The following is a 576716-nucleotide window of genomic DNA, read 5'->3' as shown; positions in this document are numbered from 1 at the left end:
TTTGATACAGAAAACTGAAGCAGGAGATGCGATTGGTATCCCTGCTTCAGAGGAGAGCTAACTTGGGCTGAGGACTATAAGCAACCAGCATCCACGTGTCAGAATGAGTGACAGGGTAAGCTTTCTTCTTCACAGCTCTAGGATAATGAAGGAAAACTGAATTTTCAGGCCTTCGGTTAATAAGAAAGAAATCATCGCAGCTCTGTTTATTTATTTATGTATTCATCATTCAGTTGTGGGCCTTAAACTCAGCGGCTGAGCACTGTCCTGGGACTCTGTGCTGCAGGCTAGCGCTCTACCACCTGAGCCACAGTGTCACTTCCAGGTTTTTGAGGGCTTCATTAGAGATGAGTCTCGCAGGCTTTCCTGCCTGGTCTGGCTTCCAACCACAATCCTCAGATCCCAGCTAGGATAGCAGGTGAGCTGATGCCCGGCATAGAGCTCTAGCTTTTAAAAGACTGTTCTCCAAGGTCAGATCTGTCTTACAATTTACTCACTTATTATATTTACTTAGTCATTTACTTACTGACTGACTTGTTTGGGGAATACGGGTGCCTGTGCTGAAGGATTTGTGATTGGGAGCAGGTGCTCTACTATTTGAGCCACACCCATCTCTTCGCCCTTCTTCATTTTCTCTTATTTTGAAACTAAATCTTGAGTTTATGTCCAAGGATCCATCTTTCCACTCTTCACCTCCCAAATAGCTAGGATTACAGGTGTGAGCCACCATGTCCAGCTGAAACTTTATAATGGTTTGTTATGTAATAAGGTAATATATCTATTATTTAATATTTAGTATTAATATTTAATATAATTAATGGGTGTGTTACAATATTAATTTAATAAATGTGTTTATTTAATATATTTGTATTCTTCTTATGTATTAAGGTAAAGAATAGAGGGGTTTTTCTAAATCAGATCTCCCTGATAGCAAAACACTACTACAAGTAATTTCCAAACAGAAATAAAGGCAAGGAAACAGCTTGACAAGATTGCTACAACATCATTGAATGCTCACACTATAGTAAATAGCCCATGCAAGAGTCTATTCATATCAGACCATAATGCTTATGTCTTCTTATATTATTAATATATCAATTTTATTATTGTAGCAGATGGGTCATTTAAATAAAAACAGAGAGCATATACATGATCATATTTGTATTGAAGCCTATAAATCTGATGAATATAATTTTTTAGTCTGTCAGACTCTGAAATACTCTGAATTTTCCAAATCTTTGGTGAAGTGAGGAAAATTAACAATAAGAATGTTGCAAGCTACAAGTTAGAGAGGGCTATTTAGAGTCTCTCTAGTGACTTGTATTTTAAAGCAAACCAGAGCATTGTAGAAAGCTAGAATATTTCTTTTACAAAGAGAGATCATGAAGCTGACACACAGTAGAAACCATGTCTTGCTTTACTGAGAGATTAATGTTAGTCCTAGAAGATATTTCTCCTTTCCTTGAAGTCAAAGCAGCAGAGGGGAAAAATGAAGGTATTGCATCTATACAGAAATCATCTATATATTTCATCTCTAAAGCAAAAACATCATTGAACTAAGAAAAACATTTGCACTGCCAACAGAGAGCAATGACCAGGTCTCTGCCAGGCGCTAAGCACCTCCTGCTCTTGCTCTGGCGTGTGTGCCTTCTATGTCTCTCCTTCTGTTTCTCCTTGAGCAAGTCTGAAGAGAAAACACAGACGAATATTTCTGCACATGACAGATGGGAAGGGCAAAAGCTAACCAATGGGTAGCCAATTCTCAATTTGTAATAAAGGGCAAAAGGAATTTGCACATCCACCCCCACCCAACCACATGGCTTTGTTTTTCACTACATGGATCTTAGGGGAGAACAAACAAGAATCAGGCTCTGAATAACTAAAATAAACCCCAATACTTATGGGATCCCTTTTAAGCCCCTTCTGCCCAGACTTGTTGATGTGGAAATTGTATTGACTCAGAACACGTCTGGGGTCTCCGGGTTTGCTTGAGCAGTAGGTGAGGAGAAGCGAGGCTGAAGCTGCCCTTTGGCAGAAATGCATCATAGGGTCTGGAAATCAACTTCCCTTCCTCCCTCCTTCTCTGACCCTCTCGCGCAGCCTGCTGTGGAAAGATTTCCAACGTGGCCTGCTTTGTTAAACCTCCCAACCTCTGCTCCTTCCTAAACGACACCAGTCTGTGAACTACTTTTCTTTTCCCTCCATGCAAGTTATTCTTTGATTCTCCAAAGATCAGGCAAGATATTGATGAGTCACCCCACCAAGTCCTATAGCCCTTATATCATTCACCAGGCTCTCTGTATAAAGGAAGTGAAAGACTTACCTATTTGCTCATCCATGGAACACAATGACTAAACCTGTCCTCTAGATTCGGGGGGGGGGGGGGGGTCAGACCCTGATCAGCAAAGAATACTTCATATACAATTTAAAAAGAGAGAGAGAGAAAAAAAAACTTTACAAATAAAGAACTGCTGAGACATCCACTTGCAATGCCAACTAATGCATGTTTATTGAGAAATACACAGTGAGACAGCTCCCTTTTTTTCCCCCCCAAGAGACAAAAAAGCAGAAAGCAGGCAACAGAGCAGCAAGGTCAAGACGCATCTAGCACATGGGGACTGCTGGGCTGTGGTGATAAAGTCTTTGGCAACATGAAGAGACTTCCACAGCATCGAGGATCACCCCTTAAAATTATCTCAGCGCTGGCCAGAAACATTTTGAGAATGCTGAAGGCAGCTCATGCATGGACAGCAGCCAGCCCGCAGGCAGTCAACGGTGGTGGTCAGCAGCACGTTGGAAGATTCTGGAAACACAGCTGGCAGGGAGCAGAATCTTGATTCACCTGTTGGCACACTTAGCAAGGTCTTCGGTAGCTGGACACACAGGACTGCTGGTACGTCCTGGAGACCCCACAGGCTGGTTGGCAGATGGTGGGAATCCCTCCCGCTGGTTGGCAGGTAGTAGAGACGGCCCCGACTGGTTGGCAGGGACTGGAAATGCCCCCCAGGGGTCGGCAGCCACCAGAGACAATGGTGACTGGCCGGCTGCAGGGCGTTGAGCAGGGATTGGAGACACAGCTAGTCTGTCGAGAGCAAGTCACTTGGACAGGGCTGGAGATGCAAGATGTCCTCTGGTAACAGGCAGGCTGGCAGACAGCAGGCTCACAACTGGTCTCCTGACAGTGATCTAAGAGCCAAGAGCCAGTTTGGAAGGAACTGGGCAAATAGAGGCCACTCAGGCAGTCGGCATCCTGGGCAGAAGATGTGGCAGCAGGGGCCCCTGGCATAGAGTAGCGTCCTCCAATGGGTCTGGAAGAGCAATTGCTTGTAGAGCAGTTGAAGGGCATGATGGCAGCTAGAGGGCTATGGATGTCTTTCTGAGGTTAGCACCTGAATTGTGAATGTCCTTCCCGGCTTCTGAGCTTTTATATATATATGAATACTCTTGCGAGTGGGTGGGGCTCCCTCAATGGTCTCTCTGGCTTCTTTTGCTTTAGAACATCTCGTGAATCCACACGTTAATTGGCTCTTGAGAAGCCTTCCTCCTCATAAAGAAAGTTTAGTAGTTTGGTAACGAAGGCGTAAGTCTTCTCTATTCCTGCAGATTAAGGAGGAGGGTGGCTTACAGCTTCAAAAGCGATTGGTCATCCTTGCCCACAATTTAGCCCTCATTCATCTTCCTTGCAGCCAATGAATGTCAATCCGATGGCAACACCAAACATGCCAGTGCCTTGCCATCACACACTCTCTCCCCTTCTGACCAGGACTGATTACAAGCCCACACCCTCTTCGGTTTGTCACTGACACTTAATGTGTTTTAAACATAACTTAATCAGTCACTCTTCCACAGCTAACGGAACATTTCGTAAGGAAGGCGCCTCCTAAAATCTACTTCAGAATGATAATGACAAGACCTACCAGATAAAAGAAAAAGACACAAAGATTTACAGCCCAAGTAGAAACTGGACCTCAAAATTAATCAGCTGACCAGAGAAAGATGTCCACCGGAAGGCTAAAGGGTCTTGGCGCCCACCCCTTATGTTCAAGCAGTTAAGAAAATTAAATGCTAATTAAGTACAGCCATTTGTTAGCCATTTGTTTAGCCATTTGCCAAACAAACTGGATAAGCTTTATTCTTAAAAAATGTAAATCTAATCACAATGGGTAACAGTGATTTTTATATCGCATTAGTATGCCAGTAAGAAAAGCTTTAATAATCTTTATATTATTATAATGTTAATGTGCAAGGGAACAGGGTCTTTATCCCAATTTGCCCGATCGCTTCCACACAGATTTATTGTCACACAAGTACTTATAGATAGGACACATTTTCATCATGGATAATCTAAAGACTCTCCAAGGTCATTGTACTATCACAGATAAGGGCAGGCAAGGGTGGGAAGGAACAAGCACTTAATCAATTCTTGGTAATTAGTGGATACATGAAGGTTTTCTATAATATTTAATTATTGCTTTTATGCTTGGGGAAACTAGAAGGATATTGCTCTCTTTCATTTCATCTTGCTATAATGTAGTCAGCACTGAACATGAAAATTACTGCTCCTTTTGGTCCACCTGTACAACAGGTGACCCAACTGCTTTGGCTCTGGTAAAATAAATTACTTCAATGTAATTTAAGTGGTCAGTGGCATTTCAGCCTCAAAACAGCCATAAGTCCTGAGTCATTTTGTAAAATGGTTTACATGGGGTACAGTAATCGATTTACATCTATTTGAGGGTTTCTAGCTCTGCTATGTTTTAAATATCCACAAAGCAAACAACTTTTTGTCAGAACGCATCAGAAGTCCCCTTGCAAAAGCAGCATTCATCTAATTGGAGGCTAGTGACTCACTCTAAGAAGATATTCTGCTGTGGGCTATATTAGAATTCCCAGGGAGCAGTCTTCAGTAACTCCAAGGTGTTCTCAGGAACAAGGGGAAATTAACGAGATGACTACTTTCCACAAGGTTGAGAGTATGCTCTTCCCACCACCAAGAATGTCCCAGTGGGTGTTTGAAGGTCAGAGAGTCTGGTCACAGGCTTGCTTGCTTTAAAACAGATGAGTAGTTTACAGGCTTCTCCCAGCCCAGGATGTGTGTGGGCTACAATGGAAGAGAATGAATCGTATCACTGTGGCCACATTCCCAGAATGGCAGAGTCATTATTCAGCCCAAATTCAACTTTTTCACTCAAATTTGGAGATCACAAATAAAATTAACCTAGAAAATATCTTCTATCCATTTCAGAAGGGAAAGAAATGGGTGATTTTTGAGCCCAGGAGTCGGGTACAGGCGTTGAGGATTTATATATTCCACCCAACAGAATTCTTCCAGCAGCTCTAGGGGGTAGGGGTCATGTCTCATGAAAGAGATAAGGTACAGGAAGATTGAATGGCATTGCACTCATGCAGTCTGTATTTGACTAAGATGAGATTCAAATAAAATTAAGTCTATGAGCTATCAATCCACAATAGGGCTATTTAGCACATTGAGATGGCTTCATTAAAGTGTGAATACAATTTCTTATTTTTCAAACAAAAACAATACCCACAATCACTGTTTCCTTGATGTTATGTAAAGGTTACAGTTTTCATCTCCTTTCCAGGTTTATAAATTTATTCTTAACAAAAAAATAATACTTAAAGTTTTTGTTTATATTTTATATTTTTTCAATATTTTACTTCATTCCAATGAAGACCAAAGTCACTATAAACAAAGCCAAAGGAAGGGAGAACAGTCAATAGTTTGAAACTTCAATTTGAGTTTATAATTACTTATAATGACTATGTATATAACTAACATTCAGAGGACAGCCAAGGAGTGAATTGATTTTCCATGTTCCAGAGGACCTGCCATGCCACTTCATAGCTATTAGATAGAAGACAATTCTAAGGTATTAGGTTAATAATTTAATTGCTAAAAAGAAATAAATGGTTAGGCTTAGGTTGTGACTGAAAGCCAACTACTGAAATCCTATACTAAAATGAATCCAGGAAGTGGCACTGTGGCTCAAGTGGAAGAGTGCTTGATCCAAAGAGCTATGGGACAACACCCGGGCCCAGAGTTCAAACCCCACAGCTCACCAAAAATTTTTTTTAAAAAAAAGGTTTTCTAAAATGAATCCAAGTTTTGCAATCCATGTTTTTTAGAAAGCCACTTAGATGTGGAAAGTCTGAATTTCTCTGCTCTTCTCTGAAACACTATCTAGTGTACAGTTAAGAAAGTTATTTTATTCTTTTTGAAAATGTATTTTCAGATGCAAACATTTTGACTATTGAGAGTTACAGAAAACTGCAAAGGTGAAGGGAAATCCATTGGGAAGATTTAGAAATGAACTATGTCCCTACAACAAGCTCAGATGTGTTCAAGGCTTGGTCCCAATTGCAATGTTCAGAGGAGTAACTTTGAGGAGGTGATTCGATGGTGACAGCTCTGACCTATTCAGTGGACTCATATTTCAATGGATTTATAGCTGAATGGGCTATTGGGAAGTGGTCGAAACTCTGGAAGGTGGTGTCTTACAAAGAACTCTTATACACAACCTCTTCCTATTGCTGATGCCTTAAAAATAAGATCTCTTTTTTTTTTTTACATTTTTTTCTTCTTTATTGTCAAAGTGAAGTGCAGAGGGGTTACAGTTTCATATGTAAGGCAAGTACATTTCTTACCCAACTTGTTACCTCCTCCCTCATTTTTCACCTGCCTCCCCCCTTCCCACTTCCCTCCCCTCCCCATGTTGTTGATTTATACCAATTGGTTTTATAAGGATTGCTATTGCAATAGTTTGTCTTTGTATCCTTTGCCTCTCAATTTTGGTGTTCCCTTTCCCTTCCCTAATCCCAATACACATATATACAGTATCTGGGGTAGGAGTGTAACAACTTGAGAATGTTAGGGTTTTACTAAGTTTGAGTTTTCTTTTTCTTTTAATTTCAGTATTTTAATCATTATTATAGAGGTGATATACAGAGAGATTACAATTAATGAGTACATTTCTTTATGGACGAGGTCACCCCTTCCCTGGATAAGAATGATCTCTTATCTACAACCTCTTTCTAGTGCTGACTTTTTCTGCTTCCTGGCTTCCATGAGGTATAGTGCCTCCTCTACCACCCACGTCTGTCCTATAATGTTCTACCTCACCACAACCACAGAGATGGTTTAACATCATCTGGAACATATACAATCATAAAAAAAAGAAAAACCTTGTTTTCTCAGGTATTTGGTCACAATGATAAACAAGCAATACATCCACTGGCAATCACATGAAACTCGAAAAAACACCATACAGGTCTCAGTCAACAATGCCAACAGGTTCACTGGAATAGAAAGAAAAATGATAGGCAACCAACCCATTGCTCCCCTCACACAGTGCTGAGCAAAATGAAACTCGAACTCCACCAAACAAAAAGACTTGAGAAGATTATCCTCTTGTCAGCGGAGCACGAAGTGAGCAGAGAGAGCGTGATGAGAGCAGATGAGGAGACATCAAAGAACCACTGCACATTATCTCCACTGCTGATGTGCAATTTGCTCTCATTTGTCTAGAACGATCTGAGACTTATGCAATAATTATCACAGGCTAGAAATGAGCAATTCTTTCACTCAGAACTGAATCACAGCAATCATTTGCAAAGGTCAAGCATTTGGGAGTAACATGAGTTAAGCAGGTGTAGGAGGCTGAAAGTTGGGTATGGCAGAAAAGATATTTTCTATCACAGAGTTAGCAATAAATGTTGACCAACATCAGTCCAGAGAAAATGGCTTAGCTTCATTAAACAGAGCCATGACAAACTTGCAGAAAACTTAATAACTATAAAATGAAATTTCATTACTCTGCATTTTTCATGGTCACTCACTCAATTTGAAGCTATTAATTGTTTCTTAAATACAAAAATGAAATTCAAAAGTTTAAGTACAGAACATAATAACTGTTGTAAAAATTAAATACATCTTGGCTGAGTTTTTCTGCTCCTTTTTTCAATTTCACACACACACACAGAGACACACACACACACACACCACACACACACACACACACACCATAGATTGAATCCCCAGAATCCTTATTAATCAAGGCTTTATAAACTGCTGACTTCACAAAGATAGTAGATTGAATCTCCAGAATCCTTATTAGCCAAGGCTTTACAAACTCCTGAAGCTTGAGTGATTTGCACCACAAAACTAAACTGAAATTCATTTTCCAAACTCTTTTCAAAGAGCATCAATCAGAAGAGGAGTTGAATCACTTGAGCTAGGGAAATGACAGGACACAAAGTAGATGGAGAAAGAAGCAAGGCTAGGCTAGCAAAGCAGTTACTACTGTTAGAACTTCAAAATAACAATCACCAGCCACATAACTTCTGTAAAACTTAAACCCTCAGAGAATACTGCCAAGATTGAGTGATCTCAAATTGAACATTCTACGTCTGTTTTCAAATTTACATAGTTTCCCATATGTTCCTTTATTGGGGGTTAAAATTAAAAGATGCTGTCAAGAACACTTGAGTTGAATCTCAAGAATTTTTGTCACAACAAATTCTCATGTGGGAAAATCCAGTTTTCTCCTAACCAAGATGTAGACCAATTCTAGTCTTCCAAGTAAAAGAAGTAAACCCACATGGAGCAAGACAGGAGTAATGATTATGCATGCAGGCTGAAAGAGAGAGACTAGTTCACCCACAATGTATCATCCTCTCATGACTGAGTTCTATCCAAGGCCTATTAGGGTAGTCAGTACAGTAAGAATCCTAGAAGCTACACAGAGACTTGAAGAGTAGAAAGGTCTTCTCTTGACATCATTGAGCTGATCTATGCCTATGTCCTTCTTGATCTGATCTGTGCATGGATTGAAATACAATACTAGACCAACATTATTTCAACTTGGTAATTAAACTACCAGAGTTGGATGTAAAATTCCTTATATAAATCTGTCTTCTGGTTGGTTGGAACTTCCAACCTCTGAAGGGTTGAAAGAAACCAAGAGCCAAAGAGGGCTTTGTAGACAGACATTCTTACTCCCTGCTTCAATGGGTTCACCCCACTTCCTTCTTCAATCTCTCTGCACAACCAAACAGTGCTGCCTTCACTTTGGGCCCATTGCAGACTTTTTGCTCCCTGCTGGGTCTTCTCCTGCACCATGGTAAAGGAAGTTCATGCTAACTTGATCTGTGCTTGTGTACCTGCTGCCCTGAAGTGTTGTAACAAGTTGGCTTAATATACAAGAAATCTCAGGGACATCACCCAGGCCCCGAGTTGAAGCCCTGCATATACTTAACTAATAAATCTTTTAAGTGGTTGAGTATTTTTAAAAATATGTATACCTCACTCAGAGAATGGAGCCCTTAATTCTACCCCTTACACACTTACACTCTAAGAACCCTGCTCTCTTTATCAATCACTCTCGAAAATAATTACCTCAAAACTTGGTAACATAATTATTTATTAAGCCCGTGGATCCTGTGGCCCAGCACAACAGGGAAGGGTTATCTCTGCTCCACGATGGATGGTGAAACAGAGAAACAGGCAACTGTGATTAGCTGAAGGCTCATCCACTCACCGGTCTGCTGGCTGATGCTCACTGGAAGCTGAGATACTTTTCCATGGTGGCCTCTTCTTGTGGCTAAGACTTTTCCAACATGGTAGCTGATCCCAACATATGGAATCGTAACCAAAAAAAAAAAAGGAGAATGAATAAGTAAAAACTAGATCATTTTTTTATAACTGAGATTCAGAAATCATTCAACATCATTTTTCCATACTCTATATGTTATTGTATCACCAGGCCCAGGAAAAAGTGATGCTTATTTCCTTCTTCAGGGGTGTTACAGTTCCGGATGAGGATGTGATCCTGAAAATAATAGTTTTGCCATAAAATTAAATGTTTTGCCTTGCCTGTGCTGTCAGAACACAGTCCGAATCCTGTGACTTCCTGAGCTGGGTTTTCTTGACTCAGAAAATCTGAATTTCAGGTTCCATACTATTGAAAATATTCACAGTAGGGAAATTACAGACATTCCAGGGTATAAACAGGATAATTTCAGCAGTTTCTCTTGACTTGAAATGCTGGACAGATACCTGAAGGCCTATACCACAGGTAAAATAAATCTGACCAGAATAAGAAAGTTCTCAGCACTTTCAAGGATCTTGGGGTATCCAGTACAAATGTATTCTCCTACTGTCATTTCTCAGTTAAACACTATGAAACCTCGAAACGTTGTGTGTTCAGAGCCTTCTATATCAGAAATACAGTGGGGCACTTGGAAGCTTTACAAGTTACTTAAAACTTATGATCTCCACCAGTCTCAAAAGTGCAGATATTTGAAGACTACAGAGTTTGTACAGAATTAAAAAATCATGAAGGTAGAATTAATGTTAAAAGGAATGTCCAATACCCGCAGTAACACCGAGAATAGTGAATTGTTCCCAGTTCTTAGACTAGTGTCCATTTTCTCTATCGATTTTGTTCTGAAAATAGTCTTGTGTAGGTTTCCCTGACTGTTATTGAATACCTATTATTTAGGATGAGCTCCATATTGAACGCAAACATCTTTTGTATTGTGTGATATGTCTTTCACCACTTGGGATTTAGCCCCAGGTAAAGAAGGGCAAAGTTCAAGGCAAAAGGTGATTTTTTTTTTTCAGTAATCACAGGGCATTTTTCAGTCCTCCTTTTTGTACCACACATGTCCTTGGTAAAGAACTATCAAGTGAACCTGAAGACAGCAATTGCTTTGGCAGAATCACAAAAGAAATAAAGGATTGATGACGTGAGCCTTTAGGAAAAGAATGAATTAGGACTAAGGCTTGATTTCCTATTTCACTTCATTGCTTAAAATCAGTATCCTTTTTCCCTTGCTGACATCCACGGGGACACCAGCCTTTCTTTCCTTGCTAAGAATCCCCAAAGTGGGCTCCATAAAAACTGTTGACCCTGGAGATTTTATATTTGGATAGTATTCTAAGAGATATACAAAACTACCTAATGTGGTACACAAAATAGGAAGAAAGACTGTGAAATATCAGATGAACCAAAAGGAATTTTTAGTCCAAAGGTTATATATTACATCATTAAACATATAATAATGCCAAATTTAGCAAAGCCCTGGAATCTGGAAACTGATGGAAATGGTAACAGAAATTAGTAAGAAAGGAAAAAGAAAGATGAAATGAACGAGGTGTGGTGGATCTCCAGAAATAGCCACCTTTTGAAGAGATGGCTTCTAAATGGACTACGGCTAGATGAGTTAGATTTTTGTACCTATTTCAATACCCAGACAAAAGCAAAATTATTATTATAGGACCTGTGGCCTACCTAATGGAAACCTCTCAAAGATAAAGTTAACTCTAGAAGGTAGAAATGAACAATTGGTCCAACAGATATTGTTCACCACACAAATATATTTTCCAGATATAATTAACAAGTCTTTAAGATCAACACTGAAACTAGCCTTTTCAGATATGATTCTGATATGAATGTCGTTTTCCAGTTGGCCTACTAAAAATCTGATGTCCGTATTACACAGCATAGGCAAAGTATGACTTCAATGGGAATTATACTTGCACCCTACTTTATGTATCAGTCTCTTTGGTTTGGCTAACCTGATTGAGTTTCCAGAGCCTGCCAACCCAGGCTGAGCTAACAGAGCCAAATCTTCCCCAGACTTGCACGGAAACACATCCCAGCCCTCAACAAGTGCACACACCAGGTCCAAACTGGACAGTGAATCCATCTTTGTCAGAAAGCAAATCATTTCACTTGCTGCCGATGGAGATGCCCCTTCTATTTCCAGATGATTTTGCTACAGTAATGATGTCCTTGTTCTCCAAGTACTTTTAGAAAATAGAATTCTATCTTAAGCCAAATGGCTTAGACCTCACAAGTGACCACAAGGAAAAGTTATTAATTATGCATGGTAACATATCTAAATACAACATTGCATCATTTTAAATTGTTGTTCTATGTCTCTGCTATGATTTGAATGTTCCCACCAGAGCACAAGGTGAAATTTAATCCCAATTGTGAAGTACTAAAAGAGTAGAAACATCATCCTACTATGGTATTTGGCAGTAGAACGTTTTGGAAGCGATTAAGCTAAACGAGGCCATAAGATTAGAAGTTTAAACCAATAGGACTTTGTAGTCATAAGCAACTATTAAGAGATCTGAAGGGAGAGATAAATTACAATAAAATAACAATAGGGAATTTCAATACCCATTGTCAGATCATCCAGACAGAAAAGGAAACATAGTCAAGCCCCGATCAAGATAAACAGACCTCACAGATATGTAAAAAAAAAAAAAAAAAAAAAAAAAAAAAAAAATACCAACTAACGCAAATGTTTTCTTTAGAGCAGAAAAAAAAATATGGAGAGAGAGAGAGGGAGGGAAGGAGGGAAGGAGGGAGGGAGGGAGGGAGGGAGGGAGGGAGGGAGGAAGGAAGGAAGGAAGGAAGGAAGGAAGGAAGGAAGGAAGGAAGGAAGGAAGGAGAAAAGAAGGAAGGAAGGAGAAAAGAAGGAAGGAAGGGAAGGAGGGAGAGAAGGAAAGAAAGAAAGAAAGAAAGAAAGAAAGAAAGAAAGAAAGAAAGAGAGAGAGAGAGAGAGAGAAGAAAGAAAGAAAGAAAGAAAGAAAGAAAGAAAGAAAGAAAGAAAGAAAGAAAGAAAGAGGGAGGGAGGGAGGGAGGAAGGAAGGAAGAAAGAAAGAAAGAAAGAAAGAAAGAAAGAAAGAAAGAAAGAAAGAAAGAAAGAAAGAAAGAAAGAAAGGAAATGGAAAGAGAGGTGAGGGGAAGGAAGAGGACTCAATTTGACTTTGTATCTCAAAAAAAGCAAACTGATCCAAAAATCAGTACAAGAAAAGAAAGAATAAAGATCAGAGTAGATAAATCAAAATGCAGACTAGAAAATCAATAGGAAAGATCCACAAAATAAAAACTTGTTTTTTCAAACCAAAAAATGAAGTCACATTACAATCGATGCCATGGACTATAAAGAAACATGAAATAGACTTTTGGTATTCATGCATTCTTTTTCTTTCTTTCTCCTAAAAAATTGAAAGCTGGGCATTGATAGTGCACACCTATAATCCAAGATACTCAAAAGGCTGAGATTCAAAGGATCATGCTTCAAAGCCAAACCTGGCAGAAATGTCCACGACACTTCACTCCAAAATAAGCAGCAGAAAACAGGGCTGGAGGTGTGGCTCAAATGGTATAACACCAACTGAGCAAGCAAGTGAGATGTCCTGAGTTTAAACCCCAGTAATGTCAATAAATAAGAAAACAAACTACTGTATGTTCTAACAGTACCCTCTGGAGATATATCTGAAATTAAATCTATATATTGCATGCATAGCTATACTTACATACTTATTACAACTGTATTCAAAATAGTCAAGGTGAGAATTCAACCTTAGTGCCCAGCAATTGTCTAATGGATAAAGAAACTGGATGGGGCTGGGGATATAGCCTAGTGGCAAGAGTGCCTGCCTCAGATACACGAGGCCCTAGGTTCGATTCCCCAGCACCACATATGCAGAAAACGGCCAGAAGCGGCGCTGTGGCTCAAGTGGCAGAGTGCTGGCCTTGAGCGGGAAGAAGCCAGGGACAGTGCTCAGGCCCTGAGTCCAAGACCCAGGACTGGCCAAAAAAAAAAAAAAAAGAAACTGGAATATACGCACAGTAGAATACTTTTCAGCTGTTAAGAAAAAAATCTGTCATCTGGGCGCCAGTGGCTCAAGCTTGTAATCCTAGCTACTCAAGAGGCTGAGATCTGAGGATCGTGGTTCAAAGCCAACCAGGGAAGGAAAGTCCAGGAGACTCTTATTTCCAAGTAAACAGAGAGAGAGAGAGAGAGAGAGAGAGAGAGAGAGAGAGAGAGAGAGAATGGAATTATAGCTCAAGTGATAGAATGCCAGCCTTGCGTGCAAAAAGTAAAGGACAAAGCTCAAGTCCTGAGTTGAATCCCCAATCCAACCAAAACAATGTAAAAGAGAAAGAGAGAGAGAGAGAGAGACAGAGACAGAGAGAGACTTGTCATTTTCAGCCTATGCATAAAACTGGGGACATGAATGAAAACAAGCCACACATAGAAATTCAAATATGATCTGACTCACATCAAATCTCAAAAACAATCTCATAGAAGTAGAGTAGAATAGAATGGTAACAACCATACAGTGGGCGGGGTTGTAGTTGGGATTGGACGCATATATTGGTTAAAGAATAGCTTAAAGTAGATAGGAGGAATAAATTTGGATCTGTCATGAGTATGGTGACTATATTTAATTTTAATGCATCTTATTCTGGAAGAATGCTGAGAACAGGTAACAAGTGTCTTCATCCCAGAAATCTGGGAGGTTATACATTTGTTAACTGCTTAGATGTATTCACACACTCATACGTGCATATATATAAATAATATGATAAAACATTATGCTATACATATTAAATGCATGAAATTTTATCTGTTAATTAAAAAAATTAAGTTGGAGAAAAGCTCCTTAACTTCCTTCCCCAAGTTTCCCACTGACTCATTCCCTGTCATGAGGCTTTCATTGAGACTCCCTAGGTCTGTTTCATGACCATCTGTAAAACAAGGATAATGGGACCTGCCTTCCTGAGGAGCTGCAAGAAGGGAGTTATGGTTTGCAGAATGCTTTGTGATTCATACATAAAAGGCACTACAAATAAAAAAGCACAGTATCTCTGAGCATTACAGCCTTCAACCCAATTACTGTAAAGTAAGAGGAGACAAATATTCTATATTCTGTACAACATGAAAGCACTTGATGTTGCAGAGAATTTCCAAAACTAAGGTAAACTGCTGCTGATTTAGCCCTTTGCTAAGTCCTCATAGCCTCATCCACAGGTAAGAAAGCCAGACAGAGGTGAAACTGAAGAGATATGAAATAAATACTTGGCTTTGCCATTTGGACTTCAGAGAATTTTCACTTTCAAGTTTTCCACCTACATAGAAAAACCTTTCTAACCTTAGCCAGCAACCCAAATCTGGTACTGACTACACCTTTTGTAAAGACAGAAAAATGATTTTCATTTCTAAGGTGTAAGTAAACTAAGGGTTAACTTTATTAGGTGTGTTCTTACACTAGAAGACACTAAAACTGGAAAAAACTAAAATCTAAATTACATAAGAACTTCTAGATACACTTTAAATTGTCTACAAACACCAATCACGGCTTATGATACTATAATATTTGACACCAAATCTTCCATTTTGCCAGGTTGTTCTTATTTTCACCTTCAAATTATAGTCATATGGGAAAGAATTTATTCCTACTTCCATTTGGTAGATTTCTTTATGAAAAGTCTCCTGGGCAGTCTTGGCACAAGACAGACATAATAATTAATAACGATTAACATTTCACCCTCTTCCAGTTGAAAGTGAGCTGTAGCTGCAATGACCAATGGTGAACATCAAAGTCTCAGCTGTAACATAGAAAGAGGGAAGCTAGAAATTAGCACCTAAAGGATTTTTAAAGAAAAAATTGAATTTTTCCTAAAGAAAAGTAAGTCAAAAGAGAAAAGACCAATATATCTAAATCAACGATAGCCAGTACGCTTCATAGTAAGTCAGGTTCTCCTGAAAAAAAATCTTTAAAATCTCCAGTTTGAGAAGAAGCCTTAACAGAATTTCACCCATAGAAAATCCTCTTATTGGGGCAATGTAGGTAATTCAGACAAAACAAACAAAACCCATTAGCTGCCTAAAGCATCTCATTGTTCACTAGAAAGATTGTAAATCAAAAGCCATTTCTATCACTTAGTTATGACCTTGAGCATAGCATGCAGTCCTAAGTGACTTTCTTTATCTGTCAATGCAAAGAATAGAGACTTAACACTGGGGATTTGTAAGAGGATTAAAGAACTAATTCTAGGGCTAGTCAGACATCCAGTTCATAGTGGTTATTCCACCACTCCCCTCCTTTATCTCTCATGTAAGACATAGTTTTGTAGGGGTCTGATATTTCCCAAATAAAAACTTTTTGTTTGTTTAAAATTATGGGAGATTTCTAACCAGTCGCAGCCTTCTAATGCATGCAACTAATGAAATACAGAGTCCAACCAACTTGTAATCTTTTATAACCACAGTTTCACATTTTTGAATGGTGAATAGGACTCTGGATGCCAACGCAAATGCTTGAATTCCATACACACTGTCATACAGTGCACTCAATCTCTGGGTGACCTTCATAACTATGACCAAGATTGGCTCACTCGGCTGTCATTAGTCACTGTGGGGCCAGAGGCTAAGATGCTCTTCAGAAGCCTCCGGATTCAAAGTTCTAAAAGAAGATTCCTGGGGCTGGGGATATGGCCTAGTGGCAAGAGTGCCTGCCTCGTATACATGAGGCCCTGGGTTCGATTCCCCAGCACCACATATACAGAAAACGGCCAGAAGTGGCGTTGTGGCTTAAGTGGCAGAGTGCTAGCTTTGAGCAAAAAGAAGCCAGGGACAGTGCTCAGGCCCTGAGTCCAAGCCCCAGGACTGGCCAAAAAAAAAAAGAAGAAGATTCCTGACCCTGGGGAATAGCATTTGACTAGGGATTCAGTGATCCCAAGGACTGTGTGGAGAAATCAAAATACCCTTAGGACATACCTACTCATAGAGCACGTTAGGAGAACACCTAAAGCAACCCAAAGCAAACTGCAAACATTGTTTTCAAGACTAGTCTTAACATAGTCGTAGAACCATTATTGCCCTGCCAGCCAGCAGTTAATTCTTCTGAATGAAATAACCACCTTTTGTCTTGCTTAGGAAACAACTGCTTTGATAACTTCCTTGGATGGAGGATGGGGCTCTCAGAGAAGTTTCTGCAGCAGAAACGAGGGCAAGAGGAGAATTGTGATGCTCTGGCACACGATGAATTCCTAGGGAAGGAAAAGAGAAGCTGTCAAAGAGCATGAGAGGGTGACAGGGAAGGCAGGAGAGAGGAAAATGCAGCCAGACCCATATTTTAAGGTGTAGGCAGCTCAGTTCCAAAGAGCAGGATAGACTCCTCCAGTGCCACTGTGCAAAGGAGCCTCTAAGAGCAAAGGCCTCTGTTTCCCAGGATAACGTCCACCAATAAACACACAGTCCATTCTCCAAAGAGGTGTGCCCGGACGCCAGTGGCGACTTGAAACCACAGATAGTGTTGGGCACGGCTGCACATACAAAGGTAATATAGAAATTACATGCAATGAATAATTGAAACAGTCTGCTCAGATCTCCGAATATGATTTTCCTTATTAAGTGTTGTCACCAGTTAGCTTAAAGGCAGCTCTTTATGCGTCCTGTGTGGTTTCTCTAGATGGCTATCTGCACAACTCCCAAGCTGTGGAGCTGCTCCCTTCCCCGGGGAGAGAGGGATTCCCCCAGGGTACTGTTCCTAATTGAGCATCAAAGCCCTACATCTCAATCATGCCCATGATTCTGCACAGAATACCATATCACATTATGAACTAAATTTGCCATTTCTATCATGGCAAGAACATTTATTCACCAGGCACCCATAGCTCATGCTTGTCATTTTAGTTACTCAAGAGGCTCAGATCTGGAAGATCAAGGTTCAAAGGCAGCCTAGGCAGAGAAACTCAGGAGACACTGTCTCCAAATTAACTAGCAAAAAGCTGGACTGGAAGAATGGCTCAGGTGGTAGATCAATGAGCACTGTCTCTAAATTAACCAGCAAAAATCATTCCCAGAAGCATAACTCAAGCAGTAGAGCATCTGCCAAGCAAGCAAGCCAAACTGAGTTCAAACTCTAACACTGGAAAGCAAGAAAAATTTAACAATAATTTAATATTCATTTTGTTATTATGTCTTAGTTTTTTTATTATTTTTCAATAACTACTTATAACTCATTGATTTTAAAACTAAAAGCACAATCATCACTTAGATTGAATATTTATTTTTCAGTATTTCCCATCTTTATTAAAATTAGTCCCATTCTAAATATAGATGTTTTTTCTCTTTAATTTCCCTTTAGCTACAGAAGAGCATACACTTCCCTTGTGGGGCTTGAACTAGGTGCTGTCCCTGAACTCTTCAGCTCTAGGCTAGAGCTCTACCATTTGAGCCACAGTGCCACTTCCAGTTTTCTGGTGGTTAATTGGAGGTAAGAGTCACACAGTCTTTCTTCCCGGGCTGGCTGTGAACCATGATCCTCAAATCTTAGCCTCCTAAGTAGCTAGGATTATAGGCATGAGCCACCGACCCCCAGCTCACTTCCCATTTTTTTTAGTCCAACTAGTATTTGAAAATACATTTTATTTGCATTTCCTACCCTGTGAATGAAAACCCAGCAGGTTATAAACTGCAAAGATGAGCACACTTCTTTCCTCAAATTCTGAGTCTCAGCTCATCTCATCTTGCAGCTACTGTTTCAAAGAGAAGACTCTAAGGTGGAATGTTGCTCCCCACAGCACCCTCTTTCCATTCCATATCCAGATGCACGGTCCAATTGTCCTCCCGCTGAACAGTGCCATGCCCTTGCTGTCTTCCCCTGAGTTCTGGAAAGGCTCCTCAGAGTCATCTGCTATAACTCATTGAATCATAAACCATTTTTTGTTTTAATTCTTCTCATTCAGATTTTAGACTTAAATCAGTATTTCACTCGAATTATTCTCCTACTTCATCCAACTCACTTTATTGTTTGATCCTCCCCTCTCCACTCACTCATCTCACTGTGTGTGTGTGTGTGTGTGTGTGTGTGTGTGTGTGTGTCCTAGCTTTCTTTGTAACCTGCCCCTTATTTCTTATGCTTCCTCTCTGTCTCCTGGAGAGACATCTCCTGTTTGGTGATGTACTGTTCTAAGGATCTAGCTTTGAGCTTTATTTGTGTGTTTCCTCCATCATGCCAGGTTGATGGCAAATCTCACCCAAATCGCTTCCCCAGGCTGCTACTACATCAAGAGGGAGAACTAAACGTAGCTGGACATCACCGCACTTCGCCGGCAGCATTCTGCTTGGTGAGGATAGCGCATGAACTCTCGCCTGTCCCTGTTGATGACCGACAGCCAAAAGCGGGACGTCCGATGGCCAGAGCCCAGCTTCCTGGAGACACCTGGGCCCAGGGCTCCTCGTTTCACACTTGACACCAGCCAGGCATTTCTGAGAGCATCAGATAGCCTTGTGTCTTCCTTGCCTTGCTTCATGTAGGAAAAAACTCTGCATTAAATATTGACGAGAGTAATCAAAGTTCCCAGATCTTTTAATAATATATTTGTAGCCAGGAGCTGGTGGCTCACGCCTGTAACCCTGGCTACTCAGGAGGCTGAGATCTGAGGATTGTATTTCAAAGCCACCGCAGGTAGGAAAGTCCATATGACTTTTATCTCCAATCAGCCACCAAACGCCACTAAAGCTGTGGCTCAAGTGGTAAAGTGCCAGCCTTAACAAAACACTTAAAGGACAGTGCTCAGGCCCTGAGTTCAAGCCCCTATAGCAACACAACTAAAAACAAAAACAAAAAAACCCTTTCCAATGGCAATGCTGCTTCTTGCTCTGTCTTCAGCTACTTCCATACAGAGGTTCTCTTTGGTTCTCTTGCCTGGAACTCATAAACATTTTAAAACCAGGCAATGAGATATAAATTCCAAAATTGTTCAAGTGGGTCAGTCTGAAGGAATAAATGTAATAAGAAAGAGGTAAGAAGAATGCCTTCAAGCCTCTCAGGTATAAGATCTGTCTTTGTGGGGAGCCATCTTGCTCGGTCTGCTTTTAGCTCAATTTGGGGGCGAGCCATCTCAAAACCTCAACTGCCTGATCTGACAGCCCAGTTGCAGCTTCTAAGGAGCCTGTGAAATGAGACACTTGGTGAGCAGAACCACCTAAATAACATTCCCCGGTGCGATTTTAAAGCTTTTGCTTTTTCTGTCTCCCTGATCACTTTAACTCAGATGACTGTATTAAGTATTCATGTTAATCTGGGAGTGGGGAGGATAAAGTAGATATTATTATTATCATTATTAAATAAGAAAGCATTTACAGAAGAGCATACATGCTGTGGTCCAGATTACACTGTAAATACATCAAGCAGGAATTAAATACCTTTCCTAAAGCCGGGAATCTTAAGAAATACTTTGCCTGGGGATTTCCCATGATCTGTTGAGCAATTTGAAATAATTACTTAATAAGTGTAACAACATGGTGTCCACATTACAAAGCATCCTGAGGATGAGGACTATTACCTGGCGGTTTTCTTTCTACATTAAGTGACCACATATCTGATCAGTCTATACAGAACACAGAATGAGAGACACAAAGGAAGGACAGCCATTTTTTTCCATTCTACAACTCTAGGAGACTGTTTAGTTTATTTATCTATAGCAAAACAGAACTGATGCCACCAACAACAGCCGGACTACACCCACAGTCTCTCAAATGCAGGCCTCAGAATATAGGCAACTGTTAGGCAAAAAAAAAATTATTTAATGATGGGTGATTGATTAATTGATTGTTAAGACACAGGAAAATTTTATTCAGGACTGTCAAGACAGGTACAGGAGCCACAACAATGGGATTTTGGTGTAAGGATAAAAGGTTGAATTCAATACCCAGAAGAGCTTGGGGGAAGTGGGAATTTATAGCCAATGAATAGGTGGTGATCAGCACATGGGAAAAGCATTAGGAGGAAACTTGGGGGTATGTAGATTTAAATCTTCAGTGACCCTCAAAGGTCCATATGTGAAAGGCTTGGTCACTAGTCTGTAGTGCTGTTGGGAGGCGAGACCTAGTGGAAGGAAGTTAGGTCTTTGGGGGTCATGTGATTGAAGGAAATACTGGGATCCTGGTTCTTTCTTTCTATTTTTGGTCCTAAGCTTTCATGAACTGAACAATTTCCTCCACCACGTGCCAAGATATATGTTACCATCACAGGCCAAAAGCAAAAGGATCAAGTGACCACAGACAGAAACTACTAAAATCTTAAGCCAAAATATAGTCTTCCTCTCTTAAAGTTATTTATCTCAGGTATTATGTTACACCCACAGAAAATTAGTGAATACAACGTGATGGATGAGGAATATGATCTGTGATTCCGATCAGACATCAAGAGTAGCTGGATAGCAAGGGGGGAGGGAAGGGTCTCACTAAACTGACTTAATAGGGCTCTATTCTGAAACTGCATTTTTTTTACTTTATTTTTAATCTTTAAGTCATTGTACAAAGGAGTTTCCATTCAACAAAGTAGTGTATGAATTCAATGAATTTTATCACTGTCAGCCCTTTTTTGATTCTCCCCATCAGCAGGAAGTGGAGTTGTGGCTCATGTGGTAGAGCACTAGTCTTGAGTACAAAAAAGCTCAGAAATAGTGATCAGGCCATGAGTTCAAGACCCAGGACCAGCAAAAAGCTATCACCCCAAAACTCAAATGGTAACAAACAGTACAAGAAATGTACCCAAGGCCTAATGTATGAAACTGTAACCTCTCTGTACATTACTTTGACAATAAATAAGAAAAAAAAATTAAAAATAACCCCCCCCAAAAAAACAATATACATAGAAAGGACAAAATAATGGCATTCCCTGGAAAATGGGTAGAACTAGAACAAATCATCCTGAGTGAGACAAGCCAAGAACAAAGAGACAAACGGCATATGGTCTCCCTGATATGTGGGTGTTAGAATTAAAATGCAAAGAGATAGAGAAAAGTGAACAGGACTCTAGATAGCAAAATACAGTACAAAGCCAACAGGACACAGAATGAGTGGAAAGTGTGTGAGAATAGTAACAAGAACAAGAACAACAGTAAAATAGCAGAGGGAACCATCCCCTCATTGGACACTGAGGAAAGAGAACCAAGCATCTCATGGGTGGGATTGGGAAGGAAGGAATGAATGAAGGAGGGAACAGATGTTTCTAAACAAAAGAAACATCAAGTACATATCACCTCAAATAGAGAAAGTGTCTGTATGGTTAAAGATCATAGACTTCATAAGCTAAATAGAGTAGAACAATTTTTATCATTGTGAAGGTCAAAATGTATACTGTGAAATACATGTAATAACCTCCCCAAGAAAGAAAATAAATGTAAAAAAAAAATGTACTTGCCTTACATATGAAACTGTAACCCCTCTGTACTTCACTTTGACAATAAAGCAGGGGAAAAAATGCATTTGATTTGCTCCAAAGTCTGTGGGTTGTTGATTCTGGGTTTGGCTGAACAGGCCTGCTGGCCTCCACTGGGCCCTGGCCCTAATCTGGGGGGCGGGGGGGGGGGGGGGTCGGTGTGGACGGGACTGGCTATTTGGCTATTGGCTCATCTAGAACAACCTTAGCTGAACCGTCTGAGGCATCTCAGATCTACTCTGTGTCTCATCTCACAGCAGGCCAGCCAGGAGTGTTCTTGTGTTCATCAGGGAACGCCAAGAAAGTGAGGGAAACCTTATTCAGCAAAGCCTTGTCGGTTACATTCACTACGATGCCCTTGTATATTAGCCAGGTCTCATGGGCAGACCAAAGTTAAGGTGTGAAACAGAACACCACGCCCAGAAGGGACTCAGTGTGGGGAAGAATGACCTGAAGGAGTCTAGAATGAGTGCTATTATGGTAATCAATCCTCACCACCCCCTTCATGCCAGTTTGTATACTGCTTGAACCAGACTGAACTGACTGATTACATTATAACATATCCAGCTCTTCCTTTAGCACCCCAAAATACTAAACTACCAACTCAAGAAATGATATCCAGTCAATCATCCCCAAAACAGTTGAGCTTGAGCCACTGATTAGCAATAAATAAAGTTTCATTACTGATAGGTTACAAAAAAGTTCACAGTAACACAAGAGACTGGTGATTTCATCTTAGTTCTAATTTCACATAATGCCAAATGACTTACAAGTATTGGAGAACGGCTGTCATAAAATCACTATTATACATTAAGGTAGACTATACAGGTTGGGTGTCAGCAACAATACCAGGCTTCCTGAAATTACAATGCAAAACAATCAATCCTTAGAAAGGATAATGCAAACACCATCAGTATTCCAAACAACAGTAGGCAAAAATAAATTGGAAATCAAAGATATGTTTCCTCAAAATGTTACCAGACACGCGTACAGCTAGACCTCAAAATGTGACCAAAATTTTATTCATATTGGCAAGAAAAGCATTCAAGCAAGATGTGCAGCATAATGAAAATGATAGAAAAGCTTATTAAAAAGAAAGCAAGATGATGCAAGAAACCGGTAGACTCAAGCAAGGATTCCACAGCACCAAACACTTGACTGGACAAGTGTGGGCCATTCTTCACTTGGGAAACTGTGATGGACAGGATGATTGACAGGTATAACAAATATATCTGTGCATGACCGGATTGGTTTGAATGCTTTGCATAAACTCTTCTCTAGAGATTTAACTAGTCTCAAACCAAGGACCAGAGCATCATAGGTCCAAGAGGGTCATTGCTTGCTTCGCATGCGCACCAGGGAGGAGGAACCTTGTCCAGTGAGCTCCAGTTATCAGGACCTGGTGCCAATTCATCTGGCCCAGGGAACTTCACCATCATTTTTATCAGCAATGTTATAACACCCAGGTGAAATTATTTTGGGGTCCTAGGGTATTATTTTGGGGGAAAGTCCTGTGTGAGGATCCATGGACTAGCCATCTGCTTGTCTCAAAAATAATTACTGGAAACATATCATCCATTCATTTAAAATCTGTATTAAACATTTTCATGCTTAGAACTATACTGGATACTTCTGGAGCAAATTCTGCCCCTACCTTTAAGATCCTTCATGTTAGAAAAAGAATTCTTAGCTCTCGCTTTTTAGTAGTTACACAGATTTATTTGTGATCTAAACTTTTCTCTGAAAAGTTGAGTATGCTTCAGATATTTCAGGTTAAGTGCACTTTGGAGTTTTCGTTTGGAATCCATTTCCCATTTGTATCCACTGAGATAGGAAGCCCAAATTGCTTAGGTACATGGTATAAATGTTTCCATAGTAAATTATGGTGGAATAAATCAAATACTTAACGCCAATGATTTTGTAATAAGTTTAATAATAACCTTCCTGGATCATTGGCTGGTTGGTAGGGCCACAGATAAACAAAATTGATTGGATTTTGTGTATCTGTTTATTTTTCCTGACTCCTTGAACAACTTGTGGTAATGAGAGCTGCTCCCAAGAAAAAAGGATCATGATTCAAACAATTCTACCAAGACAGCAGAATGACACCCCCATTCTTGACTCTATTGTCTGGGGGCTGGTGATCTGTCGGATTTCTCTTCTAGCTTACAATTGTTACATTCTTTCTATTTTTTAAGCCAAGACAGAACTCTTAAGAAGTTGGCTTACACTATCAATTCAAATTCTCCTTTTACTTGTTCTTTTCCTTTGAGACTGAAATCTGGAAGAAAGTCACACAGTTCTACATTCAGACTCTCACCCCTCAACTTTCCCTCATCATCAGCACAGGGATTGTTTCCATAACCCATAGGGCTGAGGCTATAGAATAAGACAAAGCCTCCATCCATAGAGAATTCTATGTAATGCTAGAAACAGAAAGTCTTTTCAGCTGTCCTAAAATGGAAAAATCCTGCCAATGTCTTTCTCCTGAACAGCCAAGACATCGCCTGTCTTCCCTACTTATTAATCCAAAAGAAAAAAAAATGAAAGGAGCTCTTATATGAAAATGGTTTATTTCATCCTCAATCTAATGTTAGTGTGATTTGAATAAGCACCCCACTCAAAGATAAGGAAACTTCATCAGAATTTTATGAAAAGTATTAGAATATAACAAGGCAAATTTACGGTTTTCCTGCTCTTAAATGAAGAAAGGTGCGCTGCTTCCTAAATGGTGCCCCAATAACTAACATAGCAATTATCTTCTATTCACTGCTCTCATTGTCAAACACTGCTGAATGTATTTGGGAGTTGTCATCCCTATATCCTGTCCAGCCTTTCACTGCCATAACCTCTTCCACATCATTAACCTAGCAGAAATTATTCTCACAAAGGTCTCCAGTGATTGCTGTACTTGTTTACCTCCATTTACTATAAAGCATAACACATTTTTAAAAGCCACATAAAAGATAAAATGATCAGCAAATCATCACAAAGCAAACACCTATGTAACTGCTTTCCTTGATGAGAAATAGAACATGAGACCCAAAAGTATTCCTTTAGGGCCTAGTCCCAAGCCTCTCATCCCTCTCCCCACCCTCAGAGTCAACTCTGCCCTATGCCGATGCTGGAGTTCAGCTTTCCTTGTTGTTGTGGGATGTGTGTGGGAATGGACTGTGTGTCTGTCTGGTTACGGGCTGTTCCTACTTCCTCTCTCCAGTGCTCCAGTAGTAAGATGCATTGGTGCCACTGCGGGCGGGGTAGAGCATTGCTCTTCACTGTCACACAGACTTTGGAATGGTAGGATTATTGCACTCTCGACAGATACTGTTTTCAGCATTTTACTCTAAATAATGCTGCTGTGTGTATTCATATATATTCTCTTAATCCACCCATACACACACATCTATTAAGTGACTAAGAATAAAATTCCAGGGCCAAAAAGTAAATGTGTATGAATGCTAATGAACAATTTACCGATTTAACTTTCACTACCAGTATGAGAAAGTTTCTACAGTTGCCTTAATTTTCAATAATTGTTATTGGCAGGCCTAGCAATTTTAGCCACTTGAGAGTACCTCACAAATGATTCACAAATGTACATCACAGTGACTTTACTTTGTGATCTTTTTCCATCTACTATGGCTACTTAGATTTGTCTATGCAATGTTTGTTCAACTTTCTCCCTTCTTTCCCTATACTATTCCTTTCTCCTTGCTGATTTTTGGTGGTTCTTTATATATTCCGAACATGAACCCTTTGTCCTTTGTTCGGGTGTTTTCTGCCACTCTGTGATGTATCATCTCTATTTTCTTCATGGAATGCATTATTTTTATACTGTCCCATCTATTGACATTTCTTTTGTATTTAGTTTATTTGGGGATCAATGTTTACAAATTCTTCTTCTGGCGTTTCTAAGAATACTTTTTTGTCTTCTACATATTTAATGTGACTGACAATTTCTCTAGAATTAATTTTTATTATGTGAAGTGAAGGCAAAATAAAACAAAAAAAATGCTCCTGAAAGATATTCAATGGCCCTAGTCATTTATTGGAAGATTCTGTTTCTCCACTATCCTGCAGGGCCAATTTTGATATGAATATGTTGTTCTATTCCTAGAACATCTATTCTCTTCCTTGATCTCATTTTCTTTGTGCTAATACTATAGATAGATATAATATTAATTAGTATAGTCTTGATAACTGATAGTACAAGACCTTTCCACTTCTTATTTCAAGAGTATGTTGGCTACTCTAGGCTATTTGCATTTAGAAGTGCATGACTTTGTGGGGGAATTAATACCCATACAACATTGAATAGTTTAATCTATGGGCATAGTCTACCCATCCATCATAATATTTTATAGTTTTCTAATACAGTCTAACACACCTTTTCTCTATGTTTACTCTTAAATAGTTTATATTTCATGTTACTATGTATGATTTTATTTTGTTTTCTACTTGTTCCTGGCATACAGGAACAAGTAAATATTTTAAATAGATAAAAACACAAATGTATATACATATATATGTATAGAGAGAGAAAAAGACATTGTACTTACAAAATTTGTCATTACTTATTACTTCTAATTATTCATTGATTTGTTTTCAATTTTCTACATACATAGTCATATTATCTAGGATATGATAGCTTTATTTTTTCGTCTCTGAAGTGAACAGATTTTGCCTTTCTAAGAAATCCATGATAGTGGATTAGAAGTGATACTAACAGACATCTATATTCAAATGCTCACCTTTCAAAATTTTGCCACTAAATATGATGTTTGCTGGTGATGTACTATGGGTTGTGTAGCGGGGTGGGGGGGAGGGGCTGGGCTTGAACTCAGTGCCTGGGAAATGTACTTAAGCTCTTTTGCTCAAGGCTAGTTCTCTACCACTTGAACCATTGCTCCACTTTTGGCTTCTTGGTGGTTAATTGGCGACAGGAGTTCCATAAACTTTCTTGCCCAAGCTGGTTTCAAAAAATGATCCTCAGATTCCAGTCAGGTCCACTCCTACTGAATTCAATTTTATGAGGCAAGCACTTTTTTTTTTTTGCCATTCCTGGGACTTGAACTCAGGACCTGAGCACTGTCCCTGGCTTTCTTTTGCTCAAGGCTAGAACTCTTCCACTTGAGCTACAGTGCCACTTCTGGCCGTTTTCCATAGATATGGTGCTGGGGAATCGAACCCAGGGCTTCATGTTTACGAGGCAAGCACTCTTGCCACTAGGCCATATTCCCAGTCCATGCCCTGCATTTTCACACACAAAATAAACCATACCTTAAACCCAGCCTTAAACCCAGAGCAGACATTTGATGTCAGATGTCACTGAGCACAATGTTTTCCCCGTCCATTCATATTGTTGTAAATGTGTACTTGACAGAATTCCCTTCTTTTTTTAAAGATGACTAGAGTTCCATTATTACACAGTACACTGTCTTGTTTGATAGATTTATTACTTGACTTTGACCAGACCCAGGAGGAAAAGAAAAGTCCTATGCAAATATGACACAGTTCATTAGAGGCAAATTCAACATCTAAACATCCATCATTCTCCCTCAGAAGTAATCTCCTTAGAACCATATCTCTGCTAACTCCAAGAGTATATGATATATTTTTTTCTATATCATTTCACTTATGTTGATTCCCTTTGTACTTATTTGTTACTGATTTGCACTCTAGTTGCCCCATGCCCAGTTGATTTATATACATGTTCCATATATACTTGAAAATAGTGTACAGTTTGCAATTATTGGGTGTATTTCTGCATATTTAATTTAAAGTAGTAGTTATTCATGTTTTTCAAAGTAATTACTGATTTTTTTGTTCTCTTGATCAATAAATCTTTAGAGTGGCATTTTTGATTTTCCATTATGACTGGGAATTTTGACTTCTGATCATTTTTATACAAGTCTAGGCATACACAAAAATAAAATGTTTTCTTCATGAACTGAACACTTTATTATTCAAATTTTTATTCAAATTTTCACCTTTTTGTTTTTATTCAAGTCTTAGTCTTAAGTTGTGCATTGTTAGGTAAATGAATACATATACAAACTTTCATTAATGTTTGCATGGTATATTTTCCTCTCCTGATTTTACCTTTAGCTTGATATGTTTATACATCTCTTATAGGTTGTAAGTAGTTCCTGTTTTATCATATTTGAAAATGCTGTGCTCTAGTGAGAGAATTTAGTTCATTTACAGTTAATAGAACTGACAGTGTATTTGGATTTCCATCTATTCAGTCTCTTCTCTTCATCTCAACTTTTCTTTATTGTTCCCCTCCTCTCCAATCTTAAAGTATTTTACTATTCCATTTTTGCATTGTTAGAATAATAGCAATGCCTGCCATTACTATTCTTTATTTAGTTCCATAAAAATTATGATGTTCTGAAGTCTGATTTCATATGATACTTTTTCTTTTTCTCAAACCGAACTGGAATATTTTTATTTCACTCATTTCCCTAATTATACAGACTTTTTAATTTTTTTCAAAAGACTATTAATAGTCATTCATCACTGTTCATTTAAATTTTTATCAAGTTCTATTTATTGGACATATTTCGTTTGTATTTTATTTTATTTTTATTCCTTCTTGAATTTCAAATATTGAGCCTGAATAATGATCCTCCCTGTCTTTAGTGTTAACTACAAAGATGGATATATTCTTCCAGTTTTTATTTTATTTTCCTTATTTTGGAAGTTATTTTTCTCTGAATATAGATTCCTTCATAGCAATCATTTAAAGGGCACTGAAAATTGTAAACAAAGCACCTCCTTTTCAGCTTTCACTGTTTCTGTTCTGAAGTAATTTATCAGGCTCCAAGTGGTCACTTTAAAGGTCACTGGGTTTTCCTCCTGTGAATACCTTCATTATTGCCTCACTGCTTTTTACTTTCATTTCTTTTCCTAGGATAATCCCATTTCAGTTTGCTTCTTATCCTCCTGTTTGGGATTGATGGAAATGATTGCATGTGTGACTTAATATTTTTGGCTAACTGTAGAAAACTCTCAGGTTTTATCACAAAAATTGTTTTGTCACATCACATTACCTCTTTCCTTCATTTACTGTTTTACTCTCTTCTCTGTTCCTTAATTTTCACTTTCCACATTTTGCTTTGTATTTTTCTGTTACAGAATTTCCATATAGCTGGTATCACACTTGCAGTTTTGTGCCAGAATGCTCATTTTATTTCCTACAGTGTATGAAGCATTATTATTTTAAAGTTCAGATCTGATCACCTGTATTATCTACTTCTGGTAGATATCCAGGGTTGGTGCCTAACACACAGGAATTGCCTTGAATTCAGTGTCTGGGATTAAGATCATTCCAAGTATGATGGCAGTCCTTCCTAGGACTGGTCTACTTCTAGCATGTAACTTGACTTCTAGCATGTAACCTTTGGGATTTTCAAGCCAATAATGAAGAGTTTTACCTGGTGAGAACAGAAGGATATAGACTTCAGTTTTTGTCCCTAGCTATATAAATGTCTAGTTTTCTTACTTGCTCCATTCTCTCTTTCATAAACTGTAGATTTCTCTGAGTGAAAATCAGCTCTCAACACCAGCCTCATCTTTGTGAGTGAGTCAACCCAATTGCTTTCTGTGTAACTTTACACAGATATACCTTTTAAAACATTGTTGTCAGACAGGCACGCATGGTTCACACCTGTAATCCTAGCTACTCAGGAGGCTGAGATTTAAGGATCATGGTTCAAAGCCAGCCCAGTCAGAAAAGTCTATAGGACTCTTATCTCTAATAAACTACTCAGAAAAAGCCAGAAGTGACACTGTGGCTTAAGTGGTAGAGCGCTAGCCTTGAGCACAAAGAAGCTCAGGGGCAGCACCCTGGCCCTGACTTCAAACCTCAGGACCAGCAAAAAATAATTTAAAAAAAAAAAGATTGTCTATACTTGCAAAACTGTTTGGTGTAAGTGAACTTAACACCTCAGGGGGGGAAAGGGAAAGGGGGAGGAGGAAGGGGGGTACGAGGGACAAGGTAACAAACAGTACAAGAAATGTATCCAATGCCTAAAGTACGAAGCTGTAACCTCTCTGTACATCAGTTTGATAATAAAAATTTGAAGGAAAAAAAAAGATTGTCTAAATTTTCTGTCAAATTATCTCCTGTATTGTAAAATAGCAACTCACTTGTGTTGGAGGTATGTAAATGAGTGCAAACCTTACAGAAAAAAAAGTGTAGAGATTACCTCCAAAACCAGAAATGGAAATACCATATGATCTAGCAAACCTGGTACATAGACAAAGGAAATAAAACTGACATGTCAAAGAAGCATCTACATTCACATGTTTATAGTAACCCTACGCACAAAAAGTGAGATATGGAGTCTATTGAGATGTCTGTCCGTCAATGAGTAGATGAAGAAAAATACATATATATACATATACATGTATATATGTATACATGCATATATGTTATGATGCATCTATTATATTACATATAATGGAATGCCACTCATCCATAAAAAGAAAAACTCATTATTTTCTGCTACTAATAAAAGAAAATACAGAAAAAAGGGAAATCTCTGTGGATTCGCTTTCCCTGAGAATGTTAGAAAGACAAATTATCACCTGTCCTAATCAGCACACCTATCCCCCTGCGGGGGGGGAATGGGGGGGGGCTTGGCTGACTGAGCAGGCTCTCCGGAGAACCCTGCTATTCTATCACACCCAGGAAACAGTGACTTCACCACCTGTGTTGATCCCATTCATTCAGATGATGGCATCGCCCACATCAGGCAGCAGCCAGGTTTCCTCCAGCCTCCATTGGCAGGTCGATTGGTGCTTGGCCTAAAATGACCTCACCCAACTAAAGAGATTTCTCTTTGTGTCCCTGAAAGGAACAAACTCTTGGGAATTTAGCTCTAACTGTTTGGCAAAAGAGAATTAAACTTAGAGGGGAGCCAGTGTGTCCAATGGTAGAGGATAAGCAGAAAGAGCCTTGTATTCAGTGACATTGCTAAACCACAGGGCTAGCCCAAAGCCTGACCTGTCCACCTGAATTCCTCATAGCTGAGGGAGTCAACTGCCTTCATGCTTAAGTGTACAGAAAGAGATTTTCTGGAAGACTTCCTCACTGATAGAGATTGTGAACACCACTACTTAACAAGCACCACTACATCTACCAAGAACCCTGGTATCAGTGACCCACATAATGTAAAAAGTCATAGCCTTGTGGGTGAAAAAGAAGTCTACTCAAAATTACATTTACAAAAATTAAAACCACACTCCCTGCTATCAACAACCCAGAGGAAAAGGTAAAACATAATCACAGTCAAGTTCTTACACTTCAAACTGGAGTTTGCAACAGTTTTGTTTTTTTAAAAAATGTGTGTGTGTGTGTGTGTGTGTGTGTGTGTGTGTGCATGCATTTGTGTGCTATTTCCCTCAGAGTAGAAAACTCACAATAAATCTGTGAAAAAGTAGTGAGTGGTGGTCTATTTTTAAGACAAGGCACCTGACACTGTGAGTGAAAGGTTGCCATGCAATGACTTTACAGCTTACCCACTGAGGTGACAATTATAAAATCCCTGCATTTGGATGGTCCTTAAATAAGCAAAGTAGTCAAAGAGGACATCATAAGGGGTGGGTCTACCAGTAAAGGTCAGAGTAGATCTCCATAAGAAAGCACCTATCAGAAGAGTCAGAAAGGCCACAAAATATTAAAAGATGGTGAAGGCAAGACCTTTATCAGAATCCAACCAACTTCAAAACACCTAAGTGTGAAAATTACTCCGTTGAACCCAGGGGAGGCATGTTTACATTGAGGAATACATTGCTTGGTGTAACCTCTCTGGAAGTCTGTACCCACTAGACATCTGATCTTGCAAGACTTCCATTAATCATTAAGGTCCTGCTTTCGCTGTACTTCGTGTGGCCAAGTCCATTGTGTGGGTTTGCACAGGGGAGTGTGGTTCCCACACATCCATGAGAGGAACACTAAAGGAAACTTTCCACATCACTCTCCTCCTCTAATTACCTCTATAAAATCAATTCAAATAGGCTGAGTGGCTTCTGATTGGGCAACCCAACTGGCTCAGCCGATTTAGGACTGTGGGGCCCCCTGACACCTGTCTTTGGAGGCTGAAAATGTTGCAAACACACTAGGAGAGTGGGTGACATTTTTATGTCTTCAACTAGAATCTATCTCAAGTAGATTGAATTTTTTACTCTTCACTGTGTGTAGAGAGAGCCAGGTGGCTGTTTTCCTTTAAGAATCATAGCTAGTATTTCTGGGGAGAATGTGGTCAAGAGTTCAATGCATGTACCACAAAATTTAAGGAAAGGAAGGGAAGAAGCGAGTAGGGAGGAATGGGTGAGAATATTGAAGGGGTGACCTTGATCAAGAGGCATTGTATTCACAAACTGCTTAAAGACAATATGAAAATTAAAATAAAATATGTAGGATTTCTAACCAGGTGCATCCTTCTCCAGCTTAAGAGGTGTTATCACTTTCATGGTTGCATCTGAAGTAGCTTTCTTAGAGGGACTTCCAGAGTGGAACTTCTGAGAGAGCTCTCTGTTGAAACCAACTTCCTGTAATCCATTCTCAGGAATCATTTAGCATTCCCACTTTCAGTTGGGAATGATGACATTCTTTCTGATGAAAGCTCTTCAAAAACGCTCAGATTCAAAGCCTACTAACTGAGCACTTGCCCCTCAAAGGCTGTGCTTAGAAAACTAAAACTCACTTAAAGAAGGGAAAAAATGCATGCTTACAAATGGAAGTAAACTGGGCACAAGTCCTCGTTCTGTACCAGATATTTTCCCCTTTCAACTGCACAGTAAAATTTGAATGTTCTTCTTTAGTCAAATAATGTGGCACAAAGTAGTATAAGAACTTACTAACTACACAAATAGTAACTCAGAAACAGCCTTGGAAAGGACACATAGAAGGCACACATTTCCCCAGATTACAGTGATTGTCTGAGTTTCTCTATGCAAAGGAGAGAAATTCATAGCAATGTTTCCTCAAATCAAAATACAAAAACACTCAACCCATGTTTATGTATCTTGAAGTTTAGCACCCAAAAGAAACATTGTCCATGAGTTTTGCCAGCGTCAATACTAGAATTTTAAAATGCTAATGTGAAGAAAAAAGATTAGTGTGTTACTTTCCATAATCAGCTAAATATTGACTTTCCAGATACTCAGTCTTTTAACTTTCTCACTGGAGAGTGGATCTGTAATGCCCTGAAATTTGCTTTTGGTGTGACTTGAGAATGCCTGATGGACACAAGTGCAAACACTGCTACTGGATTTGACATTTAAGGAACAAGTGGTGTGGCCTGAATTGTCCTAGCATTCTGTATACCCAGCAGCATGGGTCCTTACCCGGTTCTATAGCTAAAAACAGGGGCAAAGTGGGCTACATTTCCTAAGTTTTTCCAAAGGACAAACTTAATTGCACCCCAAATTGGTGGTTGAGGGGTAGGGAGAAGAGGGATGTTGCGTCCCCAAGGGAGGATCAGGAAGACCAACACCCCAGAGAATCTGATACCTGCCTGAATGCCGTCAGAAGAGGAAATAACACACCTGCAGTCTTGGAAATGAGCCCTGTGGTTTGCCCACTGATTTTCCTCCTCCCATAGAACACAGGTTACGGATCCACCATGAATGTTTTGGGCTATGCAGAAATTGAACTACTACATACAGCAAACAGCTATTCCTCACCAGAGCACAAAATGTTATCACATAACTTATAAATTGGAAGTACAACCCTTAATGACTCTTTCTCAGGACATGTATGTCCAGATATTAGGGGGAAGGTGGCAGTTCCTTGCAATTCGATATTTAATATTTGTCAGTATGCTCCAAGCCAGGCAGCGTTTGGGCTCAAGATAATTAGTGACAGATGGTACCACAATGGTTACCACTTAGCAGATGAGAAATCAAAGGGGCACAGGTATTAGATGAGTTGCCAAAGTTAGCCCTTATAGTGAGTGCTGAGTGACCTTGCTGAACTCGAACCCCTCACAATCTGACCTTGGGGGATATATTCTAAGCCACTATTACATATTATTTTCAATTTTTCTCTGACTCAGTTTCAAACACAGTCCAGTTTCAGAAAATGGTGTACATTTTTCCTTACTCTACCTAACAGGTTGTCTTCCAATCTGTCAGAGGTGAGGCCATCTTGGATGAATACAAGGAAGCCTCGCTTTCCTGGGCAACATTTTCCTCTTCCCCTCCTACTCCATCCTCCTCCATCCTGGGATCCAGCAAATGGCCGCTGAACACGTCCTCCTACACAGGCCTCTGCACATGAACAAGACCACATAAAAAACCACCCATGCCCGAGTGGTCTGAGTTGAGCTAGCATAGCAAGGAGAACATCCTTCAGTGACGCTGTGTTTTATTTTATCATCATGAAATCACCATGGCATTTTGATCAGTCAATTCCCTCCTACTGCTCTCAGCTCTCTAATCTATAAAGTGAAGATTTCAGCTCTTTGAGCCTTAAAGTTCCTTAAGGTTTTAGGGTGGTCAATGACTGTGGAAGCTGATGTTGAAAAAAAAAAGAAATGAAATTAGTTTATAAGACTCCTTAGGGTTTGTTCTTGGACTAGATTGTCACTAGTTTAGATCTCCCTCAACCTGCTGGAGAAACAAGCCCCAGCCAAAGGAAGAAAGGAAGGAGAAAGAGAAGAAGAAGGGAAAGGGGAAGAAAGGAAAGGGAATGGAAGGAAAGGAAAAGGAAAGGAAAGAAAAGGGAAGGGAAAGGGAGAGGAAGGGAGGAGATGGGGAGAGGAAAAGGGAAGAGAAGGGCAGGGCAGAGACGGGATGGGAAAGGAAGGACTCAACAGAAGCACTGGTTTTATTTCTACTTTCTTGGAGGTACCAGGAAAATGGCTGTGTGCTACTAGGACAAACACCTGGAAAGAGTGAAGGACTGTCACCATCTGTCCCCAGACATTCATTCAGACTGACTGCGGTCAACATGCAGGTTAAGTGATGTTTAACCTTCAGTACAAATAAGAACAGGAAAATAAGCAGATGTCAGGTCTTGGCACATACCGAAGATACTTAATTTCCAAGGACTGCAGAACTCGAGCCAATGCACTCCACGTTACCTCTCTTGTCAGCAGAAGTGAACAAGAAGTCCGACCCTATGAGACACAGCACTAGTTCAAACCACAACTCCATTGGCATGAGCCAGGCAGGCGGCTAGGGCACAGAATTTAAGGAGGCCAAGTCATGAAAGTGCTGCCCCTGCCCTTGCAGGACCCTGATAGTGAGCAAATACCACCTTAAATCCGTGCAAGGCACCTAACTCTCCCAGTCAGACCAGCGCAGATTCTAAACCTGCATGACCTTGCTTCCTGAAATTGTATGCCTCAGGCATTTGGTTTTTCTTATCCTGGGCCAGGCCCTGATGCTATGGAATATGAACGCGTACATTCTCCTCTGATAGATGCCCAGATGCTGAGCACCTTTGGTGTGTGCCTGGCCTGGCCTCTGTTTAAGTCCTGGTTCTTATTTATACTGAAGGTCAAATAAATCTCATCTAGTCTTGGCCCTGTATGATGTGCTGGCTTGCACTCAGTTCAGATTGGTGGACTTGGATTTCTCACTCCTGTTTATTTGGCTATTCCTCTAGATGATCACTTTAATCCGTTGTTCAAGAAAATTGACAAACCAAATAGAGCCCAACTCAATTTCATGTTTTAAAACCTTCAAATAGGGATTCTTTAACTTTAGTAAAGATCATGTCGGAGGAGACATAGATTTATATATGTATATGTATATAAAACACATCACCTCTGTTACTATGATGGAGCTGCCAGAATGAAGCCACATGAGATGTGTTAAACACCAGAAATTTGCTTTCGTTGTCCCGGAAGCTGTGGATCTGAGATTGAGGTGTTTGCAAGGTCAGTTTCTTCTGGAGCCGTTCTCTTTGGCTCATTTCCAAGCATCTGTGACCGCATCGCCTTAACGAATAAGGCTACTGATCCTTTGGGCCTACTATATCCATCTTCTTTGTAGCGAATCACCTTTTTAAAGATTCTGTTTCCAAAGTAAGCACACCCTGAGATACAGCGGGTGAGGACTTCCATGTATGAGTGTTAGGAGGACAAAATCTAACTTAGAACATCACCCTCATTCAATCCCTACCCATCTGGGGCCATCGATCTCTCGTGGGTTTCTCCAGGGCACAGGAGTCCACAAGCAGGCCTGGGATTCTGACTCTACAAAATCCCTTGGAGCACACTTGTCCTGGCTTTCCTCAGGAGCTCTCCTCACGTCTTGCTCCCCTGAATTGCACACGCCTGGTCTCTGCCCAGGTCTGTAAGGATGTATTTTTTATCTTCTACCCTCCTAGTTCCATGCTGTAGCCAATTCATCACTTTTCTTTGCAGCCCAAGGAGCTAATGAAATTTCGCTAAGAGAGAAAACATAATTTGTCTTTGAGTCTATACCTCCGTGACTGAGAAACAGAAGTGGAGTCAGAACATCTTGAGCCAAACATTAGAAACCACGTTCTACAATCCATTTCCAGGATTGGCCTTTCTTAATTCATTATAGGAGGGGCTGCGGATTCTTTAAGGCTGGAAAGTTGCCAGCCCAGCTCTAGAGCAAACAGAAATCTCCATAGGGATACATACCGCCCTTGCCTTGGAGGCTGCCCGCCCTTCTTAGGGCCCACAAGAACACACAGAGCACCGCACACTTGTCCATGGGCTGGAATCCACAGCTCCACACCTGGCTCTATGGGCTCTCAGCCAAGTCAACACACCAACAGCAAAGAGAGACCCTCCAGTGCCAGCCAAGAACACAGCAGCCGCCATTTCAGCTCTCTGACTACAGGAATTTCCAGAGAACGTTCTCTCAAGAGATTCCAAAGAACGGATGCCACCAGTTTGGCTGCAAATTGCTAGAAAGACAATTTCTCAAGCCAGCAGAAATCCAGGCTTGAAAGGAAAACCTCCAGCCCTAGAACTTTCTGAACAGAATCCCAGGAATCAGTCAAAATCTTCAAGGCACTGGTCAGTCTGTCCATTCATGACAAGCTAAAGCCCAGAAACTATACTTTCTTTCCTCTCTATCCGACTTATCTCTGTACACAGCTTACTCCAATAAAAATATTTTATTTGGAATTCCAAAAGTATAGAACCATGAATCCTTTCTGATTTCAGGCTTGGTCAATTTTGGTCAAATCAAAAAAGAAAACAAATTGTTCACAACTGTTTTTGATAAGGAATATCAGAAGCGAAATCCCTAAACAAGCCAAAAACTCTGATTAAAAAACATGAGCTATTAAGATGTGGCACATGATAAATTTCTGTGTGTGTTATCAAGAGGTTTTCTCAAAGAGGCTTTATTTTCCCAACTCAATCAATGTTTGTGCCAGATAAGGATAGAAAGAGGATTTCACAGATGTTCTCAAGGATACATTGAAAAGGGTTCAATGGCTCCCGTGGTGGAATGCTGTTCACAGACTTCACCCAGTTAGGGATGGAATCCACTTCAACCAGATCAATACTTTATTAATCTTAGGCAATAACAGGACACAAAACTATAACTCCTGTAAAAGCAATAGGAACATCAAGTGTGTTAGCAGCTTCTTGTCAGTGGGACAAAGTACCCAAAAGAAACAATTTGAAGGCGAAACGACTCATTTTGGCCCATGGTTTTGAGAAGTGTCAGTCCAAGGTCAGTTGGCCCTTGTTGCTTTTAACAGTGGTACATTGTGTTGGGGAAAAGGTGATAGAAATCAAGAAGCAAAATGAGAGAGAAGAAAGCAAGGTTTCAATTTCCTCTTCAAGGATGTGTTCCCACGACCAAATTTCCTTCCATTAAGCTCTACTGCCTAAAGATTCAACCACACTGCCAAAATGCTATAGGCTGATGACCCGATCTTTGGAATATGGGCCTAGGGGATGTTTAAGGTCCAAACCATAACATAAACCAATTAATAACCCAAACTCCCTCTTTCTGCTAATGAATATGTGCTCAATGCTCTTCAAACATCTCCAACTATATAAGAACCCATAGAACTAGTCTGAATAACACCTGGGGTCTTTTCTCTTATTTGTCTTTCCATTCTTGAAGCCATACAACTCACTGTTAGTTGATCCTTGGGTCAGTGAGGTAATCTTATTTTAGAGTCTTTAGAGCTCTTCTGTTATCTAACAGGCCAAAGACGTGATACAATTCCTAACCCAGTACCACCTTATTTCTGCCTAGGCAGAATATCCTGCCTTGAAAGAGACAAGGAACAAAAGCAAATCTGCTCTTACTGGCCTTGAAGAAGACAACTTCCATGATGAAAGTTGCCTTCGTGGGACTACCAGGAGCTAAGAGCAACCCCATCCACCAAGCCAGTAAGAAAATGGAGGCCTCCATCCTACAGGTACTAGTTACTAAATTCTGCCAGCAAGCTAGGGGAGCTTCAAGGAGACCTTGCCCCTCAGATACCAAGTAACTAACTAACCGCTTGATTCCAGCCTTGAGCAATGCCCTGAGTAAAAGACCTCGCCAGGCAGCACACTGGCTTTGAAACCACAGCTTCCCGTTTAAAGGCTACTCAATTTTTAAGAAGTATTTCAAATGGCATATTTCAGAATAATGTAAGCATACATGAGAATAAGAACTTGTAGCTCCATGGCATCTGGGGTCTTACATTCACACATTCACGCGCAGGCAATACGAAAGCAGTGTCGGTACACTGATGGTACTAACTTTCAGAATCTAGTCTATAGACTTGGATTTGCCCTTTGAAAGCCTCTGAGAATTCAAATGTATGACAATTTTGCCAGGTGCAACCAGGGAAACACTGAAAATCAGAATGGCTTCCCTTCCTGCTTCACCGTTCTCTCCACAAAGAGAAAGAAAGAAAAAAAAAAAAAAAACCTGCCAGACATACTATTTTGAGAGTTTAAAGAAGACTTTCAACTGAGGAACAAAACCACCTTCATAAAGCATCAAGACAGAGACATCAGAGGTAGCCAGAGCTACTTGATTCCAAACGGAACAGAAATAAAGGGAATATATAAACCAGGGTGGCCCCAGCAAGCCCAAAGCCGGGTGTCACATGGTCCTGTTGATGATGACAATGGCAATGTTGAATGACTACACAGGAGGCTGTTCACTTAGGACACTGAAAATTACCCTTTCATTGTAATGCAAACAGAAACAGGGTCCCAAAGGAATCAGATACAAATGCACCCACCTTCTTATAGGAATAATAGTCCTGGATGCTATCAAATATGAACTCTTTCTCAGGCGTGATGAGGCTGAGATTACATTTCTCAAAGACCACAAACCTACTATCCCTCAAAGACACATGACAGGCACAGAAACCAATAAGAAACATTGGCAGGTTGGAGATGTGGCTTGAGTGACAAAGTGCTTGCTTCGCAAGCACAAAGAACTGAGCTCAAACCCTAGGATCACCACACACACACACACACACACACACACACACACAGAAACATTGACTCAGGTTGAAGGCAACTGGATTGACTGGCCTGACAGTAGTAATGTCCATAGGCCTTCACGACACTGACCTAGCATCCTTTTCTAGGCACAGAAACTTCAAGGATTAATTTATATGATCTGAATTCTACAGGACTTTTTAGGACGCAAAATACTAGGTTCTACTCATGAAAGCTATCAAAGGGACCTTATAAGGAAAGATGTCTTTGCAGAGTGATTCCATTAACAATTTTCAGAGGGAGAAATTCTGGAATCACCCAACGGGTCTCCACCAGCAAACTTGTCAATGTCCTCACAAAAGAAAGCAAAGGGAGGTGACACGTGTACAAAAGAGACCATGTGAAAAGAGGCAGAGACTAGAGTGGGGGGGGGGCCGGCCACAGACCAAGCAATTCTTGCAGCCACCACGAGCTAGAAGAGGTAAGGAACAGATTGTCACTGAGACTCGCCATAGAGTCTTTGGTCCTGACAACATCTGAATTTCAGCTGAATGAAATGCATGTTGAAATTCCGCTGCTAATACTATGGGAAAGCAAATTTGTTGTTTTAAGGTGTTTGGTGCTTGATTGTTTCAGCATCCACAAAGGACTGACACACTGGCCCAAGTCCTCTTTCCTCCTCTCCAGTAGCCTTCTGTCCCTATTAGACCTATCCGTGCCCACACGCTATTTCTCTAACAGAGACCCTAGGAATCTCCAAGGGGTCATTCAAGTGTCATGTTCTCTACACCTGACATTTTATTTATCAATGTCCATATGAAGAGTGGCCATTTTTCCCTCACTTCCATTTTCATAGATAAATATAACAACCACAGCCAGGAACCAGTGGCTCACACCTGTAATCGTAGCTGCTTGGGAGGCTGAGATCTGAAGAGGGCAGTTTGAAGCCAGCCTGGCAGGAAAGTCCATGAGACGCTTAACTGCAATTAACTATAAAATAAAAAAGCTGGAAGTGGAGTGGTGGTGGTCGTGATGGACCAAGTGGTAGAACTAGAGCACTAGCCTTGAGCACCCCCAAAAAAGCTCAGGAACAGCACCCAGGCCCTATGTTCAAGCCCAGGCACCAATACACACACACACACACACAAACATACACACACACACACACACACACACACACACACACATAAAAAATAGATTAATATAACAATCATGAAAAAAAGATAAATTTGTTTCTGGATTCCTCTCCATCCCCCCCCCCCACCTCCCCGGGTACTGGGGTTTGAACCCATGGCTACAGCTTGCTGGGCTTGCATAAAAGGCCGACTCAGTGCCACTTGAGCCACACCTGCACGTCAGCTTCTGTGGGTTGTGTTGGAGATGGAATCTTGCAGATATTTCTGCTCACACTGGCTTCAAACCGCAATCCTCCAGATCTCAGCCTCCAAGTTAACTAGGACCACGACAGACGTGAGCCACTGGTATCCAGCATGCGTCTGGGGCTCGTTTGCAATTCAGTCCTTGCTGCATGTGAAGTCCCGCTTGATTGCTGCAGCTGAAGCATGAGATGGAGAGGAAGGCCTATCCGATCCCCACTCCATCCTAATCAGCTAAGGCCTTTACCCTCTGTTTCTTGTCTACACGCGGGTCTGAGTTTCTGGGCAAGGAGTACCAGGGGCAGTCACTAGAGGCTCCAGGCTGTGGGGTGACTAAGGTTTCTTCCCAGTGTGGGCTTGACGGTCGTCCTTTCCACCCTGAGGCCCGTCCCACCTGCGCTAGGCTGAGAAGAACTTCCCACACTTCTATGCCCACCTCTCCCAAACCTGTCCCCATGTAGAGTCTGGGGACAAATACAGTTCCCACTGAGGCCTGTAGTATTTTTTTGTTCTGTACATTGGCCTCGCTTACTTTAAAAAAAAAAAAAAACAAACAACTATTTCACTTTAACCTAGGCTACCTAGTGAGTTCACGGCTAGAGTGTGAGATCCTTTCTTAAAAATAAAAAATTAACCTTTCACTATGTAAGTAAACCTCGTACATTACCAAAAATAAAAAAAAATTCTCACAGACCAGTATAAAACAAAAGGTAAATTTTCCTTTTTTAACCCCCCTTTCTCCCTCCCTTTCTGTAGAGTTCACAATTTGAAAAAGAAAAAAAAAAAACTTTTCAAATAGTTTCTGTCTTTGCCCAGGTAGGGCAAAATAGGGCAAAATAAACTCATTGTAAAAATAAATAGATGTGGCCAATATATACATTAGAGATTAGGGATTTCCCTGGTCATTACAATCATTTAAGCTCACAATTCTACAAAGGTAGTAATGCAATTTATAAGTCAGGACTAGCCAGAATGAGGCTAGCAAGAAACAAGCACAGACACCAGCCACAGAGAAGCCCAAAGAACAGAACGCACAGATGCGCAGGCGTGCTGACGCTTTGAGCCACAGGTACCAGGACGGCTGTCCTTCACGAAACTAAATCCTCAACCACTGCCGCATCGGTTCAGAGCCCAGCAAACTGCCACATCTATTAATGGCTTGGGCACATCAGGAAAAGGTAAATCAATGTTCCATTTAAGGAGAAAGTGGAACAGTAAATTAAAACTAAGGACATTATCTACCTTCTAAAGCTGTGATGCTTAAATCAAGCACCGTGGATCTGGGTCAAAAACTGAAGACCTTTGGAGCTATCATGTTGTAAAGTCGAGCTCTGAGCAACACCCCGACTTCTCTGCCTTGAGGGGTAGGGCCACCATACTCATTAAATTGATATTCAGAAAGGTTAAGACATTTCCTCAAAGTCACGAATCACCACCGGCTTGACCCAAGACACAAATGATTGTCCTTGTGGCTTCAGAACTCCTGTCTTGTCATCATGAACCCCAAACTTGCCTTTCTAAAGTTGTCAGAATGATGCTTTTTCTCTCTGTATAGAGTTCACAAAAATTAATAGTAAAGGGTTCAAGTTTGTAACCCAGAATTATCTGTGTGCTTGATTCACATACTCCCTTAGGGGAGTCATTAGAAATCTAGGTTGCTCCTGTTTTTAATTTGTACCTACCATATGCCCAGGTGCCCGTGGAGGGACAACTGGGGAAGACTTTCAGCTGACTACTGAGTTGCTCGGATCCAGAAGTTCAGGAACTACCAGGAGATCCAGGCAGGTTCATACTAGAACTCCTGGAGGTCAGCCATATTGCAAAGAAGGCAGGGTAGGCCATCTAATATCTCTCTCTCTCTCTCACACACACACACACACACACACACACACACACACATACACACACGCACACACACACCCCAGAAGAAGAAGCTGCATTGCCTAAGCATATACACTTCACAAATAAACACACCCTGAAATCTGTTCTAGAAAACCAGTATATGAGAAGAAACAAAGCTCAGTGACACAGGTCAGCAATGACCTGTTAGAAGAACAAGGTCAAATCCTAACAAGATGTGTTTATGAAAAACAAGACAAAAGCCTGAGAAGAAACCCCTCAAAAAATTCAGGGATCAAAACAAGTAACATGTGAATGCAATATTTGAAAATAATATTTTTTGAATAAATACTTAGTTATTGTCAAACTGATGTACAGAGGGGTTACAGTTTCATACATAAGGCAGTGGGTCTATTTCTTGTACAATGTGTTACCTCCTCCCTCATTTCCCCCCTCCCCCTTTCCCTCTCCCCCCCATGAGTTGTTCAGTTGGTTTACACCAAATGGTTTTGTAAGTATTGCTTCTGGAGTCGTTCGTCTTTTTACCCTTTGTCTCTCGATTTTGATATGAGACAAAATATTATAACTCTAAATAAAGACAGGATTTGTTATTCCCAATTTTTCCTTTTATTTTAGGATCCAATAAGATGTTGCGTAAAGACAGCAGACAAGTTAACTAAAAAGAGGGGGGGGGGACAGAGTGAACACCCCGCTGTAGCAAGGTGGTGATTTGGGAGATCACTTTTAAATTACAAGTTTCACTAGATGAAGGAAATAGTAATTACCTTCTAGGAGCCTTGTTAAGTCTGGAGAGAATTGCAGCATAAAATAGTAATTCTCAATTATAATTCTGTTTGAAACATTCCCAGTGAGAGGCAAGGCCAGGGAAAGGAATATCACAGTGCTATCCAATGGCCTGGTGCGTTGAGGTTGGCTTTGTCCTGGGGTTGACTGTAGCCAGTGGAATGGGGGCTAACATAAAGTGTGGCCAGCCAGACCCATCATCCTAAAAGACATCAAACATTTCCATTTACTGCCCTTGCTGCTCTGAAATTGCCATGGGAGCCAACAGGCCCTGGGTACAACGTTATGAACCCACAAGCAACTGAACCCCTGGCCAGAGCCATACCCAGGCAATGACACCAGGAACCTCGAGGCTACCCTGCCACCTTCAGATACACACAAGTAGACAGACAATGAACGCTTCTTCTCATGGTGTTTTTGTAGTTGTTACACGGCAATAACTGACGGATACATTATCAGTGAACCAAAGAAATCAATGTTGTTGTTTTTTTTCCAATCCATGATTCTCATACAAGAAACCCTGCTCTCATAATTTCTGGGCCTGAGTAAAGAGTCACTATGCTTGGGCAAAAATCAGCTTTTATGTATCTCTTACGAAATCAGGAGGAGCCACATGAGTTACCATGTAAAAGCTTTCCAATAAGCGTCCCCTCGGACTGGCCTAACTCTTCTCCCTGGACCACGTTCAGAATGGGAAGGCGCAAGGAGCTCCGTTGCTAAGGCTATTGCTCCTCTGGGAAGTTGCCTGCATGGGTGACGCTCTCGGGCTGTTATGGAGTTATCCTCAGCAGGGCTTTCAAGTGAAGACCTGGCTCATTTGCCAGTCACTCTGACGGCCCCCAGCTCCCCCCTCAGTGGCAAATGATGTCCCCTCCAGCTCACAAAGAGCTCTTCCTGCTCCACTGCTCTGCGCCCAGGACCCGAGCTCTCTCCCTGGGGTGCATGCGTTGGGTTACTCAAAGCATCACGCCTTTCATTTTCACCCCTCTGGGTCTTTTATGTGTTTGCAATTGTTGTTTGCTTTGGGGGCTTGCGGTGGGGGGGGGGGTGTTTTTGAGCAGGTTTTTATTGGTTATCTAAAGAAATAAACTAGCAAGCAAATCACCACTTTACCTAAAGATCCGTTTGGAGAGCCATTGTCAGCTCCTCCACCACAAGAGGGAAAGAGTGCTATGCGCTCGGAAGTGAGTTTTCTCTAAATGCACAACACAACAAGGTCAGCTGACACCCGGAGCCTTGTGAAGCAGAAGCAAGGGCTGAGACGCGAGAGGAGGACCATGGGAAGATCTGCCCATCATGGGTCATCTGTTCCCACACTTAGCCCCCAAGAACAGACAGGGGGTCCGAGATGGTTCTGCAGAGCATCTGACAGCGCACACAGATCACCAAAGGGGCTGATTTAGAAGTAGGGGAGGAAGAGCGGAGACAGAAACATCTTGGCCAGTTTAAATCAACTGCCATCATTACTGCCATCCGCTGTAGGACAGCTGTGCTTCAGTCCCTCACACGGCCTTCCAGACATGACTCCGACCTCTAGTTTTGAAGGAAGCATGTGCCATTACACATGAGTGAGCTAAGCATGGAGTCCTCTCTCTCTCTCTCTCTCTCTCTCTCTCTCTCTCTGGCTGATCCAATGTTTAAGTTAACGCACAGTGGACACCAAAAGGTTAACTTCACAGATTTCCCAGCTGTGGCCAAATCTCCCCTCACCTGCGCAGGCTCTGTGGAGTCACATGGCTGTCTGAAAGGAACAACTCTTTCCAATTGAATAGTTGCCAAGGGCAACAATCTGGCAGTAGAGTTGTCAACTCTCCTAAGAGACTGACTGCAAAGGTCAGAGGGGCCCTCAGGGCCTGCTTCTCAAAGTGAGGAGAGTCCTAAGGCCAGGAAACCAATTTCCAGCCCCCTTCTGGAGGCTACTGGCTCTGGAATTAGCTACAGCATTGCTCTCGGGCTCTAGCAACCCAATCCGCGCTCCAGACACTGCAGCACAACCCCTAGAAGGTAGTGCGGCCCAGCCAGCATTGCCCCCAATTATCTTAACAAATAGGGCGAAAGCCCGCCCTAAAGACTTCACTGACGGCCCACCCACCGGAAAGCTCTTTGCTTCTAGCAACAGAAAACATCGTGGGACAGTTGTGTTGTGTCTTGATCGAAGACATATTTACCAAGACACTGAAAAAGCAACGAAGGATTTTACGTGATGAATAATGCTCACTCTTGGCAATAAGCAAACCAACAGGAAAAAACTACGGAACCAATATTATTCACGCACATACATCCTGTGATCTGCACTGATTATAATTTTATTACATGAGATCAATGGATATGACTTCCATAGAATGAGTTACTGTGGCATAAATAATGGCTTTTTCTAACCAAGACCAGCAGCTTTTTCCAAGTATCCCAACCAAGCCAATGAGGGCAGGCTTGGGAAAGGCCAGCCAGTCTAGAGGAGCAGCCCCATAACTGAGTGAAAAAACAAAGCACAAAACCACATCACAATCACACTAGCTCGATTTATCTTCATCTACAGGAGCCCAGCAAATAAAATCAAATAGAATCCCATCATCATAAATAGCGAGCATTTCAACTTAAGAGTTCTTTGCATGAAACTATTTCCCTGTCTTTGGGGATAGCTTTGTAACAATGATACTTTGCCAATGTGGCTTCAGAAAATTATATGAAATGAAAAACCCTGTTGAACAGATGTGTTCACAAGTCCCTGTCCACATAGCCGTCGATCTGCTTAATGAAAACACTGCTCTGGTTCAGAATTAGTACTGTCTACTGTTACAGTATTGTTCTATTAGGGTCTCCACGGACTGGAGAAGGTTGGCAAGGAATGAAAGGGAGGAAATTGCCAAAATTAGAGGTCAGGGATAGAATATCTCCAAGGCAGGTACCTCAATATGGTACAGAATAATAGGGAGATATAATGAAGTGCTACTTTTGAGAAAAAAAATAGCAAAACCAGGACATCGAAATGGAAGGCCTGTTTTATTTAGATAAACTAAATCAAGTAAATAATACCACCTCGCTGCTCTGTTTAATAGACTCCACTTAAATATAATTGGAATGTAACACAGCTATTTTCATCTGCCTCAAAGTCATTAAAATGAGATGTTACCAGTTCCCAGGAGCAGTTCCCCCCCCCCCATCATCATGTGTACTGTGGGGGAGGGAAGGCCACTTAGCTTGTCCTCAACTGTCAGAAGTGAAAGACCATTTCGTTCATCCCCATCGCTTTGACTGGTCCTAACTGGTTACTATCTCCAAAGCAAACAGACCATTTCAATCGGAAGGTCTGCAGTAAAGATGTTCCTTGATGTTATTTTCCCTAGAGCTTTGGTGTTTGGATCTAGCCAAAATCACACAGCATGACCCCCCCAAGGAGCCCAAACCCCAGCTCGGCTCCATTCATCCTGAAACCACAAAGATCCATTTTATCCCATTAAGAACAGGCGCTTTTCAACAACACTGGTAGCAGAGAAGATTAGTAACAATAAAAGTGAACCTTGAGAAATGATAACATTGCAGTTTTGTAGGACATCAAGGGAAGGGTATAAATTCTATTTATTCTTGAATGTAAATCTCACTTAAGAACTTCTAAAGGTGTGGAGATTTTTACCAAACAATACACCTCCCTTCAAAGATGAATCTTATACATTTTCCCTTGAGCAGTTGGGTTTTTTTTTAATAAGGAATTTAAATCATAACTGGGAATATGTTTACTTCTCACCCTCAAAAGAATATGACAAAAATAGTTTAATCAGATGCATCCAAATGCAACATTTCTGAGGTGATGCTGACTGAGCACACTTCGGATCAAATTAAAATGAATAGCCATACTTTCACGGCTCCCTCAAACCACCTCTAACTGCAGCTACACCCTTACCGCTTCCCAACTCACTTTGCAAAAATAAATAAATAACCAATGTCTTATCTGAGTTTGCTGAGGCAGGCAGTAATATGGTTCCTTTAGATTTAATCAGAAAAGCACGCCTTCCTCTCTTTCCACTGGCTTTAGCATGAGATAAATCTAGGCATTGTTCTTGTGCAGCTCACAGTTCACGCGCATTATCTCACTAAATGTCTTCGACACACTGGTGAGAAATTAGTCAATACTATCACCCCTGTTTTGTTTTGTTTTTTAGTGAAGTGAGTGGATGCTAGAAATGGGTAGGAATTTGCCAAATATCAATGGACTCAAATGTGTTACAACTTGAATTTGGCAGAACCAAGAGCTGCATCTTCTCCTCCTCCTCATATAAATAATGTTGCACACACACACATACACACACACACACACCTGAATATACATAAAGTTTGTCACACACACTTATTATAATATGATATCTTTGAGAAATTTTTCAAAGGTTTGGAATCCTTGACAACAAATTTTCCTTTTATGGTCTTATAATCTTTGTTTTGTTACTTGTTGGATTGACTTGCAAATTAAGTCAAATACTCTCTGATAGCAGGGGGGCCAGATCCCCTGAATTCCCCCAAGCACAGCCCCACTCGTGCAACCCCAAAGGGCCCATCTTCAACTGAACCGTGTGTGGGTGTGTGCATGTGGGTGGGTGGGTGTGTCCCCGTGCGTCCATCTTGGGGTTGAATTCAGGGCCTGTGTTCAAGGCTAGCACTTTACCACTTGAGCCATAGTTACACGTCTAGCAGTTTTGTGGTTAACTGAAGATAAGAGTCTCCCAGACTCTGCTGTCCGGGCGGTTTCAAATTGCAATCCTCAGATCTCAGCCTCCTGAGGAGCTAGGATTACAGGTGTGAGCCCCTGGCACTTCCAGCATTTTTGTGGCTAATTGAAGATAAGAGTCGGGCTGGGGATATGGCCTAGTGGCAAGAGTGCCTGCCTCATATACATGAGGCCCTGGGTTCGATTCCCCAGCACCACATACACAGAAAATGGCCAGAAGTGGTGCTGTGGCTCAAGTGGCAGAGTGCTAGCCTTGAGCAAAAAGAAGCTAGGGACAGTGCTCAGGCCCTGAGTCCAAGCCCCAGGACTGGCAAAAAAAAAAAGAAGATAAGAGTCTCACAGATTCGACTAGCAGGGCTGACTTCAAACTGTGATCCTCAGCTTTCAGCCTTCTAAGTAGCTAGCTAGGGTTACAGGTGGGAGCCACTACTGCCAGGACAGCAGAACCTTTTATTTTAGTTCAAATAAATGTTCATAAGAAAAAAATCATAAGCCCAGCCCTAATTTCAAACTCAAGCAAGTGAGCAAGCACAAAAAAAGCCTTCTTTCTTTTCTTTCTGAATATTGCTTTTTGAAAACTCTCTGGAATTATTTGTTTCTCTGCTAAACTATGTGATTCAACAATACTTTTTAAAAACAGGTGTTACTTGGCAAAACTGAAAAGATCGCTTGGCATTTTTCCATCCCTTTCAGTTCAGATACTACACAGGAATCGATTCTCAATGAAAACAGCCTGATTAATGGAGACCTTAGGGATAACACACAGAAAACATGCTCCTTCAAGTAAGTAACTCAGCTAGCACCCCAATTAAGTCTGTGCATGTTAAAACTAGTCTGTTTGTATGCCTTTCTCAGTCCTACCAAGCTGGAGAAAGTGGATAAGTGATTGAACTTGTCCTGCATCTCAGGTCCCTCATCTGGAAAATGGGTCTAGGAATAACAGTTTTTACTTCATTTGCGAACTGTGACAATTGAGGAGGGGAGCTTTGAAATGTACCAGTCACACACCGACAAGGCTGCAGAGGTATTAATCATTATTACTACTACCATTAGAGCACTGCCCAAAAAGTCTCCACGAGTAACACAAGGACAGTTTTGTGTGTAGGTGTCAGTCCTGGGGCTTGAACTCAGAGCCTGAGTGCTGCCCCTTAGGGTATTTTTCTTGCTCAAGGCTGATGGTGTTCTACCACTTGAGCCACAGCTCCACTTACAGTTTTTTGATAGTTAATTGGAGATAAGCGTCTCACAGACTTCCCTTCCTGGGCTGACTTTGAATTGAGATCCTCAGATCTCAGCCTCCTGAATAGCTAGGACTACAGATGTGAGCCTCCGGAAGCCGAAGACAAAAATATTCCTGAGACCAGTGCATGATAAAAACACACTGTCTTACCTTTTCTATCTCTAAGGTTTTACGTTCAGGGTTCAGCAAATGGTTGTCATGAATCAAATAACTTAGCTTTGTACATCCTGCAAGCAAAGAAACTTTTCAGTTTTTAAAAACATGAACAAGAGCAATTGTTTATGATGCATAGGAATGAGATGAAATGTAGGTTTCAGTGTCCACAAACCACGCCAAACTGGAATCCAGTGGAAATCTTTGGTTTCCACAGAGCCTGCAGTTGCTGTTACACCAAAGCAGATGTGTACAGCTCACAGAAGTGGCACAGCACACAAAGCCTAACACATGCACTATTGGGTCTTACAGAGATTTGCCAACTCCTGTCATTCATAGTCTGTGTAGGTGCTGTGAAAATCACAGTAACCCCGCCTCAGAGGGAAATGCCAGCAGGTCCTGAAAGAAAAATTTCTGCTCAGATAAAACCCAGTTACTTAAGATTGTTCCTTCTAGAAAGATGCTCCTTCTGGAAAGATACAGTGAAAAGGGCCAGTGAAACTACAGACCTCACTAAAACATGCATGGTTTTGTGGGACTGGAGTATTTATTATTCATAGGAATCAAGAATTTTCTGCATTCAAGCCATTATCCAGGCAGCTGCTCAACACATAGAAGAAGCTCCATCACAATCACTTGAGCTGCTGGCTGGACCGCTTGGCACCTTCATCTCATTCCATGACTCCTTTTCAATGCCAAATGTAAATCTGAGCCAACCTCTGGTGGCCTTCCCCCTGTAATCCTAACTACTCAGGAGGCTAAGGTCTGAGGACCATATTTCAAAGTTAGCCCAGGCAATAAAGTCCAAGAGACTCGTATTTCCAATGAACTACCAGAAATTATCTCCAACAAACTACCAAACCAGTCAGAAGTGGAGCTATGGCTCCAGTAGTAGAGTTTTCAAAAGCTCAAGGACAGCAACCAGGCCCTAAGTTCAAGCCCCAGGACCAGCACAAAACATACCATTTGAATCTGAAAAATAAGATAAAATCGATATCCTAGGGCTGGGAATATGGCTTAGTGGCAAGAGTGCTTGCCTCCTACACATGAAGCTCTCGGTTCGATTCCCCAGCACCACATATATGGAAAACGGCCAGAAGGGGCGCTGTGGCTCAAGTGGCAGAGTGCTAGCAAAAAGAAGCCAGGGACAGTGCTCAGGCCCTGAGTCCAAGGCCCAGGACTGGCCAAAAAAAAAAAAAAAATCGATATCCTAGTCCATCCATGCGGAAGGTGAGTTTCATTTCCCTGGAATTTCCTCTTCCCTCTGCTCAAGAGCCACAATTCCAAATACAGCGTTCCCTCCCAGTTCTTTTCCAGGACTTGATTTCTAAACTATTCACACATACATTATGCATACATATATGTATATATATATTATATATATATATATATATTATGCACAGCTTTTGTTAAATTAATTCCTAGGCATTTTTGGCTTTTTTTTTTTTTTTTTTTTAGTCAGTTGTGGGGCTTGAACTCAAGGCCTGGGCACTGGCGCTAAGTTACCTCTTTTTGCTCAAGGCCAGAGGCTCTACCACTTGAGCCACAGCACCACTTCCAGTTTGTGAGTGGTTAACTGGAGCTAAGAGTCTCATGGGGACTTTTTCTGCCCTGGCTGGCTTTGAACCACAGTCCTCACAGCTCAGCCTCCTGAGAAGCTAGGATTACAGGTAGAAGCCACTGGTGCCCAGCTCTTTTCTGGTGTTTTGTTATCATTGTGAATAGCATCTTTTTTTTTCAAACTCAACTACAGGATAACAGTAAGTGTATGCTTTGCAAATTTCACCTTATTTTTAGCCAACTTACTACATTCTCATATTACTTCTAAAAGCTCCTGAATTTAATCAATACCTGTTATTCAATGCTGTTTTGTGGACACTTTTTTTTTAATCTACATTTAGAAAGCTTCTTTTTCCTCATTTCTATCAGGACTAAGTGGCAAATTGATACAAATTTAGTGCTTTCTTTGAACTAAACAAGATGATTACATAAAATGTTTTACTTTTCCTTTTTAATATAGTAAACGAAATTAGTAGGTTTCCTCATCTAGAAGCATGCTTTTATTTCTGAAATTAACTACTTAACTCTTAGTGCAGTATTCCTTTTCACATATGCAGGGCTTAATTTGAAAATATTTTAATTAACTAAATATATGTAATATTTCATTTTATTGAATCTGTTTTCAGGGATAAGGTTACTCTGTAATGGGCTTTGGTTGGCCTGTATTGTTCAGTTTTGAAATAAGGGTTCAAGATTAACCATACGAAGAAATAATAAGGCTTGTTTAATGTTCACAGAGGATACTAGCTCGAAGTTTCCACTCATAGAGGAGTCCAGCACTCAGAGGTGGACCAAGGAATATGGACTTTTAGATTCCTACTATTTGCAACCCCAACTAACAAATAGGTGAAAACAACCTTATGATTTTCCCCTCTGCTAGTCAAAGTCACTTTGTGCTAATTGTCTTTTTCCTTGGATGTAATCGTGCCTTGCTCCTGGGTCCCCCAGGAAATCTGCTCACCGCATGATTATCAAGGGCCCTCTAGTCGCTTGCACTCAGAAGAATCATTTCCTCTCAGTAATTAAAATGTAGCACACTGCATAATCATCATTTGGGGGGATGGGGGGAGGGGTTTCCCCCTGAGTCCCTCACTGTCCCAACTGTGATTTCTGACTCTTTCAAGACTCCTGAAGAAGGCGGAAGGGGTGAGGACAGTCCATGGGCTGCCCTTTGGTCCTGACTGATACGTGATGCTGACTGGCGCATGCGCTGTGGAGGTGATGTCTTTAGGGGAATAGCCCTCACCTGTAATGGAGGGCCAATTCCTTTGTGTTGATGCATCCTTGCTCCTCTTAGAAGTCTTCCGGGCAGGATCTAAAGTGACAGGACCCTCTGAGTACCCTCAGAGGGAGCTCAGAGGGAGCTCCCTGTCTCCCGGGCCCAGCCCCGTTTGCAGGGGCCACAGGCTATCAAAGCCCCTCCTCCACAGAGATTTCCTTGCAGGCGTGCGTTATGAAGTGCAGGGTTCACGCACAAGCCCTTTCCACGCTTTGCGTGGGGACCTGAGCCGTGGGCAGGGGATGTGGAACTTGACTGAAATATGAAATTCAAGACTTTTCCCAAACAAGTCCTCTCTCCTCTCTTCAAGTGTTTCCTCAGATGCCAGATCTAGAGTGGGCTCCAGATAAGGACCATGGAACTCGACTCTGCCTTTCTCCTTTAAAAGTGCCAAGAGACACATGAAAAAGTGCTCTACATCACTGGCCATAAAAGAAATGCAAATCAAAACAACATTGAGGTTCCATCTCACCCCAGTAAGAATGTCCTATATCAAGAAAACTAACAATAACAATTGTTGGAGGGGATGTGGCCAAAAGGGAACCCTATTTCATTGTTGGTGGGAATGTAAACTGGTTCAGCCACTCTGGCAAGCAGTATGGAGATTCCTCAGAAGGCTAAACATAGAGCTCCCCTATGACCCAGCAGCCCCACTTTTGGGCACCTACCCAAAAGACCACAAACAAAATCACACTAAAGCCACCAGCACAACAACGTTCATCGCAGCACAATTTGTCATAGCTAGAATCTGGAACCAGCCCAGATGCCCCTCAGTAGACGAATAGATCAGGAAAATGTGGTACATATACACAATGGAACTTTATGCCTCTATCAGAAAGAATGACATTGCCCCATTCGTAAGGAAATAGAAGGACTTGGAAAAAATTATACTAAGTGAAGTGAACCAGATCCAAAGAAACATGAACTCTATGGTCTCCCTCATAGGGAATAATTAGCACAGTTTTAGGAAAGTCACAGCAGAGGATCACAAGAGCCCAATAGCTATACCCTTATGAACACATAAGATGATGCTAAGTGAAATGAACTCCATGTTATGGAAACGATTTTTATATCACTGTTGTAACTACTTTCAACGTGCCGTGTGTAACCGTAGCTTCTATTATTGATGATCCTCTTATAGCCCCTTCCTGTGGTGTACCTGCAGTATCTCTGTATCTTATCTGAGTGCATTGGAAACCGTGTATACTGGTATTAGAACTAGGAAACTGAAAGGGAATACCAGGGTAAAAAAAGACAAACAACTACAAAAGTAATACTTGCCAAACTGTTTGGTGTAAATGAACTGAACAACTCATGGGAGGGAAGGGAAAGGGGGAGTGTGGAGGGGGGAATGAGGGAGGAGGTAACAAACAGTACAATAAATGTGTCCAATGTCTAACGTATGAAACTATAACTTCTCTGTACATCAGTTTGACAATAAATTTTTTTTTAAGTGCTGCTTAGACGGTGTGGTTTTGCTTTGGAATATGGGAGGAGAGGGAGATGTATGAGCTGAAGTCGAGAGTCTGGTTGAGGAAACCGAAATGAAACAAGTTCAAGGCTAGACTATATAGCAAGACCCTGTCTCAAAAGAAATCATGAAGGGGTAGGGACATGAAGAGCAAAAAAAATAAGTAAATAAAAGATTCATTTTCTCACTTACAGTGTCTCTAACTCATTGAAATCTTCACTCTGGGAAATAAATTATACAATAACCCACTTAAGCATGTTCTTCAAGCAAGCCAACAGAGCAAGCAGCTTTGATCTGTGGCTCCAAGCTGGGACTGTGATGAAATCGAACTCTCGGTTTTTTTGGTGTTTTTTTTTTCTTTTTCTTTTCAGTCTCCAGACCTTCGTCTTTTCCTTTGATCCGCCCCGTATAAAACTATTGGCAAATGTATCGCCGATTTTGATCTTCTAAACTGTACATCAATTCACACCCCCTCCTGCCTGCCTGGCAAGCGGCAAGCCATGACACAGCAGTGACTCGAGTCCCGCCCTCCCACGCCTGCCTCGCCTCTTTATACGAGGCATCCTCCAGAAGCTGGGTGGGAGAAGCCTTTATATTGGGGACGAGCAGGTTTCCAGCTCCCCTCCAATGTCAGCAGGTCATGGCCCAGTGAGAAGCTCAATTAGGTGGAGAAAGGAACATATGGAAATTTTATTTAAAAAAAAAAAAAAAACAGATATAAATACGAATGGAGATCAACAGCATGAGGTACCCAAGGGAACACAGGACCAGGAGATTCACAACTGACCTGAGGGTTCAGGTCACACTGGGCGGTGACTTCATCTCTCTGGCCTGATCAGCCTTCACTGGGAAGAGATGAGGAAAGTAACTCCTGATAATATGGGATTGAAATTCATTTTGAGGGAATTATATGCCATTGATTTTTTTTTTAACAGTACTGGGGCTTGAACTCGGGGCCTCCTGTTTGCTCAGCAGGTCCCAGGAAGGGACCAGTGTTTGTTTTGTTTGGCTGTTTTCATTCTTTTTCAGATAGGGTCTTGTGATTTGGGGCTTGTGATCTATGATCCTCTTGTCTACGCCACCCACGTCGCAGGGACAACAAACAGGTGCCAGCATACCCGGCTGAAATTGAGTCTCTCTCTTTTCTTTTAATTATCCTTAAGTAGTTGTACAAAAGAGTCACTATGTAGCAAAGCAGTTTACTAATATAGTGTTTCTTGATCTGTGTCACCTCTTTCGACATTCTCACCCATCCTTCCTCTACCCACCCACTCTTCTAAATTTTGGAGGATATACCCGAGTTCTCACCTGCATTTCCCCCCCGCTCTCCTTTTTTTCATTCATCTACCCGTTCCCCCTTGACCTACCCCATCCCTTTCGAGTAGCTGATTCCTGGTGTTTTGATTTTGCTGAAATTTGATTTAGGCTTTCTAAGGAATGACGTGAGCACCAACCCCATCCATGTTCATCAGGGAGCATTTAAGGAAAATTCCACAATGATACTGTACCACCGGCATAAGCAAGCTACAGGCTTCTAGTAAAATCCTCACCACAATCTACTTCTGTACACATTATGCATGGAGAATAATTTTATGTCCTTAAATGGGCAAAAAAGAATCAAAAGAAAAGTAATGCCTTATAATAAATAAAAATCACAAGAAGTTCAAATTGCAATTGCTATAAAGTTTTATTAGAACAGCTGTAGTGTGTGTGTTACCTGTGGCTATGTGCAAACTCCCCTTTCCAGGTCTTAGATGTTCTATTTTCATTTCTTCAGGCCCCACTGTTTCAAAACTTTGCTGCTATTCTAGTTAGGATCACTATGAAAATAGCCAGCTTAGAATATTAGTATAAAGATACCAGGGATTTTTGTGCTAAAAACCTGGAACCTTTAAAGGATAATAGCTTTCTACCTTCAAATGCCTGTTTGCAAAGACTTTTCAGGAGCACACCAGGCAGCAAGGAGCCCATAGGAGAAGCCCCTAATTACCATGCAAGGACCAGCTTCCAATGAAACTGTAAATTCCCTGTTAAATAGATAAACCCACAGGGGTGGAATGCATACTAACATCTGCTCTCCTCAAAGAACTTCATCCTAGTTAAGGTCCCATTGTAAACACTTATTCCATAAATGTTCTATTTATTCAATCTACTTTGTGATTATGCACTGCAATTGTGTGCTAGTTATTAACATAATTTGGAGTCATTAATATATTTTAATATGATGATATTAACTTAAACATTTGCATGCATTTATTAATATGTGATAATAAGAAATCCTGTGGATACAAATGAAGTAGGATAGATACAAATTCTGTCCTTAAAGTCCAAAAGTCCAATCCAGAGCTTTGTGTGTCACGTGGACCAAAACAATATACATTCATTAAATGAGAAATGAGTTAAATGAGTTTCTCATTAAATGAGAAACTTATGATAAGGGAACACTATAAACCTAGTTCCCCAAAACAACAAGTTAATAAAACCTACTTCATAACTATGCATGAAGCCAAAAAAAAAAAAAAAAAAAAAAACTTCTTGGGAAGCAACACAGTTTTTAACTGTGAATCTGAGTGAACATTTGGGAATAAAACCAACCAAAGAGCACATCTACTAAGCAATGACAAAAACATTCTTGGACTAACCCTCCACAAGAAGTTATTACCTTTCCCTCCCAAAGCATAAATTCACAGACAATCCAAGAACCAATAGCAGAACCTACTGTATAAGAATTTTGCACTTCTTGCAGAAAGTTAGTCCCATTGGCATCTGAGTCAAATGTACAATAGGCTACAGAACAAAAGCTTTGGGATAAGAGAATCACAGTGACTACAGGTCTCCAACACTGGGCTGGGAATATATATTTTAGCGGACATAAAATCTCCTTTTCAAGCTAAAAAAAAAGTTATTTTCTAAAAGAAATACTGTACTACAAAGGTTGTCATAACCTTTGTGGTAAATGCTCTAGGCTATAGAATAAAGGCACTGAACAAGATTCAGAATGCCATGGAATGCCAACCAATTCTGGTTATCTGAACACAAGAATAGATCAGAAGTGAGGGCACAGACAGAGGCAAGAACCACGGCCCAAATCTAACCATAGAAGTCTTACACAGAATCTTAGCATGCCCCATCATTCGAGAAACAACCACTCTTTTTTTTTTTTTTTGAGATGATGGGCCATTCATTGATGGGGGAGGGGGGTGGATAACACTGCTTCCTAAGAGGAAGAGGACACTGAATATTACGCACACTTATTTTATGGAAACCTAAGCCCAAACTCTCCATCTGTACACCGTTGAATCTCGACAGGGAGCAAGTGCTCCACTTAGATAAACTGAACCCAAACAGTCCTGATTCAAGATGATCAAGGACGGGGGAAAAGGACTTTTTACACCAACGTTTTGGACCCAAGAAGCTTATATCCACCTTTCAGTACAAACTGCTTCCCAATGTCTCCCAAAGGCGGCCATTTAAATCTAGTCATCCAAGTCCTAAGAAAATTCCATGGGAAGGAAGACAGTATTCCCTACCCCTAAGCACTTGAGGTCTGTGGCTTGAAGTTGAGGAGCTGCCACCCACGAACACGCTCTCAGGAAGGGCAGACTCTGTCTCCGGCCTCAGTTTTCCCGTCTGACAATGCGGGGGAGGGCCCACGACCTGTGAACACACTTTTGAGGACAGACTCAGCGTCTCCAGCCTCAGTTTCCCCATCTGTCAAAGACAGCTGTGCCGAGAGGGAGGCTCCCTACCCCAAGACAGGGGAACACACACTCTCGAGGAAGGCAGACTCCACATCCCTGGCCTCAGTTTCCCCTTCTGGCAGAGGTCACTGGAGGAGGGGGGGGAGGAGGGGGGAGACCTGCTAGGCATACAGAGTCCACCCAGGTGACAAAGCCTGCCATGCTGCGGGGGGGGGGGGGGGGGGGGGGCGTGACCACCTCGGGACCCACGCGGATGTGGCCCCTCTCCTGAGCAGGACGGTGGGCAGGTGGCTGCAGAAGGCACAGGTAGTGACAGTGAGCCGCACGTGGGCACCAGCCCGGCATGTACAGCTTGGAACGTCCACTCTTGACACAGAATTCTCGAACACCGCCCACCCTGATTAAGGAATTCTAGAGTGCCTTGCGCTTCTTTGTTTCACTGTCCCAGAGGCAAAGTCCAACACAGAAATAGATCAGGCTTAGCTAGGAAATCCTAGCTACAAGGAGATGGGAGAAGAATATGGAGAAACTCTGTCTCTCTTAATGGGAATCAGAGGCCGACTTCATTAACCCTTAGTCTTCCCCACCACAGGGGCAGACTTCAAGTGCTAACTTGATGTCAGCTGTAGATGGGCACCAATCCTTCTCAAGGAATGCTCCTCTCTCATGAGGGGGAATCAATTGTAATGCTATAAATAAATAATAGGGAAGTGTTCTGATCCGAGGAACCACGGGTCATAATTGTTCCATGGTCAATGCCCTCTCCTACTGACACAACACTTGACTTCACTTCTCCACGTTTTGTTCCCTAGTCCTTCCAGAATCCAAACCACCAGGAGATGATTGAGGTCAGTATCTTCTTCTCACCTCCCAAGGTGGAAAGATGGGGGAATGCCAGTTCCAGACAGTGGAGGGCAGGCAGTATGAGGATAGTGTAAGGAGGAAATATCTAGATTCACCTCAGCAAGGAAATCAAAGGGGAAATGGACTTGGGCTTTCTAATTCCACAGCAAGGAGGGAGAGACCTGGAGCTAGAGAAGCCTTAACAATGAGATGACAACACACTTGCACAGGAGTAGAATGTTCTGGTCAAGTTCTACCCATTAAGGTGTGCAAAGCTAATCAAGAGCACAGCTAAATGATGCTCAGCCTATATTCTGATGGCTAACCAAGACTTTTATCTTGGATTACAAACTCATCCTGGTATCAATCAACCCACTCCCATGACCCCCGTTCCTCTAAATGTAGAATCATTCCATTCCTAATTGTTTCTCTCTTATAACTGAAAAGAAAATTGAGACTGTATTTCTTTGAACCAGGAACTAGTTTACTCCATTGCTCAGCTGTGTTATAAAGGATAACTAGTCCCCAGAGATGCAGTACAAGAGGAATGGTTTTTGCTTAAATGAAATTTTTAAAAATTGAATACAAAGCAGACATCAGTGGCTCATACCTGTAATCCTAGCTACTCGGACAGCTGAGATCTATGGATCCCAGTTCAAAGTCATCCCATAAAGGGAAAGTCCATGACACTCCAATCAATGTATTTCCAATGAACTACCAAAAAAGCAAGGAATGGCACTGTGGCTCAAAGTGGTAGAGTGTTAGCCTTAAACACAAAAAGCTCAAAGGTAGTGCCCAAGCCCTGAGTTCAAGCCCCAAGACTGGCACAAAAGAATGAATATATTCAATTAGACAATGTACATTGTAATATGTCAAATGCCTCTACTATATTGTTATGAATCTAGAGCATAGTCTTTAAATGTATGAGTATCCCTAGGTAGACTTATTTTCTAGTAATTATGGGTGGGAAATGACTTAAAACCATTCACCTTTCTTCCTGACAGCCATGACAGAACTTCCCTTGCTGCAGGCCTGACTGAATCAATCATTCATCCCCCCCTCCTTTGCCCCTCCCCAAAACACATCCTGCTGCTGTAAAAGAGATAACCCGTGAACTGAGGGCCATATGATTCAAAGCAAATGCTGTTTAAAAGCAACCGCCACCACCCTTTCCTGTAGCTTAAGCTAAGATTCCATCTCCACACAGGTGCACAGATCTCATTCCCCGTTCCCATCCTGCCTCCCCCTCCCCCCGCCATGACCCACTACCCACCCCCGCCCCACCTGACTTCACCCACTCCACCTTGGTAGAAGGGAATTGTGTCATTTCTTCTTTGGCTGGGCTGAAGGAAACATGGTTGCCTTTCTCAGGTTGAGTCCAATAAACCTCTTGGCCTCTCATGATCGCCTCTCTGCTCTTTTTGAATTCATATTTTGTTACATCTGGTGCCAAAACCTGGGACTTGAAACCAAGGAATGCAAAATAATCTCCTTACGATGATAGCCATGGACATTCGTTGGACTCAAAGGCAGGCACAAACTCCTGCTGTCGAGGGCAGTTTTAGGTACCAAATCCTCATAGCAGGAGTGGGGGATCTCACACCAAGCCAACACTGAGCCCAGTTTTATCTCCTTTGCCCGCGGACACACAGGGACTGGGTTTCCGTGGGACTGAAGGACCCACGCTGGATGAGGCCACACTCACTAGGCCGGGTAGGCAGACAGAGACTCAGCACCCCACCCCAGAATCGAGGCAACCCTTCTAAAGCTTGGCAAATGCATTCTGTAACTAGACACTAATATCTAATAAATCATAAGTGAACACCATTGTGAAGCACTTTACAAACCAAGAAATGTCCACAAGGACCTACTGCTAATAATCATGGTACTTTAGGTAATCCTAGTATACAAGAAGCAGTTTAGACCTCGGCAGCCTTGGCAGGAAAACCACTAATGTCCAAAGGGCAGTGCATACAAATCCTCCAATACCTGCACTGGCTGGAAGGCTGCCCAGAAAAGATGACAGGCTACCCAAGCTCCAGGAATGCTTCCTCAGAAATCCCCTGAAGACGTAAGTATTCTCAGAAGAAAAACAAATTCCGTGTCTTTAAAGAATATTTGGAGCAAGCTGGTAGCTAGTGACTCATGCCTATAATCCTAGCTACTCGGGACTAAGAGCTGGCGCTCTATACTGCTGGAACCACACCTCTTCTTCCAGCTTCTTGCTGTTTCGTTGGAAATGAGAGTCTCTCTATTTTGTCTGTCTGGCCTGGCTTTGAAACCTGATCCTCAGATCTCAGCCTCCTGAGTAGCTAGGATTATAGATCATGGTTCAAAGCCAATCTGGGCAGGAAAGTCTGTGAGACTCATATCTCCAATTAGCCACCAAAAAAGCTGGAAGTGGAGCTGTGGCTCAAGTGGTAGAGTGCTAGCCTTGAGCACAAAAGCTCAAGGACAGTGCCTAGGCCCTGAATTTAAGCCTGAGTTAAAAAAAAAAAAAGTTAAGAGATATTCTTTTATGTCACCTTAGTCACATACCTTTCTAGTACTTCTCTAATATTCCTTTGTATAACTGCATTTTTTTAACTTCTCCTAACTTTAAACATGCAGGGTTTTTCTTTTCCATTAAACAGATCACCTTGGACTTATTAATATTGTTAATACTCTAAGCTTTTCTCCAAAATTTGGAATTCATAATATAAAATCCACTTCTTTTAAAAAAAAAAGAAAGAAATCCTATTTTGTCACCCAAATTAGCAAATGTTTATTTAAATGAATTTCTGGGAAACTAAAATGAATCTGAATTTCAAAAGTGTAATTAGCCCTGAGAAATGTCAGGATGTTCTAGAATAATCCTTTTACAATAGGGAATGTCTACCCTCTATATCTCCTTTGATAAGTTCTGACCTGATTCAATTTCTGTGTCACAAAAAATCTGGTCATACACACACACACACACACACACACACACACACACGCTTTCTATGTGGTATCCCAGGAGATTCTATTCAGGAGTGTGCTAATAATGATCAAGTAGGTTTAGGCAAATACTGTTTTACATTAAACATATGTTTTAAATTCTGGTTTTCTTGTGCCAAGGGTCACATTCTAATCTCTCAACAACATTCCCTTTAAGTGATGAAGGTACATTTAGAGGCCTGTGGGCCCTACACAGAAAGACCCTCATCTGAAACCTCGCTACTACAGCCATCAAGAGTCACCAGGCAAACCCGTGGGACCCCATCCCTCCCTCCCCCCACTCCTCCACCCCCCCACACACCCCCTGGGAGAATTAAGCAATCAGCCAAGACAGAGTAAAAAAATCATCTTCCTCACGTAGTTTCTGCCCTCAATCACTTTTTTATTCTCCAAGTTCAAATGAAAGTGACATTTAGATTCACTTTTTTAAGTTTGTCATTTTCAAGAGACTACTACCTGACTTTGCAATCAGAATTCTCCTTAAGCAGCTGCCAATTCTCACCTCCAGCAATAAAGAAAATGGAAGTTGGCCTTAATGAATCCAAAATCCGGGAGAGGACAATCTGTCCTGGGATTTCCAAATGGCCTGAGGCCTTTTCACAAACCCTAATCCCAATATGCACGCACGCACGCACGCGCATGTGCACACACACACCCACAATCACAAGTTAATTCTGTCTTTCACAGTGCATCAGAATAGGCAGGAATTCTTTTGCTAACTTGGTGGAATACCAAGTTTGAGTGCCCAGCCTCTACCCACCTGGGAACAACTGTAGATTGAAAATGAAAGAGAACTCGGCCTAATACATTTAAATCTCTAATTAAAGCAATCAGTCAAATGCTCAAAAGATCTTCACTCCAAGATACTGTGGAATAAGAACCAAAAGGACCCCTCTGGTCTCCAAAGAACACAGCAATCTTAAAGCCACTACAATCTTAAAACCAGAGGACAATAGCTTTTCTTTAATTATGAGCTGCAAAGAGAAGTGTCTGAATCTCCAGGACTTGTTAGAAATGCAGATTTTCCACTAGCCCATGGCCCTACTGAACCCCAAACTCTAGCAACAAGCTCATGATCTCCAGTTCACAAGCCCCCACGTGATTCTATTTAGCTAGCATATATGGACCTCATTTTGGAAAGCATTGCTAGGATCAAGAATAACTCAGTTATTCAAAGAGGGTTGACACCACTTGAAGCAGGGAAACACATGGAGCTTAAAAGAAAGGCAAACTTAGGGTAGCACTTAATCTATGAGAAAGAAGAAATGACATTTGAGACAGAGAGAAATAGGAGAAAACGCTAATAGGCAGGGACAGGCATGAGTCTAGTGTCATTAATCCAGCCAGCCACCATCGAAGTTCCATGACATTGTGGAGTGATGGCCACACTTGAAGTCTGGGAGAAATGAAAACTGCAGTAAAGAGTATGGGCTTGCTTACTCAAGCACTTAAAGAACCGGAAGGATAATGAGGTGGGAAATATCAAGACAAAAGATAATGTTTGGGCAATGTGATTGTACATTAGTGTCCATAGGGGAACGGAGGGACTGGCGTGGTAATTAGACAGAGGTTGCAGTGTGACAGAAATAAAGCCATGTGGGTTTGGATTTGTGGGCTTGCCAAGAAAAGGCAAGGTTAGCCATGTAGTTACAAGACATCAAAGAAAGAGCAAATGTGTTGTTTGTGGTGTTTGAGTGAGGCCGGACACAACTGAAGAGAAAACAGAGAGAGACAGGAAAAGAGGAAAAGGCAAAGCTGATACCCTCAATGGATGGATGCACAGGAAATTCTGAAGGGACTCTGCACTGGGGAGGACAGAAGGAGCCTTCCCACCCCCGGCATCTCTCCTTTGACCACCCTGGGTTCTCAGAACAAATCGACTGCTCTGTAGGAGATGGAGAGAATCATTCCACACAGTACGTGATGCTCTCACGGAAACCCCCGCCTCACAACAAGGAGACACAGAACCATTTTGTTTGCTGGTTGTTGTTTCCTTGTTTTGTTTTTTTCACCTGGAGAGCAACTTTAATTTTAATCCTCAGAGTTTTCCAAGAAAATTCCTCAGGAAAGCTAGAACGAAGCCCTTCAGTGCCTTCGTGGAAAACACTTCCACAAACTTGTACAGGCACCTGACCTCAATCCCTGGAATTTCAGATTAGACAACAGAAAACTCTTTCCTTCGCTTGGTCTTTGCATGGTTTCTAACCAGTTAAGGGAAGCCAACTTCCAAGCAGCCGAGAAGCAGGTCTGTGCCTCCGCTGATCTCGTTCGTGTTATGCAAGTAGACTGTTAAAGCATGGAAACGTTTCTACCCGCATTCCTGCGTAGTTCTTTCCTCTGCTAGCCAGGCTGGGTGTGGTGCTTGGATGGCAGGATGAGCAAAGATTAATAAGGCACTGAACGTCCCCTTCTGGAGTCGGATTTGGAGATGACCTGAATCCAAGCAAACTACCCAAAAGGCCCTGCACCTAGAAGATGCCACCTCCCTAACACTGGATGTGCTGGTCAGCTGTCCATCACAGTGACCAAATACCTGAAACAACTGGCTTGCAGGGAGAAAGGTTTGCTTAGGTTCATAGTGTGGGCAGCTTTAGCCCCTGGTCACTCATCCCTGTTGCTTTGGGCCTATAGCAGTGTGGTATATTGTGGCAGGAGCACATAGCAGAGGAAGGCCTGCTTGCTTTGGCAGCAGCTGGGAAGCAAAGAGACAGGAAGTGCCAGGGTCTCAAATCCTCTTCAAGGACACGCCCCAAAAGGCCTGGCTTCCTTCTCTTAGACCCCACCTCCAAAAGCTTCCACTACCTCCTAGTACCACAAGCTGGGGAAACACAGCTTTAGCTGCAGCTTCCTCATCCTCCTCCTCCTCCTCCTCCCCTCCCCTCCTCCCCCCTCCCTTCCTCCTCCTCCTCCCCATCCTCTCTCTCCCCTCCCTCTCCTCTCCATGGGTAACCTCCCCCCTCCATTTTCTGTCTTCATCTCTTTTGTCTCTCATAGGAACACTTATCATTGGATTTAGGGGTCATCTAGATCATCCACAATCTCATTTTGAAGTAATGACTACCCACCCGCTTTTTAGGTGGGTACTTGAGCTTGAACTCGTTGGCTCTGAACATCTTTTTTGTAAATCAGGGCTGATGCTCTGCCATTCGAGCCACAGATCTTCTTCTGGCTTTTTGGTAGCTTATTGGAGAGAAGAATCTCACGGACTTTTCTGCCCAGGCTGGCTTCAAACCACAGTCCTCAGAACTCAGACTCCTGAGTAGCTAGGATTCCCGGTGTGAGCCACCAGCACTGGGCTTCCTTTGCTTTTGTTTTTGTTTCCACATGAGGTCCCATTCACCATTGTACAAGTTAGGATATGTCTACGTCTTTTGAGAGTCTTTAATTAGCCACACTAATGTAAATGAAGGCTTGAATAAAATAGTTACAGAGGCAAATCCCCAAAAGAACTCTGAGCGATGATGTAGATTCTCCCCCTTGGGAGCCGGTGCACAGTGCCCCTTCGCTAAGGACGGGCTCACATCGGCACTTCCTCGCAGATCGCAGTGTGGAAAGGGCAGGGGAAGCATGAGTGTGCGAGGGAGAACTCACAAGCCCGCCCCAGCTGGGTGATCACGTGAACACCAAGTGATGTCAGTTAGTGGCATGGACCCCCGGGAGAATGTGAGAAGCTAACAATAACCCCCATTGTCTACCTTCCATTCATTCGGAACCCCAAGTCTATGAGAAAATCATCAGATAACCCTAAGCTGGAAAACAAACAAACAAACATTCCATGAAAGCCCTGTCTCGCCTGGTGCCGGTGGCTCACACCTGTAATTCTCGCTGCTCAGGAGGCTGAGATCTGAGGGTCACGGTTCAAAGCCAGCCTGGCCAGCAGAGTCTGTGATTCTTATCTCCAATTAAACACCAAGAAAAAAAAAACCTGAAGTGGAGCTGTGGCTCTCAGGGACAACATCTGGGCACCCATGCACACGCGCGCACACCTGTCCACTTCTAATCAAGACCATCACAAAATCTGGGCAGATGTCACAGTCTAAAGGAGCCTACGCGGACATCGCGATTGAAGGTCACATGGGGTTCTGGATGGGAAAATGGACGTTCTGTAAACAGGAAGGCACCCGGGCAGCTGTGGACTCCCTCAGATGACGAGGCGTCAGTGTTGGTCTACCACTTGGGGCCAACTGGGCAGGGGGACGGTAGGAGCTCTCCAAAGTCATCTTTGTAACTTTGTTATAGTCTTAGATTAAAGTATTTGTTTTTCAAAATACATATTTCCACACTCCTGCGCTAAGGGATAACAGATTATGGCAGAGTCATTGGCCCAGTGCTTGCACTTGGTGAATTCAATATAAAATACTGTGTGATAAAATTTCCCCTATTCCTCACTCTGATAAAGATTCGTGCCCTCCCTGGCTTTCACAAGAGGAGCTTTAGAACTAGAACCCAGGACGTCCAGTCTTTAACAGTGGCTGCAGTTCCTGAAAGCAACACATTGCGTGTTGACCGCTTGTCCCAAATATCTTCATCTGTGACCTGAGCAGACTAACTGGCTTAGCGACCAGCTGACCATCACACGATTCTTCCAGAAACAACTTATTTTTCTCCAGTGACTGCTTCTGACATGCCTGGCCTGAGCTATTTCTACCTGTTGGTGACATGTCAGAGAGAGCAGGCAGCTCTTTGGTGGGCTGCAGTAATAAGAGCTCTCAGAAATGATGCTCTTAGACAGCACTCACAAAGATGATTGACGCCTCAAGCTCAGCTCTGTGTCACAGCATGGGCCAGGGCCTGGAGGGGGACTGTGAGCAGAGAGGGGAGACTGAGCCCCACTTCCCCTCCTCCCTCCCTGTCCTGTCACCTGTGCTTCCAGGGCCCAGCAGAACCAGAGCAAAAGGAGACCAGGGCACTCCGCCAAGGGCTGGTGAATTCCCCATGGGGAAGTGTCCATGGTAACGCTTGCATAGGGTCCACGGAAGGGAGTTCCAAGGGGAACTCGGCTCTCCTGACTCCTGTGCCTCTCTGCCACCAATCATCCTTGAGGCATTCCTCCCAGCTTACACTCACCCACGATTGCGTTTGGCTCATAGAAATGCACACACCAATGCAGCTCCGTTTAGCAGCAGCCCTGAAGGAGCGAGTGCAGACCTTCCCCATGCTCTCATTCACATTTCCTACCACCCTTCTCCCCATACAGTGATCCAGGAAACATGTCAGGTTCTCCCAAGAAGATTCTCTGTGAGTGTGTGAGTGTGTGTGTGTGTGTGTGTGTGTGTGTGTGTGTTACTTGGGTTTGAACTCAGGGGCCTCTTGATCTGGCCCTCCACCACTTGAGCAATTTCCATTTCTGGATATTTGCTAATTAATTGGAGGTTAAGAGTCTCACATTTGTCTGTCTGAATGTGTCTGAACCTCAGTCCTCAGAGCTCAGCCTCCTGAGTAGCCAGCATAGGCATAGGCCAAGAGCATCTGGCCTGCTTCTCCTCTGGTGGGCATGCTCAGACCCTCCAAGAGACAAATGGCTTCGAGCCATAGCACTGTAGGGGAGACCAGGGGCCAACCAGGGCTCCCCTGCTTAACTCCTTCCAACTCGCCACTAAACCAACAGCCCGCTGCTTCTGCAGGTGCTTCCATTCTACTGACTCCCCTCCGAAATGAATTGTACCACTGCAAATCTTCTCTTCCTATAGTGTGAAAACAGCAGAACAAATCACTAGGCTGGAGGAAGGCATCTCCTGGTATTGTAGAAGTACTTCCATGCCTCTTCTCCTTGGTTTCCCACTCCAGCTGAAAGGTTGGTCAGGACAGGATATATCCCCTTCGGTATCCTGATAAATCCTGTTAATATCTTTCAAATTCTTGACAGTCTGAGCCACTTGAAGGTGTGTCCCATGAAACAGGACAAATGATAAACTTTTCTGCTTCTTGACATGACTCGGCCGGTCGGAGACAGTATAAGGTAATGGAAAATAATGATGGGAGACGCAAACAATGCAAGCATTGAGAAAATGTTCCCAGAATCCCACAGCTCTTTGGCATCCTGGAGAAATACAAGGAAACACACACTGACCTTACTCTCAAAAATGGGGGGAGCCTGTTAATGTCATGAAGTCCCTAAAAGGGAGTGGGGTGTACTCTAACTTACAGAGGCTCAAAAGGACCCTGGGAGCCAAGCTCACCTGGGGAAGAAAACAATAGAGAAGCCTCAGCCCACCCAGACCTTCTGGCACTGCCTTGTGGTTTAGACCCTCCCACTGACTTGGCAACTGAAGAGATAGGTCTGACATTGAGGTGGACATGTTTGTGCTCTAGTCCTCCTGCTTTCTCTGAGCATTCTTAGGACCCTGTGTGACTTCTCTCTACATTCTGCCATTTGGAGATCTCTTCATGCTTAGCATCAATAGGTCCAGTAAATGTTCCACCTTACCTATTAAACAAAGAGAGAGATACCAAGATGAAAGGGAAAGCAGATAAGGGGCTCAAAGATGGGATTCTTTGGGAAGAAATATTCAACAGAGAAGCCTTGATGACATTCTTTAGCCCTGCGAGGGGAAAGAGGGACAATGAAGCAAAAGAGCTCCTGAGCTTCCTCATCATCAATATTCTAGATTGTACTCCGTGTGAAACCGCCATCAATTCTGAGTCACAAAGAAACACACAGAGAGCACAAATTCAGAAGGAGCAACCCTTTACTAGTAAGATACTTCCCATTTCAGAAGTGTTAACATGCAAAAATAGAAAGAGTGTCTGGGAAGTAGAATCGTTGACTGGCTAGCAGCAGAACTAGGAGAAAACTTTGGAAAGTCCTTCAGCTGACCCCATGCCTTCAGCCAGTGCCCTACACTCCCACTCAAATCAGAGAGAGTCTGGCTAATTTTTAAGATTCAGCTCTTTTCATTTCCAACGGCATTTCCTCAGTGGGAGTGAATGATAATTTGCCACTGATATAAGGAAGAAAGAGAAAGAGCGCATACAATTTGCATACTGAAAGCTGGAATACTAATGAAGACAAATCACTCTCCTCGGTGGAATGACTGCCACCACGTCTCCACTTCCCACGCTGCTTTTAACTAGGCTTAGCAAAAAAAGAAAAAAATCAAAAAGTACTTTTTTTATATAATGGGGAAAGAAATTTCATTTAGGAAGTGCTTGGTGTCATTTGGGCGTGAATTTCAGTAGACACATTCATCTTTTTAAATAGATAGTTGTCATTTCGTGTTCTCAGGATTGGTTCCAGGACAAATACATATCAGCCCCCAACCTCAATTCAAAGATGGTAGAAACTGTGTGAAAGGTGGGGGCCATGACTTTGAATGGTACATCCTGCCTCCCTCTTGCTGCTCTGTCTCTCTGCTTCCTGGCTACCATGAGCTGATCAGCTCTTCTTGACCAAATCCTTCTGTTACCTTCACGCTCTGCCTCTCCACAGGTTCACAGCGATGGATCCAGCCAATGATGAACTGAACTCTCTGTACCATGAGCCCAAATAAATCATCCTTTTAAACTGTTCCTCTTGGCCATCTGTGACAGCATCCAGAAGCCTAATACAGCTTTTAACCTTGCCCCTGAACAAAAAAAAAATCTAAAAGCAAATGCTAAATTTCAAGTACATTGCACTGTTGTTAATTAAAGTAGTTGAGGTTACAATTTCCATGAGAAATGAGAAAGAAACATTCTGGTTTTACTTCACAACTAGAACACACCATAGGCCAGGCATCATAGGATATCTAAGAATGAATATAAGACAACAGCACACTTGTGGTTACTGAGATGTGCACCGTCGAGAGCAGCAGGGTTCAGAGCCTGACCATACTGGTTGACTCAGGTATACACCAGAGCAGGTACTGCCTGGGGTAACAGGTTCACCAGGGCAGAGACCAACAGCCTGGATAGCTAGAAGGGACTCCAAAGAGAAAGACATTTGGTGAGTTGGGGTAGAGGGGCAGAGTCTATAATGAGGATTGGGAGCTCACTCAGGAAATCTATCATCAGCCAAGAGACCCAGGAATTAGAAAATATCTTCTATTGTCTACCTGGTAAAGAATCTCAAGATCCAGAAGTCTCGGTATCTCTTCAAGGTTGTTTACTTAAGATTCTACAGGACTTAAAGTTAACTTCCTTCCTAGCCCTGCAAGGGTTTCCTTTCCTTCTATCTCAAGAGTATACTTCCCGCCACTGCCATGCTTCCTCTTAAGTCTTCTGGATCTGCTTTTATTAGTGTCAAATTTCTAATACTCCCTCCAAAGATTATCCTCCCTAGAAAAAGCTGTGGAAACGTCCATGGTTTCTAAAGCTTAGTTAGAAAACAAATAGCACAATGTTGCTATTTATAGTTTGTGTATGAATGCGCCCTAAACAGAGAGAGAGAGAGAGAGAGAGAGAAGCTTTGTGGGAAGTGGTTAGATCGTGACGTTCTAACCAATAAGCTAATATACTTACTTATTTATAATATAGATTTATTTAGAATATAGGTTTATTTATAATATAGATTTATTTTGATGGCATGTTTGATGGTGTTATTGAGACATGGCGCCTAGCTGGAAGACGTCACTGGTTATACACTTCAAAGGTATGTCCCTCCCACCTCTCTGCTCCCTGGCTACCATGAGGTGAGCAGCCCTGCTCCTTCACCTATTCTCTACAATGATGCTCTGCCTTACCACAGCTCAAAAGACTGAACAGAATCAAGTGACCATGGACAAAAACCTCTGAAGCCATGAGTCAAAATGAACCTTTCTTCCTTGTAATTTGTTCGTGCTAAGTATTTTGTCACAGTAACCCAAACTACTCTACTCAGAGAGTTGCACTAAACCAGTGTCTGGCTCACCAGCACCGCAAGGAAACAAAATGAAACAAGTTGCTTAGGCCTGGCAGAGGACTTTTTTTCAAGTACAAATGCATTCAGGAAGGGAATTCTAGGATCAATCCAGTGTCCAATAGGAAAAGAACGTTGGATGCATTGAAAGGAAGCCAGCTGAGGCACACTGTCTCTAAATCACCTTGGAGGCAAGCAAGTGTTTGCATATGCTGAGAAAGTGAAGTGTTGACCTAGGAAGAAAGCTTGGAGCTCTCCAAGTGAACACTCCAGGAAGAATATTAGAGGGAGCCCCTGCCTTAGAAGGCAAGGGAAGCCCAGCTCTCAATGGGCCTGCTTATTCTTGCTTTGACTTTCCTCTGCCTGATTCGATTTTTCTTTGCAAACCACAGATCTCTTCTTGGCACGACAATGGGAAAACTCTGTCGTTGGCACATTTTCCCACCTGATAGTCACTCCTCCTGGCGACTGATGGATGAGGAGGTTGTCTCACCATTACAGGTGACATTCTGTGACTTGGCTGTCCTTCATGCCAGTAGGGGACCTGATGAAGAAGTAGAACATGTCTTTCTTGCCTGCCTGCTGACTGTGCACCTGTGTTTCCCACGGGCTGTTTGCTCACCCCTGGACTTGCTGGCAGAGGCAGAGACTGGGGATGGTTGGGGTTCACCCACACTGTCTCACTTCTGAGCTATGAGGGGAAGAATTGGGGACACCATTGCTTCTATAGCCCCCCAGGTGTTAGATGAGGAGGGGTTCTCATGAGGGGAATTCTGTTCCAGAATCATCCCCAAGTTGTTTTCACCTTTGGATCTCATTTGGCGAAGATCTAAGATCAACTGACCTTGGGATAAACCCTGTACAGAAGGTTGAGTAGTCTAACCAACTGCTCTCGAATGAGATCATTGAGAAGGGAAGGGTTTTCAAGTCAGAGATCTCCTACCTAGGAAAAGAACATGTGATTTATTATAAATAATTTTAAAACAGATGGATTTTCCAGGGTAAATATTAGAAAAATGCATCCTTTATGATGTCAATGATTAGAAAAATTTCATTTAAAAAAAAAAAGCAACAACTGCTATTAAGCTCCAGTTTGCAAACCTGGCTTTCCATGGGATTTTTGTAGGAAACTGTCTACAGCACATTCTAAGAGCCTCACCCAACAGCTTGTATTTCCAGAGTAAAAGTCCAAAAGGGCTGCCAGAGTTTCCCAGCAAGAGTGGAGAGACACAGGCACAATCTCTTAGAGATGGAGCTCTCCTCTTGGGTGGGGGGGTGAGGGAAGGCAGCTCTCTGTGTGAGTGGTGGGGAGACCTTATTTTGGGCCACAGGTAGGGAGCCGTCAGCAGAGGTGTCCACAGCTAATGTGACTGGACTTCCATGAGATCAAGCCTCAAGGTCAGCTGACCTCCAGTGTGGGAACTCAGCCTGTGACAAGCAGATTAGCTGAGGAGGGGAATTGTTTGCTTCAGAGCACAGAAGAAAGTTCTTGCTTTCGCTACTGGTTTCAACAGGGTCAGCTTGAGGACAGTTTAGGGCCTATTCTCCATCTCAAACCAAAGTGCACCTCCAGCTCCTTCAACATGGTCTCAGCTACTCTCCAGCCTGGCTTGTTCTCCTGACACAAATAACCACGAATAACCTATTCAGGGGTGAATAGCAATTGCGAGTCTAAGAGGGTGGGGGCCTCTTATAAATGAACTCAGCTCTTTGATACTTAAGTCCAAGGGGAAAAAAAGGTATGTGTAATTTAATCAGTATATCCTTCCATTCCATCCTAATCTAACTTTTTTTAAATAATCTGCCTCCTACCAATTGTAGGTTTCAGAAATAGTGAGAGCTAGCAATTACCTGCCACTTCCCAAATACCAGTTACTGTTTTAAGTGGTTTTATGAACTCCATTTCCAAAATAACATTAAGACAAGAATTATAACTCTCGTCTCCTTTGGAAGATGATTTTTAAAAAGAGCACTGAGGGGCTGGGGTGCTTCCTCAAGATTATGTAGCTTTGTTCAGTAAAACACCAAGTCTGGATTCACAGTCAGACACTCTAATGTCTGTGTCATTACCCATGATGCTGTTGTGTCTCCCTAATAGGTTGCACTAAGAAAAGACGTCACTTTTTTTGACATTAGAATAAATCCTTTGCTAGTTTTTCAATTTGAGGGATTCTCAGAGAACCTCCAAGCAACAGTTGACAATGTTTTGGTTGCCAGCACAGTAATGAACTTAAAAGATCCATGGCTTCAGTCCTTCCTATCTCCCCTCCCCCTTGGGAGGCTGTGGGCCAGGCGATAAGAAGGTTTGTATGAGAGCTAGGATTGGATCTTCTTCTCCAAATGACTGTGAATATAAATACCAGGCAATGATTACCTGGATTTGAATCCTAAAACGCCATAAAAAAAGAAAATAGTCATCAGGATTCTAATCCTACATACCATTAATTAACCTGAGCTTAATCCTAAGCAGTTCTCTTAGTACTACAATGAGAGGCTTAAAGTAAGTATTTTCTCGGGCTTTTTAAAGTGACACATTCTGTGATTATAAATTGATTGACTTTCTCGGGGTCAAACGGCTTTATAAACAAGGAAAACATATGGCAAGAGGATGATTTCTTCTATCTCGGGAAGAAATTGACTTGTGACCCAGAAAAGGAGACATGAGAGAAGGCGGGCAAGAAGTCAATGTACATCCTACAAAATTAAGAAAAGTAAGGGAAGGAGTGGATTGGGAGTGATGGGTGAGAATATGGAAAAGATGCATTGTATTCATAAACTGCTTGGTTGAATGGCAACTCCTATGTACTTAAGGATAATACCAATACATACATACATACACAAATAAGTAAAATTTAAAAATAAAATGTGCAAACCACCTGATCTTTGGCAGGTTGACACACAAAATAGAGCAAAGGGGGGTATGAGGGACAAGGTAAAGAAAAGAGAAAAAAAATAGAGCAATGTTCTATAGCAGAATAGAGCTCACTATAATGAGCCCCAAATCATGTGAGGGGAAGGAGAATTAGAGCCACCCAGCCCTTGAATTCTCACTAGTGGCCATAAGGAGACAGAAATTCACTAGAGAGCTTGAAGGTTGAGAGTCTGTTGGAAACTACAGAAGAGTCCATAAGAAAAACATGCAGATATGGCAAAAACTATAATAATCTATAGTTTATTCTTTGTGACCATAAAAAAATAAATCCTCCTTTCCCCAAAATGCCCTATGCCCCTCAAAACTATCAGGCAAAAATCTGTTACACTAATGATGGCTGACTTACAGATATAAAAGGAAGGAGGCTACACATCTGTTTTGGTGATAAGCAAGAAAGGAAACAGTAAGAGAAAGGGGGAGACAAATCTATATGCATTGAAAACTCTGGAACTTTCCAATTTTAAATCATTGTACTAGGCAGACCTAGGAAGATGGTGAGTTCAAGGCCAGCTAGGCAATGTTAAAGACACCAGCTCATAAAACAAATTGGAAAAAAAAAAAACAACAGGACCAGAGATATAGCTAAAAAGTTAGAGCTTTTGTGAAGTCAGTACAAGACCTGGGTTCAATTCTCTTTATTTTTTTTATGTTAAAAAAATAAGATAATGGGGCTGGGAATATGGCCTAGTGGCAAGAGTGCTTGCCTCATATACATAAGGCCCTGGGTTTGATTCCTCAGCACCACATATACAGAAAATGGCCAGAAGTGGCGCTGTGGCTCAAGTGGCAGAGTGCTAGCCTTGAGCAAAAAAGAAGCCAGGGACAGTGCCCAGGCCCTGAGTTCACGGCCTAGGACTGGCCCAAAATAAATAAATAAATAAATAAATAAATAAATAAATAAATAAATAAATAAGATAATAAAATCACCTGTAATTAAAAAAAAAATCAAACACCTATATGCACGTGAAAAGCAGGAACTCAAGTCAGTATAGCCTGGAGAACACAAGCCCCTGAACACCTATGGAAGTCTTAAAGCAGACATTGAACAACACTACCATCCCCAGCCCAGCCCATGGGATTAGGGGCTGCCCCCTCCAGTGCCCAGGGGCACCACTCTCCCTGCACAGAGCAGATGTGGGATGACTCGCATCGGGGGACAGAACCAGAACTGCCCAGTGAGAAAAGATGGCGGACGGTGTCTCAGCTTCCCCCCACTGACCTTGGACCTGCATTTTACAGGAGGTTAGGCAACTTGGATGCCAAGTTGGAACAGCTGAGACTGTCTCCAGACACTGCCCAGTATCCCCTCCAGGGTTCATTACGCTATGGTTCTGCATACAATGAGATCAAACAATGGGCTCAACTCCGAAGGGATTTAAAAAAAAGAAAGAAGTGAAAGAAAAGTCAAACTCATACCTCAGGCATCCCTTAGAGGAATTTATTCCTGTCAAGCAAGCTAAAGAATCTGGAGATGATTTGAGATTCCAAGTTTCTTGCTAATTATTTTAATAAGTATTTCAACAAGTACCTTCCAGATGCCCATTGTTGTCGGGTTGTTGTTGTTGGCTTTTTTTTTTCAAGTTTAATTTTTTTAAATACCTATTACTTCTCTCTCCTGAGGCTGTCAGCTTTCTTCTCTAGTTAAAATTGGGCAGAAGAGTTATTATTTCCTTTTCTTCCGTGCTTGTCAATGTTTAATCAGCCTGATTACCAGATTGAAAATGAATTGCTGTAAAATGCAAGTTTCTAAAAACAGGAGATCAATCAACACAATTGTGCACACCTGATAAAGGGCTCAGAGGCAGGTCCCTCCTTCTAGGAAGCTACACTTCCAAGACAGATACGCCTCCTAGTGCAGAAAATGGCTGAAACTAAGGAGCAACTTGTAATGGCACTCTGAGGTACGGGGCCCCAGCAGACTATTCGCTCATTGGTACAGTCCCTATGGGGTTGAGGCAGAGACAGCTGGGTGTCACCAGTTATCAGACAGACCCCAGTGGTGTAACTCCTTTGAACAAGGAACGGACAGCTTGACAAAATGAAGACCAGGAAGCAGAAATGCAGAAAAACGGAGAGGGGAAGGGTGGGCAAATAGTATTAAATGTACACATATGAAAGTGGCTCCAGGTAACTCGAGGGGAAGAGTGACAGAAAGGGCACCAATTGATCAAGATGCACTGCATGCATCCACCGCTTCCTTAAAGAGCAAGTCCTGTGTACAACTTTAAAGAAAATAATTATTTTTTCCCTTCACATAACTATTTCAAGGTAATAGAAATGGTGAAGAAACTAAATTTTTCCTTAATAAAGCAAGTAACAGAGGTTCAGTTCCGTGCCATCCCAAATCCACCTGGGGAAGTCCTAGCCCTCACTGCCTCAGTCATAACCGTGTTGGATCGAGTCAGCCCAGGAGTTTGGGGGGGCAGGTGAAGTTACTGGAGGCAGTGGAACGGGCGGCTCGAGAGAAGGCAGTTGTGCCATGGAACGATGAAGGCCGGATTGCAGTCTTCACTACAGGTGGATGAGTCCCAGAGACAGGCGGCCAGCAAGCCACCCAGAGCCGGGAGAGAGGCCTCGAAGGGATTCTTCGCTGTCCCAGCCTTCCACAGGCGCCCCAAATCAACCTCCCCCCCCCTCCAGGAGGCTTCTCTTTACCTCTGCTCTCACCTCCGTCTCCGCAGGGGAAGCCTGGAGCAAGCGAGTGAGCGAGAGAGAGAGAGAGAGAGAGAGAGAGAGAGAGAGAGAGAGAGAGAGAGAGAGAGAGAGAGAGAGGAGAGAGAGAGAGATATGGGTATAGTATACTTGTTCAAGTCACACTTACAGAGCCTGCTCTGTGATGAACACCAGACCTCTGAACTTGTATTTTTTCTTGTTAACCATTATAGTTTGGTAGTTAAACACACAAACATATCTAGTTTTGTTGTTGTTGTTTCATTCTTAGGTGCTGCTGGCTCACACCTGTAATCCTCGCTACTCTGGAGGCTGAGATCTGAGGAGCTTGGTTTGAAGCCTTGGGCAGGGAAGGCCATAAGACTGTCATCTCCAATTAACCACCAAAAAACCAGAAGTGGAACTGTGGTTCAAATGGTGGAGCACCAGCTTTTGCAAAAAGCTCAGAGACAGTGCTCAGGCCTGGAGTTCAAGCCCTAGGAGGGGCACGTACTCTCTTACTCTCTCTCTCTCTCTCTCTCTCTCTCTCTCTCTCTCTCTCACACACACACACACACACACACACACACACACATTCTTATTCTTGACATGATGTTCATAATAATCACGTGACCCAATTTGCTAGTAAGTAGTTTATCAACGGGCTGCCACACACGTACACTCAGCAGAGAAAGCTGACTTTGAACTTGGCTATGCATTAAGACCTTGTCAAAGGAAAGAAAGAGGGAGGGAAGAATGAAGACATAGAGAAAGGGATGGAGAGAGACAGAAGGGAAAGAAGAGGGAGGGAGGGAGGGAGGGAGGGTGTTGTGGCACACACCTATAATGCTCATATGCTGAATTAGGAGGTATGGAGGAGATCAACCTGCGCAAAAGCATGAAATCCTACCTAAATTTTAGGACAAATAATGTTGGGGGCGTGGTTTAAGTGGTAAAGCACTTATCTAGCAAACACAAGGCTCTGAGTTCAAATCCTACAAAACTAAAGGGTAAGAAGGAAAGGAGGAGAAGTAGTTAAAGACCAGATTCCTGTGCCCACAAGATCCATCTTTAATCAGAAAAGATCATTTCCATGCCAAGCCTGATGGTGTACGTGGATAATCTCAGCACCTTCATCGTCTATTGCATTTAGCCTGAAATAATTTCCATCCGAACGGTTCTGAAGGGTCCAAAATGTGAATGGATGCTCCAAAGGCCAGTTACTTCGAAAGGCACAGGTTTTGAATGAAGTTGTCCTGTGTCTTCTCAGTGTGGTGGTTGGATTTGCTGCCTCTTTCTTCTTCGGGGTTATTTTCCCCCATTTATATCTTGCTTAGGTTTCACTGGGATTTCATGTGATTCCTGAGTTGTGGTGTGTGATCCTTCGGCGACAGGGACAGAGCAAGCCGAGGACGGGTTTGTAAATCAGATGGGTTTTCTAACACATATACAAGCTCATGCCAGAACACTTCTGCGCCCTGTCTATCTGTCTCTTTCTGCTGTGCTTCATCTCTTGGGTGCCAGGCAGATCAAATATTTTGTCAGGAAGCATATAATCCATGACAGTATTGACTCTGTGTTGGAGCAGAAATTTTTCCTTCTTCATTCACTGTAATAGCATAAATCTGAACTGTCAACTTATATATTCTATCCCTAAAAGCATGTTCATTTCCTTTGCTATTTTCATAGTGATCTGCAGCTATAATTCACATGTCTCAAAGTGACTATTCCGGAAATCTGGCATATACAAACCCAATATTTTTATTCCGTTTGACTAATGTGTAGCTCAATAATTCCACTCTTTTGGGGGCCATATTTCAGAAACCAGTGACTATCACATTATTTAAGATTGTGTCTACAAACGGCAAATAAATATTTGAAAGCCATGTTGCATAGTGTATGCATTTAAAAGCTCTTCAAAGAAAATACAGTCATCATAGAGGATGTTCTTAATGATCTGTAATCCTTTTATAAATAAGAATAACTAGAGGGTTTGTTATTTTTTTAGCGGTACTGGGGTTTGAACTCAGGGCTTTGCACTTGCTAGGCAAGTGTTCTACCACTTATTCCTATGCCCAGCCCTTCTTGCTTTGGCTATTTTTTTCAGATAGCATCTTGTGCTGTTTTTCTTCAGGACGCTCTCACATTACAATCCTCCTGCCTTTGTTATAAACTGCCCTGTTTATGAACTATCCTGTTATGAACTTGGCTATGAACTTGCTTATGCACTACCCTGCTTAATTTGTTGATGGAGATGGAGTCTTGCTAACTTTTCACATGGCCGGACTCAACTTGCAATCCTATCAATCTGAACTGGCTGAGTACAGATTTTTTTTAAATAACACCAAATATACATGAAATACAAAAAAAAAATTTTTAAATGGGAGCATGGCTCAGTAAAACTCTTGTCTAACAAGCATAGGGCCTGAGTTCAAACATCAATACCACTAAAAATAATGATAATAATAATATTTAGTCATTTATATCCTGATAGGTTGGGTCATGTAAACTTGGATTTTGTTAATTGTACTGATAAACATCAGAAAATTATTTGTGGTATTCACAGCCACCTGTAATGGTCGATTAACTACCATCATTAATGTTTCACCCACAGTTAGCTTCCAGTCATATTTTAAAATGTATTTCTATGGCTGGTAATATGGCCTAGTGGCAAGAGCACTTGCCTTGTATACACGAAGCCCTGGGTTCGATTCCTCAGCACCACATATATAGAAAATGGCCAGAAGTGGCGCTGTGGCTCAAGTGGTAGAGTGCTCGCCTTGAGCAAAAAGAAGCCAGGGACAGTGCTCAGGCCCTGAGTCCAAGGCCCAGGACTGACAAAAAAAAAAAAAAAAAAAAAAAAGTTCTTTAAAATGTATTTCTAATGTTATGTTTCCCTGTAAGCCTTGTGCATTGTTAATACTGGCTTAAAAGACTGTGTTTCTTCCCCTGAAAAAATTGAGACTTGCACATTTATCACCTTGAGATTGAGTTGCTGTTCTTTTCTGCTGTAACACGTCATGTTGTTAACCCAATTTAAATACAACGAGCAGAAATCACCCCACACCTCTTCTAAAGCCTTGTGATTGTTGGCTTACGCTGTGATAACAAAATGCCCGAGGCAGTAATTTATGAACCACAGAAATGTCTTCTTCGCAGTGAGTTGTGGAGTCTGGGCAGTCAGCCCAAGGTCCGCGTGCAGATTCTGCCTGAACTCTGCTTCCAAAATGGCGCATCCGCACATGGAAGGAGGTTCATGCTTAGTCTTCACCTGGGAGAGATGCAAAGCAGAAAGGCCCCTAGTTAGTTCTCCAGCCCTTTTAGAAGGATTTTAACCTCATGTTCTAACCATCACTGCCCTTTCCAACATAGGGCTGATAGAAATCAAACCACTGAAATCCCCAACTTTTCAAACAGTTTGTTTGAACGGGTCAGGAATTTGCACCAAAAATTCCATTCAACTACAGAGCAAATCAACGGAAGCCAAGCACAAGGCTCACCAGCCAATAGTTCCTCTGGGTGGCGGGGGGGGGGGGGGGGGCGGGGGGGAACAGGTCCTTTTTCTTTGTTTCTCCCTTCCTTTCTTCCTTCTTTCCTTCCTTCCTTCCTTCCTTTCTTTCATTTCTTCTCTTCTTCCTTTTCTTCTCTTCTTCCTTTTCTTCTCTTCTTCCTTTTCTTTTCTTTGCTTGTCTTTTGAGTTTGAACTCGGGGTTTGCACAGTCTCCCTCAGATTTCCACTCAACACCGGAGCTCTAGCACTGCAACAGTTCCACGTCTGGCTTTTTAGTGGTGAATGAGACATTAGAGTCTCACAGACCTGCGCTGGCTTCACACCGTGACTCTCAGCTCTCAGCCTCCTGGAGAGCTAGGGGCACGGAGTCAGCCAACATCACCTGGCTCTTTGAGACTTAATACCTTTCATTTTAGGCTGGAAAAGAAAAAGGTGCCAATGGCATCATTCTACTTTAGGAGAGAGGAAGGGAAAATGGATGATTACCAACAATGACTGAGCAAAAGGCAACAGAAAAATGAGCCAAAGAGAGAAGTATGTAATAAGAGGGAGGAAAAACAGGGAGAGAGTGAGAGAAGAGGTGATATTGTCCACTTTTTGCCTGACTTATGAAATGGTAACCACTCTGCACATCACCTTTATAATAATAATAACAAAAGAAGATAATTGGATTTGAACACACATACGTTGGGTCTCATCTCAGTCTTCAACTTAAATGTGCAAGGAATATCAATTCGCTTTCGTGACACAACCAAATTACTACCATAAGTCCCCAACTTACCAGGTTGGTAGAAATCTTTGTCCCTGTTGATTCTGGACTCTGCCAGCACGCCCCTTCTTCTTCAGATTTCGAACCAGGTTCTAGGAAAGATACCGAGTTCTAAAACCTTGGCTGGGCAGAAGGAGTTGGAACTCTGGATGATGAAAGTTTCTGTTCAGGACTCTGCCTGTTTCTCCTCAGAGTTCCTTCGGGTCTGGTGCCTCTTTCTGCTGCTTCGTGGCTCTCACCACAGCTTTTGTGCCATGCCTGGAACACAGTCATCTTCAGTACTAGACAGATCTATTACACCTGTAAGTCTGTCTTCTCTCTACAATTCTAGGAGAGCAACATAGGTCCCTCCTCTCCAAGACTCACCAACGCACCTGCCCTCCCCACTAGCACAGAGGAATCTCCTGGTTGGGAGAAAGATCCTCCTTTCGTGTTTCTTCCAGATATCAAGCATATTTTGAGTTGTCGCCCCCCTCTTACAAGTCCAGGTACTTTGAAAGCAAAACCTATAAGACCCACCCTTCCCTGTTCTTCACAATGGGACTATTAATATGGAGAATTTGGGGTTCAGGCTGGGTACAGGAACAAAAGAAGTCTCCCAGAGAACTCAGACAATGGGAAAGAACTGTGGGAGCAGAGGTCTCGGTGAGGAAGGATTCCTGGCCTGGCAGCAGGAATTGGAGAATCGGAGGCTTACAGAGGTCCAGATGTGGCAATGTCCTGTGACAATAAACATGACCACCTAAGCCAGGCATAAAGATGATGCGTCCTGTAATCCAGGAGGCAGAGCGAGAAAGACTGCATCCCAGGCCATCCTGGGAAACAAAAACACTAGGGAGACCCCACCTAAAAATAACCTAAAGGAAATGGGCTGCATAGGTGGCTCAAGTAGAGTATCTGCTTCGTAAGCAAAGGACACTGCTCTCAAATCCCAGGGCCAATCAAAATAAAGTAACACTTAGAGTCCGTGTCCCCATCCTATGCTGAGAGTGGAATCTGATATGAAACCCCAGAGGCACTTCCATTCCCAGAGCCAGTGCCGGCCTCGGGCCTGGCTACCTGAGAGGCCACCATCTAAAAGCAAGCAGAGTCTTGAGTCCCGAAAGACGTTTGGACCCGCCTCCACCAGATATTTGCTTCATTCCAGGCTCCCAAAAGCCTATGGAAACTAAGACTCAGAATGCCCACCCACACGAATAAGGAATAAAGCGCTGTAAGATCAGCAACCTAGCACAGCTACATGGTGAAGAACTCTACACAGTGTGAAGAGCTACTCTACAGAGACAAGGCCCACAGCCATTAAACTCCAATTTGCTACAATTTCTCTTCTTCTTTAGGTAAAGTAAATTTCATCACTGGTTATATTTTAAGTTTCTCTATTTACAGAGAGTAATACCTCCCACTGAGGGATGTTACTCCGGAGATTAAAGTTCATCATGTATTTTTAAAGCTGGTGAGTTGGAAATCATTATTATTTTATTGCTCCCACTAAAGGGCATTATTCTGTCCTTCTAGAACACTCTGGAGCTTCCATGGGTGGCTTGTGTCATCAGTGCACTGGTGCACGTGACATTTTTTCTTTTCATATAATAAATCAAATCAAGAGAGGTGGTTTTGAATACAAAGATCTCAGTTTCTGTCTTTGGTTTAAGAAATTCAGTTTCTAACCCTGCTTGATATAAATTCCTGTGTCTCTGTATAAATCAGCATGTCCCTTGTTCCTTACCTGTTTTTTTGTTTTGTTTGTTGTTGTTGTACCAGTACTGGGGCTTGAACTCAGGACCAGGATGACCTCATTTGGCTTTTTTGCTCAAGGCAGATGCTCTACCACTTAGAGCACACATCCAGCCCATTTTACTTCTGGGGTTTTTTTCTAGCTGTGGATGAGTCTCACAGAACTTTCCTTCCTAGGCTGGCTTTGAACCATGATCCTTAGATCTCAGCCTCCTGAGTAGCTAGAATCACAGGCATGAACCTCAGCGGTCTCCTTCTTTTAGCAGTTTCTTCCAATGGTATCTGCTTGCTAGGGTCCTCAAATCATAAACATACTCATCTTCCCCATGCCTCCTTTACACTAGCTTCTTTGTTTTCTTTTTCTTTCTTGTCAGTCATGGTGCTTGAACTCAGGCCCAGGGCACTGTCCCTGAACAACCTTGCTCAAGGCCAGCACTTTACCACTTTGAGCCACAGCTCCACTTCCCATTTTCTGGTGGTTAATTGGAGGTAAGAGTCTCATGGACGTTTTTACCCAGCTGGCTCTGAACCATGGGTCCTCTGATCTCAGCTTCCTGAGTAGCTAGGATTACAGGCGTGAGCCATCAGCGCCTAGCAATCCTGGCTGCCGTACAGCTACCCTAGCAGCTACATTAGCAGCTACTTTAGCAGCTACAGTAGTCCTAAGAAAATCTCGCCATCTTCTATTTTAAAATCTGTAACTGTATGCAGCTATAAGGAACTGCATACCAGGTAGGTAAAGTAATAAACAAGCTGACAGGCAGGACCTCTAGTCTTCCAAGATAAAGTGTGTTTTGTTTTGTGTTTTATTGTTGGCACACAGCATAATCAGGACCTCTCTAAGACTTTGTACCATACATAAAGGAAAACACTTTATGGAAACTATTTTTCAGGAAACCTGAAACGCTCAAGGGAATAAAGGAAAATTTCCCAACTCTACTTCAAAGAAATAGACAAGAACACCCACACACCATGGTAATGACTCTATTCCAGACTGCAACAGCCTCAGCCAACATCTCAACATTTAGTGACCCACCGGATCACTAAACTGTCTGAATGACCTCAACTCGGAGCTCACGCCTCTTGCATGGGGGAACACCAAACGGCCCGTGCCGGACGGGAGCTGTCTCTGTTTCATCGTTGGTAGTTGGCGTTTTCCACTTTCGTTTTACATGGCTTTGGACGTGTCTCAGTCCACGGCTGCATGCCCAAGGCCGGGTAACTTATAAAGAATAGGCGTACTTTCTGAGATGCTGTACATCCTGGAACTCCATAGGCGCAGGGCAGGCTTGACGTCAGCAGCCCATCAGGGCCTTCTTGCTTCATCTTAACATGACAGACAAAGAAAGCACGCTACCTCAGGCCTCTCTATTTTATTTTAATTCGTTTCGATACTAATGAAGATCGAATCCAGGGCCTTGAACGTAGGCAAGTGTTCTTGTCTAACTCGACTGAATTGAGTACAAGTCAGTATCAGTAAATACAAGCTTTCTTGCCCATGTTTCAACATGCAAGATTCAACCATTTGCCAGGTACAGTGGTCCATGCCTATAATCCTAGCAACTCCAGAGGTACAGCTGGAGAAGACCACAGTTCAAGGCCAGCCCAGGCAAAAGGTTCACAAGACCCTCATCTCAACTAAAAGTTTGACACAGTGGTCTATGCCTGTCATCCTAGCTACGAGAAATCAAGGTCGTGGCCAGCTCAAACCAAAAGCCAGACCTCATCTCAAAAAGAAGCAGAGTAACACAGGCTGCCAGGTACCTCGAGCAGAGTAAAGCCCTGAGCTCAAACTGCAATACAAGAAAAGAAAACTTACACAACTCAAGAACTTAAGTGGTGACATAAGCAGAGACTTTTGAAGAATCCATCACTCAAGCCAACAGCAAAAAAAAAAAAAAATCCTTAATAATATGGACATGGGGAACATTAACCATCAGATAACTATAGATCAGCGTTTTTTGAATTGCAGTTTTGTGACATTATTTCACAAAAATCCAGGTTTCCTTTAATCCTCTGTATGGTCTGATGATGCTAGCACGTAGCCATGGGTTGGAAATTCACAGGAACAATACCATTTTTGAACTGGCAGAGCACAATTTCTTTGCAAGTGCTTTATCAGGAAGGAAAATGATGAATTGTGCTGTGAATATGCAAATCACATCCAAGGGCACACAATTAAAAATTTTCAGATGTGTTTGATAATAAATCACTTCACCGTGGCTGCAAGTATTTGCGAGAGGAATTCAATTTGATAATTCTGATTATGTGATTCTGAGAATAGCTGTTTTCCATTTTCATCCATTCTTTGGCATCCAATACTTTAAAGCTAAGAAAGATTGTATTTCAAATACACAGGGAATTTTCTTCTCCATTAGACTCTTGTTTGTAAGTGCCTGGAGATAAAAATAATAAGATGTAGAAGGAAAAAAAAAACAACCCGGTTTGGTCCTCTCCCACCTTGCCACCTCTGACCTCAGCACAAATCTCTGAAGGCTGCTCTGGTTCCACAGATATCTTCAATTTCAGGCCTTAAAGAAGGAGGCTGGCTCCAGCTCAATACCATAATCACAGTGCATGCGTCATAGCGGAAGGGAAGCCACTTCCGGCCAAGCCACTTCCTGTGCAAGCCCTGAGCTGGTGACATCAGCTGAGAGGAGACTGTGACTGAAGGGCTACCACCCCTGTTTACAGTTAGACAGTCATCGCTAGTTGGCCCTTCTGGCATTCTTTTGGCTGGGAGGAAGGGACTCGGGCTGAGCAGACAGCCTTCCCATTCAGAACTCATGTGAGTTGGAAAGGCGGTGACTTTTCAGGGGGTACAGGAGGGTGGCCTAGAAGTTAGGGAACCCCAGCTTGGTGAAGAGAAACCCATTTATTGCTTGTAAGCACAGGACTGATGTCGTCAGGAGAAGAGACGGTTCTAACGGCCCCTACTGAACCACTGAAGACAACTCTGCACCACTAAACTCTGGGTGGCTTGATTTTTCCTGGCTCTTGGAGCCCCCATGGGAAATGGAATTCCAGTTGCAACATGCAATAAGCATTTAGAATTCACCCTTTGTTGCCCCGTCGCGTCCCCCTCCTCTTTCTCCTTGACTCCTATCAGATTCCTAGCCCTCAGCCCACCCCACCCCATCAACTACTGGCCTTGAACTCTTCCTCAAAGGATCTATTCGGAAGGGATCCAAATTAAAGAGTCTACATAGAACACATGCCTGGTGGACTCACGCTGCTGAGTTTCCCCCTTTAAAACTGATGTGTAGGATATTAATGACACCAAGAGAAAGGAGGAGCCTGGACAGGAAAATCCTTTCAAGAAGGAAAGGAAATGAGAATCTCCTGTTTCTGTCCATTTGGGCCGCAACAACGGAACTCCCATAACCTTGCTGGGCATCGGTGGCGCAAAGCTGTGATCGTAGCGACGCAGAGGCTGAGATCTGAGGATCACCGTTCAAACCCAGCCCAAGTGGGAAAGGCTGTGAGTCTCTTACCTCCAGGTGCTGTGGCTTAATTGGTATAGCTCTAGGCTCGAGCATAAAAGGGCAGGAAAGCACGCCTGCCTAGAGTTCAAGCCCCAGGACCTGCACACACACACACACACACACACACACACACACACACACACCCCATAACCTAGCCAGCTTAGACACAGCAGCAGCATTATTTCTCACTGTTCCCACATCAAGAGACCTGCAGAGCCATGAGCAGTGACTGTGTTCTCGCGTGGCAGGAAAGGGGTGCAGACCCTCTGGAGTGGCTTCTACAAGGGGGTCCATCCCATCCAAAAGGCACACACTCCTGCCGAGGCTGTTTCTCAAAGGCTCCGCCTCCTAATCCCATCACCGTGGGGAAGGATGGGATTTCAGTCCATAAAATGTAGCCGCAACCATGCAGACCACAGCCCTTGCCTGGTTGGACCCTGGAGGACAAAAGGAAGAAATGGAAGGCAGATGGGCCACTTTGCTCTTCTCACGGTACGTGTCTATCATGGGAAGACTGCGAGAGAAAACCAAGATGGGAACTATGGAAGAAATACAATGAACTCCAAAACATCTCCTGGCCTATAAACTTTTCCACACAGACCGACGAGGAAAACGAATTGTATGCTGGAATCAACAGTGAGCCACGGCATGGGGCCTGGTATGGGCAGTCTGCTAACAAAGAGCAAAGGTTAAGCCAAGGGCCAGTGGCTCACACCTGCGATCCCAGCTACTCGGAGGATCATGGTTGAAAGCCAGGCCAGTCAGGAAAGTCCCTGACACGCTCATCTACACTGAACTCCCACTTGGAGCTGTGGCTCAAGTGGTAGAGCGCCAGACTTGAGCTAAAGAAGCTCAGAGACAGCCCGCAGGCCCTGAGTTCAAGCCTGAGAACTGGCACCAAAAAAGAAAGGAAAGAAATAGCAAAGATCAGTCGAATATATAATATATAGGGAGAGGTAGAATGTGTGTGTGTTCCCAAAATAAATAAAAATGGCTTCCCAGTGAGCAGTCTTGACTATCTATTTGGCATACATAGTGGACAGTGGTCAACTCGCCCAGCAGGCTGTGCTTGCTAAGGGAAGACCCGCTCACGTCTGTACGACAGGGAGGCCCCTGGATCGAGGTTCCTGCATGACGTTAGGCAGCGAGCCTCCAGCAGTTTAAGAAAGAGGTTCCTGGGTTGTAAAAGCAGGCAAGAGGCGTAGTTCTCTTTCTTCAAGATTTACATACATTTCAGAGACAGAGAAATAATTTATAAGTTCTCTAAGGCAAATGCTGTAAGAAAAGGGAAGCGAAGCCTCTTCCCTTATTTCCCATTTGCAGAATCATCTCTCATCTTTTTTCTTTGGTCCCTGTGGGAGCTGGGAAACTCCCACCCCTGCATGGCTTCCTGGACAAAAGGCGGGAATGCACCACTGAGCCAGGGGGAATTACCCAGGGCAGCAGGGGTTCAAGACAGCTGCCTTCTGGAAGTCTGGCTGGCAGTCAGGTTAATCATTAGAGGACATTAGAGGCGATCTGGGGGAGCCACGCAGACTCCTCGCCTTGGCCCTGCTCAAAGGGCTGAAGACGCGTGTGCAACACACAGAGTTTTGTGCCGAGGTTGTTGACAGAGGGGAAATAGCAAGAACACTGCAAAGACTCCCCCACCCCACCCCCCCAGTGGCTAAAAACGAGGGACCCCAGAGGCTTACATCTGGCTCCAGATTTCCATGCCCCATTACTGCTGGCTCTCTCCAACCAAGAAATCTGCACTGCCCCCTTCCTCCTCTTCCTCCTCCTCCTCCTCCTCCTCCTCCTCCTCCTCCTCCTCCTCCTCCTCCTCCTCCTCTCCCTCCTCCTCCCTTCCTCCTTCTGGCTAGGAAGCAAGTGGACAGGAGGATCCTGGCTTTGGGAAAATGGCATCATAACCATTACCCGCGGCTCAGTGAAGTCACTGATGAAGAGACCAGGAATCCACGACGATGAACACGTAGTAAAGACTGAATGAATCATTCTAGATGGTTCAGCTAGCCAAGTGTCTGCCATGTAGGAGCACTTGGTGAATGGGTAGTTCCATTTTTACATTGCCCTCCAATCTCTGCCATGATTATTATTACATTATTCTGTCACCCCACCATAACATATTCTTTTTTTTTTTCAATTGTGGGACTTGACCTCAAGTTGAAGCCATCTCCAGGCTCGCTCTCCAAATTGCTTCTCCCTGTACTAAGGAGAGAGTAACTTAAAGCTAGCCCTCCACTTACCCTAAGAGGCCGTCAACGTTGCTTTCATTGTGTTTTCCCTCTGACACCTACTCCGAAGAAATGGGGAAATGTCCTTTAAATTAATTTTTCTAGCCTGTGTGTCATGGACAATGTGATTACTTTGGAATCGTTTCTAGTCAAAGCCATTCATCATGATTTCCTTTTCTGGGTGACAGGGTCGTGTTGCTGGGTTTTGTCCTCACTATGTAGAGGACTTGGACTACAATATATTTACCAGTCGCCACTCATCTATCTCACAGCTTGCTTATTCCTGATCCCACTTCAGTCCTGATTACATTCAACATAAACTTTGGCCTTGAATGAAGGGAGACACTAATCTAGCACGTTGCCTGGATTTATGAGGCCGCAGCGTGATTTGTGGTGGGTAGACGTGCAGGCACTAGAAAGCTAGGTTGGCACAGGAGAGAAGCAGCCCGCCATCTCTCCTTCTGCCCCTGGCAACCACCAGGGCTTCACTGCCAGGGCTTGGCTTCCTCTGAAGAGACCGTGACAATGCTGCTTGGACCCGAATTGAACACTAGCGCGGCATCTGCTCCTGGAGCACCGTGGAGGGGAGCACGGGAGCCGATATCCCCAACGGGGTGGAGATAAACCTGCGCAAGTTCAAGGGAGTCAAGCGGCATGGCTAAGCACGGGGCTGTATCAAAGCACAGCGGGGGGTTTTGAACCCAGGACTAGGACGCGGGAGCTTGGGCCTGCTGTGGGTGGAGTGTGGAATCTGTGTGCCAAAGGCTTGCCCAGCCTGAGCTTCAAGTTACGTGTGGGACACCCGTCACTCCCCTCTTGTCATGAGACACTCTCCGCCATGACCTTCTGCCCTGCCACAGGGACAGAAACAGCAGAGCCAACTCATCATGGGTGGAAACTTCGAGAACTGTGAGTGAAAACCCCTCCCGTTCACAAGTTGGTCGTCTCCAGCATTTTGTTATAGCGATAGAAAGCTGCTGAGCAAGTCATTTCTCTGCACGTGGCTGCCAAGGCTGGAGAAATGTGTTCAACCATAAGCTTGGGATTGGCAAAGTATAGCTAAAGAAAAGGTCCCAACAGGTGGCAGGAAAGTGCAGGGGGAGGGGGCCCACACCCCAAAACAAGATAGAGAGTCTGTGTAGAGAGTCTGCTCTACGTGGTAAGTGTGGCAGGAGTTCCCAGGTGTGAAATCTGGAGGAGAAAACAAGGCATAACGGTGTCATGATTGTGGGCAAAAGTAGTCCTGGGAGGCAATAGGGAAGAATTTACTATTAGGAAAGGTTGCCGGAAATCTTAATGAACGCAATGGATGATGGTTTTCGTTTGCTTCTTTGTGCCAGTCCTGGGGCTTGAACTCAGAGTCCGGGCACTGTCTCAGAGTTAGTTTGTTTGTTTGTTCTTGTTTGCTCAAGTCTAGTGCTTTCTCACTTGAGCCACAGTTCCACAGCTCTGTGCCTAGCTTTTTGGTGGTTAGTTGGAGATAAGAGTCTCAGGAACTTTCCAGCCCAGGATGGCTTTGAACCACAATCCTCGTATCTCAGCTCCTCAAGTAGCTAGGATTACGGGTATGAGCCACTGGCACTTGTTAGAGGATGTTTAAGAAAGCAACTTCCAGACTTGAGAGTTGTGTAGGCAGACTCTGAGCCATATCTTATTCTTTAACAAGCTGCTCCCCTCTAGCTATCAAGGTGAAATGATCTGATAAACTACTTCATGCTATAGTGTTAACTGCTGATAGATTTGATGGGATATGCTGTCAGGGTTATCTGCACTTAAGGAGAAACTTTCTCTCAGACAAAGCAAGAGTATTTGAAAGAACTCTAAGCTGAGCACTGGTGGCCCACACCAGAACTAAGGACTGGATTGCAGTTCAAATCCAGCCTGAGGAGATCATTTTGGTGGTGGTGGTGGTGGTAGTGGTGGTAGTTGTAGGCCTTGGATTCAGGGCCTGGTTGCTGTCCCTGAGCTCTTTTGCTCAAAGATAGCACTCTACCCTTTGAAGCCACATCACCACTTCCAATTTTCTGGTGGTTAATTGGAGATAAGAGTAGACTTTCCTGCTTGGGCTGGCTTTGAACCGCGGTCCTCAGATCTCTGCCTCCTGAGCAGCTAGGATTACAGATGGGAGCCACCAGCACCTTGCTGGGGAAATTAATCTTATCTCCAGTTAATCAAGTCACAAAAAAAAAAAACCCCAGAAGTGGGGGGTATGACCTCCATGGTAGAGAACCAAACTTGACAGGAAAAAAAAAAAGCACAAGGCCCTGAGCTCAATGATCAGTACTGGCACACACACACACACACACACACACACACACACACACACACACACACACATCAAATTGAAGAATCTATAGTGAGAATGACAGCCACTACAATCAGGTGCTAAGGGTATGCAAGGGAGATTTCCTAGGTGAGGCTACAGGCCAGCACCTCTGTGAAATCGTATCACACAAGCGAGGGCTCACCTGCCTTACAAGGCACTGGCTGTCTTGAATGGGTTTTGTAAAGGGGTCAATGCTTTAGGTTTGGGGTCTCTGTGGCACAGCCAAGAGTTTCTGCACATTCTCCCCTGCTCACCTCGGCCTGTCCTCTCCCTCTTAGCTCCTTCATTCGGTTCTAACATCCATGGTCTGTTCATTTCTAGAACATTCTTTTCTATCAGAAAGAGTTGTATAAACAACACTATGAACTTTCTACAAAGCTGTCCCTTCTCATCCTCTGAGTCTCTGCCTAATGATCACCCCTTCAAGGAGCCTGACCTCAAACCATCCTACGCCCACCGTGGGTAGTGGTTTCTCCTGGGGAGTGAGCGCTGGATCCATTAGCCTTTGTCTGAGAAGGGGGGCAGGAGCCCTGCGGATGCCTCCTCAGCCCCAGCACGACACTGCCCACAGAGGAGAGAACATGAGAAATAATGTTTAAATGAGTGACCAATGAGCAAGAGTCCCAGAGAGGTCACCAAAAGATGAGAGAGGGAGGAAGTGAAACCTCCGAAAGATAGGAAGAAACAGGAAGTGATACCACCAAAGGCTGGGGGAAGTGGAATTGATGTCCCAGCAGGTAGGAGAAAGAAGGACTATCACACAATGATGGGTGAGGCAGAAGTGATGTGTAGCAGGATAGGAGGAAGAAGGAAGTGATATCATGGATGGATGAGGAAAGGAAGAAGTGATGTCATAGAGAGACAGGAGGAAGAAGGAAGTGATATCACAGAGGGATGGGTGGGGGAAGAACGGAGCCACAGAACAATGGAGTAAAGAGGACAATGCTGCCTCCCTCTGCCACTTGCTCTCCTCACAAGGACATTATCAACAATTCCCAGGCAAATGTACAAATTTCCTAGTGTTAGGAAAGGGATAGACCTGGAAAAAATTATGTGGTGAAGTAAGTCAAGTTCAGAAGGACAAAGAGTGAGTGCTTCCTCATCTATCTGGGAGTTCGATCTAAATTAGAAACATATATGTAAATATACACTGGGTCAGGTAAAGATGTACACAAATGGACTAAAGTATGGTCTATGCAAGGTACATTGGTACAACTTCTCAACACCTAACTTCATACTCTTAACAAAATAAATACTGGGAAGGGGGAAGAGTAATCGAAGAGTGGGCAAAACAGCCGTAGTATGAAATGAAAATGGGGGAAAAAATAAAATGGGAGCAGGCAACTGGGTAGGGTTGGGAGAGATAAGGAAGAACAATAGAAGGGGTGACATTGGTCGAGATACACTGTACTCATAAACTGGCATGTTGAATTTAACCTTTTTTCTAACTAAAGGTAATAATAATATAAATAAATTTTCTGCTATGAAAGGCTTGTGTAGCAGACACCATGATTCACTTGATTTGTGATTTTCTTTGGTCTTACTGTGCCCAAAGGGTAATCCTGGCTCGTACACAGCCCAACTCTGAGAGTAGGAATCGTTCTATGAGTTTTATTACACCTTTTTCAGATTCATTGGTTCAAATCCTAACCCCTAGTGCCCCCAGAATACACCTACGTTTGGAGACTGGGTCTTTAAGAGAAGCGATGAGCCCAAAATGAAATTGGTAGGGACTGTGGTGTTCTTATAAGAAGGGGATGTTTGTAGCTAACTCTTGTACCATTAATATAAAAGTCTCCTTGGGCTGTGGGAACTGAGCCAAGGTATTTATTATCAAAGATGTTGAAAGTCTAGTACTTGAAAACACAAAATCTTCTACAGATTTCCTGGTGGATGGTATGTATTTGGTGACAAGTAACCACAGCTGTGCATCACACCAAGAACAGACGGAGTCCCCATCCCACCGCACTTAGAAGGTTGGACGCCATCTTGAAAGCACGAAAGCACAGTGGCTGCACAGTATACAAAGAGCAGCTACAGACCCCCCAACCAGATACACCAAACACGGGACAGGAAGCCACCGTCAACTGGTTTTGCTCACCCTGTGGTCTGGGTGCAAATGGAAAACATCCAAGATACTGCTCTGTTAAGCTCAGGGCTTTCTCAACATTCATTTGAAAGCATTTCCATTGAAATAGCTGTGTGCTAGCCAGGCATCTGGTGCGTCATGACTGTAATCCTCTCTACTCCGGAGGCTGAGATCTGAGGATTGCTGTTTGAAGCTAGCTGGGGAATGTCCATGAAACTCTAATCTCCACCAAAACAAGCAGGAAGTGGAGCTGTAGCTCAAGTGATAGAACACTAGCTTTTGAACAAAGTCTCAGGACACAACCCAGGCCCTGAGTTCAAGCCCCAGAATACACACACACACACACACACACACACACACACACACACACACACACACACACAGCTGTGTGCTTCCCTTTATCAAAGTGTCCCTGAACCCTATTAAGCACCAGATCCAGGACAGAGCAGAGTAGCTAAGCACTCTGAAGAGCCCCACTCATCCACTCTCTGAAGTCCGTGTCCTTGCAGGATAAACACCAAGTGCACTGCACCCTCCCAGGAAAGTGAGTCAAACATCCCTGAGAAATTGTCAGGAGAAAACGAGCTCAACATAGGAAAACAGTAACGGATACTTCAAGAGAAACTCAGAGAAAAGAATGACCTAGGCGGAGAAAACAGCGTTCAACACTCAAGGCTCAGCTCCGCTAGGACTGTAGCTCAGGTTTCTCCATTTCTAGATCACTGGTACACATGCTGTAAGGAATTTTAATTGTTTACAGAGATCACCGTGATGGAGTTTTTCCAGATCCCAGCTAAACACACTGTTTTCCCGTAGGCAAATGAAGGCTTTGGTGTTGAAAATTCACTACAACTTACCTATGAATTCTTTGTTGAAGCAGATAACTGAAATCATCAGAATACCAAGTAAAGTCTAATCAAATCCTCTTCTTTTAAAACAAAAATCTATAAAATATTACTTAAAAAGTAATTTATACTATTTTCCCAGATGATATTAATCCTTGCGGCGGAGGGAGGTTCATCTTTCAGTTTACAATGGAAAGAGTTACTTTCCACGAGGAATTTCATATTTTGAAATATCATTACATTTCGGTATTTGTGATCCCATCAGTCTAATGTCCGGAGTTCTTCCCACTACCTCAGTAGAGCTGTGGTTACCACTGTTTGGTGCTGTTGGATTTCATTGCACAATTGCAATTATTAGCATTTATTTGAGAGAGCGAAAGGGAGTGAAGAATTCTGTTAAATGTCTCCACGGCTCTGGAATGCAGACGTCTACCTCTATTCATTATCACGCAATTCACCCAGTCAAGGGTTACAGTGTGGTATTGAATGCATGGGGGGATGCCTGCTGTTACATTCCAGCAATGAGCATTTCCATCTTAAACTTGGCTTTCAATGCCTGAAGAACAAGCGGTCATTGTTCCTGTTTGTGGGGCACCTGGAGGCCTGTTATCACATGACACAAGGTAGCCCGGCCCCACCATGGTAATTAACATTTTCCTTTCCTTACCATCACTGCCTATTGGAGACTTTGAGATCTCTTTCAGTTCAGTGGAGGGCGAGGAGAAAAGCAGGCAGAGAAAAGCAGCCCATCCGGTGCAGATGGCAGGATAACCTGCCCTAAGGACAAAGTGAGACTTCAGCTACCAGCCATCTAGCTGTGTGGCCCTCTGGCTTTGAGCTCAGGGACCCCCGTTTCAGACCTCTCACCCCTAGAACTGTAAGAGCATAAGCTGAAGCTGAGCTGCAGTCCCTCCTATAAGATGGCAATGGTAGTTGCACAGAACGCAGGAACTAAACCACCTCGAGATTGCTTAGCATGCATAATGCCATGGACATGCTACGTAAATGCTTATATGGAACTCTTCATAGAGGAGTGACAAGTATAAAAAGTCAGTACTTGCTCAATGCATGCACAATTGCTTCTCTCCAAGATTTCCACTCCTAAGTGGGTGGACATGAGGATGGGGAGCCCACAGTTATGGAGGCTCAGTGGGGTGTGGGCCAGTCAGCTAGAGAGGTTCCCAGACGTCCAAGGTTCTCCGTATTGGCACAGTGTCACCTTGCCTTTGGGTTGATGGCCAGATCGACTTGGTTCATGGAAACAGTGGTGATGGCACTGGGCTGGTGGCTCTGGGTCTTAGCCTGGAAGCAGACCTGGCAGTTCTGTAGGAAGTCCAGCCCCCAGCTATGCTACTGGAAGGAAACAAGAAGGAGGGGAAGGAAGGGAGGAAGGAAGGGAGGGAGGGAGAGAGGGAAGGAGGGAGTCTTACTGTTTCTCTCAGGAACAGTGTCCAGTATGCTGACCACAGCGAGTCCAGCCCCCCACCACCCGCGCAGGCGCAGTGGTCCCGCTAGCCTTGAGCACAACTCCCTCCCCGGCTGCCTCCCTGGCCACTGGGCTGCGCCCCCCTCCTGTACTCACCCCACCGTGAGCTCTTCAGCACACTGGCACCTCCGAAGGCAATGACAGTCCTCTGGTCCCCAGCTCCTCCGTGATTATGTAAGGCTTTATGCCTACCATAAATCTCTTGTTCTATGAAACTCATAATGGCTCTGTTTTCTTTACTGTATCATGCCTGATAGATTCCCACTCTTCTAACTCAAAAGAAATCTGCTCAGATTCTCAGTATAGAAAGTAAAGCACTACCAGGCGCTTGGTGGCTCACACCTGTAATCCTAGCTGCTCAAGAGACTGGGGTGGGAGGATCTCAGTTCAAAGCCAGCCCAGGCAGGAAAACCTGTGAGACCCTGATCAAGTAACCAGAAAAGAAAAGCAAAAGCTGAAGGTGGAGCTGTAGCTCAAGTGGTTGAGCTTTAACTTTGCGTAAAAAAGCCTAGGACCTGAGTTAAAGCCCTAGTACACACACACACACACACACACACACACACACACACACACGAGTAAAGCATCAATACTGTGAAATTATTCTCCTTTCTGTCCCATTCTTTGACACACTCATTTACTGAAGAAATATTAACTGTGCGCCTACTATAGCCTGGTGCTGTTTAAAGAGAGCAGCTTGACATTATTCCTTTACGTATTCCAGGTGAAGGTGACTGGAATCCGGAACTGTAGCCACTGAGGTGAAATGTCAGAAGGTTCCAATCCCATAGAAGAAACTCTCTAACAATTGAAATTAGCTAGAAGCTGGCACCAGTGCCCCATGCTGGTAATCCGAGGCACTTAGGAGTCTGAGAATAGGAGGATCATAGTTCGAGGCCAGTATGACAAGAAAAGGCCATGATACCTCTTCTCAACCCCCTGGATACTGTGCTGTGCTGTGCATCAGTTACCTGTGGGGCTGAGGTGAGACCACCAGCAACCCAGGCAGAAAAGTCCAAGGCTCCATCTCTACTGAGGAAAGCTAGATGAGGTGGAATGTCTGTGGTCCAGCAACTTCAGGAAGTCAAAAAGTAGGCAGATCCAAAGATATGGCGCGCCCATCCAGGAGGAAAGTGAGACTATATCTCAAAAAGAACCAGAAATGCCAGGTGCCAGTGGCTCACGCCTGTCATCCTAGCAACTCAGGAGGCTGAGATCTGAGGATGGAGGTTCAAAGCCAGCCTGGGCAGGAAAGGCCACTGAGACTCTTATTTTCAGTTAACCACCAAAAAGTCCAAAATAGCGTTATGGCTCAGGTGGTAGCATGCTAGCCTTTAAGCACAAAAGCTTAAGGACAGGAGGCAGACTCTCAATTCAAGTCCCAGGGCCAACACAAAAATAAGTAACCAATAAAAAAGAAGGGCTTCGAGTGGTAGACTGCTCGCCAGTTAAGTCCAAGGCCCCAAGTTCAAATCTCAGTAATCCCCCCTCCCCCACCGGAAAAAAAATCTGCCTAGAATTAAGATACCCTCTACAACCTAGGAATCAGAAACATTTCAGAGAAATCAGGGCCTCTTTAGCAGTATGGAGAGTGTAAACCAAATGTTTACCATGTTTACTTTTAATGTTTTTATGCTACCATACCTTTATAAAGCACTATGCACCTTCCAGAAGGTTCTGAAATCCTGTGTGCCGTCCATATTCGCGGTGACGATGACACCGAAGAATTATAACGGTCTCAGAGTAATAGAAGAGAGAAGAGAATTGGGGTGTATGGATCACCATATGCCAGGCAATTTTCATTCATTGCTCCATAATCATCTCAAGACTCAAAAAAGCACATTTTGTTTCCCTTACTAGATGATAAAGACAATGGAGTTTAGCACTTTATTCTCACTAGCCCCGTCTCAACGACTAAATGGAAGACTCCAAAATCTTTCTGAGTCCAAATCCCATACATTATCCTCTTTGATCTTGTATCACCTCAAGATTCAGTATTATCAGGTGATAATTAGCAAACATAAGATTATTATGATGATTGCTATGAGATTATCCATCATTACTTCATAATAAAGGCTTAATGTTCAACCTTTTCCATGAAGTCTTAGTGAAGTGCTTTTATGTGGAGGTCTGAGAAAATTTAGGTTATTAAATAAAATTGTAAGAGGGCATCGTTTAGAAAATGTCCTGTACATTACACAATCCTCACAGCAGGCCTGAAAATGGAGATGTAGGTGCACAAAGAGGAGCTAAAGTGAGCACTCATGGCTCGCACCTATAGTCCCCACTACTCAGGAGGCTGAGATCTGAGGATTCCCACTAGAAAGCAGCCACAGCCAGAGAAGGAAACTCCATGAGACTCTCTCTTTTTATTTGTTAGACATGGGGCTTGAACTCGGGGCCTGGGTGCTGTGCCTGAGCTTTGGTGCTCTCGGCTAGTGCTCTACCACTTTGAGCCACAGCTCCACATGAGATTCCTGTGTCCCATTAATCACCAAGAAGCCAGAACTGGAGCTGCGGCTCGAGTGGCAGAGCACTAACCTTGAGCACAAAAGCTTGGAGACAGTGTCTGGGCCCTGAGCCCCCCTACTAGCATTAGAAAATAATAAGAATAGGGCCGGGAATGTGGCCTAACGGTAGAGCGCTTGCCTAGCATGCACGAAGCCCTGGGTTCGATTCCTCAGCACCACATACACAGAAAAAAGCTGGAAGTGGCGTTTGTGGCTGAAGTGGTAGAGTGCTAGCCTTGAGCAAAAAGAAGCCAGGGACAGTGCCCAGGCCCTGAGTTCAAGCCCCAGGACTGGCAAAAAGAAAGAAAGAAAATAGTAATAATAAACGAGAGCAATGAAAGCAGAGAGACTCTGAACAGGTCCCAGAGGGCCCGGCTGGCTGGGAGGGACGCTGGTGGTGGAGCCCTTTCCACTCTGAGTGGAGTGCTCCCCCACTCTGGCGTCCTCCCGCTGGGAGACCCTGCTGTCCCGTGGGGTGGGGCGGGCCGTCTGTCCCTCTGTCCTCCCACCCTCCCCACCACCTTTTCAGTGGTAGGTCTTGAACTCAAGGCCTCATGTTCTTGTTTAGCTTTTTGACTCCAGGCAGGTGCTCTCTCCACCACTTGAACCACGCCTCCCCTCCCGACTCTTTAGTGGTTCATTGACAGGCTCTTTTCATTTGTTGTTTGTCTGTTTGGGTGGTGAGGCTTGAACTCTGGGCTCGGGCAGTGACCCTCAGCTCTTTTACTCAAGGCGAGCTCTCTAGCACTTGAGCCATGGCGTCACTGCTCGTTTTCTGGTGGTTCATTGGAGATAAGAGTCCCACGGATGTTCTGCATAGCTAGGATTACAGGCAGGCGCTACCAACTCCTGGCTCTTAATCCAAAAAACAATGTAAGTAGCATTTTTGTTAACTGTCTTCAGGGATTATCTGTGCTTTCAGAAGTACAACAGATGTGCTGTCGATGACTGATATTGAACCGCTGGCTTAATGCCTGCCTGCCTTACCTCAGCCTGCGGGCTTTTGTCTGTGGCTGCTCATGAAGGCTTCCCAGCAAACGCCCACAGCCCACAATGCCTCGCAGACTCTTCAGTGGGTTTCCATGCTTTCTAACTCAGGACAAGAGCAATTGCCCATTAATATGTGTCTCATTTCATCTGCAGGTGGTAAAGGGCCAGAGACAGCTGGATGTTCCCAGGAGCCTCCAATTAAAAAAGACTAAGAGCAGACCCGTGTCCTTGCTTGCAGATTGCTCCATTTCTTCACTTCTACTTTATCTAAGAACATCAGCTACAGCATGAACCTATGCATACCCTCCTCCTCCTCCCCCTACCCACCCTCCTCCTCCTCTCCCTCCCCCTCCCCCCCTCCTCCCTGGAGTTTCAACCAAGAGCCTCCAGCAAGCATTCTGCCCTCTGAGTCATGCCCCCAGCCTTTTGGGTTTGTATTTTGGTTTTGAGATGGGGCCTTACTCATTTTGTCTGGGCTAGCTTCAAACTGGAGATTCTCCTACCTCCTCCTCCCAAGTACGTGGGATTACAGGCATGCAGCACCATGCCCGGCTACCAGTCATACTTTAAGAAAGACTCAAATTAGGCAAAAGGGATTATGCTTTCAAGCTCAGTTGGAAGAGTTTTAAGATCTGGACACCAAAACGGATTCCCGCTTTTCCTCTCTATTCACACCACCAGGGATTCTACTCTACTTCCTCCCCTCCCTTCAAGCAAACCTTCCCTGTCCATTTGAGGTCATAGGTCTTTTCTTCCCAGCATGAAAGGTCCCTAAGATATTTATATTCCTTGACTGGGTGCCCAGATTGCCCCCAAAAGGCAGGCTTTCACAGAGCCTGTCACACAGGCCATTACCACGAGGGGGAGCCAACGCTCCCCCCCTCTCTCTGTCTCTGTCTCTGTCTCTGTCTCTGTCTCTCTCTCTCTCAAATGAATTATCCGAGGCTCTATTAAAGCACAAATGGGATGCAGGGCTGGTATCGTTGGTACCCAAGTTGGAGGAATAAATCTGAAGTGAATTTTCAATATTTTGAAAGAGTTCCTACGCTCAGGTAACAGCTATCCGTAGTAAGCATGATCAGGCCAGACCGCACAGCATGGCAGCCTGGGTGGACTCCACCCTCCAAAGCTCCTACGGTCCCTCCAGGAGGGGTCTGGAGCCTCCAGGCTCTGGCCTTGCCTGCTGTGTCTGGAAATCCTGGCCTGTGGAAGCCCCTGCCTTCCTGCTTTCCTGACATGCTGGTAAGGGCACAGCCTGCACAACGCGGGGCTCACAGTGAACACTGGGAGGAGACGAAACGTGGAGAACAGATTTACCCAAGGGCATGTCGCAGAAAGGCTACATCTCACTGTCTGAGTGCATCCTTAGAAGAAGGACTAGGACAGAAGCCCAGGACATGGTTTTGGAAATGGTGTGCTCTCTAGCAACCCTGTGTGAATTTTTATACAAGCACTGTTTTATGAATTACATATTATAAAAATAGAAAAAAATAGCAGGTCAAGATTAGCAGATGGACAAAGACACGGTAGGTGGCTATTCCTTTGTGACACATCGATCTGATCATGACACTTTTCACATGCATTACCATGTCCCATATCCCATAAGCACCTAAGGTAACGAGTGCTATGCTGAAGCATCTCATGGTTATTATTATTATTAAAGTCGAGTTGATTGGGTTTACTTCATTTGCAACTGACTGGATTTGAGTCACAAAGCAACCCAGACCCCAGTCTTAAACCCTGACTGGGATTTTCAATAGGAACAACCTGAAGCCGGTATTCATTTGAATGGCTCCTATCATTTCTTTTCTCATTTTAAAGTCAGGCTTTCGAGAGCTAAAAGAGCAAATCAAAACATTAATTTTACTTGGTGCTAACAGTCGTCTTTGACTTCACCCCGGCTTTGACAACCATGACATTGATGCACCCCCTCTTTTCGGCTGAACGTCAATAATTACATCCTCCCCAGCCTTCCGGCTGTCAGGGAAACAGTGTACAAATTAATAGCTCTGTTGACATGGAAAAGAGGAGCAGAACGTCCGGGCCGCGAAGTCACCGGGACGCTGCTCAGGCTGCTCCAGCCCTGGGGAGACCATGGTGGATCCACAGCCCCCTCTCCTGGAGGCAGAGTCGGCCCAGCGGACTGGCACACATTCGAGGGCAGCTGAGCTGTGTGTTGCACGTCTGTGGTTTCGAAAGTGCTTTTCCATCTGCCTTCTCACACGGCGCCCTGTACCCCACCATTCCCTCATGAAACGGAGGAGATGGGAACCCAGCCTCCTCTGCCTTCCTGAGGCAATCAGGATGCTCTCGTGCCCTTCGCCACCTCCCAAGCCACTGGGCAAAGGCCTGCGTGGGCCTCGCTCTCCAACTGTGATTGCACGCGTGCGGCTGTGTGAAGGAGACTGCAGTGCTCGGGCTGGGAACGTGGCTAGCATGCATGAAGCCCTGGGTTCGATTCCTCAGCACCACATATACAGAAAGAGCCAGAAGTGGCGCTGTGGCAGAGTGCTAGCCTTGAGCAAAAAGAAGCCAGGGACAGTGCTCAGGCCCTGAGTCCAAGCCCCAGGACTCGGAAGAGACCATAGCCCGCAGTACCTTGACTGCAGTCTTGGAACCCAACGAAGCCAGGATCAGCCTCCTGAGCCCTGGAAATCGGGGTGTGCTAGACACACGGCGTCTGGAGCCTCTGACGCTGCGGTGATTACGTTACACAGCTATAAACAATACAAGATCCCGCTGACACACACTGGGTGGTTTGCAATGCCGCACACAAGTGGCCCTTCTGTTCCATCTGTCTGCGTGTATTTGCCTTTGGTCAGCCCCACAGCTGGTTTGATTGTGTTATGAGCGGATCTGTTCAGGCTTCCATGAGAAATACCACAGAGCCAGTGGCTTCCACGAGGCTGGTTCCTGCCCCGCTCTGCGACTGAGGCCATGAAGGAGGCGGGCACAAACTCCCTTTCTGATGCGGATCCTCTTCCGGTTCATAGCCATTTTGCCGTGTTCTCACGTGGCTTTTTCTCAGGGCGTGTGTCTGGCGGGGATGCGCTTTCTGGTGGCTCTTTTTCCAAGGACACGAATCCTACTAGAGCAGGGTCCACCCTAAGCTTCGTTAACATTAATCACTTCCTTAGAGGCATGCTATTAAGGCTTTGACATAAAGGAGACATTCAATCTATGTAACATTATTATAATATACCCTAAGGTCACGGATGGCAAATACTTTGGGCATTTTGCTATCCACAGAAACTGTAAAGTTTACAAAATCCCATGTAAATTTGGAGGCCATCGGCTGGCATTTCGTTGGCGGGAGGCACTGCTATCTTAATGACATCGAGTCTTTCATAGACATGGGTCACACACGTTTATTAAGATCTCTTCTCAAAATTAAGAAGTCATTTTCTCCATAAAGGCCTTGCCCGGCTATTGCGTTTATTCCTCAGTGTGACACGGTTTTCGCTGCTACTGTAGAAGGCCCATTTCTGCTCATTCGTACCCACATTACCACTGGCAAACACTGTGTTTGTTGGGATTTTCACGAATCACAGTCCTGTTCAACGTGTGTGGCGAGCAGCACAGGCCTGGGCCGCGCATGCGCAAGGCCCTCGGTGCCAACCCAACACGAGGAAAACGATGAGGACATTAGGGGAGAAGGGAGGAACTGTGGAGAGTTGAAGACAGGTCCTGGCCTGCTGGATTCAACCACTGGGCTTCCTTGCCTCAGGGTTCTAAACTCTCCATGGCACTGGTGACCCAGAGGCCCAGAGGCGGCCTGAGCCTCGGCCTCTCCAAGCTTGTACACAGCTTGGGCCACGTTACCCACCCAGGGGGACTGCACTGAACATCCGGGGATCTCCTGAGGCACCAGCTGGGGGGAGAGAGGGGGACTTGGGCCTCTAGACATCAACCCCCCGCCCCCGGCAGCGCCAGCTTCTGTGGAGACCGGCTTCAGACCCATCCTGGAGCAGAACCCAGGGGTAGCTTAGAGCTTACACTGCCACTCGCATGGTTTCCATAGTGGCCTTGGCCGTCCCCTCTCAGCCGCAGTCTCCTCGCACGCAGACTACCTGATTTCATTTCACTGACATTGGGTTCACCTTGCCAACTGGATGCTAAATATCACAGGGTCAGGAAAGGGGGCCTGGGATGATGATGGTGGTGGTGGTGGTGGTGGTGGTGGTGGTGGTGGTGGTGATAGCTACCATTTCTAGAGAGAAACAGAAATTCAAACAGCTTGTAACCATCCCAGGTGCTATTTGTATCCAACGTTTGAAATGAGAAAAAGGGAAGCACAAAGAAATCAGAAAGAATGAACCAAACCAGGCCAAGGAAGTGCGCACCAAAAACCAAGAAGTGCCTCGCTTACTTCACTGCTTCACCCATGCCCTCCATGCCAGTCTCCATAAAACCCAAGACCCCTATCAAATACCAAATACCCAGGTTGTCGTCACTAATTCCATCTCCCGTTCTACTTTCCGTGAGAGTTGTTTGAATCTGAAGATGTCCCCTGAAAGACCAGAAAGCTGAAAGAACCCGAGCTGCCATGTGGGAAACGCAGTTGGTGATGTAATTCCACACGTCATTCTGCAACCAGGGCAATGGAGAGCGGGGACAGACGACGAGGCTGAGAGGACACCCAGCGGAGGGGATACTGCCGAGGCCCGAGGGTGAGAGACCTCCCATCCATTCCGGCTGCTCCGAGTCTCCACGTGCAGCAGAACAGGTGAAGGGAAACAGGAACGCTCACCTGCTGGTCAACTTCCTGAGGGTACAAGTTCCTAAGTCTCCAGGGGCAGCCAGATGTTGGTGGCTCATGCCTGCCGTCAGAGCTGCTCAGGAGGCTGCCTTCTGAGGACCACAGTTCAAAGCCATCCGAGGCAGGAAAAGCCCAGGAAACTCTTACCTCCCATTAATTAGCAAAAAGCCAGAAATAGAGCTGGGGCTCAAAGTGGTACAGTGCTAGCTAGCCTTGAGTCAAAAACGCTCAGGAACAGCGCCCAGGCCCTGACTTCAAGCCCTATAAGCAGCACGCATGCACGTGTGTGCGTGCACACGCACACGCGCGTGCACACACGCACACAGGGATCCACGACAGGAACGGTAAGTCCACTGAAGGTCTCCCTGAACAGGCTGTGTGATGGGTGTCACCGCAGACCGTCGACCTTCCTTTGGAACTTTCCATCACTTCATAGTTACACTCAGTAACTAAGCCCACCTGCCCCAAGGCAGCTCACATTAGAGACATTATCTGCGATCTGTGATCACAGGAAGCCTTCTCACTCCCGGTCCACACAGCTTGACCCCATCGCTAGACCCGCCCAGCATCTTTTTTTTTTTTTTTTAATGTCCTTTTGTCCCCAAATGATACATTTTTATTTGGATTGTTAACGCTCACATTTAAAATTCCCAGCTAGCCACTTCTTTTGAGTAGGGCAGAAATGTAGGTGAAAGCGCAGAAAAGAAGTTGGTTCTTTAGTGATCAGGAGATGATGATGATAATGGTGTGGTGATAGCGGCGGTGATGTGAAACCTAAGTTCTCTCTTATTGCTTAACAAAGGGACTTCTAGAAACCCACTGGGCTCCATGCAGAAAATGAATTTTAACTATCAAATGTCAAAATCTAAATGCTTTCCAGATTTGAGGCTGGCTTTTCCTGGGGGCCAGAGCAGGTTAAACTCTGAAAACCAACAACTGAAAGAAACAATACTAAACTTTAGCCCTTCAAAGGATTATCTGCGCATAAAGATGAAAATCCATTTCCACGCTTAGAAGGGAGTCCAAGGAGGCCAAGGAGCTTTGCTGTTTGGCCTCTCGTGGAGGGAGAGGGGGAAAACTGTCATTAGGAAAAACAGTATTCACTGGGTAGAGGCGAACAAGTGTCAGAAAATGTGGAAACATCGCTTTTTCTATGATCACATCTATGTTGACTGATTGCAATAATGGAAGGAGGGAGGAAAGAAGAGAATGGAAAATAAGAACTCAATTTGGGCTTCAACAATGTGCTTGAATTTGCCTCTTGCCTTAAAAATACGGTGAATGCGCGCCCTCTTCTGGTCACATAGGGGAAATTCAAGAACGCTCACACCAACATCCACTTCCAACTTCAAAGATGGATGGATGGATGACCATACTGGGGGGGAAAAAGAACCACATTCAACACTCATAAATCTGCCACCGCGCATCGAAATAAATCCTATGAACTGGTGAACTCAGCTGGAAGTCAGTGTTCAAAGGGCAAAGACTTCCAGAGAAATTCAAGCAGAAATTCGAATTGGGTAGGTTCAATCAAATCGGCTTGAAATTATCCTAGCTTTCCCAAAACATGATTCAGAGTCCAAAATCACAGTTGTCGCTTCCAAAGCGACAGGAGGTCACTCGGCCTGCCTGGGTTCCACTCGGGGCCAGAACGACCTCGATTTGAACAGCGGATCTGCAGAGCTGGGAAACGTGGAGGCAGAGCATGCAGTGTGTTTTCCAGTGGGAAGATGGGCACTGCCGTTCCAGGGCTCGGCTCCATCTGCAAATTCAACCAGAGGCTCAAGGCGCGAGCCCGTGGGTGAGGCCAAGCCTTCCTAAACAGACGGGGCTCACCAACTCCATTATGGCTCGTGGCAAATTAACTGTACAGCCAATGTGTAGGCATTGCTTCTGCTTCTGCTTTGGTGTGTGTGTGTGTGTGTGTGCGCGCGCGCGCGTGCAAGCAGGCGCTGCACACCCGTACCCCAGCACCCCAAGTCCCCCTCAGCAGCCCAGTCCCGGGCGCTCAGCCCCACTCCACCAAGGCTGCGACTTCCGTCCACCAGGATTTCAAACCCGAGGCTGGCGCTGAGCGTCCGGTGACATGTCAGGGTTCCGCACCGCCCCCCCCCCCCACACACACCCCACGCCCCAAACCCCACACCCCACCCGTCTGAGCCCGGCAAGCGCCGCTGCCCTCAGACCTCACTTTCTCCTCCGTCAGGCCTCCAGGGCTGCCCAGTCCCCCCGGGGCCCGTCCTGCTTCCCCCGCCCCCAGGGTCGTCCAGCCCCCCAGGGCTGTCCAGCCCCCCCCCCCCGGGCCCGTCCAGACCCCCTGGGGCCCATCCAATCCCCCCAGGGTTGTCCCCCTCAGGGTCATCCAGTCCCTCCCCCCTAGGGCCCATCCAGACCCCCTGGGACCTGTCCAGTCCCCTCAGGGTCATCCAGTCCCCCCCCCCAGGGCCCATCCAGTCCCCCAAGGGCCGTCCAGACCCCCTGAGGCCTGTCCAGTCCCCTCAGGGTCATCCAGTCCCCCCCCCCCCCCAGGGCCCGTCTGGTCCCCCCAGGGCTCATCCAGTCCCCTCAGGGTCATCCAGTCCCCTCCCCTGACGCCCGTCCACTCCCCCCGGGGCCGTCCAGTCCCCCTGGGGCCCGTGCAGTTCCCCCAGGACCCGTCCAATCCTTCCCCTCCCCTCCCGCCCCCCAGGGCCGTGCAGTCCCCTCTGCGGCTCTCAATACGAGGCAGTTCGCGGGTCCGTCGCCAGGGGGCGCCGGAGCGGCGTCCTCCCTGCCCAGGGCCGGGATGATGATGAGGCGGCGGCGGCGGCGAGCCGGGCGGGACTCCTGGTGGAGCGCGGTCGGTGCACGTGGCGCGCTGCTCTTTAACTCTCTAACATCTGGAAAGGCGCGCGCCGGGGTCTCCACGCTGCTCCTTCGGAGGGGAAAAGTAACCTCGCCAGCTCCTCCTTCCCGGCCCCGGCGCGGCGCTCGCGCGCTTCCGCCTCTCCCGCTGCCCGCGAGCCACATGCGCACGCGCGCGGGGCGCCTCCCGGCGACGGGGCCCGGGGAGCGCGGGGCGATGCCGCAGCTGCCCGGCAGGGGGCGGCGCAGGGCACGCGGGGCTGCCCGGGGAAAGCCACGCTCCAGGCTTTAGGAACTGCAGTCTTGCTTTTGTAGGAAGAAAAAACCAGGGCCGGGTGCCTGACCTACGGAGCCGTAGCCCCTCTGTACAACACCTTCACGAGTAAAGAATTTAAAGAAAGGAAACTGAGTCACACTATGAAAAAGAAAGCAGCAGGGTCAACATCTCCATACTTCTGGCATCTGGGGCATGATGGCAGCCAATCCTGGCATTGCCTGGCATGGAAACACTGACCTGCCCATCAGTCCTTCTCCACGGGCCTGTCCCCCCCCCCCCCGGCATTAGCACCTCCCAGGAAAGCTGCCAATCACAGCCGCACGGGGGTGGGGGGCAGGGGGGGCATGTCTTCTGAGCCTTCTCCACTCACTGCCACCGTGAGGGACGATGCCACGGGCCGCGCCACCAACTGCAGCAAAAAGATGTGATCACCTTGACCGTGAGGCCTCGGGGCCACGTGTCCTTTACAGAAGCCTGCCATGCCCGTCCTCCAGGTCCCAAACCACCCACGTTGTTCAATTTGGTGGTGGTTGTTTTTAGCTAGTATTTGAGTGCCTCGCCATGGGGCCTTCCCTCCCGGATGCTCTCCATAAACCAAACACACAGAAGACGATCCATGAGCCCGTGAACCGTTTGGGACCCATGGCAGGTGGGTGGGGAAAAAAAAAATAAAGTCCTACCCATTTCATGGGGAGATTATTTCAGTGACCACAAAGCCACAAGTGTTGGAAAATCCCAAGTGCTGTATACAGAGCTTAGAGGCAGAGCACCTGCCTAGCATGCACAAGGCCCAGGTTTGATTCTCAGCACCACCACCAAAAAAATCAATAATTCTGGATTGAGTGACTACTGTAATTCATATATAACTGATTGGCACAGAAACCTAAAAGCTAAGCTATAAAATATAAAAGTCAAATTTCACTGAAATAATCTCCCCATGAAATGGGTAGGACTTTATTTTTTTTTTCCCCAACCGCAGCACACTGCTCTTCTTTTAAGCTATGGTTCATTTTTTCATTTTCAAGTCTGAAATCACAGAGAAAGCTTGCCTGGAGACAATGAGTAAGGAATGGCATTTCACTATGGAAGTTTCGGTATCTGCCTCTCTATTATAGGAGGTCAAAAATCAGACCTGTCTGCTACGGTTTCAATGTATTCCCCCCAAGAGACCATGTGTTGGCAACTTGACCCCCAAGTTCCCACAGGAATAGTACGTGGAAGCGAGGCCTTTGCGAGGGAATGGCCCGGTGTGGACGGGCCCCTGAGGGCTCTGGGGATGCCCTCTACCCTGTAATGACCCAGCAAAATGCCCGCCAGATATCAAGCAGATGCTGCCACTGTGCTCCAGGGCTTCCTCATCTCCAAAGCCAGGAGCTCAGGAAACTTCCACTTTGTATGAATTACAGTAAACAGACTAAAACATCACCTGTATTGCTGTATCACATGACAACGTAATTAAGTCTGTCTTTTCCAATGGATTCAGATTAAGGAATTAGCAATCACCCACCTTAGCAGTGGATTCGCCCCTGGGCCAGTGTCACCATTGATTTCCTCAGTCCACCATGTCTGTGTCTACTTGCTGGGCCGGAGGTTCTTTCCAAGTCCAAGGCAGGGTGTGTGGGAAGAGCCCCTTTTGCTTCTCCAGGGGAGACCATGGTGAGAGGGGAGGAAAGCGAGAGCGCCCCTCAGGGCACATTCCCAGGCTGATGAAGTCTTAGGGAAGAGCAATGTTATTCGGCATCTGAAACCCTGGTGACCTGGCCGGCTGAGGAATCGGAGGCTTGCAATTCGTGACCAGCCTGGCTTAGGAGAAGTTCACGAGACCCCTTGCTAACCCATGGAGGGGGACAGGCACAAGCTTGTCATGCTAAGCTATGCGGGAGGCTGAGATAGAGGAGACCCAGGCTCCTTCCAGACCAGCCTGAGCAGAAAAACCCGCCAGGCTCCATCCCAACACAAGGAAGGAAGTCGGGTGTGCTGCTTGTCCACGCCTGCCACTCAGTAACAGGAAACACTAGCACCGTCTCCACAGTGGACTGTCATGTTGCTTGTCGCTAGAATGACCGCTACAGACAAAGGGGCTCCAAGGCTGCCCCCCCCCCATAATTGCCCCAAACCCTGACAACCAGGAGGGAGAATTGTGACGTGGATACCCTTTGTCAAGTCATTTGGGGGGGGGGGGACAGGCAGGACTCCAAAAACATTTAGTTGAGGGGGGCAAACGTATCATGTATCCTCTACACTTGACCTTGAGCACTCTCTGTACAAACAGACACAGTGACTGAGTTGCAGTCCACGATGCTAATCTCACACTGGGAGCACACTGTTAGAATGACTTCACTGGGTACATGTTAAGATGGCTCCTGGCATCTCCCAAAGGATGTGATGCACCAGAATGCTTCACTATACTCAAAAACAAGTCAGGGAGCACCTGTAACCCCAGCTACTGGGGGGGGGGGGGGGGCTGAGATCTGAGGACTGGGCTTCGAAGCAGCCCAGGCAGAAAAATCCCTGAAACTCTTATCTCTAATTACTCTAACCTAGCCACTCAAAAACTGGAAATGGAGCTGTGACTCAATGTGGTTGAATGCTAGCTTTGAGCAAAAAGGTTTATGACTGTTATCTGCAATTAACAACAACAACAACAAAAAATGGACAAAAAGCTGAAGCTGTGGCTAAAACTGAAGATCGCCCATCTTGGGCAGAAAAATCCAAGCAGGAGATGAAGGCTTTAAGTTCAAATCCCAATAGCAAGCAAATAAAATTCAGTGGAATATGTGTTCCAACTTATTGTTTAGCATCAAATGAAATAGTCATGGGGGCTAGAGATCATAGTTTCTCCACCATGGACATATCTGAAGTATGTCTGGGCTCAGGGTCATTTCTGCATTTCTTACCGACAAAAACAGCACACTCCCGGTTATTTCCTCCCCTCCCCCCACTCAAACTCCAGGCAGGCGCGAGACCATCCAGGTATTTTTTTTTCTCAATGTTTTTATTGTTTGACGGGCATTTACAACGTTCCATTCATAGACCTAAAAACATAAAAATAGACCTTCTTTCAGCTTATAAAAGAAATATATAAGAACTTTTGACATAGACACGTCATGACCTTATGTACAAGAGACGATGGCACCCTCTAAGCACCAGACTCCGCAGTGTCTCCCAGGGGGCGCTGCGGGGCGGGGGGGGCGCCCACCGCGCCTGCGCGTTCCATCCAGACACAGCCCAACTCAGAGGACGGACGGGGACAAGGCGGTGATACAAAGGGTATAGAAATCATCCTAAAGCTTTTTGTTTGTTCTTTTTTTTTGTAAGAAAACCAGAAGATATAGCAAAAAATGTAATAGAATAAAACTTTCAAAAGATCAAGCTCAAAGCCCTGGAAACCCGAAAGGGGAAGGGACGGAAGGACAGAGAGAGCAGGGGAAAAGCAAGCCGAGGCCCAAGAGCGAGATGTTCTGAACTCTTCTCTATTGTCTGGAAATATAAAGTCATAACTGATTCTTATAAAATATAATTCCTAAGCTACTATAAAATTCAGGTCTTTAAAGTACCTACTGATGTGTCAAACACCAAATAGATATCCCCCCCCCCCCCAAAAAAAAGGAAAGCCTTCTTCTGTCTGTTAAGAAGCGTTTACACTCAATTTAAACTCAACCTTTTTGTTGAAAGGAAAAAAAAAAGTGCTATAATTTGTTTTTTGTTGTTCTTCCATTTTGGATATCTATTTCAAACAGTAGGAATTCACATGTGTTATTACCCTGTTTCATTGGCATGAAGAAAGTATTCAACACAAGAGATGTTCTGGAAGAGGTTGTTTGGGTCAGAGGTTTGGTTATGGATGGCAGGGGGAGGGGGAGGGGAATCTATGGAGGATGATGTAATACTGGTGGGAAAACCAATGGTCGCCATGGCAACCCCATAAGGAGGAGGCTCCTGTCTTCTGCCCTGTGGGACAGACGCACACACTCCGCCCATTCCCTGTCACGTGTTCTCCAACCAAACTCCCATCTCAAATATAGATTCAAGCATTTACCCCCCCCCCCAAAAAAAATCTACTTCCTGGGGGAAAAAAAACAAACAAGCTTATTCTTAACATGAGTTTCTTGTTGGCTTTTCATATATAAATATAAAGTCACAATGTCTCACTCTCTGTAAAAGGTTATATCCTCATCACACCTAACACTGTAAAATTCTCACCTATCTGGGTCCCTGCATCTCAGGTAAAATACAAAAAATAGTGTTTGTGTTTCTCTCTCTCTCTCTCTCTCTCTCTCTCTCAAAAATGATAAATCTGGACCTCTTCTCCAAGAGTTTGGCATCTTTATAATTCTATGCAAAACTAGAACTTCCAAACACTGACACATAAGCATTAAGACCAGCCATGGACCAAAACAGAAGAAAGATATTAACAAAGACAACAAAAATGGGAAACAAAGAAAGGCTCATCAACACGTAAACGACCACCCTTCCCCTCGCACATTCTTGAAAATGACAGATATTCTCAACACTGAAGAAGAAACACAGCCTGGGCACGGAAAGCTGTACAGATGTTTCAAAGTGGCGGGGAGACAGGAGAGTGTGTGTGTGTGTGTGTGCGTGTGTGTGTGTGTGTGCACTCTAACCTTTAAATCACTTCCTCCGCTGCTCTCCAGTGTGGTAGGTTGGTTCTGTCTTGCTTTCCCCGGTTCCTCAGGCCCTGGCTGAGGATGAACAGAAGAAGCCCTTGGTGCTGTGTGGTCGTCGGAAGGACTCGAGCCGTCGGGGGGGGATGCGTGCGATCCTCGCTCCTGGCGTGGTTGAGAATGTGGAGGGGTGGGTGGCTACATGGCTTCAGACCCGAGTCGGCTGCCACGTGGGTGTGTGCACAGTGCCCTGGGGGACATTCCGGGTGGCTGGCACGTGGGGGGTGGAGGGGGGGCTGTATCTACACACGCGTTCTCTACAGAAGGGGGGCGGAAGTCAGATCTCGGTGTTGAGTTTCCTGGAAGGGGCGAAGTCTTCCCTCCGCACCCAGATGACTTCGTCGCTGGCACTGTCCCCGCCGCCGCCGCCGCCCCCCCCGCCGCCGCCCCCCAGGGCCGCCTGCTTCTTGAGCTGCGCCATGCGGGCCGCGTGGCTGCCCAGGCCCCGCCGCGGGCTCAGCGAGGCGGCCTGCAGCCGCTCCTGCAGGTCCGTGGGCCCCGACGGCGCGTCCCGGGCCGCCTCACAGAACTCGTCGTCGTCGCTGAGGATGTCGGTCTCCTTGATGCCGTCCTGCTCCTCGTACTGAGCAAGATCGAACTGCTCCTCCACCCAGCGGTCCGTGTCCCCGGCCCCGGCCCCGGCCCCGGGCCCCGGCGGCGGCGGCGGCTCTTTCTCCGGGCTGCTGGCCGACAGGGCGTCCGAGTCGATGGTAAACCTGTTGCGAGCCAGTCGCCGCCTCCTCCTCCCAAGAGACTTGCTGGGGGCGGACACTGCACACACACACACACACGCACAAAAATAGAAAAACAAAACCCCGCGTGCTTTAGCAGGAGAGGCCAATCCAGCGGGCAAAGCAAAGGCACATCGAGGCTACACGGGGGGCGCACGGCCTAGGGGTGCCCCGGTGTGGGGAGGGGGCTGGGAGGGGAGGGCACCGTCCACGCTGGACCCACGCGTGTGCACGGAGGGGAGGGGGTGGCCGGAAATGCGAGGGTGATGGTGATGGTGATGGTGAGGTCGTGGGAGGCTGACAGATGGGGAAGGCCCTCTGAAGGAGTTCCCTGTTCCACCGGGCACCACACCAGGCTGATGGGGGGGGGGGGGGGGTCTTCAGCCTGCACCCCCAGCACCGAGCTAGGACCCAGCCGCTGGCTGCCCCCGGCCATTAGCTAGAAGGTTAGTCAGGGTGGAAGGTGGGATCCGGCCTTGTTCTGGTTGTGGTGCTGGATTTTCATTGTGGGGGGGGGGGGGTGGGGGTTGCTTGAGTTCAAGCCCAGCAGGACTTAGGTTCAAGGCTAATGCTCTACCCCTTGAGCCACAGTTCCACTTCCCACGGACTTCCCTGCCCCGGCTGGCTCTGAACTGTGCTCCTCGGACCAGGATGAGGTTTCCCATCTTCACACACATGGCTGTGGTCTAGAGCAACGGGTCAGAGAGCACTGCTCAGAATGACAGCGCTGCCTCACAACTTGATTCTCAGACTTTCTCTCAGGAGCACAGGGACAGGAGCAGCTTTCAGAAATGGGGAGCTGCCAACGGGTTCCCCATCCCCTTTCTGACAAAGGAACATCGGAGCGGCAGGGCTCAGGAAACATGAGCCTTGCGAGTCATCTCTCTTCCCATAAACCAGGCACAAATCCCAGTGCCCAAGTGAAATGAGAACTAAGCCACAGGTGCCACTCACGGGGCTGATCAACCAGCGGGTCTACAAAGTGACCACAAGACGAAAATACCAACTCTGTCAAGTTCTTCCTTCACCTCTACTGCCCCCTACAGGAAGCTACAACTACTACACACAAACAACAGATGCCACCCAATCAAATACACACACACACACACACACACACACACACACACACGATGGTTCTCTCCCTCAAGAGTGAAGTGGTTGTTGCCTCAGACATGGAATGCAACACAGGGTTTTCAGTGGGGGAGAAGCATCTACACTGCAATAAGGAGCTGTTTTTCTGAATGCCACATCCTGAAAGCTGTCCAACAGTGCTCAGGCCCCGAGTTCAACACCCAGGACTGGCAAAAAATAAAAAATAAAAAATCGGGGAATGAGTAGACACTGCTCTGGGCCATGGGAGGGTGAGGGAATAAAGGAAGAGAAATAAAAACAAAACAGTGCTTCACTGGGAAGAAGCAAAATTTCCCACTCAATGCCACCTTGACTCCACCAGAATAAAGCTTAGCCATCTCTGTTCGCTACATTTGGGTCACCTCATTTCCCCATGGAGTTACGAGAAGACTCGTGAAAGTCCACAAGGGAAAACGTGATGACTGACACCATCTTTGAAAGGAGCCAAAACTGGGGAGTTGATGGATGACAGGAAGGTGATAATGAAACTACAGTAATATGTTAATTAGCAAATATAGGTGGTAGGTAATAATACTTTTACTTGCTTTGCTCTGAGCTTTTTATGTTAAATTTAATTAGCAAACATAGATGGTAGGTAATAATACTTTCTTTGCAATATTTGCTTTGACACTGAGCTTTTTATTTTAAGAAAATAGGAAAAAGATCTTTTTACCTGGGTCACTGGCAGAAGTACAGTACTCTTATACTAAGTAGGGAAGTGGGGTATTTCTCTTAATTATTATATCCTAATAGAATAGAAGGAGAAATAAGCTACCTAAATAGTCACAGAACTACAGAAGGAAACAAGATCCTTTATCCTTAGTGTAAGAACAGTTAACAGCCCAATTCAAATGAGACTGTTTTTGAGTCTTTCCTGGGTTTGTTAGTCAGGTCCTGACCTGACCCACTCAACTATCACATTTTAAATCATCAAACATGAAAATTCTGATGGTACTAATATTCTGATGATACTAATTTGCCTCCAAAGCCGAGTGATAAAGACTTGCTTCAACCAAAAAATGAGCCATCAGGCAAAAAAAAAGAATTACTCAGCTCTGACATCAAGGCTTTCTCTTGGTGTTTATACAGGTTGTCTCGGTTGTGGCTTGGTTTGATTTTCTTTGCAACAAGAGATCAGTGACGCCAGGCACTCATGCTTGAAATCCTAGCTACTCAGGAGGCTGAGATCTGAGGATCGCAGCCCAAAGCCAGCCTGGGCAGCGAAGTCCATGAGACTCTGACTTCCAATGAACCACCAGAAAAGTGGAAGTGGCACTGTGGCTCAAAGTGGTAGAGCTAGCCTTGAGCAAAAAGAGCTCAGGGACAGAGCCCAGGCCCAAAGTTCAAGCTCCATGACCACCACCACCAACAACAACAACAAAAAAGAGATCAGTGGGAAAAGCACTGCATCTCTGTAGACTACATGGGATTGCTTTCACAGCAAATGCAGCTCTAAATTTAGGGTCACTAATTAGCAACACAATCAGACCACAGGCAGGTAGCTTCTTAAGGATGGGACACACATTCCCTTGGGCAAGGAGCAGGTAAAACAGTTCTGAAATAAAAACTCTCCAGTGAACTCTAAGAGGTTCTTGAACTATCTTTACATGGGGACTCCATGAGACCATGGTCACGTGAATGACTCTTGGAGAACCCCATTGGGGGGGGGGGGGTCATGACACACACATAGCAGGTGACGAGAGAGCAGATTTATGATACCCTTCCCCCTGGCATAAAACTTAGGGCTAGATAGGTTAGATCTACTTTTAAAAGACAAACCCTTCAGCCATTCACAGTTCTCTCTGTGCCTCTTCAACAAACACCGGGCCAATGGCATGTAAACCTCTTTTGTTGGACTCTTCCGTGTAAAATTCTAAGTTGCCGGATAGGGAAGGGAGGATCACTTTAATATGTTCATGTCATTCAGTACCTCTGTGTATTAGGAAAATCACTTTCTTCCTAGAAATGTTTTGCCATTTACAGTTTTTGTAGTATCGCTCTTCCTTCCACATTACTCTAGAGTAATGGGGGACTTGTGAGTCCTACAATTTTATTTACTTGGGGCCATTTAAGTTCTAGGTCCTGTTTTGCAGCAGCAGCTCAAGGCTTCCTCAAGTTAACACCGAGGTCAAAAATGAAGTTGCAGGCACAAAGCAAGGGTCAAAATTCAAATTGTAGTGTCACCTAGCCTCCTACACTAGTACCTTACCAAGAAAAGGTGTCTCCCCTGCTGCCTATTTCTCAGAAAGGTGCTGAAGGGGGGAATCACTGAGACATGACTCACTGATACTTTTTGCTACACAAAGCTGGCAGTCATGCAAAACAGAGACTCAAACTGCACACAAGCTAAGCAGGCCCCTCCAGAGAAAAAGATGCATTTGCTTGCTGGCTTGGCGAATGCGAGAGGCGCTCAGCAGCAGCAAGTGGAGGCTGCAGGGAAAGCAAGAGGAACAAAGGGCGGACCGCAGAAGCCACCACAAGGAAACAAGGACCAAGACCTTCACACCCTCCATTAGCCCTCACAAGGCCACACTGAACTCTCGCTGGACAAGGAGGTCAAGTTCCCTGGAGTTCTAGAGCAGAGTGGGGGTGACCGGGATCTTGAAAGTCTGAATCCCCACAGTACCTGCCCTGCTCATGGCTGGCCTGGCCCCTTTCAGAGCACATAACCGCTTTCCTCCAAACGGAACGTACTGCTGGGACGAAGGGAGGCTTTCGGTCTTGAGGAGCTGTCTTCGGTGCTTATCCCGCAGGATGGAATGCACAGCCTTCAGGAAATCCTTCCGGCTCTCTGGGGAACTGGGAAAAGAAGAGTTCGTTGTTAAAATATATATATACAGTATAAAGCTTAAGGATGTCTCCTGATGTCACAGGTACAGCCAAAGCAACCCCTCCACCCCACCCCAACCAGGGCCAAAGGTTAAACACTAAAGCTGGGACTCAGGTTAAGCTCCTTGTCCTTTGTATTCGTCTTCTGAGCCAGTTTGGGGGCACAGAACCCGACTGAGGAATGAGAACCGACCAGGGAGTTTGCCAAATTCTGCTTTTGATGCATCAGGCACAGTCTTACGCTTTATAAACCGCTTTTGAGGGAAGATGAGCCAGAGGTGTCTTGCACCTGTGCAGAGCATTTACAGACTGAAGCCTCAATGTACTCCTTAATTTCCTCCAGTGTCATTTTTCTCTGCTCCTCATGTGGTATATGTGATATTAAATATTAAGACTATACTGTCAACAAGGTCAAAATTCCTCATCACTCCCTAATTCTGACAATGGAGAAAGTACCTCCTAAGTAAGAGTTATTTTTTCCTTGTTAAGTTTTTAATGTAACTTTTTATATTCCCCTTCCCTTCCCTACCCCATTTTTGACAGGATCCTGCTATGTAGCCTAGAATGCCCACAATCCTCTTCCCTTGGCATCCTTCATGTTGGGATTATAGGTGTGCACTACCATGCCCAGCTAAATTCTTGATATTTTTTACCAAAGTAACTTTTACCTGGTATTTCTTGGGTTTTTTTGTTGTTGTTGTTTTCTTTGTTTTGGTTTTGGGTTTTTTTTTTTTTTGTTGTTGTTGTTGTTGCCAGTCCTAGGGCTTAAACTCAAGGCCTGAGCACTGTCCCTGGCTTCCTTTTGCTCAAGGCTAGCACTCTACCAGTTGAGCCACAGCGCCACTTCTGGTTTTTTTCTGTTTATGTGGTACTGAGGAATTGAACCCAGAGCTTCTTGCATGCTAGGCAAGCACTCTACCACTAAGCCACATTCCCAGCCCCTCAACTGGCATTTCTTATAAAGAACAAATGTGGAGGATCTAGAGAAGGCCTGTTGGATTCCATGGATTTTTGCCAACAAACGCACACATGAATGAGCCCGTTTAGCTGCCAGAGGAGCTGCTCGAACCTTGCATGGAATATTTTCAAAACCATTGCATTTCTCTTCCTGACAGCTTCCTGGAGACCCGTCCTTCGCTGATCATGGTCGCCCAGCACAGCAAGGGGAGGGAGCAACATGAAACACGGGCTGAGATCCACACCAGCGTTCACTTCCTATAATGTGTTAAGCAAAGTACCCGCTCTGAGCCCTCATTCCCCTCCACCTGAGGAAATGAAATCACGGACCTAAGGTACTCGGCATAATGTTTGGGAAAACTACCTTTGTACTATACTAGCAACATAGCTTTCTAAAACATCACTAATACCTCCAAAGTATTGATTCTTTTGTGGGCAACCCATAACACCCTACTATTCCAAGTAGAATACTAGACTGGTAAAATAAATCACTGAGCGCTTATGATTGAATATAATAGCATGATTACATGTGGATTATATTTAACACCAAATAGAATGTCATTTGTTGGGACCATCCATCTTAATATTGTAGAAGGATCAATGACAGAAAGAGAGTTAAGGACAAAAGAAGATGAGGAGGAAGGGAAAGAAGAAAAACAACCATGATTAAGTGGAAGGCCACGGTAGAAGTTGAGCACACACTCAAGATCAACAGGAGATCTACAGAGGCCAGCGTCCCTGTGTTGAGAGCCATGTCTCCACATGGTGAGGAACTCCAGTAACACCTTCTCACTCTCCCCCCTCCCAGCAGACTCTGGGTGTGCTGCAGCTCACAGATGTGTAAACGACGAACTCAAACACCAAACACTGACACAATCGTGCTGTCCAATTCCACAAAAGGTAACTAGGAGAAGAAAGCCCTCTTGGAACGTTCAATCCATTTCAACAGCCCTATTTCCTGGTAGGAAGACTTTCCATTAGCCAGGTTACTGTCTGAATTCTAATACAACTAGTAGCATGTAGCCCTGACTGCTGGGCAGTGTGTGCTAACTCCTCATGGGTGTGTTTGTCTAGTCGTGGGCGGGGCCTCGACTCCACAGGGCTGGGCTCACCTGCAGCACAGGTGGAAGACCCTCTCGGGCCTCCCCTCTGACTCCGACTTCACGTGGACAATTTCACACACGGCATTCGCCTCTGCATCTAGATACGTTGAAACAAGAACACATCAGGATACAGTGCAATGCATGGGCTTATATTTCTCCCAAGACATTTTTCTCATTCTAGCTCTATGATGCAATACTACAGTAGCACAAGACCGAAAACCCTTCACGAAGCACTTAATGTGTGCTAAGCAGAAATACGAGCAGGCTCTTGTCTAACAGGCCCTCAATCAATCAAATTGACTGAGGAATCCACTTTCAGCTATGCAGCCTGTTTGGCTAAACTATTTCAATCAAGTGATTAGTTCTTTGTAACAGTGGATTAAACAGCGCCTAAGACTCTCCACCGCACACTGCGAAAGGAGAACGCAGCCCCAGGGTCTGTTTGGAGAGTGTTCATTACAAAAGTACAAAGTTCACTGCTACTCAGATATTATTAATTAATATATAATATTGTATATGTTTGTGTATATGTATGTGTATATATAATATACTGCATATGTATATGTTTGTGTCTATATAATACATGTATCAAAATATTGCACATCCATTCATTTAATTCATTCACGCGCATAGTCCATTCATTCACCATTGAATAAATGGCCAAGTACATAAGCTACCGTGGGACCAGTCTTCTGAATACTAGCAGAGTAACTCCATCCTGCAGCGAGCCTCCCTTAGCGTCCTACACGCTAGAGCAGCGTGTAGACAGCCCCACTTTCCCAGGGTTGTTGTTTGCTGAGAACAGCAGAATCCTGGGCCAGAGCACACATGCACATGAACGTGCAGCTCTCCAAGGGTTTTTCTTGTGCCTACCGTCAGCTCTGCTGCTTTACCACTAGAGAGCACTCTAAGCCTTTTGGTTCTGCTGCAGACATAGAACCATATAAAAACAGAGCGTGCTCAGCGGTGGCCCTGGCGACACCAGCGAGCGCTACCATTTGTGGCCATCCGTCATTCTAAGAAACCCCGAGTAAACTCATTTCCTCATTAAGCTGGACTTGGATGAGCCATTCTTCAGGCTTTCAGTATCATCCCAGTTCAGAGGCAGACGTTTCATTTACAATTTCCCAAGAAATTAATTTCAGTTCCCTAAGTATAGGATTTAATTTAAAAAAAAAGTCAGGCATGGGTGGCTCAGGTCTGTAATCCTAGCCTCTCAGAAGACTGTGATCTGAGGGAAGTTCAAAGCCAGCCTGGAAAGAAAAGTCTTATCTCTAATTAACCACCAAAAAGCCTGAAGTGATTGGAGCTGTGGCTCAAGTGGTAGAGTACCAGTCTTGAAAAGCTAAAGCCCAAGTCCTGAATTCAAGCCCCAATACAAGCAAAGAAAAGCTTGGACAGTTAGACCAAGAGTGTGGATACAAAACATAATTCAGACACATACAAGACACAGGAACCCAACATGTGCCAGCATTTACCTGCACTTGCCAAAGCTCGAACCTGCAAGGCTTCCGTGGGGATCATGTGCCGAAATCGGAAGGGGTCCCATTCCTCATAGATTGACAACCTGTGAGAGCCCACCTGTAGGAGAGAAGGAACCGGCTGTGTAAGAACACGCTCACCTGCCTGGCCCAGCTCCCAACATTCTTCACACCAGTCAGAGACTCTCCCCCTCAGTAAGTCCTGCGCATGCCCAAAGGAATTTCACCCTCTTGTGCTCTTTTGCCCATGATGCAGGAAGTGAGAAACTGAATGGTAAATAATTATGCGGAGTGTGTGCAGATAACAAATGCCAAGTCAATGGAATACGGGAAAATAGGAAGGTTCTGGGCCTTGGAGGAAGGCACACGATAGCTAGTCACTAAACAGGAGCCTGCTGCAAGGCAGGATGGAGGTATCTACAAAAGAAATCATAGCTGGGGGCCAATAGCTCACACCTGTCATCCTAGCTACTCAGAAGACTGAGATCTGAGGATCACGGTTCAAAGCCAGCCCAGGCAGGAAAGTCTGTGAGACTCTTATCTCCAATTAGCCACCAGAAAACCAGAAGAGGTGCTGTAGCTCAAACGGTAGAGGGCTAGCCTTGAGCAAAAGAGCTCTCAGGGACAGTGCCCAGGCCCTGAGTTCAAGCCCCACAACCAACCAACCAAAAAAAAAATCATAAAGGCTTTTCTCAATAAAGGAGCAGAATGTACAGATAGAACTGAGAAGCAAGATACACAGAGAGAATTTCACACTGCCAAGTCTTACAAGTTTCTTCTTCTGTTTGGAGCCCTCTTTATACACAAGGACCACAGCTGTTTTGAACACTGAAAAAAAAGAAAACAAAGGCAGTCAGGACGTGAACTCTAGGGCATTCCCCACACAGTAGCGATCACTTATGGTAACAGCATCGAGAAGCGATTTGAAGATGAGAAAGATCGCCTGATCCCAGTCACTGACTCCCACGGCTCACGGCTGTGAAGATCAAAAGCTTGCTGGGACAAAGTTTCCCCATCCAAAACGAGCAAAACAGAAATAACCTCCTTCTCGGAACATTCAGGTAAAATATCCTATTTTAGCTATGCTAACCCAAGGTTAAAACTTAAGCTATACATGTCCAGCAAAAGTCTGTATTAATGTAGTCTGTTTAGGAATAATGTAAGTGTTTTATTATTATCTTTAAGTAGTTGTTCAAAGGAGTTGCCATCTAACAAAGCTGTTTATGAGTACAATGCATCTTGATCAATGTCGCTGCTTTCTTCTACATTCTCACCCATCCCTCCCACCCAACCCTTCCCTCACCCTTAATTCTGTGTGATATGCCTTGTGATTCTCCTCTTTGGAAGTCTGCCCCTCTCTCCTGGCCCCTTTCAAGTACCCGCTTCTTAGTGTTTTATTTTTGTTGAAGTCTGGCTTTGTTTTCCAAGGAATTATACTATTTGAGTTTCCCCTTAAATCTACTGTATTTCAGTCAATACATTTGTATACACTTGCATATCACCCATGATATTTGCTTACTAGTTTATAAGCTACTTCTAGCTTCTATATATGACAAGAAATGTAACCTCTCTGGGCCTGAGTGATCTTCATTTATGCCACTGAAAAACTGAACTCTCTCTCTCTCTATGTCTTTCTCCCCCACACACAACTACTCATTATTTGAGAAATATAACTCATTTTTGACCTAAATAAATGCAAATTCCTTTTGTTTGTTTGTGACAGGATTTCACTACATACTCAAGGCTGGCCTCAACTTTGTGATCTTCCTGTCTTAGCCTCCGCAATAGCTGGGATTACAGGTATGCATCACCATGCCTTGCTTGAAAATTAGTTTATGAAGAAGAATGCAAGCCCAGCTCTTCCAAACAAAGGAATCCAAGAATCTACTGCTTTATTTCTATATTCTTTCAGAAAGTGGGTCAGTACAATGGAGTTTTGCATAATCTCCCAGGGAATTCATGAAGCAATGCTATGCATAGATAGATAGATAGATAGATAGATAGATAGATAGATAGATAGATAGATAGACAGACAGATAGATAGACAGATAGATAGATAATGCAGTGATGTGACTCCTCCTAAAGCAGGAAGTAGAGCTGGTACCCAGAAGAAGTAGGCACCATTTCTTCATCCTCGGTGTCTGTCGCCACTTTTCTCTACATGTCTGCAGTCTCACAATATTCCTCTGTGGAAGCGAACCACTATTATGAGCTTTAGGAGGTAGAGTCATTGGGAAGTGACTGGGTCTAGAGGGTTGGACCCTCATGAATGAGACTAGTGGCTGCTTAGAGAAGAGGCCTAGGAGACAGGCCTTGCCCTTGCCCCACGTGGAGGGCAAGCTAGAAGGTGTCATGGGTGGGAATGGGGGAGGATCTTGGAACAAAAACCTCCTCAACTATGAGAACTAAATGTCTTCTCTGTGTTAGCCATCGAGTCAACAGAGATTTGTTACAGAACCTCAGTGCCCCAGACAGCATCTCTACCCCTTCACTGTGGACCAGAGTGATGGTCTAAAACAGACCTCACTGCAAATAAAGGCTCGGAGAATTCTTTAGAGCCTCAGGCTCCAGGTCTTCCTGAGACCATCCCAAAGCACCCAGCCCATTCCCAACCTGCTCAGGACAAGCTGGTCCCCACTTTATGCAGGGCCACCCTAACTTTGAGATATACAGAACACACCTCCAGCCATGGGTCTCAACCACTCAAGGTCTTCATCCCTTCTAACATCTCAAGATCCAGAGAGAACAGTCTAGGAGGTTCTTTGGAGAGGTTCACAATGACTGACCCCAAGATAGGCCCCACTGGCTCTGTACTGCACCTGAGCCTGAGCTACCTGAGGAGACTCTGCATGCCCGCCATGAATAAAGGCCCTGAGACCCTTCACATGACTACATGGCCCCACACAGAAAGGGGGGGGCAACTTCCCCTTGCTCCCACTTATATTATTTCCTTATTCCAAATCTGTTCATTTCTAACTATATGAAGTGTATAAAATTCAGGGGTCAAGTCATGAAATATTCACAGAACATTTGCTAGCCTGCAGTTCAGCTCAGAACAAGGAGATGGTTGGGGGGGGGGGGTCTTTGTCTCAGAAATAGTTAATACATGCAATGCCACAATATTGAGGCCACATGGCTGCTTAGGGACATGAGTGTGTCCACATCTATTCACACTAAGAAGCACAGACAGCCCAAGAGAAGCCTGAATGTAAAACACAGTGGTGGCGAAGACCCAGCAAGTCCACTTGTCCTCCCAAACACGCCCCCCCCCCCCGGCAAGGCCATGGAGTTCTTAAAGCTCCCCAACGCTTCTGTGGGTGTAGGTGCAGGTATAGGGGTGTGTGTATACGGATGTGTGTGTGTACGCCAATTACTAGGACTTGAACTCAGGACCCAGATGATGTCTCTTAGCTTTTTTGCTCAATGCTGACACCTTACCACTTGAACTATACCCTCACTTAGGGCTTTTTGGAGATAAGACTTTGCTGCCTGGGTTCACTTTGAACTTCAATCCTCAGATCTCAGCTTCTGGAGTAGCTAGTATTACAGGTATGAAGCTTACCTCTACACTCTGTTAAAAGTTATTCTCATTGAAATATCATCAAAAGCCACAGTGGCTCCTTTGACATATTAGGGACACCACTAACTTCTCAATGAATGTCAAGTGAATCTAAGTCAGAAGCCCAAGAAATCTTCGTACTAGGCTCTCTAACCAAAACATCACCATTTGGGAATTCTTCGTGCACATCAGGGACAGGAAGAAAGAAGCAGTAACATCCTCTCTCCCAAGCCTAGAGGAAGAAGGCAGGAGAGACAATGGTAACAGCCAGACACACCACTTAGTCCTAAGGAGGCCAGGAAAACACAACATCTTGGGTGTTGTTTTTTTTCTCCAAGACAAAACAAAAGTGTGGCCTGCTGACTGTTTTGTGCTCAGGAACAGCACCGCCATAAACATCACACGTTCACGCACTGCCAGTGGCAGCCAAGCCTTCCTGATACGGGCACAGCTCCCAGAAGTGAATACAACAGAACCCTGCGAGATCCCTAATCATGTCCACACACATCTACTTCCACAAGTGTCAGCCGTAGTGTGTCTGACATTAGATCAAGGCCCTTAGAGCTACAAGAGTTCTGATGATAACCGGCTTCCTAAATCCTGGTACTGTATATAGCAAGGCAGTCCGAATAGAGTCAAAACCTAGGATTTGGAGTTTTAGAAAGAATCAGTTTCCTTTTGTTATTTTTTTTAAATTTCACTTTTCCTTGGTTTATTACTCATGTATTATTTTGAAAAGATATTCAACCCAACAGCCCAAATCTTAACAAAGAATTTAAAACAATTCTTTCCCTGCCTGTGTGTTTATGTCTGGGACAGATTTGGACACAGCCATGTCCCTAAGCAGCCGGGTGGCCTCAACATTGTGACATGGCATGTATTAACTAGAAGTTTCATTTCCTACTTGTGAGGCTAGTGGCTAGAGCAGAAAAAAAAAACACAACAAAACAATCCAGCAAGTATTATTAGCTTCTTTTTAACAAATCGTGTCTTGAAAAAGACATATTCCTTGGAAAAGAAAGACAGCTATTTCTCTCTTCTTCAAAGCCCTCTTCTGATACATACCAAAGGCTGCCAGTTCAGGTTCCTTTTTCCACTTTCCCAGGGAGGCAGGTGGGTTTAGCCAGATGACCGTGGTGTGTAAAAGCAGGTCCCCCATGCTCAGATCTGCGACCTGCCGAGTCAGAGATAGTGCAAAACTTATTGGGTGGTCCCACCCAAGCTCAAGGGTTCATGGAGTGTTAAACTATGGCAGGCCAGTGTCCATTTTGGCTCCTCTATCTTTCCTAAGCCTTGGGGGAGGGGGGAGTCTTCATCACCCTACCCCGCCCCCCCCCCCCCCCAGCTCACCTCCTTCTTCTCCACTAGAGTGTGGGAAGGGAGATGGAGGGTCATGCTCCACTGGGCTCTGGGGGCTATCATTACCTCTCACCCCCATGACTCCACCCAGTGCTGTCCGCACTTGGCTGTCATGGAAGGAAAGGCAACTTTTCAATGTTTCAGGTACAATTTGCTGTTTGCTTCCAGCCTTCCTGTATCTATCCCAAACGGGTCTGTCACTGAAAACTTTGTAGTCAGTCAACACATTGTCATTGTTATTGTGTTGCTGTGATTTTGATTGTGATTCTGGCATTGGAATTGGAGGCCCTGCACTTTCTAGACAGGTGCTCGATCACTGCAGCCTGCCCTCTAGCCCCTTCTAGTTAGGTTCCAGGTAGGCTTCCGCTTTTGGACTGGGCTGGCCTGTATTGTGATCCTCTTGTGTGTGTTTCTCTCATAGCAGGGATGGCAGGTGCAGGCCATCACAACAGCTTTGTTGGTTGACACAGGGGCAGGGTGGGGAATGCCCAGCCCAAGGGCTGTGTAAACCCTGGAAACCATTTGGTATGTGACAAAACAGACAAATATGCTTCTTGTCAGCTTCCCAGTGACCATCGACCCATACTGGCAATTCATATGGGCTCACGAAATATTTTATAAATAACCAAATGATGCTTGAGAGATTAAAAAGTTCCCTGAGATTGAGGCCTTGCAAACCTTTTGCCTGGACTGGCCTTGAACCACAATCCTCCTGATCTCTGCCCTCCTGAGTAGCTGGAATTATAAGCATGAGCCAGTGTCTCCCGCCTAGCATTCAGATATTAGAATAATATCCCAGAGGTCTCAGAAATGAAAAGCTGAGCCTCAGAAACATATTTCTTATATGAAGTCAGTCCAAGTTTATGTGTGGGTAGTTCATGCCTATAACCTCAGCAAGATCACAGTTCGAGGTCAGCCCAGGCAAAAAGTTAGTGATGGCACACATCTGAAATCCCAGCTACTTGGGAAGTAGAGGTATAAAGATCATGGTCAAGGCCAGTCTGTACAAGAGCATATTAAAAATAAAGCAAAAATGGCTGGACATGTGGCTCAAGAGGTAGAGTACTTGCACAGCAAGCACAAGGCTGCAAACTCAATCCCTAGTACTGGACAACAAAAAAGAAATAGGCTGAAGATACATGCTGTAAGCTTGATACACCAAGGAAAACCGCAATGTAGCTATCAGCCTTGCAACTATGGCCTTAACGACAACCTGCAAACCCCACCATTACTGGGGTACCCTGAGAGGAAGGAAAGAAGGGGCTCCTCACCTCTTTCTTCTCACCAGTCTGCTCGGCAATCAACTGGTCAAACACAGCTCCAAATTCTTCATGGATTTTCTGCATCTCGTTGATATGACTGGCAACCTTGTTCATCGTCTTGATGGCCACTAGAAGAACATGGCTTGTGAGAAGAAGAGTCTGTGAAGACCCTCCCAGGATGGGGTTTTGGGGGGAGGGGAGGGCTCGGGGACGACCCTTTCAGGATGGGGGCATAGGAGTACTCACCATCCAGGTGGTAGTGCTCCTCGCTCTCTGCGTCGGTCAGCGCGAAGAGCTCCTTGAGCAGAAGCGGGTACTTGAGGATTCTCTGGATGGGCTTGATGAGGTAAGACTCCAGGGTGGACGAGTGCTGCTGCCTGGGATTCTGAGCATCCAAGAATGCCTTGAAGGCCGTGTCGGTCTTGGCTGGAAGGATGGAGACGCAGGCTGTCACGGGTCGGGCTGGTTTTGATGCTTTGATATTCAGGCCCTTCCTGGCCCTGAAAGACCGCTCCAAATGGCAGCAAAGGCCTTGCCAGCAAGCATCGACTCACAGCCCCTATACACAGACGTCTCCTCCAGGAGGCGCTGACACTCAGGGCCACTGTGACCCCAGCCTCAGCCCAGGCCCAGGATACATAGCCAGGCATCTGCCACACCCCAAGTGCAACTGACTCAAGCTAGAAACACTAACGCTGCTTCCCAGCCTGAACGCTTCCTCCCCACAGACAGCACAGTGAAGGTTCCTGCGCCCCTCTGCTTCCAGACCACCCCTGATCCCTCCCCCCCACAGGGCCCTGCGTGGCACGCGGCCCTCCGCCTGGGACCTGCGGGTCATGAACTACAGTCCTAAAGACTCACAAAACTGTCGCCTTAACCTCCCCTTACCCTGCTTTCCTAAGCTTGTATGCTCGCTACTGGGAGGAGAACCTCTTTGTCAATCAATCAATCAATCAAAGTCAGAGAAACAAGCTCCATGCCAGGGGCTCACACCTGTAATCCCAGCTACTCAGGAGGCTGAGATCTGAGGATCCAGAGCAGAAAAATTCAAGATGCTCTTATATCCAATTAACCAGCAAAATGCCAGAAGTAGCGCTGTGGCTCAAGTGGTAGAATGCCAGCCTCGGGTAAAAAAGACAAGCAAGAGCACAATGCCCTGAATTCAGCCGCAGTACCGACACAAAGGGAGGGAGGGAAGGAGGGGAGGAGGGAAAAGAAACACAGGCAGCAGGAAAGGAAAAGAGAGACAGCAGCGCCACTGAGTCCAGCTTAAGTGGGTGAGGATGGAGCTCAGTAGTGATCTGTTCCATGTGACTGGCATGCTAAGGTGGGGGACAGAGAGACAACACCTTCCTCTTCATCCTCCCTCTCATCTTTGTCCCAAACTCTGGAGAGCTGTGGGGCTCCCAGAAGCAGAGGGGCCCCTGCCAGCCGCTGATTAGGAAAATGTCGTCCAGGTACAAGGTGAGGTTGGAAGAGGGAAGGACAATGCAAATGACTTAACAGGTTTTTTTTCCCTTCCTCCCTCCCTCCCTCTTGTGCCAGTATTGGGGCTTGAACCCAGGGCCTTCCAGCCTTCCAGTCTCCCTGGTGGGCTATCACAGTGATGAAAGAGGGGTAGGCCAGACTCGCAAAGCTTCAAGCCCCTTCCACCTTCTCTTGCCCTATTGCATCTCTTCCACCCGGCTCTTCCTGAATGAGTGCTTTATGATAAACCAGCAAACAAACCCAGCTAACATCTGAATACTCGTTCTTCATGTTCGGAGGTCACATCATCCACTGGAAATTAGAGACAGCACCCCAGGGACTCATTGCTTGTGTAACAGCATCTGGTGTATCAGGGGAATTCAGGTAGTTCTCAAATGAGTAAATAATATTTTTTTAAAACCTAGTGGGTACATATTTATGTAAGTATGTATAATTCACATACATGACTCCTATGTGTATGGAGACATAGCAGCTATCTCCAGTCCCACTGGCTAGACGTGTGAGCTAATACCAAAAATGTATAAAGCTCGTGAAATTGTCAAGTGCTTTCTCTGTCTTTATACAGCTAGGAAAATCAGCAACTATGAAGGAAGACCTCACGAGGCCACCATTGCCCATCTCTGTTGTCCTAATAGGAGGAATAAGACTTCCTGGGCCTCAGACATCATTTCTTCTCCTCAAATTTTCACCACAAATCTCAAGTTCAAAGCGTGGACATGGCTCTCTGACCTGAGAGCTTTTCGACTGGGGGAGGAGCAGGTGCCTCACAGGGCTTGGTGAACCACAAAAGTATTCCTGGTTCTTTCTTTCTCTTCTTTCTCTTGGGTCATTTGGAAGTCAGAAAAAAGTAGGTCGTGCCTGCTGTTTTAACAGATAGTTTTTGATGACAGTATAATGTTTTTCAGGTGCAAAAGATAATGTTATTGTATTAAGAAAAATCCACAGAGGCAGAATTTAATCTAACTAAGCAATGAAAAAAAGTACTAATTGCTTGAAGGAATATAATGGGTATATAATTTCACTATAGAGCAAGGTACTCTAAAATGGTTACTTTAATAATCTGATAATTAACAATAAATAAAGGTTTTATAAGAAACACACAGAGAACTCATGTGATGAATGTGACATGCAGATCAGATAGCAAAACAAGGACATTTCTAGAATACTTTTTTTGTAGATAAGCACTATCATTGTGTCTGTCAGTACCTGGAACTTCATCATCCAGGTCATCACTATCTTAATATTTCCCATAGTGCCACCCCATTCTCTTTGGTAGCAACCTGAATACATGCATGGGAAGGATTCGCATATCCAGGGCTTTGCTCAGCAGACATCTGCAGGGCAGCCACACTGGCAGCAATATGTACTCCATGGCTGCACACAGAGCATATAAATACACATACTATATATCCACAGGGGCTGCGGGAGTTTGAGCTTTGGATGTGTTAGGCTGTCACCTGAGCTAGCCCTCTACCTTTTGGCTTTTAGATTATTACTTATTTATTTATTGCTTTTATTTTGGGGGCAGTCTAAGGTTTGAATTCAGAATCTTGCACTTGCTCTGCTGGCTCTCCACTACGTGAGTCATGTCTACAGATGTTCCTTGTGCTGGTGGCGTGAACCTGACTGCCTGAGCTGGCTTTGAACCTCAGCCCTCTAGACCTTAGCCTCCTGAGTAGCTAAGATTACAGTGTGAGCCAATGCCACTGAGCTCAGGTTTTTTTGGTGGGTTTTTGTTTATTTTAAAGATAGAATCTCACATTTTTGCCCAGGGCCAGCCTAGATCATGACCTGTGGGATCACAGGCACACCTTCGCACAGCTTACTCATTTGTTGAAATAACCTTGAATTTCAATCCCGAGCACCATGTCCTGAGTAGTGAGGACTATAGATATAAGACACCTTCCTATCTAACTGCATTCTACTTGTTAACCAACATCGTACGCCTCCTCACCCCATTATGTTTAGCCTCTGCTAACCGTAAGCCTATTCTTTATTTCTATGAGATCAACTTTTTACCCATCACCAACCGCCACACACTGCACTATGTAAACACAACTAGTGGAAACTCACAGAATGTTTGATTGTCTTCTCGGAAACCTTAAGAAAGGTATCTGGGGGCTGGGAATATGGCCTAGTGGCAAGAGCGCTTGCCTCCTACACATGAAGCTCTCGGTTCAATTCCCCAGCACCACATATATGGAAAATGCCAGAAGGGGCGCTGTGGCTCAGGTGGCAGAGTGCTAGCCTTGAGCGGGAAGAAGCCAGGGACGGTGCTCAGGCCCTGAGTCCAAGGCCCAGGACTGGACAAAAAAAAAAAAAAAGAAAGGTATCTGGGTCATGAGCTGGTAGCCCATTCCTGTAACCCTAGCTACTCAGGAGGCTAAGATCTGAGGATGGTGGTTCTAAGCCTGTCTGAGCAGAAATGTCCATGAGAGTTTTATCTCTCCTTAGCTAGCAAAAAGGCAGAAGTAGAGGTGTGGCTCAGGCAGTAAAGTGCTATCCTTGAGTGAAGAAGCCATGTAAAGTGCAAGGCCCCAAGTTTAAGCCCCAGTGCTGGCATAAAGATGGAAGAAAGAAAGAAGAGAGGGAGGGCAGGAGAGAGGGACGGAAGGGCGGGAGGGAGGGAGGGAAGGAGGGAGGGAGGGAGGGAGGGAGGGAGGGAGGGAGGGAGGGAGGGAAGGAGGGAAAGAGAAAAAAGAAAAAGAGAAAGAAAGAAAGAGAGAAAGAAAGGAAGGAAGGAAGGAAGAAAGAAAGAAAGAAAGAAAGAAAGAAAGAAAGAAAGAAAGAAAGAAAGAAAGAAAGAAAGAAAGAAAAAGAAAGAAGAAAGAAGGAAAGAAAGGGAAGGCAGGCAGGCAGGCAAAGGAAAAAAAGACAAAGAAGGGAAAAGGAGGGGAGGAGAGGGGAGGGAGGGGTGGGGGGGAGGGCAGGGCAGGGGAGGGAAGGAAGTTGGTATCTGGGCTGAGGATACAGCTCTGATAGGAAAGAAAAGGGGGAGGGAGTGGTGGGGGAGGGAAAATCAGTTTGCTGATATAAAAACTTCATTTTGTTCTGGAAAAACAAAAAACTGCAACCAGAGTAATTTTTATGAATAACTGGAACATTAGTTGTGATACCAGCAGCTATTATCAAATAGCCAGGGACAAAAACAAGCAAAGGAAAGAAGAAATTCCACAAACAGGTATAAGAAGTACGGTGGCTATAAATAGAAAGGAAGGAAAATCAGGTTGCTGTGGGAATTTTTAAACCCTCCGGGTTTTTACATAACCACAAGATGCCCCATCTATTCCTATCCCAAAATGGCTGAGTCTGAACTCTCATTACAAAGAAAACAGATGAAATGAATCTTTTGCGATATTAACATATTTGCTTTCTCGATACCTGTATGCGCAGCTTATGGTAAAGTCTACGTGGCAATCAATGACTCTTAGAATTGGGCCTCAAAGGCACCAACCACAGTGGGGCACACAAACGAGAGCTGCCACGTGACGAGTCCTCCGAGGCCTTACCTTTCACCAGAACCTTGGGGACTTTCGTGTGGCTGGCACAGAAGGCACTGTAGAGCTTGAAGCGGTCAGCGTAGTACAGAAAGGATCCCCCCAGAGAGAACAGCACTTTCTGGAATTAATGAGACAATGCACAGTTGGTTCATTTTGCTTCCCATGCCGATCTATCAGCAGGACCTAACGGGGAGCTCAGATCAGAGCGAGCTCCCCACGACTGAGCACCATCTATGCTGGTTAAAGCCTTTCATCTGCACCGAGGTCCTGAGATTAACTCTGAGAAGCCCCAGCGGGCTAGACGTGTACAATGCAAGTTGGATTTTTGTCTTCTCAGTATTTACAGAGATGTCGCTGGGGTTCCAGGTCTGTATCTCTGAATGACCTATGTGTGATATCAAAGTGTCAGTGAGTAGAAAAAAAATATATATGTATATATAATCATATATACATACATATGGTTTTCCTCATTGATGTGTGTGTGTGTGTATATATTTTTTTTTCTAGAAAAAAGCAGAAATCCCTTCAACTCTCTAGTGAGCTTCCGCTGACAGACACAAGTGACAAATCAAGTAAAGGAAGGAAGGGCTCACGCCTCCAAAATGGAAAACACATTTCTGTAGTCCTTACCTTCTCCCTCCCCAAAACTACTCTGTGCGCTAGCAGGAAGCGGGTAAGAATATAAGCCAAGCTAAGCAAGACACACACTCAGCTAGGGAAATCCGGTGTCCTCTCTCTAGTCTGCACACCTGGCAGCCTGTGAACTGGTAAAGGCCTGCCTCTACTAGAGCGTGACAAAGTCTTCTTAGCACACATTTTATACGAACGAGTGAATGAACAAAGGAGCCTCAGAAAAGCATGAGCCAAAAGCTCATATTCACTGATCTAGTCTTGTTCAGAGACTTGCTTCATTCGTTTTAGGCTTAGATTTAAAAGTTACCAAGCAAAGAATTAAGGTTTTAAATTTGAGTGATAAACTTTCTCCCAAGCACACGTTTGTATGTGTGTGCACAAGCACATGTATGTGCGTGCATGGAAGTAGGGTGGACTTGAACTTGGAGACTTGTACTCTCTAGATAAATGTTCCCCCCCCACACACACACCACCCTTTTTTTGTTTGTTTGAGGCCAGCCTGGGGCTTGAACTTGGAGCCAGGTTGTTGTCCCTGAGCTTCGTTGGCTCAAGGCTAGCTCTCTACCACGTGAGCCACAGTGCCACTTCTGGTATTTTCTTAGTAGTTCATTGAAGATAAGAGTCTCACAGACTTTCCCGCCCTAGCTGGTAGGAAACCTCCAGCTTCAGATCTCAGCCTCCAGAGGGGCTCAGATAACAGGCGTGCGCCACTGGCGCCCCGCTCACCCCACCCTTGCTGCTTTATTTTGCTTCTCTTAGGGTGTGCGCTTTTGTCCAGCTGGCCTGGGACTGAGTCCTCCCACTTTGCCTCTGGAGTAGCTGGGATCACAGGCTTGCATCCCCACAATTCAGCCCCCCGCCCCATGTACTATATCTAGTACATAATGTAGTGTAAGTTGATAGACTTCTAGTTGAAAGAATAAAAGGTTATTTGTGATCACACAAAGACCTAAAGGTGTTCTACACCTTCAAGGTCAGCTCCTCGAGGTGGCAGCAGCAGGGCCCACGACCCTGTGAGGCCTCATTATCCTCGAAGCCAGGATCAACAAGAGAAGCTGTGGGGGCTGGGGATATAGCCTAGTGGCAAGAGTGCCTGCCTCGGATACACGAGGCCCTAGGTTCGATTCCCCAGCACCACATATACAGAAAACGGCCAGAAGTGGCGCTGTGGCTCAAGTGGCAGAGTGCTAGCCTTGAGCGGGAAGAAGCCAGGGACAGTGCTCAGGCCCTGAGTCCAAGCCCCAGGACTGGCAAAAAGAAAAAAAAAAAAAAAAAAGAGAAGCTGTGGAAGATCAAACCTTTATCCCTGCATTCATGCTACAGATCATTTAGTTAACTTTGTATCTCCTAAACACCATATAGTAAGAACAGATTAAATAGTAAGTAATTCACTTTTTCTTCTGGCCTGAAAATTTGATTTCAGGGCATACTGCACACAGAGGACACGAGGGCTATATCTGCCAGCGTGCATCTAAAGTAACAGGAAGCAGAACTTGGTTGCCTGAGGGTGGGCGGCAGTGAGAGGCACAAAAGAGGCAGGAAGATACATTTAGGAGTGACGACTGTGTTCATTGTCTGGATTGTATGGATAGCTGCATCGTACGTGCATGAATGCATGCACACATGCGTGTGTGTGTGTGTGTGTGTGTGTGTGTGTGCACGTGCATGTTTTCACCCTGATCAAACTGTATATTTTAAGTATGTACAGTGTATTACTTGTCAGTTGTAGCTCTGTCGATCTATTTTTGAAAAGTATGTGAAGGTAGGATAGAAGCTCACACAGGTACCAATGGGTTTTGGGGGCTGGACTTTTGGCACAGGAAATCTCTATAGTTACCGCAAGCATCCAGGGGAAGGGATGAGCCGTGAGCATTAACTAACACTCCAGCCATACATCCTCATTAGGACAGCAAGGACACTGTGTGCTAGATTGCCTTCCTCCTGAATAATGATAAGCATTTCTATCCAGCAAGCTTTGAATTAATTTGTTTACTGGAAAGCCAGAGGTGCTATTTTAATTTGAACAGAGCTAATTCATTAAAGACCCTCTCATAAACAAAACAAAAGGTCAAGGTTGACACATCTTCCAAAATGGAAGCTGCAGATGAACCAGTTTAGCACACACTGAGGTTCCTGGTCTTTTATCAGCCATACAAATTGGACACAAACACTCCTCCCACTGACCAATCCAAGGATGGCAGCACCATGAGCACCAAACTTGCCAAAAAGTCCCTAATACACACACACACACACACACCACAGTGTGCCACACTTTCGCCCATAGGACACTCCATTCCCACCCCCACAAATCAAGGGACAAGGACAAAAGCTCACCTTAAACTGATCGACTTTCTCAAGCTTTTCCAAATCAGGTACCAGTCTCACTCCATCTTCTAGCGTTTTAAGAAATTCTACTTGAAACTCCACCATTTCTGTTAAATTCCCAAAGAGCACATCAAGCTGAAACATGAAAAGGAGAAAAAAAAATCCATCTGCCACTGAGTGTTCAGAAATGGTTTCTATCTGTCTATAAGGTTTTTCTACCAGTACTTATCAACATGGGTGACGGTTTGCCTACCAGCTCCTTGATCTCCAAGGCTTCACGGGAAGTACTTGGCTTACATTATCACAGCTAGGAAAATTCAAAATGCTTCCAGTAGTATACAAATTCCCTATTCCTGCCTTCCTCCAAGCAAGTCAAACTAGTGCAAACCTCACGAAGTGAAGACAAAATGCACCCTACCTCATCTTGGGTGAGAAATGTCTCTTTCTGAAGAGGCTTCAAGTATCTCTCCATGAGACAGTTTAAGTCCTGAAAGTCAAAAGAAATAACTCGTTAGCACATCCAAAAGTCTGGGAAGAACCTAAAGGAGAGATGAAAAGAGCATATCATATCCCAATGCTAACAAAGCCCAAATACAAGAGTAAGTCTACCTCTTCTGCAAATATCTTGGGTTCTTCACACTATGTGGTCTCTGCTGAATCCCCTGAAGTCATTTTGGGTCTAAACAGCAGGAACAAGTAGGGCTGTGTCCCAATAAAACTTTGTTTGCAAAAGCAGACAGCAGGCTGAATTTGGTTCCAGGACCATAATTTGCTAGTTTAGATTAAAATGCATGTCAGGTGCTGGTAGCTCATGCCTGTAATCCTAACTACTCAGGAGACTGAGATCTGAGGGTCACAGTTACAGCTTCCAGGGAGGAAAGTCCATGAGAACTCATCTCCAACAAACCATCAGAAAGTAGGAAGTGAAGCTGTAGCCTTGAATAAAAAAGCTAAGGGACAGCACCCAGGCCCTGTGTTCAAGCTCCAGGACTGGCACCAAAAACAAACAAGCAAAAAAGATTCTGCTTTTGTATTAGCTCAATAGATAGATAGATAGATAGATAGATAGATAGATAGATAGATAGATAGATAGATGGATAGATAGCAAGGTTATAAGAGTAACTTCGCATTCATTATCAATTCTGCCTGTTTACATTCTTTTACGTGTGCGTCCCCATGTATCAACTGATTCTAAATTTCTAGAAGTAGCACGCTTCCCTAAAATTCAAAAGGAGAGCTAATATTCCGAATGAAGGCCCAATTCCACAGGAAGAAGAGGATTCTAGATCCCACAATCCAGTCCCCATCAGTCCCAGGCAGCAGGGCCACACTCAGACACCAGCTGGGGATTTTCTAGAAGGGCGGGGAAGGGAGGCAGCAGCCTGGACGTACTTTGACGTAGGTGCGCTCCGTCTCCAGGAGCTCGCAGATGACCTTGCGCAGCTTATCCGCATCTGACAACTGTCTCATGGTGGCCAGCTGAGGCCCTGTGGCGTCCGGAGGCGACGGGCTCGGGTCAGAGGAGCTCATCTCATGCAAACTGCGGCAAAACGCGGCCACCTGCTCTGTACTCTTTGGAGCACAGGAGAGGAGACAGGCAGGGGTGTTTAGCGCTCATCATTAAGCTTTCTGGGGAATAAACTCACAAATAAATTACATCTCATGTTTCCCAAATCACTCCATACCCAGGAGAGTTCCAAGGAGGCTGAGGACAGAATAACAAGTGCTAACACCATGCAAGCGCTCACTGCGCATGTCAGGCACTGGTCTGATGCTCTTAATCGTCCCATCTGGTACGGAAGGGCTACCATGATTCCCATTGGACAGTTGGGACAAAGGAAGCCCAGGGAGGTGACAAAACTTGCTAAGGATGACATACTAGTGGTGGCAGTATGGTTTCAAAGCGTATGGGATTTTTGTTGTTTGTTTCAGTTCTGAGGATTAAACCCAGGCCCTCCAAGAGGCCAGACAAGAGCTCTACCCCTGAGCCACATCCCCAAGCTTAAGCCTAGAACCTTCACCCACGCCCGCGTCACACAAGGCGCAAGGGAATCCATCATCACCAGACCCAGCTCAGAGCACTGTCTACTTATTTTGTAATGCTGAGGACAACTTCCTATATTCATTTAAAAGCTCTTTTTGATGTATGACAGACATACCCACTGTGGGTTTTATTTGGTTTATTACGTTTCTCTAACCCTGGATTTTACAAAGGGAAAATCATGCTCTGAGAAGAGCATGAAATTGGCTTCAAACAGGCCAGAGACAGACAGACAAATAGACAGACAGACAGACAGACAGAAATCGAGAGAAGGGATCCAGGTGGGGTGTGGTCATTTACACCTGTAACCTTAGCTACTTGGAAGGCAAAGATAGGAAGGATTATACTTTTGGGGTAGCAAGGATAAAAAGAAATAGAGAACCCCACCTCAGCAAATAAGCTGGTCTGCATAAAATCCCAGTAATGTGAGAAGAAGAATAGATTAGGAGAATCACCTTCAGGCTCGCTATGGGCAGAAAAAAAAAATAACCTAAAAGCAAAATAAAGCTGGAAGTATGGCTCAAGGGGTAGAGCTCTTATCCCATACTGACATTTTTTTTTCTAAAGAGAGACAGAGATGATTCAGATGAAGACTGTAAACTTTATGCAAACATTTGCCATCTAAGTGGTTTAGGATTCTAAAAATCACAGCCTGTCTGTAAAGCACAGGCTGCTGAAGAGCCAGTGAAAGGAGTGGCTCTCCCCCTTAGAGTGTACTAGAATCATCTGGGGGCATTTTAAACCTCCCATGCCCAGGGCACAAGACAGCATTTAAACAAAAATCTCTGCAGAGGGATATGGCAGAACTCGCATTTTTATGGCTCCCTATGAAATTGTTCCAGAGCTATTCTGGGGCATAAGTCTAGCCTATGTCCATATGTACTTCCTCAAAATGTTTCCTGGAGAACTGCTTAAGGATGGTGGCTATATTCTTGGACTGCTCTTCTATTGTCTAATTCCATGTTAGGCACAAAGGCTACACTTCTGGTATATAAAGAATTACTTCTTAAGATGGGGTGGCTCACCCCTGTAATCCTGGCTACTACTCAGGAGGCTGAGATCAAGAGGACAGAGGTTTGAGGATAGGCCAGCCAAAAAGTTTTCAAGACCCCATCTCAACAGAAAGGGACCATGCTGGTGTACGCCTGTCATGTCCAAGGCAGAAGGCAACAGGCATAGGAATGACAGGCCCCTCCACTGAGCTCTTATCCTAAAAATAATCATAGCAAAAAGAACTAGAGGTGTGACTCTAGGGAGAGACCTTGAGTTTAAAACTTCAGTACTGCACAGAAAAACAATAGTAATTAAAAAGAAAAGTATTTCATTGTCATCCAGGAAGGACATGAGAACCCTCCCCTAAACAATAGCAGGTATATAGTGCTGAGAGTTAATCCTGCCATGTGTGAAGGGCAGGAAGGATAAAAGGACATTACTCAATAGAGTTATTTTTAACCACAGAAGACAACTAACCTTAAGGAATCTTTTTCTTATTTGCATATGCAAAAGAGCATGAAGACTGCACAGGTCAGGGAAATTGGAACTTAGCAAGGATGCACTAATAGGAAAGAACAGAGCCAGGACCCAAATCACAGAGCCATTGTTCCAATTCTCTTACCATGGCTCTGGCTTAGTTGTTGCTACCAAAAACCCAGCCAGAAAGTGTCAGTCACCTGCCAGAAGCTCTAGTTCCCATTCTCTATGCAGGTGTGTTTCAGACACCAGCCACCCCCCCCCCAAAAAAAACTCATCCTTTAGGTGATGGTGGGAAAAAACCACTCCAATGGCCCCAACCATATGGTACCTGAATTTCATCTCAATAAGGCTGTTTTTAAAAGAGTAGGCTGTTTTTATTATCAAGGATTCTTTTTTCTAGAAATGACCTGTATGCTTTTATTTAGTTCAGATAGGATTTTGCTAAATTTGTGTTATCTTCAGCATACATTCATAGGGCTTTGTCATAAAAATTACAAAGGAATCCAGGTGTTAGTGGCTCACACCTGTAATCCTAGCTATTCAGGAGGCTGAGATTTGAGGATCATGGTTCTAAGTCAACCTAGACAGGAAAGTCCTCTGATCACCAACTAACCAGCCAATAGCCAGACGTAGAGCTGTAGGCTGGAAGTGGAGCTGTGTGGCTCAAATGGTAGAGCACCAGCCTTGAAAAAAACCAAAAAACGAAGTGACAGTACCCAGGTCCTGATTTCAAGCCTCAGTGCTGACACATACACATCCACCAATACATAAATAACTAGGAAGTCAAGCCTGTTTTCAATGGTTGATACAACAGACAACTTACTGTAACACAGTTATGGCTGCACATATGCTCAGGAAGAGGAAAACTCCATGAATATGGATAATGGTAACTGCCCTGCCCCCACTTCTCATCCCAGCCAAGGTGAAACTGGCACCTTTGTTTCCGCAATGCTTTTGTTTTTCTTTTCTGCTGGGGTGGTAGTGCAAGCTGAGCTTGACCTAGTGCTTGTGCTAAATGAGGCCTCTAGCACTTGAGCTAAACTCCTAGGCCTTTTTAACTTTTACATTATTTTTTGACAGTGTCTGTTTTTATTCCCCATGGCTAGCCTCAAACCCTGATCCTCCTGTGTCTACCTCCCAAGTCACTGGAGTTATAGATGTGAGCTACAGCCTCCGGAACAATGCTTTTTGAAGTGCTCATCTGTAATGATAGTTGCCTATCCTTCACACACAACCACAGTGCAAGTACTACTGCCTGTGACAAAAAAAATACACCATCACTGCAGTTGCACTAGCAGCAGAATATACTTCCTGCCCTCTTAGGACTCCGATAAATGCTCCCTCTCCCTAGAACCAAGTCCTTTAGTATTGTACTAAGCATGTCCCTCCACTTTTCCAAATGCACACATCATAGAGGTGAGCTCTTTGACATATCAAACACTAAAAAGACACTTCCCTTTGCACTTCCCATTCCACCAGCCTGAACAGGAGGCCAAGCGGGGCCACAACTCAGTACAGGTGGAGTCCCTGGGTTCTTGTTGGCTCTTTGATGGCATAAACACTTCAAGGATATGATGAAGGCAGCCCTCTTGGCCTGTGTGGAGGGTACCATCTCTAAAGTATGCCTAAGTGGCCTGGAGGAAGGGGGGCAGGGAGGCTGGTAGGATGTGGACCACTCTGGAGTGACAGCCCACTGTCTGCCACCACACTGCACCTTGAGCAATCTGCTCATTCACCTTTCTCCTGCTAAGCCTTTAACCAAATTGTACCTCCTACCAAGAAATACAGCCAGCCCCCATGATCTGTGGAGTCACTAGACAAGGTTTCAGTTATTTGATACCTGAAAAGTGTTCACATTTGTCTTGGCTTTTTCCAAGAGGCCATATTCAAAAATAGTTATGGCCAGGGCATTGGTGGCTCATGCCTGTAATCCTAACTGTTCAAAAGGCTGAGATCTGAGGGTCACAGTTCAAAGACGGCTGGGAGGAAATGTCAGTGAGACTCTTACCTCCACCTAATGACCAAAAAACCAGAAGTGGAGCTGAGGCTCAAAGTGGTGGAGTGCTATCCTTGAGCAAAAAAGCTCAGGGACAGGGCTCCAGGCCCTGAGTCCAAGCCCTACAACTGACAAATAGGAGAAAGAAAGAAAGAAAAAAAACTTTTATGATAGGATATTATCATGATGGTTCAGCTTCTTACATTTTCTTATATGCTTTCAGTATTACATTGCTCTAGTTTATCACTAGTTGATGTTAATCTCTTTATCATTCCTAATTTATAGCTTAAGCTTGACCACAGATAGGTATGCACAGGGGAAAATGGTATAAGTGGGGTTTGGAAGTAGCCATCATTGTAGGCAACTGCTGGGGGCCTTACAAAGTATAAAGCACAGATCGGGGGAACAACTGCACCTTCCCATTCCAGGGGACACTTAAGGATTCCTAGGGTCCTTCCTGGTATCACACTCCTAAGCCTGGGAGAGGAAGTCTTAGCTGGAGGCTCCCAGAGGGAGCGAGGGGGGGAGGAGGAGGGGAGGGGACAAGGTACCACAGAATTTACAAGTTATAAAGAATATTGTTGTAAAGTGATAAAAAAAAAAAAGAGAAGCTACATTTTGAGAGGTCAAATCTTGGGAGTCTTTATTGGAGCACTAGCGGTCTACAGGCAGCCAATTGTTACAAAGGACTGCAGCCCGCAAATACACTTAGGAAACAGGCCAGAGAGGAAAAAACGAACAAAAACAATACCAAAAACCAATTCAGCTCCAATGGAGAGCTGACTTGGGACATCATGGTGACTGGAGAAGAGCCAGGAAACAGGACACAGGACTTGAACATGAAGACATAAGGCATGGTGTCATGGAGCCTGAGCTGGTCAGGGCCTATATAGGGTCAGGTCAGGGGGAAGGGTAACAGGAAATTTCCCCGTCCAGTCCCTGGACTGACAGATTTTGTAACCTATCAGCCAAGTGCCTGCCCCTATCTCCAGGGATCCAAGCACCCCCATCACCAGGGAGCGGGGATTTCACCTTCCTCTACCATGAAGACAAGATGCCAGCCCTTACCATTCACCATGTGGCCAATACAGTGCTGGCCAGTTCTAACCTCCCTACTTCTGTTTGGTGGAGGGGGTGGCAGGGGAGAATTAACTAAAAAGATTGTGATCAATTTGAGAATTTCTCTTCTGTAAAATATCAACCCCCCAAATCTCTTGCTGGTGAAATGACAAAGGCAGGGCTCCCCTGGCAAGGCTCGACTTAGAGATGTTCTATAACATGATTTGGCTTTCAAATCTCCTGTCCCCCAGCCTGCCCACAACACCACCTCAGCTCAAGTTTTCATTCAGGTCAAAATCCACCCAAGTGCTGCAGCCACAAGTGCCCAACCAGGGTGCTTGGGTTGGAGGTGCTCCCTAAAAGCAAGTGGAAAGACACCCTCTCTCCCCCAAACTGTGAGGCAAGAAGAAGATAGCTCGGATTGTTCGGTGCAAAAAGCACAAGTCTCTCTCCAGTAAAGGACTGCAATCAGTCACCCTGGAGACCGAAGTGCACTCCCAGACACTTAAGAGCTGGAAATCCTGAAAGGGTGAGCAGAGCCCCATCAGGATGAGAATTTTTCCAACATTCAGAGAAGACAGGTCAATGGAGAGGAAATGGGCCACCTGACCCCCCGCCAGTGTGAAGGAGGGGGTTCTATAATATCCTTTTCCTCCTGGGGGAGATGAAAAGAAAGTACCAAAACGGAAAGGGGGCAGACTTTTAAGGACACATTATCAACACAAGCCACCCAGCTGTTAAAGCCTTTCCTGTTATGCAACCACCCAAGGCAATGCCTGCCTTCAGATGAACCCCGTTCCAAAACGGTTCTCTGACCGATTTAACACATCCCACAGATTTAAAAGCACCCAGAGTGGCCTCAAATCCTATGCTTTCATGTAGGCTTTTTCAGGGGAGACAAATATCAAAGCGATGCATGCCCCATACATTCAGACCCTAGCACATACAGGAGTAGCTCTTTCATGATTATTATTGTCACTTGTTTTTTTTTTATCTCAACAAACTTCAAAGAAGAAAAAGATCCAGGATGGACAGACTTATGGGGGTAAATCAAGGCTCATTCACTGTCCAAGATTAAATTTCACTGACTGCATCAACTATAATAACTGACACATATTCTGTGTATCAGCACAAAACCGTTACAAAGCTTGATTTGATTTTGTTAAACTATTTCATGGCATCAGCCCATGACATTTTCTTTTTAGAGTTCATATTTACTTATAGGCACTGACTTACAGAACTAGGTCAGCTAACATTAAACTGTTAACACATCCCTGAGCCAGCCTTTTATAGCTACCTTCTAGGCAAGTCTGCAGAAATAAAGCAGAAAGCACTTCAGGCTTTGAGGGTGGGGATAGGCTACTAGCAAGACACACCCCTGAAACTTCGGTGGAGGGGGGGGTTGCAATGACAATTATTTTTGGGGGGGAAAGCTACTTGTTTTTGCCATTTAAATACCGAAGAATAAAGGGCAATTCTAAGCCAAATCAACTGCACACCAATGACTGCCACCACTACACACGTTTGCACGCGCGCACACACACACATACGAATGAAAAGACCAAAAAAAAAAGAAAAGAAAGTGCCACAATATATATTCTGCGATCAGCAAAGCCTCTTAAGAGCAAATATGTTGGGTGCCAGTGGCTCACACCTGTAATCCTAGCTATTCGGGAAGCTGAGATCTGATGATCACAGTTAAGAAGCCAGCCCAAGCAGAAAAGTCCATGAGATCCTCATCTCCCTTTAACCAGCAAAAGAGAGCTGAAGGTGGAGCTGACTCAAGTAGTAGAAGGCTAGTCCTGAGAGAAAAAGCTAAGGGGCAGTGCCCAGTCCCAGAGATTCAGTCCCAGTACCAACATAGACACAGACACACACACACACACACACACACACACACACACACACACACAGAGTAGGGAAAGGGAGTGAGGATAATCACCTTTCCTTGAGCTCAGAAACAATTCCACTCCACCCACCACCTCCACAGGGCTGGAGGGACCCCATAGGGCAGACATGCTCACCAGATGCAAAGTACGGTAGACTGAGTCACCAGACCTGTCCCCATTTTCCATCCTGGGCTTGCGCTTTATTTTCCACAGTGCAGACATCATCAGGAATATATTCTCCTGACAATTACTTCCACCACCTTCTGAGCTCCGCACAGAAAGAGAAGTTTCTCAAAATGCTCCAGGAACACCAAACTCCTTCCAGCTGGGCGGAGGGCATCCTCTCCGCAGGACACCCCATGCCCGCTCTCCTGCTATGTCTGCAGCCACATGTCAATGGACCAGGACAAGGATTGACTGCAGTCCCTATAGCAGCACCTGCTTCCCGTCTTGCCCTCTGGGAGGTAAAACCATGGACAAGAAAGCAGGCTTTTGACTTCACCTGGCTACACAACAAAAGTTCCAGGAAGCCCCCAGCCAACTCAGGCAGGAAAACAAAGCAGCGAGCGATCGCCTCCTGGGATGCAGGATACATTGGAGGCGCTCTGCCCTGCAGCTAGTGCTAGCTGATTGGCCAGCATCCTGCACTGTAATCGTGGACCCGCCCCCTGCCCAGCTCGGACAACTTGGCAGCTCTCCCTCCTCCCGTGGGTGAGGAGTGAGAAGCGAGGTGCAGGCACCGCGGCACAAAAGGTGTTCTTTAAGAACGTTCAGGTTCACACTTCCCACTAAAGTGCGGTTCCTTTAAAAGCTGACATCTCTGAGACAACGGGGGGGGGGGAGGGGAAACACCTATTATTTGGATTAAAAAAGAAAAAACTTAAAAGGTCGTTCTGAGTGGAAATATTCTAAAAAGGATTCTAATAGAGTTGCTAAGCAGAAAGCAAAATCATAGCTGCCCAGAGCCCAGAATGCATGGCACAGAATTCCACAGCCCCGAATCCACTAGCATCGTGTTGTACAAATCAGTTTTCAATTAGCTGGCATGGGGGGCGGGGGAGGGGGGAAGCAGGGGAGGAAAGCAAGGCTTTTAGAGGTTGTCACCCATGATCACTAGAGGAAGGAGGTAGTCCCCAGACTGTCCTGCCTCATGACCGTCTCTCCTCCTCGGGGCTGTGACATTCTGGTATCACCACCACTGAGCTAAAGTACATAATCATCCACTTACTCCACCCTAAAGAACACAGGAGCCCTCAGGCACCTGTAATCCTAAACTACTCTGGAGGCTGAGATCTGAAGGTCATGGTTTGAAGCCAGTTCAGGCAACAAAAAAGTCCATGAAACTCTTATCTCCAATTAATCCACAAAAAGCTACAAGCGTGCTCTGTGTGGTAGTGTGTTAGCTTTAAGCAGAAAAGCTAAGGAAGGGCACCCTGGCCCTGAGTTTAAGACTCATGTTTGTCCTCCTCCCCTCATCACCCCCCAAAACAGCCACAATGTTACAAAACTACCTTTTAAGTTTTATTTATTACTAGGGCTGAACTCAAGACATCAAGGTCTTCCCAGGCTTTTTTGCTCAAGGCTGGTGTTTTCCCACTTAGTTAATTGGAAATAAGAATCTCTCCGATTTGTCCGCCAGGGATGGCTTTAAACTGTGATCCTCAGGTCTCAGTCTCCTGAATAACTACCAAAAACTTCCATTTAAAACAGAATACAGAATGTCAACACACAATCTGTGCTCCATGAAGAATGAATGGCCAAAACATAAAACAGCCACAAGATCAACAGCATTACCCCACTCAGACAGGGTTGGGGAGACATGGACTACTAGCATCTGTTTATTCACTAGATACTTTTCTACGACCAGTGAATGGGTACATTCAAACAAGGCTAAAGCATTCTTCCACACTTCAGCATACTGATACAGGAGATTTAATTTTTAAAAAATTAACCTTAATCAAGAGATACCCACAAGACACAGCACTGAGAAAATATGTAAGTGGTTCATGGCTGTGTATCTAATTGGCTTCTAGAGCTACTAATAAATTAATTCCAGGGCTGGGGATATGGCCTAGTGGCAAGAGTGCTTGCCTCGTATACATGAGGCTCTGGGTTCAATTCCCCAGCACCCACATATACAGAAAATGGCCAGAAGGGGCGCTGTAGCTCAAGTGGCAGAGTGTTAGCCTTGAGCAAAAAGAAGCCAGGGACAGTGCTCAGGCCCTGAGTCCAGGTCCCAGGACTGGCCAAAAAATATATATATAAATAAAAATAAATTAATTAATTCCTTCTTTCATGGTAAGTCTGCACTTGACACCAGATCTTAACACTCCTGCCAAAAAGTTTTTTGGTGTTTTGTTTTTGTTTTGTTTTTGCCAGTCCTGGGCTTGGAACAGATCAAAGCCAGCCCTGGGCAGGAAAGTCCAGGAGACTCTTATCTCCAATTAATCACCAGAAAACCAGAAGTAGCACTGTGGCTCAAATGGTAGAGTGCTAGCCTTAGCTGAACAGCTCAGGGACAGTACCTAAGCCCAGAGTTCAAGCCTCACAACTGACAAAAAGAAGAAAAAAAAAAGATTCCAAGAATGATAATCCTAGCCAGGAACCAGTAGCTCACACCTGTAATCCTAGCTACTCCAAAGCATTGAAGCCAACCCAGGCAGTGAAGTCTAAGAGACTTCATCTCTAAAATAACCAGCCAAAAAAACCAGGCTAGAGACATAGCTTGAATGGTAGAGTGCCAGCAGAGCAAGCAAGGCGAGCAAACATGAGACTCTGAGTTCAAACGCTCAGACTCCCCTGCTGCCAGAATATTCTATCCTATAATGTGGGCCCCACCTGTTTCTCAGTCCTGGAGCCACGTGTGGCTAATCTGGCCGCCTCTAGGATTGGTCCCCGACTCTTCCGCCCTTAAGGACAGCTCATGCCCCCCCCCCCTTACAGTCCCTAGATAGGTGCACGTAACACCCCTCCCCTTCCTGCCGATCTTTGATCTGATTGGCTCTTGTGCCTTATATTAGTTACATGTGTTCCCCTCAATAAATGAGATCTTGCACCGACTTGACTCCCAGATGTGTCTGATTGTCCTCGGGGAGGGAGGGCTGGGTGCGGGTGGTCTGTAGACCTTTTCCTTTCTTGGCTCCCCCGGTCGGGGCATGCCTTCCCCATCTCTCCTGCAGGTCAGGGGAGCATGGCGGGGGGGGGGGGGCGGGGGGTCTAAAAACCCCGACACTATAATAAAGTGCTGAAGACAAACCAAAAGACCAGGCATCGTGGTGCACACTTATAATCTCAGCAATCAGGAAACAAAGACAAGAAGAAGTTTGAGGCCAGCTTGGGTTACACAGTGAAACCCTGTCATCCTATCTCAGGAAGGGGGGAAGGAGGGAGAGGAAAGGAGGAAGGGAGGGAAGGAAGAAAGGAGGGAGGGATGAGAGGAAGGAAAGAAGGAAGGAAGGGTGGGTCTTAGAGAAGAATATGAATACAGAGTAAGACAAAACAGGAGATAATGTAGAATTAATTCATATTTTTATGTGGTATAAAGGTTTGAATTCAGGGCTCCAAGTGTAATTGGCAAGCACTCTACAACTTGACATACTCCCAGTCCTTTTTTTTTTTTTCTTGGCCAGTCCTGGGGCTTAGACTCAGGGCCTGAGCACTGTCCCTGGCTTCTTTTTGCTCAAGGCTAGCACTCTGCCACTTGAGCCACAGCGCCACTTCTGGCCATTTTCTATATATGTGGTACTGGGGAATTGAACCCAGGGCCTCTTGTATATGAGACAAGCACTCTTGCCACTAGGCCATATCCCCAGCCCTCCCAGTCCTTTTGACTTGCGTTATTTCTCAGTGTCTTGACCTTCAGACTCTGATCATCCTACCTCCACCTCCCATACTGCTATGAATACAGGTGTGAACCACTGTCCCCAACCCAGAAATAGTTCACATTTGGATAGCATTTCCATTATCCAGGTGTTTTCCATAGTTATAATATTTGAGTTGATGATGTTCAAATCACTGGGCAAAAGCAAGACTGGCCCTGAAGACAAAAGCTGTAATTTAAATTTATGCATTTCTTTTCAGGTTACGTGACTGGTAAGTGTCAATCAGAAGAATGAGAGATAAATGGATTGACATAACTGCCAATATGACTCAAAAAGATTGATAACTATGGAAACAATCACACACAACTGAGTTTCAGGAAGGAAGTCTTTGAAAAGAAATAGGCACAGGTTTTGGTGGGTATGTGTACCAGTAATGGAGCTAGAACTCAGGACCTCGGTGCTATCCCTTACTTTTTCATTTGAGGCTGGCACTCTGTACCACTTAAGCCACAGCTCCACTTTTGGCTTCTTGCTGATTAGATATAAAAATCTTAATAAGATTTTCCTGTCCAGGCTGGCTTCATACCACAATCCTCAGACCTCAGCCTCTTGAGTAGCTAGGATTACAGCTGTGAGCCACGGGTGCCTGGCAGGTAACAGGTTTTTCAAGTGCACTGTGTTTTGGAGATGGTAATGCAGAGAGTTTCTCATGCACAGAACTCACGAACTCACGAAGCAGAACTGAAACGGCTAAATTACAGCTAATATCATGAGTGTTTCGCACCAAAGTATCAGAAGAAAACCTTTTTCTCCCTATGCTCAACTGAAGAACTATTTGGATTCATAAAAAGAAAAAAGAAATATGCCTTTAATCATAAGAAAACACAGGTCAGTCCACAGCAGCTCATTACAGAAACCCCAAGTAGCAAGAAAATACAGCTGACTCAATCACACACATTTTGGACTCAGTATCGTTCCTACACAAATGAAGACATAAGAAGGAAGTGAGATGAATTGGTGTCATTAAGTGGAAGCTCCAACAGTGGCTGCAACGAGAGGAAAAGGCCCTCCATTCATTCATTACAAGTGATTTCTATCCTTTACTCTCACATACGGATGCATTACCAAGGCTGTCACTGGGATTTCAGATCCAGCCATTTAGCAACGTGTCAGAAGCACGAACCCTTCATTCTGGGGAGCGAGGGGCCATCCAAGCCGTGCAGCTGCAGAGGTGGTGGGTGGCTGGATTCCCCCGAGGTGCACGACATGGAATGTGCAAATGAAAATCTCTCACCTTGCTGCTGTGATCCGTCTCATCGGAGGATTCCATGTCCGGCCCGTCGGTGTCTTCTGGAGCCGTCTCGGCGCTGCTGCCCTGATCACTGCACAGGCTGTGCCCTGCCAGAGGAAATCACAGGAAAATGAGGGGCTACGTGAAGAGCCCTTGCTGGAAGCCACCCTGGAGTGAGAGCCAGGGAGCCCAGCTCAGGAAGTGGCGCCTATTGTTAGGCCTGCTGGGTTCTATTGTTAGACCGGCACATTCTGGACTCAAGAAATGATCACTTTAAGCGGAGCACTGGTGGCTCATACCTGTAATCCTAGCTACTCAGGAGGCTGAAATCTGAGGATCGGGGTTCAATGCCAGCCTAGGCAAGAAAATCCGTGAGATTCTTATCTCCAAAAAACTACTCAGAAAAAGCTGGAAGTAGTGCTTTGGCTCAACTGGTAGAGCACTAGCCCCAGGACCACAGAAGGAAGGAAAGCAGGGCAGGAGGGAGGGAGGGAGGGAGGGAGGGAGGGAGGGAGGGAGGGAGGGAGGGAGGGAGGGAGGGAGGGAGGGAGGGAGGGAAGGAGGGAGGGAGGGAGGGAGGGAAGGAGGATCATTTTAGTTCCTACTACTATTTTATTTCAATTACATCTCATAATGTATAATACATATTCAATAATACACAACCATTGTTGTAAAATATTTATACCTTTCCACCACCCATTCTCACCACCACACACACTTCTTCAGATGAAGCCTTGACTACCAATGCCGGGTTAAAGGTATTTGGAGGTAGAATTCTGGGGAGGTGAAGGGCAGATTAAATCTTGAGGAGGATATTCTGAGGATGTGGGGTTACTGCCCTTAGAAGAAGAAGAGACTAGATGGGGGGGAAATGAGGGGGAGGTAACAAATTGTACAAGAAATGTACCCATGGCCTTACATATGAGAGGAGGAGGAGGAGGAGGAGGAGGAGGAGGAGGAGGAGGAGGAGGAGGAGGAGGAGGAGGAGGAGGAGGAGGAGGAGGAGGAGGAGGAGGAGGAGGAGGCGGCTAAGCCAGGGGGCCAATGGCTCATGCCTACCACTCTAGCAACTAAGGAGGCTCAGATCTGAAGACTGAGGTTCGAAGCCATCCCGAGCATGAAACTGTGTGAGAGTCTTTTCTACAATTAAAAGGCAGGAAGTGGAACTGTGGCTCAAGTGGTAGAGAAAGTGCTAGCCTTGCGCAAAAATAAGCTAAACAGCAGCACCCAGGCCCCGAATTCAAGCTCCAGTACAAGTGTGCACACACACACACACACACACACACACACACACACACACACACACACAAAGAGATTGAAGTGCTCTCTCTTTCCCTATCATGGGAAAACACAGGAGACGAAGGCTGTCTTGCAGGAGGACAGAGCCCCGGCCAGGGAGCTGAATGGGTCAGAAAGAAGTACGGCTGATGACCTGGAACACAGAACCGGCTCAAGCTTCTTTGCCTCAAGTGAAATGTGTAACCCACACAGGAATTACAGTTTTTGGTTTTGAAGTTTTTGCAATTTGTTGTTGTTATTTTTTTATTGCACTTGGTCATGTATAATAAGGCAATAAACTTACTACACCTAACTCTGGCAAACAGACCTTCTAAAGCTGAAACTATGTACAAAGAATTACACTTCTACCCCAATGCTTGCCTAGTACACACAAGGCCCTAGGGTTGATCCTCAGGACCCCTAGATAAGTAATAAGATGCTCTTCAAGAAAGAGACTATAATAAGGACTTCTGAGAAACAAAGAATGAGAACATTTACCACAAATAGAACCTTACTTAAAAAAAAAACTCTAAAAGATGTAATTTAGAGGAAAAAATAGTTATATAATCCTTTAAAAATCTAGTATACAAGCTAAGATGATGAAGAGTTGATCTAAACATGGATGGGACTTACAATAACTTGAAAGGGTGGAGATGGGATAAAAGGGAGGAGAATGACGGAAAGCATGACATGACTCAAGAAGCACTGCGCTCACAAAATGACATGTTGAATTGAAACCCCTTTGTACAACCAAAAGATAATCTTCAAAATAAAATAAAACAATCTTCTATCTCCCACCCCCAAAAAGGCATGGTAGGAGGATTAAAAAAAAAAACCCACAACACTCTAAGACGCATTCAAAACAGGATTGAGGACAAGTATACTTAAAGTGCTGTATGATAACTTTATGATTTAAGAGGGAGGAAGACTAACTATAGCTTCTATTAGGGTAAGAATATGGCTCAAATTTTAAGAGCAACTACCAAAAGAATAAGAATAGATTGTATAAGTAGAAAGTAAAATTTAAAGTGCAATGCAAAACTGTTAAATAATAGAGGAGATGGGGAAAGAATGAATAATAAAGGGGGCTACTCAGACTAAAATTTAATATATGCACATATGAAATACCATTTTGAAACCCCTTTGTACAAATAAATACGTACTGAAAAAAGTCAAGAAAGTAAAACATCTTCTGGCAAGGGGTAGGTTTCAGTGCAGGGAGGGGGATGGAAACAGTGAATGAGGGTGAATATAATATGTGTACTTTATATAAATGTATGAAAATAGAGCCCCCCAAAGAAGCCCTGCTGCAGTTGTTTCCAAAAGGAGGAAAGGGGATGATAGGGTGATGGAGGGGTTGAGTGTGACAGGGGACATTAACCAGCATGGGAATGTCACAAGCATATTATGACATGTAGGCGCATAAAAAATGTTAGTGTAAAAAATGCAACCCAGAAGCGGGCAAGGAAAGGGAGGAAAAATGAGCCAGGAGAAAGAGAAGCCAATAAGACCATAAAACAAACAAAGTAAATGGACCTTTTCTATATAAATGTTAGATTAAAGTCAACTTAATAAATTTCTTGTTTCGATTTTTCTTTTAAAAAAAATGTTAAAGCCTCAGCCAAATGTTATATGCATGAAAGGATACAGATGATTAAAGATGGATGAATGGGCATTCGGCACATGAAAAGAAAATCTACAAATGATCAAACACAGTAAACTTAGGCAGGATACAGAAGACATAACATCTGTAATTACTAAGCTTGATCTATGAATGTATTTCAAACCCTATTACCAAGGTTTATGAATATACATTTTCCCAAGGATTAGCAATTTATGCAAATAGGCCATCCATTAAGGCACAATATGAAGTCTTAACTTAATAAGAGAATCTATATTCATAGAGGCCACACCAGCAGCCGTTCTTGGAACTAAGTTGTTTCATTTTTTTTCAAATAAAACAGCAAATGGCCAATAACAATGAAGACAGTCTAAAGAAAGAAAACAAAGATAGGAGTGCTTTCCATCATAGATAAAGCTACAGTCTCTAGAATACAGTGCAGGGCAGGGTTGACAGGAGAGTCAGCCAGAAACAGCCCCACCCCGACAAGGAAGCCTGACGAACAGCAGATGCACACTGCCGATGAGAGGGGAAGGAAAGGAACAGTTGATAAATGCTGCTAGCACAGCAGATGACCCACATGGAAAAAAATGTAACACCCACCCAGTCATGAAAACCAGCCCTGGGTAGGAAGAAACCAGAATGTAAACAGCCCACGTAGTAATCCTATAGAACAAGGCACATTTCAAAACAGAAGAGAGGAAATGATCAATGTCTGTAGTGATGGATTTGCTAATCACCTCTATTTCATTATTATTCAATCTATGTAAGCAGCAAGACACCAAACAGTACTCCTAATATGCACAATTATTATGTGCTAAGAAAGAAAACAAAAAGTGAAGAAAATACTGCAGATGAGGTTCGTCAGATTCACCCCCTCCATTGCTCATTCTCATCAATCCATCTACCCCAAAAAGATTTAAGCCAAGTATAAAAGGTATACATTATGCAGCATTGAAAATTACATTTTACTAATGTGAGCTGATGGCTCGCGCCTGTAATCGTAGCTAATCAAGAGGCTGAGATCTGAGGATCACAATTCAAAGTGGAAGGCCAGGAATTCCTCTAGAGGCTTCTATGAAAACACTGCTGAGTGTTTCTGAACCACCCCCGGCCCCCAACCCATACACACATCCATGGAGTTCTTCAAGGTTCTAATCCACCTTCTCTTACTAGCAGACTTTGCTCTAACAGCAGACACAGAAGGAATTCTTTTTTTTTTAAATCTTGGGCATCCTTCCCCCCACTCACGAGGGACGACACACTAACAGAGCACACTGCTTTGGAGCAGACAGCACTCAAGAGAGGCATGAGGGGGCAGGGCCAGGCGCGCTGGCGCTGGCCGGCAGACGGCACCCATGGCCCCCACGGGAGGCAAAGGAGGACTAGAATGATAAAGGATGAATAGGAGGCTGGCAGCCTGACAGAAGGAGGAAGCCCAGAGCAGCACCGAAGCTCCCGCAGGACAGGACCTACAAACAGGGTTCAGCCTGGCCCGCAGATGACATCATCCCTTCCCTTTGAATGACTTCCTCGCCCTAATAATGTGTTTCTCAAGTTATTTTTCCCTCTTGTGGCTGAAAACCTTAGTACCTCCTCTAGCCCACACACCATTTCAGGGATAAGTATCAGTGAGAGTCAGAGCAGCACAGTGTATCCATGCAGGTTTACAGTGGGGCTTGCTTTTCATTCACTTGGACTAGACACCTTCACTTTGGTTTCATTCCAGGCCATCTGGGACTTAAATTTAAAGAAAATTCATACACAATGTGTGTTAAACAGAGTCTCCAATTATAGTATTTCCCAAGAAACAGGTTTTTGTTAAAAAAAAAAAAAAAACCTGGGGGATGACTGGTTAGGAGAAGCAAGATTTCTAAGAAAGACATTCCGATGGGCATGGTGGCTCATACCTATAATCCAGGCATTCAGCATTCAGGAGGCTGAGGCAGAAAATTCCAGCCAGCCTAAACACATAGCAAAATCCTGTCTCAAAAACAACAATGACAACAACAAATCCGTGGGATTCAATTGTTAGGCTCTTGGTTTATTTTGCTTTGCTTTGCTTTGCTTTGCTTTTCAGTCACATTACTATTATGTGATTACAACAAGTCCATATAAACTCTTGTGTATAAGCTCAGAATAAACAGCCACTCCTCCAACAAAACTAAAAAGCAAAAAGCAAAGGTCTTCTAGAGTGAAATTATTACTAAAACTAAAAAGCACTAAATACATTCTACAAGTCAGGAATAGGGGAACATATGTGTAATCACAGCAATCAGGAGGCTGAGGTAGGAGAATCACAATCATTCTGGCTGATCTTGAGCTACAGAGTGAAAGTGACTCAAAAATAGGGCTGGGGATATGGCCTAGTGGCAAGAGTGCCTGCCTCTTATACATGAGGCCCTGGGTTCAGATTCCCCAGCACCACATATACAGAAAATGGCCAGAAGTGGCGCTGTGGCTCAAGTGAGCAAAAAGAAGCCAGGGACAGTGCTCAGGCCCTGAGTTCAAGCCCCAGGACTGGACAAAAAAAAAATAATACAAATACTAACAAATAAATCTATGAGAAGGGGGGAAATAATGAATTTTGAAGACATAATTTCTTCTCAATTTTACAGGCTCTCAGTGCCTTCATTCCCTACAGAGAAAAAATTTAAAATCCATAAAAATCCTTACATTTAAAAATCTAAAACAATCCTCCCAAACTTTTAAAAATGCATAAAAATCCAAAACTGGGGGCCGAGAATATGGCCTACTGGTAAAGTACTCATCTGGCATACATGAAGCCCTGGGTTCCATTCCTCAGCACCCCATATATAGAAAAGGCCAGAAGTGATGCTGTGGCTCAAGTGGCAGAGTGCTAGGCCTTGTGCAAAAAGAAGCCAGGGACGGTGCTCAAGCCCTGAGTTCAAGCCCCAGGGCTGGCAAAAAAAAAAGTAGGACTTAATGGATCCTGTTGGCTTATAATGATATTTTTAAATATACGAATGGACGCTCTTAGTCTACAAAATGACTCCCATTTCCCCCCTCCCCCCCCCACACACTGAATTTGATGGGTGTCAACAATCAAATCTCACTGGAAAGGGAGCCTAGGAAACTGGATCGGTCTGATTCCAGCAAGGCCCACCCACACAAGCAGGCCATGTCCTGAGTGACGGAAAGCAAGACACACAAGTTTATGAGGCACACATGGCCCCAAGTTTTATCGACAAACAAACAAAAGACCATGCGCTCGTGGTATCAGCGAGATGACAGACTTGGAAACAATGGACCAGATTTGTTTGTGGGAAGAAGATAAAGCAGGGCAGCTCTGTGTTGCCCCTCCCAGCGGCCCGATTGTCTTCAGTCTTCGGAATCTGGGCACAGACAATCTCCATGGAACACCTGACCAAAATAATCTTTCTATCTCAGATGCAGTGCAGAGCACGCGCTGGCCAGGCAAATCTAGCAGGGCTGGCAATTTCTCCTAATAGATCAAGGTGCTCTGGCCTCTCCTGGCAATCACAAGGTGTTTCCTGTTGAATAAGCGCTGCTGAATGGACTTCCTGCAGGAGAGACGCATGCGCTCCCTGGCTTCCATTGGACTCATCAAAGGCCCTGACTCTTCCAGGCCCAAGGCTGGTCCTAATTGTCTCTAACTAATGTCACAGACCTGCTGTTAACCACTGATGCTCAGCTCTCCCCAGTTCAATTGCAGGAATAACCCAATTTTTAAATGAATAGAGAAGCAATTTCAGTTCCCTGAGCTCTGGTGCTATGGCCGTAATACTGAGTTAAAGCAAGGCACCTGATTTGTTCCATTTGGTCAACTGGAATTCCATAGGAGATACACAAGCATGGCATTCACCACAAAAATGCAATAAATGCCAATCCCAGTGGCAGAGCTGAGAAAGAGAGGGAAACAGGGAAGATAGTTGGGACTTGGCGAAATACACCTCGGATCTAGGATACTCACAATTTGCATGAAGTTTCTTTGTCTTTGCCTAGGAACATCGCTCAGTGGCAGATCGCTTGCCTAGGTGTAGAAGATCCAGGCACTACTGGCTCACACCTGTAATCCTAGCTACACAGGAGGCTGAGATTTGAGGATCACCACTCAAAGTCAGCCCAGGAACAAAAGTCCCTGAGACTCTTATCTTCCAAGTCACTACCAAAAAGAAGAAGAAAAAAGATGATAGTGGAGAGGTGGCTCAAGTGGTAGAGTGCTAGCCTTGAGCACAAAAGCTCAGGGTCAGTGCCAGTGGCCTGAGTACAAGCCCCAAGACCAACACACACACACACACACACACACACACACACACACACACACTTTGATTGCTAACACAATGAAAATATTTTTTAAAAAGCATCTAGAACACGTGCTGGTAGCATGAGCAGGGTTAGGAGCTTATCTCCAAGTAGCCTCCTCCAAAAGTTGAATAATCACTGAAGGAGTTTTCTGTGTTTCCATGGTAAACTGTATCATCTACAACTTATGGCACAACAATAGCAGGTAATTTTAGGAGTAGATGACATTCAGAATACACATTAATTTTTTTCTTCCCTTTTCCCTTGTTACAAAAAAGGGTATGTGTGTGAGAATTCTCCCAATAAATGCTTTCAAAAAGTTTTCTTTCAAAATGTCCACATCAGCATTTATCTACTTTATTGATGTTCACCGACCGATTTCCTAGCTGATGTTACATGTACACCTCCTAGGCCAGTAGTTCCGAACCACTGAGATTTGCCTCCTGGAGGAAGCTGGCACAGCTTAGATGAAGTATTCATGTCTTGTACTGACTTGTAGAAACACTGCTAAGTACCAACACACAGGACAAACCACACACCAAAAAACTATCTGGCTCCCAATGTGAATAGTGCTATTCAGATCAGTATTCAAAGTAAATCAGAACATGAGACTGAGGCTTTATGAGACCCTCACACAAACCACACAGACGGCAGTGGACAACTCACTCCAGCCTTTCTGCACTACAAGGGTCCTTCCAGAACAATAGCCACGGAAGGAACTGTCTTTTTGTTCTGGACATTGTTTGGTTGGTATGTAAAAAAGTGCTTAAAAGAAAAAAAAAGATGAAAGGATATCCAGATTTCAACCAGAACTAATGGGGAGCCAATGGCCAAGAGCCAGAAGCTGGGTTTTCGACAGGGCATGAAGGATGCACTGGCCTTGGGACTTGAACTCGGGGCTTGAGTGCTGTCCCTTAGCATGTTTGCTCAAGGCTGGCACTCGATCACTTGAGCCACAGCTCCAATTCTGACTGTTAGTGGTTAAATGGAGATAGGAGTCTCACAGACTTTCCTGTCCAGACTGGCTTTGAGCTAGGATCCTTAGATCTCAGCCTCCTGAGTAGCTAGGATTACAGGTGCGAGCCATCAGCTTTGACCCTGACGTTCTAAGGCAGCGTGGCAAGCTGTGAAAATGCTTCCTCCCACACTGGGGGGATGAGAGGAGGATGCACGCCACGGCCACCGAACAGATCTGTGGTACAAATCTCAATGAAGATCCCAAAATGTTATCAGCAAACCACAGGAGATTTGCACGTCCACCATCCATTCCAACAATCCTAGTCCATTAGCTCAGAAGAAAAGCTATTCTATAGCCAGGAAGGAAGACTTGGTATCCTGAGGAGGTGGGTCTCAGTCAGAAGCAACCACCATAACAAACATACACTAACACCCCATGAGTCATGGGCTTTGAAGAGGGGCCCAGGGACCTCAGCAGTCAAGACAGTAGAGTTTCTTTTTTTCCCACCTGGAAAGGAAACCATACACCAGGTGTACCTTACAAACTTCATGATCAGATAAGTCACGGGTAGCAGATGGAAGTGGAGAAGGTGGGAGAGCACAAAAGAGCAGCCATTGGCTATAGCCCGACAATTCTCACGCTCCCCCAGAAATGAGTGGCTTTGGATACAAAGTGTTTCCTGAGCGCTTACACTCATGGATTCTTTACCATAGTCTAGGGAGATGGCAGTGATGGCCACTGCAAATGAGGACGGTGCAGCACAGAGGTTAAGCATAGCCTGTTCAGAGCCATGAAGCTAACACTGAAATGAACTTAGTTCCCAGGAAGCTCATTCCAAGGCCTATCTTTTACCACCTAGCTTTAAAGCTTCTACTTAGAAGAAACAAACCTCTATATAAGAAAGCGGCCCAAAGATGGGTGCTGGTGGCTCATCACTGTAATCTTACCTAGGAGGCTGAGATCTGAGGTTCATGGTTCAAGGCCAGCCAGGGCAGTAAAGCCCTTGAGACTCTGATCTCCAATTAAGTATCCAAAAATAAGCCGTAAATGGAGCTATGGCTCGAGTGGTAGAGCTAGCCTTGAGCACAAAAGCTCAGGGACAGCTCCCAAGCCCAGAGTTCAAGTCTCAGGACCAGCACCAAAAAAGAAAGGAAGGGAGAAAGAGAGGAGGGAGGGAGGGAGGGAAGAGATCGGTCCAGAAAGAATCCAAGCTTGAAAGAAAATCCCAGGTGTCTGTCAGGGCTCCTGGGAGGAGCCTGCCTCTCTATTAGCAGCAGATGCTGCAGTCAGGATGCAGGTGTTCCTTCGGGACCCTTAGCCGCTCCTCATCGAGCTATCTGTCAAGCTGTCAATGAATGCCTCGGGGAGGAAAGCTGGCAACGTCCAAGGTAATCCCCACATCCACCTCAAAGCTGCCACTCCAGGAAGTTCCCCGTTCTGAGTTACTTCTAAATTTAGAGGAGGCTGCAGCGCGGCCTGCCCCGGGCCGCGTGGCCTGCGCTGTTTCCTATGGCAGCTGCAGCTGCCTGGGAGGCTGTCAACCTGGGCCTCATTAAGGAACAATCCTGCGGGTTCTGTTATCCTGTTTCCTTGCTTCTCCTTTTATCCTCCACTGTGAAACCAGGAAGAGGAAGTGGAAGCAACAGTGGACCGACAGCAGGGGCCTGAGTTCCAAGGGACGGCCATTTCGCTAGGGGGAAAAAACAAAGGAAGGACTAAATTGCTCCCCAAAAGTGCAGTTTTGATCTATTTTAAAGAAGAGTACGTTTAGTCAGTTTAGCACACTGCCTCTAAAGCTGGCTGTTCGACAGGAAACAGCACCCAGGGAGGATTAAAAGGCTGTGTTCAAACCTCATCATACAGAAGGCCAAGTTGCTTCTGTGGATGTAGAATATACTCCTCCGTTTCCATGTCAGACATATATGAATACAAATGTGTTTTTAATTAAAAATTCAAACACACACATATACAAGATGTGTGTGTGTGCACATGCATGTGTGTACTAGCATATATCCCCATACTGGGACTTGAATTCTGGAGCCTGAGCACTATCCCTCAGCTTTTTTTTGCTCAAGGCGGGCACTCTACCTCTTGAGCCACAGCTCCACTTCCAGTTTTTTGGAGATATGAGTCTTATGAACTTTGAGGACTATAGTCCTCAGATCTCAGCTCCCCAAGTACCTAGGATTACAGGTGTGAGCCACTAGTGGCCCGCACAAGGGTAACAAACAAACCAACCAATTCATTAACAGTGAATATCTTTAAGGAAACAAGTTGCATTTGCCTGGTAAGTGAATAATCCCGAGTTCAAACCCTAGCATGATAAAAACAGCAAGCCATTTCAGTTTCATTTCCTTTAAAACAGGGGCCTTTATGGATAAGAGACCAGATTGTAAATATGTTTGGCTTTGCAGACCCCTAAGTCCCTACCACACTGACTCAACCTGCCATTAACAGGAAAGGAGCCAGAGATGAGATGTAAGTAAGTGAATATGGTTGTGTTACAATCAAAATTCTATGTATAGAACCAGCCCATAAGTCTATAAATTGTAGTTGTTCATTCCTATCCTGCATGTATAACTTACAGGAAGGGCTCAGACAGGAAAGGAAATCCAAACCTAGTTGAATACACACTGTAACTTATATTTACATAATCCTTTAAATGATCTAACCTAACCCAATGTCTCAGTCGTAGTATAGAAAATGAGTTGTGAATTGAGTTTATGGGGCCAAGAGTGCCCTCTTGTGGTCACATGAAAGAAAAGCATCATGGTCTCCATTCTCTATTGGTGGTATACAATTCACTTTTTAAGAATGTGACAGGATGTGTGGGGAGATGAGGGGTTATTGGGGGTAGAGGTGTGGCTCAAGTGGTAGAGTACTTGCCTTGCAGTGCTCTGAGTTCAAGCCCCAGTCGTTTCCCCCCCTCCTCTCTCTCTCTCTCTCTCTCTCTCTCTCTCTCTCTCTCTCTCTCTCAGTTTCTCATGATTCAGCTTGTCAGATGCTTTCCGGGAGCCACTGAACAAATGAATGCTGGGAGCACCGGGCTTCTTGGTGAGCCAGCCAAGCTTCGGAAGGTAATTCGAAAAACAACTATCACAGGGAATATTCCCAGTAACTGCAACTCAGATGCTGAAAGTAAAAAGGGGGAAACCCCAATTTTGAACAAAGAAAAATAATTCTAAGATCCAGCTTACCAAATCAACACAAACCCAGAGGCAGGTCATAGAAGAAGAAAGTGACAATAATCTACACTGGTTTCTTTCCCCCCCCTTCACTTACTCACTGTGCAGTTCACTGTAGCAAGCAATGTATAAAGAGTCAGAGAAACAAAGATAAAGAACATAAACTGAAGCCAAGCACTGTAGTACATTCCTGTAATCCCAGACACTCAGAAGGCAAAAGCTGCAGGATCACACGTTCCAGGTCAGTCCCACACAAAGGGAGAACTTGCTTAAAAACAAACAAACCAAAAGGCTAAAGGCATGGCTCAGGAAATGGACCCCTGACCTAGCAATCACTATACCACTGACTGAATCCCTCGCATAGTCTACAATATAAAACAATAACCCAGTCCTAGCAAACAAGCCCAGGAGAAAGAGATACAAGCCCTTATGAAGAGGGTCGCGTGGTCAAAACGCACAGGGAAGGAGAGAGAGAGAGAGAGAGAGAGAGAGAGAGAGAGAGAGAGAGAGAGAGAGAGAGAGAGAGAGAGAGAGAGAGAGAGAGAGAGAGAGAGAGAGAGAGAGGAGAGAGAAAGGAGGCCATGTCCAAGCTGCTCCTATTAAAATGAGCAAGAGCTTGCCGGAGGAAGCGGGACAGGGAAAGAGCGTCGGCAGGAGGTGCTGGTTGGCACAAACCTGGACTTCAGGTTAGACCCACCATGACTTCTGCACCCTAGGCATCTCACACAGGATGAAAAGCTAGCCTGGGGGGTCGGGGGCACAGTCACTGAGATAGGCAAGGGAGAGAGGCTAAGCACCTTCTGTGAACGCACCACATCACCAAATCTCAAGCCATCGCCAAGAGCTGGAGCCCCTCCCATGGGCTCATCTCCAAACGATGACGGGCAGCGCATTCGAGAGCTCTCTACCAGTGCCAGCGAGCTGCCGGACGGCTATTCCACTGCAGAACGCGTCCCGTCCCTTTGATGTTTCAACAGGAAGCACAGGCTCTGTCTCTCATCACCCCATCTCTCCCTCCCAATTTGTGCTGTCTGCCAGACAGCAAGTCTTCTGAGATGTGGGGAGCACGGGGCACACTTTTGTGGCCTTGGTTGAAGGAACAAAACCATCTCCTCTGGCCGCCACCCAGCTCTGACCACAGCCATACCTGCGCTGCTGGTAAGGAAGGCGAGAGGACCGTCGCCAAGGTCCGCGGGGCCGTCCACTCGGTGGGGCGGGCTCTCCAGCAGCTCGGCGCCTCCCTCCAGCTCGGGGTAGGTCCTCACCAGGAGGCCCAAGCAGGGCTGCAAGAGGAAATCCTTGAGCGCAGATGAGTTCAGGGTGCCAGCAGCGCGATTATTGATCTCAAGAATCTCATCCCCCGCCTTCAGGCCTGTCAATGCAAGGTGGAAAACAGTTTAATTCACACACACATCAGAGCACAACAACTTCAAAGTTCTGCCAGAAAGGGCATTTCCAAGCCTCCTACGAAGGCCCCAGGCCCCAGGTACTGCTGGGAGCAGCGTACCATGTTCAAAGGTAATGACAAGGTGATCACACGGCCTGGGCTGCAAAAGTCTGGAGACTGTGAGGTTACAGCAGACTTACTGTGACCCTCAAATGTCACCAAGAAAGACTCACTCCTTCAATCTTTGTCTTGGGAGCATCTGCTGATTTCTGCTCACAAATGCTAATCCTAGCTCTCTCCCTACAACACTGTGCTCTGATTGCTCCAAACAGTCTGTTTTATACCCACTCATGTCTATTGATCATTTCTCTGACAACAAAATGCTGTGAGCTCTCCCTGGCTACAGCTATACAAGTGAGGTGGCAAAGCTGTATTCATTCAGAACAATTTATAGATCAAATGTAATCATTCGCAGTCCCTCTTTCTTTTCACCATTTAGGGTATCTTTCTCTTCATTTTGCTAGGATCCTCAAGGGGTCTGCTACCTTTTCAAAGCGTGCTGGGAAAGGGTATGAAGTGTGGGAACCTCTAAGGAATGGTGAAGAACAAGCTCAATCCCAAAGAATAAGAAGTCTTGATTAACTGTGGGGAATTCTGAATGGGAATTCAAGGAATATTCTAGAAGGTTGAACAAGGGAGCGGTTAGTACAGCCTAAAAGAAAATTGAGAATCCTTTTAACTAAGACTGGAAAGAGACCAGTTTCTTCTATTTGCTTAAGATGAAAGAAATATTTAGGAAAGGAAGGAAGGTCAAGAACAAATGATGGACTAAAGAAATGAGAAGCCACTTAAGGCTTGGGCATCCACCATTCCAAGATGGTGGATGATTTAAGAATGATGTCTGCAGAATTCCCACTTCATTAAGTCATGTGCCCTAGTTAGCCCCAAAATTTGATGGCAAATACCTATTTGATTATCCTTTCTAAAGTATCTGAAATTGCTGAGCCTGAGTGGCTCACACCTGCAATCCTTTCTACTCAGTAGGCTGAGATCTGAGAATCACAGTTTGAAGTCAGACTGGGCAGAGACATTCTATGAGACTCATATCTCCAATTAACCCCCCAAAAAGGCAGGAAATGGAGGTGTGGTTCAAGTGGAAGAGAGCTAGTCTTAAACAAAAGTGCTCAGGGTCAGTGCACAGGTCCTGAGTTCAAGATCCAGGACACACACACACACACACACACACACACACTCACTCACACTTTACAAGTGGGAAGGGAATGAAAGGGAAATGTGACTATTTTTCTCTCCATTGAAGGCCAAGTTCTATGAGGCAAAGAATTGGGATATAACTGAAAATGTGAAACTCTGCATATGAAAAGTAGGAGTTAGGGTGGGTTTTGAAGTTGGTTGGTTGGTTTGTTTTTTTGGGGGGGACCTTGTCAGAAAACAACTCAAGTATGTGCAACTAGATATTAAAAGGACTAAAAACTTTTTTTAACTTAAAGACAAACAAAACTCTATGAGGTTTGTCAAAGAGAAGCTCTGGGGATCATGGGACTGGTGTGCGGACATTTTTTCTTTCACATCCCAGAACCTGTGAGCATGACTTGCTAGGAAGGTTTTCTGTAGTCAGTTGTGATGAAGTTAAGAAACTTGTGAGAAGGTCACTCAGGCCTACCTGGTAGGCTCTGTACCCACTGACAAAGTGTATCTGTAAGAACGCTCAGAGGAGACAGCCACAAAGACAAGGAGGTCATGTAGAGGGACAGAGGTTGGAGTGATGCAGCCATGGCCCAAGGAATGTCTGCAGCCACTAGAAACAGGGTGAAGCAAGTAAAGGTTCTCCCACACCCACTTTTGGGGGGAGCTTGGTCTGTGGCTAAATCTTGACTTCTGTTCTTTGCAGAAGTGTGAGAAACTGTCTGTTGTTTTCAGCTACCCAGTTTCTGTACTTGGTCATCACAACCTAGAACAAAACACTACAGGGTGCTTTCTGACTCAGTTATTCTCAGTATGGATGAGTAAGAGCCAGAGAGCCAAGAGCTGTGAGCAATAAAGTACCAGGCGTGGGGGTGGGGGGGGGTGTCTTTGTTCCATGGCTCTGTGACTGTGGTCATGGTATTTTGTCTCTCCCAGCCTCCATTTCTTCATAGGCAAGATGAAATGAAGTAGTCCACATCCAATTCCACTGAAGAGTTTCAACAGACAGGAGTCTCATGGTTACTGTCTGGTCAAAGGTGAGGATTTTTCTACTCAAACAAAATCCTATTTTGCTCAGAAACCATCGGTGAAACATCCACACTGTCTAGTATGAGAACACACACGGGTGCCATGGAAGGCAGCCATCAGGGGGAGACTTACAAAACAAGTGACCCTAAGATGAGCCAAAAGAACAGGCCCATGCTGAATCAAGCACAAAGTAACACACTGGGTACAAAATGTCAATTCTCCCAGGGTAGCCAACATGAACTCCACTAAAGAGATGCCTATGTTGGAGGGGAAGCTCAGTGCCTATGGCTATCATCTTAGCTACTCAGGAGGCTGAGATCTAAATATCATAGTTCAGAGCCAGCCCAAGTAGACAACTCCTCGAGTCTCTGAGTCCCAAACAAGCAGCAAAAAGCTGGAATGGAGATGTGGCTAAAGTGGTAGAGCAACCAGGTAGGACCAGCAAGGAAAAAAAAAAAAAAAAGAATATCGAGCATGTCAAAAGCCCAATGTAACTTATAAAGAAAGCAAATAAATAAGTTCAATAAAGTACACAGCACACTCAGGTTGGTGGGGCTGAGCCGCACTGGGATTCCCTGGCTGCACATTTGGTGGTCATTTTCACAGGGCATTGCCAGCCTGGTGGTATGGGGGCCACAGTGCACACCCCAGGGAATGGGCAGAGGAACCGGCTGATCTGGAAACAGAGATTTAGCAGTAACAGGATAGTTCCCAAAGGCTGCCTCAAAAGGAGAATCGAGCTCAAACCAGAGCAGGAGAAGAAAGCTGGAGGGGGCAATACTTCATCCTCAGCTATGACACAGAAGGAGGATTGTGGTCCACTGCGAGCCCTCTGGGAGGGAGGCTCATCTTCCACTAGCTGCTGCATCTAACCTCAAGTACTCAAAGGATCTTTCTGGATACTCCCTCGCACATGTAGGGGGCTGAGACTGTGGTCCCAGAGGACAAGACATACATTAGATTATTCTTGCATCTGTACAGACCCTGCTTCTAAGGGGTGAAAAGGACGGGGCGACCACCATGTTTTCACTTTGCACCAGGGTTCTCCAATTCAAAGAAGTCAAACAGGATGTGACCGACCGAAACTAGCACAGTGGATTCCCCGCCCCCAAGGCCATGTCAAGGGCACGCAAGGCACACTGTGTGTGACTGATAAGGATGGGTCTCAGAGTTTGAAGGGAACATGAAGGCTGTCACTTCTGTTCATAGCTGAGCCACAGCTTACTGTCACTGTTGGTCCCCCAGACTCTCCAGGGCCTAGAAAATACTGTAGAAGAAAGAAAAGAAAAATCCTCCCCCATGACAGTTAGCAGATCAAGTGTTCTGACTTTAGTTCCTACTTGTCACTCTGTTGCCATTTCTAGGCGCAGCTGGTCTGTGGGTTTTATTTCTCCAATGTTTACAGTGCAGGGAGCTTGCAAGATACAAACCACCCATAGCTCTGCTGGAACCAGCCCATGGAAGGAGGTGGAGAAGAGGGCTGTTGCTTTGTGCCTTGTCCACTCCATTCAGCAGTCCTTTCCTAGAGGAGGGTAACCGACCATGCCTAAGCATAATTGATCCCGATGTATTGGAAGATGACATTCAATGTTTTATTTTAGCCAGGGAAGGTGGCACATGCCTGTAATCTCAGCTACTTTAGGAGAGAGAAGTAAGATGATCAAGACCCAGACATAGCCAGGTACAAGCATTAAACTTTATTTGAAAAAAAAAAAACTAAAATATAAAGGAGGGTGTTGTTCAATTGTAGAGGGCTTGCCTCCCAAGAACAGGGCCTTGAGTTCAACCCCAAGTACTGCCAAAAATAATTCAATAAGGGGCTGGGGATATAGCCTAGTGGCAAGAGTGCCTGCCTCGGATACACGAGGCCCTAGGTTTGATTCCCCAGCACCACATATACAGAAAACGGCCAGAAGCGGCGCTGTGGCTCAAGTGGCAGAGTGCTAGCCTTGAGCGGGAAGAAGCCAGGGACAGTGCTCAGGCCCTGAGTCCAAGGCCCAGGACTGGCCAAAAAAAAAAAAAAAAAAAAAAAAAAAAAATTCAATAAACAAGTTTGTTGCTGCTTTGATGAAACAAAAACTCCATAGCAAGAAGTATGGAGATCTCAAGCCTTACCAACCTGCCCCATTTGTTGATGGTAAGGTATAGTGTGTTGACTAGTACCTACCCCCAAGTTCATGTCCAGCCAGAATATCGGAACATGACAATTTTTTAGAAATAAGTTGAGACAGGTCCTGGAAGCCTACAACCGTAATCCTAGTTTCTCAGGAAAAATGGAAGTTCGAGTGGTAGAGCACTAGCTTTGAGCACAAAAGTTCAGGAACAGCATCTAGGCCCTGAGTTCAAGCCCTAACAGCAGCACAAAAATAAATAAAAACAAACAAGCTGAAACATACATTTCAGAGATATTGAACATAACAGCTGTTATAATTAGATCATATTGAGCTATAGCTAACATAAACTCATGGTAATTTTGAGTGAATGCTAAATCCTAGAAGAGGGCTATGTAAAGACACAAAAGATCATTCAGGAAGACCCATGTGACTACAAGACAAAACTGGAATGGTAACATGGACACGCAGACAGCAGCCACCAGAACTAGGAGGAGGGAGGGTCAGCTTTCCCTGAGAGGTTCCAAAGAAACTAGTCCTCTAACACCTTGATTCCAGACTTCCTGAGCTGAAAGAGGAGACATTTGAGACTTCCTGAACTGAAAGAGAAGAGAAAGTTCTGTTATTTAAATAACCTAGTTCAGGTCAACTTGTTACAGCAACCCCAGAAAACTATGAAAGTGAACAAATACAGTTTCCTCTCAGAAGAAGCCCTAAGGGGTCAAGTCTTGAATTCCTCTCAGATACCAATATCCAAAGATACAAAACGGCATGGTATTGGAAATGGAACTGTGGCTAACATGGTAGAACACTACTAGCCTTGAGCACAAAAGCTCAATGACTGTGCCCAGGCCCTGAGTTCAAGCCCCAGGACTGGCGCGCGCGTGCACACACACACACACACACACACACACACACACACACACACACACAGTATTATATCCAATCCCTATACATCCTCCTGTATACTTACAATAGCTTACATTATCTTAGATACCTAATGCAATGTAAGTGCTGTTATCTTGTTTCATTTTGGGAATTCTGACAGGAAAAAAAGAGTCTGTATATGTTCAGTACAGAAGTAATTCATTTCTCTCCCAGATTTTCAATCAGTAGTTGATGTAACTGTAATCTAAGTTAAAAAGATTCTCTTAGCATTACCAAGTCAAGAGACAGAAAAGACACACACATCTAAGCTCACTACTACACTATTCACAATAGCCGAGTTACGGAAACAGCCCAGATGCCCTACAACAGATGAGTGGGTCAAGAAAATGTGGTACCTAACCACAATGGAATTTTACTCATTCATTAGAAAGAATAATATCTGCAGGAAAGTGGATGGACCTAGAAGAAATCATGTGTCAGTGAAGTAAGTCAAGCTCAGAGAGACCAAACAGGTTTTCTCTCATATGTGGAAGCTAGATTTAAAATACAACTATGCGGGCTGGGAATATGGCCTAGTGGCAAGAGTGCTTGCCTCACATACATGAAGCTGTGGGTTCAATTCCCCAGCACCACATATATAGAAATGGCCAGAAGTGGCACTGTGGCTCAAGTGGCAGAGTGCTAGCCTTGAGCAAAAAGAAGCCAGAGACAGTGCTCAGGCCCTGAGTCCAAGCCCCAGGACTGGCAACAAAAACAAAAAAAAATAAAAAATAAACTGTGCATGATAACATATGCAGGGCTCAATGCATTTATACAAACCAACTAAAGGAGGGTAGACTTAGGGAATCCAAAGGTGTAATTCTTCGGAATAACTATCTATCAAAGCAAACACCAGGAAATGAAAACATGTTGCTTTATTTTGTTTTGCCAGAAAAAAGTCAGAAGTGACTCTGTGGCTCAAGTAGTAGCGCACAAAGAGGCTCAGAAACAGTGCCCAGGCCCTGAGTTCAAGCACAAGGAGCAGCAAAAATAAATAAAGTAGGAACAAGAAGGCTGTATCTAGATTCCCTAAGTTCTCAACTTCTAAAAAGATGGTTGAAACCTAGAAGCAATAGACATCAGCTTCAAAGAGCATTGCCAGTTTAACCAACAGCTTGGGTTGTTGTTTTTTTTTTTTTGGCCAGTGCTGGGGTTTGGACTCAGGGCCTGAGCACTGTCCCTGGCTTCTTTTTGCTCAAGGCTAGAACTCTATCACTTGAGCCGCAGCACCAATTCTGGCTTTTTCTATATATGTGGTGCTAAGGAATCGAACCCAGGGCTTCATGTACACGAGGCAAGCACTCTACCACTAAGGCCATATTCCCAGCCCAACCAACGGCTTTTGACCAATGGGGGCCAAGGCCCTGAAAGGTTTCTTGCATATGTGAGTGAATGGAGTAAAATCCATATTCCTTGAAAGCGTCTTTGAGTAGACAATGTCCAAGTACTCTTTCCACATGAACCCCTGTGCACAGCTCATCCACCAAAGAGAGAAAGCCCCAAGGGAAGGCAGAGAAAAGATTTCCCCAGACTTACCTTTCTTGGAAGCTAGGCCAGTATCCTTCACGCTGTTCACATAAAGCCTCCGAACCCCGTCTTCCTCCACAGACGACAGCAAGAAACCTACAGAACACAGAGAAAAAACGGCAAGGCTCACACATGCTCTGTGTGCAGCAAACAACAAAGTCCCTGCTGGAAACCAGGTATGGTTAATGTTTAGGGGTTCTATCTGGGGGCAGATATTTTCCTTTTCTTGTTCCTATTGTTTTATAAATGCAAGATCACTCTAAGGCAATTACTGTTTGTGAAAAGAAACATCACTAGGAGCGTCAATTTTTACCTACTTGTCAATGCAAATGCAAGGAAATGATTTAATGTCACCTTGTTTCTGGGCAATTCCTTAGCCTTTTCCCTCCTCATCTGCGCGGCTCAGAGCAGAAGGATTAGCCTGTGTCATTAGGATCTTTATGCTTTTCTCACCAGATCAATGTCCTAGAAGACACTGTCATTGTCACTGGATGTGGTAAATATTCATCTCTGTGCTGTGTGGATATTGCTTCATTTAGTAGTATTACACACACACACACAAAAGAGGTTAAATGGTAACTTAGTTTACAAGTCCATTTGAACAGATACTGATTGATTTCATACTCTATTAATGACCTGAGATTATGAGCTAATTCATTTTGGGCTTAGTTACTCCTTCAGAAAGGAAGGCAATCAGGCACTGGTGGTTTATACCTATAATCCTAGCTACCGAGGAAGGTGAGATCTGAGGAACAACGTTTGAAGCCAGCCAGGGCAAGAAAGGCCATGAAACTTATCTCTAATTACACAAGAGCTGTGGCTCAAATGGTAAAGTATTGGTGTTGAGCACAAAAAGCTCAGGGGCAGTGCGCAGGCCCCGAATTTAAGCCCTAAGACTGGCACAAAGAGGAGAAAGAGGGGGGAAAACGGAAGAAAAAGAATGAGAGAGAAAAGATCAGGGAGGGAGGAAAAAAGGTGGGCAGGGAGGGGAAAGGTAGAAAGAGAGGGAGAGAGGGGCAGAGCAAGGCCCAGACATTCACAGTGCTTTGCGAATCTCAGGTGTTCCAGGTCCTGTGTGTGCACAGCTTTCTGGAAAAGTCTTTGCTATTCAATCTGTTCAGACCAGTACCTTCATTCTAGAAGGTAAGCAGCACAGTAGCTACTTCTTTTTTTTTTTGGCCAGTCCTGGGGCTTGGACTCAGGGCCTGAGCACTGTCCCTGGCTTCTTTTTGCTCAAGGCTAGCACTCTGCCGCTTGAGCCACAGCGCCACTTCTGGCCGTTTTCTGTATATGTGGTGCTGGGGAATTGAACCCAGGGCCTCATGTATACGAGGCAAGTGCTCTTGCCACTAGGCCATATCCCCAGCCCCAGTAGCTACTTCTGAAAGGGCCATGGGTATGAATACCATTGTAAAAATCTGCAATAGTTTCAGCTCTGGGAGCAAAAGAGCCCCACATTATAGATGCCTGTTCAACACAAAACAAAACTGAACGACACAAGCAAACAAGAAAACAATAATTCATTCCAAGGCTGGCTGCCAGAGCGTCGTGGAGACTTCAGGCAGTGTGCAAACGCGCCCTTGGTGTTGGTTGAGTTTACAGGACCAGGAAATGAGTGGCCTCCAAAGGCAATGAGGCCCGTTCACTGCCACAGGCCTGCCCCACATCTGCCCCACGCCATGGCCCCTCCCCCATGCCACCAAGAAAGCACCACCACCGCCCCAGGACTTTCCAAAGGCTCCATTTTATTCTTCTTGAAAAATCTCATTCTCACAGAAACTTGTAGCCTTCAGATTAGGTTTCAGGACACCTACAGACACATTTTTCCACATGAACCGTGGGAGGGACTCGGCCTCCACATAGCTCTATTTGTTTGCATTTCCAACTGACCAGGTATGTCATGATTAAAAACAAAAGTGGATAGGATTGATTAAAAATACAGGCATTTCGGGGCTGGGGATATGGCCTAGTGGCAAGAGTGCCTGCCTCATATACATGAGGCCCTGGGTTCGATTCCCCAGCACCACATATACAGAAAATGGCCAGAAGTGGCGCTGTGGCTGAAGTGGCAGAGTGCTAGCCTTGAGCAAAAAGAAGCCAGGGACAGTGCTCAGGCCCAGAGTCCAAACCCCAGGACTGACCAAAAAAAGAAAAAAAAAAAAAATACAGGCATTTCCTCTCTAAAATACCTTTGTTTTATAATACTCTGATGGGTATTCTTTAAAACTTAGCAACCAAAAGGGATGGGCCAAGAAACCAACGTGTGTAACTAGAAGATGCCAGAGACCAGGTTGACAACAGCCTATTGCAAGTCATCATAAGCTAAGGCAAAAGAGACGGTGCAGGTAGACACAGACTCTGTTCCTTTTTTTCTTGGTAATAATGAAGTTCAAGTCCAAGCGTGAAGGGGGGGGGGGCCTCCAATCAGTCTGACAACTGGCTGTGAATTCTGTTCCCTGGGCACAGATACAAACCTGTCTGTGACTAGAAAGAGGGGAGAAGAAAGAATAATGGTGGTAATTCCTTTCTGAGGGTCACGCAAGGAAGCCAGAGCCTCCACATGTAAAGAGCAGCCAGGAGTCAGGCCATCAGGAACTCCATCAGTTGACCTGCATTTCACTGCGTATCAGGCACACTGCTGTGGGGTCCAAATAACTATCCCCACTTTATCAGAAAATTGTATTTCCCACAGCTGATTTGAGGTTAAGAACTTATCAAGTGGTCACCAAAGACCCCAACTCTCCTTTTAAATAGGACAGCCATGCTGTAATTTCAAGAAAATAGCTCTAACCCAGCTCACAGCTATGAGAGAAAGAAAAGACAAAACAGGAAAAGGAGAGAGAGAGAAAGGAAAGAAAGAAAAAAGACAAAGGGAGGGAGGGAGGGAGGGAGGGAGGGAGGGAGGGAGGGAGGAAGGGAGGGAGGGAGGGAGGGAGGGAGGGAGGGAGGGAAGGAAGGAAGGAAGGAAGGAAGGAAGGAAGGAAGGAAGGAAGGAAGGAAGGAAGGAAGGAAGGAAGGAAGGAAGGAAGGAGAAAAGAAATTCCAATAACCCCATCACCCACAGTTTTACTTTCGGTTTGTGATTACTCAGTAGTCAACTTTTATTATAATATATTATTATAATGGCCCTGCGTTATTACCAGCTTTGTTGATAATCACTTGGGGTGCCTAACTTACAAAATAAAGTTTATCACTAGTATGTTCGTGCAGGAAAAAACAGTATAAAGGGCGTGGCTCTAGCCACTATTTCAGACATCAAGGGACATCTTAGAACCATAACCTGAAGATAATGGGGATTATGACATAGTGGTGTATGCTCCACCCCCAAATCACTCAACCTCTGCATAAATGGATTTGAAGAGCTTTGAAGCTCGGCCTGCTCTTGATCCTTGCTACTTTACCCTTACCTGACAGAAATTAAGCAAACTGAAGAGATAAAGAACAATCTCATGGAGCAAGTGACTTTGCAGGATCTGAGATTTATTTATACTCCCACCACTAATTATGGCTTTAATGCTGAGGTCACACTTCTGCATTAGCCTTTTCACACACTGATATGATTCTCTGCTGCTGAAAATTGTCCTGTGGGCTTTGGGATGTCTTTCATTCTAAGGTCAAGCTGTAAACAGCATGAAAGTACAATGCAAGTAGTCAGAGCTTCAAAATTAGGTTCTCTTCTAATGAAAAGGCCAAGATCCCCAGGTAAGCTTTCTGAAATGAGCATTATCTGCTCACAGAAGAAGGTGTAGAGGAATATACTAGTCAGTAAAAAGGCTGAAGATTTTCACACACCAAAAACTTGATTTAGAATCAAGATGACCTATGCTATACACAGAGGCCCTTAGATCATTTTAACAGGAACTTTGATCTCCTCCCAACACACAGTAGGACCACACTTATTCTCCTATAAGTAGTATGGCCACAAGATTCACCTTGCCCAATGACTAGAAGTGAAGCGATTCCCACTTCACCATCTCTCTCTGTCCCCCAGGCAAAGCCACAGGCCCTATCTCAGGTGACAACTGTTCTGGCTGAGTGTCAAAGCCAATCCACAAAGAACGCACAGTGACTGGCAGAAAGAAATCTCATTTCTGAGGTTCTGGTGACTGCTCTGTTAACTCTGCTCACTTCTCTTCTCCAGACTGTATGAATTTCTCCATTGATTTCAGGCATCAATTCTGTTACTATTTAAGTCACCCAGGGTAATGCTAAGGATGATCTTAAACTCATGGACAGGACTGCATGGTGAAGTATGAGGACACAGACAACCAAGCATACAAGCAGGCCTGTTAACATAGCAGGCCTTGTCTGGCTGCAATCCTTTGGACTACTGCTTTCAAGTGAGGTCCTTGGCTAGCATCGGGGTCCCTGCATATGGGGACCACCCCCAACACTCGAGCATAACTCCTGTGCCTTTACTATTTGTACTATTTCCTCCTGGGTGGAGTCTAGAACTTTGGTGGGTGCTAAGCAGAGGGGACTGATATACCAGACTTCCAAGAAAATCCCTGGGTGCTGAACCTCTAGGGATGGATATCCCCACATGTTGTCCCAACTCCAGCTATGGGACCCCACTGGGAGATGAATCTTGGATGCTTATAACCTACGTCCATCGCCCCCCCACCCCCCAATCAACTGCTTTAACCCCTTCACTTTGGCCCATCTTGCTGGTGTCATTTCATTGCTATTGGTCATAAATATGAGACCACTGCATGTTCAGTCCTCTTAGTGGATGAGCATGCCCAGTGTGATCCTGAACACCCTGACGCAGTGTCAAAATCATTCCCTTTGACACTGTATTTGTAGGAGAAGAACATGAATGGATAATTCTATCACATGGAAGAACATCACAGTACTAAACAGTCGGTTCTCACTGTATCCATTTCCTCCTTAGGAGAGAAGAACCCCAACGAGTCATGTGAAGAAATTCAAGGTCCCCAGGGTCACTTTCTCTGTTGTCCCAGTTCAGGGGTTCACCACAGCACCCTGGGAGCCAGAAACGGTCCATGTGGAATAAGCCCCAGAGGCTTCTTAGTGACTGTGATCAGGGCACGTTTGCCCAGGAAGTGCTGAACTGAGCATACACGAAGACACGCGAGCCTACCGTAATTGTCCGCTGCTGCATCCGCCTTCTCCATGTGGATGTTCTGGGTGACTTTGGGACAAATTTCAATTTCTTTGTACAGCTGAAAATTACAAAGAGGAATCTAGTTAGGGTGACACTATAGTTTCTGAAGAAGAGTCATTACTCAGAGTCAAAGCAGAAACGTAGAATTCCTTGCTTCACTCAGCATGTCTATTCTCACCTTGTAAAAAAAAGTGTAAAAATTTAGAAGGCTAAAGTAACTACAATCTCTAGTGCTAGGGATATGAAGGGTGTGTATCAAGGTCAAGAATAGGTTATAAAGACCTTGGCATGCGATTCATGGAAATAAGAGAAATCTCTGTTCCCATTCTATTCCATTCACATACCATTGTTATGGAAAAAAGTTCACAGTGTTACAAATAGAGACAAAGATAGCATTGAAATAAACAAGAAATTATGCTAATAGATAATATTCCCTGCTAGTCACAGTTTACCAAAGTTAGCTTAAAAGAAACTTAAGTGTGTAATTAATTTTTATAAATGAATCACCTGTCTAGAAACCCGAGAAAGTCTAGACAGACTTCTTGTACAAAGCCAAGATAAGAAGAGCATACAGGCAGCACATCAGAAATGGTTGTTTCCCCGAGCCTGGTGAGACAGACCTGCAATCCCAGCACTAGGGAGGCTGAGGCAACAGGATTCTAAATAAATTTGAGGCCAATCTGCCTTAAGAAACTAAGGGCTGAGATGTGCCGCTCAATGGCGGCTCCCTCCACTGGTGCATTATTAGGCAATGGATTCCATCTCTGGGACCACAAAAAAAAAAATGTTGTCACTCAAATTGATAGCCAATTTGCATATACCTGGACCTAATCACAATTATTCAGAAACTTCCAATTGTGTACATGTGTCTTTGCATCTCACACAAACTTTAAACATTTTAAAAATAAAGGGAACAAGGCTGGTGAGGAAGTAAATCCCTAAGGCCAGAATAGACAGAGATGACCCCTGAACACAGCTCTTGCTGGCTCCGGAGCTAACATGCTTCACTCCACTAAGATGCTTCAAACCTGAGGGAAATAAGCCAAAAGTGGAAATCCAGAATTGAAGGCAAAAATCCAAAAACAGCTATGACAAAGGCATATATAGAATTTTAAAACTTATTAATTGATCTTCTAATGCAAATAAAAATTTATCCATGCTACATAAGAGAAAATGTATACTGTATCACTAAAGCCAATACTTGGTGATTCTCTGACTACACATCCTTCTTCCAGAAAGAAGTTTACTCAGGCACTTTGGCCATCTGAAAGGTGAGCCTACTGGCTGAGAATTCAGGTGCCTGGAATCAGTCTGCCATGTATAACCACTGTGGGGGGATGGGAGGATAAGAACATGGAAAGCACAGCCCACGTTCATTTGAACACCTTCACTTAATGCAATTTCCACCATATACCACGTGTTAGGGGCATATAGCTCGATATGATTTTTATCTGTGTACGTCAGAAATATGTCATGTACATTAATTTCCCAAATTAGAAGAAATCAGTTATATTGATTTTTCTTTTCTTTTTTTTCTTACACCAACGCAAGGCCTAAGTACTGTCTTTGAGATTTTTTTTTCTTTTTTTTTTTTTTTTGGCCAGTCCTGGGGCTTGGACTCAGGGCCTGAGCACTGTCCCTGGCTTCTTTTTGCTCAAAGCTAGCACTCTGCCACTTAAGCCACAGCGCCACTTCTGCCGTATTCTGTATATGTGCTGCTGGGGAATTGAACCCAGGGCCTCATGTATACGAGGCAGGCACTCTTGCCACTAGGCCATATCCCCAGCCCCTGTCTTTGAGATTTTTATTTTGCTCAGGGAAAAGTAGAGCCACTGAAGAGTCTCAGGAACTTTCCTGCCCTGGCTAGCTTTAAATCATGATCCTCTGATATCAAATTCCTGAGGAGCTAGAATTATAAGCATGAGCCACTGGTGTCCGGCTTATATTGACTTTTCAGTTTATAAAATACAATCAACAAAATTATAAATGCCTAATTCTTTAAATAAAGTTTGCAGCACATATCCTATCATCACCTAATGCTCAAGGAAACACTATTTACTGTTGGAAAAACCGCTCGGGATTTCATGGGAATCTTCGTGAGTAAAAACCACATCTTTCCACCAGGTGGCAGTATGTAGCTGCTCTAAGAGCCAGAGGAAGGATCCAATAGGACCATCGCAATCTTTCTTTTATGTTGTTGTTTTGTTTTTTTGTTTTCTTTTCTTTTTTTATATATCTAGGACATTTTATTCCTTTCTGTATATTCTCTTTTCACTGATAATTGTTTTCTTTGCTGTATAGCAGCTTTTCAGCTTGATATAATCCCATGTCAATTTTTGTTTTCATTTCCATTACTTAGGAGTCTTACCTTTACAATCCTAGCCCATTCCACTGGATCCAACTCATCCACTTGCCTCAGCCTATCTATAGGTACCTACCAATTTATTAGTCAACATTTCTCTTAGGAATTAGGGAAAAGACATATACCACACACACACACACACACACACACACACACACACACACACACACTCACCTGAAATTTACTGTACAACAGAGAAAACACTAGAAATTTCTGCACAGAAGAGAAAGAACGTACTATTTCTTGGTTAAATGCAACCACTGCATCAATACTTATTAAATGGTGGTTCTAAATGGACTCAACCAGGACACCATAGTAAAGCACCTGCCTTATAAACTTTAGGCTCTGAGCTCAATCCACAGCTGTCACCAAAATATCAAAAACAGTACCAGTACTGTGCATGTGTGTGTGTGTGTGTGTGTGTGTGTGTGTGTGTGTGTGTGTGTGTGTCAGTATGGGGGATTGAACTCAGGGCCTTGCACTCTTGCTTGTCTTTTCTACTCAATGCTGGTGCTCTACCACTTGAGCCAAACCTCCACTTCCATCTTTTTGATAGTTAACTGAAAATAAGAGTCTCTTGGATTTGTCTGCCCAGGCTGGCTTTAAGCTGTGATTCTCAGACCTCAGCCTCCTGAGTAGCCAGGACTAACGGCATGAACTCCCCATGCCTGGCTTCCTTCTTCTCTTTAATGACATGATCAGATTGTTACAAAAGCATACCTTCTGTTGTATTTCTTTACAGAAAACACAAAAAGCGGCCTCAGGTAGCCTTCTGGAGTGACAGACTGCTTCAAATCATAATTAAGGAGTGGAAACACGATTGCGTGCCATTGTCAAAACTTATCCAGTGGCACACATCACATTGGGGAGAGTTTAACGGTATGTAAAATGTACCTCAATAAAGCCAACTTACAGCATGGTCTCCTACTGACTTTCAAATCATGCTTCCCTTTTCCACACCAAGAACCCGTGGGTTTAAGTTTTTAGTTCCACTCTGCGGCATGACCCTGAGTGAAGTCACCCTGTTGTCATTTGCACATCTGTGGCAAAGCAGCACCCCGATCCCCAGAAAGATGTCTTAGAACAGAGAAGCAGAACAAATTCCAGTAGTGGACACTGGCTCCCAAGATCTCTCCTAATTCGAAATGAAAAATGTACTACTCAGATAATGAAAAAATAATTTATCACAAGCAAATTGCAATAATAACTAGGAATATCTGCTACATTATCCACCATCTCTAATCAGTGTGTGTGTGTGTGTGTGTGTGTGTGTGTGTGTGTGTGTGTGTGTGTGTCCCTGAGCGCTTGAACTCAGGGCTTGAGTGCTGTCCTTGAGCTTTTTTGCTCAAGGCTACTACTCTACCACTTAAGCCACAGCTCCATTTCCAGCTTTTTGGTGGTTAATTAAAGGTAAGAGTCTCATGGACTTTCCTACCTGGGCTGGCTTTGAACCACAATCCTCAGATCTCAGCTTTCTGAGTAGCTAGGATTACTGGCATGAGCCACCAGCCCCTGGCTAGAAAGGTAGCTAGAACTATAGGCATGATCCACTGGTACCTTTCTCTAATCTTTTAAAATCCTCAAAACTAAACATTGTCCTCTCACTATCTGATGAATTTCACATGATGGATAAGCAGTAGAACCAATATAAAAAGCCAGTTTGGCTTCAAAACCCAAATACAGTAAGACTGTTGAAACCCAGACACTCAGAACTGACATCCCCCCAAACCGACATCTTTGAACACTCACATAAGTACAAGGCTAATAAGCTGGGCCACGTGATAAGATGCAGCTTTTTATTCATCCATCAGATTTGATCTGTTGGTTTCAATATGGATGGGGAAGTCACCCAAAACTAAAAGTTAGTGCCTCATCAGAATGAAATGGTCACCAATTTAAACTAAAAGGCTACCATGAAGCTGAGAACAATGACTAAAATCTTATCTGAGCTCTTGCTCAGTGAACAAAGGCTCTCTCTCCATTCTGAAAATTCTCGGATAGGTGAGGCCATTTCCTCCAACTTCAGAGCTCCAAATGTAGCTCATTTATGTTAGACATTGTTCCACTCCACGACCGCAATCAACACAAGTCCACACATAATCTGAAAATAATCCACAGAATGCACTTGGCGAACAAAGTCATCCACATTACCAGTTCATAAATGTCCTCCTCAGGCTGTGGAACGTAGAACTGCATTTTGTTGGCTATTAAAAATTTCAGACGCAGGTAATGGGCGGAATGATCCAGTTGATGTGTCTGGGAGAAAAAGAAAAGAAAATGTCTGCTCAGTAAGAAACAGGAGTGATTACCTCTCAGCCATGTGACTATGTTTTCCCAAGAATAAGACATCAGTTCTAGGGACAGGGGTGTGTTGTTTCTATACTTCTCCAAATGTTCATGTTCTAAACTCAGACATAACTCATTAATAAAATTCCAGGAATATCATATGATTCCATGGGAATAACCAAGTCACATTTCACTTCCCCTTAGTTGGTCTGTGATGGTTTTCTTGTTGTTGCCAGTCCTTGGGCTTGAACTCAGGGTCTGGGCACTGTCTTTGAGCTTTTGTGCTCAAGGCTAGTGCTCTACCACCTGAACCACAGTGCTACTTCCAGCTTCTTGGTAGTTAATTTGAGATAAAAGTCTCATGGAGTTTCCTGCTTGGGCTGGCTTAAACCACAATCCTCAGATCTCAGCCTCCCGAGAAGCTAGGATTATAGGCATGAGCCACTGAAGCTTGGCCCTGGGATACATTTTCACACACGGGTTTCAACAAAAACCATGCATGAAAGCAGCCCTTCGTGGATACCTACAAAGATTCTTAAACAACAGTGGGAGGAAAGGAAGCGTTTACTGTGTCCAGGCAGTTATTTTGTCAGCCCTCTGCAGACTTGGGAATAGTTGTTCACTATTCCTTTGCAAGAAGTCCATGTGAGACATGCTTGGATTTCAATCTTATTCCTATACTCCAGAGTGAGCCTCCCTCCAGAGGCCGGGTGACAGGGGGAGCCCAACTCCGGAAACATTCTGAATGACATGCTGAAGAAAAACAATCCTGCAATGGCTACGTATTGAAATTTCCACTGGCCTAGGATGGGCCTAGCTAAAAGATCTTTGAATTAATTATGACAAGAATATAAGAGTGATAATATGGTTTTATAACTCATTCTCAATACACTATCAAGTAAATCAAGAGGGGGGGGGATATGGCTTAGGTCCACAGTGCTTGCTTAGCATGCATGAAGCCCTGGGTTCGATTCCTTAGCACACATAAACAGAAAAGGCCAGAAGCAGCGCCGTGGCTCAAGTGGCAGAGTCCTAGCCTTGAGCAAAAGGAAGCCAGGGACAGTGCTCATGCCCTGAGTCCAAGCCCCAGGACTGGCCAAAAAACAAAAGGAAAAAGCAAAGCTCTTCGAAAGTTACATTACAACATAAAAATAAGATTGAGTAATTTTTTTAATGTTCTTATCTTTGAAAAATACATGCTAAAGTGCTGAGAGAAAAATAATAGATTATTTTGCTTCCATAATCTCAGCCTGGGGAGTGGCTTATGTGAATAAATTAATAAACTTAATTTGATAATTACAGATTCTAGGTCATGGATAAATGGGAATTTATTATACTGCTCTCTATTTTTATATAAAATTGAAATTTTCACAAAGTAAATATATAATCTCTTCATATTCAAAGCTCTAGTGATGAAAATTATTTCAATACACACATACACACATACACACACACACACACACACACACACACACTGCCAGTCCTGGGGCTTGAACTAGGGCCTGGGCACTGTCCTGCAGTATTTTTGCTCTACCACTTAAACCACAGCTCCACTGCTGGCTTTTTGGTGATTAATTAAAAATAAGAGTCTCACAAACATTCCTGCCCACGCTGACTTTGAACCTCACCTAAGCCTCCCTAAAAATTAGACTTATAGACATGAGCCACCAACACCTGGCAATGAAATTAATTTTTACGTAGTCTATTTTCTTTTCAAATAACTCTTCTATACATGTGTAGAGATATAAACACATTTGAACTTTTAAATGGGTCAGACACTGTGTGAGGATATCCAACATTAATAAGATAGTTCAGTTCTATCATCAGAAGTGTGTATATGAAGTGAGGGTACGAAAAAAATAGGTGCTGGAGAAGTGGTCACGTCATTTTTTTTTTTTTAATGTATATACTCAGGGCAGACATCCTGCATTATAGCAAAAGCTCACGTTTGGAAAGTAAAAACAATCCGTTCCCTTTAAAACCTTGGCAGAATGATTTTCAAGTTTCTGTCAGTGATTCTTGGGGACCCCGACCTGTATCCTATTCCCAAGTAACATGATCGCCTGCAGCCGCTGTGCAGAACACAGACGCTATTCAGTTAACACGTTCTGGACACCTGGCTTTGCTCCTATTGGCTGTCTGTAAGGAAGGCCGGATGTTATTGTCTGACAGACCCAGGACGGTAGATGTCAAAGATAATAAGGGTGGATTGGTGAAATATAAAACAGCGAAGTTCTTAGGAGTGATGCCTACTGTTTGTTAGAGAAACACCAAGACAAACAATGAGAAAAACAATAATATTTAGGGTAAAGAGATAAGCTAGAAAAACTTGGGAGGGGGTTATAAATGCTTCCTACCCAGGTCCTCACTGAAACCTTTAATTAGAAGCAAGGCTTTAGGTTTGCCATCTGTTCCTTACTGAGGCAGAAAGGAAAGAGAAATAGAATTTCATGAGGTCTTAATAACATGAATAAACCAGCCTGGAAATCTTTCTGGACGCTCCAAATGAGGCTGCTGCATAGACAGGCCACCTTCCGCAAATCAGATCCAAGTAGTGAGTTCACTAACAAGACTCTGATACCTGAAATCTCGGGGTGCGTGCGTGCGTGCGTGTGCAGGGCAGAGAACAAAAGAATGAGAAATACAACAACAGTGTTAGGATGATTCTTGACACATATACCTATTGTAATCTTCAAATTTCTTTAAATTTCTGTAAGAAGTATTTCAAAATGAGCAAAATTCATTTTAACTCATTCTATAAATTTGCCTCCTACTCTATTACCATAAATTTGCCTCCTACTCTACTACCATATTCACATATATCTACACATACATATATATAATAAAGTATATAAATGCACTTGTATAAACTTAAACATGCCATGTACCGTTTAAAGCATTGACAATGTAGACATCAATAAAAGATAAATGTAGCCAGTCATTGGTGGCTCACATCTGTAATCCTAGTCATACACTGGGGGCTGAGTTCTGAGATCAAAGCCAGCCCTGGCAGGAAAGTCTATGAGACACTTATTTCCAATATTACCAAAAAACTGGAAGTGGAAATATGGGTCAAGTGGTAGAATTCTAATACTGAGCAAAAGATCCATGTATAGCACCCCGGCCTTGAGTTCAAGCCTCAGGAACAAAGTATATGCTTACATGCACATGCGTGCACACACACACACACACACACACACACACGCAAGATAAAGTCCTCAGCAATGTGTTGTATGGGGAAGGGGTGAGACTTAATAACTGAAAATTTTCAAACTAATCTTACACAACAAACACAAAATTACAGTGGGGCCAACAGTGGTAGTTTGTGCTTATTATCTCAGAAGTCTGAGGCAGAACTGTGTTGTAAGGCCATGCTGGACTATATAGTAAAATGTGGGTGTGTGATGCATGTGTATGCATACATCTTTGTATAAAAAGAATACCAAATGTTAATGAGTAATTTAGGATAGTGACCTCCTTTAAACTTGGAAAATGTTCAAGAGAAATTTTCCTAAGAAGAGGAATTCAGTTAAGAAAATACCTACATTGTACCATTTGTTTTCCAATGTACTTTACTCAAGTAACTCAGAGAGCCCTAAACTCACTGTGACACAAGGGAGCTACAAAGGATACCATAAAATATTATCATAGAGCACTTTATTTTCATCAGTCTCAATTTTTAAAAATCAGTATCTTACTACAATTGTTTCAAAGAGGAAAGTAGCAAAATAAGAATGCAAATCTTTTGCAAAATAGTTTTAAGTCATAGATCAAAAAGCAATAGATAAAAATATATTGTCCTAGGTCTTCTCATCTGTTTACTCTTCTATTTTTCTTAATTTTATGAAGCTTCTCTGGGAAACAGCCAAACATAGTTGCTGAGCAGAGAAATACACACACACACACACACACACACACACACACACACACACACACACACACACACACACACACACCTGAGGTGCTACCGCAGAATTTCTGAAGATATTTCCCCGGAGACATCTCAAGTAACCTTTTGTTTTTTAAATGCCAGTGGTTATTTGGCTACTAGAAGCCTTAGATCAACTTTAGCAGAAGCATGAAATAAACCTGAAACACTATGACCACAATGTATACTGTACCTATACATTACTTCTGCAATATTTTAGAACTGCAACAACCTGAATATATCCCAAACCTGTAGGCAAATGTGCTTACTCACTGTCCCTAGCAACAATCATTGTAGTAACAGCTATAACATGAAATGCAGATGTTGAAACAGGTACTATACCAGAACTTGACTGGTGATCAGATGGCAGATGGTAAACGGATGTGAAATGGTGAGGATCAGAGAGAATAGGAAAGAGAATGAGCTGAATGCAAGAGACAGGAGAAAGAGATTGATTATTAAATAGGAGAAGAAGCATCCACCACCAACGCTGAGGACAACAATAATGACATCGATGGCATGCATCTTTACATCTCTATTTTCAATCCCTCCTCCAGCCACAAAATTAGGCTTAACTAAAAAAAAAAAAAAAACCCACTCACCATCCTCTTAGGTCATTAATAACATGTAGCACTGTCTCCTCCATTATCTCTTTTGCTCTACAGAATAAAATTGGCTCCACTAATTACAACAAAGTGTTTTCCAAAGAAGCAGCACCTGGCTCTGAGCAAGCTATATAATTTATCCTACATAATGGTCTTCCAAGACCATCAATTTCTTAAAGTGACTCGTGGAAGGTTTCTGTTTTTAAACTCATGAGATGTGTGTTCATACCACACCATGCAGTCTTTGTTATTTTATTTCTAAGCTTTGGCAAAAAAATGATGACCCAGGGAATATTCGTCAAGATGATCTCTCTCACAGTAATACATATCATTCTGTGTATCCTCTTCTAGTGCCACTCAAAGGATGCCACCAGAGACTAAGAAAAATAAAATCTAAGGTAGAGGTCTGCAGTATCATTTAATGACGATCGCTAAATGGCCACATCAATAACTGTCCTTCATTCATTTCATTTCAACAACGCTAAAGGTTCAAAAAGTACTTAAAAACGGAACCAACCATTCATTGCCCCACCTACTGATCCATTTTCCACCAATGAATGCCATTACCACAAAACAGTGGCTTTATCTGTTGAATCCTAAGCTGACAGGCATAGGACGTTACTAAGCCACAAAGTTCCTAAGGAACAACTTCCAGATTTGATCCTAGGGGTAAAAAAAGACCAGAGTCCTACTTCTAGCACCTTCAGCTGTCGATCTGAGAGTAACTCCCACAGCTCGGCAGAACATTAGTGGTTCTCTAAAGAATTGTGCTCATCTATAAATAAAAGAATGCAGAAATCCTCACCAGGCCAATTTTGTGAAGTAATTAAAATGAAAAATTATGAAGAGATGTCATTATCTTCCAAAGCGAGAACTCATGCACATAAAGGAATCAAAGTATGTAAGGTGATATCCTTTATTTTTAACATCTCTGTGGGGGCTGATTTTAGATTTTGTCTTAAAACAAGTGGCTGTTCTGCTTTATCTGTGCATAAGATTGCTTGGAAGTCATATTTGACCTGGACTCTTCTATTCCTCAGTCATATGAAAAATTCTACTTTTTCCCTTAAAAAGGGTCTCCTGATTTGTTTTCTTCAAAGGCATATATGAATTATTGATTGTTAAACTATAAACATCCATTACAGCCAAGCACTGGTGCCTCACGCCTGCAAATTTAACTACTCAACAGGCTGGAATCTTAGGATTGCAGTTTAAAGCCAGACTGGGCAGAAATGCCCCAATTAGCTACAAAATTTTTTTTTAGAAAAATCCAGAAGTGGAGCTAATAGTTCTTGTGATGATCTGTCACACTGGGATACTCTCAGGTTTGGGCTCAGTCTCCCTTTTACAACTACTACAATGTAACTTAGATAAATAACTAAGGCTCTTGGAGACTTGCTTGCTCCATCTGTACAATGGGAGAGTTAACAGCTCTGTCTCAGAGGTGATGGGGCTGCTGAGACCATTAATCCTACCACGTATGTAAAACGAAAAACAAACATGCAAGAAATAGCTCCTTTCTTTCCTCTCTTCCAGCTCTCACTCCAGGACATTGATCTGACAATCAGGGGTTAAAAATAGAACAAGGTTCACCTTGACATTTCAGTAGTTTAAAAGCTCTACTAGAGGAAATGAATTCAATTATTTTTCAATTAAAAAAACTGACTAATTCTGTGTTCTCAGAAAGAGAAATCTCCTATCATGGAAATCAACCTTATACTCACCTCAGTTTTCCTCTACTTTAAAGATGGCAGTTATTACTAAAGAACAGGGTGAAAAATAGTACCTGCAATATGATGACACTAAATAATTTAGGAATCTATGTGTAGGAAAAAAATGAATGGACAATGTCAAAAGGTTTGTTGTGGTTATGTTTAGATTCTAGGTAAAGTCCTAGACAACCCAGTAATATGGTATTTTGGCTGGAGATTTGCTAAGCTGTGTGAATGTAATACGCTAGTTACAAATCCATCTCAACCTACTACAAATCTGAACACCAAATAGCTACGTAGAAGATTTCCTCCCCTCCCACAAAAGTACTGCTTATATTATTATGTACATTGTCATGGAGGAATACAGTACTGAGATGAGTTTTGAATGCCTTCCTTTTCCCCTTAAGACTGCATTTCCTGTGCACCTTAGATGACTTCTCCATCTCATTTTGCTATTCTCAAGAAAGCCATCGAAATAGCTTGGTACCTTGCAAATATGCTCCAGGGTGTCCCGTGCAGTATCTCCCGGTCGGACAACAGTCAGGGCTGGCTGATTATTGGGCAGACAGAACCAAGATGGAGTGAAATACTCATGGACCCAAATGTCACAGTCAGGATTGTGCTGGTGGACGCTAGGTAAGACCACTTCTTTCTCCCTCTGGAATAAGAAGGAAAGTTAGCCAAGCACAAACAGTTCCTCTATCACAGCCTCCCATCTGCATTATAGAGATTATCTATTCCTAGGAAAATGGCCAGTGTAGAAGCAGGGGAATTCATGAGGGTCAGAAAACCCTGTGACAAAGGGAAGTTACTGAGAAAGGACGTTGGAGGCCGATTTCTGACTTCAGACATGGGTAGGCTTCCCATGTAACCCACAGTATCCATTGGTAGGAATGCCATGAATGAACAGGTAGCAAAACATGGAAGAGAACAAAACATGCATCACCACTTGGCTCCGTGTTATTGCTATTATGTCATTTACAAACCCATTTTAAGTTCTGAGCAGAGAATTCCATCAGCAAGAATATCTCTTATAGGACATCTGTACTTCAAAACAACAAGGAGACCCCACAGAAATATTGTTCATAGAGATCCTGTTCTAGCAGTACCTAGTGACAGACAGTATCCGCATTTTGGGGATCTCCTTGGGCCTTTAGCATCACTCTGGGATAGGCAACACTCCACATCCCCGATAAAATTCCTAGAATTGAGGATGAGGCTCCTGCCCAGCCTTCTGATGTCATTAAAAATATTCAACCCAAAAATGAGGGATAATAGGAGGCTTGTGAATGTAGAAGTCAGCTGAGAGGCTGAAGAAGAAAACACAAGTAGATGAAAAATCAGGAGCCCAGTCAAATAAACTAGAAAATAACTGTTAGATTTGGGCAATGTAAACATTGTACTGATGTTCAATGTGTTCCAATTAATATGACTGCACTAATGGTTTATAAAAGCCAAGGGTTAGCAATTATGTACTAATAGATTAAGCACATTACAAGAAGAAATGTTTCCAAATAAAAGTTGGGAAGTGGTAACATGATGACTTCCATTTTTAAGAAGGGCAGGGGAAATGTTTCAGTAAAGACCACTAAGGTAACCCAATTGTGGAAGATAACTTCAGCCAAGCCTTTGGATGCTATTGCTTTCATAATAAGTAGGACCCCAGGGAAAGAATTGCCAAAAAGCAATCAATTTGCCCACGTGACATTAACTGTGGCTCGAATCTTCCCAACATTCTTACATGTCATGTAAAATAAGGGCCCAAGTTTGGCATTGAAACTGCTTTTTGAGAACAAGGCCTTCTAGCCAGGAAGTGAGATTTAAATAGATAGATAGATAGATAGATAGATAGATAGATAGATAGATAGGTAGATAGGTAGATAGATAGATAGATAGATAGATAGATAGATAGGCAGACAGACAGACAGACAGACAGAATGTCCTAGGGGAAAAAACTTATACATAAATCCAATGGCAAAAAACTCAGTTTTTACTTTCAGTGTATGGAAGAGAATAGTCCATCATTCAAATGGTGTGTAAGATGAATTGGCCTACTATAGATATGCCTAAGTAAATACCAAAAGCTGTCTTTAATTGCATATGTGGATAGCAATATAATGTCATGAAATCTTGTCACAGAAAGTGAGCATAAAGGCTGGGTAAATCCAAGGATGACGTCATCAGGCATTGTTTGAAGGTGGTCTTCCTGTGGCCACTCTTCTCCTTTTCCCTCCTAGAACCCAATCCCCAGGGACTCTGGTTTGAGACTCAGATCTTTCTAGAACATAGAGCTCAGTCACTGCTCACTAACACTGCTTGGTTGCATGGCAACCAAGAGCTAAATTCTGTCATATTGATTCTGAGAGTGGAGAGCCAGAGAATCTTACCAAGAAGATGTTATCAACATCAGAACCTCCAAACAAAGAGGCACTTGGGACTTGAAAACTAGGGATTGTCCATTGATTTAGAGGGTGAAAAAATAAATGTCAATAGAGGGGAGGGGGAGAAAAAAAATCACATTATCTTTCTGGGCTTTCAATCAAAGCAGTTTGAAAGCTCCTATTCAATTCAAGTGTAAGATTGAACTAAATCTGTGAATTGTTAATTGAATACTTGACTAGGGAAGCAAATGCTTTTTTTTTTTTAAAGAACACATTATCAGAACATTTCTTGGGAATTCATAGGATCAAAATGGCATGTGTGGGCAGAGAGCGAGGGCAGTCAGAACTCACCTCTTGGGAACAGAAGTTGTACATGAAAAGGAATTAGCAGTGACATAAAACTGCTAACTCACAACCCAAATTGTCTCTTATATATTCTTGTTGGAAATTTAACACATCAAATGATAAGCATGGAAAATATTATGTCAGGAGGAAAATGTTCTTATTATCATTAGACACAAAATAGGAAATGACTTCTCCATCTCACACTGACCTATTATATAACTTTTAAAAAAACTAATAATTCAGTTTTTCATATTAAGCCGGCTTAATTTTAGTATCCAAGAAACCTCAGCATTGTGCATATGCTGATGCATTTGTGGCACTTCTAGAAAAGGAACACGTGTTTATTTTTACCTTGCCATCTGGAACAATGTCATCAAATATTCCCTCTAAAGATTTCTTCACAGCATCAGTACCCTCTCCAAACACCTGCATATACAAAAGTAGTGTCTTAAAAAAAGAAATTTGAGCAAGGCCATCAGAACACATTACAGTTGTTTTCAGACACTCCTACACCAAGTCCCATGGCGGAGAGTAGAATTCATGATAGCATACTGTGAAAGTCACATCTGTGTATGCCTCTCATGCCTTTAATAATTTCTTAAAATATTCTGTTTTTTTAATCTTGATAGTTTCTATATTAATTCAAAAGCACTAACTACATTCATGTACATGAGAATTTATGCCTTACGTATCTCGATCTCATCAGATATTTACAAATGACATTCACTTTATTTTTTTATTACTTCTTTTAAAAAGGTAGGCATTAGATTAAAAAAATATCATGGCAGAGAAGTTTTTTGAATTGAAAATGAGGAAAAATAACTATTTTTTTGTAATCTACTAAATCTGCCTAACTTAATGATCATAGGAAAATCGTAACACTAGGCAACCAATATCCAAACACATGGGCATGGGGAATTTTATGTACTGGTTATAAAGTAAGCATGTACTATATGGATAACATATGTGGTTAAGAAAAAGCTTTGCATTGAGTGCAAATGAAGTACAGAAAAAAAGTGGCATACATTGTCCACTTCAAAGTACTGAATTAATGAGTCAACTTCTGTCAGAAGGTTGTTCACCAAGCAAGAAGATTTTGGAAATTTTGTTTTGTTTTGTCAGTGCCTGAGCACTGCCCCTGGCCTCTTTTGGCTCAAGGCTAGCACTCTACCACTTGAGCCACAGCGCCACTTCTGGCTTTTTTCTATATATGTGGTGCTGAGGAATTGAACCCAGGGCTTCCAGTATATGAGACAAGCACTCTACCACTAGGCCATATTCCAGGCCCCAGATTTTGGAAATTATTACTTCAAGAAAAAAATTAAGTGATGTATAAAATACTACATTGTCCATGAAAACACTCTCTCTCTCTCTCTCTCTCTCTCTCTCTCTCTCTCTCTCTCTCAAGCATTCTCTTGGACACACTTAAATTCAGTCATAAAGTTCAGCAGCAAAATAACCTGGTATTATACGAACTAAGAGTTTTGATGGCCCAAACTGTCAAGGTCCTTACTTAGATTTACAGTGGTGCTTTGAGAGATATGTAGAAAATGACATCACCACTTCCTCAAAGCAGAGTGACATGCTGAGTGTTAACAGCCTTCCAAAAATTTAATAGAAAAACACTGAATCTCTTCTGTGAGGGCCTTTCTCCAAACAGCTGCTTCTTCAGATTTACATAAGAGCAAAGCCACCAAGAACAAAAAACCACCCTCTATGTTCTGCCCTTCTCAAAGACCACAGAACAAACTGGAAAATCGCTCAGTCTCACATGCTCTTATCATTTGCCCATCTGTTCTCTTGGAGACTCCAAGTCAACTAAGAAACTTTTGGATATTGGTGTCCAAAATGAATCTCTTTAAAGCTTTTCTTATGGATAGAATAGGTAACGTCATTTGTCTTGCAAGTCCAGGGTTCAATCCTCAGTAACACACACACACACACACACACACACACACACACACACACACACACACACACACACACACACCAGTGGCTCATGACTACAGCCCTAGCTACTCAGGAAAGTAGTTTATGAGACGCTTATCTCCAATTAAGTGGCTCAAGCAGTTGAGTGCTAGCCATGAGCCAAAAAGCTCAGGGACAGCACCCAGGCCCTGAGTTCAGATATACACAAAAATAAAACTGAGTGGGCTGGAATATGGCCTAGTGGCAAGAGTGCTTGCCTCCTACACATGAAGCTCTCAGTTCGATTCCCCAGCACCACATATATGGAAAACAGCCAGAAGGGGCGCTGTGGCTCAGGTGGCAGAGTGCTAGCCTTGAGTGGGAAGAAGCCAGGGATGGTGCTCAGGCCCGGAATCCAAGGCCCAGGACTGGCCAAAAAATAAATAAACAAACAAACAAACAGACAAATAAATAAATAAATAAATGAAACTGAACAGAAGAGAGCAAAATGAAACAATTAAACTTCATTTGAGGACACAAATGGCTGGGATTTGCTGAACAAGCAGGGGGAGAGTCCTTCAGGCCAGCCAGCCAGTGAATATGGATGTCCTCTCGCATAGCCCAGGGTCACAGGGTGACCAGTCCCACGGGCCATCCTAGTCATGACCTCCAAAACGCTTAGTGCCTAACTGTCCAGCCATTGCAGCCCATGAACTAGACATTCTCTTTGTGAAAAGATTACAAATAGATCCTTTAGTCCCACTGGTTCAGAGTCTAAGGACAAAGATAGACAACAATGAAGAAAAGTGAAGGAATTCCGGCAGGACAGTGGCCTTAGTTGGTAGCGAAGTAAAAGGAAGCAGATAGTTGAAATCAGCAGCACACAGTTCTCCTAACCCCATGAGGCCTGGGTACAGGTTGTGCTGCTCAAGGGTACCATGGGCCCTGCTAGTGCTACCACTGAGCAGAAGGAGGCGTGGCACGGAATGTGCGCTTTCACGTCCCTGGCTCTGCATTCCCATAGGCAGAGGAGCTGTCTATTTAATGTCAACCTGAGAAAGTCAGGGCAAAGAAACACCCAAAGTTCCTGGGAGCCTGCCTTTGATCTAGCATCAGAGACAGCTGAAGAAGACTCTAGTGTCCTCTCCTTGTTGTCATCCAGCCCTCCTCGTTTCTGAGCACATAGGATGAACTGTGCACTTTCTGTGGGGCTATAATTAACCAGGGCTTGGGAAGGATGCAAGCAGAGATGAGCTGAGCAATAAGACTAATTGCAGAGCTCTATGCTGTGGGAATCCATGTTTTATTACAAGTGTAGAGCACAAGTCATTTCTTCTGTGTTGACTAGTTGATGTTAAGAACACTCAGTCAATAAAAGAGCACAAATACATTCCCAATTGAGACTGACTAGTCACAGATCAATCACGGGCCAGTCATGGAAACAAACTTCAGGCTTCTTTTTCTCCTTTACAACCTACCTGATTGATGCTTGGGCGTCCCTGTTTCTTTTTGGAAGTAGTATCCAGACCCCAAAGAGAAGAAAACCTGCTCCTTCGCTTGCTTGCGGATCTGGACATGGCCTGAGTACGTCTCCTCACTCCTGTTTCACCTGTGCGTGCAGCCACCTGGTAATAACAAGACAAGCAGCCACCGCAGAGATCTGTCAGGACAGCCATGAGATCCCCACTCTGTCACATTCTTCATCAAAACATCCTGTCATACCAGCCCTTGATCCCAATGCCCAAAGCCCAGCACGTATGAATCACACGTATTTGGGCCTTTGGGCTTCTTCGTAGATTCAAAATGAAAACAAAAGGTTGAGAGATTCAATAACTATAAGAAATCAACAGTACAAATAGATAAAATAGTGATTAAAATATGTAGGCTCTATGCTTGCAAGAATAAGCTGGCCTTCCAGTTGTACGAACGAGGTCAAACTAGAATGTCAAGATCTAAGAGTCCTGATTTCCAAATCTCTCCAAAGGCTACACAATTGTTTCTCCTTTCTTTTTTTTTTTTTTTTTTTTTGGTTTGGTGCCAGTACTGGGGCTTGAATTCAGGGCTCACCCTCTGGCTTTGCTTTTTCTGCACACGGCTGGTGCTTTACCACTTGAGTCACACTTCCACTTTCATGTCTGCATTTTAACGAAAAACAAGCTGAAGGCAGTGAAAATAGCGAGAAAATGGTGTATTTTGACTCCCACGATTCCTTATTAAACCCTAATCCCCCCTATCAATTCCATTAAAATATCTCCAATCTTTCAGAATATAGAGAATTATTTTCTTTATTAGGCAATTAGTTTGTTGCCCCCCCCCCCCGCCCCAAGAACCTACTGTCTCCTGTCCCTCAGTCAGAAAGCCCCAAATATAGCTGAGCACAGAGCGAAGCAGCCAAACATGACTTGTTTTTCTTGTAGTAGGGTTGGGCTTGTGACTAGACTCTGATGAGTAGGATATAAGTAGAATCATTACTTGCAGTGGTTAAACACTGTCCTCAAGGGGACAGGCTTTCTATTATCCTTTGCATTCCACATTCCTAGTCACCCAGATAGACTCGGGTGGCTGTCAGGCAGAAGTCTTTTCAAAGTCAGCAGAACAAGACAAAAGAGACCTGTGTCCCTGCAAAGGGTAAAGACACCGTACCATAACTCACATATCCCATTACTCAGGTAAATAGGAAATAAAACTTGCAGAAAGAGAGAGAATGTGTATGTGTGTTTGTGTGTGTGCAAGTGCACTGGTCCTGGGGCTTGATTTCAAGGCCTGAGTGCTGTCTCTGAGCTTTTTTGTTCAAGGCTAGCACTCTTACCACTTGAGCCACAGTTCTACTTCAGGCTTTGTGCTGGTTAACTGGAGGTAAGAGTCTCACAGACTTTCCTGCGGGAGGTGGCTTTGAACCATGATCCTCAGATCTCCACCCCCTGAGCAGATAGGACCACAAGCATGAGCTACCAACGCTCAGCTAAAATATGAACTTTTTTTTTTAACCTAAACTTTGTTGAGATATTTGTAAAGGTCCAAAGAAGCATTTCAGAAGAAGACATCCCAAATGGATGCTGTGACTATGATCATTCTCAAGTAGACTCTCAGGCAGAACCTTCAGGTTATAAGCAAAGTCCCAGGAACTGGGGGAAGCTTGCCAGGCGGCCTGTGTGCACCACCCACGGGCTCTCCTCTCACAAAGGAGAGTGGCAGGAGGCCTAGCGAGTCTGACTTGAAACGAAACTCCCCTCCTTGCTCCAGGTTGCTGGAGGAGAATGTCTTGAAACCTACTTGTCAGAGACACAGGCAACTCCCAACATCCCCGATGCCAACTGGCAGCAGTCTAGGGGTGAGACAGTGTTGGGTAACAAAAGGAGCCACCCTGGCAGGGCACATTAGCTACATGGCAGCCTCTCTTGGTCTCCAATACTGATAGGATAAACACTGTGAAAGCTCCAGGAGTCAACTGGTCCAGACAAGGACCCCCACTTACATTAAAGACAGCAATCAAAACAACTTCCCTGCCAGGCTTTTAGAGAGAAGGGTTTTGGTCCCAGATGAAAATAGGAAGACAAGGGAGCTGAGAGATCTTACATTTTTTCTCTCATTTAACAACAAACCCAGACCAGGGCATTAAAAAGGGAAAAAAAAAATATGTGGCAGCCAAGATAGCTGTAGGAGTTTTTTAAATAAGAAAGATCTTAATCTACAATTATTCTTAAAGTGTTTGGGAAAAGGAAAAACCAAATGACAAAACCAAAGGTAACCTAAAAATATGCCAAAGTTTTCTGTTGTCTATTTACAGTACTTTCTAAGTGAAAGGTAAACAATGGTTGTAAACAGATTAAATTAGAACATGGTAACTACACATATGTTCACATGACTATTTATCGAAAACATTGCTAAAATGGAAAATTCCAGAGAAGGAAATACCTGTACAGTGACTTTACAAACAAGTAACTCCTGAAACAAAGAGAGATTCTTACACATAAACCTACAGGTGGCCATTTAAGTTAGCCTTCCATAACTAATCAAGATGGAAATATCCAGAAAAAGAATTTTTACCTGCTAAGCTAGTACCTGTACTAGTACCTGTACGAACTAGTACCTGCTTGTACCTGTAATCCTAGCTACTCAGGAGGCTGAGATCTGATGATTTCAGCTTAAAGCCAGTAAGGGCTGACAAATCCAAAAAGCTCTTATCTCTAGGTAACCAACAAAAGGCTAGAAATAGAGGTGTGTGGCTCAAGTGGTAGAGGCCTGGCCTTAAGCAGAAAAGCTAAAGGAAAATGTGAAGCTTTGAGTTCAAGGCCTACACACAGTGACATACACACCAAAATAAGTCACATCTGTACTGTACTAAGCAATGCCATATAAGAACTATTTATTTTGCATTTGGTCTTAGAAGTAGCCCAAGATTTTAAAGTATATAGGAGGATGTGTATAGTTCATTGGTAAATATTACATTATATACTTCCTATCTCATCCCCAGATGCTGGTATTCAAGGAGGTCCTGACATCAAGGCTCTTCAGAGCCTGGGGCTGACTGTACGTAAGTAAATACATGTAACATTGCTCCAATTTTCCATCTCTCCCGCATGAACAGAACAGGATCTGTACTGTTCATGGTTATAACTCTCATCAAGAAGAGTTCAGCGCCGGTTGCTGGTGGCTCATACCTGTAATCCTAGCTACTCAGGAGGCTAAGATTTGAGGATCGAAATTCTAAGCCAGCCCAAGCAAGCAAGTCCGAGAGATTCTTATCTCCAATAAACTACTTACAAAAAGCCAGAAGTGGCACTGTGGCTCAAGTTCAAACTCCAGGATCAGCCAAAAAAAGAGCAGTTCAGTGACTGGTATATGCTTTGTTGGTTTAATAAATAAATAAATAAACACTAAGAAGCAAATGACAAGGTAACAACAACTGAAAGTAACAGTACAGGGGAATAAAAGAAGGAAGAGCTAACCCCCTCCCTCCCTCCACCCCAACAATACTCTGACAGCTGACCAGTTGCTTTAGGCTGTTTAACAAACAGTGTACTGAAGGGTTCTATAGCAACTTTTCTCATCTGCTGGGACCTTGTAAACTGCACCAGTAACCACCCCCACCCCAGGACAATAAGGACTCAAAATGAGCAAAGGGATGTATGAAAAAAAAGGCTGGCAGGCAAGTGCTGGACAAGAGAGCAAGGGTTTCTCAATGATCTGCCCACACAATGGCTCCCTTTGTGGCTGGCACCTGATTACTCTATCATTCAGTTCATCTGTGCAAACAAGAACAATGATAACCTTTTTTCAAAGAGTCCAGCCGGGACCCTTCAGTTAATTATGGCAAATCATTCCACATTACTGATGCTCTCCCAATGAATGGGGCTTCCATTGTGGCTCAACCCCCCGTCCCTTGGCCCTGTTACCCTCACACCTCCTCCTCCCGCCACCCCCACTTGAAAGGGGGAAAAAAATTGTGGACAAAGGCTAAATTGAAGAATAACTCCAGTCCAGAGTGGGGGGGGGGGGATCTTTGAGGTCAAATGACAAGGGAAGAAGGAAAAGAATAAGTCAGTATCCAATAAATCATACTATAAAATTCCCGACCCAGCGTGTGCCACAGGGGCCAACTCAGAAAATAGGAACAGATATCCAATACAGTTGCCTAACTTGTTTTGTCTCACATGAAACCCCTCTTGGAAAAGATAAGTTGGCAAGGACACACGAACACTGAGATTTGCATTGCTAAAAGCAGCCAGCAAGAAAAAGAACAAAGGAAGGGAGAATTGGACATAAGGAAATAAATATTATTCTTCAAAACCCCTGAGTTATCAGGTTTCCTACCCTCATCTTCAGCCAGCCAGATTTCAATTACCTCCCACTAAAAGTAAAGTACACACAAATATATGCGGGGATAGAGGAAATCAGAAGGTCAGAAGATAAATCAGGGACATTACAGTAATTCTTATTTTCCTATCTCAGAGAAGAGAAAAGGGTACAAATTTTAGGGAAAAGATAAGATTATTTTCTCCAAATCCTATCAAGGCACAGTGAAAGAAGGGGACTTTGTAAACACTGGGGATTTAACTTTACTCTGGAAGGTGCCTTACTAGTATTTTGAGTTCACATATGTTCTCTCTTGCTCTTGCATTCTCTCTCCCTCCCTCTTGCTCTTTCTGTGTGTTTGTACTGGGGCTTTAACTCAGAGCCTTGCCCTCTCTCCCTTGGCTTTTCCCCCAAGACTGGCACTCTATCACTTAAACCACATACCTCTACTTCCAGATTTTAGCTGGTTAATTGGTGGTATGGGTCTCAAAGGCTTTTCTGCCCTCGCTGACTTCGAATTGCGATCCTCACATCTCAGCCTCCTGAATATCCAGGAGTACAGGCATGAACCACCAGTACCCAGTTCTCTGAGTTTTCTTATTAAAACAAAGTTCCCTTGATTGGGAACTTAGTCAGACAAAGAGCTAGATTTTTAAAAATTATCCCTCTTTTTAAAAAAAAAATTCAGAGCAAACCAAGATTTGTCTAAGTTTAAAATTTGCCATTCAGGCTTCAAAGAAACAGACCTAGAAGTGTCACGGTGGCCGAGTGGTCTAAGGCAGCAGACTCAAGCTCTGACTTCCCAGCCCTAGATCAATGCCATCAACTGAAAATGACCTGTAAGGCCCATTCACCACGGCACTTTCCCCCACTAGTGGTAAGAAATAAGACGCAGAAAGCACATGGAGAGGTGGCAGTTGCAAGGCAGGCCAAGAGCAGAGCTACAATTAGCAGAACAAATCAGGGTGCCAGTTTTAATAACTCCTGAAATTGGTTTAAGACTTCTTTAAAAATGTAAATCTACCCCTAATTATCTGAACGGTGACGTTAATCTATTTATAAAGAACACAAACGCCTCCGACTGAATTACAGCTCTGAATTGAATGAAAGATACAGCTGACATGGCAAGACAAGAACAACCCAGCTAAGGTCTTCCAAAGCAGCATCTAAAGACCAAGACTTCACGTTTAATTCCACAGCAAACAGGCTAAGGTGCAGGACATTTGAAGTGGGGGTCAACTTGGATCAGTTATTTGCACAGTGATTTTTTTTTTCAGCAGAAAGGAGTCAAAAGTACATAAAGCGGTTTACAATTTAGTCAGTACATGAAATTACAGATTATAAATACACTCTGAGACTCTGGAGGTCAGATGAAAAGTTCCTTCATTGAACAATGTTTATGTGTGCATTGTGACATTCTTCACCTTCTAATACAACAGCTACCTACAGCCAGGTGCTGGTGGCTCAGGCTTGAAATACTAACTACTCAGGAGGCTGGAATCTAAGGATCGGAGTTCAAAGCCAGCCCAAGTAGGAAAGTTTGTAAGATTCTGGTCTCCAATGAACCAGATAAAAATGCTGGAAGTGGTGCTGTGGCTCAAGTAGTAGCCTTGAGTCAAAAGAGCTCCAAGGGACAGGACCCAGGCACTGAATTCAAGCTCCAGAACCAACAAAAAATAAACACAAAAACAAATGATAGAAACAAAAAAGCAGGTACTTATAATCACCAAACAATGTTAAAGTAAAAGGTGCTCTCTGAGGAGTTCTACATTCAGCATATGGTTGTGGGGGGGAAAGGGGGACGAAGAGCTGGAGAGGGGAAGGGACACAGAGGATTAGAACATATTTATGTGCATAAGAGGAAGTGCTCCAGTCTCTATAAGGTCAAAGTTAAAAATATGTAGTTGTATTCAAAAGCCAGCACTGCCTAAAGATAACAAGAGTTATAAACACATAGTGAGACACTACGTTTCGGGGGCTGGGGGTATATATAAACCCAGTGCTGGCACATTTGCCTAGCATTGCCCAACACTGTAGAATCTATAGATCTGTAGATCCCTAATATCACAAGAAGAAAAAAGCAAAAAAAGGCAACATCTTTCACATGATTTTTGCACAATAGCTTAGGCTATACTGAGAAATACTTAAGTAGTAGTAGTAAACTTGAAAATAGCATCAAAGGAAAACTGGCATGTTCTTAAAGGAAAGGCCTTCAGAAATCCCCACATAGCAGTAAATCAGAAACACACTTCACAAACTCCTGGCAAATCCTATTAGAGATTAAGCATCAAGGTGGATATTTATTTTTCAAAACGTCATTAGCTTCTACTCACCAGGGCATGAAAAGAGGAGACAGAGAAGATCCCCAGGCGGCCCATGGCTACTTTGGTTGGTCGGCTAGCAAAAGCCAGTAGCCGTTTGGGGTTCGGCAGCTCCCCACCCTGGAGACTGGCTAAGTAACAACGGAAACGAAACAAGTCCATCTGGAACTGTTCAAGGTTCTGCTCCCAAACGAAGATCTATAGCAGGGAAGATAAGGGAAAGGCAAAGGTAAAAAATGGGGAAAAACAAACGTTCACCTTCTCTTCTAAGTCTTTGTAAGTCTTCCAAAGGTCTATGTGGTAAAGGTACAAATGATAATCCTAACTGGTAAAATAAAGGTACCTCAAGTTTCTTAGGTACACACTTTTTTTTTTTTTTTTTTTGGCCAGTTGCAGGGCTTGAACTCAGGGCCTGGACACTGTCCCTGAGCTCTTTGGCTCAAGTCTAGTTCTCTACCACTTTGAGCCATGGTGTAGTTTTCTAGTGGTTAATGGGTGATTAAAGTCTCATTGACTTTTCTGCCCAGGCTGGCTTGGAGCCATGATCCTCAGATCTCAGCCTTCTGAGAAGCTAGGATTACAGTCATGAGCCACTGGTACCTAATTTTATCACTGACTTTAAAATAACTGAGTACAAAAGACACTCTGCTTACTTTCTAAACTTATCCTTTTTAGCATGAAATACATTTGTGCCCTCATAAATGGCCTATTTCCAGCTGTGGACAGTCGGTCCTCCTTACCAATAGGCTATGCAACTTTAGGTTCAACTATCCACAGATCACAAATACCATGCACATACAGATGTTTTCCTGTTATTTTCTCTGAAGATTATGGTAGAACCATCATCAAAGTAACATTTACATTATATTAGGTGTCATAAATAATGCACTGATGATTTAATGTGTACGAGACATTGTATGTACAGTCTACTTAAATAAATATAAATAAATAAAACAGGGCACATTTTGGTAGCCAGGGAAGATCTTGGGACCAATCTCCCATGGACAGCAAGGGACAGCTATGTACATTTTGAAAACCATGCTTTCCCTTTCCTAAATTTAGAATACTGAATTTACTAAGGAGGTAATAAGCAGTGAATACCGTAGCATCACTTAAGTACAAGTCAATTTGACAGGAAAGAAGAAACGTCATACAACTGAGGCCCACCACTGGTGACAGCAGGAAGGCTCCTCTATTTGTATGTACCCTTCAGTATCACACTGTTTCCTTTAGTTCCTACAAAGGGTAAAGGAAACAGTTATAATAAGGATACAGCCAGGTGCTGGTGGCTCATTGTAATCCTAGATGGTGAGGAGGCTGAGATCTAGCAATCACCATTTGAAGCCAGCTTGGGCAAGAAAGCCGATGAGACTCTTATTATTAACCACCAAAAACCTAAAGTAGAGCTGTGGCTCAAGTGCTAGAGGCCTAACCTTAAGCGCAAAACCTCAGGAACAGTGTCCAGGCCTGAGTTTGAGCCGTAGGACTGGCATACACACAAAAAAAGGAATTCAGCAGCCCAGATGACAGTCAGCCAGGGAGATCAACAATGATGTTTCACGATTCCCAAGCAACAATAAAATTCGGAAAGACCTAAGGAGTTTTCCGGGGACTACACATAAAAGAATGAGTACCTGATCTAATATGGTCTTCTTCTTCTTGGAGTCGGTGACTGAAGACAGCTGCATTTCGCCCATTTTCTTCATCTTCTCATCCATGTCGATCTTCTGTTCCAGCTTTTTGATTTCTGACTTGAGGAGGCGGAGCGTGTCTTCTTTGTGGTGGTGTCTAGCCACGGCGGCTGCGCAGGCAGAGTGGATGGCGGTGATCCAGTTTTCCAGCTCTGTCTGGCTGGTGGTCTATGAGAGGAGGGACAAGAAGAAAGACTTGTCATCTCTTGGCAAGTTGACGATGCATCCATGAGAGCAGGTCAAGCAAGGTATCACGTCTAGAACCCATAGTTGCTGCTCACCTGACTTCATCCTTTGAGAAATCAGTGAAAGAAAGTTTCATGTCTGAACCCCACTTCCCCCCAAGCAAAGGACTGTGAAGCAAAAGTCATCTTCCAGAGAGTACCAGTCACTTATAAAGGCATGCTCGGGGCCCAGAGGCACTAATGCCCAGTAGGTAAATACAACTCAAATCCAAATGGTCCTATCCCTATGCTAAACAACTATGAGAAAACTGAGGGATGGGAAAGAGGCTCCAGGTGAGCAGAGCAATACTGTCTGAGGAGAACCCATAAACACACCCATCAGTAGCCCCCAGCAATACTCCATGTGCTAAGAGTGGTCTGGCCAGCCTGGGCTTCAATTCCCCTACTAGGATCTCCTGAGTAGCTAGGGATGACTGGCACACACCACTGTGCCCAGCCACGTGCTTCCCAGTTAGCTGACAAAACAAGGACTGCACTGTGCCAGCCACTGCTTGAAATGGAATCTCAAGAATGTCTTGCCTGGGCTACCCTTCTACTGTAATGATCCCCCAGTCCCCACCTCCCAAGTAGCTGGAATTACAGGCTTGAGCCACAGTGCCCAGCCCCTCCAACCCTATATTTTCCAATTGTTTTTATTTTGTTTCTTTGCTAACACAACACACCAATCTTGACCTCTGAGCTCCTATGACTGCCCCAAATGCTTAGAGTCCAAGTGGCATAGCCTACTAGGTATTTTGAGCTATCTACATTCCAGAGAAATAGAAGCAGGGACATTCCTGACCAACTTTTAAGTCAAACATGGTGGTAACAGTTGGGTTTGGCCAACGAAATGTGAGTAGGAGCAAGGTATGTAACTGCTCCATAAAAGTCTGTTCATCTCAGTTTGTTCTTTGGGCATACAGAGCTCCTATCTGCCTGGCTCCCAAGGAAGCAGGTTGAGTACAGACCTCAGCGTCAAACTCCACAATAGACCTGGCAGGGGTGAGAAGGAATGCTAAGCCATTAACACTTGAGGGCTACTCCTTGCTGCAGCATAATCTGATCCATCCCACCTGATAAATGAACCACGAGAGAACTGCAATCAAAGGCAAGGCTTGAAAACTAAAGCAGTCACTTTTAATCCCAAGAAGGGCTACAGTCTGTTGTGTTTTATAGAGCAAAACCCTCATGCTCTCTTTGCTTAATGAAAGAGAGCTGGTTTATGCGCTCTCCTCAGAGCAGCTCAACCACTCAGCCAAGGGTGACAGAGTCCCTTCTGACTGGGAGTGGGGTTGTGTCTGTTTCCCATTTGAGAAGTGGGAAGTAGGCTGGGAGTGTGGCTTAGCGGTAGAGTGCTTGCCTAACCTGCATGAAGCCCTGCATTCGAATCCTCAGCACCACATAAACAGAAAAGGCCAAGATGGCGCTGTGGCTCAAGCAGTAGGATGCTAGCCTTGAGCAAAAAGAAGCCAGGGACAGTGCTCAGGCCCTGAGTTCAAGCCCCAGGCCAAAAAAAGTGGGAAGGATGGGGCTGACATCAGCTTGAAAGTGTAAGTCTTATTTTGAAAGATAAATAGTCATTTTTGGCAAAGGAACTAACCTGAAACTTAGCTATTTAAAGGGAAGGAATGTAGAAGTTCCCATGGAAAGAAGGGTCTTGTAATGGGTGTAGAATTCCAGCTTTGTAAGAAGAGGACCAAACGTATGTAATACTTCAGAGCTTAATCACAGCCAAGATGGTATTATAGTATGTGTATTACTTTACAATTAAAAAGAAAAAAAAAAAAAGGCTGGGAATATGGCCTAGTGGCAAGAGTGCTTGCCTCGTATTCATGAAGCCCTGGGTTAGATTCCTCAGCACCACATATATAGAAAAGGCCAGAGGTGGCGCTGTGGCACATGTGTCAGAGTGCTAGCCTTGAGCAAAAAGAAGCCAGGGACAGTGCTCAGGCCCTGAGTCCAAGCCCCAGGACTGGCACAAAAAAAGAAAAAAAGAAGAGCTGGGTGCTGGCAATTCATGCCTGTAATCCTAGCTACTCAGGAGGCTGAGGTCTGAGGACCAGGTTTCAAAGCCGATCCAGGCAGACAGGAGAAGCTCTAAAAAAGCTGGAAGTAGAGATGTGGCTCAAGTGGTAGAGCACAAGCCTTGAGCAAAATAGTCAAGTAGTACGAAGCCCTAAGTTCAAATTCCTGTTCTATCCTGGAAAAAGAAACGAATATCCAAAATGAAACATAATAATTCTTTTAAAAACCATGTCATTCCTCAAAAGCTAGAAGAATCTATGCTACAAGAAAATATGTGATGACAGGCTTATGAAAATTTTAACCACCAGCCCTTTTAACCATTATGTATGTCACAGCCCTCTGAACTCTTTTAAAACCTGTCAGTGGCTGAAGGCATTTCCATTAGAGAGAATTTTTACTCCGGCAGCCCTGTCTAAATAAAACAGCAGTCTCTACCATTCTCTATCATTAAGGCAAATCAATTTCTAAGAGGCACAATTCGTTAAATGAGCTTTTCAGCAAAGTTTGTCCCTTAGCAGCAACACACAGGGAGCCCGAAGTTGGTGAGAGAGAGGGAGAGCACTAAGCTGACTGCTCCCAGTGGCTAGTGACGTGGAGAAAAGTCTTGTGACACTTCATGACAGTCCCAGGCTTCACAGTCCAGAGATGACTGGACTGTGGACTGGAAATGACTGGAGGATGACTGGAAAGTGGACTGCTAATGTGACGTGAGGGATTCCAAGATGGCTTCTACTGGCTCTCCATCGTGACACCCACTAAAGGCTGTAGGAACCATTCGCCTTATATCACCTCCTTAACCTGGGCAAGGTAACAGCCAGTGTTGGTTGTTTTTTTGCCAGTCCTAGGCCGTGAACTCAGGGCCTGAGCACTGTCCCTGGCTTCTTTTTTGCTCAAGGCTAGCACTCTGCCACTTGAGCCACAGCACCACTTCTAGCCATTTTCTGTATATGTGGTGCTGAGGAATCGAACCCAGGGCCTCATGTATACGAGGCAAGCACTCTTGCCACTAGGCCATATTCCCAGCCCCACAGCCAGTGTTAAGAAGAAACCACTCAGTAGCATACTCTAGACCACGATTACAGTTCATTACTGATTACAGTTCATTGCCTTCTATTAATCAAGGTGACAGATAAAGAGAACATTGGCGGTGGGGCGGGGGGTGTGTGTCAGTACTAGGGCTTGAATCCAAGACCTACATGTTATTCCTTAGTTTTCTTGCTCAAGGCTGGTGCTCTAGCACTTGAGCCACAACTCCACTTCTGTCTTTTTGCTAGTTAATTGGAGACAAAAGTCTCATCAACTTTCTTGCCAGGCTGGCTTCAAGATCCTTCCATCTCAGCCTCCTGTCATCGATGCCCATCTGAGAAAGTAAAGTTTGTGATTCTCCCATCGCCTTTTGGAGATGTGCTAAATACTGTATGCAGTTCATTGAGATGAAAAAGCCAAGTCCTTGCCAACAGAGGAACAGAATCAGGAAAAAAAAAATCATTTTGTATAAAAGCCCCTCTGAGCACATGGTCTGATGAAGCTTGGGATCCAAGCTTGAATTACTCACTGTATGAAGGGTCTTCGGTGGTTTCAGATAATCAATAGTTTATGTGAGGGGTAGGAAAAGGGGGCTTTATTTTAAACAGAAAAAAATACTACAGAATATATGCCAGATCTGGGAAACTAAAATTTGGGGTAATAAGAGTTTATACAAGCACAACAGTAATTGTACAGTATGTCAAACTTCTTGGTTTTTGTTTGTTCATTTTATGTAGTCCCTTTTTCTTTTCTTTTTTTTTTTTGGCCAGTCCTGGGCCTTGGACTCAGGGCCTGAGCGCTGTCCCTGGCTTCTTTTTGCTCAAGGCTAGCACTCTGCCACTTGAGCCACAGCGCCACTTCTGGCCATTTTCTATGTATGTGGTGCTGGGGAATCGAACCCAGGGCTTCATGTATACGAGACAAGCGCTTTTGCCACTAGGCCATATTCCGAGCCTTGTCTGTTCATTTTAAAAGGACAAAAAAGCTAGAATTTAGTTGTCATACTGTTTAAGAAGTTCCTCTGTGAACTCCTTCAAGGCCTTTTCCTGGTTGACTTTACAGTTATCATCTTTAAGAGTTTTATTTACACAAGACCATTTTTTTTAATATCTAGAGAAAGAATTTAATGTGCATTTCCCTCTATGCCCACTACGGGTCTTGGGGGGGAGGGGGCGCTCCAGACTTAAAGAGGTGAGAACTAGTTGCTGAAAGCAAGGGAAGACATGGAAGCCTGCCCCAGGAATGGAAGACATAGAAATCATCTCCAGCAGAGTTAGTTAGTCCAAAGGAAAGACCCCAAGTACTGTCCACCGGAGCCCCTCAAAGGCCACTCACTGCCTGTTTAGGCTATGAGAGCCTCCAAGATTCAATCAGATGATAGGCAGGCAGGTCTCAAATTCCACTGGAAGCTAGAATCACCAGCATTTGATGAAAATTTCCAAAAAGAAAGGTAGAGAGTGAAGCAGGCAGAAGAAAAGCATCAGAAGAAAAGCTAGACTGGAGAAGAGAAGACAAGGGAAGAGGGGAGGGGAGAAGAAGGGAGAAGAGGGGAGGGAAGGGAAGGGAAGGGGAGGGGAGGGGAGGGGAGGGGAGGGGAGGGGAGGGGAGGGGAGGGGAGGGAAGGGAAGGGAAGGGAAGGGAAGGGAAGGGAAGGGAAGGGAAGGGAGGGGAGGGGAGGGGAGGGGAGGGGAGGGGAGGGGAGGGGAAGGGAAGGGAAGGGAAGGGAAGGGAAGGGAAAGGAAGGGAAGGGAAGGGAAGGGAAGGGAGAGGAGGGGAGGGGAGGGGAGGGGAAAAGACAAGCTATAGGCCAACAAAAGCACAGGTTACAATGAAAGAAACAAAGGGAAGGGAGGGAAGGGGGGGAAAAAAAAGGCAGGAAGAGACAAATCATTCCAGGATCAGAACACCACTGGTCAGTAGCTGATTCTAAGTACACCAGAATGAAAAAGAAACCAGTGTACACAAGAGAATCAAAAATCTGAATGCTCATTGTATATCTTGTGGATGGGGATGGGAGAGAAAAAGCAGGAGAGAGTGACTGTTGAGGAGACACAGTTCAAAAAGAATTGTACGCCTTACTTATTTCCTGATTCAAGAAACTGTAACCCCTCTGTAGATCAACTCTATAATAACAATAAAAATAAGTATTTTTTAAAGTAATGAGAATGCAATCAGGAAATAACTGAACAGTATTAACGTCAGTGAAAGAAAGACTGAAGACACTGGTAAATATGTACAATTCATGAGGTTATTATTATAGGTCATCTTCATAAAAAGGAAGGTGCTTATTTAAATATAAAAGAAATAGGAAGGAAGGCCGTCAAACAGACAGACTTGAGATCCAGGAATTAAGGAGGGCAGCAATGGCACCCCCAGGTGACTGGTCTGCATGGGGCCTAGAGGCAGACACCTGGGAGGAAAGGAGGGGACAAAGGGAGGGCCAACTCCAGGGGAACCAGCACTGATTGCCATCTAATGCACTACAGATGTAGAAACCATCATAGCTACATCACCAGAAAAATAAGAAAACTAATCCCCCCCCAGGGGGGTAGAGAAGGAGAAGGCAGTCAGAAAAAAACACCAAACAACTATTTGAGAAATAAAATTATAATATACTGCTGGGCTCGGGAGCTAACTCTATTTATATGGTCATAACAACATAATAACAATGACTACTGATTTAATTCTAAACCTTCATATAATTATAAAAGGAAGCAGAAAGGAGTGTGTGTGTGTATATATATATGTGTGTGTGTATATATATATATATATATGTGTGTGTGTGTGTATATTACAGCTAAATGTTTATGTCTCCTAACAAAAAGTCAATGAAGTAGGAACTTGGATGACTCCCCAAATCCCTAGTGAATGCTGGGAACAGAGACATACAGAATTTTGTGCATACAATGTTTTTGTTTTCTTATACTTCTTATACTTAAGTATACTTTGTTTTCTTATACTTAAGTATCTATGATGAAGTGTAACTTTTAAAGTGGGCAGAGTAAGCGATTAACAGCAATAACTCCTAGTAAGATGGAATAATTGTAACAACATGCTGCAATAAAAGCTCTGTCAGTCTTGTAAGTTGCTTATTTCTGGAATCTCCCACTTAATATTTTCAGACCACAGTTGATCACAGGTAACTAAAACATTGGAAAGCAAAACCACAGTGGACGTGTACTATCACTTCATGTCTATAACCCACAGTAAAAGCACGTTAAGGAGAATTGAGGGCAAACTCAAGAACAAAAGCCAAGAAACACAAGCTGTTTTAGAAGCATCTAAAATAGCTGCAAACAGCAAGTTCTGGGGAGTGAAGTCAATGGCCAAAAGGGAGGGGAAATTTTCATTATCTTTTCAGATTGAATTCTTTTAAAGTATGCCTTCATAGAAAATATAAATTTAAAATAATGCTTCAAAAAGGGAAGACACATGCTATTAGTAACATATTTGTAGGGTGTGTAAGAGTATACAAATGGTATACTAAGATCTAGATCAGCCTGGGGGGACACGGTGGCACAACACACCATCAGTTTGCAGCCCTGTGAATTTACCTTGCACTGCAATACCATCCTGTCCTCCATCATCATTCCCCAAGTGGGTGGGTGAGTGGGGGTGCTGTACCGCAGCCCTCCCCAAGGTTTAGACTGCAGTCCTTGGTATTTGCAAGGTTCCTGTTGTGGTTTTGACAAGACTTCTCCCTCCCATCTGCCACAGTGAAGCTTGGTCTCCAAAGCAGCACTGTGGGGAGGCGGAGCCTTGTGGGAGGTGGGGGGCGGGGTGTGGGGGGAGCCCTTCTGACCTCAGTGCATTAATGACTTTGTTGTGTAGGTGAGTTCTTGCCCTCCTGGGACTGGATGGCTTACTGTGAATGGATTGTTACAAAGTAAGCCCTGCCCCTTTCTTTGGGATCCTCCCACTTGTCCTTTTTTGCTGCAAGAGTGGAAGCAGCAAAAAATCCCTCAGTAGAAACTGAACCGATGACAGCTCCATGCTCACAGACTACTCCAGAATCAGGCACCCAAACAAACCCCTCTCCTTTATAAACTACAGTCTTTGGTATTTGCTTATAGCAACAGAAAATGTACCAAGACAGTCCCCCTGTATGCCTACAAAGGAATAGAGACCAAGTAGGGGTCTACATGCAATCTCTTCCTTAAGAACTTTCTAACCTTTCATCCCAACAGGATGCCAAGTGGCTACCTTAAGCGACTGGGTGGCTCACCAGCCTGGGTCATATTTCTTCTGCTAGATTGACTGAGACTGGACTAGCAGAGCAGGACTGAGGAGCTGATCTGAGATAAGTCTTTTTTTTTTTTTTTTTTTTTGCCAGTCCTGGAGCTTGAACTCAGGGTCCGGGCACTGTCCCTGAGCCTCTTTGTGCTCAAAACTAGTACTCTACCACTTGAGCTCTTGAGTTCCCTTGCACCTTTTTCTGAGTAGTTTATTGGAGCTAAAAGTCTCACAGAGTTTCCTGCACCGATTGGCTTTGAACCATTAGCCTCAGATCTCAGCCTCCTGAGTGTAAGGTTAGTCAGGAAGGAAACCCACCATATGGTTCAGGCAGAAAGGAGTTTATTGGGGGAGAGCAAACTGCTGGCCCACACACACGAGATGGAGGTGTGGAGAGACAGAGGGGAAGGAAGAAGAGAAAAAGACAGGTAACTGCCTCCAGGTGTGCCAGTTACCTAGGTAACAAAGGTAGCGAGCAAAGACTTAAACAGGTGGGGGGCATCTGCATGGAGCGCTCCCGGGGATGGACCTTACTCTGAATAGCTAGGATTATAGGTGTGAGCCACTGGCACCCAGGTTCCTTTATTATTTTTTAAAATTAATTGTGTGTGTGTGTGTGTGTGTGTGTGTGTGTTGTGTGTTGGTACTGGGACTTGAACTCAGGACCTCCCACGCTTGCTTTAGCTTTTTCTGCTTAAGGCTGATGCAGTAAGACTTGAGCTACATCCCCACTTCTGAAATTTTGCTGGTTAATTGGAGATAAGAGTCTTGGATTTATGTGGGGGACTGGCTTCAAACAGGGATCATCCGACCTCAGCCTTCCAAATAGCTAGGACTACCAGGGAGAGGCACCAACATCGGGCCACAATAATAGCATTTCAAAGAAATAAAAGTCCGTGTTCGGGCTTGGGGGTGGGGAGGGGGCGATGAGGAAGGTTTCACTGGGCAAGAGTTGATGCTGCAGGGTTAAGGAAGCACAAGCTCCTAATGAGTCAACAAACAGTATGATGTGGCTACTGACTGATCCAGGAGGGAAGTGAAGTGTGGCTGAGGAAATGAATGCTGCAGGAGTCCAGCTGCGGGCTTGCCTGGGGCTAGGCCAGGAGGCTGGGGTGCCCCCATCCAGAGCAGGCCTGCAAATACCAACGGGGGAGGCTGGCTCAGGAGGCTACCGCAATCCAAAGAGCAGTCCCGGCCAAAAGCAAATAAGAGCATTTCCAAGTGTTTGAAAGGTTACCAGAAAGATCATCATTAGCCTCTGGGTGTGAATTTGGAAACCGGAAAATGGTAAGAGTCACCAAAAAGATCACTGTCACCAAGAATTTTCTAGACTAACAAAGCAGATGGCTGAGAAGCTGGGCTCTCCCCAGGAATGGAGTGGTGAGCAATGGGCCGGCTGACCTGCTGGCTGGAGCTCTGCTGAGATGGAAGAGGGAAGCAGGACTTACATCATTTAAGTCTTAAGATGCTAAATCCTTTCTAAGGCCTTTTCTCCAAGTCTTTCCGTGAAAGATGATTTCCAGGCTTAGTCCTTAGCCTAAGTGGCCTGGTCCTAGGCATCTGACAATGACCTTTCTCAAGTCCGACACATAAAGCCAGATGTGCCATTTCAAAATGGATCTAGAGATTAAGCCCCAAACCTCGCGCTATTCACTCAACCTCTGCAGAGGTACTTGCTTAAAGAGGGGCATTTGCCAGACACTTCTGGCTCAGACCTGTAATCCTAGATACTCGGCAGGCTCATATCTGACGACTGCAGTTCAAAGTCAGCCCAAGCAGAAAAGTCTATGATATTCTGATCTCCAACTATTCAACAAGAAGCCAGAAATAGAGGAGTGGCCCAAGTGGTAGAACATCTGCCTTGAATTGGAAAATGCCAAGCAAAAGAATGTGAGAGCCAGGAGCCAGTGGCTCACACCTACAATCCTACCTACTCAGGAGGCTGAGATCTTAGGACCACAGTTCAAAGCCAGCCCGAGCAGGAAAGTCCCTGAGACTCTTATCTCCAATTAACCATGAAAACTGGAAGTGGCACTGTGGCTCAAGTGGTAGAGCACTAGCCTTGAGCTAGAGAGCTCTGGGACAGCCCCCAAGCCCAGAGTTCAAGCTCTACCACTGACCAAAAAAAAAAAAAGAGAGAGACCCTAAGTTCTAGCCCTAGTATTAGGAGCTTGAAAAATAAGGTGTGATAACTAGTTTCTTTCCTTCTATTACTAAAATGGTAACAATGGGAAAAATAAACTGAGCATTTTTTATATATCATATTCTTACTGCATTATCACATTCTATCTACAACTCAGTATAATGGCATAAACACTATCCTTTCCTTTTATCCTTTTCTTTGTGTATGTGCTGGTCCTGGGGCTTGAACTCAGGATCTGGGCAATATCCCAGAGCTTTTTTTGCTTAAGGTTAAAGTTTTACCACTTGAGCACAGCTCTACTTCCAGCTTTTTACTGGCTAATTGGCAATAAGAGTCTCAAGAACATTCCTGTCTGGGCGGACTTTGAATCGCCATCCTCAGATCTCAGCCTCCTCAGTAGTTAGGATTATAGACATGAGCCAGCAGCACCTGGCAAGTCTCTTTAATATGCATAAAATATCTCAAGACCAGTGGCTTTCTGCATAATAAGAAAACCGTGTATGGAAAGAAAGACAATCACTTCCTAAATATAATTGTCTTCCCTCCTATAGCTATATAAGTACATATGATTTTCTATTCCACTGGGCATTTTTCTTGCCCTGCCTGGCAGCTGTATTCTCAGTGCATTCAATCCAGGAATTTAAATATCATATTAAGCTATGTTACCCTACAGGAGGGTGAACTATTTTGGAAAGTTACATCTTCAAGTAATGGATGAAGGAAGGCTCAACAGGAAATTACACTTCAGAGGTAGTAGGTGTTGTCTTTGGTATCAAATTGGAAGAGAGAATTCTAATTAAAATAGTTTAAATTCAGGAGCTATAGAGAAAATTAGCAGACAGTACACAACTTCTACACGAGCTCTCCAACATTCAAGTTCATTCCTACCCCCATCCTGCACACAAAACCCCTTTTCTACTCTCGCTGGTAACATGAAGCTCCTTGTAAGGGGCAAATCTGAGTAACAGCATCGAATCGGCAGCACGACAGCGTGGACTGAATGGAGCCCCAGGGCTGAAATAACCTACAAATCATTTCCATAATCACGGTTGATCTCCCTTGCTTTAACCTCACCCCCTACACACACAGGTTCCTTTCAAATTCTGCCCCTCTAGAGTTATGTGGATTACAATAAGTAGAAGGCAGAAAATGCCTTCATGGACCCCAAACAGCAGTAATTTCCTCTGAAAAGGTTCATTTTGTGCTTTATCCAACATAAGTAGCATAAAAATTTCCCATAAGAAGAAAGACATAGAGGTTTCCCATGAATAAGGTCTTAAGTGGCCACAAAAAGAATTTTATACAATGTGACCTTATTGGGTATTTAGATTCTATTAGCAATTGTTTGGTCATGAAAACCCTTGCAGAAAGCATTCATATCAGAGGTGTGTAAGAAAAAGGAGAGGTCCTTTCCTGAAATCAATCAGATTATCATATAACCTGCCTACGAAGGCCAGAATGGCCAAAATCAGGCTATAATTCAGAAATATTCCCTCCGTGTAGTTTAGTAGGAAATATGAGAAGAAAGCTTTTTACTATAGTCACTGATTCTTCTCTGCACCCCTGTCCTTCTCAGGTCGTTAGGAACATTAGAAGGACAAATGGAAGGTTCTAGAGAAAGAGAATTTTGGTTTAAATCCAACCATGACATTTAGTACCTGTGTGACTTGGCATGGACTCCAGGCTTTGTAAGCCTCAGCTTCTTCGAGTGAGGTACAAAATCTCTGCAGATCAGTTAAAATACAGATACACAATTCAGCTCTTGACAGTCCTAAGAATTAAGACTCGGACTCAAGATGGGGTCACAGCGAGGGCTCAGTACAGTGGCTGCCATCACTGTAGCATTGTTGATATTGTCAGTACTTAAGAATTGCCGTATATGCAAGATTTCCAATTAATACGTGAAAAGCCATGTCAACTCAGAAAACAAGAGTTTTTAAGCTAGACAGAAGAATCATGCCCTTGGAGCATGCAGATTTTTTAATAGGATTAATGATGCCTTAAAAGAGCCAAGCATAAGCTGGGCACTAGTGGCTCACGCCTGTAAATCTTGGCTACTCGGGAGGCTGAGATCTGAGGACTGTGGTTTAAAGCCAGCCCAAGTGGCCCCAGAGTCTGTAAAACAGACACCTTGTCTGCAACTCATACCTCTATCCCACCAAAAGGTGGAAGCAAAGCTGTGGCTCAAGTGGTAGAGTGCTAGCTTTGAGCAAGAAAGCTTAGGAACAGTGCCCAGTCCCTGATTGCAAGCCCCAGGACACACAGACACACAGACACACACACACACACACACACAATAATAATAATAATGATAAATATGTAAAGAAAGTCCCTGAACCATGCAGAGAGAAAAAGCAATGGAAAATAGGCAGGTGATGGAAAAACTACTTCACAAAAGTAAAAGATGCTGAAATGGCCACCTAATACATGAAAATGGGTGGTGCAAAACTGTAATTCCAACACTCAGGAGGCCAAGGTTTTAGAAGAAACTTGTATCAGAAACGTGTATCAAACTGTGCCATAGAATGAGAGAGCTTATCTCAAAACAAAACAAAGACACATAAAAATGAGGTGAGATTCACACTAAAAGGCTTGAAGCAGAAAACGGGGGGGGGGGGGGGGGGAGGGGGGAACCCTGACAACATCAAGGATACGGTACAACTGGTCTCGCATGCTGCTTAGGTACAAATTCTTTTAATTATTCTAGTATCTGGCAGTGTGTTGTACACCTGGCCCAGTAGCCCCATTCCCAAGCAAAATACCACAGAAATACAATGATCCCAAGAACAGAGAGAAGAGGGTTCACTGCACCATTGCCTGGGAAAAACCCAAATGTACCCGAGGAGAGGTTGCCACATTGTCTCTGCTTCCCTGGTTATCCTGGCATCATTATCAAGTGTCTAGTCCCTAATGCGACGTTGTGAATGCCACCAGCACCACTGAGTGAAGACACACAAAAAGCTACTGCTCCATAAAAGCAATTACAACACTGGCCAGAATCGTCAAAAATAATGTTTTGAATATTCTGGAAATTAAGCTCAGTCTATTTCAATCTTCAATTTTTTAAAAACAAATGACTGAAGCTTGACAAAAACAAGTTTGACTTTTTTTTTTGCCAGTATGGGGGCTTAAACTCAGGCCCTAGGCACTGGCCGTTTGCATTTTTTAAAAATTTCTTTTTAAAAATTTGTTTTACTGTTATTATAAAGGTGATGTTCACAAGGGTTAGTTACATAAATCAGGTAAACAGTACATTTCTGTGTGGACAATGTTACTCCTAACCTTATTCTCTCCCAGGATTTCCCCCCATCTCCCACCCACAAGCTATATAGTTCATTTCCAATATAATGTCCAGTGCACATCATTGCTGCATGTTTTTTGCCCTTTGTCCCTCCAGGTCTGTGTGCCCCCTTACACTCCCAAAGACATATAAACCAGAGTTCAAGCCCCACCACCATCACCAACAACAAAAAGACATATGAACAGAGTATGAACCAACAAACAGAAAAATAAAAGAAGACAAAAACAAAGAAGAAAAAAAACTTCTTGTTTCCATTTCCTGGAGTTAATTTCCTTTTTTTTTTCTTTTTGGCCAGTCCTGGGCCTTGGACTCAGGGCCTGAGCACTGTCCCTGGCTTCTCTTTGCTCAAGGCTAGCACACTGCCACTTGAGCCACAGCGCCACTTCTGGCCATTTTCTGTATATGTGGTGCTGGGGAATCGAACCCAGGGCTTCATGTATAAGAGGCAAGCTCTCTTGCCACTAGGCCATATCCCCAGCCCCCCTGGAGTTAATTTCCATACAATTTTTTGCTTGAGGCTAGCACTCTACCCGACCATTTGAGCCACAGCTCCACTTCTGACTCTTTGCTGGTTATTTGAAGATAAAAGAGTCTCATGGACTTTCCACCACCACCACCACCACCACCCACCCCCCCCACCCCCCGTTTGGTGATCCTCAGACCTCAGCCTCCTGAGCAGCTTTGATTATAAGCGTGAACCACCAGCAACCAGCTTGAAACTTAAAGGGGCAGTAGGAACAAGATTTCCACAGGGGGCTTTGGAGAGCTCTGCCATAGCTCTGAGAATCTGGAAGGACAAACGCATGTATTGTGCTTCCCACAGGCCCAGGAAGCCAAGTTCTGAGATAATAATACTCTGTTATAGTAGAGGTGAAGGCTAAGACAGAGCTGAGAACTAACTGACTGAGCATCGAAGACATGCTTGCATACTTCCGTCTTCAGGAAAGGCTGGGAGATTTACTCTTTCTAGGCATTTAAAGAAGTTTTGGTCTTCTCACTTCCTGACCACTAAACAAGCTCAATGGAAACCTACCTGAGTGGCCATATATGACAAAGCACTACAAATACTTTCCAGATTTCAGAAAAGTCACCATACAAAAATGTGTCTCCTGGCTGGGAATGTGGCTTAGCGGGAGAAGGCTTGCCTAGCTTGCAGGAGGAAGCATTGGGTTCCATTCCTCGGTACCACATAAACAGGAAAATCAGGAAGTGGCGCTGTAGCTCAAGAGGCAGAGTGCTAGCCTTGAGCAAAAAGAAGCCAGGGACAGTGCTCAGGCCCTGAGTCCAGGGCTCAGGACTGACAAAAAAAAAGGGGGGGGGGGGAGTGGAGTGTGTGTCTCTACTACCACCAATAACCATAACCTACCCTGGAAGATGGAGCTGAATCTGTTTTCAAGATATGCCATATTATTGAACTTAAAGATCATAATTTTCAACAAAGAAGTATGAGACACACAAAACAATAAATTATGGTCCACACATGGGAACTAAAGCAATAAGTAAAATTTTAAAAAAAAACCTGTCCCAGAGAAAGACAAGCTGTTGAAGGTGCTAGACCAAGATAGAGAAACACACATTATAAGATACATCCAAAGAACTAAATCACATCATGTCTGAAAAAAAATAAAATATGAGAACGATAATGGAATAACATCTCATCAGATAAAAAATACTAACAAAGAAATAAATTTTTGTTTTAAAGAATGACATATAATTCTGACGATGAAATGTAAAATACCCAGAAAGACTCAACAATATAGATTGGTGTAGGTAGAAAAAAAAAAAGTTAGAAGTAAATCAATGGACATTATTCAGGATAAAGATTAGAACAAAAAAAATTTTTAAAAAGTGAATAGAATCTCAGAGACCTGTAGGTAACCATTATGCAAACCCACTAGGGAGTCTGAGAAGGCGAGGAGAGAGGAGAAAGATTGCCACCACATTACAAGGACTGTCCCTCAGTCTGCAGCCCTATTATTTGTGAATATTTTTAAGGGTAGGATTTGCTTGAAGAGCAAGAGACCCACTCCTTGAGCTTGTGATTTTCAACTTGCTTTCCAGATAAGGTCTCGTGCCTTTTCCCAGGCTGGCCTCGCTCCACCTCCCGAGAATCTGGGATTACTGTATGTGGCCTTAAACCACAAAATGTTCTTGCAAGGTATTTTACAACTGAGCACATGCAAATGATTCCTTATAATAGCAGGGAAGAACTTTTCTAAACAACACTGAAAGTTTTAACAATGCTGGGAAGAAAGTTCTGCTAAGGTGAGAAAGAGAAACTATTTAGAGAGAACCAGCCTTTTCTGAAATATCATTATTTACCTTATGATTAATATTAGAAGAGAACATATTATGTTAAAAAAATTGACAGCTCAAGTCACATCTAAATTAAGGATCTCATAATCCCTTTCTAGAGTGCTACAAAGACATCCTCAACCCACGCCAAACACAGCAAATTTCTCAAATCCAACTCAGAGCTCTGCACAGGCTTCAAGCTGCAAGCCTCTGGGTGAGAGTTCTCATTCCTGGAATCATTACATATGTTTATTTTCGCATTCATCATTTTTGTTTCTGTAATGAACAACCCATAATTTTCACCAGTGAAATGAAAAAAAAAAATGCAGGAAGGCAAGCAAGGAAGAAGGCCCATGAGAAGCAAGTATACAACAAACCTGAAAGAGGAAGGCATCACCCAAGGAATTACTGAGGCAGAAGACAAAGTCCTTCTTGGGGTGCTCAGGTACAGCCTGCACAATGCTGTTCTCCACCCAGACAGCGTGCTTGGGGATGCTGTTGTGGTCTATGCCGGACCTGCCATCACTCTCGTAGAAAAAGAGCGTGCATCCTGAGGAAACAAAACAGGAGTCTGTGTGACTGTTTGGTACTTGACCAGTGAAAAGCCTATAATGGAAACTTAACACTGTCAGCAGAATGAGATTGGAAATCAAAGAATCTAGGATATATAGAAAAGCAGGTCATACTTATAGTCAAGTCTTCCATGAGGCTAGAGAGGTGAAGATCTTAAAATCACAGCCTCTAAACTAGCAAAGAGCTCCTATAAGCACACCTTCAAGTTCTTTAAGACAAGTATCTCCCTCCCTCTCTCTTTCTCTCCCCCCCCCCCGTGTGTGTGTGTGTGTGTGTGTGTGTGTGTGTGTGTGTGTGTGTCTGCCTGCCAGTCCTAGGGCTTGAACTCAGGGCCTGGGAACTGTTCCTGAGTCTTTAGTGCTCAAGGCTAACATTCTACCACTTGAGCCACGGCTTTACTTCCGGCTTTTTTTTTTTGCGGGGGGCGGGGGGTAGTTTATTAGAGATAAGAGTCTCACAAACTTTCTTGCCCACACTGGCTTTGAACTTTGATTCACAGATCTCAGCCTCCTGAATAGCTAAGATTACAGGCATGAGCCAATAGCACCTGGCCAAGATCCTCAATTTCTATGTTGCCATGTTTCTTCAGACAATTCCTCATAAGCATCTGAGGTCTTAGAGCCATTTTTCCCAGCGGTGATGAGGCCCTTGCTGTATGAAGATGGTTACTTCTATTCCACAAGAATCCATTCCCAGTGTCTCACATGATATGCAACTCTAGGAAACTCTAGAAAATGTACTATTAGTGTTCTGCTTCAACTCGCTTCTGCCTGTAATACCTGTAATTTCAAAGATCTCATTGGGAAAACTCTTGCATCCAAGATCAAAATTATCTGTATGTCTATTTCCATGTCTTAAAGTAGTAGCACGGATACGAGATAGAGAAAAGGAACTATAAATTAAATGCTTTTGGCTTCCAAATCAGAGTTTCTCATAGCAGAGCTAATTGGTGATGCCTACAGACATTTGTGGTTGTCATAGCATGTGGAGACATGCTACTGGCATGTTATGGGAATATCCAGTGATGTAGCCTGGATCTTAAATGTTACCCAAAGGCCTGTGTGTTGAAGGCTGAGGGCCCCAGGGTGTCATGCTGGGTGTTACTAGAGACAAGGGAATCTTCAATAGGTGGAACCTAGGAAAGTCTTCAGGCTGTGGAAGGCAGGTGCTTGAAGGGGAGCTGAGGCCGGCTGTAAATCTGGGCTACATGCTCCCATCAGGTCACGTTGCCTCGCCAAAGGCCCAAAACCAACACTTGAGTGTTTCCTTCTGGTGAGAGAACGCTTGACCTACACAACAGGGCAACCGCTAAGCATTTCACAATGCCCAGGATGGTCCATCACCACAAAGAATTATCTGGAAGAAAGCCATGGTGAAAGAACCATGCACATTCACCAGACATTGCTTTGGCTTTGCTCCTTTGGTTATGGATAAATAAGATAAAACTGCTTTTTTTTCAGATGTCACCTGGTATTGAAAACATTAAGACATTCTTTAATTTGTCTATAACTGATATAAAAGAATCCCTTCACAAATTTTGTTCCTGCTCCACTTGAGCTGCACCTCCAGTCAGCTTTGCTGATCTTAATGATTAACCTTGAAGTGTTACTGAGAATGAGTATTATCCTCTACAGTCACTGTACAGTAGTTTGAGACTTACGTTGAAGTTTGGTGCATTCTGATCCCATTTTGTATTCATGATAAACAAAAATGTAATAGGAAAAACCCTTAGAATAACCAGTACTTTAACTTTATTCATAAAGCTTGGGACTTCAAAGTATCATCAATAGAGGATGCTGAAAATGCATTTTACTTTTACTTTGGTCAGATGACTGTGATTTGATTTCTTAATTTCTATATTCAAAACCTTTTGAATTAGGTATATAATTAAAGCCTAACATTAAAAGATAGTGTAATTCAGCAATATAATTCAAGAATAAAGTTTTATTTTCTAGATAAAATATAGTTTATTGTATCAAATTTAAATGTTACTTTATAATGGAAAATTCCGTTAAAAGAATATTTAAACTATGTTGCATACTTCCTACCCCCTCCAAGACATCAAAACATTGTAATCACTTATTAACTATGTAAATTTTGCCTTATTAAACATTGTGCCTTACTTTATTAAGTTTTGTTGAAATCCAGCTCTATATTTCAGGAAAATAACAGTATTTTATTCTTAATGAATAAGAATTTACTCTTAAAAAATCTAAAATCCTCATAATGTTTGTATTTGCCTATTATATCATTGCTTATCTTTTTATTAAACTTATTCAATACATGAATAAAAAAAAAAGAATTATCTGGAAAATGTCAATAGTGCCACTGCCGAGAATCACTGCTCCAAATAATCCTTATGACTCATATGTCACTCATGATCTGCAGATACAGGGCCATTGTGTCACAAGAGAGTAAGAACATTGAAAAAAGTCTGTGCAAAATTATAAAAACCAGTTACTTGGAAAGACCATACAATTACTATTCTATGCATTCACATATTTATTCTCTCTCTCCTCTTTCTCTCACTACTTCCTGTCTCTCTCCCTCCTTCTCACTTTGTCTTGTTAAATAATTGTTCAACTTTTGGGGCTAGGAATGCAGCTTCGTGGTAGAGTGATTGCCTAGCATACATGAAGCCCTGGGTTCAATTCCCCAGCACCACATAAACAGAAAACACAGGACGTGGCGCTGTAGCTTAAGAGGCAGAATGCTAGGAGTAAAAAGAAGCCAGAGACAGTGCTCAGGACCTGAGTCCAAGCCCCAGAACTGGCAAAAAAATGTTAATAATAATTGTTTAACTTTGGTTTAGAATCACCCATAACAACAGGTGATTAAAACTAGTTTTTACTCAATTATCAAATGGTTATCCTTTTAAGACTAATATCAAACATCAATACCAAGTTGAAGAGCCACACTCTTCCTAATAAAGGTCTGCTTACCTTTGTCTTCCCTTGAAAATAACCTCCAAGTTCTTCATCTGTTTACAAAGTCACTCCAGAGGCTAATTCTGGGTGAAATCTTTTTAAAAATTAATTCTAGTATCTACTGCAAAAGATTCCTTGGGAACATCTTGATCCCAAGTTCCCAGGTGTTCTACTTTTTCTTTCTCAATACCTAAGTGTTGCTAAGGAAAAGTCAGCAGTAAGTCTTGCATTTGAGTAGCAATGACAAAGCCCAAGTATGTCAACATCTAATGGGAACCTGTCAGGATTAAGACTCAAAGGGCTCAGTAGCTTGGTGTTCTGGGCCTGGATCCTGACAGATGGTGTCACTCAGATCTGGGTCACCAGGAGAGTGATGGCTCCCTCCTCTTAATGGGCTCCTGGGCTATGCTCCCAAATGCCAGCACTCTGGCTTCCGGGGTTGTTTCTGCTCTGTGGTAGAGCCAGTGCAGAAACACACAGCATACTTCACAACTAAATGCTAAAGTGAATGACAGCAAATTAGAAGGTATTTATTGTGAGTATATGTAAAAAAAAATACATGATGTGTACAGGTACATATGCATCTATTCATATGCAGACTCAAATATACATGCAATATAAAATAGAATATGATTTACACAAACATAATGGTTTTACACATTCCACTAACATATGAACTGTAAAATCAGTGGTAGCCTATTGATTTCATTATAGGATTCATGTTAAAGATTTTTCACTTTTGGAGGTACAAATGAATAATTAGGAAAAAAATCTTAAGAGTGTAATTCTTGCCTGGTGAGCAGGAAATTATTTCTCTCTCTTTTCTATTTTTCCCTTTGTTAACCCTTTTATATTAAAATAAGTCTTTGCTAAAAACAAAAATCTTTGTGGGGCCATTTGTACATTCAAAACCAGCTGTATCTATACAAAACTGACAAGACAGGTTCTAGCTTAATAGTCAAACACAGCAAAAATTTTTTTTAAAAATCATTTGCAATGACCATGCTGGGGGAATTAACTGCTCAGGGTATAAAGGTTCAGTTAAATCAGATTGACTTCTAGAGATTTGTTTAGAAGGTTGCATCTCTAGCCAACAATACTATATCATATGTTTAAAACTATGTCCAACAGCCAGGTATATTGCTGCATGCCTGGAATCCCAGCTACTCCTGGAGCTGAGGCAGGATAATGGCACGACCAAGATCAACCTTGGAAATTCATGCGCCTCAATCTCAAAACCCCACATACCAAAATAAAAAGGGCTGTACCTCACAAGTAGGGTGCATGCCTAGCATGTTTAAGGTCCTGGGTTCTATTCCCAGTATCGAATAAAATCCCAAGCCAGACACTTTGTAGATCTTTACTGGTGGCTGCAGTCACCATCCCTACCCAAGGATGATATTTAAAAATAAGCAAACATACATACATACATACATACATACAGGCATGCATGCGTGCATACACTAAGAGATCTCAGATAGAAAAAAAATGGGGGGGGGGGAGAGGGATGCACGTGTGGGAGAGGGCTTGAACTCAGGGCCTGGGTGCTGTCCCTTAGCTACTTACTCTCCAGGCTGGTATTCTACCACTTGGGCCAAAGCTAGCTAATTAGAGATCAGCGCCTCATGGACTTTGTGTCTGGGCTGGCTTTCAACCACTATCCTCGGATCTCGGGTTCCTGAGCAGCAAGGATAACAGGATGAAATCAGTTTTTCTTTTAGTGGATATGAAATAAAACGCCTGACATGGGTAGCCCGCTCCCTCTGCTGGTACCGGGGTGCAGCCCCCGCGCCCCCCCCCCCCCCGCCCCTACCTTTCAGGGACACCCAGTAGTGCTTCCACTTCCTGCGGGTGGCTGACTCCACCTTCTTGTTCTTCTTGTGCACCAGGAAGTTCTTGACGGCCAGCGCGCCGGCCTTGCGCACGGTGCCCTGCGCGGCGGTCAGCAGGATGTCCGACTGGCCCGGGGAGCTCAGCGTGCCGCTGCTCTGCTCGTCGCTGTGCGCCGAGCCCGCTTCCTCCAGGCTCTCGCTGTTGGTGGTACTCATCTCCAGCTCCCTCCGAAAGTTCTCGTACACCCCTTGGCGAGTGGCATCCCCGGTGGAGCTGCTGCCACTGTCGCTGCCCACGAAGGCCCGGCCAGTGGGCGGGGAGTAGCTGGAGTTGGTGGCATTGGATCGCCTGGACAGGAGGTCCGTGTCCGTGGTGGCCCCTTCGATCCCACTGTCAGCAAACTCGCTGCCCTCGCCTGCGTTGACATCCTTGGGGGTGGAAGGGAAGAGAGACACGTGCATCACGCCGTGGAGGGAGCCCGGAGCTCCCCGAGGCCCAGTCGCCAGCTCTGCAGTGCAGGAGAGCCACGAGGCTTGGCTGACCCCCCCCCCCCAAATTTCCCTGGACCACCTCCTCCTCACTCCAGCACACCTCATCCACCCCACAGCAGCTCAGGAACCCTGCAGCCGCCCAGCATGAAACCTAACAACTTGGCATGCTCGAGAAACATAAAAGAAACAGAGTACACTTCAAAGAGCGTATCATTTATCAGACTCAGAGAATTAGCTAATTGGCAACTCAGCTATTGAGATCCATCCATTGCCATTACTGAGAGAGCTCATTGCTCTCAGCCTCCCTGGCTTGGCCTTGAACTCCAGGAAATTCCAAAGGCCAATTAATTGTTCTAGAAGAAGAGGGTTACAATGCATAAGTAGGTCTTTACAGCTGGTACTTGGCTAAAATAAAAAAATAAATAAATAAAAGGCCTGCTCAGGAGTCTATCTTATAATGGTATGACTAAATAGCATACTACCTCACCCACTCACCCAGCAAGGCCCCACATCCCGGGAGCAGGCAAGGGTCCTCATGTCCTAATCAGCTAGCTTTGCTTCCTGAAAACAGCCTCTCACTCCCCATAGTACTAAATCAGTCCGTGGGGCCCACAGCTCCAAGTCAGGCTCTCCAATTACCCTGCCCTTTCAAAGCCGGGATGCTAGGAGCCCGGAGCAGGCGACCGGCCACCCCTGGGGCCCAGTGACAGCTTAGGGCAACTGCCAAGATGCTGGGGTATCGATTCCCAACTGAAAAACATTTAGAACTTCCAGAGCTGCCTCTGTTCATCAGCGGAGCACATCCAGGACAGGCAGATCTATTCTTAAATCAGAATCTTAATTGCTCTAAAGTGCTACAGGCATTCCCATAAACAATAATTAAATAATGGTAGTAATCAAGCGAGCATAATGACAGCAATACTGGATGGGGCAGCTCAGGAGTCTTAAGGATAAGGCACGAAACTGATATTTCTCAAAGGCAGACCATAGGAACATGAGTCCCGCAAAGAAGAGAAGGCAAAGTCATACTAGATGGTCTGAGATTTTGCCATTTTATTTTTGAGCCTGTAGTCTCATAAGTCTCAAAAACATAAAAATGAAAAGGATATTCTGGACTACCATGTAAATGAATTCTCTGGGCTCAGATCTTTGCTGAGAGGCAATGGGGCAGAATGAGCCAAAATCCTATTGGCCTACAAGGCCCAGAGAGGTGATGTGGTCATTGGTTCACAGGTCTCATTCAGTCAATTCAAACTTAAAAGAGTTGTTCACAGTTCACTGTCATGAAAAATTCTAATTGAGTAACTAAAAGTGGCAACAGAAATATTAAATAAATAAATAGAGGTACATAGCCAGACCTAAAATAGAGCAGGGAGTAGTGGTAAAATCAAAGCTGGGGGAGGGGGGATAACGGAGCAAACTTCTAAGCACCAAGTCCATTCCAAAAGAAGTTTAGACCTCTAGCAGTTAGAGGGACTTGAGGACAAAGAAACTGCAGCTCTGCAACTCCGTGGCAGATCACTGGGCAATGGCTTGGGTGTGGTACATTCCCCAAGGATTCATATATTAGAAGCTTGGTTCCAATGTGGCAATGATGGAATGTGGTGGAACCTTGAGGAGGTGGACTTCAGGGGGCAGGAATTGGGTCACTGGGGGCATCATCCTTGGAAAGGATTTATGCTGGTAAGAACAGGTGGTAAGAATAACGAAGACTCAACTCCTCAATCCCTCTGGCTTCTGGAATCACTAGGTGATCTCTCGCTATCACAGCACGGCCTACCATGATGCTATCTATGTACCATAAAGCTCTAAGGCCAGCACATGCTAGCATCATGATCTTCTAACTCTAACAAAAACTGTAGCTAAATAAAGCTCTGTTCTCTATAAATCAACTAGCCACAAGCATTTTGTTGTAGACATGAAAAATGGACTAATATACCCTATCATGGCTGGCTTGTCCCTCCGCCTTGTTACTTGCTCTCCTGACTATAAAGAGCCAGGGGTGGCCATGAAGGGCCCCTATACACTGGTAAAAATCTTCCACACAAACAAGAAAAGTCTCTTATGAACTCACATTTCTCCCTGGCATATACTTTAGCATATACTTCCTTATATTAACAGGGAAATTAAGTAAACAGGAACAATGAGAGGAATTTGGCAATCATTGATATAGATAAACATGAATCAGGAAGGATAGGTCTATGAATTCCCAAACTTTGTGATTTATTTTCCTGCATCTCAGTCCTTTTCTGATAAAGGCTAGGGGAACCTAAAAAAATCAATATAGTTGTTTCCAAAAGGAAAATAAATAAATGTGGTGCCTCTTTATTAGTTAGGAGAAGACAAGCAACCCAAGTATCATCCTAAGTCCATAGGAAAGATATCAGTAAAAAGGACAGCACTGATTCCATGCATCTTGTAACTTAAGTTCCAGAACAGGAAGGGACCTGGCAAAGTCATCTCCTTGATTAACTGGCAAAGGACACTAGAGCTCTGAGAGCCACAATCTGGCTGATGGCAGATGCAGAGTTAGAACCTGTGCTTGCAAGTCCCTTTTTGTTATCATCTGGCGGCCTCATGGCCCAGCTTCAGGTAGCACCTGGACAGCTTCTGCCAACTCCATGCTTTCCCCCTCACTAAGCTACTAAAAATGCCTTCTAATTTTTGCTGGCAAAAGCTAAATGATTGCTCACCTATGTGCCTTGACTTGCCCAAAAAGCTAAAACCTACAAGAGGAAGGAATGGAAGGAAGAGACAGGAAGAGGATGAGGGAAAGACAGGCAGAGTGCTGACCAGCTGCTTCTCAAGTGCAAGCGGTTTACAGGTCACCACCGTGCTATAAACCACTCGCCCTCATCAGAACACCCACACGCCTCTCTCCACGTCAACTGAGTGTCTATGGACACTTACCTCACAGTCAGACCTGAACATCTGCTCAGGCCAATTGACGTGGTAACCTTGCCAATGGCTCAGGCTGTGTGTTCAACTCCAAGATGGCTACCAAACCGAGCAAAGAAGTGACTGCACTGGGTAGGAGGCCTGCTGGACCCAGCTGAGCTCACATCCTACAGCTCAGTGTAATGGCTGGGGAATGCTCCTGGATCTGTGACCCAAGATGACTCCACCTTGTCTCCAGAAGTGGTTCATCAGGCTCCGTGGTACGCAGCCCCTCAACTGCTATGTGGTGCCCAGCCCACTAGAAAGACATGCTGGCAGCCCTGCTCCAACCCCTATTTCATCATGAGGCTTGGGATGCCCCAATACCCATGAGCCCATCCTCTAGCACTGTGGACAATGGGATGAGACCTGCCAGAGACACAGGCCCAACACCAGTCTCTTTCCTCATGAGACACCAATGTTCCTTGGTCATCTTTTGGAAGGGTTCCTCTTTCTATCTACCACAGTCTCCAGGACATCTTACAAAAGCACTATGATTCTTCCCACTCAAAGAAGCATCTGGAAATCTCTTGACTCTTCACAGCAGCAAGCAGTACAGGAGAGTGACACCAGGAAACAGTGGCCTGGGAGGTCCTGCTGTCTTAAGTAGTCAGTGTAAGACACTTCCTCCTGGCTAGCATCTGACTCAAGCTAGGCTATTTAACCAAATGTCTTGCAAAACACACTTTCCCAGCAAGCACAAAGCCCTAAGTTCAATGACACAGTTTAGTCCTTCAAAAGTTAACAAGGGGGGAAGGGTGTCTGGGGGTGTGGCTCAGTGGTAGAGTGCTGCCTTAGCATATATGAGACCCTGGGTTTGATCCCCAGCATAAGAGAGAAAGGGAGGAAGAGAGGAGAGAGGAGAGAAGGGGAGGGGGGAGGAGAGGGGAGAGACAAGAGAGAAAGGAAAGAGGGGAGGAGAAAGGAGGGAGCAGAGAAAGAGAGGAAAGAAGGAGAGACAAAGAGGGGGGGTTGATCCCCAGCATGAGACAAAGGTAGGGAGAGAGGTGAGATGGAAGAAAAAAGGAGAAGAGAGAGGGGGAAAGGAAGAACAGAGAAAGAGAGGGGAGAGGAGAGGAGAAAGGGGGGCGGTTGATCCCCTGCCTGAGAAAAAGAAAGAGAAAAGACAGCACCAAGTGGACAGAAAGAGAGGAGAGAAAGAGAGAGGAAAGAAGAAATCAGATGAAACAGAGTAAAACTGGTGACCCTAGCCAAACAGAGCAATAACTGCCAATACCGTGCATGCTCCAGCAGATAGCTCAACATCTCCACTCTTCGTGAAGAGATTGCCGATTCAGAACAACACTCACAGAACAGGGAGGCTCTTACATTCTGCTCTCTCAGGACAAATCTTCCCACCCCTGCTTTCCAGAACACTCCATCCCACTGACAGTTTCCTGAAATGAGTGTGTGCTTGTCCCCAATGCACTCACAATGGCCCAGCTGTAGCCCCAAGCACGCACCAGTGGCTGGCCAACAGTCTTCTTAGCTATGTATGCTGAGCAACCAAATGAGCTCCCGTGTTAACAAAGGAAGGCAAGAGGCAAACACCAAGGCCTGCTGTCACTGTCTTAGAAACTGGAGGTCACCAGCAGGAATACGGGCTAGGACACACTGCCACAGCTGCACACTCAACACTTACAAACACATCTTGCCAGGGACTGCTTGATGTACTGACACAATTCTGAAATGTTTATTAGCTCCAAGTTACAGGAGCCCTGGGGCAATTCAGAGAGCAGTGGAAGCAACTGGCCACTTGTAGTTCTAAGTCAAATACAATTAGAATCCGCTTCCCTTGCTCACCTCAGTTTCCCTGATGGCCTCGACCTAGCTGGAATATACCTGTGCAGAGAAACTAAATATAATCCACTGCACTTGTTAGACAAGGAAATTTCGATTTGGAGAAGTAATACCACTATTTCTGCTTTGTTGAATTCCAAAATGTTCCACTTATGTTTTTCCTTTCTTCTTTCTTACCTCTATATGTAAGAAACTTGGCTTCTCGTATGTAATCATGCACATCTATTCTCCCTTTCTCGGTGACTCTGTTGCACTGTTTCTCTATCTCTACACACACACACACACACACACACACACACACACACACACACACACACACACTGGTTCTCAGTATTCCTTCCTTGATATGCATGCACTCCTTGAACAGTGTTTGTATAATAGATATTAATTCTTGGCAAATTACTCTGCATTAATCTGCAACTCTGTTTTCTCTTCTGGTAAATGAGGACAGCAACAGTGTCTATTTTGAGGGGTCTTTTTTTTCAGTACTAGGGATCAAATGAGGGGTCATGCACATGCTAAGCAAGCACTATACCCTTAAGGGATGGTCCCTATGACAGTGTGCATTTATAAGACATTTCACAAGATAAGGATACTGAATTAGTCTGTGAGTAATATCTAGCTAGAACTATGGTCTGCAAGGAGTTATCTCCTGAAAAACACTAGCCACGATTTCTCCCATCCTCGCCTTCTTGCCTGGCCTCGTATCTCAGCCCTAGGGGAGAAGGCACTATCTGACCTCAGCTACCAGCTTCCTCTACCAACATGGAAGGAAGGATGTCGCTTGAGAAAAACAGGTAAGTGTGAAGTTCACACTAATGAGGCTTGTGTGTGTCTGTCTTTGCGCATGTGCGCATGTACATTCAATTGGCAGTAAGAGTCTCATGAGATATCTTGCCTGGGCTGGCTTCGAACCTCAATCCTCAGACCACACTCCTGAGCAGCTAGGACTACAGGCATGCGCCACCATCACCCCGAATAATGAGGCTTTTTAATTATTTTCACAGTCACTAAACAGCACACCAAACCAACAACATGGTGATATAATCTTCACAGTGAATTAGTAATTATTTGGCATTATTGCTAATAATTGTCATTCCTGACTTGCCAGAAATAGGAAAGAGGCTCAATTTCCCCTTTTCTTCTTTTCCCAGAGCAAAACTCTCCAGGTCTTTTTATATTTCCAACAACCATGCCTTCTTCTCTAATGATTCCCAATGGGAGTGACTCACAATTTCTCTCAGTACAACCATTGGAACTGAAATTCTTAGCGCTACTAAAACGAGAATCCAACATAAATCAGCAAAACACTTAAGTGCTGCAGCTTCAGATAACCCTTGGTTGGAGAATGCACCGTCTCCACGTGAAATGAACTATCTTGCCTCCCTTCATCTTCCTGTGGGAGTGCTTCTACCTTGTACTCATCCTTGCTCTATTCTCTATCCCATACCATGCCACCCTGCCCAGTCCCATTGTTTCCCTTCCTAGTGCCATCCTTGCTTTCAGCAACAAGCTCTCCATTGTAACTACCTTCCTCCTGCGAGTCAATCCTGCACGCCAGAGCCAGATATACCTTCCCAGTGAATGTGAACACTCCACAGGTGGCCCACCTTAGTACCTGCACTATGGACGCCCAGTGAAACTGACTCATTCCAGGACATCCTCCCAACCTCCTGCTTCTGGAAACACTTATGCACACCTGTTCCTTTTCTGTTTATTTGTTTTGTTTTTGTTGCCAGTCCTGGGGCATGGAGTCAGGGCCTGAGCACTGTCCCTGGCTTTCTTTTTGCTCAAGGCTAGCACTCTACCACTTGAGCCACAGTGCCACTTCTGGCTTTTATCTATACATGTGGTGCTGAGGAATCGAACCCAGGGCTTCATGTAAACGAGGCGAGCACTTTACCACTAGGCCATATTCCCAGCCCCCTGTTCCTTTTCTGTTTTGCCCTCCCTTCCCACCAAGCCCCTGGGGATCAAACCCAAAGCCTTGTGCATGCTCTAGCCATTGAACTTATTTCTTGCTAGCCTCTTGTTTGTATTTTCTTGCTTGCTTTTTGTGAAGATAACATGGGTCAAACTTTGCCCTAGCTGGCCTCAATTCAAGATCCTCCTGCGCCAGCCTCCAGAATGTTGTTCCTTTTCTATAGCTAGATGCCTTCCCATTCAGAGGGAAGAAGTTGCCATGCCAACTTGTCTGCAAGAGTATCTCCTCTCTCCCACTCCAACCCTACTCTATCAACATTGGGCTTCTTGCTTTTTCTCAGATGTGCTAAGCATCCTCCCACCTTCTAACTCAACAGCCAACTTCCTCTCCACTTTCAATCCCCACCCAAGACTGTGCTCTCATGGGGGTCCATGCTGACACCTCTGTCCATAACCCCTCACCACCAGTCCGTCCTCACTTGGCTCCAGCTTTCTTCCACAGCCTACCAATTGCTTATTACACAGTCTCTACACACACACACACACACACACACACACACACACACACACACACCTCGCTCAACTAGCTCCATGAGCTCAGGGATCTTTTCTGCTCAACATATCCCAAGGGCCAAGAATAGTGCTGGCAGAGGGTAGGAACTCCAAAAATAATTACTGAATGAACTTACTGCTATTCATTTCCCACCACAATCTCAAAACAAGGAACACAGTTTCTCGTGGAAAACATTTGCATTTGATGTAAAGGGTGACTCACTCTCAAGCTCAGCTCACACTTCACTCAAGTTGAGATGACAAATTTGTCCGAGCAATGCGAGCTTCCATGAGCAACTTTCAAGCAGTCCAGTGGTCTTTGTTGTTTTTATGTTTTTGTTTTTTGTGTGCTGGTTCTAGTTGGTTTGAACTCAGAGCCTGGGCACTGTCTGTGAGTTTAATCATTCAAGATTTGTGCCCTAGCACTTGAGTCACAGCTCCAACCCTCTTTACCAGGCCTGCTTAGACCACAGTCTTCCTATTTATGATTCTCACATAGCTGAGAGGCTTGGGCCAATGTCCAGCTTTTTATTGGTTGAAATAAGGGTCATGTGGACATTTTCCAGGGCTAGCCTCAAGTCTTGATCTTCCTGGTCTCAGTCTCTTTGGTAGTTAGGGTCATAGATGTGAGCTACCACACTTGGCTAAAAGAGACAAACTAGGCTGTTTAACACCCAGGCAAGGTACTGTGTCTATGTGTGTTCCAATACCAACAAAACCCCTATTACAAGGTAAAACTCCGGCAGGTATTTCTGAAGTTAGGTCCCCTGGAAACCCTGTCAGACCTTCAGAGCAGCCTGGCTTTACTGCCATATCTTACAGTCTCATTTCTATTCACAGGGCTCTAAGCTCCAAGGCTGGCAGGAAAGCCAGCATTTTTACATGTTGTTATGTCCAACTTGAGTTGAGGGACACACATCTCCCACTATATCAAACTAGGAATTTTCCAATTCTAATACAATTTAACTAGTATTGTTCCAATTTTAATGGGAAGCAGTGGGTGAATGGAAAGAGGAATGGTGGGTGAATACAATCCTAAGAGTCAATGTGTGTACGTGAAAATGGAACAAGGAAATGATGAGACTCGTAGGGGAAGGGAAAAGCTGAAGGGGGAAATGATGGAAGGAGTGACTCTAATCAGAATATACTGTACTATAACGTGACAAGTTAAAATTATAGAACCCCTTGTACAACTATTTCAAAATAACAATATATTTTTTAAAGGAGGGGTTGTTTTTTTCAAAAGGCTGAACTTTCACACCCCTCATTAGCATAAATGAGCAACTCTCCAGGTACAAAAGCAAAATTTTGCTCATATAATGGGGCCAAGCGGCAAATCTCAAACAGATTGGATGTAGAAAGAGGTATGAGATTCTAATGTTCTCCATTAAACAACATCATAGAGATTCACAAATATAAAACAATGGCTTTCCTCCCACTATATTTTCTATAATTTTAGGGAAAAATTTTAAAATCTTAAAGAAAAAGTTATGTGAACATGTGATGGGTATCATCACTAACTAAAAACTAATTATTTGTTGATATTCCTATTTCTATCACAAGGTGATAAATATTGACAGATATAAACCACATAAACAGAAGCTTCTTAGAGTTCAAACAAACAAACAAAAAAAATCCAAAGGGGTCTGAGAGCTAGTGACATAGCTGTCGCTCAACTATCCCCCCTCCCTCCTACTCCCTCAAAAAAAGAACTTGGCAAAGAAAGTAGATACTCCAAATGAAAAGGGATGGGCTTGTTTTCAAAATAAATAGTTCAATGCTTAATTTACATACCAATAAAGAAAGATAAAGCAGTAAATACTGGATTTCAAAAAAAATCTAACAGAAGAGAAGTGAAGTTACTTAAAAATAGATTTCAGCAGAAAATGTTTTGTCTCAAGAAAATGTGCTTTAGGGGATGTCTTGAGAGGATATGCAGAAGGGTGGCTGGTGGGTTTAAGTCAGGAGACAGTCCAATTTTTCCACTGGTTCTCTAAGGAAGCTATGACTAAAGGATAAAAATCAGTTAGCTAAAGATGCCAACTTGCAGCTTGGAAAACAAACTTATTTCTAAACCATCTAAGCAAAGTTGTCAAACAAAACAAAATGTTAAGAAAAATCAACACAACTTTTCTAAGAACTTAGGATCATCTACTGATAATGCTGCACCTTTTGATGTGGATCTTAAAAAAAAAAATATCAACTCAATGAATGCTAATCAAAGAAAACATCAAGGATAGCCTCTTGGGAAGCTTTCCTGGTCATCTCTTCCCCCTAACAACTGGTTTTGTGCAAAAGGATTGGGAAGTAACTATTTCATTTTAGCCAACAAGTTCATTTTTGCTTCTGTACCACAACTGAGGATTTAAACTAGCTGTACAACTTGGGGGGTGGGGATAAGGAAGGAAGTAACAAGTTTGATTTTTAAAAATATACTCACTGCCTTACATATGGAACTGTAACCCCTCTGTACATCACTTTGACAATAAATTAATTTAAAAAATCAAAAGGCATAGAAAGGTACAGCTTTGGAAGATAGGACAATTTCCATAGACCCACAAGACCAGGATTTGAATCTAACTGTAAGTCTTGTCACCTAATCTCTTTAGATTCTCTTCCTTCTCTCAAAGTTAATGGTGTTGGGTAAGGAGGATATCGTAAGGTTTGCTCAGAAAGGAAACTCGCCACATAGTTCAGGCAGAAAGGAGTTTATTGGGAGGAAAGGAAACTGCCAGCCCACATATGATGGAGGTGTGGGACAAAGGGGAAGGGAGAAGGGAAAAAGACAGAAAAGAGCAAGAGAGAGTAAGAGAGAAAAGGGAAGAGAGAGGGGACTGTGTTGAGCCAGGTTATATAGGAAAAGGTGGGAGGTATGGCCAGGTGGATTGGATGTGACCTCAGAGAAGGAGTTGTTAACTGCCTCCAGGTGTGCCAGTTACCTAGGTAACTCAGGTACTAGGCACAGACTTAAACGTGGGGGGGGAGGGGGGGATGCATCTGCATGGAGCCCTGGGGTTGGGGGGGGAGAACCTTACAGATATCTCTAAGGTTCCTGCAAGTTGGTAAATTGAACAACCTACGGCTGAAATGAATCCCCGTGCTCTGCTTGAGCGCTTCCTTACCCTGTGTTACAAACTGGCCAGTCAAACCTATAAACCTAATCCCTAGCACCATACCTTAGCGGGGGTCCCCTTGCAGTTCTCTAGGTACTGTGACTCCAAGAGAGACTTGCTCAGTAGAGCTCAGCCAGCAGTAGGCAAATGAAGTTCTCACACATATGAACAAAGGTTAGGAACCAACGGCTTCCCTTACAAGTTCAGGACTCAGCTATAATATGACCAGCCCTTAGCAGCTTCCTTTCTTTCCAACTCACCTTCTGAAAGTCTCAGAGTGCAGGAGAGCTGAACTCTAGAGGAGTAAACCACACTTCACCACATCTAACAAAGCCTATGTCATGAGTTTTTCCACTCATCCCCCCCCCCCCCCCCCAGAATCTTGAGTCCTCTCATCAGCTCCCATTAGTAAAATCCATCAAGAGGTCAAATGACCAGCAGCAAGCTCAAAATCCAAGCTTGGACATGCTGACACTCTTGTCTTTGGCAAGGTAACAGGTTGCTCCTCCTCTATCTATATAACCAAGAGCCAAGCTCTGGCCAACTCATCATTAATTAAGTCCAATGAGGAATAGATTCATATATATACTTTGATAGAAATAAATAAAAGCAAATTCTGCGCCCAACAGTATAAGGCTTTGCTCATACTACTACTGACTTGTAATATAACGTTCGCACATGGCATGCAAGTGCCTGTGTGCAAGTGCGCACACACACACATACATGCGTGTGCACACATTCAAATATATGAATTACATGTCTGCCAGATACTGTGGTACATAATACGAGTCACTTCTCAAAATCTCATCTGAACTCTACGGCCTTCCTGTTTCAGTAATACATCCAACTACTGAACAAATATAAAAACAGGAAGAATAGCCAAAAACTCTTTTTTGATCATTTTCAAATCAAATGAAATTGTTCACATTATTTTGGATACAATGTATTTTCTCCAGGCCTAGAGACCATGCTCTTGGGCCAAATGTCTGCCAGGAACTTTTTTTTTTGGAAGTGGGGGGGGGATAAAATTGCTGACAGGAGTATTACCAATTCAGCTACATCACCAGGGCAGACAAGGAGACTCTAATATCTATGATTCAAGCTCACTGGAGAGGTCCCCTGGGTCAAAAACTTTAACTGATGAAAAAGAGAATTCTTTTTCAAGGAAGCTTCCACACCCACTGTCTCTTAAAATACACTGGAACATAGTGGGCTCAAACTTAGAGTAGGAAATGTGGGTGGATGGATAGTGTTGTGTATAATTCCGAGGTTTGTTTCAAGTCATTAAAGATCCTCACTCAACACATAAAGTCAATACAAAAATAATCCTTCTGTTCACTTCATAGTCTCTGCAAAAGGCTTCCAACCATGGAATATCATTTGATTCTTCAGATGACCCTGGTAGAGGCAGTGTCATTCTCCCTGGATAGAAAATTATCCATAAGGCAGAGTAACTTGTTCAAGGTCACCCACTGGGTAAACAGCCCCTGCAGGATGCAAATATTCTCCTTGGGATTCCTCATCCATAGCACTTTGCATCACATTAAGTGGTGACTTTATGAGACACCACACTTAGATGATCTCACTTCCATATATTAACAATTTCAGAAGGCAACAAGCCAAGGACTAGAAATTTCATACAGTTACAAGAGGAGATTTTTTTCAGTGGGTCCAGATCTAGAGGGGAGAGCTGCTTTATTTTGCCCCTCCTCCCAAGGGTGGCCATGCCTCAAAGGCTCACACCCTTCTTCATAGTAAGGTATAGGGGAACATTGAGGCCCAGCTCCTCACTGTTGAAACCACTGAAACAGAAGAGCAGATCACAGACCTCTCCAGCCTTCTACAGGGCATTGCTCACTTAGCATTGCTTTAGGTGAACGTGAAGATTGAAGGTGATGCAAAATGACAATGTGTCCTTCTACCAATACAAAGCCTGAGGACCAACTGAGTCAGACCTGGATACCAACAGGATGATAGACACCTGCAAGACAGACCCTTGGTTGGTGCCTTTCAGGTGCCCAAACCCTGTTCTCTCCCCTGTGACAGATGAAGAAATTAAAGCGCCAAGCAATGAATAACTTGCCTACAACCACCCAGCTAGGAAGCAGTGTAACCAGGAATATCTGGCTTGGACACTGCCAGCAAAAGCCATCCTGGAGAAGAAACACAGCTGAATGCCAGTTTTCTTTTCTCACTCCTTCCTGCCGTCCATTATCTGTCCCTTCCATTGTCTGTCCAGACAGACCCCTGGACAGAAATCAACCTCCAAATTCACACAGGACTTGTATCATAGCTGAGGAGGGGGGACATCCCCTACTGGACCTATCATTACTCAGCCTACAGAGATCTCTGCTAGTCACCCCAATACCGAATATTCCTTCCAAAGCAAATGGACACAATCTGAGCTTTTAACCTGAAGCAAGTTCTACCATCCAATTCTCCAAAATCATTATTATAACCCCCAAACTCCCAGAACTTTGCAACAGAGAACACCAGGTACACCAAAGGACCAGAGCATGTGACATTACTTGGCATGAATTATGCTAATATTTTCAGGGGGGGAGGGATTAAATACCTTTTAAGTCCTTAAAAATGTGTTTACACCCCGTTCTCACCAACACTGGACCTGGAAGCACCCCAGCTAAGCATCCTTATCCTCACTTTTCAAAAGAACAACTAGAAGTCAGAGTTTGCCCAAGGTCAAGCAAATTGGCTGTAAAATAGGAACGGGAACCCACCCATGCTATTCCTTCCGTTATACCTCCCTCCAGAGACAGGGCTGGCCAGTATTGCAAGAACAGGAAATTGAAATGGCTCCTGGTAAGACAGCAAGCCTGCCAAGGCTGAGAGAAGCTGACAAGTGACCGGAGCCCTCTCTGAATTGGAAATGCCTCTTCAAAGGAGCTGCCCACAAGCCTCTTCCCACCTGCTGCAGTGAAGAAATGAGCTCCCCGTGCACACAACCCACCATGCCCATTTGCCCACACAGTGGGCACCAAGTTAGGAAGGCAGTCCAAATCACGGGAGACTCTGAGATGCAGCTTTCCAACTTGAACTTGCCACTTTTATTCTTATTTTTACTACATCATCTCCCATCACTCACACACACACACACACACACACACACACACACACACCTTCCTTAATCCCCTCCCCATAACTACAGAACTATAAGAGAGTGGAAGCAGAGACTGGCACCAGCTGCAGTAGCAAACAGAGTTAACACCCTAAAGAAGGGGAATTTATAAAAGCAAAAACCATGCACTCTAGGAGCCATGCACCCCTTCCAAAATATCAAACGAGATTTCCATCGGTTTACCTGAGTTGTTTTAGATCTTCTGCCGTGCATGCTGTTGCTATGGCTAATTTGGGGGTTGGTGGCACCTTCAGAAAGGCAGTGAGATTTCCTACAGGGAAGTGTGTTGTAATTACTGTATGGAAGGTTCTCTTCTGCAGCAGCTGGTGGCATCTTATGGTTTGCAAGATCGGGAATATCAGATACCAAATTCCGGCAATAGCCTGCAAATTTGCTCCTGGGTCCCCCATTCGCCGTTGCCCCGGAGTTTTTCTGAGCGTACAAGTCACCCAGGGAGTTGGCACGCTGACAGGGGCTGAGCTGCGGCGGACCCGCCTGGCTTTCCATCCCCCGAGCCTCCTCGCAGTCCTTCTCTTCGGCAGAACCCAAGATTTCTTCGTTGCTTGTTAAATGTTCTTGGCTCAGATCGGAGAGTGAGAATTCCAGGCTGTCCTCCCGCCAGATGTCTGCAGATTTGGAGCGTTTCTTCTTAAAGCTCGCCGTCTCCATGAAAGCGGGCCCATTGGATGTATAGGGATGCTGCCTCCTGCCTCCCTCAGCCAAGTACGTCGCGTCATCCTCGTGGTCCAGCCTGCTCCCCTCCGAGTCTGGCACGCTCTGCACTGAGGCTGCGGTGAGCACGATGCTGCTGTCTACGCTGGGAGTGACGGAAGAATCCGTGTAAGACACGGGTCTCAGGCCCATATCCACGCGGTCCACCCAAATGGGGCTCCCGAAGTCCTCTAGGGTACCCTCCTGAGAGAAGGGCTCCAAGCCATTTTCAGCCAGGGACTGGGGGATGCTGGGGGTGCTACTGGATCGGGTGCTCACTTCGGAGTTCCGGTGGATCACCTTTCCCGAGGAAGCGTGCCGTGTCCGGCGCGTCTTGTGCGAAAGGCGCAGCGAGCGCGACGTGTGCTTGCGCCCCAGGCTGGCATGCTTTTCTCTGTAAAACTCATGGTCTACATTTTGGCTTTCGGCGTTTCCCATGGTTCTCTCTGATCTGTAGCAGGGTGCGGGGGGGGGGGGAGAGGGGGGGAAAAAGGATAATTGAGTCACTATTGGAATGGGTATGGGTATTGTAGAGACAGGGCGCAGCGTGCAGTCTGTGGGGTCACAGGAGCAAGTCAGCTTTCCGACAGGCGCCTGGGAGAACCGCGCGCTGCTCTCTCTCACCTGACGGCAGGTGTCAGCTACCAGGGCCTGCTGAGATGGTGGCCGGAAAGTCGGGGGGGGGGGGGTTGTAGTAATAAGTGCACACAAATCCTCCCTGGAGAATGAAAGGCCTGAGCTTGTAATGGAAGCAGACGTCTAAGGGGCACCCAGGGACGCTTTTGCAGTTCAAAACTCAGCTCCCCTTCACTTTCTTCCTCAGCTGCGCAGTGACATCCTCCAATTTAAAAACGGTTTGTCTCTATGCTAGTCATAAGCTTGAAAACTCTAAAGTACAAGCCAAAGAGTATTTCTTTTTTCTGTTTGGAATGATGTGTGTACATACTTTACAAATATATAGTTCATACGACAAAATGTAAAGGTGGAGTTGGTAAACTACCTCCCTCTCCTTGACCATTTTTTTCCCTTATTTTTATTGGGATTTTGTGTGTGTGTGTGCTGTTATTTTGTTGGTGGTGTTTGTCACTTTATCTAGACAGTATTCATACTTCATGATCAATAAAAGATAGGGGAGAGGGTATCTCAAGAGGTAAATCCAAGACAAAAAGAAAGCAGGTTTTAATCCTTCATTTTCACACCACCCTGAAAACCCTGTTTACTGGGGGAACAGGCAGGAGGGCTTTTTAAAAAGGAGGGGTGCTGGAGTGGAGGTGGGGATGGGTAGAACAAAATAAAATTAAAACCCTGTTCAGCAGCAGACGAATGGGTGTATTTCTGGGAGCAAATCCAACCTGTGAACACCAATCTGGTACACGGTGCCCCGCACACAGAAACTCACATTGTGAAACCGCCAGGTGTGACTCAGCCTTTCAGGGCCATCCAGGTTAATTCAAGTCTTTTCTTAACATTTTCCCAATCTCTGGCCCTGGCCTGATGAAACAATTCTGGTACCCATGGCAGGCAAGAGAAAACTCTTCAAAGGCCAATGGTGGTGACTCTCTGCTCAGGCTATGCTTACTGAAGAAGGGCCACTTTCTTACAAAGTAGACCTATTTAAGACAAGGCACACAAAAACCCTTGACAGGAAATAGGATAGCTGGGAGAATCCAGAGTGGACCCTTGTGGCCACCTCCATGGTCATTCATCAAGAGAATACCTACTGAGTAGCTGCCATGTTCTAAAAGCCAGAGAAACAGCACTGAACAAGAAAGAAGCTCAGTCCCTAGCCTCATGAAACTGATATTCTAACCAGGGAAGATTTCAACAAAAATAAATAAATAAATAAATAAAAGGTGCCATGCAAAACAGGAAGCAATGGTGCGGTGAGCACTGCACAGAGGACGAGATGCACTGGAGTCTAATCTACTTGTTGTTGTACAAGTCCACTGTTGCGCCTGATCCTCTGCTCAGCCTCTCGTGTGTGTACCTTTACCGAAATACAATGTGTGCTAACAGGAAGGGAAAAACCTCTACTTTTAAAGGTAACTCATCCAGATACCAGATGTCAACCTATTCCTGTACTGGAATATTCCCTGCGAGGCCACACACCATGGGATTCTCGGAAGGACTCTTCCAAAAAAGAGGATTCCCTTTTACTAACAGTAAGTATATTTCCAAAGCACGTTAATACTTCTCTTACAGCTGTCTTAAGCAGCAAGAAACAGAGGTGACTCAGAGTAGAAGAAATAAAAAGGTTGGCTGTCGGTCCATTACCATTGGAGCTATCTTAATTCTACGGTATAGCAATGCTAGAAATATATTATGTGTATATATATATATACAAGCACACATACATACACACATGTGTGTATATGTGTGTGTGTAGCTACACACATGTGGGTAACAATAAAGGCCATGACCAATTCCTCCCTCCTCCTTCTTTTCTTTGAACTCGAGTCCCACACTTGCTAAGCAATCACTCTACCATTTCCATTTCCATTCCAGTCTACCACTCTACCATTCCTCCAGTCCTTTTGCTTTTAGTTTGTTTTTCAAGGAGGAGCTTGAGCTTTTTCCACAGACAGCTTCAGATTGGAATTCTCCTACCTCTACCCCCTAAGTAGCTGAGATTATAAGCATGCACTACCACACCTCAGCTACAATGATTAATTTCTTAAAGAGTTCCTGACGTACATAGTGAATGTGGTGCTGAGCGATTGAACCCAGGGCTATGCTCTTGGTAGGGCAGTGGTTTAAGTTACACCTGAAACCCAGCCCGTACATTAAAGTTGCCTACATGTTTTAATAATAAATAAAAGACTTCAACAAATGTTAGGTACAGCTCTATTTTAAGAATCACAAAGATTTCAATTCAAAGAGGAAAGAATTATGGGTAAAACAAATTTAATGGAAGGAATACACTGAAAGACACTAGATTTACCCTCCTCTATCCTATATACCAAAAGTTTGCCAATATAACTCGATATATATTTTTCAACAACAACTTTCTAGTTAGGTTCATTTGTACCAACAGAAAAGTAATCAAAGCCAGATGCCAGTGGCTCATACCTGTAATCCTAACTATTCAGGGGGGCTGAGATCTGAGAATTGTGGTTTGAAGCCAGCCAGGGAAGGAAACATCTATGAGACTTTTATCTCTAATTAACCACCAAAAAAAAAGCCTAAAGTGAACTATGGCTCAAGTGGTAGAGTGCTAGCCTTAAGCAAATGAGGTTAGGGTCAGACCCAGGTCCTGAGTTCAAGCCCCAGTACAAAGACAAAAAAAGAAAAGTAAAGAAATAAAGTTAAAGGGGCTGGGGATATGGCCTAGTGGCAAGAGTGCTTGCCTCGTGTACATGAGGCCCTGGGTTCAATTCCCCAGCACCACATATACAGAAAACGACCAGAAGTGGCACTGTAGCTCAAGTGGCAGAGTGCTAGCCTTGAGCAAAAAAAAAAAAAAAAGAAGCCAGGGACAGTGCTCAGGCCCTGAGTCCAAGCACCAGGACTGGCCAAAAAAAAAAAAATAATAATAATAATAAATAAATAAAATAAAATAAAAAATAAAAAAAAATTAAAAAAAAAAACACACAAATTAAAAAAAAATAAAGTTACAAGCCTCAGGAGAGGTTTCCTAAAGAAAATGGCCCCAGTCTCTGTGAGTGACAATGGACTATGCATTATGCTAGTGGCTCGGCTATATTAATAGCATTGTTAGTAGCAAGATTCTTTGCAGGCAGGGCAGAAAAGAAGCTTAGGATATGTAATTCCTTAAAGACACGAGGGCCCAGTGGAACCATAGGCTGACAGGTATAGGCTCTGATCCTTTGTGGAATAGCAGGGCAAGTACCACATGACACAAGGCCAACCAGTGGGACACCCAGTCATGGCTTTCTCTGGTCAGGAGTAAATAATCAAAAGAAGGACTCCACCATTAAGACCAAACACCTCTGAAGCAAAACTCCTCATATCTTCAATAAGGAAAAACTTCTATTTAAGACACACATTCAAGCTGAGTACCAGTGGCTTGCCCCTGTAATTCTAGCTATTCAGGAGGCTGAGATCTGAGGATCTTGGTTTAAGTCAGCCAATGTGGAAAAGTCCATGAGACTCTTATTTCCAATTAACTACCAAAAAGCTCAAAATGGAGCTGTGACTCAAGTGGTAGAGCACCTGCCTTGAGCAAAATGAACTAAGAGACAGTATCCAAGCCAAGTTCAGGCAGGCACACACCACACACACACACACACACACACACACACACACGCACATTCAAGATACATATCTTGAGTAGGTTAAAATTTCCTTTAAGAATATTAAATGAGAGCCAGGTGCTGGTGGCTCACTCCTATCTATTCCAGAGGCTGAGATCTGAGGATCTAGGTTTGAAGCCAGCTAGGGCAGAAAAGTCCATGAGACTTTTATCGCCCATAAACTACTTAGAAAAAAACATGAAGTGAGGGGGCTGGGAATATGGCCTAGTGGCAAGAGTGCTTGCCCCGCATACATGAAGCCCTGGGTTCAATTCCCCAGCACCACATATATAGAAAACGGCCAGAAGGGGCGCTGTGGCTCAAGTGGCAGAGTGCTAGCCTTGAGCAAAAAGAAGCCAGGGACAGTGCTCAGGCCCTGAGTCCAAGGCCCAGGACTGGCCAAAAAATAAAAAATAAAATAAAAAAACAACTTTGGGCTGGGAATATGGCCTAGTGGCAAGAGTGCTTGCCCTGCATATATGAAGCCCTGAGTTCGATTCCCCAGCACCACATATATAGAAAACAGCCAGAAGGGGCGCTGTGGCTCAAGTGGCAGAGTGCTACAGCCTTGAGCAAAAAGAAGCCAGGGACAGTGCTCAGGCCCTGAGTCCAAGCCCCAGGACTGGCAAAAAAAAAAAAAAAGAAAAAACATGAAGTGGTGTTGTGGATCAAGTGGTAAAGAGCTAGCCTTGAGCCAAAGAAGCTCAGGAACAGCACGTAGGCCCTTAATTCAAGCCCCGGGACCGGCACACACGCATGCACACACACACACACACACACACAGAATATTAGTGAGACAGGTACAGGTGCTTCACACCTGTTCCTAGCTACTCAGCAAACTGAGATATGAAGACTCCAGTTCAAAGCAACCCCTGGTAAGAAAGTCCATGAGACTCTTAACTGCAACTAATGTGCAACACAGTGGGACATGGAGGTGTAGCTCAAAAACAGCACTAGCCTTGAGCAAAAAAAAAAAAGCTCAGGGACAGTGCCCAGGCCCTAAGTTCAAGCCCTAGGACCTGCACCAAAATATATATGTACTAGTGAGTGAATATTTCACACATGTACACCCATGGAAAACCTGTGAAAGCATTTACAAAGCATCTGAGCTTGACAGATTACTGCCTTCCCCCAAGTCTCTCCTTTCAACATGTTATTCATTTTTTAAGGAAAGAAAAATAAATAAAACATGTGACCGAGTTTTAAGTCACTAAGGGCTTTTGTTGTCATTTTTTTTTCTCAATCAAGAGTAAGGCACACACCTACAACAAACTCCCAACTCCAAACAGATGGTTTGGAGGGAACAAATCACCTAAGATAAAGGAATAATTGTCTAGCTTGGATTCTGTAGTTCTCTCTTTTTATTCTAAAGGTGATTTGCCCTCTTTCAATCATCTCCATGGCAGGGTTATTTATTTTATGTACCGATTCCCATTTTATTATAATTTGCCTGCAACTTAGGCCATGTCTTAGTTGTCATCATACCTGTAATAAAGTTCTAGTCTGGAGTGGGGTTGCTCATCATTGAGATAGCTTTAAGATAAGAGTGCAAGTGGTAGAGCAAGTGCTAAGCCAGTATGAGGTTCTGTGTTCAAATCCTAGTGTCACCAAAAACCCAAGTGCACAATGATCCTCATGACAAAGCCCATGGTAATTAAATCTGTATCACACTCAAGTTCAAAGTTAACTGTAAGTGTAAGGTTTCTCCCTTGCTGGCAAGGAGAGTGTAAACTTCCCCCACAAGGGATGTAATAATGTCTGCAAGTCATAACGATTATTATTACTTTCACACCCCTGAAGTATTAAAAATTTTATTAAAATAAATGTAATGATTACCCTCTTGTGACTTGAAAACAGACCTCCGAAACTGCAGGGGGAAAGATGAAATATATTTATTCCTAAGTTAAATTTGAAGCGAAAATCACAAGACAACAGATTGCAAATTTAAAATTAGATTCCAGTGGGAGGTCTTGATTTCAAGCCTGTTTTCTCCCTACTGGATGTTGGGCTTGAAGATGGAGGGAAGCGGGGAGAGCTAAGATTAAACTGACATCAAGTTCTCAAAGTTTTTGCTAAATTGTTTCAAACCCATGAAAAGAATTTTACCAAGAGTCACACAAACACCCTTTACCCACCAGGCTCAACAAGAAAGTTCAACAACCAATCAAAGATCATCTGCAATTTAGAAAACGATTATTATTTTGATTGTGTTTATTGACAAAGATTAAGCCAAAGCAGAAAAAAATAAGTTCTGGTTTGAGGTGGGATTTAAAAGCTGGGTTTTTGTCTTTTTTTTTTCTGAACATAATCTAATATTCAGATTATACTTAAAAGATAAAAGATCCTTGGGCAATTCACAGGGGGGGAAAAGATCTCACAATCTTACAGGTGCCTACCTGGCCTTTTGGCACTAGTGCTTTGAAATTATCACATGGGTGTAACCCTAATGCAAAGAAGGGATTCCAACTTCTTTCTCCCACGAACTCTCCACAGCACAGCAATTTCCATGGTAGTAAAATAGACCTGTTTCTCCATCTTTAAAGCAGTTCTATTCATTTCAGACTCAAATCTGTAGTCACAAACTTACCTTAAAAGGCAACAGTGGTCCCCAGCTGGACTGGCCCCAAGAACACTGTGGCATTTAGATTCCAAGGTTGGCAATGACGTCAGGGGCTGGGCTTGGGGAGTATGTCAGCACCTGCCAGTGGAACAGCCATCAGGGTCTCACCTGAGTTTGGAAGAATGTGCCAAAAATCTAAAGAGAGGGTCAGAGGAAACAGAAAAATGGAAAGAAAATGGTCAGCCAAAAGAAAGGAAATGGGCATCTTCATTGGTTCCCCAACACCACCACTGTAACAAATCAATTCCCCAATTTGAAAGATGCAATAATTAGCCACAGGAATAGATTGGCAGCTTCAATCAGATAGATGAACAACTATCAGCGAATTTACATCTACGGTCACAAATAACTCTGGAAAGTGTCACAATCATTTTAATCTGGCCCAGAAGATTAAGCAGAAACAGATGACTGAAAGGGTTGTTTCCACTGCCCTCTCTTGATCCTCAAAAGGTCTCCAAGAGAAAGACAAGGAAATGAGGGGATATGAATTACTCCCAATGAGCTGCATTTAAAGGGTGGTTGAAGAAAAATGACAGTTTAAAAATAACAAAGAGACTAGTCCAAATCCACAGACCTTCTCTTACACACATCTCCTTAAAGAGTGTAGATAAAATATTACAGCAGTATTGAACAAAGAAAATAATTGACAATGGCAGCTCCAGGAACAAGCAGGTAATGGTAATTTGTTTGTAGGCCTACTAGTTTGTTGACTGTATTAGGGCTTGAACTTGAGGGGCTTGGGCCCTCAAATGGCTTTTCTGTCCTTGGCTAGTCCTCTACCATTTGAGCACAGCTCTACTTCTGGTTTTCTGCTAGTTCCTGGGGACAAGAGTCTCATAGAGTTTTCTGTCTTGGATGGTTTCAAAGGGACCCTCAGATCTCAGCCTCCTGAGTAGCTAGGATTACAGGTGTGAGCACCCAGTCTGGTGTTTTTAAGGTTGTCTTTTGAAGTGAGATTATAATTACTAAGGCAGACAAACACTTCACTTCAGTACTTTCCAACTGGACATTCCTCTGTGGGCTGCCACTGCTGTGTTTTCAACCAGGTGGGAACTGAGATGTGAACCACCTGCACTGGGAATAAGGACAGAACTACCTACTTTGAAGCAAGTACCCACACTGAGCCAGTAAGTAGATAAATATCCCTATCTATCCCTCCAGAACAAGAAGTGAACTTCCAGTTCCTCCTTAACGTGGAAAATGTGCTATGTAACCTTGCAGCCAGTGAGTCAGTCTTTCAGGGGAAGGAAGGAGGGCTCTGGCAATACCCCATTATTTTCCCACAATACATACCCTTTCCATGTTCACCCCCACTGCTATACTGTTCATTCCCTTAGCCCAGGCACCCTCCTTCCCCAATTGCTCTCCCTAAATTTCCAAACCTCCAAAGCAGTTCCTGAATTGCTTTGGAACTGGCAGAAATTAATAAGCAACAGCCCATTTATATTGAAATGGACTCATTACGGTGCCAGCTGCCAATAATTTGCAGGCTAGATTCTCGCTGGCAGAGGGGGCCTGCGGGCGGCTGTCCCTCCACCTGCAACCCAAAGGCTGAGAATGCAGATTTAGACTTAAAAATAAAAAACACTATCAGAATTAACATTTTTTTCTATCTATATTATTCTAGGCCCTGAACAAAAGAAAAAGAGGAAGAAGGTTAAAGTTTAAGAGTATTACTTATAAAACACAAAGGAAAACACCAGTGAGTAAATAGAGTACAATTTTCCCCTAACTTTGGATAAAAAAAAAAACTTACGGTTACCCTGATCAATAAAGGGGACCAACAAAGAGCTCCAGATTGTTCTTTTATGTGAATGTATCAACAAGTCCTCATTTTGCTTGGAGCAGGTGGATAGCGGATAGCACCGTGGCCTTATGAATGGTGCATCTGGATTTTCTCCAAGAGCTGCCCATAACTGGATTTTTACCAGAAGACAAGAAGGCACCAAAGACTGGGAATTTGAACCTAAAATCATGCTACAAATCTTGACAAGTGTTGGCCAGATCTTGGCTTTGCAAGTCAAGTTTTTACTTGCAGAATGATTGGGGCAAACTAATGTTAGTCTGTCCTGGTTTTCTGGGTACAATCCACTGGAATCTGATCTCCAATGAATCACTAAAAAGCTAGAGGCAGAGGTGGGACTCAAGTGATAGGGCTCTAGCCTTAAGCAGAAAAACTCAGGCACAGGACAGCATTCAGGCCCTGAATTCAAGCCTCATCAGGGCATGAACATGCACATGTACCACACACACACACACACACACACACACACACACACACACACACACACGTGGGGTGGAGAAGGAAACCATGGTTCCTATTAGATTGTAATGAGCATGAGCATCTATATCACAAAATGTGCTGCATGTCTGTCCTATGATTGGTTCTGTTCCATGTAACCTATTATATTATTTCTACTCCTGCTCTTTCGATTTGTGTCTTTGGTTTGAGATTTTCTGTGCTGGCACGGGGGATTCAACTTGGGCCTCACACTCTTCCCTCAGCTTCTAGTGTGATATTCTACTTCTTGAGCCTCACCTCCACATCCATCTTTCTGCTAGTTAAGTGGACATAAGAGTCTCTTGCATTTGCCTGCCAGGGCTGGCTTCAAACTGCAATCCTCAGGTCTCAGTCTCCTGAGTCGTTAAGATTACAAGCATGAGCCACTGGCACCTGGCTATTTCCATTATGGGGTGAGCTATTGTTATGGGGCTAGTATGAAGCTGAGTCTAAGGTAAATGAAATTATCTTAAATTTGCTATGAGAAATATTTCTCCTAGTGTGTAGATAGGTAACCTCACAGTCTTCCACGGGCATGCATATGCACGTGCACTCACACATGCGGATACATACACACACACATACACACACACACACACACCATGCTCACAAAACCCATCAGTACCAGACTCTGAATGAACCTAGAGAGGTGACTGACCACTACACCAAATGTTTCAATCTCATTCTGATTCACCCTCAACTCCCAGAGCCAATTTCTGTGTCAGACATCAAATGACCAGTTTTCACAGAGAAGTATGGGTTCTGGAGTGGTTAAAGTCTTATCAAAGCTTTCTTCAGGTTTGAAATGCCTGCAGAAACAGGCAGGGCTGACACGCTACCACTGCTCCAACTCCACAGTATGACTGAAGGGGAAACTGACATGTGTTAGGAAGTCTGCTGTCTGAGAACTGCTTTCACCTTCAAAAATACTCCTGAGGAAGGAACTCTCATCCGCCAGACCCTACAAGTTGCAGGAATCAAAACATATGGAGAAATGTGCATTGCACCTGCCTTACCAATGTCCAATTACTGGCTCTATTACTTAATAAATTAGATGACCTTAGGCTAGTAAATCACCCTTCTGAAAAACATGGGTATGGAAAGATTTGCCTTACCAACACCAATCTGAAAGGCTGTTTTAAGAAAGAAATTAAAGAATCCACACAAAGCATTATATGCTTTAAAAAAAAAAAAAACAACTAGGTAAGTTAATGTCTCTTACTTTTTAGAGACCAAAATGTTTTATAACTGAATCAATGAAAAGATTTCCCTTTATCCTGAATCAAAGTGGGAGGGGAAGCCACAGAGAGGCAGACTGGGTCAAAATTCTGAACATGCATTTCATGTAGAATAAGCACCGGAAAGATTTGAGTTCTCACACTGATAATTAGCTCCCAAATCCAAATTGATTGATGAGTGGATGGATATGGTTTACTGGAAATTATTTTTTTCTCTTTTGTGCACGTATTAAAGCTTGAACTTGTCGGCCTTGTGCTATTGTTAGATTTCTTCACTCAAGCCTGGCAACCTACCACTTGAACCACAACTCCACTTCCGGTTTGGAGGCAGTTCATTGGAGGTAAGAGTCTTTCGAACTTTTTCACCCAGGCTGACTTCAAACTGTGATCCTCAGACCTCAGCCCACTGAGTAGCTAGGATTTTAGGCATGAGTCACCAGTATCCAGCTTAGAAATTTTTAAATGCCTTACAAATTGAGGCTGAAGGAAATGCATCAGACCTTTGGAACTTACTGTTAAACCATTATTTTACTTAAGAAAAAATTTAAGAGTGACTTCTGTGACTATATAATTTTAGACAGAGCAAAGAAAATTTCCACTAGAAAAAGAGAAGAAACCTAAAGGAGAAAATTAAGTCAGGGAAGTGAGGATAAGGTAACAATTCCTTGCCTACTGAGCTATACACCAAGTCCACTTAACAGAGCTTGAGGACAAGCAACTCAAACAGGACATGCAAAGATGTTCAAACCTCCTTACAGTAAGATTAAACAGGAATTTCTACTTTGAGACTTCTGTGATATGATTAGTGATTTCTCTGAATTTCATCCTTCCTCATAGGCTCAGTGACAAATTTCATACCAGTATTTCTTGGGCGGCGGGGGGGGGGGGGGGGGGGGGGGGCGGGAAACCCAACAATTCTGATCCCTGGCAATTCAGCCATGCAGTTCAGAAGAGACGGAATTAACTGTTTCACCAGAAACTGTTTTCCTCAGGACTGAATCACTGAGAAGAGGCAGAGGGTTGCGGGTGGGGCGGAAGTAGCTGGGCCATGCTGCCAGATGAATACACACACACACACACACAGAGAGAGAGAGAGAGAGAGAGAGAGAGAGAGAGAGAGAGAGAGAGAGAGAGAGAGAGAGCACTAGTGGCTCACACCAGTAATCCTACCTACTCAGGAGGCTGAGATCTGAGGACTGCAATTCAAAGCCAGCATGAGCAAGACTCTTGTCTCCAATTAAGCATCAAAAAGTCCAGAAGTGAAGCTGCAACTCAAGTGGTACAGTGCTAGCCTTGAGCAGAGAAAAAACTCAAGAGACAGTGTCAAGACCCTGAGCTCATGCCCCAGGACTAGCATAGACAGACAGACAGACAGACAGACAGACAGACACACACACACACACACACACACACACACACACAGAGGAAAGGACAGTCAAGTTTCTGTGACAAATGAGACTGCAATAGGGACTCTTATACAAAGCTGAGGTGCCCTGCCTTTCCTGGGGTGAACCTGGTTAGCCCCTGGCCACCCAGGGCTCTGCTGAAAAGCCATAGTTCTCAGAATTAATTCTTCCACACAGATGAGCAAGTCCCTGACCAGGGCTCAAGTTCCTACTCCACGAGGTATGAATGAAATAATTTTCATCCAACCAGTAAGACAAGTGTAAACAAACACCAGATAGAATCTCCCAAAGTTTCCATACCCACAGATTGCCCTAGCTTCGAGTACTTTACTTCCTAATGCATCCCAAGGTAATTCAGCAAAGGATGGAGTCATTGAATCACTACACGAAGCAGGCAATAAGTTGAGAACTAGCTACTAAAATAATAACTTTAATTTTAGAGCAGTGAATCTTTGGCAATACTTAACAAACAGGATCAGCCGGGACAGGCATTACCATATTTCTTAGGAGTGAAGTCAGTGCATTTCAAAATGAAGTAATAAGGTCTATCCCTTCCTGGGAGGTGGAGGGTCTACCATTTATGGAAAGCTTACTCTCTGGCTCACGCTGTGTTGGTGGCTTTAGGCCAAAATACTCCTCTAAGTTTCCTTAAGTTCTTGGTGTTTATCCTCTTGCAACTGCACTTAAGACACCGCCAACTGTAACTGCCAAAGCATTACAGCATGGTGTCACTAGCTGGAAGCTTCCTGCTAATGTCACTTGAGGGAATGCAGAAAACAAGGTCCCCAAGGGTTCTGCTCCAGCTGGCCACCACATCCCACATTCCCAGGCTATCGTGAAGAATGGCTCCGATGAGCAAGCTACCTCTTGATGAAAGAGTCTGAAAAACAAGATCTACATGATTTCTCAAATTCCAAGCTTCACTTCCAAAAGACATGAAGCAATTGGGCAGTTGGAAATTCCACCCAATGTTCTGAGTGTGGTGACCATCTAGGGCCGGAGCACCGCTTTGGGCTATTGGCCCCCAGATTGTGGCATTTGAGTCACATTGAAAAGGCCCACCTATGTCATTGTAAGAGAGAGTGGAAAATCTAATCCCCAAAAGAAAGTGCAAATGGAATTGAAGGTAATTAACATCTCTAGTGCTGAAATCTCTTCTTCACTATTCCACCACTGTAGTTTACTTAACTTGTAGGGTGTTCCCCATGAGAGAGAGCTCGGATGCCTGGTGCCCATGAGAAGAAAGAGTGAGAGGATGTGATGATTAAAAGTACTTTCATGCCTCTATGAAACATAACCGAACATAATCCTTAAACTGCAGGTCGGAATAATCTTCTCATGAACATCAATCAACACCTCAGCTTAGAAGAGATTTCAGAATCACTTGGTCTAGTCACTGGTTTTCCAACCTCAAGCCACCCAGCTCTTTTCCCATCCACAGACCTGCCTCTTGTTGTCATGGAAGCACTAAAGCTTCCCAGGTAAAAAGTGGTTTCCCAGGACACATGGCAGGGTGGGGGCTGGTGAGGAGTATTCCTAGTTCACTGTCAAAATGGAAGATCCAGAAAGAGAGTAAGATGGGGTTTTGAGGGGAGAAGGAGGGGCTGGGGGGCTTTGGGGAGGGGGTATGGATATGAAAGCTTGAGCACAAGGCATAGGTGCTGTCCCTTACTTACCTTTTTAGTTCAAGGCTCATGCTCTACCACTTGGACTACTTCAAGCTTTCTGGTAGCTAGATGATGATAAGAGTTCCACGAACTCTTCTGCCCCACGCTGGCTTTGAAGTGAGATCCACAGATCTCAGCCACCAGCTCCAATGTGTGGTGAAATTAAAGTTTTAATTCCCACTGGTTTTGCAGTCCTAAAGCTCAATACTGATTCAGCATGAAAATGGGGGAGTTTCCCTCTTAGGGATATGGCACTGGGTCAGAGTCCAGAACATGACAGCTGCAGAATCCAGAACATGACAGCTGCTGCTTGTCTTGGAGTCCTCCTACCTACCCACCCTGACTAGCAAGGATGAAAGGTCAACAAGTCATTTCCACTATGACCCCTACCACCTGGTGTTATCCTTTAACCCATCCTCCACATAGCTAAACACAGGTCTTTAAGCCCAAAATACAATCTACACATCCAGAGATCAATCCCCTTTCCTCATGATGTACAGAACCAGCCAGGGCCACAGCCCATTCGTCAAACTGTCCCACAATTCCCTGCTTGGACCTGCCACCACACAGATGGAGAGATAGCCCTGGAAGGCATGAGCACTCCTGGGGAGGGGAGACACTCCCAGGAGGCCAGGATGGATAGGCCTGTCCGGGAGGATGAGCTGTAACACATGGATGACAAAGTATCATTGGCCACCTGGAGAGGTCACTGTTACAGGGGTGACGAGTCTGTGCACCAGCCTGTCACCCTATGCTTGCAGGCAGAATCCTCTCCTTCCGAATGGTTATGACTTCCATGGCCCTGTGGAAGCCTCTGGCACTTGTGCTGGCAGGAGGTATGAGATTTTCTTAAGAGAAATGACCCCAGCTAGGTGCTCACGCCTGTAATCCTAATTTCTCAGGAGGCTGAAATTTGAGGATTGCAGTTCAAAGCTGGCCCAGGCAAGAAAGTCCCTGTGAGACTCTTATCTCCAATGAACCACCAGAAAACCAGAAGTCAAGCTGTGCCTCAAAGTGGTAGAATGTTAGCCCGTGAGCAAAAGAGCTCAGGGACAACACCCAGGCCCTGAATTCAAGCCCCACCCATGATTGCCACCCCCCCCCAAAAAAAAAAAATAAGGAGAAAGTGACTGCAGAGAGATTTCAGGTACTCTGGCTTAGCAGAAGGCTGCCTCCAAGGGCTAGCATTGGAAATACAGAGGAAGACTTTGGAAATGTACTAAGTATATACACGGATGTGACTGACTACCACTTTAATGTAATACCCCAGGCACTGGGCAAGAATGACAACAGAAACATAGATCTGATAGGTGACAAATGTCACAACCTAATGGAAGGATTTTAATCACCATCAGTGAAGCAAAGAATCTGGCCATTAGAAGTTAAAACAATGATTTTTTTAATTGTTATAAATGTCTTCTAAAAGAGGAGATAATTACCTAGAAGTCCCCATCTCTGGAAAGAGAAGAACTGACGACGTCAGAAATGAACACTCTGGTGTGTCATAACATAGAGCAATAAAAGAATATGAAAAGGCCAGGAGTCCTGACACACACCTATCCTAGGGGCTTAGCCCAAGATGTTCCAGTGCTCTCCTCCTCACTTTCAAATGCAGGAGACCTTTCAAAATGCCTCCAATCTTTTTTTTTATTTGGAAATCACTTCTAGTGGTTTGGCACTTATTCAGTTAAGAAGACAAGTTCTAATGGGAAAAACGTAATTCTTTATTTTATTGAGCCGAAAAAACACATTTTGTGTTGCTTTAATATCTCTGAAAATGAATATAGCTTACCATCACAATGGTGTATTCTGGCTTCATTGGCAATGTTTTCTTTCCTTCTCAGTGGGACATAAAATACAGTGGTACATCATCTAAAAGATAGCATCACTAGAGTATATAAAAATAGATTTTGAAACAGCTATACTTAGGACTAACTAAAAACTGCTTGTGAGTTGTCTGGGTAAAGCAGAATATCTAAGAAAAGATTTGAATGAGTGTTGCCCATCCAATTCAACTCAGCCAACCTTTGTAGTATAGCTGGTCAGTCTGGGATGAGAACAAACTACTTCTGTAGCAAGCCCACCAGCTGGGGTCAGGTGGACACTTATCCATTCTATAACAGCTACTGTGCCATTACAAACAGTGAATGAGGAGGTAATATAGACCAGTTGTTCAAGGAGAAGCTATCACTTGAACCTAGTCTATAAGGACTAGGATTTGGCTTAGCATATTAGAATGAGAGGAAATAAGCAAGGATGAGATGGAATTTGTGCAAAAGAGGAAGGGCAAAACTCTCCAGGAAAAGAGAAATCAACCTCTCTGAGGAATGAAAGTAGCATTAGCCAGAGGTCACAAAGAGATGACTGTATGAAAAGATCAGATGGGGCTAGAGATGCTACACAAAATAGATACTTATATGTAATGGGAATATGTGAGGAGATTTTATTACAGGAGTTACAGGATCAAACATGACTTTCTTTTACTCAGTAGCTTGGAAAAGAAGGTAGAATTCATTGGAATCAACCAACTACATAGGACACTGCGTGCCTTGTGTGCTGGGAAGGGCAGATGGGCTGACCAGGACATTGTAGGCTACGGGGACACAGGGGCAGGAGGAATGAAGGAGTAGACACTCCTCTGAAGATTCTATTTGCGGGGCAAAAAGGGTGACAATAACACCTTCCACTTGGGAATTCTAATGGTACCTCCAGTTGAACCGTTTTATCTTCAAGGTTGAGTATACTTGTACATGCCTATAATTCCAACTACTCAGAAGACATAGATAAGAGTATCACAGTTTGAGGCCAATCTAGGAAAAATGTGAGACACCTCCTCCCATTTCAATAAACAAGCCAGGGAAGTAATATTGCATCCATGTTGCTATTATACCTTAAACAAAAACTTATTGAAAAATAGCATCTACTAAAAATGCTTGTCATGATGAAACACTAAAATTACCTCCTGTGTCCTAGTCAGTTTGGACCCTTAGAACAAAGTACCTTAAAATAGATAAGTTGTAAGCATCAAGAAATGACTGCTCATAGTTCTCGAGACTAGAAAGCCCACGATCAAGACACCAGCAGGTCCAGTATGGGGCAAGGGCCCGTTCCACTCAGGTGGCACCTTCTTGCTGCATCCCCAAATAGTAGGAGGAAATCAGGTCCCCGAGGGGATTAGGGTCACTTATGAGGGTGGAACCTCTGGGTTCTACTTGTCTCCTTGTACAAATCTCCTTGGGAATTAAGATACCAACATCAGAATTTGGAAGGGATGTCAACACCCACACCATAGCATACCCCCAAAACCTGAGCTAGAGAGGGTATTAGAATGGAGACACACATAATGGCCAATTTCATTGTATAACAAAGAAGCCAAAACAAAGCAAAACAACAACAAAACGCCTCTACTCATGTATGAAAGGCCAGATGTTTAAAACATCAACTCAAGCCACCTTATGGGCCGAACACCTGATGTACTAACATAAGGAATTGTGGAGCTGTGGCTAAAGTAGAAGAGTGTCAGCCTTGAGTGAAAAATAGCTAAGCAACAGTACTCAGACCCTGAGTTCAAGCCCTAGTACTGGCAAACACATGCACATAAACACACACACACACACACACACACACACACACACACACAATAGTAATAGTAATAATATATTTTTAATGGAAAAATAGAAAAAATATATAATGCCTCCAGCTAAGTTCTACAAAGTTAAAAAAAAAAAAGCCATGTTTGAGTTCAGCTTCTAAAATGCTTGAGGTCTACAGGAAACCTTCTAGGCTCCTTTCTCACTCCTTGGGATCCAGGCTATTATTGCAATACTATCATCAACTGCAAGCAATACTCTAAGGCTATACAAATCGCAGTGAGAATCATCTGGAATACATAAGTAACTGTGGCCCAGGGCCATGTCACACAAAGACAGAATTTAAGGACAAATACTTAGCCTTTCTACAAGAGAGCAAAATGAGAATCAATAGCTGACCATTGCAAAGCAGATCACGGCTGATAACTCTGGTTAAATTAGAATTCAGGCCAAATAAAACCAAGCAGGGAACAAATGGCCCTGAGCAGAGAGAAGACAAGAAGTAGATTCAGTATGGGATTCCCAGGTAACTCAGTCTAACCTTCCTCACCAGCCACTTTCTTTACAATTAAGAGATCATCTGGAAGAGTCCATGTTTTTACCTAAAAAGAAACACACATTTGAGTCCTAAGCATGAGATTGCCTACAAAAGTAATCATGAGTTGATCCTAGAAAGACAAAATAAGGCTGAACAAATCCCTATTTAAAAAGTGGGTGTGGCCAGGTGCCAGTGGCTCACAGGTAAGTGTAACTACTCCCACACAAAGCTGAGATCTGAGAATCTCTCTTGGAAGCCAGCCCAGACAGAAAAGTCCAAGAGACTCCTACTTACAATTAACCACCCAAATAAATAAATAAAAATAAATAAAAAATCAGGTGAGGAACTGTGGCTCAAGTGGTGGCACAATATCCTTGAGTGAAAAAGTTAAGGCCCAACCCCACCCCACCCCACCCCAAAGCTGGTGAAAGATCTTTGAGCTGAATAATGACTAACATTCATCCTAGCCAAATTACAGACTGGGAGAGAAGTAAAAAGCATATGAAATAGTTGCAAGCTGCATTTTTTTAAAGTAGAAGAAAAAAAAATGTCCAACAGACCACATATGCCCCAATTTCTCTTGAAGTAACGGAAGATAATCAGCTTCTTTCACCATGAAGGCAGCTACTGAGTTACTGGAATGTTCTGAGACACTGATACATCAAAGTCCCTCTGCAGAAAAGCCAATCCATAAAAATCACAAGGCAAATCTGTTTCTTGCACAACAGCAACTGGCTTAAAAAGCTTCACTGCCAAGTAATATCTACAGGACCACACAGAGAGCAGTGAACAGACTCGAGGCCTGCCTTCTAAGAACCAGCGAGCTCTGATAGGAAGCAGGGCTTTACAAACATCCCATTCAATAAAACCTTTCTACGGTGCCCACCCAACAGAATAGCAGTATATGTCATCGCTTCTTGATTTTAACTAATATAGAAATCACACATACGAAGTACAGTTTCAATAAGTCACGCACATTTCAGAATTCTATGCATGTTCATCAAGTACGTAACTTATTTGAACAAATTAGAACTGGAAATGCAGAAGTGAAATATATCTGAAATTCCTTCTCGTGCTTTCATCAAATTATCATTCGCATTCATCCAATAATGACGAAATAGGAACTAGAGGGTCCATCTGGAACCTCAGGAAAAATAAGGAAAGGCAATCTGTAAAGAATTCAGATGGTTTCCTTGATATATGACTATTAGGGAGGGAGGAGGGCAGTAGAGACCAGGTTTGCAAAACAACAAACTTCTTTTCAAATGGTATTTCCACATGTTTGGGTCAGCAACTTTACATTATATATCTAAAACCAAACAACTACTAAACATAAAAAGGTCTAGAATAAACCTATCAGTGGATCACAAGAGCTCAACAGCTATGTACACATGATCATATAAGACGAGGATAAGCAAAAACAACTCCAAGAGAAGAACACAGGAGGATTCTATTGATGACATTATCTTTAAAGGTCTAGGTGAATTTCCTGTGGCATACCCTACATGGTTACTGTATATGATTTTGGTACACTGGATATTGTATATATGCCTATCTGATCTAGAGAAGGGAAAGAAAAAAGAGGGGGTAAAATATCACAAGAAATGCATTCACTGCCTTATTATGTAACTGTACCCCTTTGCACAACACATTGTCAATAAAATTTAATTTAAAAATTTTTTTTAAAAAGAATTCAGCTGGAGTCTGTAAGTTGCAAGAGATTTCTTCTGTAGTTTTTTAAAAAGAGGGGGGGATTGGACAGTAAATCTGTTGTTATTACTTGTTTATACTTATGAGGGGAGGTGCGAGTACTTGGCCTTGAACTCAGGGCCTTACACTCTCACTTGGATCTTCTGGCTCAAGAATGGCACTCTGCCGCTTGAGCCACACTTCTACTTCAGGCTTTTTGGTAGTTAATTGAAGATGGATCTCTTGGATTTTTCTGCCTACGCTGGCTTCAAATTGAGATCCTAGCGTCCAGAGAAATTAGGATTACAGGTATGAGCTACCATTGCCTATCCAGAGGGTTAGCTGTGGAAAAACTTCATTCTCAGAAAAAGACTTGATCATATGACACTGTTATGTTCCAGTGTTGTGACAACTGTGTGAACTGGGCAAAAGACATTATTATATTGAAAATTAAATGTATAGTAGCTTTTCTTTCATGAACATAGAGATGAAGATACATACATTTCTCTAGTGTTTACTGTGAACTAATGTCACATACAATGTGTTTACTTATTTTTAAAAAGATAGGAATAAGATGTCACTATACTTTTCTATTATTATAAGGTCTTCCGGCATCAGTGCATCTGGGTTATCAACATTTTTTCAAATGCTGTCCATATTTTACTATCATTCATGTTTTTATATTTATGTATATTTGTTAAAACTACAAAAATAATTCACAGATATTTTTAATACTCGTTCAAGATATATGTGTGTCTCATAACTTATCTGTGACCTATTGCTTGTATCTAAAAGACCAGGATAGGTAACTCTTATATTTTAATTGCACAGGTATTGTATGTATAACATATGAATGCTAAAAATAGGGAAATAGAAAATGCCTATCTACTACAAAATTCCTGTTTCCTCTTATATAGAGTTTATGTTTATCTGTAGTTCCATTTTATTATAAAGCCACATCATTTAAGGGGAAAAATATCCCAGAAATTGAGGAAAGGAATATACTGCCACTCAGGGAACATGTAAGGCAAATAGCAGGCTAATCAGAAATCAGCTGATAACCCAAACTCTCACGAGGGGCCATGCAATTGACACATGTTTTGCAACAAAGATAGTAATGAACATCCCCTCGCGAGCAGTTAATAAAATAATACCATATGTAGAGAAAGAAAATGAGACAGAAGGACACATCACACAACAACACAACTACCATACAACATAGCATATCTTGATTGGCCAAGATGCTGTAAGCAGAAAACATGTTGCTAGTCATAACTGCAAATTTATAGACACAGTCGAGATAATTAGCAGCAAATTTTTGGTTACATAAAGTAGGAAAAAAGGATAACAGAAGCAACAGAAAATCATACTCTAAAGAGTTCTCTGTGAAAGTCAAGTAACACTGAGATCCTCAAAGATCACAAAACAAACATACTCCCTTCTCTTGGTTCCATGTTTGTCCCCCCCCCCCAATAATACCATTGTTGTACCATATCTATTTCCTTCCATACTCTTGTCTGTCTATCTATCTCTCTCTTTAGCACCAATCCCTCTTTCTAACCCCCTGCTCACACCATGGGACTCAAAGATAGTACTAGCCTAACACACCACTTAGGGTCAAAACCTCCACACATAAGATTCTGCCTCAAAACACAATATGATTTGTAAATGTACCAGGAACTCTGGATCAAAATAGACCTGGCTGTACCAGGCCAGGTAATGGATCTGTGACCTTAAGCATGACTCCTGGCAGTTCTATGAACCTTTCTCTCCACCTACAAAATAACAAATCTACATGAAGTGTGGGGGAGAATAAATGACCCAGTGTGTATAATAATAACACTTGTCTTCGGTATTTACTGGGGGCATTCCTCTTTGTCTTTCTTCTCTTTCCGTGACTCCTGTTCTTCTTCCCACAAGGTCCAGGAGCACCTTTATTACCTATGCCATTCCTTCCATTCTTATTCTAATCCAGGCTCTCTTATTTTACCCTGCATTGCTATCATTCCTCTGCCCTGTCCAGTTGTTCCCTCCAACAAATGCAAAGTACACTAATGGGTATTCAAGATGCATTTACTGATCTCCAAAAACACCAGCCCTCCAATCCCTGCTCTGCTAGGGAAGGTACCAACACCCTCCAGCCCACACAGTGGAGGAGAGACCCACAGAAGTAAAGAAGCATCTTACCAGGGGTCCCTTAATTTGCCCGGAAGAGCAGAAGAGGTAGTTAGTATAGATGGCTACTGGAATAAAAATTTTAATCGCATGACTTTTCAAAGATGAAATGCCTATCGTCTTCCCCATAAAATGTCATATGGAGTACTTAGAAATTATTTCTCTTTTCATGCTTTATTGCAAGGGTTTGATCTCCCAAGATTTGCACTTTTTCTCCTCCTAATTCCTCTATTATTTAAATATTTCTCCAACTCCCCCACTTAGGAGAATCAAAAGTCCCACAGGGGAAGGGACAACAGACTTTGTCATATTGTTTGATGGCGCATCTCTTTGTTTACATCATAACACACACAAACTGTATTTGAACAAATAACTGTACACCAAACAATTCTAGCCAATATACAGATAAAATGAGCCACCCTCTCTTCCCTGTATCTCCAGTAAGAAATGCCATCCATATTCACCAAAGGACAGAATAATAAAATCTAATTACCACTACCACCAGCACCACCAGAATATTTACAAACATCTAGTAGGTGTTCTTGACTGACTCTACTGGCCCACAATTTCATTCTATTTGACTCTCAAGACTCATCTACCTAGAGTATTCCATACTGCTACAGGGTCCATGTCATGAAGAGGTCGGAAGAGCATGTACTGGCTTCTAGGATGACATCTTTGTCACACATTTCTTCTTCTTTTTTTCTTTTGCCAGTCCTAGGGCTTGAATTCAGGGTCTGAGCACTGTCCCTGAACCTCTTTGTACTCAAGGCTAGCACTCTACCACTTAAGCCATAACACCATCAAAAGTTGTAATCCTCTATTACTTCAATGTGGAAAACAGGACTGTCTTTGCAGACTCAAAAACAAGAATACACAGACCATCTTGTAGTTTATACCTCAGCTCCTGGTTCTTCAAATAGTCCCCTTTAACCCATCTTACACACACCCACACACCCACACACACACACACACACACACACACACACACACACACACAACACACATATAAATTATGAAGGCCCTAGGTACAAAAGCTTCCTCATTGGAGATATTTCTGCTCCAGCCTAAAATCAACCACCTCTCCCACCTCTGATCTAAGACTTCCAGTACACAGCGGTGGGGGGGGGGGGGGGGGGGGGGGCAGCAAGACCTCAATTCCAACACAGCTGGGCTTGAAGTTCAACTTGAAAGCCGAGCAATGAGAGGAGGTTGGGATGATTGTTCAACACCCTCCTACACCCTGCTCATGACTAATGCATCATGCTGGGAGAGCATTTCCTCCTAGCTAGTTAGAACTGACAAGTCCACATTTAAACCAAACCAGTCCTGAGAAGGCTCAGGAGGTACTCACAGCCCCTCCACGGCACGACTACACCCCTTCCTGAAATTAGCTACCTCGAGAGAAAACAAGATGGGAGTCCAGGCTTCAGAGTCCTTCCAAATGCTGCTTCTCCAAGGGGCTGAGAGCTTGAATTTCAAGGCCAACTCAAAGAACAGACACAGTGCAGGATGGAATTGCTATTCCTTTTGGAATTCCTTGTGAACGTAGTGCAAATCAATTTCTCTATGACTTCAGGTTCTTCCTGGGGAACTAAGTGCTGCCAAAATGTTCCTTGTCAAGAGGAAAAGAAGCTGTTGGGAATGGTGTTGTGTGAGTTAATATCACATTACTATTAACAAATACTTGAGGTAATCAATTTATAAAAAGAAAGGGGTTATTGGGGCTTAGAGCTCTGGAAGCTTCGTGGTCAGCTGGCCTCCTTGTGTTAGGCCGTGATGAGGCAGGGCGTCATGAAGGGGGCTCGGGATGGAGCAAGACCCCTCACTTCATCATCAAAGAGCAAAAATGAGAGGGTCCCAATGGCTCCTTCAAGCCCCAATGACCAAAACACCTCCCACTCGGGCCCCTTAAGGTTCCATTACCTTCCAATAGCAGCAAGAACTCTGGGCTAAACCTTTCACACATGGGCCTCTGAGGGATAGTACAAATAAAAATATAAAGCAGGGAGGGATTGTGTACATATAATCCATGTTGGGGTTTAATTTTCCAGAAATGATTTTTTTTCCATTCAAAATAGCATCCATGAGAAGAAAAGGGAATTCATCAAGTGTATTCACTAAACAGAGCTCAGTGATCAAAATAACCCCAGCCTTCTGCTTCTGCCGAGGCCTCGTTCACAGGCACAGAGGAAAGGGGGGTCTGCGTGAGGTCTGAGCTAATGTTGGCACAAGGTGCCAGCTCTTGAGCCTCCTGTTTTAATCTGTTTCTCTCACTCTGTCCTCATATTCCCAGGAACAGCCTGCCATCTGCACGGTGCCACCCAGCTCAGCTTCGTTCTCCATAAAGGTAAATAAAGACCCTGACGTCAATTTTCACCTAAAAACATTCCTTCACTTATCCTTTCCAGTCCTCAGTCTTAACTGCTCAACCCTAACCCACTCAATTCAAGCTGAGCACCTGCTCTGGTCAAGGTGTGGTTTTAGAGGCCACGTGACACCGAAGTGGAGGAAGATTATGACTCTTGACCAAAGGGGTGACATCAATCAAGATGCATGGCACTCACAAAGTGACATGTTGAATTAAAACTTCCTAACCTTGTGCCATATTAGAAAGGACCAGCACCAAGGATGAGTAAATGAGGAAAATAAATAAATGTCTATTATAATCAAAAGAAGAGGGCATACCTGAAAGCACTGTGCTAAATGAAATAAATCAGACAGAAAAGATCAAACTCTCAGAGACAGACAGTAGAACGATGGCTGCCAGAGGCTAGGATAGGTTGTGTAATGGAAATAGTTTCAGTTTAAGAATATAAAAATGTTCTGGAGATAGTTGGGCGTAATGAGTGGACAACACTACAAGTATCTTACTGCCACTGGATGGTGAGGCTAAGCTGGTTAATATGGTAACTTTATATTATATACATTATGCCATAATGAAAAGTTACAGAGTGTAGCAGTAATATTTTCAGGGTATTTCACAATCCTGACAAGTTTCTATATACATTAGACCGTTTACACATCCCACCAGAGGCTGCACTAAGTGCATCACTCTGGGTGGCTTGGTCATCATCAAGAACCCACAGTGACCTCCTTTCTGAACCTGCTGTGTTCATCTCACCATCGCACACTGCCTTCTGAGATCGTCCTGCCCATTCTGCAGACACAGGAAATGATGAAAGGTGCTCCAAGAGTTCTGCCTTCTGTGGTCAAAATTGGGAAATGCAATTCCAAGAATCAGACTGAATATGCCAGGCATTAGTGGCTCATGCTTGTTATCGGAGCTACTCAGGAGGTTGAGATCTGAGGAAGGGAATTCAAAAGCCAGTCTGGACAGATAAATGTGAGATACTATTAGTTCCAATTAACAAGCCAAAAGTCAGAAATGGAAGTGTGGCTCAAGTAGCAAAGTGCCAGCCTTGAGTAAAAGGGGAGAGGAGCAAAAGTGCAAGGCCTTGAGTTCAAGACCCAGTATCAACACTACCACCATGAAGTGAATTTCCTTTTATTTAATTGTTTCCCAAACTTTCTTAAGTATAAATCCCAATTTGGGGGAAGTATGGATTACCTGTGGAAAGTTCACTGTTTCATAGGTTCCCACTGGAGGAACCCATCTTGAGCAAAATGAACTCAATTGCATTACTCCAGATTCCGTCTACTGATAGGAATTAAGGTGTTTGCCTAATTAGCCATCCCAAGTATCAATACCATCACCAGCACTACTCTCCCCTGGGAATTCTTCCCTCTCCAATTTTTTAACCTTCTCTCATCCAAATCTTTCCATCGACCATAAAAGCACTACACAGACCACAAGGAAGACAACCACGAACTGGCAGACATCATCCTTGGTTCTACTGCTGACTCACTGGGCATAGATCACATCGAATGCATGTGAGTGAAAAAGAGGGAAAGAGACAGACAGAGTGGGATAAACACAAACAGAGAGGAAGGAAATGGCCAAGAAAGCCAAGGAAAATTGGGATATCTGCTTTAGAAATAAAAAGAAATAATGGTATTTATCTCCCCACCCTAAGTCCTTTTTTTTTCCCCACAAGCTTGGTACAAATGAGTCAGAGTAGGAAACCAATGTACCATTCTGCGTTAAATACATGTATCAGAGGTATAAAATGAGGGCCAATAGAATATTTATGGGTGATTTGATACAGCAGAAATGCTTATATTTGAAGCCCAATAGATTACATAATTGTAGGATTGACCCCCCCCCCGCCCCCATTGCCTCAGGCACATACAGACACCAGGCCAAACCTCAGGTTTATGAACTTGATTTGATATGCAGGCAGGGCAATTCACCTAAGCCCAGCTGTAAATAACCCACTGTGGGCCCAAGGAAAAGCCACCAACTTCCTAGACCTAGTGGCTCCTTCATTAACCTCGGCCTCCTAGCTCAGACCCCTTATAAGCCTGGTCCAAAATTCACCCCCTCACACAACCTCCAAACCCTGGAGAAGGTCTGTGCCCCTGCTGTTCCTCAGTAAACAGTCCTTCCTATTCCTTTTCTGTTCTCCTCCATTTTCCTAACAATAATCACTAACTGTTTTCTCCCCACTAACTAAAACACCACACACACATCCCCAATACTGGCATTGGAACCCAGTGCCTTGCATATACTAAGAAAATGCTAAATCACTAGGCCCTACATCCTAGGCCCTCAATACTCAAAAGAAAAAATAAACACTAACAACTATGAGCCAATATTTCTAATTATGGGTTTCTTAATTCATTTTTAACACATCAAAAAATCTTGAAGACAATGAATTGTTCAAACATAATTTTGAATGGCACTATGGCTCACACCTATAAATCTAGCTACTCAGGAAACGTTGATGGGAGAATCGTATTTCCACAAAATAAAAATCTAGCCATCATCACAGCTATATGAGAAGCATATATATATATGTGTGTGTGTGTGTGTATGTATGTATGTATGTATGTATGTATGTATGTATGTATTGTAGTCCAGGCTAGCCCAAGCAAAAGGCAAGACCCTATCCAAAAAAACAGCAAAACAAAAAGGAGAAGAGACACCTATCCACCTAGCCTGAGTAACATCAGCACCACCACCACCAACAACAGCAACAAAAGATTTTAGTGTGACCTATATGTTTAATTCTTGAAGTTATCGCTTTTCTCTTTCCAAGACTCAGTTTTTTAAAATGCAGAGCCAGCCAGGCTCTGCACCTGTGTGAGCCAGGCTCACACCTGTAATCCTAGCTACTCAGGAGGCTGAGATCTGAGGGTCATGATTTGAGGCCAGCCTAGGCAGGAGACTCTTATCTCCAATAAACTACTCAGAAAAGACCAGAGGTAGCACTATGGCTCAAATGGTAAACCATCAGCCTTGAGCAAAAGAAGCTCAGGGACAGTACCCAGGCCCAGAGTTCAAGCTGGGGAGTGGAGGGGGGTAGAACACATCCTCTGCTGTGACCTTCACAATGAAGGAAAACACGATGTCGGTTTTTAAGTAATAAGCCTTCCCACACATCCAAGCCACTATCCTCCCCTCCCATGACATTTCTGAGAATGTAATTAACTGCTGACATTGGCCCAGGCTTCATTCAGTGCAGCAAACCAGGCCTGTCAAATGTTCTTTCTTGTTGGGGCCTGTATGCTGTTTGTTTGTTACGTATGTTCAATTTATAAAGGGGAGTTTGTCAGCTTCTTTTTGTTTGAACTTGCCACAATGGGAAAAGCCCTTAAGGGTTAATTGTTAATCTTTAAATGAAATCTGAAACAGATAATGAACAGGTCTTAAGCAATAGTGAAAGACACCCAACAGCATTCACCAAAATCAGAACTGTTCCCAGGCAAGACTAGTCTAAAGCTCAAGTGCACTACAGAAGCCATTCAGTGGAGGGAGGAAAAGACTGGTGGTGTTCAGAGAAGAGAACAGAGTTGACCCCAAGACCCAAGCAGAATGGGTGGGAAATTTTATTTCTGCTACTTAATACTCAAAAGGACAGTGAAAAGTTACTTTGTATCACCAAATCATATTTTCTCCTAGGCAAAATGGAAATCTAAGAGTAACTGGAAGCCAGGCACCTGCACATGTAATCCTGGCTATTTAGAAGCCTGAGATCTGGAGGCTTGAGGTTCAAGGCCAGCCCAGGGAGACTGTCTGTGAGACTCTATCTCCCAAACAGGTATGAAAAGGACTGTGTGAAATAAGAGCCTGAAGTGATAGAATCTCAATGTTTATTCATTGCATGACAAATGCATGTCCCCCTCAGGTGGTACAGAAACACAGAGCCAGCCATCCCTTGGGTCCTCAAAACGCCCTTGCCAGGCATTCCTTTTAAATAATCCCTATACACCTCGAAAAGATCATTGTTGCCCAAACTGAGTCACTGATAGTTCCGCTTCTAAATCAAAGCAGCCATTGTTAAATAAAGACGAACAGACAAAAATCCAAGTATGTTAGAAAGAATACCGGCCAACAGCAATACATGATTATTATTTACCACCCTAGAATTTATCAGAAAAGCACAAAGCAGTGAGACCAAAGGAAAGGATCACAAAGGCGTGACGCCTATGTGCATCTGATCATACAAAGTAATATTTATCAAAATGAACTCTTAAAAAACAGAAACAAGGGGCTGGGGATATGGCCTAGTGGCAAGAGTGCCTGCCTCATATACATGAGGCCCTGGGTTCGATTCCCCAGCACCACATATACAGAAAATGGCCAGAAGTGGCGCTGTGGCTCAAGTGGCAGAGTGCTAGCCTTGAGCAAAAAGAAGCCAGGGACAGTGCTCAGGCCCTGAGTCCAAGGCCCAGGACTGGCAAAAAAAAAAACGGAAACAAGAAATTTTTCTTTTTGCTGTTTTTGGTTTTTTCCTTTTGTCTTGTTTATTCATTTATATTTCTTTAGGAGGGTAAGGTGTGCACCGAAATGAACGAACAAAGGGTGAACAAATGCAACAGTGGCACTCACTGGACACTATGTTGAAGACTTGTGGGTGGAGATGAGAGGGAAAAACTGGGAGAGAACAGGAAAGGGGTGACACTGTCTAAAAAGAAATGTACTCTTTACCTGCCACATGTAACTGTAACCTCTCTGTACATCATCTTTATATAACAATTAAAGTTTTTTAAAGGAAAGGCAGGCACAAAGCAATTTAGATTACTGAACTTAGGTAAAGTATACACAGGCTAAATATTAAAGATTCAAGCGCTAATTCCATAGTATTTATATTTAAAAGGTTATACTTTAGGGCTGGGGATATAGCCTAGTGGCAAGAGTGCCTGCCTCGGATACACGAGGCCCTAGGTTCGATTCCCCAGCACCACATATACAGAAAATGGCCAGAAGCGGCGCTGTGGCTCAAGTGGCAGAGTGCTAGCCTTGAGCGGGAAGAAGCCAGGGACAGTCTCAGGCCCTGAGTCCAAGGCCCAGGACTGGCCAAAAAAAAAGGTTATACTTTAAAAGGGACAGAAGGGACTGGGAATATGGCCTAGTGGCAAGAGTGCTTGCCTCGTATACATGAAGCCCTGGGTTCGATTCCCCAGCACCACATATATAGAAAAAGGCCAGAAGTGGCGCTGTGGCTCAAGTGGCAAAAAGAAGCCAGGGACAGTGCTCAGGCCCTGAGTCCAAGCCCCAAGACTGGCAAAAAAAAAAAAAACCAAACAATTTAAAAGGGACAGAAGGATGGTGGTCAGGCCAGCATGGGCTACATAGTGATCCTGTGTCAAAGAGCCCCCCAAACCACCAAAGTTTTCCAAGTAGAGGGTGCCAGTAGTCAAAAAGATTTGCTTCTAGAGTCAGAAAAGCCAGCAGCAAAAACAAGGCACATAGTAGGTAACTCCAAAGTTACACAGGTCGTAGCACTAAAGATGGGTTTAAGTGGTGAAGTTCAGAGCCATCTGCATGGAGCCAACATCAGAAACAACAGCTCATCTGCATGGAGCCAACACCAGAAACAACAGCTCATCTGCATGGAGTCACTATGCATCAGGTGCTTAGGACTTGGAGAGGGCAGAGAAAGGGACCAACTCTGTGGCCCAGATATGACTGTCGCCTCCTCCTGAGACCATAAAGCCAGCCTGGAAAACCTGAGACCTATTTCTTCAGAACCTCCATTGAAGCAGAATTTTAAATTATGCATTAAAAACACTGGGTTAAATTTCCTAGATTCTCTTATGCAGCCCATAATGGAGGAACCCAGCAGGGGCATTAAAATACAGACTCCGTTGAGGTTGCATGGCATAAAATGGAGCCCAAAGAGGAGTTCTAGTCCAGGTAAATTAACCTTAAATAGAGAATCAATATGCAGTTTCCTATCCCAGTTAGCTAGGTGGGACATTGTGCTTGGAGAATACAAACATTATTTATGGCACAATGGTCACAGTATCCACAATTCTCGATCTCAAGTCTTACTAATATTTGAGGTGTCAAATATCATGAAATACTGCACTGTAATCATTGCACAGTCAATCTGAAGAAACTTCTGAGCTTAAATTTTCTGAATTACAGAGCAACATTGTGATTAGCCTCAAAATGAGTTATCATTATTTAAATACAACTTTTTTTTAAAAAATTGTTTTTAAAAAACTAGAATCACATGTAATCATCTCTAAAACACAACTTATAGTGGGAAAAGTGTAAGAAAAAGGATAAAGCAAATAAAAGTGAATTTGGAATCAATCCTGCTTGCATATGCTACTTTCTAAAAGCAATACAACATGACACATTTACTAGGGTACAAGAGGTCTCCCCTAATCCTAAAGGGCACAGCCCCTAGAGAGCTGTGAAGGCTGTACTCAACAGCACATAGTTTACTTACTGCTATCACAAAGAAAAAGTCCCTTTTTGAATTTCCTCAAGAATGCTAGACTGACCTAAAGATTTCCTATCTAAATTCATACCATGCAAATAAATGGCATTTATTTGCAGCCATATAAATAAAAGGAAAATAGAAGAAAAAATATAAAGTAAAAAGCAATACAATATAATCTTGAAAGTTTGAATCAAGGAAATCAAGATTGGGTTTGGGAGTGTAATTTGTATATACAAGAAAATAGAAAGAGGAAGGGAGGGAGAGGAAGGAAGGGAGGGAGAGGAAGGAAGGAAGGAAGGAAGGAAGGAAGGAAGGAAGGAAGGAAGGAAGGAAGGAAGGAAGGAAGGATTATCACTCTGTTAAAATGTTGATTTTTTTTAAATTAGAATATAACTATCTACAAGCAATTTGGGGGAGGGAGGATGGAATTTGGGGGCCTGACTCCATGGCACACTAGGAAAGAGCTCAACAACTTGAGCCACATCCCAACCCTTTTGTTTTCACCATTTTTCAGGTAGGATCTAGAAATACACCTGTATCTAGGCTGACCTCAAACTCAAGATCCGCTTACCTCTACCTCCCAAACAGCTGGAATTACACCCCACCTTATGGCCAATTTTTAAAATGTAATTTGGAACCAAGCATTTCAATGGATAACTTTTAGTGTGTCAACGAGAAGGAACTATGCAGAACATTAGAAAATAATGGACGTGAACTGGAGCACAACTGACCAAAATGGCAGCCTCACAAGACCCACAGCACAGGGATGGCAGGACAGATGAGGACCAGGGCTGTTGGGCTGGGAGAAGCAATGCACATCAGCAATCTAAAGAGAAGCCACTCAGCAGCCATTTCCTTACTTTCTAGGGCCATGAAGAGACTATTTAAAAGAAATCCTCACAGGCTCCTTGAGCTGCTCCCACTTTGAGTGTGGAGTTCCTTCATCCAAGCCTCTCCTTGCTCTTCCATCTCCAACCAGATCTTATCAACACACAGAGAAAAAAGTAGTTACAACATTTCCAACCTGGGTTTTGACATGACTGAACCCTTCCTGAGTCTCCTCATAGTGTGTTTAAGAATGCACCTGGGGCACAGATCCTTCCTCTTGCTGCCAGCTGACAGCCCTGAAGAGGACTCATTGTTTCAAGTAGAAACAGCAATTCTCCTTCAAACCTCCCTTTCAAATGCCCCCCTTATAATCTCAAAAGCTAAAAAAAAAAACATTGTTTTTAAATTTATGTGGTTAGAACAGAGGGAATCTGCCATGAGGGTGTCAGAGACTACTCAGAAAGATGCACAATGGGACAGAGGAATAAATACTGCCACTAATAGATTATAACTGACTGGAATCATAAGGGTGCCTGTTATGGTTTGGTTTAGATGGCACAAGTCCCCTTGAAAAGCTTGGTCCCTGATGCAAGTAGTGCTGGGGGGGGGAAGGGGCATTGAGAAGTGACTAGATTCATTATTTGGTGACATTAGTAAGAGGTGATGGAGGAAGTGTCAGGAGGTACAGGGGGTTAGAGGAAGTAAATCGTGGAAAATGTGCTTTAAAGGATGTCTCTTATCTCCTTGCTCCTTCATTCTTGGCTTATCTGCTCTGATTGCAGGCTCTTAAGAGGTGAGCAACATCCTTCCGCCATGATACAGCACTTTGCCACAGCCCAGACACAACAAAGCCAGCCAACCATGGACTGAAACCTCTGAAAACATCAGTCAAAATAAATCATCCCTCCCTTTCCATTGCTTCTCTCCGTATTTGTCAATGGGTGGGGGGGAAGGACGCCAGTGAAGAATGTCAGACACTGTGACTATGCTTTCTGTTGCCACAACACAATACCCAAGACTGTATCATTTATCAAGAATAGTAATATACTTTGTTCATGGTTGTGAACACTTCAAGTACAACTGCATGGTACTGGTGTCTAGTGAAGGCCCTCCATGTCATAACACAAAGGAGGGTGTCACATGGGCTGACAGGAAGAGTGTCTAACTCAGCTCTCTCTTCTTCATATTATCATGGGGACCCTATTCTTAAGATTTCATCTAGCCAGGCGCCAGTGGCTGATACCTGTAATCCCAGCTACTCAGGAGGCTGAGATCTGAGGATCATAGTTCAAAGCCAGCCTGGGCAAAAAAGTCCGTGAGACTCTAGTCGCCAATTAACTACCAGAAAGAAGTGGCACTGTGGCTCCAAGTGGTAAAGCATTAGGCTTGAGCTGAAGAGCTCAGGGACAGCACCCAGGCCTAGAGTTCAAGGCCCACAACTTCCCCCCCCCCCCCAAAAAAAAAGACTTCATCTAATTATAATTATCTTCTAAGGACTCCACCTCCACCATATACTTTATGATCTTGGCAGAGGCACTTTTACTTGGGGAGACATATTCTAACTAAACTTTGAGTACATAGAGAAAAAAAGTACTACTAAAAGCTTGAGAAGAGACCTGACTGTGTCAAAGTATCCTCTATAAAACACCAGGCACACCAGGCACCAGTGGCTCATGCCTATAAACCTAGTTCTGCTGGAGGCTGAAATCTGAGGATCACAGTTCAAAGCCACCTCAGGCAGGAAAGTCCATGAGATGCTTATCTCCACAGAAAATGCTGGAAGTAGAGTTGTGGTTCAACTGGTAAAGTGCTAGCCTTGAGCAAAAGAGCTCAGGGACAGTGCCTAAGCCAAGAGTTCAAACCCCAGGACCAATAAAACATAAATTAAATTAAATTAAATTAAATTAAATAAAAAACACTAGTCACAAAGGGGGATATAGAACTTCTCAGGGGAGAAAGCTGCACCTGCCATCTTAACTAAGTGAATCAGGTGAGCCCATCAGAAATGGGACAGGTCAAAACAGGCCACTCCTAGAGACAAACACGTCATCACATGTCTGCTCAGGAAGTAGAACGTAGATTGAATCATGAGAAAATATCCAAGAAAGCCAAATTGAGGGGCAGTCCACAACATAAGTAGCATTGGCCTTTCAAAGTGTCATGGTCATGAGAATCAAAAATAGATTGAAGGAATACATGTGATGCGTGGAAAAATGGGCTTTGACAGGGTATCATGCTGACTGCACTCATGACAAATGGCAAAATTAGAATGAGTGTGAGGAGTAGCTGTTAGGAATGAGCCAGTTCCTTTCATGACTTTGGTCCCTATACTGCCGTTTTCTAGAAAAGGACGTAGGTCGTTGTAGGAGAAAATATCAGTGCCCTGTAAGTATAAAAGGGATCTTCTTGCTTTCAAATGATTTGGAAAAAACAAAACTGTATTCTGTAGCATCAGTCTTTCTCAAAGTTTGTGTCAATTTCAAAATGAAAACAAGATTGTAACTATGATAATGTATTTATTCTGTGACATACACAAGAATAGATGTGAATAATTTAGTGAAACAATAAGATGTAAGACAGCAAGTCATGTGTATGTAACAATAAATGAATGTACACATTTTGCTAATTTGATACCCCTCATCTACTTAATATTTAGCCTAGTTTGAATTAATAATTAATGGTAAATAATATATATTAATCATACAACTTTATGATCTAAAAATATTTAATGATTTAATCTATATTTAACATAATATAAATGTCTCAGTCTCTGGAAACGTTCAATGCTCTAGCATATTCCACAAGAGAACCTGGCACATAGTAAGCACTCAGTGTTTGCTACCCAGCAGTGGTGGTTCACATCCACAATCCTAGTTATTCAGTAGCCAGAGATCAAGAAATTTTGGTTGAAGGCCAGCTCAGAGGGGAGAAAAGTCTACAAGGCCCCATTTCAACCAACAAGATAGCTGTGCTGGTATACAGCTATCATCTACCTATGGAAGCATAAAGAAGAGGATCACGGCCAGACAGGCCCCAACAAACCATAAGACCCTACCTCTAAAATAACCAAAACAACAGACTAGAAACATGTCTTAAAAGAGAGAACATCTACCTAGCAACTATAAGGCGAGTTCAAACCTTAGAGCCACCAAAAAACTAAATCAACATTTGCTGTTATGATGCTGATCATAACTTCGTGATGATGCTCAGGAATCAACCAGAGCCAAATCAGCCACCTAAGGCCAAGAGATAGGGCACTTGAACTTGATCCTGTCAATAAGAGTCACTCTGACAACGTGGCTTCCTTGAGAGCTTATTGGCTCTCAGTATAACAAGCTTGGCTAACTAGATTGCAGGCTTCAGCAGGCTTCAGGTTGGGAGTTGGAGGTCTCACAAATTGAGGGAAAAGGCAGGCACAAAGACAAACTTTAGGCCATCTCTTATGTTAGAAAAGATCTCTATGAGGAACTATCTGAAAAACCCAAATACAGTTACAACTAGAAGCCATGGTATGCGACCAGACAATTCATCTTGAAGCTTTGAGCAGGGTACACACCAGGCACTGAGGAAAAGTCCTCAGTGCAACACTCCATCCTTCCCAGCTGTGGGAAACACATAGCCATGTCAGGCAACACTGAGACTAGAGACTCAAATCACAAGTGAAGTATATCGCCCTGTCAAGGTCTCCCTAAAACACCTCACCTCAGAAACACTTAAGATGAAGCTGACACACTCCACAGTGGCTGAGACAATCAATCAATCATTTTTGTGTTTAACTTGGGAAATAAGGGACCAGTCCAGAGTGACATTGGCCACAGCCAGAGGTCTGGCCACTCCTAGACCTGACCCTGTCAACTCCCCCAAGAACCCCTAGGCTTCCTGTAATGCTCCCTGCATTCCAGACTCAGCCAAGTCAAGGCAGGTCCCTTAGAACTGGGACCAACACGACCGAGAAAGAAGCTGAGAGTCCGAAATGACCATGTGGACAACAACCAGTCACACCCACTCGCAACCCAAAAAATATCACCCTCAGAATCCACCAACCCGGGGTTACATATTACAAGGAGTCAGCATGAAAAATTACCTTGGGTTAACGGAATTCAGAGACACTTTCAGAAAGGCTCCAAAATAAGTCTTGGAAATTTACCCGCATGGAAGCAAAATTAATTTCACAGATTTAAACTCTGTATACACTCGTTCCTAAGAGCCCAGATTGCCAGCTGCCTTTCAGAATCACAAGCTCCCTAATGAGCCCTCTAGCAACTTTATTTGTCTGTTACCAATTCTGTGAGACCAAAATGACAGGGCAGACAATTTAGAAAAGTATTCTTGTTAGCACAGCCCCCAACCCTAAAGGAGAGGTTACACAGGGCTAGAGGAAACTACATGGCCAGCACTAACAGTGGTCATTTAGGAAAACTCTGGAAGGCAGGATGTCAGAATGTTTATTTCTATGGCAAATTGTAATTTGCATTTTTATATATTTGCATTTAGCTTGTGACTTAGGCAGAGCAATCCTTTGACAAAGGGTTGCATTCCAAGTTTTCTTAAGAGAAATTACAGAGCCAACTTGTCCTAACAAGTCAGAAACACCTGCACTGGTTTGGCAGGATGCTCTCCCCAAGCTTAAATAATGAACTGCCAATAAGCTCAGTCCAAAACAAAGGATGACTCTACTGTCAGGAAATGTTTTCTTTCTCAGCACAGCAAGAGGAAGACTGTCCAAAGCTTCAAACTCAGGAGAATTAACACACTCCAAAGGAAGGGAAGTTTCCTAAAAGGGAGACAGATTTTCTATGTGAGGAACAATTCACTTTGCTAAGTAATTGCTTTCTCTTGAAGGTATGATGACCCAGTGAAAAACTTAAGCTCCCAGCATGTAAGGCATCATTTCGAATATACCCACCAACATTTCCAGTGATTAAGGCCTAGACAGCAAGGGAAGGTGGCTTGCCCTCACCCTTGACCAATCATTGTCTAAAGACCATCTCCCTCCTGAGTCTAAGCAAATTCCACAACATTTCTATTTCTGCCACACTGGAATTTATCAGCATGTATCACGAGCAGTCCGTGAACAGAGTTGGGGAAGAGATATATTCCTACATCTGACCTGCCAGTTCATTATCTCCAGCCCTATTTTCTTCATTAAAAAAAAAAGAAAAGCTGAGTGTGAGTGTCATCCTAGCTACTCCTCAGGAGGCTGAGATCTGAGGATCATGGTTCAAAGCCAGTCTGGGCAGGAAAGTCCATGAGACTCTCATCTCCAATAAACTACTCAGAAAAGCCAGAAGTGGCACTGTGGCTCAAGTGGTAGAACACTAGCCTTGAGCACAGAGAGGCTCAGGGGCAGATTCTAGGCCCTGAGTTCAAGCCCCAGGATCAGCCAAAAATATTTTTTTTTAAACTGGGCACTGGTAACTCACACCTGTAATACTAGCTACTCAAGGAGGCTGAGATCTGAGAATTGCAGTTCAAGGCCATCCCCAGCAAACTGGAAGTGGATCTGTGGGTCAAAGTGGCAGAGCGCTAGCCTTGAAGAGCACAAAAACTCAGGAACAGAACCCAGGCTCCCAGTTCAAGACCTATGACACCGCCCCCCCCCTCCCAAAAAAAAAAAAAAAAAAAACCAACCATGTGGAGAAGCTAGGTTCCAGTGGCTCGAGGCTACAATCCTAGCTACTCAGCAGGCTGAAATCTGAGGACTGTTTTTAAGTCAGCCTGAGCAGAAAAGTCCATGGAACTCTTATGTCCAATTAACCACCTAAAAAAGCCAGAAGTGGCTCAAGTGGTAGAGCGACAGACTCAAGTCCTATGATGGAGAAAACAAAAACACTATGAGATTAATGTTTAATAACTTTTTTCTCTTCTTAGGACACATGTTCTAAATGGGAAGTCAATTGGGAGTTACAGCAGGAAGGTGTCAGTGAATTTGCAATCCTGTGAGGGCGTTTACTGAATCCATGGATGATGCAGAACTAGTTTACGAATGAGCAAACAAGCTCAGATAGGTCAACTACATTGCCAAGTTCTTAGAAAATGCATAGTAGGAAATCCAAAGTAGTCACCTGACCCTGGCCCATTCCTTTTCCTAGAAGACCCACCATGTTGTTAAGTGTCTCCCTGGGGCTTTTTGGTGCCAGTCTTGGAGCTTGAACTCAGAGCTTCATGCCTTTGCCTGGCTTTTTTGCTCAAGGCTGGTGCTCTGACATTTGAACCATGCCTCCACTTCTACCTTTTCACTAATGAATTGAAGGTAAGAGACTTTTCTACCCAGGCTGGTTTTGAACTTGCTTTGAGCTCCATCTCCTGAGTAGCTAGAATTACAAGCATGAGCCACCAGTGTCCAGAAGTACATGTAGTATTTCATAAGACACAGCAAGCCCACATTTGAATTCTTCTAAGAATGCAAATACTTTTATTGGGGACAGATATTTGCTTTGGGTACATTTGCTAATGTACTTCAGTAAGTTTCATTCTACGAGGTGAGGTATGCCAGGAAAATACTTAAGCTCTTTTGGCATACATTTTCCCCTGTCCATTTCTTTAGTGACAGACCCCATCAACTGAGTTTTCATAGCATTCCGAATCTCTGGGGAAACTCCCATCTGGGTTCCAACTAATCAGCATTTGCAACATTTGTAGGTGAACAGAATGTTGCTTCACAATCCAGAGAAAAGAAAGACAGATTGTTCTTTTAATGTCATTTATGAAAAAAAAAGGGGGGGGGGGTTAAAGTAATTTATACAAAAACTCAAGAACTGAATAGACTACATTAAAAAAGGAAAAATAGGAAGCAGATGCTTTTTGTGTGTGCTGGTACTAGGGTTTGAACTCACTCTCATTGACTTTTTTGCTCAAGGCTGGCACTCTACCAAATTCAAATACTGAATTTTTCAGAATCTGTGTTGATGTCCATTCTGGATTCAATAGCCAACTAGATAAAGCACTCTGGGGCATGCATAGTATCCTTGTTTTACAAGTATCTGTTTCAGGCAAGCACTGGTGGCTCATGACTGTAATCCTAGCTATTCAGGAGGCTGAGATCTAAGGATCCTAGTTCAAAGCCACCTCAGGCAGAAAAGTCCGTGAGACTCTTATTATGTCCAATTTACCAACAAAAAGCTAGAAATGCAGCTGTGGCTCAAGTGTGGAATAACAGTCTTGAGCAAAAAAGTTCAGGGACAGAATCCAAACCCTGCGCCTTGCCTCCGGTGTCCTGGCTCTCCTCCACTCACCAGGGTGTCCCACTTCAGCTCCCCGTTGGAGTTGATCTGGTTTTGTTCGTATTGTTTTTCTGTTCTTTCTTTGTTCTCCTACTCTCGTGGCTCAGTTTTCAAACAGTGTTAAGTGTATTTGAGGGGCTGAAGGTCTTTGGAACAGGAATCCACCTGCAGTTGCCTGTTTTCCAATAAAGACTCCCAATTCAACCTCTCAAAAAAAAAAAAAATCAGGGGAGTATTTTCCACAAAAGAAACTCACATGCAGTAGGGGCTAAACCAAAATGGGTACATCCATTTAAATTGTCCATTGGTAACACAAATGTAGCACTCATTCCTCTTCTAACTTGGCATTGTGCACAACTGGTACTCTCACTGAAAATAATGACAATCTGAGTGCTTTGATCTTTATAAAATTAAAGGTGTTGAAAAACTTGCATTTCTTACCTAAAATACCATTAGGCTTGTGCACATTCACTTCTGCATGGAGAGAAGAGACGACACCTAAAAGAAACTACCTGGCTCCTTCGGCTCTCAGGATGGCTCTGGGGAATGGCTGACCTTTCCATTTCAGAGATCTTCCAGGTCCATGTAGAACCCAGATCACTGCTCCAGATCACATAGAAGGGAATTGCAGAGATCTTGCCTATTATTACCTAGTACAAGGCCTGCATGGGTGGTACTAAATACCAGTTGGGAATATCCTGGAAACCTACTGCTGCTGTACCTACTTGTCACAACTCCCAATTCCAAATTTCCCAGTAACAAAGCTGATCCTTAGTCTCCATCTGCTGTCTTCTCTGTTTGTTTTATTTTCCACCACTGGGCAGGAAAGAATTTCTCAGATCCCGGCAAGCCCTGTCCTCTCCAGAGTCTCAATTTCAAGTGGGTTGACAACACTTAAAATATTGTGCTCAAGTCATCTGTTATTTTCCAATTTTAGGGCGCACTACATGTGTCTACTTGATCAGACAACCCTGTTGCATATTCAAGTCCTCAGGCAGCTCCCACCCACTAGAGAAGTTCCTCGAAACCAAGGCAGAGAACCAGTGACATAGCTCAACAGAGAAATCCAGAAAGAAGTTGTTTTTCTGGAGGTTAATGCCCAATCACAGACCCAGGGCAGAATTAAACAGGAATTTAATATACCTCCCAGGTCATCAAAGGAAGAATATTTCATGTAATTGTTTAAAGTAGATTTCCAGAATAATAAAATATTCAAATGTGAGGATTTAGCTATGCAGCAAAGTTCAGAAGGAATTATCAATTAGCAGGCATCTAACAGAATCTACTCAGAAGAGCAGACAGAATAACTTTCCAAGAACCCCAAACCAATATTCTGTTTCCTCTTTACTGTTTCTGTTTAAAAATCTGACTCACAAAACCTGCCAATTTCATTATGGTACATCTAACAAAATTTAATACATGGAAAATAAATCTTGTGGGACTAGAAGCATAAAGAATAAAACGTTCTGGATATAAATCTCCTCGACATTATTCTGTCTTTATCTTGACAATTTACTAGAAAGGCAAAAATCTAATACAGCCAGGCTTCGCATTCAAACATTTCCTTCATGTCACACGAAGTTTCACAAATGTTTAGCTCCTAGGCATTTCAATAGGGGCTTAGTTTCTAGTCTGCTGGATCTATATCTATACATACAGCATAAAGACGGCTGAGCCTTTTGCCTGCTGTGTTTTGGGGGAAGAATGAGCTGATAAGCAATCATAAACAATACATGTTCAAAAGCTATTCAACTAGAGTACATATGTAGAGGTTTGTCCCTGTTTTCAAATCTGTGGGGCAGATGGCAGAAGTGGAGCTGGTAGTCATAGAGCAATGTCATGTATCACATCATGAGAACCCACCAACCCTTTTTCAGTAGCTATACTATTCTACACTCTCATAGCATTGCACAAGAGGTCCAGTGCCTCCATCATCAATCCTTGTTGTCTTTTATTTTTTTAATATTGTTATCACTATTCTTGTGGGTTTATTATCACTGTGGTTTTGATTTGCATTTTCTTAATGATTGGTGGTGTTGAGCATTTTTATTTACTCATCATTTACTTTAAAATAGTGAGAACTATTAAAGAAAAGCTGAATTAAAAAGAGGTTATAAAAGTTCAAAAATACAAAAAATTAGTGAGAATCATAATTTTTATGTCACATATATTTTGCCATTAAGGTAAGAAAGAGGTCTCAACTTGTTAATGGAGAATTACTCAGTCCCAACTGGGTAGAAATCTGAGACTTTCCAAGGAACATCCTGTCTAGCCTATCAAAAAGATGGAGAGAAAACCAAACAGCCTTGTGGGTCAGCTATCTATCCCACCTTTAGTTCACATGAGAAGATAAATGCACGAACTGGACAGAAAGAAGCCCTTCACAATGACTATGCTGGAAAGCTTAGGAGTTCGCCACACCAGGCAGATGTGCTCAATAATGCACTTCCCACCAGAGAACCTTGTGCTGCAGAGTACCTCAGATGCTAGATGAAAGGCGCTGGAATGGTGGGATGCAACATGCTTGTTACTGCGTTGGGCCCAGGGGCTGTCCCTCCAAGTTCTTTGCACTGGTGATTAAAGTGAATGCCCTCCAAGTCTTCCCTACCTTCCAGTGATGTGAGCTCTAATTAATATGCACTTCGGGTTTTAAGATCCCTAGATGAAAAGGGGACCAGATGTGAAAGTTATTATTATTTTGTTCAAAGTATACTGGTCGACTAACATCTGTAGACAAGTTTACCACATGCCACTTAAAGCAGGCTCATGGAGGCAAATGCCAGAAAATTAACGTTTGGCTTGTGGAGAGGCTCAGGGATCTGCCACATGTGTTCTAGCTTTGATTTAACAGGCGTCTCCAGAGAGAAGGTAACACACATACACATGGTGTTTGAGAAGAACAACCCCATCTCCTGTACCTGAACCTAAAGGATATGTGCAGGGGGAAAGTAGAGAACTTGTAATCACAGGTAAGACAAGGACTTGAAGAGGAAAAACAGCCAACAATATAATGGAGGGCTTTTCCACTTGGCCATGCAACACCAGGCTTCACAGATCCCTCCATCATCTTCGCGCATCGTCCAGTGACCCTTGATCTTATCATAGAATGTATCAGGAACTATCCTCCAATGATAAAAGTTCCTTTTCAAATAAAAAATAAATTATAATCAGCTGAAACGCTGATTAATACATTCATTAATAAATTAATAAACCTCTGGCACCAGAAGGATGTGGGTGTCGTAACAAAGTTTAATCGATGCTCAGCAGTAAGGAGTACCAGAAGCAACAGTTCAAATGAAGACATGCTTGGCGCCAGGTGCCAGTAACTCATACCTGTAATCCTAGCCACTCAGGAGGCTGACTGAGATAGTGGTTCAAAGCCAGCCCAGGCAAGAAAGTCTGAGAGACTCTTATCTCCAATTAACCACCACAAAGCCAGAAGTAGGACTGTGGATCAACTAGTAGAACACTAGCCTTGAGCTGAAGAACAGTGCCCAAGACCTGAGTTCAAGCCCCAAGACAAGTACCAAAAAAAGAAGGAAAAAGTGCTTGTTCTACCCTCAACACAAGACCTCTGAGACCCTGTTAAAACCTGAATCAGGTGAAGTCTTCTTCAACCCACAATCCTCAAAAGGCCTGCATCAAGGGATATAATTAAATATTCTGTGTGTGTGTGTGTGTGTGTGTGTGTGTGTGTGTATGTGAGTGTGTGTGAGAGAGAGAGAGAGAGAGAGAGAGAGAGAGAGAGAAAAGGGTGCTGGTACTAGGGCTTGAACTTAGGAACTACACAGTTCTTTAATTTTTTCACTCAAGGCTGGAACTCTACCACTTGAGCACCACTTTCAGCTTTTTGGTGGTTAATTGGAGATAAGAGCCTTACAGAACTTTCTGCCCCAGGCTAGCTTCAGCTGCAATCCTGAGATCTCAGACTCCTGAGTGGCTAGGATTACAGATGTGACCCACCAGTGTCCAACAATATTCATTTTTAAGAGCATGTTAATGATGTATGCTCAATCAGGTGTATAAGGTAAATTATAAATAGAGAGATGCATTATAGAGATACACTCCTCAGGAGATTAAATCACACACAGTAGAAAAGAAACAAATCTTTCACCAACATCTGTCTATCTCCTCAGTCTTCAATGCCTCTGCTGTCTTGGTATACAAGCAGTAGAATTTTGAAAAATGTGACCTACATAGCTGGTAGACCCATGAACATTCAGATTCCAGAAATCCAGGATGATTGGAAAGAGCAGAAGAAGGGAGGGAAAGACAAAAAAAAAAATCTACAACCTCACTCTGTCTTCTAACTTAAAGACTCTGACTGTCCATTATAGAACATGTCACGCTGTAGAAGGCAGCAAACAGAAGACTAATAGATGATTGAGTTAGATCTTTCAACTGTGCACATAGGTATTTTTTGTTTTGTTTTAATTAGCTTACATTAGTTATACAGAGGGCGGACTTCCTTGTTACAGGTCCGCATATGTTTACAATCAATCTCACCCTCTTTATCCCTCTCCATTCCCAAAACAATTCCAACAAGTTTCCTTATTCAACTGTCATAGTTGCAAACAATCACTTTTGACCATGGTCAAAATGTATTCCACCCTTGCTCTTTGCATCCATGCCTAGAGGTTTCCAGGGTGATCCTCTCAATATGGTCTGGTAGCCCTCTGCCCTGTTACCTGAAGGGCTCGCTCCCTTGCCATCTTTACAGCCATATCAGACATAGTGGGGCTTTCCTAGCCTTTCTATTCAGAAGCTCAGGTAATCAACGCTTGCTTGCTTTACTTTCTCCACTGGCATGACTCCAACATGAAGTCTAATATAGTGACCGACATTCATTCTCCTTCCCTCCCTCAGAATGTCAGCTATGTGAGGACAGGGATTCTCACTCTTGTTCACTATTGCATCCTCTCCATCTGCAATGAAGGCACAAGTGAGGCACTCAGTAAATAAATAAATAATCAGTAGAAGACAAGGGTGATGGCTTCAAAAAGTAAAAGACAGCCCTAAAGCAAACACAGACAGTTTCCAGGAGAACAAAAAAAATCCTAACTCATCAGTTCAGGGCTCATGTGCCCTGTTGTGCTCAGAGCCCCCTGGCCACTCTTCATTTGAAGAGTTCTGAGATCGGATCAGGATTTCATCATCTGGTTCCCAAGGCCACAATATTTTCAAATAGTATCAAAGTCTTGGTCTCCCCAACCAAACCAGAAAGCCTGTCTGCTGTGGAATCTACCACAAATATCCATTTACCAAAACACACATCCTTAGTGCTAATGATATAACCATGACACGCGGCCAGAAGGAAGAAAGGAAATTGAAATCAGTACTTCCTAACTGGGGGAAAAGGTCAGTTTTTACCATGTCCCAGTTCTCTGAGACCAGAACCTGTCTGCCCTCCCTTTCTCCTTTCTTCCTTTGCCTTTCCCTTCCCTTCCCTTCCGTTCTTTGTGTCAATACTCTGTCTTAAACTTGAGGCTTTGTCCCTTCACTTAGCTTTCCAATCAAGGCTGATGCTCTACTATTTGAGCCACAACTCCACTTTTGGCTGCTTTGTGCTGCGATCCTCAGGTATCAACCTTCTGAGTAGCTAGGATGCCAGGTATAAGCCACTAGCACACAGCTCAGAGCCTGCTCTTGACTAGAAAGTCTCTCACACTGCCCATCAACTGCTGACTGACTAAGCAGAGGGACAGCAAGGGGACTTTGCAACATAATGCAGGCCAAGAAAAGTAGACTGGGTGTCAGAAGAAAATTCAGTGCTGTGTCTACATAACTTTGGTTTGCATGTTATTTCTATGTTATAGTGGACTTTTGTTTCATAGATCAGCTTAAAGCTCATAGCACAATTGAGCAGAAAGTAGAGATTTCTCATGTACCTGCTGTGCTATTATGCACTGCTTCCATCATTATCAATGTCCTTCGCTAAACTAGGATGTTGATTGCTATTATTCAAAGTCCATCATTTATATTAAGATTCACTTGGGAGTTGTACATTCTCTCAGTTTGGACAAGGCCATGGATAATGACCTGTACCCACCATTGTAGTATCATAGAGTAGCTATTTTTACTATGCTAAAGAGCCCCAGTGTTCCACCTGCTCCAGCCTCCTTGCTCCTTCCTCCACAACTACCACATCTAAGGTTCCTCCATGGCTTTGTGTGACCTGATAGCTCAGTTCTCTGTAGTGCTAAATAATATGCCACTGTACCGATCTAGGCATCCATTTACCTACTAAAGAGTATCTTGCTGCCAAGTTCTCCTAACTGGGAATAAAGCTACTATAAGCACTTGAGTGAAGGGCTTTGTGTGGTGCTTTGATGAGAAAGATACACAGCAAGAGAAAAGCAAAGAATGGTCTGAGGGTGTTAAAGATAAAACCAGCTCCATGCTCTCTAGAAAAGGACCTCTTTCTAAGAACACTTTTGACAAATTAAATTTGGCAAAGAAGTCTGGGTTTAGTTTCATACACAAATGAATCCATCTCCAACATGATGGTTGTTTTTTTTTTTTTTCCCAAAGCACTTCAGATGGGTTTATAAACTCTGAAATGTAAAATGGAACTTGGCTGTGTTCTTTCATCCCTACTAAATATAACGTGCCTGCAGAACTCAAGTGCCGGAGCCTGGTCTCCTGACTGGTCCCATGGACCTGTGCATTCGGTGACACTCTCCTGCACACCACACACCACACACCACATACCATACACCACACACCACAGGTGTCAGAAATCTGCTACACAAGGCATGCATTCCAAACACACAGCTACAGACTAAACAAGAAAGCGTTATGAAAAATTTTAAAATAAAGATTCCTATAAGATTCTGGACACAGGTATAAAAATGTGTAAGGAAAATAACTACCCATTCCACCAACAATGACTCCACATTCTAATACATGCCATCAAAGAAGAATCCCCAAAACAGGGCTGAGGATGTAGGTAAATGGCAGAGCACTTGCCTAGCCAGTGCTATTCTGGGCTCCATCTCTAATATGGTTGAAAAAAAAAAAGAAAAAGTGACAAAAATGTAGGCATTTCGGATCAGATGTGCTCATCACTTAAAAACTCACTCCAAACAAACTGCAGGGGTTGGAGGCACGGCTCAGTTGGTAGAGCACTTACAATGAGTGTAAGCTCAGGTACTGAATTCAAGTTCCTGTCGTGGAATTCAAGAAAGAAACAGAAACTACAAAGTCAGGTACTGGTAGCTTATGCCTGAAATCTCAGCTCCTGAGGAGTGTGAGATCTAACTATTGTGGTTCAAAGACATCTGGGGCAAGAAAGTCCATGAAATTCCTATCTCCAATTAATCACCAAAAAGCTAGAAGTAGAGCTGTGGCTCAAGTGGTGGGGCACTAGCCTTGAGCATAAAAGCTCAGGAACAGCATTCAGGATCTGAGTTCAAACCCCAGGAACAATACACACACACACACACACACACACACACACACACACACACACACACACACACACTACCTAAAAAGAAACCAGAGGAGATGCAGACTGTGCACGCACACACACACACACACACACACTACCTAAAAAGAAACCAGAGGAGATGCAGACTGTACACACACACACACACACACACACACACACACACACACACACACACACCACTACCCCTACCTAAAAAGAAACCAGAGGAGATGCAGACTGTGCCCACTTTTCAGGATTTCAATTGGATTCAAATGTCATAAATTAAAGACAGATAACCTGACTTTATTTTATTTACCAGTCTGGGAGCTTGAATTTACGGCCTGAGCACTGTCCTGGGCCTTGGACTCAGGGCCTGAGCACCGTCCCTGGCTTCTTTTTGCTCAAGGCTAGCACTCTGACACTTGAGCCACAGCGCCACTTCTGGCCTTTTCTATATATGTGGTGCTGAGGAATCGAACCCAGGACTTCATGTATACGAGGCAAGCACTCTTGCCACTAGGCCATATTCTCAGCCCAGATAACCTGACTTTAAATTCCCACTTTATGTGGTCTTTAGAAAAGGAAAACGTTGAGCGTGTAGTCTCTTTTTTCCCCCTTTTTTTGCTTCATGTAAAGGTCCCAGTGAAAGGTTAGGTTTATAGGAAGTGCCCAACTGCTTAGAAAGTTTGCATTCCTATACTCCACTCATCTGGCTAAAAACAAAATGGTATATTACCCTATTTTGTTTAATTTTCTAACTGCTGAAAATTACTTCCAGACCCTACCTTTTCTTTTCTTTTTTTGTTAGTCCTGGGGCTGGAACTCAGGGCCTGGGTGCTGTCTCCCTGAGCTCTTTCACTCAAGGCTAGTGCTCTACTATTGGAGCCACAGCACCACTTCCAGTTTTCTGGTGGTTCATTGGAGAAAAAAATCTCATAGATTTTCCTGCCTGGGCTGGCTTCAAACAGTGATCTTCAGATTTCACTCAGCTAGGATTTACAGACATGAGCCACCAGCACCTGGCTCCTAAGTTCTCTTTCATTTCCACTGTCATCCCACATAAAACCAGAGAACAGACCCAAATATAAAGCATTTCAAAATACAACACTATACATGTGTATGTACACACACACACACACACACACACACACTCCAGCCACTGAAAATGAGTCTAAAACAAGTAAATAAATGAGGTGCAAGGGCCGGATGTGATAGTATAATGTCTAATTGCAGCTCCTTAGAGAGAAAGATAGGAGGATCACAGTTCAAGGTTAGCTCAGACAAAAACCCAAGACTGAAAGGCAAACTGGCAGAGTGCTTGCCTAGCAAGCAGGCTTCCTTGAGTTTAATCCTAAGTACTGCCCCTCCAGCAAAAAAAAAAAAAGTATACATAATATCAAGCTAAAACTTGCATCTTAGAGCCAAGCACCAGTGTCCCAGGCCTGTAGTCCTAGCAACTCAGAAGGCTGAGATCTGAGGATCATGGTTGAAAGCCATCCAGAGAGGTGAGTCTGTAAGAATCTTATTTCCAATTAAGTACCAAAAAGCCAGAAGTGGAGCTATGCCAATAGTAGAGTGCTAGCCTTCAGCAAAAGAAAAAAATGGTCAGGGATAGCGTCTAGGCCCTGAGTTCAAATCCCAATCAATATCAACACACACACACACACACACACACACACACACACACACACACACATCTTAACAATACTGTCCATATTATAAGCCTTGTATACCATGCTGAGAGAAACCTCTGGCCATCCTAGTAGAAGAAAAATATTCTCAAAAGAGAAAAGGTTGCTCTGCTCTGAATGGGACGACACTGGAACCATTCAGAAGACAATGCTGCAAGCATGACTGAAACGCCTTCATTCACATTCACACTTCTGTTGACCACTAAAACAAACACCCCCTCTACGTCCTAAACAAGTCTGTTGCTCAGCTCTTTTCAGGACCCAGTTGTCCCAAGTACTCTCACACAAAGTAGATTGCTGGAAATACTGAGAAAAAAATAAAGCAGAAATCCTCTGACTAAACATCCACTTTGCTTGCTTGCCCCAATTCTTACTAAGAAACAAATATTTGACTTATGGAACCACTTCCTGATTAAACACCTCATCGTAAGTTAAAAATGCCATATGTCAACTATGCATTAAATATGCACAGCCAACTGAACACTGCGCCTTACCCACACGGTATGTAGCAGAGTGGTGACTCTTTCCCCTGTGACTGTACAGTTGACTATGAACTGTGACCACCACCCCGCAACCTCCTGCGATCCTACAGTGCCACAACACAGGTAAGAATCCAGATGCAAAATTCCCCGTGCCATTTCTATGGAATGTGTATCCCTTTTGCACCATTGTAAAACCAAAAATCCTAAGTCAAACCTTCATAGCTCTACAGATGACAGTACCACAGATGTGCTGAGCGCTCTGCATAGGAAAGCCAGCTACTAAGAACCACCAAGACCAGGGGCACTTGTGTCACCAGTATGACTCTCTGCCTCAGTGTCCTCAACTGTAAAACAGGAATGACACTCACTCAATAGATTATTGTGTTATAGATCATGACAGGCAGAAAATAAGTTCTGTGTAGCCAGTAGAAATAAGACATCATTAATAATTTCCCCTTTCTTAAGAAGTTCATTAGCAAATGTCATGACACTTTGAAGTGATGAGATGTCTAATTTCTACCCCCCTTTGGGTCCCTATTACCTTACTCTGGCCATATCATTGCTTGCCTTCTATGCTCCTGGAGGAGGCCCCATCAAATCTCCAAAGCACCCCCCCCCAAAATATTTACATAATATTCCCCTCAGGATTTATTGAAACGATGAACTAGAGAATTCTTCAACACTCCCAAAAACTATTAAAATGAAGTACAGTAACTAAATGTCACTCAACCTGAATATATTACCCTCATTTAGCCAGTTGAGACTCTGTAAATACATTAGAAAAACAAATAGCTACAGTTATTACCTCCAGGGTAGACTCACGAAAACTCTCACGGGATTTGTGGCTATTAGCTTGTCCTCTTTGATTGCACTCCATGCTTGGTTTGTATGTTAGTGGCTTCAGCTATCTCCTCTAGTGCATCCCCAAAGCAAAAACCAACAAAAAACAAAAAACTTGGATGCTCCTGGACATGTTAGCCCTTGCTATTTCTTTCCTAAAGAATCTGATGACACATGCTCTCCCTGTCTGGGCACTATTCATTATCTCACTTCCTTTTGTCTTCAAAGCCTTCAGTCCTTATTACACAGATCAATGCCAGGTGAACAGCTGAGAACTCCGCTGATAAGGATGCCCACTGACTGCCCTTTTCTCTCCAGGGATTCTAGATCCTTCCACCTGAGTCTCCAGGAAAGCTGGCCCCAGCCTATGAAGGGATTTTTTTCCCACTTCTCAAAATAATGATCTGAGTTGGGTACGAGTAACGCGCATGAGCCTGTAAGCCTAGCTATCCGAGAGGCTGAGATGAGATCTGAGGATCAAGGTTAGAAGCCAGGGGCATGAAAGTCCATGAGATTCTTCTCTCCAAGTTAACCACCAAAATAGCAGGAAATGCACCTGTGGCTCAAGTGGTAAAGACTTAAGCAAAAAAAGCTAAGGGACAGCACCCAGGTTCTGAGTTCAAGTCCCAGTAATGATCTATATAATCCCATCACTACAAACACACACACACACACACAAACACACACACTCCACCACCACCACTACCACCATTCATTCACATTCCCAAAAGAAAACCAAACACTGCAGAGTGTCAATTAGAAGCAGAGAGAAAGGTCTGTGCGGACTGGCTCCTTCCCAAACTAAACACACTTATGTAAATCGGGCTCTGACTGCCTGGCCTGTGTCTGTACCAGGGAACCCGGCTTTTCCGGAGTTAAGCTTTTGTTTACCCATGTCAAGTAGGTATTTCCCAGGCAGTCCTTCTTCCTCCCATGGAGGCTGGCTGCAGCCACTCTACCCCCCACCCAGGCAACCAAATGTGACATCAAAGGAGCCCCCAGGATGGCCATCTGCTCTGTCACACCAATGTTTATGCAACATGAACGGGAGAGGGACAGGCCAGGGAAAGGCTCAAGGGAGCACTGTGGCATCAAACCCCAAACACCAATGTCCCAGGCCATTTGTGTCATGGGACATGACAACTAAAGAAAGTCCTCGGTCCATTTGGATGCTCTTGCTGCTCCTTAGAAAGAACAAAAACTCCTCAGCTTTCCTAAGGATGGTCTAACAACCAACTCAATACATCTCACCTATGCATGGACATCTAAAATTAAATAAGATCCCTAGCGTGGCAGTTTTTCTAATGCTACTGATACTCTCCCTCAAAGTTGTGACACCTAAACAGGGAATTTGGGGCAATGGTAACGTTAGCAGAATCAAGTACTATGAGAAATTTGCCAACACAGGAAAGTGTAGATCAGAAATGAAGTCAAGAGCCTGTGAATTCTAGAGTTAATATGATCATTAGACATCATTATCTAACATCTGTTTATATCCAGAACTGAAAGTCAGCAGACTTGGGAACTCGAATAAAGTTCAGTCCCAATTCAGAGACAGGACCACAGTGCTGTGATTCTAAGCCAAACACTTGGGTTCCATCAACTGGACTTAGAAAGCCAAATACACACATGACAGAGAGGTAAATGGTTTGGTCAAATACAGACTAGAATTCTCTGTCCATACATCCAGCCAACAGTAGGCTGAAAATATTCAGAAACAAACAAAACAAAAAACAATGCTGCATCTGTACTGAACACATACAGTCTTTTCTCTGCCATTTTTATAAATAACAATTAGTTTCATAGCATTTACATTGTACCAGGTATATCCTAGCATAGTGACACATTCCTGTAACCCCAACACTCAGAAAGCTGAGGCACGATGGTCACAAATTTGAGGCCAGCCTGGGCTACCTAATAAGTTTCAGGCCAAGTCTTGGCAACCCAGCAAGACTCTTGACTACACAGACAGACAGACAGACAGACAGACAGACACACACACACACACACACACACACACACACACACACCACATGCATGCATACACATGCACACTAGATACAATAAGTAATTTTGAGATGATTTGAAGCATATGGGAGGATTTATGTAGCTTATGTGTGAATACTACAGCATTTTTAAAGGATCTGAGCATGTGTATATTTTGAGATCCAAGAAAGGTGTTGGAACAATTTTTTCCCTCTACCAAGGGGCACTGTGTTCTCTTAAGAGAAAACGCATAGAATGCTAGGCACACAGTAGATCTTCAAAATATGGAGTCTCTTTTCTTTTGCAGCCCTACTTCCAGGCTCACTCTTCACAACCTTACAATGGAGGGCATATTCAGGAAGCAAAGGATGTAAGAGACAGATTGCCATGATCAGTATCTAAGCATCAACTAGAACTGAGCACCCCAACTCTGCTGAGAGCTCTCTTTGACAACTTTCAAATGGGGGAGGGGGAGAGATGCTTGACAAGTTACTCATCAAATAAATCTGCTGGGGTTCCTAGGGGAGGAGGCGGGTGTAGATGGCTGGCCACTGTATCTGAAGCCAAGAGATGATACATTCCTGGTATGATTCAGCTCCAGCAACTGTCGGGTGAAAAGCCACATGGCTCAAACCAAAATGGGTTCACAATTTGCAGACTTGCCTCTCTCGCTTGCTTTTCTAATTTAGCTCTTTAACTTCAATATTTCCCTTTGTTCAAAGAACCCGGAAACAAACTTGACATTTCTCTGGACAGCTCTGACTAGATCTGAGTTGATTCCAAAAGAATCCCTAAATGTTTGCTCTGTGGTGCAGGGCAGATGGCAGTTCTCAGAGATTTGCAACTGGGGGAAAGGGGCTCCTGAAAAATGACTTGTGACAGATGACGTGGTCCTAGGGGTAAAAAGGACAGTGGCTGGGATGGAGCAGGAAGGGAGCAAGGAGGAGGCCTAGTGGGACTTGGCAGAGAGCTGGAGAATTGCAATTCTCTGGGCATCTCATGTGCCCTAAGACAGGACCAGGGGTCATTCTGCAAGGCTCTTCTTAAACAAACATTCGCTTATACTCCATCCAAGGAAGTCACTAGAATCCACAGGGAGGCAAATTTAGAGGAAAGGCCAGCCTGGCTAGGGCAGAACTCTATGAGGCACCCCAGTGGAGTGACAGGGCAGACTCTGCTACCTATGTTCAAATCCTCATCCTTCCCACTCGTTGCTATGGATGAGTTACATAAACCACAGACAAGCCAAGTCTACCTTACCTATTTAGAAAATGTTTCCAGGAAAACAACAACTTAGTGAGTGGATAATGGAGAGAAGGAAGTGCTCTCTGGAGACAGGGCAGATAAAAACCTGAGAGTTGTCAAGAAACAAGCATACTTTCTCAAAGCTGACCCTATTCCAGAAGGCCTCAACACTCAGGGATTCCCAGGAACTTTGTCAAAAAGGAGCAACCTAGGCTGGGAATACGGCCTAGTGGCAAGCGTGCTTGCCTCTATACATGAAGCCCTGGGTTCGATTCCTCAGCACCACATATATAGAAAATGGCTAGAAGTGGCGCTGTGGCTCAAGTGGCAGAGTTTTAGTCTTGAGCAAAAAGAAGCCAGGGACAGTGCTCAGGGCCTGAGTCCAAGGCCCAGGACTGGCAAAAAGAAAACAAAAAGCAAACAAAACAAAACAAAACAAAAAAAAAGGAGCAACCTACCCCTGAGCCAGGCCTCTAACAGAGGGGTTGAGGTACCAGCTCTCCCCAGGAGTGAATTTGCATGGAAGGACAAGGAGATTCAAAAGATAAGGACAGAACATGGACAGTATGTGCTAGAAAGGGTTGACTGCTTTCATGATTATTTCCACCTCCCGAAAAGGGAACATCCTGATTCTCGATTCTGATCAGCTGATGTGATGGAAACCTTGAAGAAGAGAGTTCCCTCCGGACCCTCCTCCCCAATCATCACAGGGGAGTGCCCAGGGCTGGGGCTCTGGAGTCTGGCAGGGAGGAGAAACAGGCAAGACAGGACAGACAAGTTGCAGCAGGCCCCACAACAGGGTGGAATGCTGGTGGGAAACTTTAGAAGTGACCTGGGCCAGGCCTGTGGAAGCCTCTGTGATTCTGACTATTTTGTTCAAAATTCACCTGGTGTTTTATTCATACCAACTCAATGTTAAACAGTGTATCATAGCGGGATACCTTTGGCTCACGCCTGTAATCCTAGTTCAAAGCCAACCCATGCAAAAAAGTCCATGAGGCTCTCATCTCCAATCAACCAGCAAAAAGCCAGAAGTGGAGGTCTGGCTCAAGTGGTAGAGTGCCAGCCGTGAGTGAAAAATTCAAGTGAGAGCAGAAAGCCTTGAGTTCGAGTCCCAGTTTTGGCAGGTACAAACACATGTACACATACACACACAGAGTACACAACACATTCTTTGTACCATCAGTAAAGTTTTGGTGGGTGTGTTCAGGGGAAGAAGGCAAAGTTGGCTAGAAAGGCCTCTTGATTCAAATCATTCTTCCCCCTGTGAGGGGGTGAGGCCACCTTCCTCACTTGCAGAAGCGAGAGAGAAGGCTCTCCTCCCTTTCTGCTGGACTTCCAAGGAGGTGGGGAAGGTATCTTTGCAGGCTCTTTTCCTCTAAGTGACCGAGCACACACATCTTTTCATTATCTGTGGTCCTTCCTAGGGGAAATCCCAGGCCCATCACATATTGAAGATGTCTAGTTAAACCTCAGCAATAAAGCTCTCTTGAAATATCCACTTTCTCCCAGCCCCCTTTGCTGACTAGGTAAAAGTTCACTCCTTTTCATAAAAGTCTCAAAAAAAAATTCTAAAACCAAGTCTGCCCTATTATAGTCAAATCAACTCCTCCTTTCTCTTCCCAGGTAGCTTGGAGGTAGGCACAAGAGAAGTCAGAAAGACAAAGGCAAAAAACCAGCCTCTGAAATCTCCAAAACAATACTAGCACAGCAACAAGCTAATAAGGATGGGCTGGAAAGAATCAGAAAGTTCCCAGGATTCAGCCACCTTCTTCCCACCATAACAACAGTCACCTATAATGAACTTCCATCGACTCCCAAAATGGGTAGATTAGAGCCAATATGACTTGAAAAGGTCTAGTGCCTATGGCTCACAACTGTAATCCCAGCTACTCAGGAGGCTGCAATCTGAGGAGCGTGGTTCAAAGGCAGCCCAGACAAAAAAAAAAAAAAAAAACCCATGAGATTCTTATCTCTAATTAACCACCAGAAACTGGAAGCTCAAAGTGGTAGAGCACTAGCCTTGAGTGAAAAAGCTCAGAGATATCACTCAGACCCTGGGTTCAAGCCCCACAACTGACAAGAAAACAAACAAACAAGAAAGGTCAAGTGATCACAGCATACTCACTCCATCCTGAACAGAAGAGCCTGGGTCATGGTTTCCAATGGTGCCATTTGCAGGAGCTGCTCAGGTGTTAGAAGAAGGGCTGGGGTTCAGTGCATCATACCACATGGGATCCAAGTTCTTCCTCCTCTTCACTTTTGGGTCGAGAAGGGTAAACCTTGGTCCACGATGATTCTACCTATAAGGGCAGACATAAGCAATAATAGGTTCATGCTCATGCTTTGTGTATTTCAGAAACATCCATAAGATAACACAGGAAAAAGTACATCACATATTGTAGATGCTTTGATAGGCCCTTATTCCAGTAGGGTTTTGTAAAAAGCACATTGGTAGTCACCATTCTTTCCCACCCTTATCTCCTAACGTATGGAAACATGAAGGTACTGAATGAGTGGGACAAAAGAAAAATCTCACAAACATATACTGAACCACTAAACAAGTATTTCCAAACTGGTGATCTCTTCCCCAGAGGTTTCACCAAATTCAGGTCACACTAATGCTTGTTTTCCAACACTTGGCCAGGTGCTATTGCAAAATACTTATGAAAACGACACCTCACGCCTCCTGGTGTTCACCCTCAGAGACCAAATCAGCTAGAATCAAACAGCACCACCAGCCGGGCACAGTGGGCAAGCTGGACCAAGGACAGCCCATCAATCTCCCTTCCATGAAAGAAACTCCATACTCGAGGCCAATTCATGACCCAAAACATACAGCAAGACTCTCTTCTTGGGCAGAGCAGGGAATGACTTTGGCATTGAACTGTAAACAGTCTCCTCCCAACTCAAATCTCTTCCTATCTCCAGGTCAGCCTTTCCTAATACCAGGTGAATAAACAAGTACGTATGAATAAATGATGGCTCTGAGTTGGGAGCACTTCAATGCTCTGTGTGTCTTTGTGCAGGAATATTAACCAATCTCCTAGGCCCTGTGATTTTGTTGTTCTACTTTGCCTGCACCATGACCCAATGATGGATGCTTTCCCAGTCTCAGCTAACTGAACTCATTTCATTTCTACCAAGAAAGGAGAGGGAAAAAAAAGATAAGAAGAGAGACAAAAGGAAGTGAAAGAGGAGGGGAGGGGAAAGAACAGGAGATAAAATTAACTTAAAAATCATCATCTCTACCACCATCTTAAGAAGGTAAGAATTAAATGGAGAAGGGGAAATACACCACCACTTGCTACCAATAAACTAAAAAACAAGTACAAAAATACTAAAAAAGTCACCAGTAACCCCAGTAATGGATTACTGGAATCCCAGTAATCCATAATGAAAATCCATAATAAAATTGTATTTGCAGCAAATTTTCACCTTTCTGCAAGGCTCAAAGAGAGATGGTAAGGTTGGAGATATGACAAGGACAGAAGACAGAAAACACTGACTGCATTATAATTTACTAAGTGAAAACCTTGTGTCAGATATCCTACATTCATGGTAAAAGCTCACAACAGCACACATGAGCAGCTTTCATTATTTCCAAATCATAGTTGGGGAACTGTAAGTTCCAGAGAAGTTAAGCAACTATCAGGAGTCCACAGAGCAAAAAGAACAGAGGTGAAATTCAACTCTAGTATTCTTACGACACTGCCACAGATCCAGAAGGAAGTTCTCCAGAGAAAACTTTAAAAGCCTCAGACCTCAGACTCATACGTTAAGTATGAATCAAAAGGAAATGTTCTTCGCTAGTCATTACAACAAATTTGCTCTGCTTCTGTACAAAGTAAATGTGTACTGTCAAGCAGGTTGAATGCACCTACAATTCACATTAGATTACCAGTAAGTCTCAAGCATAATCGAGGTAGATGTTTCTAAAACAATTTCTCAGGATGTGCCCCAGTGAATACAAAAGCTACCTTGGAACTATTTGGCCCAATGTGAAGGATGTACACAACACATGTTTATGTTTAATGAAACTGAAAAACACAATCTACATCAAAGATAAGTACATAATGTCTTCCTCATTCAGCAGAAGGACAAAGTAGCTTCTTCTCCAACCTTTTTTGACAGTATCTCATGAAGCAAATACAGTATCTCATGTGTCAAATACAGAAATTCAAGAAAGGAAAGAGGTGGGCTTTGTGCTTGGAGTAAAATAAAAACAACCACCAATGATGGTTTTTCCAAAGCACAAACAAAACTGGCAACACGTTAGCAAGACTGATCAGGAAAATACAGCTCAGTGGTACAGCACTTGACCTAGAACACCGAAGACCCTCTGTTTGAATCCCTGCAACACAGACAGACAGACAGCTCAAAAAAAAAAAAAAAAAATCCCTGCCAGGAATGAGAAAGGAAATCCTCCTATAGATGCTACAGTCTCTAACCATATTATGAGGTGATATTCTGTACAACTTTATACCAACAAATTTAAAACAATGTAAACTGAGAAGATTCTGATAAAAAATTTACTATAAGAAAAAAGTTTAGCAATGGTATATACATTACACAAATTGAATTTTCAAGTTAAAAATATAAAATAAAAATGCAAACAATGAGAACCAAATCAGATCACTTAGTGGGGGGGGGGGGGGGGTTCCTCTACAAGAGGGACCAAAGGACAATCATGACATGGAGTTTGGGGCTTTTCTTCTACCTCCATAGTCACAGCCCAATTCTAGACACTGGCATGGTAACTCGTCTAACAGTCCCCAATAATAGGCCTCTGGTCCATGATTCAAGCAGCCCCTTTCTCCAGCTAAGGGTTATGGGTCCATAAAGATCCTTGCATTAGTCATTTTCACAGGCACTATCATGGGACCCACATTGGTGGCCTTTCCTGTTCTGTGAGTTGTTCTAGGATCCTTGGGAGTGGGGGAATAGCCTACACACCTCATGTCAGCATTGAACGTGGTACACTTGCTGGCTCCGCTTTGGAGTCATCCAACAACAAGAACTTGGAGCTCTGGCAGGTCTGACTGGCCTGCATCTCAACATACCGCCTGTTGTTCCTCCCTGGGAGCGGTTTGGTTAAGGAGGTTTTATCTGTAACTTCAAGGAAGTGGGAAGGTTACCGCAATCTAACTGTGGCTCCAGCAGGATAGCTCCACCTGGAACATACAGGTTGGAGGTGAACTGAGAAAGCCAGCTGCTACTCCTCTGCCCCTAACAGAGGGATAAAAACCATCTACTAAGCCAGGCCCTAGTGGCCTGGCCTAGGCCTAGGGCCTAGTGGCCCTAGTGGCCAATTGGGGCAGGAAAATCTGTGAGACTCTTATCTCCAAGTAACAGAAGCACACAAGTAGAGGTTTTAGAGTGACGGCTGAACAAAAAAGCCCAGTGAGAGCTTAATAAGCCTTGAGTTCAAGCCCAAGTACACACACACACCCATCATCATCACCACCATCATCACCATCACCATCATCTACTAACACCCTCATTTCTGGGAGAAAAATGCTTGCAAGGAAAGAACCAGAATCCTCACCTCCATTTTCTGGGCCTAAAAGTTCGGTGATTTTCTACCAATTTTTCATGAAGGATTAGCTTACAAAAGAAAACAAGCAAAAAACAAAACTCCAGGCTCCATGACTAAGCTGCTGATGGGATCTTAAATAAAGTACACAAGGACCCCCCCCCCCCCCCCGCACCGCAAGCCTCCATCAATAGAAGAAAGACCCCCAACTTGTCACATGGCAGACTTCTGGAAAGAAAACCTAAAGAACACTGGTGAGAAACTTCGGAGAGGCAACTTGGAACTTTGCTGAGACATCCTCAGATGCAATGTTCCCAAGCCGGTACTGCCCTCCACCCAAACTTCCTCTCCACACCCTACCCAAAATTCACTTAAGGCTAAAGTGGGGAGGGGGTGTAGAGACACCACATAGCTCCAGAAAAACAAACAACATCTCCCTAACCCCAGAAGTTTAATCTAACACAAAATGAGTAAGAAAAGGAGACTTCCTGGGCCTCAAAGCAGAATTTCCTATTGAGATATCCATCCCATCCCAAGCCTTAGCTCCAGAATATTCCTTCCCAATAAACCTCCCCCATCCCATCTCAAGTCTCTGCAGGAGGTGATAAGGGAACATTTCCACCCAGTATTGCCTTGAAATTGCCCAGGGCACAGCAGGAGAGCCTGGGGCAGGAGACAGCTTTGGTGAGTGACTTCCGTTTTTTTCTTCTATTATTATTATCTTTGTACAAAAGGGCTTCAATTCAATGATTCAGATTATAAGCAGAACGCATTTGGATCGAAGAGGTGGGTGACTTAAGTTACTTGATCCAGCGGTCTCCATCCTGACCCCGTGTCCCCTCAAGCTTCCAGAAGGCAAGTGGGATATCTCCAAGAGCACTTCCAAAGCCAAAGCCCCTTTACCCTAAAGTCACACACACAGTCAGCCTGCCAGAAGTCTAGGCAGCTCAGCCAGCCACAAGCAGCACCCCTGCCTGGGACGCAGCGTGGAGACCGGCGCGCCAAAGCGCCGGGCAGGGGATCTCTGGGCGCTCCGGGTCTCCCCGCGCTTCCGTGCCTCCGTGTCCGTGACTCACCTTCCTTATCCAGAGCCACACACCGCTGCTGGCCCAGACCACCACAGAAGAAGCGATCCACCCGTGGAAGAATCGACTTCAGGTTTTAAAGCTCAACCCAGCACCGCAAAGCGCACTGTCTCTCTCCTTCCATCCCTCGGTTCCAGTAACAGAAAGGAGGAAACGGCAGCCTTCCCCGGCTGCCTGCAGGCGAGGGGAGTGGGTGTAACTTGTGAAGTTTCGTGCTAGGAGGAATCTGGGCTTTTGGGTGTGTTGGAGAGGGCCCCAGACTCCTCCCCCCTCCTCCCACCCGCGCCTTCTTCCTCTCCGCCTCCTTCTCCAATTTACTTCTCGCCTTTGGCATTCACAGTGCGAAGAATCCAGTTTGCTGTCATTCAAAGCCCCAGCACCCTGGTCTCGCATCCTCTGGGGAAGTTTATTTCTAATAAGTCTTAACCATTTTATAGGGGACCCTGATCGTCCTGCCCTACGCCCAAGTTGCTGTCTGTCTGTCGGATTTGGAGTTTGCTGATTGTTGTTCATTGGTGATTTTTTTTAAATAACAGATTCTCTTTAAGGATTTAAGAGCAGACCCCTTCACAGAGAAAGGAACCTATATTTACCAAGTGGAGCTCTAATTCTAAACATCAGTTTTTAAAATGTAAGGGACAGAAAAGTCTTATCAAGGATTATTTTTCTATGGGGTAACATGGATCAAGATGCATTGTACTCATAAACTGACATGTTAAGTTGAAACCCCCCCTTTGTATAACTACTTAAAGATCATTAAATAAATAAAATCCATTACAAAATTTCTCAGCTATATGGAAGTATCTTTGAAAACAGTAAAATAAACAGCCAAGCCCTATAATAAAAATTTTCAATTAGCAGCATCAAGCTATACATCAAGTTTGCATCAAGCTATGTGTAAACTCCTCCTTAAAATACTTCCCCTTAGCCTGTCCCCTCCAAAAAAGAAAACTGCCATATGTTTCATTTCCCATGAGCACGTTTTCTATCCAAGTTTCTAGAAATTGTAAAGAAAATATGCAGATGCAATGCACACCAATGAGTCTCCCTCTGCTGGCCTTGACCTTGGTTTCCAAACAGAAGTTTCATGCAGTGAAACTTGAAATGACTACCAGTTCAATGAAGCCTGGGGTGGCTGGTGGAAAAGATTGAAAGAAACCCCGATTGAAGAAGACAGTAAATCTGGAGAGACAAGCGAGAAGCAGTGTCTGGAATGATTGAAGCATTCATGGATGAAATTGATGGATTAATAAATCATTATCATTTCATAAGGATACTAACCCACACTGCAAGGGGCTTTCCTCAAAGACAGAGGCTACAAAAATAAAAGCGCAACATTCATGAAAGCAGTCATCACGTGCCTCAAACACCAGCCACTTAGGCTAAGAGCCAGGGAACATTGAAATAATCAGTGTGGTAAAAGCCATGATGCCCTCACCCTTGACTCAAGTACACACATACACACACGTGCACATGAAAAAGGTGAGGTCTAGCTCATCTTTACGTCCTTCATAATTTGCATAGAGGCTGAGATCTGAGGATGGCAGTACAAATCAGGCAGAAAATTTCAAGAGACTCTCACCTCCAATTAATTTTTTTTAAAAAGCTAGAAATGGAAGCAAGCTTCAAATGAAAAAACACCAGTTGTGATTTTTTTTAAAAAGGGGGGTTCCAGTACTTATCCAAAAAACAAATACAGAATAAAGAGTGGCTACATAGAGGAGTAGTCCTTAGCCACAATTGATTTTGCCCAAGAGAACATTGACAATATCTGGTAACATTTTTGGTTGTTACATCTAGAGGTAGAAATCAGAGATGTGGGAAGGATCATACTGTAAGAGGATCCCTCCCTCCCACAGTGCCAGTAATAAGAAACCCACTGACTGGTGGCTCACACCTGTAATCCTAGCTACTCAGGAGGCTGAGATCTGAGAATTGTGATTCAAAGCCATCCCAGGCAGGAAAGTCCATGAAACTCTCATCTCCAATTAACCACCAAAAAACCAGAAGTGGTAGAGTGCTAACCTTGAGCAAAAGAGCTAAGGGACAGCACCAAGGCCCTAAATTCAAGCCCTGGTACCAGCACCAGGAAAAAAAAAAAAAAGTTATCAGCTATAGAACCAAACCTAGCACAGTGGGAAAGAGGAGAGAGGGGACAAAGAGGACAAAGATAAATGTGAAAGATACAAAGAGAAAGGAGGACCTACGGTGGCCCTATGGGTCATTTCTATATTGACAGTCATGAGCATATGCTGGAAATGCTCCACTTAGAGCAGGAAGGACATTTAATTTAATCTCATTAGTGCTCATGAATAAGAATATTATACAGTGTTTACAGGAAGAAGAATGTGAGCCAAGGACCTAAGGAGGTAAGATGAGCTAACCAAAGGTTTTCTCGTCTCATCTTTTATAAGAAGTACTTTCTTATAAAAAGTACCATTGTGGCATTTCATTACCTCATGAATTCTTTCTTCCTAGAAAAAATATTCAAAATAGTCTCTCCTACCTAAAGTCTACACAGTTATTGACTAAGTCACTCTATGAGGCAATAGAATTCAACAACTGTAGCCAGGGACAGCCCTCTACCATTCCTCTGCTCTGTCCCTTCCCCCTCCCCCTTCCACTTCTCCTACCCCCTCCATTTCCAGCCTCCAGGAACCAATATTCGATTCCTTATTCTAGGAAGTGTTCCTTTGGTCTCTGCAATTCCACAGATACATATATCTTGTTTTGCTTTTTGCTAGTGTCTTTATTTCTCCTTTGAGGGACAGAATAGATGTGGTTATTGCTCAGAAGCAGGGCAGAGGACAGCAGGGGGTGGGTCCTCTGAAATCAGCCCAAAGCCATGCAGTCAGAGTGCCTACCTCCTTCCCCACTTCCAGAGTCCCCGACGTCTGACCTAGAGACCCCAGAGGGGCTCCTTGAGCTCCAGCCTGAGCACCTGGGAGCACAAAACTCTCACAGAACACCTGCTAAATCTGGCTGGCAGATTTCAAAAGACCCAGGCAGAAGGCTGACCTGACACAGGAAAAGGCCGGGTGGGGCGGGGAGCGCGCGGGGGCCCTCATGGCTGAGAGAGTCTTCACACGCGCTAGTTGTCTAGGAACAAGGAAGATTCTTATCCCAGCATCTCAACCCAAGCTCCAGAAAGCTTTGAACTGTGTTCCTAATACATCTCATGAGCCTAGGGAGTTAAAAGTGAGCCCAGTTACACGCCAGCCCCAGAGCAATGAAGTCATGTATGAATGTACAATGTCTGAACCACAAAAATGTAACCAGTAGAGGGAGCATAATTAATTTGTTCTTAATTTCTCAAAATCAGTATAGACCAAGGAATGATACTAAATGAGCCATGTTATAAAAAAAAAAATAATCACATATTAAGAAAAATGAAAAGATTTGGAGAGAGGGCTGACCCTGGGTTGGAACGCAGGATCTGGGCACTACCCCGGGTCTTTTATGCTCAAGGCTAGTACTCTATCACTAGAGGCACAGCACCACTTCTAGCTGGAGGGTTGGGGGGACGCAAGTTTATTGGAGATGAGAGTCTTAAGGGCTTTCCTGTCTACATTGGATTTGAACCACCATCCTCTGACCTCAGGCGCATAAGATTACAGGCATGAGCCACAGACACCTGGCATGAAAATATTTCTGTAAAATATATTTGAAACACTAGAACCTGTGACACCTTTAAAGAGTCTTTGTATTACCAGTGACTGCTGATAAATAAACACAGTGGAAAACCACTTTTGGAAATTCCAGCTACTTAGAGGTGCAAACAGCAAGGATCACAGTTTAAGGCCAGCCTAGGCAATAAATTAGTGAGACCCTATCACAAACACAAGCCTAACATGACAGTACATGCCTGTAATCCCAGCTACCTGGGAGGTGGAGATAGGACTGCAGTTTGAGCAAACTGGGGATCTTATTGCAAAGACAAGTTGGGTGAGGTGATGCCCTCCTCTAACCCCACTCCAGAGTCAAAGGATTCCCATCTGTGGCCAGCCCAGGCAAAAGTGCAAGCCCTTACCTGAAAATCAACCGAGAAACAAAAGGAATGGGGCCATGGCTCAAGTGGTACAGCATCTGCCTATCAAACACAAGGAAGCCTCCTCCCAGTTCAGATCTTTGGCCTAAGAGCAAGAGGAAGAGAAGGAAGAAGAGAAGCAGAGAACGATAACATGCTGGTACATGGATAAAAAGGACTGAAATTCTGCACTTTAAATTCATAATCAGAAAGGAAAAACAATAGAGAAGTTTGTTTATGCATGGTTTCCTAAAAGGTGTTAACTCTAGCATTAGCTTGCTGTTTTATGCATCAGGTCTACAAAAGATGACTTTTGAAAGTCCTTTTAACTTGAGCTTTCTATGCCACAAATGCTATTAAGTAACCGTCTTCTGGATTACTTGTCAAAGGATCTTCAGAAACAATTAGCTGAAGAATCAATCAAAACTCAGGTAACTTTCCCTATGATATGAATGAAGGTCACCTCTACCTTCACCAGCTCCCAGAGAGAGCTAAGAAGATTCCTAAGAACCAGGTAAGAGATGTTCACACCAATCTACCATCACCTGCTCACCTAGCAACAGCCCATGTAGCAAGGATGGGGAAGTGTGTCCTTCTCCTCAATGTGTTAAATAGCACACTCCAATGATCAGAATGCAAAAACACCATTACCCAGCACTTCCAACCCAAATCCCATTAACCCCAGGGTAGCACAATGGAAAGCTACATAGCTTTTTGGGGGGTACATTTGGTTTATTATAACTGATTGCTGACATTAATTTGTTTACATCTGAAACTAGATTAGAAAGCCAGGCACCAATGATTCCCACCATTACTGTAATGCTAGCTACTCAGGAGGCTGAGATCTGAGGAACGAGGCTCAAAGCCAGCCTGGACAGTAAAGTCTGTGAGACTCTTATCTCCAATAAATGACCAAAATAAGCCTGACTTAGAGCTGTGGCTCAAGTGGTAGGGCACTAGCCTTAAGCAAAAGAAGCTCAAGGACAGGGCCCAGGACCTAAATTCAAAACCCTAGGAATGGCACAATAAAAGAAAGGGTGGGAGGTAGAGAGAGAAGGAAGGAAGGAAGGAAGGAAGGAAGGAAGGAAGGAAGGAAGGAAGGAAGGAAGGAAGGAAGGAAGGAAGGAAGGAAGGAAGGAAGGAAGGAAAGAAGGTTAAAAGACTACCGATGGAATCATGGAGTCCACTCCTGTGCAGGATGACCTAAGGATCTGCTCAGGAAGAGGGCATGTTTGAGATCTTTGATTTAGCACAGAGTCGAACCTTCTCTGTGAGAGATAAGCAAGTTTCACCCTTCCAGAGTACATGTACCCATTAAACTTGATTTGATATGAGAATGCTCACAACTTCACATTAAACCTTGATCCAACCAAACTTGGAGACTCTAGACATAGTCTCCTCCACCTGAAAGCCCTAACGAATATGCAAAAACTGCCTTAAAAAAAAAAAGAAAGCTGTCCCCAAAAGACCAAGCAAACTCAAACGTTCTTTACCTGCCACTTCCAGAATGACTGGGTGACCAATTCTTTCAAATTCCCCCAGTGACTAAATCATCATGTTCAATTTACTTCTCTCTGGTTTCCTAGTTCTAGCTTCTAATCCAATTTTTCTATGACCCTTAAACTCCATTTCTGTCACTGTCTCCATTTGGATTTCCTTGCAGAACAACTCTGACAGACCAGAGTAGAAAGTTTCAGGACTCATTCATTTGGTGGCCCCCATACTTGGAACTGAATCCAGGTCTAAAATTGAAAGGATGGAAAGACAGGAAGTACAACCTGAAGATAAAAGAAACAAAGAAAAACCAGTGAGCCTCAGCACCCAGCAGCAATACAGACCAGGTGCTGTCCTGCCCACACAGACAGGGTGCCTGCAATGCCAAGGGCACGGTGCCTTGAACAAGATGTGCATGTGGCCCATGGGGGCAGAGTACCTGGCCTCTCCGGGTGTGGGATCTTTTAAACACCGTTCTGATTGACAGCAATAAGTAAAAATAACTGGTATTAGCACTGACAGTAAGAGAATGTGGAGTTACTAAAGACAGAACTAAGCGGTCAAGTTTTGATCTCAGATCCTGTCTTCTCTCCAAAGAGAAAGGAGGTTGAGATCTGAAGATCATAGTTTGAAGCCAGCCCGGGCAAGAAAGCCCATGAGATTCTTATTTTCAATTAGCCACCAAAAATCTGGAAGTGGAGCTGTGGCTCAAATGGTAGACCCCCAGGCTTGAGCAAAAAAGTTAAGGACTTAGTGCTCAGGCCCTGACTCCAAGCCTCAATACTGGCACAAAGAAGGAGGCAGAGGAGGAAGAGAGGCAGGGGAGGGGGAAGAAGAAAGAAGAAGGAGGAGGAGAAAGAGAAGGGAGGGAGGGTAGGTGGGAGGGAGAGAGGAGGGAGGGAAAGAAAAGGAAGAAGAAAGTGGGGCTGGGAATATGGCCTGGTGGCCAGAGTGCTTGCCTTGTAAACATGAAGCCCTGGGTTTGATTCCCCAGCACCACATATATAGAAAATGGCCAGAAGTGGCGCTGTGGCTCAAGTGGCAGAGTGCTAGCCTTGAGCAAAAAGAAGCCAGGGACAGTGCTCAGGCCCTGAGTTCAAGGCCCAGGAGTGGTAAAAAAAAAAATGCAAGAAAGGAAAGAAGAAAGAAGGAGTAAGTCGACAATGACAACAACAACCAGGTTCAAATCCAGACTGCACCAGCGACCCAATGAATAATTTTGAGTGCGCCTCACCATTTCTCCTTCAGTGAACTGGGCAGCATCAGCAATGGGGCACATTACTACAGGCGAACTTGGTATTAGGCATGTGCCCATCACTTTCTTCAAATGATACGAGACCCCAAGCATGCCCAGACTATTTTCAATCAGGTAATAAGCCCTGGAATCTCAAACCATCTCAATGTTCATAGTACTTTCATGCTAATATTGCATTTAGATACTAGTTATATGCTGGAAAAGATTGGGAATTGTTCTAAGACCTTAGGCCACAGAGTCTAACCCCCCAGAGTCCTTAAGAGGTCACAGGGGAACTTGACCTTTAAGCCCTCCTCAGAGAGTCCCTATTGGGTGATGACAACAGGCCACCATCATGTGGGTTACACAGTGACACAAAGTCCCCAGCACTAACCAAAGTTTGGCAGGCATCATTTATTTTTGTTCACTATAGGATAACATAGTTGCAATATTTTTTATATTCAAATCTATTGGCAAATATTATTTGACATTTTCTGAGCCCAAATATATTGCAGGATATTTCAAAGAAGGAGGGTGGGAAAAGAGATGAGTTTGTGCAGGAGGGAGACACCAAACACTTGGTGACCAATGGACCACACCCAGGAGATCTACTGGTGACTCCAAAGGCTGGGCAGGGTTCTCAGCTAATGACTGGCATACAGTAAATTTTAAAAAGCCCAGTGACTTGTGCTCAGCAATGGCTGGGAAACATACTAATGAGACTATCCATGTCTTGTTTCCCCATCTAGGAGTATAAACTTGGGTTGTATGGTCTCTAGAAGCACTTGGGAATATTTTCTCTCATGTAAAGATTATTGCAATCTGGAAATACAATCAGTATTACAAAACAGTAATCATTTACAAAGCAGTAACTGATCTGAAGTCAAGGAATACACAGACAGGAGGGGTCATGGCCCGTGTATATAAGAGCAGAAAGGTGGTCTTCCATAGTAACTACAAGGTCAGATAGGTGAAGTGACTCCCTCAGGTTCACAAGTAAAAGTAATGACAGCCTCACCCAGATCCATGGAAACAAGTCTGCTGTACAGTCCACCACTAATTACCTGCTTAAAATATTTCCCATAAAATAAATATACAATATAATAAATATATAAACATATATAAATAGAAACAAATATATAGTAAATATATAAATATACTATATGCATCTATAATGTGAGGGCCTAACAGTACAAAAGGCACAAAAAGGAGCTGGGAAGATGGCCTAGTGGTAGAGTGCTTGCCTCGTATACATGAAGCCCTGGGTTCGATTCCTCAGCACCACATATATAGAAAAGGCCAGAGTGGTGCTGTGGCTCAAGTGGTAGAGTGCTATCCTTGAGCAAAAAGCAACCAGGGACAGTGCTCAGGCCCTGAGTTCAAGCCCCAGGACTGGCAAAAAAAAAAAAAGGCACAAACAAATGAGAAATAAAATTCATTGAGCTCATTCAAAACTAATAAATGAATCATAGTAAAGTGAGTACATGGGAAATTTCTTGGCTCCAACCAAAAAGCAAGCAGAAGGCTCAGAGACCTGGGACACTGTCACATCAGTATGGCTGGGGGCCAGGTGACTCACCGGCAGCCAGCACCCTCCCACACACTGCTGAGGCAGGCCCGCCAGACCTCAGGGGAAGCCAGGGACAGGGGACAGTCACGCCCATCAACTGGGTTGCCATAACAACCCGGATAAAGGCAAGGAGTTCCCTGCAACCTCCCACTGGACTTAGAATGAAAACATGTCCTTATTCATTCTGTAAAACATCATCATTTTCTCAGATACATGAATATTCCTGGTGGCATTATATACAAGAGCCAAAAGTTGCAACCAATCCAGATGCCCACTGTCAAAAGAAAGGATAAACAAAATAATGTCTACCCATGCAAGTAGAATATGATTCAGTCATTACAAGGAATGAAGAACTGAACAACGTGACTCAGATCTGTAGTCCTAGATATTCAAAAGAGGCTAATATCGGGAGGAATAAGTTCAAGGTTAACCCAAGGAATAGTTTTTGAGTCTCACATCTCAACAACAAAAAAAGCTGAGTGTGGTGGTACACCTCTATCATCTCAGCTACTAGAAAGCAGAATAGGAAGGTTGTGGTCCAGGCCTACCCAGGCAAAAGGTGAGACCCTATTTGGAAAAATTACCAAAGCAAAATTGGCTCAAGAGGTACCAGAAGCCTTGAAACCAAACACCAGTACAAGAAAAAGAGGAAGATGAAGAAGACAAAGAAGAAGGGGAAGGAGGAAATGGAAGAGATGAAGCAGAAGAGGACGAGGGGGAGAAGGAGGGGGAGAAGGAGGGGGAGGGGGAGGGGGAGGGGGAGGGGGAGGGGGAGGGGGAGGAGGAGGAGAGGAAGGAGGAAGAGAGGAGGAGGAGGAGGAGGAGGAGGAGGGGAGGAGGAGGAGGAGGAGGAGGGGGAGGGGGAGAACTTAAAGAATACTACTATGTGAATGAACCTTTAAAAGAATTATGCTGAGCAAAATAACCCAGATACAAGAGAATAAATATTGATGGGTCCACTTACATGAAAAGTACAGGCGCAGACAGCGGGCCTGATTGTACAACAATACAAATGTAGTAAGAGCCACTGAAGCACACACTGCAACAGATTTCAAGTGTCACCAATTTATATTAAGTAGATTTCACCACATTTTTTTTTCTAAAGACTCAAAAGAAGACCCAACCATTTGGCTTGAATGAAGGTAGCTTTAGAAAACACAGTTGCTTAAAAACAAAAGTAATCACACCTGTAATCTACGAGCATTAAACCATGCCTTAAAATGTCACCACCATCTTCACCACACACCCAAGAAGACTGATTTTCTCTGATCATAAGATGAAATAGGATTATCTAAACTATCAAATTAAATCATTCCAAATTATGAAGATAAAACAAAGGCACGCCCTGTGCCAGGTGTTAGCACTGTGTCTCCCCGGGTCTGTGGGTCTGTTCCCACCAACCCACCCAACCTCGCCTTTCAAAGCAGCTTGGGAGACCAGAGAGGGTCAAAAACGAGTCCAGAAGAAATGAATCGAAAACCAATGCTATCAATTGAAACCGTGGGTACGCTAACAGTTTTCCCAGTGCAAGGATCCAGGCGAGGGTGGCAAGGGCCTAAGGAGAGTTCTGGACCAGACAAGAATGCCTTTTCTTCTCACCAGCTTATCACTTCATCCCTACAAAGCCTGGGTCCCTCATAATGTCATTTCCCACTGAAGCTGTCTGAGGACAACTTAAATGACAAAGAGTCATGGGTTTCCTGACCACTTTCTCTGGAAAGAAAAAACTTTAGGCTGGGGACTGCTCATTCATTTGAGGAGCTTGACAAGGTAGTACTGTTAGCTAAATCCATTGCACAGATAAAGAAGACGGAGGCACACAATAGTTCACTCAAAGGTAGAAGACAGGTGTGGAACTCTCAACTGCTTCCACTCCCATGTGAAATCCCATCTGGTCATCATATGGCTATCAGTTCCCTCCCATTCAATACGTTTATTTGTTTTCATTCTGAAAACCATCCCCTTTTGTTATTATTACCCTCAGTTCTGGGATCACAGTCAGATCATTCAGCATGAATCCCAAACCTGTTATTCCTTGGGGCTACAGCCCCGTCTCAAGGTCAAAGGTAGCAGGCAGACAATGTAGTTTAAACTTCATCATGTGTTCCTGGAAGTTAAGCACAAGTGGGCCTGAGAAAGATGAGTGAACAAGTATCAAACCAGAGCAAATGGAGTTGAATAACAGGCAAAGAATATGCATACTGCATGCGTGGGACGTTTGTAAACATGTTCACTGGCCAGTTCACACACAATCAAATTCTCCCCTAAGAAACAAGTTCAAGGTCTGGATGGAGATAATGGACCATGTGGTGGATATTTTATACTGACCTATTTACACCTCTTCTCTCAAGTGTTGTTTCATAATCAAAAGAAATACATAATGAGCAGCATCTTGCTCACAACTCAACCACCCCATGCTCTCTCAAGCTTCCCAGTGAAACCAGGTGGTGACTCATGGGGGTGACGCACTGCCTCTGGCACAGGTGCCAGGACTCACACACGCCTGCTGCTGCTGCTGCTGCTGCGGGGCAGGCTCAGACACCTCAGCCTATCCCCCCAACCACTAAAGCTCAGCCATCTCTCTTGGATGCCTAATTTCTGAGAAAAGGAATTTCTCACCATTGGACTACAATGGAGACAATCTGTCAACCTGAGAATCCCTTGTATGCGGGCTGGGATGAAGATAAGCCATCTGTGACTTTTACTTTCTCAGCTCCCACAAGTCAACACAACCTTGGGCTTATGATTCAGACTTCTCTCACCGCTCCCCACACCAGGCACCCTAGGAGCCTTTGTTCTTTTTCTGGCCATGGATGAACTCAGCCCTCAAGAACAGCTGTAATTCCTTACCTACGTAACTTTCCATTGCAAAAATGAGTCAGGTCAGTTGGCCTGGGACCAGCAGCCTCCTATAGAAACACCCACAAGCCACTGCTGCTTTCCCCCCTACACACACACACACACACACACACACACACACACAATATCACTGTTAATGAACTACCTGCTTCCAGTCTAGCAGACACATGGTGGGGCACAAACACAGAAACTATTGACTCGTTCCACTGCAATAACTATAAAACAATATTCTTGGCCGTTAGGATTCAGATGGGGTTTTGTTTTCATAGGAAAATGCTGCCAACACATTCTAGCTCTCAGGTAGACTTGTTTCCACCCTGCACAGACATGTGACCTTACACTAGAGATCTTCATTCAACATCATCTTCTTAGTGAGGAACTCCCAGCAGTTCCCTTACACTACCATCTATGCCCCTCAGCCCTGCGCCATTTCTTTTCCTGCTTTCTTATTTTATGCTTTTTTTCCTGTATAAACATGGTATGTATTTTCTTCTAGTATATTTCATGTGTACTCTTCTTCTCCCGATCCACAAGGAAAAGTCCTTTGCCACTTCCATCTGAACCATCAAACAGAAAAGAGAAAACTAGAGACAAAGAGGGAAAATCTGCACAATCCCAATAATGTGAACATACCTAGGACTTCCAACTTATAAAAATTGTTCTTGTGTATCTATGTGTCTGTAATGGGGCTTGAATTCAGGGCCTTGTGCTCTAGCTTGGCTTTTTTACTCAAAGTTGGCACTCTACCATTTGAGACATATCTCCACTTCTAGCATTCTTGCTGGTTAAAATTGAAGAGAAGAGTCTCTTGGATTTGCCTGCCCAGGCTGGTTTCAAACATTGATCTCCAGATCTCAGCCTCCAGAGTAGCTAAGATTACTAGTGTGAGCCACTAGTGTCTGGCCTTGGAATCATTTCTGCTCTCATCTTCGGAGACACCATAATTCTTATGACATTTTGTACCTTCCCAGTAGTCTTAGCTTGTTCCTTTCTCTTCTTCCCAATCTCTTAAGTTGGAGCTTGATAGAGACAGACTTCCTTTTCTAGCCTCACTCAGAGCTACAGTATAGGAAACACAGATCTGCTGACCAGCTGGCAGTTCGTGAAAGACCTAGCTGTCCAACATGAGGACTCAGACCAGAAGGCAGCCTCCAGCTCTCAGCTGCTCGGTCTGTCTTAGCTACTAGTAACAGCATCCCAGGACACAACCCAGCAGGTGACTGTGCAAGGGAGAGATTGCAGCCTTCATGGGAAACTATGATGGTAGGCTATCCACTCCATAGCTCCCAGACCAGGTATGCTACAACCTGGCTTGACTTCTCTGACCACACCTGCTTCCTTCCTCTTCCTTCAAGACACTGACTCTGAAGAAAGATCTTCTACCGAATGCCACCTTCCTGTCCTGTTTCTGGTATCATTCAGCCTACCCCAGGAGGACCTCAGTCAGTCACATGATGGAATACCACACACATGCTAACAGCTCTCCGTGTGTCTCAGGCCAGTGCCTCTCCTCCAGGGCACCACACTCAAACACCAGACTCTGTGCTGTTGCTTCCCTCTGCACATCTCCAGACAAGATTCCAGCTCAATTGAGGACCACCCAACCCTCCCAATTATTCAGCCACACTGAGAAGAGCTGCTTTGGCTTCCCTTTCTTTCACAACCCACACTGAATTAGTCAGAAAATACTGCCGCATTCTCTTTCCAAGTATGTGCAAATCAAATCCCTTCCTTCTACCTCGGCTGTTGCCACCAAGCCCTGACTCGGTTCTCTGCAGGGTTACAGCAAAGCTTCCTCGCAAGTGTCCCCAGTCTGCTCGCCTCTGCACAGCCCACTCTGCCCCAGCAGCAAGAGGAGTCCTCGTAAAGTGAAAAGTAGATCCCAGCTGATCAAGGGAAAGAGCTAAACTCAGAGTCCCTCAGGCGAACACAGCCTGTAGCCCTCCGGCCAACTCACTCCTTCTCCGATGCTCATGCCACTGAAGCCACACGTGGCCTCCATAATGCTTCCTGAACTATTCCCTCACTGCAGAACATCCCTATAGACGTGTAGACTGAATCCAAATGGTAGCATCACATAATTGTACCTCACCCCACTATCCCACAAAGGCACCCACTCACCCGAACAGCTCACCTCTGTCACGTTTAACAGCACTTACCACCTTCTCGTAGACTACATACTACTAGGTTAAAGTTAATGAGATAATGCAAAAGAAAAAAAACAATAGTTACCACTAACAAACAACTTTTTAGTCACAATGGGGCTTGAACTCAGACCCTAATTAATATAGGGTAGGTACTCTATGACTAGAGAGATGCTTCTAGTCCTTTTTTACCATAGCTGCTTTTCAGAAAGGATCTCATATTTTTGCCCAGGCCAGCCTCAGATTACAACCATCCTACCTATACTTAACAGGAACTACAGGCATGCCACCACATCCAGCCCAGACTAACCTTGAACCATTATCCTCCCAATCTCTACTTCTTGAGTATCTAAGATTAAAGATGTGTGCCTCTACATGCAGCCCCAACAAACAATAGTTAATGTTTAATGGTAATTCATGATGATGAAGATCTTTTGTGTCTTCTGATCACTGAAAATATCCCAAGTTCTAGAACAGGGCCCAGCACATAGCAGAGCCTAAAAATAGAAGTATTGATTGGAAGAAACCGTGTTGGCTTTTCACAACAGTAGAATGGCCGAATGAGGCACATAGAAAAGGAAAAAAAAACATGAAAGATAAACAAAAAGAGAATTCAAGAGTCATGGCAGATAAAGAAACAGTCTAATATCCAAAAGAAAAAAAAAAAAGAATTGGGTAGAAGAAACAAAAGTTGGACCTATGCCCAAATACACAAAAGGCACATGACAGTACTCGCGAAGTCCTACAAACTCCAAGCAGAGAAAGTTAAAATTTTATATGTGTCACAGTACAGACAGAGAAGCCAAAAAAAAATTTTTTTTAAATCAAAACAAGATAGACAATCTACAAAGATGAAACAACTAGGCAGACAGCCAGCTTCTAAACAGGAGCAGAAGCCAGAGCTAGTGAACTAATGCCTTCTACGTGTGAGAAAAATCACGGCCACCCTGCAATTCCCTGTCAGAAGAAATAAAGGGAATCTGAGTCAGATAGAGATCAAATATGTTTAATAGGAGTTGTAGGGGAAAGAAAAAAATTTAACTATATCATAAAAATGAATGCTGAGTAAAACAAAACATTAAAACATTCTAATCCCTATGGCATATATTACCTGATAAGGGATGAAGCTCTCTCCTTCCTTCTCTCCATCTATCTGTCTTTCTGACTATCTACCTTTGAGACACTATTCTCTCTCTGTGTGTGTGTGTAAGATTTTGAAACATAAAGTAACTATGAGGAACCTTGAGTAAGGAAGAGATTTTTAAACAGAACATAAGAGCCAAATGAACTAAAACTTCTGGTCACATTTGGGATAACACTTCCCCATCTCATGAGCCAGCAGTGGAATAATAACCAGAAAATGTTCAAACACATACACAGCCCCACACATCAAGAAGGACAAGACCTACTTCTAAATTAAAAAGAACAAGTGATTTGAGCAAGCAGTTCACAAAATTTAAGTAGCCAATACATCTTATCAAGAAACTATAAATTAGAACTGAAAATCCACTTTTTAACAGAAAAGCTAGAATTGCAATAATCAATGACACCAAGGTTTCCTGAAGGGCATGAAGTGCACGGAAACATCCTTACACAAGCAGGTGGAGTGTAACTAGGTCAATGGCTTGATTGGTCCAAGATAAAGAACCAGCAACTCCATTCTGAAAGATGTAACCCCCAAAAAAATGTAAGCACTGGAGTATAAGGAATGTATCCAAAACATTCACTGCTACGTTCATCACTGCAGCCAATGCTCATCAGCATAGGCTGTATTGCATAGTGATCGTCTATATACAACGAAACCAAGTAATAATGAAAATGGACAGACTAGAGCCACACTGGAGGGAGAGAGATGACGGACTTTCACTCCCCTCCCACAACAGTTAAGGAAATAAAGCCATACTCCGTACACATCATAAAGTAGATTCCGTTCATTCACAGTTCAAAAACTCCAGTGCTTCCGCATCCACACTCATGGCAAATGTACAGAGAAAAGCAAAAAGAGGATTCCAGAGAAGTCAAGTCAATTTTGTTTGCTAGAGGAGGGAAATAGGAGACTGTGACCCCAAGTATGAGAGGGAGGCTTGAGGGGTGTTACAGTTCCAATGTAAAGCCAGTGATCATCACTTCACCTGTTAGGTACCAGGTACAGTCTCTGGACAGGTGATATGTTTCACAATCTAGTAAGAGTTCATAAAAGCCCATGTGAAAATTCAACCAGCGTTGAAAAAATTATTCCCTGCTATCAACGACCCCTCCCCCAAATAAAGTCTTACCCCTTTTATCTGAAATTGTTTTTCTCTGCACACATCTATGTTCTATCTTCTTCTATAACCTTAGCCACAATGATGATCATATCATCACTGCCGAGCCTCAAGCCTCTGGACACAGTCATTGGTCCAGCGGTGGGTCAATGGTCCATACTAGCAAATCAGAGACTTCGGCGGGATTTTTTCTTTTAACTGAGGATAGTGAACTAGACCTGCTGATACCTCCAATTTGGCAGGGTGACCTGAGGAAAACTAATCAGATTCACTGGGAAACAGCTGTGAAATGCTAAATGCTCACAAGAGCAACATCACATATTTTTCTCTCTTCTGTGAGAATGCCCACCCTCCCCAATTTTGTTTTTTAATGGATCAGTGGCTAGGTATGTCTTGCCAACATTCAGATTACAATCTTAGAGTTCTTCCAAAGAAAGCTTTCTAATTCTGAGGAAACTATGGTTGCTTGGAGCAACCAAAGGAAGTAACTCTGAAACCACAAGACATGCAACAGAACCACAGGGGGAGAAAAACCTTCTTCCTGTAGATTTGCTGAAAATTTTTACTTAAAGAGATATCAGTAGTATTCAGTTTCCAGAAATAACCACCAAGAACAGAAAGTATGACAAAACATGATAACTGCTGAACTCATACACCTGTCTAAGTCACTTATGTTGACATCTCTCCACTATCTCGGTAATAAAGTATGTCATTTCAGAATTTTCCACAAAGGCAAAAATGCATGCACTAGCCAAAGCTTTCTCAAGTAACTCTGAGGTGAACTTCCCAGTATTGTCAGTGTCTAGAGAATTATCACAGTCCGCCATACAGCATCGCTTTCCCTTTCTATGGGCCACCAAAAAAACGAAAGTCTCCAGGTGAAATAAATTTGTTAACTAAAGGGTCATTTAAAAATAAAACAGTTTGTCAAGAGTTCAATTGTAGTTTAGTGAATGGGACTCCATTTCTCTCAAATTGTGAGCATATGAGAAGTGCTTCAAAGGCCTCCGCTTTATAACCACTCGTGCACTCAAGCCTCTGCAGAATCTCTCATGTCACCAGGACCAGAAAACATAAGATGGGTGGGAGGGTGGGTGGGTATATAGATGGATGGATGGATGCATGGATGGATGGATGGATGGATGGGTGGGTGGATGGATGGGTGGATGGATGCATGGATGGTAGATGGATGGATGGATGGAAAATGGATATACAGATGGATGGATGGATGGATGAATGGATGGATGGATAATGTATGGACAGATGGATGCATGCTAGGTAGACAGGTGTGGGTGACAGATGAATGGTGGATGAATAAAGGTAATAGTGGCAATTACAACTAAGTAGGTAATGAAAGAGGAAGGGCAAAGGATACAACGTCACCACCATAAATGTAGACTGACTTTTTATAGTTATGGCTTTAAGGGCCATACACTCTGTGTTGTGACTACCGCCACAGTTGATATAATGTAAATGCAACCATAATCAGCAAGCAAATGAGCAAGTATGATTCTGTTCCCATAAACCAATCTTCATGAACATTAAATTTTTAATCTCCTATCATTTTCACAACCACATGAGCATCAGTATAAAAATGATTCTTGAGTACTCAAATTTGGGTAAATTCTAGAACAAGGCTCCGGAAATCTAACTATAATGCAGGGCAGGAAAATAGGCAGGCAGGCAAGCAAGTAAGAAAATCAGAAGGAAAGGAGAAAGGAATGGAGGACACCCACAATGGAACTCAGCCTGTTTCATCTCACTCCTCACCCATCTTAGCACTCAGAAAGCAACTGGGCAGTATTTCTGTCCTAAAGAGGAACAGCAAATGAAACACAAACAGAAGCATGCCAAGCATCGCCTTTCACTACCTAATCCATCAATAAGTCTATGCTTATCTCAAGTCAAGTTGCACATAAGGCTTAGATTCCTCATCAACAGTAAGTCTAGAAGCACCTAGACAGCCAGACCAAATAACATTTCAGTTTCACTGGTGATCCACTTTAAATGGTTTTGTATTCTTTCACTCTGAGAAGAAATCTCCATAGCAACTAAGCCTGAATAGCTTGGTCTTCAAACAAAATTTATTCATCTACTACATTTGGCAAGAATGTTTTTTGTTGTTGTTGTTTTTTTAACTAAAAGCCCAGAAAATCTGATGGGCCTTGTGCATTTGGCCTAGGACTGAGTAGTAGAGAACCAAGAGAAATCCATGAGTTTATCAAGTAAGGCAGAACACTCTATTTCTCCTCTGGTTGAGTATTTGCAACATTTATTGTATTACAACCATAGATCAGCTTACTGTTCATACTGTTTACACATGTGACTTTATGTGATGGTACTTCCCTCACAAGTTATATCATTATATTGTAACATCAAATGACATCTTATTGGGACTTATGATGCCAATACTATTTTTGTGTGTGTGTGCCAGTATTGGGAGGCTTGAACTCGGGGCACCTACTTTTCCTTGGCATTTTTGCGCAAGACTGACTTGAGCAACACCTCCACTTCCAGCTTTTTGCTGGTTAACTGGAGATAAAGAGTCTCATGGTCTTTCTTGGGCTGGCTTTGAACCACGATCCTCAGATCTCAGTCTCCTGAGTAATTAGGATACAGATGTGAGTCACCCGTTCCCAGTTAGATATTATACTATTATTTTTTCTCTTCTCTAAACTGCTAAAAAGACTCTAAAACTCTAGACTGCTAAAAAGACTCTTAAGACCAGTATCAGATGGTTATGTTCAATGAACTGTTTCTCTGAAACCCAAAGAGCCAGACTCTAAATTTTCATGGAAGGGTTCTCAGTAGTATTGGAAATTTCATGCAAAACCTCATAGTTCACCAATTAAGTTGGAAATACTTTCTCTAGAAAAAAACCTGTAGCCAACTCAAAAGGTATCTTAATAATTTAAGCTCACCAGTATTTTAACCTCATGAAAGATCTAAAGGGAAAACACAATAAATTACTGTCTTCCTATTTTGTTTATTAAAAGGGCTTCAAATTTTCAAAATAATTGATTTTAAGTATTCCAAATAATCTTGCCAAAAATCCAGGTGAATCATTTCTGCAATTTGCTACTGTTTGCAGCTCAACAAATTATTCATTAGAGCTGGCTGGGCTGCACGCATCATATTTTTAATTAGAGTGCCACAGTGTGCCTTGATTTTAAGCCCAAATTATTCTGATCCAAAATTAATATGAAGCCTTCATATTTACTGCCAGGAACACGAAAAGCTAAATATAGCAACCAAAATTTCACATCACAACATAGAGAAAGGCTTCAAGAAAGTATCTAAGCTGCCAACAGGTTCATAAACAGATCCCAAAAACCAGTGCAGGCTGATGACATCTTAAATGTGGTCATCTTCAGTATATTTTTAACTGGAAAGGAAAAGAAAATATTAGGCACATATTGACTAATGACATGTTATTAGGAGAAAAACTGAGCAAGGGTGGAAGCCATCGCATAAGCCACTTCCCCTGGGAACTGAAAGAAAACAAGACTGGTCAAATCTCTGACACTCCTGTGCTACAAAACTAAAGATACTTAACTTTATGCAAGTCTTGAACAAATACCACCAAAAACAAGAATGTGGTAAACTTTAAAAAACAAAAGATTTGGACTTTTCGATAACAACATAAAAAGGTATGAAGAAAAATAGAACAGAGAGGAGAGAGCTTAACCTTTTGCTATAACAGAATACCACAGACTGGGGACTTTATAAAGAAAACAGGTTCATTTTCTCACAGTTCAGGAAGCCACGAAGTCCAGGGTCAAGCGAAGGCCTGCATCTGGTGAGGGTCTTCTTGATACAACCCTCCCCTTTTTCTCCCTCTACCCCCACACAACAGGGTAAGGGATGGGAACATTTTGTCAGACATCTACTCTGCAGATAAACAGCATGAATCCATTCATGAGGTCACCTAAGCACCCCATCTCTCAACATGGCTGCTCTGGTGGTGACTGTTCCACCACACGGATTCTGGGACACACAAACCACAGCAACAAGGAGCTGATATGAGACTGAAGGGGTCCATTGCAATGGTTCCAGGCTCCACCTCATCCCCACACATCAGTATTGTGTAATCCTAACAGCCAAAGCAATAGAATTAGGAAGAAGAGTCTTGGTGAAGTGGTTAATGTCCTTTTAAAAAGGGGACAGGGAAAGATAACTTGTCCTTATGTCACACAATGGCTGTTGGTAAAAGACAGCCATCTGGGAAACAGGATGTGGGCATTTTCAAAAGGTAAACCTGACTGCTAGCCCTCAGACCTATGAGAAATATTTGTGGGGGGTTTTTTGGGGGGTGATATTTTCTCTTGGGGGCAAGGTTGGTTGTTTGGTGCCAGCACTGGGACTTAAATTACAAGCCTTGGAGCTCTCTTTGGTTTCTTCCCCTCAAGGCTAGTAATCTACCAATCAAACCACCTCTCACTTCTGGCTTTTTGCTGGATAACTGGAGATCAGTCTCATGGACTTTTCTTCCTGGAATAACTTCGAACTGTAATTCTCAGATCTCAGCCTTCTGGTAGCTAGAATTACAGGCATGAACCACTGGGCCATTTCTGTTGTTTCTAATCTACCTGATTTATAGGGTTTTGTTACAGCAGCCAAATAGATAAGACACAATGTACACATGTTTCCTGGATCATGATTTAAAATGATGAGCTGTTAAAAAAATTATGAAGTGAAGGTAACTTTGAAAACCAACTAGATGTTCAGTACCAAAGAGTTACACTTTTAGTAATGTATACTAACATATTTGCAGGTAAAATGACACAGCATAGTGATATGCATCAAAACAACAATCGTGTGTGTGTGCGTGTGTGTGCGTGTGTATGTGTGTGTGTGTGTGTGTGACCAGATTGGCCACAAAGCTGGGATAGATCATGTAAGAGTTTGCAGGGGGAGGGGGTGTCTACCTATTATACTATTCTCTTGACTAATACATGTTTAAAATTGTCCATAGAACAGATTTTTTTTTAACTAATGATAAATAAACCAGAATGTACGAGAAATTCTGTGGTCTGCACGCCCAGAAAGTACCTCTGGGTGGCCTGAGGGTGTGTGGCCTGCAGACATATTTTGTTTGGACTGTGGACTGCTTTAAAAAAAATGTTATTTCTGTTTTCATCCAACATTTAAAAATAAGACTTCACATCAAAATTAGGATTTCCGACTTTTCCTGAAGAAAGAGAGAGAAAGAAAGTTCTGGCAGGGCTGGGCTGGAGCGAGCAGCCATGAAACAGGGCCTGCCGTCTCCGCGCCAACCCCTACGCTCGTTGACCTTGGCAGCCTCAGAGTTTGTGGCTATCTGAGTCGGGGTCTCCAGAGCAATAATTCAGTGCCAACACCAGGGTCAAACTGTGGAATGAATGTGCTCCCTATCAAGCCAGACTACCAGAGATTTGTTTTGGTGACCACTAACCAGAAGTTCCTGACAACAACTTCAGTACAAGCACTTGGAGAGGGTTCGTTTATATTACACAAAGCAATGATTGGAAACACATGTGGGGGCAACACAGTGCAAAAGAAAACCCCAGAGTTTCCGCAGTTTATTTGGCTTGAAGACCTCTGGCCAATTCTGCCAATTCCCCTTATCAGTGAAGCACAGGACTGGCTCCTGTCTGGTCCCACAGGCTCCCAGAACACCAAGGCAGGAAGGGGCCCAGAACTCACCCAGTGTCGCCCTCCTCACTAGAGGAGATCATGCCAAGGGAAGATCAGGAATTCGCCCACCCATTTTTCAAGGGGCCCCTGGAAGGAGGACTGGGGAGGCGTGTGTAATGTGAGACAGAGTAGTGACAGCTCCCATACATATCCCAGAGTTACTGGATGACAATTTGTTCCTGCATGTGTTTAGTTCCTTCAAAATATTTTTCTCCCAGTGTGACAAGGGAAACAAGAGCAGTATTTCTCCCGAAAAAGACAAGCTTTTTAACATGGAAAAGAATCCAAGGGTTGAACCACCCAGGTCCTTGGTATTCCTGTTTTACTGGCTGGTCTGACTGTTACTAAGATCTCCTGGCAGTGAGCCCTGGTTCCTCGTTTCTCATCAGGCAAGAAGACACCCAGGTAAGGACAGGTAAGGACAGGTAAGCCCTTCTCACAACTGAGGTTCTCTGAGACTCTTTTGGATGTGCCTGCTCTGATTCAGTCTCTCCTTCAACACGGCTGATTCAAAGGGAGTTCTTAGGGCCATATTTGCAGAACCCTTCTATGTAAATGTAGGTTATAAACTATCCTTGAATATGTACATAGAGAAAAAATAATTATATAATTATAATAATTTTTTTAAAAAGAAAAATGAAATCAACCTTAGGGCAATCCATGATTATGGAGTCCAAATGATGGTCTCAGCTTCCCAGTGGAGTATTATTTTCTTTTTAATCAACTTCATGAGTGGCACATCTCATTCATTTTCTTGTCATTTCCAGTTACTGAGTCAGCACTCCCTCCTCCCATGAAAAAAAGCAGTAAGACCTCATCTGACTGTGCCATCCAAGATCTCCATGCACCAGCACAATGACCTGGTAGAGACAGATGCTAAGAAAGCTATCCACTAAAAACTAGACTTGGGAAACGCCTCATGGACTGGTGACCAGGGGCTTTCTCACAAAAAGCTGATAAGTGCATGGGATAGAAATGAATTGCTCACCACAGCTGCAAGAAAGAGAAAGACTTTAGAGCCATACAGAATAACCTTGCTTAGCCAGAACTTGTGAACCACAGAGTGGTAGAAGGCAGGACATAGAATCAGTTGGATAAGGCCAGACAGAAATCTAAACTGAAACTAGCACAAGGATAGGAAAGCGATGAACAATGAAAGAAGGATTAGACTTCAGAAAAGAAGTAGCTGGAGATGCTACAAATCAAATGGTATTCAAGATTCGAAAGTATCTTATTTCACATTTGCAACAAACATCTCTTAAGTATCTAAAATGTGGCAAGTACTATAAAAAAAACACCAAGTATTATGGTGCAGAGCAGAAGAGAATAAGGAAAGAAAAGCAAACTATTTTCGATCTTTTTTTTTTTTGCTTTTCTTTTTTGATCAAGCATATTAGAGATAAGATAAAAAGTAATGATTTCAGTTGGAATGACTGTTGATTTGTGAGGTGAAATAGAATGGACAGAAAGAACTAGAGATGCAGAAATTTAAGTTTAATTTAAATGTAAGAAAATGATACAATTTATGTCTACATAAGTATTCTACTTCTCTCCACTTTCAAAGTGAAGTCCCTTTCTTTGTCCCTACAACTGTTTCTGGTTATTACTGCCCTCCTCCAGTTTCTCCTCACCACCCTCTCAAGCAAGGAACCACCATGAATATCAACTCTCCTGGAAGAAAAAGCTTTCTTCCACATGCTTCATGTTGACCAAAGCCACCAAATCTAGAATGTCTCTGTTTGAATGGGATTCATCCCTCTCAAGATCTAAACAATTTTTCTTTTCTGTTCTTTTCTTTTTTTTTTTTTTTTTTTTTTTTTGATCAAGAGTACTAGAGATGAGAAGAACAGTAATGAGTCCATTTGGGGAAAAAACGCTGACTTTGAGAAGAAATTTAATGGGCAGAAGGAACTAGAAATACAGAAATTTAACCTGTGCTGCCTCTCCACAGACCCAAAGGTAATGGGACTCCCACTGTGAGCTAAAATAATAAACATCGCCTCCTCTTATGCTGTTTATCAAAAGTATTTCACCACAGTGGCAGAAAGAGGTAGCAGATGATCAAAACTGTGTATTAGAACAGACTAGTTTTCCTTCCTCCCTCAGTTTTCACCGTCTCTTCTCAAAATGCCTCTTGGCTCTGTCCCATCTCCTACCTGTGTACACAGAATACTTGTGCACATGCGCTTTGGTGCCCAGTGGAGCTCTCTCCTTGGACAACACTGGGACGGGGAAGATGAGGAGCCTCACTCGATGACAGACCCTGGAATCAAAAGGTCTGACACTCCCCCACAACTGTCCTCCACCCAAAGGTCTAATACCCCTCTCTCAACTGCCAAGAGACATGGACAGAAGGGGCTGTGTAACCCGAGCCAGGCTGCCAATACCTGTTCCCAGGCATCACTCCATCCTGCTAAGAAGCTCATCATTCAGAGTTGTCTTCCTGCTGAGAACCTGGAAGGAAAACATCAGGTTCTCAGCAAGATGAATTTTCCCAAAGCAACATGGGACAGGGCTGGCTTCCCAGAAGTCATTTACTCCACATTTCCAGGTCTCAGAGCTACAACCAAGTCAACGCATATTTCAACTATATGCATGTCTAAGAAATAAATATTGGTTATTGCCCATTAAACCATTTAAAATACAATTGTGCTCCCTTAGGGAAAAAAAAGATTAGAAATTTATTTTCAACCATTAAGAATAGAGTTTGGGGCTGGGAATATGGCCTACTGGCAAGAGTACTTGTCCATATACATGAAGCCCTAGGTTCAATTCCTCAGGACCACATATATAGAAAAGGCCAGAAGTGGGGCTATGGCTCAAGTTGGCAGAGTGCTAGCCTTGAGTAAAAAGAAGCCAGAGCCAGAGACAGTGCTCAGGCCCTGAGTCTCAAGCCCCAGGACTGGGAAAGGAAGGAAGGAAGGAAGGAAGGAAGGAAGGAAGGAAGGAAGGAAGGAAGGAAGGAAGGAAGGAAGGAGGAAGAGGGAGGGAGGGAGGGAGGGAGGGAGGGAGGGAGGGAGGGAGGGAGGGAGGGAGGGAGGGAGGGAAGAAAGAAAAGAAAGAAAACAGAGTTTGGCCTAGGCTTACTATAGGGAAAGCAGACAGAAATTTAACAGGTAACAGAAAGAAGGAAGAAATGTGATCTTTATTTTATAACCAGTGTTTTGGATTCCTTCCCATTTTGCCTTGAAAGAGAACTGTCTTGATATTTTCTACACAGATATACATATAAATGTACACATACATGCACATACATACACACACACACACACACACACACACACACAGCCTACTTAGTGCTTTTGAAGTTTTCATTTAGACTCTTTCCTCTTTATGTTCTTTGCTTCTAGGAAGCCTCCAATTCAGATAAATAAAATACCAGAAACTTACCATTTAGCAGGAAAAATGTATAATTTCAAATCATCAATAGCATTCTAACAAACACTAATGTAGCATAATTATCAATATCTGGAAAATGTGGACACTTGTGTGTAAAACCGTAAGTGCATTTGGGTACGTATCTGCACATAATTCCATGTGTCTACAGGTTTATATAACAAAGAAGAAAGGAGAAAATCTCAAAATATCTACATGAATTTCAAAAGTGACCAAAGAAGAATTTTTTCTCATTAGTTTTCTGTCTTTTAAAAAAATTGTTATATAAAGGTGATGTACAGAGGGGTTACAGTTACACAACTCGGGTACAATACGTTTCGGGTTTGAGGTGGGGTGAACAGTCATCCCTTCTCTCATTCTCTCCCAGTTTTTCCCTCCCATTCCACCTATAAGTTATATACTTCATTTTCAACATAGTATCTAGCAAGTACCATTGCTGCATTTGTCTACCCTTTGTCACTCCATTTCTGTGCCTCCCCTCATACTTTCAAAGACATAAACAAACAGGACAAAATGAAAAGAAAACAAAAACAGCAAAAGAAACCTCTAGTTTCCATTTCCTGGAGTTCATTTTGATAAGTACTATTTTGTAGGATCAGATGTACATAGGCATTCTGCTTTTCTGTACCTCTCCTAAGAGTATTCTCTTTGGTCTCACTCTGTATGAAAGCCTTGGAAACCTATATAATTTATTGTGCTCCAATGTATTTTAGATCTAGCTTCCGCATATGAGAGAAAACATGCCATTTGTCTCTCTGAGCTTGGCTTACCTTACTGAACATATTTTTCTTTCTTTTGTGAAACTTTCCACCATAATCTTTTAAATACCAACAAGGAAGAATAATTATTTTATCAAATATATGAATATCTATGATTTTACAAGATGCATTGATCTCTCTGTATACGTATTGACAGATACATGCCCCATAAAGTAAAAGTAGCAGCAAAGAGCTCAGCCACGGCCGTATCGCCATGCCCAACCTCATCTCAGAAGCTGAGTCCGTTTCAGCCGGTTAGAACTTGGATGGGAGAAAATTCTCAGCTATGCTTTCAAATCTGCATACTAAGATAAAAAAGGAAAAATAAATGAGTGAAGCCATTTTCCTTCATTATTTCCATCCTTATCCTTCAAAAGTCTCAAAAGTGGAAATACTGCATTCTTCCCTCTTGTTTCTTTAGAATATCTGTTCCTATTTCCTTAACTGTACTTCCCTTATGAATTAAACAGCATGGACAGATGTGCACAGTTACCCATGCATGCACACACATGCACGCTTGCACACCATCCCTGACACATGCCCTGGATTCTCTAACCAGACCAGCAATCTACAAAAAATGATTCTTCCCAAACCTCGCAGGCTCTTGAGCTTCACTTCCTGCATTCTGCTGTAGTCAGAAAGTAAAGCTCTCTCAGAGCCCTATCCACTTCATATTTCCTCAGGAAGGTCATGAAATGTTTAAAGCAAACCCCTGATTATGCACACTAATGAAGGCAAACATTGGCACAGATGTGTGTTTGGCAAAAGATTTCCATAATTGCATTTTGCTTAGGGTACCATCAAAATTAGTGTTCCCCAACCAAAAGGCTTTCTGGGTGATGGGAAGCTGGCTGGAATGTAAAGTAGGCCTCAAAGAATACAGAAAGGACATTCCCAACACTCACAACTCTAAGAGTCATTCATGTAAAAACAATATATGCTCAAAGGCCTACAAGCTACCTACCATGTATGATTTAAATACAGGCACAGTCCAATTGAAATGCTTTCAGGCTAATCAACACCATGCTCAACTGGCCTTAAAAATGAAAAGGAAAGCCATGCACCTGTGGCTCATGCTGGTAACAGTAGCCACGCAGGAGGATGAAATCGGAGGATTGTGATTCAAAGTCAGCCCAGGTAGGAAACTCTGTGAGACTCTTATCTCCAATGAACTACTCAAAACAGCCAGAAGTGGCACTGTGGCTCAAGTGGTTGGAGCACTCCCCTTGAACAAAAGAAGCTCAGGGATAGTGCGCCTAGGCACAGAGCTCAAGCCCTAGAAACAGCCAAAAAAAAAAAAAAAAGGAAATCTAGTATATCTTCCTCTGTATCATAAGCAAATGGTGAAAGATGTGACTCCATTCATGGATATACCAAAAGTCTCAATTTCTATGATACTAAGGTCTGAACACAGACTGTACCCCTGAAATTCATGTTGAAGTAATCCCCATTGTGAGGTACTAAGAGGTAGTACCTAATCTGATCATGTTTAGGGGCAGAACCCTAGAAATGGTGCTATGGGGGATTAGAATTAGATACATTTATCAGAGTGAGGTTCCTATGATTGAATCTATATGCCTTTATAAGGAGAGAGGTGAGGAGAAGGAGAGAAAAAGAGAGGGAGGGAAGAAAAAGAGCGATGACAAGAGGGGAGAAAGAGAAGGGAAAAGGAGAGAAAGGGAGAGAGGAAGAAGCGAGGGGGAGAGAGGGTTGGATGGATAGATGGATAGATGAGAGGAGGGAGGGACAGAGAGACTGAAACAGAGTGAGAGAGAGTGCGAACACAGAGGACACAAAAGATATATAGGCACCCCCGGTCTCTTGCCATGTGAAACACATGGAAATCTGCCAGCAAGAAAGACATTAATAGATGTAATCCCTATTCATTGGTCTCTAGAATCATGAGCCAAAGTAAACCTCTTTTCTTTCAAACTTTGTAGCCAAGCTACAAAGTGGCTCATACCCATAATCCTGACTACTCAGGAGGCTGAGATCTGAGGATCACAGTTCAAAGCCAGCCCAAGGAAAAAGTCCACTGGACTCTTATCTCCAGTTAGCCACCAGAAAACCAGAAGGGGCGCTGTAGCTCATAGTGACAGAGCACTAGCCTTGAGCAAAAGAGCTCAGATACAGCACGGAGGCTCTGAGTTCAAGCTCCACAACAACAACAACAAAGAACTTCAGGGTACGGTCTTATAGCAATTGAAATCTGATGATACAAAGAGAAATATTTTCTTAGATGGAAAATGTTGTATCCAGTTGAAAAGATACTTCTCTCTTATACCCATTTACTTGAGAAACCCAGTAGACAGTTGTCTACCATTTCAGTGCATCAATGTTTCAAATTGCGAAGCAGAGGGCTGGGGATATGGCCTAGTGGCAAGAGTGCTTGCCTCGTATACATGAGGCCCTGGGTTCAATTCCCCAGCACCACATATACAGAAAATGGCCAGAAGTGGCGCTGTGGCTCAAGTGGCAGAGTGCTAGCCTTGAGCAAAAAGAAGCCAGGGACAGTGCTCAGGCCCTGAGTCCAAGCCCCAAGACTGGCCAAAAAAAAAAAAAATTGCGAAGCAGATGAATCTTCACTGTTTCCTCCTCCACCAGAAAGCTTGCCAACATTTCTGTTCTGCCTCAAATGTTGGCATGGAACTAGATTTAACCCAGTGCTGGGCCATTCTGTTACATCTCCAGTGAGCCTAGGACGCCCCTTTGCAGTAACTATGTCATCTACCGACCCATACTGCTGCCATAATGAACTTTCCCTCTTCCCTATGTGGACAACAGTCTCTATTCTTATTTCCCCCAAATTCTCTAGAACACTGCATCACTATCATCATCATCGTCGTCATTGTCGTTGTCAGTATTATTCAACAGGTTTTCCCCAGACATCCTGGGTTGCTAAGGTAAACTTGAAGTTGACACTTAAGACCTTATAGGACTCTCATCCAGATGTGATGGTTCAGGAAGGATCAATAGCCACAATTCCGGCTCAGCTGATTCAAGAACAAAGAAAAGTGGTTAAAGATGTGCACTGGTGGGCTGGGGATATAGCCTAGTGGCAAGAGTGCCTGCCTCGGATACACGAGGCCCTAGGTTCGATTCCCCAGCACCACATATACAGAAAACGGCCAGAAGCGGCGCTGTGGCTCAAGTGGCAGAGTGCTAGCCTTGAGCGGGAAGAAGCCAGGGACAGTGCTCAGGCCCTGAGTCCAAGGCCCAGGACTGGCCAAAAAAAAAAAAAAAAAAAGATGTGCACTGGTGCACACCTGTACTCCTAGCTACTCAGGAAGCTGAGATCTGAAGATCGAGATTCAAAGCCAGCCTAGAAAGGATAATCCATGAGACTCTTATCTCCACTAAACTAAAAAAGGCTGGAAGTCCTGCTATGGCTCCAGTGATTGAGTACCATACCTGTCCTTGAGAAAAAGAATCTCAAGGATGGCACCCAAGACCTGGGTTCAAATCCCAGGACAAGCAAGAAACGGAAAGAACAGATGAACAAATGGACAGGAAAGAGATTGAGGGGAGAAAGACAGACAGACAGAGAGAGACAGAGAGAGAGAGAGAGAGAATAAGAAAGAAAAGTGGTTAAACATAACATAGATTAAGAGGGTGGAAAATGAGCCAGGAAAGCTATAGATCTTAGAATCCTAATGTCCTTAACATCTAGAACAGTCCCGGAGTAAATACATAGCCACCTGTGATGTCTAGGAGGAATCCCATATTTTTACATTAATATGCTAGACATGTGATGCATACCTGTACTTTCAGCAGGAGAAACTTCAAGAGCTCAAGGCCAGCCTGAGCAAAGGCAGTGAAACCCTATCATAAAAACCCAGAAAATGACTGAGGGTGTGAGTGCAATAGAGTGTTTTCTTGGCACGTACGAAGTCCTAGTTCAATCCCACATACAGGAGAGAAGAAAAAAAAAAAAGACATCAAACTGGGTATGGTAGTGCACACTTATAACCCCAGCACTTGGGAGACTAAGGCAGAATGATCACAACTCAAGGCAGCCTGGATGAAACCATAGGATCCTATCTCAACACAACAAAATACCAAAGTTCTTTAAAAACAACATGTGATCTTGTATTGTTTATAGCATTGCAAACAGGACTCCTAGGTAACGCAGAAACCCCGATGTGGTAGCCAGTGATTGCCCCTTCTATGTTACCACAACAGTCACTCTGCCAGTTTCATTTGGAGCCATGCTGATTCTTTAATCAATGCTCTTAATATGTTCCAACAACTTCCAATCGAGCCCACATCTATCCCTTGACTATCCTAGGATACTCTATTTTCTAAGTCCTCTAGACCCTTTACCTGTCTGACTCTTCCCTCCAGTTGGCTTCTCCAGTTCCCTAAAGCCCCTCTTCCTCCCATCTGGGCTTTCGAAGCCACACACGTAGGCACCGCCCCCCATAAGGTTCTATCAGTGAATAAGGCCTGCTTCTAAAACTGAGCCATGCCCTTAGCTCAAGGCTAGGCTTGAAGAAGTTGCATGAAATATGACAGTCCAAGTGGATAAAAATAAGAAGAGAGGCAGGTGCCAGTGGCTCATACCCATAACCCTAGCCATTCAAGAGGTTTGAAAGCCAAGGATCATGATTTGAAGTCAGCCTAGGCAGGTAAATGCTTGAGGCACTTCTTTCCAATTAACCACCCAAAAAACCTAAAGTGGAGCTGTGGCTCAAGTGGTAGAGCCCTGAGTGAAAAAGCTAAGGGATAGCACACAGCCCTGAGTTCAAGCCCCAGTACTAGACCCAGAAAATTAAAAGGGGGAGACTTGAAAAAATGTGAGCACTAGCACAGGTCCAATTTACTTCAGAAAACACAGAGCATGGGGCTGGGACTATGGCCTAGTGGCAAGAGTGCTTGCCTCGTATACATGAAGCCCTGGGTTCGATTCCCCAGCACCACATATATAGAAAATGGCCAGAAGTGGCGCGGTGGCTCAAGTGGTAGAGTGCTAGCCTTGAGCAACAAGAAGCCAGGGACAGTGTTCAGGCCCTGAGTTCAAGCCCAGGACTGGCAAAAAAACAAAAACAAAAAAAAAAAAAAAAAAAAAACAGAAAACACAGATCACAATCTACTCCCAGAAGTCAAATCCACTTAAAAAGATGTAACTATAACTGCATTAACCATGAAGCAAATGAAAATCGCATCACTACCAAATGGCAGATGACACTGAGTGGTAGCAGTAGAGTTGAGAAGCTGGCTCCCTCACGCACTTCACGTGGCAATGGATAATGATGCAGTTGCTTTGGGCAACTGTCTGGCAAGTTCTCAAAAGATAAAGAATAGAGTTACTGTAGAACCCAGCAATGTCAACAGAAAGTATATACCAAGGCCTATGCCAGACATTACTGGCTCACATGTGTAATTCTAGCTACTCAGAAGGCTGAGATCTAAAAATTGCAGTTCAAAGTCTATGAGACTCTGATCTCTACCAGAAAACCAGATGTGGCACTATTGCTCAAAGTGGTAGAGTGCTAGCCTTGAACCAAAAAAGCTAAGAGACAGCACCTAGTCCCTAAGTTCAAGCCCTAAAACTGACAAAAAAAAAAAAGAAAGGTCTATATCAAAAACTTGCACACAGAGATAGCCCAAAAGAAGTACAACCCAAGCCAAGCACCAGTGGCTCATGCCTGTAATCCTAGCTATTGAGGAGGCTGACATCTGAGGATCGCAGTTCAAAACCAGCCTGGTCAGGAAAGTCCATGAGACTCTCTCTTATCTTCAATAAACTACTCAGGAAAAACTGCAATTGGCGCCATGGTTCAAGTTGTAGAGCACCAGTTTAAGCACAAAGAGACTCAGGGACAGCACCCAGTCCCTGAGTTCAAGCCGCAAGACTGGAAAAAAGAAAAAGAAACAAGAAAAAAAGAAGTATAACCCACATGCCTATCATCTGGTGATTGGATAAGTAAGATGAGCACTATCTATATAATGGAATATTATTTGGCATGGATGAACCTCAAATAAATCATGTTAAGTGAAAAAAAATAGGAAAGACCCCATGCTACATGGTCTCTTTCACATGAAATGCCTGGAACAAGAAAATCTATAGAGACAAATTAGATTAATGATTACCTGTGGATTGCATGGAGAGAGTTGAAAGGAAATACAGAATGACTGAAAGTGGATATAGAGTATCTTTTGTTCTAAAAAATAATCATGAGATAGTGGCAAACCGCTGCAAATATACTAGAAATGATTAACTTGTAGACTTTATATGTACAACATGAGTTTCAATAAGTATATTTTTAAATCATTTAAAGAAAAATTAATCCATTACCAATTATAGTAAAAAAAAGAAATACAGTTTATACTGAAGTTTTTCTAGTTCATTAAAATGTGATTCAAATTACTTAATTTAACATATACAAAACTTTCATATTTGCAAGTGATAGTTTATAAAATACAGTAACTTTCAAAAATTATTCTATGACATATAATCTACATTCCAACAAATCATTTAGGGACTGAGACTTAGAAACCAAAACTAGTTTGAGTCCCAAACATGATGGCTGGATCCCAATGGCTCATGTCTATAATCCTCGCTATTCAGGAAGTGAGAATCACAGCCATCCTGGGCAGACAAATCCATGAGACTCTTATTGCCAACTAATTAGAAAAAAAAAATCAGGAAACGAAGGTGTGGCTCAACTAGTAGAGTGCCACCCTTGAGTGGAAAAGGCCAAGTGAGAGCATGAGGTCCTGACTTTAGGCCTCAGTATTGGCACAAAGAAAAAAGAAAAGAGGTTTGTGCAGGAAGATACTTAAACTGGGTCAAGCTGGAATGTTTGGAATACAGACACTGGAATACAGACACTGACAAGAGAAGCTGGAGCCTCAGCTTTTGCTATCAGAACACTATGTATTTGTATGACAAACCCACATGGCAACAAGGAAACCACAGCCTACCATTACAGGACACAGAAAGAAAGCCACTGACTGTCATCAGAAGTGACAAAAAGCATGACAACTGAGATTGACACCTAGGGAGTACCAATGTAAGGGCAGGGACAAGAGCAGAGTGATTTCACTGTATTTTGGACCAAGTTACAAAAGGAAAATCAAATACATAAGTTCTCAGATCTCAACATATACCTCCTGAAAGAAAGCAAGGAACAGTCAACTCCCTGAAAACCCATTGGTTTGTTTCCCCCAAGATCAAAGGCCACCAATGAGGCACTGAAGGACCAATGAGAAAATGGTGACAACTAAATGAGATATGGTTGCAGTACCTATGTTTGTTCCCTTCACAGTTTATAAGTTGAATTCAAAACAAAAACAAAAAGCAAAACTAGATTATCAGTCAATTGGTGATACGTTAAATGAGGTAATAATAGCCAGAGATGATGGTGCAGACCTGTAATCCCAGCACTTCAAAGGCTGAGGCAGCTGGAATGTAAGTTTAAGGCCAAACTGGGTTATATAGTGAGTAAAGGACAGCCCAGCCTTTAAAACAAGACTCAGTTTCAAATAAAGACACAAATAAGAAAATACAAGTCAGTCTTTGCTACAAAAAGAAAAATAGCAAATAGGATGAACAAATGTAGCAGTGACATTCACTAGACATCATGTTAAAAGTGAACAGCACAACTTCTGAATGGGGATGGGAGGGAAAAACTGGAAGTGAGCAAGGGAAGGGGCAACATTGTCCAAAAAGAAATCAACTCTAGCCAGGAGGTCATTCACACCTGTAATCCTAGCTACTCAGGAGGCTAAGATCTGAGAATCATGGTTCAAAGCCAGCCCAGGCCAAAAAGTCCATGATACTCTTATCTCCAATTAACTACCAGAAAACTGGAACTAGAGCTGTAACTCAAAGTGGGGGAGCACTAGCCTTGAGCAGAAAAACTCAGAGATAGAATCCAGGCCCTGAGTTCAAGCCCCACAACCAACAAAAACAAAATATTCTCTTTACCTCACTTATGTAACTGTAACCCCTGTACATGACCTTTATAATAATAATTTTTAAAAGTCAAAAAATAACAAATAAACTAAAAATTAATAAAAGCATGCTATTGTAAGTAGTGCAAAATAGCTGCCAAGGCAACGTTATCAAGAATCATGCTTTTGTGGTTTTAGTCAGGAAAATTAATCATTTCCACCTTGGTGAGTAGTCTCAACACACTGTATGTTTAAACCCTTTTTCTCAGTACACAAAACATTATTTTAAAAAGGCAAACATTTGGCTCATGGCTGTAATCCTAGCTACTCAAGAGGCTAAGATAGGAGGATCAAGGTTCAAAGTCTACTCAGGCAACTAAGTCCAAGAAACTTTTATCACCAACTAGTCACCAAAAGGCCAGGAGAGGAGCTATGGCTCAAAAGGCAGAGCACCACTAGCCTTGAGCAAAAAGCAAGAGCACAAGGCCTGACTTCCAACACCAGGATCAGCACCAAAACCCAAAGGGGTGATGTAGATAAAATATACCCACTACTTTCATACACTTAAATTTGAAGGAACCAAGTTTTACGCCTAGCCCTCTCTCCGTATAAACAGACAGTGATTCTCAAGTGTGACAGGCCACTGAGCTACAGGACTGCAAAATGATGCTCGGTGATTGGTATCCTATGTTCCACCCTGAGCTACATGTCACTTATCAGGTACTCAAAAGTCAGAAGGGAGAATTGTGTCCAAGCCAACACCTTACCCACCCACACTAGAACCATTCCACTCATAAATAAGCTCCAAAGGGACTGAACTATTCCCCAGACACCAGCCTAGTCCATAAACTGTGCCCCTACCTCACTCAGCTGGTCCTTTCCCGCAGCTGTTCCAGTAAGCCTCAGGAGAAGCAAGTCTCTGCATTTATTACCAGATCGCAGGAACCAGGTTGTATCTCTCGGTCTTCCTAATGCATACGTACATCGTAAGCTTAAACACCAATAGGATGTGTTCATGTAAATGAGGAAGCATGAGAAATGCTATGCAGAGCTCATTAGAGTACTTGGAGCACTTGATGCTGTTAGGACCAGCTTCATTTGCTGTTATTTTCCACTTGCAAAACCCTGGAATGGAAAACAAAATGATGTTTCCAAGGTTATGCAGCAAACACCACTACAATCTGGGCCAATGGACAGGTTTCCTGAACTGACAGCTGTTCCTCTATCTGTCAGGACCTGCTGTGTCCAAATTATCACATGCAATCCAACACCAAAGAAGATAAGCAAATTGCTAAGATCTAAGTAGGGCAAGCGGAGACATTCGCTAGCCCACAAACATATTCTTTGTTTTGTTTTATTTTGTTTTTGCCAGTCCTGGGGCTTGAACTCAAGGCCTGAGCACTGTCCCTGGCTTCTTTTTTTTTTTTTTTTTTTTTTTTTTTTGCTCAAGGCTAGCACTCTACCACTTGAGCCACAGCACCACTTCTGGTTTTTTTCTATATATGTGGTGCTGAGGAATTGAACCCAGGGCTTCATGTATGCAAGGCAAGTACTCTACCGCTAGGCCATATTCCCAGCACCCACAACCATATTCTTGTAACTCACTGTGGAGCACATATCCTGTGGTATCCACAGATGCTACCCAAGACCAGCATAGCACTGGGCACACAGCAAATTCAAGATGAATGAATACAACAATTAGGATATTCAGGCATATCACATCCAAAGAAACATTAAACCTTCAAGTAGTGAAGGGGACACAGCATCAAGTGAAAACACTGTCTGAGATCAAGGAGTAGGAATGCCTCAAAAAAAAAAATGCTTTCCAATCTCCTTGAATTTAGGCTACATATTCTCTGTACTTCTGGACCATGAAGTTGGAGTTTTCAATTTAAAAATCAGAGTCAGCAAGCATCCTATCTTCAGGACCAACAAATGGACCAAGAATTATGAATGGACACAGAGGTAAGTGTAGTGTTACATCACTGCAAGTATGGACATTCCTCCCCGCCCCCCCCCCATCATGGGGCTTGAACACAGGGCCCAAGTGCTGTCCCTGAGTTTTTTTGCTCAAGGCTAAGTCCTCTACCACTTTGAGCCACAGAGCTACTTTCAGTTTTCAAGTGGTTAATTGGAGATACGAGTCTCATGGACTTTCCTGCTTGGGCTGGCTTCGAACTGTGATCCTTATATCTCAGCCTCCTCAATAGGTAGGAATACAATGTGAGCCACTGACACCCAGCTGGACAACGCTTTTCAGGGGTATGTGAAAAATAGTGTTTTATGTTTATGCATCAAAAATATTCTAGGCAGGCACTAGTGGCTCACAGTTGTAATCTAGCTACTCAAGAGGCTGAGATCTGAGACTCATGGTTTGAAGCCAGCCCAGGCAGGAAAGTTCATGAGAATTTTATCTCCAATTAACCATCAAAAAGCTGGAAGTGGAACTGTATAGCTCAAAAGCTCAAGGATAGCACCCAGGCCCTACATTCAAATCCCAGAATTGGCACACACAAAAAATATGTACACACACACACACACACACACACATGTTATGTAAGTACAGTGAATCTGATGAAAGAGTATGAAAATAGATGAAATTTAGGTCCAGATGGCTGGGAACAGAGTGGTCAAAAGAAAAAAGAAAGCCCTTGGAACCAGGCTGCCTGATGCTGAGTCCACCTCAAAAACACACTTGTATAGTTGCCAATTAGCTCTGCCTCAATTTCTGCCTCAATAAATAACATCTACATTGTAGAGGGCTGGGGATATAGCCTAGTGGCAAGAGTGCCTGCCTCGGATACACGAGGCCCTAGGTTCGATTCCCCAGCACCACATATACAGAAAACGGCCAGAAGCGGCGCTGTGGCTCAAGTGGCGGAGTGCTAGCCTTGAGCGGGAAGAAGCCAGGGACAGTGCTCAGGCCCAGAGTCCAAGGCCCAGGACTGGCCAAAAAATAAATAAATAAATAAATAAATAAATAAATAAATAAATAAATAACATCTACATTGTAGAGATGATGTAAGAGTTAAACAACTGATAAATTGGAAAGCACAAAGTACTATATAAGATTAGGGGTATGGTTCAAGTGTTAAGAGTACTCGCCTGGTACAGGAAAGGGAACTAGGTTCAATTGCTAGCATCATCATCATTATATACGCATTAAATAACATAACCTGTCCTTAATGATTCAACACAAAGGCTAAAAAAAAAAAAAAGTCAAGGGGAAGGTAGGAGCCAAGCTGTCATACAGACCAGCTCTCATTCTACTAAGCCATGGGCCAACAGCTTTTCTGGATCATTTAGTGCATTCATGTGCATATTTTTGTGTTTTTATACACCAGTTTAAATAAATTTAATTTTAAAAAGAGAAAGCTTTTCTGTAAAGGGCCTTCCCAGCCATATGGTCTTGTAATGCACCAATCAACTCTGCTATTACAGTGTGAGATCTGCCACAAGCAATACAAATGTGACTGGACATGGATGTGTGCCAATAAAACTTTATTTGTAAAGGCTAAAATTTAAATTTCATGCAATCTTCCCTCAGGCCCTAAGGCATCACTGACTTGGGTGCTACCTAGCTGGCTACTCAGTACAGTTTCTATTCATATGAACTGATGGTCAGCTGCTATCCCTGGCTTTGCACACCACCACTTAATCTCACATTTTCAATCCCTTCAGCGAGAGAAATCTTCACCAATATGTGATGAACTACCTAACTTACTTAGTGAGAAGAAACTTCAATTAATCTATTTAGCAATCACAGTTTTCTATATAAATCAATTCCTAAAGTCTGTATTTACAAGTGTCAAGCTTCCATGTTACACTCTGCCATCCATTCTGTCCAATATGACAAATTTATTTCATGACATTGCTTTCCAATGGTGAGACAAAGCCCCAGTATGTACATGACTTTCTGTATAGCTTTCGCACTCTAAACATTCCTTTTCTTTTAACTAAACAGAATCTTAAAATAATATCTTCTTATAGCAATCTTTCATTGAGCACAGAAAACTTCCTAAAACAACAGTAAGAAAACATGTTTAGAGAAAGCATTCACTCATCCTCACAATTCATCTCTCTGGCAGTAATATTAAGGCATGTTTTCAATTTGATTAAAATATACTGTATTCATAAACTGCTTTGATAAATGGCAACTCCTTTGTGCAACTACTGAAAGATAATAAAAAAATAATAAAACCTCTAAGTCAAAAAATGCATTTACTGATAGTGCTCTACCACTTGAGTCATGCCTATAGTCCCGCTTTTATTTTCAATTTTTTTTGGTTAATTTTCTTTTCTACATTGCAAGGCCTATACTCCACTGACAGAAATCAGGGAAAGGGGGGCTGGGAGTATGGCCTAGTGGCAAGAGTGCTTGCCTCGTATACAGGAAGCCCTGGGTTCGATTCCTCAGAACCACATATATAGAAAAGGCCAGAAGTGGCGATGTGGCTCAAGTGGTAGAGTGCTAGCCTTGAGCAAAAAGAAGCCAGGGACAGTGCTCAGGCCCTGAGTTCAAGGCCCAGGACTGGCCAAAAATAAATAAATAAAAATTCAAAACTAAATTTGCTGGGAATATGGCCTAGTGGCAAGAGTGCTTGCCTCCCACACATGAGGCTCTGGGTTCGATTCCCCAGCACCACATATATGGAAAAAACGGCCAGAAGGGGCGCTGTGGCTCAGGTGGCAGAGTGCTAGCCCTGAGCGGGAAGAAGCCAGGGACAGTGCTCAGGCCCTGAGTCCAAGGCCCAGGACTGGCCAAAAAAAAAAAAGAAATCAGGGAAAGGATATCACCTCTCAATTGAGTTAGGCTTTGTTCACCTTGCTAAACACAAAGAGTGAAAAGCAACAAGATACTCAAGTCAACTTCGGGGCTGTGTTTTATCATTACCATTCCATTAGCCTAACACTACCCCCAGCTGTCCCCAACAGCATCCTCCACCCAGAAGCTGCCACTCTTGCTCACAGAGCTCCAAGCAGTCACTCCAGGCACAGAGTTTGCAAGTGTCCAAACTGGTACATTCCACAGGCATGACCAGCTTTCCCTCCAACAGCACTGAAAAACAATGAGAAAGTATATTTGGATTTTTTTTTTTTTAAGGAAGAATTGCAGAACCTCCTTGGACTGCAAGTTGTTCTATAGCGAAGCTGGCTATTTTGTAGCGCTGACAGTGTTGTTTGAAGGTTGAGAATTACAAAAAGCCACTTAAGCAGTTTTAATGGAAACAAACCAGCATCTGGAATGCCCTAAACCTTTCCTGTCTTTACTGCTGCCTGTTAAACTGTATCATAACCATATGTCCTCCATTTCTGGGACAGTTTCAATTTCATGTATCTTGTTACATTAAATTAATAAATAGGCTTATGCTGATTTTAAAGATTTCTTCTTTTTATATTTTCCAAATGCTCTACTTTGAGCAAGTATTTTCCTTATAATCACAAAGAAATAATGTCATTAAATATATACTATATATATGTCCAATCAAAAATCTCCACATAAATGTTGATAGAAGCTTTTAAAATATTTTCTAGGGATTGGAGACATGGCTCAGCTGGTAGAGCACTGACAAGTGAGTGAAAGTGGAAGGTACCAACTTATAGTCCTGATCTGGGGCCCAAAAAGCAAAGAAAGAAAAATAATTTCCAAAGCTTGAAAACAACCAAAATGTCCTTCAGTCACTGGCATGACAGAGCACATCTATCATCCCAGCTACTGAAGAACACTTGGGAAACTGAGGCAGAAGGATCCTGGACTGTCCAGCAAGGCCCTGTCTCAAAACAACAACAAAGAAGATAGCCTTTGGCAGGTGAGTAGAAGAATAAACCATAGCACATCATTCAGTATTATTCAGACACAAAAAGAAATATCCACCCAAACACAGAAAAACCTGAGAGAAAACTTAAAACATTACCAAGTAAAAGTAGCCAATCTAAATTTGCTAAATAGCCATTCTATAAAGGTAAAACTATAGACAATGTAAAGAAACCAGACATTAGCTGGGTGCTATGGCTCATGTCTAGAATCTCAGCTACTACAACATGAGAGATAGGAAAATCATGATTCAAGGCCAGCCAAAGAAAAGGTTAACAAGATTTTATTTCAAAAAAACCTGGAGTGTGGTGAATACCTGTGATCCTACCTACACAGGAGGCATAGGTAGGAGAAGTATGGAGTAAAGTCACCTCAGGCAAAAGCATGAGACCCTATCTGAAAAACAAACTAAAAGTAAAGGACTAGGAGCATGGCTCAAATGTATAGCACTTGCCTAGCAAGTGTAAGACGCTAAGTTTAAATCCCAGTACCACCCAAAAATAAAAAGTAAATCAGTGGTTGAGGATTTTTATGATAGTAAAATAAATTTGGTATATTACAGATAGTCTGACTTACCATGGCATTAAACCCATCACAAATGAAAAACTATCTTAAGTCCATTAGAAAGTGATATTGTATCATTTGTAAAGAGATGGGAAGACCTGGAAGTCAGACCCAGAGAGACCAAGGATGCATGTTTTCCCTTATATGTGGAAGCTAGGTTTAGCTTACAAACTTGTAAGTACATAGATCAGGTGGCATAGTGTATACAAACATGCTAACTGAAATTTGGTAGGTTCCAGGAACCTTGCCTTAGAAAGGCAAACTCAAAGTTCAGGAAAATAAAACAACAGGAAGTAGGTTCTTGAAAGGGTGAGGTAAAATCAAGGGAAAAGGGGTAGGTGAAGAAGAGAAGGAGAGAATCCTGTCAGGAAATCCAATGTACACCCTACAAAATTAAGAAGAGAATGGGAAGAAGAAAGGGACGGTGAGAATGTTGAAAGGGCTGACATTGATCAAGATATATCATATTCATGAACTGCTTTGTTAAATGGCAACTGCTTTGTACAACGACTAAAAGACAATAAAATAAAAATAAAACAAAAAAATAACTTTCCTAAGTCAAAAATTCATTCCACACATCTAACATCAAAACTAATTATCAAATATCCAGTCCACCTTATCAATCAGTTTACAGTTGGATAAATCAGATAACACAACATCTATATAAACTGAAGTATCAATTATCCACATAATTTATTTAAATACAGTATCAGTTACTTCCCCCAGCGATTGTGTGGCTAACTGGGAGCTATAGCCACCACTTCCCAGCATCAACCAGAGAGGATGGGACAGCACACAGCCAGTCTGAGAGAAGATACACATTTGAAACCTGAAGTACAGTTTCCATCAAATAAAAATCACTTCTATACCACAGTAAAGGCAAAACAATCCTTGAACCATCATAAATTGGGTCCACCTGCATAACAGTGGTTATGGCACTACACATATGTAATATAAACTTCAGACTCTAGATGACCATGACAGGTGAGTATTGGCTCAAGAACGGAATGAAGGTACCATGTGGTAAAGACACTGAGGAGAGATGAAGCAGGACACAGGAGAAACACACATGGGAAATCTGTGATTGTCATTCAACTCTTCAACAGGCCTAAAATTCCTCTAAAAGTGAAAATCTCAGCCAGGTGCCAATGGCTCACACCTGTAATTCTAGACACTCAGAGGAGGCTAAGATCTGAGGATCAAGATTCCAAGCCAGCCTGGGCAGAAAAGTGCAATTATCTCCAATGAAGCACCAAAAAAGCCAGAAGTGAGGTCAAGTGGTAAAGCTCAAGGACAGTACTCAGGCCATGAGTTCAAGCCCCAGTACCAGCACGAGAAGGCATGAAAGACAAGAAGGAAGGAAGGACAAGACAGGACAGGAGAAAGAAAAAAAGAGGAAGGAAGGACAAAAAGAAGGAAGGAAGGAAGGGAGGGAGAAAATTGAAAATCCTTACACACGCATGCACACAAGCATATAGTCCTATCAAGGGAGCTAACAAAGACCCTGGACAATTAATTACTCCCTCCCCCTCCATACCCATAGCTCTAGGTTTTGCTTCAAAGCATAACAGTATGGGTCTTTCTAGCTACTGTCCACACACTATAGACACTATGTCAAAGGAGTACAATGGTAGTCCCAGAGGTGGCCCTACTTCTCTCTCTTTTTTTTTTTTTTTTTTGACAGTCCTGGGCCTTGGACTCAGGGCCTGAGCACTGTCCCTGGCTTCTTTTGCTCAAGGCTAGCACTCTGCCACTTGAGCCACAGCGCCCCTTCTGGCCATTTTCTATATATGTGGTGCTGGGGAATTGAACCCAGGGCTTCATGTATACAAGGCAAGCACTCTTGCCACTAGGCCATATCCCCAGCCCGGCCCTACTTCTCAATGGGATGCTTCTAGTCAGGTAACAATGGACCACACATTGGTCACCGTTCATCTTCAGAGAGCAGCCATCCACCAGGGCCACAGGCTGCTTCCACCACAGAAGTCACAAGAGAAAATTCCACAAAAGGAGCCATTAGAGACTCAGGTTATCTAAACACAACAAATCACCAGTCTATCAAAGAGCCATAGAGGAGGGTTAGTCCAGTTTTTGACAAATGGAGGACTTACTGTCAGATCCAACTGGGAAAACAAACTGGTTTACAAAAGTTTCTCTAGGCAAAAAGGTGCCAGACCAGAGAATAAATATCGACTTCAACATCAGTCTTAGAGAAGGGAACACAGGTCTCTCTTGTCTGTCAGGTGAAAATTTTTGTTACACAGATCAGGGAGGTTACTAAAAAGGATGGGAGATGTATGGAATTCATTAACAACTATCTGTGAAAAAAAAACCTATCCTAATTAAGAACCAACGTGTATCTAACCTGAACCAGCATGCCAGCCGAGGCCTGCGTGGAGAGGGAGTGACCTCAGAAACACAGAGGAAATAAAGTAAGCTGGCAAATAGGCAGCTCACACTCCCACCAGATTTAAAATTCATTGGGAACCTGGCTTTTCCCTAATCGTGCCTGTGAAACTGACTGGGATATAGGTTAATAGAGGTCCCCAGAGTGCTAAAGTAAATTAGAGGAAGTCCGATAATTACAGCTAGCAGTTAATTATAATCTGATGAGAATTGTAATCAAAGTAACGGATACACTATATTTTTCCATCTTTTCTGCAAAACAGCTCTTCAGTTCTCTTAAAGGTGGCTGAGTGGCTCTGTGGTTCTACCCACCTTCTCACAGGTGAGCAGGTCTGTGATGCTTGGACCTGCCCCTTCCTGCCTTTCTCACAGATTTGTTCTTGCCTCTGCCTGGAATGTTCTTTCTCCAGATTCCCATGAGGCCTCCACACAGATCTCAAAATTTTACTTCAGAGAGGGAGGCATGAACGGTGTTCCCAAATTGCCCTATCTAAAACAGACACTCCATCAACCCTCCATGGCTGTCCCCTTCCCCACTTCCATCTCCTGACACATGGGGTTCTTTTGTTTTGCTGGAGTACTGGGAACTGAACTCACTTGAGTTCTGAGTTCAAGCTCCCAGAAACAGCACCTCCCCCCGTCCCCCCCCAAAAAAGCATTCATGGATATCAAGTTGGAATCATTCTTCCTATATATAGTTCAGAACACTTTGTTAGCCATTCAAGTACTGTCTATGTTTTCCTTGCCTTTTCATGTGATGTCTCTAGTTTAAAAATATGTTTAAGCCAGGTGCCTAAGGCTCATGCCTGTAATCCTAGCTACTCAGGAGGCTGACATCTGAGGATTGAGGTTCAAAGCCAGCCTAGGTAGGGCAATTAACCACAAAAATATTGGAAGTGGAGCTGTGGCTCAACTGGGAGAGCACCAACCTTGAGGGAAAAAGCTAAGCAAAAAGGCCCTGAGTTTAAACCAAAAACACATCACTCACTCACACACACACACACACACACACACACACACACACACACACACACACACACTCATATTGACCAAGGCACTTGTCAAGAAATGAGGAAACTTGTCAGAAATGAGGAAACAAGACAAAGAACTTGATGAAATCTTGGAGTTACAATTTATAGCCATCCTTCCTGGCTGGGTGCCAACCCATTAGGTTCTAAGTCTGCTGGGAGAAATCTCCTGGTCAAAGGCAGCTCTGTGTGAACCGAACCTCTCTGTACAAAAAGAACCCCTTTCATTGCACTCTAGGAACTGAGTGTGAAGATGCAAGGCTGCTTTCTGCCAGGGCAAGGAGAAGGGCAGAAGAAAAAAGACAGAGGAGGGAAGATCAGAAGAGGCAGAAGCACCAGGTGTCAAAGCTGCCCAGGAGCAGAGAACAAAGGCGAGGATGCACTTCTCAATGGGTGCACCAAGAATGGCTGGTAAATAGCTCCACACGTAGCAGCTTGCCTCTGAGAGATTCACACAGGCTCCACAAGCATCAATGGGCTGGCTTCCTTTGACCCCTGCTCCCCGCCCCTGCATGCCTAGAATTGGGACCAGGGGTCACAGGAAGTCCCTAATCTCTGCAAGCAAATGTCAATCTTCGGGGAGAAAGAAAATGCCTTTGTTCTTCAGAGCCAGGCCTGAAATGAGATTGAAATGACCACATAAATTCCCCCCACTTGAATTCACAAAGAGAGCACCTGTTTTCAGAATGGTGTGGAAAATTCTAAAACAATCTTACTTTTTATGCTGTCTTTCTGAATGAGTAACTATCGATCAAATAGATCTGAGGGGAGACCTGGTCAGTTTTTTCCACACAAAAGCAATGGTCTGTGTTACTGGTGGGAATGTGGCAATATTAAATAAATAAACCATTACAGTTGTAATCTACTAAAAACAAAAAGTAGGCCAGGTACTGCTGGCTCGTGTCTGTAATCCTAGCTACTCAGGAGGTTGAGATCTGAGGATTGTGGTTCAAAGCCAGCCCTGGTAAGAAAGTCTGTGAGACTCATCTCCAATTACAACCAGAAGGCTGGAAATAGAGCTGTGGCTCAAAGTGGTAAAACTCTAGACTTCAGCAAAAACACTCCGAGACAGAACCCAGGACTTGAATTCAACTCAAAATTGAAAGAAAGACGGGGGGGGGGGGGGGGGGGGGCGGGGAGACGAAGGGAGGAAAGGAGGGAGGGAGGGAGGGAGGGAGGACAAGGCAAGGGATAACACTGATCAAAAATGCATGGACTCATAACCTAACTTGATTGAACCCCTAAGCACAACTACTTAATAAAAAAAATAATATAAATAAAGATGAACAGTCATGTAGACATGGAAAAGAGTCATTTGTGTTCTTCCCTCCCCAACACTTCACACAGCTCAGCACAGGAACAGGTGTTACTACACAGCAAGGTGCTGCCATCCCCTAAATTCCTGCTACAGGAGAACCTAAACATCCTCACAGCAGAACCTCATTCTGAGGTCTAGTCACCAGGCACTAATTCTAACCACTTAGGAGGCTGAGATCTGAGGATCCAGACTCAAAGCCAGCCTGGGGAGAACAGTCTGTGATATTCTTGTACCAAAATACTGGAAGGAGTGAGGTGGTTCAAGTGGTAGAATGCAAGCCCTGAGTGAAAAAGCCAAGTGAAAGAGCAAAGCCCTGGATTTAAGCTCCAGTACACACACACACACACACACACACACACACACACACACACACACACAGAGATGATTGTGGAGCAAAGTGGTAGAATGCAAGCCCTGAGTGAAAAAGCCAAGTGAAAGAGCAAAGCCCTGGATTTAAGCTCCAGTACACACACACACACACACACACACACACACACAGAGAGAGAGAGATGATTGTGGAGCAAAGTTGCCATGTTATAATTAAATGAAACAAGAAGAGCACTGACTACTTGGGTAAGCCATTTGGTGTGGTCTGAGAATGCGGAGGTGATCACGTACCCTGTGTAATTAGTGAAAAAGAAAGATGTAAATGTCAACATCTCTATTCCCCTAAGCTCTGTCTCTTCTCTAGCAAATGAAGGCATACTTTGCCAGGCACTAAATGTGTGGCAAAGCCCACATTAATGGGCCGAGATGGTTGTTACCTTGTTAGTACTAATCATTATAACGAATTCTTTACTGTAGCTGGTCCTTTAAAGTTTTAGATGTAACATTTATGTCCTCAGAGTACATAGAATTTTTCTATAAAGAAAGATTTGTTTTTAGATCATCGAATGATCCTTAATTTGTGTCTGTGCTAGTAGTGGGGCTTGAACTCATGACCTCATGCTCTCACACTTTATCACTTGAGCAGTATCTCTCTTTTCAGCCTTTTGCTGGTTAATTGGTAATAAGAATCTCACAGATCTGTCTGTGTAGGCTGGCTTCAAGCTGTGATGCTCAGACTGAAGCCTCCTGAGTAGCTAGGATAACAAGCACGAGCCACCAGTGCCCAGCCCCTTACACTCTTTTTTAATTAACTTACAAGGGACAGTTCATTGTCATATTTCCATACATGCCTACAATGTATACCGACAAACTCATACCCTTCATCCCATTTCAGACAGTAATGATATTGATTTAGGATACACAATAACTTATTAATGCTAAAAATAAGAAATAACCTAAAGTTTAGGGCATGTAAGTTGAATAACTGTATACATTATTGTTTCAAATCCCAAGGCTAAGGAAGTAAATTGCTTTCTCTGTCTTATAAACGAATTGTCTGAATCCACTGGAGAAAAAAAAATACACCCTTCATGTACAAAAGTCGGCCTATAAGTTTGTACTTCTCAAAGCAAAGGTTAATACATAGAAATCCTTGAAAAGGGCTGTGTGTATGTGTGGACAAATCCGCACACACACACACACACGTATATACCTGCTCTGAGGACTGAACTCAGGGCCTAGACACTGTCCCTCAGCTTTCATCCTCAAGGCTAGCACTCTGCCACTTGAGCCACAGATCCACTTCTGGCTTTCTGGTGGTTAAATGGGAGATAGAGTCTCATGGACTTTCCTGCCCAGTCTGGCTTTTAATCTTAAACCTCAAGTCAGGTATCAGCCTCCTGAGTAGCTAGGATTACAGGTATGAGCCTCTGGTACCTGACTAAAATGAAAGGAGGAGGAGGGGTTATATCATGAGCTATAAGCTTATAGCCCCAAAGATGAGGGAACCAGGACAAGAAGAAAGAAATGTTACCTAAACTATCCAAGCTGAAATTCAATATGGCATGTGGGTTTAGGAAAAACCCATGAAGATTTTTAACTTTGAGTTCAAAGAAACAAAACAACTGACCTTTGAACACAAATGGGAACGTCCCTTCCCTAGGTCATCCAAACCAAGATATCAGCTCATAAATGTCTCTCTCCAGTCTTATTTGTTCCCACTACACAAATAAAACTCACTGGCCATTTGCCCTGGAAACAATGCTTTTTTCAAAGAATGTTGACATGTTTATTGATTTTGAATGGCAGTTCATCGGGTATGGGCACATGGCTGCACAAACTCTAATTTCTAAGACAAATAAGTCTCAACCTATCTTCAATTTGGTCTTTTCTAAAAACCAAAGAATTCAACGTGGTTTTTACAAGGATGAGAAGAAATGAGGACACGGGATTCCTTCTCACTTACAAATTAAGAGGGCAGGGGCTGGGAATATGGCCTAGTGGCAAGAGTGCTTGCCTCCTACACATGAAGCTCTCGGTTCGAATCCCCAGTACCACATATATGGAAAACGGCCAGAAGGGGCGCTGTGGCTCAGGTGGCAGAGTGCTAGCCTTGAGTGGGAAGAAGCCAGGGATGGTGCTCAGGCCCTGAGTCCAAGCCCCAGGACTGGCCAAAAAATAAAAAAAAAAAGTTTACAAATTAAAAGGACAGTAGGACATTATAACAACGTAGGGTCTAGAAAGATCTCTAGGGTCCTAAGCCTAGAACAGAGCCTTTGACTGGATTAGCTCATTGAATTCTCTTAATTAACCATACCACAGTTACCAAGATGAGCCCAAGATGAGTGGGAACATGAGATCAATAGATTTCTTTCTTTCTTTGTTTCTCCCCTTTCTTCCTATCTTTCTTGCTTTGGTAGTGCTGGGGTTTAACTCTGACACAGGTGCTCTGCCACTTGAATCACAGCTTCTAATTTTTAGTTAGGCTCTCATTTTATTTGCGTTAGGCCAGTCTGAACCTCAATTCTCCTACCTTCTAGCTGGGATCACAAGCACATAACACCAGACCCAGCTTATTGACTGAGATGGGGGTCTTAAGATCTTCCAAGATCTTCCTAATACCTATCTCCCAAATAGCTGGGATTACAGAGCTACCACATCCGGACCATGAGGACTGGAGATCTTACCCAGGCTTCTCCTGTTTGATCATTTTGTTATGTATTTCTCTTATCCAGTGGCTTTAAAACACAACAGATGCTCTTGAATATAAAACCAGAATCACTGGCCAATAAGTAACTTAACTGTAGTCCCTGGTCAGTAGTAATCTAAGTCTTCATGGCTTACAAATAGGCTTTACCACCTCCTCCTCCTCCTTCTGCATCCTGGAAATGAAATTTCAACTGAGGAAGGTTGGAGACCAAGGCAGGGCCACAGAGGAATGAGCTCCACCTTTCTAAACACAACCGGGAGCCAGGTGCAAACAATAGTGAATTGTTCCTTTATTGGGAAGCCAATCCCAGGCAATGCCAACCATTGCTTGAAACACCTCTGTCTCTGAGAGCCAGCCCAGGCAAGTCTAAGACCACCCATAGACCAGGACACCCCTTCCTCCCACCATGCATGACTCAGCACTGGCCAAACACACTCTTGCTTAAAGCTTTGGAATGGAGACACAAGAGACCCAGGCAGTTATCTAAAGGAAGAGTCGTGCAGGATTGGCCCCCAGTGCGGTTTGCCAAGTCAAGACCATTTGGCAAGTACTCAGTCTGAGAATCTAAGACGTGAGGTCAAGCATGCAGGCAGGGGCAAGAGAACGGCTGAGCCTGGCCAAGAAAAGCAGAAATGACAGACTCTGTAGACCTTCCCGATTTTCCCGCCGCCAGCTCCCTGCACATCCTTGGCCATCTCGGCATGCCTGTCCACACACTCCCTCACCAGTCTGTTGTAGCCGAGTTCACATGGGTGGACTTTTTTTCCCAAATGAGCCCAAACATACCGTTTCCCCTCTAACTCTCCTCAGATCAGAAAACATGATGGACAGTGACAGCTAGAGGGATAGCCAGAGGTGTGGTTCCTGTAGGTCTCAACAAAAATAAGGCTACAGAGCACCAATCTGAAGCGTCACATTCACACATCTTCACCGATATCCTTGGAAAGCCAAAATCCCAAAGTGGGCTCAAGACAGAACTTTCATAATTATCCAGGTTTTAGCACGTAAGTATAAAAGATCATATACTTTCTTAAAAAAAAAAAAAAAGTTGGCCATGGTTCACACCTGTGATCCTAACTACTCAGGAAGGAGGAATTGGAAGGAGCATGATTCAAGGCCAGAGTGAGGGGGAAATTACGTGAGACCCCATGTCAATGATTTGCTGCGTACACTGGTGCACATCTATCAAGCATCTCCATGGGAGGTGAAGATTGAGATAGTGGTTCCAGGCTGGACCAGACAAGAGAAAAGTGTAGGAAAAAGTCCCATCTTAACAGAAAGGCTGGGTGGAGTAGGGCATCCCTGTCACTGCAGCTACCACAGGAAACATAAATGGGAAGATTGCAGTCCAAGCTGACCTGGGCAAAAAGCAAGACTCTGTACCTCAAAAAGATGTGGCTAGAGGCATGGTTCAAGTGGTAGAGTGCCTGCTAGCAAACACAAGGGCTGAACTTGAAAAGCCAGAACAACAACAACAACAAAAAAAAAAGCCTATAATGCAAGAAAAAACAATTTGCCATTGCTATTTTTGGAAGAAGCAAATCTACCAAGTTCTCGGCCAGTTTCAATGTTGTTCCTAAAACACTTCAAAATGAGGCCAATCTGCCCGGTGCTGGTAACACACACCTATAATCCTAGCTACTCAGGAGGCTGAGACCTGAGGATCAAGGTTCAAAGCCCGCCTGCATAGGAAAGTCCCTCATCTCCAATAAACCACTCAGAAAAGGCTAGAAGTAGAGCTGTGGTTCAAGTGGTAGGGTGCTAGTCTTGAGCAAAGGAAGCTCAGGAACAGTGCCCAGGCCCTGAGTTCAAACCCCAGAACTGGCAATTAAGAAAAAAAAAAAAAAGAGGCCAATCTGACTTGTGACAGATCAAAATAAAAATAACCTATCACGAATAAAGCCTTATTGGTTTCAATACACATAACAAATATACCTATGCCTGTTTAAATACATAAAGGAGTGAAGCTAAAATAAAAGATCTGGAAATTGCCAAAGGCAGAGGACTAAAGGAGGAGAAAAGTCCAAAAATGAATTAGACAGTCTCTGCCCTCCAAGAACTCCTAACTTAGCCAAGAAAACAGGCACTCCCACACATAGCTCAAGCCCAGGACAGATAGTGACAGAGGCTAATTGGAAGCTTCACGAGGCGTGATGGGATCGTCAAGGCAGGAGCAATTAATCACAAGCCAGCCAGACACTTCACCCCAACTCCTGGGAGGCTGTCACTGTAAAAGTAATCCACTCTCCAAGTTATCATGAAATTACATCTCTGATCTTAAAGTCCCAACATCCATATCTTTGATCTGATTTATCAAAATCCCTTCCTTTTCCAGGGAAAACATCTGTTTGTCATTCCCTCCAAGAGCTCTTAATACCACACAATGACCTTGAATTATCCTTTATCTCTAGAAAATATCCTCCCTCTAAAAAGGCAACAACTAAAAAAAGAAGATGATGATATCCTCAGAGTTCAAGACCATAAATGAAAATAAGCAAAGTGCTTGGTTTCCGTTCTACAACTCAGCTGCTGGTCTTCATGGCCCACTCCATAGTCAGCTGAGTTTAAAAAAAAACAACACAATTTACATGAACAGCATTATGCTACAAACCTTCTGTCTGTAAAATATCTATTACAGCTTTAGTCAGAGGTTCTCCTGCCTGTCAGAAAATACTGTTCAAATTTTACACTGAGCCCTATTTTAAAGAATAAGAAGGAAAGAAAGAGGTATGTGCAGAAACTGGAGAAATTCCAATATGGCCCTCACTTTGTTAATTATACTGTTCCCATCTATTCAAATGTCCTTATTCTGCTAATGCAGAATACAGTTTAAGTAAGGTGTCACGGTTAGGGGAAGCTGAGCGATGGGTATATGGGAGTGCTATTATTTTCCAGCTGCTTAAAAATAGTCATGGCATTCATCACTTCCCATGGCTTTTGTGATGTCCGACAGTTCCCTTTCCTTTGAGATTCTAATACTTTGAAATTGTAGAATCCTGAAAATGTGTTGGTACAATTCAAGGACCACATTCCCTTGCCCCATGAGAGATGGCCAGCAAGGCCAGTTCCACCAAAGTTCATGTTGTCTTCTAGGAGTCCAAAAGTGTATATCCACAGCCTATGCCCTCCATGGGCCAGTTCCTGGTGGAGGGCCTTGCTTGTATTGCTATAGCACCCTTCCTTGGCATCTACCCTCAACACACATGACCAGATGGGAGACATCTGACTATGGCACAAAGACCCGGGCGGGGGGGGGGGGGGGGGGAACTGAACAGGGGAGTTTCCTTCTTGCCTTCTCTAAGAACCCTCCACCAGGATTGTTACAGAAACCTGAATACCTAGAGTCCTGTGGAATTCAAAACACAGAATCACCTACTCAAAGAATTGCTTTTCTACATTTTTCTCAAAGATACAGTTATGCACAACCCCTTGGACATCACCACATACATAGTTTGTTCCCCATTCCCACCCCAATCTCAAGTGCTAAGGAACACAGAATTCTAGGGATGAGGAATAGGCATATTTAAAGAAAATTTTATCACCTCTGATATTGTCACTTTTGGGCAGATTTCTAAAACAAAATCCAAGTATCACTATAGGTTACTGAGAAAGGGGAACTGTCAAGTAGACAGAAATGAAAAGTTGTGGTCATAAAGCATGGCAGATAACACATGGCCCACCATGGCCTTCTTGTTCCCACAGTGCACTCAACTGTTTTATTTCCCCTCCCATAATGCACTGGGTGTCCACTCAACCAATGAAAAGGGCTGGGGCGGAGCTAAGGCCAACTCTTGTAAAGCACCTTAATATAAAACAAGGGAAAGCCCAAGATATGAGAGGGGGCTTGTAGTATCAAAACCACCCTCTGAAAGGACTCCATTGGAATACTCTGTGGAGCCTCTCTCTTCAGAGTGTAATTTCCTTTCACTCCTTTTCTTTCTTTTTCAAATCAACTTGTTTAATCAGCCTTAAATACTTTCCTACCCTTTAATTCTTTTAAACGGGGAAGAAAGTGAGTCTTACCCCTATGTCATCATTACTAAACAAACCTTGAAAAACTTTGTTGTTTGTTGGTCCTGGGGCTAGAACTCAGGGCCTAGGTGCTGTCCTTGAGCCTCTTTTGTGCTCAAGGTTAGCACTCTACCACTTAGGCCACAGCACCACTTCCAGCTTTTTGAGTAGTTTATTGGAGGTAGGAGCCTTAAGGACTTTTCTGCCAGGGCTGCCTTCAAATCACCATCCTCAGATCTCAGCCTCCTAAGTAGCTAGGATTACTGGCATGAGCCACAGGTGCCTGGCAGATATTTTTGATACTAGGTCTCCAAGACAATGCCAGAAGAGTCAAATGTGAGAGGTCACATGAGCTTATGTATTTATCCCACTATTTATGTATTTATGTGTAAAGGTTCACAAGAGAGCTTTCCATACAGCAAACAGTCTTCAAGTGTTTTCTATTCTTATTACTAATGCAGTAACTTACTATTAGCGGTAGCGATGTAATAAACACGATTCAAGTACCTAGGTTCCAGATTCTAGGAATCTGAGGTGAAAGGAGAGCCATTCTGAAAGGACACACAAGATAGGGGTAGAAAGTCATGAGAAGATGCTGAGGATCTGGGCGAAAAGGAGTGTTCAGCATGCATGTTGTAGGTAGTTCATACTGAAGCCCAACGATTACTAATGTAAAGGTTTGGATAAAATCCCAGAAAGGCAGACAAAATGTCAGCAAAATGCTAACACCTGCCCCACCTTCCTTCTTTCACCTTTCACCTTAACATTCAACAAATTTCCAAATAGCTACAGTCTCAGCTCAAGCCTGAGCTCTGTGCTGTCAAGACTTGTTTTTCTGGTTCTACAGATAATTCGATTAAAATACAAGCCATTCTAACAGCACCAAAACTACTAGCCACAACAAGTATTTCCTCCTCTTGTCCCTCAGCCCTAGAATACTTTGATGGTCATCAACCACCAATACTCCTGAGAGTGTGAGGAACAACCTGGGGAAAACAAGAGCTCTTCTCCAGAGAGAAAGCTCCATTCCCTCCAGCCAGGGTTCCCGTGAAACATCTCTCAGAAGCAAGGACCCTTGTGGTTTTTGACATTTTGCCAGCTATACCAAAGAAGCCTGGTGCACCATTTCCAAGTCTGTTTTATAAAATAATTCCAAGCCTCTAAGTGTGTGAAGCCAACATTGTAAATACTGCTAAAATCCCTGGAGTTGTTTAATATCATTTATTATGATTTTTCTTGGCACCCCTAAAAGTCTCGCACCCTGAGCTTACAAAGCATTTTATTAATTTATACACTATCAATGTGGTTCACAGATGGTGAGACCCAAACACAGAAAAGAAGTCTGTGAGCCTTGGCCAAAGTCCCAACAACTTGTAACTAAGTGTATCTATAAAGGATCCAGAATCTAATCTTCCTTTCCAGGCACCATTGCTGTCCAGTTGCTGTGGTAAGACTGGCTGCATAGCCTGCTTAAAACCAAAGGAAAGTCAATGGCTAGTGCCACTTGGAGCCCACTCTGAGTTCAAGGGTCAAGGTTGACGGTGCTCTCCTTTTCAAATAAAGTCATCCACTATTATCCATCCACATAGGGTTTTGAAGAAATCAAATGAATGACTGGCGAGCCTAAACACAAAAGTAATTAAGAGCTCTTCTACAATTTACACCTTTAGGCCCTGCACTGGTGTCTCTTAACTGTAATCCTAGCTCACCAGGAGGCAGAGATCTGAGGATCTAAGTCATCCTAGACGGAATTGTCCCTGGGATTCTTACATCCAATTAACCACCAAAAAAGCCCAAAGTAGAGCTGTGGCTCAAGCAATAGAGCACCAGGCCTTGACCGCAAAAGCTAAGGCACAGAATCCAACCCTTAGTTCAAGCACCAGTGCCAGTACAAAAAAAAGAAAAAAGAAAAAATTAACACATTTGCATGTGTACAGCTTCCTTGAAGCTTTGATATGTCTCTTCCATATAAAAAGCAAATCATAAATTAGGGCAAAGTCATAAATCCCATTTAGAAAAAAGAAAAAAAGTAGGTATTTTAGCAAGGTATGGTGATGCGTGTCTGTAATCTACCACCTGGGGGATCACAAGTTCCAGGGCAGCCTGACTATACAGTGATAACGTAGAAACAAACAAACAAACAAAAAACCCAGGGGGTTGTCTTTCATATAACTTGAGATCATTCAAATAGTCTACAAGCATACAGTTTATTTTATGTCTGACTTTCTAGCATTTTTTGTTTTGATTTTGCAGTCAAACCTCTGTCAAGCACCATCCCTAACGAGAAAGAAGAGGGGAGGATGGAGAACTCGCAAACTGAAAATCCAGGCCACTGACAACCAGAAGATCGCCTCGACCTTGAAAGGACAAAGCTTTCCCATACTGGAGTGTGAACTCAGGGCCTGGGGGCTGCCCCTTCGTTTTGTTGTTTGTTTGTTTGTTTGTTTCCACTGAAAGCCACTGGAGTAAACCACTTGAGCCAATCTCCACCTCTGGCTTTTCATTGTTCCTTTGGAGATAATAGTCTCCTGGGTTTCCTGAGCTGGCTGATCTCAGTGTTCTGAATGGCTAGATTGCAGGCAGGAGCCACCAGTATCCAGCAAAAGAGGACAAATCTAGACAGTGAAAGAAATATTCAAATGAGGGATGCTTTTTACTGAGTCAGGTAAAAGGACTGAGAATTACAAAGAGCCAAAAGAGTTTCTGAAGGAATTTGGAAACATTCTTGTTTATGATAAATAAATTCCCCAAATACAGAGAAATTTGGTTTTAATGAAAGTTTCTACTATTGTGTATTGGTTAACAAGATTTTTAACTAAACTATAACCCAATCTACAAGGTAGGAACCTCAGATACAGAAGCAATCCAATAGGGACCAGTATTCTTGTTCATATACACTCAGCATTAGCTTTCTTTCTTAGTTCTCTCTTGATGAGACAAATGAATGAGACATAAGAATCCCAGGGACTATTCCGTCTAGGATGACTTAGATTCTCAGATCTCTGCCTCCTGATAAGCTAGGATTACAGTTAAGAGACACCAGTGCAGGGCCTAAAGGTGTAAATTTCATCACTAACTCCTTATACCCTAGACCAGCAGTTCTTCAAAAATGGCAATACTGTTCATTTCCACTGGCTACAGGAAACCCCTATTCATCCCTTCCCTAGGCTGCCTTCTTTGGTTTGGGACGCCTAGCTAGCTAAAAGCTCTAAGCATGGTCCCAGAGGTGATAACTGCTGGATGAGGGGCAAACAGTTTAGATTTTTGTTTGAAGCAGGACTTACAAAGACTAGTGACTCCTCTGAGAGAGAAAAGACATCCAAGTTTTCTCCAAGCACTATAAAACAGCCAGGCAAATGAAAGGACCTCGGGCCCTAGGAGTCAGCTGGAGGAAAATCATTACTGAGGTTGAAGGAGGGCAGCAGAAGGGAGGAGGGGGAGGAGAGAAGGAAAAGAGGGGAAAAGGAGAGGGAAAGCAAGGAGGGAGGAGATTCTGTGTGTGCTAGTGACAAGAGAAATGGAGGAGAATGCAGGGTGAGGTAAGACAGCAGTCCAAGTGAGTTCAACAAGTCACCGGCAAGCAAATAAACTGTGCAATGAGTTCCTGTGTCTGAGAGCAACTAAAATAAGGTCCAATGAAGCATGAAGACATTCAGAACCTTTCAATTCTATAAGTGGGAGATTAAAACAAAGAGCCAAAAAAGCCTTGAACTATGGGAAAAAATAAGAACAAAGTTCATTGGGTCTCAGAGAATGTACATTCCTGACAGCTACCGTGGGGCCATCCCAAAGACAGTAGTGTTCAGAATTTCTCTCTTCTTCCCCCTTCCTGTGTTGACTCTGGTAAACTTCAGTTCATTATTCTAAAAGTCCTAAAAGGAGATACAACACCCTTGAAAAATGACCCAAGAAGAGGGTAACAAGGAAGGGCTATGAGTTACATTTTTAAAAATAATAATACAGAGCCTGGTATGGCAGTACATGCCTAGAATCCTAACCTCTCAGCAGCATAGATAGAAAGCTCAAAGTCCCTGGCCTCCTCCAGGCCAAAACATAAGCAATAAGGGCCCGCAGGGCACTAAGTTCCAAAACCCCAGTACTATAATAATAGTAGTAGTAGTAATAAATACAAAGCAGCAAATACTAAACTAGAGAGTTTAAATGAAGGGGATGTGCTATGCTTCTCTGTGTGAATAAAGGTCATTATGGAGAGAAAGCAAAACTTTCTATAAGATGAGAGTGGAGATATCAAGCTTTGAGAGCCATCCAGGCTAGCTCAATTGAGCCACCAAAGATCAAAAGCAGCTTGGCAAGCCAGCAAACAGATGCACAGCCCTGTTACAATCAACTTGACTTACAAAATCAGGTAACAGATAGATTTGATCTATGGCTGCAGTTTTCTGACCTCTGGGCTCCAAGTGTAAGTACAATTATCTCTCAGTATCTCAGAGGCATTTGTTCTAGGACCCTCCTGGGACATAAAAATTCAGGGACACTCAGATCCCTTATATAAATCATTCAGTATTTACATACAACCTACGTGTATTCTCCTTTTAAGTCATGTCTCAATTACCTGTAACACCTCACACAGTGGAAATGCTACGTAAATTCTTGTTATACTGTATTGTTTAGGGGGAAATGACAAGGACAAAACTTCTGCATATTTTATGTACAGAAGCAATTTACTTTTTTTTTTTTCAAAATTGGATGCCTTGACTGCTTTTAATCCATGGCTGATTGACAAGGAGAGCCAACTCTATAGGTGAAGAGGGATTGGACAGTCCTAGAGTGTTTTGTTTGCTCCTTTAAGAAACAAGAGTGGGACTGAGCATGGTGGTTGCATACCTACAATCCCAGCTACTGGGGAACTGAAGGGAGGGGAATCATTGTCTGAAACTGGCCCACAGTTACCACAAGACCCTAGCTGAAGACAAACTAAAAGGAAAAGGACTGGGATCATGGCTGAAATGGTAGAATGCTTGCCTAGCAAGTACAAGAATCCTGAACTAAATACCACACCCTATATAAAAATCAATCAATTAACAAGAAACAAGATGGTACCCAATACTTTTCTCACACATATCTGTTCCTGGGTAAGGAGGTCTCCCCACATAGACCAATCCCATCCTCCTTGTCCCCCAGCTTTGCACCTCTTCCTGTTCAGCATCTCTTCCTGACCAGCACTTCTTCCTGCTCCACCTGCTATTTCTGCTGTCTACATGGTGCCCCCAAAGAAGTGATAGTCTAAAAGTGATTATCATCCCATTTTGGAGGCTGAGAGCTGAGGATCACAGTTCAAAGCCACCTCAGGCAGACAAATCCAAGAGACTGTAATCGCCAATTAACTAGCAAAAAAGCTGGACGTGGAGCGCACATGGTGGCGCATCAACCTTCCATGAAAAAGTCAAGTAAAAGTTTAAGGCTATGAGTTCAAACCCAACTACCAGCACAAAAATTAAAAATTTTTAAAAAAGGATGAAATCCATCTAAAACCAGCCAAACCCCCATCACTTACCCACTTAACTTGGCACCAACTTAGTTAGACCTAGTACTAGGAAAGCCATAGGCAAAGTACAGGCAAGCAAACAAACCAGGTGCTGTCTCCTGTCTAGGAGTGAGGTGGACATTCAGCCCCACCGTTGTGTGAATCAGCTAAACTCCCTGCAACACTGCCAGGAATTCCAGCACCTGACCGGTTCAACCTCTGGATGTGCAGAGCACCGCTGGGGGAGAGGAGTTATGAGCTGATTCTTCAGTTCAGTTCCTCATCCCCCATCAGTGGCTCTCTCTCCAGAGTAAAGCCCTTAGGATTTTAGCTCTATGGATTTTACCATTCCAAAAGCACAGGACAGAAAGTTCCAGAGAGGCAGAGAAAACTTTGACAAACTTCAAAAATGATCCGAACTCATTTTCTTTGCAACATGAGGACACCAAACATTTAAGGATCGTAATGTAAAGGTTCCTGTCCTCATACAGGCTTTCTCAACAGGTATCCACAAAAGGAACCTAAATATGTGCTATTACTACTACTAATACAATAATGAGGAACACACACATGCACGCGCGCGTGCACACACACACACAAATACACATACAGAAATCTGCACATGGTTGTCATCAGACTTAAAAGAGAAGCTGTCCTTTTTTTCCCCTCAAACCTAACAGTGAAGAATCTCAAAGGATGCACAAGGCTCTCAAAATGAATCACCCACAAATAGAAAAGGTTTCCCAAGAGAGCCAATGTTAGGCTCCAGTTAGGGCTCAATGGCGGATGGAGGCAGGAGAAAAGACTCTTGCTCTGTAGCCAGTGAGCAATCAATAAAAGAATCCTGGATCAGCCAAGGACCGTCCACCGCCTCCTCCTTGTCTCACATCCAACTTGATGACTTCCAGAACTAGAAAATAAAAAGGCCTCTGCATGAGGAAATGATAGCAACCAGAACAATGTGAGTCTATGAAGGACAGGTGTCTGGGTTGGACCTGGACCACAGGAAATAGAAAAATCTCTTTTCTGTTGCCACCAGTGCAGATGGAAAGGATCTGAGGATCATTTCCTCAGCAGGCAAGAACCCAGGGAAGAGGAACCAGGAAAAGGTCACGTCCAAACAAATACATCAACCAAAGGAAGATATTCCCAGAATGCACCACGGACACACACCACCACAGGAGTAAGAGAAAACCACCACCAATTTGCAACTGCCAAATGCTCTAAACACATTTTCAACAACAACAACAAAAATCCCAGAGATAATTTTGTGTAGTTAGGTGTTAGATGCCCCATAAAAATAGGAAGTATTTGTACCATATCTCACAACATGCCTCTGAAAGATGCAGACTGTTAACACATCCATTGGCTTACACCTATAATCCTAGCTACTCAGGAGATTGAGATCTAAGGATCACAGTTCAAAGCCAGCCCAGATAGGAAAGTCTATGAAATTCTTTTTTTTTTGGCCAGTCCTGTGCCTTGAACTCAGGGCCTGAGCACTGTCCCTGGCTTCCTTTTGCTCAAGGCTAGCACTCTGCCACTTGAGCCACAGCGCCACTTCTGGCCATTTTCTGTGTATGTGGTGCTGGGGAATTGAACCCAGGGCCTCATGTATACGAGGCAAGCTCTCTTGCCACTAGGCCATATCCCCAGCCCCTCTATGAAATTCTTAACTCCACTTAATCACAGAGAGAGAGAGAGAGAGAGAGAGAGAGAGAGAGAGAGAGAGAGAGAGAGAGAGAGAAAGCACAGTGAGCAGTGGCTCAAGTGGTAGAATGCCTGTCTTGAGTAAGAAAACTATGGGATAGGGACCGTGCCAACTTAAAAAAAAAAAAAAGATGGAGAAAATTCTGTGACTCTTCCAACACAGAAAGTATCCTTCCACTTATGAAACTTAATCCTGCACAAAATGAGCACTTCGCATAAAACAAATGAGAGGAGGGCCTCACAGAACAATCACTTCTTCTGTCACACCCTTGACCATCACACTCCACCATTCTCCTCATGCCTTCCCCACCTTGTGCCCCTCAATTGTTGTACCCTGCAGGGTCTACTTCAAGTGTTTATATTCCTCAAATGAAAACGTAATCCCTATACAAAAGTCATCATCTGGCTCGGGGCTTCCCCTCGCTCAGCTTCCCCTTGGACTCATGTGATAAGCCCTTGGGATCACGTGGACTTTCTCTGGCAGATGATAAGCTCACTGGACACAAGGCTCACCTTGACACCCCAGAACCAACTCCACTACTTCACACCCACAATGGAACTGGTGAAGACATGGGAAAGTCAGAAATGAGAGGACAGGATGAAAACATTCAGAGAGAAGAGGACACCGAGATGACACCTTTAACTCTACCTGGCAAACGGATCAGATCAACATGAAATAGTTGTGTCAAGCATATTGCGCTCCATTCGCAGCTCCCAGCCTGACCCCAAGCATTCATACAGATGTTTGAATTCTTTTTTTTTTTTTTTTTTGCCAGTCCTGGGCCTTGGACTCAGGGCCTGACCACTGTCCCTGGCTTCTTCTTGCTCAAGGCTAGCACTCTGCCACTTGAGCCACAGCGCCACTTCTGGCCATTTTCTATATATGTGGTGCTGGGGAATCGAACCCAGGGTTTCATGTATGTGAGGCGAGCACTCTTGCCACTGGGCCATATTCCCAGCCCCGATGTTTGAATTCTATCTAAAACCCACGTCCCTAAACCAAGGAATATTATTCATCTTCAGTTGGTTTGTAAGGCCTACCTAAATATTTTTCATAAAAATTAAGACAAACGTAAGGATTTGGTTTACTACAAATGGCTTGCCCCATTTGTCGCAACCCATTACTAATTAGAGCGATTTAAATTCTCCAAAAAGGTTTCACAGTCAAAGCGGGCCTCGTGGCTTGAACTGCAGGAATCTTCTCACACTCCTGCAACTTTGAGGACTTCTTGGGCTATTTCAGGCCACCTTGTGGTACATAAGCGAAGCCAATTCACATCTAATATGATCCAAGCAAAAGTCCTGGCTGCAGCCAAGTCACCACCAGTCATGGGATTGAAATGCACAACCTGTGACAGACATGCTCCAGCCCCAGAAAAAAAGTTCTTTCATCAAGGACAGTACAGAAGACAAGGCCCATGGCACACTAGTCTCAACCATATTCTGACCTACAAGGTGCCAAGGTTTTCAAAGGACTCTTGAGGGCTGGGCACCAGGGGCTCGCTCTGTAATCCTAGCTACTTGGGAGGCTGAGATGAGAGGACTTTGGTGCCTGTCAAGCCTGAATAGAAAAGTGAACAAGACTCTGTCTCCCCAGAGAGAGGCCACACATGGTGGTATGCACCTGTGACCCTCGCAAAGGTAAAAACCAATGGTGGGAAGATGGCATGCTGATACACCTTGAGAAACTATCCGAACTATAACCATTGAAACACAGAGCTGAAAGCATGGCTCAGTGGTATTACCAGCCTAGCAAGTGAACACAAGGCCCACAACCGCCAAAAAGGAAAAAAAAAAAACAAAAACAAAAACAAAAAAACAGACCCTGAGGGAAAGTGTGTCTGAAAAGCCAGCTGGGGAAGAGCGCTGCAGGCAGGGGGAACCACAGCATCAAGGCTGGGTGACAGCCTTGTGTGAGCCTCGGCAAGGGGGGATTAGCCACAGGGGAGAAAGTCACCAGGAGCTCCTTAGCTGGGGTCTCAGGAGCACAGAAGGTACTGAGCCAAGTGCGACCATGTGGCCTAAAAGATGGCCTCTGGCTACAATATGGGACAGAGTGGAGAAAGGGCACAACAAAAGGAAAGGGACCGATTGGAAGGAATGCACAAAATCCAGATGCAGAAGACTTAGGATACATGACCAGCTCCTAACATAGACTGAGGACTGAGCCAGGGGCAGCCACCACCCCCCGCCCAGGGCTACGCACAAAGCGCAGTGGCCATCCTGACAAGGGCCAGCGAGGGCACACCAGGAAAAGAGAGCTCTCTGCAGTTTCCCAACCAACTCCATGGAAGCTATTATGAAAAACAGTAAGTATACAGGGAGAGGGGTCATCCTAAATAAAAAGGGAAGCAAGAAACAACCTTCTGTTGGGAGATTCCCTGGAAATACAGAGCAACACACAGTGCCAGAGAAGAAAGGCACCAGCAAACACCAACAGCTCCGGACTCTGCACAGAGCTCGCCTCTCAGAGGGTGGCTCTTCAGTCAGAGCAGAACACCAAGGCCTCTGAGAACCAGCTCAGCTTTTATCGTAGCTGAAGGTAAAAAAGAGGAATCAAGGTCACACACTGGTAGCTTTGAAGCCCAGCCCCCTACCAAGTGGTCCATCCTAGTAATCTCCAGCTGAAGGTGTGTGCAGATTGCTTGCTCTCTCTCTCTCTCTCTCTTGCTCTCTCTCGCTCTCCTGACCTCCCCTAGATGTGACCTGGGAGTCCAGGTCTGGCCAGCATCCCTGAGCCTCCTGGAGCAGCAGCTGCTCACGAGTCAGCTTTTCCTTGACCTTGCCTAAGACCTTCTAACTGGATTCCTCCAGCCTCCTCAGTCGTGTATAAAATCGGGGTTCAGTGACAGCACAGATTAAGAGCTCTGAGGACAAGGGCAGCCCTCACAAGGGGAACTATTCTTGGGTTACTACTGCTAGTTCTCTGAACCTGCACTTGAGTGCATGAGAACTTGAATTTTTCTTTTTTTAATGTCAGTCCTAGAGTTTGAACTCAGGGTCTGGGCCCTGTCTCTGGGCTTCTTTTGCTCAAGGCTAGCTCTCTACCACTTGAGCCACAGTTCCACAGTGACTTGTTTGGTAGTTTATTGGAGAGAAGAGTCTCACAAACTTTCCTGCCTAAGCTAGCTTTGAACCACAATCATCAGATCTCATCCTCCTAAGTAGCTAGGATTTCAGGCAGGAGCCACAGAGGCTAGTGAGAACATGATTTAAAGTACAATAAAATAATGAAAACATTCACCGGGACCACAGGCAGTAGACACATTACCACTCGACAATGGAGGAAGAGGATAACACATCCTGGACTTGATGTACCATCATAACTGAGTATTCAAAGAACAGGAGATTCACCTTGATCCTTCTTGAACTTAAAATCATTGGCAATCCTTGTAAGAAAACTACTGAGCCAGCACATTCAGGAAACTGACATGACAATGCTTAAAATATTTATTCTGGACCCTGATTCAGCAACAATGTGCAGTAGAAGCATTTAAAAATTTATATTGTTTACCCAGTAAGTACGTACCTAAAAATTTTAACCTAAGGGTATCATAAGAGATGCAAAGATGGACATGTAAGGCAAACACGTAAGCCCGGCAAACAGAAAATTGAAAATGGAAAACAAAAGGTTGAGCAAAAGAAGAGACAGATAAAGTAGATTCTATCATTATAAGAACTACTATGTAATTAAAAAACACAGAGTGACATTAAGAAAAATATCTCTTAGGAAAAGCTGAGCTACCTGAGAATCTGGCAAATGAGCAATGCTGGATTATTATGGTGACATAATAAAAAGAAGGAAGAAAACAATTAGGCCATCAGACTTCTTCCCCAAACCAAATCCTAACAAGAAGCACAGGGCAGCAGAAGATGTCCACTGTTGAGTGCAGACTATATCCACTAGCCTCTCAGACCTTAGAATGATACTAGTCAGGCACCCTGTGTACACGAAGGTTCTGGTGTAGGGGGTCAGAGCGCGGCCTGAGATTGTACATTTCTAACAGGCTCCCATGTGGGGCTGGCACAATGTGGGTCCAGGGAGTACTTGTGGAAACCTCTAGCTCACAAGGAAAGAGCCAATTCCCCACCATATTTCTTTGTCCCAAAAGAGAAGCCGCCTGCACAGACCTTGGCTCCACGGAATCATTCTGTTTTCAAGAGAACTAAGCAAATGATCCCAAGCCATAAATTCCAGCTCATTTTAGGTTGAGTTAGAAAACATCCATATTGGAATTTTATGGTTTATAAAAATGTAAGCTTGATTTATGTTAACATCAGGTCAGAGTTAGTTCCCTGATTTTGAAGGAAGGAAAGAAACCCAACTACAGTCCATTTATAAAGAGAATATGAACTAAGAATTCGAGCTAATAACTGAATCATAAACTCATTCAAGTCCTTTAATAATCCATATCATCAAAAGCCTTTACATAGCTGAGATAGTGTCCCCAACATTGTATTTTCCATAGTGAATGCCAACACGGCTTCTTAACCTTAGTCTTCAGAAAATTGTGGGTGTGTCCCATTTTCTAGTATAAATTATCAAGGAAAAAATTCACCAGAGTAGAAAGAAAAAGAAGTTTGTGAGGTTCAAAGTCTGAAACCAATAGGGTTGATGTTACAAATGAAAAAATATACACCTTGTTTAAGATCTGAGAGTCACCAATTAAAATTAAAGAGCTAGGTGGCTCATGCCTGTAATCCTAGCTACTCAAGAGGCTAAGATCTAAGAATAAGACATGTAAGTAAGCAACTGAAGCAACTGAGTGCTAGAGAGATTGGAAGCCCAGCTCTTCAGAGCTGTTATATCTCTTGCTAGTCTTCTTGATCTTGGCTCTTAAGTCAGGCACCAATGGCTCACGCCTGCAATCCTAACTATTCATGAGGCTGATATGTGAGGATAGAGGTTCGAAGCCAGCCCAAGCAGAAAAATCGCAATGAGACTCTTATCTCCAATAAACTATTCAAAAAAGCTGGAAGTGACACTGTGGCTCAAGTGGTAGAGGGCTAGCCTTGAGCACAAAGAGGCAGGGACAGTGTCCAGACCCTGAAGTTCAAGCCCCACAACAGACAAAAAAAAAAAAAAGAAGAAGAAGAAGAAGAAGAAAGGGTTTGCCAGGATAAACAATACTAATTATAGTTATTGGTCTCATTAGGAACTCAGCATAAGAATCAAATTTACCTTGTTCTTCAAAGCCAAACTCCTCTGAAATGTGTCTTGATCTCAAATTAACAACATTCAAATGATTAAATGGAGCAAAGTGGGTGTTAGGAGAATGAAAACAAATATGTCAGTTTCACCACTTGCAATAAACCCTCTGCAAATGGATGGCGTCATCGGACTGATGCTTCAAGGGCAATTGCATTTTGTAATTCATTCTGGTAGTCGGAAGACAGGCTAGTGCTTATGAAACTTTGGAAAATGAAGCCTTTCTTTTAAAATGATTTCTCAGAACATATGAAGAAGAGGCAGCAAATATAAAAAGCAATGGTCCCCTGATGGCTGAAAAGAGACATTTTAATTATGCTTTAAGACGAAGGTGATAATTGACTTATATTCTGAAGCATCGCAACTTAAGAGTGCATACACAGACCAGATGTACTGATCAAAGAGTCAGGAATATGCTACTCTACATATTAGAATTTACCAGGTAACTGAAGCTTCACATTTCTAAATGTTTAGCCATTTTGTTTTGTTTTCTTAACCTTTATTTAAAAATTTTTATATATGGTTTTACTTTGTGTGCTTGTGTACACACACACGCACACACACACACACACACACACACACACACACACACACACACACACCAGTAATGAGGCTTGAAATTACTTGGCATTTTCTGTTCAAGGCTAGCATTCTGTCAACTTGAATCAGCCCTCCACTTCTGTCTTTTTGATGGTCAACTGGAGAGTCGCACAGACTTTTTCTGCCTAGACTAGCTTTGAACTTGGATACTCAGATCTCAGCCCCCTGAGTATCTAGAATTATAGGCATGAGCCACCAACACCTGGTTAATATCTATTTTTAAAGGTTAATAAAGAATTACAAAATACCTTTCAAGCAAAGACACAATACTAGGGGCCAGATTTATACTCTCACCAGAGACAAATAAATGATGAAAATATATGAGACAATGCCTTGCAGACATTTGGACAACAGATAGCAATGGGCAGTGGTCCCTAACAGACAGAAAATAAAGGGGAATGAGTCCCATGAATGTCCCAGAGTGTTTACTGCCAGCAATGAGTAAAGAGGGAGGAGACCCAGGCAGGACTCTGTAGCACCTCACAACTAAACAGTCAAATCTAAAGCAGATTGCCACCTTGCCATCTAAAAGAACATGCAGGCTAGGCACCGTTGCTCACGCTGGTAATCCCAGCTACTCAGGAGGCTGAGATCTGAGGATCATGGTTCAAAGCCAGCCCAGGCAGGAAATCTGTGAGACTCTTATCTCCAATTAACCACCAGAAAACCGGAAGTGGCACTGTGGCTCAAAGTGATACCGTGCTAGCTTTGAGTGGAAGAGCTCAGGGACAGCGCCCAGGCCCAGAGTTAAGCCCCACAAAGACAAAAAAAAAAAAAAAAAAAGGACACACATAAGAGTTTATCCAACACAATCACTTGTTTCCAATGACAGATAATCACTCATTGCTATGTCATACTCTGCAACTATGAGGACTGTGGTTAAGAAACTATGGTTTCTTCACAACTATGGTTAACATGTTTTAATTCAGACATGCAATCAAGACGACGTCCGATTTCCCCACTTTCTTTTTTTATTTATTTTTCCATGCTCAAGATTAGCACTCTATCACTTGAACCACAGCTCTACTTCTAGTGCTTTGGTAGCTAACTGGAGATAAGACTTTCCTGCCTGAGCTGGCCTCAAACCTGGATCCTCAGATCTCAGCCTCCAGAGTAGCTAGCATTACAGGCATGAGCCACTGGCACCTGGCTAATTTCCCCACTTTCTAACAAGTTGTATAACCTTGGTGGTACTTTCAGCCGTTGATAGTTCGCAGCATCAACCCATTCTCACTGTCCCAAATGCAGAGATGCTGTATGGAAAGTCTCTTCAGAGAGAAGTCAATACAGCAGGACAGAGATGGCACTGGTGTCCGTCTCAGTTCTCTGTGATGTTCCAGAGAGGAAAGCTTCCTAGAGAAATGATCCCTGGCCTGGCCCAAAGAAAGTACACAATAAATAACTACTGAATTAACTACCCATGATCCTCAACTTGCAATGGAGTGACATCCCAACAAACTCATCATAAATTGGACATATGTGAAGTCTAAAAAGCACTTAATGTACTTAACCTATTGCCCGGCAGAGCTGAGCAACACCAGAGGACCAGGTGTTTCCTCCATGATGGTTGTCTGTTCCCTGCTATGCTCAGCATCAAGTCAGAGGATTGAATACACGTTGCTATGTAGGAAAAGAGTCAAATGCAAAATTCAAAGCATAGTTTCTACTGAATTCATTTTTCCATCATAAAGTGAAAAGAAATGCTAACATCAGACCATTAAAAGTCAGGACCATCTGTAATTAGTGACTTGGTAAATATACTGCTTAAAAGATGGGAAAACCAGGGACAATGGCTCACATCTGTAATCCCAGCTGCTCGGGAGGCAGAGACAGTGGCTCACAAGGCAAGGCCAGCTCTGGCAAAATATTCTGGAGACCCCAATTCAACCCTAAGGACCAGACTCCCAGTACATGAACCTTTGTGAGGACAAACAACACCCAGAGTATAGCAAGCAAATTGCTATTTCATTAGCTTTCAAGAGTAAGCTGGTAAGAGGAAGACTGCTGGTATAACGAGAGAGAGAGAGAGAGAGAGAGAGAGAGAGAGAGACACCCAATATTGATCCTATAAAAGATCCCCAAAAGAAACTCTAGTGATCCAGTCATTAGTATATATAAGGTCCCTATTCTATCTGAGCATGTGGTACACTATAAAGGTACCTAGGAAACAGAGCTGACATTATTCATATCCTAAAACACTGGCAGCCCTGAGTGTTAACCCAGAAACCATAATCATCATGAAAGAAAATGAAGCACTTGGGACAAAAATGAGGGAGGAGGTAACAAGTTTGATAAGAAATGTACTCACTGCCTTACGTATGTTTGTTGCCTTGGCAACAAACAAATAAAATTATAAAAAAGAAAACAGAAGCACTTTCTCCTGAGTTATATAATCTATGCATAAAGGGAGAAGGGACAGCACCAGTGGCTCATGCCTGTAATCCTGGCTGCTCAGGAGGTTGAGATCTAAACATCACAGTTCAAAGCCAGCCCGGGGAAGGAAAGTCCATGAGATTCTTATCTCCAATTAAGCACCAGAAAACCAGAAGTGGTGCTGTGGCTCAAGTAGTAGAGCACTAGCCTTGAGCTAAAGAGCTCAGGGACAGCACCCAGGCCCAGAGTTCAAGCCCTACAAGTGAGAAGAAAAAAAAGAATCACTGGATGTCCAAGAATGTAATGGCTACTAAGACCAAATAAAAGTCTGGATTATGCTTCTGATGGTCAATAGGGTTGATCACCAGCATTGTAACCTTGTAGCTACTTGACTTCTCTATACTGCAGTTTCTTTCATTGGTTAAAACAGCACTCATACCTACTACTGTTGTTAGGATGAAGGAATAAGAAAATAAGAAGGCTGGGAATATGGCCTAGTGGCAAAAGTGCTTGCCTTGTATACCTGAAGCCCTGGGTTCGATTCCTCAGCACGGCATACATAGAAAAGGCTCAAGTGGCAGAGTGCTAGCCTTAAACAAAAGAAGCCATGGACAGTGTGCTCAGGTCCTGAGTCAAAGCACCAGGACTAGCAAAAGAAAATAAGAGAGCCTAGTACTGTGGCTCACACCTGAAATCTCACAAGAGGCAGAGATCTGAGGATCCCAGTTCAAAGCCAGCCAGAGAAACAAATCTGAGCTTCCAATTATCCAGCAAAATGCTGAAAATGGAAGTGTGGCTCAAGTGGTAGAGAACCAGTCTTGAGGAAAAAAGATAAGGAAAGTGCAGAGAGAAGCCCGAGTTTAAGCCACCGTACAAAAGAAAGTCAGGGCAAAGAGGAAAAAATGGAAAGGAAAATGGAACAAAGGGAGAAGGAAGAAAGAAAATAAAAGAAGCCATATACCATAAGTATTCAAGAAATGTCAGCTAATATTGTTTGACATCAGAGCTATAGTCAACCTAGAAAGCATGCTGTATTTGCCAGTATCTTGGCAATAAACAGTATTAAGAAATATAAATCTCAAAAAAAAAAGAAATAAAAGTGTCATTGAAAGGCTCTGTATGTACAATTTAGTTTTTTCCCTTATAACTGCAATTTGCTCAAACCATTTTTTCTACGAGTTCAAATGGGTCTTTGTAGCCCTTTGTAGCTTAAGGAAAGCTAATATAGCTGTGATACAAATGCACATGTGGGAAAATGGAGGTGTGAAGGCTGAGAGGATAAATGAGGCTGGGAAAGGCAGGAGGGAGAGACCAGTGGAAAGAGAGAAACAGATCAAGATGCATTGTACACAGAAATGGGCATGTTGAATTGGTGGCGCTCAACTCTGAATACAAGGGTAAGACAGAATTCGTAGTCAAAGAGCAGAATGAGGACCAGTGGACAACAAATTATTGCAATGAACTATCAAGGGCTGGAAGACTCTTGCTAAACTAGCCTAATAGGATTCTTGGTAAAGACAGGCCAAGGATCTCTAGGTCAAAGGTGAAAGATAAGGCACTTCTTCCACTGGGGTAGAGGTTAATATGGTAGGAGTCCTTGTGAAGACTAAAGTGGGAGGGCCAAAGAGAGGACACAAACAAGATCAAAGTCCATTCAAAAAAGAAGGCTCAGACAAAAGTAGTCATGACATTAAATGTGCACTGAATTATGTAACTCCAGGGTAAGGATGGCAGGGGGGAAATAGCGGAGAATGATGGAAGGGGTGAGAGCAATCAAAATGCACTGTACTCATAACTTGACATAAGGGATTGCAACCTCCTTGTACAACTACTTAATAATAAAATTAAATTTAAAAAATTTTACAAGGGCTCAGAGGAGCGTGACTCAAGTTTGAGGAAGGAAAGCATTCTTTGTGAAAGACAGGGCCCTAAAATTCTGCATTTTAACAAGTTCACTGATCTTTAGGAAAGACGTGGTGGTGCTACAGGTGATTGCTAAACATCTGTGGTCTGGAAGAAATCATCAATGACTGATTAGGTTTGCTCCAGAGTTGCAGTGAACTGATACATATCAAGTTGGAACAATGTAAAGAGAACATGCTGGCCTGAAAAGTAGAAGCTCTAGGTACTTCTTTCATCCCCCTGCTTGAACTCTAAAAAACAAAGAGAAGGAAAGTTGGAAAGGAAAGGGTTAGGAGGAGTTCTATGTGGGACATGGCCAGGCCTATCCTATTCCCCAGTGCTTTCTGGCAGTGGGAATAATTACACCACCACAAAACAGACAAGAAATAATGAACAGACATTTCAGGGCCAGCTCCCGAGGTTTGATAAAACTGTAAGAGAGAAAGAATCTCTTCCCAACTAGCAATTACTTCAGTGCTACTCCACAGCCTAAAACACTCTTTACCACTGTGCACACAGGCCGTTCTGCTATGTATCCTCATGGTGGAATTTAAAACTATCATGAACATAACATCACATTCTTAAATAATAATCTTTAAAAAGTATAGTCTATCTTCCATATCCATGGGCTCTATATTGACAATTAACCAATACAGATAAAAACTATTTGGGGAAGGGGGAAATCAATTATATCTGTCCTAAATGTGTACTTTTTCTTGTCATATTTCCTAAGCAGCATAACATAACTATTTACATAGCAGTATACATTGTATTAGGAATTATACACAATGTAGATGTGACTTTCTATATATAAGAAGGTATACATGGGCTGGGAATATGGCCTAGTGGTAAAGTGTTTGCCTCGTATACATGAAGCCCTGGGTTCAATTCCTCAGTACCACATATATAGAAAAAAGCTGGAAGTGGCGCTGTGGCTCAAGAGGTAGAGTGCTAGCCTTGAGCAAAAAGAAGCCAGGGACAGTGCTTAGGTCCTGAGTCCACGCCCCAGGACTGGCAACAAAAACAAAACTAATAAAGAAGGTATATATGGACTATACCATTTGATACCAGAGACCTGAACACATGCAGATTTTGATATCCAAGATGGGTCTTGAAAGCAATCCTTACTAAGTACCAAAGGACAACTTGAAGCACATACAGCTAAGTGTTCACATCTTTTAGGTACATTCTTGCTCTAAGCCTCTCTTTCCTTCCTTGCAAATTTGCCTGAGGAAGCCCCACTGAACCATCAAAGGCCGCTTTCAATATCATCATAGGAAATCACCTGACCCCTCACCACCCACCACTGGAACAAACTCCCCAGATACTAGACTCCTGTGGTCCATCAGTTCCAAATCTCTTTCAGCTTCTGAAATATCACTTCTGATGTTCATTAGGGACCCAAAGAATCATATTTTATAGCTGTGGTTTCTATAATGAGCCCTGAACTATTGTGGCTTTCCAAGTTTTCATTCTCTAGGAGGCTATGAGCATCCCAGGCCTTCTTGCAAATCCCCTGAAAAGTGGGATTTAAAATTCATTGTGTGCAACATAAATCTGACTGGTTACATAATAGAAAACATCAGACGGAGCTGGCTCCCATTCAAGTCATTTAGAACATATTTCATAAAAGCTGGACCTCATGGGAGACAGCCTCCCACAAGCCAGAAAGAAACCAAAGTAAAACCACAGTCTCACCAAACCGTTCATCCTCAGTCTCATAGTGAAATAGCCAGGAGGATAAAAATTGATGAGATTTCATTAAGTGAAAAATTTCATAAAAATCAATTCTAACCCCTGTAGCTCCCAGAAGCAAGACCAGTGTTTATATGAAGGGTGTTAAAGATAAGCTGTCCCATGGACATTGCAATAGCAGTTAGCCAACAATTTCTAATACACTCTGAAGTGGAGACTTGAAAAATTAAAATCTGTTCTGGCTTTTTCGCTGTCGACAATCCACTCAACCTGAATCCATACAAGAAAACAGCCATGATACAGCTTCCTGATTCAAATGTAAATCACTAAGTCTTGACTGAAAACCTCTACACATTCCTAGCCATGCACTGGTGGCTCATGCCTGTATATATAATAATCCTAGCTACTCAGAAGGCTGGAATCTGAGGATCATAGTTTGGAGACAGCCAGGACAGACAAAACTGTGAGAATCTTATTTCCAATTAACCAGCAAAAATTCATAAATAGAGGTGTGGGTCAAGTGATAAGAGGACCAGGCTGGAATGAAAAAGCCAGATGAACCAGGCCCTGGCAGCTCATGCCTGTAATCCTAGCTACCCAGGCGGCTGAGATCTGAGGATTGCAGTTCAAAGCCAGGAGGGGAAGTAAAGTCTGAGACTCTTATCTCTCATTAGCCAGTAAAAAGCCAGAAGTAGGGGTGTGTCTCAAGTGGTTGCGCAACAGACTTAAGTGAAAAAGCCAAACCAAGAGCACAAGGCTCTGAGTTCAAGCTCTAGTACCAACAACAACAAAAGAAACCTGAGCAAATAATGATCCATGTAAATATATATATATGTGCAACATCTATAATAATACTTATACATACTGGTATACATTTCATATATACTCGTATATATTCAACACTTATATATACTTATATATTAAATACATACTTTATATAACACTTATACATTGCCTATATTAATACTTATATATTGCACATACTTATATGCTGATATACATATGTAATATGTTTATCAGTATATGTATGTTTATATGCATATCAGTATACATGTATATCTCTATATAGCTATATGTATACTGATATATCAGTATATGTATATGCATGTGATATGAACATATATATGTACATATGTGTATATATGTATATCTATGTATATGTTCAGTAAGTCTACAATTAAGTACAAAAATTTGTTTTTAAATTAGCAACATTTCCTAAGAAATAAAAATGTGCAAAGATAACTACTGCATTTTTTTTTTTTTTTTTTTTTGCCAGTCCTGGGCCTTGGACTCAGGCCTGAGCACTGTCCCTGGCTTTTTTTTGCTCAAGGCTAACACTCCGCCACCTGAGCCACAGCACCACTTCTGGCCGTTTTCTGCATACGTGGTGCTGGGGGATTGAACCCAGGGCTTCATGTATATGAGGCGAGCACTCTTGCCACTAGGCCACATCCCCAGCCAGGCTACTGTATTTGCTGCAGGCCACTTTATGATCAGCATCCTAGAGGCAATGTTTCTTTGGAAAGTCACCTCCATATGGGAGGTCATTGCCCATGCCCACAGCTCCTATGACAAAAAGCATCTGTTGTATATTGAATTCTGACTTTGACCAAGGTACTTAAACTATAAGACCTTATTGTTGCTTTTCTGAGAAAATGGAGAATCTGAACTTTTTTATTAGTATTTATTACCCTGTTGGCTTGAACACTGCTGAGTGATATGACAAGCCTCACTGTTTATTGAAAGAATCTCACAAATGTTCTTTAAACATAGTTATTTTATATTACTTTCCCCTGGTTTTGTTGAAAAGGGAACAATTCACTCCAAAGGATTCTTTTATATGAAGCTCTGTGGGAAATAATCTGGTAAATCCAGGAGATTTTAAGTCTCCTCTGGCCATTGTGAATGTTGTCTATTATGATAAAAAGAAGTTAGGCAACAGGGGCTCTATGTACTAGCTACTCAGGAAATCTGAGGATCGTGGTTTGAAGCCAGTCCTGGCAGAAAAGTCTGTGAGACTCTCATCTCCATTAATCTACAGGTGAGCGTGGCTCAAGTGGTACAGTATAGTGCTAAAGCAGCTCAGGGACAGCACACAGGCCTTGAGTTCAATCCCCAAGACCAGCACCAAAAAAAAAGCAAATTAAAAAATAATGGAATTGAACTCTGGCTATGGTTACAAATGGTGATGCCCCCTGCGGCCCATATGACCAAAATCTCAGCCTTGGAAACTCCCGGGGGCACCCATGGTCTATTCAACTTATAAGGTGGCCCATTCCACTTTCTCTCATAAAATTTAAGGGTGAATTTAAAACTGCCATCCATTGCCGCCTGAGTTGAAATATATCCATGCCATTCCAACAGCCCTCTCTGACTCAGGAAAACGAATAGGAGTAGGGAGAAGAAAGACAAAAAAGAGATTGGGGTTTTATTGCTTGTAATTTTGGTTTGGGTTTTAGGGAGGCTGGTTTTGTGGTTTTGTTTTTGTGACTGTTATGTTGTTGTTTTAACTAACCTCACTAGTAGCTGAAATTTCTGCTGAAAAAAAAAAGAAAAAGAAAAAATAGAAGAAACTTTTGGCTGCTCTCAATTGAAAACAGATACGAATGTTCTAGATTTTTTTTTTAAGCCTCCTGGCCTACACACCAGTATAGGCAGAGGCACTAGAATGCTCTATCTGGGTCAGAGGCATGGCTCAACGGTAGAGCACTTGCTAGAAAGAGCAAGACCTGAGTTCAAGCCCTAGTTTTATATGTGTGTGTGTATGTACGTCTGAGTGTATATTTGTGTATACAAACTAAGTATATATTTATATAATACATATTATATATATCATACAACATTAGATATAATATATAATTCAATGCATATAATTGTCTTCTATGTAATGAAAAATTCCAGAAATAAATAATTTGTAAGTCTTAAATTGCTCGCTTTTCTGAGTAGCATCATGAAATCTTGCCATCCTACTCTGTTCTGCCTGGGCCATGAATCACCCCTCATCCAATGTATCCACACTGTATATGCTATCCACCCAATCAATGGTCACTTTCCACACTGCTATATTCTGGTGATTTTTATTTTACTTCATAAAACCTAAGAGTAGAGATGCTGGCAAACCTTATGTTCCAAGGAGAAGCCATAAAGTACTTCCTTTAATTGAAAAGGTGAAAATCCTTCACTAGGAAAGGGGGGGAAGGGCATGTACTGAGATTTTAACATATTACTAAGCATACTGCAAAGATCTAAGGTAAATCCTTATTGTTCTCATCCCACTGAGCCTAATTTATAAGTTTAACTTAGGTATGTATGAGTAGGAAAAAACATAGTCTAGGTAAGGTTTGGTAGCATCAGTGGTTTCCTGTGAAATCACATGGGATCTGGAAACATGTCCCAGTGGATGGTAAGGGAGGACTCTGCTGCCCAGAGTCTATCCAATATGCCAGCAAGAGAGATTCAGTCACCACAAACAGAAAGCAGGACAGGAAGACCCTGTGCCAAGCGACAGATCCTACACACAAGCAACTGGACCACCCTGGGCTGGCCCACAAATGCATTGTGAATACAAAATGTGAGGGTTGTGCTACAGAGCCTCCCTAAGGCCAAAAGCTAACCACAGAAAAATTAAGAATTTGCACTACCATTAAAGTTCCAAAAATCAATTTTATTCATTTGAAAAAAAGAGATGATTTAATCAGAAGAGAGTAGGGTGGCCAGAGCTTCTGAAGTGGACGTGGAAAGCAACCCCTCCGTACAGTACTTCATAAGAACATTTAAAAATAATTTTTAAAAAAACAACCCCAAGGATGAACAGTGTCAACATGAGGAGGAGAGACCAGATGGACAAGGGACTCTTCCCCCACGTGAGTGACCATTAACACAGTTCTGTGGGCTTCAGACACTAATCAATCCAATCAAGCTATGAAGCCAAACTGAGCATCTCAGAAGAAAGAGACTCACTCGGGATAGCTATGGTAGAGAGGTACATGAGACAGAGAGAAAAAAATAGTGAGACAGAGAGATCTACCTATGTCTATATCTATAAAATAAGTATCCAGCCCCAAGTAAAGTGACACTGGCTACCCATCAGGCCTTGCTCTGCCCACAGGCAGAACTGGCACAGGGATAGGAAGGCTTAATGACTTGACTGACCAAATGGCACATGTTTGATTTACTACATCATTTTATTATGGATTTTGAAAATTCAAATAACTCACCTAATCTCACTTTCAAAAAACATGTACGTGTGGTGCAAACACACACACACACACACACACACACACACACACACACACACACACACACACAGAGTATAAGGAAGTTAGCCAAGTATACACATGGCTAAGTAATCCAGTTCAAACGACCTTGAGAACTTCAACATGAAGGAACGCTGCAAGCCTAAGTGAAGCAGAATGTGAAGCACAGGCAAATGCCACAGGGGACATGTTGGTCCAGAGATCACCTGTGGAAGGCAATGAAAGGGCTGAGAGATGCTCAAGGAGGAAGACCTCAGGTTTCAACTCCTTGGAAGCACTGTGATTCCCTGCTGGCCCAGAGGATCAAAGCTAGATGAGACCAGTAGCCCAGTGCAGAAAGGGGCACAGCCCATGCTACCTTGGTGAGAGCAAGCTTCCTCAGGCTCCTCTTCCCACACCCTATTGTCACTCAGGGAAAAGGGTTTCTGCCAAGGAAATCAGGAAGTAGTAACAAGGCTTGGGAGATTCTCATAGAGATAAACGTTGGCTAGTTTACCATACTGTGCCCTTCTTGTGGTGATAGGGTTTGAACTAAGGACCTGACACTTGCTCAACTTGCTTGGTCAGCTGGTGCCCCACCATCTGAGCCAGGCTGGAGGCCTGGCTCTGCACTGGTAATTGGGAATGAAGTCTCACAGACTTTTCTGCAAATACAATCTTCCAGATCTCAGCCTACTGAGTAGCTAGGATTACAGGTGTGAACCACTCTCACCGAGTTGTTATTGTTTTAATGCTAAAAAAAAAAAAAAAAAAAAAAGCTCATGACTTATTGCAGTTGAGCAGGTTTCAATTTTTTAAAACTTTTATTGTGGGAATACTTTTGTTTTCTAAGAGGCTTGCTCCAAAGCTAACTCTGAACTCTCAGTTCTCCTGCCTCTACCTCTCAAGTGCTGGTATGACAAGCATTAATCACCACCTCAGCCTTACAGAAACATTTTCTGCTGGGTACAGCTGGATTATGTTCACTTTCCAGCTTCAACCATTCAATCCAGTTTGACTGCATTCACTACACTTTCAAGAAAATCTCAAGCATCATAGTATCACCGATAAAGGTGTTAATAGATTATTTTAGAAGACTCTTTTATCTCGATATAATCCTATTGCTACTTTTACAGGCGCAACCCCCAACCATCCCCAATATCACTAACCTTTTTGTTTTTAAATGTCACTGATTCTAACTACCTCACCCTCTTCTAGATCTTTCTTATGGTATCCTCAAGCCAGGATCCAAACAAAATCCATTATCACACTTGGTTGATTTAATTTTCATTACCCTTATCCAAACACCCCCCTACCCAGTCCCCCTCAAATGCCTGTGTCATTGAAGGCATCCCACTCTCTCCTTTCCTTTCTCTGATTCCCTTTGTCTCTTCCCCTAATCATTTTTTAAATTGTTATTGTAGATTTGATATACAGAGGTATTACAGTTACATGAAACAGGTATGAGTAATGAGGACAATTCTTTTTGAATCATGTCACTCTCTCGTGGTTTTTCCCTCCTGTCCCCAACCACAACATGCCCAGTTCATTTTTCCATGTGGTGTCCAGTGAGCATCTTTTTAAGAAACTTTTTGTTAGCAGATCTTCAATGATCACAGAATAATGGCTCTTTTGATTCAAGATCCTGTTGACAGTCAAGGGGAAGAAGGTGTGCAGATCTGTAATTACATCTCTAACCATTATTTAAAAAACAAAACAAAACAAAACAAAACAGAAAATCCCCCAGAACAGCCATTGTTCTATTATTCACTATGACTGGGAAAATTGATTTTGGACCATAGCACCTCATCTCTAACAAGATCAAGATGACAACAATGATGAAGATAGCATGCATCAGTAAATAGAACTCAGATAATTATCTACTGCCCTGGTCTCCAGGCCAGGGATTGGTAGTGAAGTGACGTGAACCCCATTTTAGAATTAAACCCTGAGCCAATCAGATTTGTACCTGTGTCCTAATCTTGCTTGCACACCTGATTGTTGTAACCTTGTTCTTTGCCTTTATAAGCCCTGTGTAATGTAATCACAGCTCCGGGCTTCCTCCTAACCTCCACTGTGTCGGTGGGTAGGACGAGGCCCGAGTTGCAGCTCGCTTAAATAAAGCCTTGCCTTGCTTTTGCATTTCGTAAATGTCGGAGTCTCGGTGGTCTTTTTGGTGGTGGTCTTGCAACTTGGCACAACATTTGGGGGCTCGTCCGGGATGGCCCCAGAGACCCCCAAGACCCCAGACTCCGAAGGTAAGAAAATAGGGCAGTTCATTCTGTGTGTCTGTGTCTGTGTGATTTGTAGTTTTGTTTTCTGTTTAGGCCAGCCGCTTGAATCTGAACCTGTAGGTAGTGAAGGACAAGCCGGAGTGGACATGCTCGTATGGGCAATCCTGGGGGACTTGGGGGACACCTCAAGCCCTCCACAGGGGGCTCAGGCTTCCCACTACCACCCTGAACCTGAAGGACTGGACCAAGAGGCCCTTCTAATGGGTGTCCATCTAGTCCACTCTATATTTGGGGTTGTCTGGCCCGCTCCTACACAGGAACGGGAGAGAGAGAGCCTCAAGACTGTGTGGTCTGCCCCCTCACAGGGGCAGGAGAGACACAGTGAGACTGTGTGGTCTGCCCCCTCACAGGGGCAGGAGAGGCACAGTGAGATTGTGTGGTCTGCCTCCTCACAGGGGCAGGAGAGACACAGTCAAACCTGTAAGCTGCGGCTCCCTAAGTCTGTCTGTAAGTGTTGTCTGGTCTTTGTGCCTGTGATTATTTTTGTGTGTTTCTTTCTTGCACTGTGCCTGACTGACAAACGGATGATGGGGAACGTTCCTTCCACTCCCCTGGACTTGACTTTAGCTCACTGGAAAGATGACAGGTGACAGCCCACAATCAGTCAATCAGTGAGAATGTCCGCAAAAAAAGAACTCTAGGGGGACCCCCACCCAGCCTTCTTAAGCAGAAAATTGTTTGGTGCGCTAAAATGTTTTACTAAGACTAAAAATGTTTTACTAAAACTATCAAGCCCTGGAAAATGAGGCTGGAGAATGCTAAAATCATTTGTTAAAGGTTTTTGTCTTAAAATGTACGGCCGATGCTTATTCAGCGCGCTTTAAGATCTTTTGAAAATGTATGTGTGTGTGCATGTGTGAGTGTGAACATGTTCAAGACTGCAGTATGATGCAAAACTAAGTTTAAATTCAAAGGTCTTCATGCCATGCAGTAACTGGGACTGAAGAAAAAAAAAAAAAAAAGAGGCTCTTTTGAAACAAGCAGCCCATAAGCAAAGGGCGGCACCTGGTTTCAGATTGCCTGTGAGCTTCAGTTTTTCCGATGCAGATAAAAGCTAAAGTGTTATGTTAGTGTTAAAAAGGCTTTGGAAATCAAGAATACATTTCTAGATAAGAAGTTTGGAAGTAAAATTGTCCTAAATAATTATTGCAAAGTAAGAAAGGGAGAATTATGGATACCAAAATGTTTAATTGCCATTCCAGCTTCTTTGTAGGTTTTTTGTAACAGTTTCCAGCAGGCCCACAGAGAAGCACAGGTGATTCCTACAAGTTTGTCAAGATCTAATACTGACCCTTAATAAGTTCCAGGTAAGAGAGCATGCTTAAAAACTACTTCTGTGTGGACCACCTTGTTGCTTATAATTGGAGTAAAGTGACCCCTTATAAGACTCATTGATCTGAATCTGCGGTTCGAAGCCAGCCCGGGCAAAGAAAGGTCCCTGTGAGAGACTTGTCTCTAATCAGCCAGCAGAGTGCTGGGAACAGAGTGGTGTGGAGCTCAAAAGTGGTACGGTGCTAGTCTTGAGCTGGAGAGCTGAGGGACAGCACTCAGGCCCTGAGTCCAAGTCGAAAGTCACTCCTCCTGGGACAAAAGTGATGGAGCATCCAGAGGCAGTAAGCCACTGCTTGGATGGCAGAGACGGTGTCAGATCCTAGAGTCACTACTGTTGGCCTTTCAAAAGTAAAAGCCGGGAAGTCCTAGAAGAATAGTTCATAAGCGTGCCTTTCCAATGCCCATGTCTGTCTACTGGGCAGGAATTTGCCAGTCATCTGTGATAGTGGTTAGTAAGGGTAAGTTTGTCAAATGAGAGGATAGATTAAAATCTCACCCCCCGCATTTACTCAAAGCCCTGACTGGCAGTGAGAATTTTAAGCTCATACATCTGTTTAGTAAAGAAAGCTTGTAGACCTGAGACTGTGTCCTTATTGAGATCTGTTAAAGGCCTGCAAAGGTACATTGTTAAAAATTGCAAGACCTGTCAGCTTGCCAATGCCCCCAATCAACAGATTACTAAAGGAGCTCGCCTCTGTGGGAATAGGCCAGGCGTGTATTGGGAAGTAGATTTCACAGAAATTACAAATATTTGCTAGTTTTTGTAGACACCTTTTCAGGATGGGTTGAAGTCTATCCAACAAAGCATGAGACTGCGAATGTAGTGGCTAAGAAGATCCTGAAAGAAATCCTACCCAGGAGACTGAACTCCTTAGAACCACGGTGGAAGGGACCCTAGACGGCATAGCCACTTGGGTTCATTGCTTCCACTCCAGGCCAGCTGACCCCTTTGCCCTGGATGACAACTACCATGATGGAACATGGGAGGTCTCCAAGCACCCAACTCAGCCGCTTGGCCTTCGCCTCAAGAAAAGAAAGTTAGACTGAATATTGTTATAATTTTCTTTTTGCCTTCTTTTCTTACTACCCTGGCTAGTGTTAATGTTATTTTGGCAGCTCACTCCAAAGTGAGGTGACCCCCTTATTTTAGGTAGTTTTGGGCTTGCTCAGGAATACGGGTATAGCCACCCGACCCTTAGAGAACAGTTGAGAAGTTTATGTATTATTTTGTTGCTTACATTTGGATACTAAACACTATACAGCTAATGGTAAGTCTGTATAGCTGAAAGTTAATTTTCAGTTTGCAGTAATCCTGCAGTCCCTTGGTAAAGTAGACTAAGGTTATAGGTTCCTGGCTAGGTAAGGTCTACGCCCCTGAGTCAGCCTGAAGAAGTTACAGAAGATGGATGATCTTCACCCATCAGCCCCCCTTTAAAATCAAGGGACCAGAGTTGTTTTGGGGAAGATGAGGCAGGATAAACTAGAGACATGCAAAACAGAGGTACAGAGACTATTCTTGTAAGAAATGGTGACAGGCCCTTTGGTTACTACATTGGGCCCTACTGGCCCATGCCTTACCTCTATATCATCCCCTAGACATGCAAGCCATTGAAATGGACAGAATGGAGCCATGATTGGCTCCCAAGGTACCAAAAAGAAAAAGGGGGAAATGAAGTGCCAGACACGTGAACCCCATTTTAGGGGGTTCAAATCAGATTTGTACCTGTGTCCTAATCTTGCTTGCACACCTGATTGTTGTAACCTTGTTCTTTGCCTTTATAAGCCCTGTGTAATCACAGCTCAGGGCTTCCTCCTAACCTCCGCTGTGTCGGTGGGTAGGACGAGGCCCGAGTTGCAGCTCGCTTAAATAAAGCCTTGCCTTGCTTTTGCATTTCGGAAATGTCTGAGTCTCGGTGGTCTTTTTGGTGGTGGTCTTGCAACTTGGCACAACAGTAGTTCAGGGGGGGACTGGTAATTCATGTCTGTAATCCTAGCTACTCAGAGGGTGGAGATCAGGGGATGATGGTTTAAAAAGCCAGCTCAGGCCAAAAAGTCTGTGAGACTCTTCTTTCCTATTAAGTAGCCAAAAGCCAGAAGAGAAGTTATGGCTCAAAGGGTAGAGTGCCAGCCTTGAGCTAAAAAACTTCTGTAACTCTTCATCAACAAAGAAACCAAGACAGGTAGCAGGTCCATATAGTGTGTGCACAATTTGGAAGTGCCACCCTAAGAATTCAAGCATTACCAGCTCCTTAAAAATCTCTTCTCGACCCATACTTTACCCTCACACTTCAAAGAAAGCTGATTAATTACACATTATGATACCAATTGTATCCAAGTGCATTAGGAAACAGAATCTTTGCTAAGCAATGTCACCATTTTTTTATTCTTGTATCATTATTAATAATTACACTCTGGGTTTTTATTGTATTAAGATGCAACTAAGAAAAAATATCCTTAAATCTATTTTTTTACAAAAGAATTTCACATCATCCCTAATTATATGCCATATAATATAATGGGTGGGGGAAATGCTTTGAATCAGCTAAGTTGTATTTAGGGGAAAAATACAACCCACATTCTTTTTAATCCTTAGCATAAAATATTAAAGGGATATTGGTGGCTCATACCTATAATCTTAGCTACTCAGGAGACAGAGATCTAAAGATTAAGGTTCAAAGCCAGCCTGGATAGGAAAGTCCATGAGACTCTTGCCCCCAGTTAACTACAAAAAGGCAGAAATGGAGCTGTTGCTCAAGTGCTAAGGGACAGCACATAGGCCCTTAGTTCAAGCACTGAAGTAAAAAAAAAAAAAAAAAAAAACCTGATTGGTAAACTAATCTCCCTCATACTGATCTGCCCTGGAGTGTTTCAGGTTATTCCTTTTTATTTCCCTGTCTCGTCATTTGTTTGTTTGTTTTCAGTACACTTTATCCTCCTCTGTCATCATCTGCTTATGCATACAGGCTAGGAATGGTAATCCTAGCTACTCAAGAGGCTGAGGCAGGGGAATCTAGAGACAAGACCAACCCAGCAACATTAGTCATGGAGTACAATGTACTCTATGGAATTCTATGCTTCCATCAGAAAGAATGACATCACCCCATTTGTAAGAAAATGAGAAAGACTTGGAAAAAAATCATATTAAGTGAAATAAACCAGACCCAAAGAAACATAGACTCCATGGTTTCCCTCATTGTAGTAACTAGACTATGTCTAGGATAGTCCTAGCAGAGGATCACAGTAGCTCAATAGCTAGGTACATATGACCATATAAAATGATGCTAATCAAAATGAATGCCAAGACATGGAAACAAGAGGGTTTTGTGTGTGTGTGTGTGTGTGTGTGTGTGTGTGTGTGTGTGTGTGTGTGTGTTTAGTGTACTGTTTGCAGTTTCGTTTTTCTTTTGTTTCTTTGTATGGTTTATCCCATTGTCACTGTTTTTTTTTTTATTTTGGTGCCCTTATTCTTGTATATAAGTTTATCTGATTTGGGGAAGGGAAGGAGAATCACAGAAATGGTGAGACAAATGACAAGGGGTGAACTAATGCAACAACAATACTCATATTATGTCGAAAATGAACCTTACAACTTGCAGGGGGGCAAAGTAGTGGAGGATGGAAAGAGGGAGAAAACAAAGAAGAGGGTAACACTGTTTGACAAGAAATATATTCATTTCCTTACTTATGTAACTGTAACTCCTCTGTACATGACCTTTACAATAAAATAAATACACACACACGCACACGCACACGCACACACACACACACACACACACACACTTGCTTAGATTTCTGACCTCTTCCTTTTCACTCTACATCTTTCATCTTTCTCTTTATTCCTTTCTTTTATGGTATAAAAATAAGTCTTAAGTACAATGAAGATATACCTTAAAGAGATATTTTTTATTTACTGAGTTTCTACCAAATCTTTATCCCAAAGTCAAGCATATTAAGAATCCTAAGGTGAACCTGAATCTGGTCAAATCTTTATAGGAAATCTAGGGAACAATGAAACATGGCAAAGGTCTACCCAAGGAAGAAAAATCTACTCTGTGGGAATTAGAGTGTAGATCCAACCACCTGACCAAATGTACTACAAAGGAGAAGAGGAGGATGGAACCAGAACAGGAAATGCGACACAAAACAAATCAGCCCGGTGTGACCCATGAATGTTGTTTTCTTTCAGAGTAGTTTTTTTAAATGGGTTTTATTCTGACACTTTTCACACATGCATACACTGTACATAATCATACTGGATGCAGTATAGACCCTTTGATTGTCCTGAAGGGTTTTTCTTTGGGGGGGGGGGGAGCTGGATTTGTTTGTGCCAGTCCTGAGGTTTGAACCCAGAGCCTGGACACTGTTCTTGAGCTTTTTCTGCTCAAAGCTGGTGGTCTACCACTTGAGTCACACCTCCACTTAGAGATTTTTGGTGCTTAACTGAAGATAAGTCTCACAGACTTTCTTGCCTGGTGTCTAGCTTCGAAATGCAATCCTCAGAGCTCAGCCTCCTAAGTAGCTAGGATTCCAGGCATGAGCCACTGGTGCCTAGTTTTACCCTAAAGTATTTTTAAGCAATTGTGAAAACGCAGTTATGAGACAATCAGAGAAATGTGAACACAAACATCCAGTGATAGTAACAAACAAATATTTATTTTATGTGGTAATAACATTGTGCTGGTGTTTAACAAAGAGAAACTTTAACCTTCTTAGATTCCTAGTGGAACATTGACAAATGACAGATATTCCTATTTCTGTGTGTGTGTGTGTGTGTGTGTGTGTGTGTGTGTGTGTGTGTGTGTGTGTGTGTACTGGGTTTGAACTCAGGGCTTCATACATACTTGGCTTACTTGCTCAGCTGGTACTCTACTACAAGTCACACTTCAAGCCCAGCTTTTTGCTAGCTAACTGAAAATGGTTTCCCAAGGACTTTTCTTCCTGGGCTGCCTTGAACTGTGATCTTTCTGATCTCAACTTGAGTAGCTAGGATTACATGTGTGAGCCATTGGTGCAGGTATACATACAAATGGCTGCAGATGTTTAGATCCTGTTGATTTCCAAATGTAGCCATGAATAATGTGACATAGAAGGACCAGAATGAGAAACAATAAACACCAGGGACAGATTTGCAAATATAAGACATACAAGTAAATATAAAAATAAATTTATCCATGTACCCATGATATCCCTAGAAAAACACACTCAAGAGACTGTCTCCTTACCATGTAGAGATCAAGCTTCAGACAATGTCAACATCAGATACAGCCATCCACCTAGAAATGTAAAAAGAAAAAGACTTTTAGGGTGACAGTTGCTTTGACAAAACCTAGGTATTTTATTCCACAGGCAAGAAAAAAAGAACATCATTTACAAAAGGGGATCAGAGAAGGCATTGATAAAACAATTTGGAGGCAAGGACTATGAGCAGAGGAAAGAAACCATCTTAGAACAGCAAGCAGAGCGGAGTAATCCCCGCCTCTGAACAGAGAGGACAGCTAGTACCCACCAAGGCAGCATCTCGCCCTAATTCCACTCTGCCCAAGTCAGTAATGCCCAAGTCAGGATGCCCCCGCCAACTCCGGATGCTATGCAAAGATAGATAAATAGATAGATAGACAGACAGACAGATAGATAGGGAGAGAAAAAGAGAGAGAGAGAGAGAGAGAGAGAGAGAGAGAAGAGGCCAAGCATGAAGGTATCCCCTGTAATCCCAAGTGTTCAGTAGGCTCAGACCAGAAAATGGCTCAAACCTAGCAGCTCAGGGCCAGCCAAAGCAACATAATGAGATCTCTCCTCTCTCCTCTCTCCTCTCTCTCCCCTCTCTCTCTCTCTCTCTCTCTCTCAGATAATACAGACACTTTACAAAAATTAGGATGGCTAACTTTCTTCTCGTGTGTGTGTGCGCACATGCTGGTTCAGGGCTTCATTCAGGGCCTGGGCACTGTCCCCGAGCTTCTTTGTGCTCAAGGTTAACACTCTTAACACTTGAGACACCAGTACCACTTCCAACCTTTTCTGAGTAGTTTAAAATACTGGAGATGAGAGTCTCGGGGCCTTTCCTGTCCCCAGCTGGTTTCAAACTGTGATCCTCGGATCTTAGCCCTCTGATTGGCTACGATTACAGGTGTGAGCCTCTGGTGCCAGCTAAGACAAGGCTTTTTAACCAGGACAACTAGGCCCCTTGTAGCAAGCAGTGAGCCCCCACAATCTACCTCAGTATTGGGGAAGGTTGGAAAAGAGGGCCTGAAGGATTCTGAACCTCCTCAGCATTTCCTAGTGGATATTATTAAAGAAAAAATTATTCATGCATTCTAGAAAATGGTACGGCAAAGTATATTCAGGACCATAACAATATGTTAATATTAGTACTACTACAATAAGAAGAGATAATGTTCAACAACAAAAACAGGAAAGACAGCTAGGAAGCAATAGCCAATGGGCAGAGCGAATGGGTCAGAGGCCAGAAAGAATACTAAGAGAAATCAAGCAAGTTAGATTATCAAGCAATTGATAAACCAATTGACAGGCTTCTTATACTCCTTAATTCTTTTCAGTTTCTCCATTGCTCCTCCTCTTATAATTTCACTGCATTGCAGAAATCAAGAAATTTCTTTCTCTCTACATCAAGCTGCCATATAAGAAAAGTTCTTTGAACATAACATCATGTGCAATTTCTACACAATCCCGAGATACTGACGCAGACTAAACCATCGAGAAGCACAATGACGCCTTTCAATGTGGCCTTGTAATGACAAACACAGAAATGTAACTTAAAAGAAGTAAAAGGCTAGATTTAAAGCATCTGACAAAAGCCAGGAAGCAAAATAAATGAACAAATAAAATTTTGAAAAGTTAAAAAATACCAGGAAGCTTTCAATCACTGAAAGAATAAAACACACAACTTCCTTAGTACAAACTAATAAGCAATTTATGCTAGGCCCATCCCCAGGCCAACTATTGAAGTATGGTCAGGTAGTCCTGAATATGCCATCCCTTACGAGCAGAGTTATTTAAGAATCTAGTAGGAAGTCTGGTATGATGGTGAATGCCTATAATCCTAGGGAGGCTGAGGCAGGAAGATCACAAATTCAAAGCCAGCCTGGGCTACATATTAAGACTCTGCTGCAAACAACAATGACAAACAAGAATCTAAGAGAGCCAGGCTCTATTCTCCAGCAGCCCTGCCCAAACTTTCATCTGTTTGCATTGTAATCTGTTCCCTGAGCAGCTGCCCTCCCTGTTTACCTCTGTTTACTAGGGAGGTCACTAGGAAGTGACAACCACAGAAGGTAAACCAGAGGCAGGAGCCCTGGTACCCTGTATTTCCATGCTGGGTCAACCACCATCTGTCCATCAGGAGTGAGGGCATCCTCCAAGCCAGCTGTCCCTTCTGCTCTCAGTTCCAGGGGATGAAGGGGCTCTGCCCACTGCCACAACGTCCTCCCTCACCTTTCTGCAATGTCACAACTTCACCCAACTTTCTAGCCACCTCTTTGATTTTCCTACCCTGACAAACAACAATTGTCAAGATAGAGAAGCTGAAAATCCATTTCTGCACCCATCCTCAACTGAAGTACACAGAGCCCTGTGTGTGTGTGTGTGAGAGAGAGAGAGAGAGAGAGAGAGACAGAGCCCTGTGTGTGTGTGAGAGAGACTGTGTGTGTGTGTGTGTGTGTGTGTGTGTGTGTGTGTGTGTGTGTGTGTGTGTGTACTGGGACTTGAACACCGGGCCAAGGCTCTACCCCTTAGCATTTTCACTCAAGGCTGGTGCTCACACCAGCTGTGGTGGAGCCACAGCTCCACTTTCACCTTTTGGGTGATTAATTGGACGTAAGAGTCTCACAGACTGGCTTCAAATAGGATCATAGGTCTCAGCCTTCTGAGTAGTTCAGATTAGAGGCATGAACCACCAGAACCGAGCCAAAGAGCACAATTCCTTTTCTTTTTCCTTTCCCTCCCTTTCCTTCTTTCTTGGACTTGACTCAGGCCATGGGCACTGTCTTAAGTTTTTTCACTCAAGGCTAATGTTCTACTGTTGAGCCACAGCTCCACTCCCAACTTTTTGATGATTAATTGGAGATAAGAGACTCACAGACGTTCCTGCCTAGGCTGGATTTGAACCTCAATCCTCAGATCTCAGCCTCCTGATTAGCTAGGATGACAAGCGTGAGCCACTGGCACCTAGAAAGCCCCATTTTTAAGATATATTTCGGGGTGGGGTAAGGAAGATACAAGAAGGCTCTGAATGTAAGGGTGATAATGAAAGCTCTAAACTCCTAGACAGAATTTTGTGTACATGTGTGTATTTCTGAGGAGAGAAATCCAGAAAGAAAAGGGTCAAAAATTCACACACACACACACACACACACACACACACACACACACACACACCCCCCAAAAGGTGAAGTAGCATGGCTACAAAAACAGCACAGAAAAGATCACCATCCCCCCAGGGCAGAAAGCTGTGCAGCAGATGGAGCAGAGTAGACCTGTGTCCACCCCCGGCAAGATCACCACCGCATCCATCACCTAGGGGGCTGGGACTAGAGGAGGATCGCTACCCACCCCCACCCCCACCCCCCACCCCGGGGAGGCAGCTGGGATGGTGTGTTCCTGAGAATCGCTCATGGCTCCCTCCCCACAGTCAAGTGACATTTGAAAAACTCATCAGCTCAGCAGGTGCTTAGAGGCACGCGCAATCACAAAAGCAGTTCCGGGCCTGAGGAAAAAGCTCATCCTGTTCTAAAAGCCTCCAGGGCTGCTGTGACCTGGGAGAGGGTCAAGAATGAAAACCAGGAGGGGGGAAACACGCTGGAGACAGCATGATCACACTGCTGAACACTCAGAAAAGGTCTAGGTAGGCACAAAGGAGCCCCAATGTTGTGGGTAGGTGAAAGTTTCTGGGGCAGCCTCAGCCCTTACAGACTCAGACCTGCACCACCCTCCATGGGCTACAGTTTCCCCCGGGGCCAGCGGAGAAGATCATTCAGTACAAGCCTCACAGGACCGTTGTGAATCCATGAGAAAGGGGCCTTGCCCATCCCTGAGGCCACGGAAACACCTGCCCAAGCCCGTTTTATGATTCCATATCATCGTACTCTGCATCCTTCGTGGCTGGGGTGATCAGATGCAAACCAACAGAAAGTAACCAGACTATTGAAATCAACAACAGGGCTGATACCAAAGGAGGGTGCAAATCACCCAGCATTCGCTCTATGGGTTGGAGGAGCCAAAGCCTCTAATCTACATGGAGCCCCAAAACTGTTATCACTCTTCCCCCCTGCCCTTCTGGCTCTTTAACAGCTGTTACCAGGGTCCTTAGCTCAGACGCCAAAGGCCATCATGGTTAAAAGCTTGCTTGATAGCTGATCTTGCAAAAGGCCGAGTGGCCTTGGAGAGGTGATAGCATTGCCCTGTAACTCAGTTTCCTCATCTAGCCATCAGATATAATCAGGATCACAGCACCTAACTTTTAAGAAGATTAAATAAATTCATGCCAAGTTCTTAGAACAGCGCCTAGAGTGCAAAAATAACTCAGTAAATGCAGGCTGTCATACTACCTGGCACATCTCAGCTGGCTTCTAAGAGTCACTTAGCAAAAAAAGGCCAGCCAGGAGCCAGTGGCTCATGCCTGTACTCCAACTATTCAGGAGGCTAAGATCTGAGAAGGACAGTTCCAAGTTAGCATGGGAAGTAAAGTCCAGGAGACATTTATGTCCAATTAACCAGCCAAAAAAGCCGGAAGTGGAGCTATGGCTCAAGTACTAGATCACTAGCCTTGAACAAAAAGCTAAAGGACAGTACCCAGGCCCTGAGTCCAAACTCCAATCACAGTGCACATGCATTTGCACACACAAGCCCACATGCACGCACATGCACACACATGCACACACACGCACACACACACACACAGGCAACACTACATTTGACCCAGATCTTCCCTCTCATCTGTTTAATGGAAGTAGCAATAGCACTGAGCTAGTGGGATGGGTGGAGGATGGATTAATGTATGCAAAATGTTTCTGAAGCAGCTTGGCATGGAGTACTCATCACAAAGTATCTCTGCAGGTGTCTGCATTCTCACAATAGGAATGAATCTCCCTCATTGCAAGCCTTCCCACCCCATCCAAATGTGAAAATTCTTCCCAGTCCCTCACTCCATCCAGGAATTACTAGACCCTGAAACCAAAGATACTGTGGTCAGGGGCTGCTGGGGGAATGGCCAGGTCTTCAGTAAACAGAGATGCTGGAAATTTTCAAAGAGATGCTGGAACTTTGCCATTCTTTTGGCATCCTAAAAGTAACCATTTATAGAGGGCTGTCTATAACTTCCTATGTTGTATTTTCTTAAATATTGGACTCATTTCAAGGATCCTGGATTTTGCTCCTGGAATAACTGACAGGGTTGCCTTGTAGGAGGCCATGAGGCCAGATGGTGTCCAATCAGACTAAGAAGGCACCATGCAATATAAAACTTTAGTAGGCACAAATGGACAAACCAGCCCTAAGTGAAGAAAAGGTGCCAAGAAATAAACCCAAGTACATCAGAGTTCACAAAAGAAGCAAGACCCAAGCTATGACTGAATCCATGGCATCCCTCATCATAACCAAGTCGGAAGGAAGTTCCATTCAATCACTAAGGGCTGAGCATCCCACAACCAAAACACTTGCGACCAGTGTTTCAGATCTGGAATTTTTTTCAAATTTTAAAATATTTGCGTGCACATATTAAGATATCTTGAGGATAGGACTCAAGTCCAAACACAAAATTTGTCTATGTTTCACAAGCATTTTGAAGAGCCAGAGAAAAGGACCAGAGTAACTCCATATTGTACTAAGACCCCATTCTATACCTGAATGACCTTACTGTAAACCCTGCCCCCCAACCCTTGCTTTCCAGTAAAGACCATAAAATGCCCTGGGACAGAGAGTTCTCAAAAAAACCCATAAACACCCATAAGAGTGACCGGCAGAGAAGAAAAACAAGTTGTGGAGTTATTCCAGAACTCCCCCACCCAGGTGTGATTTCCAGTATCTAATTCAAACCCTGCAGCTGTGCACATATCCCCCTTGCTACACCCCTATGGCTTAACCAATCAATTTTAAATGCGTCGGTCCCTTGATCTGACCAATGACCCTTTCCAGATTCCTTCCCGCCACCAAATGCGCCAAACATGATTTAGAATTATTTTATAATTTTTCTGCAGTGTGTGTTGATTTGTTAAAAGATGCTATGATGTATGCTAAGTCCCTGCCTTCCTCAAAGAATGTATAAAACAGCTGGAAGCCCTAGGCTTAGGGCCTCTTTTAGTCACCATTTACTGCGTGCGCGGAGGACTGAGCTAACCCGAAATAAACGCCCTTTTTGCTGCTTGCATTGGTCTTGGTCTCTGGTGGTCTCTCGGGGGACCTGAACTCGAGCATTTCAATTTAAGATGCATAATCTGAAGACTATTCATTTGTAGGGTAGGAGCCCATGACTCATGTCCATAACACTAGCTATTCAGAAGGCTAAGATATGAGGATTACAGTTCAAAGACAGCCAACCAGGCAAATTCCAGATTTAGCATCAATTAACCAGCAAAAAAGGCAGAAGTGGAAGTGTGGGTCACATGGGAGAACCCCCATGTTGAGCAAAAAAGCCAAGCAAAAGCACAAGGTCTTATGCTCAAGTCCCAATAAGCACCAAAAAAAAAATTTTTTTAAGCCAGACATCAACCCTGTTCCCTGGACATGTTCAGTGTTTCCAATGTCAGCTATTCTCCACCAAAAGCTCAGAGAACAAGAGCCATAGCCAATAAAAAGCTGGCAGAATAAGAATCAAAGACCCGGGGCTGGGGATATGGCCTAGTGGCAAGAGTGCCTACCTCATATACATGAGGCCCTGGGTTCGATTCCCAAGCACCACATATACAGAAAATGGCCAGAAGTGGCGCTGTGGCTCAAGTGGCAGAGTGCTAGCCTTGAGCAAAAAGAGCCTGGGACAGTGCTCAGGCCCCGAGTCCAAGCCTCAGGACTGGCCAAAAAAAAAAAAAAAAAAAAAGAATCAAAGACATAAGATTTAGAGTCTTCTCAGTCCAGACTGGGTCTGACCATTAAGTTATGGGGACTGCTGGACAGCTACTTCACGAGGTGGTGTCTGAGTCATTAACAAGAAAGGCTAGGCCAGGTCACTTTAATATAATCATCTGAGGAGTAAAGACTGTGGATAAATGTCAAATGCAGTGCCTACCGGCTGCTACGCTACTGCTTGCTTACACAGCCGTTTCCTTCTTCAGACAAATGATAAAACATCAGCAGTTCTGAATATAAATCATCTTCAATTAAGACATTTCTACGGGAGAGCTCTTTTGGCAGGACAAACGAAATATTTGCCTCTGTTCTCCGAGTTGGATCTCTCAAGGTTGGCAGGGCGATTTATTTTTGTTGATTAAACAAAACACAAATGGAATGGGCCTAAAAATTGATTAGCCAATTAAGCTCAATGATTCTCCACAATGAAATGTGCGTTATTAGCTTCGGTGCCGAGTTGTAAAAATGCCTCCCGGCATTCCATGGTGGTCAGGATTTACGCCAGTGATGTTTGTGCTGACAGAAAGATTAAGTAAGGACTGGATTATGCAAAATTCTTCTCTTCTGCTGGAACGGAAGGAAGAGAAATGATTAAGGACTTGGGCCGTTTCAGGAAGCACGCAGGCACGTTCTGCGCTGCATGCGTAATTCACGAAAGAATGACTTGGGTTAGGAGAGGAAACTGCTATCACTCATTCTGTTGACTTGCTCTTTAGTAAATTGCAGATTCACTAATAGGAGCCAATTTGTCAAGATGACAATCATAAATATACAGATTCTTCTTGTTTCTCTTTTTATTGTCCCAGGGGCTAAGTGTCCAGACAAGAACCAAACCTAATGATGGACTGATGCTTGGATAAACTGGATCTATGAATGCAAGGGGGTGCCATAATCCTATGGCAGGACAGAACCAAGTTAGTCTTTAGTTGTCCCAAGGAGGTCAAGACCACACTGGCAATCAATTCACTTACAGTAGCCCTAGAAGCTGGGACAGCAGAATATGGATGCTTTCTGGTGGTCAGAGCATTGGTGTGGCAGGCAGCTACGCATTTTTAAACTTGATTGTACATAATTGTTAATCACTGACCCATTCTCCAACCCTCCTGGGCTGGAACGTGTTGCTAGGCAACCACTTTTGCTCTAGATACTTTCTGAAAGCTAGGGAGGCAACAAGCAAGTGTCAAGTTAAGTAAACACTAACCACAAGCGACAGGTCCAAATAAATAAGGGAAGCCCTGCATCCTTAAGGCATATTGCCTCATAGCCAAACGCAGACCCACATTTCCCTGCCTTACAAGCCAACAAATACGATAACTTATGCGGAACAGTGTGGACTTGCCCTTTTGATAACTGGAGTTGGTAATTCATGTGGTTCAACCTAATCACTTCAAAGGAGGAGGATTCCAAAGACTGTAAAACAGAGGCCTTATTTCCCTCCCCTAGTTAATCACAACTGTGCTTTCCATCAAGCACATTTCATCTACCTTGTCCACACATTTCCTGACATTCTTTTTATAAGAAGCCCTGGGGAAAGACAGCCTGCTTACAAATGACTGAATCAAAGTCATTTTTATCTTTCCATTGGAGGTGATTAGAAATTGACATGGAGATCGCTTATATCGTATCCATATATTCTGTGGCTCCTCAATGCTTGGGAGCTCCTAATTCAAGCTCAGGAGGAGCACAGGACATCATGAAAAAGTTCTTAGGGAAAGAGTGGAGATGGACAATGACTATGACCTTAGAACTCAGTGTCAGTCCTGGGAACCAAGAGAAATCTAACAACCTCCCATGCCCAAGTCCATGTGGTCATAGCTCCAGAGGCATAAATTGCTGGAGACAAAATGGCCCTCTGTTAGTTCACACAGTTTTGCAAGATCTTTCTTTGTTGGGTGTCCTCAAGGGCCAGCTTAGACAGTGCATACAGACAGGTGATGAGCCACATTAGGAAAGAATTGATCCGGGCACCAATGGCTCACGCCTATCATCCTAGCTACTCAGGAGGCTGAAAATCTGAGGATTACAGTTCAAAGCCAGCATGGGCAGGTGAATCTGAGATTCTTAGCTCAAAAGCTAAAACTGAAGTTGTGGATCCAGTGGTAGAGCTCCAGCCTTAAGTGAAAAAGCCAAGTGAAAGCATGAGGCCAAGAGTTTAGCACATGCTCTCTCTCTCTCTCTCTCTCTCTCTCTCTCTCTCACTCACTCTCTCTCTCACACACACACACACCTGCATATGCAAAAAAAAAAAAAAGAAAAAGAAAAAACTGACATCAATTTTTAGTTAGAGGGAGAACTCTGAAGCTTAAGGTTAGAGTTCTGCCTATTGCACAAGTTTAAATATGTACATAATTATAATTTTCTATCAAAGTAAATTTCATCTAGGATTATAAACTAACCATTTGGAACTGGACACAATTAAACTTGGTACTGTGCAAATGACCAAGTAAAGAAGGCAACGGAAATTTATTGGCTTGGTGAGTGCTCTGAAAGTATAGCTAGGCTTTCTAATGAATTTAAGCTTTGCCTTATTTACACACTTGTAATTTAAAAGGTTTTTTTAAAAAAAAAAGAACACTAACAGAACATTAAAAAGTCAAAAATGAGTTTTTTCTTCAAACTCACGGAATCTCTTCTTATTCCACAGACAACCTCCATTTCTTTGTTTCCTTTTTCTTTCTTTTTTCTTTTTCTTTTTGTCAGTCATGGGGCTTGAACTCAAGGCCTGGGCACTGCCCCTGAGCTCTTTGGCTCAAGGCTAGTATTCTACCACTTTGAGCCACAATGCCACTTCCAGTTTTCTGGTGATTAATTGATAAGAGTCTTACAAAGTTCCCTGCCTGGGCTGGCTTTGAACCATGATCCTCTCAGATCTCATCCTCTTGAGCAGCTAGGATTACAAGTATGAGCCACCACTGCCCAGCTTGTTCCTTTTTTCTTGTTTCTTTGTCTATGCCAGAACCAGGGCTTGAACTCAAGGCCTAAACACTGTCCCTCCTGGGCTTACTCACTCAAGGCTAGTACTCTACCACCTGGACTACAACTCTATTTTAGCTTTTTGCTGGTTAACTGGAGATACAAGCATCACAGACTTTCCTGCCTGTGATGGCTTCAAACTGCAATCCTCAGATCTCAGCTGGGATTATAAGCATGAGCCACCAGCATCTTGTTTCTTTGGTTCCTTTGAACAAAAGCAGCATCCTGAAATGCAATGCAGCAATGGCTTCCTCCTTAACATTATACCACAGAAGCGTGTTTGAAATGGTTCCCTCTGGATCTTTCCACAGTCACCACCCAATTTGTTCACAGCTTCCCAAAAAAGCTTCTTGCGTCCCTCTCTCAGAGTCAAAGACATCATCAATTATGCATCTCCCCCCAAGCTCCAAGGTATACTGCTAGAAGCATAAGAGGAGGAAAAAAATCCCATCACTTAGGTTTGTCCAAAGAAAACCCAACCCAACAGTGTGCCAAGAGACTGCTAGCTGCACCACAAATGTCTTGCATTGGAGTCCTACAGTAGTCTCTCTCTCTCTCTCTCTCTCTCTCTCTCTCACACACACACACACACACACACACACACACGATAAATGAAATCCAGAAATATCAAAGACTAAATAAATATTAAGAGCCAATTGCTAAATTAGCTTCTGAAGCTCACTGCTGCACACAGGGAAAAGAATGTGATTTCAAAAGGGACATTTTCAACCACCTGCAAAGGCAATTGCAAACCTGCTGGGAATGTGCAACTATTGAGACAAGAAACAACAAAAGCACCATGGTGTAAGTACTAGGACTGCAGAACTGTGCTGAATGCCAGTGGATTCCATATTGCTTCAACTCAGGAATTACTAAACCTTAGCAGAACCAGTGTTTTCTCTGTGTTCACGAAGCAGCCTCAGATTTGAGTTCTAGGGACCACAAGGCTGACCTCAGTCCAACAAACAGACTTAACAATCTGGAAGTGGACTCGGTGATACAATGATAGCTTGGCAGGTACAAAACAAAACTCTGGGTTTCGGGCTGGGAATATAGCTTAGTAGTAAGTGCTTGCCTTTCATGCATGAAGCCCTGGGTTTGATTCCCCAGCACCATATAAACAGAAAAGGCCGGAAGTGGTGCTCTGGCTCACGTGGTAGAGTGCTAGCCTTGAGCAAAAAGAAGCCAGGGATAGTGCACAGGCCCTGAGTCCCAAGCCCCAGGACTGGCAAAAAAAAAAGAAAAAAACTCTGGGTTCCATCCTCCACCAAAAGAAAAAGAAAGACATTAAGAAAGTTATGTTCCCTCTACAGCCTACAGTTTTCTTATCTATAAACCGAGAAGACTTAGCTAAGGGAACTCTAAAGTGTAACCCTCTGCTTGGTTAAAACTATGCAGATAGCTGAGCATGAAGGTGCACACCTGTAATCCAGCTATTTGGGAAGGAAAGAGGTAGGAGGATTGGGAGTTTAAGGCCAGTCTGGGCAAAATTAACATGAGACTATCTCAAAAACAAAATAAAACAAAACAGCTGGGGACATAGCTCAGGTGGCAGAGGTATTTACCTAGAAGGTTTGGGCCCTGGGTTCAATCCCCAGTGCTACCAAAAAAAAAGTTATATGTATAGATGATGGATGGATAGATATTGAGTGGGCAAATGAGTAGATGGATGGGGTTATATGGTAGATAGGTGAGATAGGTGTGCATTATGGATGGATGGATGGATGGATGGATGGATGGATAGATGGATGGCTGATGATGGATGGATGGATGGATGGATGGATTGGGTTATATGGTAGATGGGTAGAATAGGTGTGCTTAATGGATGGATGGATGGATGGATAGACATGAGAGGCAGCTGTCTGCTGATGTGGAATTACACAGTTGTGAGAGACTCTCATGGCTTTAGGAATTCTGTGGGACCAGTCAATACATTGATAGCTTACGATCAACTATGAGAAGAAATTTTACATCATGGATATTGCAAATACTACAAAATAGGCCATTTTATTCACCCCAGAGAGCTAGCTTACTAACATCCCTGATGGAAGGAAAAGAGAGAATAAATGGGACAAGAGGACAGTATTTATAAAAAATAAAGCTCCATGATGACAACACTTAATCAGACTCCTTGCCCCAAAACCTTGCTCTTTCAAGTGAACCATCCATGACGCCCCATTCCTCTCTACACTGAGGACTCTACAGGTCCCCCCCCCATCTCCCCTCCACACACTTTCACAGAGTGAGGCAGTACTTCCTCCACCCTCTCAGGTCATACCTACATGCATCCTGAATGCCTAACTCAGGACAACAACTAACCGTTTTAGCTCTTTATGCTTAACACTCAGCACAAAGACAAGTACACAGTCACCATGAGATGGAGAGATTTTGAATTAACGCAACACTTTTTAACAGCAAGACAGAGAAAAATGTTTGCTGATAATAGGTTCAGCCTCAAAGAACGACATATATTCAATGTCACTCATCATCGGAGGAAAGGGCTTAAGCTTTTGAAGTCCACTTTACCCCTGGAGCGTGGTTTTCCATTAAGTCAGTTAACCTACATTTGTCACAAAACAGTGCAGTGTGTCACTGACCCACTTTGTTTGATTTCTTTGCTAGTCAATGACATCCACTGTCACTGTGAATTGCATTTTTAACTAAGGAATTAAATCTATTTGTCCCGAGTTTACTCAAGCGAGCCCTGAGAGCATCGGCATTACTCCATTGGCTAATGCACTAAAGTGGCTTAGTGCAAACTGTTTTAATGTTCTCATCCTTAGTCCACAATCCATTAAATGAAGACATGGGACTAGGACAGCACAGAAAAGAAGCCACAGCCCTTCAGCTGAGCACCAGTAGCTCATGCTGTAATCCCAGCTACTCAGGAGGCTGATATCTGGGGATCACGGTTCAAAGCCAGCTCAAGGAGGAAGTCCATGAGACTTTTCACCAATTGACCAGTCAGAAGTGGAGCTGTGCCTTCAGTGATATGGTGCTAGCCTTGAGCAAAAATGCCAAGGGACAAGGCCCCAGCCCTGCTTTTAAGCCCCAGATCTAGCACACACACATGCACATATGCATAAAGGAAGTATTTGCTTCTAGATGCCATGGCTTGAATGTCCTTAATTTCTTTATTCCAACCCAAGTCTTCACATTCATATGTTAATGGAATTTGGAGTTAGGGTCTTTTGAAGGTGGCTAGGATCACATATGGTCATCAGAATGAGCCCACTTTAATGTGAATATGACTGGTTGTTTTATAAGAAGAGAAGACAGCCAGGTGAAGCAGTGCACATGAATAACCCCAGCACTCAAGGGGCAGAGACAAGAGGACCAAGACCAACCTATGCTAGAGTGAGCCTCAGTCTCTAAGAACAGAGGAAGAAAACCATAAGCTGAAACATACATTTTGTTTTTCACTGTGTGTTGCCCACTGCCATGTTAATGCAGTGTCATTCTGTTTTTAGGGGTGGAGAGGGGGCAGTCCTGGGGCTTGGACTCAGGGGAGAAGCACTGTCCCTGGCTTCTTTTTGCTCAAGGCTACCACTTGAGTCACAGCGCCACTTCCACCTTTTTCTGTTTATGTGGTGCTGATGAATCGAACCCAGGGCTTCATGCATACAAGGCAAGCACTCTACCACTAAGCCACATTCCCAGTCCCTCATTCATGCTTTTCGACTTCCCAATCTATTGGCTCAAGACCAGAATAAACTACTATTCCTTACAAATTTCCCCAGACTCAAGTGTTTTGTTATAGTCACAGAAAATACACTAAGACACTTGCAGGAATCCCATTCACATATTCTCCACAACAAATTCTGCAATCTTTTGGTAAAATTTCTGTCCTAATTTATGAAAGCAAGTACTCAACAACAACAAAAAGAAATATATGTCTTTGGTAAAAAAAAAAAAAATCTTAAGTAGGATGGAAGAGAAAGTTTATTAAAACTAGCAATAATAAGTACGCCTGGATTTTCCAAACCAAATAGTGCTTTTCTTAAATAAGCCAAGAAAAACAACTTGCCCATGCAGGGGGGAAATTGTGAGTATTTCAGGCTTATTAATGAACCAGTTCAAGTTTATTCTATCTGGCCAGAAGCCACGTGGACACAGATAATGTTTGTTGGCCTGTAAATTCCAAGAAGCTGCCACTGTGAAAACATACCACTTTCCACTGTCAATTCATTTTCCTCTCCCTCTCTCCTCTCCTTCCCTTGGCCCTGCCCAGTGGTCTAGACTTGCTGGTCAGAGTCAGCACCATATAACATGGGAAGAGGCAGGGACACTAATCCCTAGTGATTACCTCCCCTCTCTTGAGGGAATAAGGGTGGCACTGAGAGTGTCACCCTTTGATCAACTCCCATGGATTGGCTATCTAGGGTAACCCGGTGCCAGTCATCTTATTATTAGCATACAAAAGAAAATCATTCCACCACTCTGGATCCCAAGGGTTTTAGCCACCTTGTGCCAGGACCCAGGACAAAGACTCAACTGCGATTTATCACATGCCTCAAGAAATAATTCATTGTACAAAATAAAAACAAAAAGCTGAAGATCTGACTTTCTAGTTGCCTGGGCAAACCAGTCTGGCATGAGGAAACCAAAAAGAGGCTTCTGTTTTAATTGCTAGAGCCTGTATGTGTTTGTTTTGCTTCTGGGTGATAAGAGCCATGGTGTCGGTGGGTGGAGAGTGAGCCATAAGTGGAGCAGAAGGGAGGTGCACTCTACAAACTTTCAGGGACACTCCCACCCACCACCCATGTGCATCTGGTGAAGGCAACTGTAGGGCTGCCAGTCCTTGACTGAACCAGAAGCATCCCTGTTGGGGACTGTTTTGGCCTTGGTGGAGGAAAGGTGCCAAGAGCGAGACGCTGCCCTTCCCCCAGCCCTGGGACAGTGTGGGAGGGAGCCCCTCCCACCTTCTGGCCTCAACCGGAAAAGAAGCCCCCCGGCCCGCAAACATGTGTGTGCCACCATGATAGGGTTGTCCAGCCCACAAAGGAAGTCCCATGATCACTTGGGGCAGTCCAGTCAGCCAATCAGTCAGTCACCCCAAGTCCTTCCCCTTCCGCTTTTGTCATCGTAATAAATTTCTCTGGCCCGCCCTCGGGGGGCTGAGACGCATCCCACCATTGCAGCGTTTCCCTGATGCCTTCTTTCCACCCCTGCTCCTGGTAACATGTGAGGGGACTGGGGGGAGGGGAGGCTTCAGCAACCTTTCCTCAACTTAGCGCAAGTCCACGAGAGTCCCCCTTGCCTTCTGCCGGCGGAAGGCAAGGCCGAGTGCTCTTTCATAGATTTTGGGGTTCAAGCATTTTCCCCGGGAGATCGGGGAGAAAGGGATCCATCAGATCCCGACACATCCCCAGTCAAGGCCACTGAAAGCCAAAAACATCATGGGGGACCTGGGCGATGATGACTCAGAGTAAGTCAAGGAATGTTCCTACCATTAACCTGTAACAATAATGATGATCAGTTACTGAGCAAGGCCTGTACAGGTGTCATTTATCCTCCTCCCTGTCCACATGATGATAAAGATGTTGCACCTGTTTTACAGATGCACTCTATGATTTTGAATCTCCATGACCTGCCCCCCAGGCCACACAACTGGTAAATGAACCCAAGTATCCTTGGTTCATTGTCATGTACTCAGACCGCAATATGCAACCTCTCTTCTGTAAGTTCTCACACACTTGTTTAGAAAGAAGGAAGCATTTTACAAACATCAGTGAACTTGGGTAGGCGAACACCAATAGGTCTGTCCAAGTGCAACCTGGGATCCAGAGCCACCCTGGGATCCGGCCCTCTCTCTCTCTTGGTTTTAGGAAGTCTGAGGTCTTGAAGCATCACACATGCAACTACTGCACCCCCTCTTCAACCCACAAGATTCAGTGTGTGAAAAGCGGAGTAGGGCGGGTGCCAAGTAGTAGGAGCCAGTTTATTTTAAGTTCCATGTTAAGACAGCCAGCACCAGGTTGGGGCTGAGAAATGCTCCTTCTAATTAAAACTTTATTTTCAAACACATGTCACAGTTTCAACATAGTGAGATTCGTTTTTTGCTCTGTAGATTTCTAAGAGTAGAAGCATCTGCTTCTACTGACAGTTTCTCCCATTCATTTTGGGACAGCTAGAGGATCCAAGGGGCAAAGAAGTGTTGTTATACCCGGGGTCTATGCTACAGATCCCAGCTCTCAGGAGAATTACAAAGGAGCAAGAGAGGCAGCTGTAAACCTAGCTGATATATATATATATTTTTTTTTTTTGCCAGTCCTGGGGCTTGGACTCAGGGCCTGAGCACTGTCCCTGGCTTCTTTTTGCTCAAGGCTAGCACTCTGCCACTTGAGCCACAGCGCCACTTCTGGCCGTTTTCTGTATATGTGGTGCTGGGGAATTGAACCCAGGGCCTCATGTATATGAGGCAGGCACTCTTGCCACTAGGCCATATCCCCAGCCCCCTAGCTGATATTTTTAACAGGGACTTCACCATGATGGAGTCTTCACATACAGTCAAGCAGCTGCCTGAGAAATGACCCTTGTATCCATGCGGTGAGAAGGTAAATCCAGTGTGAGAATTCCATGCCCAGCCAAGGTAACCTTAGAAAAAGAGTGTAAACCACAGGCTCATTCACTGCTGCAGTGGTGGAGGGGGTAGGTAGAAGAGGAGGGGAGAAGTAGGGAGGAGGGAGGAGGGAGGAAGAAGACAATCAGAAAACCCACAGAGACTGAAGTCCTGTGATCCACATCCCTAAGCTGACTATACTAGAAAGTCAGGTCTTTGGGGAGGGGATAGATAGGTCACGAAGATGGCAGCCTCGTGTATGGAATGGATGCTCTATGAGACCCCAGAGACCACACTCAAGCATCCTTCTGCCATGTGAGGACACAATATACTGGTTGTCAGTGAACCAGGAAGCTGTCTTCACTAGACACAAGTCTAGCTACTGGCATCCCAATTTTGCACATTCCAGACTAGAGTTGTAGATTAATAAACCATCCAGTCTGCCATCTATTTTGTTCTACCCCTCTGTTATAGTTTGCATATAAAATGTCCCCAAAGTAACTTCTCTTTTGAAGCCTCAGTCCCCACCTGGTGGCACTACTGAAGGGTGAATACACTAACTTCATCAATGTGAAGCAAGCAGATGCTAGCACTGTGCTCTTGAAGTTTACAATGTCTAGAACATGAGCCAAATAAGTGTTTATTCTTTATAAATTACCTAGTCTCCGGCACTTCGTTATAGCAACAAAAAATGAACTGTTTTCTAGAAGCCTATAACATTGATACGGTAATCCTAACACAAAAAAAGTCAAAAGATTTAATATCATTATTCACTAGTTCTTGAATTACAAATCAAGATTTATATCTGTAATCTCAAACTTCTAATAACCACATTATCTATCTCTGCTTGTCTCTACTTCCCACCACAGCATTAAGTGCGTATGCATGCATGGAGCACACACACACACACACACACACACACACACACACACACACACACACACTTTACAGGTTACCTTTACAGGTAACATATTCCTGAAGGGGTAAGGGCTCCCACAGGTTGCATCCAAGAATACATCACCTTGCTAACAATCCAGCAGCACAACCACTGAGCTACTGAATGCGACCCACAAGCCACATTCAAGCCTCCACATGCATTAACATACTCCAGCCTCAGAACGTGCTGAGGGTAGGGGCTGCTAGGATCTCCACTTTACAGAGGAAGAAAGCGAGTCACACAAGTGAAGACCCCTGTACAAGGCCATGGCCCAGCTCCAAAGCCTCTTCCCTTAGTTCCACACTGTGGCCTAATAAATGTGGCCCACAGTGCCTGGCACTCTGACACTGACCACAGGAACCCTCTTCACAAACACCATCTGGACTTTCCTAAGTTCAGGAGTAAGCAGCATGCCAGGGAGAAGAAATCAACTGACTTGATGAGCCACAAATCAACAAGACTTACAAGCACTATCGAGCATAGGCACCGTGGAAAACTGCTGCTGACCCAGTTCCTTTCATGAGGACTAGGAGCCTCAGCTTCCCAGCACCCTAAAACCAAGCACATGGGATCATTCTGGAAAGGAGTGGAAATGTCAGCTTCTGACAGCCATCACTGGCCACTGGAAAGTCCAGTCACCCCAGCCCTGGAAGCCCACTGTGCCACCATCATCCGGGCACTTGGTGTGAGGCTTGTGTTCGGAACCAGGAGCAAGAGAAGAGGCTGTCCCACTGTCTTAGATCATTTCCTTTTCTTCTCTTTTCTTTTTGTGTCAGGACTGGGGTTTGAACTCAGAGCCTCACATTCTCACTTGGCTTTTTCTGCTCAAGGTTGGCACTCTAGCCTCTCGAGCCACAGCTCCACTTCTGCCTTTTTGCTGGTTAAGTGTACATAAAAGTGTCATGGACGTTTCTGCCCAGGCTGGCTTTAAATAACAGTCCTCGAATTTCAGCCTCCCAAGAAGCTAAGATTACAGGCATGAGCCACCAGCACCTGACCTTGAGTCATTTCTTGCTGTCAGAACAAAAGAGCCAAGGAAGCATCAGCAGGAGGGGCTCCTGTGCCTTGCTGGGAAACAGTATTTATTAAGTACTTCACTCATGATGGATGTTGGCGGTTCAGAGGTATCTGTCTGGGCTCAGCCGTGTACCTTAAACACCCTTGTCCCATATGACCAGGGTCCAAGGAGCCAGATTCATGAGTCGTAGTTGGGTCCAGGGGAGAATATCTTGCTGCTTGCCCCTCTGTTGACAGGGAAGAGATGGACCTTTCTTCCTGATCATCTGAAGACCAGAGGAGTCCAGTGGTCTTGGCTGGGGGTAGGTAGAGGAGAAGCCTGGGAACAAATGAGATCCACATGGTTGCTAAGCCGCTTGGATGCCACTAGGGGCAGCACTGAGACCTCATTCATGTGGCCCCTCCCCACCTTCCTCATGAAGACCACAGGAGTCTAAATGCTGTCAGGAAAAGACCAGCAAAAGTCCTGGCTGAGATGTCATCTTAGTTCAGAAAACCACAAATTGAGTAATTTACAATGATGAGAGATTTATTTTGAAGTCAACTCCGAAGTCTGGGAAGTCTAATGTCAAGAGGCTGCGTCTGCTGAGGGACAGTGCACTGTATCATAACGTGACAGAGACTTCACAGGGCCAGGGGACGGGAGGGGCAGGAGACAGTGGAAACCGAGGGAGCCACAGTCACTATCTAACAGCCACTCTGTAATTACTCTATGATATTGGGGTTAGTCCACTCCTGGCCTCATCACCTCTTAAAGGTTTCAAAATATCAACAGCAACTTAACTCTAACCGTGACATTCAGAGAGGACCTTCAAACACAGCAGACACGGTGCCACAGACAAGGCTTCCCTGGATTCTACGACAGATGGATGGATCCTGCCGTTTATACCCGTCAAGCAAAACCCAGGACACGTGTGGAAGCCTGAGCCTAGGCAGCGGCAGCCGGAACCCTGCCGCACTCCACGGGTTCCCATCTACCTGCTCTCCCACAGTTTTGTTCTGGATGACTATGCCTCCATTTGTAAGGGAGGTCCAGCTCAGGGGACAGAACCCCAAAGAAGTTTTGTGGACAATGGGCAATGACCAGAAACATTCAGGAGGTACTACTAGTATCTAGTGGGCCCAGCCCTACAAGACACAAGACAACCCCACAACAAAGAATCATCTGGACATTAAGGGACACACTTAGTGGCATGGTTGACTCATGTAAACTACTCATACCATCCTGTCCTCTGCCAGAAACAAGGGTTTCGGCCCCATAGGACAAAGTAGGAAAGACACATGACAAGGTTGGCCATTGAGCTACGGAACACGTCAGTGCTGGACAATACACTGAAAAGTTGGGGCTCTCTCAGTGGGGGATGGGCTCTAGAACCTCCCACCATACCAAAATGCATGGATGCTTAAAGACATTCTAGAAAATAACAGTGCTTTAAATCATCTGTGACTTACCTGTAATGTCTAATACAGGGCAAATGCCAGGTAAATAGATGTTACACTGTTTTGTTAACAGAATAATGTCAAGGAAACAAGTTCATATGTGTTCAGTACAGATGCAGGTAGGTTTGTGGTTTCTCAGAATAAATACATTTCATTCACAGCTGCTTCAGTCTAACAGTGTGAAGCTTATAGATATGAGGGGAGTGTCTGGCTGTACTCAAAGACTACTGCCCCTGCCCCTATTTTACAAACTGGGAAACTGAGGCATATAAGGATCATGTAATGCTTAGAAGCCTGGATTTCAATGAAAACAGGGTGATCCTTGTGTATTCACTGGAGGGAAAATGCATAATTATATCTACATTCTGAGTGGTCTTAATGATATCCTGACAGGAAAAGAAAGAGGAAAGAAGAGAAAATGGGAGGGACGGAGAAAGAGACAGCACTCCTGTGGGAGGAGCTGCTAGGTGAAGGACATTTTCATGGCTCCCCCTACAGCCCCAAAATGATCTCAGAGAGGGACATCCATGGAGGGGGGAATTCACATGGCCTCCTTGCAGGCCTGTTTGCTCAAAGTGCTCAGAAAAGACTTCCAGAAGGTGTCCAGATCATTCCGTTGGAATGGTATAAGTGAGTAGACCTAATAGAAAAGTTTGCCCTAGGACAGAGGGAAAGGAGGGGTTGGGGGGGTGGCTCAGGTGGTAAAGTGAATGAGTGGAAGCAAGCATCAGATACTGAGCCCCAGTGCAGGTCGCAGATAAAAACAAGAAGAAAGGGAAAGGAATTCCAGAGCTGTCTAGAAAGCCTGATTATCCATTTTTTTAGAGTTTTGATTTTTTTTTAATTTTTTTTTTTGGTCAGGCATGGGGCTTGAACTCGGGGCCTGGGCACTGCTCCTGAGGTTCTTTTGCTCAAAGCTAGTACTCTATCCCTTTAAGCCACAGTGCCTCTTCTAGTTTTCTGGTGGTTAATTGCAGATGGGTTTCACAGATTTTCCAGGGCTGGTTTTGAACCCGCGATCCTCAGATCTCAGCCTCCTGAGTTGCTAGGATTACAGGTGTGAGCCAACGGCACCTAGCTCTCATAGTTCACATACATTTTTGTTGTTGTTGTTTTGTTGGTCGTGGGTCTTGAACTTTGAGCCTGGGCACTGTCCCTGAGCTCTTCAGCCTCAAGGCTAGCGGTATACCACTTGAGCCACAGTGCCACTTCTGCTTTTCTGGTGGTTAATTGGAGATAAGAGTCTCACAGACTTTCCTGCCCAGGCTGGCTTTGAACCACGATCCTCAGATCTCAGCCTCCTGCGTAGCTAGGATTATAGAAATGAGCCACCAGTACCTAGCTATACATGGTTATTATATTCTTAGTGGAGTTGCCTTCTTCCATAAAAATCCCCACTGTGGAAAATGTCCATTATCTACTAAGTCTTTGCAGAGGAGAGAAGGCAGGTCAGTTGCCCTTTATGATTATGACGTGGGATTGTGAGATCCCCTATATGTATAAAAGCATTGTTTTGTATCTGGCTCCCACTCTCACAGTCATTGCAGTACACTGAGCCGCACTGAGTTCAAAGCACAGGGGCAAGTGAGATCCAGATGGGCACTGAGGGACCCTGTGCCTCATGGAACAACAACTAAACATGGGCACAGAAGATCCGAAGAAGCCGAGGGGCACAATATTATCACAGGTATTCTTTGTGCAAACTTGCCGGGCACAGGAAGAAATACCCAGATGCTTTGGTCAACTCAGAGTTTTGTAAGAAGTGCTCAGAGAGGTAGAAGACTATGTCGACTAAAGAGAAAGGGAAATTTGAAGACATGGCCAAGGTGGACAAGGCTCATTATGAAATCCTACATCTCTCTTAAAGGGGAAACAAAAAAGCAGCCCAAGGATCCCAATGCGCCCACCTTCTGCCTTCTTCTGCTGCTCTGAGTACTGCCCTGAAATCAAAGGGGAATATCCTGGCCTGTCTGTTGGTAATATTGAGAAAAAAGTGGGAGAGATGTGGAATGACACTGCGGCTGCTGACAGCAGCCTTAGGAAAAGAAGGCCGCGAAGCGGAAGGAAAAATATGAAAAGGATTTTGCTGCCTACCAAGCTAAAGGAAAACCTGATGCAGCAAAAAAAAAAAAAAAAAAAAGAGTTGTGAAGGCTGAAGAAAGCAAGAAAAAGAAGGCAGAGGAGTAAGATGAAGAGGATAAGGAAGAAGAGGAAAACGAAGAGGATGAGCATGCAAATAAAGAGGACGATGATGAATAAACTGGTTCTAATGCATTTTCTATAAAAGCATTTAATCCCTCCCCCCATATACAACTCATTCTTTTTAAAGAAAAAAATGAAATATTTTTAAAAACCATTTTTGCTTTTTATAGTCACAAAAAAAAATTCTTACAGAGATCCCAAACTTTGAGGAAGAATCTTAAGTTTACCAAGCCATATGCAAAACTGCACAATTCAAAGTACCCAAAAGTCACTAGCAGTAATAAGATAAGTAATAGATTGAGTTTTTTTGTTTTGGTGGGTTCTTAGCCATCAACAGATCTAGATTTATCCTTGACAAACAAAAATTTCCATGAAACCCCTCATGTCTTCTGAAGAGCTACCCCTGGCCTCGTCTCTCCTGGTGAATGTTCAAGGTGGTATTCTCAGAACGACGGCCTCAGGATGTCCTCTTCCAGGACCAGCCCTAATCAATACAGGAAAGTCTGTGAGAGTTTTGTCTCTAACTGACCAACAAAAAGCCAGAAATGGAGCTACGGTTCAAGCGGATGAGCTTCGGCCTTGAACAAAAGAGGCTAAGGGACAATGCTCAGGTACAAAAACAATTTTAAAAACCCAAGGATCCACAAAGTGCCCTGAGGATAATGGATGTGAATAAAGGGATTCTGATGCCATCTCTAAATTGTCCAACTGGCCTAAAGTCTCTTCATCTTCCTCTTCTGCTACATCTTCCTCATCTCCCTCCTCTTCCTTCTTTTTCTTGCTCTTGAGATACTAAAGCCATATTGCTTAAGATACATTTAGTTAGATCTCTTATTTCTAGGAGTCAAAACTATCCTAGCTGAGAAGGGAAAAACATCCCTAACCCAATGCTAACTGCTAAGAATGCAGGATCTTACAGGCTTCTTGACGCTGAAAGAGGTGTCAGACTGTCTGGGCCAGATCTTCAAAGAGACAGGAAGACAGGTGACTAAACCTTCACAGTGACTTCCTGCCAATACCAACTGGTTCTCCATCTCTCCCTCCTCCACACCCTGCCTGTAACTGACTCCACCAGCTCACTCAGCAACTGATATCCCATGAAGCAAAGCATCCTGACACGGTACGAGGTAGATGCTTCCCGGCCACCCGGAAGGAGTGAGGGAAGCCAGAATTCTGAAGTTCTCAAGGGCTGCCAAGTGCTGACAACATCCCAAATTTAGACTATAGAACCTAATTGATGGATCTGTAAGACTTTGCAGGAAAAAAACTCCTCCAAAGCAATTTTTGTATGTGTGCCAGTCCTAGAGTTTGAAGTCAGGGACTGGGCGCTGTCCCCAAATATTTTTGTTCAAGGCAACCACTCTATCACTTGAGCCACAGCTCTACTTCTGGCATTTTGGTTACTAGTTGGGGATAAGAATCTCACAGACTTTCTTTCCCCAGGCTAGCTTCGAACTGCAATCCTCAGATCTCAGCCTCCTGAGTAGCCAGGATTAACAGACATGAGCCATTGGCACCCGGCTTCAAAAGCAATTTTTTTTTTCAAGAAATGAAAGCTGGTGGGAAATAAAGAAGCTAAGTCAGTAGATAAATCATCTTGTTTAGAGACAGGAATTTCATGTAGGACTCTCCAGTCTGAGAAAACTGACAAAAACAAAAGACAACAGCATCTGACTGGATAAAAGACAAAAATTGCTATGCCATATGCCTACAAGTGTATCCTTCAAGAAGTAACTTTGTGGGAGCTAGGGGCCTAGTGGTAAAGTGCAAGGCGAGCGCCTCGTATACACAAAGCCCTGGGTTCGATTCCTCAGCACCACATATATAGAAAAAGCCAGGAGTGGCGCTGTGACTCAAGTAAGTGGTAGAGAGCTAGCCTTGAGCCAGGACTGGCAAAAAAAAAAAAATTAAAAAAAATCAAGAAGTAATTTTGTGAGACTATATATATAAAAACAATAAAAATAATTACTTTTGGCTTGGTAGTACCTCCCCCTCTAACCTCAGCACTCAGGAGGCTGAGGCTTAGGCAAGAGGATCTCAAGTTCTGGGCTATGCAATGAGACCATGTTCATAGCCGGATCATGGCATATGCACCTAATGGCTCAGTCACAGGGAAGCGCAACTGTTGGGGGTGGTGGCATGTGCCTGTCATCCCCAGGGGTCCAGGGTCAGCCCAAGTACAAAACAAGACCCTACCTCAAAAACAACTCATGTAGCCAGGAGCTGGTGACTCACACATGTAATCCTAGCTACCTTCAGGTCTCAGGAGGCTGAGATCTAAAGATACTACTGCAAAGCCAACCCAGGCAGAAAACTCCATGAGATTCTTATCTCCAAATAACCTGCAACAAGCCAGAAGCAGAAATGTGGCTCAAGTGACAGAGTACAAGATTTCAATGAAAAAGCCAAGGCCCTGAATTCAAGCCCCAATAGTGGTACAAAAAAGACACTAATGCAGAAAGGAGCTGGGGGGCATGGCTCAAGAGGTAGAGCACCTAGCTAGGAGGCATAATGTCCTTCATTGAGTCCAAAACCTAGTACCAAAAAAAAGGAATTATTTTTATATACACATATGAAAATGTTAGTTTTAAATCTATCTATTATGTTAGAGAGAGATTTTATATATGTTCAATGAAAAGACTAAAAATGAAAGCTCTGAATCAACAAGGATCCTTTCAGTGTATTGTAATAGACTTGACTTTTTAATTAAGTTCATAACTAAAAATTTGATTCTGTAACAAAACTATGCCGAGAGTCAATATATGTATGCTTACAGGTTCTCGTTGTAATCCTAGCTACTCAGGAGACTGAGATCTGAGGAGCCTGGTTAAAGCTGAGATCCTCATTCATCCAAACCACGCAGTGGCCATCTTAGCATCATCAAGGTCAATCCTGCAAGTATCTGAGCGGCAGCTACATGCCAGATACAACACAGGTTCTATAGAGTTCCCTGTGTCCTCAATCAATTCCTTCTGGAAAAGGAGAAATAAGGAAATATGGGAAAGAGGATAAATTCAACCTTGTAAGCGCATATAATATAACTGGGAAGGGCGAAGAGTACGAAAAGGGCATCTGTACACCTAAATAAAATAAGGCATACCATCCATGAGCAAAATGATAGAAGACAGAGGAGAGCTCATTAAGTTGATTTTTTTTTAAAGCTTTGCTAAAGAAGTGGCACTAGAAATGAGACCTTAGGCTTGGAAGAAACGAGAGACTGGCAGTTTTGGACGGCAGCAACAATTTTCAAAGGCAGAAAGAACAGAGAGCATTAAGAATTCAGAAAATGGTGCATACTATCAAATTCCATGGGAATGCAGCATATGCATAGGCAAATCAAAGGTTTAAAAAAATAGAGCAAGATGGCTACATCTGACAGGAAGAGAAGCGAGGCTGAGGCTCCTGCCTTGGTGTGACAGGCCATGGAAAATGAGCAGAGGTCTGGAGGGGCAGTGACATGGAAGCTATGTTTTAGAAAAGTAAATTCTGAGCAGCCATCAAGGCACACACCTGCTATCCCATCACTCAGGGGTCTGAGGCAGAAGGATAGTGAATTCAAAGTCAGCTTGGGCTACAGAATAGAAACAACAAAAGAACAATCTCCATACCCCATCTCAAAGAAAAAAAAAAAGAAAAAAACTCACACCTATAATCCTAGCTACTCAGGAGGCTGAGCTCTGAGAACCATGGTTCAAAGGCAACCCAGACAGGAAAGTCTGTGAGATTCTTATCTCCAACGAACCACCAAAAAGTCAGAAATGGAACTGTGGCTCAAGTGGTCAAGCATTAGACTTGAGCAACAAAAAGTTCAAGGACAACACCTAGGCCGAAATTTTTTGTGAGCCTCTTATATCTCCAATTAACCAGAAAAGAGTTGGAAATGAGGGCATAGCTCAAGAGGTAGAATACCAGCCTCGAGCAGAAAAAGCTAAGCAAGAATGCAAGGACCTGAGTTCAAGCCCCCATGCTGGCACAAAAGAAAAAGAGAATGAAAGAAACAATTGACATTAGTTGCCTCTATAAAGAAAAACAGGATAGTTAAGTGAGACAGAGGAAGAGAGATTTTCAATCATAAACTCTTCCGTATGTTTTTAATTTTGAGCCACTAACTATATTGACTACTCAAAGTATAAATAAGCAAAGTAAAATGACTTTGGAGAAAATGTTAAAGGAAAATAATATTTCAAACAGACAATTTGGGATAACTTGGACCTGGGAAACCTAAGACGCGGGATAAAAGCCACCTGGCAGGGTGCTGTTACCCAGATGTGACCCCATGGGCCACAGAACTTGGAGAGCTGCCTGCTTAGAGGGGGGCTCATTCCAGACAAGCAAAGCTGGGGGCTTGGAAAGGCATGTTCTATCAGGTTTCAGCCTGAATTGGATAGAATTTTCCCATAAAATAAATTATGCACTTTACTTAAAACAGATGATTCCCCAGAGCCTTGTGCCCAGAACAGATACTGCTGGTTCTAAGAGGTAATCACCTGACACACAGGTTCAGCTGTCCACCACCTGGATGCCACACCTGCTGAGTTCTGGGGAAACAGCCAGAGGTCAGTTGCAGACCCATTCCTCAGGAAGACAGGCCCCAACTCCAGAACACCCAATGCCTTCTATAGCCACCACCCCTCGAGGGAGAACGTGACCAAGAAGCTACACAATAGTATGTCACTGAAGAGCATCTCAGCTCTGTGCAACTTCGTCAAGAGTTGTCCAGGGTAACCACTGATGACCTGCAACCTGCCATTCAGTACAAGGAAGTGAATCTCGGTCTGCTAAGCTTCAAGGTCTCAAGACAATAGAAAGACAAGAAGATGCTCCTGGCTAGAAAGGCCAGACGCAAAGGTGGCGAGTGCCTCTGGCTTTGTAAATAGAAAAGCACCAGGCAGGTGACCTGGCAGCAACATCCTCCTCTCCTTGGAGCAGAACCCCTGGCTGCCCTCAGAGCCACCATCTTAGCTGTATCATTCAATTGCTGTTTGGAGGGAGTCTTCGGTTGGGCACACCTGAGTGTGGTGTGCCTAAAAATTCTTATGTACGCTGAATCAGAAACATAATGGGTATCTTGAACTCGAGGCCTGAGCACGGTCCTTTAGCTTTTTCATTCAAGGCTGATGCTCTCATCACTTGAGCCACAGCTCCACTTTCAGCTATTTGGTGGTTAGGTGCAGTTAAGAGTCTCATGGACTTTCCTGCACAGGTTGGCTTCGAAACATGATCTTTAGATCTTGGTCTCCTGAGTAACTAGGATAACAGGCGGGAGCCACTAGCATCTGGTTTGAGCTAGGGAAATAGTGAGAAAGCAAGTCATTGAGAAAACAGGGTCCTCTAGAACTTAGGATAATGAGCCCTGTTTCTATAACAAAGATACACTGGGGGGAGGGGGGGGAATATGGCCTAGTGGCAAGAGTGCTTGCCTCATATACATGAAGCCCTAGGTTCGATTCCTCAGAACCACATATATAGAAAAGGCCAGAAGTGGCGCTGTGGCTCAAGTGGTAGAGGGCTAGTTAGCCTTGAGCAAAAAGAAGCCAGCGACAGTGCTCAGGCCCTGAGTTCAAGCCCCAGGACTGGCAAAAAAAAAAAAAAAGATACACTGGGGATTGACAGTAGGCCAAGGAGGTCTCAGTGCAGAGACAGGATACCCAGTGACCAACAACAGAAGATGGCAGCATCACCTCACTTCCCTGGCACACTATGCCAGTACTAGAAGAAGGCAGAGGCACATGTGGGTGACAAATCTTAACAAAGATGAACAATAGAATAGAGGACAGCAAAGAAAACCTGGCTATCAAACACCTGGATTCCAGCCCAGCTCTCCGTGTGACTAGGCCAGTGCTTTATTTCTGTGACTCAGTTTTCTCATCCATGAAATGTAAATAATACCCCCTGCCTTCAGAAAGACAAAGGTGAAAGTGCTGAACATGCGACCTATATGTGTAGAAAATTGTTGGCCCAGCCAAGTGCCTGTGGCTCATGCCTGAAATACTAGCTACTCAAAAAGCTAAGATCTTTGGATCAAGGGTCGAAGCCAGCCAGGTCAGGAAGGTCTTTGTCTCTTGACTTCAATTAATCAGCAAAAAGGTAGAAGTGGAGCTGTGGCTCAAGTTGGTACGGCACTAACCTTGAACAAAAGAACTAAGGAACAGCACCCAGCCCCTGAGTTTAAGCCCCATTTCCAATATACACACAAGAAAACTGCTGGCCAAGAAAGCTTCTCTCCCTTGACAATTTATAACACATATAGTACATGAATCTTCTCTATGCATGCAAGTGTTATCTCCACAGGAGATGATTGGGCCTATAGCCTAATTTGGAAACAGGATCTTTGCAGGTGTGTTAGAACTGAGATTAAAAATCACACTAGAACAGGACTAGGCCTTTAACCCAATCATATTGCTATTCTGCAAAGAAAATGGAGCTGGGTGTATGGCTCATTGCTATAATTCTAGTTATTCAGGAGACTGAGGTCAGGAGGATTGCAGTTCAGGGCCAGTCCAGGTAAAAAGTTTGAAAGGCCCCCACCTCAACTCATTAATTAGTAATGCATGCTTGACATCCAGCTACCTCAGGAAGCATAAAATAGGACTGCAGTCCTGGAAACAAGCAAGACCCAATCTCAAAAGTAACCAGTACAAAAAGGTTGGAGGCCTTAGTGATAGAACTAAACAGTAAATATCTGCCTAGGAAGTGTGAGGCCAGCTTGGATTCCAGTGCCACCAAAAGAAGAAAATAGGAGAAACACAGACAGGTCATGAGAACACAGCCACACCACCACAGAGACAGAGATTCCAAGATGTGTTGGGGCTGGGAATATGACCTAGTGGCAAGAGTGCTTGCCTCGTATACATGAAGCCCTGGGTTCGATTCCTCAGCACCACATATATATAGAAAACAACCAGAAGTGGCACTGTGGCTCAAGTGGCAGAGTGCTTACCGTGAGCAAAAAGAAGCCAGGAACAGTGCTCAGGCCTTGAGTTCAAGCTCCCAGACTGGCAAATAAAATAAAGTCAGGTTATCTGTCTTTTATTTATGACATTTGAATCCAACTGAAATCCTGAAAATTGGACTCAGTGTGCATCTCCTCTGGTTTCCAACAGGCTAAATCCCGTTCTTAACAGCTGATCTGTGACTAGTGGGAGACACTGCCCTATCTTCTTTCTTCTCCCTCTTCCATTCTACCCCATCTTTTGAGTTCAACTATGCAAACTCCGAGGAAAGTTCTAGCATCAAGGAATTCAACTGTGCAATTAATGACTCAATAGTCCCAGTTCTAACAAGGTTACCAAACCAGTTTGCCAATAGACTAACATATCTTAGGAAACAGAAGAGCAAATGCCAAATAAAAGCTTCCACTGCCCTACTATGTAACTGTACCCTTTTTGCACAACACCTTGTCAAAAAAATTTGTGTTCAATTAATAAATTTAAAAAAAAAAAAAAAGCTTCCAGACCACCGCCTCTGCTAAAAGGAGCCAATTTTTAAGAAGGCTATCTTGCTGGGTGCCAGTACTGCATGCCTGTAATCCTAGCTCCTAGCTACTCCAGAGGTTGAGATCTGAGGATCTCCAATCAAAGCCAGCCCCAGAAGGAATGTCCAGGACACTCTTATGTCTAATCACCCAAAAGCTGTAAAGGGAAGTGTGGCTCAGGTGGAAGAGCACCATCCTAGAGTGGAAAAGCTCAGGGACAACACCCAGGCAGAGTTCAAATTCCAGTACCTGAAAATACACACACACACACACACACACACATGCACGCACGCACGCACGCACGCGCACACGCCTATGGCCACTAATTAACCAACTCTCCATCAACAGCAACCATGAGGAAGGCTGACCCAGAGGAGGACTCTGCCTAGAGGAAAAAGAGAGGGTGCTCTTTAGATAATGGGTCAAATGAAAGGAAACTTTACTGCATTCAGGAAGCCTCTTTAAGATGTGTTGCCCACATCATCTGTCTTCAGTTTCCTGGTTCACCCCAGAGTGTACTCTTTAATACATTTCATAGTTTCCCTTTCTCTTCAGTTCATAATTATTCAACGATTGCTGATCCAGGTGGTGGAACTCTCCAGTCTTGGCTTCCTGCCATCTCTCTGTTTAGGAGCCTCTCCATCTCAGGGAAAGCAGAGGAAGTTCAAAGACCAGCAATCAGTCAAGCCAAGATCCCTCATGTTCAAGTCTCTTACTTGAGTTAGGGTGATGAATTTGTCCTGAATTGGAGCCAATTCAAAATGGAAAAGGGAAATGAAAAGAAAGGGATCTCAGAGAAGCGCACAGAATATCTTACTGCTTGAGATCACCTGAGTTGGGTGCTGGTGTTCTAGAAAAGAAAGCTAGGCATCAAGAATGGCCCTAACAAAATGGCAAGGCTGAGAAGATCATTAACACTGACAATGCCAAAGCTATGTAAGAAAAAGTTCATGAAACAGCAGTAATTTCTCTCATTAAACACAAAGTTTGACTTCCAGAGGCTGAGAGAATGACCCCAAATCGCAAATCCTATTCCAGTCTAGCTTGGGCTCTTGGTTGGCTTTTTCAATTAAGGGTGGTGCTCTACCTCTTCAGCCACACCTCTTCTAGCCTTCTGCTGGCTAATTGGAGATAAGAGTCTCCAATGGTGAGTGTGACCACAAGCCCCAGACAGCCATCCAGCTGTTGTCCCTAGATGAGCATTTCTTATATTTCCTCCACCTCTCCTTCCCTTCCGTCAATCCTGTCTGATGTGAATGCTCAGGTATGGCAGGCAGCCTGCTCCCAACTCTACACCAAACCCATGCAAGCCGAATCTTGAGAGACAAAATAGAGATAAAGACCTTACCAGGTGTGATCTCCTTGGGACGCAACAGTCAGATCCAGATCAAATGCGTTCAGGAGGAAAACAAATCAATTCTAATACTTAGCTATGGAAAGTGATCTAGATGCAATTCCCACCCTCCCCCAGAAAGACAATCCCTAGTCCCAGGGTTCACACCAGAAGGATGAGTTTTCTCATGTCCACTCTGGTGAGAGAGGTTAATGTGAACATACTTTGGGAAAGGGCAACTCCTCCAGGAGGTTCCTCACAAGAGAAACCAAGATCCATTGTGCCAGAAGCAAATATAACTCCTGTGGGGGTCCCAGTGGTCTCTGAGTATGAGAAGTTCCTGACCTATTTGAAACTCATATACATGCCTCTTCCCTTCTGAGAGAGAAAAGGGTAAATAAGGATAAAAGGTGGTGCATATGATATGTGACAGACAACATGTAACCACTCTGGTGCTTCTTGCTCTCATAGTGCCTCTGGCTCCTGCTCAAATGCTTCTTCCCATAATGCTGTGAGCTATCACTCAAACATTTCTTCCCATAATGCCCTGGGTGCCCACTCAACCAATGAAAAGAGCCAGGATGGTGCATACACAGGCCATCAAGCAATCAGCACAAAGCCCAGTGGAGATGTGCGAGGAGCCCCATACTGTAATAACTGCCCTCCAACAGGACTCTATTTTTCTCCTATTTAGATGAAGAATCTCACTACTTTCTTTCATAGCTCTCCTTTCACTTTCAAATAAAGTTACTGTTTACTTTAAATACTTTCCTCCCTTTTGCTTAATGGGTAGGGAAAAAAAAATGAACTGGTTTCCCTAGAGGGCATCAGCCCCTGTACTTCAGGTTTCTTAAAGGCTGTCTTAGGACAGGAGCCACACAGAAGAACAATAAACCCAGCGGAGATGACATAGACTTTGTGGATACAACAGACGTACCTTTGCTCCAGGCCACTCTACTTGTCCCAAGATACCAGGGAGCTGAATTTTATCAACTATCAAAGACCCCTTCCAGAAAGAGGTAAACAGGCCGGGTACTGGTAGCTCATGCCTGTAATCCTTGCTACTTAGGAGGCTGATATCATGACTCAAAACCAGTCCTTGCAAGAAAGTCTGTTAGACTCATCTCCAATCAACCACCAGAAAATCGGAAGTGGCTCAAAGTGATAGAGCACTAGCCTTGAGCAAAGAGCTCAGGGCCTGGGTCAGCACCCACACTCTGAGTTCAAGCCCCACAGCCGACACCCCTCCCTCAAAAACTTCAGCGTATATCCTATAACATTAAGGAAGAAAGAGGGAAGGGACAAGAAGGGGAAGGATGGGTGAGAATGTTGAAAAGGATGACACATATTCATAAACTGCTTTGTTAAATGGCAACTCTCTTGTACAACTACTTAAAAGATCATTTTTAATGCCCTTCCAACTTCAAAATTCTACAAATGGGCTAAATATTCCAGGTATCCCAATACCCAGAGGAGTTGGGACCAGCCCAGCTCATATACTTCCCTAAAGCAGATCTCTAACGCTTTATGAGACATCACTCACAAGCGGATGAAAGATGAATTATCTCCTCTATCTCCCAATCCTCCAGAGAGCAGGAGTTTGGATCTTCCAAAAGAAGCATGACATCTCTCCAAGAGAGGTGTGAGAGAGCTGGTGGTTGGCATGTTGGCTGTCCTGACTTGCTAGAGGAATTACAGGTTCCTGCTTGTCTACAAATGGGTGACAGGGCAACTAATGAATACCACAGCAAACATTGACCTATGAGAGTTTGTAGGCAAAGGAGGTCTGATTTTTACAGAGGTTCAAGGGCAGAGGAAGAACAGCAGGCATGTTCACTGAGGAGGAAGGAATGCAATGTTAGGGGGTCATTCATTCTCTTATAGGTCTGTTTTGGTTTTAATTGGTTTTGGTTTTTAGAGACAGTCTCACTCTGTAGTCCTTAATCCTCCTGTCTCTGTATCTCAAGTGCTGAGATTATAGTAATGAGCCACCTTGCCCACTTCCACCTCATATTTTTTCAAAAAGATGGCTCAGAAGGGAGCAAAGTCTCTATGTGGCCATTGGAGAAGCCACCCTTAGAACAATGCTTACTCCTTCCAGTTCAAAAAAATGTAAGATGAGGAGACAAAAGCTGGGATTGAAGGCTCTCCAGATTCTCAGATATGAAAGCTTTCACAGCTAAATAACGTCCTTAGGTCACCTTGAACAATGGATCAATCTAAACCAGGCCCCTCACAGGTAGCTCCCAGAATGCCCAGGGTAAATGAGGGAAAGACACAAAAACCCATCTTGGGTTTAATTATTGTTCTGCTCCTGAGTCATTCCATTCTTCTTCCAATATTAAAGCTAATCCTCCCTAGCCTTCATGTTTAGCAAAATCTCATAATTACTAATAACTCTTCTTCCAGAAAAATCCTTTTAGAGGAACTTGGCCCTGCTTCCCAGAAGCTAAGAACTTGAGTGTCGTGATCTTCCTGGCACAAAAGCTACTCCTCCCAGATACAGAGGGTGACAGGATGAGCTTTTATAAAGAAATGCGCAAGTACCTGCTACGAAATTGCTGTGAGTCTCCAACAGCCCTGAACAAAAACATCATAAGTGCTAAACACAAAACTATGAACCTTGTCATGAAAAGAGTTCGAATGCAGAAGGAATGAAGACTTCATGAGCTCAGAACTACATCTCACAGTGCAGAGCCACAAGCAAACAAGGCCCAGACCAAGCTCTGACTAATAGGATATCCCCAAGGTCAGCCACTGAACCACTCCATTTTCTTGTCTGGAGAAACTCACTGACAGAGCACTTGTATATGCAAAGCCCTGGAATCCATCCTCAGCACAGGAAAAAAAATCAATCTCTTTTCTGTAAAATAGAGATTCTGAATCCACTTCATAATGTTAATATAAGGATCAATGATGTAATATCTAGAAGTAAAAAAGAGCTGAGCTATAGACAATACTTTTACCAGCATAAATAAGACCAACAAGTGTTAGAAGAATGAAATAAATGAAGTTTGGCATGGCAGTGCATGCTTGTAAACCTTTATACTCAGGAGGTAGGTGAATTATTAATTCAAGGCTAGCCCCCATAAAGGTGAACTCTACCTCAAAAGCAAAATAGAAATAAAAGGGTCAAGAATATGGTTCTAGTGGCTGGGGATATAGCCTAGTGGCAAGAGTGCCTGCCTCGGATACACGAGGCCCTAGGTTCAATTCCCCAGCACCACATATACAGAAAACGGCCAGAAGCGGCGCTGTGGCTCAAGTGGCAGAGTGCTAGCCTTGAGCGGGAAGAAGCCAGGGACAGTGCTCAGGCCCTGAGTCCAAGCCCCAGGACTGGCCAAAAAAAAAAAGAATATGGTTCTAGGTTGAAGGCCCTACAATGTGTAATGTTAAGGCTCTGGGTTCAACCCCAATCCAAAAATAGAGAGAGAGAAAAGTTAAAACTAGAAGCCCTGGAAACTGGATAACATAAAATACACCAAGAAGCATAAATATTACACACACACACACACACGCACGCACGCACGCACACGCACACACGCACACGCACACACTCTCAAGGCAAACTAACCAATGCCACACAGATGACTGCATTAGCCAGGCCAGCTCTGGGTTCCTCAGAATTACAAGACTCCACTGGGTATAGATGATTGTACAGAAATGGGAGCAGGAGATCTGAATCCACACTATGTGGTTAAAGCTTGAAAATTCTGAAGTTTTTGATCTTCAGAGATGACTGAGTAGAAAACGATGGATTTGTTCAAGGATCAAGAGCTTGCTGCAGACAGAACTCTGATTATAATTCAGGCACTAGTGACCATCTTCATGGTTTTCTGCCCTGCCTAAGTGCTTCTCTTCATAACAGGCACCCACTCAGATGCCCTGCTTTTCCTCTAGGGCACTCACTATTGTACGCACGCGCGCGCACGCGCACACACACATACACACACACACACACACACATCCATAAACACAAACCAAGCATATATTTTTGGTTTGGGGGCCAAATCTCTCCAGATAACCCAGGCTAGCCCTGAAATCATGATTGTCCTGCCATTGTTTCTAAAGTGCTCGCACTCTCTACCATACCTGGCTACTCTTTTTACATACTCCTATCTTTTTTTAATTAATGATAAAATACACATGGCATCAAGACTATATCTTAATCTTTCTTCAGTGGGATAGTGTGCACTGTGTGCAAGCATTTGTACTTGGGTGCAAACATCAGCTCCATCATCTTTAAAAGTCTGTTCATCTTGCAGCACTCAGAATCCAAATCCATGCAACATTAACTCCCATGCTGAGCACCTTAGCTATACGCCTCACTGAAGTAGTATAAGACAGTATTCCTCCTTTTGTCACTGGCTTGTTTCACTCAGTCATCCATGTTGTAACACATATAAGAATCTCCTTCCTTTTCTAAAGCTGAATAGTATTTTATTGTATGGACATAAGAATCTTTTTTTCCAGTCCTGGAGCTTGAACTCAAGGCACTGGGCACTGTCTCTGAGTTATTTTGCTCAAGGTTGTGCTCTATCACTTGATCTCCACTTCTGGCTTTTTGGGTAATTTACTAGAGATAAAAGTCTCACAGACTTTCCTGCCTGGGCTGGCTTTGAACTGAGATCCTCAGATCTCTGCCTCCTGAGTAGCTAGGATTACAAGTGTGAGCCAATGGCATCCAGCCACATTTTTTGATAGCTGGACTGCTTCTACATTGTGGCTGTTGTGAATAACAGTTGGGAAAATATCTCTTCTAAGTCCCTGTTTTCACTTCTTTTGGGCATATCCTCAGCAGTGGAATTGCCACATCAAATGGCAAATTACTTTCATGTTTTAAGATGCATATATATATTTTAAATATCTAAGATATAGCTGAGTAGTAAAGTGCTTGCCTAGTATTTGTGAGGCTCTGAACTCAATTCAGTATCACAAAAACAGGAAAACAAAATAAAATTGCAGCCTATTAGTAAGTGCAGTTAATTTTTAAAAGTCAGTTTTCTTTATATTCAATTAATAGTTATTATATACCAACTCTCAGGTCAAAAGGCAAAGTTATAACCAATCATGGGCTAAAGTCACGGCATCAGCTTCTTAGGGTTTATACTGTTATGGACAGACTGAAAGAAATCAGACCACAAGCAGACATCTAACTAGACAGAAGTAAAGTTAACACAGACACAGTGACTAACACCAATATTGCTAAGGGGAAACTTTGTTGAGTGGGATTCAGGAGTGGAACTGGGATGTGGGCTGAACTGTGAAGATATGTTGAAGTCCTAACACTGGAACCCAAGAACATGACCTTCTTTGGAAAATAGAGTCTTGGCAGAGGTGATCAAGATAGCATGAGGTCATATTGCATTAGGATGGTCCCCACTCCAATGACCAATGACCTTATACAAAGAGGGAAATTTGGATAGAGACAGGTATAAGAGAAGGGCAGAGGTCAGGAGGCTGAAATGGCAAGGATTGTGGTTTAAGGTCAGCAAGGCAAAAAGTTCATGAACCCCATAATCCCATCTCAAATAATAAAACAGTTGGGCATACCCTGTCATCTCAGAAATTGTAAATAGAAGAATCTAGACCAGTTTGAGAAAAAAAAAAAAAGTAAGTCTTTAAAATGAGAGCAAAAGAAGGTCTGAGGACACTGCTCACACACCAAGCCCTGAATTCAAACCACAGGACTGCCAATAAAAAAAAAAAAAAATAGGAATAAAAGACACCTGGGCACCAGTTGCTCATGGCTGTAATCCTAGTTACTCAGGAGGCTGAGATCTAAGAATCAGGTTCAAAGCCAGCCTTGGCAAACAAGAGATTTTTTTTTTTTAACCCCATGGGGTTTGAACTCAGGACCTGGGTGCTGCCCCTGAGCTCTTCATTTCAAGACTAGTGCTCTACCACTTTGAGCTACAGCACCACTTCCAGTTTTTTGATGGTTCATTGAAGATAGAGTCTCACAGACTTCCCTGCCATAGGCTGTCTTTGAACCACAATCCTCAGATCTCAGCCACCTGAGTAGCTAGGATTAAAAGTATGAGCCACCAACACTCAGCCAAGAGACTCTGATCTTCAATTAACCATCAGAAAGCCAGAAGTGAAGATAGCTCTATTAGAAGAGCATCAACCTTGAGCAAAAACAAGTGGGAGAGCAAGGTCCTGAGTTCAAGGCCCAATACTGGCACAGAAAAGAAGCAAAAACCGGCATGGAGCTACAAGGTAAGAAAACCAGCTGGACTCTTTCCTTCAGCCTTGAGAGGGCACACAGCCTGCTCGAGCCTCCTGAACAGCGAGAATCGATTCCTTTTATTTTTAGCCACCTGCCCTGTAATTTTGTAGCCCATAGCCCTTGGGACCTGCCCAGGGTGGAACATTAAAAGAGTCCTAAATTGGGGTTCTCTGCTTTCTTTTCTTACAGTGGAAAGGATGTGCGTGCATGAGACAGAGAGAGAGAGAGAGACAGAGAGAGAGAGAGAGAGATTACAGATGAGACATATCTGAAAGCCTCTAACCATCTAGCCATTGAGATCCTAATTCAAAATGTACAAGAAGAATGAAGTGTCTTGCAAGCCTAGAACACAGAGAACAAAGGCGCATGCACATGGTCTCCCTGCTATGTGGTTGTTGGGTGGAGGGGGTGGGGGCAGGGGGGTGAGAACAGTAGAGATCATGTCTGTAAAATGACAAACTTCTTTTCAAATGGTATTAATTTCCTTTGGCATACCTCCTGTGGTCACTGTATATGATTTTGGTACACTGGATATTGTATATATGCTTATCTGAACTAGGAAAGGGAAAGAAAAATGAGGGAGGGTATAACAAATAAGACAAGAAATCTACTCTACCTTATTATGTAACTGTACCCCCTCTGTACATCACCTTGTCAATTTTTTTTTTTTTTTTTTTTGGCCAGTCTTGGGCCTTGGACTCATGGCCTGAGCACTGTCCCTGGCTTCTTTTTGCTCAAGGCTAGCACTCTGCCACTTGAGCCACAGCGCCCCTTCTGGCCATTTTCTGTATATGTGGTGCTGGGGAATTGAACCCAGGGCTTCATGTATAGGAGACAAGCACTTTTGCCACTAGGCCATATCCCCAGCCCACAATAAAATTTAATTTAAAAAAAATGAAGTCTCTTGGCTCCATCTATGGTACCAGCATCTGGGTCTCCAGAGAATATTTTTTGAAACTAACCCACCAGGGGCAGTGGGCCCTAGGGCAGGACAACAGGGACACTGCTGGCACTAAGCAGCCTGAGCTAAATGGTAACTCATGATAGGGACCATGAGCTTGGGGGGAGAGAGAAGCGAATCTGAGCTCCTGAGATGAGTCATGGAGCAAGCCCACTGATACTCCCTGGGCTGGATGTCTGGGTCCATGTGGAGTGCACTCTATGGTGTAGCTGACAGCTTTGGTCAAGACTTCCATAGGTCTGTCTGCTGAATCATCCACTTAGGAAGTGGCCATTACATCTGAGCGTCTCACCCATGCCCTGCCTAGAGGGCCCACACAGAGGAGCAAACACAGTTCCCTCCTGAATCGTGTAAAACCTCTGGGGCCCACGGAGGGACACGTGAGCGCCAAGTCACCTGCCTGGCTCCAGCACCACCTCCTACCCGCTCCACAGGCACCCAAGTGTTCCAGCGCCCATCACCGCCTCCCCCGCCGCTGTCAACACAAACACCCACACCCAGGCAGGAAGCAAAAATAACCAAGCGTTTCAAAGCCCGCCTCATGCCTCATCCCCTTCCCCAGGCTGCCTCGCCCACCCGTGGTGAACCAGGGGACAGGGAGGGAAGAGGGACTGGCTGATCTTTGTGCCAGGCCTGCACTGTCACACAGCGGACACAGTCAGAGGTTCTTCCTTGAAGCCACCCCTGCAGGTCCCTCCCTCCCAGGGCCTGCCACCTGCAATGACAGTTTCTTGTGCTAGCAAATTCCCTCACTCCTGCAGAACCTCAGAGGTGAGTCAGCCAACTGTTGCCTTAAAACCCTATTGCCAAGACCAGGACACGTGTGTGTGTGTGTGTGTGTGTGTGTGTGTGTGTGTGTGTGTGTATGTGTGTGTGTGTGTGTGTGTGTGTGTGTGAGCTGGAGCTTGAACTCAGGCTGGTAGCCTACTACTTGAACCACAGCTCCACTTCCAGCTTTTTGATGGTTAGCTAGAGGTAAGTGTCTCACAGACTTTTGTCTAGGTTGGCTTCGAACCCTGATCCTCACATCTCAGCCCCATGAGCCCCATTTATTCCAATCGGGCCTGTTAGGGCCTCCCTGGCAGAAAGAGGTTAAAAAGTGACCCCATTCATGGACACACACACCCCAGGCCATACAGTATCTTTATGAGATCCAGTCATCAAAGGATGCATACTATGACAGGTGATAAACCACACTACACTGGGGCTGTGGGCAGAAGATGTGTTACAGTCCTAATCCCCAGAACCCAAAGAACAGACTCAAGGCTACACAAGTTACCCCCAATACAATGCAATTTACCCCCGGTGTAATGAAAGCCAAGAGAAAGGAGAGCAAAAACCTGTCTGCAACTAGAAAAATAAATAAAAACAAATTATCCAACCAAACATGTTTAACAAGACCATTTACAAATTCTAGGCTGTGTGGGTTCTAAAGGTGAGTGGCCAACTCCTCCGGCCACAAATGCAGCTGTAGGAAGAACTCGCATCATTTTGATCTGCAATGGGATGCCTTAGTCCTCCAGGATTGACAGCAGCAGAGCAGGTGCCGGAGGGGCTGGGGGGCTGGGGGGCTGGGGCTGGCCCCCTGCAGGTGCAGCTAGCTGCCTTCTCTCTGCAGGAAGTAGGCCTCCCTCCAGCACACAGAATGGAACCAAGATAAAGCCCACTTTGTTCCTGTGGAAAGCTTGGGTTAGGCTTGGGGGAGATGGAAAGCAAACTAAGAGCCCCTTTAACTTCTTGTTTCCAGTTCATTATTTCTGTCACCCATGTTCACAGTGGGCTCCAGCAGCACTCAGGTTCAGATTCAAAAGCAGGCAGACTCTGCCAAAGAACATGTTCATACAAATGACTGCACTTCCACAGAAACTGGAGACGTACAGCCTTGGACCCAAAGTTCTTCTGAAACACCACATCTCCACATTCTGCACTGTCCAGCCACAGACAAGCTGTCCAAATCACCACCATCACCCTCAACACACACCCTGCTTGCCTGATCTAGAAAAAGCCCATGCTCATCTTTGAATGCCAGCTAGGAAACCTGCCTCTCCATCAAAGCAGGGTCCCAGACCAGCAGCAGAATAGCAAAACTCAACTGGGCCATCGGTGGCTCACACCTGCAAGCTCGGCTACGCAAGAGGCTCAGATACGCAGAAGGAAAGTCTGTGAGACTCTTACCTCCAATTAACCACCAAAAAATTGGAAGTGGAGCTGTGGATCAAGTGGCAGAGTGCCAGACTTCAATGAAAAAAAAAAACTAAGGCAGCACCCAGGTTCTGAGTTCAGGCTCCAGTACAAGAAAGAGAAAGAAGGGAGGGAGGGAGGACCAAAATTATCTCACCCCACATCAGAACTACTGAGGGAGATATTGGGAGTCCCAGCAATTCTGCTTTAGCAAAAGTGATAGCTAGATGTGAACCAGCTCTTCTCCCCAGCTCTGGCCTCCAGCCCCTCCTAAATCCTTTTTTTCTGAAGAGAGCCCTACCCTAGGTTTTCATTAACTAGCTGCGGGAGGGGACAAGTGCATGGAGGGGGAGGGGCATTGCTAAGTGCACTCCTCCAAGAGGAAACACAGATTTAGGAGTGACAAGAGCTTGGATTTCTTTCAGTATTGTCTCCTGGTACCTCTTTTTGTCTGATAAAGCTTTTTGTGCCCAGAAACACTCTAAAATAGATGGAGAGTCTCTTCATCCTTCTTCAGGGCCAGCTTTGAGTAAACCTGTTTCCTTCCACCAATTTCTCTGGAGTATTCAGGCCAGAGGTGAGCACTATGAACCTCAGATTATTGACAGATGGTTAACTAAAATCGCTGTAATCAATACCAGTCCTTAGCCCACTCAGCTCAGGAGCTCTGTTGTGCCCATCCTTCAGAGAGCTGCATAAACTAGGCACCCTACAAATACACACTTGCACAATCCACCTACTAAGCCCTTCCAGAACTGGAAAGGACTGTGAAATCAGCAACTTTACAGCCACCAAACCTCCACCACCACTCCCAGGCTTGCAATGGAGCAACATCTACAAATTCTAATGAATGAGACTATACTTGGTCAGGAATTCCACAGAGCAAGTCACTGAATAGAAATGAATTTTAAATTAATTTAAAATCCTGATTACTCAGTAAACACAGCTGGAAGATCACAGTTCAAAATCGGCCTCAGCAGAAAAGGCTGACAGACTCCATCCACAATGAACTGGCAAAATGATGGACTAGACGCATGATTCAGTGGTAGAGGACCAGCCATGAGCAAACAAGTAAAACAAAATTGCTAGGCCCTGAGATTAAGCACCAGCACCCAGATAGATAGATAGATTAGATTAGATTAGAGAGAGAGAGAGAGAGAGAGAGAGAGAGAGAGAGAGAAAGAGAGAGAGATGTTTCTGGCTCACAGCCATTATCCAAGGTAAGATTCCAAAACACTGAGGTCATGTTAAAAGGATGTTGCTTGGGTTCAGAATGGGCCTTTTAAGGATGTTTCCATGGTGACAGCAGAGTTGAGCCACACTCCTCAGAAGTCTCAGTGAAGGAAGTTTCCTAACATGTGACACAATGTAACCTCATCTCATTAGAACACTGCTTCTAAGTTCACCTGGCAGAGCCCAACTCTCTATGCCTGCACTGACAAAAAGATGAAGATTCATTGGACAAAAGAACATAGAATAAAACTGAATGAGGCTGGAAGACCTGGCTCAAATGTGGAGCACATGCCTAGCAAGTTCACATCCCAAAGTTCAGTCCCAGCACAAGGAGAGGCTCAAGCCTATAATCCCTAGAGTGCTAACCTTGAGCAAAGAAAGCTCAGAGACAGCACCCTGAGTTTAAGCCCCATGATTGGGGCGACAGAGGAGGGTACAATATGAGTCAAGTGGCATAGCACAGAGCACAGAATTCTTCAAAATACAGGCTAAGTAGTATTGGCTCATGCCTATATATTAATTACTCAGGAGAAAGATTTGAGGATTGTGATTTGATGCCAGCCTGCTAGGAAAGTTTATGAGACTCTTATCTCTTTTTTTTTGGCCAGTCCTGGGCCTTGGACTCAGGGCCTGAGCACTGTCCCTGGCTTCTTCCCGCTCAAGGCTAGCACTCTGCCACTTGAGCCACAGCGCCGCTTCTGGCCGTTTTCTGTATATGTGGTGCTGGGGAATCAAACCTAGGGCCTCGTGTATCCGAGGCAGGCACTCTTGCCACTAGGCTATATCCCTGGCCCCTGAGACTCTTATCTCTAACCAACAAAAATTCAGAAACAAAGTTGTGAACCAACAAAAATTCAGAAACAAAGTTGTGACTCAAGTAGCAGAGTGCCATCCTTAAGTAGAAAAAGCCACGGGAGAACATGAAGTCCTGAGAGTTCAAGCCCTCGTGTACACACACACACACACACACACACACACACACACACACACACGGAGAAGTAGAAGACAACTGAATATGAGTCAAGAAATACAAGCTAGTATGTACCGGACTTTTCTCTTGACCAAGCACTGTACCTCACAATGCAGGGTTCAAAGGCCACAATTCTCTCTCCAGACAGCATCTGTTTACTGCTAGGTCAGGTGGCCTGCCAAAAGAACTTTAAAACAGTCCCATGACATACAAATCCTAGGGAGTAATTCTATTATAGCAGCCTTCCATAGCCCTGAGTTCTGCATTTGTACATTCAGTAAACCACAGATAGAAAGTATGTGTAAGGTTCACAGGGAAGGAAACCCGCCACATGTTTCAGGCAGAAAGGAGTTTATTGGGAGGAGAGCAAACTGCCAGCCCACACAAGATGAAAGTGTGGGGAAACAGAGGGGAAGGAAGAAGGGAAAAAGACAGAGGAAAGCAAGAGAGAAAAGGGAAGCTATACAGAAAAAGGTGGGAGGTATGGCCAGGTGGATTGGATGTGACCTCAGAGAAGAGGGAAGTAACTGCCTCCAGGTGTGCCAGTCACCTAGGTAACTCAGGTACTAGGCACAGACTTAAACAGGTGGAGGGCATCTGCATGGAGTCCTCCCAGGTGTAGACCTTACATTCCGGCCTATTAATAATCATGAAAAAGGGTGCCAACTCTCTCTGGCTACTTCCTGCTGGCAAAGGACATCAACATTAGGGTTAAAAGGAGGCGATGGGCCCCTCTGGGAGAAGGAACGCAGCAGCTGACCCTTGGTGGTCCTTGAATGAAGCCTGGAAGAAGTCTCATGAGACAGGAGCTGTAACTAATTAGGAATTGACCACAAATACTTGTCAGAGTTATTTCTCTACAACTACCCACTTTTTTTTTTTACAACTACCCACTTTTTCCTTTGGCTTGTAGAGTAGATCAAATCCAGAATGGCTAGCCTTTGAGAGGGAACCTAAAGGGATGTCCCTGGAACCCAGCCTGCGTCGCACTCTCAAGGCACAAGCCAAAAGGTTGGGCCATTGAGACTGATTTTCTAGCCTAGGAGGCTAGGTACAGACTTAAACAGGTGGGGGAGGCATCTGCATGGAGCCCTCCCAGGGGTGGACCTTACAGTATGCAAATAAAACTTCACTAACGCTGAATGTATATAGATTTTCTCATTTCTTTATTTTCCAAACAACACAGTACACTAACTATTTGCATAGCATTTCCACTGTGTTAGGTATTAAGTCATCTAGCAATAGCTTACAACACACCAGAATATGTACAAACTATGAAAATACTACATGCTTTTACACAAAGTTCTTAAGAATCTGCAGATGTTGGTAATCTCCAGGGGTCTTGGAATAAGTCTCCAATGGTTACCAAGGAATAATCATAAAGGCCACTAAACCAAATGTTCCCTCAAGATATCCCTGGGTCAAAAAATAAAATAAAAATATATCACCAGGTCCTAATGAGAAAGCCAGATGGGTATTTCACAGAAATGTAAGAGAAGAAAGTAGGCATAGAAAATACAGTAATGTGACCATAAAAGCTGAAAAGGATGACATAGTCACAAACCAAGGAAAGCTGGCACAGAAGAAAAAATATGCCACTCATGACATGTCACGTTGGCCTAAAAATTATTTTAAATTAGAGACAGTAAAGAAGAGACACAAGAAAGATAGAAAGGCACAGTGGTCATCAGGAAATACAACTCCCATGAGCGAGGGTCCCTCTCTTATAATGAGGAAGGAAATACTCTTATCAGTAGGCCGGGAGCAGAGGCCAAAAGAAAGCTGTACAAACACACCTCATTAAAGTAACCTTTATCTTCCGAGTAACTGTTCCACTATCAACTACCTTAGTACAAACCCTTTGGTCTTAATCATGTTTTGTTTCCTACACTTTGTCCAAACTAGTACAAAGTCTAGCACTGTTTAAGGACATCTCAGCCTGGGATAAATTGCATAGAAGACAGTCCCGTAGGTCATAATGGAGCAGAAAAAAATTATTGCTTAATATTCGTGTGTGTGTGTGTGTGTGTGTGTGTGTGTGTGTGTGTGTGTATCAGTCATGGGGCTTGAACTCAAGGACTGGGTGCTGTCCTGCTCAAGGCTAGCAGTCTACTACTTTGACACACAACATCACTTCTGGTTTTTCTGGTGGTTAATTGGAGATAAGAGCATCAAAGACTTTCCTGCTGCAGCTGGACCAGGATACTCGGATTTCAGCCTCCTGTGTAGCTAGGATTACAGGCGTGAGCCATGGGCTCCCAGCTTTGTTGTCTAATATTCTTACTGTGGCTTAGTTTTTTGTTTTGTTTTCTTTTGCCAGTCCTGGGCCTTGGACTCGGGGCATGAGCACTTTCCCTGGCTTCTTTTTGCTCAAGGCTAGCACTCTGCCACTTGAGCCACAGCGCCACTTCTGGCCATTTTCTATATATGTGGTGCTGGGGAATCGAACCCAGGGCTTCATGTATACGAGGCAAGCGCTCTTGCCACTAGGCCATATTCCCAGCCCCACTGTGGCTTAGTTTTTAGATACAAGAATACCACTAGTAACAATCACCTATGGCATTCAGTCCTGCAACATGGTACAGTGTTGACACTGTGTGATACACTAGGCAAGTGTGCACTAGGCAGATGTACTGTTATACAGAGAGAAAACACAAGTTGAGAGGTCGAACTGGGAATCTTTATTAGAAGACTGGCGAATGCTGGCAGAATCTCGTCACAAAGACCTGCAGCCCCACAAATACACTTAACACTGTCAGAAAACTGAGCCATGAGAGCCAGAGAAGGAAGAAAAAGAAGAAAAACAATACCAACAAACCAGATCAACCCCAATGAGGAGCTGAAGTAGGATACCACGGTGACTGGAGAGAAGTCAGGAGACAGGACACAAACACGTGTGGCATGGTGTAATAGTGCCTGAGCTGGTCCAGGCCTAAACAGGGTCGGGGCAGGGGGCAGGGTCACAGGGAGTTTGAGAGTTCACAACCCCAAGACTGGCAAGTCTAGTATCCTATTATCCTAGGTGGGGACTTGGATAATAGGCACACCCATCACCTGGGAGGTGGGACTTCCATTTCTCCATCATCAAGACAAAATGGCACCAGTTAAACACAATACCCTATCATCCACCACCTGGCCAAGATGGTGCCAGATAGATTCAGCACCCCTACTTCAGCACACTATGTGCACATCTATGGCAGGTTTGGGTGACGCATCCAGGAACTCACTTCTTACGTAACACATTTCTCAGAATGCTTTCCCCTCCAGCTAGGGGTGCAGCAAAATGGTAGGGTATGCCTAGCATGATGAAGGTTTGAGTTTGATTCCCAGCACTACAATAAAACCTACAAAGGGGTGGGGGGGTTACATCCCTTTGTTGAGTAAGACATGGCTGCGTGCAATCCCAGTTCTCATTGCCTCTCTTCTGAGTTTTCCTGTTTCTCAAGAAAACGCCCATGTTCATGGAGAAGTCAGTAAAGTCTGCCTGCTTTCTGTCTTTCAGTGGTCTAGATTAGAAGGCTCCACACGGGAAACTAAGATGAACAGAGAAAAACAAATTTTACCTCTTACCTAGGGAGAATGTGCAGACCTTGTCAACACAATTTGGAGCCCATAGGATTGGGTTTTGGACATCAGACCTCAGAAGTGGTCGGTGTTTCATTCGACCCCCAGATTTGTGAATATTTTCATTAATCCCTTCCCTTGTTTGGCTCAGTTAACAATGAGCACAAGCAGTATCATCACCACTGTGTGCCTCAGGAAAGTCAGTAGGCTCACAGTCAAGGCCTGCGACTAGGCCAGGTATAGGAGCCTTTCTCAAATGCTTTGATGGCCCAGTGAACAGACATGTGGGTCACTTGGCCTGCAGGCATCATCTGGAAAACAAACAATGGCAGCCTCATCAACAGTGCTTTTATAAGGTGCACTCCTTTTCCAAATAAAAGACTCAGGGAAGATTGGAAAATCTTCCTTTGGGGAAGAGTAAATCATGGGGAGAATGAACAGTGGACCACCCCAACAATGCATTATTTTCCAACCTACAAAGCAAAGTCAAGCTGGGCACTGGTGGCTCATGCCTGTAATCCTAGTCACTCCGGAGGCTGAGATCTCAGGACTACAGTTTGAAAACAGGCAGGACAGAAAAGTCTTTGAGACTCTTATCTCCAATTAACCAGCAAAATAGCCAGAAGTTGAGGTATGGTTGAAGTGGTAAAAGCACCAGCCTTATCTGGAAAAGCTAAGGGAGAGGAAAATGAGGCTTTGGGCTTAAGCTCAAACACTGACACACAAAACAAAAGGAAGAAAGGAAAAAGGAAAGAGGGGAAGGGAGAGGACAAGAGAAGGAAGGGGAGGTGAGGAAGAAGGGGAAGGAGGAGAAAGGGAAAAAAAAGAAAGGAAAAGAAAAAATCATGAAGCCAGTATGCAAAGTCTCAAGCCTATATAGGCAGGCAAGCAGGCAAGCGGGCTAGAGCCCCATACGATGAAGCAACCCCACTGCTGGGTATGCACAGAAAAAAAAAAATCTGAGAACAGGAACTCACCAATGACTGCATACCTATTTTCATAGTCCACTGTTCACAGTAGCCAAAACATAGAAACAACCAAAGCACAGGTGCAAGGATGAATGGCTAAGCAAACTATAATCTAGCCGCACAATGGAATACTATTTGGCCTCAAAAAATAAAGGAAATTCTGGCACAGATTGCAACACGCGTGAATGCTGAAGACATAATTCTGAGGGATATGAGCCAGTCACAGAAGGTCAAATACTGCATGATTCCACTCACATAAGAGGAAAAAGAAAAGTGGTGGGTGGGAGAAGGAGAGGGAGAGATATGGCTTGCAAAGAGTATGGTAGTGATGGCTACTTTGTGAATGTACTTAATGTCACTAAACTGCACATATCACAATAGCTAAAATGACCATTTTTTTTCACAGATATAGTTTACCTATTTTTTTTAATCAGAAGTACAAACAAAATGGGGCCCAGCAATCAAGAGGCTGAGGCTAGATGATCATGAGTTTGAGGCCAGGCTGGCCTATATAGTAAGTGTGAAGCCCGCTGGGGCAACATAGGCAATCACTGCCCTTAAAAAAAAATTGGATTATGGTTAAGATTTTATTTTTCCTTTCTTTTGAGTATTACATTTTCATTCATGAAATTACTCTTTCACATTTAAAAAAAAGCATGTGTGGTATTAAATACCAAAAAGGGTGGGGGGGAATAATGTGCCAGGCTTGCAGGCCAACTCATTTAAGTTCCATGGCAATGACCTTCCCCATGTCTGTAATATGAATTATCACAAAGTGAAAATCCAATCCCCCACCCATGTTTATGAAAGCCATTCCTTTTAGGCAGCTGAAGCAACAATGCCAGCCCAAAGCACTTCACAGCCATCCATCGACTGGAGATTTATGCTGACAGAAATATAAAGGAGCGTTATGTCACCTCAGCTGTGAGCCACAAATCCCAGAGTCAGGAAGCTGAATTCAAGGCTTGCTTCACCCTCCAATTCAGAGCACTGCCAATTTAAAAGGGCCAGGTTTTCTGCTTGGTTAAAAACAAAGACACCTGCTTCATAAGGTTACTATAAATCATGGAAAAAACCCAGGCCTTCCCATGTTAGGGCTTAGACAGAACAGGCAACAGAACCCAGTCAGACACACAGTAATGGTCACTGCTTGTATGCATTCTTCAGAATCAGCTGACTATGTTTGCATATTCCATACATTCTTCAGATGGGATCAATTTATTGCTTTTTCTCTTTCTTTCTTTGTTTATTATGCCAGTCAGGCAGCTTGAACTCAGGGTCTGGGTACTGTCCTTGAGCTTTTTTGCTCAAGGCTAGCACTCTACCATTTGAGCCACAGCACCACTTCTGGCTTTTTGGTGGTTAAATAGAGATAAAAATCTCACAGACTTTCCAGCCCATGTCCGCTTTGAACTCCAATCCTCAGATTTCAGCCTCTAGAATAGGTAAGATGACAGATGTGAGCCACCAGCACCTGATCTTGCTTTCTTTTTTTTTGTTTTCCAGTGCTGGGAATCAAACCCAGGGTCTCACACATGTTAGACGAGCGCTGCACTACTGAGCTGTATCCCTAGCTCTGCATTTACTCGAAATGACTAGAACTGCTACCTACTCTAGTATAAAACTCTCATCCTAAAATTCTTTTTTTTTTTTTTACCAAACTAACTTAATTTACTTCTCAGAGTCCAAAACTTCTCCCTGGCCTGAACAGGGACCAGGTTTCTTAAGCCTCAAACTCAAATTCGAAGTACTGAGGGTCAAAGTAGTGGATACGGACATAACCAACTTCTCTCTTGCCATCAGGATGGAAGGCAACTGTTGATAGGTCCGAAGTGGCCCTTGATTCTTCCAAACTCTTCTTCAAAAGCCAAATGGAAGAGCCTGGCCTCAAACTTGCCGATCCTGGTGGAAGTTGTGGTTACATCCATGGCTTCAGTTTGGAGAGAGGGCAGCTGAGCTGACAGGGCGTTCTGTGTGGAAAGTCTTCTGATGTTCAAGGGTTGTAGAGTCAAACAGCTTGGCTGTACTGTCCTTAGATGCGGTGACAAACATGGTCATGTCTCTGGATAACTGGATGTCATTGATCTGCCAGGAGTGCTCCTTCACGTTCACCAACACCTCTCCAGACGTGGCACTGTACTGGTTGAGCTCTCCACTCTCATGGCCAGCGATGATGTACTCCCCAATGGGTCCCCAAACAGCACTGGTGATCTTGGAGTCATTGCAAGGGATCTTCATGTAAAGTTCATTGGTGTCGATCTGGCTCAGATCCCGCAGGTCAAAGAAGCTCACAAAGCACTGGTAGCCCCTCTGCCTGTCTGTGGAGAACATGATGATGTTGTCCCCAAAGTCAAATCCACAGGTCCAAATGGCTGAATTGGTCTTGAGAAGCTGCTTTCCTGTTTCACAGTCCCAGAGATGACAGCTGTTGTCAACTGAGCCAGTGAGGACGTGTTTGGTGTCCCAGTCGGCATCCACACACCACACAGCTCCTGTTAGGTTTTTAAAGTAGGTAGCCGGTAAAGGAGAACGCCACGCGGTATTCAGGCAGGAGAGAACATTTATTACCGAACTGCTGGCCTGTGGCCAAGATGATCCATGGCCGGAGAGAAGGGAGAGAGAGAGAGAGAGCGACCCCCACCCAGCCCTGCTTTATCTAGGGCAGGGGCAAGGGGTGTGGCCAGGTGGATTAGGAGGTGACCTCAGGGAAAGGTAACTGCCTCCAGGTCTGCAGGTTACCCAGGTAACTGGGTGGAGACTTAATGAGGTGGGGACATCTGCATATGTACGTGCCCAGCCTCACACATTGACAATGGGGTCCTTGATCACGGTGAAGAGGAGGTCTCCCTCGCGGTTATACTTCATCTGCGTGGTGGACCGGTCATGGCCTTGCAGCAGGATTGGCTTCATCCCGGCAGTGACGCGACAGCCTCATCCTAAAATTCTTAATGAAGACTGGGCACCACTGGCCCACATCCATAATCTTAGCTATTCAGGAGGGCGAGATCTAAGGAACATGGTTCAAAGCCAACCAGGCAGGAATATCTGTGAGATTTTTTATTATCTCCAATTAACCAGCAGCAAAAAGTTGGTGTGGTAGAGCACCAGTCTTTAGCAGAAAAAGATAAGGGACAGTGCCCAGGCCAGAGTTCAAGCCCCAGTCATTCATAGACAGACAGACAAATATAAAATTTGCAATTAGACTGGCTATCTATTTTGCAGTCAGATAACTGGAAATGACAGAAGAGTTGGCAAAGTATTAAGCTGCAAGTTTTCTTTGAAATTATAAAAAAAAAAGGTTTCTGTAGTTTCTCTTTAAAGATTATATTCCATAGACCCAGAAAACCACTAGCTATGTGACATTAGACAGATTTTAACTTCTCAAGCCTTGGGTTTTCACATAACAAATAATGATGTAAAACAGATGTACACTGTTTCCTTTAGTTTTCTTTTTGCGATGGGTCTCACGGTGTAGCCCAGGTTGGCCTTGACCTCTTATCCTCCTGTTTTAGCCTCCTTAAGTGCTAAAGTGACAGGAGTGAACCACCACACAAGGCTGAGAATAAAGATGAGTAACAACACCAAGCCTGCACACCTAGAAAGTGTTCTTGTCCATTCTCTTTATACCCTGAGTCTGCAGAGCAGACTCCCCAGCCTTTTCCAGTGGGTATTCATGTACTCCTAGAGGGCAAGGAGGGACTAAAATCTACCCAGCACCTGCCCCCTCCCATTCAGTCAATGTAAGACTGGGAGAAAATCTTAGAGGTCATCAAGTTCAACCCAACATTGGCATGTCCTCAACATCTCCCATTTCCCAGGTCAAGTCCCCTTATCAGCCCCCTCAGGACTGTTCAGAAATAAATTTTCTCCCAGAGAAAGTTTTCCTGTGCCCACAGGAATGGAGTGGAGGGAGCTATGCCTGTTGATTCCAAAAGACTAGATACAGGTGCCCATGTGCTGATGTATCTGAAATGAGATGGGAAGTGTACACTAGTGATTCCAAGCTTCATGGCACCTGAAGAGACTGTTGGGACATCAGCATTCCTTCACAGCCAGAATTAGGTAAGGGGAAGAGGACTAAATGCAGGGTAGAGGGCAACCAGTAAAGGTATTTCTAACTGGGTACCATTGGCCCATACCTATAATCCGAGCTACTCAAAGAGACCAAGATCCAAGATTCTTGGTTCAAAGCCAGCCCAGGCAGACAAGTGCCAGAGAATCTTATCTCTAATTAACCATCAAGAATTGAAGGTGTGAAGGTGTGGCTCAAGTGGTTAAGCACCAGCCTTGAGTGGAAAAAGCTAAAGGAGATCACAAGATCCTGAGTTTAAGCCCCAGTACCCTTCACACACACACACACACACACACACACACACACACACACACACATTTTAAAGGTATTTTAGCAAAGCACTGGTGGCTCACACCTATAATCCTATCTACTCAGAAGGCTGAGTCCTGAATATCAAGGTTCAAAGTCAGTCCAGGCAATAGTTTGTAAGACACTTATCTCCAACTAACCACCAAAAGAAAAGGAGAAAATACGTGGTAGAGAAGTAGCCTTGAGCAAAAAAGTTGAGACAACACCCAGGCAGAGTTCAAGCCCCCAAAATAAATAAATAAATAAAAGGTATTTATTCAACTAAGTAATGATATATGAAAGCACTAAATAGCTGGAATCTATTTAAAATGTCTCTCAAGATAAATGTCAGTAATATTCATCGTGTCCTTTTAGGAAACAGGAAGAATATAAATCATAGAAATAGATGCTTCAATTTCATCATGATAAAGTGGAAAGGCAGCCATGAAAACTGCCCTCCTCACTGAGTGCCAGTGGCTCAACTCTGTAATCCTAGCTACTCAGGAGGCTACGACATGAGGACTGAGGTTCAAAGGGCAGAAAAGTCTGCGAGACACTTACCTCCAATTGACTAGAAAAAAGCCAGAAGTGGAAGTGTTGCTCTAGTGGTAGAAAGCACCAGCCATGAGTGAGAACGCTAAGGGACAGTACCCAGGCTCTGAGTTCAAAACCAATTACCACCACACACACACACACACACACACACACACACACACACACACACACACACACACAGAAACTGCCCTCCTCACACAGCCCTCAGTTGGGCTAAAGAGAGAGCTAATGCAAATAGAACAAAACAGATAGTATAAGCATGATGCTGTTTAAGGTAGGTATGTATTTGTGTGTGTGTGTGTGTGTGTGTGTGTGTGTGTGTGTGTGTGTGTGTACGCCCTAGGTCCTAGGGCTTGAACTCAAGAACTGGGCGCTATCCCTGAACTTTGTTGCTCAAGGCTAGCACTCTACCTAAGCCACAGCTCCACTTCTGGCTCTTTTTGGTACTTAACTGGAGTTGAGTCTCATGGACTTGTCTGCCCATGATCCTCAGATCTCTCCCTCCTGAGTAGCTAGGATTACAGGTATGAGCCATCAATGTCCAGGGATGCAGTTAAGTTCTAGGGATAAGATTTCAGAACTCGGGGCTGGGAATATGGCCTAGTGGCAAGAGAGCTTGCCTCGTATACATGAAGCCCTGGGTTCGAGTCCCCAGCACCACATATATAGAAAACAGCCAGAAGTGGCGCTGTGGCTCAAGTGGTAGAGTGCTAGCCTTGAGCAAAAGGAAGCCAGGGACAGTGCTCAGGCCCTGAGTTCAAGGCCCAGGACTGGCAAAAAAAAAAAAAAAAAGATTTCAGAACTGGTAGATAGATGGTCTGGCAGCCAAATCTTATGTCCTTGACTAAGCTTAGAGAAGGAAGCGGTCAACACTGCATTCCCTTATCTACCCCTGAAGTGAATCTTCTTTATCAGCAAATGGATTTCCTTTCAGGGAGTTAAAGACCTTGTGGGTCAGGGCTACCTGCCCAGTCTAGGCCACAAGAAAACAAATTAGGTCATTGTTCCTCCCAAAATAGATCCTTCCCAAATGAACAGCCACTGTCACAGCAAGACAGCTGCACAGGCATTGTGTATAAACTTGAAGTCCATCACCTCCAACCTGCTGTCATCTTTCTTCCTAGAACTCCTAAGGAAATTTCTCTCCAGTGCCCTCTCACTGGGGGGTCATGAGCAAGAGATGAGGAAAGTGTTCATTCGGGGAAGATTCTACTGTATTCTGGGCCCCTGTCATGGACATTTATGTGTCACCCTTTTGATTTGGGTGAGGACCTTTGAAACCCTCCTGCAAATGTTTATTTCTACCAACAGGTCAGAGGTCAAGGTGAGAACTGATGGACCACAGCAGAACATTCAACCGTGCGCCCCTGTGCTTCCTTTAGGATCCAAAGCCAATATTCTCTCAGTCCCTGCCTGCTCGCTGTCCTGCTAGTGTCAGCCCTGCTCACTCTCATCCGGCAGGATCCTGGAGACTCATATTGAAGGATATGAAATGGCCTCTAAGCAGGCTTTTGAAATTTTAGGTGACTTTACTGGGGGTTTGAACTCAGGGACTTAGTCCTTTCACTTGGCTTTTTCCACTCAAGGTTGGTGTCCTACCATTTAAGCCACACCTCCACTTCCAGACTGTTGGTGGTTAATTAAGAGACTTACAGACCTTTGTGCCTGAGATGGCTCTGAATTGTGATCCCTAGGTCTCAGCCACCTGAGTAGCTAGGATTAAAGGCACAAGTCAGTGGCATCCAGCAATGCAGACATTTTACAGATCAGGAAAACGGAGGCTGAGAAATGAAGCAACTCGACTAAGATGGTTCAATACCCTGAAGAAAGACCTAATTACAAAATACCAATTCTTCAACCTCTATGCTATTCTGTCTCCCATCAGAGAAGAGTAGTTCTTCACCTAAACAAATAGAAGTCAGCCTATGTCCTAAAGCATATTTGTGTGACTATGACAATTCTAGAAAGAAGCAACATCATAAAGGCTGGTGGAGACCTATAAAGCCATGAATAGTAAGACAGCCCACCTGAGGGTATGCACCTAGTCACTGGGCATCTTCTGACCCACACAGTGCAATCAGCTGTCCCCACCAGCTGCTCACCCCCACTTCCAACCTCCAAGGTCCTGGACCCCTGGACTGAAGAATATAGTCTGGCAAGTGGTTCTGAGAACACCAGGCAGTCCACTCTGAGGCTGAGCCTTACAATCCCAGGTTACATTAGGCCTGGCTCTATTCTCCTGTAATGAATTCAGGGGTTAAAGAAATAAATGATTCCTACTGATTCTCCCCACCCCCCCCCCAAGACACAAGACTTCACAGTTCTGGCTCCAAGTCAATCACAGTGCCAATAACTGACACCCCACAGGGCAGCGACCGTGGCTAATTTCTCTCCAGATGGTGGTTTGTACTTTTCCAGGCACATCTCATCTCTCTGAGCAGCACTTCACCTTCCTGCAGTTCTCTGTGTTTTCCCAACACATTCTCTGTGCTCAGAGGGCTTTGCAACACCTCCAGATTTACTGCCACCTACCGATTTCATTAATGGGCTTTTTCCTGCCCCTTTTGGAAGACCATAAGTAAACCAGGCCTCTGGGCCACTGTCCAATCAGCTCCCGCCTCCTGGAAGGGCCTTTGACCAGCTCCTCTAGTCTGCTGGGAGCCAGCCACAGGGCACTGCAAGGGGCATCGACCCCTGGAGGTTGGTTGCCTTAGTGAGAGGAGACTGTGTGCAAGAAGGGCTGAGGTGGGAAAATAAAATTATGCCACAGTAAGATAAGATGTCAGGGTGAAAGAAAGGGTACAAATAAAAAGCAGAAAAACATCTTTTTCAAGACATCTCAATGTCTTAAAAGAAAAGAAAAAAAAGGAGTACAATGGGGGAGGAGGCAGGAGATCATGAGTTCGAGATGTAATATGTTCTAAAGGGCTGGAGGGTAGCTCAACTGGTAGACTGATGGCCTACCATGTGGGAGGCCCTGAGTTCAACCTCTAGTACTATGAAAAAATAAAACAAAGGGCTGGGAATATGGCCTAGTGCTCACCTCGTATACATGAAGCCCTGGGTTCGATTCCTTAGCACCTCATATACAGAAAAAGCCAGAAGTGGCGCGGTGGCTCAAGTGGTAGAGTGCTAGCCTTGAGCAAAAGGAAGCCAGGGACAGTGCTTAGGCCCTGACTTCAAGGCACAGGATTGGCAAAAAAAGAAAAGAAAAAGAAGAAACAATTTGTTTTTACCAGATACTACCCATATCAATTAAAAATACTGAATATCCATTTCATGTCCAACAAAACAGTACTTTAAAAAACAGGGGCTGGGAATATGGCCTAGTGGTAAGAGTGCTTGCCTCGTACACATGAAGCCCTGGGTTCGATTCTCCAGCACCACATATATAGAAAACAGCCAGAAGTAGCGCTGTGGCTCAAGTGGCAGAGTGCTAGCCTTGAGCAAAAGGAAGCCAGGGACAGTGCTCAGGCCCTGAGTCCCAAACCCCACCCCTGGCAAAAAAAAAAAAAAACTCAAAAAACATTAGATCTGCTGGACACCAGTGGCTTACACCTAGCTACTCAGAAGGCTGAGAGCTGAGGATTGTGGTTCAAAGCTAGCCCAGAACAGAAAAGTCCTTGAGACTCTTATCTCTAATTAATCAACAAAGTGCCAGAAGTGGCTCAAATGGTAAATCTCCAGGCTTGAGTGGAAAAAGCTAAACATGAAGACAAGGTCTTGAATTCAAACCTTAATACCAGCACAAACTCTCTCTCTTCTCTCTCTCCTTTCTCTCTCTCTCCTTGCCAAGTCTGCAGCATCCATAGAAGAAACAAAGCAGAAACCCTCAGGAAGGGAAACAAGTAAGAGACCAATAACAGTAGACAAACATGGTGGCCTAGTAGTTGTCCTGCAGAGCCTTTGACTGATGAGCTGGCTAAGGAGCAGGCAGAGCACACAGAGGCTTCCCCTGGACCATGTGTGTGGACCAGGCACAGGCCAGGCCACCTGCACCCAACACCAACACAGACTGATGGATAACTGTGGCTATCACCAACCAAGACATGCAACAGCCTCTTGCCGCCCTGAGCTGGCCCTCCTCAGCCGTGCCGCTGACTTTAAGCTCTTGGTTCATTTTTTCTAAACTACTTTAGGGTTTTATGACCACTCTTACTTCATTATTCTTAAGCTTTTAAAAAGAAGTTGAGCAATTAAGTGTATAGTGCTATTATTATTCACAATAGGGCCTCATATACAGTCTACCTCATCTTCTAAATTTGCCTACATTTATATAGCTGCAGAGAAAATTCCTGTCTTTCCAAACAGGCAGTTTGGGAAAATGGAAACTCAGGTTTTAGAAGTTGTTTATCCTTCAAATTAGTCTCTCCCTACTTCCTGGCATCAGTAATGCTTTGGGGTAAGGGGGGTAGGGTCCAGAAATCAGAAGACTGTCAGTTAGCATTCCATCTTTGTACCAAAATGTTTGAGATAATCAGCTTTTTGCTCAATAGCTGAGTATGGCAGGACATGCCTAGAATCCTAGTTTAGGAGTCTGAAGCAGGAAGATGGAGAATTTGAATCCTGTCTGGGCAATTATGGCAAGATTCTATCTGAAAAAAAAAAAAAAAAACAACAAATAAACAGGAAGGGTGGACAGAAAGAAAGAGAAAACGTATTGTTCTTCACAATAATATAGGTTCCAGTTTTATAGGTTCCAGTCCATGACTGACCGAGTCCATCCCTTTGGGCTTCTACTAAAGCAGCACAATATGGCAGTGTATGAGGCAAAGCAAAACTGCTCACTTCACATCAGGGAATAAGACAGGGAAGAAGCTGGGCTCCCACAATGCTCTTCAAGGGCATGCCTGCAACGACCTAAAGACTTCCCACTAGGGGGCTGGGAATATGGCCTAGTGGCAAGAGTGCTTGCCTCGTATACATGAGGCCCAGGGTTCGATTCCTCAGCACCACATACAGAAAAGGCCGGAAGTGGCGCTGTGGCTCAAGTGGCAGAGTGCTAGCCTTGAGCAAAAAGAAGCCAGGGACAGTGCTCAGGCCCTGAGTCCAAGGCCCAGGACTGGCCAAAAAAACAAGACTTCCCACTAGGCCCCACCCCTTAAAGGTCCACCACTTCCTAACACTGTCACAGGAGGGACCAAAGGCTTTTGGACAAACTTTAAGACCCCAACTATCAACATCCTCACAGGCTTTTATTGGCGATGGCTGGCCAATAAAACATAATTTTAGGCTGGGGAGCCAGTGGCTCACATCTCTAATTCTAGATATTCAGGAAGCTGAGATCTGAGGATCGTGGTGGAAAGCTAGCAAGGGGCAGGAAAAGTCTGTGAACTCTTATCCCTAATTAACTACTAGAAAACCAGAAGTAACACTGTGGCTCAAAGTGGTGGAACACTACCCTAGAGCAGAAAAAAACTCAGGGACAGTGCCCAAACCCTGAATTCAAGGCCCACAACCAACCAAAAAAAGTTTAAAGCATCTAGTAGTCATGTCTTTTACAAACTTAAGAGATTAAATAGAATCTAATAACCTACTTTATTCAATTCTGCTGTTCATAAATATCATTTCGATCTATAATCAATATTGAGAACTCAATAATGACACCTCTTACATTCTTCTTTTTCTTACTAGGTCTTTACTAAATTTGGTCTATAATTCATACTTACAAAATGTAGCTTAGACTGGTCACTTTTAGCTATCACAGTGGCAAGGAGAGCTACACACCCACTGACTAGAACCGTAATGTGGCCAGGAGGGAAAAAGATTGGAGAAAGAATTTCCTAAGGATGAAGCATTCTAGTCCCATTACAAGATGTGTTGGGTTTTCCTTGCACTCAGTCCTAGGGACAAACACTCCTTTAATTTGTGGGCAATGGCTACATCCCTAGCAGTCACCAAACAAGATCAAGCTCACCACTGACCTCTAAGGGTTTCAGTAGAGCATCCCCACATCATTTTTTTTTCTAGTGCCAGTACTGGAGTTTGAACTCATGCCCTGGGTGCTATCCCTTAGCTTTTATGCTCAAGGATGGCACTCACTCTGCTGCTAGCTTTTTGGTGGTCACTTGGAGTTATGAGCCTCATGGACTTTCCTGCCTGGGCTGGCTTCAAACTGTGATCCTCAAATCTCAGACTCTTGAGTAGATAGAATTATAGACATAAGCCAACAGCACCCGGCTTCTCCTTGCCTTAACAATGAGTCCTTAACCTAGTGCTTTCATTGAGAGAGCAACTATACTTAACAGGAAGTGCAAAGAAAACCAGGCTCCCTGATGAATGGCTTGTCCTGGTCCGAGTTCTACCACAAATTAGAGAAGAATCCACAATCAGCACTTACAAATCCTAATTTCAGCCAACTGGTCAAAACTGTTGCCAGTCAGGCACCCATGCCTCATGTCTTTAATCCTAGCTACTCAGGAGGCTGAGATCTGAGGATCCAGGTTCAAGGCCAGTGCAGGCAGACAAATCTAAGAGACCCTAATCTGTAATTAACAAACAAAAAGGCAGCTCTCAAAAAAAAAAAAAAAAAGGGCAGAAGTGGAGGTGTGACTCAAGTAGCAGAGCATCAGCCATGAGCAAGAGAGACGTGAGGCTCTGAGTTCAAGCCCCAGTACTGGCACCAAAAACAACAACTGTTGCTCATAGACGTTCTGAGGCCTCAGCAATGTGAAAGGACAGTCACCACTGGGGTATCTGAAGCCTTCAACATTGTCACAGCGTCCTAGAATTTATCAGCTAACCCGGCAGCTTCTTACTCCCATTGTTTCTCATATGATCTTAGAATCAAAGCAGATACAAAGTACCTCTAAGTGATTAAAATGAGGGAAAGATGGATACTAGGCCTTACAGAGCTTCCTGGAATGTGACCCAGCTGAAGCCTCGTGAGGTTAAAAATGACCTTGGCCACCCATGGGAAGCCTTGGGACAAACCAGCACTGTTTCTCTACCTAGGGCTTTGTGCCTTCCCATGGTTCACTGTCTCTGAGTTCAGGAATTTTCCAAACCTCACACCCCCAGAGCAGAGTCTGAAGCTAGTATGAGATTTGGTGGGGGGAGGGGGGAGGGGGAGAGAACCAGGGCTAGAACTCAGGGCTTAGGCAGGCACAATCCTTAGCTTTTTAAGGCTGGCATTCTACCATTTGAACCACAGCTCCACTTCTGGTTTTTTGGTGGTTATTGGCGATAGGAATCTCATAGACTTTCCTGTCCAGCCTTGTTTTGAATCTCAATCCTCAGATCTCAACCTCCTGAGTAGCAAGAGTTATAGATGTAGGCCAATGATGCCCAGCCTATTTAATTTTTATCTTGATACCATATTCAAATGTTCAAACACAGGGCTGGGATGTAACTGGGTGGCAAAGCATTTGCTTAGCAAAGGCAACGGCCTGGGTTCAATCCCCATAGCAAAAGAGAAAAAAATATTCAAATGTATTACAGAAAACTTTTGGATTTGAAAGTTACAAGTGAACAGAAAGCCAAATACAAACAAGTGCAGGCAGAAGACACCTAACAGCACCTAATGTGGGGCAGAAATGGCCCACAGATGACACAGATACCCTACGCCTCTAATGCCTAGTGACATCGCAGGCATCTTAGCTTGTGCTAAGTGCACTCTACGAGGCTCACACACAACAACCCATCTAGTGACACATTTCTCAGAACATGACCACATAACTCTGAGGAACATGATGCACATGCACTGTGCATCCTCTACTATCAAGTTCCAAGACAAGTCTGCATCAGTAGAAATCAGGATTAGAGTTGCCCTAAAAAAGGTGCTGCTGGGAGCTGCTATCGTGGCTTAGTGGTAGAGTGCTTGCCTAGCATGTATGAAGCCCTGGGTTTGATTCCTTGGTACCACATAAACAGAAAGGAAAACAAAGTCATTCGATAAATCATAATTTAAAAAGAAAGTTCTGATGTGAAAATTTGGGGTTCAAATCATATTTTGTTTCAGGAGCTAAGTGTTGGTTCCACAGGTATGTTCCACCTGTAAGAATGCATCCAGCTATACAGACATTTCTGATGCACACTTTTCTATATGTATGTCATCTTTGATATCAATCTTTTTTTTTTTTTTTTGGCCAGTCCTGGGCCTTGGACTCAGGGCCTGAGCACTGTCCCTGGCTTCTCTTTGCTCAAGGCTAGCACTCTGCCACTTGAGCCACAGCACCACTTATGGCCGTTTTCTACATATGTGGTACTGGGGAATCGAACCCAGGGCTTCATGTATACGAAGCAAGCACTCTTGCCACTAGGCCATATTCCCAGCCCCTCATTTTTTTCTTGAAAGAATAAAAGAAGCAAATGAAGCTGAGCACCAATGGCTCATGCCTGCAATCCTAGTTACTCAGAAAGCTGAGATCTGAGGATTATAGTTCAAAGCCAGAAATGGAGGTGTGACTCTAGTGGTAGGGTGCCAGACTTGAGCAAACAAAAAGCCAACTGAACATGTGAAACCCTGAGTTCAATCCCTGTTCACACAAAAAATAAATAAGCATATATATGCATCACTGTTGTGGCATTACAACCAGGATAGTATGGTGCTGCTCACAGTAGCGCTGCCTCCCTAGGGATAGCAGCCCCTCAAAGGGAGCCGACGCAGAACGCTGTCACCACCCAAGTTTAATGCCACACAATTTCATGGAGACAAGTCCATATAACATGCTATCAAAGATCTTTTCTTCTCAAAGAGATGTGGGTACAACAATATTCTCCCGAGTCCATTGTTAAAGGCTGAATTTTTAGCTACAAGCAAGAGTCGGGGTCACTGTGAACATTTCTGACATTTGTCACTGAAACAAAAAGCCCGAATGGATTTTCCACAGTCGGTGGTGGGCAGGGCAATCTGCACACTTCATCCCCACATGGCCGCTGGTTCCAGCCACCTACCATGCCTCCCCGTAATGGAAACACCAGATTTAAACAGGTGTCAACACAGTCAAGGGGCCCCACCGATGTGAAATCCAGAAGGCCTTGTGGAGCTGGACAGCTGGTGTGAGAGTGAGGGTTACAGACCTAAGTGGTCCCCAGACTTCCGGAGTCTGCGATCCTTCGCCTCACACACACTTAAATGGCCATTTGCCTCTGCAAGCACACCCACAGCACATATATAAAACCTATCAACAGGAAATTTCACCCATTCTTAAGTGGTCTCGCCTAAATAAAATACCTTTGACAGAGCACTCTGAGCGAGTAGATTGTATTAAATGAGAGGAAAAAGGAGAACGGGTTTGTTATTCTATAATAAACAGTCAGTTCATTATAGCAGTCACACGGGACTGCCTGGTAGAGGAACAGGAAATAAATGAGAAGTGAAGAATGTGGTGCCATGATAAAGGCAGAAGGGGGGGTGGGGGACTAGAGACAAGAACAATGCCCCACCCCCCTGACCTCTGGCTGCCTTCTGATGAGCCTGAACTTCATCTCATCTAGGCTGGGTGGCTTTGTCCCTATCTAATCTCTTCGTTTCCCTCTCTGCTGGGAATGTGGTTAGTGGTAGAGTGCTTGCCTAACAAGCATGAAGCCCTGGGTTCAATTCCTCAGTATCACATAAACAGAAAAAGCCAGAAGTGGTCACTGTGGCTCAAGTGGTAGAGCGCTAGCCTTGAGCAAAAGGAGCTCAGGAACGGTGCCGAGGCCCTGAGTTCAAGTCCTAAGACTGGCAAAAAAAAAAAGAGAGAGAGAGAGAGAGAGAGAGAGAGAGAGAAGTCCCTGAGACACTTACACCCAATTAACCAGCAAAAAGCCAGAAAAGAAGGTGTGGTAGAGTGACGGAGTGACAGTTTTGAGGTGGTGGGGGGAGAGAAAGTTAAGGGAGAGCACCAAGACCCCAGTACTGGCACACACACACAAAAATAAGAGAGGAGATAAAGAGAAATAAGAAGAGGGAGAGGACATGGAGAAGCAGGAGGAGGAAGTAGAGGAAAAGGAGGAAAGACGATTCTGAGAAGAATAGCATCACTTTGAGGACCATCAGAGGGGATGAATCAGGGGTTAATCCTAGTTTAAAAAAAAAAATAAAAACTTCAGGTCATGACACAGCTGTGAATAGAACTGTGCATATAAGAACAGACTCTAAGGGGAAGAGAAGAAAAGGCGCCTGCCAATCCTCAAAGGTCATGACTACAACCCCTGACTCAATCCTCGCCTGAATGAGATCCATCAGTGGGGCAACCCCCCCCCCCCACTGAACTCTAGCTCTCTTCTGCTCTCTCATCTTTGTTCTGCGCAAAGCATCCACATGGTCTTTATTATTCCCAGTCCTTAGAAACAAGAGCACTTGCCAGTAATCCCCACGTGTAAGTGGATTACACAACAAGAAATGTGAGGTGGGAACCTTTCCTTTCCCTACCTACAAGGATGACTGTCCTCTAAGGTGCTTTTACTGATTACAGGAGTCACATTCATTTTACTCACTACAAAAGCTTTCCAAGTGCAAGAAAAATATGCAGAAATAAGTGGACAAATAAATAAACAAGCAAATAAATAAAAGCTGCCTTTCTCAACACACACAAAAAAAATATTTACAGCTGGGCGCTGGTAGCTCATGCCTATAATTCCAGCCACTAGGGAGGCTGAGATCTAAGGAGCTGAGTTTGAGGCCAGCCCGGGCAGGAAAGCCCTGAGACTCTTATCTCCAATTAAAAGCCAGAAGTAGAGCTGTGCCTCAAGTGGTAGAGTTCTATCTTTAAGCACAAAAGCTGAGGGACTGCGCCCAAGCCCTGAGTTTAAACCTTAGGACCAGAGGTTTACTTTTTGTGTTTGGAGAGGGGAGCGGTTCTTTAAAAAAAAAAAAAAGAAAGAAAGAAAGAAAGAAAAGAAAAAGGTTCAGGGCAACCATATCACAGCAAGACCCCAGAACTGCCTGTGGTGTTTGTGGGTGGGGCTATGTAACCCAGATAGCATGCAGAAATGAAGATAAGGGCCAGGCACCAGGGATACTTGCTAGTTGCTAGGAGGCCCATCAGTTCACTTCTCCTGACTTGGATGAGATTCAGAGCCATGGGAGCACACGCAGAGAAGACATGCCTTACTGCTATTAAAATTCAGAGTCTGTCCACGGGGAATGAATCTAGGTCCCCTCACTCCAATAAGCTACATTAACTGGTTCTGGTGTGGCGAATGGGCAGCTAGGCAGGATCTCTAAGAACCACTGGCATAAACACTCCAGGTTCCTAACACTAACCAGTAACTTTGCAAATAAATCCCATCTGCTCTTTTTTTTTTGGCCAGTCCTGGGCCTTGGACTCGGGGCCTGAGCACTGTCCCTGGCTTCTTCCCGCTCAAGGCTAGCACTCTGCCACCTGAGCCACAGCGCCCCTTCTGGCCGTTTTCCATATATGTAGTGCTGGGGAATCGAACCAAGAGCTTCATGTGTAGGAGGCAAGCACTCTTGCCACTAGGCCATATTCCCAGCCCTCCCATCTGCTCTTGACCTCAAAGAAGGGTATACTTGCTTGAAGTTATCTCAAATTAGGTCTGCAAGCTGGCACCGTATTTTTGTGCGTACAAATACTGGGACTTCAACTCAGGACCTTGTGATCTCACTCAGTCTTTTCACTCAAGGCTGGTGCTCTACCACTTGGGCTACACCTCAACTTCTAGCTTTTTGCTGGTTAAGTGGAGACAGTCTCACAATTTGTCTGCTTGGACTGGCTTTGACCTCAGATTCTTAGATCTCAGCTTCCTGAGTAGCTGGGATTATAGCATGAACCACTGGCCTGACATATCATAAACTCTTATTTTGTTTTTGCCAGTCCTGAGCCTTGGTCTCAGGGCGTGAGCACTGTCCCTGGCTTCTTTTTGCTCAAGGCTAGCACTTGAGCCACAGAGCCACTTCTGGCTGCTTTCTATAAATGTGGTTCTGGGGAATCGAACCCAAGGCTTCATGTACACAAGGCAAGCACTCTTGCCACTAGGCCATATTCCCAGCCCCATAGACTCTTAAAAGTAATGTGAAATGTTGAATACAATAGGTTAAAATTTGCTGGACCCCAGTTGTTAACACCTGTAATACTAGCTACTCCAAGGCTGAGATCTAAGGATTATGGTTTAAAGCTAGCCTGGATTCGGCGTGAGACTTTTTGTTGTTGTTGGTGGTGGTGGTGGTGGTGGTGGTAGTGGTGGTCATGGGGCTTGAACTCAGGGCCTAGGCATAGTCCCTGAGCAATTTTGCTAAAGGCTAGTGCTTATCCACTTTGAGCCACAGCACCACATCTGGTTTTCTGGTGGTTACTTGGAGATAAAGAATCTCAAGGACTGTCCTGCCCAGACTGGCTTCGAACCCTGATCCTCATATCTTAGCCTCCTGAGTAGCTAGGATTACAGGCCAAAGCCACGAATGCCTGGCTTTCTGTGAGACTCTTAACTCCAATTAATCACCCAAAAGACCAGAAGTGGAGCTATGGAAAGTAGCAGAGCTGTAGACTTGAGCAAAAAAGCTCAGGGACAGTGCCCAGACCCTCAGTTCACACCCTAGGACCAGCACATACAAAAAAAAATTAAAAAATGGTGAGGCTTCAGAGTCAAGGTCAGAGAGAAATGAACTCTCAAATTACAGCAATGAGTTGACAGGAGGAGAAAACAACACAGGGTGAATTTGTTTTTCCATCTATTTTTAAATAATTATTTTTTAATTGCTTAGTTAAGTGAAAAACACAGTTATACAGTTGGAATCTTTTGAATTACAGTGAACTGTTCCGGTTCAACTGATATAATTGTAGAAGTGAAATTATAATTTCTAATCACAGATGTCACGATGAGAGAATTAATATTCACACAGCTTTTTCTAAAATGTCACAGTAGACCAGGAACAACACTCTTTAACATTTTTCTGAAAATATTTCCAATGCCCAATAAACGGGTTATGGCAGGGGGTTATTGTGCTGATTGTCCAGCAATATTTCTTGCCGACCACACTAGCCCCGACAGATTAGGAAGCTCAAAGTAAGACTTTCATGACATAGTTACCGGGAATCATTGGCTGGGAGCATGGAAAACCCCACAACACCTGGAAATTTTTTTCTTGTTTTTCAGAACTTTCCATCCCCCAAAAGAAAGATACCAAATAAACATAATTCCAGATAAAATAATAACCAAAACCTAATGCAGCCAGTGAGTTCTAGAAAATTATAGGCTCCTTTCCTGCATATTAAAACATATGGCCTTTAATAGTATAGCACCCCTAGGGCTCAGGGTAGATGGAACTCAAGGGAAGACTACTTACCCAGTATGTGCCAGGTCCTGAGCCCAATCTCAGCACCATTACAAAAGAAAAAGGTAGAAGTCAGGCGCTGATGACTCACGCCTGTAATTCAAGCTACTCAAGAAGCAAAGATCTAGATCACTGAAGATCAAAGCCAGACTGAGCAGAAAACTGTGACACTCTTTCCCCAAAATGACCATCCAAAAAATGGAGCTAGAGGAGTGGCTTAAGTGGGCAGAGAATTAAATCTTTGTTGTGATAGTCTATTCTTTGTATCACAAGATACTTAACAAGGTCCTTGGCCTCTGCCCAGTAGGTACAGAGCCTTCCTGGAAGTAACGACTGACACTATCTGTAGATACTGTTGCCTTGGAAACCAACTGGGCCATAGTTAAGAACTTCTGTACTAAACTAAGGCACACACACACAACAAAAAAAGTACCACTCTGAGCCAGGCGCTGGTGGCTCAAACTCATGATCCCAACTCCCAACTACTCAGGAGGCTGAGGTCGGAGGATCGCAGTTCAAAGGCAGTCCTGGAAGGAAAGTCCACGATACTTTTATCTCCAATTAACCACCAAAAAGCCAGAAGTGGAACAGAAGGGGAACTGTTAGTTCAAATGGTAGAGCCTTAAACACAAAGCTCAGGAACAGAGTCCAAGCCCAGAGTCCAAGCCCAAGGACCAACAAAAAAATTTTTTTTAATTAAATATCTATCTCTCTGAAAACAACATACAAAAGCTGATATCCATGGAGAGAGAAAGGGTAAAAGGCGAACTGATTTAACAGCAGCAATGCTTACAAAACCGTATGCCGTAATCCAACTGTACAACTCATGATGGGGGGGAATTGAGGAGGCGGGAAGGAGGGAGAAAAATGAGTGAGGAGGTAACAAGTTTGATAAGAAATATACTCACTGCCTTATGTATGAAACTGTAACCTCTCTGTACATCACTTTAACAATAAATAAATAAATTATTGTTTTTAAAAAGCTGATATCCAAAGACAGTCCACTTGCAAGTTACACTGTTAATATTTCTTCAAATTTTTAGTAAATAAATAAAATAGATAAACAAATAAAATAAATTTATTTGGTAAATAGAAAAAATAACTTGAGTCATTAACAGAGTTTTCAAACCAATGAAATGCTGAAGCAACTCCAAGCTTAGGTTCCTGCCCAAAAGAAAATTTTCTTAAACATATAATTAAAGAATTCTAGTGTCTTAATGTTCACTACCCCAACTATTCACAATAGGTAGAAATAACCAAAAATGTTCCTCAACTGGTAACTGAATAAACAAAATGTGATATATCCCAACAATAGAATATTATTTGGCTATAAAAAGAAATGAATTAAACTGGGCTCATGCCTGTAATCCTAGCGAGTCCGAAGGCTGAGATCCAAGGATCGTAGTTTGAAGCCAGCAGAGGCAAAGGCAAAATGAAAAAGAAATGTTCTAATGTTGATCATGACGTCTGCCACAATTCTGTAAATACAGAAAACGCGACTGCTTTGTATAGTTCAAAGAGAAGTGAACTGTATGGCAGGCAATTATCTTATCTACAGACAAGGCAAAGAGGGCTTGATTGGAGAAACATAAGACACCAACAACGGTACCTAATGCCAGCACTGTGCCTAGGGGTCCCCAGGAGACAGGCAGGGCAGGAAGTGGATATTCTCCACCCACAAAGAAAGGCAGGTGATAAAAAGTTACTGTCATCAACTGATGGAACTAAAGTGAAAGTCTCTATAAGTTCAAAAAACAAAAACAAAACTGAAGAATCCTCAGTAGAAGACACTGTTACGGTTTGAATGTGTCACCCTCCCCACGCCCACCCCCAAGAAAAGTTCCTGTTCCTGTGTTGAGACCTTCATATGTTGCTGGTGTTTGGAGGTGGGCCTTGGGGGGGGGGGGGAATCAGGATTAAACATGCCCATCAAGGCTGGATTCCCACAATGGAAATGGCAGCTTTATGAGCAGAAGAGAAAGCCAAGCAGAAACATACCTGCACTTCTCAGCCTCTAGAACTGCGGTCTAAATAAACTTTATAAACTACCCGGCCTTAAGTTTTTTCTGATAGTAACAGGAAAAAAAAAAATGGGCTAAGAAAGTCAAGCAATACAAGTAATGTTTTCATATGATCTAGAAATAGAAAGACAACCACTTGTAGAAATACACAAAAACAAACCAAAGTGGATATTTCTGGAGATTATAGAACTGAGAGGATAAGAAGATACTTTTCATGAGCACTACAGCTCAAAGTGATAGAGCTATATAGCCTTGAGCACAAAATCCAGATTCTGACTTCAAGCCCCATGACTAGCCAAGAGAGAGAGAGTATGAGATTCTCTCCAGAGTAAACCTATCTGGACACTAGGAAAACCAATGGGTGAGTGCAAAGGCTGCTCACTCCTAGAGCACAATGGACTTTGCTACCAAGATAGTACTGCAAGGCCAAGCATGGTAGCACATGCCTGTAACCACAGCTATGCAGGAGGTACAGGTAGAAGCTGCCACCCACATCTGAAAAATGCCTAAAGAGAAAAAACAGAGAGGGCTGAGGGCATGGCTCAAACCCTAGCACCACCAAAACAATAAGGAAATAATAATACAGAAGGCCCTGCACACAGGTCTGTAAAACATCATCAGGGCTACAATTAGGATATGGGGGGCCAAAGCCTAGCACTTTTAAGAAAATCAGGTAGTCGGATCAATAATGACATCAGGCAGCAGAGAGAGATCCCAGGAGTGGTTTAGGGGAAACCTGTGGCTATCAGATCCAGGGAGCCTGTACTACGCTAAAACTTGCCTCTTAGGGCTGGGGATATAGCCTAGTGGCAAGAGTGCCTGCCTCGGATACACGAGGCCCTAGGTTCGATTCCCCAGCACCACATATACAGAAAACGGCCAGAAGCGGCGCTGTGGCTCAAGTGGCAGAGTGCTAGCCTTGAGCGGGAAGAAGCCAGGGACAGTGCTCAGGCCCTGAGTCCAAGGCCCAGGACTGGCAAAAAAAAAATTAAAAAAAATAAAAACTTGCCTCTTAGCAATCACTTTCTGGGGACATGTAGGTGGCCTGGGAGAATTTGGAGACTGATTTATTTATTATTTTTGCATAGAAAAGAACTTAACACAATACTGTCAAGTTAACTGGGTCAGGCCTCTACCAAGTCCCCAGAAAAACCCACAAAGGAAGGTCATGACAAGAATACACCCCAAGGCCTGTGCCCCTGAAAACACAGCCAAAGAGACTGAGTTGGGGAGTCTTAAAGCCAGTCCTGCCAAAAGTCATCATTCCCTTGGAATGCGGCCAGGGCACTCCTCCTAGCCCGGCAGACTGAACAAGATGAAGTCCACAAACACACACACACACACACACACACACACACACACACACACACACACACACGGTATCCAATGGAGCAAAGGACTGTGGACAAGGCAAGCCTTCCTTTCCACACCCCCAGTTCAACCTGGGATACCAGGCCTACCTTTGTTTCCACCATACCTCCCATCCCTTGCAGGAGATCCCAGCCACTCCATCTCCCTGGCACCCACCCCCCAGGAAATGTTCCCAGACCCCCTCCTCCTGCTGCTGCTGCTGGTTTTCAGGTTATCACGTGGGCAGAGCTGACAAGGGAAGCAGGCGCAGGAAATAGGCTGGATCTATGTTTACAAGGGAAAAGTAGGGAGCCGCCATCTTAGGTGGCTTTTTTCCTGCAAGATATCCTGCCCCCAGCCCCTCAGACACACACAGAAGTGTGCTGGAGTTTTTAAGGATAAGCACCTGAACATCAATAGTCTCCAGTTGTTGTAGGGAACAGAGCTGACTCCATCGTGATTAGGGAAACATGGTAGGAAATGTTGGGGAGTAGAGCTGACTCCATCTTATTAGGTCAACCTGACCCCAAAATTCTGCTTCTTTAAATGGGTTAACTTGTTTGTTGCTTGCTCTACCCCCTGCGTCAAGCCCCTACATCTGTGCTACGCTTTTACCTTATAAACCCCAACTTGAGGACTGCTCAGGGTCACAGTGTTATTGCCTGAGTCTGCACTGTATACCTGGCCAGTCAGTTCACTTTATACTTCCACAATGAATCCATCTTTTTGCTTGAGTAGTGGACTCGTGGCAGGACAGGGACTCACCTCCCTGGAACCCAGTAACATTTCTAACCCCGTAACACAGTCAGCCTCCACTCCAAGCCAGCCACCTTTCTCCCTCAGAAGTGACTCCTTATCTGAAAGGGAACAATTAGTTCCAAAAGCTGTGATCTCTGAAATCAGAGAGTTCCAACTCAGATAGACGCTGTGTGCTCCCACATACGTGTATACTTATGGTGAAATTTCATTTGTAAATCAGACACAGTAAGAGCTTTGATGACAATCATCAACTATACATGACTGGCAGTATGGCTAAATGGTAGAACTTAGCATGTGTGAGGATCCAAGTGCTAGTCCTCACACTGCAAAAAATAAATAGTGAAATGGAACAGCCGTACATTTTAATGAAATTTCCCAAGTACCAGAGGCTGACTCCTGTAACTCTAGCTACTTAGGAGGCTGAGATCTGAGAGTCAGGCCGACAAATGCAAGAGATTCTTACCTCCAATTATCCAGTAAAAGCCAGAAGAGGTGGCTGAGCTGAGAGAGAAGGCTAAGCAAGAGTGTGAGTTCAAGCCCCATACTGGTACACACACACACACACACACACACACACACACACTCACACACACAGAGTTTCCCAGTATTCTAGAAGAATCTTCTACCAGGCTGCAAGAATCACTCCAGTTCCTGTACCTACAGCCCTGGCCCTTGTGAAATTCTTAACGAGGGCCCTGGAGACGGGAGAACAGAGGAGAGCTTATACTGCAGGGGTGTGGAGCAAGGTGCCTGGAGGTTGGGAAGGAGACTCAAGGGCAACACTGTGTCTAGCTATTAATATGGCCCCTGCTCCTACACTAGATCATTGTTTCAGCCTGAAACACTCTGTTCCTTGGTGAGCGCTGTTTTATTTCTCAGAGCCTCCTTTCTCTCTAATTTTTCCAAGTAAGTGACTTGGCCTACAATAATGACAGAGGACTTTTTTTTCTTTGAAACAGGAGTTACATAAAATGGAATGTTTACAGATAAAAGAGTGACTTCAAATTTGGGATGGGGAAATAAGAGAAAAGGGTTGCTGGAGCCTTGAAGATCACATTTTTCTGGGTGGAAAAAAATGGAAAACAAAAGGACAAAGAGCCATACTCAAAAACATACCCTCTACCTGCTTGTTCAGTGTGGAAAATGTGTTTTTGTATGACCAACCTACTTGTTTGGTTTCTGCTTTCATTAAGCCCTTCCCAGTCCATAAATCTTACCTCTTTTTCTGGTCCATCAGAACACTATCGTATGAGAATGAAAGTGATTCTAGTTCAGTTGGTTAAATTAAAATTGTGAAGCCTCATGCCAGCAGCTCATGCTTGTAATCCTATCTACTCTGGAGGCTTAGATCTGAGGATCACACTTGAAAGCCAGCTGAGACAGGAAAGGCCATGAGATTCTTATCTTCAGTTGACCAACAAAAAAGCCAGAAGTGGATGTATGGCTCAAATAAGTAGTGGAGCACCAGCCTAGGGGCACTAAAGCTAAGGGAGATCATGGGTTTGAAGCCACTGAGAGTGATAAAGTCCCCAAGACTCACATCTCCAATTAACCATCAAATAAACAGGAGGAGAGCTGTGGCTCAAGAGCACTAGCCTTGAACAAAAAAGTTCAGGGACAGCACCCAGGTCCTGAGTTCAAGCCCCAGGACTGGCACATGCACACGCACGCGCACACACACACACACACACACACAGTGCTAAGGGAGAGCATGAGGCCCTGAGTGCAAGCCCTAGTATCATCTCACACACAAAGAAACAACTAAATTGTGTTTTTTTCCTTAGAAGCATACATATACATATACACACAAACACATACTCACATGCTAAACTACACATTTGATACAAAAATCAAACAACTGGAAAGGACAAAAATACAGATCTTCTTCAACCCCAAGCCTGGACCTGGGGTGTTCCATAAGAACCAAACTCTCTGGGCTGTGGCCTGGTGGCTTGCACGCCTCCAACTGGCAGAGTCCCCTCTGCCATCTAAGACACCAGGGCTTCCTGGCGATTTCTACCTTGCATAGGGATTGTATATCTCTGAAAGCGCCGGCGCCCCAGATCAAGTCTCCTCCAGTCAGTAAGGAGATGGGGGAAGTATTAACCTGCGCACCAAGTAAGCCCTCAGCAAAGCTTCCTGGGAGAAATTCTTGGCCTGGTACTCCCAAAGGCTGGGGGTTCCCTGGGCTCTCCAAACGGCAGGAATTTGGGAGGGAGGTGAGAGACCCAGGGAGGCTTTTCCTTTCTGTTTTAGAGGGGGTGGGGGTAGCCTTTGTCCCAACCCTTTAGATGAGCATCAGAGTGTAGTTAAATTGTCAGCTAATGAGATTTCCTAACCTCACACTCCCTTTTAAGTTTAGGTCCCCAACTGATTCAATCCCCAGACAGCAGTGGGGGAGGGGGAAGAAGCCTTCAGTATCCCTAAGGAACAGACAATTCCCAGAACAAGTGCAGAAAGAAAATAATTTTTAAAACTGGAACCAGTTCTGAGAGCCTGGAAGTGGAACCCATTTATTTATTGATATTTAGCAATAATACTTTCAGCTCTGTTCATTTCAACAGCACAAGGTAGGTTTATAGCAGTCAGCCTGGACTTCGGGTGACAAAGACAGGCTCCTGGGACAGAATGAGGCAGGGAAGAGTCCCAGGGGTTTCTGTAATCACTGAGCAGACTACAAGTCTCTCACCTGGTTTAGGTTTGTTTATTTGCTTGTTTGGGCTGGCAAAGGCCTCTGAGGTAGTTGGACACAGCTCAATAATGTGTCTCAACAGGCAAAAATCCGAGTGTTAAAACAGGAAACATTGCTTCAGTAATATCTTAGTCTGTCAACACTCTGAAATTGTCTATTTTAACGATCTGACCGGGATTTGTATGTCTTTCTTTTTTTAATGATTACAATACAAAACTAGCTTCTCTTCCTTTCCTAAACAAAATTATCAATGCACAAAACTAGGGAGACCAGAGGAAACACAAGTCAAAACACACTGAGAGCTGTGGAAGGGATTCAATGAAACTGGTTTTTCCCATCTACCTTTTCAGCCTATTCACCACCTCCTCCTTAAGTTTATTTCCCCTCTATTCAAACATAATTACTTAGCAACTTCAGTGTTTACCACTCAAAGGCCCTTCCTCAGCAAGGTCTGTACTTCAAGGCACAAAGAAGACTATACAGGAATCCAGTGATTTAACTGACTTCAGCTACACAACCTAGCTTCAATTCCAGCTCTACAAGCCAATGTTCCTCAGAATCTCCAGACCTTCTTGTTCAAACCTCCCTCCAGCTCTTTGCAATCTGCTATTGGTTCACTAGCAATCTCTTTCCACCATAGCCCAGATCTTGACCTCACAGTCTGAGGAAGAAGGAAGAATAACTAAAACCTATGAAAAATCAAACACATAAAAAGGAGCTGCTAGTGATTAGATAAGTATAATTAAATCACAGGCCAACTAAAACAAATTGACGCTAAAAACTGCAGCCCTTCATGCCTCTGTGTGTGTGTGTGTGTGTGTGTAAGGGTGTGTGTGCGTGTCAACAATGGAGCTTACATCAATATTGGAGTTTGAACTCAGGGACTGAGTCCTGTCCCTTAGTTGTTTCACTAAAGGCTGGCGCTCTACCACTTGAGCCACAGCTCCACTTCCAGCTTTTTGCTGCTTAACTGAAAGTAAGCATCTCACAAAGCTTCCTTTCCATGCTGGTTTCAAATTGTGATCCTCAGATCTCAGCCAGCCACCTGAGTTGCTAGGACGGAAGGAGTGAGCCTTTGGAGCCTTCATGCCTTTTAAATAAACTTAGGGCTGGAAGAGAATCCACAAAAAAAGGAAGTAACACAGGACTTGTTCTGTTAACAGATGTCCTCTCACAGAGAATCCGCATTACTACAGTGTTTGATCTGCGTCTGTCATGCTTAATGGTACTGTTGCTTAACCCGTCCACACCAGAAAAGATTCCCGTCTCTACTTCCCCTGCTTGCAATCTGAGACTAAGGTTAGTAGCCGAGCCAGCTTCTGAGCGCCACTCGGCCAGGCTCGTTTGACCTCCGGTCCAGGCTCTCAACCTGGGCTCCAGCTCAGTGTCCCGCCAAGTCGGCAGGCACGGGACACAGATCCAGGCCACTCGCAGGATGCACCGATGGTAGCACTAGAGCAGGCACGGACTGGACAGTGTCCCCAAGGGTTCGAGTCGTCCTTCAAATCCTGCCAGCCGACCCTCAGGAAAAAGCAGACACTAAGTCAGCCTGACCAGGAATGACGACCAGAGGACATGACTGGAAAGGGATGACCAGAGCCCCGACGGCCACCACTGAGGTCCCAAAGGCCAAACCACCATTGCCCCAGGGTGCAAGGGACCTGAGGTTGCGGGGTGTGCCGGGGATCTGGCCACAAGGCACTGAGTCGGCATCTTTCCCCTAAAGCCTAGGGACCCCCAGGCCGGGAGAGGCGGTGTCACCGACAGCAAGCATCAACTTCTCACTCCCGGGGGCACGCGGCCGCCGCAGGGCCTGGGGGACAGCGCAGTTCTAGCCCGGGGACCAGGTCTTGTAAACAAAAGCGGACCCCCCTCGCGGGTTCCCAGCAGGGTGGCAAGCTTCGGGGTACAGTGGCTCCAGACCCCAGGCGAAAGGGGTGGGGGAGGGAGGGAAAGAGGTTGGGAGAGAGGGAGGGAGAGTGGGAGGGAGGCGTGGACCAGACCCAACGCACAGTGCACTGGACCTTCCCCCCCTCCCCACCGCTAGGACCACTCATTGTCTGCCCGCCCACCGGATTTCTCTTTAAATGCCCCCCCCCCGGCCCAGCTCGGGTTGCCCATCCTGGGTGCCCGCCCCTGGGCTCTCTCGGCCCAAGGTGCCCGGTCCGGAGGAGCAACACGGATGGTCAAGGTGAGCACCCCCGCGGCAGCGTGGTCCAAATGCCAGGCCCACAGAAGTGCCCACCAAGTCAGGGACCCAGACCCACTGATGCACCACCCCACCCACCCACGGCACACACAAGCACGCCCTCCCCGAAGTTGATTAAAAATCAGCCGACAAATGCACAGCGATGCTGCTACGGCGGGTCAGCGCTGACCTCTCGGTACCAGGAAAACCGGGCACCAACGCCGGGACCCTGTCACTTCCATTCGGCGCCGGGCACCGGGCTCCTGTGGGAACCGCGACACGCGAGGGATACCTCCCCCCACCTCGGGTTACCCCACCGAAAACAATACGAGCAAAGCCCAATGAGGAGGAGCTAGGACCCTCCGGGAGCCCCAGCGTGCGGGAGATGGGGATCGGGACGTGCCCGTCACGGGCACCGCGGCTCCGGGCATCCTCCTCACCGTGCCCGCCGGCTGCTCTGGTCAGTCAGCCCGCTCGCTCTCAGGCCTGAAGTACTCACCCGCGACGCTGGACTCGGATCTCCGCGACCTGGGTCGGCACTACGTAGGGCCGCGGGGCCCCGGGGGCTGCGGGCGCCGAAGCGTTCACGGCGCTGCAGAGCTGCGCGCCCGACGGCGGCGGCGCTGCTCGGCCCCGCCGCGCTCCGGCTCGCTCGCCGTCTGTCTGCCAATGAGGGCTGTCAGGACGCCCAGGGCCCGCGGCCTCGGGGGCGGGGCCTCGGGAACCCGTGGGAAACCGGGTTCCGATTGGCCCTCCTGACAATCGCTCCGCCTACGTGTAGCCAATCAGAGGCGAGGGATACGGGAGCGGGGCGTTCGGAGTTGGACTGGAGAGTGATGATAACAGGCGCACGCTGGGTACCGGCGCAGCATCTCGGCGCCCGGGCTGGAGAATGCTGGCGTCCCGACGCGCTCCCGGGTGACTTCCCACGAGGTTGCTCCGATGGCGCAACCTGCGGAGACCACGGGAGGGCGGCGGAGGCGCAGCGGGCCGGAGAACGGCGAGGGAGCCCCTAACAAAGCAGCTTTGGGAGGGCCGAGGGGCCTCCGCCTCCTGCTGCAATAGGCCGGCGTAGCTGCCTGTCATCCCGCCTAGGTGGAGGTGGCCAATGATGTGCACTGAAAAAGCAGAGTTGGCGCGCGCGCGCGTGCGAGGGGCTCGGCATCCGTGGGATTGGTCGGAGGTAAAGGATTTTCCTGCCACCTAAGGCGGAGTGAAGGGGGAACTGAACGGGGGAGGCAAAGAGCCAAAAAACCTTGTACCTGTGATACGTGGCAGGCTGAGGGGAAGGCAGGAACTTTTATTAGGAAAGGAAAAAAAAATCGTAACGCAATCCCTTTAGGTAGATGTTAAGACATTAAACAGGCTCCAGGTAGGACAGGAAGAATCCAAGCCTGTCTGGGCAGCCTCACTATGTCCAACCAGAGAGCTGGGGATCACACTGTGGGACTTGGGGTTCATGATCACCTGGACAGAGTAGGTGACCAGGAAAAGGTTCACCGGGACGCTGATGGCAGAGCCTGTAAGGGAAAAAGCTCTTCGCTAGGTCACACCGGATCGTCAGACCGCATCTCACCATCGCCTTAGGAGGTTTAGACTTCACTTCAACCACTGGTCTTTGATTTCTTTTTGTCTTTTCTTTTTTTGGTACTGGGGACCGAACCCAGGACGTTGCACTTGCTAGGCAAGCGCTTTGCCACTGAGCTACATCCCAGCCCTGTCTTTGATTTCTTACACACGTTTGCCTTGGGGGTTGGGAAGGTCAGTAACCCAGAGCTTACCAAGTTAAAAACAAGGGCTCCTAAATATAATTGCAGGGGAGGGGTGGTTCCTTGGAAGGTAAACCTAAAACGGAAATCTTAAAACCATGGGGTGGGGGGGAGAGGGAAGGAGGAGGTAACAAGTTGAGTAGGAAATGTACTCACTGCCTTACATATGAAACTGTAACCCCTCTGTACTTCACTTTGACAATAAAGAAAAAACATCTTACCCAGGCATTGTGGTTCACGCCTGTAATCCCAGCACTTGGAAGGCAGGAGGCAGGCGGGGGGCACCAGTCTGTTGTCTGCACTACATATGAGTTCAAAGCCAACATTGGACAACAAAGTAAGACCCTGTCTGGGGCTGGGAATGTGGCTTGCCTAGCATACTTGAAGTCCCTGGGTTCAATCCTCAGCACCACATAAACAGAAAAAGCCAGAAGGGGTGTGGTGGCTCAAGAGGTAAGAGTGTTAGTCTTGAACAAAAAGAAGCCAGGGAAATAAAGAAAAAGAACCCTGGGGGCTGGGGATATGGCCTAGTGGCAAGAGAGCTTGCCTCGTATACATGAGGCCCTGGGTTCAATTCCCCAGCTCCACATATACAGAAAACGGCCAGAAGTGGCGCTGTGGCTCAAGTGGTAGAGAGCTAGCCTTGAGCAAAAGGAAGCCAGGGACAGTGCTCAGGCCCTGAGTCCAAGGCCCAGGACTGGCCAAAAAAAAAAAAAGAAAAAAAGAACCCTGGATTCTCCCTCAGTCCTATCTCCTGTCATAGGCCCCTCCCAAGTGTGTCCCCTCCTCCTCCCTTCCACTTTTCCCCATGGCTTTTCCACCCCTGCCTTAGCTCTGTTCTCCAATTAGCAGATTGATCGTCCTCAACTGGAAAAATCTCACCTTGAGCCCTTAATTCTGGGTTTGCCCTGTGCCTGGAACATCCCCACCCACCCCCACCCCCTAGCTTTCTTTACTTGACTCACTCCTGCCAGTTCTTCAGGCTCCCATAGCTGGCAGTTCAGGTCTGCAGTCAGCATTTGCTCTCCTGTACCCATAGCGTCAGCTGCCGCTCCTGGCTGTGGGCCTGAGTTGCTGGGCGCTGATACTGCCAGGCTGTCCGGCTCACCGCCCCACACGCCAGCAGAGCACCCCGCCAGCCAGGATCACCTCTCACTGCTCCACCACAGAGCCTAGCACCGTACTTCACATTTTAAGTGCCCGGAAATATTGAATCAATGAATTAGGGAGGAACTATAATTACAGACAAGAACTTTTAAAGTTCTTTAAAGGTTGAAAGTACTTGTAAAACTTTTTTTATGAGGAGCTGGGCATATGGCCTAGTGGTAAAAGTGCTCACTTCGTATACATGAAGCCCTGGGTTCGGTTCCTCATCACCACATATATAGAAAAAGCCGGAAGTGGCGCTGTGGCTCAAGTGGTGGAGTGCTAGCCTTGAGCAAAAAAAGAAGCCAGGGACAGTGCTCAGGCCCTGAGTTCAAGCCCCAGGACTGGCAAAAAACACAAAACAAAACTTTTTTATGAAATGAGTTACAGATTTTAGGATAACAGATTTCAATGTGATACGTCCACATTTCATGCCATAGAATAGTGAGGTTTCTGAGTCAAGCTCAAGAAATGACCCTAGGGCTGGAAATATGGCCTAGTGGCAAAAGCGCTTGTCTCCTACACATGAAGCTCTCAGTTCCATTCCCCAGCACCACATATATGGAAAACGGCCAGAAGGGGCGCTGTGGCTCAGGTGGCAGAGTGCTAGCCTTGAGCGGGAAGAAGCCAGGGACAGTGCTCAGGCCCTGAGTCCAAGGCCCAGGACGGCCAAAAAAAAAAAAAAAAAAGAAAGAAAAAGAAATGACCCTAAAAATACCTCTTCCATATCTAGCTTCATCTTAGTGAAAACCTCATCCAAACTTCTTCTTTTTCTTTTTTTTTTTTTTTTTTTTGGCCAGTCCTGGGCCTTGGACTCAGGGCCTCAGCACTGTCCCTGGCTTCTTTCTGCTCAAGGCCAGCACTCTGCCAACTTGAGCCACAGCGCCACTTCTGGCCATTTTCTATATATGTGGTGCTGGGGAATCAAACCCAGGGCTTCATGTATACAAGGCAAGCACTCTTGCCACTAGGCCATATTCCCAACCCTCACCCAAGCTTCTTGATGAAGAAAAAAGGAGGCTGAGATCTGGAAGATGAACGTTGAAGGCTAGCTCAGACAGAAAGTTTCTCCAACACCCTCCTCCCCTTTTCAAACAATAGTTGGACACAGTGGCTCCAGTCTGTGATCTCAGTTTCTGAGAAAAATGTAGAAATGGGGAACCCTGGGCAAGGCCAGCCTGGACAGAAAAAGACCCTATCCAAAACATGAAGAGAACAAAAATAACAGAGAAAATGGCTCAAGTCTTAGTTTATCAGTCTAGCAAATATGAGGCCTGGAGTTCATATCCCAGTATTATAATAATAAAAAAAATAGGGCTGGGACTGTGGCCTAGTGGTAGAGAGCTTGCCTAGCATACATGAAGCCCTGGGTTCCATTCCTCAGCACCACAGATACAGAAAAGGCGGGAAGAAGCACTGTGGCTCAAGTGGTAGAGTGCTCGCCTTGAGCAAAAAGAAGCCAGGGACAGTCCTTGGGCCCTGTGTTCAAGCTCCAAGACTGGCAAAAATAAAAATAAAAAGCATCCTTCATGAAGCTTCCCCCTCTCCCAGGAAAAATATCCAATTTATTGACCTGTTACAAGTCACCATCTTGGAAATGTGTGTGTGTGTGTGTGTGTGTGTGTGTGTGTGTGTGTGTAATGTACATTTGTAATGAGCACAGTGTTTGACCTCCAAGTTGGCTTAAAGACCCACATCTGGATCCAGGCAGCCCTGTCACGTGCAGACTATAACCTACGATGTTACATCAGACCTCATGCCTCAGTTTCTCCAGGCATATAATTGAGATGATAACCATGCTTACCACCTAGGGTTGGTATGAGCATGAATCAGTTAATGCTATGTTAGAAGAGCACAGGCCTTAAATAACATTTACAAATTGATAAACATCTCCCATGAGAGACACGTGCAATGAGCCCTACAGGGGCCTGTGCACCTGCAGCAGGCTATAAGTGACTTTTCTGCAAATGACAGAGACTCCACCCACCAGGGCAACTGCAGGAACCATGTGAGTTCCACATCCTCAGATCCAACCAACCAGAGATGACAAGTATTCAGGGGGGAAAAAAAGATTGCTTGTATTGGCCGTTTACAGATGTATTTCTTGTCATTATTTCTTAAACAGTAACTGCAAAGTAAATAGCATTCATATGATATTAAGCACTGAGTAGGAATGGTTAAAATACAGGGAAGGTATGCATAAGTTTTATGCAAGTTTTGTACCATTCAATGAAAGGGCCTGAACATCTGAAGGTATTTTTACCCAGGAGTCTCAGCACCGATCCCCCAACACCAAGAGATACCTACACTGGATCTCTTCCCTTGTCTGAGAGCTGCAAGTATGAGGTAATAATAAGTGTCAGCTCAGATAAGAGCTATGATTGCCTTGCCCCTGAGATATCAGAAAAGCAGGGCTGGGGGCATGGCTCAAATAGTAGAGCACCTATTTGCCTAGCAAGCATGCATCCCTGAGTTCAACCCTCTAGCACAGAGGAATAAAGACCACACAAGGCATGTACCACAAACTCCTTAAAGTTAACACAGATCTCTAAATAAGATTTCCTCCGGAAGTCAGGCACCAGTGGCTCACGCCTGAAATCCTAACAATTCAGGAGGCTGAGATCTGAAGATTGCAGTTGAAGACCAGCCTGGGCAGGAAAGTCTGTGAGACTCTTTTATCTCCAATTAACCATGGAAAAAATCAGAAGTGGAGCTGTGTCTCGAGTGGTAGAGAACTACCCTTCAGCACAAAAGCTCAGGGACAGTCCCCGGGCCCTGAGTTCAAGCCCTAGGACAAGCATAAAGGATCATTCAGCAACTGAAAAAAAAAAAAAAACCCACAAAAGTCACTATTAAAGAATGCTTAGGGGCTGGGGATATGGCCTAGTGGCAAGAGAGCTTGCCTCGTATACATGAGGCCCTGGGTTCAATTCCCCAGCACCACATATACAGAAAACGGCCAGAAGTGGCGCTATGGCTCAAGTGGCAGAGTGCTAAAGAAGCCAGGGACAGTGCTCAGGCCCTGAGTCCAAGCCCCAGGACTGGTCAAAAAAAAAAAAAGAAGAATCTGCTTGTGCTGACTGCAGGCAGTCGCGTCCCCACAATCAGGACAGGGCCTCGGAGGTGGGCGGAAATGAGCTCTTGGCTGTGTGTTTTGGCCTTACAAACCTGAGAAGCTCCGGTCTGCTTCTGGACTGTTTCTTGTCTCCAACCTGAATGCCACAGATTGACAGGATCTGGCCTGTTCCTCGGCCATCTTGTTTCCTGAGGGCACAGTGGACACCTAAAGAGAATGGTGGAATTGAGAATAAAAAGAGTATCCAAAGGCAGAAGGAAGGGTGTAAGCCACAGCAAGAAATTGCGGCCACACTGAGCCGCAGGCCTCCCAACGGCTGGTCTTTCAGGAAAGCAGAGGCTCCCTGGGGGCAGGGCTTTGAACTTGGACCCACAGCAGGTGGCCAAGCGGCTGGCACATCCTAAATGCTCTGGGAAGACTGATAGAATGGAGGAAATTCACCTTCCTGCACTCCCTGCAGGAAGCCTAGCACTTATTTTTCTCCTAGGACACGTATTTGTACATATCCTCTTTGAAGAAAACACTAGACACGACGGCTTAGGAAAACTCCCTTAGCAGAGTTTATCATGCTCTAGTACCATTTTCTTTATTTGCTGTGTTTTTGATTCTTTGGGGTTTTCTTGTGTGTTTGCTTTTATTTTTTGTCAGGGTCAGTACAAGGGTTTGAACTTAGGGCCCTGTACTTTGTATCAAATAAGCAGACACACTGCTGGAGCCATGGCCCCAGCCCTTATGGTTTTTGGTTTGTTTGGTGTTTTGTTTTGTTTTTGCCACTCCTGGGGCTTGAACTCACGGCCTGGGCACTGTCCCTGAGCTGCTTTTGTTCAAGGCTAGCACTCTACCACTTGAGTCACAGCGCCACTTCTGGCTTTTTCTGTGTATGTGGCCAAAAATTAATTCCTTGATTTGGAGCTAGTCACTGGTGGCTCACACCTTGTAATTCTAGCTACTCAAACGGCTGAGATCTGAGGACTGAGAAAGAATAAATACTGGGCCAAAGAATTTGTTTAACTACCACACTTTCACTAGCATAGATTAATTGTATGAAGAGTTCATTGTATTTCAATCAAATGTATCCTTTTCTATCATTCTGTTTGTGGTTTGTTCTGTTTTGGGGGAAGGGTTGTGTGTGCAGGCTCTAGACACTGACTAGACACTGACGCTGAGCTCTTCTGCTCATCTAGTGCCCTAGCACTTGAGCCACAGCTCCACTTCTGGCTATGTGGCAGCTAGAGCTTTGAATCAGGATCCTCAGATCCACAACAGCTAGGACAGGCATGAGCCCTTATGCCAGGCCGTGGCCTCCTCTTCATCATCCACTGCGCCCTGTCTTCTGTGTTTTCCCCACAGTGGCACTTTGTGGAGAAACTGCACTTGGCTGTGAACAGGCTCTGAGCAGCAGCAACACCTCTGCAGAATTGGCAGGGACTGCACAACGGAATATTTCAGAAACTTCCAGGCAACGGGGCTGACAAACAAACAAATAAAAATATTCACCAACTGTCTTTGCAGAGGAAAATCTGAGAGTCAAAAACAATTGCTGGGAATGCATCTGGCTGTCTCAAAAAGAAAAGGAAGGGCTGGGAATATGGCCTAGTGGCAAGAGTGCTTGCCTTACATACATGAAGCCCTGGGTTCAATCCCCCAGCACCACATATATAGAAAACGGCCAGAAGTGGCGCTGTGGCTCAAGTGGCAGGGTGCTAGCCTTGAGCAAAAAGAAGCCAGGGACAGTGCTCAGACCCTGAGTCCAAGCCCAGGACTGGCAAAAAAAAAAAAAAAAAGAAAGAAAGAGAGAGAGAGAGAGAGAGAGAGAGAGAGAGAGAAAGAAAAGGAACTTGATTTTTCTCCTCTGCTCCCATTGCTTGTGTGTGCGCACACAAATGCGCACTGGTACTGGGGCTTTAAACTCAAGGCCTTGCATGCTCATTTGGGTTTTTCACTCAAGGAGATATTGTCCCACATGAGCCACAGCTCCACATCTGGCTTTGGGCAGGTTAATTGGAGGTAAGAATCTCCAGCAAGCCTGGGCTGGCTTTGAACCTTGATCCTCAGATCTGAGCCTCTTGAGTAGCCAGGATTACAGGCGTGAGCCACTGCTCCCATCCTGATTATTACCTTCTTTTTCTTTTTTCTCTATCTTTCTTTTCTTTCTTTCTTTTTTTCTTTCTTTCTTTCTTTCTTTCTTTTTTGTTTGCTAGTCTTGGGGCTTGAACTCAGGGCTTGAGCACTGTCCCTGGCTTCTTTTTGCTCAAGGCTAGCACCCTGCCACTTGAGCCACAGCGCCACTTCTGGCCTTTTCTATAAATGTGGTGCTGAAGAATCAAACCTAGGGCTTCGTGTTTACGAGGCAAGAACTCTACCACTAGGCCACATTCCCAGACCCCCTGTAGGAGTAAGGATAGCAAAAGTTCCTCTGGAAACAAGTTAGGAGTGGGGGAGCATTCTGGTGGGGATCTACCAGCTTGGGGCCTGACCAGTTCCACCATGTCCCCTGATCCTGCCGCCTGCTTGGCCAGATGAGAGCCACTGGAAGCTGCCTCCCTCCTCTTCCCTTCCCTCCTCTTTCAGCCTCTGGGCAGATTAGGGAGCCAGGCTGCATCAAATGCCAGCAGCTACACCTGCCTGGTGCCCGGCGATTAGTCTCTGTTTCTGTACAGGGCTCATCTCCAGTTGCAGTCCGTGACAACAGCACGGAAAATGCTGGAACAAAGCCATGCTGCTTTGCACAACACAAACCCAGGCTTAGAGTAGCTGTGGGCCCAGTGAAGCCATGAAAAACAGTCTTCTCCAAGTGGAGTAATTTCCTATACACACACACACACACACACACACACACACACAGATTCTCTTATTGCAAGAGATTTTCCTTGGTCAAACCCTAGCTTTCTGACACAAAACATAGTACTTGAAGTACAGTAAAATTTGGTTTCTTATATAACTTTTGGAAATATAAAACATTAGGTACTGCTTTGGTCTTTTTCCTCATTTGCCACTCTGAGATAATTCTCAGAGGTGAAGCACTTGGACATTATTGTAATTCATTTTTAATAGCCAACTAATAAAGGACAAGAACAAAATAATCCCTCCTCTCAGAAAAAATGTTTGCATGTAAGAAACACAAACCCTGAGAGAAAATGTATACAAAATAGAACTAACATCCCCCCCCTTCTGCCTGTTGTTTTTGTTTTGCTTCCCCAATTATGGGGATTGAACCCTGAGCCTTGTACACACTGGGCAAGTGCTCTACCACTAAGCCGCACCCCCAGCCCATGTGCAAACATATCAAGCTTTGGTTTTTTTCATATTACATATTTTGAGAAAATCCTCTTTGACATACTTGGTAAAAAGTCTTCAGTCTCATGCCTATAATCCTAGCTACTCAGGAAGCTGAGATCTGAGGATTGCAGTTCAAAGCCAGCCCGGGCAGGAAAGTCCATGAGACTCTTATGTCCAATAAACTACTAAAACGCCAGAAGCAGATCTGTAGCTCAAGTGGTAGAGCACTAGCCTTGAGCAAAAGAAGCTCAGGGACAGCACCCAGGCCCTGAGTTCAAGCCCTAGGACCCCCCCACCTAATACCTTCATCAAATATTATTATTACATGGGCCATTCTCCTTAACATGTAATTATTTGAGACATAGAAATGAGGCAGGGAGAAAGACCAAGTGTCATAGAGCAAGTTCCAGGAAAAAGAAAAGTGAGGCAAAGACTAGTGTGCAGAAGAGACAAAGGATAAAAGACAACAGCAATACTTACAAAACTATATGCTGCAAACCAACTGTACAACTCATGAGGTGGGAAGGAAATGGGGCGGGGGGCAGGGAGGGGGCTGAGGGAGGAGGTAACAAGTTGGATAAGAAATGTGCTCACTGCCTTATGTATGAAACTGTAACCCCTCTGTACATCACTTTGACAATAAAGAAATAACTACATTTTTAAAAAAGATTAGTGTGCAGAAAGGGGTGGTGAATTGGTCTATTTTTGGTTGCTATCACAAAATACCCGAGGCTGGACTGTATATGAAGAAAAGAGGTTCTGTTTTCACTTTTGGAGGCTAGGATGATACCAAAGGTTTGACTGGAGGACCTGGGCTACTGCTTAGGCTCCAACCCCAGCCCCAGGACACGAGCCCTGCCTGCAGGGGGCGCTGTCTGCAGGGGATGCTGACCTAGTTTTCCAGGGGGTTCTGTATGCTTCGCTTGTTTCAAGAACAGAAGGTTCCTTACTCTCATAACTGGGAGACGGTGCACATTTCCTCCCCATCCTTGGAGCCACTCCAAGAGGCCCCACGGAAAAGAAAGGAACTTGTTATCGCTTCCCTGAAGCTGGTATTTCTGATTTGTGGAGCACAGAAATGTTTTCTTCTAATTCCCCCTGTAAATCTCTCATAGAAGCCACTGAAAGAGCTTCACGTCGAGGTCTTGGGGTTCCTGGAGCTGGAAGGGGCATTGCAGCTCTTCCGGCCCTGAGATTGTGTTTTGTTTTTATGTGCTGGTACTGGGGCTTGAACCCAGGGCCTCCCTCTGTCCTCTGGCTTTTTCACTCAAGGCCGAGGCTATACCCCTTGTCGAGGCATGCCTCCACTTCTGGCTCTTCACTAGTTAAATGGGAAGTAAGAGCCATGGGCTTTGCTGCCTGAGCTGGATTTGAACTATGATCTTCAGATCTGTCTCCTGAGTAGCAAGGGCTGCAGGCGTGAGTCACCAGCGCCCGTCTCCTGCTGAAGGTTTAATGCTCCATGGTATCTTCACCTGGCCTTGATCATAACAGTCACCTCTTGTGTCAGTTGACATGGGGAGGGGAGCCCAGGAGGGCCAGGAGGTGCTGTGGGGATTCTTTTTTTTCTGCTAGTCCTGGGCCTTGGACTCAGGGCCTGAGCACTGTCCCTGGCTTCTTTTTGCTCAAGGCTAGCACTCTGCCACTTGTGCCACAGCGCCCCTTCTGGCCGTTTTCTATATATGTGGTGCTGAGGAATCGAACCCAGGGCTTCATGTATACGAAGCAAGCATTCTTGCCACTAGGCCATTGCCTGGGAATTCTTGAAGAAGCAAATTGACACACACCCCCTCCTTAAACAACCCTCCACCCTGGCACAGAAAAAGCTTTGTTTTCATTCAAATGCATTACAGTGAGAACTCCCCAGACAACTTTCAAAGGAGGTTTTGATACCACGAGCTGGACGACTTGGTCATAGCAATAGATACAGAGTGTGTACAATGCTTGTCTCTCCAGTAATTGTGTTCAACATGTATCGTCAGAGTCAGGGAGAATCCATCAGAACCACACAGTAGTAGTAGCAGTTAGATGGGGAACCTGAGGATTCCTACCAAGCTCAGTTCAGTTTCAGTCTTGCTGAGGACAAAGTCAGCCATGAAAGAGCACACAGGAGTGGGCTTTGCCTTCCTTTATAACGAGCAGGGCGAGCACCGCAACACTTCCACTCAGCACTGCAGCTCAGATCGCCTGTCCTTCGCTCTTTGTATCCTCTGATAACTTCCTATTCGTTTCTTTCTTTCTCTATTATAATGGTACTAGGACCTGGGAGCTGTCCCCTCTCCTTTTCACTCAAAGCTGGTGCTCTACCATTTGAACCACAGCTCCACTTCTGGCTTTTTGGCGGTTTACGGGAGTCTTGGAGTTTTCTGTCTAGGCTGGCTTTGAACCATGAGCTTCAGATCTCAGACTCCTAATTAGGTAGGATTATAGATGAGAGCCACCAATGCCTGGCCAGTTGTTTTAGTTTTATTAACAGAATCTTAATATTTAGCCCAGACTGACTGGCCTTGAACTCACAATCCTTCTGCCTTAGCCTCCAGGGGCTGGAATGATAGGGGTGTGCCGAGTGTTTTCTCTTGATTTGTCTTTTTAGTTCCTTAACAGCATCTTTTTTTTTTCTTCCCGGTGCTAAGGATCAAACCTGAGGCCTCTATGCAAGCGAGTTAGGAACTCCAGTGCTGAGCTATAATCCCACTGATTTCAAAAATCAGAAAGGAAATAGGCTATAAAAATGTTTGGTAAGAATCCCCCTCAGGAGTTACTTTGCTTGGAAATTCAAACCATAACCAAATTTAAAAACTTACCTTGGAGGTACTGGGTTTTGAACTCAGAACAGCAAGATTGCTAGGCATGTGCACTACTACTTGAACCACTCTGCCAGCCCAAATCACAGCCTGATAGTACCCGGTTGTGGCGATCCTAAAGCTCTTTGCATGAATACATTTGAAGTACAGTAGAAAGGTCCTTAGTTAAGGAGCCTGTCCTGCCGGGACCCAGCATGCCTTGGTGACACCTGCTGGCTGAATGTAGTATTGCATGTGTGTGCTCCACACATATGGAATAGAATCCCCCAGAGGTGAAGAATCTGGACAACTGAGGCTGGAGAAGTATCTTGACTTAGAATCTTCATGCTCTAAGTGTGGTCCTCTAGCTAGAAGCCTGAGCATCCCTAGAAGTTTGTTGGAAATAGAGAATTCGATTGCATTTTTGAGTTTGTATGCTGGTATTGGGGCTTGAACTCCAGGCCTGGGCTCTGTTTTGTAGCTTTTTAGGCTAGCACTCTTACCACTTAAGCCACAGCTCCACTTCCAGATTTCTGGTAGTTAACTGGAGATTAAGAGCTTCACAGGCTTTCTTGCCTAGGCTGGCTTCAAACCAGGTTCCTCAGATTTCAACCTATTGAGCAGCTCGAATTATAGGCACGAGCCACCAACTCCTAGCATATTTGGTTGCACTTTACTGAAACGATCTGGGTGATTCATGTGTATTGGAGCTGAAATATGTTCAAGACGATCTAACCCTGAGTCTCAATGTAAAGGGGGGAACACTAGGGAGAAAACTACATTACATAAAAGCATAAAACATCCAAGTGGGACTAGCAATTCAAAAGCTTAGCACCTCTGCTATGTCTGGCTCAGCCCTTCCTAACACCAGTGCAGGAAGAGATGTCTTCCCCTCCCCCACACCATTCTCCCTCCTTATTCCACTGAAGACATTTTTTTAACTCCCCCAGGACTTTGTCAACAAGTGTATAATGAAATGACAGGAAAACAAGATCCCCATTACAGAAAAATTGCCTTTCATGTAATCTTATTTTCTGAAACAGCATCAGTGGATTCCTTTGTTGCCATCCAAATGGATTTGGAGAAATGTAAGCAAAAAATACACAAATGAAATGCATTAGGTAGATGTACCAGTACCTTATAGAGTATAAATAGAAGCTGAATGAAATCTCAGGCGAAAAAGGAAGCAGGGAGCATCAGGTGTCCAGGAAGCTGTTGTTTCTATGGCAACACTTGTGGGACAAACATTTTCTGTCTTTTTATTTCTGCTAAATATGCACTGATCAATATACGAACTGTAGAAATGTAGAAACAGAGAATCTGGCCCAGTTTGGCTACACTTGTTCTTTAGATAAGGAAGGACAGGATGTTGTTTTTCCAAATTCATCAAGAATATATCTAGTAAGAAAGTTCAGCTGTGATTGAGTGACAGTGGCATCTCCATTTGGATGGGACAGAGAGCACTGCACATGTCATTGCAGCTGGTAGAGGTTTTATTACCTTGTAAATTGGAGGGTCCCCGAAGGAAAACTGACATAGTAAAGCTGAAAAAGAAGAAAGGATAATAGCAGGCAAAAAGACAAAACCAATAGATATCTTCTCTCCATATTCGTATATGAAGAACTACAGAGACCAAGGTATTGGCTGATGAGGATACTGATAAAATATGGATGCTAAAATCAGTGTATTAACTATTCCAAAAGGGTATGTGTGAACGCTTACTGGTACTGGGGTTTTAGCTCAGGGCCTTAGCTTTTACACTCAAGGCTCTACTTCTTGGGCCACAGCTCCACTTCTGGCTTTCTGGTAGTTAATTGGAGAGAAGACTCGTTGTGGACTTTTCTTTCTGGTCTGGCTTTGAACCATGATCCTTGGATCTCAGCTTCCTGAGTAGGGAGGATTATAAACATGAGCCACCAGTACCCAACTCCAAGAGGTATCAATCTTTTTTTTTTTTTTTTTTTTTTGCCAGTCCTAGGGCTTGAACTCAGGGCCTGAGCACTGTCCCTGCACTTCTTTTTGCTCAAGGCTAGCACTCTACCGCTTGAGCCACAGTACCACTTCTGGCTTTTTCTATATATGTGGTGCTGAGGAATCGAACCCGGGGCTTCATGTATATAAGCGAGCACTCTACCACATATTCCCAGCCCCGAGGTATCAATTTTTAAAAACTACTTACCCATATTTTATTAAGTCTTAAGTGAGACCTTGATGATCCTTGGTTCTTGAGTGTGTGTGTGTGTGTGGGCGTGTGCGCGTGTGTGCTTGCACATACTGGTGCTGGTATTGGAGCTTGAACTCAGGGTCCCACGTTCTCACTTAGCTTTTTCCTTCAGGACTCTTGCTCTACTAGTTGAGCCATGCCTCCACTTCCAATGTTTTGCTGGCTAATGGAGATAAGAATCTCTTTCAGGTTTATTGGCCCATGCTATCTTTGAACTGTGGTGCTCAGATCTCAGCCTGGGATTCTAGGTGTAAGCCACCAGTGCCTGGTGATTCTTAGCTCTTTTTGTTGTTGTTGTTGGGTCTTGAACTCAGGGCCTGGGTGCTGTCCCTGAGCTTTTCTGCTCAAGGCTAGCACTCTACCACTTTGAGCCACAGCTCCACTGTTGGTTTTCTAGTGGTTAATTGGAGATTAGAGTCCTGTGGAAGCCCGGCACAGGTGGCTCACACCTGTAATCCTAGCTACTCAGGAGGCTGAGATCTGAGGATCACAGTTCAAAGCCAGCCTGGGCAGATAAGTCTGTGAGACTCTTATCTCCAATTAGCAACCAGAAAACCAGAAGTGGTGCTGTGGCTCAAGTGGTAGAGCACTAGCCTTGAGCTGAAGAACTCAGGGACACCACCCAGGCCCAGAGTTCAAGCCCCACAACACACACAAACACACACACACACACACACACACACACACACACACACACACACACACACACAGAGTCTCATGGACTTTCCTGCCTGGGCTGGCTTTGAATCACAATCCTGAATGGAACCATGAGTTGCTAGGATTACAGGAATGAGCCACCAGAGCCCAGTGGTCCTTTCTTTTTTAAGGCAAGTCAACCTTGCAGCATACTATTATTTAAAACAACAATTCATTAAACACTTGAAAGGACCTCTGCCCTCCGAGCCCTGCGAGTACCTAACTCCCACTCTGATTTTCTAATGTTACATAGGAGATGTGGATATAAATAGAGTCCTTTTCTTTTCTTTGGAAAATAAGAGATAAGAAGGGATATTGTGTGGCTACGAGAAGCCCCGTGCTCCGGGAAGAGTTCTTTAGGAAAGCATTGCGGGGGAATAAATAGCTACAGTCTCATAGCAACATTCAATTACCAACGCTCAGAGCTGAGAAGTAGGCTCTGCAGTTAGAAGTTCATGCCTACAAAAGGCAGGCGTGCCTGGAGTGACCCACCGTCAATTACCGATGATAAAGCCAGCCCACAGCCAGGGGCCAGGGGTTCCAATCACGCCATCTGTCAGCTTTCCTACCTAGCGCTCAGGGGACGCGAGCCTCTTACCAGTAGCTTTCTCTTCTATTCTGTGCAAGGATCACACCTGCATAACAAATCATCCTAACAACAGCAAATGATGACACTTCCTTCAGTTCTCAGCAACAGACCACCACAGAGCTGATAAATTCACCGAGTTGATTTGAGAGGCAGTTTCTCTGCCTAAAAACTGCCCTATAAAGTACAATCACCTAAGCCAGATGTGGTGGCACACACCTGTAATGCCAGCATTTGGGTGGCTGAGGAGAAAGATCACAAGTTCAATCCTAGCCTAAACTCATGAGATCCTGTCTCAAAACAAATAAGCAAAAAAAAATATTTTATTTTGTGTATTTGGGGCAGGGGAAGAGGGGCATGACCCAAGTAGCTAATAAAGGAATTTGGGGGGGGGTGCACCTTAGGGCCTTGTCAGGCTTTTTGTCATTTGTGCCATGCCTCCAACCATAAATGAACATTTCTTTGACTTGACTCCTGTTTGAACTCTAAAAATCAAGTGACTTTTGCATTGTGTCATAACCTATCCTTAAATAATTATGTGTGCACGTATCGATGTGCACAAGCACACGTTGGGGTAGTGGAGATTGAACTCAGGACCTTGTACTTGCTGAGCCAGTGCTCTACCACTGGAGCCACTGTGCGTTGGTTTGCAGGACAGAGTCTTGCTTTATGCCACACCAGCCAGGACCGGGAGCCTCCTGTCTGTGCCGCTGGGATGACAGGTGTACCACCACGCCCAGCACGCTGAACTTTTATGCTCAGGGTGGTCCTGAACCATGTTCTCCAATCTCCATTCCCATCCTAAGGAGTTAGGATGACAGGAATGAGCCCCAGCACCGCCGTGTTTGGCTTTCTTTGCATGTCTTAAAAGAAGCAGCTAGGGTTTGCTTCCCAAATTCTGGAGTCACAATGGCTCCTTAGGCATTGGTGACAGGTAAATGCCATGTTGCCCGGACGAGATGGCTCGCTACAGACCAAAGGAACCAGGTCCTGAGCCTGGCTCGGTTGCCTCATGCAAAATGTACTAAAGTAAGCAAGGAACTTAATTTGCTTCACTTCAGTTTCCCAATTTGTATAACCAGGTGGTTAATTTCTATTCATCATTTTATTTTTGGCCACTATCAGAGTTTGAACTAAGGCACATGTACTTACTCGGCTTGCTTGTGTAGCTGGTCCTCTACCACTTGAGCCACATCTCCAGCCTGGCTTTTTTTGCTGATTATTTTGGAGATAGAGTCTCTTCGACTTTTCTGGCTTTGCTTCAATCCTCTGGATCTCAGCCTCCTGAATATCTAATATTCCTCTAGGGGAAAATACAGCCATGAGTCTAAGTGGGGATTGGAGAAACAGAACTTCTCTATTGACCCGAGAGGTCTACCACACCCAGTGTCTTAAGGTGTGGACTCAGACCTAAGTGTGTCTGTCCACTGGAGACAAAGCTGGCTGGTCACAATGACTAGAAAAACGTCAGCATAGGAAATGATTCACTTTGATAAATGTATGTACATCCGGTACATGCATGTACCAGAATCTGGGCTTGAACTCATGACCTGGGCACTGTCCCTTAACTCTTTTGCTCAAGACTGGTGCTCTACCCCTTGAGCCACAGCTCCACATCCAGCTTTAGGGTAGTTCCTTGGAGATAAGAGTCTCATGGATTTTACCTGCTCAGGCTGGCTTCAAACTGTCATCCTCAGATCTCAGCTTCCTGAGTAGTTAGAATGACAGGCCAGTAGTGCCTGGCTTCACTTGGATAAATCTTAATGTGGACTGCCATGTTATCCCAGGAACGCTTTCTCTGCTCACTTGTGCTGCTGAAGGCTCCAGGGGTGGGAGAGAAAAGGGTCCGAAGAACACTGGCTGCATTTCCACTCCAGGGCTCCCTCGTCGATAGCACAACCTGTAATAGGGGACTCTGAATCGAGGGTACTGTGTGTGGGGTCACATCTGTCTGTTGTTTCCTGGCAAAACTAAGATGGGAGAACACCTGGTTGAAAGGATGATCACAGAGAATCAAAGATCCTGAAAAGGATCAAGAGTGAGATGATGGAAAGAACAAAAAGAGTGAGATGATGTTTAGATGACGGCTAGCTGCTCCTTACAACAGAGAAGAGGAGGCCGTGCAAAGGGACTCAAAACGCTCGGATTCAAGTGTTCCAGTGCGGGAATGTGGAGAGAGAAGGGTCCAGATTCCAGGCAGCTCACGTCTGGATGAGAGGTGCACACAGGAGCTGCGGGCTCACTAACCCTTTGAGTCTGAGCCATTCTGAGAGAATGCTGAGTAGGGATTGAGGCAGGGGCATTTAGAACTCAGGATGTCCTGTGGCACATGCTCATTTTATGCTGAAACCTTAACCCTCCTCTTCTGTGGAAAAATAAACAGCAGAGGAAGTGGAGCTATGCCTCAAGTGGTAGAGAACCAGCCTTAAAAGGCGAAGCAAGGGCTGGGAATATGGCCTAGTGGTAGAGTGCTTGCCTCATATAAATGAAGCCCTGGGTTCAATTCCTCAGCACCACAAATATAAAAAAGGCCAGAAGTGGTGCTGTGGCTCAAGTGGCAGAGAGCTAACCTTGAGCAAAAAGAAGCCAGGGACAGTGCTCAGGCCCTGAGTCCAAGCCCCAGGACTGGCAAAAAAAAAAAAAAAAAAAAAAAGGCGGAGCGAGAACATGACATGAGGACCTGAGTTCAAGACGCAATAACCAGCATACACACAAAGACAGAAAGAAAGACAAGAGAATGAAGAAAGGAAGGGAAGGAGGGAGGGAGGGAGGGAGGGAGGGAGGGAGGGAGGGAGGGAGGGAATTTGTAATGAAGTAATCATAATTTTCCAGTTACATGGTTTAGGGGATATATATTTATGTGTATATATATATATATTTATGTATATATCTCCACACACACAGTCATGGGTACAATCATAGGTATATACAGTCACAGATTTTAAAAAACACCTTGGGGGGGAGGAGGGAATGAGGGAGGAGGTAACAAACAGTACAAGAAATGTATCCAATGCCTAACATATGAAAGTGTAACCTCTCTGTACCTCAGTTTGACAATAAAAATTTAATTTAAAAAAAAAACAAAACACCTTGGGAGTTGTTAGAAGCAGAGATAAGATCTGGAAACCACTTAATCTGGTCCCTAAGTTTCAGCAAGATCTCAGAAATGATCACTATTGCCATCACTACTAAAAAATGAAAGGATCATAACTGGCTAGCTCTGTAAATCTGTCCACAACACTTCTAGGAAATGGCAAACCCCGCAGAGCAGATCCTTGCTTCTGTGTGCTCCATTGACTTTCTTCTACTTGGAAGTGGCAAGAGTCCTTTTGGGTGTCAGTCTAGGGTGCGACAGCCCACACCTGAAGCCCCGTGCCCTGCGGCCCAAATCTCACCCTACAGCCCGGCCTCACAGAACTTCACATCTCTTCAGGAAACTGTGATCCACTTTGATTTAGAGCTCACCCAAAGCAATTTTGCGCCAACCCAGACTTTTGAGAATCTACAGAGCAAGGGAGGCCAGATGGAGAATTGGCACAGCCTCCCTGGGGAAGGCAAATAGCTTACCGTCCTCTCCTGTTAGCTTGCCACAGCTAGTGACGTTGTTCCCGTGTCCTGACATGCCTGGATGCAGGGCGCACCGTCTCTCCACCCTCTCCTTGGAGCTGTTGAGTAACAAGGCCTTACCCACTCCACTGCATGTCTCCCACTGAGGGACTGAGGAGTCTCCTGCACACCAGCCCCTTCTCCTGCTCATGTGTCCCAGTGAGTAATTATGTAATAAAGTAGCTACAGTTTCCCAGCTATGTGGTTTGGGTCATAAATATACTATCATAGAGAGTTACAAATGACTATGGGTTATATATCTATGGACATCTATAACTATGACTGTAACTATAGTTATATAGTTGTATCTATAAATATAGTTATATATAGTTTTTGTTTGTTTTTTTTGTTTTTTTTTTGCCAGTCCTGGGGCTTGGACTCAGGGCCTGAGCACTGTCCCTGGCTTCTTTTTTTTTTTGCTCAAGGTTAGCACTCTGCCACTTGAGCCACAGCGCCACTTCTGGCCATTTTCTGTATATGTGGTGCTGGGGAATCGAACCCAGGGCTTCATGTATACGAGGCAAGCGCTCTTGCCACTAGGCCATATCCCCAGCCCAGTTATATATAGTTTTATAAATATGAATAACTATACACATAGATGGACATAGATCTATATCTCTGTCTCTATATATAGATCGAAAAGATCTATATCTAGAGAAAGAAAGAAAAAGAGAGAGAGAGACTTGATTGTAAAATAAATCCAAACACAAAGACCCAGAGTCAAAGGTCAGAGAAGGCAAAGCAGAGTTTTTCACCATGGAAATGAACTACTGCGTTCCAATAGTCACTGGGATCAGCTGAATAAAGCCCAGAAGGTGTCCTGGGATGATCATGCCGAGGACCCTTGTGGGAAGTCTGTCACTCATGTGTCACTACCGGGTGACACAATGCACCACACTGGTGACCCATAGCCAAGTAGCTTCAGACATCACCCTGTGTGCTCTCTGCGGAAAGAGATGCTACGGATCAATAAATCCATTTCTAGAGTGTGGACATTGTTCCTGTGCGAATCCACACACATTCACGGAGCACCTGGCTGTTAAGAACTTACGAGGCATTTGTCCAGAGCAGGGGACCTTGCTGAATAGCATCACTACATCATTTTGGCCTTGTAACACAACTATATGGGGTAGACGCTTTGCTTTCCTTTTGCTGATGCGCAAACAAAGCTCCTGCAGGGTTGATGGAGGGCCACAGAGAACCAACGAGAGGCAGATTTGGGATTTTGTCCAGTAGGCAGTATGGTCTTCTAGTTATAATCCCACCTCCCAGTCTGTATTATGTAGACACAAAAAAATGCCATATATAATATAGGTGAATAGTTTTTGTATTCAATTTTATCATAGTTGTTTAGAACTAACTATATTATCCACTAAAGGTTTGTAAATAAACAAGTCCCAATGAGAAAAAACAATGTAACATTTCACAGAAACTGTTAATCACTGAAAAGTAAACAGAAAAACAGAATCCAGATGTCCTGGAGCTTCACAGCAGCTATCAGAAGACAATCTGCTGGTTTTCTTTCCTTCTTTGGTGCTAGTACTGGCTAGCTAGCGCTCTACCACTTCCACTCCGGCTTTTTGGTGATTAACTGGAGGTAAGAGTCTATTAATAGACTTTCCTGCCTACTCCGGCTTTGAGCCACAATCCTCAGATCTCAACCTCCCGAGTACGCAGAATCACAAGTATGAGCCACAATCCACCAGCTCTCATTTTCGGATAGTGAGATTCAATGAGCTGATCCCTGTCAAGTGCTCACTACCCAGCAAGCATTCAGTAAATGAGCCTTAGAACCACACGTGACCTCATGACTCAGGGCCAAAGCTACAGACTGCAATTCTCTTTCATGTCAAATAAATAAAATCCTAAGAAAACAAGTCAATGAGAGACAGATGTTGAGGATCTTCATCTTTGGAGATCAAAGAACAGGAAGAAGGCCAGAGTGGGGCAGGAAGGGAGGGTAAGACCTCTTCCACATCTACCTGCCCATCTTACATTGGTGAAGTCCAAAATGGAATTTGCCCCCAAAGTCAATGAATGCCTTCTCTCTGGGAACTGAGACAACCATGAGGTGGTACTGCCACCTGCTGGCCACAAGCAATAATTGTAATAATCGATTTCTGGGGAAGAGATTAGTTAAGAGAACATTATTGATTTGTTTTCTGTGTGTGTGTGTGTGTGTGTGTGTGTGTGTGTGTGTGTGTGTGTGTGTAGGGGGGTCATGGGGCTCAAACTCAGGGCCTGGGAAGTCCCTGAGCTTTTTCACTCAAGGCTAGTGCTCTATCACTTTGAGCCACAGTGCCACTTCTGATGTTCTGGTGGTTATAACTGGAGATAAGAGTCTCATGGATTGTCATGCCTGGGCTGGCCTGGAACTCTCAGATCTCAGCCTCCTCAGTAGCTAGGATTACAGGCATGAGTCACTGGCGCTCAGCTTCTGTGACTTTATTATTATTATTATTATTATTATTATTATTATTATTTTTAGCCAGTTCTGGGGCTTGGACTCAGGGCCTGAGCACTGTCCCTGGCTTCTTTTTGCTCAAGGCTAGCACTCTGCCCCTTGAGCTACAGTGCCACCTCTGGCCTTTTCTATATATGTGGTGCTGGGGAATTGAACCCAGGGCTTCATGTAGATGAGGCAAGCACTCTTGCCACTAGGCCATACTCCCAGCCCTGTGACTTTATTTTTTTGTAATGTCTTTTCCCAATACACAGGGGCTCAGCAGATAGTATTGCCAGTTTTGAAGTTGTAATATGAAAGGCAATTTCTGACACTCACAAATAAGCAATTTTACATTTACTCTAGTTTGGGGGAGAAACCCTAAACCCTGTTTTCCATGAGACAGTGTGGGAGAAAGAAAGTAGCCATGGAAGTCTAGCTATAGAGTTCCAGGTCCAACAGAGCCACTTGCTAGGTGGTTTTGGTAAATGACTTCGTTGTTCTAGTCCGGGGTTTGCAATCAAGGCCTCCTGCTTGCTAGGCTGGCACTCTACCATCTGAGCCATGACTCTATACCCTTTGTGCTTCTGTTATTTTTTGAATAGGATCATGCTTTCTCCCTGGAACAGCTTGGACCGCGATCCTCCTATTTATACTTCTTTTTTTTAAGTTAACTTTTTTTCTTGTTATTACAAGGGTGATGTACAAGGAGGTTACAGTGACGTAACTACTTCCACTTCTCACAGAGCTGCTGGTGTCTGCAAGCTCCCGGAGAGAGCACAGAAGGCTCCAGTTCCTCTGCGTTGTGTCTTTCTTTTCTCCACATTCCCGGCACCTTAGGAAAAGGGACTCTGAGCGGGGCAGTGAGCTTTAGGAGAAACTTGACAGGAAATATTCATCCAATCCAGGGACAAAGACGGAACAAACTCTTGGGTGAGAAGTCCTGCCACCGTGTGATGTTTGTAATCTAGAATACCTGCCTACTCCACCGCATCTGCAAGCATGTCAGACCCAGTCGGTTTGCATTCGGCCAGATTCTCGTCCATTGTTGCCAGCTAGCTCTCTGATTCCCCCCACCATCTTAGGTTTTTGTTTGAGACAGTGCTTTACTACAGAGCTCCGGCTGGACTCGTACATGGGATTCTTCTGCCTCAGCCTCCTCAGTGCTGGGATTACAGGTATGTACTACTATACCTGTTTTGTTTTGTTTTTATAATTGTACTACTAAGGTTTGAACTTAAGTTGTCTGCTTGCTACACAGGCTCTGCAAAGCTTGAAATACACCCCCAGCCATTTTTTGCAGGGGAGTGGAGGGCTGGCTATTACAGAGCTCAGGTTCTTCACCATGGTGGTGGAAAGTCTTCATTTAGAAAACTGGCTCCAAGACATATGTTGGTGACCCATGCCTGTAATCCTAGCTACTCAGAAAGCTGAGATCTGAGGATCGCGGTTCGAAGCCAGAGTAGGCAGAAAAGTCTGTGAAACTCTTACCTCTAATTAACGCCTTCAAAAAGCTAGAAGTGAAGCTATAGTTCAAGTGGTAGAGCACCAACCTTGAGCAAAAAAGCCAAGTAAGATTACAAGGCTCTGAGTTCAAGCCTCAGTACTGGCACATGAGAAATATGAAGAAGGAAAGAAAGGAAGGGAAGGAAGAAAGGAAGGAAAGAAGGGAGAGAGGGAGGGAGGGAGGGAGGGAAGGAGGGAAGGAGGGAGGAAGGAAGCAAGGGAGGGAAAGAGATAAAGGAAGGAATGAAAGAAAGATAAAGAAAGGGAGAGAAAGAGAAAGAAAAGGAAGAAGGAAGGAGAGAAAAAGAGAAAGAGAGAAAGGAAGGAAGAAAGGAAAGAAAGAAGAGAGAAGAAAGAGAAGAGAAAAAGAAGAAACAGAGCGAGAGCAAGAGAGAGAGAGAGAGCACTTGCTTCTATTCAGTCCCAAACTCCTTGTCTTCCTTCAAGGAGACTGGCAATGGGTCGTTGTCATCAGATGTGCCTTGCCTACACGTACACCTCGGACACTTGGGCTAAATGAGGCCATTTGCAATGGGGCAGTATACCTCGCCCAGCCCTGTCACTTCCATCTAAACCCCACAGCGTCTCCTCAGTGGACACACAGACTCCCTCTCCCCACACAGAGTACGGAGGAGCAAGAGGTTGAGGAGAAGTGATTCGTCTACCCTCCAAGCAGAGAGTTCAAGACCAGAGACCACATGTTCAAATCCCCAGGCCTTGCCTGTAAAAACTTCTGATACCACCTGCAAATCCAGGGGTCCTCATGACTGCATTCTAGTTCAAGCATTCACTAGAAAGATTCACAGAACCTGATGACAACTTTTATTACTATAGTAGGGTCCGAGGGGAGGGGAATCCCCCATCCCTCCAAGAGTCCACCACTCAGAGACAGTCTCAAGAAAAAGATGGATTTATTGGGGAAGTAAAAAGTAAACTGACTGGCCAGGGTCACCGCCCAGACCTGGGAGCTGGGACCGCGTGCCCGGGACCACGCTCGGGGTCAGGTTATAAAGGCAAACACCACATGGTCAAGCCTGCCACACGCAGGTGGCCAATGGAGTTACAATCTGCCTCATGGCAACTGTTTGATCATGTCAGTTAAACTTGGCACAGGGATTTGGCGGGGCTCACGTGATGTAAGTGGATACACCTACTCATGGGAGGGCACAGGTTTAACCTTGAACATTCCACTACTCAAGTGGTCAAGCAGTTTACACAATCTCATCACAGCGAAGGGGAACTTCCCTGGATAGGGCAGGGGAGATCTTAGTGAAGATGGAGTTGGCTTCTGCTCTCTTTAACTAATCTGAGATGGAATCAGTCTGACACCTCTCAATAGCCAATGATGGCGCTGGCCAGATCTGACCTCCATATTACAACTACCAGTTTCTCTACAGCAAACAGACATCAGCCAAAGGCAGGACCTGGAGAGTGGCACAGGCCGCAGTTCCAGCCATCCTTTACTGGCAGGGTCACGGTGATAGCAAACCCTTCAAGAAACTGTTAGGTTTATTAAAATAGGTAGCCGATAAAGGACAATGCCATGGGGTATTAAGGCAGGAGAGAAAGCTTATTACCGAACTGCTGGCCTGTGGCCAAGATGAAGCCTGCCAGAGAGAAGAGCCACCCCCACCCATCCCTGCCTTAACTGGGGGGGGACTAAGGGGTGTGGCCAGGTGGATTAGGATGTGACCTCAGGAAAGGGGGAGGTAACTGCCTCCAGGTCTGCTGGTTACCCAGGTAACTGGGTGGAGACAGCCAGGTGGGGGGCATCTGCATGGAGCCCTCCCAGGGTGGACCTTACAGAAACAACATGTAACAATAAGCATGGGGCATTACCGCCCGTGGAAGCTCCCCAGAACCTTGGGGCCAAGGGTTTTCAGTAGAGCTTGGTTTTGTGGACATGACTAGCCACCCATAGAGCCACCTCAGTGGCTCGTCCCTTTAGGGGCATGTTGACACTGTATTCCAAATAGTCCATAATAAATGGATCTAAACTAAAGGCCTTTGATAAGCAAAGTATCTTATCACACAAGCATTCTCAGACTTTAGAGATTATCCCCAAAGAGGTGTGGGCAAACCCCACAGCTTTGGGTAAACATTACATACGTGTGTATGTGTGTGTGTGCGCGCGCATGTGAGAGAGAGACAGACAGACAGACAGACAGACAGAAAGTATGCATACACACACATGCACACACACAGTTTGGGGGCTTGAACTCAGGGCCTGGGTGCTATCCACTTAAAGGTAGGGCTGGTGCTCTACCACTTAAAACCACACCACCACTTCTGACTTTTTGGTGGTTACTTGGAGATAAGAATCTCATGGACTTTCCTGCTCTGGGCTGGCTTCAAACCACAATTCTTTGATCTCAGCCTCCTGAGTAGATGCCCAACAAACATACCATTCTCACTTGCACAAAGTGCTTTCCTTGCAGTCTGCTGATGGAAGGGAGGAGGGTGTCCTGATACCTGTCACAGCTCTCTGTACCTACTTAACAGTGAGGAAGGATAAGACTAGCTGACTGCAAAACACAACCGGGAAACAGAAATGGAGCAATTCCAGAAGAGAAGAGACAGGCACCGGCAGCCATGGATGGTACCCAGGAGAGCAGAGGAGATTCTGATTACTGACAAGGCACATCCCATAGTTTCCGCTGCTAGAAGCAAAGAGCTGGTTGGAACCCACTTGATATTTGGGTCAGCTCCCTGCTGGCCTCAATAACATTCTCTGATTGTATTGGGGATGCCTTGGTGACACCAAGGTTCAGTTCAGGTGGCAAATAATCATTTTACAAAAGGATTGGCAAGGTTCAAGCAGCCTCTTCTATCAGATTGCTTTTCCCAGTGAGCTAATGTTACAATAAAGATTAGGTTGCAATTTGTGCAATAGGTGTAAGTTCACCTCTGTATATTCTCCCCTTCCCCCTCACCCCTCAATCTTAGCCATAGAACTGTGGTTGGCGGTTGAGAAAACACTGGGAGTTGGGGAAATACTCCACCCCCATTAGGACAGAGTTCAGTGGGGAGGAGGCCAAGGCAGCCACTGAGGGGTGGAGGAGGGGAGAGAAGGCAAAATGGGGTGGTTGCCTTACAGAACAAACACAGGTATTTCTCCTGGAGGCCAGGGCTTACTTCCTGCCTGAGGGAGAGAAAGGCCCAGGGCTGGGGATCCGGTCAGGGTGGGATATTTGTTTGGGGGGGAGGGGCGGTAGAGAATTGGAGTGAGTCAGAGTGAGAACAAAGCCTCCTAGAAGTGCTTTCTCTGCCCATCCAGCGCTGTCTTCGGGAAGAGCTGGAGGCCACTATACTCTTTCTAATTCCTGTGTCCCTCCTGTGCGGCCCAGTCCTGAGCCCGCCATGGAAAAGGGCTTCAGTTTGGATCTGGAAGGTTCTCCCAGAGGCTCAAGTGTTGAAGGTTTGGTCTCCAGCTGGTGTTGGCAAGATTGGGAAGTGAGACCTCATTGAAGGGTTGGGGGCTGGGGGCTGGGGCATGCCTTTTGAAAGTTTATTTTGTGTTCCTCTCACTCTTGTCAAGAGGGAAGGAGAGCTTCTGCTACCTGACGGGCTCTTTTCCAGTACATTCCTTTCTGCAAAGGACAACCAGCACAGCGCAGGCAGCTGTTAACCCACAGGTTACCTAACCACTGAAGGGAAAGCAGAAGTCCACTGAGGACTGTGATCTAAACCACTTCCCCCCCACCTGGAAGCTTCCCGCAATGCGGGTGGCTTTACTGACTACCATATTCTGATTTCCAGTTGGTTTTCAACAGAACAGAAAGAAGCCAGGGTAGGTCCAGCGTGTCTGGAGACATGACTAGAGTTCTAGTCCCGGCTGGCCAGCCTTAAGCAAGGCATTTTCCTGTCCTTGCTTCCAAGATGCATACCTCAGCAGTAGGAAATGCAGAATTTCAGGGCACACCCCAGATTTGCTGGACCACAATGGACATTGTTACCAAGATCTCAGGATGATTTTTATGCAAATTGAACTAGAGCTCCATTGGGCCTTTAAGTCCTAAATTAAGGACCAAAGTGACTTTTTAAAGCAATTGTATAGAATACTTACAATCTTAGCTACTCTTGGAAGCTGAGATGTGTGGATTGTGGTCTTAAGCTAGCCCAGGCAGACAAAGCCAGGAGCCTCTTACCTCCAATTAACCACCAAAAAGCCAGAAGTGGAGGGATGGCTCAAGTAGTAGAGCAGAAAAAGCTAAGGAGCAGCACCCAGGCCTTAAGTTCAAGCCCCAGTACCAACACACACATCAGAAAACATCACCCTCTACATCTCCATGCCTAATCTCCTCCCAGTGCAACTCCCATCCAACCTTTTTCCTTTCCTGGCAGAAGGTCCCACAGGCCAGGCATGAGCCGCAGGCTCACAGCTCCATTTTTGGGGGTGGGATTTCTGCCCTCACTATCTGTGATAACAAGGACATGAAGAGAGAGGCAGGATGGGAAAATGCTCTACACGGGAGGCGACCAGATTCTTCACTTGAATGACATGCTCTCATGTGAAAACAGGAAACTTTGCCTTTTCACAGGTGCAGAGAAAGTCCTACTACCCATCAACTTGCAAACACACCTTGTGGCCACACCTTCTCTCGTGAGTGCGTTCCCGTGGGTTGTAGCCATTGAGGACAGGATAATCCTATTCCGTGCTTCCCACACTTCCCCAACAGCTTCAACACAGAATTTCAATACTGAGAAGCTAATATCCCTTCTTCGAAGATATATAATTTCACATAATCCCTTGTTTCAAGTTTAAGTAATACCCAAATACCATTCAAGTGTGAGAGCTGCAACAAGAAAGCAGTGACATAAAAAAGTAAACATTTAAGAGAAAAATAGATTTTTTTAAAAATACACCAGTACCCCAACCAGGAGCAGAAATACACCTAGTGAGGCACAAACACATCAAATCTATAAATACATGAAAATATGCTCAGTTGTATGGATGATCACAGAAACTGACATCAGAAATGATCTTTTAACCCCTCAGACTGTGTTGAGAAGAGATTGGCAAAAGACTGGTAATTATGGTTTGGTGAGGCTTAAGGAAATAAACATTGAAGGCAGAAATGGAAGTACATGAACACTCTCTCTCTCTCTTTCTCTCTCTCTCTCTCTCTCTCTCTCTCTCTCTCTCCTTTTTCTTTCTCCTCTCCTTCCTTGTGGTGGTGCCACAAGCCAACAAACAACTGGAGCTCCTAGCTAGAAAAATCAAGGGTTTTTCCCTAAAGCCTTTGGAGGGACCATAATGCTATTGACATTTTGGACGTGTATCTTCTAGAACTATAAAGAATCAATTTCTGTTGTTTCAAGCCAACTAGTTTGCAGTCATTTATTATGGAAACCTTAGAAAAATAATATCCTTTAGGTTAATTCAGTAAAGATGTATGTGCGCAGCCGAATGCCAGTGGCCCAGACCGGTGATCCTAGGAAGTCAAGAGGCTAAAACCTGGAGGATGGTAGCTTCAAACCAGCCCAGGCAGAAAAGTCCATGATATTCCATCACCAACCTGTAAGGTCTGTCCCTGGAAGGCTTCATGTAGCTGCCCCCACCTCATTAAGTCTCCACCCAGTTACCTGGGTAACCTGCAGACCTGGAGGCAGTTACCTCCCCTTTCCCTGAGGTCACATCCTAATCCACCTGGCCACACCCCTTGGCCCTGCCCTAGATATAAGGCAGAACCGGGTGGGGGTCTCTCTCTCTCTCTCCCTTCTCTCCAGCCATGGGTCATCTTGGCTACAGGCCAGCAGTTCGGTAATAAACTTTCTTTCCTGCCTGAATACCGGGTGGTGTTCTCCTTTACCGGCTACCTACTTTAAAAACCTAACACAACCAACCAGCAAAAAGCAGGGCTAGAAGTGTGGCTCAGAGGGCAGAGTAGCAGCCATGAACAAGAAAGCTAAGTAATAGAAGGCCATAGATTCAAACCCTGGTACCTGCAGGTACCAGTGCGTGTATAGGACTAGGGATCGGAATAAAGTACTCAATCTGTTCTTTTTTTGTGTTTTATTTTGTGATCTATGTGAATATAGTTCCTTTCCTAAAAATAGAAGAAAATGTATTATTATTATCTTTTTGTGTGTGTGCCATTATTGGGGGGTTGAACTCAGGGCCTTGGCACTGTTCCTATAGTCCTTGTGCTTTCTAAGCGTAAAGCTGGTGCTCTACCTCCTTGAGCCACAGCGCTACTTAGGGCTTTTTTGGCGATGAACTGATGATGAGTCTCATGGACTTTGCTGCCTAGGCTGGTTTTGTATTATTATCTTTAAGTAGTTGTACAAAAGGGTTTCAATTCAACAAGTAAAAGAAAATATAAGGCACAAGTAAAATAGCATTCCATTTCTTTTTTTTTTCTATAGTCTAGCTGTACAGATTCTGTTAAACTTAAAGCCAAAATAAAGGAGGACAATTATATTGACTCTTTTTCATAAAACACTGAATTAAAAACAAAAATCTAAAGAGGCCAGGCGCTGATGGCCCATGCCTGTAATCCTCGTTAATCAGGAGGCTGAGAACTGAGGATTGAGGGTCCCAGCCAGCCCGGGCAGGAAAGTTTGTAACTCTTATCTCCAATTAATCACCAAAAAGCCAGAAGGAGAGCTGTGGCTCAAGTGGTAGACCACTAAACTTGAGCAAAAGAAGCTCAGTGACAGCGCTCAGGCCCTGAGTTCAAGCCCCAGGATCAATACTAATGCATACCCCCACACAAACTCTAAGAGATTACCTAATTTAATGGGCAGAATAATGGATGCCAAAGATGTCCCCACCCTATATTCCAGAACCTGTGAATCTGGTAAATTACATGACAAAGAGGAATTAAGATGACAAGTGGAATTTAGGTTGTTAATCAGATAGGTTTAAAGAGTTGACTTTAGCTGGGGATTAGCACCTTGGCAGAGGGCTTGTTTTATGTGTAGAACCATGGGTTGGATTGCAAGGGGGAGGGAGAGAGAAGGAAAGAAAGGTGGACTTTGACTCCTGAAGTATCCTGGTGAGCCCAAAGTCATCACCAGGGTTCTTAAAAATACAAGAGGGAGGAAGTGGCTCTGTGGTTCAAAGTGGTAGAGCACTAGCCTTATGTTGAAGAGCTCACGGACAGTGCCGAGGCCCAGAGTTCAAGCCCCACATCCGACAAAAAAATACATATATACAAGAGAGAGGGACTAGAGTAGTTCTATGCAGAGTTCTTGCTTAGTATGTACAAGATCCTGGGATCAATCACAAGTATTAGAAATAAAAAGTTGAAAAGCAAGCAAGAAAGCTCAATTGTTAAAGTGTTAATGTGAAGCAGACTCAACTGGCCACTGCTGGCTTTGGCTCTGCAGGTGGAAGAAAGAGCCACAGCACTGGAAGAGAGAAGGAAATAGACATCCCTAAGACACTCCAGAGAGCGAGAGACTTGCCAACACCTTGGATTTAGCTCAGTGAAACTCACATTAGATGTCTGACCTCTAGAAGCTGGAGAGAATAAATCTGTTATTTTCAACCAGCCCCTTTTTGGTCATTTGTCACAGTAGTGTTACATAACACATATGCCTAGTCAAATGAACTTGAGATCCAGAGCATCAGAGAGTAAACAAGTTAACACAATACCACATCACCTGTGTTTACTGGGGGCTGGGGCCTCATGCCTATAATCCTAGCTACTGAGGAGAATGAGATCTGAGCCAGCCCATGCAACTACAACAGAAAAAAGTGGAAGTATGGCTCAACTGATAGAGTGTTAGCCTTGAGGGAAAGAGGGAAGGGAGAAAAAGTCATTCCCCTTAAAAGAATGAACAAGGACATTCCATACTCTGTCTCAAGACAATAACTTTTTCCTCTTGCTGAACTGGTCAGACTTGTCTCTCTGGGTAGGAAGTCACTGGATTCTTCACTTCAAACCAACTTCAGAATTTTGATTCCCATGAAAATAAAAGTCTCTAAGAAGCCAGGCATTAATGGCTTACATCTGCAAGCCAATGGCTCATCCTGTAATCCCAGCTACTCAGGAGGCTGACATCTAAGGATTGGGGTTTTGAAGCCAGCCTTGGAAGGAAAGTCCATTCGATTCTTATCTCCATTGAACCACCAAAAAGCTGGAAGTGGAGCTGTGGCTCAAGTAGTACAGTACTAGCCTTGAGCAAAAATGTTCAAGGTCAGCACCCAGGTCCTGAGTTCAAGCCCCAGGACCAGCGCCACCTCCCTCCCCCAAGCAAGTTTCTAAACAGGTCAGAACTATCATTCATTGTAGAAAAGGTTATATATCTGTCACAGGAGCTTACAGATCTAAATATCTGCTCATTGTAAGAATAATAACACCAATCCACTGCTGCACCCTAAATAATCCACTAAAAGATTAACTCTAAGCTGGCACTGTGGCTCACACTTGTAATCCTAGCTACTCAGGAGGCTGAGATCTGAGGCTCACAGTTCAAAGCCAAGCCCATCCAGAAAAGTTGTTGGAGAGACTCTAATCTCTAATCAACAACTCAGGAAAAGCTAGAAATGGAGCTGTGGCCCAGTGGTAGAGCACTAGTCTTGTTCAAGCCCCAGGACAAGTGTACACACACACACACACACACACACACACACACACACACGCAAAAAGTTTAACTCTAAGAACAGATAAGAAAACTGGAAACTGGAAAGGTGAAAGAGATTCCTGAATAAGTGACATGGGAAGAATTACTTCTATTAACATAAGAATACTAAGCACATCTTAAAGATCCTGGCAACTCAGTATATTTTGACTGTTATTGAGTCAAGACCTAGGAAGGTCTTCTGATATTGTTACTTTGCTTATATCACATGCAGAATTAGGATAATCAGGTAAGAACAATAATGAGATGTCGTTTTAGACTCTAAAGCCAATTCTAGGATTGTACATCAAAAGGCACCGGCCTTGAAGAATTCCTGAAATTCAACTCTGTGAGTCTATAATTTAATTTAAAACTCCCAGTCTACAAAGAGATAATAATACTTGCCCGACCTGATCAAGGTGCTTGTGAGTAAAACACAAAATAAGGAGTGTGAGATAATTCATGGGTGCCAAGGAAATGTAGGAAAAGGAGCTCTTGAGGAAAGTCCTATGGCAATGATGAGCACAGCTTTCTCTAACAAAGCCAAAGGTGAGACTTCTGCCCAGACAAGCAGCATCAGGCCAAGTTCATTAGCAGGTCAGTCCCTAGCACTGGGACCTGGTCTCGCTCCTGGCATTGCCATGATCTTGGGCAGTTATAAACTGGGTATCTTAATCTACAACACTGAACGTTTTGTGATTTCTTCTAGTTAAGGTATTCAAGAACAAAGGAAGATGGATTTTTCTCTGTTTTGGTTTGTGTAACAAGTGGGGGAACAAAGCCATTGCCAAATGGCTTCACCAGTGTAAGTTGTATTATTTCTTCAATGAGTCCATGTGGAAGACTGGCTTCATGTTAGCTGATGAAAGGGATGGAAGATGGTATCTTTCCCCTCTATCAGCCTTGGCTTGTTTTATTTGGTTAGTTACTATTGTGTGGCTCTAGGGTACCAGGAGAAGCTAGCTAAGTTCTTCACTAACACTTCTTACAGCTCTTGCTCCTTCCTCCTCCTTTTTTCTTTTCCCTCAGAATTCATGGCCCTACATTTGCTAAGCAGATACTCTAAGACTTGAGCTACTCTTTTTTTGAGTGAAACTCACATTAGATTTTTGATTTCCAGAAGTTGGAGAGAATAAATCTGTTGTTTTCAACCAGCCCCTTTATGGTCATTTGTCATAACACTGTTACATAACCCATATACCTTGATAAAGAACTTGAGATCCAGAGCATCAGAGATAGAAGTCAACACGCAAGACTGGAGAGTGTGTTTACTGGGGGCTGGGGCCTCAGACCTATAATCCTAGCTACTCGGGAGACTGAGATCTGAGCCAGCCCTAGCAACAGCAACAGAAAAAAGTGGAGGTATGGCTCAATTGATAGAGTGCTTTTTGTATTATTTTTAAATAGAATCTTGCTTTATGCTTGGCCGGCCTGGACTCTGCTTCCACTGTCTCACTGGAAATGGCTGGTGTATGTGTTCCTATGTGCAGTCATTGGCGGGAGATGGAGTCCTATGAGCCTTTTTTTTTTTTTTTTTTTGCCTAGGCTGGTCTTGATTCTCAACATTCTCCTTATCTTTGCCTCCCAAGTAGCTTGGATTACAGGTTTGAGGCCCATGCTCAGCCTCAGCCTCTTTATTTGTATCTCTTTATTTTAATTTCTTTCCCTTTTGTCTGGTTAGTTTGTCTTTGTTCCACAGAAAAGTTGGAACAAAGGGTGAACAAATATAACAGTGGTACTCACTAGACACGATGTGGAAAATGAAAATGAACTGCACATCTTGTGAGTGGAAACGGAAGGGGAAAAATGGGGGACAGCAAGGGAAGGGGAGACGTGATTCAAAGAGAATTGTACTTTTTACTTGATTCATGTATCAGTAACTCCTCTGTATATCACCTCTATCATAACAATAAAAAATTAAAAAAAGAGCGAGGAGAACACATTTATTTTCTGGAAGTTTCCAAATGCTTCCTTCTGTCTCAATGGCCAGAACTAGATGTGTTCTGGCTTGCCCTCCTCATCACTGGTAAGCAGAATGGGATGGCTATGATTGGCTTAGATGGCCAGAATTTCCTTCATGTGCAGAGGAGAGGACTGGCCATGGAACAGAATTATTTGCTCTGCCAATGTAGAAGGAAGGGAAAAAGGCAGTTGGGCCAGTGAGCAAAAAGACATTTATGTTTCAGTTCAACTGTCATGGACACTGCCTATAAATTGAAAGGGAAAGTCCATTGTGAGCTTTCTAAATCTAAGACTGGAAAGAGACATCACAAACTTAACTATGTCCTAGATGAAACTCCCAATCTTTTGGGATGCTCTACCTACCTCTTCCCAACCACCTTCATTAAGAACAGCTCCACCCCTGGCCCCAATACCCGAGAGTCTTTCAGTATCCTGATCGCCAGCAACTCCTGCTAGCCATTGCCTTTGGAATGCATCTAGCTTGGGGGCCAGGAGACAGTGTGGCAAGGAGCTGGGGAGAAGGCTGTTCTTCCTCGTTGGTATGAAACCCAGCCATGTCCTGGGCCAGAGAAATAGAGGACCTGGAGGAAGCCCCCTTGGCATAGAGTTGAGGGTTCCGGCAATGGACAGAGGGAAAGGCACAACTTCGCATGGATCTGCGGATGATGAATGGGGACAAGAAACCACAGCAGAAGAGGAAGCAAAAGACAGATGCCCTGTCAGGCTGCAGCTGGCATTCTGGTTTGTGGGCACATGAGAAGTACTACTTTGAGTATAGCCACAAATAACTGGACAGCTGGGGATGGACAGGAGGTAGGGGTTTTATGCCAGGAGAATAAAAAAGCAAATTGGTTTTGTTTTGTGCTTCCTGGCTGCTCAGGGTCTTTGGGGGGCAAGACAGGTTAACTCCAAGTATGAAAGAATGTTTGAAAATATAAAACCATTTTATTCTCCCTTTTTCTTCTCCTTTTCTGTAGGTGATTGTGTGTGTGTGTGTGTGTGTGTGTGTGTGTGTGTGCACGCCAGGAATTGGGGGGGGGGGGTGCTTGAATCCAGGGCTTACGGGGTGTCCCTTAGCATTTTTGCTCAAGTCTGACACTCTACCACTGGAGCTACACCTCCACTTCCAGCAGCTTTTGGCTGGTTAACAGGAGGGAAGGGTTTCTCCAATTTGTCTGCCCATGCTAGCTTCAATCCATGATCATCAGATCTCAGCTTCCTGAGTAGCTAGGATTACAAGCAGGAGTCACCAGCACTGGCCTCTTTCCAAATCTCAATATTCAAAGCCATATGTAGCAAAGATCCTGAGGCTCAGTGCAGTCCACGTGGGCTCTTCCAGAGCGACATATCTAGGGTCCTTAGATGCCCAAGCTACATGACATCTTTATTTATTTGTTTGTTTATTTATTTGCCAATACTGGGGCTTGGGACTCAGGGCCTGAGCTGTCCCTGGCTTCTTTTTTTTTTTTTTGGCTAGTCCTGGGCCTTGGGCTCAGATCCTGAGCACTGTCCCATTTCTGGCTTTTTCTGTTTATATGGTACTGAGGAATCGAACCCAGGACTTCATGCATGCTAGGCAAGCACTCTACCACTAAGCCACATTCCCAGTCTGACATGACCTTGATGTCTTAAATGAAGTCCCGGTCTCCACTTTAGCTTATGATCATCACATCATACACCTGCTCACTGAAGCCAGATCTGGGGGCTGCCGGCTTTCCTTCCCCTTCTGCTGCACATTGTATGGGGTGCTGGAGTCTGGGGCTATGTTTTCATTATCTCTCCCTTTTCTCCTAGTAACGTCTAAGGTCAGGCCCTTATCATGTCTCCCAAAGGCCTCTCTGCCTCCAACCACACCCACCTCCTTGCCACCCATCCATTTAGATATGAAGTGGTCCTTCTTTGTGTGTGTGTATTTGTGTGTGTGCGCGCACGCGTGTGCACACGCACATGCAGATATTGGGTCTTGGCGCGCGTGCACACGCACATGCAGATATTGGGACTTGGACTCAGGACTTTCTGTTCTTGCTTGGCTATTTTTCTCAAAGCAGACCATGCTTCAACTTTTGGCTTTTTGATAGTTATTTTGAAATAAAAACCTTTCCGTGTTGTCTGCCCAGGCTGGTTCTGAGCCACAATCCTCAGATTTCAGCCTCCTGAGGAGCTAGGATTACAGACAGAAACCACAGTGCCTTGCTTCAAAACCTTTAAAAATTAGGGGCTGGGAATGTGGCCTAGTGGCAAGAGTGCTTGCCTCGTATACATGAAGCCCTGGGTTCGATTCCTCAGTCCACATATGTAGAAAATGGCCAGAAATGGCTCTGTGGCTCAAGTGGTAAGTGCTAGCCTTGAGCATAAAGAAGCCAGGGACAGTGCTCAGGCCCAGAGTTCAAGGCCCAGGACTGGCCAAACAACAATAACAACAAAACCCAAAAAAAACCTTTAACAATTATTTTATTGTTATTGCAAAAGTGATGTACAGAAGGGTTGTAATTAAACAAGTCAGGTAATGAGCACATTTCTTTTGGGACAATGTCACCTCTTCCCTCGCTCTCTCCCAGTGTTCCCATTCTGCCTCCACCCACAAGTTGGAACAGTTCATTTTCAACATGGCGCCTAAGAGTAGCACTCCTGTACGTGGCTCACTCTTTGTCCCTCCATTTCAGTGCCCACCCCTTGTTTGTGGATCACAAAGCAGGCTAGAACTGCTAAGCCAGTGGCACATCAACTGTGTCACTGCTAGTGTGCAGAAACACACAGCTGATTTGAAACAAGAGCCTGCAAACTTCTAATCAGAGGTGGCTTACTTCCATTTAATAACAACCTAAATCAATTTTTGAATTTTCTCCTCACCAGCATTCACTAACTGCCTGTGATAGTTCACAGTTCTCTGCTATGATCTTAGTGTTCACTTACTGGTAACTACTTTTGGTTTTGTGATATTTACTTACATTAAATTTAGAACCAGGCAACAATGGCTCATACCTATAGTGACAGCTTCTCAGGAGGTTGAGATCTAAGGATCTCAGTTTAAAGCCATCTGGAGGAGGAAAGTCTGTGAGACTCTTACTACCAACGAATCAGAAGAAAAACATGGCTGGACTAGAGGCATGTCTCAAATGGTAGAGTGCCAGTCCTGAGTGGAAAATCTGAGCAAGTACCCTGAGTTCAAGCAGTGGTACCAGAACAAAGGAAAGAAAAATAAAGTGGAAAAAAAAGAGGAGGAGGAGGAGGAGGAGCAGGAGGAGAAGGAAGAGGAGAAGGAGGAGGAGAGGTGTGAAGGAAGAAAGGATGAAAAGAAGTGTCTGTTAGCTTTTTCTAATTCATTCTCTATTTGTTCCTTAGCATTAAAGGACAACTCTCTTTCATACTTTGCTTCTGTTGGGCTTCACCTCATTCTAACATTGCACCACAATTCATCGAAAAAGCAGGGTATTTCAGGAGGACCCTGGAGTTCAGTTCAACCAAACTGGCTGAAAAAGGAGGAAAGGGAATACTTAGGGTCACAGAGGGAAATGGATTTTAGTGGAAGAGAAAGCTGAGATAAAAGGCAAGATAGGGCTGGAAATGTGGCCTAGTGGCAAGAGCGTTTGCCTTATATACATGAAGCCCTGGGATCGATTCCTCAGCATCATATATATAGAAAAGGCCAGGAGTGGAGCTGTGGCTCAAGTGGTAGAGTGCTAGCCTTGAGCAAAAAGAAGCCAGGGACGGTGCTTAAGCCCTGAGTCCAAACCCCAGGACTGGCAAGGAAGGAAGGAAGGAAGGAAGGAAGGAAGGAGAAACAGAAAAAAAAAAGACAGCAGCATGATCCTTATGAGGCAAAAGAAAAGAATGGAGAGACAGCCCTGACGTCTGGTCTACCTCCTGGCTTACCTCTGAACCACACAGGTCTCCCAGCAGAGTGATTCTCAGGCCTCAAAACTGCTTAGCAGTGGTCCAAGCTGCCTGCTCGCCGGAGGCATGGAACTGCCTTCTCTTTCCCAGGAAAGTCTCTAGATTCCCAAGGTCACTGGCTGTGAGGTGCAAGCCAGGCATTCAAGAGCATCAAGCTACACCAGGACTCCGCTGACCATGAAAATAATGGTTCTCAGACAAGTGGCTGGGTTTTACAAGAGTGAACTCTACAAGACGATTTCTCAGTCACACTCCAGTTTGAACCACAGGGACCTTGGGACTGACTTAACAGGCAGGGGCACTGTGGAATATCAAGGTTGGGAAGAAAGGTCTGCTCTAACTTTGCAGCCCAGCCCAGACACAGAGGTCCTGCACCATATGCAAAATACTTAGATGTCTCAAAATAACAAACATAGCTCAAGTATATCCACTCATTCTACCTTTCTTCAGAAGGACCTGGAAGGCAAGCACCAATGTGAGATTTGCAGCCAGGTATTGGTGGCTCATGTCTACAGTCTGAGCTACCCAGGAGGCTGAGTACCAGACGATCAAAGCTGGAAGCTAGCTTAAGCAGAAAAGTTCAGAAGACTTCATCCCCAATTAAAATGCCTGGCTGGAAGCTTAGCTCAAGTGGAAGAGTGCCAGCTAAGCAAAGGCAAAAACCCGAGCAAAGGCAATGTCCTAAGTCCAAACTCTGGTCCTGGGCAAAATGAATGAATAAATGAATGAGTAGAGAAGTAGAAACTAGGGGATTCCTGGCCTTTTGAGTTCTATGTAGGATAGCTGCAGTGAGAAGACTACTTGCTTCTCTCTTGAAGAATTCTTCAAGAGGTGATCTGGCAATGTCTGGAGAGATCTGTGGTTGCCATGGTCTGGGGAAAAGGACAGGGTGCTATTTGCATCTAGTGAGTAGAAACCTGGGTACTATCAAACAGGGCTTAGCGGTAGAGAACTTGCCTAGCATGCATGAAGCCCTGGGTTTGATTCCTTAGTACCACAAGCAGAAAAAGGCAGAAGTAGCATTGTGGCTCAAGTGGTAGAGTGCTAGCCTCGAGCAAAAGAAGCTCAGGGACAATGCCCAGACTCTGATTTCAAGCCCCAGGGCTGGCAAAATACAAAACACAACAATGTCCTACAATGTCCAGTGGCCTCCACAGGAATTATCTGACCCAAAATGTCAACAATGCAGAGATTTCATAATCTGCACCAAGAGGACACAAATAATATCTCATACTTCAATATCTCATCTCATTTAATATCTCATACATAAAATTCCTTTACTCTATTTTGGAAAGGGACTGTAAATTGCAGGTCCTGCGTTCAAACCTCAGTATCGCCAATAAAAAGAAAGTTCTAACACATTTGTACCAACGCGGCTCTTTTTATCTGTGGGCTGCTGTCTTGGCAAGTTTACAAGGAACTGAAATGTGCCTCTCTAACTTCCTGGAACCCAAAGAAACTTTGGCCTTGGCCTTGGGCAAAGGCTCTTTGGCAAGCATTTGGGTTTATATAACTATCTAGCATATGCAAGTTATCCAGAGAATACAAGTAAGTAGAACAAGCAAACTCAAAACTAAGTACAATGTCTCAAGGATGATAAAAATGTGAACTGTGTACCTCTGGTAGAGGATGCACTACAGTCCAGGGGGCAAACAAAGTGTATCTGAGCTGAGCATGGTGGTGCATACCTGTAATCCTGGCTATTTGGGAGGTAGAGCACAGCCCAAGGATCTGGACAATAGCACAAGAGACTATCTGCAAAGCAAACCAAGAGCAAAAGGACTAGGGGTGTGGATCAAGTGGCACAAGGGTCATCTACAAGCAGAGATTTTTATTTCAATCCCCTGGACTCCCTCCCAAGAAAAGAAAAAAAAAACCACCACTAACAAAACAAAAATCAAAGTGGCTTGAAATCCTAGGCAAGCTGAAGATGGAAATCTGGGTTTGAACTTACCTCTTCCTCAGGAACAAAGCACTGCCACCTCTGGTGGAAGGGACTCTCTGGGGGAGAGACCACTTGTTTCCTTCCCTTGTGGTTTAAGCAAACAGTTCTCCCAACTAAAGAGGTAGTGGGTGGTGGCTGGGTTTCTTCTGACAGCTTGAGTGGCAGACAGGTGCATGTTCACTGTACAAACAATTCTAAAAGAGCCTTGGGGAAGGTTTTCTGCACACTACCGAGAACTAGTCACAGTCCCTTGTAGCTTTCTATACATCTCTGAACACAGTAAGTAAACATGCTGATCCCTAGCAAAAACAACCAAAGAAAATAGTTTGTACTGCGCGCATGTCATGTTTCTCCTTGAAAGATTAAGTCTATGTCTCTTCTTGCAAAAAGGTTGCAAGGATTTATCTATTTTTCCTTGTCCATGTGCGTGCAGATAAGTACAACACAAAACCACAGGAGAGCTGAAAATCAGGTGCAACTGTGTGTGCTGTCTTCAGGGTATGGTTTTGACAAACTGGAAAAATCTGGCAATAATAAAAGAATTTGGCTAACCAAATACATGACCCTATGTGCAAGGGATGAAGAAAATTACAGACAAGAAAAGGATGTACCATCAGGAATTCCCAAACGCTGAGAATGCATCTTCCTATCTTTCCTTTTTGGGGTTCCAATTTCTAAAGATCATATAAGCTATTAGTACCAAAATGGTCACACTAGTGACGTTTTTACTCAAGGCTAGTGCTCTACCACCTGAGCCACAGCTCCGCCTTGGGCTTTCCTGGTGGTTCATTGGAGATAAGAGTCTCTCGACTGTGTCGGCCCGGGCTGGCTTCGAACCGGGATCCTCAGATTTTAGTCTCCTGGGTAGCTAGGATCTACTGGTGAGGGTCACCAGCGCGCGGCTCTAACGACATTTCTAGACAAGTCTAGACAGGTCTTCCAGGTACACGACCTCATTTCCGCAAAGTCTTCCGTGGGACCCACGAGTTCCAACCTGAGAAGCTGTTTATTCGCGGATTTCAGCTCTCCCGACCTTCTCCATCAGCCGGGCCGACCGCCGTCCGGCGTCGGGCGCCGAGGGCAGGCGCTCCCTCGCTCGACCACGCCCCCGCATGACTCACGAGGTGTTGATTGGTTCCTGGCCACGGTGGGCGTGAGCTTCGAGGGAACGACCTATAAGAGAGCCGGGCCGCCGCCGCTCCGGTTTGCGCCGGCGTGTCGTGTGGTCCCGTGTAACGGCCTTTCCTCCTCTCGCCGTCTTCACACTCGGGTTCGGGCGCTTCTTCGCGGGCGAATCATGGCGACGAAGGCCGTGTGCGTGCTGAAGGGCGATGGTCCGGTGCAGGGCGTCATCCACTTCGAGCAGAAGGCAAGGCCCGGGGCGGAGGCCTGTGGCCCACGCACCTGTGCGGGGAGCGGGGCCGGCCCGGGACGGGGGGGGAGGAGGGAGCCCTGGGGCCGCCCTCGTCACGCCCCTTGCCGGGCGGCCGCCTCGGCCCCGCGCCGCCCGGGGCCTCGTGCGCACCTCTAAGTGCTGAGTCATGGGGCGGCGCGGGGCCGAGGCGGGCGCGGCGGGCGCGGCGGGCTGGGGGGGGCCCGGCCTGGGCCGGGAGGACCCGGCAGAGCGGCGGCTGCGCGCCGGGCCTGCACGGGGCCCGGGCGGCGGGGGTCTCGGTGCCGCGTGGGGAGGGGGGGCGCTGGGCGCCTTGGGCAGGCGGCGGCGGTTCTTCGCACGGGGTTGTGTTCTCCCCGGATTCCGAATGACGCAGACCGGTGTTTGGGCGCGGCCCGCCCCGGTCCCCGTGGCGTCCGTTATCCCTCGGAGCGTGGGGTTCTGTTTGTATGTTTGTTTTCTATTTTAGAGTGGTTTTGGAAATGAAGACTACGCAGCAGCTCGGTATTTGCTATATTTGGCAGGAAAATGGGGGGGGGGGGCGGGGCCGGGGCCCTGATGTTGGAGGTCACGGTCAGGCCGAGGAGGTGGCCTTGGACGGCTGATCCTTTCCCTCCTCCACGGCTCCCCGCGCCACAGATCCCACTGTGGGCCGAGCGAGCCTTTCCCAGGGCAGTGAAGAAGTTCTGGCTTCACTGTCGACTCATTTGGGGAGCTTTAGGAAACACCGATAACCAGAGCCCCAACCGTAGACCCAGGATAGTAAAAATCCGGCCTGGTTCAGGCTGAGGGCTGTTTTCTTTTTGTCTTTCTGTTGGGGTGGTTTTTTAGTTTCCAAAGTGATTTTTAATGTGCATCTGGACTTGAGAAGTCATTGGGAATAGTAGAGTTTCTGTTACATTGAACTGGCACTTTAATGAGGCCTCTTTCCGTTGTTTGTTTGGTGTTGGTATTGAGTGGGACTTGGGGGTGGGGGGGGGGCTGGTGCTGTCCCTTAGCTTTTGCTCTACTACTTGAGTCACACCTCTACTTTGAGCTATTTGGTGGTTGAAGATGAGTCTCATGGGCTTTGCTGCCAGTGCTGACTGACTCTGGCAGTGCCAGAGACTGCTGTCCTCATGTCTTGCCTACTGGGTAGCTGAGATTTTAGGCATGAGCCACTTGTCCTGGCTTTTCTTGGAGAATTCTTCCAAGCAATTTCTTTGTAAAGCAGCCCTCACGTTGCAGCAGCAGCAGCAGCAGCAGCAGTCAGATGGCTGAGCTAGTCAGAAGCATTTGTTTTTGGTGCTGGAGATGGCACCCAGTACCCTAGAGCAGGTGTTGGTCTACTGCAAAGACAAGGTTCTGAGCAATTTTTTTTTTACCAAGTTTTCAGCATTTTTCATTGGCAGTAATAACTACAAAAACAGGTGCTGCAAAGAAGGTATTCGTGATGTCTTGTCTCCAGTACCTCAGCGTGGTTACCACCCACCTGAAGGGCCTTTTTTAAAAAGAGAAAACAAAACCAAACACCAAAAACTTGGCTTATTAATCACCAGAGAATAGGTAAGAGTTCTTCAACTGGTTGACAAAAGATGTGAGAACAGGAGCAGCAGAGGAGTGTATGTAGGTGTCTGATATTTTTGTGAGGGAGGACAGTACTTGCTCAAATATTTGGGCCCCACATTTTCAAGGAAAGGTTCTTTGGCATTTGACTACATTTTGCTGTATTTCATGCCACACTTTATTTTGCCTCCTTTCTACTCCCCAACATAACTGACTGGCAGAGAATTTTAAGAGGCCTCTGAGGGATGGCCTCCCTTCAGCCATTAAGAATTGTGAAGACCAGGGGGGTGTGGCTTGTGAATCCCAGTTCCCTGTGGATTTTCCCCCTGCCAGAAGCCGTTTGGAAGGTTCTTGAGTTAAGCTGCAAACCTCACTGGCATTGTCTTTTGTACCTAAGATCCTTGAGTAGTTTAGCAGTACAACTCTACACAATGGCAGATGTAATAGATTGGTTACAAGTTCTATTTGGTTTAGCCTACTCAGTGTTTAAAATTGTGGAATGGTTGCAAACTTGCCTACACCAGGATTTTGGGTCAAACCCCTCCCCCCCCATCTAAAATCATTGCTTTTCTTGAAAAATCTGGAGATGGGTTCACACTGAGTGAGCCAAGCAGTACTGCGCTGAGGCAGCTGGTCTTCATTTTGCCTCTGAAGATGCGCTTGCGCTGGGTCCACGGGACTGTACGCACGCAGCTTACCTCTGAAGAGCTGGCATATGCCGCGTGCCTTGCCCACTAAGTGGAGGTTTGAAAATCTGCCCCTTTCTCTTGTGCCCTTGACCACCCAGTGTTAAATGGGGCTGGGGTCACATTTAGCTTTCCTAAAACTAAAGGTTTTATTTAGAAGGATCACAATGTTTTTTCTCAAAAAGAAAAGAAGCGAAAGAGGGAGAGTTGGCTCTGGCTTTTTTCTTTGAGCAATTGTGTCTTCTTGTGGAAAGTCATGGCAAAGGTTACCAGCTGAAGCAAACTGGTTGTGCTTGGCTTAACAATAGTGAAGATATTTAGACTTGAAAGCAGCTTATAGACATGTGAGAGGATACCAACAAATGAATGCAAATGTGTGAAATTTATATGCAGAACTGAACATTTGAGCATAATTTTGTTCATGTAGGCCATGTTTCTTTTAAAAACAAAGACAAGTGTGTGTCTTTTTATTTTTATTTTTTGGCCAGTCCTGGGTCTTGAACTCAGGGCCTGAGCACTGTCCCTGGCTTCTTTTTGCTCAAGGCTAGCACTCTGCCACTTGAGCCACAGTACCACTTCTGGCCGTTTTCTGTATATGTGGTGCTGGGGAATCGAACCCAGGGCCACAAGGCCATATCCCCAGCCCAAGTGTGTGTCTTACTGTGTGGTATGGCTGTATCAGTTGCTAAGGTGTCTTGGCGCTCTGATGGTGACTTGCTTAATGTTTGGATGTAGCAGTGTACTACCACTGCTGCTGACTGATGATACTGTTTTGCTCTTTCCACCTGCTAGTGTTCTTAGACTCTTTTTGTTAGAGTTGGAGGTTATCCAGATAGAGTCTAATGCCTTTCAAAAAGACCTAGAAAAATGCCAGTACCATGGTAAGACCTGAATTAATTCCTTTATGGGCAATTGTTAGGGTATTTTTGGCTACTAAATAACAAATACCTGTGATGGAGACTGATAGACCCACCCAGTGAGGTGTACAGTGGAGAACAAGGGTGTTGGAATAGCTCTCTTTCTCTGTTAAGACAAGATTATGTTTGTCTCATGGATGATGTCCTCATAAAGAAGAACAAAGCACCAATGAGAATATGATGTGACATGCATTTTTTTTAGGTTAAAAAGTTTGGTTTGAGTGCTGGGAGTGTGGCTTAGTGGTAGAGTGCTCGCCTAGCATGCATGAAACCCTGGGCTCCATTCCTCAGTACGACATAAACAGGAAAAGTCAGAAAGCTTAAGTGGTAGAGCAGTAGGCCTTGGGTAAAATAAGCTGAAGGACAGTGCGCAGGCCCAGAGTTCAAGCCCCACAGCCAACAACAAAGAAAGCTTGGTTTGGGGCTGGTGAGTACCATGCATCCTCTAAATTTGATCTTCAGCGTCACACGCAAAACAGTTAAGCATGTATATTCACCACACAAATACGACCTAGTCAAACATGTTTACTCAATAAACATTTACTCCTTACATAATCATTGTAAGAGTCAAACTCTATAGCTAGGCCTGGTGGCTCATCCTGTAATCCTAGGTACTTAGGAGGTGGGCATACGAGATCCCTCGCCAGACCAGGAAAGAAACGTGAGACTGTCTGAAAACTGAAAGCCTGCAAGGCTGGGGCATGGCTTGAGTGGGAGAACTCATTACACTTGCTCCCCTGTTCGGTTTTATTCTTACATGCTGTGTAATCTCAGAGCCTAGCCACATGGCACTTGAGCAGCAGGTGTTAGGACAAGAATTCCACCTCTCTGTTGATAGTATAACACAGGCCTCAAGTTAAGCAGGTAGAATTTGGACACTTTTCTACACGCAAGTCTTTTTTACTGTGAATGATAAAGAGAACTCAATTATTTTCTCTGTTCAGAAGCAACTGTACTCTAACTTAATGTACTTTTCTTTCAATAAAGGCAAATGGGCCAGTTATGGTACGGGGGAACATTACAGGATTGACTGAAGGCCAGCATGGATTCCATGTCCATCAATTTGGAGACAATACACAAGGTAGGTTTTGTGCTGTTCTAGTGACTGTTCAATGTGGTTAATAAGATAATGAGTTGAGCAACTCCTGTAAAAGGCCCTCGCCCTCCCCCTCCCCTCCTGTGTTAAAATGACCACTCAGATCCACATTAGAGAATTAACTACAAAACTGTCGTCTTTGACTATCATAAGTGGGGTGAGTTAAGGGGAACAGCACTGATATGTTTAATTGTGATAATAGATTTGAGCATTCTTAGAGTATAGTAGAAAAATAGAAACAAAAAATTAAGCAGTATTTTGTTTTGTTTTTGTGCTGGGCTGGGCCTTGAACTCAGGGCCTGGGTGGCACTGTCCCTGAGCTTCTTTTGCTCAAGTCTAGCACTCTACTACTTGAGCCACACTGTCACAGGCTTTTTTTTGAGTGATTTATTGAGATAAATAAGCGTCTCATGGACATTCCTGCTGCACTGGCTTTGAACAGCGATCCTCAGATTTGAGCCTCCTGAGTAGCTAGGATTACAGGCGTGAGCCACCAGAACCCAGCTAAGCAGCTTCTTGTCTTAGGTAATCCCAATTTTCATGCTGGTGTCAAGAGTGGGCACTTCAGGTACACGTAGCTCTGGTTTCTGTGCATTATACTGTATAGGAACATGAGATTGGAAGTGGGACAGAAATTTGATGTATGCCAGGAAAAGGTGACTCATTCCTGTGCTCTTTGGGAGGCTGAGATGGGGAAGATCACGTTTTGAGACAGCCTAGGCAAAAAACTTTCTGCAAAAAAAAAAACCCCAAAAAACAAGTTTGATACAAATTGAGGAGAGAATGTATAAACTCTTGGTGCTTTGGAACGAGTTTAACCTTTTTCAATTTGGAATGAGTAGCACTAGCAAAAAGTTAATGAGTTAAATTGCATTTAGTGATCTTTTGCCATATTTGAGTAGTAGTTTGAAGTTTATATTTAGACTTCTTTGGATGAGAACTTGCTTCATTTTTTTGCTGGAACTTTGTGTGAGAGAGAGAGTGAGAGAGACAGTGTCAGGATTTGTAGCTCAGGCTGGAATCAGTCTTTTGAATGGTGGGATTAAGTGTGAGTCACTGCAGTTTGTGTTTAATGTACCATAATTTGGTTCCATAGTTAATATGAGTTTGATCTATTCTAGTAGGTACTAATATTCCCCAAGTTCCCTCTGCCTCTGGTTTGGAAGGTGAATAAATATTTTGTAGCTTTGGCTTTTTAAGCTGCTTCCTGAAACCTGCCTTATTTTCTCCATGTGTGGGACATTCCTGGTCCGTATAGAAGAATGAAGGGGTCTGTCACGAAAGGATTTCCTGCATTACTGCTATCTGGGATGTAGGTGGAAAACCTTCACCCACCAGGGATTTGCAAGGCAGTAACCTTGGCCCTTGAACATGAACCTTGGGCTGTTCTGCCACCACATAAGTAAGGCCATAGACAGGGGGGCTCCTTGGTGGAATGGTACTGGGAGATAGCTTTTGTGGGGGTGCAAAGACTTATGTTCACGTTTGAATTTTGGGTTTCTCCCTTGCTAGTCAGGCACTCTACCACTTGAGCCGCACCATTAGCCCTTTTTGTGCATTGGTTATTTTTGAGTTTGGGTCTTCTGTGCCTTCTTGTGTAGCTGGGGGTGACAGGTGTGTGCCCTGTGCTCAGCCCTTATTCTGCCCTGTAGCTGGAATAATTGTGAGAGCACCACTAGGCCCAGCCATTGGTTTAGATGGAGTATTCTAAACTTTTTTTTGGAAACATCTGAACTGGCCTTCAACCATGATAGGCTCCTCCAATCTCCTTGTCCCATGTAGCAAGGATTTCAGGCTTGAGACATCAAGTTTGGGTGAGATAGAGTTTTAAAAACTTTTCTTAAAAGTCAGGGTCATACTCATGTGATTTTCTTCCTTTTTTTTTTTTTTTTTCAAGTACAGTGCAGTGTAGAAGATGAGGCCTCACTTAGTGTAGGTGAGAGCTCATGCTATAAGCCTAGCACTGGGGATGCTGAGGCAGGAGGATTAAGAGTTAGAGGCCAGTTTGGCTATATAGGAAGACTTTCAAAACACAAAGGAATAAAAGCACTATACCGTTCTTGTTTCTGGAATTTGGATCCCTAATTTAGCTTTTTTTGGGGGGGTCTCTTTTTTGGGGAGGGTGGTGGGTGGTTGGCCATGGGTCTGGAATTCAGGGCCTGGGCTCAGTCCCTGAGCTTTTTTGCTCAAAGCTAGTGCTCTACCACTTGAACCAAAGCTCCACTTCCAGTTTTCTGATGGTTAATTAAAGATAAGAGTCTCACAGACTTTCCTTCATTTGAACTATGATTCTCGGATCTCAGCCTCCTGAGTAGCTAGGAATACATGCTTGAGCCATGGCTCTTAACTGCTTTATTTATTTTTTTTTGCCAGTCCTGGGGCTTGGACTCAGGGCCTGAGCACTGTCTCTGGCTTCCTTTTGCTCAAAGCTAGCACTCTACCACTTGAGCCACAGCACCACTTCCTGCTTTTTCTATATATGTGGTGCTGAGGAATCGAACCCAAGGCTTCATGTATATGAGGCGAGCACTTTACCACTAGGCCATATTCCCAGCCACCTTAACTGCTTATTTTTATTTTTTGTAAATAGGTTGTACCAGTGCAGGTCCTCACTTTAATCCTCTATCCAAAAAACATGGTGGACCAGATGATCAAGAAAGGTAAGGAGCTGCTTGGCTCTTATGTAAGAAGGGTAGTTGGTGGCTGGGTGGGCTTGATGGTGGGGTACTGCTTGCAGAAAGAGAGAGAAATGGAGGTAGGCTCCCTATGTTGGGTTTTGTGTTGTTTCCAGTACCATTCCCCCATGCCCAATCACTGGAATGGCCCTCTATGGGTAAAGGAATATAGTATTCAGAAAATGCCATGAGCATCATATCCACTAGCAAAAGAAATCATCCTATGAGAAACATAGGAAAGTTTCTGTAGATATTGAGAACCAGTTGAGAATCCATTTGTTTGTGTATTCTTTCTGAAGGCCTTTCAGGAAAATGTTAAGACAAAGATTAATTTATAAACACAGTCTAAACTGACATAACTCAGTAGCTGAGTTTCCCTTTGGTATTTTACCTCTGAAATTTAAGTGTGCAGAGCATTATTTTGTAGATTGGAAGCCGTATTGAAGAGGTACTTATCTGCCAAGTAGCTATTTATTTTTAAACTTGTGTTCCCAAAATTTGGTCTTGTTTGGCAAAGTGGTCTTATTGGATACATTTTTACCTCTTAGCCTTCTCTTATGGAGTCTTGTTCAATTTTAGTTAGCACATGCACTCTCTTGATGTAACGTAGACACCAGTGCTAATCGATCTGACGCTTTTTCAATGTTAGGCATGTTGGAGACCTGGGCAATGTGACTGCTGGCAAAGATGGTACGGCCAATGTGTCCATTGAAGACTCCATGATCTCGCTCTCAGGAGAGCATTCCATCATTGGGCGCACAATGGTGGTAAGTTTTCATACCAAGGAGGATATTTCTTCTAATATACAGTATTATACATCGGGCCAAGACTTTACAGTGGTTAGTCCTGATCTCTATAAAGATCCACCTAAATTATACTTGTAGTTCAGATTAGGACAGGTAATTATTTTATTGGATGACTACACTGAAGATGAGTTAATATATTTCAGTTAAGAATACTGTTCTAGGGCTGGGGATATAGCCTAGTGGCAAAGAGCGCTTGCCTCGTATACATGAAGCCCTGGGTTCAATTCCCCAGCACCACATATACAGAAAATGGCCAGAAGTGGCACGGCGACTCAAGTGGCAGAGTGCTAGCCTTGAGCAAAAAGAAGCCAGGGACAGTGCTCAGGCCCTGAGTCCAAGCCCAGGACTGGCAAAAAAAAAAAAAAAAAAAGAATATAGTTCTAAGGGGCTGGGAATATGGCCTAGTGGCAAGAGTGCTTGCCTCCTACCCATGAAGCTCTCGGTTCAATTCCCCAGCACCACATATATGGAAAACGGCCAGAAGGGGCGCTGTGGCTCAGGTGGCAGAGTGCTAGCCTTGAGCGGGAAGAAGCCAGGGACGGTGCTCAGGCCCTGAGTCCAAGGCCCAGGACTGGCAAAAAAAAAAAAAAAAAAAAAAAAGAATACTGTTGTAAGATGCAGTAGAAACTAGGGTATATTTTATTTTCCTAGATCCAGATTGGGAAACCAGCCAGATTTTCTTGCCAAGATTGTTTCTTCCCTTGTATTTATTTAAACAGAATATTTGGTTGAATCTAAAATCTGGGTTGGACTTCCATGTTAGGAATTCAATTCTAGGTTACTTTAGCATTCTTGGTCACCATGTGGGAGCTGTTTTCCAAGTTACCCTTAGGAGCTGCATCTGGTTCATGGGAAACACAGATAGTAAAGGCTGTTGCCCACCTTGGGTAGTTAATAGTCAGTAGACATTTCTTTCGGCTGACCCTTTGTTTTTAGAATTTTCTTTAGTCCATTTGATAAACAGCCTATAAATAGCATTGGTTGGGTTTTTAATATTTTATTTGCCTGTTGACATCTTCCCAGTAACATATCTTTGCCACCAGGAAGTAGTAGCTTCTATTTTTTTTTTTTTTTGGTGCCAGTCGTGGGCCTTGAATTCAGGGCCTGAGCACTGCCCCTGGCTTCTTTTTGCTCAAGACTAGGACTCTTTACCACTTGAGCCATAGCACCACTTCTGGCCTTTTCTGTTTATGTGGTACTGAGGAATTGAACCCAGGGCTTCATGCATGCCAGGCAGGCAAGCACTCTACCACTGAGCCACATTCCTAGCCCATAGTTTATACTTTAAAAAAAAAATTTTTTTTGCTAGTCCTGGGGCTTGAACTCAGGGCCTGAGCACTGTCCCTGGCTTCTTTTTGCTCAAGGCTAGCACTCTGCCACTTGAGCCACAGTGCCACTTCTGGCCGTTTTCTATATATGTGGTGCTGGGGAAATGAACCCAGGGCTTCAGGTATACGAGACAAGCACTCTTGCCACTAGGCCATATCCCCAGCCCCCTAGTTTCTACTTTTAAAGTAGCATAAATATTAGAATATATATTTCTAGTTACTAGTAGGATTATTTTAGCATGCAATTTTCTCATATCAAGTTGTTCTCTAAACATCTTCAGTGGTATTGTTGGGAAGAGGTGGTAGTTACTTCGATGGCTCAAAGTTAATGTTCTTGATTTTGTTTTTAATTCTTTTAAAGGTCCATGAAAAAGCAGATGACTTAGGCAAAGGTGGAAATGAAGAGAGTACAAAGACAGGAAATGCTGGAAGTCGTCTGGCTTGTGGTGTAATTGGGATCACCCAGTAAACATGCTCTACCATGTCGTTGTCTGAGTCCCAGTAATCCATTTGTTACCTTGCTAGCTTTAGGAATTTAACCTGGTAAACATTAAACTCTGTAATCTTAAAAGTGTAATTGTGTTGACTGGAAAAAAAATGGCATAAGAACTTGTAACGAGAACTGATTTATGGTCACTTGGAAGATTATTGTATAGTTTTATAAAACTCAATTAAAATGTGTTTGATACCTGTATTTGCCAGAATTACTCATATATGGGTATTAAACTGTCTGCATTTCATTTTCACTGAAGCCTATATAAATAAACACCATATATAACACTTGTCTCTTGAAGTACCCAAATTTATGTTGAAATTTAGGGGACACTGATAAAAATTGAGCTTCAGTATAACAGCACAAAATCTATTTTACAGTATTGTTTTGGAAGTTTTAATTGAGGCCATCAGAATGTCTGAAGTATTAGTAGCTGTCTTTTAGCTGTGTCAAACATTTCATATAAATTTCTCATTCAACATGTCATATTTATTTTCCCTAGTCATTTAGTATTTTTTGTCTGTGTCCAGTCAGTCTTAGGACTTTAACTCAGGGCTTGAGATCTACCCTGAGCTTTCTTTGCTCAAGGGTAATGCTCTTATCATTTGAAGGCTTTAAAAAGTCTCACAGTCAGGGGATATAGTGGCAAGAGTGCTTGCCTCGTATACATGAAGCCCTGGGTTCAATTCCCCAGCACCACATAATACAGAAAACGGCCAGAAGTGGCAGAGCAAAAAGAAGCGAGAGACAGTGCTCAGGCCCAGAGTCCAAGTCCCAGGACTGGCAAAAAAAAAAAAAAAAAAAAAAGTCTCACAGACTTTGCTGCCCAGGCTGGCAGTTGATCCTCAGATCTCCGCCTCATGGTTAGGATTACAAGCCTAAGCCACTGGTGCCTGGCTTCATTTAGCACTTTTTTTCATGAAATTATTTTAAAAAATGAGATATGCATTTAAGAAGGCCTGCGTACTACTCAATGAACTTGTTAAAACCAAGTTAATGGCCTCACCCAAGACCTCCCTACCTGGAGTCTATTTTCAGATTGACTTGGTAAGTACACTACAAGATGAAAGCAAGGGGATGTTGGCAGTGGGTTCTGGCCATTTAGACATACATATCCACTTTGCGAAACCAGTCTCTCAGTGTAAATATGGCCCAGTGAGAGAACGCTTCTAAAAGAAATGCAAATCTCAGGTTTCATGTCTGAGATGTATTTTATTCAGTTAAAAAGTTGTATACTGTTTGAGAAACCTGGAGTAAGGTTAATCCTATTTGTAAGTATGTGCTTTATCAAATACAGGATAGCTAGGAAAAGGCTAAATTGGGAATAGATAAAATTGCATGTGTGGAATGACTCAAATACAGAAACTTGTGAAGACAAGTATGTTTACAGTACTGGCTGGTGGCTTTTTTTCATGTAGTATGGAATATTTTTGCATTGGAAATGAAACCTGGGAGATTCTGAAATCTGGACACTGCGAAGGACTTCCCTCCCACATGCATCCTCCACTATGCAGAGCTTTCTGCTGTGTGTGTGAGATGGGGCCTGAGCTGTCTGGCTTGGGTCTGTCTGGATACTCTCCCTGCCTAGCCATAGTGCCTGAGACATGATTTTTTTCATTTGGTGCTTGCACTCAAGGCCCAGGTGCTGTCCCTGAGCTTTTTTGCGCAAGGCTATTGCTATTGCTCTACTATTTAAGCTACACTTCCAGCCTTTCTGGTAATTAATGAAATAGTCTCATAGACTTTAACTGCCTAAGCTGACTTTGAACTGTCATCCTCTGATCACAGCCTCCTGAGCAGCCACATTACAGGTCTGAGCCACCAGTGCCTGGCCAGAGCACTTTCATAACAAAAATACTAGGAATGTGGACAAAGTGACTAAGCACACTGACACTAGGGCAGTTTAAGAATGTAATGAAAGGGAAAATGTTCAAGCTGTAAATGCATGTGTCTGTAACATTAGGTTTAGGCACTGGTTGTAGGCATTTTTATGTAATTGCTTTTCTGTACCGTTCAAATATAAGCTCAATTTGGTTTCGCATGATTTCTGCACATATTTTCCTTGTTAACTCTGATTTTTTAGTGTCAGGCAGAAAGGTCACATTGCCTCGCAGAGTTACTTAATGCTGAGGACAAGTGAGGCTTATATAGGAAATATGGGTCGTGTTTGAATTCCTTATGTAAAAAAGCTGTCGGGTTGCAAATGTTAACCCTAATCTCATTTATCCTTTTGAAAAATTTAATGGGATGATTAAAACAAAAAATCCACCTAGCTTTCTAAATAATGCCAGGGAGCCAAATAATTTACAATACAATGTGTTGTTAGGAATCCAATTATTTCCCCAAGAAAAACTTGTACAAATTGGATATTACCACAAAGCCAATGGGAAAAAAAACCCTTTAGCTCTTTTGTATCCTGCAATCATTAACCTGAGGATCAAAATGCTAAGAATAAGTATGTATTTCCATTAAGCCTAGTTTAGATTCCAATACACTTAGTATGTTGACAGTGACCCATCTTTCCACCTTAGTGCAGTGTAGGAAGAATAGCACACATTAAGTTTGTTACGAAAATAGAGTTTATTAAAAACATCCCTATTGTTTGAGGAGCTTTCACCGTTACCTTGTCTTAAATTAAAAAAAAAATAGAGAGCACTTCTAATTAGGATTTGTAAACTTTTTAAAGTCAAAACTTTTAAAAAGTTACAGCAAAAGGGTAATATATTTTCAGTATTTTTTTTGTTATTTTGTAGCTATTTTTAAATAGAAGGGAAGCAATCAAATTGCTTACAATTCCCCACAAACTACCTGTGGGGCTGTGATATAGCAGGAGCAAATATAATACAGCATCTGTACACCTCAAGCTCTACACTCCAGAAGTGTCACTGTCACATTTTGTCATGTTCCAGTCTCTAGCCAGTTGTCTCTGCTGCTGAGCTAGAATCCTTTTCAGCTTCAACGGATGAGGTAGCCTCAGCAGGTGCCTCTTCGGAGGGTTTTACCACTGTAGCCTTGGCCTCCCCCTTATCAAGTTCTGAAACAGTGTCTACGGTTCCCACTTGGCTAGGTGGAGGCTCGGTGGCTTTACCACCTGCCCTGTTTGTCACCTCAGACTTCTCCTTCCCTCGGTTCTCATCCTTCTCTCTACGCGACTCTCTATCTCTTGAATCTCTCTCCCTATCTCGATGCCCACTAGAGCGTCTATTTCTTTCTTCCAAGTCTCTGTGCCTGTCGCGCTCAGGGCTCCTTCTTCCCCATTCTCTCCTTTCACGATTACTATCTCTATCGTCATTACGGCTCCCGTAACGTTCCCGGTCATTTTCCACCCTATTTCCGAAAGATCTTCTTCCAAACCTTTCTTGGTCTCTACCTGAATTGAACTGCTGCCTGTTTTCGTTTCTAAATTGCTGAGGCTGCTGCTGAGCTGGTGGCGGCTGTTGTGAGGGCGGCGGCTGCTGTGGTTGTGGCTGAGGTGGAGGCTGCTGCTGCTGCTGCTGCTGCTGCTGTTGCTGTTGCTGCTGTTGCTGCTGCTGTGGTGGTGGTTGCTGCCTTCCATCTCTGTCTTCAGGACCCCCTGGGCCTGGCCCAGGGCCCCCGAGCCCTGGCATTCCACCAGGCCTAACAAAGGGGCCATGCGGTGGGAAGGGCCCTTTCATTCCATGAGGTGGGGGCATTGCAAAGCCTCCTGGTCCTGGTGGTGGCCCTCTGGGCATCATGTGCGGTGGCATAGGGCGGGGTGGCATCAGAGGGAATCGCTGCAAGTGTGGTGGAGGCATTCCTGGGGGGCGCTGGAGTGGGATGAGGCCAGGTCGTGCACCTAGAAGACCAGTAGACGGTGCCTGGAGCCCAATCACAGGACCAGGCGCAACTCCTTGAGTGCCTAAAAGACAACGAAAACCAACGTGTAAATGATACAGAAAATGATGTGCTATTTTCAGCTGCTTCTCGCTGGATTTCAGACAAAATGAAATTCAACCCCGAATGAGCTTTTATGCTGAATGCCAACTGTTGTCAACCTGTGACAGGCCCAACGTGAGGGCCTATTAACACACTAAGGCAAATCTTCAAGTCATACTTGTTCAAGCTCCCGAGACGGGTAGAAGACTGAGTAAACTGGAAAGAGAACTTAGAGCAATTTTGGAGGAGTAGGTCCAAATCAACTTCTCTAGCCTTCTCTAGAAGCTGTTTTTTCCAATTCAAATATTTATATAAGGGCATTCAAAAAAGAAAGTGTGCTGCTAGTCTCAATGAGATAAGAAAATTTTTTGTTGTTTTTTTTTGCCTTGGGCTCAGGGCCTGAGCACTGTCCCTGGCTTCTTTTTGCTCAAGGCTAGCACTCTGCCACTTGAGCCACAGCGCCACTTCTGGCCGTTTTCTATGTATGTGGTGCTGAGGAATTGAACCCAGGGCTTCATGTATGGGAAGCAAGCACTCTTGCCTCTAGGCCATATTCCCAGCCCCGAGATAAATTGTTTACAATACCAACTATTTAGGCCAACTAAAGACAATCTAAATTCGAAGTTTTAACCCAATTTACTACGAAGAATCAAAAGGTTACTGACCTAGAAAATTGAGTAATAACTTAAATGGTTCCATGTTATACTTCATGGATATGCTGTGCAATATGTGCCATTTTAATGTTTTTGAAACAAAAATCGCTAGGCATGTGAGGTTTATTTACAGTTTCACTTTCAAAGCACAGCACAGTGTGTAAGTTGCCAGGTTAGGTCAAGACTACTGAATAATGCAGATATATCCAGTCATTCAGTGTGGAGGCCAAGAGAGTGCGCTGTGGAAAGTAACAGTGACTCACTGGTTTTGCTTCCTGCTTGCATGAGATCACTCATTCTAGTGTAACAATCATCAACTATCATTCTCAACAGAGAATCTGAGAGGTAAGGGACTAGAGTTAGTTTTGACTCTCTACTTACATGACAGAAAGGCGTCAGACCTCTGGTTTCTTTCCAAATATAAACACAAAGCAAATACTATGACCAAAAGGAGTTACTCATAATGGAAAACACTCCAGATAGAATATGCTCTTGCCCTATTGTGCCACAGAAAGATCTTTGAACCAAGTCGCGAGTTACGTTAAAACGAAGAGCCAAGCGCCTATCAGATTTAGTCACAAAAGTGGATGCATCCATACGAATCCTGGTACCTATGGCTCATGCCTGTAATCATTACTACTCAAGAGGTTGAGGATTATACAGTTCAAAGCTAGCCAGGCCATAAAGTCCACAAGACTCTTACTTCTAATTAACCTTAACTAAGAAACCAAAAATGGAGCTCCACACCCCAGTACTGGTACAAACAAAACTTGGATTCATACTAGTTCATAACTCTTTTTTTTTGGCCAGTCCTGGGGCTTGGACTCAGGGCCTGAGCACTGTCCTTGGCTTCTTTTTGCTCAAGGCTAGCACTCTGCCACTTGAGCCACAGCGCCACTTCTGGCCGTTTTCTGTATATGTGGTGCTGAGGAATCGAACCCAGGGCCTCACATATATGAGGTAGGCACTCTTGCCACTAGGCCATATCCCCAGCCCTCATAACTCTTTTAACATGTAGTAATCACCAGCTGTGGTACTTAAAATCCTACTTCCGCCAACAGTGAAATATATATGTGTGTGTGTGTGTGTGTGTGTATGCACACACACACAACCTTACTCAGAAGTGATTTTAGACATGTGCCTCAGTATTCTTCCCTGCTTAAAAAATGAGCACTGCTGGGGCTGGGGATATAGCCTAGTGGCAAGAGTGCCTACCTCGGATACATGAGGCCCTAGGTTCGATTCCCCAGCACCACATATACAGAAAACGGCCAGAAGCGGCGCTGTGGCTCAAGTGGCAGAGTGCTAGCCTTGAGCGGGAAGAAGCCAGGGACAGTGCTCAGGCCCTGAGTCCAAGGCCCAGGACTGGCCAAAAAAAAAAAAAAAAAAAGAGCACTGGGTGCCAGTAGCTTATACATGTAATCCTAGCGACTCAGGAGACTGTGATAGGGGGAATGAAGTTCCAAGCCTGGGCACAGAAGTCCCTGTGAGACTCTTATCTCCAACTAACCACTCAAAAATTGGAAGTGGAGCTGTGACTCAAAAGTAGTAGAGTGCTAGCCTTGAGAAAAAGAGGTCAGGGACAGCGCCCAGGCCCTGAGTTCAAGTGCCATGACACACCAAACAACAAAACTCCCACCACAGTAACAACTGCCAACTGAAATAAACCAGATAAAAAGTGTAACACTGAATTCAGTGCTCGCTCGGTTAACTGCTCAGTTATCCCGTACATCCATTTAGGAAGGTAACAAATATTGTAATACTAAAGACTTGATTTTGCAAGACAAACACTTCTGATAAAATCTTCATTCCCCTGTTTTCCCCAATACCTAGTAGTTTGCTAGTTGGGAAAAATGTAAACACAATAAACCTTCCACTAAAGCTGAGAAACCACAACAGGGTAATGTGAAGTGGATAAAGGTGAGGATGCTGAAGGTTCTGCTTCTTCATACCTCTCTTCAGAGACAATAATTAAGCACATTTATTGAGGCTTCAAAGTACTAGGACGAATTAACTTTCGGGTTAGTCTACACAACACAGGAAGGATTACTGCAGGGCAATTAGGAAATCCTATTCCTGATTCTCCAATGACTTGGTCTTAGAAATTGCTAATAAGACAATGTCCAATGGATGCAAATTCACATGCACCCTACTCAGAAGACAGAAAATGAGCCAATGAGCCAATAACCCCATCACCACCTATCAGGGTGTAGGGCATGCGAGGCAAGTTATACACTCTGGCTGTTTTGTTTATAGTCCAACAGAGTCTGACTAACTTTATCAAAGTTTCACCTTGAACTTGTGATTCTTTCACTTCTGCCTCTTGAGTAGCTGTGATCATATACCTGTGCTAACCATACCCTGCTTGGGTAATGATTCTTTATAAAACTGTATTTTAGTTTTTACAAGTATTTTTTAAATGAATTGCTTTTGAGAGTGTCTATAGATCGACAGGCATCATATTTATAAAAATCACACTTAAACCTTCTGTAAAGTACAATTGCTAAATAAAAACAATCAAGCTATTTGATACATGTGGATATCTAAAATATCAAACCCTACATCCTTTACTGTGCAAATGCTACCAACATGTATCAGCTGAATTTTTTTAAACATTTGTATTGCAAGTTATTAGTAACATTTATAGATTTCTTACAGAATATTCTTATCGACAGAATGGACTCAGACAACAATGGATGAGTTTTTTCACGGCTTACCTAGTTTTCTATTTTGCATGTGCTACATTTCATGTGTGTATATAGTGTCCATTAATCAAAACTTTATCAGAGGGCTGGGAATGTGGCTTAGCAGTAGAGTGCTTGCCTAGCATGCACGAAGCCCTGGGTTCGATTCGTCGGCACCACATAAACAGAAGAAGCTGGAAGTGGTGCTGTGGCTCAAGAGGTAGAGTGCTAGCCTTGAGCAAAAAGAAGCCAGGGACAGTGCTCAGTCCCTGAGTTCAAGTCCCAGGACTGGCAAAACAAACAAAAACTTTATCAGGTAACAGAAACCTTTGGTAAATTTTCATTCTTAGGAAATCTAAGCAGCACATAGCTGTGGTTATTATGTAAAAAAAAAAAAAAACAGCATGCAGAGCAATTGTTTTATTGGGAAGTACAATGTAGTATCAGTGATGTATTTTCTTGAGTTAGAAACAAATTTGATAACGGCAGGAGATGGCACTAGCTAGTATGGGAACACAAAGGTGGAGCAGAGGAAGATGTGGATTCAGGTGGGAGCCAGCAGACCCTGGCTCAGGTCTACAGGAAAGAAGAATGTACAAGGCCAGTAAATAAAGGAAAGGGAATTCCACTTGTCAGTCGACTGGCTTCAAGGTTCACTAGGTGGTGCACTGAGGCGGACTGTGCAAAAAGCTTGACTAGAGTAACTTGCTGAAAATCAAGGAGGGAAATAGGCAGGTCAGGAGGGCCTGCCTGATCAAGAGATCTTTTTGTACCCATAGAAGGAACCTGGACATTACCTAAATGGTGGGGGGAACCAGAGAGGAATTCTGAGCAGGGATGATGCTTGATCTTTCTGGTAAGTAGTATACAGAAAGCAAGGAGAGGACACTGTAATGTAGTTAGGCTTTTATTTTAAGGAACCTAGTAGACATGACAAGCAACTGAGCCGAAAAAGGGATGCTAGAGCGGAAAGATTTAAGACGAGTGTGCAGGATCAAGTCTGAGGTGAAAGAACACAGGTATCTCCTTAGATGACTGAATAGATGGAGCTATTGGAGACCAAGAATGTAGGAAGAAGCAGGTTTGGGAGACACACAAGGTACATAAGTAAGCAGGGCAGTTTCGTCATGGACCACAAGAGCACATGAGTTAAGGAGAGAAAGCAAGTCATGAATTAAATGTCTGGTTGGAATAGTGTGGGAAAGAACACTGCATCATTAGGTGGACTATTTCATAAGGACATGAAATACGAGTGGGATCTTTAAAGAAAAGCAGTACCTCCCACACGAAAGGCAAGAGATGGGTAAACAGTGAACAAGGTGGTCCATTCCTATGTCTGCGCCAACTTTATTTTCCCTTCTATTGCAACCACTAACTCTACTACTAGTGGTGAAATTCATTACTATGGAATTTCTATTCCTCTTTCCATCTCTGTCTTCATTCCTTACCTGCCTCCAGAGTCCATGGTTCTCCCTCACAACTGTCTGGAAAACCCCTAATACTGTTTGTTTGTAGTGTTGAGGATTGAACCCAGGTCCTCATGCCTGAAATGACCCATATGTTGACTGTTTCAACCAACCACAACCAGAGGCGTACCCTTTAACTCTGGCCAGGAACCTTGTCAAGTCACATTCCCATATCCTACATTTCATGTTTCTCCCTAACCTTTTGTCTGTTGCAAGCTACTTTTAGAACTTTAAAGTTTCTCATAGCCTACAATTTACCTACAGTAAGTTTATAAGCCGATACATTTTTGATTTTCAGACTGTAAAAACCATCAATATCAGTTCTGGAACACTTTTACTCACTCCAGAAGAAATCCTGTATCCATTAGCCATTACCTCCCCACACCTCCCCTCCAAGTCCCATCAAACAATAAAATAAATACCTTTTATCTCTTGTAAAGTCTCAACACTTCATACAGAATTATACATTTGTAGTCCATTGTGACTGCCTTCTTCCAGTTGGCATTTTGGCAATGTTGTTCCTTTTGTGTAGCAAATGTGTTTCATTTATTTTTACTACCAAGAAATAGCTCTGTTTACAAGGCTAATAAGCCCTTTATTCCTACTCTGGATCCATCTGCTTTTTCCTATCAATATTATGTATACATTGCAAGAAAGAAGTATAATCACCCACACACTACTTTTCTTGCACTAAAATCTGTTACTGAATTTCCCAATATACCGTGATTTTGTCCATTATTGAGTAAAAACAGAAGAAACTCCCTTCATTTTGCATCTTCTTTCGGTACCACCCCCATCTTGTCCCCCAATGCAAATAACTTCAGATGTCAATTATCTCTTCACCTGCATCTTCTCTTGACCCAATGTAATCAGGACTCTGAAACAAGTATCTCAACAACCCCCCTGTTCTCAAGGCCCCCGGTACAGATACCTTGATCATCAATGCTACCTGGGAATTCATTTTTCCCTCCTTGCAGCAGCAACCTTTACATGGCCTTAACAGTATTTCCTTCTATTTATGCATCCTACTCTACTGGCTGCAGATTAGTCAATCTTTAACAGGAGAATAACTTTCACCCTGACATATTTGTCTTGAGTTCTAGTCCCAACTGTAGCCTTGTGGCCCTCATTTCATTGCCCAGCTATAGAGTAAAGCTTAAATAATTCATATGAATTGCCTAGAGCAAGTGAACTATGTAATATTAGCTTGCATGACTTTTGTCAATTGTTCAATGCTGAAGGATCCTGGGGTTCTATCAACTCTTTCATGCAGGATGGTCCTGGGTTTAAATATCATCCTCATCTACAGATAGCAGGGTTTTATCTAGATGTCTCCCACTGATTCAGCTGCTACTTGCGGCTGGGCATTTTGATACTCCTCCAACCCACTTTTACAGGTCTGTGCATCTCAGGAATATTAAGTCATTCTACCAGTTATGATAAAATACTTAACAACTCTTCTTGACTTCTTTCAAATTCCATAATGAAATAATTCCAAAATTTTCTATTATCAAATAACATTCAGAATAGTAACTTGTCCTGGTCTCACTGTTTGCAACAGCTCCAAACAAGGCTGCTCTTCCCACTTACCAGCTCATCTATCTCTACTGAAGAGACAGTAATGCTGAGGAATGCAGTCAGAACACAACACGTTTCAAAGCCCACACCATTCACCAACACACTCATAGGCTGCCCTAGGTATCTTCTACTCACCTCCTGCTACTTTCTTCCCTTGGGGCTCAAGCCTGCTCCAGATGTACTAGCCCCTTGTGGTTCCTTAAGAAAATCAAGTTCCCTGTAAGTTCGGGTTTGGTCTCCAATCTAAAATGCCTTCCTTCTGAATTTATAAGGATTATTACTGCCTTCTGTATTCAGGTTTCTTGTGTTACTTCCTGTACACCCTATTGAAAATGACACGTCCCACATGAAACCCTCAAATTTCCTTCCCTTCTTCATAAGCATGTCTCCAAATGAATTTGGTTTACTTATTTCCCAATCCCTACTAGTATATAAACCCTGGGAATATAGGTTTCATTTTGTTCCTTCTGTTATCATTATGCCTTGAAAGTTGCATGAACAATACTGATGGTGGTGCCATCTCATCAGGAAGATACACCTCTAAGAATAAGGACACAACTACAAGACTCAAGGGTGATGAGAATCAAAAAGGTCTGTGTTCTTCTTTTACCTTCCTTTTTTGCCCTACTTGTTATTTTCAACTATCATTTCCAATATATGAAGAAAATATGTCAACCCTATTTTTCTTGGTCTTACTGGGGACTGAACCCAGGACCTTGCACCTCCTAATCAACTACTCTTAGCTCTGGAACCAATGCCCAAAGATCCCTAGGCAAAATTAAAAACAAAAAAATCAACACCAAGTCCCTGGCTGTTCTGGGGTTTGAATTCAGGCTTCACCATTGGTAGCTGACACTCTTTTGCTTTATTTCTGTGATAGGGTTTCACATTTATGCTCAAGTTAGCCTGGACTGTGACCCTCCTATTTAACATTTCCTGTGCAGCTGGAGTGACAAGAGCATACCACCATATCCACCTTTTCTTGGTGGAGACTGGGGGAGGGGAGAGTCTCAAACTTTTGACCATGACTCATGGATCCATCTATTTGGTACCAGGCTAAAAGGTATTTTCCACTTTTTATTTCAGATTGTCAAAGGGACTGGAAATAATATAACCACTGTGTGTGTGTGTGCACGCTGGATTCACCAATCTATTTTGAAAACACTCCCAATGATTCTTCTAAGTAGGCATGTTTTAAGAGCTGGTGAGAATGAAAGGAAACCAATTTTCAAGCATGAGAAGAAACATATTCATTCTGATTGCATTATACAAAAAAGTAAAATCATCCTTAGAATACTAGGCAAGAGATCTTATGAGAACCAAGTTAATACAGTTTATGAGCTATTGAATCTATAGTTTGGCACTGTTTTATAATATCTAAGTCATGAAAATAATTTTAAATAAAATCAAGGCTATTTCAATGATTTTTTCCTCAAATAATGTATAGTGGGCTTTGTAATTTTCCTATAGTTCCTTTGCTTTTTTAAGACTTTCAGTTTTGACATTAATTGCTAAGTATTTTAATAAAATGTGACCAAATATGTAACTCAGTTAAGAATTTTACAATTAAGCTTGAAACATACAGGCAATCTCTATGAATGTGGTTAGTTATCTGCAGACAGATACATCTTACCTGAAATTCTTCACAGCAATACCTGTGTACTGAAACCAACTTACTTGGTCTAATTTCTGCCCTCCAACCTTTCTCAAAATGTCCCTCAGAAACTGAAGTTTAAAGACACTCTTCAAGCTGTGTTCACAGCAGCAAAACAGTGACAGGCCAGAGGGACACAGCAATAATTTATGTAATAACCCCTTTGGAGTTTTTGCAGAAGACCATTTCTCCCATATTTTGCTTGAAGTGCTTCATCTTCTGAGATAATATAGTGGGCCCATACATACATTTATATCCAAGGCAAGTATCTGTTGTGTATTAATCACTATTTTGAATGACTCGTTCTATGTACTGAACAGTTGCAATACTAGGTTGAAGGCACTGAAATGCAAATAACTACTTCTCTAATGTAGAACAAGTGAAACATACCACAATGATTTGAGAGTAGCAACGTACGCATTTGGGGGGGGGGGGGGGGCGGCCAGTCCTGGGGCTTGGACTCAGGGCCTGAGCACTGTCCCTGGCTTCTTTTTGCTCAAAGCTAGCACTCTGCCACTTAAGCCACAGCGCCACTTCTGGCCGCTTTCTGTATATGTGGTGCTGGGGAATCGAACCCAGGGCCTCATGTATACGAGGCAGGCACTCTTGCCACTAGGCCATATCCCCAGCCCCCAACCTATGCATTTTTAAAGCTTTCAAAGAACATTCTATTTTTGTTTTTGTTTTTTGGTGCTGGTCCTAGGATATGAATTCAGGACCTCAAGGCTAGCACACTACCATTTGAGCCACAGCTCCACTTCTATCTTTCTTAGTAATTGATTGGAAATAAGTCTCAGAGACTTTCCTGCTCAGGCTGGCTTTAAACCACAATCTTCAGATCTCAGCCTCCTGATTACCTAGGATTACAGGTGTGAGCCACTGGTGCCCAACACAAAGAATACTTTAACACAATAAAAATCATTAAGGCTTCTTGGTACCAAACATTTGTCATATACCTCTAGCATATTATTTAATGTAGCCATACATAGTAATGACACATGTAAAATATATCGAGATGTAAGAATTTAAAAAAAAAACAACAGGTCCTAGTACTGGTGTTGTAAAAATGTTCTAAAATTATCTTCAGGCATGTTAAAGTCTAATACTTAACTAGATGACGATTAACTAGTTAGCTTTAAAGTTACTAGCTATACAGAAATCCAAACATTCTACACAGACACTAGGCAGAGGAACACAATGCCGAATCATTGTAAATCAGGTATCTATTTTAAAGCAATTACTAAAATTTCCAGTGAAATTAATGACCTTCTTCTCGAAATCCTAACTTATGAAAAGCAAACATGCATTTGACTAAACTCCAAAGCTAATTTTGTCACCATAGTTGAGGTATCCCAGTTTGCAATCATCAACTCAAATGTCCATGGAGGCTAGCTAGGCACTGAAGCACATCATGCTGCTTTCTGTAAGTCAGCCTACTAGGCCACCAATTTGTGACTACTGCTTTAAAATTTCTGGTAGCAAAAACTACCTGCTAGTAAAAAGTCATCTTAGAAATACTCAATTCTTTTGCATGCCAGTAATTTAGGGCTCTGAACTTGCTCTGCTCTTTTGCTCACAGCTGAAAGTTTACCACTTTAGTCATGCTTCCAGTCTGGTATTTTGCTGGTTAACTAAAAATGGAAGTTTCACAGACTTTTCTGCCCAGGCTGGCTTCAACTCAACATCATCCAAGTCTCTGCCTCTTGAACAGACATTCACTACTTATTTGTAAACTTCAGCATTATCTGTAGTAGTGTGACAAAAATGGGTACAGGGGGATCTCCATCTTCATAACAAATAAACTTTTTGGGAAGAGGCTTTAATTACCACAAAACAAATGAATTTAACCTAGAAGAATTTTTGTTTGAAATATATTTTGGACATCCTGGTGACACAGCAGAGATAGGTAACACAAACAAACAATTTTTGTGTATTTCTTTATTGTCTGGAACACCAAAGTAACCCAAACTTCACATTTACAATGAATGTTTTAATTTTAGAAAGCTGTACATTAAAAATACATATTATACAAGTTTTTGAGATGTAAACAGAAATGCTTATACAGGCAAGAGATGAGGTGAATCACTACTATCTTTAATATTACTTCTTTTTAAGATGATCAACAATTGTAGAATGTTATCTTTAGCTTTTATGAAACCACAACTGCTCTAGCCCATGAAATTGTAAATATATATTTCTTTAAAATCAGTGGTAATGAATTATGGTAAACCTAGTAATTTTACTTTCAGATGACCAGTATTACTACAAGAATAAAAACCTCTAAAAGATAAGAAATTTAATTCTTTCCAAATCCAATATTAGAGGCTATCTGGAGCCTAGCTCCAGAAATAAGCAGTCATCTCCAGGCTGACACCCACACTTGAATCTGATACAACAAACTATTAAAACTGAATCATACTTAAGGGTCCCCACTGCCTCTTCCCATTATAATCAGGCAACCTGATTACCATTTGCTCAGCCCTGCCACTTAAAAAAAATTATGACCCAAGAACTTAGTTCCAAGTCTCAGTAACCAATTTGTTTCCAGTTTAACAAATTATTTAAAGAGTTTAGGTAATGAGTTGTCTTATTTAAAATAAAAGACTGCTTTGACTGCAGACATACTCTTGGTAAGCCAAATAATGGAACTTATATCTAGCCTGAAAATATCTGAGGCAACTATGTCAAGGTACATTTTCCCCTAAAAAAATGTGTTCCCTATCTGCCAATAAATAAGAGTTTAAAATGAATCACAGCAACAGTAACATCATTTTGGAACTGCCAAATATACTCTCCTAAGTGTCTTAAGTATTACATAAGACAAATTTCTTCTTACCTGTAACAGAACCCACTGTTGACTAAATGCCTACCCTGTGGGCAGGTATTTTGTGTTAGTCCACTGAATTATTGTGACATGCTGGTGTCAGGGTCACTTTCATTCCCCTTTAAGATGAGGAAACGAGAGTTCACATCAACCTTCTAAGCAACACTTCCTTTTATTAACTTAAAGAAAACACTTCAGTACTAAGAGGAAAAGTAGTACGCATCTTAGTCCCAAACATTCCATGCTTGGATAACATCAGCCTCCACTCAATTACTAATCTTTTAGCACTGCAATACACCAATGCAATAACTAGGTTCCATTATTACAATGATAAAATTGTGAATGGTCTTTTGAACAAATTCTCCTTTATTTGCTTACAAATTAAAAAAAAAAAAGTCAGCCAGGTGCTGGTGGCTCACGCCTGCAATCCTAGGTACTTAGGAGGCTCAGACCTGAGGATTAAGATTTGAAGCTAGTCTGGGCTGGAAAGTCCGTGAGATCCTCATCTCTCTTAACCCCCGAAAAGTTGGAAGTGGAGCTGGGTTTCAAGAGCACTAACCTTGAGGAAAAAAGCTCAAGGACAAAACCCAGGCCCTTGAGAAGCACGAAGACTGGTAAAATAAAATAAATAATTTTAAAATCTCATTTTGAAATGGCAGCACTGGGCCCATGACAGGGACATCATGAGCAAAGCTCACCTTCTGGAATTGGAATACTGGAAGGATTTCAAACCCTTTACAGATCTTTTGACAGATGAATGTGAGAAGACGGCAGCTAGTAGGCAGAAAGAACAGGACTGGTTGTTATATGAGGAAACACTCATGTCAAGCCAGTATGAATTATGTCTGGTTAGCAGAAAAATTGTCCCTTTTCTAAAGAGCCTGTTTTCCTAAATTAAAGATCAGAGGAAGTACATTTTCATATTAAGCTTTGCATTAAGTGAAAAATTTCTCTTAAAGGCAGAAATTTTGTTTTACTTTTTTCAAGATTTCTTTTGTTTTTTTGAGGCAGGTCCTCAGGTAGCTCAGCCCAGCTTGTTTCTAGACTGAAGGTACAGGGAAGACTACACTTTACTTTGATAGTCAAACCAAACTATTACATTTTAATTTGAAGTATCATAATATAGCTTCATTTTTATGCTATGCCCAATTTAAAACTTTCAGGATTTGAAATAACCTTCCATTTAAATATTTTGCTTAAAAGTCAAAAAGAATAATCAAAAGTGAAAATATCAACTCTTCATGACATACATGGCCCTCTCTCATGGACCTTTTCCACCTACTGAAGGAAAGAGGTATATTCCTGGCAAAATATTTCAGGTAGTAAGAAATGGGAAGAAAGTTTCAGTTTATCCCTCTAGCAATGCTGAGCTTACTAAATCAAGCTTACCAATTTTTGAAGTCTGACTTTGTTTCAAGTTTCAGCAGTACTAAGAAATAAAGGGACAGTCTTTAGATCTATTGTTAAATCAGAGAGGTACTTAATTTTTGTAGATTATGAAATCTTCCCAGCCATTCAGTGAATTTACTAATAAGCCCAGAGAAAAGCACACACGTACATAATTAAGATAGTAGTCTCAAGTGGCCTATTCACAGACCTCACTCAATTAAAAATGTATTTGTAACCGGCGGCATGTGTGCGTAGAAAGAGGAGAAACTGACCAGAAAATTCTATTGCATAACTATCTTATGAATAAAGCTGAAAGAAATTGAAATCCAAAAATGTTTGGTTCCCTTGGTTCCTACTTCCACATATGACTTCCTTTATATAGCAACTCATTTTCATTGTAACTACTGCTAAATTACTTGTGATAAATTTGAGCCCCTAACTCCCTTTTACTGTGTTCCATAACCCATGTGGCTAAGGGAAATAAACGATCAGTCTACTATGAGGTTAAGCTCAGACTTGGAGAGGGCAAAACATACTTAAAAAATATATTAAAAAAATCATAAATATGGTACATGCACATAATAAAAACTTAAAACATTGCAAAGTACAGGTGTGAAGCAAAAATCCTCAATCACAAATCAACAACTTGCAAGCCTATTATCTCAGAGGTCATAAAAGTCTTCTTTCCTAAAACAATCTAGGATTATAAAAGCAAATATACACACATATGTATCTTTCAAAAATATCCTGGGCTCAGAGTAGGAGTATTATTACCTTCCCATTAGGAGAATCAAATAGTTTCATTTGGCAACACTGTGTCAAGTATAACAATTAATTTACAAGATAGGCTACTGTGTAACAAGTATGTGATGCATTTTTATAATTTAAGCAAGCCAAGGTAAACCCTATTAAAGATGCAGAATCCAGATCATTCCCTCTCTCAATCAAATAGTGAGGTTGGGGGTAAAAAAAGGTTAACAAATAAACTCACTTCTACAGGAGAAAATTGAGGGATCAATGAGGGAAGTTGATCCTCAGCTGTACAAATGTCACTAAAAAGCCAAAGGCATTTTATTGCAAACTGTCAAAGATTATGTATTTTCTAACCTCCAAAGCCTAGGGATTTCAGATGGATAAAAACTAGTCAAAGAACTGTTGTCAAAGAACTATCTTTTCTAAAGCTGCAAGTGTTGGGTTAAGTTAACCATGGACTTTGTTGGACGCCTTTGCATAGATTATTTTTATACCAAACTGAGATGTATGAATTGCAAACTTTTATTCAAGACAAATAAGCATGACTTCACCTCTGAAGATGTCTCCTGGTAAAGACCAAGTGCAAAATACTTCTCAAAGAAAAATAGCTTTTGTAAGATAATTTTAGCAAAATTCATGTTTTTTTAAAACCCTAGTGGGGGGAGGGCAGGGAAATTAATAAAAATAAAACTAACTTACCAAGAAGCGAAACAGACTGGGTTACAGGAGGGGTGGGCAGACTCGTGGATGCAGCAGGTGGCACAGCAGAGCCATACATTTTCACACTGTCACCAGCCTCGGCGTTTCCTCTAGCCCCAGACACCACTGTTGGAATGGGATTTCCAATAGATAAGTCTTTTGTAGTGTCTTCATTTATACCAGCGATAGTAGCTAAGGAATATAATTACATCAACATGTGAAGCTGAATAATTACTTTGTAGTGTCTTCAATTTATACCAGTGATAGTAGCTAAGGATATAATTACAGCAACATGTGAAGGTGAGTAATAATTTCCCCAGCCAAAATTCTCCTGCCATATATACTAAAGACCCTATTACTGGTTTACTCTCCCTCCTACCCCCAGTTCCAAGACGACAAGTGAACACAAGGAAACATGCTTACAGTTTGGGATGCTTATTGGTGGAGTGTGGGGAGGAGGAATGGATACTGGTGGAGTTATAGGAGGTGGGGGTCCAGGAGGAAGAAAACCTAGAATAATAGAAACAAAACATTAACATTTATTGCATCACTTAATTTAATGTTCAAAAAGGATTTCTTCTCAAACAACTTAGCTATACCTGGCGGTAAATGCATTGGATTAAATCCTGGGCGCAAAAAGGGTGGTGGTGGAGGAGGAGGAGGAACACCAGGACCAAAGCCTGGAGGAGGAATTCCCATAGGAGGCGTAAAAGTGGGTGGCTGGAGAGCTCCAACTACTGGAGGACCTCCCTGATGGGGTGGAACCTGAAAAGAGAGAAAAATGAAAGTGTGCATCTAGCATTCTCCAACACTGTGCACAGTGCATACATACAAGAAAATTTTCCAGCTGAAAAGGTATTCCTAAATTTGCTTATTATACCAATAAGTTTATTAGATAAAAATGAAAGGTAATCTGTACCCACCCTAAATGATGTAACTAAAAATTCTGCTCTCTCCTTTAGGGACAGAGCAAAGTCACACTGTGTTTAATTGGTATCTATTGGAGTTCTGATGGCAAATGATATAATTAAAAGGTTCCAAAGTCTAGCCACAGAATTTTAAAAAATACAACCGTAAGAAGAGCTATATGTATTCTGCAGTAAAATTTTCTGTGCTGTCTTCTTGGTTAGCTATGTATCAGGGCACAGCCATCAAACTCTCTAACCTGGGAAAGTTTCAACCTCACGTAACTACAGGATCAAGTAAGTTAATATATATACTGAATTCTAGAGTCTGGCACGTATTAAAACCCAATGAAAGTGTGCTAATATTAAACAACAACAACAAGAAGCCTGTAATCCTAGCTACTCAGGAGGCTAGGAACTGAGGATCATTGTTTGAAGCCAGCCCAGGCAGGAAAGTCAGTGAGAATAATCTCCAATTAACTACCAAAAGAGCTGGAAGTGGTGCTGTGAATCAAGTGGTAGAGTGCTAGTCTTGAGCAAAAAATGCTCAGGGTCAGCACCTAGGCCCCGAGGTTCAAGTCTAGGAATGGAACAAAATAAATAAATAAATAAATAAATTTGAATAATTTCCTTTAAGTGAGTCCCAATACAGATATAGTTCATGTATAGCAAACAAAATAAAATAAAATTACACTTAAATACATATCAAAACATGCAATTTTCCCCTCAGAATAAGAAAATCAAGTGCCTGGACAGCTCACTTCTGCCATAGCTCAGATTTACTGGATCCAGTCATCGTATAATTAAATACATCTTTCTGTGCTGAAAGACTAGAAAAATCAACTAGAACACATATGCAACTGTAGGCTAAGTATTTCTAAGTTTCATTAAGAAGTTTTTTTTCCCCCTCATTATTCTACTCGTGTCAGAAAATATGCTGTACTCTACACACTTTATCTCACTGAATATTTAAAATAGCATAGGCCAAGGCTATGAGAGGGAATTTATGTATTCTAGACAGTATGTTTTTTTCTAGACAGTAAAATGACTTGCCCAATGCCACAATGATGAGTAAAAACAGTGGAGCTGGGGGGCTGGGAATACGGCCTAGTGGCAAGAGTACATGTCCTGAGAAAAAGTCATTAAAGTTTGTACTTCCAATTTATAGGTTAGCTGGGAATATGGCCTAGTGGCAAGAGCGCTTGCCTTGTTTACATGAAGCCCTGGGTTCGGTTCCTCAGCACCACATATATAGAAAACAGCCAGAAGTGGCGATGTGGCTCAAGTGGCAGAGTGCTAGCCTCGAGCAAAAAGAAGCCAGAGACAGATCTCAGGCCCTGAGTTCAAGCCCCAGGACTGGCAAAACAAACAAACAAAAAAAACCCAGAAAACAAAACAAAACAGTAGAGCTGGGATCAAACCCAATTTTACTATTCTGTATCCCTTAGTTTGAAGCAAACTAGTTTGACTGATTAGACACTAAGTAACATTCAATTTATTATATAGATTTCAATCACTCATTTAAAAAAATGCCATGGCTGAATATGGTAGTGAAAACCTATATTCTCAGCACTTAGGAAATCAAGAAAGGAGAACTCCAAGTTTGAGGACAGCCTGGAAGGCCTTGTCTCAAAGAATAAAATAATGGCATCACTTAAACTGAAGGCCACGGAACTCTCACTATCAAAGCAGCTACGTACGTATCCAGTTCCTTCAGAACACAAAGGCCCAGTAAAAAAATAAATAAAATGAAAATAACAGGATGGAATCAACACAGACATAAAGCAATATAATCTAATAATCAATATAATCTTGTTTTGGTAGTATTTATGAAAAGAATGTCAGTATATTCACAACCAACGTAAGTGATGTACAAAACTAAAAAAACAGTATACACACTTATGAACTCAATCTAGACATGATAGTAAAATTTAAACATGGGTCTTTCAGACATGTGAATTTTATTTCAGTAATGTCCCAAGTATTCTCACCTGTGGAGGTGGCACTGTTATAGGTGCAGGAACAGGAATAGGAGGGACAGGCACAGGTAAGGGTTTCGGTATGGGGGACACTGGCTCTGTGTGTGAGGTTTCTGCTCCGCCATTTTGAGCCACTTCATTCTCAGGCTTCTTGGGAATTCCTTTCCAATCTATAAGTCACAGAAATGTAACAACATGTTTACTACCATTTTTAGTTTCTAGAAATGAATTCTTGCTAGTTTTAGCTAAATAACAATATGTGAAAGGGCTTACAATTTGCTCAGCACAATCTTTTTTTTTTTTTTTTTTTGCCAGTCCTGGGGCTTGGACTCGGCCTGAGCACTGTCCCTGGCTTCTTTTTGCTCAAGGCTAGCACTCTGCCACTAGAGCCACAGCGCCCTGAGCACTACAGTTCAAAAAGGCAGCCTGGGCAGGAAAGTGAGACTCTTATCTACAATTTGCCACCAGAAAACTGGACGTGGAACTGTTACTCAAAGTGGTAGAGTAATAGAGAGCTGAAGATCTCAAGGACAGCACCCAGGACCAGAGTTCAAGCCCCACGATCTTCTACTGTTGAAATGCTTAAATACTAATGTACGTGAAATCAACTTTCCCGATATTAAAAAGGTATTCTTCTACCTATTTCCACACATCTAGTCAAGTAAAAAGGAAAAACTTCCCACTTTGTATTTTGGGCCCTGCTACCTCCTCAGACTTGTGAAGAAACTCTCTACAGGACCATGAGCTTCAGAATTTCACTGTCTGGCGTACAGTCTCTCCCAAGAGCCCACCACATAGGAGGGGCCATATGCCTTTAAATGAATGGTATCTTGCATTACACAGAAGGAAGCAGGATGTGGGACCAGTACAGTATTGCATTCTCAAACCATCATCCCTATCTAAAGATTTCTTAAAAAGTTCATTCTATGCTTCTCCTTGTTTTGTTGTCAATTGATATCACCATCATCCTAGTATTTATAATAATTCACACCCACAAACAACCAAACCTCCTGGTCTTACACATTTTCATTTTAGTACTTTCCCAGATGTTATTTTTTTCCCCAAAGAAATAATTATGAAGCACTGGGTTAAAAATATAATACACATGGTTGAGTAAATTCTTTCTCCAAAAAGCTTTTGAATTTTAAATTTTGTTTGTACAGATTTTACTTACAGAGCATCTTTAAAATCTGAAATTTTCGGGCTGGGAATATGGCCTAGTGGTAAAGTGCTTGCCTCAAAATGAAGCCCTGGGAAAGCACCACATCCAGTGGTAGAGTGCTACTAACCTTGAAAAAAAATCCAGGGACAGTGCTCAGCCCCTGAGTTCAAGCCACAGGACTTGCAAAAAAACAAAAATAAAAACAAAATCTGGGGCTGGGGATATGGCCTAGTGGCTAGAGTGCTTGCCTCGTATACATGAGGCCCTGGGTTCGATTCCCCAGCACCACATATACAGAAAATGGCCAGAAGTGGCGCTGTGGCTCAAGTGGCAGAGTGCTAGCCTTGAGCAAGAAGAAGCCAGGGACAGTGTTCAGGCCCTGAGTCCAAACCCAGGACTGGCAAAAAAAAAAAAAAAAAAAAAAAAAAAAAATCTGAAATTCTCCAAAGCCTCAAATCTTGGTTCTAAAAGAACAACAAAAAAACTTTGAGGCTTTTTTTTTTTTTTTTTTTTTTTTGGTAATTTAGGGATTAGGAATACTCAATCTATACCAACGATACAAGGATGGTTTGATCTGTTAAGTTTTTGTAGTGAAAAACTCTACTTAAGCTCTATATAATTCTGTTATTAGTGATTACCACAAACAAAAATTATTTCACTTGTGCTTCCATCACTACCACTAGACATGCCTGTCTGCTACAGTGTCCTATTTACAACAGAATGACTTAGTGGGTACTTTATTATTATTATTTTACAAAGTCCACCCAAGTTCTTCCTAATGCAAAACAAACAAGAACTCCAGACATTTGATTTGTCATGTATACTACACCAAGTAAATAAATAAAATGAAAGAAAAACACTAACTTACCTGGGTTGAGAGTATCATTGTCCAACATTCCCCCTTCACAAAAACTTTCCAGTTCTTCAGGTTTGACTTTGTCCCATGGAATATAAGTAACACCAAGTTCTACATCCCAATACTGTTTATAATCTGCCTTTATTCCTTTGTTTAAGGCCCAGGCAATCTATTTCACCATTGGTGAAAACATGGAAAAAAAGGAAAGAAGTTATACATCTTGAGAATTCACAATTCCTTATTAATCCCATTTGAACCTGGACAGCAAGGGAACAATTTGGGTTTGCCATCCCGGATCTTACTCAAGACTTTTACATAATAATGTAGCTACCCTAGCTGAGAACTGGTGGCCTGTAATCTTAGCTACTCAGGAGGATGAGATCTGAGGATCACAGTTGAAAGCCAGCGCAAGAAAGTCCTTGAGACTCTTATCTCCAGTTAAGCACTAAAAAAGTCAGAAGTGGTAAAACACTAGATTTGAGCAAACAGCCCAAGTTCAAGCTCCAGGACTGGCAAAAACAAAAAAGCAAAAAAAAAAAAACACTCCAAAAACCACCCTATATATATAAGGCACTTTCACTAGTATCTGTTCTTCTTTGGTTCATCACAGGATAAATAATCAAATGTAGTTATGATTTTCTCTACCTTCGGTGATTTTTTTCATAATAAATTCTAGTGAGATTGTAAAATGAAATATGGTAAAAAAAATATCAAACACAACACCTACTATGGACTTAGCATTTTTATTTTGTGTCAAATACTGGATTACTTTTTCTAGGAGATGGTAAATACCCAAGTCTTTTCTAAGCCCCAAACAATTTTTAAAAAGCCACATAGTTTCATATTAAATTTTAAAGAAATTAATTATAAAACTGTACCTTTATGGATTTTTGGTTCACTTTATAGTTTCCTCGGCTCAGTTTCTGAAGGGCACGATAAGCATCTTGCCTATGAACCATAACAATATAGGCACAACCCCTGGGAGGAATCATCTGCTCCAAAATATTTCAGTATTATAAAAGATGACAATAAAATCAAAGAACAAGGTACAATGTTAAGTAAATAGCCATGTTCTAGCTAGCCCCGAAGTCAGTGATCTATAATCTAAAGTCAATTGTTCTAAGTGAGCAATTTAAATGACTTTTTAATCTAAAGGCATTTGTTCTAAGTGAGGTCTCAATGGAGTTCTGAAAACTGTTTCAAAGTCTTAAGTCTTCCTAGAAAAAGGTTTTAACCTTGGCTATCTAAAACTAAATGCAGTGAATGCTAAATATATAATATAGACTTGAACAATTAGCAGGCAATCACATCTTTTATAAACTTGTGTGCAATGTTTAGGTCAGATCTCAATTCTTTACTTTTAATAAAATAGCAGTTAACACCTGCCCACTGTCATTAAGTTGAATAAATAAACACTCACATTAATTGATTCAATTGGACCAAACTCTTCCAAGAGACTGGCAACATCCTGCTGAGTAGTCCTTTTGTCCAGTTGTCCCACCCAGAGTGTAGTACTACAAACTTAAAATAAAATTATAATCATAAAAATATTCACATTTGACAACAAACAAAACTGAATCTTCTATAAGGCATCTAAGAGTTGGAAAAACGGATTGTGAAGTAGACAGACCTACAGCTATCATCAGCTATGAAAATTCATCCAGAGAAGCAAACACTTGGCCTCTAATCACCCTGCCAGTAAAACTATCGATTAGAAGCCAAGTCTCCTGATTACTAGCCAACTAATTCAGTGTTGTTTACTGAGGCCATACTTTTATGGTATAGAAGTATGGCCTAGTGGTAAAGTGCTCGCCTCGTATACATGAAGCCCTGGGTTCAATTCCTCAGCACCACATATATAGAAAAAAGCCAGAAGTGGCGCTGTGGCTCAAGTGGTAGAGTGCTAGCTAGCCTTGAGCAAAAAGAAGCCAGGGACAGTGCTCAGCAGGACTGACAACAAAAACAAAACAAAAGAAGTAATAAATCTTATAGAAAATTAAAAATTGTACATGTGTCACAACCATTATGAATGAAAACCACATTTTGCCCTTGAGCTGCTGGTAACCCAACCCATGCATTAACACATGCAAGGAAAGCACTCTGTAACACTGAGCCATATCCTCAAACTCATGAATTAAAATTATAATACTTTCATCGACAATATGTCTAAATATATCTTATTATATACATAATCTAAATACATATAATGAGCTGGGTGCCAGTGGCTCATGCCTATAATCCTAGCTACTCAGGAGACTGACGTACATGAGATTTAGGAGATAACTGAGGTTAAAATGGCTACAGATCTTTTTGCTTTTGTTGGTTTTTGAATAAGGTCTTATGTAGTTAACCTGATGTGGCTGGAAAAAACCTCCAGTTTATGACAGATACATGCCATCACATACGTGTGTGTGTGTGTGTGTATGTGTGTTGTGTGTGTCCTAGGGCTTGAACTCAGGGCCTTTAATCAGAGATAACAATCTCAGAGATTTTCCTGCCCAGGCTAGCTTCAAATCATAATCCTCAAATCTAAGCCTCTGAGTAACTACTAACTAGGATTACAGGTATTAGCCACAGCTATCAAGCGACATTCAGCCTTTTAAGGGTTGGGATAAGGGTCTCATGAACTTTTCTCTGCTTAAGTTGATCATGCCTTCAATCCTCCCAATCTCAACCTCTCAAGTATCTAGGATAACAGGTGTGAGTCATCACATCTGGCATAAATTGTTAAAATCTTCATAAAAGAGAAGCATACTTTAGGAATAAATCTAACTATGACAAGGAAACTAAAAAAAATTCAAATACAGTCATAACATTTCATTTATAGCTTTGTTACTATACCTAAAACACTTTAAACCTATAACATGAAAAAAAGGAAGTTTGAAAAGTTCTTTACCACTTGCAGTTTCAGATTTGATATGAGGAAGACCTTTCTGTCGACGTTCTCTCTCTTTTTCTCGATCCCGTCTTTCTTGGGATCGAGAGCGAGGAGAATGTCGGCGTCTATCCCTGGACCGAGACCGAGACCGTCGGTGCCGAGATCTCCGAGATCTAGAACTAGATCTAGATCGCCTCCTTTTTGGTGACCTAATATTTTTATTGAGAGAGACAATGGATAGCACATGAAGAAAAATAATAGAAATGTGCACATATTAAAATGAAAATACACAACTAGGTAATTTAATGTTTGAGAATTTTAAAAATTCACTAATGAATTCATTTCTAAGATTTTTAAAACATCTGAAATTACAAAACATGCAACAGATAAGTCTGACAGTTTATAAAAGTACTCTTTAGTATACCTCTAGCCTATACAAAATTGTGTACTTGTAGTATTAAGAAGATAATTAATATTTGAGATACACTTAAACTTTCACCTATCTCATCAGAAAGTTTTTTTTCTCTAACAATTAAAAACATGGTCTGATTATAACATGACTGGAAATGATTGTTGCCATGCTTGCTGATAAAAGCTATATGACCTCTGAACATAAAAATTCACTTCATATGCATGTACAGTATGCCCTTATTAGGTACGCATCTATAGTTCCAAGATTATTTCCACTGAGGGAAAAATCCTGAACATGCTCAGAATGCACACAGTTCAGTGCTGAACTGTACTCGATTTTTCCCACAATGTCACCTGCACACAAACATACCGTTGGCAAACATATTCTACAAATTACCTGGATGCTGACCTAGATCTTGATTTTCTGTTATCAGACATATGTCGCTTGACTTCTGGAATACAAGGCTGTTCAACTTCCATTTCCTTAAAAATTAATTAAGAGAAAGGTAGAAATCATAAAGACAAAGTAACAATCTAAAAATGCTACTTTTTGGGTTACTAATTTAATAATGAGTGGCCATCCGTGAAGAAAAACAAAGCACTTTTTTTTTTTTTTTTGGCCAGTCCTGGGGCTTGGACTCGGGGCCTGAGCACTGTCCCTGGCTTCTTTTTGCTCAAGGCTAGCACTCTGCCACTTGAGTCACAGTGCCACTTCTGGCCATTTTCTGTATATGTGGTGATGGGGAATCGAACCCAGGGCTTCATGTATATGAAGCAGGCACTCTTGCCACTAGGCCATATCCCCAGCCCCAACAAAGCACATTTTTATATGGCTCATAAGATTTAAAGAAAGTAACTGAACAAGTTACATTCATTTTTAACAAACTATCGTGGCAACAGTCAACTAGACAATGTTTAAGCATTCTGCACTTGTTAGTCCTTATGGAAGTTAGCAGTATTATGTGTATAGCCCAGGTGAAAAAGTGGGAGTAAAATGAGTCATTATTCTCAAGATTTCTCTTAAGAGTAAAGACAGCAAGTAACCAAAAAGAGAATTAATCTAAGAAGAAAACCTTACCTGTGGATGTGGTTTCTGTGCAAGTGGTTCATTTTGTGCCTGAAAAGAAGGCTGGAAAGTCTGTTGCACTGGTGGAGTCGGAGGAATCACAGGTGGAGCCATTGGAGGAAATGGGGGTGCAGGAAGAATTCCAAATCCTGGCATCTGTCCATTTGGAGGAAGTGGAACCTTTAATTTTTAAAGAAAAGTATATTATATGAAGAGAATCAGAAAAACAATTACTTTGTATAAAACAAAAGTACCTTCAGTAAATCTGATCAAGGAAAAAACACCTACAATGATACACATTCCATTTTTAACAATTTCTATAATCTTTCCCTAAAGTTCTGTACTGAAGTACTGTATTTATAGGTTACAAGTTTTACATCTAATTTCAGAATTTTGAATACAACCATTTGGTTTTCTATAGACGTAAGAAAGCAATGTAGCAGAAGGCTGAAGTTAGTCAAAGTTACTCTATTATACATGGGTTCCTTTTAATTTTAATGGCATTTAAGCCTTTTTGAAGGAAGAGCAGATAAAAGTAGTGATTCTAGGTTTGTTAACAGAGCCCAGGATAGCTTCTAATTCTCAATCCTCCTATCTCAGCCTCCCAGATATTGCAATTATAGGTATGGACCACCAGACCCGAAGTTTTCCTTCTTCAAAAATTTACCAAAGCGGGCTGGGAATGTGGCCTAGTGGCAAGAGTGCTCGCCTCGTATACGTGAAGCCCTGGGTTCGATTCCCAAGCACCACATATATAGAAAACGGCCAGAAGTGGCGCTGTGGCTCAAGTGGCAGAGTGCTAGCCTTGAGCAAAAAGAAGCCAGGGATAGCGCTCAGGCACTGAGTCCAAGGCCCAGGACTGGCCATAAAAAAAAAAGGAAGGGCTGGGGATATAGCCTAGTGGCAAGAGTGCTTGCCTCATATTCATGAGGCCCTGGGTTCAATTCCCCAGCACCACATATACAGAAAACGGCCAGAAGTGGCGCTGTTCAAGCCCCAGAATTGGCAAAACAACACCACCAAAAAAAAAAAAAAAACCAGCCCAAACCAAAAAACCAAGGGAGAAGTTTGAATACACCAAACGTAGAGTTTCAAATAAAGTATCCTAAGCAGAGCAAACCACAATCTAACATTTCTTCATGTATAATTCAAACATCAACACAAGATTAACTATAATGGCATAAAATGTAAATCTAATTTCTAAACTTGTAACGCTTAACAATATGCCCATAGCTGGTGCCGGTGGCTCACACCTGTAGTCTTAACTAACTACTCAGGAGGCTGAGATCTGAGAATTGCAGTTCAAAGCCAGCCCAGTGGGAAAGTCTGTGAAACTCTTACCTCCAATTAACTAGTAGAAAACCGGAGTGGCGCTGTGGCTCAAGTGGTTGAGCACGAAGAGTCTCAGGGACAGCGCCCAAGCCCTACCTAAGTTCAAGCCCCACAACCGAAAAACAAACAGAGAGCTAGTGAAAGAAAGAAAGGCTGGCTCATAGATTTTGTCTCTCTCTTTTTTTCTGGGGGGGGGGGGGGGGGGGAGGAGGGTTGCCACTCCTGGGGCTTGAACACAGGGTCTGGGCTCTGTCCTTGAGCTTCTTTTTGCTCAAGGCTAGCACTCTACTTGAGCCACAGCAACACTTCTGGCCTTTCCTGTATATGTGGTGCTGAGGAATTGAACCCAGGGCTTCATGCAGGGTAGACAGGCACTCTACCACTGAGCCACAGTCCCAGCTCCTTTCTCTTTGTTTTGGAAATAATAATGGGGTTTGAACTTAAGAGCTTTTCCCACACAGCTAAGGTTATTTAACATATGCATGCCCTGCTATATTTGTCCTTAATTTTCTTCATCTTTGAAGGCTGATAAAATACTTCACACAATACATCAACAATTACTAAAATCACCCTATCAACTTACAAAATGGATGAGAAACAGTAAGAAAACAGTATAGAGATACCTTGAAGTTCTTTCTAAAGCGGACATAGTGAAGTATTTTTGAAGGAGGTATACAACAGAATCAATCATGGAACTTAAAAAAAAGGAACAAAACCTAGGCAATCCCTAAATCCTTACTTTCTCCAGAAGGATCACAGTGCTAGATAGAGGGTATGGTGTGTATTTTTTTTTTTTAATTTTTTTTTTCCAGTCCTGGGCCTTGGACTCATGGCCTGAGCACTATCTCTGGCTTCTTTTTGCTCACTCTGACACTTGAGCCACAGCGCCACTTCTGGCCATTTTCTATATATGTGGTACCGGAGAATCGAACCCAGGCTTCGTGTATACGAGGCAAACACTCTTGCCACTAGGCCATATTCCCAGCCCAGGTGTATGTGTTTTTTAAATGTTCCTTGATTTAGATACAGAGCCAAATTTAAGAAAATGAATTATAAAGGATTTACAAACTCAAGTACAATGAACTGGTCTAATGTATTACTGATTTCTTTCAACTTTCTGGTTTGTTGTCAAGCAGAGATTTGAACTCTTTGCCTCTTGCTTGCTAGGCAGGTGGTCCACCACTTAAGTCATGCTTCCAAGCCCTTGCTAGCCTCAGACCATAATTTTCCTACCTATGTCCCCCCTGTGTTTATCAAAAGCGATTACAATAGTATACCACCATAATGGGCTTGTTAATTGAGATAGGGTCTCACTAGTTTTTGGGCTGACCTCAAATTACCATCCTCTTGATCTCTATTTCCCAAGTAACTGAGAGTAGAATTGTGTGCAGCAGACTTGGTACATATTTCAAACCATATTCCTATACGTTGATTTCAGCCAAAAAGTTCCACTTAAGTAGTATCATAAACAGAAGAAAAAAAGGTTCCTTCCTCACAGGAAAGAGCTGTAAAACTAAGCCAATCAGTTTAGGTTGAATAGTATTGTCTCTACACTATCTTAACCAAATTACATGAGATTGTTACATTTAGCAGTCCATTTCAATAAAAATAAAATACACCTCAATGGAGGGACAAAGACATGAACATAGGGCATTGGTACTCATCGGACCCTATGTTGAAAATTAACTATACAGGGGCTGGGGATATGGCCTAGTGGCAAGAGTGCTTGCCTCATATACATGAGGCCCTGGGTTCAATTCCCCAGCACCACATATGCAGAAAACGGCCAGAAGTGGCGCTGTGGCTCAAGTGGCAGGGTGCTAGCCTTGAGCAAAAAGAAGCCAGGGACAGTGCTCAGGCCTTGAGTCCAAGCCTCAGGACTGGCCAAATAAATAAATAAATAAAAATTTAACTATACAACTTGTGATTTTGTGATTGGGGATGGGAGGGAAAACCTGGGAGACAACTAGGGAAGGGGTGACATTGTCCAAAAAGAAATGTATTCATTATTTACGTAAATGTAACCCTTCTGTATATCACCTTTGTAACAACAACAACAAACAAAAACCCACCAAAAAAATCTAGTACCTGATGATGCATTGGGTCTTGTTGCATTCCCATCATTCGAGGCTGAAACTGTTCCATATTTTGGTGTTGTGCATAAGCTGGTTGTTGCATGCCATCCCCAGGAAATCCACTAAAAACAGGAAATCATCTTGCATTTCATTCAAAATCATATATAATCCTTAGGGATGTTTATTTAGATTACAGAAACATGTAGTTTTGAGTCACATTTTACTGGCTCTTGTTTACCTATATACTCATTTACACATCCACAATTACTTTCAACATAAAAGCCACTTTTTATTATAAATGTGACAGTGTACCTTCCATCCTTATTGAGGACAAACCCCATAATATCACAGTTTTAGCCAGTAACTCTGATGAAATTGTTTTGACTGCTAAATGTCACTTAGATTATTATGCTTTGTAATTATTACCAACTTGGTTGAGAAATTAAAAGGAAACTCACAATGGTGCCTGTGGAGGAGGAGGAGAGGGGGCAGCTGGTGTGGCTGAAGGAGGTGCAGTAGCAGCGGCAGCAGCGACAGCAGCAGCAGGTGCAGTCACGGTAGGTGCAGGAGGCACTGCAGCAGCAGGAACCACAGGAGTGATGCCAGCAGCGTCCTCTTTTTTTGATTCTTCTACAGCCTCTGGCTCATCATCATAATCAAATCTGTCAAGCAGCTTCTAGAATAGATAAGTCAACATTCCACTTTAAAACTTCAACTCCGCACCACCGAACAGAAACTTTATAGAAACAAAAGATGTGTGCCACCAGCTATAAACCACATTTCGCTCTCACATTTCGCTGTGTTCTCAAGGAGTTTGGTTTAAAGATAAACAACTTTTACACAAATGCCACTCTGAAAGATACAATTTATTATTCAGTTTTCCTTTTACAATAAGACATGTCTTGTTTCATTTTTAAGCATTTCAATCTTCATACTCTAGCAGTGTATTTGTTTTTCTAACGAGTTGTTTACTTGAACTAAAATCTTTCACATGAAAATGGGCCATTCATGTTTTGGCAGCTGTTAACGTATTAAGACTATCTTATCCAACCAATATAAATTTATATATGCAGATTGCTTGAGAATATATGACAAAGAAAAAAGAATGGCATTGGACAGTGTCACCAAGTTGTTTCACCACCTATTCCTTAGCTTCTTTCAAAAAACCAATTTTTTTCTTTAAAATACATTCCACTGTTTCACTGTGTAGAAAAAGTAATTTTAAAACTTATTCTAGGGGCTGGGGATATGGCCTAGTGGCAAGAGTGCTTGCCCCGTATACATGAGGCCCTGGGTTCAATTCCCCAGCACCATATATATAGAAAATGACCAGAAGTGGCGCTGTGACTCAAGTGGCAGAGTGCTAGCCTTGAGAAAAAAAAAAAAAAAAAGCCAGGGAAGTGCTCAGGCCCTGAGACCAAGCCCCAGGACTGGCCAAAACAAACAAACAAACGAAAACCTTATTCTAAAGGAAGTAACATGCTGAATTTCTAATAGTTTTCTGTTGTAGATTATATAAATACTTCATCACCACAAAAAACCTGTGATAGAGCAATTAATTAAGAAATATAACCAGACTGGGGATATGGCTTAGCAGTAGAGTTCTTGCTTGCATACATGAAGCCCTAGGTTCGATTCCTCAGTACCACATAAAGCCGGAAGTGGTGCTGTGGCTCAAATAGTAGAGTGCTAACCTTGAGCACAGAGAGGCTTAGGGACAGAGCCCAGGTCCTGAGTTCAAGCCCCAGAATTGGCCAAAAAAAGAACAGAAATATAACCAAGAGTATTATATAGCCAGTAAGTGGTAGAATTACCATTTGGACATAGGTATTTTTTAGTTCAAAGCAATGACTTTGGCCTCCAACAAGCAAACTTACTTCATACTGCAGTGGTAATTCTGTTCATGGATGCCAACCTCAACTTTCTAACTTATGTTGTTCTGTAGTGTTCTGTCTGGGGACTATGGTTCTACTTACAGGGGAAAACCTGTTACGGGACAACATAGTATACAGGACAAAACCAAGGTGCTTTGAGATACAGCTAATTCTGTGTTTCTTTGACTCTAGACCAGGTTCTTAGAACGTTCTTAGTATAAATTAGCTACTATTTTCTGAACACAGACTACCTTGTTTTGCATATAACATATTATTTAACAATCATGGCAACAATAAAATAACCATTATTTTGTAGTGCTAAATACTAACATTTAACTCAGCATCAGGATAGCAAGTGACAAACCAAAAATAAAACTGGCTTTTTTTTTTTTTTTACAAAAAATAAAACTTGCCAAGTGCCAGTAGCTCATACCTGTTATCCTAGCTCAACAGGAGAGTGAGACCTGAGGATAATACCGACTGACACACACAACTATGATCTTATAGTATAAATCACATGTAGATATATATGTTCTTTAAATTTTTGTGGTGTATACAGATTGGTCTAAAAAGAACAAAGAAGAAAAAATTGGGGGGAAAAAACTAAAATCTATTAAAAATAACCTTTTAGTGATTCTGTGCAGACTCAAGATCTTTGAAAAGTTGAATCAGGTCATTAACATTAATTTGGCTCAAATGAACTTTTAGTCATATTCCACGTACTAAAAGGCAGAATCCCTTTTTTTTAATGCCTGATGCAACTAATAAAACTCTAGACAGACCACTTAAGGTAAAACATGAAGTTACAATTCAAACCAATAATACAATGGGAGAGTTTCTTCAGCTTACTTTTCTGTATTCTCAAAAAAAAAATGTCTGCAATGAGCATATATTTATAGCCAGGAAAAAAAAAATGAGTTGATGCTGAGGAAGAAAATATGTCAAACCACAAACAACATAACGAACCATCTATAGAAGCTAGAGAAGTGGCAAGTCCCACAATCTGAAGTAAGACAGTGGGAGGGTAATGTGAGAAGCATACCTTGTCAAATGCAGTCTTTTGTTCAGGTGGGGGGAAAGCAGCTTTTTGTTCAGGTGGCTGTGTAGGAGCTGTCTTTAGTTGAGCTGTGATAGCCTGAACCTGAGCCATCACGGCATTGTCAAGAGCAGGAGACTGTGGTTTTGGTGGTTGCTGAAAAGTCTGAAGGATCTGCTGAAGCTTAAAGAATGGGAAAACTGATAAGCCACACAACAAAATTTAATTATGGAACAAAACAAAACAACCTAGTCATTATGAATAATGAAATTAGCTTTTTCTAATGGTTAAGTCTGTGAATGACTAGATTAGACAGTGTGAATTGCTTAAGGTTAAAAATCTATACCAACAACCGCAAAGATAAAAAGAAAATACACTGTGTTAACAATAGGTTTCCTTGAAATCTAGAAAAAATTCAATCAAATAAGTTTTCTTGAAATCTAGAAAAAATTCAATCAAATAACTATCAATTAGAAATGCTAGAATTCTGAGCAGTAATACTAGCCAGTTAAGTTTGTTGTTCCCTTATTTTTATCATTTTCTTTGTCTCCCTAAAGAACTTGGTTTTAACTCAAAAAGTACACGTTTCTCCCTCCAAAGTACTTATGAACAAGGAATGGGAAATAAGAATTGGCAGTAATACCAAATACCTTGTAAATGATTTGATCTTTGAGTAGGCAGCTTACCTGTTGGCCTTGAGTTGTCTGAAAAAGTTGAGCCACAGCAGCAAAAGCATCAGAACTAGGCAACTGTGGTACAGCAGGTATGGAGTTTGGAGTAGCTTGTGGGGGTTCAGAGGAAACTTTTACTGTAAGTGGAGGTGAGCCTAAAATAAAAGGCAAAGAACAACAGGAGTAAGAAAAATGTCAACAAGCTCATTCCTTTAAAATCCCTTAAAGTTTTTTGGCTAAATTAAAATTCTGCCAAATTTAATACATAGTAATATACAGAGATTGTGGTAACTGAACTTATCATAAGGACAAAAGTGGCATATTTTTATTAGAAATAACTTGATAGAGGGGCTAGAGGTATGGCTCAGTTGGTAGAGCATTGCTAGCCAATGGGCAAAAGTGTCAGGGACTGAGTTTGAGCCCGGGATCTAAAACAAAACAAAAAGAAATTCAAGGGAAAAAAAAGCTGTATTTTCTAAGACATAAACTCAAAGTTTCCTTCTTATGAAAGAATTTTAGTAATACAGACATGAAAATTTTCATGGACAAAAACAGTATGATTAGGGGGCTGGGAATATGGTCTAGTGGTAAAGTGCTTGCCTCGTATACATGAAGCCCACACCACATGTATAGAAAAAAGCCAGAAGTGGCACTGTGGCTCAAGAGGTAGAGTGCTAGCCCTGAGCAAAAAGAAGCCGGGGACAGTGCTTAGGCCCTGAGTCCAAGCCTAGGACTGGCAAAAAAAAAAAAAAATCACATTTCATTACTTTGTCAATTAGCATCATAAAAAAAACCAAATAAACAAAAAAATAGTATGATTATCCAGGCTTACACTCTACTGTACCTTCATTATTGGTAACATTTTCTGCTACTGGGGCTGCATTACTGGTTCCTGCTGCCATGTCCAAGAGAGGTTGGATAATTTCAATTTTGAACACTCCATTTTTTTGCCAAAGATTGAGCACACGGACTATTTTACTCTGTTATATGTAAGAAAACATGAATATATAATAAATATTTGCTGAATTAATTATATTTTATTTAAAAAGAGCATATTAAGACATCTCCATAGAAAGTTTTATAAACAAAAAAGTCAATCATAATTATTACTGTTAAACTACTATAATTACTTTATCTAGAGTATAAAATAATCTATAGACCTGAAGAATAAACACAAGGGGTGTGTGTGTGTGTGTGTGTGCGCGGGAGGGGGAGGGAGAAGGAGAAAGAGAAAGGGCGCAAGTGAGCTGGGATTTGAACTCAGGGCCTAGGTGCTATTCCTGAGCTCTTTTGCTCAAGGCTGGCACTCTACCACTTGAGCCACAGCTCTACTTCCCAGGTTTTGTGGTGTTTGAGACAAAAAGTCTCATCACGTCTGGGCTGGCTTCGAACTGTGATCTTCATTTCTCCTCAGCCTCCTGAGTGTTGGGCTCTCTCTCTCTACTTCCCCTCCGCTTGGGGGGAAGGGGCTTGTCTGCCCCTTCCTGGGTGGTCCTTTATCACTCTCACGTGGGAGAGTGATGGTCACAGGTAGCCCTCGGTGGCGTGTGGTCGCAGGGTGCCCCAAACCCGCAAAGAACGACACGATGCGTGGGCCCCTGGAGAAAACCTCTAGGGCTTCTGTATTCAAATGAGGAGTCCCCCAGATATACCCCAAAGGCGGGCACAAGAGAGAGGCCCCTCAAGTGATGTCAGGAGACTTCCTTTGTGGGCAGAGGTCCAGACCCCCAAGGATGGGCCCCTGGGGTACCCCTCAGCCATAGCACACGTGCTAGCCCCAGGAACAGGGGCTTCTCTTCCTGTTAAAGACAGGAAGGGGAGGGACAGGCCGAGGTCAGCTGTGGCCCCCCAACACCTGAGTAGCTAGGTTTACAAGTGTGAGCCACCAGCACCCATCTAACAGATATATAGTATTTTTTGTTTTCACTGTACTTTAGTTACTAAGGAAAATCCATCACTGATTAAAAAAAAAAGTTGCCTTAGAAAAAGAAATATATAAATCAAAGAAGAAATTTTTAAGTCTAAAATACTGAATTGTTAAGAGGTACCATGTTTCTCAGCATTATCTGTGGAAGGTAGGTATTCATCTTCCTAAACAGAATGCCTAGACTTGTTAATCTGATTAGCAACTCATTTCTCTCTGCACTCTGCAATTACAACTCCATTCTTTGATTCTACTGATCATATTAAACAGTACAACATTCCTTGTATGAGGAAACCACGCTAATCTTCTCTATATCATTCCAAGTTTGTATGTGTGTGTGTAAGTGTGTGTGCTGTCAAAGCAAGCACCAATACAACCTTCTTGAAGGATCTATAAAAAAACATGAAATAACCACTGATTAAAAAACCTTTTTCAAAGTCATATCACAAGATTTTATCTAGTAATACAGTAAGCTTCAAAAAACCTACATTTAAGTAAGTAGATACAAAAATCAACTCAAGACTATAAGCTTTAAAATTATTAACAAACAAGAAATGTACTCACTGCCTTTCATATGAATCTAAAACCCCCCTGTATCACACTTTGACAATAAAGAAAAAAATTATTAACAATACTTTAAAATTACTAACTATACCTTATCTTCAGATGGACAAAGATATAAATATTGGAATGTGGCGGTTATATTTTTAGAAAATCTTGGCCCAAAAACATCTTTATCAGTTCCAAACTGATGACGAGACTGTCGTACAATTGAATCAATTACATATAATCCTGGGACCTTATATTCAGGTTTACACTGCAAGGAAAAAAGATATAAATTAGTACCAATAAACCAAAATTGTACTTTAACATCTATTAATCTCATATTTATGTAACCTTATGTAAATATAATTGACCAGAAGTTGCACAAATCTAACTAGCTAAGCTAATTTGTTAAATTTCCCAAGTCTATGTAGAATTCCATTACTTAAAACTTCAGAGCCCTAAGACTTTACTCTTCTGATTCTTCTTCCTCGTTTCAGAAATGGCATAACCCATCTATAAGCTACTTGCATGAAAACTCCCTTTTATGATTATCCCCCTACTGCAATTAAACAAATTTCACCTTGCTAAAGTTGTATAAAAGGATAATTTTAACATATCATTTTAATATTATTAAAGTACAGATCTAGAAAAATAAAAATTAGAAGAGGTTATTTTGGGTCTTAACAAATTGACAAAGAAGTAGTAGAAACTGTACCTACATGCATTTCTGATGGTTGTAGAAAAGGAAAGACCTTTTATGGAAGACAATATGGAAAGTAAACCTTAGGCTGGTGCCCTGGCAATCCCTGAGATTCTAACTACCAAAAAGCCAAAAGGGGACTTGTGGCTCAAGTGGTAGACGGCTAGCCTTGAACACAAATGTTCAGGGGCAGTGCCTTGAACACAAATTTTCAGGAGAAGTGCCCAGGCCTTGAATTCAAGCTGCAGGACTGGCAAGAAAAAAAGGAAAACCCCATTTAGCAACTCTACATATAGAAATTTATTCTGTAGTAATTTATGCTATATTAAGATGTGTATTTTTCCCCCATTAAGTTTCACTATTGAAGCATTCCTATAAAATCTCTAGCAGGAGAGCTGTAGTAACAAATAAAATGCAGATGTTTGTATTAAGTTCAGTGAGAAAAGCAGACTAACCACTAGTACCCTCGTCAATTTTCTCTTACAAATGTACAAGCACATAAATAAAACATACGTAGATTCAAATGTAAATACTATGGTAATTTGGAGGCGATAGTGTGAAGATAATTACATTTTTTTTCAATTTTACTCATTTGTACTTAGATTTACTACTATAAAAAGCTTCTACTGATACAAACACCTAATGTGTATGTACTACATGGCACAGTCTCATGTCACGGTAAGACAAAGCTGTCTAAGCCTCCAGAGAAATATATGTGCCAATCATGCAAGTCATAAGAACATACAATTAGGACTAGACAAGCTTAATTCTGATAGGAACAGGGAAAAGTTGGGAAAACTTTACCAAGTAACTTCATTTTAAATATTTGAAGGTCTGAAATAGTTTAAAGGTGAATTAAATGTCAACAGAGTAGATGGGGCAAAGGGTGGAGTGGGCTCGTCAACCTGAGGAAGGGTCTTGGCCATAAGATAAACTATTGTGAGGAATGATAAGAGTGCTGAGCTCTTAGTAAATAAAAAAAAATTTAAACTAGTGATTAAAGAGAAAGTAAACTATTCTTTGATAGAATGTCTTCAGAAGAAAACATTCAAATTATAATTTATAAGGTAAAACACAAACATACTTCACAAATGAATAAATAAAAGTTACCTTTTTGATGAATTTTTCTACTATTTGAACAACATGCTTATAAAGCTGAAACAAAAAGAAATAATGGCAGTTTACATATTTCAGTATTTCCTTTCATTACAGCAAGTTCTTAAGACTTTAAAATTCATGTAATTAAAAGACAATCAAGACAATGTTCAATAAGCCATGAGAAATAATCTAAAATCAACAGCTTAAAAAAACTTAAATAACAAATTAAAGAAAGGAATTACCCAAAAGAAAAACTACAAAATCCTTAGATATTTAATCAACAAATCTTCATAAAGCAAGATATAAGGCAAACCTTATGGAAAAGAATAATGAAATTAGAACTAAACAACAGTTTGTAAAGTGGGTCAATTCAATGTAATCTCAGATAATACACATCATAAAGCCCATGTTTCATTTTTCTCCCCCTTTTTTCAGCAAAATCTAGTCTTTGATATAGGTATAAACTATTTGATAAGATAGTCTCATGTTTAACAATCTTTATAAAATTTCAGCAACATTCCTAAGTTAATACTTATTTTATTCTTACCTTAATAGCTTTAATAGCAGCTTTAGTGATGAGAATCATCTTTGCTCTAGAGATAGGAGGTTTCATATCCATAAGTGAAAAGAGCTAAAAAAATAAAAGCAAGAAAAGAAAAAACGGAGAGAAAAAAAAAACTTTTAGAAGATAGGTCAAATTTGTTATTCAATAAAAATATTTGTGATTTAACTAATAGAACAACAAACTTTGGAACTAAGTTTAACAATCTGGCTAGCAAGTAAAACCTAGGAGCTTTCCTATATATTTATACTGGCACTTTAGCAAATAGAAAAGTTCATATCTAAAAGAAAAGTGATGAACATGTATCAAAGATGAAATATGTAAACCTTATATAACAGGAAAAAACTATAAAACCTTTATCAAAGAACTAAAAGTAACCTGAATGGAAGCAAACACACCTATCCTTGAACAGAATGTGGCAATAGTGAGACTGACAATACATAACAGTTTCAATACAAATCTCATGGAGATTTTAGAATTTTGATTCCTGAGCATTATCAACGTTTTTAAGTCACATTTCCATTTCTACCCAATTATTCCTATTATTTAAAAAGCAGACCCTTAGAATGCTATCAAGACACTACACCAAGAAACTAGTCTGAAGAAAAAGTCTCTTTACAAAGAGTAAAACTAGCCCTACTAGTAAGAATACCTTGAACATTCACAGCTTTCAAAACCATTCATACTGAGACCAGACACCAGTGAAAAAATTTTAAAAGGCTTGGAATGCACCAAATAAAATCAATGTAAAACAGAAAAATGTAAATAAACAGAAAAATGTAATATTAAGAATGAGAGAGAAAATTCGATTTTTTACAAAGAAATTGATTTTCTAAAGATTATCTAAATAAGATCACATTTCGGGGCTGGGAATATGTCCTAGTGGCAAGAGTGCTTGCCTCTTGTACATGAAGCCCTAGGTTCGATTCCCCAGCACCACATATATAGAAAATGGCCAGAAGTGACGCTGTGGCTCAAGTGGTAGAGTGCTAGCCTTGAGCAAAAAGAAGCCAGGGACAGTAGTGCTCAGGCCCTGAGTCCAAGCCCAGGACTGACAAAAAAAAAAAAAAAAAAAAAAATCACATTTCATTACTTTGTCAGTTAGCATCATAAAAAAAATTCCCTGCAAGAATACATGCTAAATGCTGGGTGGGCACTGGTAATCCTAGCTACTCAGGATGATTGAGACCTGAAGATTGTGGTTCAAAGCTGGCCCAGGCAGGAAAGGCCTTGAGACTCTTACCTCCAATGAACCAGTGGCTCAAAGTCATACTGCCTTGAGCAAAGGAGTTCAGGGATAGCACCCAGCCCCTGAGTTTTTAAAGTCATAGTCAATAATAAAGTACTCGGGAAATCTTAGATGTAATACTTGCCAGCTGTAGGAATATTTGTTCATCTGCAAAATGGGAATAACAAGCCAGGTGCCAGAAATTCACTTCTGTAATCCTAGCTACTCAGCTTGAAGCCAGTGAAATCAAAGAGATTGTCTAACCAGGAAAAAAGCTAGGCCAGTGGGCTGGGAATATGGCCTAGTGGCAAGAGTGCTTGCCTAGTATACATGAAGCCCTGGATTTGATTCCTCAGCACCACACATATAGAAAATGGCCAGAAGTGGTGCTGTGGCTCAAGTGGCAGAGTGCTAGCCTTGAGCAAAAAGAAGCCAGGGACAGTGCACAGGCCCTGAGTTCAAGGCCTAGGACTGGCAAAAAAAAAACAAAAAAAAAAAAACTAGGCCAGAGGCCTGGCATGAGTGTTAATACACCAACTACCCAAGAAAATGGAGTAAGTGCAAGGGCTGGTCAAAAAAAAGGTACAGTAATAGTCATTACTTAAGGAATAGTTTATGAATACAAACAATACATGCAAAAAGAATTTTACTGTAGTTCTGGCAAATAGATGTTTACTATTTCCACAATGTATAACTTTTTCTGAGAATTCTAAAGATCCAGAGCTGTGCTTTTCAAACTACAGGTTGAAATTCATCACTAGCAGATTGTGAAAATAAGCTTACTATGTAGTAACATAACTTTTATAATGGATTTAAGTGAAAAAAAAAAAGGGGGGAGCACTACATATAACAGGAGACACTGCATATTAATAGGGACAAATACAGTTATCCTATAGTGAAACTGGTTCTTGCATCCTCACAAGAAGATACTTAAGTCCGTTATGCAAAATGGCACAGAATTTACATGCAACCTACACCCATCCTTCTCTATATTCTCCATCATCTCTGTGTTACTTACAACATAATATTTAGTACAATGTAAATACTATACGAATAGGTGCCAAGTTATATGCTAATGAATAATGAAAAGAATGAGACATCTTTTGCACATTTAGATGTATCAATGGTAGAACTCAGTAGTACAAAAGTGAAACAGAAGTAAACAATTTTGAACAAGGAATACTGGGGGGGCTGGGGATATGGCCTAGTGGCAAGAATGCTTGCCTCAGATACATGAGGCCCTGGGTTCGATTTCTCAGCACCACATATAAAGAAAATGGCCAGAAGTGGCGCTGTGGCTCAAATGGCAGAGTGCTAGCCTTGAGCAAAAAGAAGCCAGGGACAGTGCTCAGGCCCTGAGTCCAAGGCCCAGGACTGGCCAAAAAAAAAAAAAAAAAAGGAATACTGGGGAGAGAACGTGACTCTGAAACGAAGAGATGCCACCAACAAGAGTATGCCTGACATAATTTCATTCATGTGTTTGGCATATGACAAATGTGAATCTTGTTCTTTGGACCTTCTTGAAATTTTTGTCCTCAGTATTTTTGACCCAAGACTGGTTAAGTCTGTGGACATGAAGAAACAAATATACTGCTGTGTGAAAGTTAAGTTTTGGGGCTGGGGATATAGCCTAGTGGCAAGAGTGCCTGCCTCGGATACACGAGGCCCTAGGTTCGATTCCCCAGCACCACATATACAGAAAACGGCCAGAAGCGGCGCTGTGGCTCAAGTGGCGGAGTGATAGCCTTGAGCGGGAAGAAGCCAGGGACAGTGCTCAGGCCCTGAGTCCAAGGCCCAGGACTGGCCAAAAAAAAAAAAAGAAAGTTAAGTTTTGGCTGTGGGTACAAGCACTTGATTGTAAGATACAATTCTCACTGTGAGGACCCTGGTTAAAAAATATGAAAACTATTTACTGTTATTTTTTCCTATTGGTACATATTTCTATTTTAAATAATTTTGTTATAATAAAAATACTGCTGTAAGTATCATGAAAAAATTATGAAAGTTACTTCTCAGAGAAACTTTCTTGTTTTGAAAATGAGAAAAATATGCCCCAAAGTGATCACTGGTTATCTTTCAATGTAGTGTTTCCTTCAAACAAGTAATATAAACTATGAAAAACACAATCATAAAAATTTATTTCTTGACCTAGAACATATATAGTGGAACATATATAGTAATAAACCAAACATGAGAAATGAAGAGATCATTTGGACTCAGAATGAGATAATTTAACTTCCAGTATCAGCCAACAAACCTCAAGAGGAAAAAAATCCCAAGGTGAAAAACAACCAGTTTTATAAATAAAGACCCTAAACCACAAATTAATCCCTAAACTACAAAATAATACTAGTGAAAAACACACCAGAAATTGTGGTATTCTGGAGAAAGAAGTGGTTTTGAATGAGTCCAACCAAGTAGATGATTCTAGGATATTGTATCATACTATTCTCACTTGTAAAGCATGTACTTATATCAGCTACAGAGACATAAATTTTAGTGAGAACTAAATGAAGTTTTAGATAACCTAGCACAGGTTAAATGTACAACATAACCATTATGTACAGTCATGTTGATTGTGGTTTTTTTCATAGTTACACTAGCTATTTATCCACATTTCATTGAATTTTACTTTGATATTCAGACCATTAGACTTTGGTTGTGAAAGTTCTTCAGTCTATTATGTAGCCTCTAGAACAATTTTTATTTGAATCAAGTTACAAATTTCATAAACTCAGAGAGTCCTATTTTAACTTGTAGAATGAAATCTTCTGATCGTTTATTAACAGCTAAAATCCACGTGGTAATAGATTACCTTGCTTTTTTTCCTTATGTATTCATGATGTAATCACAGCCAGCATCTTTCTGAAAAATTTAATATATTCTCTTCACTAGATATACTTAACCAAAAAGAAATTATTTGTTATAAATCAATAAGTGAATGTGTTCTAGCTATTAGTATTTAGCAATTCCTAGAAATGTATAAGGCAGAACTGGCAAAGGTAAAAGTGAATTGGTAAAGTTTAGTTTCTAGAATTTGCATTTTCCTGCTTTTGAAATTAAGCTATCAAGGCAATAATAAGTAACTTTTAAACTTAATTGCCTAATGTCTATTTCCTTTCTTAATCAATCTCTAAATGGATACTTATTCCTACTTTTTCCTTAAACTTATTTTTCTTAAACATTTTGTAATCAATTACACCAATTGTATCTAGTTTTGTTTCTTTGTTTTTATGACTCTAAGATTGACTTGTTATTAATATATAACTAAAATGTTTCAAAAAAGACTTATCTACAGTGACAAGTAGGTACTCAATCTTCCTCCTGTATAGAAAAAAATATGAGCTGGCTTTTTTCTTTGTTTGTTTGGTTTTTTTTGGCCAGTCCTGGGGCTTGGACTCGGCCTGAGCACTGTCCCTGGCTTCTTTTTGCTCAAGGCTAGCACTCTGCCACTTGAACCACAGCACCACTTCTGGCCATTTTCTGTATATGTGGTGCTGGGGAATCGAACCCAGGGCCTCATGTATATGAGGCAGGCACTCTTGCCACTAGGCCATATCCCCAGCCCCAACCCCCCCTTTTTTTAACTACAAAGCTACAGTTCTTTCTTACATTTTGTTTTCAGCTTGATGCCTACTGCTTTATTTGAAATGATTTTAACACCAGCTTCCTCACTTGTAAAAATGAGCTGGGTAAAATAACTTTTGAGGTCAGCTATCATTTTAAAGCTACATGGCACTATGATTGTGTACTCTCTTCAGGAACTGAATGTTAGTTTTAAAGGAATTTGTAGCTTACTGTGGAAATTCTCTATTACCTTGCTTCCTCACAAGGAATGTTCACTAAAAAGACATAGGGGGGCTGGGGCACTCTTGCCTAGTGGCAAGAGTGCCTGCCTCGGATACACGAGGCCCTAGGTTCGATTCCCCAGCACCACATATACAGAAAACGGCCAGAAGCGGCGCTGTGGCTCAAGTGGCAGAGTGCTAGCCTTGAGCGGGAAGAAGCCAGGGACAGTGCTCAGGCCCTGAGTCCAAGGCCCAGGACTGGCAAAAAAAAAAAAAAAAAAAAAAAGACATAGGAAAATGAAGTAAGACATAGGATTCAATCTTTAATGATTCATTCGATGACTTGTATATTTGTAAGTGTACATATCCATTCAAAAATATGTGTGGGTACTGTATTTCTATCTATGTAAAATATAAAAACAGAAAAGCATAGGAAAATGTTTCATATCATCCAGGAATCACATAGAAAAAAAGTCTTTAAAATATTGTTCTTATCACTAACGCTATTTGAAACTTGTCAAGTTTTATTTTTGCCTTGCTACCTATGTTCTTATTATTCCATGTTTCTGTTTAGAGAAGTGCAATAATGTGACAGGAAAGTTAAATATGTTACATAGTTGCTGACTTCTGATGGTTTGACTTAAACTCATTCTGCTTTTGATAACAGTATTCAATACTTTATGTAAGGTTATTCAGTATTTTAAGAAATAATAGGCTTTGTGTTAAAATGATGGGGGGGGGGAAGAGGTAGGTAATGGGACTGGGACTTGAACTCAGGTTCAGGGTGCTCTCTCAGGTTTTCTTTCAAAGCCAAGGCTCTACCATTGAGACACACCACTTCTGGCCCTTTTCTGGTTAACTGGAAATAAAAGTCTCAGACTTTTCTGCCTGCTTAGGCTTCAAACTGTGACTCTCAAATCTCACCCTTCTGAGTAGCTGGGATTACAGAAATAAGCCACTAATATTCATCTTACATTAGATGATTTTGCCCAACTGCAGGGTAGTATAAATTTGTTGAGCATGTTTGAGGTATGCTGTTCAGTAGTTAAGTGTATTACATGCATTTTTTGTCTTAAGACAAATTTATGTATGTTTATCATAATGTAACCCTATTGTTCTAGTTTAGGAAAATAAAGATTAATGTAATAACCAAATGTGGATGATTCTTTCAAAGAGACTTAGAAGCTGGCAAATACTTAATAGTGACAATGAAAACAAATAGCAAACTTAGGAGAAAAAAACCCAACAGGATAATACTCAGCATTTAATGCATGGATTAATATAGTTCAGATTTATTATACAACCTGGAGTACAAAAACAAGAACATAGAAAAAGCATATCAAAAATTTAATGCTGAAACTGTCAGTAGAGTATCCATAAAAGAACCACTGGATATTAGACTCCTAGAAATTGGGGGAAATTATAGTAAAGGTCATAATTTAAAGAATGACAAGGCTAAAACATGACTTTGGGATTAAGATCAAAACTAATTTTAAAGAATACAACATTGTTGTCTATTAAGCATCCTTTCGAATTTGGTAAACATCTCTTCAAGACTTATATGCCAGGCACTTTTGAACTGAAGGGCCTTACTTGTAAAATTGTTTGTTTTTTCAGCTATTCTCACTTTAACTTGTCTGCAACGTTTTTACTGGTTAGTAAGAGTAAATTTATTTCTGTTGGATGCAGGTACTTCAGCATCTAATTCTACAGCATTCTTCCTTTTGCATTTGATTCAATATAGCAGAGAGATTGGCTTAGTTAAACTACATTACGCTAAAGCCAACATATTGTAATGTAGTATATATAGACTTAGTATACTTTTAACAAAATGTAAGTATCTTACTTTCCAAAAAGATGCTTTATAGCCAACTCCATAAAATAAACATGTACTGATAGAACAATTAGGTAAAGAATAGTTTACAGTCCCTTCTTACCTAACATTTCATTTTTATGCCTTTAATGTATAGTTCATCCAAGTATTTAAATAACAACTTTACCAGTATTGGGCTAATGTGATTGAAGCCAATCAAAAGAATTATTATGTAATTCTACTTGAAAGCCTAACATTTTATGCTGAGTAAACCAACAGTATGCATAAGCAATGTAAGACAGGGGAATTGAAAAATGTACAGAGATCCCAAATGACAAAGGAACCCCTACAGTTTAAATCTTATCAACCAACAATCAAATAAACATAAATTAAAACAATGAGACATAAACTGCTTACCTAACTGGCATGAATGAGAATTGGCATGAAGCAAAAAGGTACACTTTGGAAGAGACTTAGTGAGCAAGTTTAAGTTCCAGAAAGAAATGTAAAATTATGTAACAAGAACTAAAAATAGTCCTACCTTTCAAACCAGTAATTCTACTTCTAGAAATTTATTTAAAGCAATAATCAGTTTGCATGCCAATTTTCTACAATAACTATTCAGAAAATAAACAGAATAATTTGAATTTATTAAAAAGATCTAGTAACCCAAATAAATCTTTAAGCCTTGAAGCCAGAGGAGCTTGGAAATACCCTGGGCAACAAACACTGTCAAGGCTTTGTCTCGAAAGAAAAAAACAAAACAAAAACAACAACAAAACACCACCACCTCTCCCGCCCCTGCAAACCAAAAACTAAAAGAAAAAAAAATAACACAAGTAGGGGGAGTAGGGAAAATAAACACTGAAAGCATTCTAAAACGCTAATGGGTATGGTAGATGTTGGGATTAGGATTATTTTATTTCCTTCATCTTCTATTTTAATTGTACGTAATGCATTAATTTCAAAATAAAATCCATCAACTTAAAAACTGATTTACAAATTTACTAAGATACAAAAGTGCACCTTTCCCCAAATCTGTGTCTTGTGTTTACAGATGTACATGTATGCACGCCAGTTCTGGAACATGAACTCAGGGTCCGAGTGCTCTTTTTTTTTTGCCAGTCCTGGGCCTTGGACTCAGGGCCTGAGCACTGTCCCTGGCTTCTTCCCGCTCAAGGCTAGCACTCTGCCACTTGAGCCACGGCGCCGCTTCTGGCCGTTTTCTGTATATGTGGTGCTGGGGAATCGAACCTAGGGCCTTGTGTATCCGAGGCAGGCACTCTTGCCACTAGGCTATATCCCCAGCCCACCGAGTGCTCTTTTCACTAGCTTAATGCATGGATTAGCTAGTGCTCTATCACTTGAGCCAAAGCTCCACTTCCAGCATTTTGGTTCTTAATTTAAGGAAAGTGTTTCACTGACTTCCCTTCTCAGGCTGGCTTTGAATTTTGATCCTTGTATCTCAGCCTCCTGAACAGGGCTACAGGGCTCCCACCGTTTTTGTTGTTGTTTTTAAAACGAAACAGGGTCTTGCTGTGTATTCCAGACTAAACACAAACTAGCAATCTTGCTGCCTTAGCTCCTAAGTGCTGAGTTCCTAGGTGAACACTACCATGTTCTACTTTCAACTTTTAGTAAACATACTTAGATGATGAAAGGTTATGGTTAGTACAATCATCAATACTGGATATGACTTGTCCATGGAATATCCTCTTCGAAGATAAGTTACTATAGTACTTGCAAAAATCTTTAGCAAACTTCAAAAAAATCACTACAATTTTAAAATAAAATTTCTTCAAAATAACTGGTCCCTGTTATGGATATCCACAAGGTAAGTCATTTATTTTTGTGCTAGTCCTGGGGCTTGAACTCAGGGCCTGGGTACTGTCCCTGAGTGTTATGCTCAAGGCCAGCTCTTTACGACTTGAGCCACAACTCCACTTCTGGCCTTTGGGTGGTTAAATGGAAATAAAGAGTCCCATGGATTTTTTTTACCTGGTCTGGCTCTGAACTGAGATCCTCAGATCTCAGCCTCCTAAGTTAACTGAGTAGTGGATTACAGGTAGGAGCTCTCTGTGCCCTCCAGGGGAAAATCACTTTATATGCAACCAAGTTGAAATATAATATTCTCAAATTCAAGGGGGAGGGGCTGGGGATATGGCCTAGTGGCAAGAGTGCTTGCCTCGTATACATGAGGCCCTGGGTTCGATTCCCCAGCACCACATATACAGAAAATGGCCAGAAGTGGCGCTGTGGCTCAAGTGGCAGAGTGCTAGCCTTGAGCAAGAAGAAGCCAGGGACAGTGCTCAGGCCCTGAGTCCAAGCCCCAGGACTGGCCAAAAAAAAAAAAAAAAAAATTCAAGGGGGAAAAAAACCCTTATACTTTCCTAAATTTCCTTTCACCTACTACAAACTCACTTTTTTTTCCCAGTTTCAGAATTGATAAACATTTACAAAATAAATATATAAAAGCAAAATTATTCTTAATATCAAAAATCAACTGGGCACCACTGGCTCATGCCTGTAATCATAATTACTCAGGAAGTTGAGATCTGAGCCGGTTCAAAGCCAGTTCAGGCAAGAAAGTCTGTAGACTCATCTCCAAGTAACCGCCAAAAAGCCTGAAGTGGAGCTGTGGCTCATGTAGTAGAATGCTAGCATTAAAAGAAAACAAAAAACTCAGGGACAACACCCTGGCTGAGTTCAAGCTCCAGGACTGGTGCCCGTGCACACACACAAAAGCTAAGAGGTGATTTAAGGAATGAGTGTTTTATCTATGCCATTGCTTTACTTTGTTAGAAAAGGTGCCACTTTTGAAGAGCAGTGATGTTATGTCATACCAGTGTGAAACATTTTTGTGAAATAAATACTTCTTAAACCTCAACTGGAGAAATGACTTTTTAAAAAGTTCCAGTATATAAAAAAAAAACACCATTTGGTTGGAAGAAAAAGTTAAAATTTATCATTTATAAAACACAGAAATCATGGGGCTGGGAATATGGCCTAGTGGTAAAGTGCTCGTCTGGTATGCATGAAGCCCTGGGTTCAATTCCTCAGTACCACATATATTTAAAAAAAAAAAAAAGCCGGAAGTGGCTCAAGTGGCAGAGTGCTAGCCTTGAACAAAAAGAAGCCAGGTACAGTGCTCAGGCCCTGAGTCCAAGACCCAGGACTGGCAAAAAAACAACAAAAACAACAACACAGAAATCCAATTTAAAATTTTAATTGAGTATAAATTAGTAAAGAAAATACAAACACTAATGTTTTAAATATTAATACTATCTATTGCATCACCGTGTCTGACTTATAAAATAAAACTTAGACAAATCTTTCAAAAGTACACATTTTGGTAGTTTTGCTTACTGCCAAGCTTCAAATGTACAAAAAAACTGCTGAGCCAAGCAGTCTAGTAGATAAGCATTGGCTACTCCAAGAACCTCACTGCAGCCATATGAAGTTGTGGAATGGACTTAAAAAGCCTGAATCTCAGAACTGCCTGCCCTATACTGTGGGACTTCACATCATTCAATGAAAGATTCTCTTCCTGTCTTTTGCTTGTATGGTCCTCTGGATTACTTCTTAAAATAGCATGTCAAAACCAAAGATATCCTCTGAACAAACTTGGTATTCAGGATCAAGAAAAAAACTTATAGAGTCATGTAGTTAGTTACTAGCTATTGTCTTCAACCTTATAGAAAAATCACACAAAGCAAGAAAACAATGAAAGTGATGTTAGGACCTAATATTTCTGTGTTTTTTTTTAAAGTTTCAAGAGCTAACTCATACCACAAAATTCACCCTTTACAAATGCACAATTTAGTCATTTAGTCCTGTTTAGAATATTCAGAATTACATAACTTTCAACCTCAAAAACAAAAACAAAAAGAAAAACCTTACCTATTAGCAATCTTCAGTCCTTTTCCTACTCTCTGGCAACCAATAATCTTTCTATTTCTATGGTTTTACCTAAGTACACTTAAAAACGAACTTGTTCAAGTTTGTATTAACTTTATAAAATCTGTTCTTATGGGGCTGGGAATATGTCCTAGTGGCAAGAGTGCCTGTCTCATATAAATGACGCTCTAGGTTCAATTCCCCAGCACAACATATATAGAAAATGGCCAGAAGTGGCGCTGTGGCTCAAGTGGCAGAGTGCTACCCTGGAGCAAAAAGAAGCAAAAAGAAGGGACAGTGCCCAGGCCCTGAGTTCAAGGCCCAGGACTGGCCAAAAAAAAAAAAAAATCTGTCCTTATATTTACTAAATCTGATCATAATAGGCCTTTATAAAAGATTTGGTATCCTTTCTAAAGAGGATTTATCATTTGGAGCTCTCAATTAAGGTGAAGTTTAAAGAATACTTGTTTCCTAAAGAGTTAAAAAGACACCTTATAGACTATTGTCGACATATTGTCTAATGTCGACATTACATTTAAAGCCCTAGGCAAATTTTCTTTGGCGTGGGCCACGTGGCTACTGTATATGTTCTTGGTACACTGTGTATTGTATATATGTCTACCTGACCTAGGGAAGGGAAAGAAAAACAGGGTTAAGATATCACAAAAAATGTACACACTGCCCTACTATGTAACTGTACTCTTTTTGCACAATACCTTGTCAAAAAAATTTTGTTTAATTAATAAATAAATTACAAAAAAAGACACCTTATAGTAATTTATTTTCCTTTATGGGGTATTGTAATTCTGCTTCAACCAAAACTTAGGTCCTAAGAAACAAAATGGAAAAGTAAATAAAGATATACTAGAGATCTTGCAGAGGGATATTATGGACTACAAAGTTGTTCAGCTATTGCAATAGTATCCAGGTGCAGGTGGTAATTAGGCAAACTAGCTCAAGATTCCGAATACATTAAAACTTTAGTCAGTTTGCTATTATTATTAAGCACTGACAATTCTAAATTGTGTCAGAAATAAAATATTCTTCCTCACCCTAATATTTTCTTAACTGGGACTCCAAACTATTGCTGTGCTGCTGATTTTAATTAACAATATGTAAGTGTTAACTCTGAACACTGCCTTTAAAAGGAATTTAGTTCATTAGTAAAGCCTCCAGTTAGCTCTAACATGTGGGACTGGGTCTGTAAACAATCCTGTGAGATACATCCACACCCACCCCACATTTGCTTGAATACTTAATTCAAAATATAAAAATATATACCTTTTTCTTTCTTGGGTTATTATTATCTCTGATAAAAATATTTATAAAGGGCCAAAATCTGACCTGAGCAAATATATTGTGAAATACAAAGCTTTACAAGTAACAGAGTAAGAAGCAGGAATTTGAATCAAATTTCAAAAGTACTTACCAAACAGCAAAATGTACAATTAACATACTCGCCATAAACCATCATGCCAAACAAAATTTTTGAGCAAGTAGACATCTCAGTCAATAGGATCCATGCCAAACACAAAGAGAGTAGTTCTCAAATTTATTGTGAAAATAAATTGTAAATTTCTGAACACCTTCTAGGTAAGACTGACAGGCAGACTGCTGTCTATCTGCTGCTTCCTATAAACCTTTGTAAGTTAACAATGAATGTTCTTCAATTGTGAATGTAGCTGATGAATTTAACTTGAGCCGTCTACTAAATATATCATACCCTAGCTTATAATTCTTAATTCCATTTTTGAGTCACATTTGTTTTCTAGGCCAATTTACTATAGTGGAATATAAAGGTTTCTAAATATTTATGTTCTATGGCAGAGAACAACCTAGAATGTGAACCTGGTTTTAAACAAAAACCACCATTTTGTCAACTTTCTATTATTAGATACAGTTTAGTTTGTCCCAAATTCTGTTTCACAATATTTTTCATTCAACCAAACTTTTCCATTACTCTTATTTCTTCCTGAATCAATCTTATCATGTGTACATATGCTTATTTTTGTATCAAAATACTAGACAAACTGATAGATAAATGCTACTTGGAAACTTCTAAAGAGTCACCTTTATTCCACTTACAATGAAGCTGGACTTGAACTGTTGTCAGAGATTAAAAATCCCCTGATAATTAAGAGCAAAAGAAATCTCTCTTAACTTGGATAACAGTCAGATGAGGTAAGAGAAATGACTGATCTACTCCAGACACTACTAACAATTTTGTTTGAACCCTTTGTCCATTTTTTCTACTTAGACCTCTCAGAAAAGCATGATCAGAACCAAAAGACTATTACAGGCTAGAAACACAGATTCATTCTCAGCAGATGATCAGTTATAGAGGGCAATCAAGCCTAACCAGCTCCCTATTGAGAAGTGGAATTTAGCTCCTTTCTCCAGAGTAACTTGGTGAGTTGAGACTGACAGCACAACTGAATAAATGTACCAACATCAATTCATGCATTAAGTGTTCACAAGGCTTAATTTAGGCCTGACTTTAAATATGAGTATTAAATAAAACCACTCATTTATCTTTCCTATGTGTACCACCAATTAGTGCTACAACTCTTTATATTTCAAGAACCACTGGGAGCTCTTGTCTTTTTCAGTGGCCATTGAGGCCAAAACTGTGTTCATATTAGTTGAGATATTCTCATAAGTAACACAGCACCCACCCCCCCACCCCCCAAGGCTGATGCATATTAAAGTGAGACTGAGGGGCTAGGAATATGGCCTAGTGGCAAGAGCACCTGCCTTATATACATGAAGCCCTGGGTTTGATTCCCCAGCACCACATATATAGAAAACGGCCAGAAGTGGCACTGTGGCTCAAGTGGCAAGTGCTAGCCTTGAGCAAAAAGAAACCAGGGACAGTGCTCAAGCCCTGAGTCCAAGGCCCAGGACTGGCCAAAAAAAAGTGAGACTGAATGAAAAAATAGGTATGGTCCAGGTTTTATTAAGCCAAAGATTAAGTGAAATTGGTTAAAAAAAAAAAAAAGAAAAAAAGAATACCTCATTGGGAGATGTTACTCTTCATTTTGATTATGTTATTATGCAGTAAGTTCTTTTTTCTGACAGGAAGTGAGGGAGTGAGTGGAAGGGGTGTGCAGATCCTGGGGCTTGAACTCAGGGCCTGGGTGCTATCTCTGAGCTTTGGTGCTCAAGGTTAACATTCTACCACCTGAACTTGGAGTTTTAGGGTTTGGGGGGGTTTCTGGTAGAGGTAAAAGTCTCACATCTGTCATACTCCTGCTGGCTTTGAACCAGAATCCTCAGATCTCAGTCTCCTCAGCAGCTAGGATTACCAGCCACCAGAAGCCACCAACTCCTGGCTAATGAGCTCATTTCCCCCTGTCCCCAGTACTGGGGTTTGAACTCAGGGCTCTGAACTTAGTAGACAGATGCTATACTGCTTGAGCCACATCTCCAGTCCTAATAAGCTCATTTTAAAAACAATACATTTAAAAATTAATATATCTCATCAATTTCTAATAAGAGAAATATCAATAGATAATTCATATATAGGAATCTCTGTGGTACTAACTCTTTCGAATTTTAAAGGGGTCAAAAGATAAAATCTGAGAACAGCTGTCCAAGAGAATGTGCACCAGAACACATGTCTAAGAAGGCTCACTGAAGTTTGCCAGTACAAAATGAACTACATCTTCACAATATTAACATTTAAACTAATAAAAGCACACTAAAGAATATGTCTATGGCTGGGAATGTGGCTTAGAGATAGAGTGCTTGCCTAGCATGGATGAAGCCAAAACAAAACAAAACAACTTGAAGTAGCGCTGTGGCTCAAATGATAGAGTGATAGCCTTGAGCAGAAAGAAGCCAGGGGCAGTGCTCAGGCCGAGTTCAAGCCCCAGGACTGGCAAAAAATAAAAAATAAAATAATAATAATAATAATAATAAATGTATAAGCCAGGGCTGGGGATATGGCCTAGTGGCAAGAGAGCTTGCCTCGTATACATGAGGCACTGGGTTCGATTCCCCAGCACCACATATACAGAAAACGGCCAGAAGTGGCGCTGTGGCTCTAGTGGCAGAGTGCTAGCCTTGAGCAAAAGGAAGCCAGGGACAGTGCTCAGGCCCTGAGTTCAAGGCCCAGGACTGGCCAAAAAAAAAATATAAATATAAGCCAGACGCTGGTGGCTCACCCCTGTAAACCACTCAGAAAAAGCCAGAAGTTGGCTCTGTGGCTTGAGTGTTAAGAGCACTAGCCTTGAGAAGAGGCTCAGGGACAGCGAGTTCAAGCCCCAGGACTGGGGGGGAAAAAGTACAATAAATTTCTCATGTACAACCAAACACAGAATGTCTATTGTTTATGACCAGAGAGTAACACCAAATTCATTATTTGTCTCTGCTGGGAGGTACAGCTGCGGGATGAGAGAATTTGTTTAAAGGGCTGGAGGGCTCAAGTGGTACAGTTCACAATACAGTTGTTACTAAAAAAAACAACAACAAAATACTCAAAAAATTAGCTACAGCCACGAGACAGTGGCTCTTGCCTGTAATCCTAAACTACTCAGGAAGCCGGGATCTGAAGATCATGGTTCAAAGCCAGCCTGGGTGACTTATCTCATATTAACCTCCAAAAACTAGAAGTGTAGCTGTCCCTCAAAGTGGAAGAGCACTAGCCTCAAGCAAAAAAGCTCAGGCCCAGCACCAGGCCCTGAGTTTAAGCCCCTAATCAACAAAGAAAACAATGATCAACTTTCATTGTTTTATTTTTGGCACCATTTTAATACTTGTATTATTAAATGTCTTAAAAATTGCAAATCAAAGACTAACTCTTCACAACAAGGAATGTATAAGTCATGGTATACAAATATTGGCCATAATTGATCTTGCTCAGATGTACTCTTGAATTGCACTTCCAGCCCAGCCTTTTCCTAATTTTCTTGGAAATGAAATCTCTGCCCTTACTGGCCTTGAGTGTCAATCCTCTGGATCTCAACCTTCAGAGTAGCTTTGATTACAGGTTTGGGCCACCAGCACTTGCTCCCAAACTGTCCCTTTTCTCTTACCTCAATTTTACTCCAAGTTAACCATTGACTCTCACTGTTTTATATCTGCTCCTGTGAAAATGCTCAAGCCTCTATTTTCATCTTATAAAGACAAGCATATGTATACCATTTATTAAGTCTAAACCTTATGATATATACTATATAAATATACTATATTTCACCAGTGCCTAGTAGATGGTTAATATTCTCCTTTACATTCATTCTTCTATCAGTCATGGGTCAGTCAAGCAAAAAGTGCTTGCCTCGCATACATGAAGCCCTGGGTTTGATTCCTCAGCACCACATATATAGAAAAAGAAAGCAGGGAAAGTGCTCAGGCCCTGAGTCCAAGCCCCAGGACTGGCAAAAATAAAAATAAAAAAATTCTAACGAGTCCAAATTTGACCTTTTATTTCTTTCCCCCCAACAACTCAACACTAAGATTCGATTTTATTACTCTCAAAGATTTCAGTGTCCCTAAGTCTTAAACCGTTGTCGAATCTCCTGGTAACTATACAAAATAGTATTTTCAAACAGCAATTAAATTTGGGAGACCTGCATTCAAATTCCAGCTTTGCCATTGGTTACCAATGCGCCACTGGGTGAATTAAAGCATTCCCCTCATCTATAATTGGATGCTTGTATAGTAATATATATCTATTAGAAAGTTACACATGTATACATAAAAGTTACTGGCACTCTAAATGTGTAGTGATCAATCTCTCTCAATTATTGCTAGACACCTCTGAAAGTGACTCCTAGATGTCTCCCTCAATCTCTTGCTTGATTCCAAGTTTGAACACTACATGTCCAATTGCTTGCCAAAAATGTCTACAGGACAGGTCTACATTTAACTCAAATTCAACCTATTCAGAAATAAAACACATTATTCAGATGATATAGTTTTGATAACTGTTTGACTTCTGTCAATGGTATAACTGTCTCAACATTTAGAATGTGTAGGCAAAAGGTGCTTATAAACCTATCAAATGCCAAGATTCATGAATTCCTTTGGCTTGCACCCTTCCACTCTTCAAAACTACACTTGTCAAGTTCAAGTTTTACTTAGGTCTCCAATTTCAGGCTCCAACTGGCCAATCTTTCCCGAGTCTTTGCCTTCTACAACATAACACCACGAATCAAGCACAGTCTTGATTATAATATCTCACTACTTAAAACCTTCAATATTTATCCACATCTTAAAAATGAAATTCGAATACATTAGACAAATATTAAATCTGTCAGTCTCCAAATTACTTCATCAACCTTCAAGAGCTAAAGTCAAACCATAACACTTATTTCTCAGCCCTGTTGCCCTTTTAATACTGTTCTTCTCTTCCCAAAGTCTTCATGGATTCTCCCACTGCTATCCCACAATACACAGGAGAAGCTCATGTACATCTGTATTAAACTCCTAGGTGATGAGATTCTTTCCATGGTTTTCAGGAACTTAGTTGCATAGCTGAATAGGCACTCAAATGTTGTTTTTAAATTTAATTTAATTTTATTGTAAGGATGTTGTACAGAGAGGTTACATAAGGTAATGAATACATTTCTTGTCAAACACTGTTACCCCCTCCCTCCTTTTCTCCCACTTTTCCTCCTCCCCTCCCCAACTGTTGAATGAAGACTAACTAGATGGAGGTTCAAGATATCAAGAACTTAATGAGAAACATTTCATGAATGGGGAGAAACAGTTCAGAAGACACAGAGTATTGAGTTTGAAAGTCAGTTAATTTCACAAGAAAGTTCCAATCTAGCAGAACAGACATGGTGGCAACATCTATTTAGCATAAAAGCAAGTTGCATATAAAGAGTACGAACAGAAGTGAAAATTATTTAAGGAGGAAAACAATGATAGGAAAATGTTCGTTTTGCTTATTTAAAAGTCAAAATACTCTTTCCAAGGAGTCAAAACCATTCCTAATGTTGGCTTCTCCGACTATGCTTAAAATTTTGGGTTAATGTAAGATACTTTGTTTAATAATGTACTGGATATCAGCTTCCATAATTATTGAAATTAGAATTACTTTTGATTCTAAAAATCTTTTTCTGAAAAGCATCCAAGTTACTTTCCATCTGAGGGAGAAATGTGTTTGAAATCGTTTAGTAATTGTGCTATTATTACAAGTTCTCATCCATTTATTATTTGCTAGGCACCTGCTATGATGGGGACGATAGGGAAGAGCAAAAATTCAGTTTTTGTGGCGCTAACATTCCAGCCAATTTTACCTTCAAGAAACAGTACATGTTCAACTTTGAAATATATATGGGCCTTTATCACAAATGTTCTAGCAACCAAAACTGAGTTATTATTTTGAAAATCACCACCACTGAATCTTTTCAAGATAATATCCAGTAAGTTGCCACTACTGTATGTGTCCATCAGGTGCAGCAAGGTACTTTTTAGATAACTTGCACGGCAATGAATGGTCTCAACTGTGGTGTTCAGGTGCACTACAAATCCAAAGTTGCCCCACAATTGTAAGTTAGAAGTATGAAATCTCTTTGTGGGACCGTCGCAGGTTCTGGACGTTACATCTACACATCTGAAATAACTACATCTGATTTTTTTTTTTTTTAGTTTGAAAATGAAAGATAATTTAATTCAACCCAACCACAACAGCTGCCACAATGCCCCTGGATTTTTAAGTCTCCTCGCAAGTCAATTCTGACAAATAGGAATGGTATGGACTACCATCCTCCAAAAGCAAGCCCAGGAATGATTTACAGTTAGCACTAGGAAGCTTTAAGGCGGAAGGCAGCATTGTTCCGGGCTGGGGAAGGTTTTCACATGTAAATGTCTCCCAAGAACCCAGGATTAACTGCCCCTGGAGGCGGGTGGCAGGGAGAAGAACCCTGAGGCCGCTTCCTAGCGGACTGAGGTGGAGCAAATACTCCCCTTCTCCCATTCAACTTTTTTAGGCGTCACGCCGGTCCACGGGGTTGCGTTCCCGACTCCAAAAGAGGAGACACCCCGCTCGCCCAAAGTGTGTGTGTGGGGGGGGGGGATCCCGGGGAACGTGGGGTGGCGAACACCCTTCTCCAGCTCCTCCCGACCCGGGATCAGAGTCCAGCGGCCGCCGTGGCGCAGCCTGAGCAACAGGAGAGCCCAGGCCGCCCGCTCCGCCAAAGCCCCGCGACCCGCAGCAGCTCGGGCTCGCTCCTCCCGCCCCCAGCCCCACCCGCCCGCCCGCCCGCCCGCCCCGCTTCCTCGGCCCCCCGCCGGCTCCCGGCACCACGCAGCCCGTAACGGGGCTGGGAGCGGAGAGCCAGTGCCACCGGGGCGCGCAGTTGGAGGACCCCGCGCCGCCGTGGGGGCCTGGGTGGGCCGGCCCGGGTCGCCGCGCGGGGGCCGGCGGGGGAGGGGCCGTGGGGTCAGTTCCCGTGGTGGCCGCGACCTCTCCCGGCCCCACGCAGGCCGCTCCGCGCAGGCCCCGCCGTCCCAGAACCCGAGCAGGAAGCGTCCCCACCCCGGCTGAAGCTTTAAACTCCCGGCGGCGGGAGAAGCCACCCCGGCTCCCCTCCGCAGGGTCCGTACCCCCCTAACCCTCAACACCCCTCACCTCCTGGTTAAAGGCGTTGACGGCGTCCATGTTCGCGCTGAGGCGGCGGCGACGGCTTCGGGCCCGCCGGTCACATAGACCTCGCGCCGCGGCGGAGCGGAGCTAGGAGCCGGCGGGGCCTGAGGCGACGGAGGCGACGAGTGGCGGAGGCCGAGGCCCGGTGGGCTTGGGGGTCTGCGGCCGAGGCGGCGAGGCAGGCGAGCAGGCGGGCGGACGCGCTGGGGCGAAGGGGTGGCGGGCCCCTGCTCAGTCCCTTTCGCTGGATAAGGAAAAAGAGGCGGCGGCGGCGGTAGCGGCGCTGAGCTCCAACATGTCCGTTTGGTGGTGGCGGCTGCGCTCTGCGTCTCGCTGACACGGCCCCCCGCGCCCTCACGCACAGGTCCGGCCGGCGAGCGAGCGAGCGAGCGAGCGAGCCTCTCTCTCCCTCTCCTCTCTCTCTCTCTCTCCCTCTAACCAGCGGGATGGCGGCGGCAGCAGCGGCCTGACTCCACGCCGCGCAGGGCACCCTGGGACAGCTAGGGCCTCCAAGCGCTTCCTGCGTCGCGCGCCCGCCCTACCCCGCCCCGCCCCTCACGCGCGTGGCCACGCCCACGTCCCGCCCAGCCCCGCCCTCGCCGCGCGCTGGGGGCCCGCTGGCGCGTGACCACGGAACGCCGAGCCGCTTTCCCGCCCGGCGGCGATGGCGGTGGCGGTGGCGGCGGCTACCGTGGGCCCCCAGCCCGACTAGGGGGCGCCGAAGAGTTCAGGCTGCTGGGGCCGCGCGCCGGACGCGCGCGAGCGCACGCGCGCGCGCGCGCGCCCCCTCCCGACCCGGGCGCCGAGGATGCATTTTGTGTATGCCATTGTGCGCGGGCAGGATCCACGCCCGGCCGGTGATCGCGGCAGTCCCGGGGCCGCTCGCTCGCCGCTGCGCCCCCCCCCCACCCCGGGACAAAGGCCGAAGGCTTTCTTTCACCTCTGCCCGCCGGGCGGCCGATCGCTGGAAGCCGTTGCCAGCTGGAGCAGGGCGGAGGGGAGGCAGCTCTGCACCCTCCCCGCACTCTTTTTAATTCTGTACCAACCCAAAGGCGGGACTAGAAGGTTCTGCCGGCGCTGGATACCCACGGAAGCCTGATGAAACCGCCGAGCAGCCTTGCACCACTGGAGGAGTGGATCCCCCCAAACCTTGGCGCTGCTTTCCCTAAACTAAGTAGTTTCCTTTTCCGTGGAAACATTGCCCGATTCACTTTCCTTGAGTTCTCCCCCTTCCCCCCCCCCCCCCCCCCGCACACACACACCAGGTCACTGTGTCCGCAGTCAGGTGCGCATGGGAATAACACGATTTTTTTTTCCCACCTGCAGACACCTCTAGTCAGTGGAGAGGTCCGGCAGGTGAGCAGGTAATAATAAAAGACACGTGTGAGGGCAGAGCATGCCCCGGAGAACAAAGACCCAGTACTCTGACTAGGAGCTCTGGAAGGCTTCCCAGAGGAAGTGGCTCCCCAAGCTGGAAAAAGTAGGGGAAGGCTGGAAGTGGAAGGAGCTTGAAGAGCACTATGCAGACGATCAGCTGGAGCTAAATGGAGTAAGGACAACAGGACTGAGCCACACGAAGTTCTAAGGAGCCCTTTTGCCCCAACAAGCCAGAAGGGAGCCCTTGAAGAATGGCGCGTGGGTGGGGTAGTGCGCATGTCCCTCATGGAAGGATTGTATAGGGTGGGGTTATGGAGACAGAGGATGGCTCCAGCTCCCGAGGATGATGAGGGCTGAAGGCGGATGCCTAGGAAAGAAGGGTGTCAGCAGGATGCTTGAGGTTCTGCCTCGATGAATGACATGAGTGGTGGGTTTATGAGTGAGCTGGGGAATTTATGAGGAAGGATTGGGCTTGAGGGACTAATGGTTAACATCTGTAGGTCGCTTACCATGTGCCAGGGGGCTGCAATTCTGTTATTTAATCTCTAGATTACAGCTGCGTGTCAGGTGGTTATTCAGAATCTCCCTTCCCTTTTTATGTTGAGGGAGCAAGGCCCCATTCAGTTAACTAATGTGGCCAAGGTCACATGCACATACAGCTGGATGATTTCCAGCCTGTGGCATTTGAATTGCCCCTGGGACTGGTAAGGGAGGCTGTCGAGGCAGTTGGAGTCAGGAGAGAAGGTAGATAGAGCTGGGAGTCATTAGTGCATTGCTCCTAGTGGAAGAGCTGAAATATACTAGGAAGAAAACCAGGTAAAACAGATGTTTAAGAACTGGAAGTTGAGAGTAAGAAATAGAGGACAACCTGTTCAATACTGAAGGTAGAAGTCCAGCAAGGTAGGAATTGGAAATTATCCCCTCAGGATAATTGTGGTTGACAACAGTTAATTGTATATTACAAAATAGCTAGAGAGATTTTTGACTATTTCCCAACATAAAGGTATTTGATTAGGGCTGGGAATGTAGCGTAGCAGTAGAGTGCTTTGCCTAGCATGCATGGTACCCTGGGTTTGATTCCTCAGCACCACATAAACAGAAAAAGCCAGAAACGGTGCTGTGGCTCAGGTGGTGATAGAGTGCTAAATTTGAGCAAAAAGAAGCTCAAAAGATAAATGTTTTCAAGATTCCTGAATATGCCATTTGGCCTGATCTGACCATTAACATGTGGTATTCAAGTACTGAAATGTCACCCTGTGCCCTATAAATTACTATTTCAATTAAAAATAAAAATATTTTTCTTAGAGAATGGGAAAGTTTCTGATGAATTCAGTATCTAGAGGCTCATCTCCACCTTGGCTAGGCGGTGAACAGAGCAGAGGGAAAGGCAGGCAGAGAGAAATTTTATGGGCAAGTGAAGATACCAGGAAAAAGTGCACGATGAAGAGAAAGTTAAACTTGTTTAAGATGAGAAAAATGTCCTTGATTGATGATTTGAGTAGCAACTTATTAGGTCCCAAGTTTTATTTTCAGTTCCAACCATCATCTATCTTACATTATTACCTTTTGGTCTCTCAGCTAAACTACCATCAGATTTTCTGAAAGAACTGCCATCCACTGGACTGTCAATAGTTCACAACAAAGTATAGACATTAGTAGATCTCTATCCTACTACATTGGCTTTTCTGGATATCGTTTGCACTGTCATACCTAGTGCTTCAGGTACAGTACTGGATGTATCTGGAAACTGATGTGCCTGGCCCTCATGTAAAATCCCGTCCTGCTATCTCATGTAGGAAGGCCCATTTACCACCTAGATGATGTTCAGAGGCTAGTTTCTTTCATTAGACATGTATTGACACTCCAGTTGTGCCAGGAATTGTACTGAAAAGTTTTCCTTCCCTCCTCCTACCCAATCTCATACTTCCATGACCCTACTGTCTAGTACATACTATCTTGCATTGCTCTTACCTACATTCCTTCAATCCTCTATGCCCTGCCCTACTTCTACCTCTTTTTGCCAATAGTGGAAGGACCACAAAACTGATGGGTTCTTCTTTCCCATTCACAGTATTTTCTTTCATCCTGTGTATCAGAGACATGGATTTGACTAAGGAAGCATCAAGTCTTAAACTGAATCTAAAGGAGTTTGGAAAAAAGATAAGTTCACCTTTAACATGGCATGTTTGATTGTGGAATAAGCAATAAATAGTCATGAGGTGAATATATTGTGTGCACCATTCTGTTGAGATCTGAATGAATAAGAAACAAGACTTGGCTCAAAGATCTGAGTGTTTTGAGTTATATATCTTAGACATAGGTTCTTTTGCTAGAAAGGATTGGTTTTTTTTGGTACTGGCAGTATTTGGAAGGTCTTTAAACAAGTTCTTAAGAAATCTGTGATATAAGCTAAACTTTAGGTGTCCTGGCAGCATGTTAACACTCTGAAGACAACAGCACTTCTATCTGCTTTGGGACACATGGTAACTATTTGTGTGGTCGCTGCTGGAATTCCATCTCTGTCTCTCCAGGTAGACGGTCAATTCTTCCACTAAACGTTTTTTAGGGGAGGAAGAACACAAATAACAAAGATTCATGAGGGTTGCTCTTTGTGAGCAGGCCTTACAGCAGTTAGGAAAGATGGTCATAAATAGATATGACTGATAAAAATCAGCAAGACTGAATCTACTTGCAAACTTGCCTTTTTTTCCCAGAGAACATAGATTTAAGCAAATTCATTTGTTGATTATGTGGGTGTGAAGATAGTTTGGAAAATCTGTTATAAACAAACTCATATTTTCTGAATAATAGATGAAATCAATGTTAAGAAGACAGAAAAAGCCAGGCACTGGTGGCTCATGCCTATACTCCTAGCTACTCAGGAGGCTGAGATCTGAGAATCACTAATTGAAGTCAGCCCACACAGAAGAGTCCCTGTGACTTTTGTCTCCAGTTAACCACCAAAAATCCAGCAGTGGAGCTATGGTTCAAATGGTATAGCGCCAGACTTGAGGAACAAAGCTCAAGGACAGCACCCAGGCCCTGAGTTCAAGCCCCCAAAACAACACACACACTCACAAACATGCACACACAAAGACAAAAGATGGCACCTGGGGAACTATATTCTGAAATTCTAATGAACTCTGTGCCCTTTTTATGCCAACTCATTTTCCTAAAAGGGATGTGGTTACCACCTATAGGTACAGAGGGTATGGACAGAAGGCATTCTGACTACTTACTGAAGAGCCCCCCAAACTGTTTACAGATAAGGAGTCCAGAGAAAATGGTGTTCTCCTAATGCATTATGTCAGATAAGTGCCACCAAACTCCTTTCCAAGCCAATCTCTGTTTTTATGCATTTTATGCTATGGGTGCCAAAATATGAGGAAAACAGGAACATGGAGAAGGAAGAGCTCAATATCAGTTGGGCAATGGGATTTTAGGAAATTTTTATTTACCTCTTAATTTTGCAGTTTTTCTTCAGAAGCATTACACAAGGCACATATTCGACTGTGTGTGTGTGTGTGTGTGTGTGTGTGTGTGTGTGTGTACATGCATGTGTGTGTATATTCTGGAGACTGAACCCTGGGCCTGGCATAGAGCCTATTGCTCTATGCTCTGCCATTGAGAGACATCACCAGCCCAGTGTGCAGTACTTCACAGTCAGGAAATCACAGCTAAGTATGAGGGTGCACTCCTGTAGTCTCAGCACTCTGGAAATTGAAGCAGGAGGATTCCAAGTTCGAGGCCAGCCTGTGCTGCTTACTAAGATCCTGCCTCAAAATAAATAAATAAAGAATCCTGTAGATAAAGGTGCAGCAAAACCAAGGTTCTAGATTGACAATCTTAGCTATGAATAACAGAAGAAGACAAAAATTTTCTCTTGACCTTTTCCTATCTTAATTAAGAACAAAGATCTATTTTTTTCAAGTTTCAAATCATTAAAATCAATTCTCAGCTGAACTGAAATACACTTTCTCAGACTGCATGCCCAACTTCACCTTTTTTTTTTCTTGTCATTAAATCACTAAATATGAACATCTCCTGTAGGAAGGCACGGTGCCATGTGCTTAGGACACCATGGTAAGCAAAACCAGGTGAAGTTCCTTCCTCAGGGACTGCATCTCCAGATGGACTTTCCTGATATTCATTTGACTTCTTGTTGAATTATAAGGACACCTTATATATTTTTAATTCAGGTCATTTATTAGAAGTGCATATTGTGGCCTTTTGTCTGGCTGAGGAGCTTGACCCAGGGCTGGACTGGGCAGTGGCGGCTGTTGTGGCTGGTCCAGGTATGTACAGACTACATGGTCACAAAATTGAGTTTTGTCACAACAGAAATGCACATAAGCAGTGCAGTATTGAAAACGTGTGTGGTCTAGGGACTTCTGCAATCAAAATTCATCTTGAATTTTTCTGTTCTACTTGTTTTATCCACCCTGTGCCTTCAGTCTTCAGTACCACAGGATTTCTTTACTACTGGAATTTCAGAAGGCTGTGATCTGAAGACCACGGTTCAAAGCCAGACTGAGCAGCAAAGTCCATGAGACTCTTCCATCTCCAATTTGCCACCAAAAAACTGGAAGTGGTAGAGTGTTAGCCTCAAGCAAAAAAAAAAAAAAAAAAAAAAAAAAAAGAGCTAGTGACAGCACCCAGGCCCTTTGCTCAAGCCCCAGGATTGTCACAAAAAGAACAAACAGCCAGGTATGGTGGGTGACTCACACCTGTAATCCTTCTACTCAGGAGGCTGAGAGATCTGAGGATCACAAATGGAAGCCAGCCCAGGCAGGAAAGAACATTAGTAGAAAATTTCTAAACAAGGGCTGGGAATACGGCCTAGTGGCAAGAGTGCTTGCCTCATATACATGAGGCCCTGGGTTCAATTCCCCAGCACCACATATACAGAAAATGGCCAGAAGTGGCGCTGTGGCTCAAGTGGCAGAGTGCTAGCCTTGAGCAAAAAGAAGCCAGGGACAGTGCTCAGGCCCTGAGTTCACGGCCTAGGACTGGCCAAAAAAAAAAAAAAAAAAAAAATTTCTAAACAAAAAGCCATACTGGAGGTATGGCTCAAGAGGTACATCACCAGCCATGAGCACAAAAGCTGAGCAAAAAATTTTAAGGGTTGAGTTTATGCCCAGAACAAACACAGAAAAAATTTAAAAAAAGAAGTGGGAGTATGTATTCATCTCAGATATGGGGAAGTCCTCATACTGGAGCCTTCAGTAAATGCAATAAGAAAAAGACACAGGCTTGGAAAGAAAGCAATTGTGACACAATTAACTACATAGAATAGCCTGTAGAATTACTAGACTTCCTTGATTAGTTGAAGGTGTGATCATTTAATGAACACTGCTTTGACCTGTTGAGTATTCATCTCAGCTGTTGGATCTTAAAAAAAAAAACCTGCAAATGTTCCTTATCAAGTGACTTTTAAAAAAAATAATAAGTATAAATAAAAGCTTCAAGTATGAAATAAAGAGATTATTTGGGTAGTTTTAGATAGGTTATTGGCATCTTAACTTTTAAAATCTTTCTTTGGGTTTTGTAAAGGTTTTGTAAGTGGATAGAAAACTGATCTATCAAATATAGTTTACAGTAAGTAGTTCTGTTGACTTGTTCCTTTTTAATCTAGCAATATTTCTTTCAAAGCATTTTACCTACTTGTGATTCAGAGCAAAGGCAATATGAGCGTGGAGTAATGAACACTAAATTATTTTTCTCTAGTAGATCTTAAATTCTAGAAATAATGGAAGAATTTAAATACGTAAATGTTATTAAACTGGCATGCTCTTTGGTCTGATATGTTGCATATCTTCATGCTTTCATAATATTCCTGACTAGTGGTAATTCCTCCTGTACTACCACTAATTCTGGAAACTTGACCATTAAAGAAAGCTTAAGAAAAAGAGCCACTGTTTGTAGAAAAATGTAATGTTCTGTACAAAGTGCATTATTAACATATGAAACTTAATGTTTTGGGGTTGGTTTGTTTTTTTGCTAATTGATGGTAACAGCTTCACAGACTTTCTTACCCAAACTAACTTTTTTACATCTTAGCCTCCTGAGTAGCTTGGTTTATAGGCGCAAACGATTGATGCCTACCTGTAAATAAATAACTTTAATTCAGTAAATAAATACATTTAAGTGCCATATCTTAAATTCTAAAGATGGCAAGTCCAGGTAAAATTAAACAGAAGATATTAAAAGCAAAAAAAAAAAAAAAAAAAAAAGCCCAGAAAACAATGTAAGTTGCTGGAAGCAAATAGAGATCCTGAATAAGTCAAGAAACATTGACACTCTGAAGACAACAATGGGGAGTAATAGTCCAAGTGGTGATCAGAATTTAAGTACTGTGGTTAACTTCTAATTTACATCCAGTATGTTCTCCAGTGTATATGTTCTCAAGCATCCATGATCGTGAACCATGTTGCTAAGGTGTATTCTAATGCTGTGGTGCTCCTGGTACTACTGCTTTTGTCACCTGCTAGGGGTCAGGTTTTTGTTGTTGTTGCTCACTCACACCTGTAATGCTAGCTCCTCACGAGGCTGAGGCCTGGGGAACACGATAGGAAACCAGGTTGGGCAGGAAAGTCTATGAGACTGATTTACCACCAGAAATCACAAGTAGAGCCATAGGCTCAAGTGGTAAGAGTGCTAGCCTTGCATGAAAAAGCTAAGGGACAGGTCCCCGGTCCTGAGTTCAAGTCCCATGAACACATGCCTCTCTACCTCAAAAAAGTACTAGAGTCAGCCCTTTGCTCAGGCCAGAGCATGCCTGGAGCACATCTTCAGCAAGATTCATGCAAATGTCTTCCTATTCTGTTTCAGTTCTAAGTGGCCTATGGATATGGGCCCTTTCTCTTTATTTATTTTGTTTCTTTAAAAATTTAATTTAGGGCTGGGGATATAGCCTAGTGGCAAGAGTGCCTGCCTCGGATACACGAGGCCCTAGGTTCGATTCCCCAGCACCACATATACAGAAAACGGCCAGAAGCGGCGCTGTGGCTCAAGTGGCAGAGTGCTAGCCTTGAGCAGGAAGAAGCCAGGGACAGTGCTCAGGCCCTGAGTTCAAGGCCCAGGACTGGCTAAAAATAAATAAATAAAAATAAAAATAAAAATTTAATTTAATATTATTGTAAAGGTGATGTACAGAGGGGTTACAGAGGGGTTACAGCTACATATGTAAGGTAATGAGTACATTTCTTGTTGAACAGTTTTATCCCCTCCCTCATTTTCTTCCACTTTCCCTCCCACCCCCAACTCCCGTCCCCCCTTGTTTTTTCTTTTTACTTGTTGGTTATGACAATCATCTTAGAGAATAGTCTGGAGGATTTGTCTATATGGTTATGTATAAAATGTGTTAAACATGGTGTGCTGTGCACATAAAAATATTGTGTCATCATAAAAACATAAAAAGGAAGAAGTGCATATTGTGGCTATTTTCTCCTAGTCTGTGGCTTACTTTTCATTTGAGTTTAATTTAATAGATGTTGTTAATTTTAATGAATAGAATTTATCACCCTGTTACTTTTTGCGGCTTGTGTTTTTCTACAATATTGAGGAGTTTTTTGCTGATGCTTAGGTTACTATTCTCTATTTTCGTGTGTGTGCACACGCGCGCATGCACACATGCACAAAACTATTCCAGGGCTTGAACTCATGGCCTATATGCTTTCCCTGAGCATTTTTGGTCAAGGTTAGTGCTCTACCAAAGTTACAGCTCCACTTCCAGCCTTTTTGGTGGTTAATTGGAGATAAGTCTCATGGCCTTTCCTGCCCAGAATCCCTTTGAACCATGATTCTCAGATCTCAGCCTCGTGAATAGTTTAGGATTACAGGCATGAGTCACAAGTGCTCAGATCCTATATTTTCTGAAAGGATATGTCCCAACCATCCCAGGGGACCATGCGGAGATAGTCACAGACAGGAGAAGAAGGTTCATAAGGAGGTTTATTAGTGGGGCCATATCTCCAAGGGGAAAGGGAGCAACATGGCGTCTGCACCTTACTTACCCAGGTGGCAGCTTCTCTCTGGGGCTAAAGGGGAAGTAGGTAGGTCTTCATGGTGAGTGGGAGTGGCCCATTGTAGTTCTAGAGCAGGGAGTTTAGGTATGGATGGGTCTGGGGTCTAATGGGAGGAGCTGGGGACTTAAGGCCAGGGAAATGCTAACGTTTTCTTTTGGAGTATTTATAACTTAGTATTTACATTTTAGTCTGTGATACATTTTGAAGTGGTTTATATGATGTGAGATAAATGTCAAACTTTCGTTTGTTTATTTGCCTTATATTTGTCTGTCCTGGAGCTTGAACTCTGGGCCTGAGCTCTGCCCTTGAGCTTCTTTTGCTCAAGGCTAGTAATCTACCTCTTGAGCCACTGCCCTACTTACTTATGGACTTTTCAAAGTAGTTTATTGGGGATAAGAGTCTTTAAATTTTTTTAAATTGTTATTGTAAAGGCAATGTACAACAAAGGGGTTACAGTTACATAAGTCAGGTAATGAGTACATTTCTTTTTGAACAATATCACCTCTTCCTTCCTTTTCTCCCATTTTTACCTCCAACCCTCCTCCCTCACAAGTTGTATAGTTTGTTTTCAACATAGTATCTAGTGAGTATCATTGCTGCATTTTCATCCTTTGTCCCACCATTTCTGTGCTCCCCCTTACCCTCCCCCAAACAGATAAACCTATATACCAGACAAAAGATACAGTAATAAAGGGCAACAAAGAAGAAAACAAACAAAAACAAAAAGCAAAATAACAAAACCTCTCTTATTTCCATTTCTTGGAGTTCATTAATAAAAATTATTTTATGTGATTATATGTTTCACATACTTTACTGCCTGGTCTGGCTTTGAACCAGGATCCTCAGATCTAAGCCTCCTGAGTAGCTGAGATTACAGGTGTGAGCCACTGGTGCTTAGCTGCTACTTTTTTTTTTTTTTTTTTTTTGCCAGTCCTGGGGCTTGGACTCAGGGCCTGAGCACTGTCCCTGGCTTCTTTTTGCTCAAGGCTAGCACTCTGCCACTTGAGCCACAGCGCCACTTCTGGCCCTTTTCTATATATGTGGTGCTGGGGAATTGAACCCAGGGTTTCCTGTATACGAGCCAAGCGCTCTTGCCACTAGGCCATATCCCCAGCCCCTTCTTTCTTTCTTTTTTTTTTTTTTTTTTTAATAAACTACTCAATAGCTCTAGAACATTGGTTGGAGGAAAGAAAGGATCATTTTTCCCATTGGAGTACTTTGGCTCCTTTATTAGGCATGTAAGGGTATGTCCTTTTCTGTGTTTTTTTCTCATCCACATGTCTGTCTTGTATATAAAAGCCATAGTCTTAATTTCCATCCTAAATCAAGTCTTCGACATAGTTCTTAAAATTTTTTAAATTATGATATTTAAATAATATTTTAAATTATTAAAACATCATATTATTAAGCCTGTGTTTTACAAAGAGGCTGCCATTTCATAAGTCAGGTAAAGAGTATATTTCTTTTTTTGAACAATGTTATTCCTTCTTTTATAGTCTTTTAAAAAAATTTATTTTAGGCATAGGTTTGAACTTTTGGCGGAGTCTGAGAGGTCTTAAGTCTTTTTGGTATTTCCTAAGTGTTTTTCAATTTCTTTAATTGTTTAATTTAATCCCTCTGTTTTACCTTCAACATCTGTTTTCAATTTCTGCTCCATTAAATAGCTTTTTATTCTGTGTTGTGTTTTTTTAAATTGGCAGTTGTGTTCTTCATTTCCAGGATTTGACTTAATTTCTTTTTCAAGATTTCTATCTTGTTATTGACTTTCTCTCTTATATCCTTCCTTGCTGTCTTTATCATTCAGTTGTTTATGTTTGTTCTCTTGTTTCTTCTAATCCTCTTTGAATGTGTCTAGTTCTTAAAATATTTGTTCTTTTATTTCACTAATCTTTTGGTATTTTATTGAACCCATTGTTTGGACTTTCTTCGTTTTCACTCTTCCTGAAGTCCTTAATTGTAGAATTATTTTTTTTTTTTTGAGAAAGATGTGTTACCTTGTTTATTAATTAATTCGTGTTCTTTTGTTAGGTTTTACAAATGAGGGCCAGGATTCCTTGTTTCAATCTCCTTTATGCTTTCAGTTGGTTGTTTCTTGCAGCTTTGTTAAGAATGGGTAGTGGTTGCATGATGGTATGGATTACCATGGTAGGTTTAAGTTGACAAATAGTTGATTTCCATGCTCAAGACATTGTGTGTGGGACACTTGCTCCCAGAATGAGGATGCTTGGTTTCACAGGCTATTGCAGCTGGTAAGCTGCTTTTTGTTTTAATGAAAACAACTCACTCCTACTGCTCTGATTTTTTATATGGATATAAAATTCAGAGTATCTCTATGTTCTGTAGAAAAGAGATAGAAGAAATGGTATGATTAGAATATACAGAGTAGAAAGGAGGGGGAGATAAACTTTGTGGGTGAGATTAATTGGAAGGTGGAATGAGGTAAGTATTAATTTAGTTAATGTGTCAAGTTAGGGAGTGGGGAAAGGTGAAGTGAGAGAGTTGATTAGGTTCATAGCATGTGTGCATGTATGTGTATGCACACATATACAAACTGATTATACCAATACTCAAGAAGGGAAAGAGAACAAGAAAGAACAGAGAGAAAAACACAAAAACAAATGAAACAAACAAAAATAGCAAAAACAAAAATGATGTTCAAGTAGTCTAGTTACCAGGTCTGATTAAGATAAGGAGGAAGAGTTAGGGGTGATGGAGTAGAGATAAGGAGAGTATGAATAACACAAGAGTTCTACTTGTACATATGGAGGGAATAGATTGAGAGGAGCTATGGGAAAGGAATGAAGCTATGATTCAAAAGAGAATACTAAAAGACTGGTTATAGGATTCAGAAGCACAATACAAGATTAGATGAGTGAAAATAACATTTATGCTGGAAGATAGCAGATAAAAGGTAAATCACCTTGATCAGATTTACAGAAAAGATAAACCATTCTGTTGAATAAATACAATATTTGAGAAAATTGAACCCAAACAAAAATAAAGACTTACATAAAACAAATATAGTGTGATTATTCTTGGTTCTGAGGGACCACAGCTCTTTCAGGGTGGGACTTCGAGTTGCTGTTCTCTGATTCAGCAGGAATTCCCAACCCTCCAGCCTCTGATACACCCAACTGACAGCTTCTGCCGACTCCAGCTTTTGGCTGCAGGGTGGCTTCCTATGGATTAATTTTTTTTGCTATTACTATAGATTAATTTTTTTTCTGCTATTCCCTGCTGCCCATTTTCACCTCCCTTGATACTTTTTTTTTTTTTTTTTTGTCTTTTCTTTTTGGGTACTGGGGATCGAACCCAGGACGTTGCACTTGCTAGGCAAGCACTTGGCCACTGGGCTACATCCCAGCCCGATACATTTCTTATAACTGTTCTAAATCAACGTTCTAGACAAAGTGTCTTGTTGCTCATTGAACTGTGAGTGCTTCTTTGTGGTGACTCCCAAGGATACGAGGGCCAAGCAATATCAGAATATCTTAGTTCCTCCCAGTCCAGCCTCGCATAGCGGATTAGCCCTTAGCCCTCACTTCCCAAGTTCTTGAGTTGGCAGTAAGCTTTTCAGGTTGTGTTTATTCTTCCTACAGCTGGAGTTGGTGATTCCCTTAGTGGGACCATCTAGATTTACTTGGTGTTGAAGTGTTGGGGCTCTCCTCCCTCAGCTGGGAGCCTGCAGGGGACTCCTGGCCAATTCTCTCCTGCTTTGTTTTGTTTGCTTCTCTGTAAATTCCTGGGTGTCCCTCAAACTCCTGTGCTTTTCCTACTCTTCCCCTGCCCTTCAGAATCTGGTCACTTTTTTGTGAGTGGATTCTCATTCATAAGGTAAAAATGGGTCTGGGAATATGGCCTAGTGGTAAAGTGCTCACCTCGTATACATGAAGCCCAGGGTTCAGTTCCTCAGCACCACATATATAGAAAAAAGCCAGAAGTGGCACTGTGGCTCAAGTGCTAGAGTGCTAGCCTTGAGCAAAAAGAAGCCAGGGACAGTGCTCACCAGGACTGGCAACAAAAACAAAACAAAACAAAATAAGGTAAAAATGGTGGTGGTTTCTTTTCTGTGGTTTTTGTTGTTGTTGGTGGTGGTCGTGAGACTTGAACTCAGGGCCTAGGCACTGTCCCTGAGCCTCTTTGTGCTCAAGGCTAGTGCTCTACTACTTGAGCTACAGCACCACTTGTGGTTTTTGAGTGGTTAATTGGAGCTAAGAGTCTCACCGGGACTTTTCTTTCCCCGGCTGGCTTTGAACCACAATCCTCAGCCTCCTGAGTAGCTAGGATTACAGGTGTGAGCCACCAGTGCCCTGCTGTATATTTCTTTATAGCATTCATTTTTGTTCTGAGAGATGAGAGTTTTAGAATATGAACCACGATAATGATTTGCTAAATATTAATAAGAAGGGAAATGAATATTGAATGAGAAAATGATTAAAATATATCATTTTTATCAAATGAAAGAGAAACTTTACTTACCAAAAAATTTCAAATACAGTATATTGACAACTCGGTGCCAGATATTATGGATAAATGAGGTACTATTAGGCTTTTTAAAAAAGCTTACAAAGGTAAATTACAAACTAGGCCTCTCCTCACGCTTTGACCCGAGGCAAATGAGTTTGCTTTTCTGGATCTTGGGCTTCTATTATGCATAATGGTTTTTGTTAATATCTAGTTATTTAATTCATGCAAATAAAATAATCAATCACAGGTTAATGAAAAGGCAGACTATATATTCATGTCCTTGTTAGTCAGTATTCAGTTACTGTTACACATACTTAAGACAATTAACTTATCAAGAGGGAAGGTTTATTTGGTTCACAGCTTTGTAGAGTTCAGTCCATGACTCATTGGCCTTGTTGCTTTGGGTTCATTGCAGGGGGAGTTTGTAGTGGAGCAAAACTGCTAGGATGTGAAAGAGAGGAATGGATGAGTCCACTATCCCCATTCAGGACACCCCTTAAATGACCCAGATACCTCTCTGTTGGATCTACCTCTTAAAGGTTCCACTGCCTCTTTATAGCACCTCTCTGGGATCCAATCTTTTGCCACATAGACCTTTGAGGGGAACATTTATGATCCAACTATAGGAGACTGTAGAAGACCCAATTCCAGAGGTTTGATATGGCAATTAATGATTGTTTGGCCAGTCCCGGGCCTTGAACTCAGGGCCTGAGCACTGTCCCTGGTTTCTTTTTTTTTTTTTTTTTTTTTTTTGCTCAAGGCTAGCACTCAAGGCTAGTAAATATTTCTTTCTTGCTTCTATGAGATAATAAAAGATAAATAAAAATAACTACTATAAAACTTCCTACCTATCTTTTTTTTTTTTTTGATTTGCCAGTCTTGGGCCTTGGACTCAGGGCCTGAGCACTGTCCCTGGCTTCTTTTTGCTCAAGGCTAGCACTCTACCACTTGAGCCACAGCGCCACCTCTGGCCGTTTTCTATATATGTGGTGCTGGGGAATCGAACCCAGGGCTTCATGTATACAAGGCAAGCACTCTTGCCACTAGGCCATATTCCCAGCCCCCTACCTATCTTAACTACATCACCGATAAGAGGCAATTATTATTCTTTTTTTTTGCCAGTCCTGGGCCTTGGACTCAGTGCTTGAGCACTGCCCCTGGCTTCTTTTTGCTCAAGGCTAGCACTCTGCCACTTTAGCCACAGCGCCACTTCTGGCCGTTTTCTATATATGTGGTGCTGGGGAATCGAACCCAGGGCTTCATGTATACGAAACAAGCACTCTTGCCACTAAGCCATATTCCCAGCCCGCAATTATTATTCTTAACCTGTTATTTTATTGATAGTAACACATGCACCTGTGTGCATGCCAGTCTTTGGGCTTGAATTCAGGGCCTGGGTACTATTCCTGAGTTTTGTTTTTGCTCAAGGCTAGGAGTCTCTCACTTGAACCATAGCTTCACTTCTTGCTTTTTGGTGATAAGAGTTACATGAACTTTTCTGCCTGGACTGACTTCAAACTGCAATACTCAGACCTCAGCCTCCTAAGTAGCTAGGATTATAGGCATGAGCTATTGGCACCTGGTAGGTGTGTGTGTGTGTGTGTGTGTGTGTGTGTGTGTGTGTGTGTGTGTGTGTGTGCTGGTACTTGAACTTGGGGCCTGGGTGCTTTCTCTGAATTTTTGTGCTAAAGGCTAGCATTTTATCACTTGAACCCTCGAACCACAGCTCCACTTATGGCTTTTTGGTTGTTTACTAGAGATAAAAAGTCTCATGGACCTTCCTGCCTGGGTTGATTTTGAACTATGTTCCTTAGATGTCAGCCTCCTCAAATAGCCAGGAATACAGGCCTAGCTGGTACCTGGCCCCATACACTCTTTTATTTTTCTCTACATCAAAGGAGTGACTCATCTCCCCAGGACCAAATCTCAAGTGACAGGGGCCTTGGTTTTATGCTATTTCCAGCCCTTCCTCCCCGCACTGGAAAGCAGTTTTCTGGTATGAGCCTGGCTTCTGCCAGGTAGCTTTCCACAGTTTCATGGTTGCATGCTACTACCTTTATCTTGGATCTCTCTCTCTCTCTCTCTCTCTCTCTCTCTCTCTCTCTCTCTCTCTCTCTCTCTCCCATCTCTCTCCTCCCTCCCATCTCTCTTCTCTCTTTCTCTTCCATTCTTCTCCCTTCCCTTCTCTTCCTTTCCCCCCTCCCCTTCCCCTTCCTTTCCCCTCTTTTCCTCTCCCTTCCTCTCCCCTCCCCTTCCCATTTATGCACATAGAGTAAGTTTATTTTAAAGTAAAAGGAAATCCTTGAAAGGATAGTACTAAGACTCTGAAGAGAGGGACCCCCAAAGATGAGTCCCTTGGATATTTATTTTCTAAATCTGTTCTTATAAGGAATTGGAGAAGAATGAGGATGGATCAAATCAAAGTCATTATGATCTTTCTCCTGGGAAAATGATCTGGGAGAGTCAATAAGAGCCTGCTTCATAATCAGAACTGGCAGAAATGCCTGGTATAGGGCTGCCTCATTCTGTATTTTCAGTGTTCTGGTGTTTTACGTTTTAAAATGTTCTATTAGGCAGTGGCGGCTGCAGAGTTACCTTGCATCTTATCTCTGGAGAGAGTTTCTCTCCTCAGAATTCCTGTCCAGGCAGATCCTTTTAGGCAATTTGTCTTTAAGGCTTCTCTAAATGATCTGAAAGTTCTCCTATAATTCTTGTCACTCTAAGAATCTGTCTTCACTAGATATAATTCTCAGTATTTTATAATGCAGTGACATCTGTTCATAAATCTTTAATGACTGTGTTACTATTCAAGTTGACAGTTTGGTACTGATTACCTATGACATTTTTATTGATTTCTTTTACAGTGACATTTTTGCCATTCCAATCTGATACCTTCACCATGTATTTACCAGAGTCTTCCAGAGTGTCCTTCTTTTGTATCCCTCTCTCAGCCCAGGGAATAAATGCAAAAATTGTTTTCTTAAACCTATTAGAATATTTCCTTTAGCAATCATTTTGTTAATGTGATTTTGCCCAAAGAACAATAGCTTTTCCATTCCCAATCTTCATGTTGCTAATGAAATAGTCATTGTTTAATTTCTTATAAACATTACCTGTAATTTCCTTTCTATCATTTTTTTTTTACATACTAGGGACTGGTTAAATGCTTTACCATACAAGGTATGTCTTTAGTCCTTTTGCTTTTTTGTTGTTGTTGTTGCCAGTCGTGGGGCTTGGACCCAGGGCCTAAGCACTGTCCCTGGCTTCTTTTTGCTCAAGGCCAGCACTCTACCACTTGAGTCACACCACCACTTCTGGCCTTTTCTATATATGTGGTGCTGAGGAATTGAACCCTGGGTTTCATATATATGAGGCAAGCACTCTTGCCACTAGGCCATATTCCCAGCCCTCCTTTTGCTTTTGGTTTGCTTTTGAGACAGGGTTTCACCCCCTTAGTTGCCTGACCAGCCTCAAAATGAAGACTTTCTGCCTCTACCTCCAATATATAGATGGGCATTTTAAAAAACTTATTACTAAGAGTTATAAACTATTTTTGATAGCTCAGAAAGCATTTCTTCTCAGTTTCCATGACAAATTATTCCATATACAAAGAAATGGAAGAGTGGAAATACAGATGTGAATGGAGTGAGATTATTCCTTTCATGTGGTTTGCAACTTCAGGTGAGAATGTAAGAATTTTTTTTAAAGCACATATGAATTGCTAAGAGAACTTCTGCTCTTGGAGATGGCTCCATCAGGAAGAGTTTCTGGGAAGAGCTAATTGAGGTCTTTTTCCTTTACTGGAGTTTGAACTCGGGACTTTGTTCTTGTTAGGCAGGCTCTCTACCAACCCATCTACCCTTGGCATTGCTCTTTTAGCTTTATTTAGTTATTTATTTTTGGGTAGAGTCTTGACCACAGGCATGCATCATCATACCCCACTTGTTGGAGTGGAGTCTTTCTAACTTGTTATGTAACCTACTCTTTTAAAAAAAAATTATTGTCAAAGTGAAGTACAGAGGGGTTACAGATTCATAAGTAAGGCAGAGTACATTTCTTGTTCAACTTGTTACCTCCTCCCTCATTTTCCCCCTTTCCCTCTTTCCCTCTCCCCCCATGAGTTGTATAGTTGGTTTACACCAAATGGTTTTGTGAGTGTTGCTTTTGGAATAGATTGTCATTTTATCCTTTGTCTCTCGATTTTGATATTCCCTCTTGTACGGTTTGTCCCCCAGGGCTCCATGTAGATGCCCCCCACCAGTTTAAGTCTCCACCCAGTTACCTGGGTAACCAGAGACCTGGAGGCAGTTACCTCCCCCTTCCCTGAGGTCACATCCTAATCCACCTGGCCACACCCCCGTGTGACCCTGCCCTAGATAAAGCAGGGCCAGATGGGGGTCGCCCCTTCTCTCCCTTCTCGCCTGCCAAATATCATCTTGGCCAAGGGCCAACTTTTCTCTCCTGCCTGAATACTGCGTGGCGTTCTCCTTTACAGGCTACCTACTTTAAAAACCTAACACCTTTCCCTTCCCTTGTTCTAATATCCATATATACATTACCCAGGGTACTCAGATGAGATACAGTGATAGGGGGGGGGGGTACAACCACAGGAAGGGAATACCAGAGAAACAAAACAAAACAAAGCATTCAAACTAGCCAACAGACAAGAAAGAGGGAAAAAAGGGTATCGTTTCACATGGCATGTTGAAAATAGTTACATAGGCTACTTTTGAACTACAATCTTTGTAATCTATGCTTGCTAAATAGCTGGGATTACAGCATGAAATATCCTCCTAGGGCCATAAACGAGCCCTTAAACAAAGCATGAAACGTTGCTAGATTGAGGAGGCATTTGATTGTGCCAAGTGAAGTAATTCTGTTCTAGTAGGTCCACAGGAAGGTAGAGTTGAGATTATTTAAATATCTCAATGTAAAGAAATACATGTTCTTCAAAATAGCCTGGTTTTCTTTGATGCAGCAGCAGGTTAGGGAGATTTTTGTCTGGTGTAAGAAATGATCGAGCCAGGTTTACAAGCAGTTCATGTTTGTAATCCTAGCTATGCAATAGACTGAGATACGCCGGCCAGCACAGTCTGAGAGACTATCTCCAAAATTAGAAGCAAAAATTTAGCCCAGAGGTATAGCTCAAGAAATAACTACAGATAAGAAAAATTTGGAGGGGTAAATAATAATTATGTAGACAAGTCTTTTAAAACAACACTTCTGTGTGTCACTACCTAGATTGCTAACTGGGAAGCCAGAATTGTCTCTACGTTTATTTCCTGGTCCTAAAGAGCACTGTCTTCAGACTGAAAGCAGAGGAAGAGAACACTGCTCCTTTTGGGCAGAGTCTAATTTTAGGAAGTAGTATAACAGATACTTATGAAAAAAACAAACAGATGCTTCTAGGCCGAATGGGTGAGTGTATGCAATGTATGCATATTGTATATGCATGTGTATGTGTGTGTTCAAACCTCTTCTCCTTTCTGGTCTTCGGCAAAGTAAAAAAAAAAAAAAAAAACCCAAAGGGAACAAATCAACAGTTTTTTTTGTTTTTTTGTTTTTTTAACTGATACTATTTTTGTATTAAACCATTGCATACATGGAAGGCTGGTCTTCTGTCTTTCCCTTCCCAGAACCTGAGTATCAGCTAAGATCAACTCAGTGGTTGAGTGGCTCCCATCAAAAACCTAGCCAGGCTGCCCACACTTTCTGCGTGCTGGCACTTTCTTTACTAGCTGGATTCTTTTTTTTTTTTTTTTTTTTTGCCAGTCCTGGGCCTTGGACTCAGGGCCTGAGCACTGTCCCTGGCTTCTTCCCGCTCAAGGCTAGCACTCTGCCACTTGAGCCACAGAGCCACTTCTGGCCGTTTTCTGTATATGTGGTGCTGGGGAATCGAACCCAGGGCTTCATGTATACGAGGCAAGCACTCTTGCCACTAGGCCATATCTCCAGACCACTAGCTGGATTCTTAAAAGTAGATTGCTCATACTGAAACATCTCTACATTTGTAAGATGAGCTGTAATCATTGTTCATTTAACAGACTGCCATATCTCTTATCTAAATAGATAGGTATCTTAATCTACCTAGACAGATAGATATGTAGATAGATATGGCATACAATTAAGACATATAAACATCTATTTTTCTTTTTTGCTGGTACTGGGGTATAAACTAATGGCCTTGCAATTGCTCACTACTGGCTCTCTAGCTCTTCAGCCATGTCTCCTCCTTCCTTCCTTCCTTCCTTCCTTCCTTCCTTCCTTCCTTCCTTCCTTCCTTCCTTCCTTCCTTCCTTCCTTCCTTCCTTTTTTGTGCCAGTTCTGTAGCTGGAGCCTACACCTGGACTTCTTTTGCTCAAGGACAGTGCTCTAACAATTGAGCCACTGTCTTACTTCCAGCATTTTGGTAGTTTGTTGGAGATAAGAGTCTCCTGAGAGGGGCTGGGGATATGGCCTAGTGGCAAGAGTGCTTGCCTCGTATACATGAGGCCCTGGGTTTGATTCCCCAGCATCACATACACAGAAAATGGCCAGAAGTGGAGCTGTCGCTCAAGTGGCAGAGTGCTAGCCTTGAGCAAAAAGAAGCCAGGGACAGTGCTCAGGCCCTGAGTCCAAGGCCCAGGACTGGGAAAAAAAAAAATCCTAGCTACTCAGGAGGCTGAGCTTGGGGCAGGAAAGTCAGTAAGACTCAGAAAAAGCCCTAAG

General features: G+C 43.4%; 4 protein-coding genes and 1 long non-coding RNA gene across 11 annotated transcripts; 2 read left to right on the top strand and 3 right to left on the bottom strand.

Moving 5' to 3' along the window:
• Window positions 1–2854: 2854 nt before the first annotated feature.
• Window positions 2855–3346, bottom strand: LOC125351186 (keratin-associated protein 11-1). Its single transcript, XM_048345895.1, has one exon. It carries the CDS (start codon window positions 3344–3346, stop codon window positions 2855–2857), a length of 492 nt encoding a protein of 163 aa, XP_048201852.1.
• A 106309-nt stretch (window positions 3347–109655) lies between these two features.
• Tiam1 (TIAM Rac1 associated GEF 1) lies at window positions 109656–373729 on the bottom strand. 4 transcript variants are annotated; one of them, XM_048346332.1, is made up of 28 exons: window positions 373678–373729; window positions 285628–285802; window positions 238358–238525; window positions 230990–231968; window positions 216835–217282; window positions 211899–212071; window positions 196218–196442; window positions 194596–194781; window positions 187945–188091; window positions 184910–184984; window positions 182320–182490; window positions 175453–175557; window positions 170916–170997; window positions 165821–165907; window positions 158775–158999; window positions 146302–146405; window positions 134121–134300; window positions 133147–133215; window positions 132738–132863; window positions 129780–129888; window positions 125029–125208; window positions 124792–124910; window positions 123227–123335; window positions 119372–119430; window positions 118600–118702; window positions 117131–117218; window positions 114859–115031; window positions 109656–111141 (listed from the first exon to the last, which is right to left on the bottom strand). In XM_048346332.1, exons 4-28 carry the CDS (start codon window positions 231953–231955, stop codon window positions 110648–110650), a joined length of 4803 nt encoding a protein of 1600 aa, XP_048202289.1. In that variant the 5' UTR covers window positions 231956–231968; window positions 238358–238525; window positions 285628–285802; window positions 373678–373729; the 3' UTR covers window positions 109656–110647. The 4 variants fall into 4 exon arrangements, with proteins under 4 accessions (XP_048202289.1, XP_048202288.1, XP_048202291.1 ...); XM_048346331.1 differs by lacking the exon at window positions 373678–373729 and adding an exon at window positions 290112–290275; XM_048346333.1 differs by lacking the exons at window positions 109656–111141; window positions 373678–373729 and adding an exon at window positions 290112–290274 and having other exon boundaries at window positions 113597–115031.
• Window positions 373730–488400: 114671 nt separating this feature from the next.
• Window positions 488401–498434, top strand: Sod1 (superoxide dismutase 1). The gene is made up of 5 exons (XM_048346330.1): window positions 488401–488573; window positions 492733–492826; window positions 495432–495501; window positions 496166–496283; window positions 498012–498434. The coding sequence occupies exons 1-5, from the start codon at window positions 488502–488504 to the stop codon at window positions 498117–498119; spliced, it is 462 nt and encodes a 153-aa protein (XP_048202287.1). The 5' UTR covers window positions 488401–488501; the 3' UTR covers window positions 498120–498434.
• Window positions 498435–500704: 2270 nt separating this feature from the next.
• On the bottom strand, window positions 500705–556586 carry Scaf4 (SR-related CTD associated factor 4). 4 transcript variants are annotated; one of them, XM_048346325.1, is made up of 20 exons: window positions 556123–556586; window positions 536801–536884; window positions 536266–536310; window positions 534565–534726; window positions 532830–532965; window positions 532001–532140; window positions 531321–531497; window positions 528863–529080; window positions 528418–528526; window positions 525010–525177; window positions 524329–524414; window positions 523539–523729; window positions 522063–522163; window positions 521521–521634; window positions 520655–520811; window positions 518637–518794; window positions 516340–516505; window positions 516164–516250; window positions 515741–515932; window positions 500705–502023 (listed from the first exon to the last, which is right to left on the bottom strand). In XM_048346325.1, exons 1-20 carry the CDS (start codon window positions 556150–556152, stop codon window positions 501056–501058), a joined length of 3489 nt encoding a protein of 1162 aa, XP_048202282.1. In that variant the 5' UTR covers window positions 556153–556586; the 3' UTR covers window positions 500705–501055. The 4 variants fall into 4 exon arrangements, with proteins under 4 accessions (XP_048202282.1, XP_048202284.1, XP_048202283.1 ...); XM_048346327.1 differs by having other exon boundaries at window positions 515741–515866; XM_048346326.1 differs by having other exon boundaries at window positions 524341–524414.
• LOC125351518 lies at window positions 548378–576490 on the top strand. The gene is made up of 3 exons (XR_007210966.1): window positions 548378–548696; window positions 563121–563124; window positions 576448–576490. It is a non-coding gene; the product is annotated as an uncharacterized LOC125351518 (long non-coding RNA).
• The last annotated feature ends 226 nt before the right edge of the window (window positions 576491–576716 follow it).

Source organism: Perognathus longimembris, chromosome 5 (assembly GCF_023159225.1).
Source record: "Perognathus longimembris pacificus isolate PPM17 chromosome 5, ASM2315922v1, whole genome shotgun sequence".
NCBI classification, from domain to species: Eukaryota; Metazoa; Chordata; class Mammalia; order Rodentia; family Heteromyidae; genus Perognathus; species Perognathus longimembris.
The sequence above is the reverse complement of the archived record's forward strand: the minus strand, read 5'-3'. Positions and strand labels throughout refer to the sequence as shown.

Coding starts and splice junctions, on each gene's coding strand:
- LOC125351186 (XM_048345895.1), bottom strand. CDS start 3,346: ATGCCCTTCAACTGCTCTACAAGCAATTGCTCTTCCAGACCCATTGGA.
- Tiam1 (XM_048346332.1), bottom strand. CDS start 231,955: ATGGGAAACGCCGAAAGCCAAAATGTAGACCATGAGTTTTACAGAGAA. Junction 165,908..170,915: donor TGCAGCAGCGGACAATTACG/GTAGGCTCGCGT, acceptor TGTGTTCTGTAG/GTTTCTTGCTGTCGTCTGTG. Junction 146,406..158,774: donor CTTCCTTACCAGCAGCGCAG/GTATGGCTGTGG, acceptor TTCCTCTGGCAG/GGCACAGCCTGTGCAGTGAT.
- Sod1 (XM_048346330.1), top strand. CDS start 488,502: ATGGCGACGAAGGCCGTGTGCGTGCTGAAGGGCGATGGTCCGGTGCAG. Junction 492,827..495,431: donor ATTTGGAGACAATACACAAG/GTAGGTTTTGTG, acceptor TTTTGTAAATAG/GTTGTACCAGTGCAGGTCCT. Junction 495,502..496,165: donor GGACCAGATGATCAAGAAAG/GTAAGGAGCTGC, acceptor TTTCAATGTTAG/GCATGTTGGAGACCTGGGCA.
- Scaf4 (XM_048346325.1), bottom strand. CDS start 556,152: ATGGACGCCGTCAACGCCTTTAACCAGGAG. Junction 536,885..556,122: donor TCAACGCCTTTAACCAGGAG/GTGAGGGGTGTT, acceptor TTATTTTTTTAG/CTCTTTTCACTTATGGATAT. Junction 516,251..516,339: donor TCCAATGCATTTACCGCCAG/GTATAGCTAAGT, acceptor CTATTATTCTAG/GTTTTCTTCCTCCTGGACCC.